The sequence below is a fragment of the Hemitrygon akajei genome, chromosome 15 (assembly GCF_048418815.1).
Source record: "Hemitrygon akajei chromosome 15, sHemAka1.3, whole genome shotgun sequence".
Lineage (NCBI taxonomy): Eukaryota > Metazoa > Chordata > Chondrichthyes > Myliobatiformes > Dasyatidae > Hemitrygon > Hemitrygon akajei.
In genome coordinates this window covers 44,354,922-44,885,674 of record NC_133138.1, presented here as the reverse complement: position 1 = coordinate 44,885,674, position 530,753 = coordinate 44,354,922, and the positions used below count along the sequence as shown (strand labels likewise).

Genomic DNA, 530,753 nt, shown 5'->3' with positions numbered 1-530,753 from the left:
AAAGATTGGCAGTTACTAACAAGTAACTCCAAATATCATTATGGTCTTAAAAATACACCAAATATCTAACAAATTTCAACAAAGAAAGTTAGGATTTAATTTATGCATCTAAATTAAAGGTATAGGAAAAATGTGGAAATTGAGCTGTTCCTGATTAACGCCAGGGTGCCACAGTCACATGCCAGTAGACCTGTGCTTCAGATCTCCAGAGTCCAGGGTTCAATCCTGATCTCTGTTGCTTTGTACATTTTCACTATGAATTTGTGGGTTATCTCTGGAGTTCTGGTTTCCTTCAACATCACAAGAAAATGTGAAGATTGGGAGATTAAATGACCATTGTAAATTGCCTCTAGTTTGTTGGTGAATGGTAGGATCTGGGGATGTGGGGAAAGAGTTTATGGGACCGAGGAGAATAAAATGTGTTAGTATAACATTGGATGCGTTATGTTCAGCAAGGATTCAATGGGCTGGAAGTCCTGCTTCTGTGTCATTTGTCTCTCCGATTATGACAGCTCCTTGGGCTAAAGCTAGTTTGATGTTCTAGGTCGGATGATCAAGATAACCTTGTGCACCAAGACTGATGATTCAACATATAAATGAAATATCCACACTATTTCCATTAATGGAGAAAATTGCTTCTTCGACATTTTTCTGCCATGGAAAATCAAGTGAAGCGTTTGAAAGGAGAGTTCCACTTGCACAATTTAAAAGACTCGGTGTCCTGCCTAAGTGAGGAATGGCCAGAAAGGTAGTGAAATTACAAACCTTATTCTTTTCACTATTTTTCCTTCTAATTGCTTAACCAAGTTTTCCTCTATGATATTTTTCAAGAATATCTACAATTTATCTGAAAATGGCATCTAGATACAATAAAAGAACAGAGGAGAAAAAATCTAATTCAGACATTTCATTTCTTCTGGAGGAAATTGAATTAGGGCACAGAAAAAATCCTAATTATCTAAACCAACAGAAATGTCGCTGACTGCACCTGGAGGTAGGTGGATTTCAATTCATAAATGGACTAAAACAAAATAGACCAGACATGGGTGCCTGGGCAGTGTAGCAGTTAGCATAATACTATTACAGAGCCAGTGACCTGAGTTCAATTCCACCACTGTCTGTAAGAAGTTTATACGTTCTCCATATGACCACGTGGTTTCCCTCTGGATGTCCTAGTTTCCTCCCACAATCCAAAGCTACTTGGGTTTGTATGTCCCAATAAATTGTCTTGGCCCGAAACTTCGACAGTTTACTCTTTTCCATAGATGCTGCCTGGCCTGCAGAGTTCCTCCAGTATTTTGTGTGTGTTGCTTTTGATTTCGAGAACCTGCAGTTTTTCTCATGTTTGTGTTAGTTGTTAATTGGTGACGTGGATGTAATTGAGCACTGCGGCTTCATTGGGCTGTATGGGCCTGTTGCCATGCTGTATTTACCAACAAATAAATAAATAGATGTAAGGTATTTTGCAGATGCTGGAAATCTTGGGCGACACACACACAATACTGGAGGAACTCAGTATGTCATTCAGCATCTATGGAGGGAAATAAACACTTGACATTTTGGTCTTAGTCCAAAACGTCAACTATTTGTTCCCCTCCACAGATGGTACCTATGCTGAGTTCCTCCAGCATTTTCTATGTGTTGCTCACAGATCTGGACTTCTCCAGGAAGGCCAATATTTATTAGCCATCCTTATTTGCCCGTGAAAAGGTGGTGGCCTTCTTGAACCATTGCAGATCTTCTGGTGGAGCTACTACCACAGGGTTATTTCAGGGGAAGCTCCAGGATTTAGACCCAGTGAATATAAAGGAATAGTAATATATTTCCATATTTAGACTTGGAGAACTTGCAGGTGAACTGCCCTGAAAACCATACACCAATTTCAAAGCCGACCAGACAAATGGTATCACAGATGAAATATTTTTTCTCAATAATTTACCCGAGAGTCGCAGAGGGTGGAGAAATGCTGTAAATTTAATTATTTACTCAAGTGAACAGGGTGTGAAGATTGAACAGGAAGCTGGAGCTCTCTACAATATTATAAGTAAGACCTGAGAACTACATTCTTGCAATTCTTAATCCAGTATCCTTGGCGACAGTGAAAACTTAAAGCTAATAACCTAGGGTTAAGTATTTAATGTGATGTCTTTGCAACTCTGTAATTGAAACAAACCACCAATAGGGTGGAAAATCAGCCAGGGATTTGTCATATTCATCAGTGCATCAGTTTCAAGGGAGAAGATTAAAAATGTATTCCAGACATCCCTTTGTCTGCTTATCCCTACCCACCAATCCCTCTCCAGGCACTTAGCCTTGCGACTGTGCTAAGTATTACATCTGTGTCTAAGTTGGCCTCTCCTTTACCACCAGTGAAGACCCTAAGTCCTTCCAGGTCAGGCAGTCATTAATGTGTGAATCCATCTTGATTGTATCTCCTCTATATCACTGTAATTAATTGCTCCTAGTGTGGCCTCCTCTACACTGGTGAGAACTGATGGAGATTGGGGATCACTTCATTGAGTATTTTTGCTCCATGTGCCATAACAGCCCAGATCTCCAGATGACCAGTCATTTTAATTCTTTTCCCCTTTTCAACATTGACATGTCTCTCCGTAGACTCTAAGTTGAGGCTAGACACAGATTAGAGGACCAGCACCTCCTATTTTGCCTTGGTAGTCTCCAAACTGATAGCATGAAAATCAAATTCTGTAATCTCCAGGAACCACTCTCTGTGTTTCCCCTTTATTTTCCCTTATCCACTCCATTACCCCTTCCCTTTGCCCTCCCCTGCTCTCTCAATCAGACCATTACCCACACATTCCTCCCATGAATGGCCCTCCTCATGAGCCTTATACCGTCATTCCCTGTCCTTTCCTATCAGATTCCATCATCTTCCGCCCTGCGTCACTTCCACCTATTACCTCCTAGCTTCTTGCATCATTCCCACTCGTGCCCTCCCTTCCCGGCCCATCTTTCTCTCATCACATGGCAACTCTTGCTTTCCCCCTTTCCCCCACTTTTTATATCGGTTATCTCCCATCTTTGTTTCCATTCCTGATGAAGGTCGTGATCCAGGATATTGACTGTCTCTTTCCCTCCATAGAGGCTGCTTGGCCCATTGAGTTGCTCCATTATTTTGCTTTCACTCCAGAATTCCAACACCTGCAGTCTTTTGTGTCTCCTTTTATATTCCCTCCCCACCTTCGTCCCATAACATTTTATCTTTCATGGCTATACAGCAAGCAGCTGTAAAGGTTCTCACACTGCTTTCTTTTCTTCATGTGTGAGCCTACGTTATTGCATTTGGAGAACTACTTGACTATGGGGATATTCTACCATTGCACACACATGATCTTTGCTCCTTATGAATCCTAGAACCGTCATTGAACAATGATTGATCATGAAAACTCTGGCTGTTTTGCACAGAATATGAGGTGAATTGTAAATTACTGTCACGGAAATTACTGAACTCATTCTAATTGAGTAGGAACCTTCTCCTACCTTCCTCCAAGAGAACTCAACATTGTCATAGGGTTTGGAGGCTTGTTGTGCCTCAATGACCCAGAGAGCTACGAGGGGTGATTGATAAGTTTATGGCCTAAAGTAGAAGGAGTCAATTTTAGAAAACCTAGCACATTTATTTTTCAATATAGTCCCTCCTACGTTACACACTTAGTCCAGCGGTCATGAAGCATATGGATCTTGGACCTCCAGCCAGTGTCCACAGATGGGTATTTGATAAGTTCGTGGCCTAAGGTAGAAGGAGGTGAGTTATACAGCACATGTAGTTCAACTCTTTGAGTGATTAGGCAGAAAGTTTGAAGTTAATAACTCATCAGGGTGACTAATAAGTTTGTGGCCTACAGTAGAAGGAGATGAGTTATTAGCTTCAAACTTTCTGCATAATCACTCTAAGAGTTGAACTGCATGTGCATGTAACGACAGCTGTATAACACATCTTCTACCTTAAGCCATGAACTTATCAATCACCCCTCGTATGTAGGTTGGAGTCAAGCTTTGTGCTTTCACTCTTGGTAGGGTCACCCATGCCAAACAGGCCAGACTGAGAGTGGTCCACTGGCCTTCCAGGTTCTGGGGTTTAGCTCAGGGCTAACAACCCTGACTGGTCAAAAAAAACTGTTACGGAAACAACAGTGAACTATCTTGTATCTGTGCGTGACAGTATTCCTGAGCAGCCACCCAGCATTTGCATGACTGACAATAGTGAAAACTGAGAAGAAGCTACTGGCACAATGAGGGAAGGCCTGAACACTACCAGAATCAAGACCAAAATTGTTTTTTTGGAACATATGAATCATGCAAGTCCCAGTACATGTAAGAGAAAATTCAACACCTGTGTACTTCTGGTGGACAGGTTGGACTCAGAGTCAACCAGAGAAAGACTGAGAGCATGACTCTCAATGTTGAGTCTACTCCTCCCATTGAGGCATTTGGTGTTGACTTACCCAGCACTGACAGATTTACCTACCTGGGCAGCATCATTCGACAGGATTGTGGCACCAAGGATGACATCCAGTGCAAACTCAGCAAAGATAGAAGCATCTTCAGATCAATAAACAACATATGAGGATTAATCAAGTACAGCCAAGGTGAAGTTGTACCAGTGCAGAGTGCTGTCCACATTCTTGTATAGGACAGGGTGCTGGTACATGACAGAGAATGACCTTGTCAAGCTGTTGTCATTCCAAACCACGAGCCTCCAGAAAATCCTCTGTAGTTTCTGGCCTAGAAAGATCTCCAAGCACACCCTATTCCTGCAGTGTCACCAAGAGGACATAGCTACAATCATTACGAGGAAGCATTAGAGATGGATAGGACATGTGATAAGAAGACATTCAGATTCTTCAGATCCCTGAAGAATGGAGGAATGCGGTAGACCATAGACAGCTTGGCGCCATACAGTAGGGGTGGAAATGAGGACCCCGAACCACACCTGGGGCAAAACAGAGAAGATGGCCAAGGGCAGACAGAGATGGATTGCTGTCCTAAACCCCAGCAGTGGAAAAGGCACTAACTAACTAACTAACTTTCTTTAGCTTATGACTGAGTTTTATGCTGCCTTCACTAACCAAAGAATGAGATTCTGAGCAAACACGAGGAAATCTGCAGATGCTGGAAATTCAAACAACACACACAAAATGCTGGTGGAACACAGCAGGCCAGGCAGCATCTATAAGGAGAAGCACTGTCGACGTTTCTGGCCGAAACCCTTCGTCAGGACTAACTGAAAGGAGAGATACTAAGAGATTTGAAAGTAGTGGACCATGGACGTCCAGTCCTGATATACCCCATCCCCCACTAGGATGGTCTCAATGCTCTTCGCTTCTTTTTGGATTCCAGACCTAACCAATTCCCCTCTACCACCACTCTCCTCTGTCTAGCAGAATTAGTTCTTACTCTCAATAATTTCTCCTTTGGCTCCTCCCACTTCCTCCAAACCAAGGGTGTAGCCATGGGCACCCGCATGGGTCCCAGTTATGCCTGCCTTTTTGTGGCTTTGTTGAACAGTCCATGTTCCAAGTCTATATGGGTATCTGTCCCCCTCTTTTCCTTCGCTACATTGACGCTGCCTCCTGCACGCATGCTGAGCTCGTTGACTTCAATAACTTTGCCTCCAACTTTCACCCTGCCCTCAAATTTACGTTGTCCATTTCCGACACCTCCCTCCCCTTTCTTGATCTTTCTGTCTCCATCTCTGGAGACGGCTTATCTACTGATATCTACTATAAGCCTACAGATTCTCACAGCTACCTGGACTATTCCTCTTCTCACCCTGTCTCTTGCAAAAATGCTATCCCCTTCTCACAATTCCTCCGTCTCCACCGCATCTGCTCTCAGGATGAAGCTTTTCATTCCAGGATGAAGATGTCTTCCTTTTTTAAACAAAGGGGCTTCCCTTCATCCACCATCAACTCTGCTCTCAAACGCATCTCTCCCATTTCCCGCACATCTGCCCTCACCCCATCCGCCCGCCACCCCACTCAGGATAGGGTTCCCCTTGTCCTCACCTACCACCCCACCAGCCTCCAGGTCCAACGTATAATTCTCCATAACTTCCGCCACCTCCAACGGGATCCCACTACCAAGCACATCTTTCCCCTCCCCCCCCCCCCTTTCTTCTTTCTGCAGGGATCACTCCCTACGCGACTCCCTTGTCCACTCATCTCCCCCATCCCTTCCCACCGATCTCCCTCCCAGCACTTATCCTTGTAAACGGGACAAGTGCTACACCTGCCCTTACACTTCCTCCCTTGCCACCATTCAGGGCCCCAGACAGTCCTTCCAGGTGAGGTGACACTTCACCTGTGAGTCGGCTGGTGTGATATACTGTGTCCGGTGCTCCCAGTGTGACCTTTTATATATTGGTGAGACCCGACGCAGACTGGGAGATCGTTTCGCTGAACACCTACGCTTGGTCCGCCAGAGAAAGCAGGATCTCCCAGTGGCCACACGTTTTAATTCCACGTCCCATTCCCATTCTGATATGTTTATCCATGGCCTCCTCTACTGTCAAAATGAATCCAAACTCAGGTTGGAGGAACAATACCTTATATACCGGCTGGGTAGCCTCCAACCTGATGGCATGAACATTGACTTCTCTAACTTCTGTTAATGCCCCTCCTCCCCTTCTTACCCCATCCCTGACATATTTAGTTTTTTTTGCTCTCTCTGCCCATCACTCTGCCTGTTCTCCATCTCCCTCTGATGCTTCTCCCCCCTTTCTTTCTCCTGAGGCCTCCCGTCCCATGATCCTTTCCCTTCTCCAGCTCTGTATCACTTTCGCCAATCACCTTTCCAGCTCTTAGCTTCATCCCACCCTCTCCGGTCTTCTATCATTTTGCATTTCCCCCTCCCCCCACTACTTTCAAATCTCTTAGTATCCCTCCTTTCAGTTAGTCCTGACGAAGGGTCTCGACCCGAAACATCGACAGTGCTTCTCCTTATAGATGCTGCCTGGCCTGCTGTGTTCCACCAGCATTTTGTGTGTGTTGATTGAGATTCTGAATCTGTATTAATAACTTATTACAGATTCAGAAGCTCTTTTAATAGTTTAATCATTACGTTTTCAAACTTGTGTGTCTCCGGATGTATTTCCAACTTAGCTACCACTAATACACTTTAACATTTTAAAAACATGCTTTACCTGATTGTGAAAATTGATACGTGTGTCACATAAGCAGACAGGAGAGGCAGAAAATAATCACTGCCATTAGAAAGAATAAAACTATAGAATTTCAATTTGATGCTGTGGACTAATAAATGAGAAAATGTTTGAGATACTCTGCATTTGGATCATGGAATATAGCTTTCTTATTAATGCCATTTCATGGTTACCATGGAAACCATTTGACTGTTTTTGTTGCTAAGGAGGAACAAATAGTTTCCATTAAATTTAGTCTTAATTGAGTAAGGCTCGGAAGTCATTTAATTCATTTCTTATCCAGAAATGTAACAATTTTAGAAATGACTGCTTCTATTTTTGTTGACATAGCTTTGATTTGCAGAATTTACCTTCATCTGTTTTTCTGTGAAGAGAGCAAATAAATTTGAGTGCTGCTGAAAAATGTAATTAAGGTGGCACTGTTACCAGATGAAGCTTCAAATAATATATTTCCATCAATTATATTGAAATCGCATTGTCGCAGATTTAACAAATCACCTAATGGATATGTTCACGTTTCAAAATCAGATATGTTTGGAAGAGAAACCGTGCTTTGTTTTTCTTACTCCTCTCTGCAGTATTCTGACATTCTATCAGTAACAATATGCTATCATTATTGAAAAAGTCAAAATGTATGAAACAAGAAAATTACATTATGAGTGCTGACAACAGTAAGGCATAAGTATTAAGGTTGGAGTTGTAGTTCCTGATTGTGAAAGATAATAGACATTGCATTATGAAATAGCTAAAATGCTATAAACCTGCCATACAGGAATCCATGCATAAATAGATCCAAGTTAAATCTGTTATTCCCTTGGAAAGGAAGATTTGCTTATGAGAAATATTTAGGACAGTTTATTGCTTTAATCAATATCATGGTATAGTACTATGCTATCATCATGTTTTGTCAGGGCTTTGATGTGGAGTATTGTTTGTGGTCTTCATGTGAATTTGGAAATGAAGATTTGTATTCAGATACACAAAAGACTTGTTGAAACTGTCTGACAAAAGAAAAAATAGGTAAGATTTCCAAAAGTTGTTTGTCCTATTTCACATCCTTATTAGTAATGTGTTGTTTGGCAATATGTGGGCAGTCTCAAAATGTGTTTGTTCCTGCCATTTGTGAAAATACTGTTCCACATTTTTACAAGAGCCATCATGTTGTGGGTGTGAAAGCATTTTTGTTCACTCTTCACTATCTGGGACACTAGGTTTACCAATGATGTTTATTGCTGGAATAACTGAATGCATGTCTCAGATTGCGATACTGGAAAATGCAAAATTTATTTTAATACATTCTGATGATATGATTAATCTGAAAAATCAACTTCTTGTTTCTCTCCCTGCTGAGCTTCCATTTTGTTTTTGATTCCTATGTACTGTAACTATTGAATTTTGCATTTGCACTTTCGTAATGTGTCATGGTTAATAAATAGGAGAGACTTTATTTAACTTTCCCTATTCACATTTATCAGTATTTGAAATAATTTACAGTTCTCAATATCTAATACAGTTGAGATAAATTATTTACTTGGTGCATGCATGCACGACTGACATGTTATATTATTTCAGTTAAGTAACTCCATTAAAATGCGATAGATCAGAAATTGAAAATTTCATTTTATGTTTTTTGGATTTAACTTTGCAATATGATTTAGATCCATATTACAAAAAAAAGGCCTGAAGTAGGGCAATGAATAGAGGACTGAGATTTAGAATCAGATTTATTATTGACATATAGTATGCAATGAAATGTGTTGTTTTGTGACAGTAATGAGAAGAGGTGTCTCATGTGGTGAGGGTCCTTCATGATGAATGTTGCCTTTTGAAGATGTCCTTAGTGATGGAGCTGGCTGAGTCTACAGCCCTCTGCAGCCCCTTTTGAGCCTGTTCATTGGATCCTCCATACTAAGCTATGATGCACCCGGTCAGAATGCTCTCCATGGAACACATGTAGAAATTTGCTGGAGTATTTAGTACCATACCAAATTTCCTCAAACTCCTAATGAAGTATAACCATTGGTGTGCCTTGTTCATGACTGCATTTAAAATACTGAAGTGCACCTTAGGGATGCTATAATTACTATGTGAATATTCTGTTTCGATGATAAAACTTACAACCTTTTAGCAGTAGAAGTAACAGTTGGATACATTTTATATTTGCATATTTCCTCAGTTTGTCGAGGATTTCTGAGTCTGTGCATTTCCATATCACTTGATGGCAATGATTAGTGGAATTCTGGGCTCTTTGCAGTTGAAGGGTAATTGTAATGATTGGAGGGAACACAGAGGCCCAGCAGTTCAGCACCCACAGAAAGAAATCATCACATATCAGATAAATCCACATGTTTGTAAGATTCATTTGGACTATTGTCAACAGAGCTAATGAAGAACAGTATAGAATTGAAAGGCATTTAGTTAGAGTTACAATGATCTACTTTAATTCCTGATTGGAAAAGAAACATCCACAACAATTGTATGAACAGAGCAATTTTAATTTATGCTAGAATGAATCCATTGGACCAAATTGAAAGAAGAGTAATGATGATTACAAAACATTAAAGTCAAGATTATAGAGAAACATCTGATGAACTTGTTTTTGGAGAAGAAAAATAGATTGAGAGATTTTAACCAGATGCAAATTGTTACAGAAATGACTCTTTATAATTATGTGGAAAACAGTGCAGAACAGTGGATGAAGTTTTCTTTTTGTTAACATTAATGGACAGTAAAATCACGTTTGTACACCAGTAATCAGCAATATGTGTGAACCACAGATATGGCTCTATGCCAAGTTTCATATTTATAACATCTGCCTCAAATAGAGCAGGTTATTTAATTTGCATTGTGATTACAGAATTAGAGAAGAGGAGCTTAATTTTAATGATCTTCAAACAGAGTATTGTATCTTCCCCAAGAAGAGAAAATTGTATTGCATACAATGCATAATAACTGCTGCAGCCATCTGGGGCTATAATTATGGTTGAACTAGATGGCAGGGCTACATGTGAATTTGATTCTCAACTTAGGAGCAATGTGAAAAGATTTTAACATTCAAAATATTATAAGAATGTTTGCAGATGAATGTACATATTATGAAATGAATCAAACATGAACCAACCGATCATGAAATATGGGCCCATTACAATAAAGAGAAAGTTTTTGAGAAGAGAAATTGTCATGCCCAGAAACAGTAAGCATAGTAGATATATGAGGATAAACTGATTTACTGACATTGAACAAGAAAGTTATAACGAATACACTCTTCTTGGGCTTCCAGCTAGGTAGTGGTATCAATTATAACTGATGTTTTGATGACAAACTCTGACGTCCTCTTCAGGGTTGATGCCTGTGCATATCTGGTCCGGTGGTATTTATACCCCTGTAGGCCATCCCTCCTGATTGGTTAGTCCTCATCCAATCAGATTTCTGCTTTCCCACCTTTTTTACAATTAAATTCCAGTTCTTACTTAGAGTGAGACCTTTATCTTTGATAAAATTCTTTTCCTCTAGTTTTATTTCAATAGCTTCCTTCACCAGGCAGTCCCAAAAGCCATTGGCGTGACACAGTAGTTTTGGGCCATCAAAGTCAATCCTATGGTCATTGCGAATGCAGTGTTCTGGGTAACCCAAACGGATACACCTCCTGTGCTTCTGTGATGCTTTAAATAAGAACTAGGAGAAATAGGAGCATTTACTTAATAAAAATAATGATATTGGACTGCTAGGGAATAAAGATTGATGACAGAATCAATACCAAGTAAACTTAGACTGTGGAAGGAGAAAGAATTTATATTAATGACAGAAACATTATTAATGCTGAAATCTATGTCAAATATAACTATGTCAAAATAATATTATAGAACAAAGCATAGTGAATAGTTTTCTTTAATCAGCACTTTAAACACAATTTAAATTTTGGTGATAACTAATTTGAAACTGCAGATGAACCATGAGGCTGTGAAATGTAAAATCTTAAGGCTTTGTCCAATGAGAAAACTGCAGGCAATGAAGACACAAGCTAAATCATCCAATTCTTCTAATCGTTATATCCAAAGGTTATTGCTGTCTCATTAACAATCTGTTGGGCAGGCTTTTCTCTTGAAATGTCAGAAAGTAACCAATTCTGAATGTTTCTGTGTTGTGGTGCATAGTCTATGTCATATATTGTGTAACTGCAACAGCTGAGCCAATTATTATATTTTTGTGGAAAAAATAGCATTATTTATTTAGAAGATTATACGACCTGTTGGCAATATCACAGAGAGTTTTATGTTAAAATTATTTTAAGGGAATTTTTTCAATATTTAAGTACAGTAAACTTTTTTTTGTGGAGAAGGATTGTATAATGAAGTTAATAAACAGTTGTCAAGCAGCAAGAATGCCTTTACTGGAAAAATAAAATAGCAGCTGCCTTCTCCCATTACCGGATACCCTTATTATCAAAAATTTTTGCCCAGATCCTCTTTTATAAAGTCAGCCTTCTAAATACTTTCATCTTTCCAGAAATTTGATCCCCTTTAATAATATTATCACCTGAAACGGTCCTAAGAGAAGACACAGATTATTCTTTCGTATTTACCATTGCACTATCTCTCTTCAGCTTCCCTGACATGGTGAATCAGAATCAGAAACAGAATGAGGTTTAATATCACCAGCGTATGTTGTGAAATTGCTTGTTTTCCAGCAGCAGTATATTGCAATACATAGCAATACAAACTATAAATTGCAATAAGAAATATATCTTAAAATAAATTAAATAATGCAAAAAGAGTGGGGAAAAATACTGAGGAATTGTTTCATTTTCCATTCAGAAATCTTCTGGTGGAGGGAAAGAAGCTGTCCTGAAATGTTGAGTATATCTTTTTAGGCTCCTCTACCTCCTCCTTGATGGTAGCATTGAGATAAGAGAATGTCTTCAGTGATGGGGTTTTTAGTGATGGATGCCTGCTTTTTGAGGCGTTGCCCTCTGAAGATTTCATCGATGATAGACAGGGTAGTGCCCATGATGGAACTGGCTGAGTTCTCAATTTTCTGCAGCTTTTTTCCGATCCTGTGTAGTGACTTCTCCATTTCAGGCAGTGATGCAACCAATCAGAATGCTCTCCACTGTACATCTGTAAAAAATTGTTTGGTGACATAACAAGTCTCCTCAAGCTCCTGATGAAATGTAGTTGCTGCATGCCTTCTTTGTAATTCCATCAATACACTAGGGCCAGGATAGATCCTGAGAGGTGTTGACATCCAGGAACTTGAAACTGCTCACCCTCTGATCCCTCGATGAGGCCTGACGTGTGTTCCCTCAACTTACCCTTCCTGAAGTCCACAATTAATCATTTGATCTTCCTGACCTTGAGTGCAAGGTTATTGCTGCAACACCACTCAACCAGCTCATCTACCTCACTCATGTATGCCCCTTTGTCACCATCTGCTAGCAATGGCTGTGTCATCAGCAAATTTAAAGATGGTGTTTGAGCTGTGCCTAGCCAGACAGTCGTGGGTAGAGAGAAAGTAGAGCAGTGGGCTAAGCATGCACCCTTGAGGTATGCCAGTGTTGATTATCAGTGAGGAGACGGTATTTCTGATCTGCACAGAGCATGGTCTCCTGGTGAGGAAGTCAAGGACCAGTTGCTGAGAGGGATACAGAGGCCTAGGATTTTGAGCTTTTTGATTAGAACTATGGGTAGGATTGTGTGGAACGCTGAGCTGTAGTCAATAGACAGAAACCTGACATAGGTATTACTATTCTCCTGGTGATCCAAGGCTGAGTGGAACGCCGGTGGGATTGTATACACCATAGTCCTATCATGATGAAAGGCAAATTGCAATGGGTCCAGGTCCTTGTTTAGGCAACAGTTGACCAACCTCTCAAAGCACTTTGTTTCGTAGATGTGAGTGCCATTCGGTGATAGTCGTTGATGCAGCTCACCCTGTTCTTCTTGGGCACTGGTATGATTTTTGTCCTTTTGAAGCAGGAAGGAAATTAGGACTGTAGCAGTGACAGATAGAAGATATCCTTGAACACTACTGCCAAGTGGTTGGCAAAGGTTTTCAGGTATACCAACAGGGCTTGATGCATTGCAAGGGTTCACCCTCTTGAAGGGTGTTCTGACGTCAGCCTCTGAGAGATCACAAGGTCATAAGATGCTGCAGGGATTCGCATACCTCTAAGTGAGAGTTCTCAGTTAGATTCCATTCCAACTTCTTCTGTGCTGGAATGGAACGCCTATAAAAATTGGCATGTCACCTCTGTGTCATTACTATTGCAAGGTGGTATAATCTTTATTTGGCTTCCTCTATCTCATACAACACTATCTGAAAATATCACTATCAGCCTGCAAATGAATCATCATCAACTGAAATATTGACTGTTCCTTTTTTCTGTCATGGATTCTACAATATCAGAAAATTTGCTAGTCCTTTCGCATTATATTATGATCCAACGAGATTAGAAATGACAAAGCCTATTCCAAAACTTCATGTATTTGCAGTTGAAACTTCTCTCTTTGAGAAAGCTATTAGATAATCTTTTTAAACTCTATAACAGCAGCTCAATGTCTACACAACACACACAAAATGCTGGTGGAACACAGCAGGCCAGGCAGCATCTATAAGGGGAAGCACTGTCGACGTTTTGGGCCGAGACTCTTCGTCAGGACTAACTGAAAGGAAAGATAGTTAGAGATTTGAAAGTAGTGGGGGGAGGGGGAAATGCGAAATGATAGGAGAAGACCGGAGGGGGTGGGATGAAGCTGAGAGCCAGAAAGGTGACTGGCGAAAGTGATACAGAGCTGGAGAAGGGAAAGGATCATGGGACGGGAGGCCTCAGGAGAAAGAAAGGGGGAGGGGGGAGCACCAGAGGGAGATGGAGAACAGGCAGAGTGATGGGCAGAGAGAGAGAAAAAAAACAAACAACTAAATTGATGCACCATCAATAACTCACTCTGAGACGTAAAAGCGAGGTATCGGCTTTTATTGACTGGAAGAAGGAACAATCAGTGAGTGACCACCATACTACATCCTGGAGACAGAGAGGCCGGGCTCAGACCTCCATCACCTTTATACAGGGGTCTGTGGGAGGAGCCACAGGAGCAGTCATCAGGGGGCGTGTCCAGACAGGTATATGTAGTTCACCACATAAATATTGTCAGTGATGGGGTAAGAAGGCGAGGAGGGGCATTAACAGAAGTTAGAGAAGTCAATGTTCATGCCATCAGGTTGGAGGCTACCCAGCCGGTATATAAGGTATTGTTCCTCCAACCTGAGTGTGGCTTCATCTTGACAGTAGAGGAGGCCATGGATAGACATATCAGAATGGGAATGGGTTGTGGAATTAAAATGTGTGGCCACTGGAAGAATCTGCTTTCTCTGGCGGACCGAGCTTAGGTGTTCAGCGAAACGGTCTCCCAGTCTGCGTCGGGTCTCACCAATATATAAAAGGCCACACCGGGAGCACTAGACGCAGTATACCACACCAGCCGACTCACAGCTGAATTGTCACCTCACCTGGAAGGACTGTCTGGGGCCCTGAATGGTGGTGAGGGAGGAAGTGTAAGGGCAGGTGTAGCACTTGTTCTGCTTACAAGGATAAGTGCCAGGAGGGAGATCAGTGGGAAGGGATGGGGGGAACGAGTGGATAAGGGAGTCGTGTAGGGAGCGATCCCTGTGGAAAGCAGAAAGAGGAGGGGAGGGAAAGATGTGCTTGGTAGTTTAAGTTCCCTGGCCCCCATCGCCTTATTTTCACCATGGACGTCCAGTCTCTGTATACCTCCATCCCCCACCAGGATGGTCTCAAAGCCCTTCGCTTCTTTTTGGATTCCAGGCCTAACCAATTCCCCTCTACCACCACTCTCCTCCGTCTAGCGGAATTAGTTCTTACTCTCAATAATTTCTCCTTTGGCTCCTCCCACTTCCTCCAAACCAAGGGTGTAGCCATGGGCACCCGCATGGGTCCCAGTTATGCCTGCCTTTTTGTTGGCTTTGTGGAACAGTCCATGTTCCAAGTCTATACGGGTATCCGTCCCACTCCTCTCCTTCACTACATCGACGACTGCATTGGCGCTGCCTCCTGCACGCAAGCTGAGCTTGTTGAATTCATTAACTTTGCCTTCAACTTTCACCCTGCCCTCAAATTTACCTTGTCCATTTCCGACACCTCCCTCCCCTTTCTTGATCTTTCTGTCTCCATCTCTGGAGACGGCTTATCTACTGATATCTACTATAAGCCTACAGATTCTCACAGCTACCTGGACTATTCCTCTTCTCACCCTGTCTCTTGCAAAAATGCTATCCCCTTCTCACAATTCCTCCATCTCCGCCGCATCTGCTCTCAGGATGAAGCTTTTCATTCCAGGACGAAGGAGATGTCTTCCTTTTTTAAACAAAGGGGCTTCCCTTCATCCACCATCAACTCTGCTCTCAAATGCATCTCTCCCATTTCCCACACATCTGCCCTCACCCCATCCGCCCACCACCCCACTCGGGATAGGGTTCCCCTTGTCCTCACCTACCACCCCACCAGCCTCCAAGTCCAACGTATAATTCTCTATAACTTCCGCCACCTCCAACGGGATCCCACTACCAAGCACATCTTTCCCCTCCCCCCTTTCTTCTTTCCGCAGGGATCGCTCCCTACACGACTCCCTTGTCCACTCATCTCCCCCATCCCTTCCCACCGATCTCCCTCCTGGCACTTATCCTTGTAAACGGAACAAGTGCTACACCTGCCCTTACACTTCCTCCCTTGCCACCATTCAGGGCCCCAGACAGTCCTTCCAGGTGAGGCGACACTTCACCTGTGAGTCGGCTGGTGTGGTATACTGCGTCCGGTGCTCCTGGTGTGGCCTTTTATATATTGGTGAGACCCGACGCAGACTGGGAGACCGTTTTGCTGAACACCTACGCTTGGTCCGCCAGAGAAAGCAGGATCTCCCAGTGGCCACATATTTTAATTCCACGTCCCATTCCCATTCTGATGTCTATCCATGGCCTCCTCTACTGTCAAAATGAATCCAAACTCAGGTTGAAGGAACATAACCTTATGTACCGGCTGGGTAGCCTCCAACCTGATGGCATGAACATTGACTTCTCTAATTTCCATTAATACCCCTCCTCGCCTTCTTACCCCATCCCTGACAATATTTAGTTGTTTGTTTTTTTTCTCTCTCTCTGCCCATCACTCTGCCTGTTCTCCATCTCCCTCTGGTGCTCTCCCCTCCCCCCTTCTTTCTCCCGAGGCCTCCCATCCCATGATCCTTTCCCTCCTCCAGCTCTGTATCACTTTTGCCAATCACCTTTCCAGCTCTTAGCTTCATCCCACCCCCTCCGGTCTTCTCCTATCATTTCGCATTTCCCCCTCCCCCCAATACTTCCAAATCTCTTAGTATCTTTCCCCTCAGTTAGTCCTGACGAAGGGTCTTGGCCCGAAATGTCAACAGTGCTTCTTCCTATAGATGCTGCCTGTCCTGCTGTGTTCCACCAGCATTTTGTGTGTGTTGTTTGAATTTCCAGCATCTGCAGATTTCCTCGTGTTGGCTCAATGTCTACTCCATTTTTTGTGCAGTGTCTTTGAGACATTTTTCTATTTAGTCAATTATATATTTCTCCATCCAGAGTGCAGTCCTGCTGAATTTCCAGTAGCAATACATCATGTAAGTGCAATTTATTCTGGTAGCTGCAGTAGAATTATTCTCTGATGGAAAATCTCAATTATTTATTTAATAATTGTTTTGAACAATTGATCTGTGAAAATTGTGATTTGGCATGAATGAAGGATAGAAGTGAATGGTGGTGGCATCAGTCGGTCTCGAGAGACCATGGATTCTGCGCCTGGAGTTTCCAGGGCGCAGGCCTGGGCAGGGTTGTATGGGAGACCGGCAGTTGCCCAAGCTGCAGGCCTTCCCCTCTCCACACCACCGACGTTGTCCAAGGGAAGGGCACTAGGACCCATGCAGCTTGGCACCGGTGTCGTTGCAGAGCAATGTGTTGTTAAGTGCCTTGCTCAAGGACACAAACACGCTGCCTCAGCTGAGGCTCGAACCAGTGACCCTCAGGTTACTAGTCTGATGCCTTGCCCACTAGGCCACCCGCCAACACAACTGAATAACACTTATTTAAACATATTTTATAAATACATAATTATAGCAAAGCACTTGCAGAATGAAAACCTAGGACAGTTCTCCTAGAGAGAGGGGGAATATTTTGGACGAAGCCGCAATATCCAATGTGCTGAGGTGCTTTGATAAGTGTTGAAGCATGTCAGCTCCTGCCTGAGAAGCGATTTGAATCCGCTTCCATTTGCTTTCCGGCGCAGCACATCCGCAGTAGATGCCATTTCACTGGCTCTTCACTAAACCCTGGAACATTTGGAGAGCAAAGACACACACATCAGGTTGCTCCTTATTGATTTCAGCTCATCATTCAATACCATCATCCCCCTCAAACTAATCAATAAGCTTCAAGACTTCCACCTCAATACCTCCCTGTGCAATTGGATCCTTGATTTCCTTGCTTGCAGATCCCAGTCAGTTCAGATTGACAACATCTCTCTTCCACAATCTCCATCAGCACAGGTGCACCACAAGGCTGTGTGCTTAGTTCCCTGCTCTACTTACTTTATACTTCTGACTGTAAGACTAAGCACAACTCCAATGCCATACCTAAGTTTGCTAATGAAACCACTGGGCAAATCAGAGATGGTGATGAATCAGCATATTGAAGTCTTGCTGAGTGGTGCCACATCAGCAACCTGTTAATCAATATCAGCAAGACCAAGGAGCTGATTAATTACTTCAGGAGGAGGAAACTAGAAGTCTACGAGCCAGTCCTCAACAGGGGTCAGAGGTGGAGAGCGTCAGCAACTTTAAATTCCCCAGTGTTATTATTTCAGAAGATTTATTCTGTGCCTAGCACACAAGTGCTATTATGAAGAAAGCATGGCAGTGCCTCTTCTTGTCAGTTTGCGAAGATTTGGCATGACATCTAAAACCTTTTCAAATGTCTGTAGATGTGTGGTGGAGAGTACACTGACTGGGTGCATCACAACCTGGTATGGAAACACCAGTGGACTTGAACAAAAAAAAGTAGTGGATATGGATGAGTTTGTCACAGGTAAAGCCCTCCACACCATTGAGCATATCTACATGGAGTGTTATAACAGTAAAGCAGCATCCATCATCTAGGATTCCCACCACCCACACCATGCTGCCATCAGGAAGAAGGTACAGGAGCCTCAGGAACCCCAACATTAGGTTCAGGAGCAGTTATTGCCCCACAATCATCAGGATAACTTCACTCAACTTCACTTGCCCCAACAATAAACTGTTCCCACAACCAATGGACTCGCCTTCAGGGACTATTCATCTCATTCTCAATATTTATTTATGTATTGCATAATACTGCTGCAAAAAAATGATCAAATTTCATGACCTGATTCTGATCTGGGTCTCTGGTAAGATTGGGAAGGGGGCAGGGAAAGGAGAATCATGGCTGGGGAAAGGAGAAGGGAGCGGGAAGCACCAGTGACTTTTGGAATGGTCATTAAACCAATTGTTTGGAATCAAATGAACTTGTCTGTTGTTTCAGGGTTGGGTGTGTCTGCACCAACGCCTGCCCCTGGCACTTCTCTGCCACTTGTCCCATACCCCTCTCTTGGCACTCCACCTTCGTTATTCCCTACATTCGTTTCTTCACCAGATTTTCAAACTCATTCTCCACTCCACAGTGACAAATACAGTACTGTGCGAAATGCTTAGGCACCCTTGATATATACAGCAAAGACTTTTCCACAGGACTGTATGTACTTCTAAAATAAATTTATTCTGAACTCTGAATGGGATTTTTTTTTGCAGTAATTTAGTCTATAACAGCCTACTTAACTAGCTTCTGTGTTCTGAGTTGTGACTACCAAATAGTGTATATTTAAATTTCTCGTTAGAACATGAGAACTGTCTCCACCAAATAGAAAGCATTTTTATTTCAAGTATTAATATTATTCTAAAGCCAAGCCCGTAGACAAAATGATATGAGTTTTCTCAGATCTGTGATCTAATGGTTTAGCCGCTTATTTTCTCTCATATTGGGTGACCAGGAAGCTAGGGCAGAGAGAATGAATTTTCTGTGGCTGCTGGCAACCTGTTGGTCAACTTAATTAAAAAGCTGTACTTGTAATTAGAAAATGTAGACTAAGATTTATAGCATTTGTGTCACTGTTCCAAATTTGCAGAAAGCTCTTTAGTCAAGGCACAGGAAAATTTAATTATTGCTTCTTTTGCTGCTTATAAAATATTTGGAGCTTGATGAAACATGGCATCAATACTCTTAAACCGAGACTCAAACAATATCAATTTAACAATTCATAACAAGACCAAAGAATTGACTGGGGATTTCAAGAAGGCAAAGGTGGAAGAACACACACCAGTTCTCATTGACGGTCAATAGTGGAAAAGATGAGCACGTCTAAATTCCTGGGTGTCAACATCTCTGACATTCTGCTCTTGGCTCAACACATTTATGCAATTATGAAGAAAGTATGCCTGTGGCCAGTCTGACTTCTTCCCCTTCGTACCAACTGAATACGATACACCCACCAGATAGCCAACACAAAAAAAAATTTACTTATTCATTTTTTTGTTTTTTTTAAATTGAGAAAATCAGAGGAGGATCCCTTTCAGTCACCCACCCAGAAACGGAATTAAGACAGGGAGCCATTAACTAGGAAAGGGACTTTTTGCTTTAGGGATAGAGCCTAACAGCTAGGCCCCAAAACAGAACTACTACACCATAGGTTTGGGTAGTCCAGCCCAAAATCCCCCACCACTGGTAGATCCCGTGACCCCACTACCCACCCAGACACCACGGCCCAACACCTCCAACCCTTTAATACACCCCCATAAACCCTACGCCTCTCCCCACCAGGGAGCCAGGTTCACCTCACATCACCAGTACAACGCCACCCCACAAACATTCCCAAATCCCAGCCTTCACCCTAACCCTAACTTCCTACGGAACACGCACCCCAACTAAATCAGGTAGCGCCTCAAACAACACAAGCCAGTCCCCAGAAAGGACAGCCCCACCTCCCAGCCATACCCCTAATCCTAACACCTGTAACCCTCCTACACTCCCCCATAAACCTGAACCCTCTTCCCACCAGGGAGCCAATTTCACCACACATCAACACAAACATCCCCACTCCGACCCTTTACCCTAATCCTAACTTCCAATGGACGGCGCACCCCAACTAAACCAGACAGCACCCCGAATATCCCAAACCACACCACACAAAAGGGGCTTATATAATGGACTTTTACCCACTCACTAAACCTAACATCTTCAACCCTGCTCAACACACCCATAAACCCAAGTTATCAAGGAGCCAGGTCCACCCAATATTACCAACAGTTAGACTCCTAGTCTGGTTCTTCTTCCCCCCTACTGCAATGGGACCCCCGCACACTTCCCCACCCACAATACCATTGGCCACCCTACCCCAGCTCCCTTCGCCTGGAGTCCTCAACCCCCCATTACCCAAACCTTCCCCCCAGGCCTGTCCTGCCCCACAGTTAGCTACTGCACAACCCCCAAATCACAGCACCTAGTCCCTACAAGAAAACCCCAGATCTAAATCCAAAACACTGTCCATAAACAATAACTCTTCCATTTTAACTTAAACTCCAGAATGGAGGTTAATGAGGAGGAAGATCCCAATAAAAGCAAGTCAGGGACCGAGAAGATGACAACGTAGGCCAAAACAAAGTGGCAGGGTAAAGTGAACAGCATCTCCAGCACGAGATCCAAAAACACTAGAGAGTTATTTTGCCCACTGCCCGCATACCCCAACCCCAGCCCCAGCCCCAGCCCCAGCCCCAGCCCCAGCCCCAGCCCCAACCCCAACCCCAACCCCAACCCCAACCCCAACCCCAACCCCAACCCCAACCCCAACCCCAACCCCAACCCCAACCCCAACCCCAACCCCAACCCCAACCCCAACCCCAACCCCAACCCCAACCCCAACCCCAACCCCAACCCCAACCCCAACCCCAACCCCAACCCCAACCCCAACCCCAACCCCAACCCCAACCCCAACCCCAACCCCAACCCCAACCCCAACCCCAACCCACTATACCCTCCGCCACTCAGTGAAACCCCCCCTCAACCCTACCCCCCCCCCCCAAACCTAACCCTAAGGTCCAAAGGACCACATACCACAACTAAACCAGACGGTTAACCCTAACCCTAACCCTAACCCTAACCCTAACCCTAACCCTAACCCTAACCCTAACCCTAACCCTAACCCTAACCCTAACCCTAACCCTAACCCTAACCCTAACCCTAACCCTAACCCTAACCCTAACCCTAACCCTAACCCTAACCCTAACCCTAACCCTAACCCTAACCCTAACCCTAACCCTAACCCTAACCCTAACCCTAACCCTAACCCTAACCCTAACCCTAACCCTAACCCTAACCCTAACCCTAACCCTAACCCTAACCCTAACCCTAACCCTAACCCTAACCCTAACCCTAACCCTAACCCTAACCCTAACCCTAACCCTAACCCTAACCCTAACCCTAACCCTAACCCTAACCCTAACCCTAACCCTAACCCTAACCCTAACCCTAACCCTAACCCTAACCCTAACCCTAACCCTAACCCTAACCCTAACCCTAACCCTAACCCTAACCCTAACCCTAACCCTAACCCTAACCCTAACCCTAACCCTAACCCTAACCCTAACCCTAACCCTAACCCTAACCCTAACCCTAACCCTAACCCTAACCCTAACCCTAACCCTAACCCTAACCCTAACCCTAACCCTAACCCTAACCCTAACCCTAACCCTAACCCTAACCCTAACCCTAACCCTAACCCTAACCCTAACCCTAACCCTAACCCTAACCCTAACCCTAACCCTAACCCTAACCCTAACCCTAACCCTAACCCTAACCCTAACCCTAACCCTAACCCTAACCCTAACCCTAACCCTAACCCTAACCCTAACCCTAACCCTAACCCTAACCCTAACCCTAACCCTAACCCTAACCCTAACCCTAACCCTAACCCTAACCCTAACCCTAACCCTAACCCTAACCCTAACCCTAACCCTAACCCTAACCCTAACCCTAACCCTAACCCTAACCCTAACCCTAACCCTAACCCTAACCCTAACCCTAACCCTAACCCTAACCCTAACCCTAACCCTAACCCTAACCCTAACCCTAACCCTAACCCTAACCCTAACCCTAACCCTAACCCTAACCCTAACCCTAACCCTAACCCTAACCCTAACCCTAACCCTAACCCTAACCCTAACCCTAACCCTAACCCTAACCCTAACCCTAACCCTAACCCTAACCCTAACCCTAACCCTAACCCTAACCCTAACCCTAACCCTAACCCTAACCCTAACCCTAACCCTAACCCTAACCCTAACCCACCAATATATACATCCACCGGTCCAACACTCAAACCTAATCCTAAAGTCCAAAAGGGGCACACACCCCCACAAACCCTAGACACTTCCCGATTAGCCCTGGCTTTAGCCCCACAAACCCAAAGCACATCCTGATTGACCCTTGCTAAACCCCCATAGACAGTGTCCCGTGTCAAGAGGGGTAATTTCAACAGGAATAAGTGTTGGGTCTGATTGGTGAAGGCGTCGGCCAGTTTAAATATATCCACTAGCCTAAAATTTAAACCTAATCCTAAGGTCCAAAAGGGGCATACACCCCCACAAACCCTAGGCACTTCCCGATTAACTCTGGCTTCAGCCGTACAAACCTAAAGCACACCCTGACTGATCAACAGGGATAAGTGTTGGGCCTGGTTGGTAAAGGCGTGGGCCAGTTTAAAGTGGCAGGATCGTGCGAAACTGAATCTCTGGTGGCGAGATCAGAAAGCACAAGAGGGCTGAATTGCCCACTGCCTGTATGGTTTAAAATTTAAACCTAATCCTAGGGTCCAGATGGGGTGCACACCCCCATAAATTTTAGGCACTTCCCGATTAACTCTGGCTTTAGCCCCACAAACCCAAAGCACACCCTGATTGACCCTTGTTAAATCCCCACAGACCTAGTGCTCCGGGTCGAGAGGGGTAAATTTCAACAGGGATAAGTGTTGGACTTGGTTAGTGAAGGCGTCGGCCATTTTGAAGTGGCAGGGTCGTGTGAAACTGAATCTCAAGTGGCAAGATCAGAAAGCACAAGAGGGCTGAATTGCCCACTGCCCGCATAATTTCACCCTAACTTAGTAAATTCCCATAAACTGGATATTCTGTGTTAAGAGGGGCAAGTTTCAATAAAGGCAAGTGGTGGACCTGGTTAATGAAGGCGTGGGCCAGTTCAAAGTGGCAGGGTCACGTGAAATTGAATCTCAAGTGGCGAGATCAAAAAACACGAGGGGGCTTTTTTGCCCACTGCCCGCATAATCTCACCCTAACCCTAACCCTAACCCTAACCCTAACCCTAACCCACCGATATATACATCCACCGGTCCAACACTCAAACCTAATCCTAAAGTCCAAAAGGGGCACACACCCCCACAAACCCTAGACACTTCCCGATTAGCCCTGGCTTCAGCCCCACAAACCCTAGACACTTCCCGATTAGCCCTGGCTTCAGCCCCACAAACCCTAGACACTTCCCGATTAGCCCTGGCTTCAGCCCCACAAACCCTAGCACACAGACAATTAAACAACACAGAGCACTACACGAAACTAAAGGAACCCATATATTGGGAAACACACACAGAAATTGGGAACATTTTGCAAAAACTGGAAAGGACTGGGTACCTCAAAGGGAAGCAAGTAGAGTACCTGACAGGGATGCAGCCACGGGCGAGAAAGTTTTATATCCTTCCCAAAATACACAAGAACCCAGACTCGTGGACTGTTCCGGGGGAAATTCCACCCGGTAGGCCCATCGTGTCAGACTGCAGCAGTGAGTCATACGGGATAGCGGAGTTCATTGATGCCTGCCTTAATCCACTCTCACAGAAACACCCCAGCTACATCAAGGACACGTATCACTTTGTCCGGATAGTCAATTCCATGTCAGTGCCCCCTGGGGCCATACTCTTCACCATGGACATCGAAAGCCTGTACACCAATATTGAAATGGACAGGGGTATAGAGGCAGTGAGGGACATCCTACGGAAGAACCCTCAGCTAGGGAGACCGGACGAGGCCTTGCTAGAACTCCTTCACCTCAGCCTGACTAAAAATGACTTTGAATTCGATGGTAAATTCTACCTACAAGTCAAGGGCACAGCAATGGGAAAGAAGTTTGCTCCAGCCTATGCCAATATATACATGGCTGGGTGGGAGGAAACAGTCTATCCAGAGTGCCCTAAAAAACCCATGTGTCTCTATAGATACCTGGATGACATCTGGGGAGTGTGGACACACTCAGAGGGGGAATTAGAGGAATTTATTCAAATCCTAAACACTCATCACCCATCCATTAAGGTTAAAGCTATAACAAATAAGGAGAAGATTGACTTCCTGGACACCACAGTGTTTAAACTAGCACCAGAAAGTGGCAACCGAAAACTAGCTACCAAGGTATTCTTTAAAACCACAGACACACACACCCTCCTACACACAGGGAGCCACCATCCCAAACACACCTTCAGAGGCATTGTCAAGGGACAGCTGACCCGGTTTCACCGCATTTGCACTAGGCCGGAGGACTTCCACCAGGCCACAACCATCCTCTTCTCTGCACTTAGACACAGGGGCTACAGCAGAAGGAGACTTAGGCACATTAAATCTGACTTTCTGAAAAGTATCACAAATCCCCGACCACAGAACATCACAACACGGAAACTACCCTTGATAACGGGATACAGTGGGATGGCAGTGAATATTCACAGGATGGTCAAAACACGCTTTGAGCAACTGAAAACGGAAGTGGGGACACTGGGACAATACACCATTGTCTCAGCCTTCAAAAGGGGTAGGAATCTGAAAGACATACTAGTCAGTACCAAAGTACGAGCAGCGCCAAACTGAGGTGGGAAACTGCAGGGCATGCATATACCTGAGAATTTCAAAAAGCATACACAACAGAGCCACAGGAAAGTGGGCCGAGATAGAGCAGAGGATAACTTGTGAACAAAAGAATGTAGTATATGCCATCCTGTGCACAGAATGCCATATTATATACATCGGGGAGACGGGCAACAGCTTGAGAACCAGACTCACGGGACACCTCAGTAACATCAGAAGGGGAAACCAAAACAGACCAGTTAGCAGGCACTTCCAGGAGCATGGGACGTACCCCTTAAAAATATTAGGCCTGGAAACTAACATAAACTGGTCAAACGCCCAAAGAAAACTAGCAGAGAGGAGATGGATTGAAACACTGCATACTTATTCTCCGTACGGCCTAAATGAGGCCTAAAAAGCTAGGCTGCCCTGAAACTAACATCTTCACAACCCGTAAATACGGATGCTCTTCTCGCCAGGGGGCTAAACTCACCCCACACCACCAGTTATATACCCTTTAAAATAGCATTACCCTCAGAATTACATGCCTTTCATTGTCTGGTCCAGGGGAAATACACAAACCAAGCCTGATCAGCTTTGGTGGGGCCACTTCGGGGAGGGTGTATGATGATTAAAGGCCCGAAACACCTGATGATCCGAGGGTGCATCACTGACGATGTGTCCCACTGCACACCCGGTTCGTTGAACCAAGTGGGACCGGACCACGACAATGAAAGGTATGGACCAGATTAACCGGACTTCCCTATATAAGCCTAGCCTCCAATACCAGCTCATACTCAAAACTCGGCAGCCTAACCTCTCCCAGCCAAACATATACATCCACCAGGCCTACACTCAAACCTAATCCTAAAGTCCAAAAGGGGCACACACACCCCCACAAACCCTAGACACTTCCTGATTAGCCCGGGCTTCAGCCCCACAAACCCTAAGCACACCCCGATTAACCCTTGCTAAACCCCCACAAACCGATATGTACATCCACCGGTCCAACACTCAAACCTAATCCTAAAGTCCAAAAGGGGCACACACCCCCACAAACCCTAGGCACTTCCCGATTAGCCCTGGCTTCAGCCCCACAAACCCTAAACACACCCCGATTAACCCTTGCTCTCCCAGCCAAACATATACATCCACCAGGCCTACACTCAAACCTAATCCTAAAGTCCAAAAGGGGCACACACACCCCCACAAACCCTAAGTATACCCTGATTAATACTGGTTTAAATCCCCATAAACTGGATATTCTGTGTTAAGAGGGGCAAGTTTCAATAAAGGCAAGTGTTGGACCTGGTTAATGAAGGCGTGGGCCATTTCAAAGTGGCAGGGTCGCGTGAAATTGAATCTCAAGTGGCGAGATCAAAAAGCACGAGGGGGCTTTTTTGCCTACTGCCCGCATAATCTTAACCTAACCCTAACCCTACTAAAGTTTAGATGGGGTACACACCCCCACAAACCCTACTAAAGTTTAGATGGGGTACACACCCCCACAAACCCTACTCACTCCCCGATTAACCCTGGCTTTAGCCCCACAAACCCAAAGCACATCCTGATTGACCCTTGCTAAACCCCCATAGACAGTGTCCCGTGTCAAGAGGGGTAATTTCAACAGGAATAAGTGTTGGGTCTGATTGGTGAAGGCGTCGGCCAGTTTAAATATATCCACTAGCCTAAAATTTAAACCTAATCCTAAGGTCCAAAAGGGGCATACACCCCCACAAACCCTAGGCACTTCCCGATTAACTCTGGCTTCAGCCGTACAAACCTAAAGCACACCCTGACTGATCAACAGGGATAAGTGTTGGGCCTGGTGGGTAAAGGCGTGGGCCAGTTTAAAGTGGCAGGATCGTGTGAAACTGAATCTCTGGTGGCGAGATCAGAAAGCACAAGAGGGCTGAATTGCCCACTGCCTGTATGGTTTAAAATTTAAACCTAATCCTAGGGTCCAGATGGGGTGCACACCCCCATAAATTTTAGGCACTTCCCGATTAATTCTGGCTTTAGCCCCACAAACCCAAAGCACACCCTGATTGACCCTTGTTAAATCCCCACAGACCTAGTGCTCCGGGTCGAGAGGGGTAAATTTCAACAGGGATAAGTGTTGGACTTGGTTAGTGAAGGCGTCGGCCATTTTGAAGTGGCAGGGTCGTGTGAAACTGAATCTCAAGTGGCAAGATCAGAAAGCACAAGAGGGCTGAATTGCCCACTGCCCGCATAATTTCACCCTAACTTAGTAAATTCCCATAAACTGGATATTCTGTGTTAAGAGGGGCAAGTTTCAATAAAGGCAAGTGGTGGACCTGGTTAATGAAGGCGTGGGCCAGTTCAAAGTGGCAGGGTCACGTGAAATTGAATCTCAAGTGGCGAGATCAAAAAACACGAGGGGGCTTTTTTGCCCACTGCCCGCATAATCTCACCCTAACCCTAACCCTAACCCTAACCCTAACCCTAACCCTAACCCTAACCCACCGATATATACATCCACCGGTCCAACACTCAAACCTAATCCTAAAGTCCAAAAGGGGCACACACCCCCACAAACCCTAGACACTTCCCGATTAGCCCTGGCTTCAGCCCCACAAACCCTAGACACTTCCCGATTAGCCCTGGCTTCAGCCCCACAAACCCTAGACACTTCCCGATTAGCCCTGGCTTCAGCCCCACAAACCCTAGACACTTCCCGATTAGCCCTGGCTTCAGCCCCACAAACCCTAGACACTTCCCGATTAGCCCTGGCTTCAGCCCCACAAACCCTAGACACTTCCCGATTAGCCCTGGCTTCAGCCCCACATACCCTAGACACTTCCCGATTAGCCCTGGCTTCAGCCCCACAAACCCTAGACACTTCCCGATTAGCCCTGGCTTCAGCCCCACAAACCCTAGACACACCCCGATTAGCCCTGGCTTCAGCCCCACAAACCCTAGACACACCCCGATTAGCCCTGGCTTCAGCCCCACAAACCCTAGACACACCCCAATTAGCCCTGGCTTCAGCCCCACAAACCCTAGACACACCCCAATTAGCCCTGGCTTCAGCCCCACAAACCCTAGACACACCCCGATTAACCCTTGCTCTCCCAGCCAAACATATACATCCACCAGGCCTACACTCAAACCTAATCCTAAAGTCCAAAAGGGGCACACACCCCCACAAACCCTAAGTATACCTGATTAATACTTGGTTAAATCCCCATAAACTGGATATTCTGTGTTAAGAGGGTCAAGTTTCAATTAAGGCAAGTGTTGGACCTGGTTAATGAAGGCGTGGGCCAGTTCAAAGTGGCAGGGTCGCGTGAAATTGAATCTCAAGTGGCGAGATCAAAAAGCACGAGGGGGCTTTTTTGCCTACTGCCCGCATAATCTTAACCCAACCCCAACCCCAACCCCAACCCCAACCCCAACCCCAACCCCAACCCCAACCCACCATACCCTCCGCCACTCAGTGAAACCCCCCCTCAACCCTACCCCCCCCCCAAACCTAACCCTAAGGTCCAAAGGACCACATACCACAACTAAACCAGACGGTACATCCTAACCCTAACCCTAACACTAATCCCAGACATACAGATGCCAGGTAATGATGTTTAAAAATAGCATTACCCTCAGAATTACATGCCTTTCATTATCTGGTCCATGGGAAATACACAAGCCAAGTCTGATCAGCTTTGGCTGGGCCATCTCGGGGAGGGTGTATTATGATTAAAGGCCCGAAACACCTGATGATCCGAGGGTGCATTACTGACGATGTGTCCCAGTGCACACCCGGTTCGTTGAATCAAGTGGGGTCGGACCACGATAATGAAAGGCATGGACCAGATTAACCTGACTTCCCTATACAAGCCTAGCCGCCATAGCAGCTCATACTCAAAACTCTGCAGTCTAACCTCTCCCAGCCAAACATATACATCCACCAGCCCTACACTCAAACCTAATCCTAAAGTCCAAAAGGGGCACACACCCCCACAAACCCTAGGCACTTCCCGATTAGCCCTGGCTTCAGCCCCACAAACCCTAAGCACACCCCGATTAACCCTTGCTAAACCCCCACAAACCCGATGTCCTATGTCAGGAGGGGCGAGATTCAACAAAGGCAAGTGTAGGACCTGGTTAATGAAGGCGTGGGCCAGATCAAAGTGGCAGGATTGCATGAAACTGAGTCTCAAGTGACGAGATCAAAAAGCACAAGAGGGCTGATTCGCCCACTGCCCGCATAATCTCAACCTAACCCTAACCGAATTTGAGGGCACACTAGATGAGATAAGAGAGAAGTACAGGATAAGCCCATTCTAACTAGGAAGGAGAGAGCAGCCCCGAAAGAACTGAGGGAAAACATGGACATTGTTATCAAACCAGCAGATAAAGAGAGCAGCATAGTTATCATGGACAAACAGCAATACCTATTTGAGGCACACAGACAACTAAACAACACGGAACACTACACTAAACTAAAGGAACCCATATTCTGGGAAACACACACAGAAATCAGGAACATTTGCATGGACTGGATACCTCATAGGGAAGCAAGTAGAGTACCTGACAGGGGTACAGCCACGAGCTAGAAAGTTTTATATCCTCCCCAAAATACACAAGAACCCAGACGCATGGACTGTTCTGGGGGAAATACCACCCGGCAGGTCCATCATGTCAGACTGCGGCAGTGAGTCATACAGGATAGTGGAGTTCATTGATGCCTGCCTTAATCCACTATCACAGAAACACTCCAGCTACATCAAGGACACATATTACTTTGTCCGAATAGTCAATTCCATGTCAGTACCCTCTGAGGCCATACTCTTCACCATGGACATTGAAAGTCTTTACACCAATATCGAAACGGACGGGTATGGAGGCAGTGAGGGATATCCTACGGAAGATCCCTCAGCGAGGGAGACCAACGAGGCCTTGCTAGAACTCCTTCACCTCAGCCTGACTAAAAATGACTTTGAATTCAATGGTGAATTCTACCTACAAGTCAAGGGCACAGCAATGGAAAAGAAGTTTGCTCCAGCCTATGCCAATATATACATGGCAAAGTGGGAGGAAACAGTCTATCCAAAGTGCCCCAAAAAACCCATGTGTCTCTACAGATACCTGGATGACATCTGGGAGGTGTGGATACACTCAGAGGGGGAATTAGAGGAGTTTATTCAAATCCTAAACACTTATCATCCATCCATAAAGGTTAAAGCCACAACAGATAGAGAGAAGATTGACTTCCTGGACACTACAGTATTTAAACTAGCACCAGAAAATGGCAACCAAAAACTAGCTACCAAGGTATTCTTTAAAACCACGGACACACACACCCTCCTACACACAGGGAGCCACCATCCCAAACACACCTTCAGAGGCATTGTAAAAGGACAGCTGACCCAGTTTCACCGCATTTGCACCAGGGCGGAAGACTTCCACCAGGCCACAACCATCCTCTTCTCTGCACTTAGACACAGGGGCTACAGCAGAAGGAGACTTAGACACATCAAATCTGACTTTCTGAAAAGTATCACAAATCCCCGACCACGGAACAACACAACACGGAAACTACCCTTGATAACAGGATACAGTGGGATGGCAGTGAATATCCACAGGGCGGTCAAAACACACTTTGAAGAACTAAAAGCAGAAGTGGGGACACTTGGACAATACACCATTGTCTCAGCCTTCAAAAGGGGTAGAAATCTGAAAGACATACTAGTCAGCACTAGGGTACGGGCAGCACCAAACTGCGAGGTGGGGAACTGCAGAACATGCACATACCTAAGAATTTCAAAAAGCCTACACAACAGAGCCACAGGAAAGTGGGCCGAGATAGAGCAGAGGATAACTTGTGAACAAAAGAATGTAGTATATGCGATCCTGTGCACACAATGCCATATTATATACATAGGGGAGACGGGCAACAGCTTAAGAACCAGACGCACGGGACACCTCAGTAACATCAGATGAAGTTCACCACAAGACCTAAACAGACCAGTTAGCAGGCACTTCCAGGAGCATGGAACGCACTCCTTAAAAATATTGGGCCTGGAAACTAACATAAACTGGTCAAAAACCCAAAGAAAAAGAGCAGAGAGGAGATGGATTGAAACACTACACACTTATTCCTTGTACGGCCTAAACGAGGCCTAAAATGCTAGGCCAACTGAATACGATACACCCACTAGACAGCCAACACAAAAAAATAATTTACTTATTCATTTTTTTAAAATTGAGAAAACCAGAGTAGGAAGGACGAGGAGGATCCCTTTCAGTCACCCACCCAGAAACGGAATTAAGACAGGGAGCCATTAACTAGGAAAGGGACTTTTTGCTTTAGGAATAGAGCCTAACAGCTAGGCCCCAAAACAGAACTACTACACCATAGGTTTGGGTAGTCCAGCCCAAAACCCCCCACCACTGGTAGATCCTGTGACCCCACTACCCACCCAGACACCATGGCCCAACACCTCCAACCCTTTAATACACCCCCATAAACCCTACGCCTCTCCCCACCAGGGAGCCAGGTTCACCTCACATCACCAGTACAACGCCACCCCCACAAACATTCCCAAATCCCAGCCTTCACTCTAACCCTAACTTCCTACGGAACACGCACCCCAACTAAATCAGGTAGCACCTCAAACAACACAAGCCAGTCCCCAGAAAGGACGGCCCCACCTCCCAGCCATACCCCTAATCCTAACACCTGTAACCCTCCTACACTCCCCCATAAACCTGAACCCTCTTCCCACCAGGGAGCCAATTTCACCACACATCAACACAAACATCCCCACTCCTACCCTTTACCCTAACCCTAACTTCCAATGGACGGCGCACCCCAACTAAACCAGACAGCACCCCGAATATCCCAAACCACACCACACAAAAGGGGCTTACATAATGGCCCTTTACCCTATCCCTAAACCTAACATCTTCAACCCTGCTACACATCCCCATAAACCCAAGCTATCAAGGAGCCAGGTCCACCCAATATTACCAACAGTTAGACTCCTAGTCTGGTTCTTCTTCCCCCCTACTGCAATGGGACCCCCACACCCGCCCCCACCCACAATACCATTGGCCACCCTACCCCAGCTCCCTTCGCCTGGAGTCCTCAACCCCCATTACCCAAACCTTCCCCCCAGGCCTGTCCTGCCCCACAATTAGCTACTGCACAACCCCCAAATCACAATACCTAGTCCCTACAAGAAAACCCCAAATCTAAATCCAAAGCACTGTCCATAAACAATAACTCCACCATTTTAACTTAAACTCCAGAATGGAGGTTAATGAGGAGGAAGATCCCAATAAAGGCAAGTCAGGGACTGAGATGATGACAACGTAGGCCAAAACAAAGTGGCAGGGTAAAGTGAACAGCATCTTCAGCACGAGATCCAAAAACACTAAAGGGTTATTTTGCCCACTGCCCGCATACTCGCACCCTAACCCTCGCATTAGTTTTGAGGGGATGATGGTGTTGAATGTCGAGTAGTCGATGAAGTGCATTCTGATGTATGCATCTTCGCTGTCCAGAGTGAAGAGCCAGTGAAATGGCACCTGCTGTGGACTTGTCATGACGGGAGGCAAATTGGAGCAGAACCAATCCACTTCTCTGGCAGGAGTTAATGTGCTTCATCAAATTCTCAAAGCACTCTATCACAGTGCTACTGGATGACGTTCATGGAGGGAGTTTGCCACATCCTTCTTAGGCACTGGTATAATTGAAGCCTGCTTGAAGCAGGTAGGTACCTTAGTCTGCTGAAGCAAAAGGTCAAAGGTATCAGTAAACCCAGCCTTGTTGATCAGCACAGGTCTTTAGTATTCCGCCAGGTAGCCCATCTGATCCGGATGCTTTCGTGGGTTCACCCTCTTGAAGGATGCTGTCACATCGGTCTCAGAGACTGAAGTCACAAGGTCTTTGGGGGCTGTGTGAGTTTGTGAAATTGCATCCATGTTTTGATGGTCAAAGTGAGCATAAAAGGCATTGAGTTCATCTGGGAGTGAAATCTTGTCACCAATGTCATTTGGTTTCACTCTGTAAGAGGTGATGGCATACAAGCCCAGCCACAGCTATCAAGTGATTCAGGTTTGGTCTGTAATTGCCACTGGGCACGTGCGACGGCTTGCCAGAGATTGTATTGGACCTAGTACTTTACATTTCAAGAGGTTGAGGATGGCATCAGTTGGAAAGAAAAAGTACAAATTTGCAGAGCACTGAGAAATTTTTAAAAACCAGTAAAGGATGATAAACATTATAAAGATGGTAGAGTATGAAAATAAGAAAATAAGATGCAACAGATGATGTGAGTTTTTCAATTCGTATAAAAAGAGAAAAAGTAGCTGAAGTAAACATAGGTTGCTTAGATGATGAGACTGGGGAATTAATAATGCGAATAGAAGAAATGACAGAGCTTCTCAATACTTTTTAGATAAATCTTCATGGTAAATGTCACCAAAATATTTCAAAAATGATAAATAATCATGGGCTACAAGGACTTAAAACTAAGGTTCTCACTAAAAGAAAAGTACTAGGCAAATAAATGGAGCTAAAGGCCTACAAGTTCTCTCGCTCTGATGGCCTGCATCTTCGGTTCTAAAGGCAGATGTATTGGAATGTTTGGTTCTACTGTATTTACCAATGCTTAAGGGGGGCATGAGGGGAAACTTCTTCACTCAGATGGTGCTGAGAGCCTGGAATGAGCTGCCAGTGGAAGTGGTGGATGGGGGTTCGATTTTTGGATAATTACATGGATGGGAGGGGTATGGGGGGCTATGATCCAGGTGCAGACTAATGGGACTAGGCAGAATAGTAGTTCAGCATGGGCTAGATGGGCAGAATGGCCTGGTTCTGCGCTGTGGAACTCAATGACTCTGTCAAGGCCCACAACTTCCCTGGCTCTGGTTGCCTGCATCTTTGATTCTAAAGTCAGATGTAATGGGATGTTTGATTCGAACGTACCAAACTCCTTTCACTTCTGAGATGTTCCAAGGAAAGAAAACACTGCAAGGAAAGAGGGATATAGGAAATAGGAAACAATTGTACAGTTGCACTGACGTCTATCCATGGGAAAATGCTGGACTCCATAATTAAGTTATTGATTGCAGGGTATTTAGAAAATAAAAGATAATCAAACAAAGTCAACAAGGTCTTGTGAAAGGGAAATTTTGTTTGACAATGTAGCAAGTAAGATAGGTAAGGGAGAACTCATTGATGTTGTACATTTGGTTTTCCAACAGCCATTTCTTAAGGTACCACATACAAAGTTACTGCACAACAGCATATAAAGTTGAGGATAATATATTGACATGAACAGGGGCTGGATGCCTAACCGAAAATAGTTATTTGTATAGCATTCTTTTAAATATCCAGAAAACAGTAGGACTGAAGGTATTTTGTAAGCAGAGATTTTATTGTCACTGTGTAATCATCGGCATACAGCTTAATCCAGCTTTCCTAGATGTAGATGAAAGAGTACATTATTTTTCAATTGAAATTAATGATGTTACATTCCTCTGGGCCAACTGACTTTTGGATTTGAATTTCTGGAAGGCAAATTCATAAGATTACCTTTTTAATGTTGTGCACCAGAGTGATTTCGAGCCTTCTGTGCATCCTGATGTAACTAAGTGCCATTTTGCCTCAGAATGCTTTTAATTAAATTTGCCAGTTCAAGTCTAAGGACTCGGGCTTAAAAATTGGTTGGAATGCCAATAACATTTCTTAATTTAAAACCTCTGCAAAGTTAAATGAGATTTTAAATTGAGCAGTAGGGAAGATATATGTACTGGAAGATGGAACGTTTTTCCATTTCTCACATCCAACATTGGTGAAAAAAACTCCACTAGTTTAGATATAGCTGATACCAAATGCAGAATGTAGCATCCTTGATGTGTAGATCTGTAGGAGATATATCCCCCATCTACAGGGGACCGGGAGACCTTCCAGCCACTCCTTTCAGTGGCACCGGGAGCCGATGACCCAGATTCAAGCATTACAAGAGGTTTATTGATATCACATTAATTGTTGAGGACAGAGATTACATCTTCAAATACAATATGCTATCAACTTAACAATCAGTCTCAGATATTTATCAGAATACGACAACCATCACCAGGTAAGCAAATACTTAGCATTCATATGCTTCACCTAACATCACATAATTAGAGCTGCAGCAATTGTCACACTCGCAGGAGAATAGCTTGTACAGATGGTCAGCTATTTTTCTATGACAGCCTCATCACCCTAGCAGACAACCTGATGTTCACGGAGAATCTTCCTCCTCTCTTTCAGGACAAGGTGGCACACAGAGGCAGCAGTAGGATAATAAACACTGATTTGCATGAAGGACACAATAATTGCTGCTGAAAATTTTGAGATGCCATCCAGAAAGAGTAGAAAGCAGCAGGAGAATAAGAATTTTCCTTGCTTCCTTGTCATCTGAAGCTGGGATAGATCATCTCTTTGGCATTTCTGAAGGAATATGAATACAAAAGCTTTTGGGTTATATTTGGCACTGACACACTGGACCCTGTTGTTAAACATAGAAACATAGAAAACCTACAGCAACCACCCCCCCCCCCCACCCCACTAAGTTGTGCTGAACATGGCCCTACCATTGAAATTACTAGGCTTACCCATAGCCCTCTATTTTTCTAAGCTCCATGTACCTATCCAAAATTCTCTTAAAAGACCCTATCGTATCCACCTCCACCACCGTTGCCGGCAGCCCATTCCACGCACTCACCACTCTCTGAGTAAAAAACTTACCCCTGACATCCCCTCTGCACCTACTCCCCAGCATATTAAACCTGTGTCCTCTTGTGGCAACCATTTCAGCCCTAGGAAAATACCTCTGACTATCCACACGATCAATGCCTCTCATCATTTTACACCTCTATCAGGTCACCCCTCATCCTCCTTTGCTCCAAGGAGAAAAGGCCGAGTTCACTAAACCTATTCTCATAAGGCATGCTCCCCAATCCAGGCAACATCCTTGTAAATCTCCTCTGCGCCCTTTCTATGGCTTCCACATCCTTCCTGTAGTGAGACGACTAGAACTGAGCACAGTACTCCGTGGGGTCTGACCAGGGTCCTATATAGCTGCAAATTACCTCTTGGCTCCTAAATTCAATTCCACGATTGATGAAGGCCATTACACTGTACACCTTCTTAACCACAGAGTCAACCTGCGCAGCTGCTTTGAGCGTCCTATGGACTCGGACCCCAAGATCCCTCTGATCCTCCACACTGCCAAAAGTTTTACCATTAATACTATAATTCTGCCATCATATTTGACCTACCAAAATGAACTACTTCACACTTATCTGGGTTAAACTCCATCTGTCACACCTCAGCCCAGTTTTGCATCCTATCAATGTCCCACTGTAACCTCTGACAGCCCTCCACACTATCCACAACACCTCCAACCTTTGTGTCATCAGCAAACTTACTAACCTATCCCCCCACTTCCTCATCCAAGTCATTTATAAAAATCACAAAGAGCAAGGGTCCCAGAACAGATCCCTGAGGCACTCCACTGGTGACCGACCTCCATGCAGAATATGACCCGTCTACAACCACTCTTTGCCTTCTTTGGACAAACCAGTTCTGGATCCACAAAGCAATGTCCCCTTGGATCCCATGCCTTTTTATCTTCTCAGTAAGCCTTGCATGGGGTACCTTATCAAATGCCTTGCTGAAATCCATATACACTATATCTACTGCTCTTCCTTCATCAATGTGTTTAGTCACATCCTCAAAAAATTCAATCAGGCTTGTAAGGCACGACCTGCCCTTGACAAACCCATGCTGACTATTCCTAATCATATTATACCTCCTGAAATGTTCATAAATCCTGCCTCTCAGGATCTTCTCCATCAGTTTGCCAACTACTGAAGTAAGACTCACTGGTCCATAATTTCCTGGGCTTTATTCTCGAATAAAGGAACAACATCCACAATTCTCCAATGCTCTGGAACCTCTCCCGTCCCCAAAGATCATCGCCAGAGGCTCAGCAATCTCCTTCCTTGCCTCGCACAGTAGCCTGGGGGTACATCTTATCCGGTCCCGGTGACTTATTCAACTTATCCAACTTTCCAAAAGCTCCAGCACATCCTCTTTCTTAATACCTACATATTCAAGCTTTTCTGTCCATTATAAGTCGTCCTTACAATCGCCAAGATCTTTTTCCGTAGTGAATACTGAAGCAAAGCATTCATTAAGTACCTCTGCTCTCTCCTCCCGTTCCATGCACATTTTTCCACTGTCACACTTGATTGGTCCTATCCTTTCACGTCTTATTCTCTTGCTCTTCACATACTTGTAGAATGCCTTAGGGTTTTCCTTAATCCTGCCTGCCAAGGCCTTCTCATGGCCCCTTCTGGCTCTCTTAATTTCCTTCTTAAACTCCTTCCTGTTAGCCTTATAATCTTCTAGATCGCTAACATTACCTAGCTCTCTGAACCTTTTGTAAGCTTTTCTTTTCTTCTTGACTAGATTTATTACAGCCTTTGTACACCACAGTTCCTGTACCCTACCATAACTTCCCTGTCTCATTGGAAAGTACCTATACAGAACTCCACACAAATATCCCCTGAATATTTGCCACATTTCTTCCATACTTTTCCCTGAGAACATCTGTTTCCAATTTAAGCCTCCAATTTCCTGCCTGATAGCCTCATAATTCCCCTTACTCCAATTAAATGCTTTTCTAACTTGTCTGTTCCTATCTCTCTCCAATGCTATTGTAAAGGAGATAGAATTATGATTGCTATCTCCAAAATGCTCTCCCACTGAGAGATCTGACACCCGACTAGGTTCATTTCCCAATACCAAATCAAGTACAGCCTCTCCTCTTGTAGGCTTATCTATATATTGTGTCAAGAAACCTTCCTGAACACATCTAACAAACTCCACCCCACCTAACCCCTCACTCTAGGGAGATGCCAATCAATATTTGGGAAATTAAAATCTCCCATCATGACAACCCTGTTATTACTACACCTGTCCAGGATCTGTTTCCCTATCTGTTGTTGAGGATGTGGATATTCTTCTTTTAACTGTTTAATTGTCTGTCATTATGTATGACTGGAAGTAATGGGACAGCAGAGCTTCGATCAGAACCATTTGTTATGAGATTGCTCAGTTTGGTCTATTGCATTCTCTTGTTTTACATTTCAAATTGAGATCAAATCTCTAATACTAAAGGGTTGGGAAAAGAAGTTGTGAGAGTTAATTGTCAGGTAAAGAGTCTAAAAAGATGTAATGGCAACTCTCAGTAAATTTGTTATGTCAGTATTGGACTAATCACGTGTGAATAACTGAGATATGCTGGCACTTAATGGAGTGGATGCCAGGTTATTATTTTTGGGTGGCCACCAGAAAACCCTGTAGTCCAAAAAAAACCACAGGAATGATTGGATATTTACTCTCATTCCTGATTTAGGTTATGCCTGCACATATGTTGAGCTGAAAGAAATCTGCCTTTATAAACTGGGCAAACCTTGGGTCCAATCTGACAACTGCACTCCACTGCCTTACGTCTGAGAAGAAACAGGAAGGAAATAGAAACCTGTCACACGAAATAATGTTTTTTTTAATATATGCAAGCATTGCAGTTGCAGAGTAAGTGGCTAGATCCAGAAGTTTTAGTAGAAAATTAAGAGAAAGAAACTGTTCTTGAAATACCTCAAATGTTAGTTTAATATTATGATTGGGTTGTCAAATATTTCTTGCAGAATCAGGTCCGGGAAAAGAGGAAGGTAAAAGCACACTTAACACCCAGTCCATTTTGATATACTTAGTTACATTATCAGAAGCCCAGGCACATGTAGGCTGTTTTGGAGAACCAAGCGAGTATGTGGCAGGGGTGATCAGTTGATCAGAAATACAGTAAACATTTTTATCTAATAGTTTTATGGTTGACCAATTTTAGGATTCCAGTGTAAGCCTGTTAAACAAAAAAAAATCTAAAGATAAGAATGAGGGTGATTATTAAAGGATGGGGCGATAGTTATTACCAACTGAGAAATTTAATTAAATGGAGCATCTTTGTTCTAAATGAACAGAGTGCATCTTGTATAAACAATAATATTGTAATGATATTGAATGCATAGCTCTTCCTGTTAACTATTTCCACAGAGAATTGCAATGACTGGCTTATCAAGGTAAAATGCATTGAAATTCAAGACACATAGACTCAATTAATATTAACAGGATGCAAAAGTTTCCCCATTGCTGTACTGAGTGGCAGGAGAACAGCTGCTGAATTTAGCTAACAATGCATTAAGAAAAGTAAGGGATATTTTCCTTTTTCTTAAATGAATAATTGATGTTCATCTGTTCTTCTGGGGACTCCAACATGGTATCTTTAAAGCAGTACCTATGTAAAAGTGCAGGAAAATTTATGGACAGCTCATTGTTAATAATAAGAATGTGTGAAAAGTAGCTTCAGATCTAATTAACAAGCAAGCGAAATTTGGAAGTCAATTTGGAGCCATTGCTGGAGTATTTTGGTTTATTTAACAGAATGTGTGGCCACTAAAATGAAGATATTTGATTATGACTTTGATCTTGTTAAGATTTTGCTGGCCAATTTAAAACAAAAATTCTTATTTGTGTACCTGAGGTGCAGGAACCAAATGGCTGATTCACGAATGCATACAAATCTGGGTTTTAAATTATAATTGAGATCCTGATGTGTTTTTAATTGGATGGATCAGAGTTCCCACCAAGTGGACAATCTGTTGAGTAAAACCTCATGGGATTGGCTTCAGGCAAGGGATGAATCTCTGAAAATAATATTTAAAGGGATATTCAGTTGCACCAATTCAATTCAGAGATTACTTTTCTTTCCCAAATTACTTCACATCAGTTTTCTCTTTAAAACTGGTCTGTTTCACCGTTATTGTAGATAACACCTTTTGGTGGGGAATCAGCGTATAGTGAATGGTATACCCACAAACTTTTTCATGCTGATGTCTCCCTTGGAACAACAATATTTATTTTTCTTTGTATTCAGCTAACTTTTGGCCAGACTGGAACTAAATTAATATAATCAGAATTTATTAAAACTGATATGAATATGAATTACAGATCCCTTTCCCTAAGATGTTACTTTACACAGCTGTGCAGATTAAACATTTAAAATGTTGGTTTAGGTATGGTGGTAAGAAAAAGTTCAAAGTACATTTATTATTAAAGTATGTATAAACTGTATAACGTTGACACTTGTATGCTTACAAGCAGCCACAAGACAAGAAACCCGAATTGAGGTGGGGTGGGGTGGGGGAGGGGATTTTTTTGCCAGAAGGAGATATGGATATTCATGTCATCAGGTTGGAGGCTGCCCAGACAGTGCTCCTCCACCCTGAGGGTGGCCTCATCTTGGCACAACAGGAGGCCACGGACTGACAAGTCAGAACAGGAATGGGAATCGGGATTAATCGGCTTGTTGCGGATGGAACAGAGGTGATCAATGAAGCTGTCCCCTGATTTATGACGGGTCTCACCAATGTAGAGGAGGCTGCATCGGGAGCACCGAGGACATGGAGGTGAGGAAGGAGATGTATGGGCAAGTGTAGCACCTAAACCGCTTTCAGGGATAAGAACCGGGAGGGAGATTAGTGGGGAGGGATGAATGAACAAGGGAATCATGAAGGGAATGATCCCTGTGGAAAGTGGAGTGGGGGTGGGGGGGGTAATGTAAAGATATGTTTAGTGGTAGGACCCTTTAGGAGATGGCAGAAGTTGCGGAGGATGATGTGTTGAACATGGAGGCTGATGGAGTGGCAGGTAAGGACAAGAGGAACTTTATCACTGTTATGGTGGTGGGAAGATGGGGTCAGTGCAGATGTTTGGGAAATGGAGGAGATGCAGGTGAGAGCAGAACCTATAGTGGAGGGAGGGAAACACCATTCTTTAAGGAATGAAGACATTTCTGATGTCCTGGATCAGAAAGCCGCATCCTGGGAACAGATGCGGCAGAGGCGAAGGAGCTGAGGAAAAGGAATACAATTTTTATAGGAGATAGTGTGGGAAGAGGTACAGTCAAGATAACTGTGGAGATTGGTAGGTTTATAAAAGACGTCGGTTGACATTTTGTCTGCAGAGCTGGAGGCAGAGAGATCGAGAAAGGGGAAGGAGGTGTCAGAGATGGACCAAGTGAATTTAAGGGCAGAGTGGAAGTTAGAGGCAAAGATAATAAAATTGATGAGCTCAGCATGGGTGCATGAAGCAGCACCAAAGCAGTCTTCAAAGTAGCGGAGAAAGAGTTGGGAAGTGTTGTAACGTGAACCAGGTCACCAAAGAGGCACTCAAGCTAGTGGATATAGTAGTGTTTTATTCAACAACAGTGAGCAGTAGGCACTTTCCAGAGATCTAACCAGTCCTTCCATATTGGAGAAAATGTAGACAGATGGGGTGACTGCTTTGAGGAGCAGCTTCATTTGGTCACGTTGTTGATCTGTGCTTCCAGTTGCCCAGCCCATTCTGATTGTCCCATTTGTGGCTTCCTATTCAGTAACAATAAGGCACAAGAAGTGTATAGAATGCAGAAGGTGTACACTTTAAAAAAGGCAAAGACATAAAATGAAAGCGCATTTGCGGGTAAGGTTAAAGAAAGCCTATTTGTAAGTACGTTAACTGCTTTGTGGTAATCTGGGCAGAGTACAGGCCATTAGTAACTGAGAGGCAATCTGTGTGTTTTGTTGTGAGAATAAAGACAAGTTCTTAGATGAGTACTTCTCACTTGCATTTACTAAGTAAAAGGTTATTTTAGTTGGAGAGTTCAAAGAGAGAGATGGGGACTGTGGAATGAATTGCCAGTGGAGGAAGTACTAGATGTCTTAGTTGGCTTTGTGATGATATTGGATTTACAGATTGTAAAGTTCTAAGCGTAAATGAAGACCTAAAGCTATATCCGATATAAATAGCCTCCGCTACCCTCTCTAAAGGGAGGTTATATTGTAACTACGCGATCTTCAAAGACTAGTTCACTTCTCTGTTTATCCTCCATACTGAGCAATGCTGCCAAAAACCACTATTTGAGTCTCCCTTCCTTCCAAAAGGAGATATTTCCAGCTAACAAAGTAGATTAAACACAGTTAATTTGTTTTCAGTGATACACATTTAAATTTAGCTTATTCAAAAACACCCTTTGACCTTTACAAGTGTCAGCTGCTGTGTTTGGAAAGCCGAGCTTGGCAGAAATCAAGAGTCCTCTTTGCCCAGGGTAGTGAAAATCCATCACAACTGAAATGTGAATAAATTTCCAGGGTCTACTTGCTCTGGAAAGAATGGTTGGTGGAGCTCTGACAGAAATGCAAAAGACAACAAACCAGTAAATACAAAACAAAAGAAATAATGATAATAAATAAATAAGCAATAAATATCAAGAGTATTGGATGAAGGGTCCTTGGAAGTGAGTCCATTGGTTGTGGAAACATTTCAATGCTGGGGCAAGTGAACTTGAGCGAAGTTATTCGCTTTGGTTCAAGAGCCTGATGATTGAGGGGTAGGCGGGTGGAGTGAATCCTGAGGCTCCTGTACCTTCTTCCTGATGACAGCAATGAGAAGAGAGTATGTTCTGGATGGTGGGGTCCCCAATGATGGATGCTGCTTTCCTGTGACAACATTTCATGATGTGCTCAATAGTGGGGATGGCTTTACCTGTGATGGACTGGGCCGTATCTGTTGTAATGCAAACAAAATTGCTGGAGAGACACTGAAGCTAGTGGATATAGAAGTGTTTCATTCAACAAAACAAGAAGCAGGCATTATATTGGAGGAAGAGGGCTGTTTGACCCAATATTACATGACATTATTATATGTTCACAGGTAACAGCAGGGCAATTCTATAGTTACAATATATCTACAAAGCTTCCTTTAAATTAAATATAGTTTTCACACACCTCCTTCCTTGCATCCACATCCCAGACACCAAAAATGAATGTTATTCAGCATTGTCTGGTTTGCAATCTACCTCAGTCCATAGCTCCTGGAAAATTGTTGTTCAGGGCTGCATTTTAGATTCAATCTACAATCCACATTCATGTCCGTAGATTGGTTGCTGGTAAAGTTGATATTTGCCACATACCCTAACTCCAGAATACGCCCTAACAGTATCCACTACTTCTAGTAGTACTTTCCATTCAAGGGCATTGGCATTTCTGTACCAGGTGGTAATGCAACCAGTCAATGTACTCTGCACTACACATCTGTAGAAGTTTGTCAAAGTTTTGGATATCATGCTAAATCTCAGCAAACTCTGAAGGAAGTAAAGGTGCTGCCAAGCTTTCTTCATAATTGATCTTATGTGCTGGTCCCAGGACAGTTCCTACAAAATAATAACACTGAGGAATTTCAAGTTTCTGCCCCTCTCCACCTTGGATCCTCCAATGAGAATTGGCTCATGGACCTCTTGGTTTCTTTCTCCCGAAGTCAATGATCAGCTGTTTGGTCAGGCTGACATTGAGTAAGAGGTTGTTATTATGGTACCAGCCAGCCAGATTTTCAAACTCTCTCCTTCATGGTAAATTGTCACTACCTTTGATTCGGCCTATGACAGCGATGTTGTTAGCAAACTTGAATATCGCACTGGAGCTGTGCTTAGCCACACAGCCATAAGTGTACGGTGAGTAGAGTAGGGAGCTAAACACACAGCCTTGTGATACACCTGTGCTGAAGGCGAATGTGGAGGAGATGTTGTTACCAATCCAAAGGTACCACTGAGAGAAAAAATTCTTATTATCAACCTGATTATTTTTTTCAATATAGAATTCAGTTTATCTTATAATGTTGAATCGAACCATGATGAAAATGTTAATGAGTGGGCAAAATGTTGTTCTTGAGAAGAAGAGTCACCTGCTCATTGAAAGAAAAAGATAAGATATATTTTATAAAGCTAGGTGATTTTTATATTGTATGGAGCAATCACTGTTAGCTATTAGAATAACAGCAACCTGCTAACAAAGAGAATAAAATGTTCATCATGTTATTGTATTTTATTAGATAAACAAACTAAGCTGTGTGATCTTGGATGAATGTCACATTGCTACAAATTCCCATTTTATGACTCAATGATTTCTCTAACAAGTTCAGCAAGTGTCACATGGCATTGGATTTCAGAGCAGTGCCATGCATATGAAAGCAATCCTCCCACTCTCTGGCAATATAATAACAGAAAGGTGCTGCTGGAAGTAGATTGTTTTTAATCTCACTCTGCTGCAATATTGTAATTGACAGATGGACATTTAAGTGAAATCTGTTGGTGATATAAATTATGTGATTTTGTGAGAAGCTGCTATCAACCTCTACGGTAAAGCAAGGAAGAAAAGCAGCTGTCTTCAGTGCACAAAGTGTACACTTTGATAGGGTTATATATTTTCCAATGTTATGTGTCATTTACAAAGTTATTTTCATTTCTTCCATATCTGTCAAAAGAGATACATGCTCCCCATTATGATGCTCGAGTAATTCCTTCTAAAAAAACCACCGTAGACGTGAAATATAATTTAAGCCATGTCTATCCTAAGTATTTTCTGAGCTGGCTCAGAAAGAAATAAGTTTGGAATGGCTTCAAATGTTTCAACAAATCAAAAAAAATTGTTTCTAGAAATCATTTTTTGCCATATTATGTTTGTTCAAGTGTCTAAAAAATAACATTTAAAGAATGAAATGGTATGATCAACTTTGTTATCTTCTTTCTTGTTTTAAAATCTACTTTGCTAAATGATTGGTGCTTCGTTTTTACTGTAGTAAAACACAAAAACTTTGGCAAATTATGGAAATTAGTTAATAAAACAAAAAAGACAGTCCTTTTAGTTAATCTATTATCAAATGCTAATTTATTCAGAGTGTCTTTAATGTAGTAAAATGTCACAAGATGCCACAAATGGATAATCAAGGATATTTAAACAGATGATCAAAAGCTATGATAAGCAGATAGATTTTGTGAAGCACTTCAACCCAAGATGCAGGTGAAGACATAAGGAGGAGAGCATAACACTTGGAATGAAAAAAGTCAGGGCTGTACGCAAGTGCCAGAATTTGAGGAATGTACAGTACCATTCTTAGAAAGTTGACAACATTGGATAAAATTACCAAAACAAAAAGGGACACAACAGTGCCTCTTTCACCAGTTGAAGAAGTTTGGTATGGGCCCCCAAATCCTAAGAACTTTCTACCAGGGCACAATTGAGAGCATCCTGACTGGCTGCATCATTGCCTGGTATGGGATCTGTACTTCCATTAATTGCAGGACCCTGCAGAGAGTTGTGTGGACAGCCCAGCATATCTGTAGATGTGATTCCCATGATTCAGGACATTTACAAGGACAGGTGTGAAAAAAGGGTGCAGAGGATCATTGGGGACCCAAGCCATCCCAACCACAATCTATTCCAGCTGTTATCATCCGGGAAGTGGTACCGCAGCATAAAAGTCAGGACCAACAGGCTCCGGGCCAGCTTCTTCCACCAGGCCATCAGACTGATGAACTCACTCTGATTTGAGTGTACTCTATATTACATTGACTGTTCTATTTATTATAAATTATTATAAATGACTATGATTGCACATTGCACATTCAGATGGAGACGTAACGTAAAGATTTTTACTCCTCATGTATGTGAAGGAAGATGTAAGAAATAAATTTAATTCAATTCAATTCATAAGGCCATAAGATACTGGAGAAGTGTTAGGGCTATTTGGCCAATTGAGTCTCTTCTGCCATTCAGTCGAGGCTGATTTATTTTCCCTCTCAGCCCCATTCTCCTGCCTTCTCCCCATACTCTTTGACATTCTTATTAAGCAACAACACACCAACCTTTAAATGCTTTTTTTAAAATGCAAACCAAAAGTCTTGGCCTCCACAACCTCCTGTGGTAATGAATTCCACAGATTTACTACCTTCTGGCTGAAGCAATCCCTCCTCATCTCTGTTCTAAAGGGATGTCCTTGTATTCTGAGGCTGTGCCCTCTGGTCCCATACTCTCCCACTATTGGAAATACCTTCTGTCCATCTATTCTATTTAGGCCTTTCAATATTTGCTAGATTTCAATGAGATCCCCTCCCATCCGCCGATTCTTGTAAACTATAGTGACTACAGGCTCAGTGCCATCAAATGCTCCTCATATGTTAACTTTTTCATTCCCAGGATCTTTCTTGTAAACATCCTCTGGACCCTCTCCAATGCAGCACATCCTTTTTTTTTTGAATATGAGGCCCAAATTTGCTCACAATGCTCCAAACGTGGACTGACCAACACCTAAAAAAGCCTCTGCATACCATCCTTCCTTTCAGATTCCATTCTTCTCAAAATGAATGCTAACACTGCATTTGCATCCTGACTCAACCTGCAAGGAAGTCCAGTCAGTACCAAGTCCCTTTGCAGCTCCGGTTTCTGAATTAATGAGGAATCTGGAGTATTTCAGTGTATAAAAGATGGAGCACTGGATTGCTGCACTACAGGAAAGATGCGATTGCACTGAGGGCATTCATGGAAGATTTCAGTCTTGAGAAGAGACTGAATGAATTAGTTTTGATTTCTTTGGAGAAGAAGAGGCCAAGGGGAGACATGATAGAGGTATACAAAGTTAGGGGTATTATAGATGGAGCGGATAATGAGAAAATTTTCCCTATAACAGGAACAAGAAGGAATAGCAAAAAAGAATAGGTTTAAGGTGAAACACTCCTAATTCTTTTATGAATGAGGTTTAGAGGGGACCTCAGGAAAAAATTCACCGAGAGATTGGTTGCAGTCTAGAATGCATGGGCTGAGAAGGTGGTTGAGGCAGGCACTCTCATAACATTTAAAAGCTAACTGGATGAGCACTTGAATCACCAAGGCTTCGAAAGCTACAGGCAAGTTGCTGGTAAGTGGGCGGAGTAAAGAAGGATCAGTATGAGCATGGTGGGCTGAAGGTCCTTTTCTATAATGTACAGTAATAGTGACTTAATAAAAAACTCAAGGCAGTGTGTCCTGGATGTGACCTCAAATCATTGAGCACAGCGGTGCAGGGTGAACAGGATGTTGTTGGTTACATTGTAAAACAAGGGGCTTATTCTGTTTGTTTTTTGTGTGGACATTTGTACTCAATTCTTTGCTTAAGCAAAGCTTGGTTTAGAGATAGCAGTCCTTCGATCCGCATACAAACCTCCTGCTACAATATGTTGTTCATATCTTCCCTGGCCAAATTGCCCAAGGATTACTGCAGTCTTATCATTATGTCACATCTTGTTCCCTTTCCCTGACCCTCTTGTATCTCTGCCCTTTTTTAGGCAGTATTCTGTATCTGTCTCTTCAGTCTTGCTGTCCATCAGACCCACTAATCCAGTGGTTCCCAACATGGGGCATACGCCCCACAGGGGGGTAATTTGATTTTTAAGGGGGCAATTCGAGAATGAGTTATTAACAGTGAATTTTTTCTAGTAAGTCTGTGTGAGTATGAGTGTGTGCGCGTGAGTTAATACATATGTGTATATACAGTATGCATACATAAAAATACTTGTGTGTATGTACATGTGTAATTGCGTATGTACTGTATATATAGTGTATCACCATCATTACAACCATCAAATGGCTTTCATAATTAAATTAATGAGTTGACTGATGTAGGAAGGAACGAATGAACAAGTCCAAACACGTAAGAAACTCGTACGAGGTCGCGCCAATGCTGCTTTTTGCAGTAGCTTTCGGTTCTTGGTGATGTGAAGGTGTGTACATTGCGTCATCTCTTTTAAACGGTGTATCTGTCTTTGTATGCTGTAGAAACGAATCGGCATTGTTTTATTTATTTATTATTATTTTAATATCACTTAATGTTCTTTTTTTTACAATTTCTTAGTAATTTCTTCCTCAGAACTTTAACAGTCCTTTGGTTCTTTTATTTTTCTCTTTCATGAATGCCATGTTCTTTGGAAGCTTGTTTAAACCAAGTTAATGGTCTTTTAGGCTTCCTCCAGGTGAATAGGAGTTCACTTTTTGAATAATAAGAATTATATATCACCACAGGGGGCATCAGGATTTTAGAGGTGATTAGGTGGGGCATGGCCAAAAAAAGGTTGGGAACCACTGCACTAATCCCTTCTGAAAGCCAACATTTCTTGGCTAATATTTTTCAGAAACAGTTTTTAACCAGCAGCAAGACATGATTCCTGAAAATATATTGTTTGAACTGCAGTTTGTGATATCTATAGATGTAGTTCAAATTAAAATAAAAACAGAAAAGGTTAAATAAATTTATTGCATACTTCCACTGTGATTCTTTCCCTGAGCAAGTAAGGACTTTCTTTGCCTTGATAGAATGTTCTTTCCTGTCAATGTAAATCGTATTAATTTTATTCAGCTTTCTTGCATAGTTGGAGCCTGCAATGTTATCATTGCAGCTCATTCAAAAAATAAGATTATTTCACCTTGTTCCTTTGGCACATTTCATATTTAGTTAAGTCCATTTCATGACATGTTGCACAATGTTATATTTGTGTTTAATTAGTGCTCGATCTCCAAATCAGTCCTGATTTTTCTTGTCAGACTAGCTAACAAGCTCTTCAGTGGTTCCAATTATGGCAGACTTCAGGGCAGCACCTAATCTGTGAACATATGATGGTTCCTGTAGTCTGGGCATTGACAGGTTGTCTGTGAGGTGCTGTCTAAGAAGGGCTGCCTTTGTTACCTGGCTGACAACTTCAATATTGATCTTCCTGCAACAACAGTTTTGTTGGTGCATTCTCTGAGTCATATGATAGCATGGGCCTTACTCCCAAAATCCTTGAGCCGCAGCCTCTAAACAACTTGCCCGTGCTCCACCGCACTGCCCTCCCGTAACAACATTTCACACTGAGACCTGGGAAATATGAACCCCCTTCCCATAGCTCTTCTCAGTGAAACCAGGCATTGATGATGGCATTTACCACTGCCTTCAGTGCACCATTACAACCCTTGGTAGACTGAGGAAGAAGGTACTTGAAGTTCAAGACTTCAGGCCTGGCACAAAATCATGATCTACTGGGCAATGAGTGATTTCTACTCATCCACGTGCTTCTGGGACCTGGACTTCTTACAGCAGCTACCTCAAAGGCACAAGAAAGCTATTGCCAATGGTATCTCTGACAAGCCGCTCCAAATTCACTGAAAAGCAAACCTATATCAGGGTCCTCTCAACCCAGGTATTGTGGCCTTATATGGGCTATCATGGGCATGCCACATCACGTGCATACCCAGCACCAGACACTCTGTTCTGAGCTCTGCCACTGGAAGAAATTACCGGGCAGGCAGAGGAATGTGGATGTGCTCAAAGCCGCCTTAAGAAGTGCAAAATCCCTACTGAGGCCACTGGGATCATGGAGAAGCTTTACTGGGAATGGGACTGAGAACCTTTTACACATGGAGGCCTTGCATAATTGGCAAAATCACCTCTCAAACTAACCACCAGCCTACTGCTCTATCTCTGGAAGTCTGCAGCTCACACATCACCCCCAACAGCCTCCTTAGCACCCACACAATCAAAGTGCTATCAAGTTATCCTTGATCGTAAGGGATCACCCAAGAAGAATCTGGCTTGACTTCTTATTGGTATTTGACTTCTTTTCCGGATGCCATAAATGTGTTTTGTACAAAATACGTCCTGCAAACATTAAAGATGAATTAAGGATGGTTTACACCACTTCTCTTATTTAAAAAGAAGATAATCCTTTTCATACCATTCTCTTAAAATATGACATAACATTAAAAAGCATTGAAAAAAATTTGAAACACGCAGACGTGTTTCAGGATGTATATTGTATACGTTTCTCTGACATTAAATATACCTATTGAACGTAACTTTATGCCAATAATGATCATCCACTTGGGTTAGAATTCCTTGCCAAAAGAAACATAGCCATCCTCTATTATCTGCTTTTGATAACATCTTCCCAACTGAAGAAATTTCAAGAAGATAAAGCACTGAGAAAGAATGGATAATCAAATGAGTAAGCAACTATCTTGTTTTTGAGAAGGCCAAAGAGCAAAACTTGAAAATACAAAATGAAATGATTCTCCGTGTTTTAAAAGAGGATATTTCTATATGAAGTTTCTTCTCGGGAAGAGTGTAACATTGTAGTAGGCAAAACAAGTAGGGGAAGCTGAATTGAAAGGTGTGCAGTGTTGGTGGGAAGGTTCATTTATACCAGCGCACAGCTCAGCTTTGATGAAGTGCTATCACCTGCTCCCCTTCTGTAAATGCCATCTCTTCACTGAGTGGAAAACCTGGGAATCAAGAGAGGTGAACAGAGTTCCAAAAACTATGGTGTCCCAAATAGCAGCATTAGAGGTGAGCATCATCTCTGAGAATTAGAGGCTTAATTTACTCCTTGACTTTTGCATCTTAATATAAAAGTCAATAATTTATTTCTAAAGGGACAAATCCTTAAATTAAGTTCATTTGGCAAGTATTTATTTTTCTCTCCTGGGATATCCAATGTATGTACCATCTTGATTGTGATTGACAGGTGTTATGACCTCGGCCCCCTCCTTTGTGAGAATCGCAAGAGCCCTAGTCAAGGGGGGGTCAACTGACCCAAGAGAGAGAGAGACGTGCGGAAGACCACGTTCTCCCGAGAAGCAGAATAAAGGCGACATTGACTAGTGTCTCATGGAGACCACGTGAAAAGCCCTCGGGCAAAGTGGGCTGGTTGAGAGAGAGATCACATCACCTGCAACCTGATTGACCCCTGCGATCCTGTTAAGAAGTATAAAGGAGGGTCTGAGGGGGGGACAACTCTCAGACGCACCAAGGAGACACCAAGGAAGCACGATACCGATTCCCATGGGAGCGGGAAGGCATTTTGAAGGAAGCCACGTGCGTTAGATTCCAAATTTTGAATCTGTGGCTAGAACCAACGGAAGACCGCTTTTAACTAACAACGGGGAAGCCTGCTCCCCTGATTCCAAAGATTTGCTCTGTAAAGACAACGGGCAAGTGTTTTATCCTTTCTCAACCATCTCTCTCTCTCCACAACGTGAAACCCCAGCGGTTCCCAAAAGGGAAAAGCCTGCAGACTTCTGAGTGACTCTTTATATTTCAATTGGACTCAGTATTCCCCCCTAGACAACTATAGAGCTTATTTCTGATTGATTATTATTACACCGGTGTTTTAGATTGAGTTTTGACGATGTATATGATCTGAATGTTTTGTATTAACCATAAGTTTGTGCCCCTTTTTGAATAAAACGTTTGAAAATAGTAGCATCCGACTCAGCTGATCCCGCTATCTTTGCTGGTAAGTTACCTGGTTACGAGGTTACGTAACACAGGCAAATTGTAAAATCAAATTTTCAGGCAGCATGCAAAATATACAACGGTAAAGTCAATCCTTACTATTTGCTGTTCTGATTCCAGTCCTATCCAATTAGGCTTGTTACGTACCCTGTAACTGGGTTAACAGAAATGGAATGATACGTTGGAGTCTGGTGGTACTGTAACTAAAGGTGTTTATTAGTAAACTAAGCAATACAGTATCAAAAATGCAAATATACATATAAAACAGGCTAGCAATGATAAATACAGAAGTGCAGGAATAATAATCAAAACCAAGCTCTATCAAAGTGTAGGGGTAAATGAATTGTCATAAGAGAATATAGAGTTCAGTTCAGTTTGTGTTGAGGTAGTTGTTGTTGTGTTGCAATGTTGGGGAGAGAGAGAGAGAGAGAGAGCGAGCAAGAGATGAGCAGCTGCAGCAGGCAAACCTTTCGTCGTCTTCTTGTTCCGTTGTATCTTTGGGGTCACCGATTATGACCCTTCTGTACCAGGCTAGACCGTTCTTCAGTGATGGACTCGTCACCCACGCAAGGCCTGACACACACACAAGTCCCCACCGGTCTGCCTTCATCCACTGTGCTCCAGACCGATTCTCCAGAACCGATCCCCCAGGCCCCCATCGTCCTGTGGGTGCCCAATACTCTTTCAGTGTCCACTGGTGTGTCTGAGGGTGTCTCCCCAGACCCGTCTTTTATCCCCACTGACGGGGTATCAGCCATCCATCAACTCACTATGTCCATGTCTATCAAACGAGGCCACTCCTTGCTGTCTCAGCAAGAATGTTAACAAGCAAAGAAGTGTCCTTGTAGCAAAAGATTGTTTACATTTCCATCAGTGAAGAAGCCATAATACTAAATCATCCGACTCTTTCTCTCTCTTATCTGTGGCTGATGCCTCTACCTCTGTTCTTCATCTCTCTCTCTCATTAGCAGCATAGTTCCTGGCCAGGGGGGCGGGGGGGTGGGGGGTCAGCTCTGGACCCCATTTCCATCTGGTTTGTTCAGCACACATAACACCCCCGACCTTCAAAGAATTTTCACCGGGGTGAAAATTAACTAGTAAGGTACATTACAGAATTTAATATAATACAGAAGTGGTCATTAACTACCAGAGTAACACAGATATACTTTCATATCTAACACCTGGATAAACAATCAGCAATTACATTGTCAGTCCCCTTTACATGTATTTTAATATCGAATTCTTGTAACAACAGACTCCAACTTAATAACCGCCTATTTTTATTATTCATGTTAGTCAAAAATACCAATGGTTTGTGATCAGTATAAACTATCAATAATTTCTGTGCCGGACAAACGTAAACCTCAAAATGCTGCAACGCCAGGATAAGTGCCAGTAATTCTTTTCCTACAGTGGAATTAATTCTTAGCTTAGGTGTATATTACAGAGTTTAAACCAATACATGTGTGATTATCATTTAGCACATTACAGAAGCGTATACAAATACAAGTCTATATTTCGCTTTGAAATTTAATATTCAGTCAATCTACCATGTGACACAAAAAAAAAGTCAAATTACTGCAAAACCAGATCCTGTTATTTAACAATGGTGTTTGCTCACCCTTGGCCTCTTTTCCACTCTGAAACAGAACATTTAACCCTTGCGTGGTCAGCCGGCTTATCAGCTTGGATACGGCTTTCAGAGACCCCCTTCACAGGCGTTAGCTTATCACCAAGGTTGTCCAGACTAAGCCCATTTGCTGAACTTCCAAACAACTCATTAATTTCACGCAAGTCATTAATTTTATCTTCAGGATCTTTAATTTGATTAGTTTCCTTACTGAGACTAGCAGATGGTCTCTCTGGGTCAAAACAACACTTCAAGTTTTTCCTCTCCAAATCACATACTTGAACAACATCAAGTTGTTTATCCTTAAATTTCAAAACAAACTGTAATTGATTAGCAGGCACCTTATTACCAGACCACTGTCCCTTCAGCATGGTTACTACTTCTAAAACCAATCCAGACTTTAAATTTTCCTTATTCAAAAGTCTAGGAACAATACTTTTCTCAATATCTTCAATAATATTCACATCACCAGCTTTCATCTCATCACTAACTGTTTTGAACACCTTCTAACACAAGTGACTGAGAATCCTCACTTTCCACTGGTGCCAGGGTTAACCCTTATTTCACTGAACCAAGTCCCAAAAGGACTGCATTCCTTTTCAACTTAGTCAGACCCCTCAGACTTTTCCTGAGCTTCACCACTAGGTTCAGTACCCTGTGCATCCACAGGTACTTCCTCAACCTGCACACAGGCAAACGGGACATCTGCCTCTTCTAGGCTTTCAATACCAGTCCCCCTTTCAGATTCCAAGTTCCCCTGATCCTCCCAGGTACTCTCTGGGCAACTCCCATCTGGAGTAAACTCAACCTTGCGGGTTAAGACAACTTCGTCTGCTAACCCAGCAGACTCCGTCAAGGTAGCGGCATCCTTTTCATCTAGGACTGCCCTCACATCGTTGGAAACACACTTAACTTCTTCAACTGCAAACAGCTCTGTCAAGCCAGATAGATCATCCATGTCCAACCCTGGACCTTCTAGCTGCCACATCTGTTTCTCATCTTGGCTCCGTGCCTCCATAAATTCCTTCCTCATTCCAAAATGTTCACCTAGGGGTAAAATGGGCAAGGTTTAAAATTCCGTTCCTTGACAACACTAAATCTGCTTCGTCTCCCTTACTTTCCTTAGCTCCACTATTCTCCGCTTTACCACCCTCTAACCCCTCTTGGGCTCTATCTAACCTTGCCCTCCTCATCGGTCTGTTGACCGGCTCAATGCAACCATTCGGGGTTGTCGTCGTTCCTTTTCCTGTCTCCTTCTTCGGAGCCAGGCACTTAGATGCTATGTGACCAGCATTATAACACGTAAAGCTGGGAAACTTCTTGCCAGCCTGCTTTTCCTCTTCCTTGCCTTTTCTGGTAGTCCCCGGCTTATTCTCTGACTTAGCTGGTGGGCTTTCTCTACCGTCCCTACTACTCCTCTGGTAGCTCTTATTTGGGGAAAATTTTATCTTGTGGGTTAAGGCATACTCGTCTGCTAATTTGGCAGTCACAGACAGAGTCTCTGCCTCCTTCTCATCTAGATAGGTCCGCATACCTTCAGGGACACAACCTTTGAACTGCTCAATCAGCATTAGCTGTAGCAGTTTGTCATAATCTCCAGTGACCCCTTTCGAGGCGCACCAACGCTCACAATACATTTGCATCTCACGGGTAAACTCTAAATACGTGCGGTCCCACGGCTTTCTCAAATTCCGGAACTTCTGCTGGTATGCCTCTGGTACCAACTTGTAACTCCTCAGTATAGCCCTTTTTACTTCATCATAATCTTTAGCCTCCTCCATAGACAATGCCGAATAGGCTTGCTGAGCCTTCCCCTTAAGTACACTCTGTAACAGAACAGCCCACTTCCTCTTAGGCCAGTCCTGATTCATAGCAACTTTCTCAAAATGGAGGAAGTACCTACCGACATCCATCTCCTCGAATGGGGGTACCAACTTAACCTCCTGACCAATCTTGAACTTGTTTGGGTCTGCTGCCTGGTCCCCTCCCCTCGATGCCTTTAACCTTTCTTTTTCCAGCTCAAACTGCCTCTCTCTCTCCCTTTCTTCCCTCTGCCTTTCAGCTTCTTCCCTCTGCCTTTCAGCCTCCTCCCTTTCCCTCTCTGCCTCCAGCTTCCTTATCCGGAACATAAGGCAAACATAATAAATTTCTCAATTCGAACTTGAGATAAGCACTCATGGATTTCACCTTCAAATGAAATTAGACGATTTCTATCCTTGCTCAAGAAAAAGCATTTCACATATGTAAGAAGTTGAAAACTGCAGCAAAATGTTAATTGTTTTCCTATAAATGGCAGGATACCCTTCTTTCACAGAAATCCAGAAATTGTCCAGGGCCAGGTCAGTAAATATCATCTTGAGTGCATGATCAGAGAGCAACTCACAAAGTTCCTCTTCTTCTCTCAAAGTCAAGTTCTCAGGCTGAGCAGAAGATTCAGAGAAAGGGTCCCTCACCCAGTCTTACACTTGTGTTGAAAGGGAAGAAAAGTACTGTTCAATTTTGATCTGCAGTTCTTCCAGGTGGTCTTCAATAAGACTCGAGACTTTCTGATATCGTTCCTCACTCTCAAGCCCAAGCAGCAGTGGGAACATTTCAAGATTTCCTTTTGCAGCATGAATTTTCCAAAGATTCAGCTTCCTTTTAAATCCAAGAATCTTGTCACTTGAAGTCAAAACATTTTCTCCAGGGCCTTCCAGAGACTTGTTCAAATGGTTCATATGATGAAAAATTTCTGTTAAGTAGGCTAGTTTCTGCAGCAATTTTTCATCTTCAAAGCACCTAGGAAAATCTGACCCTCTATGTTCTTGAAAGTACTCCTGCAATTCACCTTTCAGCTCAAACACCCTGTTGGAACTCTTCCTCTGCTAAACCACCGGATTTCTGTATGTTATCAGGAGATTGGTGTGCTCTTTGTCCAGGTTTTCACACAGTTTTTTAAACATTCCTGAATCCTTTTACTGACTGACTTTATTTTCAAAAGCTTTAATCTTTTTGTTTTGAGGTTATAATAGTTGTTTAAAATAATCAGCATTTTACATGTCATGGCTGTGATTTGTAGCTACTGTAAGTGTCTTTTCAGTTTTGCTGGAGCCATTGCTGCATTTGTACGTTGTTTGTCACAATGGAATAGGACAACTCCGATCACCGGTCCACATAAAGCCCATTGACAAGGAGCTTTCATTGTAAAGACGGACTTTTTTGTGTCCGTTGTTGGACTAGTGCTTGAAATGACTCAGAAGATTGTAATTCTTCATCATTAATCTTATCCGAATTGTCTGTAGGCCCAGACCTAGAACTTTTATCTCACACCTCTTCCTCAACAATCACCACATTGAACAATCTTTAGAATGAAAATTTCCCTCCAATTTTCTACTACAACAGTAGGTTTTTCATTCACATAAGTTAGTCGGTGGTGCGTAAGAGGACGTTGGGGTAGGTAATTCAGGACGGAGAGGATGACATCACAGCCCAAGTTGGATGAGTCCATTCAATGTTCAGAAAACAGACTTCACGCTCTTTACCAGCCTACCATCCTCACCCCTGTGGAATACAATGCTCACTAATTATCAGCATACTGCCCTCCCCTCCGTGGAATACAGCTCTCACTAATTACCAACCTACCTCCCTCGCCTCTGTGCAATGCAGCACTCACAAATTATCAACAGCCTCCCCTATCTTGCATCAAAAACCGAGAATGAACTCAACCAACTAAACACGGTGTTATTGCGCACTGCCATACTGGGCTGTGAGAGCTCTAACGAGATTGTCGCGGCTAGAATCACTAGCATTGAACGGTGCATGAAGTTCAAAAAATTAAGGTTTTTTTTGCAATCTCGATCTTCTGTGGAACACCTTGTGACCTCTCATGGAACCCCATTGAGAAACCCTGCTTTAACCACTTTTTATAATGCTGTTTACATTGTAAATACATGAGTTATGTATTTACTGATGCACATTTTATTCCATATCCATCCTTTAACCTGTAATTTTATTACGTAGTTTTGTTAAATAGTTCTTTATTTTTTATATAATTCTTTGTTCTTTGTAATTGTTCAACGTTGTTGATTTATGTTACACTTTGCACCCTGACCAACACACCACAGCAAATTCCTATACCTGTAAATGCATATGGCAAATAAAGTTGATCCTTCTTTCCTTTTTCTTTCCATAAATGTTTTCTGGGAGCAATATTCTAGCTCCACTTCCATGAAATAATACGTCCATATGCTGAAGTTTTCCAAAGGAGTCAGTAAACGAGATTTGCCAGCTACTGCAGCCTGCATTCCAGACGAGCCTGGCCTTCACTGCACAGTTTGAGATTTCCTGGTGCTGACCAGAAATCGGGCCCACAGTGCAGGAAATTCATGAAATAGTTGGATGAGATGACAATACTGTGGGCTGCTTTAAAAGGAAGAATTAACATTTCTCGTCTAACTTTGGAGCTGCAAGTGAAGTTTTTTTTTGCAATCCAGAGAAGGCACACACCCTATGCAAATATGGAACATAGAACAGGACAGCACAGTACAGGCCCTTTGGCCCACAATGTTGTGCTGACACTTAAACCCTGCCTCCCATATAACCCCCCCCACCTTAAATTCCTCCATAAGGAAGGGAATAAGCGAGGAAGGGAATTGAGTGCACTGCAGAATGTGTAGCACTTTAGTAGCGCTTGAGTAACCACACTCTTTCAGTGCTTGGTCCAGATTACTAATTGGTCAGTTAATGGAGTGGGTTACGGCAGTACCACAGACCAAGGGATATACTTAACATTTCTCCTGTTAAAAATGGGCATTGCCATGCATTAGTGTGACATGATGGGAACTTGCCTGTTACCACATTTTCAGTTGTTGGCAAATCTTGCTACACATGGGCGGACATTAGCGAATGCTTCTATTCAGCAGATGAAAAGCCCCTCATGATAAAGGGCCGCGGTTAAGAACCAGTGGAGCCATTGCTGCAAGATATGTGTGGTTCAGCTGTAACACAACTGTTGCTCACTGCTTTTATGTCTTTGAATTTCCACAGAATCCGCTCTAGCATTCAATGTCCTTTCCTTTCTCAATTATTCTGCCACTCCTATCTCACAGGCTCCTCCTCTCTTCCCTTAGGCTCATAACCTGTCCTTCCCTCTGACTAATTCTTGTTCTTCTGCTCCCTATCCTCAAGGCCAATTTGAAAGGATTACGCAGTCACATAAAATATCCTTATGCCTTATGAGAATAGGTTGAGTGAACTCGGCCTTTTCTCCTTGGAGCAAAGGAGGATGAGAGGTGACCTGATAGAGGTATACAAGATGATGAGAGGCATTGATCATGTGGATAGTCAGAGGCTTTTTCCCAGGGCTGAAATGGTTGCCACAAGAGGTGTTTAAGGTGCGGGGGAGTAGGTACGGAGGAGATGTCAGGGGTAAGTTTTTTATTCAGAGAGTGGTGAGTGCGTGGAATGGGCTGCCGGCGTTGGTGGTGGAGGTGGATACGATAGGGTCTTTTGAGACTTTTAGACAGGTACATGGAGCTTAGTGAAATAGAGGGTTATAGGTAAGCCTAGTAATTTCTAAAGTGGGGACATGTTCGGCACAACTTTGTGGGCCGAAGGGCCTGTATTGCGATGTACGTCTTCTATGTTTCTATATGGCCCATAACAGACACTGTTGCCAGCAGTGATCCAAGAGTTAGATTCAGGGGAAATGCAACATTCATTTCTGCTAAGGGAAGGGGGTTTTCTCCAGCTGTCTATGCCAAAGTGACAAATTATCAGGGAAGGTATGCCAATAATACTTTCATTGAAAGGATTCCCTGCCTGAAGCAGCTGATTAGCTCTGGTTGCTGCCGAGACGGTTACAGTGAAGCAGCTGTGTTCGTGACAACTCCTCAACAACGCCAGAGGGATCTTTCAGTGAAACCAGTACAAGTGATAACTCATGACAAAGGTTGTGCAATAGCCATTGCAACATGCAGTGCTCCATCTTCCAAAACCTCTGTCATCACTTTATTGAAAAGGTTAGATCATTTCTACCCTGAAAACAAGGCAAAAAGTAGAATGTGTAGTGTCATAGTTTAATTTTTGTGACTCTGCAATGTGATGTACGCTTCCAGCCACATGAGCTGCTGTAAAGGATTAAGGCTGAATGTACATACAGTAAGGGTCTGCATAATCGAACAGGGGTCCTGCGTGCAAGCAGAGAAGCAGGGCTGTGCTCCGAAGCTGTAAACATGAGGTGCAGTTCAAATGTAGGCGGGCTAACTTTGACGTATTCTTAGATCAGGGATTCCCAATCTTTTTAATGCCATGGAGCAATAGGATTAAGCAAGAGGTCTGAGGACCCCCGGCTGGAAACCCCTGTTTTAGATTATTCACTTTTTTCTTCCAAATGCCACGTCTGCATGCACAAGTGTTCTTAAATCTGATGTCACATCCAGGGATTGTTTGTAAAAATGAAGCTTTTGTCAGTTAGTATGTGGATTTTTTTCTCTATTTCACCCCATTGGTCTGCGTTGCCCTGGTTTGTTTTCCTTTTATGTCTAATTGTTTGTTTTTCAACTTGCCCTGGTTTTTCTCTTTGTTGCGCAGAAGTCTCATTTAGGATCCTGGGGATTGTTAAAATCTTTGTTTTTATCACTTGTATTCAATTTGGGTTGATTTAGTTAAGACAGTAATGTTTATATCTGGAATTCCTATGTGCTCCAGGGCGTATTTCAGGGGAGCATGGCAACCCTTCTTTGTTGGGTCATTGTAGTTGCTTGTTAGTGAAACTCAGATCGAGTTTTTCTGTGTATCATCAATGATTTCTGCTCATCTAGATTCTGTTTAGTTTGCCTGAGCTCTTGTTACTTATTCAAGTTAATTTATGCAATAAATCCTTAGCTTTGTTTGAATTGCCAAAGTCTCTGTGATTCCTGCTCTTAAGTTCGCTGGTGATCCTCACATCCCAGTAAACCATACTGAGACAGCAATGACTAAAAATTGATCAAAATTTCCACCATCGTTTGGCATGAGGAACCTTTGTACTTTTTCTAAGGAAGTTGACATTGAGCTGAAAAATCTGCAGTAAGTTATTCTTACAAAAACACAGACTAGTCTAAACCAAGGATGGTGTATTTATCTGGTTCTCCACAGGGTTTATGTCTGATTGGAGTGACTGTGGGCAAATCTTGGGTAATAGCAAAGTTTCTGTAATCACTTGCAGAGATGGAAACAAATTTGTGAGAGCGATCATTAGGATGAGTTCTTTCTAAAGTTAGAGCTAGGATAAAAACACGTGGAGTTGAAACTACAGCTACAGTTAATGGTTAAAGTCAAGTAAGCTCACTAGCATATAGACACTTTGTATTTTGTAATACTTTCAATAATTCTTTTCCAGTTCCTTATAATATTTTATTTACTATTATGAAATAATGCTTTACTTTATATTAGTTGTTGAGTTTACATTGTATTAATAAACTTGAGAGTTCTGTGTTGAAAGTCAAGTTTATTGCCATATACACAAGGACATGGATGCACAGCTGCAATGAAAACAGCAGCACCACAAGCACAGAGTAACAGAAAAGCAGAATTGACAAGAAAAAAATGTAAACACAATTTTTACAGAAAAGAGCACAACTAGAGCAAAGAAAACACGAGTGAATCTGCAGATGCTGGAAATAAATAAAAACACAAAATGCTGGCAGAACTCAGCAGGACAGACAGCATCTAACTCAGCTGTCTGGCCTGCTGAGTTCTGCCAGCATTTTGTGTTTTTTTTAGAGCAAAGAAAAGTCCATTTTAATGCGAAGTGATCAAAGTGGTCATAGTATTGCTCTGCTCTAGTGATTAGAGTTGTGTTACTCTTTGGGTATTGGCTCCTTTTACCCCATCTAGAATCGTTCAAATGAAATTTAGAGGAACAATACACAAGAGAATTATCTATACCAACAATATACCTTAGCAGCTGCTTCTTGCCACTATCTGATTGCATTCTCAACAGCCCTGGTAACAAGATGCTTCATCCATTCCAGCTCAACTACTCAAATATTAAAATCAGAATCCATAGGGTGTGATTGTGCTTCCTAAGTGGTACAATATATATTTTTAAAATATCAGCCATTTCAAAAGACGAATTACTCCATGAAAGTAGTGCACGAGTCTGTATATTTTGCACGAACATGTGACAGGGTCTTAACTCTTCGGAAAGGACCAGCCACATTGTGAGCAGCTGCTGGGAGCCATGGCAATCCATGAAATATTCATCGGAAGAAGTCACTATGCAGTTGGGCAGAAAGGTCAGTATGGATATCGAGAGTCAAAAGGCTCTGTGCTGTGCTGTGCTGTGCTGTGCGACTACCACTGTAATACTACACCACTAAACATTCAGAGATAGCAGCCATGTTAGTTTGCATGTTTTATCAGCCATTGGGAAGCTGCTTCATTGATGTAAATACAAACTTTGGAGTTAAACACAACTTGATAACGGTAATGCTATTGCAAATTAAACCAGGTATCAGACAGCACTGACCTACTTACCTACTGCCCGTTACATTGCTGACATTTAGGGTAACCGTGAAGGTCCTCCATCTCTGCAAGTGTTCAGTGGCTCAGTTTTCACTGTCCTGCAAGTCCTGGGTGGAGTCTCAGGAATATCATCGCATTCAGATGAAGAAGGATTCTTCATTGTTGGTTCTGTGACAATTTTGTTTGACCAGTCAGGTTTGTTAGCCCTGAGGTGAACCCCCAAACTTGGAGGACCAGGGACCGTTCTTAGTCTGGCCTCTACTCTTTGATCTGTTTGGCATGGGTGACCCTCCCAAGAGCCAAAGCATAAAACCTACATAGCTCTCCAGTCATTGAGGCACATAAGCCTCCAAACCCTAGGACAAGGTTGTGGTCCTCTTGGAGAAGAGAGCACTGAGGCTGACTCTAATTCATCACAATTCATCATGATACTTCAAAGTTGAAACGCATTCATTTCTAGATTCCTGCACACCTGATTAAGTTGGTCAAAAGTCAAAAAAACATAAGATGCTGGAAATTTAAAATAAAAACATAATATGCTGGAAATACATGGCAGGTCAGGATGCCTTTTGTGGGTAACAGAACAGAATTAATATTTCAGGTCAAAGAGCCAGAAGCAAAACCCAGTTCCATTGAAGAGTCCTGATGAGAGTGTTTCATTAAGGCAATCCTCAGCTCTAATTCATTCCAGAGCGAGTTCTTGTCCCAGTCCTTGTTCATTACTAATATGCAGTTTGCTGTGATTTTGTGTTATGGCAAATGTAAACCCCAAAGACAAAAAAAAAACAATTTTCCTAATCTTAATATTGAAACGTAAAACTTTTTTATCTGTTCTCTGGGCCAATCTATGACACTAAAGCTGTGTTTACTTTAATGAGTGCCACTGGCACAATATCAGAGTGAGATGAATCTTTGCTGAGGAAATTAAAACTTCAGGTTTTGTGCACATTGCCACATAGGAGGCATTGCAGAGATTGGATCCAGGATCTGGGCATGAGCAGAAAGAAAACTGAAGATCCTTGAAATGTTATTTTGAAAAATGTGAGTTATGAAAATGCTTCGGTCATGTTACAAAATGTTATTTTCAAAAACTGGCCAGTGAATCAGTATGGCCACTAAAAATTCTTGCCACATTTGTAGCTGGTTGCATTGTGGTAAGTGATAGAGCAGTGATAAGTTTGGTTGTACTTTACAAAATTAGCATGCTCATGTTTGGCAAGAACATCTGACATAAGAAAATGAAGTGTTTCAATTTCACATAAATTATCTTCTGTTCAGATCTAAATTGAATATGAAGTGCCTATTAATTGAATATTAAATGCCTATGATGCACCTGTAATATACTTCTTTTGATAATTTAAAAACCGGCTTTCATTTGCATGCCGCTAAGCTCCTAGCTAGTGTCAAATGTCAAATCTTTGTTAAAACTGCTTATAATTAGGAGAAAGATTTAGCAATTTTGGTGCAGATGCAACATTAGAATGAATATCAAGACTATGGGGCAGAAAATGGCATACACTTTTTATTTTTTGTATTTGTTAAGTGAGTTCAAAATATAATAATTACTCTTGAGCCAGAGGATCAGTTCACCAGTCTTTTATGCAAGTTGCCTGAAATCAGCTTTGGGCCATTCTAATTATGAAAATGTGGGCCCTTTGTCTGTTTCAGCATCTGTTTGCAGAAATAAGTGAAGCTTCTGCACAGCATGCTCTGACTAGCTGTGGTAATCATTCCGACTGTCTCTGCAGGGCCTGTTCAAAATTGCCAAAGAAATAAAAATGCTGCTGCCTCTCCTGTAAACCACAATAAGCAAATTGACTATAAGAGAAGGCCAAGATCCAAATCTGAGTGCAATTCTACTTCCTGTTAGTGGCATGTACTTGCAGAAAATGGGTGGCGATAAAAACAATTTATTTACCAAAGGAGTTATTGCTCTGTTGCACAGCTCCAAAGTGGAAAGAAATGGCATAATGATTAACTCCTTTTTACCTGTCACATCTCCCATGAATAGAGAAGTATTTTCATAGATTTAGTATCAACAGTTGACATTCCCATTCATTTCATTTGCAAGTTACTTCAGCAGAACTGTCTGATCAGCATAACTGAAAGCACAACAGCTGGATGAAAACATGATGTGTTTTAGACTATTCAAAATTTGCCTGAAACAATTATGATGTCTTTTTTAAGGAAAGGTAGCTAAATGAGTGTGCAATAATTTTTTAAAGTATTCAAATTTTCGCTGGTTAACTAATCAGCCAATGAACTAATTATTGATCATTGCAAATCCATCAGGAAAGCTATATCACTCAGTGGACATAGAATCATATCATAGAATGGTTACAGCTCAGAGGAAGGCCATTTGACTTAATTTGTACATTCACTGAGATGAAGTACTTCAAGGGTTTCATCATCAGGCATATCAACTTCTCCAAAGAGTAACTTCATTCCACTCACAATTTGCTGACCATCACAACAGATCAACAACAGATGTCATTTCATTGGTTTTTCACTCAGCTCTGGAGTTTCTGGATAATGAAGATGCCTACATCAGGATTATCTTCATCGACTACAACTCAGCATTCAAAACTGTCACCCCCTTGAAAATAATCAATAAGTTCTGAGACCTAGGCCTCAGTAATTCCTTGTGCAATTAGATCCTTGATTTCCTCACTTGCAGACCCAAATCAGTTAAGATTGGCAGCATCAACTCCTCCACAATCACAGGTAGACCATGAGGCTGTGTGCTTGTGTGATATTCGTTTGCTGGATGGGGGGGGGGCCTGTTCTTTTTATCGAAGCTCAGCTTAATAAGCACAGCAGCTGACATTTCTAGAGAAAAAAATAACATGTAGACGTGAAGTCACCCAAATGGCAGAAAAACAGTAAAACTGTAGAGAGTAGTTCTGGATTATCAGGAAGAATGGTTAAAGTACATCAAGAATAATGACAGAAAGATGAGGTGAACTTTGATTTCTGCAACGGACGATTCACTTGTCTGCCTCGTTGGTATGACTTTTTAGTTTATAGGAAGTGTACATGTGATTTGGAAATCCTTCATGTTTTAGAAACAGTTTGTAATTTGGAAATGTTTTTTAAGATAAAAATCTTCTGCGGGTTTTAAACGTTCTAAAAATTTTGCCTGGATCTAAACATGAATCACTAAAAATAAATTAACTGTGTTTAAAGTACTTTGTTAGCTGAAAGTATCTCTTCCTTGGTAGGGTGGGGGCCCCACTGCTCAAATAGTGGGTATTGGCTGCTGAACTTGCCATGGTGGGTAAACAGGGCAAGTGAACTAGATTTCGAAGAGTACATAATTTCAGTATAACCTCTCTTTAGTGAGGGTACCCAGAGCTATCTACATCCGATAGGGTTTAAGATCTTCTTTTGAGGTTAGAACTTCACGGTCAGCAAATTCAATATCATCACTCTTAGCTCCCACTCTACTGGCTTTACACTTAAGAGTATGAGGTTGAGTGCAGCTCCAATGCCATATTTCAGTTCTCTGACAACATCACTGTTATTGGCTGAATCCAAAGAGGTGATGAATTGGCATATAGGAGGGGTGATTGAAAACCTGTTTGAATGGTCCCGCAACAACAACCTCTCACTCAATGTCAGTAAGGCCAAAGAGTTAGTTATTGAGTACATGAGGAAGAAACTGGAGGTCCACATACCAGTCCTCATTAGGGGATCAGAGGTAGAGAGAGTCAGTAACTTTAAATTCCTTGGCACTATCATTTTGCAGGGTCTATCCAGGCACCAGCACATAAATACCATTACAAGGAAGGCACAAAAGTGCCTTTACTTTCTTAGAAGTTTGTGCAGATTCAACATGTCATTTAAAACGTTGACAAACTTCTATCAGACCATAAGACCACAAGACATAGGAGCAGAATTATGCCCTTCTGCCCATCGAGTCTGCTCCACCATTCCATCATGGCTGATCCTGGATCCCACTCAACCCCATACACCTGCCTTCTCGCCATATCCTTTGATACTCTCAGGATAGGAAACGATCAACTTTAAATATACCCACGGACTTGGTCTCCACCACAGTCTTGCAGAGGGTTCCACTGATTTTTTACCCTCTGACTAAAAAAATTTCTCCTTACCCCTGTTCTAAAAGGTCACTCCTCAATTTTGAGGCAGTGCCCTCTAGTTCTGGATGTCCCCAACATAGGAAACAACCTCTCCACATCCACCCTATCTAGTCCTTTCAACATTTAGGTTTCAATGAGATCCCCCCGCATTCTTCTAAATTCCAGTGAGTACAGACCCAAAGTTGCTAAACACTCCTCATATGTTAACCCCTTCATTCCCAGAATCATCTTTGTGAGCCTCCTCTGGACTATGTCCAATGACAACACATCCTATCTGAGATATGGGGTCTGAAACTGTTGATAATACTCTAAGTACAGCCCAACCAGTGTCTTATAAAGTTTCGCATTTTCTCCTTGTTTTTGTATTCTATTCCCCTTGAAATAAATGCCAATAATGCATTTGCCTTCTTTACCACAGACCCAACCTGTAAATTAACCTTCTGGAAGTCTTGCAGGAGGACTCCTAAATCCCTCTGCACCTCTGATGTTTGACCCTTCTCCACATTTAGATAATATTCAGCACTATTGTTCCTTTTACCAAAATGCATTATCATACATTGTCATCCAACATTGTATTCCATCCGCCACTTTTTTGCCCATTCTTACAATTTGTCTAAGACCTGCTGCAATTGCATTGCTTCCTCAGCACTATCTACCCCTCAACTTATCTTTGTATCGTCCACAAACTTTGCCACAAAGCCATCAATTCCATTATCCAAATCACTGACAAACAATGTGAAAAGTAGTGGTCCCAATACTGACTCCTGAGGAACACTACTAAGTCACTAGCAGCCAACTAGAAAAGGCCCCCTTTATTCCCACTTGCTGCCTCCTGCCTGTCATCCATTCCTCTATCCATGCCAGTATCTTTCCTGTAATGCCATAGGATTTTATCTTGCTAAGTAGCCTCATATGTGGCACCTTATCAAATGCCTTCTTAAAATCTAAGTAAATAACATTCATTGCCTCTCCTTTGGACACCTTGTTACATCCTCGAAGAACTCTAACAGATTGGTCAGGTATGATTTCCCTTTATAGAAACCATGCTGACTTTGACTTATTTTATCATTAATTTCCAAGTACCTCAAGACTTCATCCTTAATAATAGACTCCAACATGTGAGGTTAGGCTAACTGGCCAATAATTTCCTTTCTTTTGCCTTCCTCCCTTCTTAGAGCAGAGTGATATTTGCAATGTTCCGATCTTCCAGAACCATGCCAGAATGAAGTGATTCTTGAAAGATCATGACCAATGCATCTGTTATCTCTTCAGCAACCTCGCTCAGGATGCTGGGATGTAGTCCATCTGGTCCAGGTGATTTATCCACCTTGAGACATTTGGGTTTGCCTTGCACTTTTTCCTTTGTAATTGCAATGGCACTCACTCCTGCTCCCTGATACTCACAGACCTCTGGGACATGGCTAGAGTCTTCCACAGTGAAGATCGATGCAAATACCCATCAAGTTCATCTGTCATTTGTTTGTTCCACATTACTACCTCACCAGCACCATTTTCCAGTGGTCCAATATCAACTCTCACCATCCTTTGCTCTTTATATAACTGAATTTTTTAATAGTATCCTGCTTTATATTATTGGCTAGTTTGGCCTCATATTAAATCTTTTTCCTTCTTTTAGTTGCCTTTTGTTGAATTTTAAAAGCTTCCCCATTATACAACTTCCCACTCATTTTTGCTACCTTGTATGCCCTTTCCTTGGCTTTTATGCAGTCCTTAACTTCCTGCGTCAGCCACTGTTGCCTACAACCTGACTTTTGAGAGCAACTTCTTCTGTGGGACATATTTATCCTGTGTCTTGTGAACTATTCCCAGAAACTTCAGCCACCTCTGCTCTGCCGTCATCCGCTCCAGTGTCCCCCTGCAGTCTGCCTGGGCAAGCTCCTCCCACATGCCTCTGAAATTCTCTTTATTCCATTATGATACTGATCCATGTGACTTATGCTTCTCCCTCTCAAACTGCAGTATGAATTCAGTCATATTATGATCACTTTCTCCTAAGAGTTCCTTTACATTAAGCTCCCTAATAAGATCTGGGTTATTACACAGCACCCAATCTAAGCAGGCTCAAGCAGAAGTTGCACTAAAAATTCATTTCTTAAGCATTCAACAAATTCCTTCTCTTGTGATCCAACACCAAACTGATTTTCCCAGACCCCCTGCATATTGAGGTCCCCCATTATCATTGTGACATTACCCATATTACATGCCTTTTCCAGCTCCCTTTGCAATTTCAACCCCACATCTTGGCTACTATTTGGAAGCCTGTATATGACTCCCATAATTTTTTTTCACCCTTGCAGTTTCTTAACTCCACCCAGAAAGATTCATCATTCTCTGACCCTATGTCACCTCTTTTTAATGATGTAGTTCTACTTCTTACCAACAGAACCACACCACCATCTGTGGCTTCCTGACTGTCCTTTAGATACAAAGTATATCCTTTGATGTCTGCGTGTGTTCCTTTGATGTTAAGCTCCCAACTATGACCTTCTTTCAGCTATGACCAGGTGATGCCCACAACTTCATACCAGCCAATCTGTAATTGCGACATGAGTTCGTCACCTCGTTACGAATGCTACACATTTAAATATAGCACCTTCAGTCCTGCATTTTGCCTCTGTGGTATAATTTAACTCTATGCCCTCTCTGCATTTGTACCCAATCACTGGCTTATCTTTCCTGACATTCATGTTGCATCCATCACCTACTTGTAGACCTCATACTAGTTCCCATACCCTTGCAATATTAGTTTAAACCAATTAACTATGCCTAGCCACACGGTCATGTGTATATTGAGAGTAGAGCAGTGGGCTAAGCACACACCACTGATGTGCTCCGATGTTTACTGTCTGCGAGGAGGAGATGTTATCACCAGTCCGCACAGATTGTGGTCTTCCAGTTAGGAAGTCGAGGATCCAGTTGTCAAGGGAGGTACAGAGGCCCAGGTTCTGCAACTTCTCAATCAGGATTGTGGGAATGATGGTATTAAATGCTGAGCTATAGTCGATGAACAGCATCCTGATGTAGGTGTTTGTGTTGTCCAGGTGGTCTAAAGCCGTGTGGAGAGCCATGGAGATTGCATCTGCCATTGACTTATTGTGGCGATAGGCAAATTGCAGTGGGTCCAGGTCCTTGCTGAGGCAGGAGTTCAGTCTAGTCATAACCAACCTCTCAAAGCATTTCATCACTGCAGATGTGAGTGCAACTGGGTGATAGTCATTAAGGCAGCCCACATTATTCTTCTTAGGCACTGGTATAATTGTTGCCTTTTTGAAGCAAGTGGGAACTTCTGCCCGTAGCAGTGAGAGGTATTTTGATGAAGTACTTTGAGAGGTTGGTGATGAAACATATCAACTCCTGCCTGAGAAATAACTTGGATTCACTCCCATTTGTGTACTGGCTCAACAAGTCCATATCAGATGCCATCGCATTGGCTCACTGCTCAACTCTGAAACATCTGGGCAGCAAAGATGCATACTGTACATCATTATGCACTTTATCTACAGCTCAAAATTCAATACTATCATCCCCTCAAAAACTAATCAATAAACTTTAATACCTCGGCCCCAAAACATCCTTGTGCAATTGGATCCTGGATTTCCTCACTTGTAGACCCCAGTAAGTTTGGATTGGCAGTAACATCTCCTCCACAATCTCTATCAGCACAGTCTCCTGCTCTACTCGCATTAAACTTATGACCATGAGGCTAAGCACAGCTCCAATACTATATTCAAGTTTCCTGATGACAACACTATTGGTGGCCAAATCAAAGGTGGTAACGAATCAGCATATTGAAGGGAGATTGAAAATCTGGCTGAGTGGTGGCACAACAACAACCTCTATTCAACATCGGCAAGATAAAGGAGTTGATTATTGACTTCAAGAGGAGAAATCCAGAGGTCCATGAGCCTGGCCTCATCAGAGGATCAGAGGTGGAGAGAGTCAGCAGCTTTAAGTTCCTCAGTGTTTTCATTTCAAAGGATCTTCCTGGGCCCAGCACATAAGTACAATTTCAAAGAAAGCAATGCCATGCCTCTTCTTCCTTTTGAATTTGTGAAGATTCAGCATCTAAAGCTTTGGCAAACTTCTATAGATGTGTGGTGGAGAATATATTCACTGTCCACATCACAGCCTGATATGGAAACATTAACGCCCTTGAACAGAAAATCCTACAAAAAGCAGTGGATGTGGCCCAGTCCATCACGGGTAAAGCCCTCTCCACTATCTGGCACATCTACATGCAGCATTTGTCACAGGAAAACAGCATCCATCATCAGGGACCCTCACCATCTTCTCACTGCAGCCAACAGGAAGTAGATACAGGATCTATGGGTTCACACGACCAGGTTCAGGAACAGTATGCCTTAACCATCAGGCTCTTGAACCAAAGGAGATAACTTCACTCAATTTCACTTCCCCATCACTGAACTGTTCCCACAACCCATGGACACACTTTGAAGGGCTCTTCATCTCATGTTCTTGATAATTATTGGTTACTTACTTAGATTTTTCTCAGCTCAAGCTGGTATAACCTGAGGTATGGGCACACTTGTTTTTCAATTGCTAGCAACATTTGGAGTATTCTAGTGGTGTTTAGTATTGTGGCTTTCTGAAGATTTACATAAATATTGCTGCATAGCCCTAATCTTTAATGCTATTTTATAGTGACTTTGGGGTGATACCAGTTGTAGATATTACTATTGGGGCAATGTATTCCCTGTTCATGTTCCAAAGTCTTGCATTTTCCTCTTTTAATTCAGCATATTTCTGGTGTTCTAACTTATTGATTTCTGTAAGTTATGTGTGTTTGGAATGGCTCTATTTATTAAGTAAGTTGCCTTTTGCTTGTTTGTCCTGTATTATAATATCTGGATGGTTATTATGGATTGTCCTATCTGTAATAATGGATCGGTCCTAATATAATTTGTGGAACTCTGACTCTGAAACTGGATCAGGCTTGTATTTATAGTAAGGTATGTGTTTGTATTTTAAAGCAAGATTTTGGTGAATGATGTTTTGTGCTTGATTGTGGCTGCAAAAGTAATCAGATTTAGAAAATCTGCTGCAGGTTGTTGTAATGTGTGGGATTGTTTCTGGGCTCTCTTTGCATTTATCATCTTGAAATTGTTGGTCTTTTATTATGTGTTTTTGATAAGTTTTTGTGCTAACCGCCTGGTCCTATATTGCTACGAGGAACCCCTCTGTTTCTGGGGAGAGGGTTCAAATTCAGAGCCAGGCATTTGACACTTTCTTGTCAACATCCAGACTGCTCAGATCATCAGGATGTCTTCCACGGAGGGTCAGGATCCTCCATCGTTTAACTTTTTCTTCCATAGTGATCATTTCTTTTGTTTGGGTTGTGTTTATTGTGTATGTAATATTTCAGTGATATTTGAGTAATCTTGTATATACATTGGTTGATTGAGCACTCTTGTTCATTTAAATAACTCATTACAGGTTATCTGTATAAATACATGAATTGCATACGTCATCACACCATCACATGAAGTTGGACTTGTATTTCAGACTTCTTCCTTTTATTTACCCTTGCAGTCTACCCACAAGGGTTCTACATCTTCCAATCTTATGTCACCTCTTTCAAATACTTGATTTCATTTTTTTACCAACAGAGTCGATCTCTGCCTAACTGCTTATCCTTTCAATACAATGTGCATTCTTGGATGCTAAACTCCCAACTGTGATCTTCTTTCAGCTATGATACAGCATGCTCATACATCATATCTGCCCATCTCTAACTGTGCTACAAGATCATCTACTTTTATGTATACAGTTGAATGACAATAAACTAAGCTTGAACTTGATACACTGTACTGACCTTAATACACTTAGTTTTCTGCATATATTTTGCATTGACTTTATAGTCTCATCTCTTTCACTAAAATAGAATCGAGCTGAGCCATCTTTCACTTTGCCATTAAACTGTAAGTATTGCCTTGAAGTTAATTTAAGAGTTTACAATTTCTATTTTCATCAGCAATAAAATTTGAGGTGGAATTGTGACATATTTCCAATTTAGGAATGCAGCAGCTTTTAACTCCTGAGGCACAACACTTTCAGCATTTCATTATATCTCATGAGCCATTTTGTCTTAGTTCCCTTATATCTTGTCCTTGTGGATTTATTATGGGTATATGTAGTATTTTGTCATAAATCACAGGAACATATTTGCTTGGGATTGCCTAAACTCTTCTAATATGGAAGATATGAACTTGGATAGGAGTTAACAAAACTGTTAAAAGATCTTTTAACAGTTTTGTTAACTGTTTTGTTAATGGTTCAGGTGCCATTTATTGTATATCATACCATGAAACTCAAAGATGTTTTATTTTAAATAAATAGTTCTGCAATTAGGTCAAAGCAAGTTTATTAAAAGATTAATCCTTTTTTAAAGAAATTCATTCAATTTATTTTTGTTGAAATCTGTGAATTGTTTTGTTATAAAACTTCCATACTGGATGTACCTATTCTAACAGAAAGACTTGGTTTTCTCATTATCAAGTCTATTGACACCTTTAAGTGCAAATGTAAGTGCTAAAGCTGCTAGACCTGAAGCTAAGCTTTAAACCTCACATCCTATTCATTGCTAAAAAAAACTTTCAGAAAACTAAGAAAGGTCTCTGGGAATTCTACTTTCCTGCAGCCCGTGCCAATAGAATAATTAACCATACTTCTATGTCTATTCCTTTGTTCAACATCCCTGCCTGTTTCTGTTATTGTTCTCTTGACTTCCTTCAATTTTTCACTGCCTGTAAATATTGAAAGGATTAAATACTGACTACCACATGAAAGAGAATAATGTCCTCATGGAAGATGTCTCTCAGCATCAATCCCTTCTAAATCTGACCATATTTCCCAGTTATCAGATTTCAGATTTGTCCTGCCTTTCCTGCTTTGATTTGTGGGAATGAAAATATATGAAATGAGATATGTAATAGCTTAACAAGTATCTGTATACAAACCTCAAACAAGAGAAAATCTGCAGATGCGTGTGTGTTGCTTGTATATAAATCTGGCTGGATTGCTAATTAGTTTATACTTGGATTCACTTGCACGGACAAGAGATTTATGTACAAGTTCCATTTCATGCTCCGTGTTTCAAAACTTCAGCACTCCAAAATTCTTTGGAGCAATTAGAGCTGTTTAGTTACTTCTGAAGGGCAATCACTGTTGCAATGCAGGGGAGCCAATGCTTACCATGGTGCCCATTAATTCCAACAAATTTTTTGATATCTTATTTAGCTTTATAGCTAATTTGCACACTGCAAGGTCCCAGATAAAAACACAAGACAACATCCAATTATTTTGCTTTGAGCACATTGACTAAATAATGCTCATTTTCCCTGTTAGTAGAAAAATGAGTTTAAAAAGTACTGCAGATGCTGAAAAACAGATGTAAATCTGAAGCAGGAGTAGTGATCTGAGTTATCGACCTGCATTTTTAACTCTGCTTGGCTCCCTGCACATACTTTTTGACTGCCTGAGTAGTTTTCGGTCTTTTCTGTTATTACTTCAAGCAGCAAGGACGAGTAATGTTATTATAGCGCCTGCAAACTGAGTTCAATTCTCGCCACTGTCTGTGGTGAGTCTGTGCGTTCCTCTCATGACCACGTGGGTTTCCTCCGGACGCTCTGGTTTCTTCCCGCAGGTGAGTGGGTTAATTGGTCACATGGGTGTAATTGGGTTGTGTGGACTCATGGGCCAGAGGAGCCTGTATCTCTAAGTGAGCAATATAAAAATAATACTTTGCTGAGATACTACATCGATTCATCTTCACATATTATCGTGAATTAAACCTCATTATACATTCTGGATTAATCCAGAAAACAATCTTCTTTCTCTTCTGAACACAGAAAAGACATGTTAACTTTGTAACCCACAATGGTTCAATGCATGTTTTATGTAAGGATTCTCCTGCCCACCAATGCATCAACAATGTTATTACACATCAAGCCTAGGCCACCAAGAAATATAGAACAAATTGTCACATTTAATGTGCACATAAGCTTCTCCCCTGCTGGCACTGCCATTGTGGACCAAGGGAAAGCTCAGTTAGGTCACCAGTAACCAGTCATTGTAGTGAAAGGACTGGAGCAAGGAAAGTAGGGACTACAAGGGTGGGGTCAGGACATATAGAGAGGATATTGTAATTGGAAGCTCGAGGGTGTAGTGTAGGCTGGTGGTAGAATAACTATTTCATTTAAAGCTCACTTTTTTGCAAAAACATAAAATAGAGCTTCTAGGTCAGTGCCTCCAGTAATGCAGTACTCCCTCAGTACTGCACTGAAACAAAATTATACATGCCAAGTGCATGACCATAAACTTCTTGACACTGTATTGAATTTTCCATTTATCTGTCCATTCTCCTAATCTGTCTGTCCTTCTGTCAACTCTCTACTTCCTTAAAACTACCTGCCCCTCCACCTGTCTTCATATCATCTGCAAACTTTGCAACAAAGCCATCAATTCAACAAAGCCATCCCAATTCCACAGGGATCGGTTCTGGGACCACTCCTCTTTGTGATTTTTATAAATGACCTGGATGAAGAAGTAGAAGGGTGGGTTAATAAGTTTGCTGATGACACAAAGGCTGGGGGTGTTGTGGATAGTCTAGAGGGTTGCCAAAGATTACATAGGACATCGATAGGATGCAGAACCGGGTTAAGAATTGGCAGATCAACTTGAACCCAGATAAGTGTGAAATGGTTCATTTCAGTGGGCCCAATTTGAAGACAGAATATAATATAAATGGTAAGACTCTTGGCAGTGTGGAGGATCTGTGAGATCTTGGGATCCGTGTTGATTGGGCACTCAAAGCTTCTGTGCAGGTTGACAGTGTTGTTAAGAAGGCGTATGATGTCTTGACATTCATCAACTGTGGGATTAAGTTCAAGAGCCGTGAAGTAATGTTACAGCTATATAAGACCTTAGTTAGACCCCACTTGGAGTACTGTGTTCAGTTCTGGTCACTTCACTGGAAGAAGGATGTAGATACTACAGAAAGAGTGCGAAGGAGTTTTACAAGGATGTTGCCTGGATTGGAGGGCGTATCTTATGAGAATAGGTTGAGTGTACTTGGCCTTTTCTCCTTGGAGCGACAGAGGATGAGAGGTGACCTGATAGAGGTGTACTAGATGGTGAGTGGCATTGATCGTGTGGATAGTCAGAGGGTTTCTCCCAGGGCTGAAATGGCTAACACAGGAGGGCATACTTTTAAGGTGCTTGGAAATAGGTACCGAGGGATGTCAGAGATAAGTTTTTCACAGAGAATGGTGGGTGTGTGGAATGCACTGCCAGCGGTGATGGTGGAATCGGATACAATAGGGTCTTTTAAGAGCCTCTTAGATAGGTACATGGAGCATAGAAGAATAGAGGAATATGCACTAGGGAAATTCTAGGCAGTCTTTAGAGTAGGTTACATGGTTGGCACAACATTGTGGACCGAAGGGCTGTAGATTTTTATGTTCTATGTTCCTCACTTGTAGACCCTTGTGTGGATTGGTAAAACATCTCCTTCCCAATCTCCATCAGCACAGGAGCACCGCAAGGATGTGTACTTTGCTCCCTGCTCTACTCACTTTACACCTATGACTGTGTGGCTAAGTACAACTCCAATATCATGTACAAGTTTTCTGTATCAAAGGTGGTGATGAATCAGCATGAAGAAGGGAGATTGAAACTTTGGCTGAATGGTGTAATAACAACAACCTCTAACTCAATGTCAGTAACACCAAGGGACTGACAGCAGACTCCAGGAGAGGTCCACGAGTCAGTAATCATTGGAGGATCGGAGGTGTAGAGGGTCAATAACTTTAAATTCCTGGGTGTCACTATCTCAGAGAACATGTCCTGGACCCATTATATAAATATAATTGTGAAGAAAGCATGCAGGTGTCTCTATTTCTTAAGGAGTCTGCGAAGATTTGGCATATCATCAAAAACCTCGGCAAAACTCTATAGATCTGTGGTGGAAAGTGTGCTGACTGGCTGCATTATGGCCTGGTATGGGAAATCCAATGCCTTTGAGCAGAAAATCCTACAATTGGTAGGGGATATGGTCCAGTAAAGTTCTCCCAACCATTGAGCACATCTAAACATTGCCATAGAAAAGCAGCATCCATCATGAAAGACCCTCACCTTACTCTTTTCTCATTGCTGCCATCAGGTAGAAGGTACTGGATCCTCAGGATTCACACCACCAGGTTCAAGAACAGTTACTACCCCTCAATTATCAGGCTCTTGAACAAAAGGGGATAACTACACTCATTTAAGGACACTTTTATCTTGTTATTTCATGCTCGTTATTTATTGCTATTTATTTATTATATGCATTTGCGTAATTTGTTTACAGTTTACCGTTCCTAATATTTACAGTTTACAGATCCTGCTTACAGTTACTGTTCTATAGATTTGCTAAGTATGCCCATAGAAAAGGAATCTCAGGGTTGTATGTGGTAATTTATATGCTCTCTATTAATACATTTTACTTTGAACTTTAAGCCTGATGGTTGAAGGCTAATAACCATCCCTCAACCTGGTGGTGTGGGACCTTTGATAGAGGCTGTTTTCTTGTGGCTGTACTTCTTGCAGATGAACTCAATGGTGTGGAGGGCCTTTCCTGTGATGGAATGGATGTATCCACCACTTTTTGTAGCCTTTCCATTCTTGGGCATTGGTATTTGTGTAACAGTCTGTGATGTAACATTCATGTATCTTTATAAGTTTGTCAGTTTTAGATGACATGCCAAAGCTGCACAAACTTCTAAGAAAGTAGAGGCAATGCCATGCCTTCATTGTAAGGACACATTTGTGTTAGTTCCAGGACAGATCCTCTGGTATGATCTGAGGAAGTTGCTGATCCTTTCTGCCTCTGATCCCTTAATGAGGACTGGCTGATGGGCCTCCTATTTCTTCCTCCTGTACTCAATAATCAGCTCTTTGGTTTTGCTGATATTGAGTTGTGGCACCATTCAACCAGATTTTCAATCTCTCTCCTACATGTAAATTTGTTACCACCTTTCATTCGGAAACAACAGTGACGTCATCACCAAACTTAAGTATGGCATTGGAGCTGTACTTAGCCTCACAGCCAGAAGCATAAAGCAAGTAGAGCAGGGGGGCTAAGCACTTGCCATGTGCATCACGTACAAAACAGAGGGCATGAAATTGTCAGAACCACCTCTCCACCACAATGCTTTTATGCGTAACATCAAGCAAGATGAAGGCAATTGTTGCTGGGTTTTATAGCACCTTTTCAGAGTTCTTCAACAATCACTATGCTGGAGCTGTCTTATGAGAGCAAGATTAAACTTCCCCCACACTGATTGCAGGTAGAGCAATGTGGCTCCCTGACATTCTCAGTGCCAATTAGGGATAAATAATAAATGTCGTTGTCCTAGCAACATTATTCAACCATGAGTGAAAAAACCCAATCATGATAATAATACCAGATCCCATCTGTTATTTGTCTCTTGCACAACAAATCCTGAAAGACTGAACTGAGTGAACTAACATACCAAACAAATTATTTATATACAATCCTCTTTGAGGGGGTCAGTGGTTGAAAGGGTAAACAGTTTCAAATTCCCAGGCATGAACATCTCTGATGATCTATCCTGGGCCCAACATATTGATGCAATCATGATGAGGCACACTACCAGTTACATTTCGTTAGGAACTTGAGGAGATTTGGTGTCTCACCAAAGACGCTAGCAAATTTCTACAGATATACCATGGAGAGCATATTGACCGGTGGCATCACTGTCTGGGTATGGAGGAGACAGTGCTTTGGATCTTAAGAAACTTCAGAAATTGTAGACTCAGACAACTCCATCATGGGTGTAAGCCTTTCCACCTTTGAGGACATCTTCAAAAGGTAGTGCTATCAAGAAGGCAGCATCCATCATTAAGGACCCTCCCCATGCAGGACATATTCTATTCTGATCACTACTTTCAGGGAGGAAGTACAAGAACCTGAAGACCCAAACTCAACAGTTTCCACTTTGCCATCTGATATCTGAGTGGTTCAAGAACACTATCTCTTTTGCACATTTTTGTTGTTTAAAATTGTCACTTATAGTAACTTGCTGTGCCTGAATTGTACTGCTGCAACAAAGCAACAAATATATGGCTAAGACACAAGACACTCTTTTGTCCTTATGAAGGGTCTCAGCCTGAGACATCGACTGTTTACTCTTTTCCATAGGTGCTGCCTGGCTTGCTCAGTTCCTCCAGCATTTTGTGTGTATTACTTTGATTTCCAGCATCTGCAGATTTTCTCTTGTTTGTGACACACCGAAGATGCTGGAAATCTAGAACAATACACTCAATGTGCTGGAGGAGCTCAGCAGGTTAGGCAGCATCTATGGACGGGAATAAACAGTTGACGTTTTGGGCCAAGACTCTTCTTCAGGACTAAAGTAAGACTAATCCCAGTGACAATAAACTTGATTCTGGTTCTGATTCAGGTCCGTAACCATAGAACTGGGGAGAAACCACCAGAGAAGTTTACTTCCAGTAGGTATCAGTCATCTGTGTGACCTTCTACCCATGCAAGTTCAGGATCATGTGGGCCACTTTAAACTTTAGTGAGGACATTAGTCTGAGCTAGTTGGCTGTTAAGAACAATGAGGGTGCTGTGGCGCTGTACATGACTATTATCCTGACAGAAAGTTCGTATTCCAAAGATGCTGCTGGGCATCAGCAATTCTAGCAGTCAACTTCATCAAAAGAAACAGTGGGATCCAGAGACATGAAGGCAGCAGTCTGAGGTCAGATGGAAGCAAGCTGAACTCCTAAGGCAGTACTTATACACTTTCTGCTCATGCTGATATCATTTAACTTTATCCTGCACTGGGACCAAATCTTCAGAGCAGCTCCACTGATAAACGTATCTTCCTTAACTGATGCTTCATCCCATAGCCATGACGAGCCTGTCAGCAGAGTGTTTTACTTGTTTCCATATCAAGGCCACCATTGCCTGTAGCATTTCTGCCCAAGCTGCACAATGACATCCAATCATATTTCGATTCATTGATGAAGGCACGGCATAAAGTAGACCAGGAGAGTTTCAGCTGGTGAGAGAGTGAGAGAGAGAGAGAGAGAAGAGAATGCATGAGAGGAGAGAGAGAAAGAGTGAAAGGGTGGAGAGCATGGAAAGAGGGGGAGAGCAGCGGGAGAGGGGAACGAGTAAGGAGGGGAGAGTGGGAGGAGAGAGAGTAGATGAGCGAGGGAAAGCAATTGGAGAGAGTGCAGGAGGAGAGGGTGTGGAAAGAGAGAAGAAGAGGGGGAGGGAGAGTGGCTGAGGGGAGAGGGGAAGGGGGAGAGAGGAGAGGTGAGTGAGGGGGCAGAGAAGGAGAAAGGGGGTGAGAGAAAGCGGAGAGTACATAGAGAGCAAAGGGAGGGAGGAGAGAGGAGAGAAAGTGAGGGGGAGAAAGAGGGAGTGAGAGAGGGTGTGAAAGAGCCGAGGAATGGAAAGAGAGGAGAAAAAAATGGAATGGAAAGAGAGAGGAGAAAGGTCGGAGAGTGAGGGGGAGAGAAAGAGAGTTGGAGTGAAGGTGGGAGAGAAGGGGGAGTGAGGAGAGGAAAAGGAGAGACGGAGACAGACAGACAGTCCAGAGAATGGAGAGAGAGAGAGGGTAGAGGAGAGAGAGGAGATAGTTGGGGAGAGAGGAAAGAGAGAGGGGGATAGAGAGGGGTGGAGGGGGTAGAAAGGGTATAGAAGGGGTTGAGAGATTGTGGGGAGAGCAAGGGGAGAGAAGGGTGAGAGAGTGAGAAAGGGAGATAGAAAGTGGAGATGTGGGAGAGTGAGGGAGGGAGTGAAAGAGAGAGGAGGAGAGTGGAAGGGGCGAGTGGGAGGGGGAGTGAGTGAGAGTGCAGGAGAGGAGGAGAAAGAGGATAGAAAGGGAGAAAGAGAGGAAGGAGAGAGACAGCCTGAGAGGGGAGAGAGATAGACGAGAGAGGGGGTGGGAGAGAGGTGGGAGAAAGAGGGGGTAAAGGGGCAGGAAGAATAGAGGATAGAAGGAGAGAGAGGGTAGAGGGAGGAAAGAGAGCGGAGAGTGAGAGGAAGGTGGGGGAAGGAAAGTTAGGAAGAGGGAGATGGTGGCAAGAAAGCAGAAGGAGGGGAGGAAGAGGAGGGAGAGGGGGAGAGAGAGGGGAGAGAGAGAGAAGCGAAAGAGAGATGAGTGAAGTGGGGAGAAAGAGGTGGAGAAAGGGAGAGAGAAAAAGGGGAGGAAGTTAGAAGACAAAGAGTGATGAGAGGGGTAGGAGAGGAATGGAGAGGGTGAAGGGAAGAGAGTGGGGAAGAGAAAGGGAGAGAGAGGGGGAGAGAGATAGGAAAGGGGAGGGGGAGTGAGTTAGAGGGGATGGGAAGAGATAGTGTGAGAGGGAGGATAAGAGAGAGAGGGTTAGGGATAGAGGGGGAAGAGAGAGGGGAGAGAGAGGATAGAGGGGGCAGAAGAAAGAGAACAGGAGAAAAAGAGAAATGGTGCCGACAGGAGAGAGTGGGAAAGAGGGGGGCAGGGAGGTGGGAGAGACGGGCTACGTGAGGAGAGAGAGGGGAAAGAGGAAGGAGGAAGAGGGGAGAGGAAAGAGAGAGGAGGATGAGAAAGAGAGGTGGTGACAAGAGAGGGGAGAGATGGGAAGGAGAGAGCGGAAAGAGCAGAAGAGAATGGGGAGGGGGGAGAGAGGAGGAGATAGGGAGGGGGATGAGAGAGAGGGAGTGAGAGAGGGAGAAAGGAGGGATGAGAGAGTGGACAGAGACAGAAAGAGAAAGAGAGAGTGAATGTGGGAGTTAGAAAATAAAAAGAAATTCCTCCCTGATCTGCCTGCTCGGAATTCTATTAAGTACAGGAATGTATCTCCAGAATTTAGTTCCACATGTGTTCATTTAGATATATCTAATTGGAATCAATAATTAAGCAATAAATCACTTCAATTTCAAACCAATTGAATGCTGAATGCATGAAAATCCATATTTTTAAATTACATTTTCAGGACCAGATAGAGAATTATCACATTCAACTGCTGAAAATTGACTTGTTTCCAAATCCTATAACTTTCTGTCATTTTAGTGAGGAGTTAACAGGCAAGAAAACAGGTAGATAACATTGTTAAAAAGGCACATGGGATGCTGGCCTTCATTATTTGAGCCATTGAAGACGTGAGCAGGAAGGCTATGCTCCAACTTTATGAAACATCGGTCAGAATTCAGCTGGAGTACTGCATATAGCCTTGGTTACCACATCAAAGAAAATACAGTATGTGATAATGCTGGAAAAGGTGCAGAGGATATTCATCTGAAAGTTGCCTGGGATGGAATTTCAATTTTGTCAAGTGTCTGGAGAGACTCGATCTGTTTTCTTTGTAATGGAGGAGCTTAAGAGCTTAATGTGGGGAAAAGTTTCTGGCAGTGAGCCTACATAAAACTGGAGGCTGATCTGGTTAAAAGAAGGCCATAGTTGGCAGCATAATAACAAAGGATATCTATATCAAAATGACAGGCAGGAAGGCACAGGTGGTGGTGTGGCTCTGTTGGTAGGAGATGGAACTACATCTTTAGAAAGAGGTGACATAGAGTCAAAGAATGTTGAATCTTTGTGGGTGGAGTTAAGAAGCTGCAGGGGTAAAAATAACCATAATGGGTATCATATCTAGCCCTCCAAATATTAGCCGAGATGTGGGGCTGAGATTGCAATGGGAGCTGAAAAAGGCATGTAATAAGGGTAATGGCACAGTTGTAATTGGGGACTTCAGTATACAAAGGGATTGGGAAAATCAGGTTGGTGTTGGATCACAAGAGAGGGAGTTTGTTGAATGCCTATGAGATGGCTTTTTAGAGCAGCTTGTGCTTGAGCCTGCTCAGGAAAGGCGATCTTAGATGGGGTGTTGTGTAATAACTCCGATCTTATTAGGAGGCTTAATGTAAAGGAACCCTGAGGAGGCAGTGATCAAAATACGATTGAATTCATACGGCAGTTTGAGAGGGGGAAGAATAAGTCACATATATCAGTATCACAATGGAATAAAGGGAATTACAGAGGCATGAGAGAGGAGCTTGCTCAGGTTTGAAGGATACTGGCGGGGTTGACGGCAGAGCAGAGATGGCTGAAGTTTCCGGGAATAGTTCACAAAGCACAGGAAGAAGGAAGAAGTTCTCAAATGACAGGGGTAGGCAGCTGTCGCTGACAAAGGAAGTTAAAGATTGCATAAAAGCCAAGGAAAGGACATATAAGGTAAGAAAAATGAGTGGGAAGTTGGATGATTGGGACGCTTTTAAAATCCAACAAAAGGCAACTAAAAAAGCTATAAGAAGGGAAAAGGTGAAATATGAGGGCAGACTAGCCAATAACATAGAGCAGGATCTCAAAAGTTTTTCAGTTATATAAAGAGTAAAAGGGAGGTGACTGTTGATATGGTACCACTGGGAAATGATGCTGGTGAGGTAGTAATGGGGGACAAAGAAATGGCAGATGAACCTAACGGGCACTTTGCATCTATCTTCACTGTGGAAGACACTAGTCATGTGCCAGAGGTCCATGAGTGTCAGGGAGCAGGAGTGAGCACCTTTGCTATTACAAAGGAAAAACTGCTAGGCAAACTCAAAGGCCTTAGGTGGATAAGTCACCTGGACCAGATGGACGACACCCCAGAGTCCTGAGAGAGGTTGCTGAAGAGATAACAGATGCATTGGTCATGACCTTTCAAGAATCACTTGATTCTGAGATGGTCCTGGAGGTCTGAGAAGATTGTAAATGTCACTCCATTCTCAGAAGGGAGAAGGCAGAAGAAAGAAAATTATAGGCCAGTTAGCCTAACCTCTGTAAAGGGAAATCTTGCCTGATACATCTGTTAAGAGTTTTTCAAGGAAGTAACAAGCAGAGTGGACAAAGGAGAGGCAGTGGATGTCATTTACTTGGATTTTCAGAAGGCATTTGATAAGTTGCCACACATGAGGCTGCTTAATAAGTTAAAATCCTATAGGTACTGGCATGGCTAGAGGAACGGCTAACAGGCAGGAGGCAGGGAGTGGGAATAAAAGAAGCCTTTTCTACTTGGTTGTCAGTGACTGGTGGTGTTTCTCAGCGGTCAGTATTGGGATTGCTACTTTTCACATTGTTTGTCAATGATTTGGATAATGGAATTGATGGCTTTTGGTACAGTTTGTGATGATACAAAGATAGTTGGAGGGGTAGGTCGTGCTGAGGAAGCAATGCAATTGCAGCAGGACTTAGACAAATTGGAAGAATGGGGAAAAAGTGGCAGATGGAATACAGTGTTGGGAAATGTATGCAATGTTGGCATTTATTTCCAGGGGAATAGCATATAAAAGCAAGGAGATAATGCTGAGCCTCTATAAGACACAAGTCAGGCCGCATCTCAAAATCAGTATCAGGTTTATTATCACCAGCTTGTGTCGTGAAATTTGTTAACTTAGCAGCAGCAGTTCAATGCAATACATAATATAGAAGAAAAAAAATAAAAATAAACAAATAAGTAAATCAATTACAGTATATGTATATTGAATAGATTAAAAACCGTGCAAAAACAGAAATTATATATATATATATATATCAAAAAAGTGGGGTAGTGTTCTTGGGTTCAATATCCATTTAGGAATCGGACGGCAGAGGGGAAGAAGCTGTTCCTGAATCGCTGAGTGTGTGCCTTCAGGCTTCTGTACCTCCTACCTGATGGTAGCAGTGAGAAAACAACATGCCCTGGGTGCTGGAGGTCTTTAATAATGGATGCCTCCTTTCTGAGACACTGCTCCTTGAAGATGTCCTGGGTACTTTGTAGGCTAGTACCCAAGATGGAGCTGACTATATTTATGACTTTCTGCAGCTTCTTTCGGTCCTATGCAGAAGCCCCTCCATACCAGACAGTGATGCAGCCTGTCAGAATGCTCTCCACGATACATCTATAGAAGTTTTTGAGTGTATTTGTTGACATACCAAATCTCCTCAGACTCCTAAGGAAGTAGGAGTCACTGTCTTGCCTTGGAGTATTGTTAACAGTTTTGGGCCTCATATTCCAGAAAGGATGTGTTGTCATTGGAGAGATTCCAGAGGAGGTTCACAAGGATGATTCTGGGAATGAAGGGGTTAACATATGAGAAGTGTTCGGCAGCTTTGGGCCTGTACTCACTGGAATTTAGAAGAATGCGTGGGGATCTCATTGAAACCTACTGAATGTTGAAAGGATTAGATAGAATGGATGTGGAGAGGATGTTTCCCAAGGTGGGGGTATCCAGAACTAGAGGGCACAGCCTCAGTACGTGTGGAGTACCAATGGGCAAGAATTAACCATCATGTCCAGGCGCCATTGGCACCTTTTGAGGTCCCTGAGTGATGGTTTGACCATATCAATGTAGACCTTGTTGGACTCTTCCCTCCACTCCCCCTGCCCCCCCCCCCGTGGTTTCACTCAACTCCTTATCATAGTGGACTGTACCACCAGGTGGCCAGAGCTCATCCCCCTAGCATTGACGACAGTCCTTGGCTTGAACATTCATCAGCACCTGGGTTGCTCGGTCTGGAATCCCATCGGATATTTCCTCTGACCACGGTCCCCAATTCCTATCAGACCTCTGGACTGTGATGGCCCAGAACTTTGACATTAGGCTATACCACACCATGATATATCACCCTCAGTCCAATGGCCTATGCGAGGGGTTTCACCATTCCTTATGGGCTACTCTGAGGGCTTCCCTGAGCAATGAGTATTGGCTTGATTGCCTCCCACAGATCCTGCTGGGGCTCAGGACAGTTTCAAAAGAAGACCAGAGTAGGTGTATGGGTAGCCATTGCAATGTCAGATTTTATTCCTGACGCCATGACTGCCTAGTTGGCCACTCAACAGTATCACACCCTCTTCAGTAAATTCAATTCCTTTCCCCCTATTCTTACCTCCCATCATGGCATGCAGCACTCTTGGGTTCCTGTTGACCTACAATCCACTTCAGAGTGGAAAAGACCTTTCTTGGAGAGAAAAGACTTTTATCATAGATAAGAGAGGCAAACCTGAATGTGTTTCAGTAGATCGCCTTAAACCACCCCACCAAGATTTGGAGGATTCCACTGCTATGCCCCTGCCATCATTATGTGACCATGAGTGTGTCAACACACCTCTGGATGAGCCAGAGGAACCTGCTGTTCCTCCACCCATGGAATACAGGACCTTATCTTGGAGGTTCTTCTGAACTCTGGACAGGGTCACAATGCTGGTTTTAGTGAATTCTGGTGAGGCCTGTGTAGGGTAACATAATAGGGAGAAATGTACATAATTCAGAACCACCGACATTGAGTTGAGGTTTCACTTTAAGAGTCTGGTATGACGTGATGACGTAATTACAAAAACGACTTTTAACACACCTGGTGTTCAGATTTTTGGTGTTCAATAACTGAGCTACATGGATTTTCCAAAACATAAAGTGCCTCCACTATTTCACTTGTGAAAACCTACAGATGTATTAAAGATGGTGTTTGAAGGTGAGAGATCAAATGTCCACTCATCTCTCACCTTCAAAGGCCATCTTTAATACATCTGTAGGTTTTCACAAGTGTCTGGTATCTGCAGTTTTTAATGGTTTTCATTCTCTGGCACTAAGATCAATTTCTTAAGTTCTCATATTTTGACAGTCACCAATTTACCCAAGGATTCAATCTCAGTTGTATTATTTGTCTGAAACAGTTTTTCTATCTGTTCTGCCAAGGCTTTTCCTGTTGTAGCATTGGTGCTAAATTACCATTGTGTCCTCTTTGTGCCTCAACTCTTACAAGGCTTCACTTGATGATTCCAAAACACCACTTGAATTCTTCTGTGCTCAAGTCTAAACTTAAGTCCTTTAACTTCCAATCTACAGGTTGAAATTACAACAAATTACTCCCCCGCATGCATACAATCTTCAATTTCCACTTTGACCAGCTTCAATTCTTTCTTATTCCTTCCTTGACTCCTGCACATTGTATGTTCCCTAATTGGCTTTATAGAGAAGTGAAATGCAGAGTAATACATCAAATGACTTCAAAATCTGGTTTAGCTGCCCAAATGTGCTCAGTGATGCAGCATTTAAAAGCGTGTACCACAACCTGCACAGGCACCAGATGCTGAACCAGCAGTTAATGAAGATAATGACATCACATCACTCCAATTCCTGCTGCCAGTCACCTGCTCAAAACAAAGCACTCTTTAGATAGTAGAGAATTTGAAAACAAGAGAAGAATTTTAACTGCGTTATTGCTGAATCTGGACCTATACAGCCAGACGGATGCTGCGTGAATAGGAATTTATGTGGCAGCAGTCTTGAATGTATTTAAGTTGCAGCTCAGCTCTGAGATAACAAGCAAAAGCATGATCTTCTCACCCTCTACTCAGCAACACTGTTTATTAATTGAAGGACATTTCTACAATTGTGCTGTGTGATTACCCTTATACTCCCATCTAACACATCCTCTAAAACCCCATGATGCCTTTGAGTTAAGAAATGAGAGTATGGAAGATAATATGGAGTCTGGAGTGTTTGCAAGGTCAGATAGCTGGACTAAGGTTCTCCATTATCTTGTACTGAATGGGTAATTAAGTGAATAAGACAGGAAGGGAGGTTTGGAAACGTTGCTAAGAAACAGGGTTCTTATGCTGACATGAAACAAATTAGAATTTGATGCCTTGTTGATAGGGTTGAGTTTTTTTCTTCTGTTGATCTGCAACAGTTAAAAATCAAACAGATGCAGAACCCTAAATAATGTATTTATTTAAACTGAAACATTTTTTTTCTGAATAAACATGCCTTACTTGGAAAATTCTGAACTGAATATAGCTTGAATCTGAAATAAGCTTTTTAATCTGCAGTGTCTTATCAAATGCAGGCTGCAGTTCCTGAAGTTTCTCCTTAAAACTTCAACTTTTCTTATTTACTTTGTTCATCACTGGGCAGAATTGATTGCTTTTTATTTCTCTTGGCCCACCAGAACAGCTGTCTTCTTCTCCACAGTCCAGAATGACCATGTGTTGTTGAGTAAGGCAGATATATCCATTAAAAAACTTTCCTCAGGGAGCTTGAGCGTAACAAGCCTTTATCTTTATTTATCTTGGCCACACTGACAGTGTTACTCTGAAATTCTGATCAACTGATGTTTATGAATGACTACTCTGGCTTTTGATTTGACATCAACTGAGCAAGCTAGACTTTGGAAGGAAGTTCATGAACTTGCAACATTATTCTGCTTCACTCTTCACAGATACTGCCCAACCACTTGAGTACTTCCAATCTGTTTTGTTTAATGTTGCAATTTTACTTCTGTTGCGATAGATGGACATCATTTGCTATTTGTGATTTTAAGCCTGCTAACCCGGGATTTTAAGTCTATTCCTTTCTTCATTTTACTGTTTCAGACACAAAATGTAGAGAGAAAGGCCAACATCACCATTTTTCAGTTGGAATTCTGCCTTCATCCTGGACTGCTTCTGCTGCTAATATAGCAAGTACTAACATACTTCGGCCTCATCAGGAGCTCAAGGTGTAGTTCCTTCATCTGGCTGTTAAGAATTCTGTTTGTTCTGGAAAAGGAGCATGGTTTGCATGAAGCCAATCATGTCATAAAGGCAATTGCAAAAGATATCCAAAAGGCAAGTGGGACATTGGGTTTTTCATCAATCTTTTTCAGAAGAGAACATCAGTACAAGTTGGGGTTGGTGTGGGGGAGTGACAGCTCTATCTGAGTCATGCATACAGTTGATCATAAGGCCCCTTAGAAGTCTAAGAACATTACAGCACAGAAACAGGCCATTCATCCCATTTAGTCTGCACCAAACCATTAATCTGCTTAGTCCCATTAACCTGCACCAGGATCATAGCCTTCCATACCCCTCATATCCATGTACCTATCCAATTTTTTCTTAAGTGTTGAAATTGACCCCACATCCACCACTTACGTGGGCACACTCTCTCAGAGAAGTGGTTCCCCATCATGTTCCCCTTAAACATTTCACCTTTCATCCTTAACTCATGACCTCCAGTTGTTATCTCACCCAATCTCATTGGAAAAAGCCTGCTTGCATTTACCCTATCTATACACCTCATAATTTAGTATTCTTCAAAATGAATATATTTATGAGGACAGTGTGCCAAAAGAGTTCTTTACAGCCCCATCTGCCTGTAATGCCACTTTAAAGGAACTATGGATCTGTATTCACAGATCCCTCTGTCTACCACACTCCTCAGTGCCTGAATTCTCACTGTGTAAGTCCTACCCCAGCTGGCCCTCCCAAAGTGCAACACTTCACACTTGTCTGCTTTAAATTTCATCTGCCGTTTCTCAGCCCATTTTTCCAGCTGGTCCAGATCTTGTTTGCAAGCTTTGATAGTCTTCCTCGCTGTCCACTATCTTGGTGTCATCTGCAAATTTGCTGACCCAATTTACCACATTATTTATTTATTTATTAAGACTGGTCCTTCTGGCCCTTCAAGCCACACCACCCAGCAATCCCCTGATTTAATCCTAGCTTGAGCACGGGACAATTTACAATGACCAATTAACCTACCAATCAGTACGTCTTTGGACTGTGGGAGGAAATTGGAGCACCGGAGGAAACACATGCATTCATAGGAAGAACGTATAAACTCCTTATAGGCAGCAGCGGGAACTGAAGTCAGTTTCCTGTATTATAAAGCATTGTGCTAACCATGATTGTTGATATAGATTACAAACAACAATGAAACCAGCGTCATCAATTCCTGCGGAACACCACTAGTCACATGCCTCCAGTCAGAAAGGCAACAGTCTACAACCACTCGCTGGGTTCTTCCGCAAAGCCAATGTCTAATCCAATTTACTACCTCACCTTGAATGCCAAGCGAATGAACCTTCTTGACCACCTTCCCATGCAGGACTTTGTCAAAGACCTTGCTAAAGTCCATGTAGACAACATCCACTGCCTTGTCTTTATCAGCTGTCCTTGTAACTTCCTCAAAAAACTCCTGATATTGGTTAGTCATGATCCATGTTTGGATTCTCCTGCATTTGTCTGCTAGAGCAACTTCATGTCTTCTTATAGCCCTCTTGATTTCTTTCTTAAATTCTCTTGCATTTCTTATACTCCTCAAGAACATCATTTGCTCCTGCATGCCTACACCTGCTATGCATCTCCTTCTTTTTCTTAACCAGGGCCTCAATATCTCTCAAAAACTAAGATATCATAAACCTGTTAGCCTTGCCTTTTATTCTGACAGGAACAGACAAGCTCTGTACTCTCAAAATTTCATTTTTGATGGCCTCCCACTTACCAAATACACCTTTGCCAGAAAACACCCAATCCCAATCCACACTTTCCAGATCTTTTCTGATGTCTCCAATTTAGAATCTCAATCCGAGCATTAGACTTATCTGTTTCCATAATTACCTTGACACTAATGGCATTATGGTCATTAGATGTAAAGTTTCCCCTACACAAACTACTATCACTTTCCACCTTCCCTGTCTCTTTCCCTAATAGTATAGCACTCTCTGTCTGGTGGAGAGTTCTGTGTACTGATTAAGGAAACTTTGATGAACACATTTGACAAGTTCTTTCCCATTTAGTCTTTTTACAGTATGGGAGTCCCAGCCAACATATAATTATTATTGAGGAAGGAATTCCCCTGAATTATGTCACCTTTAAATTTTAAACATATAGCAAGTTGTGTAAGAATGTCTTTTGTTATTGTGATCTTGGAAGTTTGAAGGGTAATATAACTGTACGAGTTGATAACCTGATAAAAGCAAACTCTGGATCAAGTTCATAAGGGCAGGGAAGGAAGCAGAATCATTTGACTACAGAAGATTAAATGTTAACCCAATGATCCTACCATAACTATAAAAAAGATGATTAATAATGTCATAGACATGTATAAGGTATACATTCTTATTGAGCTCCATAGCAACAGGAATTCAAACAAATACACCTAGTTCAAACAGTCCTGTATTAAACATTATCTATAAATATTTTTGAACAATGTTCAGTTGTGCAATTTACTTATCAATTTTCCCTTTCATTTTCTCACTTTCTAGTTATGAAGATTTGAATCATGTGAGAATAAACTTTTGTCAGTGTTAAGAATCAGAATCAGAATCAGGTTTATTATCACCGGCATGTGATGTGAAATTTGTTAACTTAGCAGCAGCAGTTCAATGCAATACATAATCTAGCAGAGAGAGAAAAATAATAATAGTTAAAATAAAACAGAATAATAAATAAACAAGTAAATCAATAATGTATATTGATTAGATTATTAAAAAATGTGCAAAAACAGAAATATTGTATATTAAAAAAGTGAGGTAGTGCCCAAAGCTTCAAAGTCCATTCAGGAATCCGCTGGCAGAAGCCGTTCCTGAATCGCTGAGCGTGTGCCTTCAGGCTTCTGTACCTTCTACCTGATGGTAACAGTGAGAAAAGGGCATGCCCTGGGTGCCGGAGTCCTTAATAATGGACGCTGCCTTTCTGAGACACCGCTCCCTAAAGATGTCCTGGGTACTTTGTAGGCTAGTGCTCAAAATGGAGCTGACTAGATTTACGACCTTATGCAGCTTCTTTCGGTCCTGTGCAGTAGCCCCTCCATACCAGACAGTGATGCAGCCTGTCGTAATGCTCTCCACGGTACAACTATAGAAGTTTTTGTTGAGTGTATTTGTTGACATGCCAAATCGCTTCAAACTCCTAATAAAGTATATCCGCTTGTCTTGCCTTCTTTATGACTACATCAATATGTGGGGACCAGGTTAGATCCTCAGAGATCTTGACATCCAGGAACTTGAATCTGCTCACTTTCTCCTCTTCTGATCCCTCTATTAGGATTGGTATGTGTTCCTTTGTTTTACCCTTCCTGAAGTCCACAATCAGCTCCTTTGTCTTACTGATGTTGAGTGCCAGGTTGTTGCTGCGACACCATTCCACCAGTTGGCATATCTCACTCCTGTACACCCTCTCGTCACCAACTGAGGCTCTACCAACAATAGTTGTATCGTCAGTAAATTTGTAGATGGTATCTGAGCTATGCCTAGCCACACAGTCACGTGTATTTAGAGAGTAGAGCAGTGGGCTAAGCACACACCCCTGAGGTGCACCAGTGTTGATTGTTAGCGAGGAGGATATGTTATCACCAATCTACACAGATTGTGGTCTTCCGGTTAGGAAGTCCAGGATCCAATTACAGAGGGAGGTAGAGGTCCAGGTTCTGCAACTTAAATAAAGTTTCACAGTTAACAAAGCACAGTTCGTGAGATCCTGCAGATCTTGCAGATATACCAAATGATTTATTATTTTACCCTGTAGATGCAGTTTTATTTATAAATGAATGTGATTTTCCTTCCATTTCAAACTGTTGCATTAATTAAAACATAGATAATTTCACATACAAATAGGGATTTTTTCATGTTAATTCATTCTGTAAAGTTGCCAACTTATTTCCCTTTAAAATATCACTACGGTGTGCTTATCATTGAGTAGCTATCAGCGAGAAGTCCTGATTTCTCTGATATTCAAGGATAACTGTGATTCTTCACTGCAGCTTGCCTTGATTTCCTTCCAACCCCCAAAATTGGGAAGTGCTTATATCCAATTATTGTCACCTTCAAAATTAATTTAATGCAACAGTTTGAAATGGAAGGAAAATCACATTCATTTATTTAAAAAAAAGTACATCTACAGCATCACAGGGTAAAATAATAAATCATTTGGTATATCTGCAAGATCTCGCGAACTGTGCTTTGTAAACTGTGAAAATTTATGCAAAGATTAATGTCTTTTTTATCTCCCCTGAACATTAATTTTTTCACTGGGATCAAGCAGTTCACATAATGTTCACCATGGGTAATGTCATCCTCTTTCACTCTATCACTGCACAGATTAGCACTGCAACAGAGATGAAGACAGCTGCAGCTCATCTAGGAAGGAACTGGATTGATTTCCTTAGTGGCATCTTTAAAGCGTGGCACAGCATGTACAGGAGACTATTGACAAAATTAACTCCAGAGAGAAAAAAAACACAAAAGTTAACTTTTTAGAATCAAATCTGTTCCAGGGCACCATGGTAGCGTAGCAGTTAGCATAATACTATTACAGCTCAGGGTGTTGGATTTTGGAGTTCAGTTCTAACACTAGTCTCCCAGTGACCCTGTGCGTTTCCTCTGGGTGCTCCAGTTTCCTTCCACAGTCCAAAGATGTATCAGTTAGCAAGTTAATCGGACATCGTAAATTGTCCTGTGATTAGGCTAGTGGTTTGCAGGGTGGTGTGGCTTGTTGGGCCAGTAAGGTCTGTTCTGCGCTGTATCTCTTAATAAATAAATAAACAAAATAAGTGGAAATGTGCATGCTTAAAGACATCAGCTCCAATTAGTTTCTTGGTGTTCCTTCATGTGGATAAGTTTACTTATTTTCAAAGCTGCAGTGAAGTAACTACAAAACTGGAGGAAAAGTCATTGGTAGTAATATATCAACATATTTTAATGTAAGTTATATTTTCATTATTGGAAATATTATTTGCCCAAACTGACAGCTGCATCTCTTATAATAACTACACTTCAAAAGTACTTGATTTCCTGTGCTTGAGGTCACATTGGGTTCTGGCAATTGAGGTTTATATATAAAAGAAAATAAATAATTTTGTATTTTAGTTTTCTTGATTATTGGAGCAAATTATTTCTTAATTTAATAAGGGGCTTTCATTCTAATAAGGAGTACTTTACATTTAATTGAGATTGAAAGAAAAGCTAAACTTATAGTTGTTTCTACTGGGCTATCTTAACATCCTGTCATGTCTTGTCGAGGACTATCTTGGATGGTTTTTGCTTCACGTGATTAAGTAGAATATTGGATGCAGAATAAAGGAGAACACCGGCACTTCACTGGAAGGTGGTATTTGGTACGAAATTGTGCACCAAATTGTGATGGTTCATCAGTTAGGTTGACTTACATAAAGGTTTATATCAGAGAGTTACTTTAGAGTTGGTAGTCACTGTAAACAACCAACTAACCCCCTTGGTTTGTAACTGGAGTAATGCATTTGATAAAGTGAATGTGAAGTGAGTGCCTAGTGCCAGCTCATTGAAGAGCCTGGAGTACATTACATTGTAGTTCATTAGGCTTCACAAGCCTGGGTGGGGGGTGGATGAGGAGGGGAGGGTATCACTACCCCTTTTCCACAGGACTCAGCATTAGTTTCTTCAAAGATTCAAGAGACAGAATGATGTTCATATTCTATAGTGCGGGACCCAGTCTTGAATGAGTACTCTCAAAGTCCAAGTTTGCCTTTGCTTACCTAGTAGGGACCTCTTAAAGCAACATTTCCCAATCTGCATTCCCAAAATCCACACTATTTTATCATTTGCAGCACTCACATGCCTCAAATGGGGATGGTGCCGGAGGATTGGCGTATTGCTCATGTGGTTCCATTGTTTAAAAAGGGTTCTAAGAGTAAACCTAGCAATTATAGGCCTGTCAGTTTGACGTCAGTGGTGGGTAAATTAATGGAAAGTATTCTTAGAGATGGTATATATAATTATCTGGATAGACAGGGTCTGATTAGGAACAGTCAACATGGATTTGTGCGTGGAAGGTCATGTTTGACAAATCTTATTGAATTTTTTGAAGAGGTTACAAGGAAAGTTGATGAGGGTAAAGCAGTGGATGTTGTCTATATGGACTTCAGTAAGGCCTTTGACAAGGTTCCGCATGGAAGGTTAGTTAGGAAGGTTCAATCGTTAGGTATTAATATTGAAGTAGTAAAATGGATTCAACAGTGGCTGGATGGGAGATGCCAGAGAGTAGTGGTGGATAACTGTTTGTCAGGATGGAGGCTGGTGACTAGTGGTGTGCCTCAGGGATCTGTACTGGGTCCAATGTTGTTTGTCATATACATTAATGATCTGGATGATGGGGTGGTAAATTGGATTAGTAAGTATGCAGATGATACTAAGGTAGGTGGTGTTGTGGATAATGAAGTAGGTTTTCAAAGCTTGCAGAGAGATTTAGGTCAGTTAGAAGAGTGAGCTGAGTGATGGCAGATGGAGTTTAATGCTGATAAGTGTGAGGTGCTACATTTTGGTAGGAATAATCCAAATAGGACATACATGGTAAATGGTAGGGCATTGAAGAATGCAGTAGAACAGAGTGATCTAGGAATAATGGTGCATAGTTCCCTGAAGGTGGAATCTCATGTGGATAGGGTGGTGAAGAAAGCTTTTGGTATGTTGGCCTTTATAAATCAGAGCATTGAGTATAGGAGTTGGGATGTAATGTTAAAATTGTACAAGGCATTGGTAAGGCCGAATTTGGAGTATTGTGTACAGTTCTGGTCACCGAAGTATAGGAAAGATGTCAACAAAATAGAGAGAGTACAGAGAAGATTTACTAGAATGTTACCTGGATTTCAGCACCTAAGTTACAGGGAAAGGTTGAACAAGTTAGGTCTTTATTCTTTGGAGCGTAGAAGGTTGAGGGGGGACGATAGAGGTATTTAAAATTATGAGGGGGATAGATAGAGTTGACTTGGATAGGCTTTTTCCATTGAGAGTAGGGGAGATTCAAACAAGAGAACATGATTTGAGAGTTAGGGGGCAAAAGTTTAAGGGTAACACGAGGGGGAATTTCTTTAGTCAGAGAATGGTAGCTGTGTGGAATGAGCTTCCAGTAGAATTGGTAGAGGCAGGTTTGGTATTGTCATTTAAAGTAAAATTGGATAGGTATATGGACAGGAAAGGAATGGAGGGTTATGGGCTGAGTGCGGGTCAGTGGGACTAGGTGAGAGTAAGCGTTGGCACAGACTAGAAGGGCCGGGATGGCCTGTTTCCGTGCTGTAATTGTTATATGGTTAAATGTACCTTACAGCCATCAACCTTGCAAAACAACACAAAACCCAAGTAAATTCACAGTCACTGCACTTTTTCTTGTTATTAGACCTATGATCCTTTGGTCACGTCTTTCTAGAAAGGGCTCTAGTTCCTGGCATCTTGTATTAAACATGGGTTAAATTAGCATTTTGAACACCTTGTAGGAAAAATCAATTCCATATATTGTTGAAAAGTCCCAACCTTTATTTATATACAGTATTGTGCAAAAGTCTAAGGCACATTAACATAACCACGTGCCTAAGACTTTACTGTACAATACTGTACACCAGTTAAAATAGGAAGCTGTTTGGGAAACAGAAATAAGAATACCTAGCTTTGTATTAGCTCCATAGTAATAAGTGTTGCTCGGTAACTGGAAAGACATAATATACAGAACTGTGCAAAAGTCAGGCTCCCTAGCTTTATATGCACTGTACAGTACTATAATTTGCACTGTATCTTTTGCACAGGACTATAGTTTATGAGAAGCAACACACATAAAATGCTGGAGGAACACAACAGGTGAGGTAACATTTGTGGAGGGAAATAGACAGTTTTGGGCTGAGCCCTTCATAGAAGCTGCCTAACCTGCTGAGTTCCTCCAGCACTTTGTGTGGATTGCTCAAGATCTCCAGCATTGCAAAATCACTTGTGTCTGATTTATAAAAATGCTCCCTAATGATTTTATAGAAAGAAACCCTTTCAACCCACTTCATCCATGCTGATGGTGATGCCTTTCCCAGTGAGGCCTATGTTTCTCTGCTCCTTTCCTATCTGTACAATCACCTTTTAAACACTGTAATGTTTCTGTCTTCACCACTTCCACTGCCAGCACATTATAGATATTCACTGCCCTCTGTGTAAAAGAAATTATCTCAAATATTTCCCTTCATCCTGTTTTCTCTGGTTCTAGACTCACATACCTAGGAAAAAGTTTCTAATTATCTATCCTATCTACATATATTCTTCATACTTTAGTAAACCTCTATAATGTCAGCCCTCACCTCCTTCATTCCAGTGAGAATAAACTCAGCTTAGCCAATCTCTTCACGGTCCTCCATTCCAGGCAACATTTCAGCAAATTCTGTTCGGCTCTCTCTAATCCTATTACATCCTTTCTGTAGTTTGTCAATGAGAAATACAATATTCTAAGTGTGGTCTAACCAATGTTTTTACCACAGCAAGATAATTCCCTACACTTATAGTCAATAAAGTCTTGAATTTATATAGTTCATATCTTGGATATCTCAGGATATCCCAAATACTCTCATGGCTGATGGTGCAGCTCTCCCTTTGTGTTCCTTTAGATATCACCATAACTTTTGTGCTCAACATGAAAACGCAGTCAATTACAGATGAGAGCATGATAGCTGACTGAAACACATTGTGATACTTTTACAATCATGACAGGTGTAGAGTATTGCAGATTTCTAGAAAAGGACATGGTTTAAGGAATAAACACAAGGAAGTCTGCAGATGCTGGAAATCCAATGCAACACACAGAAGGTGCTGGAGGAACTCAGCAGGCCAGGCAGCATCTATAGAAATGAATGAACAGTCGACATTTTAGGCCAAGACACTTCTTCAGGACTGGAAAGGAAGGGGGAAGGAATGTGGAGAAAGAGGATAGCTGGAAGGTGATAGGTGGGTAGGAAAGTTATACGGTTGGAGAGGAAGGAATCCAATAGGAGAGGGTTTGAGAAAGGGAAGGAAGAGCAGACCCAGGGTGAGAAGAGGTAGTCGAGGATGGTTTGAAGGATTACTGAAGAAACAGTTATTAGACAATCCTGTTTGTTCACCTAATTTTAGGTTCAATCAAATCATAAGTGAGATTAATAATAAGACCAGATTTTTGATGAATGTGCACTCAGGTTGCTGTGTAAAAAGTTACTTTAGAAACATTTAGCACTTCAGTATTTAACACTTGAGATTAAATTATTTTATTTATATAATTTTAATTTTAGAGCAATATACAATACTTGGGAAAAATATGAAACTGGTTCCTGTTCATTGCTATTATTTCTCTTTAAGTAAAATAAAGACTGAATATTTTGATTTTTATTCAGATAATCAACAGTGAACATTTATACCTTTCAAAGACTGAAATGATCATCCCATCCAAAACATGTTGCATTATCAACCTTTCGAACATTCATATTTTTATCATTTGCTTGGTACAGGCTGAAGTCAATTGAAATTGAAAGCGTCTACATACAAACCTAGCTAGTAATTGCAAGGTCATGAGAAATCAAAGAAAAAGGCGGGATATGCTGAATATCAAAAATAAAACCATAAAATGCTGAAAAGACTCAGTAAATCAGGCATTTTCAGTGGAAACATTAAGAGTTAATATTTCACTTTGAAAACGTTTTGTGAAAGAGGGAAAACCAGTAAGTTTTAAGTGGCAGAGAATATGAGGAAGGGATGGGTGAAGTATCTCTGATAGGGCAAGGAAACAGCTGACATGGGGACTTCCACCTTCTCTGCCACTTAAAACCAACTTGTCCTCTCTCTTCCCAAGTTCCTATGAAGAGTACTTTAACTCAAATATTAATTCTCTTTCGTTCCCCACAGAAGCTGTTTGACCTGCTGAACTTTTCTAGCATTTTTGTTTTTTTTAAACAGAAATTAATGACTCAAGCATGGCTATGTGCAACTAATGGGTTAAACTGTTAACTTAGCTCAATTTTTTTGTATATTATCACTAAACAAAGTTTCTGATTGGAAAATAATGAATAACTTCAACTACATGGCATATTCCAATGAAAGTTTTCTGCCTACTGTTGTAGTACTTTCTTAATGCTTAATATTTCCTTCATATTTCTCAGCATTTGAAACTCACAGAAAAGGAGGAATGGCTTCTTAGGTCCAATCTACCATTTTGGACCATGGCAGAACTTGCAACTTGCATACTTTCCCACTGCATCTGTATATCCATTGGTTCATTTAGTTCTCCTATCACCTCTCCCAAAAATTCAGTCATTTTGGGTCTTGCTTATACTTATTAGCCAAGCACTTCTACTGGAATACTGACTTTCAAAAGTTTATAATCCTTTACGGGAAGAGATTTCTCCTCAACTGGATTACTAAAAGTCAACCTCTCATCTTCAGCTGAGGGAAGCAATCTCACAATATCTAAAAAGACACCATGTGCAGATATCCCTCAAGATACACAAAATCTTAACTTTGAAGTAATTATGATGAGTAGGGAGTCCAGGATTCAGAACCAGTGCTATACCATTATCACCACTGGTTCTGAATCCTGAACCCCCTACCCATCAGAGACAAAGGAACATCTTCATCAATATCCAAGCCTGGCCAGCACCATAACTTTAACATAAATAAAAAAATCTTCCTAAGCATATTATTTTTTAATGTTCAGTCCTTATACCATCTGATCCCCCATCAGGAGGGCTTTAGGGCTCTCCTCTTCTTTCCAGATAACAGAACCAACCAGTTCCCCTCTACCACCACTCTCCTTCATGTGGCAAAACTGGTCCTCATTCTCAATAACTTCTCTTTTGACTCCTCCCACTTCCTTCAAACCAAAGTTGTAGCCATGGGCACCTGCATCAGTCCCAGCCATGCCTGCCTTTTTGTTGGCTATGTGGAACAGTTCATGTTCCAAGCCTACACCAGCATTGCTTCCCAACTCTTCCTACGCCATACAACAACTGTATCATTGTTGCTCTCTGCTGAGCTCATTAACTTCATCAACTTTGCCTCCAGCTTCCATCCTGACCTCAAATTTACTTGGTCTGTTTCCGACGCCTCTCTCCTCTTTCTTGAAATCTCTGTCTCCATCTCTAGAGAAATTTTATCTACTAGTATCTTTTATAAACCCACTGAGTCTCACAGATATCTGGACTATACCTCTTTCCACCCTGTCACGTAAAAATACCATCCTCTTCTCTCAGTTCCTCCGTCTCTGCCGCATCTGCTCTCAGGATGAGGCTTTTCATTCCAGAACAACTAAGATATCCTCCTTCTTCAAAGAAAGGGGCTTCCCTTCCTCCACCATCATTGCTGCCATCATGTGCACCTGCTCCATTTTGTGCGCATCTCCTGCACCCAATCCTCCCGCCACCACACCATGGATAGGTTTCCTCTTGTCCTTATCTATCACCCCTCCAGCCTCCACGTCCAGCACATAATTCTCCATAAATTCTGCCATCTCCAATGGGATTCCACCACCAAACACATCTTTCCTCCCCCACCCCCACTGTCCCCACTTTCCGCTTTTGGCAAGGAATACTCCCTAAGCAACTCCCTTGTCCACTCGTGTCTCCCCACTGATTTCTCTCCTAGTACTTATCCTTACAAGTGAAACAAGTCCCACATCTGTCCCTGCAACTCCTCCCTCACCACCATTCAGGGCCCCAAACAGTCCTTATAGATGAGGTGACACTTCACCTGTGAGGCTGTTGGGGTCATCTACTGTATACAGTGCTCCTGGTGTGGCCTCTTGTATATTGGTGAGACCCGATGTAGATTGGGAGGCCACATCATCGAGCACTTTCACTCTGTCCGTTAGAAAAAGTGGGATTTCCCAGGGGCCACCCATTTCAATTTTACTTCCCATTCCCATTCCGACATGTCAGTCCATGGCCTCCTCTACTGCCATGATGAGGCCACATTCAGGTTGGAGGAGCAAAACCTTATATTCCACCTGGGTAGGTTCCACCCTGATAGCATGAACATTGAAATTTCTAGAACTTCTGGTAATTGCCCCCACTTCACCATTCCCCATTTGTGTTTCCCTCTCACACCTTCTCACCTTACCTGTCATTCACCTACCTCTTGTGCTCCTCCCCCTTCCCTTTCTTCTTTGGACTTCTGTTCTCTCCAATCAGATTCCCCCTTCTCCAAACCTTTATCCCTTTCACCAGTCAACCTCCCAGCTCTTTACCTGCCACCTGTACGACATCCTCCCTTTCCCCCACCATCTTAGTCTGACTCCATTCCCATTCCTTTCCAGTCCTGATGATTGGTCTCAGCCTGAAACATTGACTGTTGACTCTTTTCCATAGATGCTGCCTGACCTACTGTGTTTCTCCAGCATTTTGTGTGTGTTGTTTTGGATCTTCAATATCGTGTTTATACTTTTCCATTATTATCCTGATCAACAGAGAATATGATTCTATTCTATTCAGGGCTTTAATGTTATCACCGGATTGCAATCTTGAAGCATGGGACCATTTGTGAGAAATCTGTGGCCAACCATTCAACAGTAGAATCATTGTTCCCAGCTTGGTGAATCCAATATGAATCTTGCTCATCGTCAATTCCAGGAGCATTTGAATTCTTTTTTAGTAGTGACCAAGAATTTAAAATTCTTCAGTTTGGCACATTTCATAGTTGCAATTTTTTTTTTTATTTTCAGATGGAGTCTCAACACATCTGATGTTATAAGTAATAGCTGCAATGGTAAATGAACTGATTGACTTTGGAGAGAGCAATAATCATGATCAATTATCAATACTGTATTGTCATTTACTGTGAATTCCATGGAGAAGTTAAGGACTTGCAAGAATTCCAATCATTTACACTTATACCTGTACAATTATTATGGTGCAGAAGTAGTTGTTTCTGAATTGGGTTTCCGTATAATTATACAATTATTATGGTGCAGAAATAATTGCTTTTGAGTTTGTTTTCAGTTAAATTGTTTCTCTGCTTTACTGTCTAACCCATTGGTCATTGTCTTTATTGGTTGTGAAATAGGGTAGACTTTTTGTTATTTCAAAAATAGTAAGCCTACAAAGAATACATATGAAAAGACAAAACAAAACCCATATTTACGTGAAGATGAACTACATTCTATCCCCATTCATAAATATAGCCTTAAATAGAATATTTTGCATTGGAACTGAAAGAATGGAAAATTTATGTCCCCTTTCATTTTAAATGCTACAATATATTAATCGTTCTGGACATGTTTCTGTTATTTTACAAATATGATGGCAATTCAATGTTAAAATATAATTCACTGATTTAAGACAACATAATATGGATAATAGTTTTAGTAGCATGTCTAGAATGATTTAGAGTTGTAAATAAATAGATTGGTGAAAGGTTGTAAGTGGGCTTTGAAACTCTAACAGTGACCAGGTGTCGAAATGGGAACTGGAGACTTCCACAGATTGGAAGGAGGAACAGTAAAATGAGCAGTTTGTGGGATAGTGTTCACTTTCTGCCACTTACTGAAGCAGTCACCAGAGACAGGTAGACATTGTGACTGCTGAGGATTCCTTCTGTCTGAGTTCCTTCCACTGTAGAATTACTACTGAGTCCTTGTACTCTTCCTCTCAGCTCCCAAGGATTGACTTATTTTCCATTTTTAACTTCTTGATGAATTGAAGTTACAACCAGTTCCTGGTCTGACTCCTCCCTTCTGTTTTTAGCTATGTCTTAATCCATACTTCATTTTGTTAGCTCTACCATCAGAAAGGCAAACAGAATCTTACCATCTAAAAAGCTGGCATTCTGCCGTTATGTCAGTGCCATCTGAAAAAAAAGTCCAGCAAGTTGTATTCATCAGTTCTTTCCTCATACTCATTTTTTAAAAAAATTTCAATTCTTATCCATTTCACTGCTCTTTCAAATATGCTGTTGGAAATCCTAATGGCCCTTTGTGTAGGGTGATTCTCCCAAATGCTTCTTTCACTATTTTAGTAATCATTTCAAGTTAATCTGCTCTGCATGCTGATGCATATATATGCTTTGAATACATTTTTTGTTTGACAGCATGCCTTATAATTTGAACACCTATTGCAGAACTCTTTGAACATTATTTGCTCAATGGTAAGGACCTAATATTTCTTCAGTGTTCTCTCATCAGTAGAGCCTCACATTCCAGTAATCATTTTACTGACACTCTTCTCTAATGACTTCATAACTTCAACACATTCTCTCTAAGGAACAGCCAAAATGTATACAGTTAGCAAAGATCATGTAAGGTTTAATACTTTGATTTACAATTCTGTACCCTAATTTTAAAAAATTCCAGTTGCATTTGCATGTACTTTTAACATTTTCTCCTCATTTAAAAATATGCATATTTGTACAAATATGTTTCCTTAAAGCATTGATAATTCTTTATTCCCTTTACCAATTAGATCTCCGTTGCATTTTTCTTTTCCCTCCAACTCTGCCATTGCTTTAGTAAAAATATTTCCCAAATTCTCCTTTGGTACTAATCTTTGTATTCTTGATCTCAGTTAATCCTCCCACTATAAGGAGATTCTTTAAAGTTAATTATTTTGAAGTGTTTTGAGTTAACATTTCAAATAGAATGTTAAATTACTCTGCTGTCATCCTGGTCTTTTGTTCCTTTTCATCCTATTCCGTCTAATGATGCCACAGCCATTCCTCGTGTAATCACTGTTAATATTCCGTGTGCACTAATATAAAATATATGTCCTCCACTGAACTACTGACCCTTCTGATGTCCATGATTCATTTGTCCACACACACAATCTGTGTCATCTGCAAAGTAGAAAAAGTTGCTTTTAATCCATTTATCAAAGTCACTTTAATTGCCCTGCCCAAGGAATGAAACCTTTGTGAACATATATGGAGTCATTGCTACAAATGAAATAACAATTACTCTCTCTTCTATCTTTGAATTTAATTTCTTTTCTAATTAAATGGAATGCTAATGAGGAGATTATCACGGGACTAGTACTCCCTCAGTTGATTCCTAACCCTTCTTTGCCAATTTATGTTCCTCTCATTAGCCTTTATTGCAGATCAAGTTGCAACTAAAGAGAAGAAATAAATTGACAATAATGACAAAATAATATGAGCTCTAACAGCCAACTTTTCCCTTTGCAAGTATATGATTTTCTTTGCACTTATCTTAAATTTATTCTACAATATAAGTCAGTGAAACAGTAATACTCTGCTCTATTCCATATTAATTTTGTTTAGTCATGAATGTTCAAAGGTGTCCATCTCCTTTCAACATCTGATATGGCAAGTAGGGTGCAGACTCTCAATAAGAGTGGAAACACACCATTTGTGCCATGTAGCGTCATGGTGACAGAACCTTATAAGCTTCCTCTTATTCTTCTAAACTCCAATCAGTAGAAATCCAGCCTGATCATTACCTCCATCCCAAGATCAAGCTGGTGAACCTTCTCTGTTCTATTTCCAATGCAAGTACATCCTCCCTTAAATACGAAGAAAAAAACTGTATGGAAGACTCTAGATGTGTAGGTGTCATTTATTGCATCTGGTACTCTGGTTGTGATCTCTTCTACATCGGCAAGTTTGGGAGACCGCTTCATCGAGCACCATTGTTCTGTCTACTACAACAGCCAGGTTCTCCTGATGGCTAGTCATTTTGGTTTTACTTCATATTCCTACATTGACATGTCCATCCATGGCATCCTCTACTGCCAAATTGAGGCTAGACGCAGATTAGAGGAAAAGCACCTCATATTCTGCCATGATAGTCTTGAGTCCGATGGCATGAGCATTGATTTCTCTAATTTCCAGTAATACTCCTTATTCCATTGGTCCCATTATTCCATCAATTTCCCCATTCCGGTCATTTTGATCTGCCCATCACCCACCTGCTTCTCTCCTCATCTCCTTCCCTCTGTTCCACGTTCCACTGACCTGTCTTATCATAGTCCATCTTCTTCATCCCTTTGTTGCTTCTACCTGGCACTCCATAGCTTCTTACATCATTCCTATGCTCTCTCCTTCCTCATCTGCCTATCACCCCTCTCTCCTGGTTCCACCTTTTACCTGCTAGCTCTTGCTCTACTCCTTACCCTCACATTTTTTATACTAGCTATCAGTCATGATAAAGGATATTGACCTGGAAAGTCAACTGTTCACTTCCTTCCATAGATGCTGCATGATCTGTTCATTTTCTCTGGCATTTTCTGTGTTTTGCCCAAGATTTGCAGCATCCGCAGTCTCTTACAGCTCTAGATACATTTACAGTGAGGTCTACAAACAATATTTAAATTATCTGATTCCAATAAATCAGTTTATGTCAGAGGTGGTCTCTTATGATTGACAGAACTCAAGATCCCTAGGATTTTCATTGAAGATTCCATCAATTCTTCAATCTATATTTATTATTCTATATTCTTTATATAGGTTGAATTCCACCCATAGCATCCAGTGTTTGGAGTATAATCAGAATTAGACTTTATTATAATTTTGGTTGACCGAAGGCATTGCTTCCTCAAAGGAAGTGGAATTAATCAATTCCTGAAGGCCCTCCAAAACTTATAACATACAAAGGAATTATCCTCTCCTAAGATGAAGGGTTTGAAAAGCAAGGTTCTATATCCATGTGAAACTTTGTGTACAATTTTCATTTGTGAATTAGGGTGGCGAATACCACCCTTGTGATTTACCAAGTGAGCATATTTCATGGGTTGAATATGAAAATACAGAAACGTTTAATTCATTATTTCATGTACAATTTTTAAATGTTATTGTCAGGTCTGTACAGGCAGGCACCTTCCAGTCTCCACCCAGCTAACAGGAGCCATTTGTCTCTTGTTTCCAGTTCATCACCTGCAGCCTATTTAAACCCAGTTCTCATCCATATTCCTTGTTCACCATCAAACCGGCCAGCATTAACCGGTTGCACCTAGCATTCAGTTAACCTGTTGGTAGCTCCCAACATTTTCCAGAATGGGCCTTGGAAGAATAGAAACATTGGCTGATGGGGAACTCTGAGCCCTTTCTAATCTGGGCTGACCACTAGAACGTCACCTCTATTTAAAAGACTTGTCAAGTCAACCCATCTCAGGCTTCTTTAAGCACTTTATCTTCACCATCTCCTACCTACCCAGCTCCAAGAACACTAAGGCAGACACCCTGTAATAACAGTTCAACCCAGCAGAAATGGAGATTGACCCTCAGCCCAAAATTCCATCCTCTCAGATCCTCACTCCAATCATCTGGGACCCTGAGAACCAGATCCACCAGGTCCTACAGCATGACCCTGCTCCAGCTGACATGCCTGACCACCGCATGTATGTGCTGGTGGCCATGCACTCTGAGGCACTCCTGTGAGCCTTCTCTGGTCATCAAAATGTATAACAGATGCAGAATTTTCTGCAGCTCTGTTCCTGGTGGTCCATCATGATCACAGACGTACGCAGTTCATTGCTGCCTGCCCTCCATGTGCCCATTCCAATTCTTCTGGGCTCCTGCAGCCCCTATTGGTCCCTCAACACCCATGGTACCACATTGCCATTGATTTCATCATGGGTTTGCCAGTTTCTGATGGTGCCACAGCAATCATGACAGTGGTGGGCAGGTTCTCCAAGGTGCTCCACTTCATTGCCCTCCCTAAACTTCAGTCAGCTGCAGAGATGGCGGCCCTGGTTCTCCAACAGGTAGCTCACCTCCATGGCTTCCCTCAAGATATTGTGTCAGACTGGGACCCACAATTTGTCTCCAGCCTCTAGTGAGCCTTCTGATCCTTTCTTCGCACCACAGTGAGTTAGTCCTCTGGCTATTATTTGCAGTCTAAGCTGTCAGTCAGAAGGAGACTATTAGCAAGTTTCTGCAATGCTTCACTGCATATAGCCCTTCCACGTGGGTGACATATCTGCTCTGGGCCAAGCTGTCCCACAGCCAGCCTACACACCTCCTCTGCCACAGGAATGTCACCCTTTGAAGGGCTTCATGGCTATCCATGGAGGGACCAACAGTGTAGGTCCCATCCACCAGGGTCCTGGTTTGCCACTGTCAGAATGCTTGGAAGAAGACTTGGAGGGCCATCTTAACTGTCAGTTGTGTCGACTGCCATCACGCCAACCGCCAGTGCTGTCAAGCCAGACAGCTGCAGGCTGGGGACCGTGTCTGGATGTCCAGCTGAGATCTGCCCCTGCACAACAACTCCTGTAAGCTCTTGGCCTGCTTTATTGGTCCCTTCATGAGTTCCCATCACATCAGTGCGCCAGCTGCCACCATCCTTCAATATCACACCTCTCTTCCACGTATCCTGCCTGAAGCCCGTGGTCACCTGAGCCTGAATTTCCAGAACCTAGGAAGGTGGAAGGTGGTCCAGTGTATACAGTTCACCGGTTGATGGATTCACATCATCATGGAGGAGGTGTGCAGCACCTGGATGCCTGGGAAAGGTATGGCCTGGAGGAAAAGTCTTGAATGTTGTCCAGATTCATCTTGTATCCATCACTCATTGAGGAGTTCCACTGAATCCAACCAGTTCATCCTGGGCTGATGGGTGCTGGCCTTAGGAGGAGGGTTGGTGCTATCAGGCCTGCAAAGGCAGACACCTCACAGTCTCCACCCAGCTAACAGGAGTCACCTGCCACTCATTTCCAACTCATCACCTGCAGCCTATTTAAACCCAAGTCTCATCCACAGTCCTTGTTCACCCATTGAACCAGCCAGTTGCTCCTCGCATTCAATTAGCTTGTTGCCTTTTCTGTTCAGTATCTGCTCTCCCTTGTTTTATGCCCCCTCATGGCTTGTTATTTTGCAGTTTATTAGTTAAGTGTCATTAGTTAAGTGTTTTTGGGTCAGACCTCCTCTACATTTCCTGACATTTATCACTTATGGACGTCTACCTTCAGGACACCTTTATTTTTATATGTTTATATACACACACGCATTTTTTTATTGTAATGAATTAACAAATTAACTCATCAGATTTGAAAGCAACTTCAATGTTTGTTGTTATTTACCAAAATCAAATTGGGAGTAATTTGATCTCATTATTTGAGATATTTCATAATGTCATTGTATTGAAATATTAAAATTCACTCTTTCATTTTCCAAGATTCAAGATTGTTTAATGTCATTTCCTGTACAAAAGTGTAAAGGAGAACGAAGTAATTGTTACTCCAGAACTGACATAGCACAAAAAAAATCACAATAAGATAAAGAATACAAAAATAAAATGAAAAACACAATAAATATAAATATATAACATAGCTTGTATATGTAGATTGATTATATGATCATAAAGTGAGGCTAGGCTGTACATAAGGTGACTGACAGGAAATAATAAAGTAGTGGTGGAGTTAGTGGATGCAGTCTTCGTGCTTGGGGAAGTAACTGTTTTTGAGTCTGATGGTCTAGGCGTGGTGCTACGTCCTTCCTGATGAAAATGGGACAAAAAGTCCATGAGCAAGGTGGGTGGGATTCTTCATGATGTATTGTGAACTCAGAAAAGTATTTTTCGCATTCTCTCAGTGCAATGCAAATTGGAACATTTTATAATGAGAGTTGAAACACTTTTTAATGTTAAATGTAGTTTGTATAGCTGCTCATCTGGACAGATGTAAAATATCTGTTCAGGATGTCTGTGGTACAGAATACTGCTGCTAAGTTGCATTAATTTTCTGTATCAGATGTCATATGGAATCCACATTAAATCAATTCAAATGAAATTCAATTTTATTTAAATGTCGAATGTTGTTTAAATTCGAACATATATTTGAATAGCACCTTTAACACCCTATGGTACTTCATTTCCGACAAAACCATCCACAAAACAATTACAAAAGCCATAAAATCAACTCAGTATGGAGAGCACTGCATTAATAGAGGTCACCAATCAATTCTTGAAATGTCAGAATAGAAGAGACTGCAGCAATTTCCAAAACTCTTTTGAAATAGCAATTGCATCAAAGTAGGATGCCTGAATGTTATTCCTACATTCAAAGAAGAAAAGGTTCAATAAGTGTAGTTCTAAAGCAAAATACGCAGGTAATGGAAATACTCAAACCACATCTGTGGAGGGAAAAACAAGAGTTAATGCTTCAATTTAATGACCTTTTATCTGAGCTGTTGTATTTCATCATAGGAATTAGCTTTTCAACGCCATATTTATCTGGGTCTGCGTTTCAATGTTTGTCCTATTTACATTCATTGTAAAATCGTCCTCATCTCGACTGATGATTTAATTGTCGACTATTTACTCTTTTCTATAGATGCTACCTGGCCTGCTGAGTTCCTCCAGCACTTTGTTTGTGTTGCTTGTACTTCCAGTATCTGCTGATTTTCTCCTGTTGTGTGTGTTAATGATTTAAACGTTTCTTTTCCATCAACTTGTTTTAAAACATTTCATCTGTCATTCTGATGCGGACTACTTTGAGGTCATTAGTGACCTGGAAGGTCCAGCTTCAGCGAAAGTTTCAGCACACTCACAATGCTGCCTGCCAAACTTTATGGTAAGTTCTACTCTGACCTTAGTTTTTCTTTGTTACCTGTCTTTCTCTGATTCCTTCCATTTCAAGAAAAATTTTTTATGTTAAATTCTTTGTAAACAATTTAAAGATTTACTGTTCCCTTCACAAAATGGACAGAGAAATGAACACAAATGGACAAATGTTTTACAATTGAATCATAAACATTGGCTTAGCAAGGCCTTCTCATTCTGTATTTTTCAAAAGATGTCTTTTCAGATCCTTTTCATGCACAATTTCACATATAACTGCTTGGCTAATTTTGTTCCTCCTTTTCTTAAAGGCCCTGAAGTCAGGACATTGACATCCCTTGATAAATGTTAACAGATTATCTTTTGTCTGCTCCTTATGCATCTTCTCAACTTTCTTTTTCTGTATGTATGTATCAATAGCAAGGCTGATTGTTGACGTAAAAGCAATGTTTTAGTCCTTATGTTTTTTCACAAATCTTTTTATTCCCAATGCATACTTCCACTTAAAATATTTCTGTCTTTCACAAATAGCAAAGTGAAACTATGCCACTAAGATGCATGCTCTGCTCTAAGGGTTTAAATATGCAATAACTTTAAGCAACTGTCATATTGCCAGATATTTTTCCTGAGATGAAGTTGCACACCGCATAGGCACAAAGGTCTCTCGTGCTCACATTGGACGTGACTGGCAGCAGTAAGCCATAAACCTGAAAAACCTGTAATGTTCAGCAACTCCAGACACTTTCTAATCTCTCTACTTGTTTTCAGATGGAAATTGGAAATACAAACGTAGGTCACAAATGTTTGTGATATTTTATAATCTTCACTCTTTCTGTCAGTTTTTTCTCATCTGTCCGTGATCCTAATCCTTTATTGTCAGAGTACCAGTTAGACAAAAACAAATCACATTACCTAAATATAATCTGGATTTTCAACTGACAGAAAATCTATCATCTTGTTTGAAAAAAGCACCAGAGCATGGCTTAGGTTTTCTCTTATAGTGACAGAGAGGAATGTGATCTCTCCTTAGGAGGCAATTGGTGGAAAACTGAAGGAATTTAGCATATCAACATTGTTGGAAGACTACTTCTCTTAATTACAAAAATAAATTTAAACTTACTTGCTGGGCAATTCTTCAGCTACAATTTAGACATTACCTACCCAGGATTTTTCAGTAGCTTCTACTACATATGTCCATTTGAGGTTTTTGGATGACATAAGTTCCAGGGTACACATTTCAAGTGTTTGTTTCTGGATACCCATTAAGAGGTGCTTGGGAAGACAAAGACAGCTGCACCCTCTGTTTTAGTGGGCCTGCAATTCATAAACACAAGCGTTTCTTCAGATGAGGAAATTCCAGAGTAATGCACACAAAATGCTGCAGAGGGCCTGTCCTGGGCCCAGCACATGGGTGCAATTGCAGGGAAGGTGTGGCAGCGTGTCTACTTCCATAGATGTATAGTGGAGAGTATATTGACTGGCTGCATCATAGCCTGGTATGGAAACACCAATGCCCTTGAATGGAAAATCCCACAAAAAGTGGTGGATATGGCCCAGTAAAGCCCTCCACACCATTGAGTAAATCAACATGAAACGTCGTCGCTTCCATCATCAAGGACCCCCACCACCCAGGACATGCTCTCTCCTAGCGGCTGCTATTAGGAAAAGAGTACAGGAGCCTTAGGGCTTACATTACCAGGTTCAGGAACAGCTGTCACCCCTCAGCTATCAGCTACCATGAACCAATGGGGGTAACTTTACTCAACTTCACTTGCCCCATTGTTTAAATGTTCCCACAACATATTGGCTCACTTTCAAGGACTATTATTTATTCATTTATTTATTATTATTATTTCTTTCTTTTTATATTTACATAGTTTGTTCTCTTTTGCACACTGGTTGAATGCCCAAGTTGGTGCAGTCTTTCATTGATTCTATTATGCTTATTATTCTTTTATGGATTTATTGAGTATGTCCACAAGAAAATGTATCTCGTATATGGTGATAATATGGTGTACACTTTGATAATAAATTTACTTTGAACTTTGAACTCAGCAGGTCAGGCAGCATCTATGGAGAGGAATAAACAATCGAAGTTTCAGGCCACGACCCTTCACCAGGACTCATTGTTATTTAAAAGCCATACCTTTTCATGTCACAGGATGAGTGGCTTCAGAATCTCCACTATCTCCTGGTTATGAGTACATGTTTGTTTGGTTTGATGACATGAATTTGTTTTAAAAGCCACAATAAGCTGACAGTACAATTCATCGCTTAATTATAACTGAGAAGAGGGAATAAAAGTCTCATTTCTCTATTCTTGACATTTGATAAAGGTCAAAAAGATTTCTATTGGTGATATTCTAATATCCTGTAGATAGGCACCAACAATGCATAGTGATCAGCACAGGGTGCATCTGGTAGAGCTGTTCTCTCAGAGCTCCAGTGATCTGAATTCATGGTCTATTTGAGTGGTACTTGTATGTTCTACTGAGACAGCTTGGGTGTCCCTGAGTGTCTAGTTTCCTCCCATATCCCAAAGCCTTGAGAATTTTAAGGTTAATTGCCTGCTCTAAATTGCCAAAGTTAAGAGTGGAGGGCATGAAGTGGGGATTGTGTAGGATTAATGTAAGCAGCTTGATACAGGCTTGGTGAGCCAAAGGGCCTGATTCCATGTGGGATGACTCCATGATTCTAATGCCAATTGCCCTGGTATATGCACTGAATTAAATAAACCTGAAAAAAACCAATCATAAAATGAAAAAGTTCTACTGAAACACGAAATGCTATATTGAAATCTGTTGTGTCATTTAAAAGGAAGGTGTGAGTCCAATTTCAATTTTAAGCACTGAACAGGCAGATGGCAGCTTGATTTTACCATAAACCAGACAATGCAAGTGAGAGATCAGAGTCAACTAGGCCCTTGATTATAATCAGCTAGTTTCCATGTTTAAAGAATGTTGACTGGCAGCTTGCGAACTGGGAGAGTCGACACGCAAGTCTGAAGTCCAGTCCACAAAGAAAGGAGCTCAAAATACTGAGGAGGTGTTCCTGGATTGAGTCATTTATATTAAGTGTGACATTACCGAGCAATATTGCTGGTAACAAGCAAAAGAAAATATTTATGGCCTAGGCTATGAGGTTTCTTCAAAAATGGCAAAATAATTCAGTAATGGGCAACATGATGGTACAGTGGATGGCTTGCGGCTGCGAGAGCTAGTGCTAAAAGACATATGGGTTCAGTCCCCAATTTGTCTGTATGGAGCTGGTTTTCTACTCGGTTTCCACAAGTTGCTCTGGTTTCCTTCAAAGTGCTGATTGGTTAATTAATTGCCGTAAGTTATACCTTACTGCAGGTTAGTGGCAAAAACAATCAAAGCAGCATTGCAAGGATGTAAGAATATTTCAGTTGCAGAGGTACAGGGACACAAAGGTATAGAGAATGGGTTAAATGCATAGTTTCTTTGGGATCTGGCAAATATCCAATGGGCTGAAGGGCCTCTTTATATTTTGTAATAAGTATTTTGCATGAGAACATTCCCTGAAGGATTACTGTTGGGGTATATGAATTCATGTGAACAGCCATTTTCCTGTAACCTAAACTATTGTTTTTCTCTGCAGTTGCTACCTGACCTCTTGAGTGTTTCTCTACTTTCCTTTCTGAGCTCCAGTACCTGCAATATTTTGTTCTTGTACCATTACTGATTTGGATCTGCTGCATTCAATATGAATATATCAGGTCTGCAGCCCACACTCTGCTCATTGGAATCTGGAAAATATGTTGAGGCCCCACAAAAGATGCAAGACTTCCAAGTTAAATATTGTCATTATGATGAATAGCTTCATTCATTTCAATCTATGCTCAAAAATTAGAAATCAAGTTGGGTGAATTTTATTATAATTCAGATAAAACAGGAACTTTAACAGATGTTTTTCAGGTATAGGTCTGTGTAGAGAATACATGAAATTAGAACAGGGAGCCTTGATCCTTAAACTGGAAAATTTACCATAAGCACACCTCAAGTATGTGTGCTTAGAAAGTGCACTATTCTCTCTATACTCATGAATGCACAGCTAAGCTCAGCTCAAAAGGCAGCTAATACCACTGTTGTTGGCAGAATCTCAGATTTTGACGAGGAGTGAAATAGAGTGGCAGGTTGAGTAGAGCCATAAAAGCTACCTCGCACTCAACTTCTGCAAGATGAAGGAATTGATTGTGGACTTCAGAAAGGGTAAACTGGGAGAACATGCATCAGTACTCATTGAAGGGTCAGCAGTAGAAAGGGGGAGTAGCTTTAAGTTTGTGGTGTCAACATCTCGGAGGATCTATCCTGGGCCCGAAACATTAATGCAATAATGAAGATTTGGTATGTCACCCACAGCTCTTCGCAAATTTCTACAGAAGTATGGTGAAGAGCATTCTGACTGGTTGTATCATTGCTTAGCATGGAGAGTACAATGAACAGGATGGGGGATGCAGAAGGTTGGAGACTCAGCCAACTCTGACCCCTCCGTTCTGGTCGCCTCACTACAGGAAGGATGTGGAAGCCATAGAAAGGGTGCAGAGGAGATTTACAAGGATGTTACCTGGATTGGGGAGCATGCCTTATGAGAATTGGTTGAGTGAACTCTGCCATTTTTCCTTGGAGTGAAGGAGGATGAGAGGTGACCTGATAGAGGTGTACAAGATGATGAGAGGCATTGATTGTTTGGATAGTCAGAGGCTTTTTCGCAGGGCTGAGATGGTTGCCACAAGATGACACAGGTTTAAGGTGCTGGGGAGTAGGTACAGAGGAGATGTCAAGTATAAGTTTTTTACTCAGAGAGTGGTGAGTGCGTGGAATGGGCTGCTGGCAACGGTGGTGGAGGCAGATACGAAAGGGTCTTTTAAGAGACCTTTGGATAGGTACATGGAGCTTAGAAAAATAGAGGGCTATGGGTAAGCCTAGTAATTTCTAAGGTAGGGACATGTTCGGCACAACTTTGTGGGCTGAAGGGCCTGAATTGTGCTGTAGGCTTTCTGTGTTTCTATATGTAACTCCATCACAGGCACAGTGTTCCCCATCATTGAGAACATCTTCAGGAGTTGGTGCCCAAAAAGGCAGCATCCATCATTAAGGACCCTCAACATCTGGGCCATACATTCTTCTCATTACTACCATCAGGGAAAAGGTACTGGAGCCTGAAGACCCATTCCCAGTGGTTCAGAAGCAGCTTCTTCCCCTCTGTCATCATATTTCAGAATGGCCCACGGACCTATGAACAGTACCCTATTCTTCCTTTTTTTGCGCTATTTGCGCTCAGTGGCCAGTTTATGAGGTGTGTAGCTATACACCTGCTCTTTAATGCAAATATCTAATTCAGACAATCATGTGGCAGCAAATCAAAACATAAAAGCACGCAGACATGGTCATGAGGTTCAGTTGTTGTTTAGACCAAATATCAGAATGAGGAAGAAATGTGATCTAAGTGACTTTGACAATGGAATGATTGTTGGTGCCAGACGGGGTGGTTCAAGTATCTGAGAAACTGCTGATCTCCTGGGATTTTCAATCACAATGGTCTCTAGAGCTTGCAGAGAATGGTGTAATAAACAAAAAAAATCCTGTGAGTGGTTGTTCTGTGGTTGAAAACACCTTGTTAATGAGAGAGGCTAGAGGAAAATGGCCAGGCTGGCTGAAGCTGTCAAGAAAGCGATAATAACTGGAATGACCACACGTTACAAAAGTGGCGTGCAGAAGCGCATATCTGAAGGTACAATACATCAATCCTTGAGGTGGTTGGGCTCGGTATTTCTGTACCTAATAAAGTGACCGCTGAGTATATTCATTTTGTAATTTAAAGTAATTTTATCTCTGCACTGTACCACTACAATAAAACAACAAATTTAATATCATATATGACAGTGATAATAAACATGGTTCTGAAACAATTTCATAAATGTTTTGTAGAATATAACCTCCATTTGCAGCTAATCTAATATGGTGTAGTTGCCTATTGAAGTCTTGCTGCTTTTTCTGATATGAGAGCTGAAAGTTTGCATCTATGAAGAGGGAATGGTTTTCTAATACAGCAGTGGAAGGAAACCAGTTGTGTATCGATAATTTTTTTATCAATTACATCCTAAACACATACAAACTACTGTTATTGATGTTTCCAGAATTTATTAATAATAGTAACTTATTTCTCAAGCATTTTTCATTCAGACAAAGTGCTTTATAATGGAATAAAGTGCAAACATGAAAATAAAGGACAAAAAGATTTCATTTAAAATCAAGCTTAAATAAATCGATTTTGAGCTGGTGTCAACTGAGTCTGCATCCCTTATAGTTTTAGGTATTGAGTTCCACAGTTTAGGAGCACAGTTCAAAAAAGCTGACATGCCAATTATCTTTTGAGTGAAATTGTTTAAATTTAAGAGACCAGCAGAAGAAGACCAGAGAACTTGAGCAGGATTGTCAAACAAAAGCAATTCTGTGATATACTCTTACCTCAGAGCTTTAAAACAAATACCGTAGATTCCGGACTACAGAGCGCACCTGATTAAAAGCCGCAGGCTCTAATTTTAGAAATAAAATCAATTTTTTAATTGTAAAGGCCGCACCGGATTTTAGGCCGCACCGCTACTTTTAAATATACATACGTATCGGTAACACAAATTACGTTGCATATACTTTTTTACTGAACAGCACGAACAACATTCCAATATCTCCTAGCGACTGGTAAAAATATATATACTGCAGCCTACCAGGAAAAGTTATTGATCGACTTTAACTTAAAAGCAGCGTTTTCGCTCGGGTCTAATCGGGTCTGAAGCGCTTGCGCAATGCGATCGGGTCTAATCGGGTCTGACGCGCTTGCGCAATGCGATCGGGTCTAATCGGGTCTGACGCGCTTGCGCATTGCGATCGGGTCTAATCGGGTCTGACGCGCTTGCGCAATGCGATCGAGTCTAATCGGGTCTGACGCGCTTGCGCAATGCGATCGGGTCTAATCGGGTCTGACGCGCTCGGGTCTTGCTTTTCTTCGAGTATTTTCCATGTTGATGAGGGTGAGTACAAATGACTGATTTACAATAATTTAATTGTGAAAGTGCGCTTGATTTATCGTACAATTTCATTGGACCTCTGTGAACTACTCATCAATTTTATTGGTCTACTGTTACGAGGCAAAATGTTTACGAGGCGGCATGAAAAAAAACCATGTATTAGCCACTCTGGATTATAGGCCGCAGAGTTCAAAGCTGTTCAAAATGTGGGAAAAAAGTAGCGGCTTATAATCCGGAATCTACGGTAAGATAACTTTAAAATCAATTCTACAAGATACAGGAAGCCAATGAAGAGTAGCTATGACAGGAGTGATTTGCTCTGTCTTCCTGGTTTTAGTTAAAAGTCTAGCAGGGACATACTGAGTGAGCAGAAGTTTGTTATTAGATCACTTTAGAAGGCCAGTAAAAAGTACATTGCAGTAATCTAGTCTATTTGAGATAAAGGCATGAATTAGTTTTTCAGCATCGTTACGTAACAGAATTTTGCTCTCAATTTGTTTTACAGAGGGCAGATACAGTATATGGCTTCCTGAATCTTGACTATTTGGAGTAGCTTTTTAAATACCATCAATTTAAGTGAGACAGTGAAGTTAAATAATATGAAGATAAGTTTTCTTCAGTTTTATTATAATTAACAAAGGATTAATAAGATGTACTTTTTCAGAGGGGAAGATCTTACAGTTCTACATTATACAAAATTAAATAAATTGAACACTAGCATTGTTGTGAAATAATCAGTCAGTTAAATATTTTAGAAGTTAGAACATGGAATAGAAAAACAGTACCGTAAATGGAATTTCAGCCAACTTGTCTCTGCTAGCCATAATCCCAAATTAAATGGTACATCTACCACAAGTTGCCTATATCCCTCAATTTCTATCTGCTCATGTGTCCATCCAAATGACTCAAAATTGTTGCCATCATTTCCCTTTGACTTCACATTCCAGGCCCCAACAACCTTCTGTGTAAAAAAAAATCTTGCCACATAAATCCCCTTTAAGCATTCCCTCTCTCACTTTAAAGCTAAGTCCTCTAGTATTTGACATTTCCGTCCTGGGAGAAGGATTCAGGTGGCTACCTGTCTCTGTTGCTCATAATTTTATATATTTAATTCAGATTGCCCCTAAGCTATCATTTCATGTAAATCCCAAAAGCGACAAATTTAAGGTAATCTCGTTTTCAACATTATTTATTCTAAACCAAAAATTTGATGGTTTGAAATAACAACTGCATTGGTTTTGATCTTTGATGTTGCAGTTTTTATTATTTAAAATAAGTTAAAGTTTGTGGGAGAGGGAACTTCATTTTGTTAAAAACTATAAATTCATGCTGAATTATTTAATGTAATTTTCCACCTACTTTCTCAACAAGGTAAATGATTGCCAGATCAAACAGTGAACTAGTAGCAAGTAACCCCTTATATTGAGAGATAAGGTACAGACTAAAAACAGAAAAAAATCCTTGAAAGCCTGATTTCAATGGGCAAGCGAGTTTAAAACAGGCCTCTGCTGGTTTGTTCTGGTTGTGTGTTCACTTCTGGCTCCAAAGTTCTGCCAGAAGTGAAGCCTAAGGCATCATGTATCATGAAAAGGTGTCTTTCTCCTTGACACTGTCATTGTAAGAGTGAAAATCTTGTATTTGATGTTATTTTTATTTAGAGAGACAGCACAGAACATGACCTTCAGGCCCACCGAGCCACGCTGCCCAGTAACACACCAATATAACCCCTAGCCAAATCACAGGACAATTTACAATGAGCAATTAACCTTCTAACTGGTACATCTTTGGACTGTGGGAGGAAACTGAAGCGCCCTGAGGAAACCCACACATACACATAAAGAACGTACAAACTTTCTTACGGAGGATGCCAGTATTGAACACTGGCCTTTGATGCCCTGAGCTGTAATAGTGTTGCACTAACCACTACATTACTGAGGTGCTTGGAAGAAGTGAATTATGGAGGGTCACAGTGGGAGAAACACAGGCAAAGGGTCAAGTGCTTCTCTAGGGATTGAAATGGCCTCTCTACACAACAGCTAATTCCTCTTCTAGGCCTATTACAAGTTAATTTATAATACAGTAGTGTGAATGGCATTGACTAGTAACAGCTGAACATGTAGGAGTGCCAGCTGAACATGTTGCATGTACTTCCATCTAAGGAGAGATCAGCACTTTTGCCCATTTCTGCCATACAATTATGCCAAGAACTTTTTATTTTCATTTGCCATCCTGAGGGAGATCTGAGCTAATTGTCCAAGTGGCATCAATGGTGCTCAGTATTCCAGCACAACTCAGCCCCAATCCAACAATTCAAACTTCTATGTTAAGCGACTAAGCATACGTAGTAGCTTCTGTCTCGCAACCCTCCATTGCACATACGCATTAACTTGCTCTGTGCTTCTGGATAGGCTGCCATGCTGTTCCGGCATATATTCACTGTTCTGTATGATCGGATAATAATCTATTTCACTCAAACTGACAGTTTAAAAGGTATGGAAAACACTACTCTATTCAAGTTTCTGGACAGAAAGTGGAGGCAAAAATCTAACAATCACTGGAGAAAAGATATGTAGCAATGGTAGGGCATTGTGTTCTTTTGAGTGGTGAATTAAATTCGACCTCAAAGTTCTCCTTATGTGTGTCCATCCAATTCTGACATCTTGAGCAGTCCTGAGGACTGAACATGAATTACTTCTACTCCAGCCTTGTGGGTTTTGAAATGACTTACGGGGAAACGCGCGCTGAAGCTGCTGAAGTCTGGAGCAACTCAACAGGTCGGGCAGCATCTGTGGACCAAGACCCAGCATCTGTTTGGATGACCCAGGGAAGTAGGCCATGGAATGGCAGATGATATTTAACTTGGATAAGTGCAAAGTGATGCATTTCAGTAAATTAAACCAGGGCAGGGTTACACAATAAATGGTAGGGCCCAGGAAAGTGTTGTAGAACAGAGAGGATCAGGGGTACAGGTACATAGTTCCCTGCAAGTATGGTGAAGAAGGCATTTGCGATGACTGCTTTCAACTAAATTTCTGGTCACCCAGCTATAGTAAAGATGTCCTTAAGCCGGAAAGGGTTCAGAAAAGACTTAAGAGGATATTAATGGGACTGGAAGGTTTGGGTTATAAGAAGAAGTTGGATAGGTTTGGACTTTTTTCCCTGAAGCATAGGAAGCTGAGGAGTGACATAAAATCAGGACGGGCATTTGGCTCACACACGAAATGCTGGTTAGGAGGCAGGTACAGAGGGGAATAAACAGTCAATCTTTTGGACCAAGAACCTTCATCAGGAAGGGCCTTTTCCCAGGGTAGGAGTGTCCAGAAGACATGAGAGGGGAATAAATTTAAAGGAACCTGAGGGCATCTTTCTCACACAGATTGTTGTGAGTTTATGGAACGACCTGCCAGAAGAAGCAATGGACACAGGTACAATTACAGTGTTGGAAAGACATTTGGACAGGTACATGGATATGTGTTGTTATATGGGCCAAACACAGACAATGGGACAAGCTCAGATAGACATCTTGGAGTACATGGACATACTGGGAAAAAGGACTTCTCCGTGCTCCATCCCTCGATGACCCTATTCAAGACAAGCCAAACACTAATGTTTTATTGACATTTAGTAAAAAGCCATAAACCCTAATATGTTTACATTAACAAATCAATATTGATTTAGGGTTCAGTTTACAATCATGATCATATGCAAATATTAAAGGATAAAATAGGAGTGACCTTGATTCTGATTCTGTTTCCCATTTAATCTGTAGATTAGTTTTGCTCCAGCAGGAATCTTGTTGAAGTGAAGCATTCTAGCACAAGGAATACTGAGAAAGTGTTTGATACCATCTGCCATTGGATTGGTTGTCTTGGGTCTAGCGATTAAGATGTGTGATGGCACGGAGTGCATACCATCATATGCACTATGGGACTGAGATGAACTTCTGAGAGCAGCCTACCTTTAAAGGATATTCCACAGACTCTTTCAGTCAACTGAGTCAAAGGCTTTAGTGAGACCAGTAAAGGGCACTGGTTGATATTTGTCCCTGAGTTACTGTTGGAGCAGTTGCATGATTTGATGTCTCTGGGCCTGAACTTGATGGAATACATGAGGATGAAGGGGGGATCTCACTGAAACCTGTTGGTACTGAGAGGTACACACTCAAGCTATTGAAGAGACTCAGCAGATCGAGTAGAATCTAAGTGGGAGGGATCTAGACAATGGCATTTTATGTGAGACCCTTCATCAGGACTGGAGAAGAAGGGGGCAGAAGCCAGAATGAGAAGATGGAGCAAGGGGAGGAACACAAGTTGGCAGATGATAGGTGAAACCAGATAAGGTGGAAGGGGATGGGTCGGGTAGGGAGAATGATCTGGGAGAGGATAGGTAAAAGAGTAAAGGGCTGAAGAAGAAGGAACCTGATAGGAGTGGAGAGTAGACTATGGAATAAAAGGAAGGAGGTGGTGATCTGTTCGGAGGTGAGGGGCTGGTGATAAGGGTTATGGAGGAGAAGAGTGAGAAGGCCACCAGAATGAATGAAAACAAAAAAGAAGAGGGGAGTGTTTACCAGAAGACAACTCTTTACCTTCTTGTAAGCACTCCCCTCTGTTTCCCCCATCCTCATAGATGCTGTCTGATCTGCTGAGTTCCTTCAGTGTTTTGTATGTGTGTTGCTCATGATTTCCAGAATCTGCAAAATCTTTTGTGCCTTGGATTCTGAGAGGCTTGGACAGAGTAGATGCAGAGAGGATGTTTCAATGAGTAGGAGAATCTAGGATCTCACAGCACAGCTTCCTTTAAATTTGAAATGAGAAGGAATTTCTTCAGCCAAAGGGTGGTGAATCTTTGGAATTTTTTTGAAAAAGATGGCTGTGGAGGCCAAGCCATTGGGTGTATGTAAGGCAGAGATTGCTTGGTTCTTGATTGGCATGGGAGTTAAGGAATACAGGATGAAAACGGAAGAATTGTGTTGGAAAAAAATCTGCCATGATTGAATGGCGGAACAGATTTGGTGGCCAAATGGCCTAATTCAGCTCTTACAAGTTATGGTCTCATCAAGACCTGTTCTTCATTCCTTTAAATGGATAGAATTCACATTGTAACCCCGAAAGCAAATACTTGGCAGCCAGAGAGAGACCGGTGATGACTTTTCGCAATTAGACTTGCTTCATTTCTTGCAGAAAGTCAGAATTATGGCTTATATTGCTCTTCATAAATGTGGGAGGAAAAGTTGTAAATATATGTTTTATTACCCCTCTGCTTATTCACCTAATATGATAGATACTCTTTTTCAGGTTAAACCACTGCAGAAAGGACTGATAGCTACAATTTATAAATGGTTATTGAATTTACGAATGATATCTAACGATAAAATTAAAGGTGCTTGGGAATTGGAATTTCAAGAGTTACTTTCAGATAATCAATAGAGTAAAATTTTTCATTTGGTAAATACTTCATCTATCTGTGCCTGTCATTCCTTGATACAGTTCAAGGTAGTACATCGGGTACATAAGTCAAAGGACAAATTAGCCCGTATTTTTCGCAATATCAATCCTATTTGCAATAGATGTAATATTGAGGTGGCCACTTTAACTCACATGTTTTTGTCTTGCATAAAAGTGGACAATTTTTGGAAAGATATCATTAAAACTTTATCAAAAGTCTTGGATCTGGACTTACAACCAAATTTACTTACAGCTGGCAATTTTTGGGATTATTCCATCGGAAGCAGGGTATAAGCAGGTTGTTATCATGGGTGACTTTAACTTCTCTAATATTGATTGGCACTTGATTAGTTCCAAGGGTTTAGATGGGGCAGAGTTTGTTAAGTGTGTCCAGGATGGATTCCTGTCACAGTATGTTGACAGGCCGACTAGGGGGAATGCCATACTAGATCTAGTATTAGGTAACAAACTGGGTCAGGTTACAGATGTGTCAGTGGGTGAGCATCTGGGGGACAGTGATCACCGCTCCCTGACCTTTAGCATTATCATGGAAAAGGATAGATTCAGAGAGGACAGGAAAATTTTTAATTGGGGAAGGGCAAATTATGAGGCTATAAGGCTAGAACTTGCGGGTGTGAATTGTGATGATGTTTTTGCAAGGAAATGTACTATGGACATGTGGTCGATGTTTAGGGATATCTTGCAGGATGTTAGGGATAAATTTGTCCCGGTGAGGAAGATAAAGAATGGTAGGGTGAAGGAACCATGGGTGACAAGTGAAGTGGAAAATCTAGTCAGGTAGAAGAAGGCAGCATACATGAGGTTTAGGAAGCAAGGATCAGATGGGTCTATTGAGGAATAGAGGGTAGCAAGAAAGGAGCTTAAGAAGGGGCTGAGAAGAGCAAGAAGGGGGCATGAGAAGGCCTTGGCGAGTAGGGTAAAGGAAAACCCCAAGGCATTCTTCAATTATGTGAAGAACAAAAGGATGACAGGAGTGAAGGTAGGACCGATTAGAGATAAAAGTGGGAAGATGTGCCTGGAGGCTGTGGAAGTGAGCGAGGTCCTCAATGAATACTTCTCTTCGGTATTCACCACTGAGGGAACTTGATGATGGTGAGGACAATATGAGTGAGGTTGATGTTCTGGAGCATGTTGATATTAAGAGAGAGGATCTGTTGGAGTTGTTAAAATACATTAGGACGGATAAGTCCCCAGGGCCTGATGGAATATTCCACAGGCTGCTCCACGAGGCAAGGGAAGAGATTGCTGAACCTCTGGCTAGGATCTTTATGTCCTTGTTGTCCACGGGAATGGTACCGGAGGATTGGAGTGAGGCGAATGTTGTTCCCTTGTTCAAAAAAGGTAGTAGGGGTAGTCCAGGTAATTATAGACCAATGAGCCTTACGTCTGTGGTGGAAAAGCTTTTGGAAAAGGTTCTTAGAGATAGGATCTATGGGCATTTAGAGAATCATGGTCTGATCAGGGACAGTCAGCATGGTTTTGTGAAGGGCAGATCGTGCCTAACAAGCCTGATAGAGTTCTTTGAGGAGGTGACCAGGCATATAGATGAGGGTAGTGCAGTGGATGTGATTTACATGGATTTTAGTAAAGCATTTGACAAGGTTCCACACAGTAGGCTTATTCAGAAAGTCAGAAGGCATGGGATCCAGGGAAGTTTGGCCAGGTGGATTCAGAATTGGCTTGCCTGTTGAAGTCAGAGGGTCATGGTGGAGGGAGTACATTCAGATTGGAGGGTTGTGACTAGTGGAGTCCCACAAGGACCTGTTCTGGGACCTCTACTTTTCATGATTTTTATTAACGACCTGGATGTGGGGGTAGAAGGGTGGGTTGGCAAGTTTGCAGATGACACAAAGGTTGGTGGTGTTGTAGATAGTGTAGAGGATTGTTGAAGATTGCAGAGAGACATTGATAGGATGCAGAAGTGGGCTGAGAAGTGGCAGATGGAGTTCAACCGGAAGGAGTGTGAGGTGGTACACTTTGGAAGGACAAACTCCGAGGCAGAGTACAAAGTAAACGGCAGGATACTTGGTAGTGTGGAGGAGCAGAGGGATCTGGGGGTATAAGTCCACAAATCTTTGAAAGTTGCCTCACAGGTAGATAGGGTAGTTAAGAAAGCTTATGGGGTGTTAGCTTTCATAAGTCGAGGGATAGAGTTTAAGAGACGCGATGTAATGATGCAGTTCTATAAAACTCTGGTTAAGCCACACTTGGAGTACTGTGTCCAGTTCTGGTCACCTCAGTATCGGAAGGATGTGGAAGCATTGGAAAGGGTACAGAGGAGATTTACCAGGATGCTGCCTGGTTTAGAGAGTATGGATTATGATCAGAGATTAAGGGAACTAGGGCTTTACTCTTTAGAGAGAAGGAGGATGAGAGGAGACATGATAGAGGTGTACAAGATATTAAGAGGAATAGACAGAGTGGACAGCCAGCGCCTCTTCCCCAGGGCACCACTGCTCAATACAAGAGGACATGGCTTTAAGGTAAGGGGAGGGAAGTTCAAGGGGGATATTAGAGGAAGGTTTTTCACTCAGAGAGTGGTTGGTGCGTGGAATGCAATGCCTGAGTCAGTGGTGGAGGCAGATACACTAGTGAAGTTTAAGAGACTACTAGACAGGTATATGGAGGAATTTAAGGTGGGGGGTTATATGGGAGGCAGGGTTTGAGGGTCAGCACAACATTGTGGGCCGAAGGGCCTGTAATGTGCTGTACTATTCTATGTTCTATATTCCTGTTTCCGCTCAGTGGATGATAGCCTTTTCAACCTTATTAGCTTGGAGAGCCATTTAACTTAAATGGAAGGATCCTAATCCACCTACTGGTTTTTATTGGCTTTCCTCCATCATGTCCTGTTTAAGTTTGGAGGAAGTAAGACATTTGATACGTCCTTTAAATCTGAAGAAATCTGGTGACCTTTTATTCAATATTTTCATATGATTTGATTTATTGATTTTTGTACTGACTCTCTTCCAGTTATTTTCCCCAAGTTTTGGAATTGATCAGAAAGTCTTTCTTTTCTTGGGTTTACTCTCAGGATGGACTTTCCAGTCCTTTTTTTCCGTTTTGTTTTTGTTTGTAGAGAATAGTGTTTTTTTCATATAAAAATTTCAAAAAGTCTTTTTTTATGAATTGATAAGAGGAGAATTAATTATCTTTTACTTTACTATACCTTCTATATCAGATGAATATTATGTATGATTTTGACAATGGTTATTTCACCTTCTGTATGTATTGTTATTGATATATATATATATATACATGTGAGATAATTCTCCTCTTGCTTGTATATATGCTCTTTTTAAATCAATAAAAAGATTGAAGAAAGTAACTTTGTGTTTTAAATTTCTTCCCACTAGCTGAGCAGGATACTGTCTATCTTTGAGCATTTGTTGTTTGTCAAGTGGTATCTGTCAACTCTACAGACTTAATATCACTCTGTTGTCAAAGCTGAGATTCCCTGACATTAAATCATTACACGGAATGAGTCAAGACAGTTGGGAAAGGGCCTATTCAAAGCACAAGGTCGTGGTTAAACTTTCTGAGAAGACAAATGCAAGACTGAATGCAAAAATGCACGAATAAATTATTATGGGTCTTGGCGCGTCATTTCCTTTAATTATACACCTCCCCATAAAACGCCTGGAAACATCTTTGATAAATTGAAGGCGCTACAAAATGTAGTTGTTATTTTACATCAGCCGATTGGTGGAAGTGAGCCCCCTATCGGATATTCAAACAAATGCACTACTGTAACGTTTAAAGTTAAACAAGGATGCCATAACCATGGTAAAATAATCCCTTTTGATTTAATGTCCGCGATTTCGCAACTGAAAGTGATTATGGTATCTACACAAATGTAACTTTATTTATACACATATCGTTTTATGTTACTGTTTATTATGTTGAAAAATTTGCCGCTTGTTTATTTACAATCTATGAGTTGGTATTAAAACTTCCAAAGAATAAAGTTTTATCTCTGCCGGCAGCTAGACCTTCGGCATTCCAGAAAACCCTGTTGGTCTTCGCCTTGGCACGGCAACATTTAATGTACTCATTTTATTTAAATGTTGAGGGTCACCGCTCCCGTGGATTGTAGTTTGAAAGCAACTTCTGATACAAAACTCTTCCGGAGACTCGACTCGCCGCTTAAAGGACTGGTCGCTACTGCAAACTCTGAATTTGAGAATGTGAGGTTAAACCTTTCCAGTCTGAAGATGCCATGTGTGGGTTAAATGTGACAGACAACAACCCGAAACCAGTCTCTGCCTGGAGCTCACTGACACTCGGATCACTGGCTCGGAACCTCCTCTCACCCACCAGTTCTGGGGGACCCAGCCCTCAACAATGTTGGTAAGCAGTCTGCCACTGCTTTAAGGGAGAATGTGTTACATTGGATATTAAACGTGGAATTTAGATAAGAAGAATTTTAAACCCAGAAGAAAGGAGACGGCTACATTGTCGCAACAATGTTTCCTGTTTGACGCGTTTCCCCCCCCTCCGAGGACGATGGTAGCAGTCGAGCGGAAGTCCCTGAATCAGTCAGTTGCTGCGAGGAGCTACAGGAAGAAAGTTGGGCACATTATTGCTGAGTGAAAAGTCTTGTTCATTTTAGGCATTGGGAGATGAGGCGAAGGCAAAAGAGGCTTCTTCAGGCGGCTGGCTTAATCATTCTCACTGTGGTGTTCGTGCCAAACATCGGGCTATGGTCTCTTTATAAAGCAAATCAGCTAACGAGCCCAGCTGAATCGGTACAGGTAAAACAACACACTCACTGCTACCTGCTCTTTGCTTTGTAGTCGTGTTGGGCTGACTTACCTTCATGAATGGAGGCAAGGCTGAGTGTTAACTTTTTTTTTGCAGCGTTTAACTGTTTTACTGTTAGTCTTAACAGGCTAGCAAATATATTTTGCAACAAGAAGCCACCCACCAAAGTTATGGTTTTGTCTTCAGTGTGTTTTTAAAACTGGCATTTTAGCTGATCGGTAAACAAAATTGGGGAAGTACTTAAACAGTTTTGAAGTTTTGATCTTGAATTCAAAGGAGGGTGCTGTCAACTGGCTTGTTCTCCGATTGATCTGTTGTGTCGATGCACCTAGGAGAAAAAGAAATGTACCTGTATGATTCATTTCCCAGATTCTGTTAAGTGTTTAAATGGTAGGGCAGTGGCTTTTGAATGTTTGTCTGTGACGTTTTGTAAAAGGGTGCTAATGTTCTTTTAGACATTAAAATAAACTTGATGGGATTGAAACTGAAGTGGCGTGCCCTTCCTGGTTCCATCCTCTTGTCTTGTTCTGGAGTGAAATTTGCTTCAGTCTCCTGAGAATTGTAACGCTGACGATATCCGAGAACATTCAGATTTCTTCTGTTTGACCCATGAACTCAGGATATTTACCATGTGTTCTTTCTTATGCCATCACATCTCCACCTTAAGATGAAACACTTCCTCTTGCTTGAATAATTTTATCTGAGAGGCAGGCAAGAGCTGAGGTTGATTGATTAAAAAGCAGCATAAAATCGTTTGGAAAGCTTGTTCTGTAAAGGAGGATCAATCTTGGTTTCATATAATAGCTTACCAAACCTTGCTGCTTTTCTTCAATTAAAAACATTTGAACTGTGAAATAGCTGTAAGCTTAATTAAATTTTATTTAATAACTAAAGATATCATGTGTGTCTATTCTATATAGCATTTTAATGTAATAAATTGGTAGTTTTTAACAGAAGTGTTAAAAAATTAAACCAAGCAATATAAATTATAAGGAGATTATAGGGCAGGTGACCAGAACCTTTTCAAGGATGTAAAGTTTAAAGGAATGTCTTTAAACAAAGAAGTGAATAACATTCCAAAAGGGATTCAGTGGTATGAATCTGATCACCAGAATGTTGTGAATTTTGTTGGAGTAATTTTGAAATAGGGCAATGATGAGGAAGTTGCAAGAATGCGCATATTTCAGTTGCAGGAGTGGAGGAAATATCAATTTGTGGAAAAGTAACACTGGAAAGAATTTAAAATGTTTCAAAATGAAGGACAAGGAGGTGATGTAGATCAAAGAACATAAAGCAGATAGATGAGTAGGATATAGTATGAATGAGCATTTGGATAGAAGAGAGAGAACAAAGGTAACAGGGATAAGATGTTGACAATTACCAAAACAGTGGTATCATTAAGTTAATTATTATATACATTCTAATATTGTGTCTCTAATATTAACACCTTAATTCATTATTACTACTGCTTCCTTTGGACCACATCGACGGCAGTTTTTACCATTCTCCACTATCTCCCTTTTATTGCAGGCCAAGGTTGAAGCATTGAATCTGTGGTTATACTGATGAGACTGAGTTTCAAGTTTAAGTAAACATTGTGTGAAATTTTACCAGTTATGGTACATTGAAAATTTAATGGAAAGCCTAAGCTTAGTAAGAGCTGTCAGAAAATTTCACAACATCCAATTTATTAATTTCCAATTCATGGATACGGGATGGATTGCAGAATTAGGATATTGCAAACAAGATGAACAGACTTTTTATGTTAATGAAAAGTCAATTTGAATTCACCTGTGTAAGTTTTTGTAGTTCTGTATGAAGGGCAGATGGGAATAAAAGTGAGCTTATGGTGAGAGATCATCAAGGTAAAACTGATGACCGTGGAAATTAAGATGGATCTAACTTTAGTCAGTACAAATTTTTTTTTGTGCAAATTGCTATTAACTGGTTCCTATTATTGTGCTGTATTGTAATTAAATCACAATAGAGGAATGGACTGCTGTCATTATTACATATTACCTTTTTATTCAGTATTTTACATTTTATCTGTTGGGGCCAATTAATTTATTATTACAAGTTCTGAAAAAGTAACAATGTGAAGCCTTGACAACAGTGTAAGATTCTCAATCAGAGTGCATGTGAAGTTTGCCATCTACTAAGGAGCACAGTCAAAGCATAAAGTAATCCTTACTCCATGGACATAAATATAGTCAATCATTGTTCGCTCTTCTTTCCAATTCCATGTACCATAAGTTGAATATAGAATACTAGTTTTGATGCCAATGTAGGTAAAAGAAATCACAAACTATTGTCAAAGTATCTGGTCTTAGAAGCCCGGAGAAGAGATTTTCTTCCACTTGTTCTTATTGCGTGTTGATGTTTCATGATTGACCCTGCCTTAATGTTCGGTTTGGGTTAATGATTTCTCATTTGTGTATTTAACTGAAATAGGAATGTTGCCTCACCATCCTTAGCTGCGTGATTCTGTGGCATAGATCTCCTTTGCCATTGGAGTGTAAATACCTTAGAAATAGTTCAGAGGTGTGAAAGAAAGAAACTTGGGATTCTTCAGTCTTGGTGTTTAATAGAATTCCACGTAGTACTTGGATAGAAAAAAATAGTATAGATCCAAAGGCACAGGTTAAAAGTGTGAAAGGGCAAATGTGTGAAAATATCAGCAAGTGTTTCATTTCGTAGAGGAACAGCAGTAATTTAAATAACTTAAGGCAACTCACTTTCCTCTTTAAATCAGAATTGGCTAGTTCTGCTGTAAATGAAAATGAAAAACTCTAGATGCTGGAAAATACCGACAGGTCAGGCGGCATATGTGGAACGAAAAACAGTTGGCATTTCGTATCCGGCACACTTTGGGTGGCATGGTAGCATAGTGGTGTGCACAATGCTTTACAGTTCCAGCAACCCGGGTTCAATTCCTGCAGCTGCCTGCAAGGAGTTTGAATGTTCTCCCCATGAAACACGTGGGTTTCCTCTGGGTGCTTCTGTTTCCTCCCACAGTCCAAAGACATTTCGGTTGGTAGGTTAATTGATTATTGTAAATCGTCCTGTGATTAGGCTAGGATTAAACTGGGGGTTACCGGGCGGTGAGGCTCAAAGGGCTGGAAGGGCCTTTTGTATCTCAATAAATGAATAAACTAATAATAAAAGAATTAAGAAAGGGACAGACAATTTAGTTTAGATATAACTAGTTGCCAGCAAGAATATTTATGGTCAGGATTCACAACTAATTTAATAAATAGCTACTTTATGGTTGAGTTGGAAGGATGAGGTAAAAGTAATTAAGTTGCCCTTAATCTGAACCCACTGGTGATTTCTTAATTATGTATTGATTTTATTTTGTAATTCTGGTGGAACTGCTTATATATAAACAGTTATTATCTGCTTATGGCTAATTATAGCTAACTCGGTCAGATTGGTAGTGGAAGCTGAACCAGTAGAGTACACTGGATACTGCAGCCCACCACTGAAAAAACCCAGTCCACAATTCTGTGTCTTTGGCTACATAAATCTGCAAAGTAGTTGTTACAGTTTTCTTAGTATATGCAAGTCTTCCATATACCGAGGAGATTTGCTGCAGTTCATTGCACAGAATTCTTTTGTTAGATTAAAAATCATTAGAAGCATTTTTTTATAGTATTGGGGACCCAGTCATCTGTTTTACAGCCTATTTTGTACATTAAAATAGAATTGTGGAATATTAGAACTTTAAGCAGCTCACAAAAACTGTTTATAGAACAGTAGGGGCCTCACTTTTGTCTCCCTTCACCCACAACTCAGTGAGTTCCACATTTGCCACAATGCCAAGCACTTCCGTCGCTTCTGTCTCTGAGCCCACTTGTTTGGCAAGGATTCCACGCCCCGTCAACTGTTTTCAGCGCTCCTCCTCCTCTTGGATCTCGACTTCAGCATTCCTCTCTCCTCCTCCAGTCTTACTCCCTGTGAACGCACTGCTCCCTACTCTCTCTGCACCATCCCGACTTTGCCATCGAACCTGCAGACGAGGGTGGTGCGCAGACCTCTATCTTACTGGGGCCAGGCACCTCTTGGACAACTCCTCGTACTTGCCTCTCAAGGACACCGCTCCAGACCAGCGGAACACTGTCTTTGACATCGTCATTGACCACATCCATTTTGGAGAACTCCCATCCACTGCCCCCAAACTCATAATTCTCTTAGTTTGCTAACAACTGCTCGCTTCTACCTTCTACCCAAAATTCACAAACCGGACTGTCTGGGTAGTTCTATTGTGTCTGCCTGCTCCTGCCCACTGAACTCGTGTCCTTGTATTTCATTTCCATTTTATCCCCCTTGGTTCGGTCCCTTCCCATCTTCATCCACAATGCTTCTCGTGCCCTTGATCTCCTCCATAATTTTCATTTCCCTGACCCTGACTGCCTCATTTTCACCATAGATGTTCAGTCCCTATCAAGAAGATCTCAAAGCTCTCCGCTTCTTTCTCGACAAAAGAACCAATCAATTTCCCTCCATTACCACCCTCCTCTGTCTGACAGAGCTTATCCACACCCTGAACAAATTTTCCTTTGGCTCCTCCCCCTTTCTCTAAACTTGAGGGGTGGCCATGGGTACTCGCATGGGCCCCAGGCATGCCTGCCTCTTCGTTAGCTACACAGAAAAGTCCATGTTCAAAGCCTTCTCCGGTTATACACCGCAGCTCTTCCCCCATTCCATTAATGACTGCCTTTGTGCTGCTCCACGCACCTGCACTCAGCTTGCCAATTTTATCAACTTTGTCTCCAACTTCCACCCTGTGTTTAAATTCCCTTGGTCCATCACTGACACCTCCCTCCACTTACTCGATTTCTCTCTGTCTCTATCTCTGGAAACAAACTGTCAACCACCATCTTTTATAAATCTATTGATTTGCATGGTTATTTTGATTATACCTCTTCCCATCCTAACTCCTGTAAAAATGCTATTCCCTTTACTCGGTTTCTTTGCCTCTGTCACTTCTGCTTTTCCAGAACACAGCTTTCCATTCCATGATGTCATCCTCCTTTAAAGAACAGGGTTGCTTTCCCTTACTATTGATGCTGCCCTCACCCACACCTCCTCCATTTTCTACAGATCCCCACTCACCTCATCTTCCCACGGCCTTAATGGAGATAGAATTCCTTTCCTCTTTACCTACCACCCCATCAACCTTCTCATCCAACTCGTTATCTTCCACAGCTCCTGCCATCTCCAAAGGGATCTTACCACTGAAAATTTCTTTAGGTCCATCTCTCCCCCCCCTCCCCCCGCTTTGCACAGGGATTGCTCCCTCTGCGATTTCCTCGTCCATTTGTCTCTTCCCACTAATCTCCCACCTGGCACTTACCTCTGCAAGTGGCCCAAGTGCAACACCTGCCCATACACCTCCTCCCTCACCTCCGTTCAGGGTCCCAGGCAGTCCTTCCAGGTGAGGCAACAGTTCACCTGCAGGTCTGCTGGGGTTGTCTATTGTGTCCGGTGCTCCCGATGTATTTTATTTGTCAAGGTGGGAGTGAATAGCAAGTTTGTAAATAGGTGGGGGCAAAGTATGTTTGGAATGCTGAGGGTGGAGTGCCATGGGAGGGGTATGGGACAAGTTGCAGGCAAGCAGTGCCAAAAGTGGGGCTGGCAGGGTACAGACACACCCAGCCCTGAGACACCAGGCAAGGTCATCTGATTCCAAACAGTAGGTTTATTGATCATTACAGTATGTCTCTCTGGTGCTTCCTACTCCCTTCCTCCACCCTTTCCTTTTTCCCAACCATAATTTCCCTCTCCCTACCACTTTCACACTCTCAGTCCACAATACAGACCCCTGTCAGAATCAGGTTTATCATCACTCACACGTGTCATTGATTATTTTTGTGGCAGTAGTACAGTGCAATACATAAAATTACTATATACACCAATACCCCCCCCCCCCCCCACCCAAGACTTTTGCATAGTACTGTGCTTGTGCTCCTAGCAACACGCACAAAGCTGAAGGAACTCAGATTTTTAAGGCAGCATCTATGGCGTGAAATGGACATTTGACATCTCGGGTCAAGTTCCTTCATCAGGACTGATGAACGATGCGACCCAAAACATTGACTATCCAGTTCCCTTCATAGATGCTGCCTGACCTGCTGAATTCTTCCAGCTTTTTGTGTGTTGCTTCAGATTTCCAGCATCTGCAGTCTCATCTGTCACCACTTGTACTCCTGGTTTCCTGTTCCATGACACTTCTGAGGGCTTTACTGTTCACTCTATAAGTGCTACCCTAGTTGGATTTCCCATAGTGCAGCATTTGGCACTTATCTGGATTGCAGGAATTGCCAGTCCTCAAAACATCTGCATTGTTGATCAAGATCCCCTGTAATTTCTGATACCTTCTTCCCTGTCTACAGTACCACCTATTTCAGTCTCATCTGCAATCTTACTAACCAAGCTTTGCACGTTCTCATCTGAATCATTTGTATAAACAAAGAGCAACAAAGCCTCCAGTCTGAGAAATAACGTTCCACCATCGTACCTTCCTCTTAAATTCTTGCAGTTATCATCTGTGGAACCATGCCTTAAAGGACATTTAACAATATAAGCAACTCTTCCAGTTATCGCAAGGGAGTGAATGGATGGTACCATGATGGGAAGAAGGATGGTGGGAGACTGCCTCCGGGGATCAGAGAGACCAGAACAAACTGTTGAAGAACAGTGTGCATTGATGATATGTTTGTGTGCAAGGGAACCTTGGAGACTCTTCAAGGATACAGCTGGCTTTTACAAGGAAGGCCTCTGAGGATGCTACTTGCCAAAGCACTTTCATTTAATCTATTTTAGCAGCCATGTCATAGCAAAGTTCAAAGTAAAATTTATTATCGGAGTACATAGAACCCTGAGATTCTTTTTCTGCAGGCCTGCTTAGCAAATCTATAGAACAGTAACTGTAAATATCAGGAATATAAACTGTAAACAAACTGTGCAAATACAGATAATAAATAGATAACAAATAACGAGCATGAAATAACAAAAGAGTCCCTAAATGAGTGTAGTTATCCCCTGTTGTTCAAGAGCCTGATGGTTGAGGGGAGTAACTGTTCTTGAATTTGGTGGTGCAAGGAACGAGGCACTTGTACCTTCTACCTGATGGCAGCAGCAAGAAAAGAACCTGGCCTGGCTGGTGAGGATCTTTGGTGATGGGTGCTGCTTTTCTACAGCAGTGTTTCATGTAGATGTGCTCAATGATTGGGAGGGTTTTACCCGTGATGTACTGGGGTGAATCTACTACCTTTTGTAGGATTATCTGCTCAAAGGCACTGTTGAAAAAATTAAAAACCACTGTAATCCATTTCATAAAGAAGGCCCTTGTATATAATTTTAATTTAATGATACGTACCACATCCCTGTAACAGTTAATTGCTGATGAGGGGATTTCTTTTCCCTTTTCTCTTAAAAATTATAGTTTTGTTTTCGTTTTTTATAATCTACCACCTATGGAACAATTGTATCCACTTAGATTATTTTGAATGAAATGGGAAAACTATTTTATGTATGAGATAGTTTATGATAGTTAGTTTTATAATTAAAACATTTGGGTTAAACATCTGAACACATTCAACTTCCTGGTTTAATGCTGATGTAACTTTTTTTTTCAACCCGGCGTTGTCTCCAATAGGCAGCTGTGTATCAGAGAAGTTAGGGGCATGCCTTTTACTTTTAATCCTCCTAGTGATGTTGTCTTGTAGTTATTATTCCCCCTGGTGGTAACTTTGAGCTTTGTGTAGTTCTTTTATTGCCTTCATACCAATTCTGATCCTTATTCAGTATTCATTGTTGCATTGTAATGATTATAAACTGATGAAATTTTACATTAAAATATGGACATATCATATCATTAAATTATTCATTAAAGAATTAATTCAAATATGGGTATGAAATGAATACATTTCCCCACTTTCAGTGCCTCAAAAAGGTAGGATCCATTATTAAGGACAATGGTCACCCAGGAAACACACTCTTCTCATTGCTAACATAAGAAGGGAAGTACAGGAGCCTGAAGACACACACTCAACATTTTAGGAACAGCTTCTTTCCCTCCACCATCAGATTTCTAAATGGACAATAAACCCTTTTTGTGTGACTTATTTAATTTTTAAAATATATACAGTGCCTTGCAAAAGTATTCAGCCTGTAACCCTTTCTTCACATAAAATGAGTATTATAACCAGGGATTTTGATCAATTTAACTGAGTACTTTTATTTGTGAGTTACATGCTCCTTTTTTCACAGTAGAGCACACAAAAAATGGAAAATTGTCAAGCATGAAGATATAAAAATTCAAGAACTGGAATATCAGCATTTCAAAAGTATTCATTTCCCCTTTGCTCAGTGCTTAGTTGAACCACCGCTTGCAGCTATTACAGTCTGTAGTCTTTGGATTATTCTCTATTAGCTTTGCACAACATGATGGAGCAAGAATCCTTTTGCAAAATGCTCAAGTTGTATGAGGTTAGTTGGGGAGTGGCAGTGGACAGCAATCTTGAGGTCTTGCCAGAAATGTTTGATTGGATTAGGGTCAGGGCTCTGATTGGGGCACTCAAGGACATTGATTTTCTTTATTTGAAGCCGCTCCATGGGTGCTCTGGCAGTGTCCTTCGGGTTGTTGTCCTTCTGAAAGACAGATTTCCTCCCCACTTTCGGCTTCCTGGAAGAAGCTAACAGGTTTTTTATCCGGAATCTCCCTGTATTTAGTAGAATTAATTTTCCCATCGATCTTGACCAGATTTCCAATGCCTGCTGCTGAAAAGCATCCCCACAGCATGATACTTTACAGTAGTGTTGGTGTTACTTGGCTGATGTGCAGTATTAGATCTACGCCACACGTACTGCTTAGTTTTGAATCCAAAAAGTTCCACTTCAGTCTCATCTGACCACAAGACCTTCCGCATTTTTACAGCATCTTCTAATTGACACTTTATAAAGACCTTATGGGCAAATATGCTTTTTTTTTAGTCAGGGCTCCTTCCATAAATATCCTTCTTGTGCAATGCCATGGAGACTATGGAGCCATGAGCTTCATCTCCAGTTGCAGCCACTGACTTCTGCAGCTCATCAGAGTGACTGTTGGTGTCACAGTAGCTTCTCTTACAAGAGCCATTCTTCTCTGGCGACTAAGTTTAGAGGGTTGGCCTGACGTAGCAGTGTGGCTGTGGTTCATATTTTTTCCTGCTTTTTCATGATGGATTGCAGAGAGCACCTAGATATGCTCAGTGCCTTTGAGATGATCTTGTTCCCCTCCCCAGATTTGTACTTCTCTGTTATCATTTCCCTGACTTGTCTTGAATGTTCTTCTGTCTTCATTTGGGATTTTGGTCTGTTGAAAATCTGCCATTCTCTTGGACATTAGAGAGAGGGGGGTTATTGACTCTTATGAATTCATTGAAAACAAGTGATCCTCCAAATTTCTAAATCAAGAAATTGGTTGAGTTGGTAAGGTAATACTGTATAGAGAATTGCATCTGAGGAAAGTTTGCTTAGCAATTACAAAGGGGATGTATGCTTTTTCAGCCTCACAATTTTGTTTCTTAAAATTTTTAATTAACTGTAGACAGATTTTGAAATTTTTGTTTTGATTTGACATGATGCACAATCTACAAATGTTTTGTAGTTTAGCTCAAAAAATCCTACTTCAATATATTTTAAATTTGGAAACTGAGACAAAATGTGAAAATAGTTGGGGGCTAAATACTTTTTCCAAGGCAAATGTATTGTAATTTGTAGAGTATTTAATGCTTTGCATTGTATTGTTGCCACAAAGCAACATATTTCATTGCATATGTCAATGATAATAAACCTAATTCTGATTAATATCTAGATTTTATCGTTCACCAATCATCAAACTAAATAGGAAATCTATTAGATTTTAACACATGTTAAGCAATTTCAAAATTAGCAACTCGATTACTTTTAAGAGAAAAGCTGCAGATGCTGGAAATCCAAGCAACACACACAAAATGCTGGAGGAACTTAGCAGGCCAGGCAGCATCTATGGAAAAGAGTACAGTCAGCATTCAGGGCCCTTCAGCAGGACTTTTAAAAATAATTTAGTTTGAGATGCAGACATCACAGGCATAACATACATCCCTAATTGCCCTTGTGAAGATGATGGTAAGCTGCATCCTTGAACTCCTGCAGTATTTTTCGTGAAAGCTCAGTTGCTTTGGGCATGTAATATATTTCCAAGACAGCATTGTGTACAATTTGGAGGATAACTTCCATATTTTGTTCTTCTTGATGGTAGACATCATGGGAGATGCTAACTGCCAAGCTAAGTGGTACATGCATCATTTGCTGAAGCTGCATCCACCCCAGTGAGTGGAGTGTATTCCAGCACACTGCAGCTTCATGTCTTGGATCTGGGATATTGGGAAGTGAAACACTTAATACAGGAGATCCAGCTCTTAATCTGTAACCACTTTACTTGAGTTGAATTGTTAATCATTGTTGATTGTTGTTGACTCAGCGATAGTAATTCCATTTAATGTTAAGGGTGGGTGGTTAGACTTTCATGTTGGAGGTGGTCGTTGCTTTGGGATATTGCTGGCAAAATTTCGGATACTGATGAGAGGGTGTACAGGAGCGAGAGATATCAGCTGGTTGAGTGGTGTTGCAGCAACAACCTTGCACTCAGTGACAGTAAGGACAAAGAACTGGTTATGGACTTCAGAAAGGGTAAGACGAGGAAACATGCAACAGTCCTCATAGAGGGATCGAAGTGGAAAGAGTGAGCAAGGGGAGCATTCTAACTGGCTGCATCACTGTCTGGTGTGGGGGTGGGGGGTGCTACTGCAGATGATCAAAATAAGCTGAAGAGAGTTGTAAACTTAGCCAGTTCTGTCATGGGCACTAGCCTCCATAGCATCCAGGATATCTTCAAGGAGTGAGGCCTCAAAAAGGCAGCATCCAACATTAAGGAACACCAACACCCAGGACCTGTTCTATTCTCATTGCCAGTAATGATCAGTGTCAACAATTCAGTACTTTCTAAAAGCACCTTCAAGGATTTGCAAACATCCATATATTCCTTAGAACTGTCATTTTAATCGAATGCCTCTTCATCTTTCTGCAATATTTATCTTCTTCCTGCAATATTTATCATCTTTCTATGTATCTTCTTTCTACAGTATAGTTCTGTGTTAAGTTTCATTTACCATTTATCAACCAGCCCAACTATGTCTTCTCACAGTCTTTTAATATCCTGCTCACTTAAGAGCTTAATGTGATCTGTAAATTAGCAAATGTCAGAATAGCAGTGATCTCAAATTTGCCCTTAGAGAACATCTGACTTTCTTTCTTAAACCTGAAAAACAACTGATTCACCCATCTTCTCAGATTTCTGCCTTTTAAAGACAATCTTCTATTCATGTTGCTGGGAAATCCTTTAATTCCATAGATCTCAATTTTGCTAATTAGCCTTCTGTTTCAGAATTTATCCAACACCTTCTGAAAAGTTGACATTAATTGTATTTCCATTATCAATTTTCCTGATTACTGCATTTAAAAAAAAAAATTGGATTAGTCAAACATGAGTCACCTTGTGTGACCCGTACTGGTTCAACTTCATCTGTTCAATTTTCTTCAAGTAGTTTTAATGTCTTTCTGGATTTATTGTTTCTATAAGCTCCCACACTACCAGACTTAAATTATAGGACTTATGCTTAGTTGATGTATGCTCACATCCCTTTTTAAATATAGATACTATATTTAATATATTTCAGTCTTCGGCGTCTCCTCTACATCTAGGGAAAAAAGAAGAATACTGTATAACTATCTCCAACCCACCTCCTGTCACATAACATTCTATTTGGATCAGGTGACTTGCTTTCATTGCTACTTTTTTATTTAAAAAAAAATGTTTCTTTATGAATCTCCCCCTTACTGCCCCAATGTCTTATACTTTATATATTCCCTTTTATTGGATTCTGGCAGCATCCTCTTCCTTGGTAGAGGAATATTCATTATTACTCCAGCTCAGTTTTTGCTCATTGTATAGATCTACAGCTTGCTATAGATCTTTATCCATAATCTGCCTCACTCTTCCCTTGCTTTCCACATGCTGTCTACACACCTGCGGTGCTTCATGCCAACAGGTAAGAAGAACTCACTGAGTAAAAAAATAAGGTGCTGACAAACTCAGTTCTTCCCCTTCAAAACAACTTATCTGTGAAAGTTGAGGACAATGACTGAATATTGTAGTCATGGATAGTAGACAATGAGGAAATGTGTCCACCTTCCTAAATTAGGGATTGGGAAATATTTTCCCTGTGAGAAGAAGGCATCAACAGTTTGCTTTTTCTAAAGGAAATAAACACTGGTGTGTTGCTTTTAGTGTTTGCCTCATTTAAGAGAGAACTAGCAACAAGTATTATCTGAGTTCAACCTGAATCCATCTGGGGGTCTGGTAAAGGGAGACAGAATAAACCCAGAACTCACCTGTGAAGGAGTTTGCTTTCGTCTGCACACCTTTAATTAAATCTTTATGATTGCATTAATACTGCTGTCATTGACACATTATGCTTTTGGCCAATGCATTCCCCCAAACCAGATCCAGCATGCCTCCTTCTCTGTTGGATTAAAAACTTGTTGATCAAGAAGTTCTCCTTAAAAATATTTTGAACATTCCTTCAACATTTGCCCTTCTACACGAACATTATATCATTCAATATGCAAGTTATTGAATTAATGCAATCACCACATTTGCAGTTCTTCTGCACGTATGTCCTTTCCTGTAGACTTTTTCCTCTGTTTTTCTCTTACTATTCAGTGCTGTAAGAAGTTTTGGTAGAGTGACAGCTCTGTCTTTGATTTTTGAGGTCAAGCAAATGGATTCTATACTTCTCAAGGATACCCTGTTCTTTCAGAACTGGAATATTTCTCTTAATATTAATGCCTCATCTCTTTTTCCATTTCCCTATCTTTTCTGAACACCTTGTGTATCATCAGATATTATGTAACCATGTTTCCTCTTTTCTGTTTTAGCAATGACAATTACAACACAATTCCAGATAGGAATTTGAATTTTCAGCTGCCTGACCTTATCCACCACACTTCGCATTTATGTACCTGCATTCTGAATTGTATTTATATTGTTTTTAGTGGTCTGCTTCCATCTTTTAACAGTCCCTCTCCGTGCATGTTAGTCCTTATTCCTTTTACTGCTGGTGATCACCTTCAACTCCAACCTCTCCAACTCTCACCACTCTTGCAGCAGCCACACCCCCAGCTCCTGCTATAGCAATGTATCAGCAGCTGAGTTGGGGGAAACCATATGACATGAACTGCAAGCAGTGATGTGATCTACACTGGCCAAGACTGCAACATGAAAGTATCCTGCAGCTTCCCATCCTCACATTTTCCAATCCAATTACTAATAACATTTCTCGCTATCAGTCTTTCTGCATAACAAGTTCTTGATCCATTTTGAGCTAAAATTGCTTGATTTTACGTTTTGAATCTTCATTATTTTATTCTCACTTTCAGTGCATCGGGGATATTTTGCTTTGACGTGAAGGGTAGGTAAATAACGAGATCATCCAAGAAATAGATTACAATTCTACACATAAACTGATAGATCATAAATTTTCTAAAATGACTGTGAAGACAAATTATGTATTTTCCAGGCTAAGAACATGCCACATTCCATAGGTCTGGAATTTCGTTGAAAAGTCCCCAAGAGGTGCGAAAGGGTTGATTTGGAAGAGTCATTTTACTAGGATTCTGGGGAAATGTGCAAGTTTTACAGGAAGAATGAGTGAAACAAATTAAGATGCACGGAAGGTCTAATGGGACAGGACATGACGTTATAGATATGGATAGACCGTTGGCTTGAGCTCTGAGGCTACTTGTATTATGAAGAGAAGAGATGTATATCAAATGTGTTGTGATGTAAATCTTCAATGTCATAAGTAATGAACTGGTGGAGATCTTGCAGGTAATAATTGGAAGCCCTCTCCTTTGAGCCTCCTTTGTATTTTTCATCAGCATCATCATTGATGTATCTCAACATCACATCTTACCCTTCATTTGATTGCTTCGAAGTCCACTGCCAGTCCAGGGATTTCTGCTCTGATGCAGGTAATGGAGGCGGTATCCCAAATAATGATTTGGCATACAGGAAGTAGATATAGAGCCTCATGACATGGTGCCATGACAACAACCTTTCCCTCAATGTCAGCAAAACAAAGGCACTGGTAATTTACTTTATGATGGGGCAAGGTGCACATGCTCTTGTTTACGTCAATGGCACTGAGGTTGAGAGCGCTGAGCGATTCAAGTACCTGGGAATAAACGTCGCCAGTAGCCTGTCCTGGTAGAAACACATTGATGCCATGACCAAGAAAGCTCACCAGCACTTCTAGATCCTCAGGAGGCTAAAGAAATTTGGCCTGTTCCTTTTGACACTCAATTTTTATCGGTACACATAGAAAGCATCCTTTCCAGATGCATCACAGCTTGGGATGGCAACTGCTCTGCACGCGACGGTAAGAAATTGTGGATACAGCAGAGCACATCACAAAAACCAGCCGCCCCTCAATGGACCCTTCTATATTTCTTGCTGCCTTGGGTAAAAAAAACAGTATAATAAGACATGAGCAGAATTAGGCCACGTGGCTCATTGAGTCTCTCCACCATTTCATCATGGCTGATCCAATTTTCCTCTCAGCCCCAATATCTTGCCTTCTCCCCATATCCCTTCATGCCCTGACCAATCAAGAACTTATCAACCTCCATCTTAAACACACCCAATGTCCTGGCTTCCACAGCTGCCTGTAGCAATGAATTCCACAGATTCATCATACTCTGGCTAAAGAAATTCCCCCTAATCTCTATTCTGAGGCTGTGTCCTCCAGTCCTAGACTCCCCCACCATAGGAAATATCCTCTCCACATCCAATCTATCTAGGCCTTTCAACATTTGATATGTTTCAATGAGATCACTCCTCATTCTTCTAAATTACAACAAGTAAAGGCCCAGAGCCATCAATCACTCCTCATTCGACTAACCTTTCATTCCTGAATTTATTCTCATGACCCTTCTCTGAACCCCCTCCAATGCTGGCACATCGTTTCTTGGATCAGGGGCCCAAAACTGCTTATAATTCTGTGTGAGGCCTCACCAGTGCCTTGTAAAGCCTCAGCATTACATCCTTACTTTTATATTCTAGTCCTCTCAAAATTACTGCTAACATTTGCATCTACCTTCCTCACCACTGACTCAACCTTTATGAAATCCCACTTGAGGACTCTCAAGTTCCTTTACATCTCAAATTTTCTCCCTGTTTAGAAAATGTTCTGTGCTTTTATTCCTTCTACCAAAGTGCGTAACCATACCCTTCCTGACACTGGTTTCCACTTGCTGCTTCTACACTCGTTCTTCTTATCTGTCCAGATCATCCTGCAGCCTTCCTGCTTCCTCAACACTATCTAAGCCTTCACCTATCTTTGCATTATCTGCAAACTTAACCACAAAGTCATCCATTCCATCATCCAAATCTTTGACATGCAACATAAAAAGAAGCTGTCTCAACAACAAGCGTTGCTGAACACCACTAGTCACAGATGGTCAACTAGGAAAGGCTCCCTTTATTCCCACTCTGCCTCCTGCCAACCAGCCACTACTTTATCCGTGTTAGTATCTTTCCTGTAATACCATGGGCTCTTATCTTGTTAAGCAGTCTCATGTGTGGCACCTTGTCAAAGGCCTTCTGAAAATCCTAGTACACAACATCCACAGATTCTCCTTTGTCTGTCCTGCTTGTTATTTCAAAGAATTCTAGCAGATTTTTCAGACAAGATTTCCCCTTGATTTTTCCCTATTTCATCATGGCCTCCAAGTACCCTGAAACCATATAAGACCATAAGACATGGGAGCAGAAATATGGTTCATCAAGTCTGCTGCGCCATTCAATCATGGCTGATTCTTTTTTGTAAAATCTCCTCAATCCCAGTTCCCTGCCTTCTCCCCATAACCTTTGATGCCATGTCCAGTCAAGAAACTATCAATCTCTGCCTTAAATACACCCAACGATCTGGCCTCCACAGCTGCATGTGGCAACAAATTTCACAGATTCATCACCCTTTGGCTAAAGAAATTTCTCCGCATCTCTGTTTTGAAAGGGCACCTCTCTATCCTGAGGCTATGCCTCTTGTCCTAGACTCTCCCACCATGGGAAACATCCATTCCACATCTACTCTGTCTAGGCCTTTCAACATTCAAAAGTTTTCAATGAGATCCCTTCTCATCCTTTTGAATTCCAGTGAGTACAGAGCCAGAGCCATCAAACGTTCATCATATGATAACCTTTTCATTCCCAGAATCATCCTTGTCAACATTAATAATCGACTCCCAACATCTTCCTAACCACTACAGTCAGTCTAACTGGCTTATAATTTCCTTTCTTCTGTCTTCCACCATTCCTGAAGAGCAGAGTGACCATTTACATTCACCAGAGGCATTCGCTGTCCCTCCCCCCTCCCCATAAGCAGTAGATACAAAAGCCTGAATGCTCCTATCACCAGGCTGGTGAACTATGCTGCTGTTATGAGACTATTGAATGGTCCCCTCCCCAGTCAATACGAATGGATTTTTTGACCTCACAATCTATCTTTGCACCTTTTGTCCACCGGCACTGCTCTACACTTTGTACTGTAACTCTTTATTTTGCACTCTATCATTGTTTTACTATGTGCTACCTCAATTGTAATGACTTGATTTGTGACAATAATACACTAATAACAATAAGGTGCAGGAAGTGGCCATGAGGCCATTCGGCCCACAATGTCTGCTCGGCCATTCAATTTAATGTAATGCTGTATGAAACCACTTCTTAACCCTTTTTTGTGTGTCCGAGTTATATAGTATTCAACTGTGCTTTTCTAATTTTATTTTTGATATAATAGCCACAAATTTGATATTTTCCTAACACAATGCAAATATGATGGCCAGTTCTTGTTGCTTGACCAACTAGTTGCAATTTGTTGACAATGTAAAAACAACAAATATTTACAATCTGGAAAGAAGGGAAAACTGCAGACATCGTGCATCACCAGGGTGTTCATCTTGCAGCAGCTCATTGAATTATGTGTTTCATGCCAGAATTAGCTAGATTACTTATGGGTTTTGTCATATATATTGGGTATCTGTAAACTGCTAACTGAGCACATTTAAACCTACCAGCTGAATGCATCTATCAATATTATATTGCCCTGAACTAACCTTTTTCTTTTACATTTTAATAAGGGGTTACCAATCAAGCCAAGACAAAAAGCCATTTTCATTGGTGAAGAGGTAAGGAAGAAAGACTGGCATGACAATGAAGCAATCACAGCAGATGCAGCAAGAATAGGTATGTACCAAGAAAATTATTCAGTTACAGTGCAACATTTGTGTTTAATTAAATGCGTTCTCGCAGCTTTGTTCACAGCGATTGGAAAAGGTAGTTGGGAATTAAGGAAAGAGGAATTGTAAAGTTAAAAAGGACTAATAGTTGAAAGCAGATAGAATTTGGAGTTAAGGAGCAAGGCAGGGATGAAAGGAAATGAAAGTAATGTGATGGGAGGAAAACGGTATAGATTTAAAATACGACATGCTGTTGGAGATTGAAGATTGAATGGTGAGGGAGTGAGGAATTCAAACAGAAATGGTTTTATAGTGATTAAACTTTCAAGCTTTATTGACTGTTGATTTTGAAAATAGAAAGGGCGATAGCGTAGTGGTTAGCACAATGCTTTACAGTACCAGCAACCCAGGTTCAATTCCCTCCGCTGCCTGTAAGGAGTTTGTATGTTCTCCCTGTGTCCGGGTGGATTGCTTCCCGTTTCCTCCCAGTGTCCAAAGACGTACCGGTTGGTAGATTAATTGGGCATTGTAAATTGTTCTGTGATTAGGAACTCAGCAGGCCAGGCAGCATTTATGGAAAACAGTAAACAGTCGATGTTTCGGAACTTCTTCAGGACTGGAAGGGAAGGGGGGAGATGTCTGAGTAAAAAGGTGGAGGGGACCTTAGGAGTTGCCTCAGCTTGGCATAAGAGGAGACCACTGATCGACATGTCAAAATGGGAATGAAAATGCTTGGCGACCAGGAAGTCACACTTGAGGCAGATGTTGCAGAGGTGCTCGATGAAGCGGTCCCCCAATTCATGACCGGTCTCTCTAATGTAGAGGAGGCCACGTCAGGAGCACCAAACACAATACTCACCAGTGTGGTAGAGGCCTCATTGGATCTCTGCACAAAATGTCGACCACTTACTGTTTTCCATAAATACTACCTGACCTGCTGAGTTCCTGCAGCATTTTTTATGTGTTGCTTTGACTTTCCAGCATCTGCAGACTTTCTTGTGTTTGTCCTGTGATTGGGCTAGGATTAAATCATGAGATTGCTGGGCGTCACAGCTTGAAAGGAAGCAAGCTAGAAAAAGTAGAAGCACAACAGGTATTGGAAAAGGAATTCTGAAAGATGCCCTAAACTAGGACTAAAATCAGGTTTGGGGATTTGGACTAACAGTTTAAAAATCTCAACATGGCTACATGATAAACATGAAAGACCACACTTGCATGAAGGGAATATTGAAGGATTCATATGCAGTCAATACAGTGAATTCCAGTTAATTGGGACACCTCATGACCAGTACATTTTGGCCCAATTAAGGAGCTGACCCAATTAGCCAAAGTTTCACGGAAATAGTTCAAATATATAAAAAAAAGACAAGTTACCATTTACCTGAGTAACAATTTATGTATTTAAAAATACAAAACAGATTAAAACACTATTAATACTACTACAGTGCTATAAAACTGTGTATTAGTTCCTAATAGTTATCGACAGAGGATTTCATCCAGTGTGTGTTGGCACGATCTTTTGATTGATGGTAAATGAACAAAATCAGCGCAGACAATGGACTGCTTTCGTACAATGCTATCGACAATTGTGTTCTACAAATCCCCATTTTCATTATAACATTCAAAATGATTGTCGATACTTTCAAATTATTCCTAGTTCCTAACTTGTTCAAGTAGCGAAATCATTTCATTTTCACTCCTGGCTTTTTCTGGCATCTCCAAGCCTGAATGTTCGAAACTGCAATGAGCAAAACGGTTCTGAATTTAATTCCTGCTTATTTCTTGCCAACAATCAGTGACAAATATCCCTGCTTTTTAAATACAAGTACACATAGCTGATGTTAATTAAAAACTATTCGCTCTAAGCATGATGCCATGTCTAACAGCCACACAAATGCACATCTGACGCTATTCAGAAACTGTTCGGCAACAATCTCCTGCCCCATTAAGCGGCATAGTCCCTTAAATAACTAAAAGGAATACCGGCTATTTTCTCACTTAGTTTTTGTTCTTTAAGATTTGTCTCACATAAGCAGCTACCCCTATTAGATGCTGGCGCAATTAAGTGGAATTCACTGTATATTAAAACTAGTCACAATAAGTTCAAGTAATATTTCCAAAATTTGCTCAACTACATAAAGTTTTAAAAAAAATCATAGTAACTAATCTTATTTATCTGCTAACCTATTCATTACTGAAAAGTGATATGGTTGATGGCTTAATTTATCAAATGATAACTCACTGTTCATGGTTAAATTGGAAGCTTCATATAAACCCTGATTTTAAATATTTGTGTTGAAATGTCAAAATTTTAAATTAGTCTGAACTCTTAAGATAAAATAGCACAATCAAGCTATTTTTAAACCTACTTAAAATACACTATGTTGTTGCCAGTAATTAATAAATAAATGTCTGGGTGTGAATTTTTTAAACTTATAGAAAAAATGGAAAAGAGGGCTAGTCCCAGTAATAGTAATAAATCTATTTGCTGGTGTAAAAATGAATTTGGTTCACTGTTGCCCCTGAGAGAAGAAATTATATCCTGCCTACAGAATCTGCCTCCAGAATCACCAATGCTGACTTTTAACTGGCTCCTCAGTTTAGAAGTAATTATGTGTTTTAAATCTGTACGTCCAAGGAAAAACTAAAATGTTACTGACAAGATGGTTAAATATGCTTTCCAGTAGCAGCTACTGGCCATTGCTTTCAGGTTTAATAATACAAGCAGCAATTTCTGTACAAATATTTGCTTTCATTGTAAGTGGTTCATTTCAAATTAAACATTTGTTAAGCTTTAATAGCCTCTGTTATTAAAGTAACGTTATAGGAGGATTGCCAACTCATCTCACTATTAACTTTTAAAAGTTATGTCCTGCCTTGCTTGTTCATACAGACATTGCAGGATGGTTCTTTGGTCCAAGTGCAAATATAGAACACTCTTAATGACCTCAATGATTTTGTTGCTTCCTGAAGCTTCCCTTCAGATGGTGATAGAATATACAATGAAAATGTAAAATATGATGGAGGGGTGAAGCTCTTCTGGTTCCCCCCCTCCACCCCAAAAAGGCAAACAAAGAATTAAAGTTTAGTCTGTGATTCTGTTAGTATGTCCACTACAGATCAATATTATAGCCATTTAGATGGTGGGATAGAAAAGCACAGAGATGTGCAGCATTTGATGAGATGCTGCATCAAAAGTCCATGCAGAAAACAAAAGCTTGTGACAGAAGTGGTAACTTTTTAGCGCGGATAGAAAATTCCCTGGCCAGCAGGAGACAACATAGACAAAAATGAGTCCACACACAAGAAGATGGAGGAACTTAGCGGGTCAGGCAGCATCTTTGGAGGGAAATAGACAGTTAACGTTTTGGGTTGAAACTCTTCAGCAGGATTTTGGAGGGAAAATCGATGACATGGTGAGAATAAAAAGGTGCTGTGGGAGAGGGGTGGAGCTAGAACTGGCTAATGATTGATGGATCCAGGTGAGAAGGATGATAGGCAGATGACAGAGGGGGAGAGTAGGAGTGATGTAATAAGGATAAATGGGTCATCTGTTGCAGGTAATGGTGCTGGGTCCACAAATATTAAACATATATTATCAATGATTTAGATGAAGGTTTTGAAGATTTTTAAGATATCTATTATCACAAAAATAGAATGCAAAGCAAGTTGGGAGGTAGCCATAAGGAGACTGAACAGTGATATATGTGGACTAATGAGTGTGCAGAGATCTGAGAAATGGAGTGTAAAGTGGGGAAGGAAGTGAGGGGCACTAGACTGCCAAGCTGCAGAAGGACCTGGTCGTCCCTGTACATGATTCACAAAAGGCCAGAATGCAGGTTCAGTTGGCAAGTAATTAAGAAATCTAACAAATCTATTTATTGTAGGGGAGTGGCATACAAAAGCAAGGAGGTTGTGCTTCTGTTATATAGGCCACAAATCCAGTTACAGAGCATTCACTCTCTCTGCCGTATATACTTCAGCCACCAGTGACCTGTCATTACCGGATGAAAATACTGGTGACCCCCGTGTGAGTGGCTGTCAGCAAGGACCATGCTGCCAGTGGCTCTTTGGCATGTGAGGACATTGTCTCACTGCCAGAACTACTCTGGAGGTCCCCAGTAGAGTGCATTGTGAGGTTTATCATGGACTTTTATTTCTTTTACAATATTGCTGTTGTAAATCATTCCAAAAGTAAAGCCATCCAGAAAGGTATGTATGCAACTATTTGAAGACCAGTAACGTTTATGTCAGTCACAATTTGCCATGCTAATGATAAAAGATTTGGAATGTTGATGCAGGCTGCTGAAGAATTTAAATTTAATTAAACCTGGAATGAGAACCCTAAAATCGGTTATGGTGACCACAACCAACGCAAGACTAAATCTGCTCTCGTCGTGTTTGTGATTTGCAGCTTTCACCTAGTTTGGCACGTATGCGATTTGATACCCGTCAATACGATTAACTTTTAGCAGTTTGAAATAGTCAAGCATGGCACTTGTTTCTAGAGGGAGTTAGTGACATACCAGAAAGAGAATTACGTAAGAGGATGTTCAAATATAATGGTTTTGACATTGATAGTGGGATCTCCCTCAGAAATGGCTTCTTTGTAATAGCCAGCATCATCTTCATGTGCATTGGAAGATGTGTGTGAGTTGGTTTGTGTTTGATCTGTGTATTCTGTTTGTCCTGGTAAACAGAGGAATATGTGACTGAGTGTTGTCATCTGTTTGTGTGTCATGAGATTACAGCTGAACTGTTGCCAGATACAGAACTGAGACACACAACTGTGCTGCTTGTATAATGAGGATGTGAACCATTTATGCCAGATAAAATTCTATATTGATGAGGTTTAGCTTAGTTACTGAGTGATGGGCTTGTGGCTGAGGCTTGTACTGGACACATAGAATGCACATAAGTATTTCTGGACATTGACCACATGCATAGACTCCTTTGCAGTTCAGTGAATTTCTGATTCCACCATTATTAAATCACTGAGGTTACTGATATTAACCAGTGTTGATTTTTTAAAAACTTTTTTGCCCTTTCAAATCCTCTGCTGCAGCTGAGAGAAGCTCCTATGGTCAGCTATTTTCTCTTGGGACTGTTCCATATTGTTACCGCATCTGTTCCTGCCTCAGTACAACTCCCCTTTCACAAGTTGCAAGTTAGCTTTAAGCAGTGCAGACTGTACTTGTGTTGGTCACCTGCAGATGTGTGTTGCTAATAAATGATCCAGCAAATGCTGGCTGCAGGCAGGAGCGGTAGGCATGCTCTGTGTGTTTGGTCATGAATTATGCATTAATGTACTGCACTTGTATCTTTTAATTTAACTCCCTCCATCTAATTATATCATTATCCCCAGTTGCTTCATTGACATATTGAGTCAGAAAACAGTCATCATTTGAATCAATAGTCATTTTAGCAAAATATCTAGAGGGTACACGTAAACTGCTGTGTCAGGGGGTTGCACCTTAAAACCTTAACGTTCTGTGTTCTATGTAGAATGACTCATTGAAATGAGCAATAATCTTTTATTATTGTTTAAAATAAGTCAATAATTCAACAGCAAAATGCATCAATAACAAAGGAGAGATATCTTAACAATATGAGAAAAATGCCTGTAAATCTCCTGGACATTAGCAAAACATGTTCCACTTTGAAGTGCATGTGGTGATTATAGAGTGGTGTTGTAGAAATGACTGTATGTCTATCTCCAGTACAAAAGTCTGTGAGGACAAGGCATTTTTAATGAATTGCAAGAAATATAATGCTATGTCTAAAGCATGGAGATTTCTAGATATATGGAAAAAACTTTCCAAATTTTAAATTGACAATTCAACAAATAGTTCTTTGAGCAGCAGGAGCAGGTAAGGAAATAAGTATTTCTTAGCAAACACGAGGAAATCTGCAGATGCTGGAAATTCAAACAACACACACAAAATGCTGGTGGAACACAGCAGGCCAGGCAGCATCTATAAGGAGAAGCACTGTCGGCGTTTCGGGCCGAGACCCTTCGTCAAAGGGTCTCGGCCCGAAACGTCGACAGGGCTTCTCCTTATAGATGCTGCCTGGCCTGCTGTGTTCTACCAACATTTTGTGTGTGTTGTAAGTATTTCTTAGTCCTGAGTGAGCAGCTTTGGGAGTTGGTGGTATGGATTTACTTGGCTTTGGCTGGCAGCTTAAATACAAATTGCATTGAGAAGCTCCTTGCAGGCCAGTGTTTTGCTGATATTTGTGCTGGCATCTTACAGAATAGAAGTACAGAATGTATTGGAGGCAGGATGCAGAGACATCTGGGTGGCTGGACTCTACTCTATCCCTGAACTTGCTACCCAATGTCCTAAGCTTAGTGGCCTGAAGCACTTCATATCTAGCCCCTCGATCATATGGCATAATGCCATATGGCTTATGGCATGTGTAATTCAGCTGCCTATATGGATGAAGAATATAAGTTTGTGATTTGTTTTAAATTTAATTAAAATTAACATTTTATTCTACATCAGCTAAATACCCTAAATCTTTTTCAGCTGTTTAATTATCTCTGTTTGTCAGATTTAAAAGGTTTATATGAAGATCTGGAGGAGATCCTTAGATTCTTTTGCCTGAGGCTATTCACCCCCTGCTTAACCTTGCAGACCCATAGGATCTCAAATTATTAGTCAGATTGTAGGGATCACAAAGCATGAATGGTGACCAACATTAGATGCGATCTGTTTCAATCCAATAAATGATTGGTATTTTTGACACTTGTTCCTCAGATTGATTTGGTGAGAGAAAGTAGATTTTGAGATATAGGAAACAGAATTGGGATTGAGTATTGTGACTTGGGGTATGACAGGAATGTTCCACATGCATTAATTTTTGACCTTTTAATGAACTGTATGAATACATAGAGAAAGAGAGGTGTAATGGGATGTGTAAATAGTATTAAGAAATTCTAAATGCATATAAATCTAATATCTGTTTAATGCTCTATAATACAATGCATTAAGCATGCTAAGGAATCTCTTTTGTTCAATAACCTTGTCATGGCAATTTGCCCAACAGGAATTAATGATAGCAACTACAATGACTGGATGAATCAGTATTTCCTTTGGGAGACTACTGGAGCAAAAGTAAATAGCAGTGCTGACCACATCCTGTTGTAGAAAATTAAAATAAACCAAATGATTTAGATACTGAAATTATGTATTAGAAAAAAATAATGAAATTCAAGATTACTTTAATTGCACATTTCTAATCAGTGTGCAACCTTTAGTATATTTACATTTGCTGGTATCAAAGGGAAGAATGAAACTTCAAAAGTAATTTGTAGCACAATACAGAGTTTTGAGAGAATAAATAGAAAGAAGTAATGATCTTTAGTGCTAAAGTCATTTAAAGTATTGACAATATTAAGTAAAAGGATTTATCTGAGCCTTAAACCACATCTGCAGGATGGGGAACTGGGTTTAAAATAACAAGCTAAAAAGCTTACCAAAGAGAGCATGTTTTTCTTTAAAATGCATGGTGTGATTAGAAAAGTGCTTTCCAGCTGTTGTGGTGGTCGTAAAATGTTTCGGGAGAGTGAGATGCTTTTGGTTGTATCATTCATTTTTGTTAAATTATAAACAAGTGACATTCTTTCCAGGGTGAAATTCTCTTTCAATAGAGCCATGTCCTTGAGGGAAATCTGAATTGCGTCATTTTTACCTGTATCATCTCTGGAACTTCCTTTATTTGTGGTTCATCCATTAAATTAAACATTTTTTAAATTCCAGCAGGTTTTTTTTTGAAGCAATACCTACCGTATATGTTAAAACTGTAAGACCTTAGCAAATGTTTATCCCATGTATCTTGTACACTAAATCTAGAATATCTCTGTCGAAGGGTTACCAGCCTGGGGTTCATGACCCCTTGGTTAATGGTAAGGGTCTGTTGCATAAAATATGTTTCGGAAACATGGCTCTATGGTAACGCCAAAGAAATTTGATTCGTCTGATGACTTAATGCGTGTAGTCTTGTGAAAAAAGTATTCTAAAAAGTGAAAGGGATAAGAGAACAATGAGGTCAAAATTTCTTTGTAATTTTTCATGGAGAGATTTTAAAACTAAATTTTTGAAATGTTTATCATTTACCCTGTATCCTTTGTATTTTATTGAAGTTCTTAACATAAACTGAAAATGGGAAGACAGTAGCAAAAAATGTATGATAATTCTACATTTATCCCCTTCAAAACTTGTCTGAGGAAATTAGAGGGATAGGTTTTCCATTAGTTTGCTGAATTTGTTATTCTTAGTGGGAGACAATGTAGGTTTGGGAGGTGTTATTGAACTAGCCAAGGTAAGTAATGACACTAAACATGGGGATGTGTTCTACTGTTACAGTTGATGAAAGAGTGCAGCTCATTCCCTTGTCTATGGTCTGTCTATTGATATTGCTATATTGTGACCAAAAGAACCTTTTCAAAAGTAAAATAAATTGGCTGTATATGAGTTGATGATGAACAACTTTTGGAGTATGTTAGACCTCAGTTAAATCATAGACTATGCTTATTAAGCGGAAGCTTTAGTCCAGGCAATTTTAAATACTGAGTCATGTCGCTGTATAGCACAGAAATGGGATCTTCAGCCCACTTCATCCATGCTGACCTTTTTGCCCATCTATACAAATCCCATTTGTCCACATTAGCATTATCCTTCAATACCTTCCATGGTTAAATGTCTCTCTAAATGCCTCTTAAACATAGTCATTGTATCTCATTCCATCACCACTTCTGGCAGCACATTCCAGATATCAAGCACTCTGTGCATGAAGAAATTTTACCCCTCAGAGCCTCTTTAAAATCCCTTCTTGTCTTAACCCAATGTCTTTTTTCCAATACCCTTGCCACGAAAATAAAAGATTTTGACTATCTGTCCTTCTCATTATATACATCTCTTATGTCACAATTCAGTCACCTTTGCTTCAGGGAAAGCAAGCCCAGCCCATCCAATCTCTCCTCATAACTGAAGTTCTCCAATCCAAGTAACAGCCTAGTTATTATGCCCTCTCCAGCACTGTCAAATCTTTCCTATCATGTAATGCCCAGAATTGTATACAGTGCTCCAAGTATGGCCTAGCCATACTTGTAACAAAATGTCCCAGCTCTTACATTTTACGTTTAAACTAATGAAGACTAGCATCCTATATATCCTCACCACCCTATCTAGTTGTTTACCCATACTCAGAGAGATATGGACTTGAGAGCTTTGTTCATTAACTTTCTTTAGTGTCCCACCTTTCCATTCAAGATTGTTTAATGTCATTTTCTGTACAGAAACGTAAGTACTTACTGCCCATTATGCCATTGGTGTTTAGGGCAGCAGCAAAGGTCACCTGGAGGAATGGTGGACCACTCTTAGTCTGACCTCTGCCCTTTGACGTTTTTGGCATGGGTGACCCTACTATGAGCCAAAGCATAAAGCCCTGACTCCAGCCAACAACGGTGTCTGGATCATTGAGGCACACAAGCCTCCAATCCCAATGACAAGGTAGTGGTCCTCTTGAAGGACGAATGCAAGGAGAACGAAATAAGTGTCGTTCTGATACAGCACAAATGAACCAAAAAAAACTCAATTGTAATACTGAGAAAACACATATAAAACATAAGATAGCTTATATACATTGATTTTAAAAAGTGACGTTACTTTTTAAAGTCAATTTTAAGCCTAACCCTCTGACTGCCCTACTTGGTATTGTTGCAGGACAAGATATTAAGCTGAAGGCATCTGATTTACATATTTTGGCCTTTAGCTCTCTTATAGCTAGGAGGACACTTTTGTTTAAATGGAAAGATGTTTTTCCTCCTACTCATGCTCAATGGTTATGTGATATTATGTCATGTTTAGATTTAGAGAAGATTCATTGTTCAATTTCTGAATCTCGTCAAGACTTTCAAACATTGTGGGGACCTTTTCTGAATTATTTTCAAAACCTTCAATTTGTTGTTTAAACTCAGATGTTGCCTATTATTAATTTTTATTATATAATAATGTATTTACCTTCTTTTCTCCTTAATGAACAGCTTTGGTCTTGGTAGGGGTTAGACTTTTTTCTTTTGTAATAAATTAGTATAGTTCAATATAACTATTGCTTAACTTATATGAATACGGGGTAATGTAGTTGTTATTATGAACAGATATAAGGTAACTGGTAGTTTTTATCTTTTTTGACCTTTAATATGCACTTCCTTTTACTCTGTATTCTTCTATGTAGAAACTAATAAAAATATTGGAAAGAAAAAGTGACGTAGGGTGACTGACGGGGAAACATTTAGTGGTGGAGTTAGTGGGTGGAGGTGTTGATCAGTCTTACTGCTTGGAGAATGTAACTGCTTTTGAGTCTGGTGGTCCTGGCATGGATGCTACGTAGCCTCCTCCCTGATGGAAGTGTAACAAACAGTCCATGCGCAAGGTGTGTGGATTCCTTCATGATGTTACTGGCACTTTTCTGGCACCATTCTGTACATATGTTATTGATGGTGGGTAGGCTGGTGCCAGTGAATGCCTAGCCCTCTTTGACTTCAAAAAATGCATCACCAGGCGCTTGATTTTTAGTATTTTTCCTTTGCTCTATCCTATTAGGGTTTGGAGAACAAGGGAAACCTGTTCCGTTGTCCGATGAAGATCAAACTGATAAAGCATATAACGAAAATGGTTTCAATATCTATGTGAGCAATAAGATCTCCCTGAATCGGAGTCTCCCTGACATTCGCCATCCAAAGTAAGTAACCTAACTAGGCTGAAATAGGCTGGTTGATTGGCCGTCAGTTGTTTGTAATTTCATAACCTCATCCTTTTGCTGAGACCTTTGTACTGTTGTAGTCCTGTTGCAACCCTTACCACCTACCTGGCATGGATAGTCACTGATATTCTAGAATGGAGATAACCACTTGGTACTTCCATGGGAATAATTTACAAAGTGGTCTTGCACCTCTTGGATAAATGCTTTTGATGCTCTGGCCACAAAATATGGTTTAAAGTTTATTTTTAACTTGAGTTTCTGTTTCAAACTCACTTGGACATTACTGAACCAGGAAATGTAACTTTTATATGGTATTTAAATAAAAATAGGTATATTTTATGTATCAATATTAATATAACTATTAAAATGGATTAATCACAAAAATAAGCATGTTTAACCTGTGTCCCGTTCACCATTTGAGCAATCCAGTTTTTAAATAACCATCTTTCATAAGTTTTTTTTTAGTTATTTGGTCGATACAGTTGCTGTATAGTGTTTTAGTAAATGAAAAAAAATCTAGCATTCTCTATTAAATGTCCACCAGTTTTAAGAGCCAAAATTAAGATGCAATTCGTGGAAACTTGCCATGTTGATTGATTTCCTTTGAGTATGTGACTAGTTTAATGGAGTCTCACTGACTTCCACTGTTTTTTTAAAAAATTAGCACGAAGTTTTGCAGAAAATTAATTTGCACAGAATATAATTAGTACTTAAGATTCCTCAATCATTATGCTAATTTGGCTATATTTTTGGACAATTTAAGCTGGAAGAACATTACAGTGTAGCAGAGGCTGCTGATCATTATTGCAAGCTGTTCAAAATTACTTAACCTGCACTTTGCTGATTCAAAGACATAAAGCCAAAGCAGTTTCCAAAAAACTTGTTAACACCTTGTTAATCACTTAATTGTACTTATGCTTTTAAAAGACTCTGGTAATTTCAGGCAAATTATGTCCTCTAGTCTCAATGAGCTATTTGCGTCTCATTTAATAGCTGTTATCTTAATAATCTTTTTGCAGTTGCGGGCAGTTAAGTGGAGAATCCGAGAGTAAGTGAGAAAGTGATGTTTCAATTGTACAGAACTCTTCTGTTATGACATCCAGCTTCATCCAAATTACTGTTTTTTGACATCATATTAGTATCACAGACAGAACATTGATCTAAAGGCTGACAGAGTAGAGAATTCATATAATCATACATAATATTTAATTGGTACTTAAATATTTTAAAACATACCAAAGTTTTTCATAAGAGCAAATTTTTTAATCTCATGTTAACTTAATTTTTTTTTCTGTCCAACTCTTTCTTTTCAATCCCTTTTCCTTTTTTTTAAAAGAATTTCCTTTTTCATACATGATTAATGTCTAATTTCTGTTTCCCATCTGGTGGAAGCAGGAACAGATTGAGTGTATTTCTTGACAGATGGAATCTTCTCCAGGGATCATACAGCCTGAAAGCGTTTGACCAATGAGTATGAATGAAGATGAAAAAGAAAGCCATCACATGCCTTAGACTCTGCGTGTGTTTTATGAATTGTGATTGTTTGATGATAGAGGAGGCTTGATGTTTCTTTTTCCACTTGTTGAATCTGCTGATTCTCTTTTGATGGTCAAGTACAAAATCAGAACAAGCCTCCAGTGAAGGGCCTGAGAACACTTGGCAGGCATCTCTCAGCTTTTTGGTCATTCCTGTGCAGTTTGCCACGGATTGGTCATTAGGCTTTAAGGACCATCTTCAAGGAAGAGAGAAGAGTAGATAAACACAAAGTGCACTGCAGATGCTGTGGTCAAATCAAGACGTACAAACAAGCTGGATGAACTCAGCAGGTTGGGCAGCATCCGTTGAAAGGAGCAGTCAATGTTTCGGGTCAAGACCCTTCGTCAGGACTAAAGAAGGGGAGGGCAGGGGCACTATAAAGAAGGTGGGGGGAGGGTGGAAAACCAATCAGAGGAAAGATCAAGGGGTGGGGAGGGGAAGCAGGGAGGGGATAGGCAGGAGAGGTGAAGAAGGAATCTAAGGGGAAAGCACTATGGGTAGTAGAAGAAGGCAGAGTCATGAGAGGTGATAGGCAGCTAGAAGAGGAGACAGAGTGAAGGTGGGATGGGGGAAGGGAGAGGGAGGGAATTAACAGAAGTTGGAGAATTCAATGTTCATACCGTATATGAGATGTTGTCCTCCAACTCCAACATGGCAGTAGAGGAGGCCATGTATGGACATATCTGAATGGGAATGTGAAGGAGAGTTGAAGTGAGTGGCAACCGGGAGATCCTGTCTGTTGTTGCGGACAGAGCGGAGGTGCTCGACGAAGCGGTCCCCCAATCTGCGTCGGGTCTCGCCGATGTAGAGGAGGCCGCACCGGGAGCACCAGATGCAATAGATTACCCCAACAGACTCACAAGTGAAGTGTTGCCTCACCTGGAAGGACTGTTTCCTGTCTGTTGTGGCGGGCGGAGCGTAGGTGCTCAACACAACAGACAGGATCTCCCGGTTGCCACTCACTTCAACTCTCCTTCACATTCCCATTCGGATATGTCCACACATGGCCTCCTCTACTGCCATGATGAGGCCAAACTTCGGTTGGAGGACAACATCTCATATACCGTCTGGGTAGTTTCCAGCCCCTTGGTATGAACATCGAATTCTCCAACTTCTGGTAGTTCCCTCCCTCTCACTTCCCCCATCCCACCTTCACTCTGTCTCCTCTTCTAGCTGCCTATCACCTCTCATGACTCTGCCTTCTTCTACTACCCATAGTGCTTTCCCCTTAGATTCCTTCTTCACCTCTCCTGCCTATCCCCTCCCTGCTTCCCCTCCCCCACCCCTTGATCTTTCCTCTGATTGGTTTTCCACCCTCCCCCCACCTTCTTTATAGTGCCCCTGCCCCCCCATTAGTCCTGACGAAGGGTCTCGACCCGAAACGTTGACTGCTTCTTTCAACGGATGCTGCCTGACCTGCTGAGTTCATCCAGTTTGTTTGTACGTCTAGAGAAGAGTAGATGTCTGGATCTTGGGGTCCAGACAGCAATGATGAGCAGTTAAAATTTTGGAAAGCAGCAGCTATCAGGCTTTAAGGAGTAGAATGATCTTTGAATCAAAATCAGGTTTAATATCACTGACATATCGGTGATATTTCTTGTTCTCTGGCAGCAGTTACAGTGCAAGTCATAAAAAATACTGTAAGTTACAAAAATGGAGAAATAGTGCAAGGCAGTGTTCATGAGTTCAGAAACCTGATGGTGGAGGGGAAGAAGCTATTCCTAGTAAGTTGAGAGTGGGTCTTCAAGCTCTTGTACCTCCTCTCAAATGGTAGCAGTGTGAAGAGGGCATGAAGTAATGAGAAGATGGTTAGGGTCCTGAATAACGGATGTTGCCTTCTTAAGTACTGCCTTTTAAAGATGCCTCTGTGGTGGTGATGGTTGTTTCTTGTGATAGAGCTGTCTGAGTCTGTGTCACTTTGCATCTTCTTTCAATCCTGGGAAATGGAGCATCCCAACCAGGGACTGTACCTCCATATCTGTATCATCTTTGCTTCTATGCACCATTTGTCTTCACACATAATTTTATGTCACCATAAAAGTGGGAATTAGTATTATTGCTTTTTTTTAACGAGGTATCAAGGTTGATTGTGAATAGTTGAGAATAAAGTAACAAATTTCAATCACAATATAATTTATTATTAACTCATTCTATTGAAGGCTACTTGCTTAAGCTAAAGAGCCAATTTTATATGTTTGGAGATAAAAATAACAAACTGCTTGCATCTCAGTTAAAAACGGCCAGAGCTAAAAGACAAATTTTGAAAATCCGTAGGAAAGATAGCACCCTGGCTTGGGAATATGAGGAAATTAATAATGAGAATAAAGTACTAATTATGGGCTACCTCACTAGTTACTGTCTGCCAACCTGAGGAACTGCTTCTTCCCATTTTTTTCTAACTATTAACCAACTCTCAACCATGTAGGTATATCACTCCCATATGTTCAAAACTAATTTAGAAGCCTGTTATGTGGGACCTTACTGAAAGTCAACAGAAAATGCAATTTCACCCCATCCAGTAATTGCTCCTCACATACTCCACAAAATATCCCTCAAAGCACTCCATTAAATTAATCATACATGATTTTGTTTTTCTTAATCTACGTTGATTTTGTTCAAACGTCATTATTTTCAAAGTACTGTAAGAACTTAAGTAATTCTTCTGGTTATGGGATCTTCTGAAGAGATGTTATAGTGACTTGTAGAGGCACAGTGCAAAAGCAAGAAAGTTACAATATTTTGTAATTCACTGATTAGGTCTCAGTTGTGGAACTATCATGGGCCTAACACAGACTTACTTGTAAGAAGAAGCAGATAGGGAGGCAGTTTCTGAAGAGGTGCAATAATAAAGGGGTTTTTGTGATGGATGATTTTAACTTTCTTAATATTGACTGGCATCTCCTTAGAGCAAAGGGGTAGAGTTTATTAGGTATGTTCAGGAAGGTTTCCTGACGGAATATGTAGATAAGCCAACTCGAGGAGAGGCTCCACTTGATCTGGTATTGGGAAATGAACCTGGTCAGGTGTCAGATCTCCCAGTGGGAGAATATTTTGGAGGTAGTGATCACAACTCTTTCGCCTTTACCATGGTGCTAGAGAGGGAAAGGAGCAGACAATTTAGGAAAACATTTAATCGGGGTAGGGGAAAATGTGCTATTAGGCAAGAACTCGGGAACATAAATTGGAAGCAGATGTTCTCAGGGAAATGCATGGCAGAAATATGGCAAATGTTCAGGGAAAATCTGCATAGCTTTCTGCATAGGTATGTTCCATTGAGGGAAAGTACGGTAGGGTAAAATAACCATGGTGTACAAAGGATGTAGAAAATCTAGTTAAGAAGAAAAGTAAATGAAAGGTTCAAGAAACTAGGTACTTTTAGAGTTCTAGAAAATTACAAGGGTACAGGAAGGAGATCAAGAATGTAAATAGGAGAACTAGAAGGGGCCATAGGGCCTTGGCGAGCAGGATTAAGGAAAACCCCAAGGTATTCTACACATATGTGGAGCAAAAGGATGAGCCATGCGAGAATAGGACCAATCAGGTGCAGTAGTGGAAATGTGTGCATAGAGCCAGAGGACTGTACTTCTCCCTATAGATGCTGCCTGGCCTGCTGCGTTCCACCAGCATTTTGTTTGTGTTGCTTGAATTTCCAGCATCTGCAGATTTTCTCATGTTTGCGTACTTAATGAATACTTTGCTTCAGTATTCACCAGTGAAAGCGACCTTGGTAATTGTGGGGATGGCTTGCAGTGAACTGAAACACTTGAGTGTACAGACATTAAGAAAGAGGATGTGCGGGAGGTTTTGAAAAGTATTAAGCTGGATAAATTGCCGGGACTGGAGGAGATCTATCCCAGGCTACTGTGGGAAGTGAGGGAGGAGATTGCTGTGCCTCTGATGATGATCTTTGCATCATCAATAGGGACAGAAGAAGTCCCCAGAGGATTGGAAAGATGCAAATGTTGTTCCCTTGTTTAAGAAAGGGAGTAGAGATAACTCGGGAAATTATAAACCAGTGAGTCTTACTTCAGTAGTGGGGAAGTTGTTCGAGAAATCCTGAGAGGTAGGACTTATGAGCATTTGGAGAGACGTAATCTGATTAGGGATGGTCAGCATGGCTTTGTCAAGAGCAGGTCATGCCTTACGAGCCTGATTGAATTCTTTGAGGATGTAACAAAACACATTGAAGGTAGAGCAGTGGATGTAGTGTATATGGATTTCAGTAAAGCATTTGATAAGGTTCCGCATGCAAGGCTCCTTCAGAAAGTAAGGAGGCACGGGATCCAAGGAGACCTTGCTTTGTGGACCTAGAACTGGCTTGCCCACAGAAAGCAAAGGGTAGTTGTAGATGGTTCATATTCTGCATGGAGGACCGTTCTCAGTGGTGTTCCACAGGGATCTCTTCTGGAACCCTTCCTCTTTGTGATTTTTTTTTAATATATAAATGTCCTGGATGAAGAGGTTGAAGGGTGGGTTAGTAAGTTTGCTGATGACACAAAAGTTAGGAATGTTGTGGATTGTTTGGAGGGTTGTCAGAGGTTATAGCACGACATCGATAGGATGCAGAACAGGGCTGAGAAGTGGCAGATGGAGTTCAATCCAGATAAGTGTGGTGGTTCATTTCGGTAGGTCAAATTTGATGACAGAATATAATATTAATGGTAAGACTCTTGGCAGTGTGGGGGCTCAGTGAGATCTTGGGGTCTGTGTCCGTGGGACACTCAGAGCTGCTACACAGGTTAACAGTGTTGTTAAGAAGGCGTATGGTGTGTTGGCATTCATCAACCATGGGTTGAGTTCAAGAGCCGTGAAATAATGTTACAGCTATATAAGACCTTGGTTAGTCCCTACTTGGAGAACTGTGTTCAATTCTGGTCACCTCACTACAGGAAAGATGTGGATGTTATAGAGAGAGTGCAGAGGAGACTTACAATGGCATAGTTCTAAAGTGTTTGGAAATAGGTACAAGGGGGGATATCAGAGGTAAGTTTTTCACGCAGAGAGTGGTGGGTGCATGGAATGCACTGCCAATGAAGGTGTTTCTGGAGTAGATTACATAGTTGACACAACATTGTGGGCCAAAGGGCCTGTAATGTGCTGTAGACTTCTATCTTCTAAGTGAGGATGGTGTTACAGGTGTCTTTATTGCAGTGTGTTAAAATGATAGGCTTGCATTTGTATAGCACTTTGATAGCTTTTATCCATTAGTGTGGCACTTTACCACAAATTAAATACTTCTGAAGTATAAGACCATAAGTCATAGGATCATAATTAGATCATTCAGCCCATCGAGTCTGTTCTACCATTCCAACATTACTGATTTATTATCCCTCTCAAACCCATTCTCCTGCTTTCTTCCCATAACCTCTGATGCCCTTGCTAAGCAAGAACCCATCAATCTCTGCTTTAAATATACCAAATGACTTGGCCCCCACAGCCATCTGTGGTAATGAATTCCATAGATTCACCAACCCTCTAGCTAAAGAGATCCCCTTTCTTAGTTGAGGGGCCCAAAACTGCTCGCAGTACTCCCAGTGAGGTCTGACCAATGCTTTATAAAGCCTCAGCATTACGAAGCCTTGTTTTTAGTCACTTGTTGTAACCAGCAACATGCTAATGACAATATGTAATTTCATAATGTTGATTGAAAGGTAATTATAACCAAGGCAGTGAGGTTCTTCATTCAAGTGTTCAGTGTGATCTTTCACATCCACTAGAGATGCAAGATGGAGTCTGGTTTAACACTCAAGCCAAAAATTGCATCTTCAGCAGTGAAGTTTTGTCTTTACGTTATATTGAAATGTCAGCCTTGATTTTATCTCATGCTTCTAGTGTGGTATTTGAATGCTCTGATTCATATTCAACAATCCAACCTAACTGAGCTTCAGCTGACCTATAATGCATTTGTAGCATTAAATATATTTGTTATTTCTAGTGCATTGTGCTAGTTAGCATACATAGCTGCCTGTAGTTTTCAACAGCATTATAAGATGGTTTCATGTAATAGAAGCATATAATGTGAAACTTTATCAGTCCCTGATTTAGTTTTGACAGGGCTACCTAATTTCTCTGCCACAGGGAACTGTGGAAACAGCGCCATCTACTGTTTTCCAGATTGAGGAGGACAGATTCTTGGTCTATAGCAGAGTCAATGATTATGGGGATTGTGCAGAGAAGTGAAGGTCAGACTAGAAATGAGCTTATTGGACAGCAGAGCAGGTTGGATGGGCAGCTGGCATACTGCTACTCCTGTTCCTTCTGTTCTTCATCACTGATTCAAGCAATCTTTGGTCTGGCCATCTGGCTGCTGTAGGATGATCACTGACAAGAGACCAAATATTATACCAATTATAAAGAATTTCTTTCCTCTAATTATGTATGAGATATTTTCAAATTGGGCCACTTCTAGGTGCCTAGTTCATGTGGGCCAGCAGGACTCTGCTTCCACCATTATGTATGTGCCATGCACCAACAGGAACTCAAACATGACTATCCAATATTGAATCCAAGTGATTATAACAGTAACCCAATACATTAGTCAGAATGGTTGAAATGTTTATTGATAAACATGTTGAGGAAGTTGATAAAACTTCAAATCAAAGTTATGAATATAGGAAAAAATAAGTTTTTAAACTGGCCTGTATTTTCAAACAATAATTTTTGGGCTTTTTTTTTGCAAATATTTTATTCATGGGTTGCTGGTGTCATTTGTCTGTTAAGATTATTTCCCTGATCATTCTGAACTGGACTGGACTTGAGACAATTATGATGAGCCAACTTAAGTTGCTGTAATTTGAGTGGTAAAGTTACCCTCTCAGAAACATGAGGTAGAATCACCTGGACTGTACTCACTAATAATGATAGAATGGCATATTTTTCAAATTAGCATTGTGTGAATTTGAGGAGATCTTGGAGCTGGTGGTGTTTCCGTGAGTCTGTTGTCACTGAGCTCAGTGGTAAGGTTCTACAGTAATTATGTGCCTTTTTAAATTAACAGCTGCAGGAAGAAGTTGTATATGGAGAAACTTCCAAATACCAGTGTCATTATACCAGTTCACAATGAAGGCTGGTCGTCGCTTCTTCGAACTGTGCACAGTGTCCTTAATCGCTCCCCACCTGAGCTTATTGGAGAAATCATACTTGTAGATGACTTCAGTGACAGAGGTAAAGTGTTTTTATTTAAACAATTATGAAGGACAGATTGTAACTTTTTAATTGTGTTTTGTGAAATAAACTAAAGCTTCTCATTTTGAGTTCATAGCTTCCTCTCACCACCACCATTTCTTCTCAGTCTCTGGAGTAGTATTTGAACACTTTGTAGTGAGCTAATAAATACATAACTAAAATTAGCTCAGCATAAATACAGCTGGTTCCTGTTTCGTATTATAAATAATGAAAAAGTAATTGAATAATATGAAGAGCTGCTACAGATTTGCTGATGTTTGTTATAGGACCTGCTTTGCTCAGACTGTTCTGCTGGCAGTTTTCTGTAATCTTTCCTGAGTAATACAGTTATCAAAACTCTAAGCCACAGATGATAACTGAGACTAATATTTTGGCAAGTTAAATCTGTTGAGAATTTTTTATTACAATGAACTTTAACATAATAAATTCCAGTGTACATTTGAAAACTACAGTATAAAACAAAATTGTTCTTGTTACACTGTACACGGACTAACTCATTTCTCTTTGTCATTCATGATCCTGGTGTGTTTCATTACAACTCTCTTTAGCTTCGTAAATGAAAATATTAATCCTGACCTTGTCATTGTTCTTCAGGAACAAGATATAACAATGATGAAATTTACTTTTGGGTGTGCTAATATAAAAGGTAGATGTATGAGTTTGAGGTAATTGTCCAGCTTTTTACTGATGGACTGTGAGTGTAGTATGCATGATGGATTGCATACACCAGAACATCTCCAAGACCAGTGATAACTGTGTAAGCACATGGGTGCCAAAATTGGTTAACGTGATGCTATTACAGCTCGGGCTGTCAGAGTTCAGAGTTAAATTCTAGCATCCTCTCAAATAAAATTCTTCCTTTGTGTGTATGGGTTTCCTCCAAGTGCTCTGATTTCCTCCCACAGTGCAAAGATGTACTGTATCGGTTAGAAAGTTAATTGTAAATTATCCTGGTTAAATTAATGGGTTTGATGGGCTGGAAGGGCCTGCTTCATGTTGTATCTCTAAATTATACATAAAAACATAAAGTTGAAGCACTTGAAACTGCTCCGAACCAGATATGATCTATCTCAGATTTTTCTTTCCTTGGATTGCTACTTAAACAAATTGGTCATAAGCCAATTCTATTCCCTTGTTTTATCAAAAAATAGCCAGGACCAACCACTGTATACTGCAGAGGCTATGAGATCAGACCCCTTCCCAGCTGTAATGTTGAAGATTTGGGCTCCATATCTACTGTAAATATACTGTAAGAGTCTTGTTCAATTCTTTCAGTACAGTTACAACACTGGCATCCACTGACAGTGTAAAAATTGTCCATGCACATCTTCTCCACAAGAATCATGATCAATCTGATTAGGGCTAATTAGTGTTACATTATTTAATTCTCAAGCATCAGCAAAATGGCATTGAGCATCATTAACAGTTCGGTTAAAGGGAACCTAACAGCAACTTGCTCACAGATGCATAAGTCATATTTAGTCAAGACCACACACTTGTTTTAAATGCGGGTAAAAGAGCTAAATTCTGGAGGACAATGGGATTCACTGTCCTTGGCAGAAAGGCAAAATTTAACCCACTGTGGAGTCAATAAGCCTTGGTGAAGCCAAAATTCAGGAGAAAATACGACATTGATTTTGAACATAACTCACTCAAGTGATGGTTGCTCTTGTTCAGATCAATCATTTAAGCCAGTGGGGCCTTATTATGGGAATTCCTTAGGGCAATGTGCCCTGAACAATCATCTTTTGTTGCTTCATTAAGGACATTATTTCCACCAGATGATAAACAAGGTCCTTTGCAGATCATTTAATGTTGTGTTCCCTTAATAATTCCACAATAAAATTGAAGCAATGTACAGCTATGAGAAAGTAATATTTGCACTACACAAATCTATCTTCAACAGTGGAATGTCTGGCCATCTACCTTTGACATTTAATAACATTACCATCATTGAGTCCACTTCCATTGATATCCAAGAGTTCATCATTGGCTAGATATCTAACTAGGCTACTGGTGCAGATCAGAGACTGCATATGCTCCCGTGAATGTGACCATGTGGCACCTCAGAGCCTCTCTAACATCTACAAGGTGCAGTTACCCAGAACAAAGCAGCTCACATGATCCAATCTCGGAAACATCTTTTCCACCTACCATCACTGCTCAGTGGTCGAAGTGTATGGCATCTACAAAGTGCACTTTGATTATTCACCTTGGAAAGGCTAACAGTCTCTACAACCTCATGGTGTTTATCCCAAGGGCTAGGAAACACTGCAACTTTTGAATTCTCCTCTAACAACTTGACTTGGCACTATTACTGTTTCTTCTTCTTCACTGGATTTAAATCGTGAAGTTTCCTCTGTTACAACATAATGTGAATGCAGTAATTTAAGAAAACCACTCTCTTTGAGCACTACTAAGGATGACCATTAAGTGCTGTCCAATACTGTGGCACTCGCAATGAATTAAAATAGCGTGCACAGTTACAAGGTGCTCTCTCCCTCCCCGCCCCCCCCCATAATCTCAACCGTGTATAAAGGAAATGCAATAGTTTCTTAGCAGCCACCTTGGATTTCATTAAAGAATAAGGTTTGAGGCTGAGCGTGGGAGCGTACATGTTACCAGCTTGTATATTAGTATCCTGTTCCTTTTTGATTTTTTTTTCTTTACTGTTCCTTCTTTTGCTATAGAAATTAAAATGAAAGAGGAGATAAAGACTGATAATAAAGACCAGGCACATAATAGAACGGATAGCAAAAATGAAGAAGAATGGATGTAAATTAAAGATTAGCTTTACTTGTTACATATACATCGAAACATACACATAAAGGCATTGTTTGTGTCAACGACCAACACAGTTTGAGGATTGTGCTGGGGACTGTCTGCAAATGTCACCACATGTCTGATGCCAACATGACATGCCCTAACACTAACACTAACGATAGTCTAAATAATTTGCAGCTGAAGGAAGTAAGGATGGGGGAAAGCAAAGGCTCAGCCTATAACTTTTCTGTGTCTTCTTGGAAATAGAGAATTGCTAATTCTGTGTCCCAGTTCCAAAAATGGTGAGGAGGTGGAGGGGGAAGGAATATACCCAGCAATCACAGACCAGCCTGATGCTGGTGTTTGGAACCTGTAGAAATATGAATCTGGCACAAAATTAATTATCATTTGGCAAAAATATGACTACAAATATGGATTTGCTAAAATCACGGTTTCATCATCTCTCTGTTTAAATTCATGTGATTAAGGAAGAAAAGGTAGTCACTGGTTATTTAGGTGATGGTCACTGGTTATTTAGGTGATGGTCACTGGTTATTTAGGTGATGACCTATCTAAGCGCATCCAAAAGCTGTTCAACTAGTATGGCGTAATTGATCAGTTTTAATTTTTAAATCTGAACCCAAATTAAAGGGACAGTGTGGAAAGGGACATGGAACTGAGCAAGGATCTCACAACAACGAGCATCAGTGAACAGCTGGGTGTCAAAGTCTATGGAAGGAGGTTAGGAGACTGTGGTTGAAAGGCAACAATAAATCAGCCATGACTGAATTGTAGAGCAGACCTGATGGGCTGAATGGCCCAATTCTGCTCCTATGTCTTGTGGCCTGAAGTCCTGGCAAAGTGTATGTCACCCCACACCTCAAGAACAGCAGTGGTTCGGGAAGGAATCACAACCTTCTCAAGGGTAATTAGGGATGGGTAATTAAATGCCAGCTCAGCCTGTGAATCCAACATCTCTAAAATGAATAAGTGTTGCTTGAGGATTGGTACTGAGGTTCCTTTTGGTATATGGCAATGATCTGCACGTGACCATATAGGCCATCACTGCAGATATGAAAATTTAAGCAATGTGGAGAATGAAGACCAATCTCTGAGGGCTAAGTGGAGACCGAGGTAGATGAATGGCAAAGAAAACTTGACACAAAAGAAGGTGGTTGCACATTTTGATGGACAAAATATGGGGAAAAATGCATTGCATGCGAATGCAGAAAAGTGATGTTGATCATTTGCAAATCTCAGTATAGGACTGAGCTGGATTATTAGATGCAAATCAGAGAACTACCTTTCAGCAATGACATTGGGTCTTGTGGGGAGCACAGAGAAAAATTACTGACAAAATAGAGTCTCCAATTACTTGGAGCAACAAGATGTTTTTGAAATGGGTAGTGTTGGGGGAGAGATTATGGGTGTGTTGAAAATCAAGAGGCATTTTCATAAAATAAATTGGGGGGGTCAGTAGTTTCTGAAAAAAGATTGGTAATCAGTAGAGTTAACGTGATTGGCAAAAGAAGTAAAGACAAGATGAGGAAAACTTCTTAATCAGAAAGTTGATGTAATGTAGAATATACTGGCTAAAATGGTGGTGGAAGGTTGTTCAATAATAACATTCAAAGCATTGTGGAATAACACTTGAACATATGCAAGACATTAGGGAAACAAATCTAACGGGATAGTTCTTTGAAAGCAGGCAAAACAGCCATAATGGGCTGAATAAACCATACTGTATGATCCTTGGGATATTTTTATTAGTATATATTTATCCTGGAATAATGATTTTGTAGTTTGCTGTTTTAACAATTTTCTTTTCAAAGCTTTTATGGTGTTCATGTACTTTTAAATGCCCTTTGATTTTAACTCTAGTCATCATACAGTGCATTTCTGAAGACTATTTGTGCCAGCCATATTATGATCAATTCTCTTTTTGCTTTATCTTTCAAGCAGACAATCAGTAAGTAGGTAGTCATCCATGTAATCTACAATTTAGTGACAATTCAGCTTGAATATGTGACCTATTTAGAGAAAATTTTTATGTTTGGATATATCTAAAATGGTTATGCAGTTTTTCATTGTTTTCTAATACAAATTTTTTTGTCTAAGATGCTGAAAATCTGAAATAAAAACAGATTTGAAAGGTCATTTCTACTTTTGTCTTTGCAGAGGCTTCTGATCTGCTAAGTATTATATTAAACATGCTTTTAACTTGGAAAACCTGTCTGTTTCTCAGTCTTTCCAAATGATTTTATTTTTATATGTACAGTACTGTGCAAAAGTCTTGGGTGTATAATATATAGCTAGGGTGCCTGAGACCTCTGCACAGTACTGTAGCAATTTCATGTATTGCACTGTACTGCTGCAAAAAAAAAACAAATTTCATGACATATGTGAGTTATGATAAACCTGATTCTGAAAGGGTCTCTATTGTGGACCCAGCCTGTGGGAAGGGGGCATGGAGAGGGGAATTGTGGTTGGGAAAAGGGAAAGGGAGACGGGAGGGAGCAGGAAGCACCTGAGGGTATTCTGTAATGATCAATAAATCAATTGTTTGGAATCAAGTGACCTTGCCTGGTGTCCCAGGGCAGGGCATGTCTGCACCTACACCAACCACCACACCTGGCACTCCTTCTGTTCCACTTGTCTCACATACCTCCTGCTTTCCAGCATCCTTTGCACTTGCCAACTTTACAAACTCACTGTCTGCTCCACCCTGAAAAACCCCAGTTCATATGTGCCTAAGACTTTTACACAGTACCGTACATTAACTTTTAGTTCCATGTTAACATTTAATTTTAGTCCGTAATGTTCTAAACTACAAAGATCAAATGTAAAAATTATGGAAACTGCAAAAATATTTACAGTTATGATGCAGGATAGATATAGAATGAACGTCATAAGATGCAAAACCATTTATAATACAATGTATGTATTTTAAGTTCTAAAATTTCTTATGTTATGCTGTCATCAGAATTTACTTCTTGCCTGAATGAGAGTCAAAAGATTTTTGAAGCTGGAATTCTGAAATGGAAGTAGAAATTGCTGGGAGTACTCAGCAAGCTAGGCGTGTTAGTTTTAATTTGTGAGAAAGTGGAGGAGACAGCGGGAGTATCTCTGAGAGGATGAGGTCAGGTTTATTGTACGGTATGCTATTTATGAGGCCTTCTGGTTGTAGCTCAGTAAGAGCTGTTAGAGAGAAAATGACAGCAAAACAGGTCTGTTTATTTCCTCTCTTTGTTTGTATCAGATCTGACCAGTTGGTCATCCACGTGTGATAATAACTCAGCTTTTTTTCTCTGTGAGGACACTATTTGATCTGTTAGGAATTTCTAGCATTTTCCTTTTAGTTCCTGTTCTTTACAATGACTCTGACCTGCATTTAGTAGCTATTATATGCCCCTTTGTTTTTTCCTTCTCTAATTTCCCTCCGTATTCTGCCAACCAAATTACTTCATGCAGTGTATCACCATGGCAACACGGTCCACACCCCTTTCAGAGTCATTCCTGTTGACCTCTTTTCAATTTTAAATTAACATATTTTCATATTTCCAGTTTGACTGGAAATATTACATTTGTTTCCCGTTTTATTCTGTCCTGCTGAATATTTCAAGCCAATTTCATTATTATTGACTATCCATGACTGACTGAGATAGCTACAGATCTCTGGATCTCTTGGGTGAACTCTTGGGTGAATCAGTGTCATTGTTCAAAAAATTTGGATTACTCATTTTATGCAGAAATGAGACATATTCTCTGAGGATCTCGAGTCTTTGGAACTAGTGGTAAAGTATTTGAAAGGAAAGGAAGAGAGAGTCTGACTTCGTAAACAAGGAGTGAAAAGTTACATGGGGTAGGCAACAATGTGGTGAGATTACAATCACATGAACCATGACCTGATTGAATGGCAAAGCAGGCTCAAGGAGCTAAGCAACCGATTTCTGATCTTAATAGATCTATTTAAAAAATGTTCACTTAATACTCTGTAGACTGTCCTTGAGCATTGCTATATAAACTACAGCTTGTTCTATGCGTACTTTGTTTAAATTTCAGATAAACTGAACCAGCCATGCTCTGAATCCTGGAGCAACACACAAAGTGCTGGAGGAACTCAGCAGGCCAGGCAGCATTTGAGTCTAGTTGAAGGATCTAGAAACATGTACTGTCTATTTCCTTCCATCGATGCTGCCTGACCTGCTGAATTTTTACCTGTATTTTGTATGTTGCTCCAGATTTCAGCAGCTGCAGTCTCCTATCACTCTATGCTCCAAGAACAGGAAAACACGAGTGCCAGGAATGAGCGTCTAACTTTTTTTTTTACTTGAAGCGAGGCACGTGCGCATCACGTGGTGGAGTCATGACATATGCAATTCACATTATTTTTACATATACCCCATAATGAGTTATTTCAATGAACAATAATGCAAAATCAAACAATATATTTACAGTATTACTCAAATATTACTGTAATATAAAATACACAATGCTCTGGATCCTATACCAACTGGTAAGCGGTGCTGTCAGCTAAAATAATACATCGTGAGTGTAAGTATAAATCAGTGAGTAGAGGAGTTCGAGTCAAGAGAAACTGAGAAAGAAGGTAGATTTCTTGAGCTTGGAGGATTTGGTACTTCAGTCTGTCAGGTTTAAGTGTGGTGGGAAAGGAACTGGAAACTCATTGGTGGGGTGGAACACTATAGGGGAGGGTAGGATCCTGATTGACTTCTGATTGGTAGTTGTGGTCAGGCCAATGAACAGTGTTCGTGGTGTATGCATTTGTGAGGTGGGTTTACCCATGGGCTAGGGAACATTTGTGGGGTTCAAATAGCAAAGCTCATCAAGGACTAATATATTGAATCTAAGATGGACATTCATATAGATAGGTCCAAGTGTTAGATTTCATGTCCTCTTGATATGAGAGCCAGGTCCTCCAAATTCCATTGGAGCAGGCCTCCTGTTCATTATAGTCACATCATAACAACAAAACTGAATTTTGTGGAAGCTGTGTCTAAAAATGTGTAGTACACTGTATAATCACTGCACTTGTCCAGCTTCCTGTGCATGAGGACTTAGATGTAATTTATCATTATAGAAATACACGATAGGCACACAATCACTTTGAAATGATACATCTTACCTTAAAATCTGTGCTTAGCTTGGACAAACTTTGTACCACACATTAAAATAAAGACCATGGCTTTAATATCTTTCTGCATCTCTTGGGGTAATAAGTAAATATTAGACAAATATTTTGAAACAATCGTCTGTTAGGTTTAAGTATCATCTTACAAAGAAATTTCCACAAAGAATGACAGATTCTGTTAATGTTTTTTGAAAGATTATGTTGCTATTTAACTGTATGTCTAAGAAGCAATATGTTTTACTTAATTAAATCATTTACTGCTAGTGAAGGACAAAGAATGGATAAAAGAACATGTGTCCATTATTAAGGACTCCCAGCACCCAGGGCATGCCCTTTTCTCACTGTTACCATCAGGGAGGAGGTACAGAAGCCTGAAGGCACACACTCAGCGATTCAGGAACAGATTCTTCCCCTCTGCCATCCGATTCCTAAATGGACGTTGAATCTTTGGACATTACCTCACTTTTCTTTAATATACAATATTTCGGCTTTTGCATGTTTAAAAAAAATCTATTCAATATACATAATTGATTTACTTGTTTATTTATTATTATTATTTTTTTCTCTCTGCTAATTATGTATTGCATTGAACTGCTGCTGCTAAGTTAACAAATTTCATGTCACTTGCTGGTGATAATAGTTCTGATTCTGATTTCATCCCTTTTGTCTTCATCGTCCAAAGAAAACAATATTAGCCCATCCAATCAATCCTGGACACTTTAGCCCTGCAATCCAGGCAACATTCTTGTTCATCTTTCCTGGACCCTCTCTAGTTTAATTGCATCCTTCATATAACATGAATCGCAGCCAAATTTTTCAAGTGCAATCCAACCAACATTTTGTACAATTGTAGCATGACATCCCACCTCTAACATTTTGGTTGAAGATGGATCATCAGCTAGACTACTTTTTTTTAAACTTGGCTGAATTGATGAGCCATTAGGCATTTTGAAAAATAAAGAAAATAGAGTTTGGGAGATCACATCATTGAAAGGGCAGTGGAAGGAAGGGTAAGCAACTTTAAGTTCCTGGTTTCAATGTCTTGGAGGATCAATCTTGGGCCCAGCCCACAGATGCATTCATGAGGAAGTCACATTAGTGACTTTACTTCAGGAGTTTGGGATTTTACATGCCATCGAAGGCTATTGCAAATTTCTACACATGTACAGGGGAGAGCATTCTGCCTGCAGCACAGCCTGATATGGAGCCTCCAATGCACAGGATCACAAGTGGTTGTGAAGGCTTGTAGATTCTGCCATTCCTATCATGGGCTCAGCCTTCCCCACCATTGCAGTAATCTTCAAGAGATGTGCCTCAAGATAGTGGCATTCATCATTACGGATCCTCAACGTTAGGGTCATGCCCTTTTCTCGTTACTACCACTGGGGAGGAGGTACTGGAGCCATCTTCCCGTCTGCCATCAGATTTCCCAATGGTCCATGAACACTGCCTTATTATTCCTCTTTTGCAGTACGTATTTAATATAAAGTGATAATAAACCTGATTCTGATTCTGAATGTGAGCATCATGAACACTTAGTAAGCCTGATCACACTTTTGAGTGAAGGAATGAGCCTTGTTTAGTTGTCTGTGTGGTTCTTTGAATCCAGCTTACTGTCTGTTCTGAGGCAGCACTCGTGCTGGACCAAGCTAAATACTGGGAGCTAGGATCCTAGTGCAAGACTCGAGCCACACTGGAATAAGCTAAAATGTATCCAATTGGCCAATGATCTGTGAATAACTAAACATATGCTATAATTTGCGAATTCAATTATAACGTTTCAGTAAATGAGATCAAAGAGACACTTTTTAATGCTTTGATGGGAAGTAGCCATTGGCAGTGCTGTACTGTTCATCTGTGATTTCTCATGAACTGAGGAAGCAGTTAAGAATCAGTGGAATCAAGGATTGGAATTCCAGGAAGGACAGACAGAGAAATATGACAGATTTCTTTCACCAGAACTGATGGATTTATAATGATAGCTCAGGTTTTATGATTATCATTATTTATTTTTGACTTTTAAAATAATTCCACTTTTTAAAAACTTTCAGTGATGTTCAGTCATTGGCAGGAATTAAAGATGTATCTCTGGATCAATGGTTCAGGTTCCCAGATGGTATATCTGTAACAACAAGGCTGCAGCACCAACAAAGTAACTATAAGACAACTAAAACTCAATAGGTCGCATAACCCTTTTCAATAATTGGTATACTTTCTCGAGTTGTAATTATACCACTTGATGTCAACAGTTAAACTGAATCCAAGGAAAGAAGATATGAGCATTAATTTTGTTATTCTATAATACATGCTGAGGAAAATCAATCGTAAAATGTGGCTTTGAAAATCATTTTTATACTGACAATTTTGACAACAGTACTTTGGCATTAATATTGGATTTAATATCTGTCAATATAAGTTTGAGGTTCATATTTTAAAATGAGGTGATGGAACTTCAGAGACAGCTTGATAACATTGGTCTTCCATGTGGCTCCTTGCACCCATAAATTCCAGTTTTGGTGTGCAGCACAGTGGTACAGAGATTCGCATTGCTGTCTTAGACCATAAGACGTAGGAGCAGAATCGAGCCATTTGACCCATCTCTACCATTCTATCATGGCTGATTTATTATGTCTCTCAACCCCATTCTCTTGCCTTCTCCCTGTAAACTTTGATGTCCCGACTAAACAAGAACCTATCAATCTTTGCTTTGAATATATTCAATGAACTTGGCCTTCACAGCTGTCCGTGGCAATGAATTCCAAAGATTCACTACCTTCTGGCTAAAGAAATTCCTCCCCGTCTTTGTTCTAAATGGATGTCCCACTATTCTGAGGCTGTGCTGGACTCACCTGTTATAGGAAACATCCACCCTATCTAGGCTTTTCAATATTCAAAGTGTTTCAGTGAGATTCCCCCCCCCCCATTCTTCTAAACTCCAGTGAGTACAAGCACAGAGCCATCAAAAGCTACATATATATTAACCATTTTTTTCCTGGAATCATTCTCGTGAACCTCCTCTGGAATTGCTTTTCTTAGATAAGGGGCCCAAAACAGCTCACAATATTCCAAGCGTGGTCTGACCAATGCCTTATAAAGCCTCAGAATTACATCCTTGCTCTTATATTCTAGTCCTGTCAAATTGAATGCATTGCATCGCATTGTGCTGTATTTGCCTTCCTACCATGGATTCAACCTGCAAGATAACCTTTAGGGAATCCTGCACAAGAATTCACAAGTTCCTTTGCACCTCATTTAAAAAAAAAAATTTCTCTCCATTTAGAAAACAGTCTATGCCCTTATTTGTTCTACCAAAGTGCAAAACCATACACTTCCTTACCTGATATTCCAGTTACCACTTCTTTTTCTGCTCTCCTAATCTGACCAAATCCTTCCCTACTTCTTCAACACTACCTGCAACTCCACCTATCTTCGTATCATCCACAAATTTGGCCACAGTGCTGTCATCCAAATCATTGACATATAATGTGAAAAGAAGTGGTCCCAACACCAACTCTGCAGAACACAGCTAGTCACTGACAGCCAACCAGTAAAGGCCCCCCTCCCCCTCATTCCCACTCTTTGCCTCCTGCCAGTCAGCCAATTTTCTATCCATGCTAGTATCTTTCCTGGAATTTCATGGGGTCTTATTTATATTAAGTAGCCTCACATGTGGCAGTTTGTCAAAATCCAAGTAAACAACATCCACTGTATCTCTTTTGTCTATCTTGTTTGTTATTTCCTCAAAGATTTTCAACAGATTTGTCAAGCAAGATTTTCCCTTAAGGAAACCATGCTGACTTTGGCTATTTTTATCATGTGCCTCCAAGTACCGTGAAATCTCATCCTTAATAATGAACTTCCAAAATCTTCCCAAACCATCGAAAGAAGACTAACTAGCCTATAATTTCCTTTCTTCTCCCCCTCTCCCTTCTTGGATTGACATTTGCAGTTCTCCAGTCCTCTGGAACCATTCCAGAATCTAGTGATTCTTGAAAGATCATTACTAATGACTCCACAATCTCTTCAGCTACCTCTTGCAGAACCCTGGGGTGTAGTCCATCTGGTCCATGTGAGTAATGTACCTTCAGATCTCATCGCTTCCTTCTCCTTAGTAATGGCAACTATACTCCTGTCCCCTGACACTCTCGAATTGCAGATTCTGACACCAGGTTCAAGCCTGATCTTGGGAGCCTGGGTAGCCTGTGGAATTTGCTTGTTCCCTTGTGATTATCTCCCTGTTTCCTTCCACATGCTAAAGACTTGCTGGGTGGCAGGTGCAATGGCCATTCTAAATTGCTACTAGTATTGGTGGATGGTAAGAAAATTGGGGCTGGGATGAGAGATAAAATGTGATTGGTCAAACTGGATAACTGATAGTCATTGTAGATACATTTGGTCGATTCTAAATCAAACCCTTGTCTTTGAGGATAACTAACTTGACATTTAAGCTTATATTGTAAATTTTAGCGATTGTGATGATTTAAAAATTAATGGAATCATTCTATTCTTTGTGGAAATTTAATTAATTTTGATATAACCGTTGAAAAATTAACTACATTTTCAGTTCAAAATGCTTTGCAATCTTTAATTTATATTAAGAAAGTGAAGCAGTTTATCATCATCCATAGTGTGATTCATTGGTGCTTGGACAATGATTTAAAGTTTGAAAGGCCAGATCTACTAAAGGCTACTGGCATTTACAACGGTAACTACCAGCACTTATGGGCCTGCCTTATGAGTGGATGGGTAAATGGGTGAGGTTACCTGCTTGTTTTCCAGTCAGCTTCTCATCATTCCAACAGGGCACTCGGTGGCAGCACTGAATTCCCATTAAACTTCTGTGTCACAGTGGATGTCAACAGTGCTTCTTGTCAACAAAATGATCCTAATAGTGATTAAGTGCTCTTGTAGGGTGGAAAGTAAATAGTTATTGGAGATTGGAGGTGAATTCAGAATTTGGGTACGTTCTGGATTTTACTACTGAATAGTATATGTAAAAGGAAGGAAGTGCATTACCACTGAATCTGCCCAGTTTGACTTTGCATCAGTATACTCCAGTTATTTCAAAACAATGCATACAGTTTCCTCTGCACTTATTTGCATTTTATGTTTCAAACAGAACATTTGAAAAAGCGGCTGGAGGAATACGTGGCACAGTTTCCAAAAGTCAGAATTATGCGAACTAAAAAGCGAGAGGGTTTAATTCGCACACGACTACTGGGGGCCTCAGTGGCAACTGGAGACGTATTAACTTTCTTGGATTCTCACTGTGAAGCCAATGTTAATTGGCTGCCCCCGTTGCTTGGTAAGAAGTTTGTACATTCTGAGCAGGTAATTAATGAAGATTGGGTTTTGATGGCGATCTCATATTCACTAGTTGTAGCTCTAAATAGAGTCTAGTTTGTGCATTTTTGAAGAAAAAGCTATTGTATAGCATGTGTGTCACTACTTTTGTTAAAATGGGATCAATGTATTAACATAATATGACTATCTTAAAAAAAGGAAGGTCAATAATCATGGAGAATGGATTAGGAAAAAGTTCTAAAGCATTGATTCAAATTGCTAGCAACTTTAGTTTGATGTATACCTTCCTTCTCCTTGATGTTCTGCTGGAGAACAGAAAAGTTAACTGTTGAAATCACATCACAATTGTTGACCTTAATTATGTGAGAATCATGTTTGAAAAGTGTGATGGATTTATTCATTATATGGCCAATCAACACTGTTCATACTTCTTCATTGACTTCCTTCGATTATACTTAGAATAAACTTGTTTTTTTCATTGAATACTCTTGTTTATTCAGTTATTTTCTTTGAGAAATAAACTTAATTTGATATTTTATTCTCTTCAATTTTCAGATAGAATTGCTCAGAACCGCAAAACAATTGTGTGTCCCATGATTGACGTTATTCACCATGACCATTTTGGATATAGTACTCAGGCTGGTGATGCCATGCGAGGAGCATTTGACTGGGAAATGTATTATAAACGTATTCCCATTCCACCAGAATTACGCAAACCTGATTCAAGTGACCCCTTTGAGTAAGTTTGAGATATTGATCATCCACAAGGATAGGGAAATTGTGTAGTTAAATGAATAGTTTTTGAGATCCTTTTAACTTATTTTACTTTTAATTAAAATCTAGTGCTTTTATTCTTCCTGCACATTTCTTTATTATGTAGACTGTGCTAAAATATTACTTTATTTTAAAACAGTAATTGCAAATTCAAGTAACTATTGTTCTTATTGTATTAATTCTGCATTCCATATGCGTCGCAATCAGAGTTCTTTGGGAGAGCATGGATGTTTCCTCTGTCTCAAACTCTCTTGTGCAATGCCACACCAGGTTGCTTTTGCCTCTTGCCTGACTGCAGCCCACGGGTGGCAACTATCTTTCACTCTGCTACACAGCCCTCCATTCTAACATTATGTATTCTTTGTAGATTAAGTTTCTAAGATGCTGTAATGCCAAATCAAGCACAATGATGCATTGTGCTAGTTTTCATCTTCGTCCCCTTATCCATTCATGGCTTCCTACTCCTGCTTCACCAACTCCTGTGACTTTGGTTGCAGGGGAGTAATGGGAGAGGGAAAAACAGGAATGAGAGCCTCCTCACCGCAACAGGTACAAACGTAAGCTGTAGACAAGCCACATTTGCAGGAATGGAACAGTATTCTTGCTGATCAAGGAGTTTATGTTTGAAGGGATTTGGGTTTGAGGGTAGGACATGCCCTCTTCTCACTGCTGCCATCAGGAAAGAGGTACAGAGTTCTGAAGTCACACACTCAATGATTCAGGGACAGCTTCTTCCCCTCTGCCATCCAATTTCTGAACGGATATTGAACCCATGAATTTACTCACTACTTCTATTTCCATTTTTTTTGCACTACTTATTTAAAGCAGCAAGAAGATGTACCAGGGCTGAGGGAGCGAAACCTCAGTGAGAGGTGGTCCCAGGCTGATAATCCTGCAGCTGACCCAAGGGCATTATTGGAGGTGTGGCAGGCAGCAACACCATGCAGGAAATAACATCTTCCTGTAAATTTCATTGAACTATATTATATATATCTTTACTGTATTTCATTTTTTTTAATCATCTATTATCATGTATTGTGTTGTACTGCTGCCTCATAGTTAACAAGTTTCATGGCAAATGCCGTGATTTTAAACCTGACTCTGATCCATGGAAAGGGCATGGATTTATGAGGTAGATACATTTCAAAATAGCAAAGCAAGCAGATTTCTTGGTGCTTCAGTGGTCCCTCTCCTCCAGTTTGTTATGAAAGGGGTCTCTTCCAGCCTGGTGATCTTTCTGTGCTTGCTGTGCACTCTGTAGCACAGCATTGCAGTGTCATTTAGGCAGTGATTTAGTGAGAGTGAGTGCGATTCAGCAGCAGTATAAATAACTAGTACTTTATAGTAAGTACAGTAGAACTCATCATATTCAAGATAAATCTTTCATTGTTGTGGATGTTACTTTTGGAGCAGAGGGCATGAGCCTCGATTCTCCTCTTAGTGCTTACCCAAATGAGCTTACTGCAGATCCACCTTATCCTGTCGGCATTAATATTGCATTCTTTTTCCTCTTTGAGTATTGTATATGCCTGTTCAACAACAATCTGTTTTATTTTGAATCTCCTTTGCAATTTCTGTCCCTCTCCATCTCATGTTTTCAAACCCTTGTTTGGTTTCTTAGTTTCTAAATCTTTCTCTCCCAGAGAGAAGTGAATTTCTGGAAGCCTGTACCCAAGAGGGCTACTGTGGCTTAGTTACTAAATACATTTAACACAGTCATAGATTAGACTTGCAGGTATTAAGCAAAGAGGGGATATTGAGTTAATGTGGGAAACAGACACTAAGGTAAAATGTCAGCCATGACCTTCTTGAATGGCAGACAGGAAAAAATAAGTGGCCTATTCCTCTTTTTCTGTTTCTCTTCTTTCCCCTTCATGATTTGCATTCTTGTCTGAAATTGTATTACGTCTATTTACATATCTCTATAGAAATGATCTAAATTAAATGCATTAAATCTATTTTTACTCTTTCCAGGTCACCTGTCATGGCTGGTGGTTTGTTTGCTGTTGACAGAAAATGGTTCTGGGAATTGGGTGGATATGACACAGGTTTGGATATTTGGGGCGGAGAACAGTATGAAATATCATTCAAGGTAAGCTGTGTACCATGGTTTATGAATGTACTTGCAGTGATTAATTGATTATGATGCCGTTCTATTCACAAAAGGTCTTGTTTTTTAGCATGGCTAGATTTCAATCTTTAATCCAAAAAGGTTTAGAACTTGTATTCAAAAATCATTAATTTTCCCCCAAGTAATGATATTTGTGCATTAAGCTACAATGTTAGTTTTATCCCTGAAATCATCTGTTTATTTTCATTTAAATTACACGGCACTCAAATGGAATTTGTATTATTGAAATATACAACTGTATATGGCACCAAAACTTATCAAATTCCAAACCACTTCATGCACAACTGTTGGAGCTCAATTAACGAAGTCTTCTGGCCACCATTCGATCCCCTCAGACCTCCTCGACTCGTAGCTCAGGACCACCCGAAGTGATCAACCAAGCACCTCAGGCACGCTGTCTCCGTCTCCTCTCCTCGCTGAAAATCCTGGCCTCAGACCCCCGTTCGGGGTCCGTTCCATCGCCCAGCTTACAGCATTGCATCCTCTCTCTCTCTTTCTCTCTCTCTCTCTCTCTCTCTCCCCTTCGTGCCGACTCCCCACATGCCCGCCAACCATAGCTTACAGACCCAGAAGAGCGAATAACTTCTATCCCAATTGGTTAACAAATTAACATAATTCCCGTTATCAGTAAATTTTAACCCAAACAAGCTGCGAGAGAAAGCACTTATCATAGCAAAGAAGCATTCCTACTTTTAACAAAACAAAGAAGCCATTTTGATTAACACACGCAGTAACAAAGAAAAAGAAGAAACCCCCTTACACCAATAAGAAACCCCCTTACGTAATGGTTCAGAGAGACTTACCAGGTTTTATATTCATTGCTTCTATTGGTAAACCCCAAAATTGTGTGTACATTTTTTTTAATCAATCTGCATTGGCACTTAGAGGCACTTAGAATAACTTGAGTGCCAAGTTGAGTTCAGATCCCTCTGCTCCTGTGCTTCAGTATCCACTTTAAATGTAATCCGACACATGCCAGCCCACTTTATCAAATCATTCTATATCTTGCTGCAATTTTTGCCATTCTCTTTGCAGTTCACAGTACTGCCACTTCCTATGTCAGCTGCAAATTCAGCAACTGTGGCTCGCACCCCCAAATCTAGATCATTAATAAAGATGAAGAGGAAACAATGTCCCTAACATTAATCTCATGGGAGTATCACCATTCGTCTTTGTTCATTCCAGAGAAAACTATTCAGTTTATAGCTTGTTGCTCAGTCAACTTGGTATCATGCTATCTGTTGTGTTTTGTAACTCCAAAACTTAAAACTAATTGAAAGGAAATAACTCACGCCAGGAATAACTCATGTGCGTTCTTAGTTTTAACTTTAAGCAAGCTGCACACGTATAACATGGTGTCATTATGACGTATGCCACTTAAGTACTTCTACATATAACCTGTAATGAATTATTTAAACAAAGAATGCTTAATCAACAACATATTTACAATATTACTGAAATACTAAATTCACTACACTCCTCGCTTAGCTGTCTTTCCTCTCGGACAAGGAGGGTCACTCTGCTCGGCAGGTGAGACTTGTGGCTGTGAAATAATCTCGGGTGCTTGGGCCTCCTCTATGAAGGTTGCAGAAGGTGTCTCTGGAACTGCGGGAAGTGATTCTGACAGTTCTGGAGTTAATCTTCTGGACGTGTTGGCATCCCAAACATTGCATGGCAAGCTTCGCTGGACGATGTGGAGTAGAGTGTTTGACGTTACCATTTCCTTTATCTTTTGGAGAGCCACCTCACACTGCTTTGTCCATTGCCATTTCTACCCAATCTGTAGAAATGAGTCCATGGGGAGGAGCACAGTAGCCAGGTTCAGCAGGAACCAATTATAGTAATTTACATCCTCAAAAGCTCCACAACTATGACGTGTCCTTTGGCCTTGGGGCATCCACCACTGCTTGAATTTTCTCAGCATACTTGCGTAGTCTTTGTCAATGTGTGACCACAATAAGTAGTGCTTGGTTTAAAGAGTTCACATTTGTTGCGTCATGCTCTGAGCTCCCATCTAATTTTTTGGATTCTAATCTTTTCCATTCTAATCCATTCTAATCTTTTGGAGATGTTCCTTGTTATCCTTACCGGTAACAATGATATCATCCAGGTAACACTGCATGCCTGGGCAGCCTTGCAGCACCTAGTAAGGACTCGCCTTCCTTTTGATTCTGCTTATGAAACCAGAAGTATTCATTCTGCAATCAACAATACAGAATCATAGAAGTGCAGTCAACAGTTCTAAATGTTCCTGCATTGCTTTCACAATATCAGCAGAACTTGTTTTGGCTGGTTTGGTTGGCACAGTCAAACCTCTAAACAAACTGTATGCCTTTAAATGCAATGCATTCAGCAGAGTTGGCACTCACTTCTCATTGGCTATTTCATTTGCTTAAAAATATTGTTCAATTTGCTCTGTACACATATTCCAGTTATATTTTGTGCAATCAAATGCGTCAGTCTGTCCGTGGTAGCCAGCCATTTCTACTCTTTCTTTATTTATGATTATTATGAACCAGTACTCACTGACTCGCTGTTCATGAACTTGTGAATTAATCCGTTTCCTGCTTTTTTTTTTACCTCAAATGTTTTGCTGTGCTTTTTTTAATTGACTCTTAACATCTTGCTACACTTCAACAGGTGGGTAGTTCTCGGGTTTGTTTAAAGCTCCTCATCGCCGTTGTTATATTTTATAACTCTAAAACATAAAACTAATTGAACAGAAATGCCAGAGTTGGAAACAACCCGTGTATGTTTTTAGTTTTGATTTTAAGCGAGGCACATGTATGACATGGTGATATGATGATACATGCCATTTATGTACATTGACTAGGTGAATCAAGGGCAACCTTAGAGGCACAACAGTTTCAGTTATCACATTTTATACTCTCCATGGTAATCTTCCCATTGGGTTCTGCACAGATGCAACAACTGCTTCTGTAATCTTCAAGGCTTTCAAACTACTGACTTATGTGTAACAAGATATTTACCAATGTCAAATGTTCAAAGGTTCATTTATTATCAAAGCGTGTATCCCTTTACGACTCTGAGATTTGTCTTCTCCAGTTAGCCACAAAACAAAGGAAGAACGTGAAAGTCATTCAGAGAAAAACATCAACCTTCCTCCCCCCCCCCCCCAACCCTGTATAAAAAAAGAATGGCATCCTGATCACAAATGCACAAAACCCCACACAAAACGGAACAGGAACATCAACCCCTAAACAAAACAGAACACTAACAGAACACCAATTCCCAAACGTCCTCCCCTTGCACAACAAAACGGAAAAGGAACAGGCAATTAAAAAAGCACTGAATATAAAAACAGTAAGTCTGAAAAAAAGTCCACTGTCTATAAACGCAATAATCCAATCCATATACGCTGAACCACAATCCCACCCTTCAATAGCGTTGTGATCCTCCTCGGTCTTTCTGCAGCCCTTTTCCCTTCGCCAAACAGTGTGTTCCCCGACCTATTGCCTTTTGACTCTTCCCTGGCAGTGCCAAGTCCATGCAATGCATAATTTCAAGTTTTAATCATGTGTTCCCTTGGAATTTTCCCGATGCTTTACATCATCTTGCACATATTTTATGAATTCTTCTCTACCTCCTCCGCTCATCTTTTTTAATAATCAATTGCTAAAATACCATCAGAATATATAACTTATGGGAATTATGTTAATTCTATAGGTGCAAATGCAGTTAACCCTCACTTTTAAGTACATCATCATCTAAAGACCATATTTTACATTAATCCACTATATAAATGGTCCTGGATGATGGGAAAAAATTAAAATATCTTAAGTTCTTGAAGTAGAATTCATCAATGAGGTTATATTTGAAGTGCTGAAGGTCTGCATTATGCATATGGTTTCATCTTCGCTAATGTTTAATTTACACATTTTAATCTTTTTAATGTGAATGGGGTTTTAGGTGTGGATGTGTGGTGGACGGATGGAGGACGTTCCTTGCTCCAGAGTAGGGCACATCTACAGAAAGTACGTTCCCTACACCTTTCCAGGTGGAGGTGGCTTGCCTAGAGTAAGTGATTTCTCTTTACATTACATTATTTTTGATTTTTAACATTCTTTCCTAAAGACAGCCCATATGTGTGATGGTTTAACGTCAAATTGATATTTCGATTATCAATTGATTAAATATATTGGTAAGCTTGCTTAATATTTTGGAAGAAGATAGAAATCCAGTGCGAAATAAAAGGTATTTTCCCGGTGTCAGAAGGTTCAAATAATTAAAGATTGAAGATAATTAAAGATCATTAAAATAATTAAAGTACCTTTTATCAGGTTGAAGGATCTCAACCCGAAATGTCAACTGTTCCTTCCACAGTTGCTGCCTGACCTGCTAAATTCTTCCAAGCTATCCTTTATTTTCAGTCCAGTATTGTTGACAGTATATCATCCAGTATATCAGCATGAAGAATAACTAGGTCTAGCATAGGGAAGAGTGTATATCTGTAGACAGAATGTGATGAAAGTTAGGTAAAGTTAGGGATGTTAGCAAGGGAATTTTAAATTTGAAATGTGTGGCTTCATTAACAAAATTTGAAAAGCATGGGTTTAAGAGAAAATTTAGCAAAAGTTCTTAAAAGAACAAAACACAAGAGATTCTGCAGATGCTCGAAATCCAGAGTAACACACAAAGTGCTGGAAAAATCTAGCAGTAAGGTAGGAGAGGAATAAACAGCCAACATTTTGGGCTGAGACGCTTCATCAGAACTCAATCTGTTGAAGGACTCAGTCATAGGACTGCTTAATTTTCTCCATAGACATTGCCTGACTGAGTTCCTCCAGCACTTTGTGTGTGCTGCTCTTAAAATAACAAATTTTTATGCAAAAGGTGGTATGCATGTGGACATTTTTTTCCATAAACAACAGCAGAATATGTTTTTTGTTAAATAATACATAGATCCTAGTATGAGATTATAACATAGGAAGTACACCAAGAGTTGATTCACAGCCCTTGATTCTATTTTGCTTTGACTGATCTGGTATCTAATATCCTGCCTCATTCCTCTGTTAGTCAAATTTGAATCTTAGCCTTGACTATACAACCTTGAAAATTTTCAACTGTTTATGAAAATGTTTATGGAATTTAAATAGGAGAGTGAAGTCAACTTGTTAAAATGAGAGGAAAATTTAATGGATTTCATCTCCACTTCAGTGCTGAAACAAAATGATCCCATAATGTGAGTATATCACGCCAGGAATGTGAGGAAAATAGGATCTGAGAAAAGAAAAGCTGTTGGTTTTACTCGCATCAAAAACATTTATTGTTGCTGTTACACATTTCACTATGGTTTTATTCCCTTGCCTAACTTTATTACTTTATCTTATAATTTATAGTGAATTTACAGGTTGGAACATATTATTAAAACAGTAAAATGCACAGTCTTTTGCTATTGAAACAAAAGATGGGCTTAAATTGCAACCTCCTATTATTTGTCCTGAAAGCAAACTACTAACAACAAATCGTTCTACTTTCTGCCTATACATAAAAAAATAGCAACTATAGATATTTTTTGTTGATCTTATTTTCAACCAGTTCAGTAAGAGCATGTTGAATCAGAAGGAAGCATCCTACTTGGCATCAGAATCTTTTGGTTTAACACCGTATATCACTACTTTGCATGAAGGAGGTGTGGTAGAATAAGCCATGCAAAGCCATTGACTTATCCCCAGCGAGTCATACATAAGTCTTCATGGTAGCATAGCGGTTAGCACAGCACTTTACAGTTCAGGTGACCAGGGTTCAATTCCTGCTGCTGCCTGTAAGAGTTTTGTGTGTTCTCTCCATAACTGTGTGTGTTTCCTCCGGGTGCCCTGGTTTCCTTCCACAGTCCAAAGGTGTACCAGTTGGTAGGATAACTGGTCATTGTAAATTGTCCCATGATTAGACTAGGATAAAATAGGGGGATTTCTGGGCAGCATAGCTTGAAGGGCCTATTCTGCAGCATATCTCAATAAATAAATAAATAAACAAACAAACAAACAAATAGTCCACTTGTATAAGTTTGGGTTGCAGTGGAAATATGGTTAAATGGGTGGTGTAGGCATCCTGTAACTGGGTTATTGACTATGGAATATTTGTCTGAATGACACAATGGCTCTTGACAAATTTAAATTCAGTTGATTAAGTAAATTTAAAGTAAATTATAAAACCATTAGTTTATCTCTAAAAGCTCTTCAGATTTACTAATGATCACCTGATAAGGAATTTTCCATTGTTACTTAATATGACTCATGTGTGATTTCTGATTGCAAGAGTCCAGTAATCCATTTAAAGGAACAGTTTGCAAACGACAGAAATTGCTGAGCTTTCCAGTAATATTGACATGATGTGATTGATTTAAATATGAAGTTGTGTTCTTGATGTGAACTGCAAAATCCAATTTCCCTTATCATGCCACTAGAATTATAGATCCTGTGAAAATGTGAAGTATTGAGTACATGCTGTGTAATTGAGAGAATTAAACAATGAATTTAACGGTGTGCAAGTCTTCCTCCAAGGCATTTACAGTATCAAATGTTATCCAGTATAATTGTGTAAAATGTACCCAATAGGAAAAAGAGGGCAATTGGATGTCTGTGACTAGTGTTGATCTCTTTGGTGCTGGGACCTAGAGCTGGTTTGTAATATTTTGTAACAAATGATTTGGATGTGGATGTCCAGAGACGTGATCAGTAAGCTTGCAGGTGATATAAATATTGGTGGATTTGTTGCCAGTGGGGAGGGTAGTCTTAGGGCACGGGATGTCATCATTGAGTTGGTGAAATAACAAATGTTTTGCCCTGATAAATGTAAGGTAATATATTTTGGGAGCATTGATATAACTTAAAAATTTGGTACTAAAGCCGAATTTGCTGATTAACTTTAAAAACTATAGTGAGCCAAGTGGCCTACTCCTGATTCAAATGTTCCTTGGATTTTCTAAGCTGCCAATAAAATCAGGCAAATTTGAGAGCTTTTGGGATAAATCTGCAATATTTAGAAACAATAGTCCTTGAACTCCGAACATTTGCCAATTCAAAGCAATAAAAATTCTGGAACTGAAAAAGGTGCTAGAAATCCTTTCTCTTCTTTTTAAATCTTTTTATTAATTTTTAAACAAACATAAATGAAACATGAATACAGAGAGTTTGAGAGTACATAGTTAATAGTTTAAATAAACATTCAAATAGATGATAATCAATATATAATAACCTCCCAAACTCATAGTAATTACGAACAAAAGAAGTAAAAAAAAACTCCAAAAAAAAGAGAAAGAAAAACTAACCAACATGGGCCATTGCATTATGTCAAATATATACAGTAGTGCAAATAACTCCGAACCTCCATCCAAATAATTAAGGATAATAAAAGTGAGGTTTGGGAAAAGACAATTTAACTCATATGAAAATGTTGAATAAATGGTCTCCAAGTTTCTTCAAATTTAACTGAAGGATCGAAGACAACACTTCTAATTTTTTCTAAGCTCAAACAAGAGATAGTTTGAGAAAACCACTGAAATATAGTTGGAGGTTTAATTTCTTTCCAATTCAATAGAATAGATCTTCTAGCCATTAATGTAACAAATGCAATCATCCGTCGAGATGAGGGGGATAAATGACTATTAGCCACCATTGGTAAACCGAAAATTGCAGTAATAGGATGCGGTTGGAAATTGATATTCAGAACTGTTGAAATAATACCGAAAATATCTTTCCAGTAATTTTGCAAACAAGGGCAAGACCAAAACATGTGGGTCAATGAAGCAACTTCAGAATGACATCTGTCACAGGTTGGATTAACAGAAGAATAAAATCGAGCAAGTTTATCCTTAGACGTATGAGCTCTATGTACAACCTTAAATTGTATTAGGGTATGTTTAGCACAAATAGAAGAAGAATTGACTAATTGTATAATTTTCTCCCACTGCTCAGTGGGTATAAGACAATGAAGTTCTTTTTCCCATTCCTTCTTAATTTTTTCTGATACTTCTGGCTGTATTTTCATGATCATATTATAAATGGTGGCTACTAAACCCTTCTGACAAGGATTCAGAGCTAAAAAAATTTCCATAATGTCCGATGGACATAATTTCGGAAAAGACTGTAACTCATTATTCAAAAAATTTCTAACTTGCAAATATCTAAAAAAATGAGTTTTAGGTAAATTATATTTATTAGATAGCTGTTCAAAGGACATAAAACTATTATCTAAAAATAGATCACAAAAACATGTTATACCTTTTGTTTTCCATAAAACAAAGGCTTGATCCATAAAAGAGGGCCAAAAAAGAAAGATATTATAGGGCTTGATAAGATAAACTTATTCAAGCCAAAAAATTTACGAAATTGAAACCATATTCGCAATGTATGTTTAACTATAGGATTAGTTATTTGTTTATTCAATTTAGATAAAGAAAAAGGAAGTGAAAATCCTAAAATTGAAAATAATGAAAAGTCTTGTACAGATTTACATTCCAAATTTACCCATTGTGGGCAAGCTGCTATAGTTGATTCTTGTGTCCAAAATATTAAATATCGTATATTAACTGCCCAATAGTAAAATCTCAGGTTTGGCAAAGCCAAACCACCCTCCTTCTTAGGCTTCTGTAAATATTTTTTGCTTAGTCTAGGATTTTTATTCTGCCACAGATAGGAAGATATTTTGGAGTCAATAATATCAAAAAAAGATTTAGGAATAAAAATTGGTAATGCTTGAAATAAATATAAGAATTTGGGTAATACCATCATCTTAATAGCATTAATTCGACCAATCAATGACAAAGATAATGGGGACCACCTGGTAACAAGTTGCTTAATTTGGTCAATTAAAGGTAAAAAATTAACTTTAAATAAATCTTTATGTTTTTTGGTAATTTTAATACCCAAATAAGTAAAAATAATCTGTGACAACTTTAAATGGTAAAGGTTTATAAATTGGAACTTGCATATTTAATGGAAATAATTCACTCTTATTAAAATTCAATTTGTAACCGGAAAAGTTACTAAACTGAGCAAGCAAGGACGAAATAGCAGGAATAGATCTCTCAGGGTTGGATATGTATAGTAACAAATCATCAGCATATAATGATAACTTATACGTCCCTTCCCCATGAGTAATACCCAAAATATTAGGTGATTCACGAATGGCTATAGCTAAAGGTTCCAAAACAATGTCAAATAGTAAAGGACTTAAAGGACAGCCTTGCCTTGTACCACGGAATAACTGAAAAAAAGGAGATCTTTGATTATTGGTAAAGACCGAAGCCAAGGGTTTATAGTATATTAATTTAATCCATGATATAAATTTTGAACTAAAATTAAAATGCTGCAATGTATTAAATAAATATGGCCATTCAACTCTATCAAGCTGGAAATCCCAAGTTAACAAAGAAAATGACCAGCAGGTCAGACAGTATCTCTGAAAAGAGAAACTGCTGACAGCCTCAGGTATGAAACATTAAATGCTTCTTTCTTTACAGATGCTGCCTGATCTGCTGAGTGTTTTTGTTTCACAAGCTACACAAACATTTTTTTTTTGCAAATAGACTTTTTGTTAAACAAGCAAATATTTCAGAAGCTGTGTTTGGATTACAGAATTTGAAAAGAGTTGCTGAAGTTTGGATGGATGAATATGCTGAGCACCTCTATCAGCGAAGACCAGAATTCAGACATATCATTGCTGGTGATGTGAGTCAACAGAAAGAACTGCGGAATTCCCTTAACTGCAAAAGCTTTAAGTGGTTCATGACTGAAGTGGCATGGGATTTGCCAAAGTACTATCCACCCGTAGAACCTCCAGCAGGTGCATGGGGTGAGGTGAGTTAGCTGAAATTTGTATATAAAAACAGATATATCTACATTTACCTGAGAGTGTTGGTGAGTATTTGAAGTATTTGAAATTCCACATCGCCACTTCATTGGTACCTAGTATGTATTCCAATAAATGAAAACGCGACAACAATGACTTCAGCTTACAGTTCTATCGTGGAAACTTTTAGCCTGAACAGATGATAAAGTCAGCAACAACACATCAGTATAGCATACTCAGGGGACTTCCGGTAAGATGGCGATTGTTTAGCTGCTCCGAACTTTTGTTCCGTTAATGTTGCTATCTTTGCACTAAATGTCTCCATTTTTTAAACCTTAGTTAGGAATTTTCTCGGTATCTCTTACTTGTCTGTGAACATATCTAACTTACAATGTCTAGCAAGAGTTCTAAATCCGGGAGAAAAGAAGTTATGGCTCCCTCGGACGAGACCTTGGTTGCGCTCAGAAAGCTCCGAGACGAAATTTTAAAGGAATTTAAAACCGCTTTCAAACAGTTGGAAGACAAACTGGATCGGATCAACAATAAAGTGGACAAGCATGCTGAACACTTACCTCGCATCGATTCGACTTCTGAAGAATTAGAAAGTCGTGTTCGATACTTGGAGACTCTCTGTTCCAGCTTAGAGGAAAAAAGTAACAAACTCCTTTCCAAAATGGTGGATCTCAAAAATCGCAGCAGACGCTGCAATATCAGAATTCTTGGATTGCCAGAGGCGACCGAAAAGGGATCAACCGTGAAGTTTTTCACCGAGTTTCTCTGTGAGATATTCGGGAAAGATTTGCTTCCGAATCCGCCCGAGCTCGAACGGGCACACAGAGTTTATGTTCCTCCCGGAATTCTGGGCTCCCGTCCGCGACCAGTAATCTTGTGTTTCCATCAATACCAGGTAAAACACAGTCTGATTGTGGAAGCATGTCGCAGGGGGTCTCTTCCTTTCCAGGATACAACCATTCGCTTTGTGGAAGATTTTGCGCCCCAGACCTTAAAGATGCGCGCTGAGTTTAAACGTGCAATGAAAGTGCTTTTTGATCATGGTTTCAAACCTTCTCTTCGCAATCCTGCTGATCTACGAATCAAGCTTAATACCGGAAAATACAAGTGGTTCAGGTCGGTGAAGGAAGCTGAAGCATTTGTGGCAAGTCTTCCGGCTATCCAGTCATCTTCGGAATCTGATCGGACCTCCTAAAATGGTGGATAAGTACTCCTCGTAGTAAAATTACTTTTTCTGGACTCAGTCTTCACTTGAATCACTCAGACATTATTCATTGAAACTCTAAGGGCTGTTGACAATCTCTCCCGGGATTTGGTGTGTGTGTAATCTATTTTTACTCTTGTATAACCTTATCTACAGAGTTTTACAACTGACTCTAACTTGTTTTGGAGGTTCGAAGTCTTTAGTGAAGGCCTCCCTGTTTGTTGGCTGAGGCGTTCCAAAGCCAAACAACATATTACAAAGATCTGGAAGGAGAACAGAGACTTTACATCGGATCATTTAGAAATTAATGACGCATTTACAAATTTTTATTCTCGGCTTTATTCCTCTGAATCTCTGAATGACAATATCTCTGTTGATCCATTTTTACAGAATCTGAATATCCCCTCACTCTCATCTGATTTCAAAGCCAAACTCAATGCGCCTATATCATCAGAAGAAATATCTTTTGCAATTTCTGCACTGTCCTCAGGGAAATCTCCTGGACCTGATGGGTTCCCTGTAGAATTTTGTAAATCATTCTCTTCACTTCTTTCTCCTCAGTTACTTTCAGTATTATCTGACTCGTTTAAATACGGCAAATTGCCACCCTCTTTCAATGAGGCATCTATTATTCTTCTTTTAAAAAAGGGCAAAGACCCAACAGAGTGTTCCTCATACAGGCCGATCTCTCTGCTCAATGTTGATGTAAAGATCTTAGCTAAAGTGTTGGCTCATAGATTAGAAACCGTTATTCCCTCCATTATCTCTGATGACCAAACAGGCTTTATTAAAAACCGTTTCCCTTTTTTTAACATTCGGCGTCTATTTAATATTTTATACTCAGCTCCAACTGGGACTCCTGAATGTGTTATTTCCCTCGATGCGGAGAAAGCATTTGATCGTATAGAGTGGAACTACCTTTTTGCAGTCTTAGAAAAATTTGACCTCGGCCAAAGTTTCATCTCTTGGATCCAATTGCTGTACCTGTGTCCTACTGCTTCTGTTTTAACTAATTCTCAGAAATCCCAAGTATTTAATCTCAAACGTGGCACCCGTCAGGGATGCCCCTTAAGTCCCTTTCTCTTTCATTTGGCTATAGAACCTCTGGCGATAGCATTTCGAAACTGTCCTGAATTGACCGGGATTTGGAGAGGGGGTGTTGAGCATAAAGTTTCTCTCTATGCTGATGACTTATTACTCTTTCTCTCAAATCTGTCTACATCCTTACCTCTAATGTTTTCACTTCTTGACCGGTTTAGCCAGATCTCTGGCTATAAACTTAATTTACATAAGAGTGAACTTTTCCCAATTAATAAAGAAGCACAAGAACTAATATTTCATGATTTCCCTTTTAAAGTAGTCCATAATCAATTTACTTACCTTGGAATTACAGTCACAAGGAAGTTTAAAGATCTCTTTCGTGAAAACTTTGTCAATCTTTCATATGCTATAAAACAGAGTCTGGTACAATGGTCACCTCTATCTATGTCTTTGGTAGGTCGTGTTAATGTTGTTAAAATGTATGTTCTCCCTAAATTTTTATACTTATTTCAATCTATCCCAATTTTTATTCCTAAATCTTTTTTTTGATTCCTTAGACTCTATTATTTTGTCATATCTGCGGCAGAATAAGCGCTCTAGAATTAATAAAATCCACCTCCAAAAATCTAAAAAAGAGGGTGGCATGGCTTTACCTAACTTTCGTTTATATTATTGGGCAGCTAATATACGTTGTGCTGCCTTCTGGTCTTTCTTCCACGGCCAACCCGAGTGCCCTAACTGGGTGGCAATGGAGTTGAGCTCCACTAAAGAATTATTTATATCTGCACTTCTTGGCTCTGCACTCCCTAGCAGTCTGCCCAGATCAATAGCTAATCCTCTTGTTAGACACACTTTGCGTATATGGGCTCAGTTTAGGAAATGCTATGGTTTCCAGGGGTTTTCCGTTTCTAGCCCTGTCGCACATAATCACCTTTTTTTACCTACTATGTACGATTCAGCATTCCATGTTTGGTATAGGAAGTGCATTAGACATTTTGAAGATCTTTTCATTGATAATCGCTTCGCTTCTTTTCAGCAGCTCTCTGTTAAGTTCAACCTGCCTAACGCTCACTTTTTCAGATATCTCCAAATCTGACACTTTATTGCTCCTTTAATTCCTAACTTTCCTGAAATGCCTGTGAAAAATGCTATGGACCTATTTCTTTCCATTAATCCACTAGGTAAAGGTTTAATATCAATTATCCGAGATAAACTAGCAGCCTTGCGACGGGACCCTGTGGATAAAATTAAAATGGCCTGGGAGCAGGATTTAAATATCTCCTTATCCGAGGAGAGCTGAGACTCAGTTCTCAAATCGGTTAACTCAACCTCTCTTTGTGCTCACCATTGCCTTTTACAGTTTAAGATTGTTCATAGAGCCCATATGTCTAAATCTAAACTATCTCGATTCTACCCTGGCATTAGTCCGCTCTGTGATAAATGCAAGAGGGGCGTGGCCTCTCTCATCCATATGTACTGGCTCTGTCCTAGCTTGGAGAAATTCTGGAAAGATGTCTTCACTACATTATCGGGTACTCTGAATCAGCACCTAGAACCAAACCCCTTAATTGCTCTGTTCGGTTTTTGGGGCAAGACAGATTTATGTCTGGGTCCGACTAAATGCCGAATACTATCCTTTGCCTCTCTCCTGGCGAGACGCTTGATCCTCCTCAGATGGAGAGATGTTGCCCCGCCCACTCATGCGCAATGGCTTAACGACGTTATGGCCTGCTTGGACCTCGGAAAAATTCATTATTCAGTTCTTAATTCGGATCTAAAGTTCCATAAGGTCTGGGGACCTTTTATCGAGTACTTTCATAACCTTCCTCTTGACTAGGGTTTTTTTTTTCTTTTTTTTCTTCTTTTCGGTCCCTTGCTTTCAGCTCCCTTTTTTTTCTGGTAGTAGGCATTACTATCCTCTGTTGCTAATTGTATTCACAGTCTGGGAGTTTGACTGTCCTGACCTATACTCTTTATATTGTGTTGAGGTCGGTCTGGAGTTGTTGTTTTTTTTCTTGTGTTGTGGGGCTTGGGGAGGACACTAAGCTTACTTGTCTTTAATTTAGGTGCTTTTTTGTTAAATTCTCTTCCTTTGTAGCATATTGTTACTGTATGCTTAATTTTGCACTGTATTAATGTTCCTCATTGGGATTTGGGGTTTTTAATTTGTAAAATGTTTTGAAAAACTAATAAAAAAATAATTTTAAAAAAAAGTATAGCATGCTCAGAAAAGAGCAGCTGAGCTGAACTGAACGTGTACAGCTGAAGGGAATTCAAACCTTGGCAAGGAAAGCCACTATAAAACATGCGGTAGACAGTGAAGTCTATTAGGCAGCAAATGTTAATAGACAAAAGAGAAAATCTGCAGATGCTGGAAATCCAAACAACACACACAAAATGTTGGAGGAACTCAGCAGGCACGCAGTGCCTATGGAGAAAAGTACTGTCGATGTTTCGGGCTGGACTGAAGAAAAAAAGATGAGGAGTAGATTTAAGAGGTGAGGGAGAGGAGAGAGAAACACAAGCTGATAGGTGACTGGGAAGTTGATTGGTGAAAGAGATACAGGGCAGGAGAAGGGGCAGTCTGATAGGAGAGAACAGAAGGCCATGGAAGAAAGAAGAGGGAGGAGGAGCAGCAGCAGAGAGAGGCGATGGGCAGACAAGGATATGGTGAGAGAGGGGAAAGGGGATGGGGAATGCTGGGGGAGGGCATTACCATAAGTTCGAGAAAGGGTGATTTTTCTGGTGGTTCAACTAGCTGGCAGCATGGAATGAGTTAAAACTATTAAGAATTGAAAATAGTTAAAAATAAATTCCAACAATCTTAAAGAGACAAAATAAAAATAGAAAGCAACAATTAAAAGGAGGTTGGTTCCACTAAGTCACATACCTATGTCAGCATATGACAACCCCAGTCTTGTGAAAAACTCAGACACCAGCAAAAACTACAAAATACAATTTTAACACAAATTCTGCTGAAAATGACATCCTGTTTTGAAATTATTACAAAGGCAAATTTTATAATTTACGTGAAACGTTTTTCGTCAGATTCGCAATGTTGGTACTGGACTGTGTGTGGATAGTAAACATGGGTCATCTGGCACACAGCTGAAACTAGATGTATGTGTCAAAGATAGTGAAGATGGATCATGGTCTCATGAACAGGCGAGTATTTCAACTACTGCTGTTTATAATTCTATTTCTTATTTTCCAATTCCCTTCGCTTCTGCCTGGTAAACCTTTTAATCTTTTGTTTCCTGTAATCTATCTTTCTATTGAAGCTTCACTGTCATTCTGTAGATGGGATTGAACTGCAGGCTGATACTGAGTATAATAGGAGCTACTAAGATTTGCAGGCTGCATTTTTAAATGACATTTTAATGGAAAATATGCCCGTCTCTTTTCTACATCTGATTACTTGTGCCCTGCCATTTCCACATGGTCCCTTCCTATTACTCATTCACTTTCACAGCGAATGTAGGTGAAAGCTTTGTATTCACATCAGAAATAATCTGTCATTTTTGGGTGTGCAAGTTACTATGCACCATCACTTTGCAGGCCATGCCACTCAGGGACTTTTGCTAATATTATAATATTACCTTGTGACTCTATCTGCCATCATAGTCTTGTGTTGTGACTGTATGTACTGTGTTTTGTACCTTGGCCTCAGAGGAATGCTGTTTTGTTTAGCTGTATACACATGTATGGTTGAATGTCAATAAAACTTGAACTAATTTTGTAACTATTTCTGAATACTGTATCAGATATTCACATTGGGTTGGCGAGAAGATATTCGTCCTGGAGATGCCTTGCACACTACAAAATATTGCTTTGATGCAATTTCACATAACAGCCAAGTAACACTTTTTGATTGTCATGGAATGAAAGGAAACCAATTGTGGAAGTATAAAAAGGTGAGAGAGACAATTTAATAGTAATAGAGAAGGGTTAAACATTAAAATAATATGTGTGAGGAAAGAATGTTTTTCCAAATATATCTATCTTCTTCATTTAATTTGATAACTGACACTTAGAGTTACAGTTTATAATTCTTTTCTATTATGTTAAGAATAATTAAGTTTAATGTAAATAAAAGCAGCTGAAAATCAAAAATATAACTGAATAATTTCAGATGGTTATCTCTAGCGAATAGTATATCCATCAAACCTAAATTCAGTGCTATAATTCATTACTAGTATAATTCCAAGCAAACTCAACTCCAGACTCTTAGACCTGGGACTCAACACCTCCCTTTGCAAGTGGATCCTTTCCTTCTTGATCAACAGACCACAATCACTAAGGATAGGCAGCAATGATTATCCTCAGCGTTGATGCCCCATAAGGCTGCGCCCACAGCTCCCTACTCTAACTCCCTATACACTCTTGACTGCATGTCCAGATGTAGCTGGAACTCCATCTACAAGTTTACAGTTGATACCACCATAGTAGCCAAATCTCAAGCAAGATTGGTTGGAATAAAGGAAGAGATTAGAGGGCATTGTGGCATGCTGTCATGATAACCAACTTTTCTTCAATGTCAGCAAAAAAAAGCCCAAAAGATCTGGTCATCAACTCCAGGGACCATGCTTTATGCTGAGACTGAGATGATTGAAAGTTTCAAGTTCCGAGGAGCGAAGATTACCAATAGCCTATCATGGTCCAACCACATAGCTAGCATAGCTGAGAAAACACAACAGTGCTTCTTCTGAGATGTAAGAAATTTGGCACATCTCCTTTGATCCTCCCCAGTTTTTTTTAAATCGATGCACCATAGAAAGCATCATGGATCACAGCTCAGAATGGCAGCTACTCTGACCAAAACTGCAAGAAACCGAAGAGAGTTGTTGACACAGCTCAGCGAGCATGCAAATCAGCCTTCCCTCTGTGGACTCTGTCTACACTTAGAACCATAGAACATTACAGCACAGAAACAGGCCTTTTGGACCTTCTCGGCTCTGCCGAACCATTTTTCTGCCTAGTCCCACTGACCTGCACCTGGCCCATATCCCTCCATACACCTCTCATCCATGTACCTGTCCAAGTTTTTCTGAAATGTTAAAAGTGAGCACGCATTTACCACTTCATCTGGCAGCTCATTCCACACTCCCACCACTCTCTGTGTGAGAAGCCCCCCCTAATGTTCCCTTTAAACTTTTCCCCCTTCACCCTTAACCCATGTCCTCTGGTTTTTTTCTCCCCTAGCCTCAGTGGAAAAAGCCTGTTTGTATTCACTCCATCTATACCCATCATAATTTTATATACCTCTATCAAATCTCCCCTCATTCTTCTACGCTCCAGGGAATAAAGTCCTAACTTATTCAACCTTTCTCTATAACTCAGTTTCTCAAGTCCCGGCAACATCCTTGTAAACCTTCTCTGCACTCTTTCAACCTTATTAATATCCTTCCTGTAATTCAGTGACCAAAACTGCATACAATACTCCACATTCGGCCTCACCAATGCCTTATACAACCTCACCATAACATTCCAACTCTTATACTCAATACTTTGATTTATAAAGGCCAGTGTACAAAAAGCTCTCTCTACTACTGTATCTACCTGTGACGCTACTTTTAGGGAATTTTGTATGTGTATTCCCAGATCCCTTTGTTCTACTGCACTCCTCAGTGCCCTACCATTTACAATAGACAATAGACAATAGGTGCAGAAGTAGACCATTCGGCCCTTCGAGCCTGCACCGCCATTCTGAGATCATGGCTGATCATCTACTGTCAATACCCGGTTCCTGCCTTGTCCCCATATCCCTTGATTCCCCTATCCATAAGATACCTATCTAGCTCCTTCTTGAAAGCATCCAGAGAATTGGCCTCCACTGCCTTCCGAAGCAGTGCATTCCAGACCCCCACAACTCTCTGGGAGAAGAAGTTTTTCCTTAACTCTGTCCTAAATGACCTACCCCTTATTCTCAAACCATGCCCTCTGGTACTGGACTCTCCCAGCATCTGGAACATATTTCCTGCCTCTATCTTGTCCAATCCCTTAATAATCTTATAAGTTGCAATCAGATACCCCTCTCAATCTCCTTAATTCCAGCGTGTACAAGCCCAGTCTCTCTAACCTCTCTGCGTAAGACAGTCCAGACATCCCAGGAATTAACCTCGTGAATCTACGCTGCACTTCCTCTATAGCCAGGATGTCCTTCCTTAACCCTGGAGACCAAAATTGTACACAATACTCCAGGTGTGGTCTCACCAGGGCCCTGTACAAATACAAAAGGATTTCCTTGCTCTTGTACTCAATTCCCTTTGTAATAAAGGCCAACATTCCATTAGCCTTCTTCACTGCCTGCTGCACTTGCTCATTCACCTTCAGTGACTGATGAACAAGGACTCCTAGATCTCTTTGTATTTCTCCCTTACCTAACTCTACACCATTCAGATAATAATCTGCCTTCCTGTTCTTACTCCCAAAGTGGATAACCTCACACTTATTCACATTAAACGTCATCTGCCAAGTATTTGCCCTTTGTACTTTGTACAAGGTATTTTTATTTAAATCAACCACAATTATACATTTTCCTACATTATACATTTATACATTTACCTTGTATGTTCTACCTTGCTTTTTCCTTCCAAAGTGTAATACTTCTCGCTGGCTCAGTAAAGGAAACAACATAATCAGAGACTCCACCCATACTTGATATTCTTTCTTCTCCCTCCCCCCTACAAATACAAAAGCTTGAAAACACATCGGCAGGCTCAGGACAGTGACTCCTGGCACAATGAAATAGACTCTTGACTTCAGAATTGCCTTGCATCTTTTGGTCTACCTGAACTGCACTTTTCCTGTGCTACCTCAATGCACAGTTGTATTGAAATATCTGTATGGGTGGTATACAATACAAAGTTTTTTCACTGTCCCTTGGTACATATTAAATAATAAAATGTTTTATTAATTTACTAAAGGGACCTGTGCCTGATTAACTCAAAAATTATTTTAAAAGACAGCAGCTCACTCCAGAAAATGTGTAATATATTTGAAGGCGAGACAGGTCAGGACTGTACAATATTTATATGTTATTTGATGTGACATTTGAAAATTTGTTACACTATAGGAAAGCTTAGAGGACTTTGGATTATGGGGTGTAATAAATAGATTGCCGCCAGGATCAGTACTTGTCTCTCAGCTGTGTACAAACTGATCCACTAACTTAAATTTGGGTACCATTAAAGTAACTAAGTTTGGAATTATCATTATGGGTCTTAATATTTTAAGTCTCAAGCATTACATTATGAAGTGGAAGTTGTGTGTTTATAATTACACACAGTGGAGAAGGAATATTCAGGATGGCACTGAGAACCTCAAAGGCAAGGACATGTAACAGGAATACAGAGAGACCCTGAACAGATAGTAGAAGGAACATCCAGCTTATAAACTACCCATCCACAGTCCTTGTCAGCAGTGACCTCTGATGTAATCTGAAATATTGGATCTATATGACTTTCCAGTCTTGTTTGCAACAACCTATTAGGTAGGAAAATGTATAATTGTGGTTGATTTAAATAAAAATAAATTTGGTAAGAAACACTTCTAAAATTCAATTCCATGTAAATAGAGGTCAGGATTATACTAATGCATTTCTCTTTTCAGAATCTGGGAAGCCAGTCTTGCTAGCCCAGGTTTCTTGTAACTGAGCAAAGCCCTGAACAACAGGATTGCTCCAAGTATCTTCATAGAATGATCTGAATGAACCACTACAAACCCAATCCCAAAAATTGCATAATGTTTAAAAAATCTTTGTCAGCCAGCAAACGACTCCCACAGTATTGCTTATTATTTAACACTTGCTAAGTTCATAAAATTTAAAAATGCAAATGCTTAAAAATGGCAATTTAGTGTCCCTTGCCCACTGCCCTTCTTCCCATTCGCACAATCGCACAATTGCTATATTACACAGGATCTAAACACAATCTGGCTTCTTCCCCCTTTCTTTCCAGTCCTGATGAAGGGTCTTGGTCCAAAACGTCGAACTTTCCATATTCCTTTCCATAGATGCAGTCTGCCCTGCTGAGTCCCTCCAGCATTTTGTCTGTGTTAATCTAAAAGCAATTTGACCATTCAAAATGCCAGGGAATTTTAGCAACATCCTGCTCTGTGTTGGATTCCATGGAGAGTATTGGAATGGAAATGAGAAATGGCCTTTAAGTGCAAGACTTTCACAGAATCCACAGAAAAATCATAGCCTTTCTCCTTCAGTGTTCCATTATTTGAGTTCTATTGAGTCACCTAAAACTGTTGTAATGCCAAACACTGGTTTAAAGGACTATGTTGAATAGCTGTGTATTAATTATATCTCCTACTGACTCTTGATGGTCCATTTCCATTCTCAATTGTGACACTTCAGTAAGGCAGACATTCTGCCATGAACTGTTGCAAAGACTTTATATTTTTAATAAGTAATTTTATACATTTAACTCTAAGGTTTAACCAAACGGGAATGGCAAAGTTGACTTTAAGAATTGTCTTATTTATAAATAAATTATATCACCATTAAAATCAGGAGCAAAATCAAGCCTCTTTTCACTTGAGCACAGTCCATCACTTAATAGTTTATATCTGACCCTGACTGTAACCTTAATTCCACATTCCACTTTATCCCTTATTTATCATGTTTATATCTACCTTTCACTTAAAAACATTTAATGATTATTCTTAAACCACACTTTGAAGAAAGTTTCAAGAACACTGGAGTGGAAAATGTCTCATCAAATAGATAATTTGTTAACATAGACAAATCCTGTATCAAACAGTAGTTTAAGGGATTTCATTAAGGCCTTTTTCATGTTTTGCTTTTGCTTATTGGAAAATTGCAATGTTACATTTTAAGTACATTCAGAATTTCAGATATTGGAGCCAGTATTCATGCATTCAGCACGTTCCAACATTCAGTAAGATCTTGGTTGAAGAACTTCAGCTGTAGTTTCTCTATCCAATGATACTATCTTAAACAGGATAGAGTGGTGAGTCTTTGGAATTCTTTGCCACAGGCAGCTGTGGAGGCCAAGTCTTTATGTATATTAAAGGCAGAGGTTGAAAGATTCTTGATTGGTCAGGGTATGAAGGGATACAGGGAGAAGCAGGAGATTGGGGCTGAGAGGAAAATTGGATCAGCCATGATGAAATGGCAGAGCAGACTCGATGGGCCAAATGGCCTAATTTTGCACCTATATCTAATGTTCTTATGGTCTAAATAAACTGATTAACCAAGAATTCAGAGTACTTAGGAGTAGAAAATCCCAAGAGTTTGTACACGGAATGAAATTTCTAATCTGTCCTAATTGACCGGTCCTGAGACTGTGCCCCTTAGTTTTACAGTCTCCAAATCCTCAGAAGGATTTTAAACAGTAAGATTGCTTCTCAACCCTCCAAACTGGAAAATAAAAGCTAATTTATTTAAATTTCTCCTCATAGGACAGTGCACTAATTTCAGCAATGAGTCTCCTGAGGCTAAGTTACATTCTTCCCAAAGCAAGAATGTGCTTCCTTGGCAAATCAAGTTAAAAAACCAGCAGAATACCCCAGTACAGTCTCTTTAGAATACTGTATAACTGCATTATGGCCTCCTTACCATTTTATTCCAACCCTTTTGCAATTAAGGCTAATTTGGATCCTTAATTACTTGCTGTACACATATTAATTTGTTTTGTGATGAGTACTTAAAAAGTAGCAAATATCCATATATAGTCACAGGAATTTAAATTTGGGAGAATCAACACACACAAATTGCTGGTGGAACTTCAGCCCGAAACGTCAACAGTGCTTCTTCCTATAGATGCTGCCTGGCCTGCTGTGTTCTAGCATTTTGTGTGTGTTGCTTGAATTTCCAGCGTCTGCAGATTTCCTCGTGTTCAATTTGGGAGAATATTGTTTTTTGTTCATTATCCTACCAAAACAAATGATTTCATATTCCTTAGTTTGTAATGCTTTACCAAAATCACTTAAAAGTCTTGATTCCTTTGCAGCCTCATTCCACCCCCTTCACAGCTTACTTTCCAAGGCAGCTTCGTATCATCAAACTTGATTCTTTTTAGGCAGATCCTCTGGATCGAAGTAACTCACTTCCAGCATGGTTTTGTAGGTTCTCAGATATTTAATGTGGATACCTGTGGCTAGTCGCTGGGTATCTACTTTTAGCAAAGATTCATTTTTTGTTTATGCATGCTAATTTAAAGTTAATCAGGAAATAATATCATAGTTCCAATCTGCAGCACCACATAACCTGTATGCATAGCTTTGTATTTTACAGAATTGGGGCTCATTCCTTCAGCTGTAGAAAACTGCCCGGTGATTTCACTTTTCACCCTATGCTGTTTCATAATCCAGATACTGAGAATCCATAATAGGAAAATATTTGCTTGCAAGTCCACAATTTAACACTAAGTGGTGCAGTTTGCTGATGTTACAATTTTGTCTGTGGTAGGCCACTATCCCTGAACTTGCTTATTCGTTAATACCTTTTTAAAAAATGAATTGGATAGCTGACTCTTAATAAGTCTTTCATTTTTCAACTTGAAGTATGACTGAACTTCTGTTTTCAGGGAAAAAAACTTCCCTTCTATCTTGTACTTCATCAAAGAGACACATGCTTCTTTTCCGAATGAATTCTGCTTGATTAAGACAGTTGAAATTCATTTCCCACACACTATAACTTACCACAGAGAGAAAGTTTAGATTATTTTCTGTTAATATTTAGAATAAGGTTTAGATTACAAAATGTTGAGAGAAATAGCAGGCACCTTAATGCAAGCCAATTTTCCAAAACAAAATTCAGTTCACACACCACAAGTTTAAAAAAAAAATGTAATAAATGTACAAGTCGATCAGAGATAGCTTATAACAGCAATGTTAACCTTAGAAAATATGTGAAATTACAACTATAGTCACTCTTTGACTTAATAATCGCATTTCTTGCCCTTTTCTCCCTTTAGTTATAGTGGTCCAGGCTTTCTTGAGAAGTTTGGTAGGCACACTTATCTTTCAGGAACTCTGGTATTCCAAGACAACTATTCTCAAATGTAGATGTTCTATGCTTCCTGAAAAATTCTCTAAAATGTCAGTTTAGCAGTAGGACATCCATTTTCCTGCTATTTTCTAACAGTTCTCTTGGGAAATCAACCTGCTAAATACTTCTGAATTAAAAGGAAATTACTATTATCCTCATCATTATCCTCAAATTTAACTAGGTGCTTTTTGTATGTTTTCAGTGTTTTTAAGTAGAATATTTAAAATAGCTTAAACCAATTTATTTTGAAATTTAGTGACTCCTTTGCTTACTGAAGATCAATGACTAGAATTTCTTGCCAACTCTGAGAAGATTCAAAGGGAGTTCTCAACCCTGTGTAACTACTGGGGAATCTCTGTAAATTGGAATTCTGCTACAGGTCTTCCTACAGAGTCTAGCAATGGAGAGATTTGATATTCAAACTTCTGGTTCTGCCAAAAAATGTTTGAGACACCCATTTTGACAACATTTGATTGAAGTTCTGATTAGACAGAAAGGAAACAGCAAAAACCAGACCTTTTGTATTCTGTGACAGGCAAAGGAGTGAACAGAACATTCAGGGGAAAATACTTTTCAAAACAAATATTGAAATGTCTGTTTCACCCACAGCAAAAACTCTTTGGTTTTTCAATATATATCTGACTTTACATATATATCTTTTTCTGCCATACCACCACAATCTTCCTCCAGACAACCGTTTAGTAGATTGTTTAACTGTAAAGACAAATTTGTGCTCAAACATACCCATAAGAAACTCTAGTTTTATGAAGTTGTGGATGCAGCTAAGTACATCATAGGTATATAAAGTGCCCCTCTGTTGGTTCTGGCTGTACTTCTTGCTGCCTTAGTAAATTTTTTGTATGTCTTACCCATGATCACTAGGCTCTGGATTTTATTCTTCCATAGCTTAGAGAAGTTAATTTAAGAAAAAGAAGTGTAAAACAGTTTGGCAAGAACAAATCTTATAGATGTGTAATTGCTTTAATGTTGCTGGTACAAAAATAATTTATCCTTATCTTTTGTTTTTTCATCTATTTCCTAGGGCAAGATTTTGTACCATCCAGTCAGTAATAGCTGTATGGACTGCAGTGCAAAAGACAAAATTATTTTTATGAACATCTGTAATCCTTTGTCTCCCACACAACAATGGCTATTTGAAAATATAAATGCAACAGTCTTGGAAAAAGTGAACATCAAAGATTTGTAGTGAATAGAAAACTACTCTATATATAAATTATTCATTTTTTATTACTGATGTTTTTAAGGGTTTTGTAGTGAAATCCAGGTTTTTTAAATAATAATGGCTTTTTGGAAGGTTTAATCTCAGGAAAGAACTGGTACAAGTAGGTATTTATTAATGGTGATATCACATACACACCTGCAGTGAACCAGTGCTTGAATGCTGAAATATTAAAACTTGAGCCAATTTCTAGTGCCTTGCAAGTGAAAAGCAGAGCCTGTGAATTTGACAGTGGTTCAGATCATATTCTGGTAATTAGCTTTCTCATTATTTAGTGATTTAATTTCTGAATTGAGTAAAAACATGTTATTTGGTAAATTCATGCAAGTAGTTACATAGATTAATTGACATTATTTAAAAGCAAACTATGGGGTGAAAACTAAACTTGATGACAAATGTTTTCTAAATAGATAAAAAGGCTATTTAATTTTATCAATACAGCATGGTATGCTGTGATTTCAAAAGTCATTTGATAATATACCATAATAGTTTATCCACAATTTAATTTATTTACCCTAACTCCTTGATACTTTTGAAAGAACGCTATTGAAATGATATTAAATGTTTTATGGTGCCTACTTTTATATATTCTGGGAGAGGACATTCAAATCAAATTCACAATATTGATATCTACATGTAATTATATAATATCAGGACTTTAAGTTTATTTAATTCTTTTTACTTTGCACTTTAGCAATTTTTTAACGTTACCAACCTTGATGGTAGAAATGACAATAATTAAAGTGTGTAAGAATCTGTTAAATGCCAGTAACAAAATTTCATTAATCCTAGAGAGATATTGCATAGATGATCTGTTTTAGCCTTTAATGGTTAAGCATGATTTTGCATTCAGTTCAAGATTATACCAATCAGTAATGTAGATAAGCATATTGCAGAATGTCAGGGGAAGTGCCATTGGAATAACATATTCAATGAATTAGGGTTAACTATTATCGATAGGATTATGTATATTGTTATTAATTTTTAAAAAATATTCCCATTGAGAGCATAATTAATTAATTAAATTACGATTGAATTCAGAACTTCATATACAATTTTTTTTGTTTCTCCAAGGAAGAAGTACTCTTTTCATAATAAGCAAAAAAACAAAGAAAAAATACCGTAGAAGCTGGAAACCTGAAACAAAAATGGAAAATGCTGGAAATACTCAGAAGATCAGGGTTCATCTGCAGGAAGAAAAACAGTGTCAGGTCTTCAGGCCAGAGACCCTTTGTTAGAACTGATAAAGTTGTGACACGGAGTCTCTAATCTGAAACTTTCTCTTCCAACAGTTGCAGCCTGACCTGCTGAGTAAATCCAACATTTTATGCTGCTTGTATAATGTTTTCTCAAATGAAAAGAGTTACCATCAGGTGGTAAAAGATAATTTAAACTTATTATTTCTACTCATACTTGAACGGATGAACCACCTCCTATCATACTTCTCATTCTCCCAACAACGTGGTCTTTAATTTCATTATTCGACACATTTGTAGTCAGAAACGTTGCAATGTTTTCCTACCCCTGATACACTATAAGTAGTTCTTTTTTTATGGTTTATGCACTGGCTGTTGCGTTTATTGTCAAGGGTTGCACTTATTATTTGCCCCCCAAAGCAATTGAGAAGGTGATGAACCACAGCCATTAATTGTCATAGTATTTTGTGAAGCTTTCCCTACATCACAGTTAGTTAAGGATTTTTGACTCTTAAATTCTATTTGCTCTTCTGAACTATTTTTTTGTATGGCACCTGGTTTCGGAGCTCCTTACCAGCAGAATCTGCTTTTTGCAACAGCTGAATCTGGGATAATGGTATTTTAAAAGTTAAATGGTAAACAATTGTGTTCTAATCTTGGCTTGGATAAGTATTTTTGATTTGAATATTGTTCATAAAGATCATTTTTTGTAAGCAGCATGTGAATGAGCTTTTAGTACATTGTGAGGTGGTGGAATGCTTTTCTGAGAAATCAGTCATTTTATGTAATACCGACATGTAAAATTACTGTTTTGTACATATGAAGACCAACTATCTTGTACAGCTATTGAGAGAATATGTAAATATGGAAAATGTATATTTGATATATTCTGTTTATAAGGGCACTCATAATACATTGTATTGCAAAAAGTTGAAATGTATGTGACTTGACCATTTGCAGCCCAGGGTGACACCTGCACATCCTTCTGTATCTTGGAAATACATCACCTCTTCTATGCTGCGCCTTGTTCAGAAACCACTTGTACTCCTTTGAGGAGACACTTCACATTCAGGACAATGGCGCCATTGAACAAATGGCTTTTGCACTTCAAGCTCTAAAGGCTGGACATCCTGTTATAGCTATGATGATGGCAAAGAATGTTGGTAAAATCCCATCCTGAAATTTGGTTACTTAAGTGACTTTTGTACATGCCTACTTTAGAAATAATGTGATTATTTATACAACTAATCAGTTGCAAGTAAATAGTTTGGGTCACGTACTTGGAAGAAATTCACCTGAATATGGAAGAGAAAGCAATGAAAATCATATTGATGTACAGCAATAAAATAATTTGGCAGTTGTTAAAATAAAGTAGAATTTATACTGGTTTACACTCTGGCTGACCTTTGATAATTTGATTATCTTGGGATGAAGTGTGAAGTAAGACTATGTTGGACCATTTCTTTGTTTTAGTTTTTAAAAACATTCTATATTAAAAATGAAATACCCCATTATGAAAATGAATTGTTAGAAGATTACTGAGGAAATTTTGGTTTAAATTTATTTCTAGGTAAATACTGTAGTTGACAGAAAGGCTGGTGCTTTGTGTTGATCTTAAAATCTTATTGGATATGGATGCTGTGATCTTGACAATGAACATGTTCACAAACTTAAATGTACATTTCCATCAGCTCGAGTGCCTTTTTTTACTATACGATGATATATACCCTATTATCATTGGAAATATATTACCTAAAGCAATGTGGGCGTCCTTTATCACTGCAAAGTTCATAAAGATGGCTCATCACCTCACAAAGGCATGAACAACACACACAAGGAAAGGCAGCAATCTTCATATTCCACAGAATTGAAAGAAAGAAAATCTTTTATATTAAATTTTATTTTCCTTCTGAAACAATCTGTTCAAAGTATTTCCATCAGCATAGTTCAAGTTGATTCAGTTATGATAATTTAGAGTAATTTAAATTTATGGAAATTAAGCTGTGTTTTGCAATCCTTTTTTTCTGTCTTTTCCATTAACCTTACAACACTGATATCGCCTTAGTCCCTAAATAATATTGGAGATTAACCTGAGCCAAACCTGCGATGAGTAATGCCAGATTTAAAAAGTGAGCAAGGCCCGTCAGGACTTACTGCTGAGCTTGGGATAATTTGTGTTATTAGGCATTTGGCAAGGGCCAATTAAAAGAAGTATAGTTTACATGGAGCAGCAATTGTATGAGTAGGACAGGATTAGAGTAGGGAACTGAGGCTTTGGCAAGAAAGGGTGCAGACTCTTGAGGTTTCTGTCAAGTTTCCCATTCCAGACCTACCATAGACAAGCCACAATGACCAGTGGTACAGAGTCTCTACGTGGCTCAGAAAGGAAGGAAGGGAGAAAAAAGGACAACAGTACTGATGGGGGAATAGACAGGAGATTCTGTGGACACAAAAGAGAAACCTGGATGATATTTGCCTCCCTGGTGCCAGGGTCTGGGTCATCTCAGATCAGGTCCATGGCATTCTTAAGAGGGAGGGAGAGTAGCCTGAAGTTGTGGTGCACATTGGAACCAATGCCATAGGTAGGAAAAGGAATGAGGTCCTGAAGAGTGACTATAGGGATCTAGGTAGAAAGCTAAAAAGAAGACCTCAAGGGTAGTAATTTCTGGATTACTACCAGCGAGAGTAAGAAAAGGATAATATGGCAGATGAATATGTGGCTGAAGAATTGGTGTAGGGGGCAGGGTTTCAGATTTGTGAATCTCTTCTGGGGAAGATAAGACTGACACAAAAGGGATGTGTTACACTTGAACTTGAGGGGAACTGATATCCTTGTGGGCTGGTTTGTTCCAGCTGTTGGTAAGGGTTTAAGCTAGAGTGCCAGAGGATGAAACCCTGTCCTCTACACCAGTTCTTCAGCCACATTCATCTGCCATATTATCCTTTCCTTACTCTCACTGGTAATCCAGATGAGGAGAGCAGTAATGATAGGGGATTCAAAAGGCAGATGCAATGTATTGAGGAAGGAGAGGCAGTGGATCTGGCATAAATGCAGTCAGTGGATGTGTTGGAATGTATCTACATTAATGTGAGAAGTATCGGGAATAAGGTCCACTTAGAACATGAATCAGTACATGGAGCTACGACATTGCAGCCATTACAAAGACCCCTCCCCCCCCCCCCCACCGTAGCAGCAGAGACACCCAAGGAGCAGACAAAAGCAGGGTTATTCTTATATTCTACTATAAGCCTACAGACTCTCACAGCTACCTGGACTATTCCTCTTCCCACCCTGTCTCTTGAAAAAAGGCTATCCCCTTCTCACAATTCCTCCGTCTCCGCCGCATCTGCTCTCAGGATGAGGCTTTTCATTCCAGGACGAAGATGTCTTCCTTTTTTAAACAAAGGGGCTTCCCTTCGTCCACCATCAACTCTGCTCTCAAACGCATCTCTCTCATTTCCCGCACATCTGCCCTCACCCCATCCGCCCGCCACCCCACTCGGGATAGGGTTCCCCTTGTCCTCACCTACCACCCCACCAGCCTCCAGGTCCAACATATAATTCACCATAACTTCCGCCACCTCCAATGGGATCCCACTACCAAGCACATCTTTCCCTCCCCCCCTCTTTCTGCTTTTCGCAGGGATCGCTCCCTACACGACTCTCTTGTCCACTCGTTCCCCCCCCCCCCCCCATCCCTTCCCACCGATCTCCCTCCTGGCACTTATCCTTGTAAACGGAACAAGTGCTACACCTGCCCTTACACTTCCTCCCTTGCCACCATTCAGGGCCCCAGACAGTCCTTCCAGGTGAGGCGACACTTCACCTATGAGTCGGCTGGTGTGGTATACTGCGTCCGGTGCTCCCGGTGTGGCCTTTTATATATTGGTGAGACCCGACACAGACTGGGAGACCATTTCACTGAACACCTACGCTTGGTCTGCCAGAGAAAGCAGGATCTCCCAGTGGCCACACATTTTAATTCCACGTCCCATTCCCATTCTAATATGTCTATCCATGGCCTCCTCTATTGTCAAAATGAATCCAAACTCAGGTTGGAGGAACAACACCTTATATACCGACTGGGTAGCCTCCAACCTGATGGCATGAACATTGACTTCTCTAACTTCCGTTAATGCCCCTCCTCCCCTTCTTACCCCATCCCTGACATAATTAGTTGTTTGCCTGTTCTCCATCTCCCTCTGGTGCTCCCCCTCCCCTTTCTTTCTCCCTAGGCCTCCCGTCCCATGATCCTTTCCCTTCTCCAGCTCTGTATCACTTTTGCCAATCACCTTTCCAGCTCTTAGCTTCATCCCACCCCCTCCGGTCTTCTCCTATCATTTCGCATTTCCCCCTCCCCCCACTACTTTCAAATCTCTTACTATCTTTCCTTTCGGTTAGTCCTAACGAAGGGTCTCGGCCCGAAACGTTTATAGCGCTTCTCCCTATAGATGCTGCCTGGCCTGCTGTGTTCCACCAGCATTTTGTGTGTGTTGTTATTGTTATGGGTAGCTCAAGTTTCCCTATAACAATGATTAGCATCTCCTTTAGATGGTTTAGATGGGACATAATTTGTTAGGTGTGTCCAGGAAAGATTCCTGACACAATATGTGGACAGGTCAATTAGAGGAGAGGTCACGTGACAGATCTCTAGCTGTGTGAGCATTTCGGAGACAGTGACCACAACTCCCTGACCCTTAGCATAGCCTTGGACAGGGAAAGGAACAGATAGTATGGAGAAGTATTTAATTGGGGTATGGAGAATTATGATGCCATTAGGTAGGGCCTTTATGTAAATTGAGAACGAATGTACACAGTGGAAATGTGGAAGTTGCTCAGGGAGCACTTGCATTTTATTATGGATAGGTTTGTCCCACTGAAGCAGGAAAAAAATGGTAGGGTGAAGGAACCATGTTGACAAGGGATGTGGAACATCTAGTTAAGAGGAAGAAGAAAACATACTTAAAGTTTAGGAAACAAGGATCAGACGGGGTTCTAGAGTGTTACAAGGTGACCAAGAAGGAGCTTAAGAAGGGACTTATGAGGGTACATGAGAAGGCCCTTGCAAGTACGATTAAAGAAAATCTAAGGCATTTAACACATATGAAGAACAGGAGGATGACTGGAGTGAGGGTAGGGATGATCAGTGATAGAACAGGAACCATGCCTGGAGTCAGAGGAAGTAGAGGAAATATTTAATGAACGACTTGCTTCAGTATTCACTAGTTAGAAGGACCTCGACGAACGTGATGACGGTGCAGAACAGACTAATACGCTGGAACATGTCAGTGCTAAGAAATAGTCAAGTCAAGTCAACTCACTTTTATTGTTTTGACCATAACTGCTGGTACAGTGCATAGTAAAAATGAGACAACGTTTTTCAGGACCATGGTGTTACATGACACAGTGCAAAAAACTAGACTGAACTACGTAATAAAAAAAAACAACACAGAGAAAGCTACACTTGACTACAGACCTACACTGGACTGCATAAAGTGCACAAAAATAGAATGTTTTGCAAATTTTGAAAAACATTAGGATAGATAGATTGCCTTTGTTAATGATCTTTGCATTCTCGTTGGCCACAGGAACAGTACCAAAAGATTGGAAGGTGACAAATGTTATTCCTTCATTCAAGAAAGATAACAGAAGTATATAGACTGGTGTGTCTTACATTAAAGGTTGGCAAGCTATTGGAGAGGATTCTCAGATGCAATATTTACAAGTATTTGGAGAAGTGTCTTCTGATCATAGTCTTGTGAGGGGCACGTCATGTCTCATGAGCCTGATTGAATTCTTTGAAGAAGTAACAAAACAAATTGGCAAAGGCAGAGCAGTGAATATGATGTATATGGATTTTAGTAAGGTGTTTGATAAGGTTCCCTATGGTTGGCTCAATCAAAAAAGGAAGCATGGGATACAGGGAAACTAGGGCTGCATGGATTCAGAACTGGCTTGTCTGCAGAAGGCATAGGGTGGTTGTAGATGGAGTGGATTCTGCCTGGAGGTCGGTGACCTGTGGTATTCTGCAGGGATCTGATTTGGGATCCCTGCTTTTTTGTGATGTTTATAAATCTTGGATGGGGAAGTGGAAGGATGGGTTAGTAGCTTTGCAGATGACTCAAGGGTGGGTGGTGGTGTGGATAGTGTAGAAGGTCATCATATATTACAATGGGACACTGACAGAACACAGAGGTGGGCTAGATTAATGGCAAGGTTCTCAACAGTGAGAAGGAACCGAGGAACCATGGGATCCACATTCATAGAAACTTCAAAGCTGCTGTGCAACTTGATAGGGTGGTTAGCAACGCATATGATGTGTTGGCTTTCATCAGTCAGGGGACTGAATTCAAGAGTTGCGAGGTAATGTTGCAGTTTTGAAAGGGAGAATAAAACTCTGCCTGTGCTAATCCCAGCAGCGTCTGGTGACCCTGTGATCTCTGTCTCAGAGGCTGACATCAAGTTATCTTTCAAGAGAATGAACCCTTGCAAGGCATCAGGCCCTGATGATATGCTGAGTAGGGTTCTGAAAACCTGTGCCAACCAACTGATGGAAGTGTTCAAGGACACCTTCAATCTTTCACTGCTACAGTCGGAAGGTCTGACATGCTTCAGAAGGGTGGCAATCATAAAAGAGCAGGGTGAGCTGCCTCAACGACTATGGCACTCATATCTACTGTGATGAAGGGCTTTGATAGATTGGTCAGTTTGAGAGAATCAACTCCTACCTAAACAAGGACCTTGACCTGATGCAGTTTCCCAAATGCCACAATAGGTCGACAGTGCTTGCAATCTCATTGACTTTCCACCTGGCCCTGAACAACAGTATATCTATGTTAGGCTGCTATTTAGTGACTACAGCTCAGTGTTCAACACAATTATACCTTCAATTCTAATTAATTAGCTCCAAAACTTGGGCCTCTGTACCCCGCCCTGCAACTGGATCATTGACTTCCTCACTGGGAGGCCACAATCTGTGTAGATCGAAAATAACATCTTGCTAACAATCAACACTGGCGCATCTCAGGGGTGTGTGCTTAGCTCACTGCTCTATGCTTCCTACACTCACAACTGTGTGGCTAGGCAGAGCTCAAATGCCATCTATAAATTTGTCGATGTCACAACTATTGTTGGCTGAATTTCAGATGGTGTTGAGGAGGCATACAGGAGTGAGATAGGAGTGGTCGGGTGGTGTTGCAATAACAACCTTGCACCCAAAGTATGACCAAGGAATTGATTGTGGATTTTAGCGAGGGGAAGTCTAGGGAACACTCCCCAGTCCTTATCGAGGGATCAGCAGTGAAAAGCTTGAGTAGTTTCAAGTTACTCAGTCCCCACATCTCTGAAGATTTATCCTGGGCCCAACAAATTGATGCAATTACAAAGAAGGCATAACATTAGGAGTTTGAGGTATGTCTCCAAAGACACTCGCAAATTTCTACAGATGTACCGTGGGGAGCATTCTGACTTGTTGCGTTACCATCTGGTATGGAGTGGCCACAGCACAGGATCAGAAAATGCTGTAGAAAGTTCTTAAACTCAGCCAGCTCCATCATGGGCACTAGCCTTCCTAGCAACAAGGCCTCCTCAAGAAGGTGGTATCTATCATTAAGGACCACCAGTGGCCAGGCCATGCTCTCTTTCCATTGCTACCATCAAGAAGGAAGTACAGGAACTGAAAGAAACACACTCAACATTTCAGGAACAGCTCCTTCCTCTCTGCTATCAGACAATGAATCCATGAACACTACTTCACATTTTGTACTTGCTATTTTTATATATAGTAATTTATAGTTTATTATTACATATTGCAAAGTACTGCTGCCACAAAGGAACAAATTTCACAGCATATGGTAGTGATATTAAACCTGATTCTGATCTCTATAAATTCTGGTTAGAACACACTTGGAGTACTATGCTCAGTTCTGTTCGCTTCTTATAAGGATGTGGAAGCTTTAGAGAGGGCGCAGAGGAGATGTACCAGGATGTTGCATAGATTATAGAACATGTGTTATGGGGAGAAGTTGAACGAGCTGGAGCTTTTCTGTTTGAGTGAAGGAGAACGAGAGGTGACTTGATGGAGGTGTATTAAGATGATGAGGTATTGATAGAGTAGACAGCCAGTGCTTCAGTCCCGGGGTGGTAATATCTAATACAAGGGGGGATAATTTAAAATGGTTGGAGGAATGTACAGGTTAAATGTCAGGGTTAGTTTTGTTTTATATACAGAACATGGTGTGTAAGTGGAATGCACTGCCAGGAGTGATGGTAGAGGCATAAAGGACATTAAAGGCACTTAAATATGCACGTGGATGAAAGAAAAATAGGTTATGCAGCAGGGATTGATCTTGGAGTGCATTAAAAGGATGACACAACACTGTGGGTTGAAGGGCCTGTAATATTCATGTTCTAAACTGTAACCTTGTAAGAAACTGCAGTGAAGAGGAATAATGGCATTTTTAATTGAGATGATAGTCTGCAAGAATGCAATTTATACTTTAAATGCCATAAGATGGCCCATTAAAATAACCTTCCATTCACCATGAAGTTATTTCAAATTTTCCTATCTGCTGAGTATTCTTCACTTGCACACAATGAAGATGAATGTCATTTGTGTCCAAACAGAGTAACTGGTATGTAAGGTAAATGCTTAAAAAAAATCATTAAGCATATAATTGCGATGTGCCTGAGTTTCCATCGCCTTTGATGTCTGATCATTGATGCTAATCTCTGAATGGTTGGAGTTATGCTAAATAATCAAATGTCCTTATTCATAATTCTGGCACATTGTCATATTAAATTAACCCCAAAATTAGGCACAATAGGAAACAATTTGTTTCTTGATTGATTCTTTTCTTGAATCTTTCTTTGCGACCTGAACTGTTTTGCTTATTTACTTATTTAATTCCAAAGTGTGTTGGCGCGTGGCCTAGTGGATAAGGCATCAGGTCTAGTGATCTGAAGGTCAATGGTTTGAGCCTCAGCTGAGGTGGCGCGTTGTAACCTTGAGCAAGGCACTTAACAACACATTGTTCTGCGATGACACCGGTGCCAAGCTGGTTGGGTCTTAGTGCCCTTCCCTTGGACAACATTGGTGGCATGGAGAGGGGAAAGCTTGCAGCATGGGCAACTGCCAGTCTCCCATACATCCTTGCCCAGGCCTGCACCCTGGAAACCTTCCAAGGCGCAAATCCATGGTCTCACGAGACTAACGGATGCCTATATATAATTCCAAAGTATGAGTGACTAGAATTTGAAAACCAAACTGGAAACAGTTTCAGATGTAATTTTCCATTTAGTTCCTCCATGGGAATTCCACTCCAAGATAGGAAAAGAGATGTTGTTACACTAAGATTTAGTTACCCATCCTCTAATTTCAATTACTGAGTTTAAGTTCCTGATTGAGCAGAAAATGGAATGTATTTCCTGTTAAGATATGAGAAATATTCCACCAAAACCTTTTTTTTTCTCCAGTTGTATTTTCAGTCTTAACATTTCTGAGAAAACTTTGACCTTGGAACAGGAATTACTGCTTGGAGTTTCACTGTGATGAAGCTGGGTTTGGTACTTCCCTCTTTGCATGTAATAACACCCTGCGGTTTGTGCTGAAATTCATAGCAAGCATTCTCTAAAGAGAGAGGGACCAAGAAACAAAATACTACCAAAGTGGTTATCCACACTTTAGTTCATCTGCTTTCTATGAGTCATGATGCCCTATGTAGCAAATTGGACTGATATGTTTCATTCTGCTGACCTTTTCTCCATCATAGCTTCGCAAGGTTAATGGTGGCTATACAAATGACTACTACTGTAAATCTTTGTAGTTTTGCATATATTAATTCTATGTGATTTAATAATAATGCTACTTATAGAAATATCAGGTGACATATGAAAAATTAACCTAAAATTTTCCTCTTCCATGCTAGTTAAGAAAGGCCAGTGTTTGAATGCATTTTTAAAGTCTCTGCAGCTGAAGGTGCTTAGTAATATTTTATCATCATCACTCCTGACACCGCCACTATCTCCAAAGCGGCAGACTATTTCCAACAGGAAATGTACTTGAAATTTTCCTTCCTCTAAATATTGGAAAGGAAAAAGTTTCCAGATTCCACCACACTCTGTCCCTCAGGTGCTGATTCAATTAAGGTCTCTGTTACACCCTAAAACACTACATTGCTGTTCACAATTTAGGCAACACTGAGATGAGCTATTCCTATATAACCACGTCATTCTTAACAACACCTAACATCACCTCCAAAACATTACTTTACATTTCATATGAGGCTGTTGTTCCTTGTTTTATCTTCTGTAAACCCAAAGTTATTCCTAAGTTCAGTCCAGTTCATCACCTTCATGTTTGCTGGAATATAGTGGTTCCTGATTAAGCAAAAACTGAACTTTAAAATTCACATGGATTTTTAAAATCGTTCCATTGCACTTCCCACTTTGCAACTCACTCCCCTAACAAGCTCTAAGGTCCCTATGTTCCCTCTAGTTTCTTGATCATTCCTAAGTGAAATTCCGTTCCACAACTTGTGGCTAACAAATAAGATGCTGGAAATCTCAGTAGAAGTTGATGCAGACCCAGGGCAATCAGGAATAAATGACCCTCCCTGAAATTCTGTGAAAATCAATGTGTGAATATTGCTTCTTCAACAATGATGTTGCCTATAAAACATACCTTGAGCCACAGCCACAGCTAGTGTCTGGATAAAGTTAAACCTGCAGTCAAACACACTGAAGACGACCTTAACCATAAACCTACCACTTGTGTTATCATTTTAATTCACTCATTTTTCAGGATTTTTGTAACAATGTATCCTCTCCTAAAGGAAATAGATGAAGCTGTAAGGCTTTATGACAATCTAATAGTTTTATGTTCATTAATTTATTGTTCCCAAGATATTAACTGAATATGAATTCCACCATTGCCATGATGGTACTTGAGATAAATGCAAAACTGTGGAAATAGATAACAATGGCAGGGAAGGATCAGGGAGCTGGATGGCCTACTCCTACTCCTACTATTTCTGATATTCTTCAGGTAGATGTAAAACTGCATAAAGCTACATCTAAGTTATGATGCTATGATCATTATAGAGGCTGGACTATAATCAAACATGGTTGAGAGCTAAGTATTACAGGCCTTAAGATCTAGAGAGGTTGGTTGGCATCTGTCTGTCTCGGAGGACAATGGGTGAAATATGGAGATCCTGAGATGCCCAGTCATTAAGATCCTCCTCTCGGCCTCACCAGTGTGGTCCGAAGGAAAGCTCATGAAGCAATACATTTGGCACCAGCTTGGCTGCAGGAAGGATATGCGATGACATCCAGCCGCTGTCTGGGTTTACTCCCGTAGCCTTTGTCTCTTCCAAGGCTGCCCACAAGGTAGTGGGGCTATTTACCCAGAGCTGGGGATTTGGTTTACGAGCACCAGGGCGTGTCCGCACATCAATAGGCCTGTGTGCTATGGGTGCAGGGGCCAGACCTCCTCCCTGTCCCCTGTAGTTCAGCCTGAGTCTGAAAGAAGTTCAATTTCCGTGTGCTGCCAGTGAGGAGGCTCTACGTGAGGCTTGCCTTTGCAGAGGCTATGTACTGGCAGGGAGAGTCTTACACATTCACTTCTCCTTTTTGCAAGACTGCTAGCCAGTGGTGGAAGCTGAAAGTGAGAGTGACAAGCACTACCCACTGCACTATCACACAAGGCACGTCACAACAACCATTTGACACCAGAGAAAGGACAGAGGCATTAGGAAGGGGATGAGAGGGGCAAAGGATAGAGTAATTTACCAAAGCTTCCTAAAGTTTTATCTTTCAATTAGAGAAGTGGGACTCTCTCTCAGCATCACTGATGAAGATGCCAGTTTGTCATCAAAATGTTGGTTACAATTGATACCTGTACCTGGCTGGAAGCCCAAGTAGAGTTTACTCGTCATATACGCCGGGAAAGCACTAGATCTTTTTTCTCTCATCATTAGTTACTGAAAGAAAAAGCAAGTAACCAGGCCAGTTTATCATCAGCTGTGAGCAGCTTACTGAAATCAATCACTATTAATAAAAGAACTGAGCAGTCAGCATAAATTTGTGAAATATATATGACTGTCATGTTTATGTCCCATCTAGTTTTGTGCCAACATACACGTCAATAAAAACAGTGCACTGCTAGGAAAGTAAACAAAATGGCTAATTATTTTGGAGCTTTTATCTCATGTTGGAACAGAAAAAATGAGGAAATGATGCTTTCAATTTTAGGCACCACACCTCAGAAACATTCAGTCTGAATGATAACGAAGTTCAAAGGATTTGTTTATTAGGACTGTTGCATAAACCTTATATTATAACTCGATTAAAAGGACAAATTACCTCTCTATTTGCTTCATTCAAGGCAGCATTAAATACTTGGCTGTGACCAATCTTTTGCTTAAATAAAATTGACATCAAATTTATTTTTGCTTGGTAACAATTATATAAAATCCTTTGCACGGTTTTTCTTGATTAAGCTTACATTAATGGAATTTAGTGTTTTAGTCGTGGATAAAATAATTTAATATAGGATGATTACAGAGTAAGAATGCATAGTTTTTAGAAGTTGCGTTGGACTTTTACAGAAAGAAACCGGGTCAACACGTTTTCAAGGGGTGGGATCTGGAATTGGAGTCCACCAAAAGGGTGTGGATGTCGAAAGAAACGAACGTATCAAAACTGACAGAGTGATTTTTGTTGGGTGAGGGTGCAAAGTTCTCAACTCAGTTGAGTTAAATAGTCTGAAAGACTTATCCTGGTCAGGTACTCAAACGAACGCATACCTAATTCGCTGAAACCGAGATTTGAATAAGTAATACGTTGGAAATTCGAATGAAGAATTATGTCACCCATCCCTTTAAGGTTTGGATATTTGCCCAGGCGTCGTCCCCTCAAGTCCCGCCCACGAACTACGTTAAGGGATGCGAATACAGTTCAACCTAACTTGATCCGTGTGACGGGACGTATGATTGGTCGGATTTCCCATTGGCTGGCCCATCCGTCAATCGTTACCATAGGAATCGGGTTTGGTAGTCAAGCCGACGGAAGCGCGAGCGGAACCTTCATGAAGTTTTTCATCGAAAATGTGAAGCAATCGGAAACCAGCGGCCGACTCGAGTCGATCCCACTGCAACCCGACCAGCTCCTGAGGGCGACACCAGTGAGGAGTACCGGCTTAAGACAACGCGAACCCTCGGGAGACGCACCAGGGAGAGGGAAAGGAAGGGGAGAAAAAGGCGCACACACACACACACACACACACACAGATACACACCAGAGTGGGCAGTGATAGTGTCTCAGCCATCAAAGGGGAAGGAGAGGGACACACGCAGAGGACTGGGCAGGAGTAGTGTTTGAGCCATCAGAGAGAGAGAGAGAGAGAAACGCACACTCACATTGGGCAGAGCGTCTTGTCCAATAGAAGATCCCCGGGTAAAGGACATACACATACACTAGGGTGTGGGGAGATAATATACTTCAACCATCAGAAGGAGACAAGCTGAGGGGGAGGGCAGGGAAAGATAGAATTTCACTTATCAGAAGGAAACAGGCACTAGGGTGGGGAGAGATATTGTCCATATTGGAGGGGTACGATGCAGTAAATAGCGAAAGTGGGAACCAATCTCTGTCAGAGTAGGGGACACATACAGGAAGAATTAGAGAGAAGGAAATATACACAAACGGATTGATCGGACAAAACTGACTGAGCCCAGAGACAGTCAGAGAAAGAAAAGTGCAGGGAAAAGCTCATCCAGAAGCATCAGAGGGAGGGAGAGGAAACAAGTGCTCAGGGATCGAGACAGAGGGTGAAGAAGCACAGTGGGAATTGTGAACTATTGTAATCGTCTGCATTGCAGCAGTTCGGCTGCAAAGGTGTTTGGAACTGTGATCTTGAACTTTGGACCCCGTGCTGTTGAACTGCTAATTGTTAGCCTTTCTGTTGTTGCTAATCATGGGCCTACCAGCACTGGAATTCAGCGATTGTTACCTGGACAGCCCGCAGTTCCGGGATAAAATCAAGTTTCACGAGGCAGAGCTGGAAAAAACAAATAAGTTCATTAAAGCTCTGATTAAAGATGGAAAAGCATTGATTCAGGCAATGAAAAGTAAGTTTTTAAGCACAGTCGCTTATTTGATGTCATGACGTGAGTTTTTGAAGATTAGATTTGTTGAAATAATGAAAAATCTCAAGTTTCTATAACAAAATCTTGTTATCAAGTGTTCATTTGCAGTGGCAAATTTTTGAAAACTGAATGAAAAGGAAGTGCCTCTTGATTAAAAGAAGTTCATTATAAGTACTGATTATGCAAAACTTTGTCTTCCTATTTCGTTGGGTTAATATACCAGATAGTTGCAGGCATATTTTATATCATTGGTGAGAGTTGACGAGCCTATAAAATAAGAGGGAGAAGAACACATTAATATATTACATCTAATTTAAAACTTGTTTTTTTTCAAGCATTTAATTATAGGAATTAGAAATGCTTATTTAGCTCTGTACAATATCTCCAAAATGTCAGAAAAAATTGTATATAAAGTATAAATAAATAGCTTATATAAGTTAAAATATTTCTACTTAAAAGCATTTTATTTGTATTTGATGTTCTGTATGTTCCTGTATGATCAACATTTTTTGATTTTTGACTTTAACATCGGTTTATTACAGAGAATCTATTATGCAAAAAAAAACTAAGTTGACAGCAAAACTGTGATGCAACACCCTGAGGTGCAACTTGTCACTTGGCAGAAGCAACAAATATTGAACATCACAAATGCAAGTTAGGGTATATGGCCATGTGAAAAGTAATCTTTTAATGTCAATCTGCGCAATTTAAATTAAAATAAATGTGAATTATCACAGCATATGTTCATTCATTGAATTTCAGTTGATTGCAATCTTGAATATAATTATATTGCAGTTTAAATATGAGGATTTTGTATTCATTGAATCACACCCATCCTTGTGACTGTTAATAGTACTGTTAAACATTACTTTAAGAAGCTACACTGGCTTTCTGTGATTCACAGAGATGGCAGTTTTGCTTTTTGTCTTCTCTTTCAACACAAACTAAGCTTGGGGGCATTGTATTTACTTACACTGCCATACTGTACTTTCGTTTTGAAGTTCAGGCTGTTGAATTGACTTTAAAAATGGACTTGTTTTGCTATTTAGCATTTGAAAGCAAAGAATTAAACTTTCTTAAACCTCATCACTTTACAGTCTCCAAAGCTTTTATTTCTCAAAGTTGCCTTTGCAATTAATCAAGGTTTTTGAAACATTTGTGAACCTTAGACTCAGAAAGATAGTTTTAAAATTAATTATGATGTTTTCCTTATTTTGTGTTGTTTATCTTGAATTATATGTTAATTTGACAGAATGGAGAATACATACTACAGGATAATATTTTTTAAAAATAAAAATTAACTTTGTATTTGTAGAAGACTGTTCCATGATGGCACTTCTGATAAGTTTGGGACTGTCGAAGTATTTTTATGATGCCACTCAAGTATCATTGAACTACACTGACCGTGTCTTGGATATGTCTTGAAAATAGAAACTGTCAGCCTGTGGCAAGTTCAGTAATAGCAAAATTACACTCAAGGCTCTCTTATTGACAAAAAGAGAAAGCTCTGAGAGCTTCGCAAGCAGGTTAGTTAGCCTGTATCTGGTTTTCTGTTTCTCTCGAAGGTCAGTGTTTGGTCAGTTCCATCTGCACTTTAATGCAGAGGACAGTGATTCCATCAAATCTTTGAAATCACTTGAAGGGATGAACTCTTTGGCTGAATGACAGCTTCTCTATGCAAACTAGATCAAAGATTTAATTCTCTAGAGAAAACTGCAGACAGGTTTTACTGGATTTGCAGCATGTTTAAGTAAGTGTCATTAATCCAATAACCCAATTTATAATTGGAGGCATGTCAAAATTGTTGAAGTTTTGGGTCAAGTCATGCATCGGTCCTGATGCAGGGTCTCATATTGAAACGTTGACAATACCTCTCATCCTCTTCGGTTGTCCATCGGAATCCAATGACGACATCCACTCCTTTAACGGTGAGATCTTTGATGACTATACGGTCCTATCCTGGACCCACAAGTTCTGTTGCAGGTGGGACATGTATATGTGGTAGTGGTGGTAGTGATGACAACCATGGCTGCATTTCTCCTGGCTTTCTTCTGCTGTCTTCTGGTTGTTCTTTCCATCTCCAGAATACAAACCCCATCTCTACACAGCTGTCGCCATGTGTTATGGTCAGCAGCATCCTCCAGGTCCTCAGGTCTGATCTTGCACTTCCTTAAAGTATTCTTCATCTGATCCTTATAGGGCATCTTCGGCCCTCCAGCTGAGCGCCGACCATAATGTAGCTGGCCGTATAACACTCTGCAGGGTAGCCAACGTGGGGGCATCCTTATCACGTGCCCTAGCCACTGTAACTGACGCTGGGTGATCATGGCCTCAATACTTCTGCATTTGGTCTTTACAAGTATTTCAGTGTGAGGCATCCGCTCACACCAGGTAATTCCCAGGATGTGCTGAAGGCAGCTTATGTGGAAGCGCTCCAAGGACTTGATGTGACAGCTGTAGGTTACCCAAGCTTCACAGCCATAAAGGAGGATGGTGACACAGACCGCGTGGTATACGGCGACCTTTGTGGAGGGACGAAGGCTCCTGTTCTGAAAGACTCTACGCCAAAGTCTCCCAAAGGCAGCTGATGCCTGTTCAATGCGGCTCTGGATGTCGTCAATGTCGCTACCCTCAGAGAGAATGCTTCCCAGATATTTGAAAGATGACACTACTGACAGCTTTTCATCACGAACAGTGAAGGCAGGTAGGGTGGGTGGAACACTGGTACTCCATCGGCAAACCAATTCTGTCTTGGTGGTATCTCACCGCCACAGCAACAACAGTCTGAAGATCCTCCGGAGTATGGGCCACAAGAGCACAGTCATCTGCATACTGCAGCTCCAGGACCCGTTCTCTACGGAGCTTAGTGGTTGTGTGGAGCCTCCTGATGTTAAAGAGGTTGCCATCTAATCTGACGTCCACTGCCACACCGCTGCTATCCTCAATCTCGTTGTGGAGAAGCTTGGTAACACACAAGAGGAAGATGTTAAAGAGCACTGGCGCCAGCATCCGCACTCTCACAGATATAGATGATCTACTGTGTTCCTCCAGCAGTTATGTTTTTGTTCCACATTTCAGCATCTGCATTCTTATGTTTCTATAAAATTTGGAGGTTTGCCATTGGTAGAGGAAAAGACAGGTATGAATATATATTTGGAGGAACAGTTAAGTTTATCACTGTATAAGCAAGATTTAAAAAATGCATAATAGTTCAAAGCAATTCACTTTCCAGACGTGCATTACCATGTTGGTGAACTAGATGTCAAAAGTAGTTTAGTTTTGTTGCTGAATTTTAATATAAAGAAGTTTACTTTTCATTTTGCAGATTTTATTGCATGTTACTAGCATGTACAGACATGAAAACAATTTTCTAATTCCATTGTAGGGTGTGTCTGCAGGTAATTAACATTATGTAGTTCTGAAAAATAATTTTGCAAAGCTGTAACTTTTAGCACTGCTGATGGTTTGAGTGCTTAGTTTGAATAAAATAAGTTTGCTTCTATGAGCATTTTAGTTGTTAGGGTAATATTGATTTCCTTATTTTTTTGCATAGAAGGAGGCCATTTCTGCCTATGGACTTTAGGCCATACAGATTAATCCTATTTCCCCAGAACCTCTCCTTGTAAACTCTCCTGTTTCTATTGACTCCCCCAGATTATGCCATTCACTCACAGTGTAAACCAGTAAAACATACAGTGTATATCAATCTGCATGTCTTTAGGATGTGGTTGGAAAACCTTGCAGTTGATGGAGTGTGCAAAATCTACACAGGTAGCATGCAAGGTCAGGATTGAGTCCTGATCACTGCATTTGAGAGGCATCGTCTCTACTGTTTCTGGTAGTTTTGTCTTTGCATCTAATTTTTATGACAAGTTAACTTGTGTATTAGAGTAAATATGGTTTTTATGATGAGCAACACCTACTTTTATTTACTCTAATTTTGGAGTTGATAGAGAATACTAGAAATTTAAGACTTGATTAAATATACTTTCTGATCGTGTGAATTCTGGAAATTTGTTTTTTTTAATTATTATTGTCATGAGGTACAATGAAAAACATGTCCATACAGATCAAATTATTTAAGCAATGCATTGAGGTAGTACAGAATAACAGAAGGCCAAATAAAGTGTTACAGCTCAGAGAAAATGCACTTAGTGTAGACATAGTTGATCACTAATTGTCCTTTCGAAGGTTATAGAGAGTGTCTTCTTGACCAGTTAGATCAATTTATCAAAGACACATGCCTTTTAACTTTCAGATAGGTAGATTTTTTAAATCATTTTTTTCAAATGATTCTTCAATAATGAACTGGGGGTAACCTAGACTTAAGCAGCATTGTTAAGTATTTTGAGGGGCTTCACAAGAGGTCTGAAAGACAAAGGGGAATCAAAGCAGATCCAGGGATTGCTACAAATAGCTTAGTCAAAGAGGTGGATTTTAAGAGGTATCAAAAGGCGGATTCATGGAATTATTTAAATTTATGTTGGAAGAGGAGATTATTGTAAAGGAATATTAAAAGACTGATCTCAGTTAACCAATTCTAAATAAGCATTTCACCAGCCTGCCGCAGTGTTCTTTTGTGAAGTTCTGATCTCATCTGACTGTGAAAACATGTTACTTAAAAAGATATAGGTAGGCAATCTGATCCAGCAAATGTTGAGAAGTCGGTCAGGCTTTAAACAGAAAGCTGCAATGCTGAGCTTTGAGCAGATTCAGACACTCGACATGTAGGAGGGCAGGTAGAAATTACTTTGCACAAATCACTAATGTTGGCAAGATTTGAATTTATTATCCTGTATTACTGGGTAGGACTGTGATAAAGCTGATTAAGATAATAGTTATAATTGTCATCCTAAATAATTTGCACACGAATTTCTCCATAGTCTGTTTGCAAATTAGTTAAATAAGCACTCGGGACTAATAGAAATATCCATTTCAGAACACAAGATGTACCTCTGCCTACACACAGTCAGCAACTGGATAATACAGGCATATCCATTTTACATGAAGATTCCAATAATTGTGGATCTTTTTCTAAATAGATCTTTGACTTCCTGACCAACAGACTGTAATCAATAAGGACAGGCAGCAACACCTCAGCCATGATTGTTCTCAACCCTGGCGCTCCACAAGGCTGCATCCTCTGCTCCCTACTCTATTCCCTGTACGCTCACAACCATGTAGATAGATTCTGCAGCAACTCCATCTGCAAGTTTCCATATAATACTATTGTCTAATACTATTCTCTGACTCAATAATGAGTCAGAGAACAGGAAGAAGATAGTGACATGGTGCCATGGCAAGACCTTTTCCTCCAATGTCAGCAAAACAAAAGAGCAGGTCATTCACTTAAGGAAGGGGATGGTGTACATCCTCCAGTCTAAATCAGTAGTGCTAAGGTCAAGTTCCTAGGTGTGAACACCACAGGGTGCCTATCCTGTTCTAACCATGCTGTTGCCATGGCAAAGGAAGATTACCAATGCCTCAATATCGTTAGGAGGCTAAAGAAATCTGCATGTCCCCTTTGACCCTCACCAGTTTTGAATTGATGCACTCTAGGAAGCATCCTATCCAGATCCATCATGGCTTGGTACAACAACTGCTCTGCTCTGCATGTGCCCACAAGAAAACGCAGGGAGTTGTGTGTACAGCTCAGCAAATCACAGAAACCAGCCACCCCTCCATGGACTCTGTCTATACTTCCCACTGCTTCAGTAAAGCAGCCAGCATAATCAAAGATCCCGCCCACTCGGACTTTCTCTCTCTTCCCCCCCCCCCCCCCCACCCATCAACCAGAAAAGACAAAAGCCGACAGGCACGTACCACCAGGTTCTAGGAGTCTCTATTCTCCTGCTATAGGACTATTAAATGTTTCCCTCGTACTATAAGATGGACTCGACCTCATTGTGACCTTGCACAACTGTCGTTATGTGAATAAATTGAAGGAGCTTGAGTTCTCTTTGGAATAAAGGTAGTTGTGAGGAGTATAGGCACTGTAGCTTGAAACTGTTCCCATTGCTGGAGGACTCCAGAATCTTGGCTATGCAATTAAAGTATTATTAATATAATCAAATGTGAAGTGAGAAAAAGATACTTTTTTTATACACTGAGTGGTTATATACTGCTGAGGGCAAAAGAGAGAGGAGGGTGGGGCCAAAACAGGGAAAGGTGAAAAAAGAATAAAGCCAGATTGAGAGAACGAGCAGCAAAGGGCAAACCAATAACAGCGATACATCCGTTCACTAATTTAATGAGGCAAAGCATTCCAAGATTATCATTAAAAAAAAGAGCATAAGAAAATATTAAAACATATGAGCAAGGAGGAAAGTTTAAGGGGAAACTTAAAGGAGGGGTTAGACATAAAAAGGTGGGAGAAAAGAATTCCAGAGGTATGGGTTTCCCAACTCAAGCCTCAAGCACAAATGGTAGAGCAAATGCCTTCAAGACTGACCAAAAGATATTAGTGGTGAATAAAAGGGCAGGAAGGATGGTAGGGCGGGGTTGGGGGATGGTGGCAGCAGTGAGGGATAGAGCCTGGAGGTTGATACCAGAGAGGGATCTGAAAAAGGTGAAAGTTTAAGATTAAATAATGGTACAACACACAGCCATATTAAAAAGGTTCATTCAAGTTTAACAGAATGATTTGCAAATATCTCAGAGTGGAAATTTAACTATATGAAGATCTGGAAGTATAGGAATATATTTATACAAAGGTATACAGTGGCATGCAAAAGTTTGGGCACACCTGGTCAAAATTTTGCAAGGAAGAATGGGCGAAAATCCCTCAAACAAGAATTGAAAGACTCTTAGCTGGCTACTGAAAGCATTTACAAGCTGTGATACTTGCTAAAGGGGGTGTTACTAAGTACTGACCATGCAGGGTGCCCAAACTTTTGCTTCGGGCCCTTTTCCTTTTTTGTTACTTTGAAACTGTAAAAGATGGAAATAAAAAAAAGTAATCTTGCTTAAAATATTAAAGAAATGTGTCATCTTTAACTTATTGCCTTTTGGAAATCAGGTCATCTTTTATTCGCTTAGCTATTCACAGTAGTAGAAACATAGGAATTAGGAGTTCCACTGCTCTGCCATTTAAGATCATGGCTGATTTTCATTAGTTCAACTCTACGTATATTCCCAGGTATCTGGTGTAAACTTTCATTCACTCGCTAAGAAAACATCTATCTGCCTTTGCTTTATAATATTCAAAATCCCTGCTTTCATTGCCCTTCAGAAAAGGGATTTCCAAAGCCCATGATATTCCAGCATGTTTCATTGTCTCATCATTGTCTTATATTACTGACCTTTTCTTTTAAAGCAGAGACTTCCAGTTGTATATCAACCACAGCCTTCTTCTGAGGATCCTTTTGAATTCGTTTGTACAAGTATCTCCAAATGGTGCCAAAGCAGAAACCTCTGCCCTGAATTTTGTTATTCATATTGCAATGTATGGATCTATTTCTTTTAGAGGAATGTTCCCCCCCCCCGGCGCTATGTATTGATCTGTTGTCTGCGCGTGCACATTGCTCTCCCGCTGCAATGTGAATACACCAGTTAAAGCCATCGCCCGCGTGCGTGCTTTTATTTAATCGAAATATAGTTGTGTACAGACACAACAAATTGGTGCTGAGTACAAACCTGAATGTCAGAAAGTATCACAACCTGCACCGACAGTTACAGGATGAAACAGAGTTAAACAGCATGAGAAAGCCATCATGGATGCTAGCAAAGGAACTCCTGAGTAACAGTGAAAGATGTGCTGAATTTAAATTGAATATAACATGGTGATGGCTTCATTCGGGAAAGTTGACGAATTCAATAGCAATAATAAAGGCTGGGAGTCATGTATTGAGAGAATTGAACTGTATTATGAAAGTAACATGGAGGAGCAAAAGAAAGCCCCGACAGTTCTTCCTTAATGGGTCCAAGAATGTACAGTCTCTTACACAACTTAGTAACCTGAAAAGCCAGCAAGCAAGATACTCGACAGAGTTGTTAAAATTTTTAAAAATCGCTTGAACCCTAAACCACTGGTAATAGCTGAGAGATTTAGATTTTACAAAAGGAACCAATCAAAGACAAAAGCCTTTCTGAATACATTGCAGAACTGCGCAAAGTTTCCCAGTACTGTGATCTTAGAGATGGACTTTCTGATGCATTAAAGGACAGGCTTGTATGTTTCATGCATAGTGAAAGCACTCAAAAGAGTCTACTGTCCAAAGAGACCTAACCTTAGAACGGGCATTGACCATTGCAATATCATTAGAGACTGCAGCAAAGGATGCAGCAGAATTACAGAAAAGCACGTTAGAATGTGAAAGGCACAAAATGTCCCTGAATGGTGCAAAAAGCCAAAGATATTATTAATGTGGCAAATGGAGCTGGATATTGGGTCAGCTTTGCACATAATTCCAGAGGCAGACTACAACAGACTGTTTTCTAAGATACCATTAGAGAAGATGCTAAAGACTTGCACAGGTGAAAAAGTGTCTCTCAAAGACAAACTGAAAATGAATGTGACATATGGAGGTTAAACACAACAGTTAGAGCTTTATGTATTGAAAAGTGGAGGGCTAGCACTTTTTAGACATGAATGGTTGTGAAAAATCCTATTAGACTGTCACTCAATCAAAGCTCTCAGTGTGACATTAGCAGACAATGGCAGGCCTAATAGTAGCACAAATCAGAGACTGGCACTCATTAATGCTAATGAGAAGTTGTTTGACAAGGGGATTGGTAAACTCAAAGGCATGCAGATCAGAATTGAACTGGTTGAAACAGCAAAATCAAGATTCCATAAAGTGCACCTAGTGCCTTACACACCATGTTCTAAAGTGGATACTGAACTGCAGAGTCTGGAAGTGCCTGAAATTCTCTGTGAGGTTGAGTGGAGCGATTGGGCCATGCTAATTTTCCTAGTGATCAAGAAAGAGAAGGCTGGAGATGTTTGCGTGGAACAGTGAATACCAGCCTGGCCAGCTATGCTGACATTCCAAATATTAATTAAAAATACATGATTTCTTTTGAAAAAGTAACTTGGTTTTCAATATTTTCTTTGCTAAAATAACCCAGGAAGTCAAAAACTATGTGTAGTCCTTCAAGAGAAACATTAGAGATACAGAGGAGCAGAACTACATCAGGGAACACACATATGATTTGGTACCTGTCTTAATATTCCAAAATCTTAACTTTGTATCATACTTTTTATATTATTAATACTAACAAATAATTTGGGAAGGCTATGATTGTTTAGACCAAAGTGCAGAGGTTTAACTGGAAAGTGGCAAACTGAGCTGCTGGCTCACAACTCATGCAAGTTCCCTGCATTAGAATTTTTAATGAGAAAGAAGTGGTAAAGGAAGGAATGGTTTTGGTGACTGAAATGCCTTTTCGTTTTGAAATTTGTATGCATATTTTTAAAATCACAGAACAAATTTATAAGCATTTGTATATGTACTTGTATTTCTGACCTAGCTCTTTTACAACTTGTAGTTGAAGAAATGAGACACGGTGTATTAGAATAGAAAGTCCTGGCCTATCTTTAGTTTCTGTTGTGATTTATACTTGTATGTATTTAAACTAAAAGAAGACTATGATAACCGTAACACACTGCTGAACAACTTGAGTTGTTAACATTTGTTGTAATCAAAATTGGATGATCTATTCATTCTGTAGTCCAGTGAAAACAACAGAAGCTTTCCAATTTTTTGAAACATCAAATGTATGCAGTCTTTTTCCCAACATTAAATAAGCATTTATTAGAAATTTCTAACAAGCTTGAAAAAAAAATCAATAGATCATATCCATCAATAATTGACGTTCATGTAGTTTTAAGTACATACAATTTTGATGTAACTAGATCTACAAGTTCATCTCCATATGAGCTAAACAGCTTTACTGATGATAGTACAGTGTCATCTTTCAGAATAAAAATACCTGTTTAAAATTAGAACTTAAGTAATAGGAGTGAAAGGGACATCTGATTCAGGTACAGAAATAACCTGCAAGCGCAGAGCTATCAAAACTGTCTCACATGTGGAGAGTTCTATACTCCTTTGACGATAATGGCTAAGGAGGAATTCTGGCAAATTTATTAGTATTACACTGATGTATACTTTAAAGTTCGTAACATTACATGTTTGCAGAATAAAAGATGTTTTAGTGTTTTAATGGTTTTGATATATTAGAATCGTATGGTATTGTTTTGGTTTATTTGATAATCCAAATTATTTTCAGTTTATTTTTGTAGCTATTTCAAGTTGAGATTCAAAATCTGTAAGCTGTAATCATAGTGTTGATCAAAATAATTCATTTTTCTGCTTTAGATAAGTTAATTTTCACTTGTGGTCTAGAGTTCTGTTAATCACTTCATAAAGGACCCCTTAAACGTTCTGGTATAATTATTACATTACACTGAATTTTGAAGACAAGCCAGAATTGTAGCACGGTGTTTTGGAAATCCTTGTTATTTTATTTTACAGTTCATCTTGAAAGGAAAACTGACTGTGTCACATGTACCTGATTGTATAAAAATTAAGTTAGAATTGATTTGAAAGTCTTTTCAAATTGGTTTCACCCTTCGTGAATTACAGACATTAACTGGATCCAAGTCCATTTTTTTTAGCAGGTTTTCTTTGTTGTACTCTGCTTTGTCCTTGTGGAGATGAGCATGAGTGTTTGATTAATGAATTGCTTTCTAACCACATTCTTCTTGGTATTTGTACCATCATATGCAATAGTAATAGCTCCCTGTTCATCGCAAACTTTATAATACTTATAAATGTTAGTTTTATTTAAATAGGTTTTTGGTCAAATCGTGCATATTGAACGTGATCCAGTAATGATATCTTTTCTTAACCTTGAAGCAATGTCAGGCTGCCTGTTTTGCTAGGTGTTCAAATTGTAGTTAAAGCAAACTAAGCCAGGAATTCAATTTTATGAATCTTGTTAAGTTACATTCTTGCAATTTTGAAGGTCTCAGAATGATTGACTTGTACTTTTTTCAGACACTGTTCATTTGTATTGAGAACTGTGTTTATTCAGGTACTTTCTGAAATTAATATGTCCATACTAATTTACAAATTAGAAAATGTGAAAAATTAGTTAATTTTGCTGCTCAAGCATTTGTTGTTCAAATTTTTATAAATGAAATAATTCTCCTCCAAATCATCATCATTAAAAGGCCATAAAAACAAAAAAAAAAGAACTGTAGCACCTGGAAGATTATCAGCAGGTCAAACGGTATCTTTAGAGAGCAATATAGCATGAAGTACAATAAATGTAAGATTGCAGGTTGTTTTTCCCCCCCCCCTCCCCCCCGATACATCATGTAAATTTGAGGTTGGTAATAATGGGTGGGTTTCCTTATCTTGGTATTGTTAATAAAATCATTGGCATGAAATTAAGGAGTGTTTCTCTGCATTAATACTTGTACCAACTCCCCTTATTAATGAATGGTGTATATACGTTAGTGAAAACTCTTGTCTAATTGAATATGCAAATAGTTCATTTTTACTTCCACTGTTCTTCAAAGTGCCAAAACTTTTCTGAGTTTATTTTTGAATTCCTTTGCACTGCGCAAATCCATAAGTTAGGTAATTTACAGCTTATTTCTGAAATAAAATGAAGTCTATTTTTAAAAGTGAGCTGTGGATGTATTACATAGAAACAGCATTTTAAAAAGAAGTAATTTTGAGTAGAATATGTGGTGTTCTAGAAGATTGTACTCCCAGCACAATTCAGTCTTTCAGTACTGTTTTATAGGTATGTAAAAAGGTTCAAACTAATAAACAAGTAGACATTTACTACATTGCTAATCTTTGCCCTGTAGTTCTAAACTTGAATATAGCTTTGTTATTTCTAAGGAATAGATAGTTTGTTTTGACCTTGCTTTAGTGACTTGTGAAATAAATTGTTGCAAATGCATTTCTGTTCTGAGCATTACTTTTCTTAAGTTCAGTGGCATTATGGGCTGTTAACTACTGTTCAACCCCAATTAAAATGACTTGCCTGTGACTTAGGTGAGATCTAGAAACTCTACGCAGGCAAGTGGTTACAGTTGATACCTTTATATCAGTACATCTGATGCTATATCATGTGCTTTGTCACCAGCATTTGGAAAAACTTTTGAGGATTTTTAATTCTCAAATGCTAGCTTCATTAAAAGCCCTAAACAAGGGTAATTGATTCTGAGAGAAATGCAAGAGGCACTATAAATCATTTGTAACAGAAAAACAGCTCGGATGTCTGTGTTGTGCTATTGCTCTGGTACAGATTAAGGATAGATTTAATATGTTTGAGTACTGTATTAAACTAATTGGGGGAAAATAGGCAACTGCAATTTATATTTGATGAAAATAGGAGCTGGGAACCTGTGTTAAATGGAATTAAATGCTATGTGTAAACATTTATTAGAAGTGAATTGTGTGACTACTTCATTAGTTTTCCAAGTAATTAGTTAGCAAAGATTTAATGTCTCAAAACAACAGGTAATGCAGGATCTCTGCCTAGCATACTAATGTGTTAGTTGTAATTGAAATGCATTTAATTTCATTATCCTTCACAGTACACACCTTCATGGTAATATTGCTAATTACCGGTGTACTTTTGGTGCATTATGTCTTGCATTTATAAAATGGGTTCTAGTTGAGACATTGCCTACTGTTTCTGAGACTTACATGGATGATTGATGCAGCTAACCTTTAGTTTAACAGTTTAAGTTCATTTGTCTTTTGTCTAGCTAGTATATGTACACATTAGTCAATGTTGACCATTCAGTTGTTCCTTGATTTATTAATAATATATTTGAGTTGGGTGTTATGTTGTTAACCAGACTCTTTAAGCTCCTCACCAACCTACCTTCCCTCTCACTTGGCTTCACCAATCACCTAAAACGTATTCCTGTCTCTGCTACACCTTCTTATTCTGGCTTTTCCCTCTTCCTTCCCAGTTGTGATGAAGGACCTCAGCCCAAAACATCAACTATTTATTACTCTCCATAGATGCTGACTGACCTGATGAGTTCCTTCAGCATAACAAGAGGTGATAGGCAGGTGAGAATAGTTAAGAAGCTAGAGTGGGACTTAGAAGAAGAGGAGAGGGGGAGGGAAATTTTTTTACCAGAAGGAGAAATTGATATTCATGCTATCAGGTTGGAGGCTATCCAGACGGAATACAAGGTGTTGCTATTCCACCCTGAGGGTGGCCTCATAGTAGCACAAGATGAAGTCATGGACCAAGCATGTTGGAACGGGAAAGGGAATTGGAATTAAAACATTGGGCTGTTGGGAAGTTAGACATTTGGTTCATGAAGTGGAGGTGTTTGACGAGGCAGTTCCAAATTTACAATGGGTCTCACCAATATAAATGAGGAGCAATACAATAGATGACCCCAGCAGATTTGTTGAAATGTTGCCTCACCTGGAAGGACCGTTTGGGGCTCTGAATGGAGGTGAGGGAGGAGGTAAAAAAAAATACTGCTTGCATATGGATTTCTATAGGAAATGGAGTACAACACATTTTGTGCATTGACAAATTAATGTAATGATTAGCCTAGATGTACACATGAATGTGCTGAGTATGGAGGAATATAATTTGACGTTATGGGTCAAAGGGCCTGTTCCTGTGATGTACTGTTCTAAGTTCTAATTTAAAAAGTGAAAAGAGCTAACTGGGATGAAGTTGAGGATCAGTTTATGTTGACTCAGCTGGATATTGCATATGTAGCAGCAAGCTAGTGTGTGATAATGCCCCCATTAAAGAACCCTGCCGATTTTGCCTTATCTGCATGTCTTGCTTCTCTGAGCAAAGATTTTGGTTTTGTGTGATTCTATGGAATATTCGCACTGATGCCATATCAAAAGTGGATTGACACAGTTTTCATCTAGAGTCTTATTTTAGACCAATCTTTACTATGAATATTTCAACCTACATTGAGTTAGTGCCATTTGAAGATTTGGTAAAATGTGACCTGCAATCTAACTTATTTCATGTTAAAAGCCATCAGTTCTGAATAAATACCCTGTAAATGAGATTGGTTATATTTTGTCAGCAATTGATGTAGTTCTTTTCAGCAAAAGTGTTTCTAAAAATTCAATTTAACTTTTGTTAAGTTCAACTTCAAGTTTATTGTCATTCAACCATATACATGTACGCTGCCTTACAAAACAATGTTCCTCCAGACCAATGTGCACAACACTAGAATATTGTTAATAGCTTTACTTGCCATTCACTGTCACTTCACCTGTGATGTTAATTTGTGATTTTGCAAAAACAACATCCATAGCTGTTGCATGCCAATGAAGATGGTTAGAAACTATATTTGCCAGAGAAATTCTTTTGGGAAATTAGGGTAATAGGTTTTATGAAATTGTTACAAAATTGAATCATTCTAACTTGAAATTTGGAAAAATGCATGTTTTATTTTTGTTTCTAAGATTTTTAATATAACTTCTCGTACTGGTCCTAACATATCGATGCAGCTATAAAGAAGGCAAGACAGTGGCTATGTTTCATTAGGAGTTTGAGGAGATTTGGTTTGTCATCTAAGAGACTTGAAAGCTTCTACAGATGTACTATGAAGAGCATTCTGACAGGCTGCATCACTGTCTAGTAAGCGGGGGTTACTGCACAGGATTGACAGAAGCTACAGAAAGCTGTAACATTAGTTGGCTCCATCTTGGGTACTAGCCTCCGTAGTATCCAAGACATCTTCAAGGAGTAGTGCCTCAGAAAGGCGGTGTTCATTATTAAGGATCCCCATCACCCAGGATCTGCCCTCTTCTTATTGTTACCATCAGGAAGGAGGTATAGAAGCCTGAAGGCACACACTCAGCAATTTAGGAACAGCTTCTTTCCTCTGCCATCCAGTTCCTAAATGGACATTGAACACATGAACACTATCTCACTTGTTTTTAAAATACTTTTTTTGCACTATTAGATTTAAGCATTTAATATATATATATTTTTACTGTAATTCATTTACTTTTTCTCTGTATTATCATGTATTGCATTGTACTGCTGCTGCTAAGTTAATGAATTTCATGACATACGCTGGTGATATTAAACCCCATTCTGATACTGGATATATTACATGAGTGTCAAAATTGTACACCAACTCTTCAGTAGTTGTATAGTAATTCTTCAACCCACTGGTTCAATATCAACAATCATGTTTGTCGATATTAATGTTACTTATCTGCATTAATTTCATAGCATGCTATGCCTTGCTCATTGGCATGCTTGGTACAGAAGCCTCTTAAATTTTGTTACTGTTCCTGCCTCTACCACCTTCTCTAGCAACCTGTCCGAATACCAACTGCCCTTTCCTCCTCAAATCCCTTTACCTCTGCTCTCTCTCACCTTAAATCTATTCCCTTTAGTTTTTTCCACCCTACCGTGGGAAACTGACACTGGTTTTCTACCCTAGCTATCCATCTTATAATTTTATGTAACTCTATCATGTCACCTCTCAGCCTTCTTTGCACTAAGGCAGGGGCTCATGGACCCCTTGCTTAATGGTAATGGTCCATGGCATAAAAAGGGTTGGGAACACCCTGCTCTAGGGAAATTACATCTAACCTATCTAATCTCGCTTTATAATTTCAATCCTTCCAATCCAGGCAACATTTATTTTTCACCTTTACATGTGGAGAAATGGATCAGGCATGATGAAATGGCAGAGTAGACTTGATGGACTAAAAGGCCTAATTTCTTATATTTTATGGTGTTATAATGTTAAATCAAGTCCTTCCAGTAGTATGTGATGTTTTGTTCAACAGTAACATGATGTCCCAACTCTGGCTTTAGATGTCTTGATCAGTGAGGGCAAGAATGCCATTTGCCTTCTTAACCACCCTTAGATTTGGCCCCTTATCTAAGAAAAGATGAACTGGGATTAGAGAAGGTCCAGATGAGATTCACAAGAATGATCCTAGGAATGAAAGGGTTAACATATGAGGAGTTTTTGATGGCTCTGGGACAGTACTAGCTGGCAGACTTGATGGGCTGAGTGGACTAATGCTGCGCCTATGTCATGTCTAATGAACTTGAGGATAAGCTAAGGCAGTGTTATCACTTGTTGGGCATACTTCATTCTAGCATTTTGTGTATTTCATATAGAATACCTCTCCTGACATGGAAAGACCATAACTATTTTCTTATCCTTCAGTACCAGTGCACTTATGAAGTATTTGTGGAATGTTTGATATTGGTTAGTATTGATTTGCATTGATTAATGTGACTGAGCTTGTACCAAAATCTATTGGGCATGAAAAGCTACCTGATGGTGTAATGTTTTAAATTGCTTTGTAAACACATTTAATCATGCGATGTCTTAGGCTTCTGTGGGTATAGGCACTCAGTCTGCTGGATGTACTACACTGATGTGAGTAAGCATGAAACTTGCTATTGATGACATTGTTGTAAATTTATATTCCTTGTAGTTGGACATCAGCTATTACGTTATTCCAGCATTAGGTAAGTGGCCTTGCCTACCTACTGCTGAAGCAGTGATTTGTTTTTATCTGCAATACATTTTTTTCACTATTGGTGAACCTTTAGACAGACATACTTTATTGATCCCGAGGGAAATTGGGCTTCATTACAGTCGCACCAACCAAGAATAGTGTAGAGATATAGCAATATAAAGCCATAAATAATTAAAAAAAATAATAAGTAAATTATGACAAGTGGAAATAAGTCCAGGACCAGCCTATTGGCTCAGGGTGTCTGACCCTCCGAGGGAGGAGTTGTAAAGTTTGATGGCCACAGACAGGAATTACTTCCTATGATGCTCAGTGTTGCATCTCGGTGGAATGAGTCTCTGGCTGAATGTACTCATGTGCCTAACCAGTACATTATGGAGTGGATGGGAGACATTGTCTGAGATGGCTTACAACTCGGACAGCATCCTCTTTTCCGACACCACCGTCAGAGAGTCCAGTTCCACCCCTACAACATCACTGGCCTTACGAATGAGTTTGTTGATTCTGTTGGTGTCTGCTACCCTCAGCCTGCTGCCCCAGCACACAACAGCAAACATGGTAGCACTGGCCACCATTCAGATGTATGGAACAAATAGAAACTTAAATTTTACTTTGACCTTTTTAAAAAGAGGATCTGAATTATAGAAGAGAGAATGTGATGCTACAGCTGAGTTTTGTGTGCAGTTTTGTTCTCTGTATCTGAATGTTTTTTTTTGCCATGGAGGGAGTAAAACAGAAGTTAACTAAACTGATTCCTGGGATGAAAGGATTAACATGTGCCAAGATATTGAGTTCATTAGGCCTATATTCATTTGCAGTTAAAAGATTGCAAGAGAATCTCATAGAAATCTGCAGAATTTTAGCAGGACCAGATAGACCAGATGTAATGACCATTCTCCCAATGATTGGGAAGACCAGAGTTTAAGGTCATAGTGTCAGGAACATGCTGAAATCAGGAGAAATATTTTCATCCAGATGGAATTATGAAGCCTGCTCATAAAACAGTGGAGGCCAAGTCACCAAACGAATTCAGCAGAGAAGTAGAGAAAAATGAATATGAAGAAAAAGCAGGAACAGTGTACGGAAGTGGATGATTGGCCATGATTGTGTTGAATTGTCCCAAATAGCATACTCCTATTTTCTGTATCACCATATTAATACTACATACTTTCCCAGAACAACAGCTATGTTTTATTTACTAGGAAAATGCTAATCAAAGTAGCATGTCTTGAGATTGTGGTTCCCAGTACTAGTGCTTTAGATTATTACTTCATAGTAGCCCAGTCTAAAATTGGTATGCCTCCAGTGCAGTGTCATTGCAATGTTCTTTTTATACACAGACTTTTTTCTACTTCACTGTGTTCTAATAAAGACAAAACAAAATTAATTTGTAACATAATAACTAAAATGAAAGGTTATTTGCTAAACAAATTTACTGCTTCACTAATTTGAAATTCTTAATTCACTGAAAAGTTTTGAAAGTATGTTGTTCTCATCAGGGTAAATCGTATGCAAATCCTTTGGGATGTGTTTTGAGTTCAAAAATTGTATGGGGGAGAGGAGGATGTTTGTATCTCCCTCGGGCATAATTTAGATATATTTATGAAAGATTGTTGGCAAGGAGGCTGCATGGCATTTTAAATATCTCCCGTTCAGAGCAATCTAGTTTAACCTTGACAAGTGAAGGGCACATTTCCTTCAAATATCATTAATAATAATGATTTTGTTCCTGATGTTGTACTAGTAAATACCTTATTCAATTCTTTTTTATGTTTGAATGTCGGAACAATTGTAAGGAGTGATTGCTGGGTCTGCAGATTTGCACTACTGACAATAAAAGCATATTTGCAAGGGCAGTTGATCTGTGTGGCCATTACTTCAAACTCTTGTCTATTGCAGTTTTCTTGTCCATTAAGTTGAACCTTGCTTAAGTATTTATTTTACATAGCATAATGTTGGACCCAACTTTGATGTTGTTTCTATTTTCCAACTCTTTCTAGGTCACCATATTAATATTACATAATTTGCCAGAACAACAGCTATGTTTTATTAATTGGACTAGGAAAATATGGATCAAGATAGCCAGTCATGGATACTTTCTACTATTTGTGCCTCAATTTGATTACATGCATGGAAAACAAATAAAACTGTAAAATTTTCAATGTGAAATAAAAATCAGAAAGGCTGGAAGAACTCAGCCGGTCAAGCAGCATCTGTCAAAATGTTTCTGCCCAGTGACTCTTTGTTGGAACCCTTCTGAGGAACAATCACTGACCTGAAACATTGGAGACATTGGCGTCTGCAGTAACTGGAATCTGCAACAAAAAACAGAGCTGCTGGAGGAGCTTAGTGGGTCAGGCAACGTCTGTAAAGGGAAAATGGATCATCAGTGTTTTGGGTTGAGTCCTGCATTGGGACCTGAAACATTGACTGATTTATCTTTTCATAACTTCTACTATGAGTTCTTCCAATAGTTTTGGCATTGACTACAATTATATTGCTTATTAGATTCTGTTCTTGCATTTTATTGTTCTCTTGTATATTTGTATGTTTTTATACACTGTATTTCTGCTCTAGACAAATTTGCCTCTATCTTAATGTGTGCAGTTTGCTTCTCTGTGATAAATACTAATGATTACTTACTTGATCTTTAACTGTATCCAACTGGATCCTTTCATTCTATTGCCAAGAAATTTACGCCTTTATTAAAACTATTATTGCTATTACTTGTTTCCTTCACCCAATTGTATTATGTTTTCATACCTTTCCAGATCATTGAGGCTGCAGTTTCAAAATTCAAAGTACATTTATTATCAATGTATGCTGTATACAACCCTTAAATTCATCTTCTCCACAGTCACGAAACAAAGAACCATGAAACCAACCTGTTCATTGAAAAATATCAAACTTCAAACTCCCCTCCCCCACTCACAACAAAAATCACACAAGCAGCAACAAAAAGAATGAGCAAAAACAGAGTATAAAACATGACATGAAAAGGCATGTTTCAGTTCAGTTTGAACATAGCTAAATTATAGTTACAAATTATCCATTAAGAGAAGGTAATTCTTTGTGGTCCCCTTGCAAAACCAATTTAAAAGCTTCCATGATGCATAATAATGTATTAAATTTTCAAAATCATGAATGTGTATTTGCTGAGAAGGGAGGGGAATAGGAGAGGAGGAAGCAAAGTGCTTGCTTGTGCCTGTGTGTTCGTTGTTTACTCTTTTTTTGTTTTTGGTTTATGTCTTTGTATATCACTTTAGAATATTTCCCTTCATTTCTAAATCAACAATTAGGATTTGGAATGGTCTACTGTGTTGATGCACTGTGAGAATCAGAATGTTGTAATGACTTAAAAATTGTAGTGAAGTAATTCTTGTTGGTATTTATAAATAGGATTTCGAAAAGTGTTTTTTTTCAAAAAGTACCAACGAATTGTTACACTGAACTTGAGTTAACCTTTTTTTGAGAGTGCAATGGAATTAATTCCATACTCTGGCTCTTGTAACCCCATTTTTTTCTACTTGGAGTCATAGAAAACTACAGCCAGAAACAGGCCCTTTGGCCCATCTAGTCTGTGCCAAACCATTTAAACTGCCTAGTCCCATCGACCTGGATCATAGCTTTCCATATCCCTCCCATTTGTTTTCCTATTCAAACTTCTCTTAAAAGTTGCAGTCAAAATTACATCCACCACTTGCACTGGCAGCTCATTTCATAGTCTCACCACCTCAGAGTGAAGAAATTTCCCCTCATGTTTCTCTTAAACCCATGACCTCTAGTTGTAGTCTCACACAACCTCAGTGGAAAAAGCCTGCTTCCATTTACCCTATCAATACTCCTTATCATTTTGTATACCTCTATCAAATCTCCCCTCAATCTAGGAAATTCTATTCTACGGAATGAAGTTCTAATTTATTTAATCTTTCCTTATAACTTGGGTCTTCCAGGCCTGGCAACATCCTTGTAAACTTACTCTGTACACTTTCAGTCTTATTTACTTCTTTCATGTAGGTAGATGACCAAAACTGCACACAATACCCCAGATTAGGCCTCACCAATGTCTTATACAACTTCAACATAACAGCCAACTCCTGTACTCAATACTTTGATCAATGAAGGCTTGTGTGCTAACAGTTTTCTTCAAGACCCTATCTGTGATAACACTTGCAATGAATTATGGACCTGCATTCCCAGATCCCATTGTTCTACCACACTCCTCACTGCCCTACTGTAAAAGACCTACCCTGGTTGGTTCTTCCAAAGTGCAGCACCTAACACTTGTCTGCATTTAATTCTATCTGCCATTTTTTCAGCAGGTCCAAATACTGCTGCAAGCTTTACTAGTCTTCCTCGCTGTCCACTACACCCCCAATCTTTGTGTCATCCACAAATTTGATGATCCAGTTAACTACATTATCGTCCAGATTGTTGTTATAGATGACAATCAATAACAGACCCTGCACCAATCCGTGTGTCACTCTACTAGTCACAAGCTTCTGGTCAGAGAGGAAACCTTCTTCTTTTACTCTGACTTAACCCTTAAACCCACTGTCTAATCCAGTTTACTTCCTCATCTTGAATGCCGAGTGACTGAACCTTTTTGACCAACCTCCTATGCAGGACCTTGTAAAATGCCTTGCTGAAGTCCATGTAGACAACATGCACAGGTTTGCCTTCATCAACTGCCCTTGTAACTTCCTCAAAAAACTGTACAAGATTGGTTAGACACTACCTCCTATGCTCAAAACCCTACTGACTATCCCTAATCAGTACCTGTCTATCGAAATACTCACATATTCGGTCCCTTACAACACCTTCTCACTACTGACGTCAGGCATGCTGGCCCATATTTTCCTGGTTTATTTTTAGAGTCTTTCTTAAACAGCAGAACAACATTCTCTATCCTCCAATTCTTAGTATACACCTGTCACTAAGGATGATTTAATTTTCTGTTCTAGGGCCCCTGTAATTTGTGCACTTGCCTCCCACAGGGTCCAGAGAAAACCTTGTTAGTCCACTTGAATTTGCCTAAGACAGCAAACACCTCTTGCTCTGTAATCTTTATAGGGTCCATGAGCTCTGTGCTTGTTTGCCTCACTTCTATAGATTTTGTGTCTGTATTCCAAGTAAATACAGGTGCAAAAATCCATTTACGATCTCCCCCATTTCTTTTGGCTTCATGCATAGATTAGCAGTCTGATCTTCCAGGGGACCAATTTTGTCCCTTGCAATCTTTTTGCTCTCAACATATCTGTACAAGTCCTTAAGATTCTCCTTCACCTGGTCTGCTAATGCAACCTCATGTCTTCTTTTAGCCCTCCTGATTTCTTTCTTAAGCATTCTCTTCCATTTCTTATACTCCTCAAGAACATCATTTGTTCTCACCTGCCTATACCTGCTATGGACCTCTTTTTTCTTTCTTAACCAGGGCCTCAATATCTCTTGAAAACATAGATTCCCAATGCCTGTCATCTTTATCTTTTATTCTGACAGGCACATACAAGCTTTGTCCTCTCAAATTTTCACTTTTGAAGGCTTCCCACTTACCAAGCACACCTTTGCCAGAAAATAGCCTGTCCCAATCCACACTTACCAGGTCATTTCTGATGCTTTCAAAATTGGCCTTTTTCCAATTTAGAATCTCAACCCAAAGACCAGACCTGTCCTTTTCCATAATAAACTTAAAATTAATGGCATTATATTCATAGATGCAGAGTGTTCCCTTACACAAACTTCTGTCATCTGCCCCATCTCATTCCCTAATAGGAGATCAAGTATTTCACGCTTTCTCATTGGGACTTTGTACTGATTAACAAAACTTTCCTGAACACACTTGATATACTCTATCCCATCTAGTCCTTCTACAGTAAGAAATTCCAAATCAATATGTGGAAAGATAAATTCACCTGCTATCACAACCTTATGTTTCTTGCAACAGTCTGCAATCTTACAACAAATTTGTTCCTCTAAATCCTGCAGACTGTTGAGTGGTCTATAATATAGCTGCATTAATGTGGTCATACCTTGCTCAGTTCCACCCATAAAGCCTCACTAGATGAGTTCTCCAGTCTGCACTGACTGAGCACTGCCTTGACATTTTCCCTGACTAGTGATGCCACTGCTCCTCCTTTAATCCCTCCTATCCCATCTAAAGCAATGGAACCCCTGAATATTGAGCAGTACTAGCAAGCCTTCTCACTAGGATATTAGTCTTGCTCCAGTTTGGGTGTAAACCATCTTTTTTGTACAGGTCCCATCTTCCCTGGAAGAGAGTCGAATAATTAAAAAATCTGAAGACCTCCAATCTACACCAACTCCTGAGCCATGTGTTAAACTGTATGATCTTCCCATTTCTGGCCTCACTAGCACATAGCTCCTATAGCAGTCCTGAGATCCTGTTCTTTAACAGCACCTAACTCACTGAATTCACTTTGCAGAACCTCATCCCTCTTCTTATCTGTGTTGTTGGGACCTATATGGACCATTTCTTCTGACTACTCACCCTCTGACTTAAGAATACTGAGGATTTGATCGGAAATGTCCCAGACCCTGGCTGCTGGGAGGCTACACATCCAGGAGTCTTGTTCTTGTCCACAGTATCTCCTTTCTGTTCCCCTAAATAATGAAACCCACATCACCACAACTTGCCTTTTCTCCCCCACTCCTTTTTGGGCTACAGAGTCAAAAGACCTGACCGCTGTGACTTTCCTCTGCTAGGCCATCCCCCAACAGTATCCAAAGTGGTATACCTGTTGTTGAGGAAGATGGCCACAGGGGTACTCTACACTGGCTGTTTAACCCCCCCTCACCCTCCTGACTGTCAGTTTCCTGTGTCCTGCATCTTGGACACAGAGGTCTGCATATGTCCTATTTATCACCCACTCAGCCTCCCGAATGATCCAGAGTTCATCTAGTTCAGCTCCATCTCTTTAACACAGAGTGTTAGAAGCTGCATCTGGATGCACTTCTTGCAGGTGAGGTTGTGGTTTCCCTGCCTTCCCACATCCCGCAAGAGGAGCATTTATATATCCTGCCTGGAGTCCCTACTGCTCTAACTGTGCAATTATTAAAAAGGAAACAATAAAAAAATTGAAAAAAATCTACCTACGATTTTTTACCTTCTTTCACTCAAGCCTCTCTTTTGTTGAAGCCTTGAAGAGCTAAGGCCTCAAATCCCTACTCTAATACTATCCACTTCAATGATGGCTGCTCTTCTTGCCCCTGCCTTATTTTTATTTGCCCTTGCTAATGAATCCCGATCTCTGATTAGCCACTATTCAAATGCTGAAAGTCCCACGAAGCACTGCTTTTAATGCACACTCACCGATCTGTGTGTGTGTGATCTCTTCTCTCATACCCAGTCTCTGGCCAGTCCTTCAATATGGAATGTCGATTTCGTTCCGACAGTCAGGATTGATTCTGTTTCCATTGTTTTCAGGTGGCATTCAGGAACTTGTTGAATACATAAACAGAATAACTACTTCTATACAAACCTTTTAATTCTTTGATCCAAGAATGACCCCAGTTTCCATTATATTGTTGTCTTAGTTCTAGTTAAATTATCTTTTCATCACCTTCTGTGAGGTGACCATTTTCTACCAAACTGCAGTTCCCAACTACAACAACAACTTTAGATTTTAACATTTGATAACTTGTGATTCATTTTAGTGGTAACATATTAGGCAGTTGTGAATGATATAGAACTGATGAAACCTCACTCTTAAGCCTAAATGTATGTTCTACTCACATAATTTGTGCATGATACAATGTCAGTAAACAAGGAGGCTTAGGAGTTATTTTCCATCTTTAAGTCTGTCACATGATGGCACACAAGCCATGGTTTTAAACTAGGATATGAAACAGACTGAGTCGCATTGAAGAATGGTGCCAAGCAAGTCTGTGTCGTTGTTCCAACGACTCACCCAAAGAAATGGAGCCACTCTAGGTGACAAATAGGAAATTCTTCAAGTTATGTGGCTTCCAAGCCACAGCTATTGAGCTTCATCTAGCAGACCACAGTTACAATGTACACATTTGGAGATCAGCCTCCAAGTTGTCCAAACCTATGAGAGAATGTGTCATACAATTAATGTCTGTAAATAATAACTCCTCTACAAGATTCTGAATAATATAGACTATTATTATATCCTCTACATAGCACCATCCAGAGACAGAGAAGCAGTTTCAGCAACAGGTTACTATCGATGAAATGCTCCTCAGACAGGATGAAGAGGTCAATACTCCCCAATGCCATTAGGCTTTACAATTCAACCGCCAGGACTTAAGAACTTTTTAAAAGCTATTATTAATGCTTTTTGAGATAGTGATTTAGATGCATATCATATTTTTTACTGAGTTAAGTATTGTATGTAATTAGTTTTGCTACAACAAGTGTATGGGACATTGGAAAAAAAGTTGAATTTCCCCATGGGGATGAATAAAGTATCTATCTATCTATCTATCTATCTATCTATCTATCTATGTATCTATCTATTTTCTACATCATAAAATTTAGAAATTAGCCTTTGATAGTCTGAGGAAAAAAGTATTTGAAAATCAGAACCTCAGCCTGATAATTCCTGTGGTTTTCTAGGCAGCAGTGATCCCTTACATTGGATTACATTTGCATTGGATGTCCTAAAGGACCAAAATTAAATACCATTCTGCATAAAAGAAAGACTGACTATTGATTCATTGTTATACTATATAACAGTTTGTTTGCATGAGTATATTGTACAGTATTAATATGGGGCTGGCACTACATAATTTGCTGCACCATTGTCCCAGAGACAGGATTTTCAATTGCTCAGTGGAGAAGTGATTAATTATTACTTCTCAACACAGGAACCCTGCAGGGCTGTGTACTAAATCCCCTCCTTTACTCCCTGTATGCCCATGACTGTGTCGCCACCCGCAGCTCTAATCTGCTAATTCAATGAATTTGCCAACAACACTACATTGATTAGCCTAATCTCAAACAATAACGAGGTGGCCTACAGGGAAGAAGTCATCTCTCTGACACAGTGGTGTCAAGAAAACAACCTCTCCCTCAATGTCGCAAAAACAAAAGAGCTGGTTGTGGATTACAGGAGGAATGGAGACGGGCTTACTCCTATTGACATCAATGGATCTGGGGTTAGAAACATAGAAAATAGGTGCAGGAGTAGGCCATTCGGCCCTTCGAGCCTGCACCGCCATTCAGTATGATCATGGCTGATCATCCAACTCAGAACCCTGTACCTGCTTTCTCTCCATACCCCCTGATCCCTTTAGCCACAAGGGCCATATCTAACTTCCTCTTAAATATAGCCAATGAACCGGCCTCAACTGTTTCCTGTGGCAGAGAATTCCAGGGTTGAGAGGGTAAGCAGCTTTAAGTTCTCGGCATCCACATTACCAAGGACCTCAGGTAGTCTGTGCACACCAGCTGTGTGGTGCATAAAGGCACAACAGCGTCTCTTTCACCTCAGATGGTTGAGGAAGTTTGGTATGGGCCCCCAAATCCTAAGAACTTTCTAGAGGAGCACAATTGAGAGCATCCTGACTGGCTGCATCACTGCCTGGTATGGGAATTGTACCTCTCTTAATCGCAGGACGCTGCACAGAGTGGTGCGGACAAACCAGCATATCTGTGGTTGTGAACTTCCCATGATTCAGGACATTTGCAAAGACAGGTGTGTAAAAAAAGCCCAAAGGATCACTGGGGACCCGAGTCCCTCCAATCACAATCTATTCCAGCTGCTACCATCTGGGAAACGATACCGCAGCATAAAAACCAGGACCAACAGGCTCCGGGGCAGCTTCTTCCACCAGGCCATCAGACTGATTAACTCACATTTATTTGAGTGTATTTCTATGTTACATTGACTGTTCTGTTTATTATAAATTACTATGATTGCACATTCAGACCGGAGACATAAAGATTTTTACTGCTCATGTATGTGAACGATGTAAGAAATAACGTCAATTCAATTCATTCTCAGTTCAAAGCATTTTGGAATGGTCAATAGTGCCAATGTTGTTGGCAATGTCCACATCCCATGAGTGAGTACTAATTTTCTTCTACAACAGCTATTAAACAATGCCTTTGTGCTAAATATGGTCTGAAGTTTTGTTGAGCTGTAATCATCCATTTTGAAGCTGTTGTGGTTATGATGCAAGTATTGCTAACTATTGGCAAATGCAGAGGTGATTTACCAGGATGTCTGACATTAGAGTACTTTGGATCAGCTGGTTTTGTTTTGACTAGAATGAAGGAGGCTGAGGGGTGAACTGAGAGGAGATGCATAGATCATTAGATGGGCAAAACGTTTCTCAACAGGTTATAGGTTTAAGGTTGGTGAAATATGTTGTAAAGGGGCTTTGAGGGGTAGGTTTTGTTTATATAGAGTGGTTGACATTTGGAGCACATTGCCAGAGCAAGAAGTGAAATCAGATACAATTACAATGTTGAAGACAGATTTAGACAGACACTTAAATAGGTCTTAATGCAGGCAAATTAGTTTGGTGTAGATGGGCAAGATGGTTGACAAGGATGTGTTGGGCTGAAGGGCTTCTTCTTTGATGTGTGACTCTTCAACTCTTCATTTTTGTATTGAACCAAGATTATTTGCTCTGTTGAAAAGCGTGCACCAAGAATCATTCTAATCCTAACATAGTAAAAGCCATTAATGCTGACTTAATAACTCCAAAGAATAGAAATCTTTAGTGACAGAAAACTCTTGTAGCTCTTGACTATGTAGTCAGGCTTGTACCTAGCAACCAGAACAAAAATACACAGTGCACTACTTTGGAGAGTAGGCAAACTGAAGAAATTTGTGACCTTCACTGCATTCCGAAACAGTACTCTGGCAGCACAAGCATGCTTTCATGATAGATTTTGTAGAAGATTTTTACAGCATGCTTACAAAATATTACAGTCAAAAAGGATTAATATAGAAGGATTTTCTTCATGTCTCTCAGTCTTCAAAATCTGTTGATCCAGTAAGTATTTTCAGCACAAGACCAATAAGGCCACAGAGTAAGAATTTTGATTCACAAACGAGCTTCTTTTATGAACAGCTTAGTTCTTTTAATTATTTAATAGAACTCCAGGATTCTTTTCCTTTTACATTTATAGTCATTTTGTTACTAACTGAAACCAAATTGACTCTTTTGTGAAGTGATGACTAGAACATTTCCAAAGCTTGGTTTCATAGGTAATTTGCAGCTCATTTATGAAGGAGTGTTAAATAGTTTAATAGAGAGGCTTCATTAATAGTTTATTAATAGTAATTAATAATTACTAATATGTAATTAGTTTTGCTACAACAAGTGTATGGGACATTGGAAAAAAAGTTGAATTTCCCCATGGGGATGAATAAAGTATCTATCTATCTATCTCTATCTAGTGATAGCTAAAAATTTTGAAAGAATAAGACAATGCTACAGAGGAGATTAAATTGTTTATTTGATCTTTTAGCATGAGATTGAGAAAGAATATCTAGATGGTAAATAGTTTAGTCAGTGTGGAATCAAATATATAGGAACCGGGCCTCATAAGTTTGGAAGGGGTATGTATGAAGATTTGAGGTGTGCATTTGGAGTGTTGGAGCAATCTTGGAGGAAGCTTGACTTAATGGGTAAAAGGTAATTTCTTTCCCAGAGACAAAGGACATGTGTTCCTTGCACATGGTTTTTGACATGCTGATTGGTGGTCAAGGTGATATTTGTTAGATAGGTTTACAAAACAATTGAAAGCAGAGAAGTTATTTTGGGCTTTTTCTGTATTTCTCCTTAAATCGCTTTAAGTGTTTCCATCTTGTTAATTCTTTTCCATTAAGTTCTTACATAACATCAGTCTTCTGTTTGCCTTCCTATGATTCTGTGCCTCTTTATTTTCAAAAGCATTACAGTATTGCAAGTTGATATGAAAAGTATTTATCAGGAATTTGCATTTATAATAGAAACAATAGTGTCAGTATTCCAGCTAATTATAATATGCAACAGAATTGGAATCTCCACCCATAATTAAATATGGAATGTGGAAATTCTGCCTCTCCACAGATCACAGTTACAGTTTGTGCAGTTCCAATCAACACAGAATCATCTTTACATGATATGTTTTTTGCTATTAAAAGCTGAGACCTCAAGATATAGGAGCAGAATTAGGCCATTTCGCCCATCGAGTCTGCTCCACCATTTCATTATGGCTGATCCATTTCCCTCTCAGCCCCAGTTTCCAGCCTTGTCCCCATAACCCTTTGTGCCCCGACAAATCAAGAATCTTAGCAACTTCTACCTTAAGTATACCCTATGACGTGACCTCCGCAGCTTCCTGTGACAACAAATTCCGCAGATTCACCATTGTTTGGTTAAAGAAATGCCTCCTAATCTCAATTCTAAATGGACATCCCTCTGTTGTGAGGCAGTGCCCTCAGGTCCTAGACTCCCCCACCATTGGAAACATCCTTTCCACGTCCATTCTATTGAGGCCTTTCAACCATTATAGGTTTCATTGAGATTCCCCTCCCCCATTTATATGAATTCCACTGAGTACAGGTGCAGAGCCATCAACTGGTCCTCATGTGGTAATCCTTTTATTCCCAGAATCATTCTCGTGAACCTCCTCTGAACCTTCTCCAATATCTTTGATAAGAGGCCCAAAACTGCTCACAAAACTCCGGGAGTCCTTACCAATGCCTTATAAAGCATCAGCATTAATCTTTGCTTTTATATTTTAGTCCTCTCAAAATGAATGCTAATATTGCTTTTGCCTTCCTCACTATCAACACAAACTGCAAATTAACCTTTAGAATATACAGCACAAGAACAGGCCCTTCAGCCAGCAATGTTGTCCAGAACCAGCTAAAAAGCAAATCAAAACACCCAAACACTAAGCCCTCCTGCTTACACAATGTCCATATCCTTCCATCTTCCTTATATCCATGTGCTTATCTAAACGTCTCTTAAAAGCCTCCAGTGTACTTGCTTCCACCACCATACCAGGCAGCGCATTCCAGGCATCCACCTCTCTCTTGAGTAAAAAAATTACCCCTCACATCCCCTTTGAACCTATCCTTTTTTCTGCCCCTTTCCATTCTTGAAATTTGGAGTGACATTTGCAATACAGTATTCCAGTCCTCCACAACCATGTCAGAAACTATTGATTCTTGAAAGATCGTTGCCTCCACAATCTCTTCAGCCACCTCCTTCAGAACCCTGGGGTGTAGACCATTTGGTCCAGGTGACTTGTCTACCTTCAGACGTTTCAGTTTCCAAAATACCTTCTCCCTAGTCATGACAACTTCACTCACTTCTGCTCCCTGACACTCTTGAATTTCTAGCATGTTGCTGGTATTTTCCACAATGAAGACCGATGCAAAATACTTATTCAGATTGTCTGCCATTACCTTTCGCCCATTGCTACCTGTCCAGCATCATTTTCTAGCAGTTCGATATCTACTCTCACCTCTCACTTACTCTTCATATATCTGAAGAAACTTCAGTATAGTCTTTGATATTTTTGGCTAGCCTACTTTTGTGTTTTATCTTTTCCATATTTATAACTTTTTTAGTTCCCTTCTGTTGGTTTTTAAAAGCTTCTCACTTCCTACTAATTTTTGCTGTATTATATGCCTTCTCTTTGGCCTTTATGTTGGCTTTGACTTCCCTTGTCAGCCGTGGTTGCATCATCCTGCCTTTAGAATACTACTTCCTCTTTGGGATGCATCTTTTCTACGCCTTCTGAATTGCTCTCAGAAATCCCAACCATTGCTGCTCTGTTAGTGTCTCCTTCCAATCAGCTTTCATCAGCTTCTCTCTCATGCATCTGTAATTACCTTTGTTCCACTGTAATACTGATACATCTGACTTCAGCTTCTCCCTCTCAAATTGCAAGCTGAATTCTATCATATTATGATCACTGACCCCTAGGGTTCCTTTTCAAAAGACCCTAGAGTCTCTTTTCAAATCTCTTACTATCTTTTCTTTCAGTTAGTCCTGACGAAGGGTCTCGGCCGGAAATGTCAACTGTGCTTCTTTTTACCCTTGCAGTTTTTTAGTTCTACCCATAAAGATTCTACACCTTCTGATCCTATGTTACCTCTTTCTGGGGATTTGATTTCATTTTTCTACCAGCAGAGCCTTGCCATCTCTGCCTACCTGCCTGTCCTTTCGATACAATGTGAATACTTGGATGTTAAACTCCCAGCTATAACTTTCTTTTGAGCCATGACTCAGTGATGCCCACAACGTCATAACTGCCAATCTCTAACTGTGCTACAAGTTAATTTACCTTATTCCGTACACTGCATGCGTTCAAGTATAATACTTCATGTCCGGTATTCATCCTCCTTTTTGATTTGGTCCTCCCTTTACATTGCCACGCATCCAGTTGACTGCAATTTTGTCCCATCATCAGCCTGTCCTGGCTAGCAGTCTCACTGCACACTGCCTCTGTTTGTAAATCAACTGACCCCATCCTCAGCCCTATCAATCTTGTTCTTATTTCCCTGCCAAATTTGTTTAACCCCTCCAAAAAGCTCTAACAAACCTGCCCCCAAAGCTATTAGTCTCCCTCATGTTCAGGTGTAACTTGTACTTTTTGTACAGTTCATACCTTCCCCAGAAGAGATCTCAATGATCCAGAAATCTGAATTCCTGCTCCCTGTACCAATTCCTCATCAATACATTTATCTACCAAATGCTCCTATTCTTACCCTCACTCGAGCCTGGCAATGGCATCAATCCAGAGATTGCTACCATTGCGGTCCTGCTTTTCAGCTTTCTACCCAGTTCCCTAAAACCTCTCTTCAGGACTCTCTCGCCTTTCCTACCTGTGTCATTGGTGTCAATATATACCAAGACATCTGGCTGCTCACCTTCCCCTTTTAGAATCCTACTCGTGACATCCTTGACCCTGGCACCTGGGAGGCCACATATTGTCCGGGTACCTCTATCACGGCCTCAGAATCTTGTCTCTGTTCCTGTGACTCTCCTATTACTACTGCAGTCCTCTTCACCTCTCTTCTGTTCTGAGCCACAGTGCTAGACTCATTGCCAGCGATCTGGTCGCTGTGGCTCCCCCACTTCACCCGGTAAGTCTTTCCCCCTCAACAGTATCCAAAATGGTGTACTTATTATTGAGGGGAATGACCACAGGGTCCTCTGCATATTTCCCTTATTTCTCCTGACAGTCACCCAGTGACTTGCCTCCTGTAATCTAGGGGTGACTACCTCCTACCTCTTATCTGTCACTTCTCCAGTCTCACATATGAGTTGACTGTCATCAAGCAGCAGCTCCTCCAATTCCTAAGCATTATCCTCTGAGGAATTGCAGCTCAGTGCACCTGGTGCAGATGTGGTTATCTGGAAGGCTGTAGATCTCCCCGAATTCCTACATCTTACACAAAGAATGTAAAACTGCCCCTGGAGTCTTTCTCACTGATCTAACTCTGCCCTAACAGATGAGGAATGTAGAATAAAGAAGAAGAAGAAACTTACCAGATACTTAACTCACCCAAGCCTGATCTCGCCTAAGCCTGATGAGTCAAAGTCAAAGCCAAAGCCTTCCCAGTCTTAACACTGGCCCAATCTTACAACGTCTGCTTCGCTTGCCCTTGCATCATTTTCCTTCACCCTTGCTAATGAATCCCATTCACTAATTGGCCACAGTTCAAACTCTGAAAACTGCTGCAAAGTGCTGCCTTTTTAATGTGAAGGTGCTGCTTCTCACACCTTCAAAGTGTATTGAAAATGCTAATATTTTCAAAGATGATATAACTGCCTCAAATCAGAAAGAAGAAATCCATGTTACAGTTGCAGTTAATTTTTTTGTGAACAACTTTCTTTTGAGGTCATTGAGCATTATTCCCTTTGCTGCTGACCACAAAATTCCAGATCATTATTTGCAATCAACAACTTTTGTCAACAGCTGAAATTTGTGGGGTACAAAGGATAGTATTCAAAAGACCTGGATTTGAAATCATTGATAAATTTACTATAAATTTAAACTTCCATAGAAGTATCATTTTGACATCGCAACCAATGTCTTGAATATCCTTTACTGTGTAGTTTTATTGCCAACTTAATTTTCCAATAGGCCATCTAATATATGAGCATGTTATCTCTCTGAGAATCTAACAAACAGGGTGAATAAAGGAAAAAGAGTAGATATAGAGCATGTGAATTTTGAGAATTCTAATAATACAGTACTTCCTCTTTGATCTTTTTTTAAACCATTGAACGAAGCTTCTATACTTTTCTTGCCCTGCTATTCACTGAGTCATTGAATCCAGAGAAGTGATGAAATTTGGCATGTTCTCAGCCTCTAGATTTCTTTGTGCAAATGTTGGGAGACTGCAGGAACATGGCAGTTCACCACAGATCTCTATGATAGTTTAATGATAGAAAATGTAATAATAAGTGGAGTGATAGTGTTTTAAATATATTTTTGGATATTCTTCCATGTTTGAATGTCAACCATTCACAAACATTCCACCTTTGACATTTTTGAACAGTTGGACTGGAGATACGATTTAACAGGGTCTGAAGATATTTTTGAGCATTGGTTTGCACTGTGTCTTGCCAATCAGGAGACAGTCTGGCAATTTGCCTCCAACTTTATGTGGGTAGTGGTGCTGTTGCTTCACAACTCAATTAAGCAGGCTAGATAGAATGTATGGTGCATGTTGTGCACTATAACTTTATTAATATAATTGAAATTTTAAACTATGTCTACAAACAGCTTCTATTTCTGTCCTAATGATTTTGTATTCACTTTGTTTATTGCTGATTCAGTAAAGATGTGTTAATAGGCATTTCACAATCTGGAATGCTGTAATAGCTGGCAGTTTAGGTGGCAGCTGAGGCGATAGAGAAACAGCATCATGAGAGAGATTGGAGCAATCCATTGGCAACAGCACAAAATGGAGCTATTTGGCCTGCATCTTTTACCAACATTTTACCACCGTCTCACAAAAAATTAATATGCCCTAATTATGTAATCCTGATTTTTCTGCAGCACTTTCTTAAAAATTGCTTCTATCTAGTTTGTCTACTGTGAGTGTGGTGAGATGATGTGGATAGGAAGAGATTTGGTTTTATAAGCAATGTGATGACCAGATGTCCTTTGATAGTGCAGGAAGAAACTGCATTGCAGAATGCCTGCATCACGTATAACCTTGGTACTGTTGCACAGCACTAAGTGGACAGAAGTCTATCAATATCGATGCATCTTCCTTCACCTTCTTACTATAAATACATTACAACTGATGAGGTAAGCATTTAAAAATCTATCAAGTGACACTGCAGTGTTCACAAATGAAACCAGTCACAGGCAGGTTTTTACTGAAAAGGACTGGTCTTTTGGTTTTGCAATAATAGATGTTGATTAGTATCATCTTAAATATAACTGCACATGCATAGCTTTTTGTGAATTTATTTTCAGTGCAAATTAGTGCAGTGCACTGCATGCATTTTGAGTTATATCTTATTGTTGTAATCTTTTGATTTATGTACGATATTGTGGGTGTACCATGGTCCAGAAGAATATGGTTTCATTTGCTTTTACATATATATGTACAGTCAGATGTCAATAAACTTGAACTTATTTACCAACTTTAAAATCTACCAGATAAGAAGATGCAACAAAAACTCTTACATAGATTTGATGAAAAATTCTGAATAATCCAGTGTTATAAATTGCAGCAAATTAATAGAATAGGGTATTGATTTCTTTTTATGGGATAGGATCAGAACGTTTTATTTTACACTATGCTCTTCAGTTGTTTTTTACTTTGATGGTTAAAGGCATTCCTGAATCAACAGTTCCCAGGTGACCTGAAAGTAATTTGCTTGGGGTTTGTTTTTATGTATAGCCTTTGTTTTTGTTACTCTCTAAAATAAATCTTGGTCTCTGCTTGCAACACAATTAAAACATGATGAAATTCTTGCAAGAATAAGCTCTTAACAATTTTCCAATATTTATTGTTATAGAAAACTCAAACTTTTGTCATCTAGTTTGCTGCCCTTTTAACTGGTTTATTTTACTACCGGATGTAGCTTTAAAAAAAAAGTCAATTGCATCAAGTATGCTCCAACTTCATCTAATCCTCCAGTCTGTGCTCTGTTGCCTTTTGCTTTCTGCTTATCTAGTTTCTTCTCCCCTTTATGAATATAAGAGTAGGGAGTTTAAGGCATGTTTGTGGGATATTGATTGGGTCGGAGCTGGAGTGTTGTGTGTTCTTTTGGTTACCATTTTACACCAGAGATGGTACAGAGGAATGGACCAGATGTTGCCTGGGTGGGATCAGTTCAACTTTGGGAACAGATTAGATAAACTCTCTTTGCTTTTCTTGGGAGTAGGGAAGGGTGAAGGGTGAACCTGCATGAGCTGTATTATGAGAGGCACAGACAGAGTACAAAGTGAGTTTTTTCCCCCTATAGCAGATTTCTCTATAACCACAAGCCATAGCTTGAATATATGCCTAAGGAGTAGGTATTCTCAGAACTATTTAGATGTGCACTTTGAACTGTCATGGTATGGAAGGCTGTGGGCCTGGTGCTGTAAAATAGGATTTCTGTAGATAGATACCTGATGGCTGGCATGGACATACAGTACTATACCAAAGAGCCCATTTGCTTGCTGTATGATTCTATGACTCTTTATCAATGGTATCCTCATTTCATCCTCAAATATTATTTGTGGTGAAACAATCTTATTAATGTAGAGATAATGTCAGACACAGTTTCCATCCTTGATCACTACCAAACATTAGGCATGCGAGATTAGCCAGCTGTTTTGTAGGACATATCCTGCGCATGAGGAGAGGAGCAATGGACCATGGAGTGGCATAGTGGTACAGCTGCATTGAAGCTGCTCCAGTGGCTTGGGTTCAATCCTGGTGCTGTTAGTGTGTGAATGTGTGGGTTTCCTCTGTGTGCTTCTCCTTCCTGTGCAAGTAAAAATAATACTGAGAATGTGATGTCTTATAGATTGTCTTATGAATGTGTTTTCATACACATTCTGTTTTTATCGTTTTACAAATTTTGGAATTGCTCTCTAATTTCTCCATCTGAATTATTAATGCAAGTTGTATGGCATTGTAGAAAGGTGATCTGAATAATTACCTTCCACCTTCAACCTTTATTACTGTAAAGCAAAATAGTACACTTGTTAGAAATCTAAAAAAAGAAATGATGCAAATACTCAGAAGTTCTGACATCTGTGGAAAGTGAAATAGAGATGAAGGTCCAGCATTATCTATTTTTATTTCTAATCATTCTTTCTGTTCCATAACTAGTTGTTATCCTACACCTTGTTCTGTCCAGAATCTGCTGGATTTGAGGGCCATATGTCTAGTATGTTTGCCTACAAATATGAGTTTATTTGAGCCACTAAGGTAGGGGCACTTATAAATCGATGTTAAATGACACTGTAGTTTCAGCCTCAAATAATATTTGTAGTGAGCAATAAAATTTCCATACAAATGAACATGTCCAGAACAGTCAAAGTAGATTTGCTAGCTCAGTATTTTCTCACTCCAAGAAGAGTCTAGAGGTGGAGCAGAGATTGGAATTTGCTGGTGGAGTGTGACCGGTAAGTTTGGGACTCCCAAAACCTGCCCACACATACCCTGAAATATCTAGTAGTTCTTCATGGCACTTCATTGAGTTGCAGGCAAACTGCACTTTAATCTGAGCTATCACCTACAGAGAGGATGTGTAGGCATGCTTCAAATATATATTAAGAAAATGCACTTGCATGATGGCTGGATTTATAGCCATTTATAGCCAGTGTTTTATAGCCAACTAGATTATAATTGAAGTGATTTATAATCAATCAGGATGCTTTCATATTATGGGAAACAATATATTCCTGCTGTGCAAGCAAGATGCTATTAGTGCCCTTTTATTGGTGCTACAGTACTGTGTAAAAGTCTTATTCACATATATATGGCTAGGATGCCTAAGACTTTTGCACAGTGCCGTAGTAATTTTATGTATTGCACTATACTGCCGTCTGAAAAAAAATACAGAATTTCATGACATATATGAATGAGGATAAACCTGATTCTGATATGGGGTTCTAATGGGGACTGAGAGGGGGAAGGGGGCAGGGTGAGTTGAATTGTGGTTGGGGAAAGGAGAAGGGAATGGAAAGCACTAGAGGCTGGAGAAACATGTCAGGCTGCATCTATGGAGGGGAATAAACAGTTCATGTTTTGGACTGAGACCATTCATCAGAACATTCCTCTCCATTTATTCCCATCCATAGATGGTGCCTGACTTGCTGAGTTCCTAGAGCATTTTGTGCGCATTGCTTAAGATGCAGCCTGACATGTTTCTCCAGCCTCTAGTGTTTCCATTCCCTTCCCCTTTGCCCAACCACAATTCCACTCACCCTGCCCCTCCCCCCTCTCAGTCCTCAATAGAGCTCCATATCAGAATCAGAAAAATGTCAGCGATGCAGAATATAGTGTTACATTTACAGAAAAAATACAGTGCAGGCAGACAAAGTAAAAGGCCATGATGAGAACGGTTGTGAGGTCAAGAGTTTATCTTTTAGCATATGAGCGGTATATTCAAGAGTCTGGTAACAGCAGGTTTGCAGTTGTCCTCAAGTCTAGTGGTATGCTCTCAAGCCATTATATCTTCTGCCTGACAAGGAGAAGAGAAGAAAGAATTGCTGTGGTGGGAAGGGTCCTTTATTATGTTGGCTGCTTTCTGAGAAGTGTAAATAGTGAGGAGGCTACTTTGAGTGATGAACTGGGCTGTGTTCACAACTTTCTGCAATTTCTTGCAGTCTTGGGGAGAGCATTTGCCATATCAAACTATAATGCATCTGGTTAGGATACTGGTGCATCTATAAATAAATGATATGAATCATTGGGGAAGTGCTGTATTTCCTTAGCATTCTGAAGAAGTGGAGGCATTTTTGAGCTTTCTTAGCCAAAGTGTCCATGTGATTGGACCAGGACAAATTGTTGGTGATATTTACATGAAGGGATTTGAAACTCTTAACCATCTCCATCTCAGTGCAGTTAAATCAGATAAGACCATATACTCTGCTGCTTTGTTTTGTTGACATTGAGGGAAAGTTGTTGTTTTGCAACAGGCCACAATACTCTTCAGCTCCTTTCTGTACTCCATCTCATCATTGTTTGAGATCCTGCCCTCTATAGAATTTGGCCACACAGTTTTATATATATGGGAATATAGTAAGGGACTGAGGATGCAGCCTTGCAGGACACCGGTGTTGAGAATAATCATGGAGGAGGTGTTGTTGCCTGTCTGTATTGGTTGTAATCTGTTGGTCAGGCAATCAAAGATCCATTTGCAGAGGTGGATGCAGATCCCTGGTTCTTGGAGTTTGGAGAGGAGTTTGTGTGAAATAATGGTGTTGTAGGTGGAGCTAGAGTAAAAGAAAATGATAGGAGTTTGACCAAATATTATCCAGAAGTCCCAAAATAAGTGCAGGGCCAGAGAGATGACATCTGCCATGGAACTCTTTTGGTGATCAGAGAATTGCAGTAGGATGAGGTTATGTGGGAGGCTGGAGTTGATATGTGCCATGACCAGACTCTCAACACAATATGATAATGGATGTCAGAGCAACTTGATAGTCATTAAGGCAGTTTATTTTTCTTTGGCACATATTGTAGTAAGGAAAAGCATGCTATGTTGGTACCAGAAGTGTGGCAACACTTGTAGGCTGCCCTAGAACAATCATCGGACTGTGTTGGTCGCTGATGCAAAATGATGCATTTCACTGTATGTTTCGATGTTTGGATGTACATGTGACAAATAAAGCTAATCTCTAAAGAAAAGATATCTGCAAATACTCCTGCCATCTGTTTTGCATGGAATCAGAAGACCCACTGGTGACTCCATCTGGGACTGCTGCTTTGCACTCTTTTCATTCTCAGGAATGCTAATTTGACACCTGTAATGATGACCATGGGTACAAATGCATCAGAGGTTGTTGGCACAGATGCTTTTATTTCACTGACCTTCTGTTTGAATTGATGATAGAATGCACTGAATTCATTGGGGAATATGTGTTGTTGCCATGACACTGGCCTACTGCTTTGTATCCTTTGAATAGTATGCAAGCCTTGCCTAAACTGATTACTAGTGTGGGGATGCTAGCTTAGCCTGCAATCATCTCTTGCCATTCCTGAGCTGCCAGTGATAGCAATAGAGCAGGACACCAACAATTCTCAAGAGATATCAGGACAGGAGTTTGAACGAACAGTGCATTGAGGGATATGGAATTTTTGCTGGCAGGTGGAATGAGTATAGATAGACATGATAGGCATGGTGGGGTTAAGTGCCTGTTTCTTTGCAGAATGCCTGTCACTCTGTGTGAGCTTAAATTGTTGTGCACATGTTTATGGAGTGAGAACAGAACACACAATCTTTTGACTCATGAAGAGTACTTGAAACCGAGCCATCTCTGAAGTACCTAGAGCTGCCAAGCCCCTGATACTTCAGCCATTTACACCTTGAATAATTTTATTAGCAGGACTGTTTGGGTTTGAAGTCTTTATTTACATTTCTTTTGGTTTGGTCAGATTTTTAAGTCATGATCCAAAATTTGTAGAAATGGAGTCTCATATGGTTTGCCCACAACTCTTCAGAATCAGAATCAGGTTTATTATCACCGGCATGTGACATGAAATTCATTAACTTAGCAGCAGCAGTTCAATGCAATACATAATATAGAAGAAGCAGAAAAATTAAAAATTAATAATTAATAATATAATAATAAATCAATTACAGTAGATAAAAATTGAATAGATAAAAATCGTGCAAAAAACAGAAGTAGTGTATATTTTAAAAAGTGAGGTAGAGTCCAAGGGTTTAATGTCCATTTGGGAATCGGATGGCAGAGGGGAAGAAGATGTTCCTGAATCGCTGAGTGTGTGCCTTCAGGCTTCTGTACCTCCTACCTGATGGTAACAGTGAGAAAAGGGCATGCCCTGGGTGCTGGAGATCCTTAATAATGGATGCTGCCTTTCTGAGACACTGCTCTCTGAAGATGCCCTGGATACTTTGTAGGCTAGTATCCAAGATGGAGTTGACTAGATTTACAACCCTCTGTATCTTCTTTCGGTCCTTTGCAGTAGCACCCCCTGCCATACCAGACAGTGATGCAGCCTGTCGGAATGGTCTCCATGGTACATCTATAGAAGTTTTTGAGTGCATTTGTTGACATACCAAATCTCTTCAAACTCCTAATGAAGTATAGCCGCTGTCTTGTCTTTTTTATAACTGCGTTGATATGTTGGGACCAGGTTAGATCCTCAGAGGTTGTGACGCTCAGAAACTTTAAACTTTAAACTTTAAACTCTCCAGTTGTGATTCCTCTGTGAGGATTGGTACGTGTTCCTTTGTCTTACCCTTGCTGAAGTCTGCAATTAGCTCTTTCATCTTACTGACATTGAATGCCAGGTTGTTGCTGCAGCACCATTCCACTAGTTGGCATATCTCACTCCTGTACGCCCTCTTGTCAGCACCTGAGATTCTACCAACAATGGTTGTATCGTCAGCAAATTTATGGATGGTATTTGAGCTATGCCTAGCCACACAGTCATGTGTATATAGATAGTAGAGCAGTGGGCTAAGCACACACCCCTGAGGTTCACCAGTGTTGATCCCTTTTTCAGCTCTAATAAATCCTGAAAGTATAAACTGAAGTTGCTGTCAGAGATCAATGGACTAACAATCTGTAAGCACAGGAAGGAAAGAACAATTTTTGGATTAATTAGTTTAGGTGCTAAAGAGTTTTACAGAACAGTACATATTCGAGAGTGCATGAGGGATTGAAGGAAAAAAGGAATAGTTAGAACGTTTTTAAAGAATCTATAATGACAAGTTTCTGCTAACTTGAAGGCAACATGTTTTGGGGCTGAAGACAGAGTGATAGTTTTGCGCTGATTAAAAGAGTCCTTGCCCTTGTGTGGTTTAATTATCAATCCAAGTCATTCAGAGTCAGTAAGATTTTCTTTGAGGTATATGGGGTTAGAATACAGTTGTATAGTCTCCTGTTTAATTGTTTGTAAGCTCAAGAGTTGATTCAAGAGGAGCTGAGACATAATGTCTTCTGAACCGATTCAACAAATCATTCACATAAAAGTACATCTTGAGGTTGTCAATAAATAGAGTTTGGCAACTGTTCCCTGAAATCCTTAGTGTTGAAGCCAAATTCTGGAGTCCACATGGGAGCTATTTTGCAGAATTTTATGAAAATACTTAAAACTTCATCTCCACTAGATTAACTCTGTTTCTTATTTGGGAGCTAATTACAGTACTTAGTGAACATCATATACCTTCTATTCTGGTAATTTGCATTTATTGTTGCCAAGAAGAGTGGATGAATTTGATGTTATGTAAGAGAGACTAGCACAGATGTGCACTGATGGTATTGCATATTCTTGCCAGCATTTCTGACCCCCAGGCATCCTCTGGCCAGTTAAGTAGTTTGAAATGGATTCTTTCTTGCATTGTAGGAAACGTGGCAGTCATGCTCACAGCAAAGTATAGCTAGCAGAGCTGTAATGATCAGAGTATGTGTTTTTTCAGAAATACTTATAAAGGGGTAACTCTGTACTTTTCAGAATATTGTCTCGGAAATATTCTCCTCAGAGAACACTACCTGCCCCTCTTCCTATTTTTGTATTGCCAGCATACTTCTGGTGTCATTGTGATGCAAAATCAATTCATCTGCTGTTTCTTTGTTCTCCATTACCACCTCTCCAGTGTCATTTTCCAGTGGTCCAATGAGCATTCTTACCTTTCTTTTACTGTTTAAATATCCGAAAAATCTTTCAGATTTAATATTATTGGTTAGCTTCTCTTCATATTTCATCTTTTCTCACCTATTACTTTTAAGTTGTCTTTGACTTCCCTTGTCAGCCATGGTTGCCTTATCCTCCTTTTAGAATTATTTTTTGGGATGAACCTCTTTGCCTGTTCTTCATACAGCAGTGTTATCACCACGTGGACATCTCATCCCCAACTGGATCTTACCCCCCCACTCCAAATTCCTCTGCAGGTCAGATGAGATGTTCCAATCCCAGACACCAAACAGACAACACAGCCTTTGGGACTCTCAATCCTTGCGACAGAGATTATATTGTAGCTTTACTCAAATTGACAACAGTAGAGCTGACGGTGGGAAAGCCAGCAATAGAAAGCTGTAGGTGTGAACAACTGACACATGCAAATTTCTGGCAAATCTGTTCCTAGAAAGATTGAGGGTTGGAATGAGTGTCAAATCAAGCAATCAGAAGGTGATGGCTCTGGATTGTAAACTGAACTATTTATCAAGGTAGCAGATATACTGGATGGACCAGAGGTGCAGTCCGACTTCTCCAGATTAACATGTAGTTGTGTAAATTTTTAAAAAACCAGCGAGATCCAAATCTTTGACTGTTAGGTGTCTCAAACCCTGGACACTCGAAATCACTGCCAATGGAGTGTTATTTGAATATAATTACAGATTTGACTCACTAAATGGCTATTTGCATGCCCATCATGATTAACTAGAAATAAATGAAACAACAGTCCATTGAGGGTGGGTTATAAATTTGCCTATTTTTAATCACTCTTTTAAAATTACCTTGTAGTGTTGCAAAGGATCTTGAATGGAGATGAAAAAAAAACTCTTCCCAAATGAAGGAAATAATAAGTGACAACACACACAAAATGCTGGTGGAACACAGCAGACCAGGCAGCATCTATAAGGAGAAGCACTCTCAACGTTTTGGGCTGAGACGTCGACAGTGCTTCTCCTTATAGATGCTGCCCGGCCTGCTGTGTTCCACCAGCATTTTGTGTGTGTTGTTTGAATTTCCAGCATCTGCAGATTTCCTCGTGTTTGCGAAATAATAAGTGAATCCACTTCAACCTAGATTTCATTCCAGATGTCTGTATTAATGAGAATTAAGTACAAATTTTTAAAAATAATTTCATTCATATGACACCAAAGCACAATAAATATCTAAGCATTTCACATTGACAATAATTAGGGTGACTAATCACTTTGCTCTGTGGGTCATGATGATCCAAAGAGAAAAATTAATTAACTCAAATTTTCTTTGGATTTTTTTTAATATTGTGTTCTATTTTCTGAACTTAGATCTGTCTGTCGCAAAGAGGAAGTTTGCAGAATCATTAAATGAATTTAAGTTTCAGTGCATTGGAGATGCAGAGACGGATGATGAGATCTGTATAGGTGAGTTTTACTTGTACTGTACCTGCTTAATGGAAAACTTCACGAAGTACCAAAGGGATAATTTGGTGCAGGGTCATCATATAAAGTGGACTCATGGCAAATTGGTGGTGCGTTTTAAACTGGCCTTAATTTCCAATACCTTCAGTGTTTGCAGTAGTTGACTAATTGGGGCAAATTGGTGCATAAATGGTGCATGATATAAGATGGATATAGCCTATTATGGTAAGATTTGAAGGATATTTGGTGAGGGAAGGTGAACTACAGAATCATGATGAATTGTACAAGATGCTTATGACTTGGAGTGACAACTTATGATTCCAGATAGGAACCAATATTGTTTAAACATGTCATTTTTAGATGGATTTTGAAAAAAATTTATTTATGTCTCTGAGTTACATGTCCCTAGTCCCCATCTTACTTTGACCTAAAAACGAAGTGAGTTATCAGTCTATTTCTCCTAGAATAATTTTAGGAAGCAATTAAAATCTAAAGGACATTGGGGAAAATTTGCAGGCTCAAAAGACTGTATAGTTCTCCTTCATTGCTATAGTGAAGGCAGTATACTAAATTTTGTAGTCCTCTTTGTCCTTTTGAAGTTGCCTTTAATTGAAGAGATTTTTGGTAGGACATAATAAAAAATGTTTTTTTTTGGTTAGTTTACAACCACTTCGCTGATTCTGGATAAATGTTTGGTAGTCACTGTTTCATTCCTGAAGTTTGTTTGCTTGTTTATTTATTTATTTAAAGATGTGGCGCAGAACAGGCCCTTCTGGTGCAATGAGCCACACTACTAAGCAACCCACCTGATTAGCAACACATACAACAAGCTGGTGGAACTCAGCAGGTTGGGTAGCATCTGTGGAAATGAGCAGTCATCCGTGGAAATGTTAGGATCTCGGCCCAAAACGTTGACTGCCGTTTCCATGGATGCTGCTCGACCTGCTGAGTTCCTCCATCTTGTTGCACGTGTTGCTTTGACCCTAGCATCTGCACTGTACTTTGTGTTTACCACCTGATTAGCACTTGCCTAATAATAAGTTAATCTACAATGACTAATTAACGTACTGCTTGGTGAAAAGCTAGATTTGATTGTTTTTTTTTAGTCCAAGCTAGAGTTTTCTTCTGTTTGCCTAATTGAGACATATAGCACTGCAGCTCAAGCCAGGGATTAGCCAGGATTGAGCTGCAGGTTCTACGCATGAGGCTTGACCATATGTACATCTGGCTTGCTGTATATGTTGTGCACAGTTTCAAAACTTATCCATTGATTTATAAAGCATCTTCCATGTGGACCTCCGGTCACTAAATTTGTCACCTTTCCTTTACTTGGCGCATCCTCCACTAGGATGTATTGTTCACAAAGTTCACCATACAGTTTGCTCTTGTATAACATTTTATTTCATTGCCTGTCAAAATTCCTCCTTATTTTGCACCATTACTCCCATTCTTACTTTGAAATTTTGTTACCCCAAAGCGCAATTCTCCAACAAAAACTGAAATACAATGTAGGTTTAGTTTCAATCTGGTTATAACTCTTCCTAAACGGAAGGACAGACATAGTTTAAGTTAATTTGCTGAGCGATTGTTGCTCCCTTGATTTCTATGTTTCAGGACCTTAATTTTTTTTTAAAATAGTTCAGAATTCAGTATTTCTCCACAAAATAGACATGATTGAGAAACTTCAGTTAATTAGCATGCAGGAATTCACGGAGTGTGAATGCCATGGTTAAACTTCCAAGTTTCATTATGCTGAAGCATTTTGTATGACTTCCTCTTTGATCTAAATTGAGCTGCTTTCAAATGTCAAATTTTCCTTTGTTCTCATTATCTGTGATGTTTCTGGGTATTTTGAGTTATGACTTAAGTTGCTTGACCACCATATGCTGAACATTTTACTAAACCATCAAAATTATGTTTCTGCCGTGCTGGTGGTTAGTAGGGGTGTCTGAGATTTTGTTCTCAGAATTGTTTAAATTATGTTCAGAATTGAGTGCAAATATCTGAAACAAAGTGAATTGGGCAATTTCAACATAGTTTCTAATTGACATTAACCTGGCTGTAAAACTTGCTAATTTGCCAGTAATTGTCACAATATCATCAATTTTAGTCAGATCTGAAAAACAGGTGCAAGTTGTATGTGTGTATTTGTTGGAGGTAGTTGATTGCTTGGTGATAATAAAATTCTCAAACAAAAGGAAAGAAGATATGGAATAGAGTGAGGTGCAGAAATTATGGTTGAGAATTGGATTTATAGAGTAATACACCATGGAAACAGACCCTTCACCCAATCGTACATGCTGACCAAGCTGATCAATTTGTACATGTTGATATATGCCAGTCGTACTCACTTGTGTTGGACTATGTCCTTCTAAACCTTTCCTATCCATTATCTGCCCAAATATCTTTAAAAATATTGTAATTATACCTACCTATACCACCTCCTTGGCAGATTGTTCCCATACACCCATCACCCTCTGTGTGAAACCCTTGCCCCTCAAGATCCCTGTAAGCCTCACTCCCTCATTTTAAACATATACCTTAGTTTTAGACTCCACTTCTCTGTGAAAAAGACCGTGACCACCTACCTTATCTATGTCTTGCATAGTTTTATAAAACAATGTATTATCACCCTTTGGTCTTGTTTGATGCAGATAAAACAGTCCCAACCTTCTCATAACTCAATCCCACCTGGGACAACATTCCTGTGAATCCATTCTCTCTATCTTAATTATATCCTTCCTCTGGTATGGTGACCAGAATTGCATGTATAATGGCGTAACCAATGATCTGTACACTGCAATATGAAGTCCCTGCTCTGTACTCAGTGCAACAGCTGATGAATGCAAACAAAACCATATGCCTTGACTTACCATCACCTATGTTGCTTTGTTAAAGGAACTGTCCTCTTGTTGTTCAATAACACCTGAGGATTATGCCATTTAATATATACTGTATATCCTGAGCTAGTTTAACTTCACAAAATGTATCACTGTACTTATCAAAGTTAAATTCCATCAACTATTCTCTTACCTACTTTGCTAGTTGTTTACTTCCTTTTGTAACCTTAGACAATTTTCTTCATTGTCCACTACATCATCCTTTTTGGTGCCATCTGCACACTTACTAATCATTACCACTAACATTCTCTTCCAATTCATTAATGTACATGATGAACAATAAAGGACTCAGCACTCATCAGACTATTCATTGCAGGTCTTCGATCTGAAAAAACAACCCTCTACAACCATCCTCTAACTCCTATCACCAAGCCAGTTTTGTATCCAATTTACTATCTCACCTTGAAAATGATGTACCTGCCTTCTGGATCAGCTTCCCTTGTGTGGGAACTTGCTGAAGTCCATGTAGACAATGTCTTTTATACTGAACACAAAGTACACTGCAGATGCTGTGGTCAAATCTACACGTACAAACAAGCCGGAGGAACTCGGCAGGTTGGGCAGCATCTGTTGAAACGAGCAGTCAGCGTTTCAGGCTGAGACTCTTCGTCTATTATACTGCTCTTGTCAATCCTTTTGGTCATTTCTTTAAAATAAAGCTCAATGTTTCTCATACATTATTTCCCATGAACAAAGATATACTGGCTATAAGACCATAAGACATAGAAGCATAATTAGGCCATTCAGCACATTGAGTTTGCTTGGCCATTTGATCATGGCTGATTTATTTTCCCTCTCAAACCCATTCTCTTGTCTTTTCCCCAAAATCTTTGGAACCTTTACTAATCAACAAATTATCCATCTGTGCTTTAAATATGCTCAATGATCTGGTCTGCACAGCCATCTGTGGCAATGAATTCCACAGATTTGCCACCCTCTGGCTAAAGAAATTCTTCTTCCCTGTTTTAAAGGGATGCCCTTCTATTCTGAGGCTGTGCTGTCTGCTCTTAGACTCTTCCACTACTGAAAACATCCTCTCCATTTCCATACTATCCAGGTCTTTCAATGTTTTCTAGGGTTCAATGAGATCCACTCTCATTGTTCTAAACTTCAGCAAGTACATTCTCAGAGCCATCAAACACTCTTCGTTCGTAACCCTGTTCAATGCCAAGAATACAGTTGTTTCAATTTATTTGTAGAATTATCAATCAAACCCTTTGATGGTTTCGGGGGGAATCTTAGTCAGTTTTATTGACTAAATTACACTTTTCTTTAAAGCAAAATCACTTCAAGAATTTGCAGGAGTTCTAAAAAATCTAGAAGATGAGAGAGGACGTTTGGTGAGTGCCATTTCGATTATATTATAGTACTGAGCCATTTTAGAAAAGATGTTTACTGAGAAAGCTAAAATGGGGTCTTGCAATACTGAAAGGCCAACATATAATGTACATTTTAATGTTAGGAGTAACAGGGAAATGGATATAATTGTGGAAATAAAGCATGCAGTTGAGTTGCAGGTGCAATTATGCCCTCTTCTGGATTACACTGAAAATGTATACTTGACTTTAGTGTTTGAATCACTTCAGTTGAAAAGCTCTCATTAAAAATATAAAATTTAATATCTCTACTGAACTTTTTGGTGTAAGATCAATTATGTGATTGAGTGAGTGCAGATGGTGCAAGGTTGCTGCAAGAATTATTATGAGGCTTTACAGAGCAATATTCTTCTGTAACACAAAATGTTAGAGAAACTCTGCGAGTCAGGCAGCATCTCTGGAGGGGAATAAACAGTTGACATTTTGGGCCATGACCCTTTTTAAGGACTGGGAAGGAAGGTGCCAGAAGTCAGAATGAGAAAATGGGGGGAGGGGAAGGAGTGCAAGCTGGCAGGTGATAGGTGAGGCCAGGTGAGGAGAAAGGTGGGAGAGTTCAAGAGGGGGATGAAGTAAGAAGCTGGGAGGTGATAGATGGAAGAGGTAAAAGGGTGAAGACGAAAGAATCTAATAGGAGGGTCAGTGGATCATGGAAGAAAAGGAAGGAGGAGGGGAAGTAAAGGGAGGTGATTGGCAAGTGAGGAGAAGAGAAGGTTTGAGGGGAGTAACCAGAGCGGGGAATGAAAGCAGAAAGGAAGAGTGACGGGGTAGAAATTATTGGAAATTAGAGACATCGATATTCATGCCTTCAGGTTGGAGGCTACGTAGATGGAATAAGAATGTTGCTTCTCCAACCTGTTTTTGGCCTCATCATTGCAGTAGAGGAGGCCATGGGCAGACATATCAGAATGAGAATAGGAAATCATATTGAAATGGGTAGCAACTGGGAGATCCTGCCTTTTGCAGCGAACAGAACAAAAACGCTAAACAAAGTGGTCCCCCAACCTACATCAGGTTTCACTGATGCAGAGCAGGTTGCACTGGCTACATTCGATACAATTGTTGACAAACTCACAGGTAAAGTATTGCCTGGAATGACTGTTTGGGGTTCTGAACGGTGTGAGGGAGGTCGTGTAAGGGCAGGTGTATCACTTGTCACGCTTGCAGAACAGTGGGATGGTATGAATAGACAATAGAGTCACATAGAGAGTAATCACCATGGAAAGGGGGGGAGTTGGAGGTGGAGGGAAATATATGTTTTGAGGTAGGATCCTCTTGTAGATGGTGGAAGTTACAGAGAATGATGTGCTAAATGCAGAGATTCGTGGTAATTGGTAAGGACCCCCTAGACTTTTTATGACGGTGGGAGGATGGTGTGAGGGCCAATGTGCAGGAAATTGACAACCTGCAGGTAAGGGGAACATTGAAGGGAAACCCGATTCTTTGAAGCATGCATAAGGTGGGTGCTAATGGTCTTATCCCCAGAGTAGATGTTATGATACATGGTGGGGGTGGGGGGCGTTGACTGAAGAAAAGATGGCTGGTGTCGCTTAGCACTATAGTGTAAATGAGCTTATTAGATGCATCAGAAATTCAACTTACAAAAATGAGCAAAAAAAACTGCTGATATTTACAAAATGGTATCTACCAGAAAGCACAATAACAGTTCTGTACTTTGTCTAGTGTAAACTCCTGTCATTTTGACCTCCCCCACCCCCACTCTTTCACCCCACTCTTTCACCCCACTCTTTCACCCCCCACTCTTTCACCCCCCACTCTTTCACCCCCCACTCTTTCACCCCCCACTCTTTTACCCCCCACTCTCCCCCCACTCGTCCTCCCCCACTCTTTCCCCCTTGCCACTCTTTGCCCCTCTTACCTCTCTCCCCTCTTATTGAGAACAATCCGCCCTGTTACAAAACAAACAGAAGTATCTGTCTTAAGGTCTTTGTACAAACAACCCTTATTACTGAAGAAGTGGAATATTCTGAAGTGTATGGCGGGAAAAGCATTTTAAAGTCTTTAAGACCCATTATTAGAATATAGCGGTGGGGTGGGGGGGGGGAAGACATTGAAGTGCTCACACTCAGTGCAAAGACAGAGACATGTGTATAAGAGAAAATGCACATATGTCCAAAGTGCGTTTATGAAAGGGGGAAGATTTTAAAGAGACCTGAGGGGCAACTTTTCCACATAGAGGGTTGTGAGTCTATGGAATGAACTGCCAGAGGAAATGGTTGAGGCAGGTACAGCAGTACCATTTAAAAAGTACTTGGATGGATACATGGAGGGGTGGTGCCAAACACAGGAAATTGGGTCTAGCTGAGTGGGCATCGTGGTCAGCATGGACTTATTGTTTCGAAGGGCCTGTATTAATACTGTATTGCTCTATGACTCCATATAACTTATCCCATTGCTGATGCAAGTAGAGCCCATGGTTTTATTCTTGAGAATCTTAGTTCTTCAGGAGAAGGCTGATAACTTCTGAGACAACCAAGGATGGGTGAGAATTCCAGACTGCAAGACTTAAATAAATTACTTACTCTTAATTCTGCTCCTTAAAGCTTTCAAAAGAGGTTTAACTAGAGATTTGTAACATGTGAAAGAGAAAGATTTCGACCTTGTGAAAATAAATTGAGAAGTACGCTATTATAGCAAACTTTGAAATAGCTTTGAGCCTTCAGAAAGCTGGAAAAGTTTTACTTTAATTTTTTGCTTTTAATCACAGCTTAGTGCAAGGAACAATTGCTGTGAAATTACTTGCACCAGATTTATAAGAAAAAGGAAATCTTTTCAAATCTTCAAGTTAAGTTTCTTTTGAGTTCTCTTTATTTCCATTTCTCAATTTGGTTTGTTTTCATTATCAGATTGAGAATGCCGGAGATGTCCTCATCAGTCCATTGGAACGATTCCGGAAGGAACAGATTGGAGTTGCAAAAGTAATTTGCTCAATATTGTTGACTTTGTTTATTCCTTTTCTCCCATTTTGTTTTGTACTCCTTGTTCTTTCCTTTCTCCTGATGACCTCTTCTGCAAACAAAATTTGAGACTGGCTGGTAAAGCATACTCTTATATTGTATTAACAACTTCTATTTAAGCAAATTGTTCACATTCTTGTCCAATTGGCATACACCATGTGTAGCTCAGCCTTTTAGAGCTCAAAGAGACTCTGATTTATATAAATAATTTGTCCTGAATCAAAATATTATGGTCCTGTATATATTTAGGTAAGATAAATGTAATTTTATGATTGATTTCAGAAGCTACACTTAATATTTGCCTCAGTCAGTGCAATTTAAATAAATAAAATTGATTCCATGAGAAATAAATAGCTTTTGTATGGCTCAGGTTTTTACTGGAATAAAACTTCTTTGCTTGCCAGCCTTTCTTTCTACATGAGTACAGCATAGCATGCAATCTGTGGCAGCCATGGTGCCAAATTAAACTAAATCTATCAGTGTGCACTTGTTCCATATCCCTCCATTTCCTGCGTGTTCATATGCCTGTTTAAATGCCTCTTAAAAGGTGTTTATCATGGCTCCTTCCACACTATTCCAAGTAGTTCGTTCCAGGCTCCTATCTCTCTCTATGTTCAAAAATTTTGCCCCACATATCTGCTTTTCCTTTAAACTTTCCCTGTTACACCTTAAGCTATGTCAGGTAGTATTTGTCCTTTCTACTCCGGCAAAAGCTGAACTCTAGTCTATCGATCTATCTACATAGACTGACTATCCTAATTATGCCTTCCATCATTCAATAAACCACCATCAGGTGTGTGCTCAACATCCTTAGCTCCAGAGAAAACAACCAAAGTTTGTCCAACTTCCTTTTCAGCTAATATTTTCTAATCCAAGAAATATTCTAGTGAACCATTTCTGTGCTCTCTTCAAAGCCTCCACTTTCTTCTCATTATGGTGGCAACCAGAAATGAATACAATTTCTTTCAAATGCTATAGCTAGAAAGGAAGAATAGAAAATGAAAATCCAATATAATAAATCCATCTGATTCATTAGAAATATGTTTATTAGAAAGATATTTTTTCATTTAATTTGTGAAATTAAGCACGCCATTTGACAAAATTTTTAGGTTCCACCTAAACTTTCTACACTATCAATTGATCCCTTGCAAAAGTCATAATGAATCTTAAGAAATCTTCCTTCTAGAAACTTTCCCAAGTCAGTTAAAGCAGCATATTTTAACTAATCAGTTTGTGCTCAGGTTCCCTATTTACCATCATACCTCTGTGATTCCTTTGCCCAGCTGAACTTTCATACACCCCGTTCCTGGACTTCCTCTCGAAATGGCCTCAATCATTGCTCCCTGAAATTAAAAGAGTGCAGACTTAGTTAATGTATTCAAGCATTGAAATGGTTTCTGCTTCAGCAATGAATATTTTCTAAAATTTCTGGAATTACTGTGTAAATAAAATTATATAATTTAATTTGCTCTCTGTCTTGAATTTTACAGTAACGTCCCCTGTTGTAATGTTTATAATCACTGGGAGTAATCAATTTCTGAGTACTGTGGCTGATCCATTCAGAAGATTTTAAACTACTGTATCAATTCACCTAATAATCCCTTTCTATGATAAAAGGCATGATTGAACTATGCCTGAATATCTGAAAGAGCCATCTGGTAAATTGAAATGTTTTGGTTTTGCCCATCTTTCCTTTGTGTAGGAGGCAAAGAAGAAATATGATAAGGAAACAGAAAAGTACTGCAATATGCTGGAAAAGCATTTAAATCTGTCATCAAAAAAAAAGGATTCTCATCTTCAAGAGGTAATTACTTTCTCCTGCCGTCATGTACCTTTCGCTAGGTCTTATAACAAAGAACCAATAAAAAAACAAAGTGTATCCATTCAAAGACATGTTTATTGCTAGCATGAGAAATACCTCCAGTCCTCATGGGTAAAGGTTGCTTCTGACTTGCATCCTACAAAGTTAGTTTTTTTTTTAATACAAATTTTTAGGCTATGCTTTGACTGTTATCTGTTCTGTAGGTCAGCTCCTCTGCTTCAGTACAGCTGCACTTCTCAAGGCCAGCAACTTCTCCTTAGTTACACAATGGACAATGATCAGGATATGCTTCTGCACACATGCACACTACGCTTATAGCAAAGCACTATGGAATTATACAGGTTCTATTTCTTGTCACATTACAAAATTAAATACATAAAAAACCTCGGTTTCAAATATATTTCCACATTGCATCTGCAGTGGATTTGGAAAGCTGATTTTTAAATCTATTATTTGTTCAATGTTGTGTTTTTCTTGGAGACTCAAGAGACTGCAGACGCTGGAATCTTGAGTGACAAACAGTCTACTGGAGAAATTTAGCAGGAGTTGAGCAGTACTTGTGGGTTGGAGGGGAGGAAATGTCAAAATGTTGCATAAGGACTAAAAGAGGGAAGATAGTATAAAGAAGAAATGAGGATCGGCGAGACAGGCTAGTCAGTAATTGGTGGACCAAGTAGGGGTGAGGAATGAAGGGCAGATAGAGTCAGGCAGGGGAGGAGGAGGAGTGGAGTTGAGAGATAGAGCCAGCTGGATGATAGATAGAGGCAGCCAAAATAAGACTGATGGAATTGGATGATGGGAGGGCAGGCTGAATTTGTGATGGTGAAAAACAGGAACATTAAGGGTACTGGTGCAGGAGTCAAGGACATTTTAATCGCTCACCGCTGTAGTTGGAGGTCCCCACCTGCTTCAGAAGGACAACAATCATACCAGTGCCCAAGAAGAGCATAGTGAGCTACATCATTGACTATTGCCCAGTTGCAGTTGTAATGTGCTTTGAGAGATTTGTCATGGCCAAAATAAACAAGGATATGCACCCGCTGCAGTTTGCCTATCACCGTAATAGGTCTACAGTGGTGGAATCTCACTGGCTGTCTGCTCGGCTTTGCATCACCTGGACAATAGCAATACCTATGTCAGGCTGCTGTTTATTGATCTCTGCTCAGCATTCAACAGCATCATACCCTCAGTTCTAATTGACAGGCACAAAACCTGAGCCTCTGCATCTCCCTGTGCCAATGGATCTTTGACTTCCTCATCAGGAAACCTAAGTCTGTGCGGATTGGAAATAACATCTCCTCCTCGCCTACATTCAATACAGGTGCACCTCAAGGATGCATTCTTAGCTTACTGCTCGAGACCGATGACTGTGTGCCTAAGCATAGCTCAAACATCATCTATAAATTTACCAATTACACAAGTATTGTTGGCAGAATTTCAGGTGGTGATGAGGAGGCTTACAGAAGTAAGATAGATCAGCTGGTTGAGTGGTGTTGCAACAAGAACCTTGCATTGAATGTTAATAAGACCAAGGAATTGATTACAGACTTCAGGAAGGGGAAGCCAAGGGGATACACACCCGTCCTTATCGGGAGATCACAAATGGAAAGGGTTAGCACTTTCAAGTTCCTAGATATCAACATCTCTGAAAGTCTATCCCAGGCCCAACAAATTGATGCAATTACAAAGAAAACATAACAGCGGCTTTATTTCATTAGGAGTATAAAGAGACTTGGTACAATACCAAAGACACTTGCAAGTTTCTACCGATGTACTGTGGAGAGCATTCTAGCTGGTTGCATTACTGTCTGGTCCCATGTGCACTACCTCACTATATATTTTTTTGCTTATTTAATTTTTTATCTTTCTTATTATTAATTTATATTTTAAAATTATATTTTGTATTACAATGTACAGCTGCCACAAATCAGCAAATATCATGACATGTACTGGTGATACTAAACCTGATTTTGATGTTATTGGATTCATTAGAAGAAAGTAGGCAGATGGTGGAGGGTGGGTATAATGTCCTGTTGGATTGTACAGCATGATTGGCCTCACTCACATTGATTCTTTATCATCAGCTGATGCTGGTATCTGTGTTCATTCTGCTTCTGTTGGTTTGCAAAGGTTTTAAGTTGAGAAAGTGTTTAGTTTTTCTCTTCCTTTATTAACTGATGGATTGACCTATTTGGAAATAATTTTTTTTTAACGTTTTCCACTTTTTTTGGAGCCATATCTGTCTGTTTTTGATCCATGTTGAATGCTCTTTTGGTTTCTGTAAAGTGTTTTTCTTATAGGCAGACAGCCAAGTAGATGTCGTTCGTCAACGTTTCTATGAAGTCTCACTGGAATATGTATTGAAAGTGCACGAGGTCCAAGAGCGAAAGATGTTTGAGTTTGTGGAACCAGTAGGTGAACATTTCAATCAAACTGCATCACAACGCTTTTGTATATCTTAAATGTCTGTGCCACAAGCTGCTAACTCTCAAATTATTAGTCTATAATGAATGCTACACATTTGAATGCTAGCTAATGCCAGTATATAAGCTGTCATTAATTTGTACTTTGTTTATCCACATTTTTCACATTTAAGTGTGTTGCTTGGGCAATGCAATTACTTAATTTTATTGCTTTGAGATACTTAATTAGAATTTGTGCAAAAATTGAAGTTAACCTTTGAGAATCAAATTGAGAATCCAATGCTTTGTTCAATCTCAATTATTAAATGTAAGATTTTTCCAATTAAGCTTGCAGTCATGTATGGCCCAGTTTAATGTGTCAGCAAATTGGCAGCACACATTTATATGTTGCTAAATGGTTACTTTGGCTGCCAGAGAAGAAATTGTAGATGATAAAGTAAAGAAAATGGTATTTTATGACTTTTTTTTGGGTCTTTTTTATAGTTGCTTGCATTCTTACAAGGACTGTTTACATTTTATCACCATGGTTATGAACTGGCAAAAGACTTTGGACATTTTAAAACCCAGCTTCAGATCAGCATTCAGAATGTAAGTAAAGCAGATTTACATTTTCCCAAACCTAAAAAGTACTAGACAAAGTTGTTACTTTTCTGCTTTTATATATGGTTGTTTTAACTTTATAATAGTTATTTTTCCTCATTCATTTGACCCTTCAAATGATTAAGGAGCTTTGACAACAAGTAAAATAATAGAGATCTATGTCCCTTCTTAAACATCTGCATGTCTCTTGAGGTTGCTTGGTAAATAAACCAAGAAAAAAATCAATAATTTTTCATATGTTCCAAACTTTTTTTCTGTGTAGGTGTCAGAAAATATCAGACTATTTCTTAAAATGCTCTTGAAGGCCAGTTATAGGCAAAACAGTATGACTTTACCAAGTGCAAGGCAATTCTCAAGAAATTGAAAATCTCAGTAGCTAGCATTTCTTTTTATGCGTTACAACAAAGCAATCTACTCCCATTACTGGAAAGTTGACAGTAGGATAAAGGCATCTTTTCTCTTATTCCTTAAAACTTTTCAACACTATCTTATTCTTGTGAATGCTGCTTATAGGGTGCTATGTGCCTGTGATGCTGTTGCAAGTGGGTTTTTATTACATTTGTGCAAATAATGAAAAATTTGATTTTCACTTCAGCTTTGATCTTAACACCATTAGTGACCATTTTCCCTTTCTGTGTATGTGAGATATTTTGTTTCATCAGTAATAATTTTACTTATTAAAAAAATCTGTTACTGTAATTCTGCCCTTTCACCCTTGATTTTGTTGATCTGTTTAATATGGTTTTGTTGACAGACAAAACAGTTTGATCTTAATTTAAATAATTGATGGAAATTTGAAATGGCATGGTTCCAATGCTATTATTCAGGATTGCAATTGCACTATCCTGCCATAACTTCTAATAAGCATCTTGTTCTCTTCTATAAATTCAATTGTAAGCCTTATGATTTTGGATTCAAGGTCAGCAGAGACATCATAGACACGAAGAGTTTGTTCCTGTGCTGTATGTTTGAGCTTGGCAAAAGCACTTCCAATTTAGAATTGGTTAAATGGCTTTTATAAGTTTAAATGTGTATTGCATTTCAGGACTTATCCACATTCTCTATCTTTTTTTGGCCAAATAAAGCAAGATACAAAGGCATGATGTTCTTTTCCAAAAGCCGTATTTACTCCTACCTTACCCATGGGTGAAACTGTTTAATTTCAAGCCCTGCAATATCAGTTACATGGCCCAGATTTTAAAACCCACATGAGAATGCATTAAGAGTATATTATGAATATCCTAACCTAACTTTGTTTTCTTGAAAGATGCATTCATAGTCACAGTGAGTATATTAACCACAGTAAGGTTACCATAATAGACTATAAGCAAGAGTTAGAATGCAGGGTGGACAGATTAAAATGTTGCTAAATTTTCCAGGTTTTAGTCAAGCTATTTTACACAGCAGTTACGTGTCCTGATCCATATCTTCCATGTTTTGTAATTTCTATGGATACACTATTTTCCTATTATTCTAAATAATTGGAAGTTAGTGGCATAATTAAATATATGTTAATTTTTAAAAAATCAAACACCCCCAGATGTAAATCAAATCTAATAGAAGAAAATATGTAGCATAACAGTGGTTTGAGTATCCTTATGGTTCAGTGGCATTACAGTACAAGAATTTTGTATGTCAGTCATTAAACAGTAAAATCTTATTGACATCACTGCTACATCTGTTTACAGACACGAGACCGGTTTGAGGGTACACGATCTGAAGTTGAATCATTAATGAAAAAAATGAAGGAGAACCCTCAAGAGCATCAGAGTATCAGCCCTTACACAATGGAAGGCTACCTTTTCATACAGAAAAAAAGTATGGGCAAAGTTATTTTAAATTTATTTAACTATTGCATTTAAAATCCATCAGAAATAGTTTATCTGAAATAGCATTACTTTTTCACAAATCTTGCAATTTTAATAATTGTCTTTCTAGGTCCTTTTGGATCCAGTTGGGTAAAGCACTACTGTACGTATCAAAAAGAATCAAAACAAGTTACCATGGTGCCATTTGACCAGAAAACTGGAGGAAAAATAGTAAGTTTTGCTTTCATCAGATTGCATGGTTTTGACAGTGAAAGGAATATTCTTATTTTATGCTAAGTAGTGCACTCATATTTCAATAATTAATATTGGCAGCAGCCATTATGCAGGCCCTTTTGTAATCAAATCTTATAAATTAAACTTGTTTTGTCAAGTTCTTTAACTACAACAATATCTTTCAAGCACATTTCCTGCAGTTTGGATGGAATTTTGAAAATGATTAGGTTGTAGGGACATTGAATAATAGATAAATATTGTCTAAAATCAAAGTTAACTGTACTGCTCTTTTGCAAAATAGGTATTACCTCATAATAGATTGAACTCAAAATAGAAGAGTTTCAGAGTTGTATGCATTGAACCTTTGAACCTTCATTTTACATCTCAGCTGTAAGACAATACTTCAATACTATAATTAAATGTATTTCTGATTACAAGTGTCTGGTGTATTTTAAACCTATAACCCTCTGACAGAAGCAGATGCTACCAGCTGAGCCACATCTGACAATTTAATATAGCCTGGAAAGTTTAAAATCCTGTCATAACTCTGTGTTGTAGTGAAAACTGTCCCTGGGTTTTTTGTCTTTCACTCTTGTATCCTTCTCATAACCTATTACTCTGCCCTGACTAGTTCCAATTCCTAAAATGGGGTATCCAATATTTCATGCAATACCTAATTAATTTGGTGCAGGTCCCCAACAAAGGAGGTGTAAAGCACTCCTTTATTCCACTAGCCTGCAGGTCACCCTTTGGCAAGGTGTAGTACCTGCTTAGCCCCCAGATCAAGTTTACATGAAGCTATGGAAGCAGATGGTAGATGGTTGTATAAGCAGCTTGTGCATATCACAAGCCCTGGTTATGCGACCCTGATATCGGGTAGACAATCGCTGAAGAGTATTGATAATGCCTGGGGTCACCCGTCTTGTAAAGACGCTGCCCAGAAGAAAGCAATGGCAAACCACTTCTGCAGAAAAATTTGCCAAGAACCATCATGGTCATATACCAAGACTGTTCACATCATACAACACAACACATAATGATGGTGATGATTTAATTAATGCAATCTGTAAATTCTAAATCGAATAGTTTCTAGCTCCACAAAGACCATTGCACAGTGACAGTCATAAAATAAACAGAATCTAAACAATTGTACTCAAGGCAGGAAATTGTTATTAAGATGTTTAAAAATTTCCCAGTTAGATTCAGCATGAGTACCATTTCTGATCTGGTTGGAAGATGCTCAGAAAAAGTTCATTCACTGGAGTCATTGTAAAGAAATATGATGAGGTTGATCTTCAGTGTTAGAGGACTGAGTTGTGAGGGCAAATGAGAGAAATTGAATTTTCGCTTGAAAGGATATATCAATTTTAACATTTGAAAGAGGCGAAGTAGATAATTTAAAGCTTGATATTTTAGCAGAGAATAAGTAACTCTTTGTTACTTCAATTTGTGACAATAAATACCATATGAGCAACATTTAAATATTGTCAATGTAGGAAATTTGAAATGGAAGTAGAAAATAGTGGAAGTACATGACAGATTGGGAAGATTCTGAAAGTTAACATTTTTGGGATGGGGACCTGAAACATCAATTCATTTCCTTTTTGAACTGATCCCAGGGCTGAAATGGTTGCCACAAGAGGACATCAGTTTAAGGTGCTGGGGAGTAGGTACAGAGGAGATGTCAGGGTTAAGTTTTTTTACTCGAGAGTGGTGAGTGTGTGAAATGGGCTGCCGGCAACGGTGGTGGAGGCGGATAAGATAGGGACTTTTAAGAGGCTTTTAGATAGGTACATGGAGCTTAGTAAAATAGGGGGCTATAGGTAAGCCTAGTAAGTTCTGAGGTAGGGACATGTTCAGCACAACTTGGTGGGCCGAAGGGCCTGTATTGTGCTGTAGGTTTTCTATGATGCTAGCAGACATGTTGTATATTTCCAGCATTTCCTGTTTTTGTATCAGCAGGAACCATAATTTATTTTTATGATAAATGTGCTTCTCTCATTTTTTTCACCTTTGTTGCTTTCCATAAGTCTATTTGCTGATCCATGTTTTTAATGTTGTTATACCTCTTTACTCATTGTTTTCCAATGCAGAATGGTATCGCCCGTAAAATAAAACTAAATGGCTCCAGGAATAATTTTGCTCATTTCTATTGATGATTCAAACAGATATGGTCATGGAAAGATCACTAAAAGATGGGAATGAACGGGGAGGCAGAAAGTGCTGATTTCTTGTTGCTTTTTTCCAACCATATGCCATAGGAGCAGGATTAGGCCATTCAGTCATCGAATCTGTTCTGCTATTCCATCATGGCTTATTTATTATCCCTCTCAACCCCTTTCTCCTGTGTTGTCCCCATAACCTTTGATGCCCTGATTGATCAATAACCCATCATCCTCTGCCTTAAGTATGCCCAATGACTTGGCACGCACAGCGGTGTTTGGCAATGAATTCCTCAGATTAAACACCATCTGGCTAAGGAAGTATTTCCTCATCTTTGTTCTAAATGGATGTCCTTAAATTCTGAGGCTGTGCCTTCTAGTCTTAGACTCCCGCACTATAGGAAACATTCTCTCCACATCCACACTATCTAGGCTTTTCAATATTCAATAGGTTTCAATGAGATCCTCCCTCAAATGCTCTTGATATGTTTTATTCTCGGAATCTTTCACATAACCCTTCTCTGGACCCTAATTTGGCATGTGCCTCCAAATACCCCAAAACCCCATCCTTCATAATGGACTCCAGCATCTTCCAACCACTGAAGTCAGGCTAACTAGGCTATAATTTCCTTTCTTCGGTCCGCCTCCCTTCTTAAAGAGTGGAGTGACATTTGCAATTTGCAGACTTCTGGAACCATTCCAGAATCTAGTGATTGTTGAAAGATCATTACAAATGCCTCCACAATCTCTTCAGCTACCACTTACAGAACCCTGCGGTGTAGTCCATCTGGTCCAGGTGAATTGCCTACCTTCAGACCTTTCAGCTTCCGAAGCAGCTTTTCCTCAGTAATATCAACTGCACTCAGTAATGCCTCCTGTCATTCTCGAATTTCTGGTATACTGTTAGTGTCTTCCACAGTGAAGACTGACGCAAATTACTTCTTAAGTTTGTCCGCCATTTCTTAAAGAAGATAACTACACTCATTTAAGGACTATTATATTGTTATTTCATGCTTGTTATTTATTGCTATTTATTTATATCTGCATTGGCACAGTTTGTTTACAGTTTATAGTTCCTGATGTTTACAGTTAATGTTCTATAGATTTGCTAAGTATCCCCATAGAAAAACAATCTTAGGGTTGTATATGTATGCATGATAATAAATTTTACTTTGAACATGATGATATAATAACTAGCTCTATGAAAATGTGTGTGTGTGTGTGTGTGTGTGTGTGTGTGTGTGTGTGTGTGTGTGTGTGTGTGTGTGTGTGTGTGTGTGTGTGTGTGTGTGTGTGTGTGTGTGTGTGTGTGTGTGTGTGTGTGTATATATATATATATATACTAGGTTTGGACACAACAGTAATAGTAATATTCTTACTGAAGGCTCTCAGCCCAAAACGTCAACTGTACTCTTTTCCATAGATACTGCCTGGCCTGCTGAGTTCCTCCATCCTTTTGTGTGTGTTGCTTGGATTTCCAGCATCTGCAGATTTTCTCTTGTTAGTAATAGTTTAATGGAACTTTCCTATTGTCTTACTCCCATTGACCCTTTTTCATATCTTCTCTCTTCCAAGTATTTCATCACAAACTGAAAGATTGTTTTACAATGATGATTGAGACCAGTGGTATGACATTTATTGCAGTCTTGTGCTGTTCTAGTTTATTTGTTGAAAGAAATTAATACGTTTTTCATTGACTGACAGGTACTTTTGCTTTTAACAGGGGGACGAAGAAGTATTTATCCTAAAATCATGCATTAGAAGAAAAACTGACTCCATTGAGAAGAGGTTTTGTTTTGATGTAGAAGGAGCAGACAGGTGAATTTATTGAAGAACATTGCGCCTTATTTATTTATTTTATTTGGAGATGCATTGTAACCTGGCTCTTCGAGCTGCACTGCCCAGCCACCCCAACTTAACCTGAGCTTAATCATGGGACAATCTATAATGACCAATTAAGCTACTAGCCGGTACATCTTTGGACTGTGGGAGGAAACTGGAGCATCTGGAGAAAATCCACTCATTTCACAGAGAAAGTGTATAGACTCCTTACAGATAATGTTGGAATTGATCTCTGAACTCTGACACCCCAAGCTGTCATAGTGTTGCACTAACTGCTACGCTACCTTGACATCATATAATTTCATATGAAATTTCAACTGATCTAATACCAATGGAGATATAGATTTATTTTGTAACTATTTAGATCAAAAAATCTTTACTTGATTTCAAGTGTAAATATTTCTTGAAAATGATTGTTTTGAAGAGTATTGCATTTTATGTTCTGTATCTTTTGAAATAATCAAATTGTTCCCAGTTAGATTATGAGTGAGTAACAGTCTTAATTTTAATTACCTCATTATTCATAGTGTCATAGAACATAGAAACAGGCCCTTCAGCCCAACATATCCATGCCAACCATAAATTACCAATATTAGTCCCACTTAACTCATTCAGCTGTTCATTCGGGGCACGACTGCGCAAGCGCGTGGACATCAGCCAGTGAGAACAGCAAGAAGAGTTTTCAGAGAGGGAGACAGAGTAGAGGGAGAGGAGAAAGGCTTTGGCTCAACGAGGCTTAGGCGATAATGGGTGGAGGCGAGGTAGGTTGCCTGTGTAGAATTAGAGATAGGGAGCGTGTGTGCTGGGTGTCAGATATTAGAAGTCCTGTTAACTCCCAGGCTCCTAGATGACCACATCTACGCCAGGTGCATCGAGCTGCAGCTCCTTAGGGACCGAGTTAGGAAACTGGAGATGTAGCCCGATGACCTACATCTGGTCAGGAAGAGTGAGGAGATGATAGAGAGGAGCTATAGGCAGGTAGTCACTCCGGGGCCTGGGGAGACAGATAAGTGGGTAAGAGTCAGGAGAGGGAAGGGTAAGAGTCAGAAACTAGAGAGTACCCTAGTGGCTGACCCCTTAACAGTAAGTACTCCTGCTTGAGTACTGTTGGGGGGTGGGGAGGGGCAGCCTACCTGATGGAAGCAACAGTGGCCATACCTCTGGCACAGAGTCTGGCCCTGTGACTCAGAAGGGTAGGGAAAGGAAGAGGATGGCAGCAGTGATAGGAAACTCTATAGTTAGGGGATCAGACAGGCAATTCTGTGGACACAGGAAAGAAACATGAATGGTTGGTTGCCTCCCAGGTGCCAGGGTCTGGGACGTTTCCGATGGTGTCCACGATATCCTGAAGAGGGAAGAACAGTCAGAGGTCGTGGTACATATTGGTACCAACGACATAGGGAGGAGGTCCTGAAAACAGATTACAGGGAGTTAGGAAGGAAGTTGAGAAGCAGGACCTCAAAGGTAGTCATCTCCGGATTATTGCCTGTGCCACGTGACAGTGAGTATGGGAATAGAATGAGGTGGAGGATAAATGTGTGGCTGAGGGATTGGAGCAGGACGCAAGGATTCAGATTTCTGGATCATTGGGACCTCTTTTGGGGCAGGTGTGACCTGTACAAAAAGGGCGGGTTGCACTTGAATCCCAGGGGGACTAATATCCTGGCTGGGAGGTTTGCTAACACTATTGGGGAGAGTTTAAACTAGAATGGCTGGGGTGTGGGAACCAAAATGAAGAGACGGAAGAAGAGCCGGTTGGCTCACAAATAGAGAAAGCTTGTAGACAGTGCGAGAAGGAGGATAGGTAGGTGATAGAGAGGGGATGCACTCAGATTGATGATTTGAGATGTGTCTATTTATATGGAAGGAGTGCTGTGAACAAAGCAGATGAGCTTAGAGTGTGGATCAGTACTTGGAGATATGATGTGGTGGCCATTACAGAAACTTGGATGGCTCAGGGACAAGGATGGTTACTTCAAGTGCCGGGTTTTAGATGTTTCAAAAAGGTTAGGAAGGGAGGCAAAAGAGGTGGGGGTGTGGCATTGTTGATCAATAATAGACAATAGACAGTAGGTGCAGGAGTAGGCCATTTGGCCCATCTAGCCAGCACCACCATTCACTGTGATCATGGCTGATCATATACAATCAGTACCCCGTTCCTGCCCTCTCCCCATATCCCTTGACCCTGCTATCTATAAGAGCTCTATCTAACTCTCTCTTGAATGCATCCAGAGACTTGGCCTCCACTGCCTTCTGGGGCAGAGCATTCCACATAGCCACCACTCTCTGGGTGAAAAAGTTTTTCAGCATCTCAGTTCTAAACGACCTACCCCTTATTCTTAAACTGTGGCCTCTAGTTCTGGACTCACCCATCAGCGGGAACATGCTTCCTGCCTCCAGTGTGTCCAATCCCTTAATAATCTTATATGTTTCAATCAGATCCCCTCTCATCCTTCTAAGTTCCGGTGTATACAAGCCCAGTCGCTCCAATCTTTCTACATATGACAGTCCCGCCATTCCGGGAATTAACCTTGTGAACCTACGCTGCACTCCCTCAATAGCAAGAATGTCCTTCCTAAAATTTGGAGACCAAAACTGCACACAATACTCCAGGTGGGGTCTCACCAGGTCCCTGTACAGCTGCAGAAGGACCTCTTTACTCCTATACTCAATTCCTCTTGTTATAAAGGCCAGCATGCCATTAGCTTTCTTCACTGCCTGCTGTACCTGCATGCTTGCTTTCATTGACTGATGTACAAGAACACCCCTTGTACTTCCCCTTTTCCTAACTTGACTCCATTTAGATAGTAATAGAAAACATAGAAAATAGGTGCAGGAGTAGGCCATTCGGCCCTTTGAGCCTGCACCGCCATTCAGTATGATCATGGCTGATCATCCAACTCAGAACCCTGTGCCTGCTTTCTCTCCATACCCCCGATCCCTTTAGTCACAAGGGCCATATCTAACTTCCTCTTAAATATAGCCAATGAACCGGCCTCAACTGTTTCTTGTGGCAGAGAATTCCACAGATTCACCACTCTCTGTGTGAAGAAGTTTTTCCTCATCTCGGTCCTAAAAGGCTTCCCCTTTATCCTTAAACTGTGACCCCTCGTTCTGGACTTCCCCAACATCGGAAACAATCTTCCTGCATCAAGCCTGTCCAATCCCTTTAGAATTTTATACGTTTCAATAAGATCCCCCCTCAATCTTCTAAATTCCAGTGAGTATAAGCCTAGTTGATCCAGTCTTTCTTCATATGAAAGTCCTGCCATCCCAGGAATCAATCTGGTGAACCTTCTCTGTACTCCCTCTATGGCAAGAATGTCTTTCCTCTGATTAGGGGACCAAAACTGCACACAATATTCTAGGTGCGGTCTCACCAAGGCCTTGTACAACTGCAGTAGAACCTCCCTGCTCCTGTACTCAAATCCTTTTGCTATGAATGCCAACGTACCATTTGCCTTTTTCACCGCCTGCTGTACCTGCATGCCCACCTTCAATGACTGGTGTACAATGACACCCAGGTCTCGTTGCATCTCCCCTTTTCCTAATTGGCCGCTGTTCAGATAATAATCTGTTTTCCTGTTCTTGCAACCAAAGTGGACAACCTCACATTTATCCACATTAAATTGCATCTGCCATGAATTTGCCCACTCACCTAACCTATCCAAGTCACCCTGCATCCTCTTAGCATCCTCCTCACAGCTAACGCCGCCGCCCAGCTTCGTGTCATCCACAAACTTGGAGATGCTGTATTTACTTCCCTCATCTAAATCATTAATATATATTGTAAACAACTGGGGTCCCAGCACTGAGCCTTGCGGTACCCCACTAGTCACTGCCTGCCATTCTAAAAAGGTCCCGTTTACTCCCACTCTTTGCTTCCTGTCTGCCAACCAATTCTCTATCCACATCAATACCATACCCCCAATACCGTGCGCTTTAAGTTTGCACACTAATCTCCTGTGTGGGACCTTGTCAAAAGCCTTTTGAAAATCTAAATATACCACATCCACTGGCTCTCCCCTATCCACTCTACTAGTTACATCTTCAAAAAATTCTATAAGATTCGTCAGACATGATTTTCCTTTCACAAATCCATGCTGACTTTGTCCAATGATTTCACCTCTTTCCAAATGTGCTGTTATCACATCTTTGATAACTGACTCTAGCATTTTCCCCACCACCGATGTCAGACTAACCGGTCTAGAATTCCCCGGTTTCTCTCTCCCTCCTTTTTTAAAAAGTGGGGTTACATTAGCCACCCTCCAATCTTCAGGAACTAATCCAGAATCTAAGGAGTTTTGAAAAATTATCACTAATACATCCACTATTTCTTGGGCTACTTCCTTAAGCACTCTGGGATGCAGACCATCTGGCCCTGGGGATTTATCTGCCTTTAATCCCTTCAATTTACCTAACACCACTTCCCTACTAACATATATTTCCCTCAGTTCCTCCATCTCACTAGACCCTCGGTCCCTTACTATTTCTGGAAAATTTTTTATGTCCTCCTTAGTGAAGACAGAACCAAAGTAGTTATTCAATTGGTCTGCCATGTCTTCGTTCCCTATGATCAATTCTCCTGTTTCTGACTGTAAAGGACCTACATTTGTCTTGACCAATCTTTTTCTTTTCACGTATCTGTAAAAGCTTTTACAGTCAGTGTTTATGTTCCCTGCCAGCTTTCTCTCATAATCTTTTTTCCCTTTCCTAATTAAGCCCTTTGTCCTCCTCTGCTGGTCTCTGAATTTCTCCCAGTCCTCAGGTGTGCTGCTTTTTTTTGCTAATTTATATGTTTCTTCTTTGGACTTGATACTATCCCTAATTTCCCTTGTCAGCCACGGGTGCACTACCTTCCCTGGTTTATTCTTTTGCCAAACTGGGATGAACAATTGTAGTTCATCCATGCGATCTTTAAATGCTTGCCATTGCATATCCACCGTTAACCCTTTAAGTATCATTTGCCAGTCTATTTTAGCTAATTCACATCTCATACCTTCAAAGTTACCCTTCTTTAAGTTCAGAACCTTTGTTTCTGAATTAACTATATCACTGTCCATCTTAATGAAGAATTCCACCATATTATGGTCACTCTTACCCACGGGGCCTCGCATGACAAGATTGCTAACTAACCCTTCCTCATTGCTCAATACCCAATCTAGAATGGCCTGCTCTCTAGATGGTTCCTCGACATGTTGGTTCAGAAAACCATCCTGCATACATTCCAAGAAATCTTCTTCCTCAGCACCCTTACCAATTTGGTTCACCCAATCTATATGTAGATTGAAGTCACTCATTATAACTACTGTTCCTTTATTGCACACATTTCTAATTTCCTGTTTAATGCCATCCCCAACCTCACTACTACTGTTAGGTGACCTGTGCACAACTCCCACCAGCGTTTTCTGCCCCTTAGTGTTGTGCAGCTCTACCCATATCGATTCCACATCCTCCAGGCTAATGTCCTTCCTTTCTATTGCTTTAATCTCCTCTCTGACCAGCAATGCTACCCCACCTCCTTTTCTTTCCTGTCTATCCCTCCTGAATATTGAATATCCCTGGATGTTGAGCTCCCATCCTTGGTCACCCTGGAGCCATATCTCTGTGATCCTAACTATATCATATTCATTAATAACTATCTGCACATTCAATTCATCCACCTTGTTACGAATGCTCCTCGCATTGACACACAAAGGCTTCAGGATTGTTTTTACAACACTCTTAGCCCTTATACAATTATGTTGAAAAGTGGCTCTTTTTGCTTTTTGCCCTGGATTTGCCTGCCTGCTACTTTTACTTTTCACCTTACTACTTCTTGCTTCTACCCTCATTTTACGCTCCTCTGTGTCTCTGCTCTTGTTCCCATCTCCCTGCCACATTAGTTTAAAGCCTCCCCCTAGGACATTGGTTCCAGTCCAGCCCAGGTGCAGACCGTCCTGTTTGTACCGGTCCCACCTCCCCCAGAACTGGTTCCAATGCCCCAGAAATTTGAATCCCTTCCCCTTGCACCATTTTTCAAGCCACGTATTCATCTGAAATATCCTCCTATTTCTACTCTGACTAGCATGTGGCACTGCTAGTAATCCAGAGATTATTACCTTTGTGGTCCTACTTTTTAGTTTATCTCCTAACTCCCTAAATTGCCTTCCTGTTCTTGCCACCAAAGTGGATAACCTCACATGTATCCACATTAAACTGCATCTGCCATACATTTGCCCACTCACCCAACCTGTCCAAGTCACCCTGCATTCTCATAACATCCTCCTGACATTTCACACTGCCACCCAGCTTTGTGTCATCAGCAAATTTGCTAATGTTACTTTTAATCCCTTCATCTAAATCATTAATGTATATTGTAAACAGCTGCGGTCCCAGCACCAAACCTTGTGGTACCCCAAGGGTCACAGCCTGCCATTCCGAAAGTTAATCGCTACTCTTTGTTTCCTGTCAGCCAGCCAATTTTCAATCCATGTCAGTACTCTGCCCCCAATACCATGTGCCCTAATTTTGCCCACTAATCTCCTATGTGGGACTTTATCAAAAGCTTTCTGGAAGTCCAGGTACACTACATCCACTGGCTCTCCCTTGTCCATTTTCATAGTTACATCAGAGCTAGCGTCACGGCTGCAGAAAAGGTGGAAGTCATGGAGGGATTGTCTGTGGAGACTCTGTGGGTGGAAGTTAGAAACAGGAAGGGGTCAATAACTCTACTGGGTGTTTTTTATAGACCACCCAATAGTAACAGGGACATCAAGGAACAGATGGGGAGACAGATTCTGGAAAGGTATAATAATAACAGGGTTGTTGTGATGGAAGATTTTAATTTCCCAAATATTGATTGTCATCTCCCTTGAGCAAAGGTTTAGATGGCGTGGGGTTTGTTAGTTGTGTTCAGGAAGGATTCTTGGTACAATATGTAGATAAGCCTACAAGAGGAGAGACTGTACTTGATCTGGTAATTGGAAATGAACCTGGTCAGGTGTCAGATCTCTCAGTGGGAGAGCATTTTGGAGATAGTGATCACAATTCTATCTCCTTTACCCATAGCATTGGAGAGGGATAGGAACAGACAAGTTAGGAAAGCATTTATTTGGAGTAAGGGGACATATGAGGCTATTAGGCAGGAACTTGGAAGCATAAATTAGGAACAGATGTTATCGGGGAAATGTACAGAAGAAATGTGGCAAATGTTCCAGGGAGACTTGCATGGAGTTCTGCATAGGTACGTTCCAAAGAGACAAGGAAAAGATGGTAGGGCACAGGAACCATGGTGTTGTAAATCTAGTCAAGAAGAAAAGAAAAGCTTACCAGCAGTTCAAAAAATTAGGTAATGATAGAGATCTAGAAGATTATAAGGGGCCATGAGAAGTACTTGGTGGGCAGGATTAGGGAGAACCCCAAGGTCTACAAGTATGTGAAGAGCAAGAGGATAAGACAAGAGAGAATAGGACTAATCCATTATGACAGTGGAAAAGTGTGTATGGAACCTGAAGAGATAGCAGAGGTACTTAATGAATACTTTGCTTCAGTATTCGCTACAGAGAAGGATCTTGGTGATTGTAGGGATGACTTGCAGTGGGCTGAAAAGCTTGAGCATATAGATATTAAGAAAGAGGATGTACTGGAGCTTTTGGAAAGCATCAAGTTGGATAAGTCACCGGGACCAAGTGAGATGTATCCCAGGCTACTGTGGGAAGCGAGGGAGGAGATTGCTGAGCCTCTGGTGATTATCTTTGCATCATCAATGGGGATGGGAGAGGTTCTGGAAGATTGGAGGGTTGTGGATGTTGTTCCCTTATTCAGGAAAGGGAGTAGAGATAGCCCAGGAAATTATAGACCATTGAATCTTACTTCAGTGGTTAGCAAGTTGATGGAAAAGATCCTGAGAGGCAGGATTTATGAACATTTGGAGACGTATAATATGATTAGGAAAAGTCAGCATAGCTTTGTCAAAGGCAGGTCGTGCCTTACGAACCTGATTGTATTTTTTGAGGATGTGACTAAGCATGTTGATGAAGGTGGGACAGTAGATGTAGTGTATATGGATTTCAGCAAGACATTTAATAAGGTACCTCATGCAAGGCTTATTGAGAAAGTAAGGAGGCATGAGATCCAAGGGGACATTGCTTTGTGGATCCATAACTGGCTTGCCCACAGAAGGCAAAGAGAGGTTGTAGATGGGTCATGTTCTACATGGAGGCTGGTGACCAGTGGTGTGCCTCAGGAATCTGTTCTGTGACCCCTACTTTTCATGATTTTTTATAAATGACCTGGATGAGGAAGTGGAGGGTTGGGTTAGTAAATTTACTGGTTTGGAGGTGTTGTGGATAGTGTGGGGGCTGCCAGAGGTTATAGTGGGACTTTGATAGGATGCAAAACTGTGCTGAAAAATGTCAGACGGAGTCCAGATAAGTGTGAGTTGCTTCATTTTGGTAGGTCAAATAGGATGGCAGAATATCGTATTAATGGTAAGACTCTTGGCAGTGTGGAGAATCAGAGGGATCTTGGGGGTCTGAGTCCATAGGTGACTCAAAGCTGCTGCGCAGGTTGACTCTGTGGTTAAGAAGGCATACGGTGCATTAGCCTTCATCAATCGTGATATTGAGTTTAGGGGCCGAGAGGTAATGTTGCAGCTACAGTATATAAGACCCTGGTTAGACCCCACTTGGAGTACTGTGCTCAGTTCTGATCGCCTCACTACAGGAAGGATGTGGAAACCATAGAAAGGGTGCAGATGAAATTTACAAGGTTGTTACCTGGTTTGGAGGCATGCCTTATGAGAGTAGGTTGAATGAACTCAGCCTTTTCTCCTTGGAGCGACAGAGGATGAGAGGTGACCTGATAGAGGTGTATAAGATGATGAGAGGCATTGATTGTGTGGATATTTAGAGGCTTTTTCCCAGGGCTGAAATGTCTAACACGACGGCACAGTTTTAAGGTGCTTTGACGCAGGTATAGAGGAAATGTCACAGGTGAGTTTTTTTACTTAGAGAGTGGTGAATGTGTGGAATGGACTGCTGGCAACAGTGGTGGAGGCGGATACGATAGGGTCGTTTATGAGACTTATGGATAGGTATATGGAGCTTAGAAAAATAGAGAGCTATAGGTAACCCTAGGTAAAGTCTAAGGTAGGGACATGTGCGGCACAGCTTTATGGTCCGAAGGGCCTGTATTGTGTTCACTAATTCTAGGACTGTAGTCATATATGTGTTTTCCCAGATTCCAATCTCCTGTCATTTGTGTATCAATCAAACAAAGCAAATCAAGTTTAATTCTCATTTAATCGTACATAGCTATAGTCGAATGAAACAGCACTCCTTTGGAGCCAAGGTGCAAAACATTTACAGCACATTCAAGATAGCAAGCAACTAAAACTGAAGTGGTAGACCTAATGTATCTGAAGTACTTGGAGTCCAGTATAGTTTTGCAACAATAAAAAAAACATTTAACAAAGAAAAAACACCTTTGCTTGGCCCCCAAGAGGCTACTGAGTCCAAATGTACCACCACCTTACTGGAAGTGCAACTGAAGGTTTTCTTTAAGAATCCCGAATAATCTGATTCTAGTAGCCTATAAATTGATGCCACCCACTCCCCCCCCCCCCCTTAAAAGTCATTTCAAGATTGTTGCTTGGCACATCAATGATTATATAAGTTGTGGGTCAATTCAGTGGTGCTAAATGAAAATACTGCGTATGGAGTTGAGACTGGGTCCCTGTGGTGCTGGAGCTAGTGTTTTAGAGATTGGTCATTGATATGTGAAGGTGAGAAATTAATTAAGGAATCCCTCTTTATAAGGGTCCGGGGCATCAGCAGAAAAGCTAGAAATTTGACAATTGGACATTGGGACCAGGGTCAATTAGGATTTTGAGTCTTGAACATTTTCAGGGTGGGATCTGTCAGTATTGGTCACAGCACTGATATATTGTTGACTGTGTGAGCAGTTTGAAGGTAAGTTATGGTGCTTACTTAAGTCGGACAGCCTGGATTAATATTAATAAACCACTGTTAGAGTCTAATAATGGGTGCTTCTGGAATAACATTGACAAGTTCCCTCAATTTAAATATCACATAATTTTATTTATTGTCTAGAGAACTAGAGGCTTGTTTTAGATTCCTGTTTAAAGTCAGAATGAGAATCAGGGTTAAAACCACTGACATATGTCATGAAATCTGTTATTTTGTGACAATAGTACAGTGCAATACATAAAATAGTATAAATTACAAAATAAATATATATAATTAAAAAAGCAGTGCTAAAAGAGAGCAAGTATAGTGAAGTAGTGTTCATGGGTTCATTGTCCCATGATGACGGAGGAGAGGCAGCTGTTCCTATAATGTTGAATGTGTATCTTTAGATAGATAGATACTTTATTCATCCCCGTGGGGAAATTCAACTTTTTTCCAATGTCCCATACACTTGTTGTAGCAAAACTAACCACATACAATACTTAACTCAGCAAAAAAATTTAGGCTCCTGTATCTCCTTTCTGATGGTGGTAGTAATAAGAGAGCATGTCCTGGGTAATTAGTGTCCTTAATGATAGACATCATCTTTTTCAGGAATCAGTTTTTGAAGATTTTTTTAAGATTGAAAATTTTTTGCACCTTTGAATGATTTGAACAAGGTTGAAGATTTGTAGAATGATAAAACTACTTTTTAACATGTTCTGCATTGTTTTAACAGGGTTTTCATTTTAGAATGTAGTATTCTCAGTTGGCTAGTTTTCCAGTAATATTTTCAGTAAAGTAATATTTCATTGACACATCCAATCTGAAAAAGCTTAACTGAAAAAGATTGTTCTATAATATTCTGAAATAGTTATTAAAATAGATATCTAACTTGTATATAAAATTGTTACATTAGTTGTCTTTAATCTAAGATTCCTATCACAAAATATTATTGAGCCATAAGTTTTCTGTGCATTAAAATACTGTATATCCTGTGCCTATGCAGTGTTTTGATAATGTAGCACACATGGATTCCAGATAAGTGGAAATTAAGTTTGTTTAAATAAATATGTTGAATGGATTATTAATGATTAGAATTTCTGATTCCATTGTGTTCTCTGAAGGGCAACTGTGATCACCATGCAAGCACTCTCTGAGGAAGACAGAAGGCTGTGGATGGAGGCCATGGATGGTAGAGAACCAGTAAGAATGTCCATCATTATCATTGTTGAATGAGGTTTAGTATCCTAATCAGTTAATTTTCAAACATATTGGTCCAAATTAAATGACTGCTAGCCATTAGTTGGTAAAGGAATGACATTTGGAACCAAATCTATATACTCAAATTTTCAGTGTTTGTTGATCCAGTTTCAAACATTGGATTTCAGGCCTCTTTATGTCCACTTCACAATTTACTTTCCTATTTAGCGTTGTAAGAAAATTTAGCAATTATACCTTTTGGTCAGTTCATCCAAGTCATGTAGGTTATAAAAGTTAAACCCCCATCACTGATCTTTGTAGTGCACCACTTCTCAAATCTTGCCAGCAAGAGAAACCCACATTTGTACCTTTTTGATTTTTTTGTTACCTACACCATGATCTTTCATTGCTTACAATAATTAAGGTGTCTTATCAGTTTCCTTCTGGGAGTCAGTAAGTATAATACATCTAATAGTTCACAATTTTTTTTAGAAGAAGCAAGTTTCTGCCAGATGAGTTATTGACTTGAAGGAAAAGTAAGGCCTTGCAAAGAGCTATGGGATCTAATTGTATCTAGTTTGGAGGGGTATGTGGAGTCAGTAGCGCTTTCCTAAGGTTGGGTGTGTGTTTTAAGAAAGAAGGAATTTGGACAGGAGAGAGGCACAGAAACCAGCATTAAAATTGGAGGTGGTCAAAACTCAGGTTGATAGTAAGTCTTGTTTATATATATATATATATACATATGTGTGTGTATGTATGTGTATATATATATAGAGAGAGAGAGAGAGAGAAACACACAATAGATGAAGTAAAGTGCTATTCGAAAAATCTGAGAACGAATTATAATAGACCCCTGTTGTATTTTATCACTATTGGGTAGATTAATATTTGAGGAGAATGCTTTCAGTGAAATGCAGTCTGCAGTTCAAATACTGTCCTCCAAGTGACAGCAATGCTCCAGTATGTAATCTGATTCCAGTCTTATACAAAGTGATCACACTTATATGTTAAGCATAGAGAGAGCAGTGGAAGATTTGCACATGCTAAAGGGGGAAGCAGTTCATAGTTTTAATACACATGTGAATTTTTATTATCATAGTAAAAATTCAAATATTGCAGAGAATAGTCATCAAAAATAAAATCAAATGATAAAATGACTTGAATTCATTAATAAGACCAGAAACAACAATTGATTACTGATAGTTTGGCTGCTTTAATAGGGTCTAAATTCCTGTGAAAGGCTCAGCAAAATTGCAGATGAAATGAGTGACTTTGTATGTTCATTTACAGAAAGGCTACTGCACATCAGAATTAAAAGCACAAATTGCATTGGGCTCTTCATTATAATCAATCATGACATTCATGAATATTATTTGCAATTTTGTGCAGTTTATGCAATGTAAACTTAATTAGTTTAACTTGTTCTGTATAAATATTAAAAAGAGAAGCAATAAACATTGTGTCTAGAAATCATGCAGCTTAATAGTTTCATGTGCATTTAAGACCAAAAAATATTAGTTCATCAAATGCACGTGTCTGAAACAGGCTCTAAATGCTTCACATTTGTATTTGGTATGTTTTCTTGTTTGAAGCCCTTGCAAGAAAATGTACTTTGACCTGGGGCAATAGACCTGATTGGTTTTGAAGACTTGGTCATTATTTCCCAACCCCTTCCATCCTTATAAACGAGGGCTGCTGCAACATAAGCAACACTTTGATCTGATGGTGCTTCTTTGGATAGAACCTGTTACTCTGCATTTTACAAACTTAATGGGTTAAAGATGTCTCATGCCTTAGCATTCAGGTGCAGCCTTGTGTTTTCTCTGCAGCCTAATTTCTATTCCTCTGCCTCTGTTTGCTTTTGCATCAAAACGTTATATTGATTTTACTAGATCGTTTAATCCAAACTTTTTTTTCCATTTTCCTCTACTTTAAAACTAGTCTTTAATTCAACAATAACCATTTTCAAAAAGAAATGAAAAGGTGATCAAGTCTCAGTGACTCATGCTGCCTTGTGACATTTAATTTGGTACATAATGTTCTCTACCAGCATACTGCCAATGAAACTAAATGGATGTACTAATGAAAGAAAGAACCAGATATGTTTCTTAAGTGTCATTCTAGAGATTTCAGGTAATGCTGAATTCAATGGTTTTCTTGAACATCTCTTTTTGCATGTTTGGTGGGGGGGGGGGGGGAATGAGAAGTATTTCATGAAGGCAGTCTGCAAATTTACCAGTATCTATGAAACAAATGCTGTAAAATATGTATTATAATCATCCAACCAGATTAAATTATTTCAAAGATTTTGAGGTGCTTATTTAATTATTGTTGGTTTGTTTGTAACAGTTTAAGGCCCTTGAACCAATGTTTGATTTAAATAAGGTTTTCTTTAACCTTTAAGGGAGAAGTACTATATTTTCAGCAAGAGTAAAAATAAAAAAGAACAAAAGATGGCTATGTTTCCTCCATGTTATAAAATTTCATTTTCCATATTTTTTCTGTTAGGTTTTGTGCAGTATTTTTTATTTGAGTTTGTTTACTCAATACAAAAAATACTATTGTTTTGTTGAATTGATTTTTATAATAACATTATGACATTCTAATATAAAGCCACAAATATTAAAGGCAGCATGTAATTGTTAAAGATATTCAAATATGGACAGGTAGCTGTCTCAGTAAGGTTGAAGGAACTTAAATGCAAGTATAATCCAATTATAGCAATTGGGTTCATTTGTCTGACAACTGAAAACTCATCTTTTTTTTGGACTTTAAGTCTCAATGCACCAGGGAATTGATTCTATATACAAAAATGTTTGCAATTATAGCTTACTTCATTGAGTAAGTCAATTCAACTGTTTCAATCAATGCCAGTTTCTTGGACTATGAAAGTAAATAATTGTTATAAAGCTGTTGCACTTTGTTAGCATTTATTTCCAGTGGAATTAATATTTTCTTTATTTCTCTGTTTTTTCTCTGTTCTCTGTTTTTTTGCTGTGAGTAAGGGAGAGGGAATATAAAAGATCAATAGCGTGTGTGTGAAAAGGCAGAGAGATTAATTTTCAGCTACCTGTTAGAGGGTTGAAGGAGCCAGTTTAATAATTATGGTCAAAACAGATGACAATGGGAGATTTAAAATATTCAAGAAAAATTAAATATGAATTTGCCTTGTAAAATGCCAATTGCCAAACAACTGAGTGGATTAAAAATAATAAAAGCATTTTTAAGTTAATTGCACCAAGTTATCTTGTGCATTTTCAAGTATTTGGAGTCTCATATTGAGTGTTCTGGACTTCACAGTATTTTTTGGTTCTCAATTACCATAAGTTTCTTTATGTTCACGAACAGTTTATGTTTGAATATTTTACCCAGTAAATTAATGTTTTTTTTCTAGGTATACAATTTGAATAAGGACAATCCAATAAGTGAAGGTGGTAGGTATTTACTGTTGATTATTTCTAGTTCAATCAAACATGCAGTCTTTCAAAGTTCTTTTCTAATGCTTATTTACATCAATAGAATGCATTGTGTTAAACTTGATTTGAAAATTTATCAGGTGTTGACCAGAGAAAGCTAATTTTTTCCCCAAGTGGAATTTCTTATGTCTACCCAATTTGCTTATTTATTTTGTATATCTATGGTATATCTGAAATATCCTCACACTTCACATTAAATCCTTGGAACTCAGTGTGCCTCCCTAATTGAATCTTCATGTGGTTACTCATGAATATGCAAATTAGGAATAGGAATAGGCCAGTCAGCCAGTTAAACCTCTTCTATTCTTTAATACAGGGGTGTCAAACTCATTTTAGGTCACGGGCCGGATTGAGCAAAATGCAGCTTCATGCGGGCCGGATCAGTCGGACGCTTGCGAACGCAGCTTTCGTTGCCTCTGTTTTTTCAGCCTGCTCTCATGTGTCTCAGACTCTGCTATAACTACAAAGTGTTTCACTTTACAAATTCCGTTTCTTATGAAGAAGACTGCCGAATAAACACTAAAAACCCTGAAAACCTGGTACCTGAATAAACTCAGCATTAGCCATATCATACGCCATAGGCGCTTCGATTACTGGGGCCAGCTTTAATAGTAATTAGATATTATCTCGCGGGCCAAAGATAATTCCACCGCGGGCCGGATATGGCCCGCGGGCCTTGAATTTGACATATATGCTTTAATAAGTTCATGGCCAATCTCACATTCCTTTCTACTCATGGTAACCTTTTGTGCCATTAATTTTCAAGCATCTACTTCTGTAAATAAAAAGGTCTGCTTCCTTTGTCCTTTGTGAAAGACTCATAACCAGCCAAGAGGGAGAAAAGTTCAAGACCCCGTGAATGTTATATGTTTAAATCAAGTTGTCTCTTTATCTAAACATCTAAAATCTAATGGATAAAAGCCAAAGCTGTCCAAGCTTTCCTCATAAGGCAGGTTTTAGTGTACTAAGCTTTTTCTGACTGCTTCCAGAAATAAGGACACCTATACTGTACAAACGTTTGTACATGGTACTTCATATGTAATCTTTCCTTTGCTGTGTAGAACTGAAACATAACCTTATTCTCTTGTGTTTCATTTCTCTAATAATAAACAACAATATCTTGTTAGCTTAATGCCTGTTTACTAGCCTTTTGCAAATCATGCAACGGGACAGAGATCCCTCTACACTTTCTAGCTCTGCAATCTCTTGTCATTTTGATAATTCACTTAATTTCTATGTCTTTTTCCTGCCAAAATGCGCAGTTTCACATGTTCTCACTCTATTCTCCATTCCCAGATCTTTGGGCATACAGTTCAGGTATCTATGTCCTTTGTGGCCCCCTTATGTCTTTTTTAAAACTTACTTTCCTTCCCATCTTCATGTCATCAGCAAATTTGGGAAAGAATGTTTAATACCTTTATCTGAATCATTAATATAAGTTATAAAGTAGAAGCTCAATCTCTGATCCCTGTAATAAACTACTTGTTTTATCTTACTGGTTAAAACAGAGACTCATTTATGTCTGTTAACAGCCATCTTCTTTCCATGCCAACATGTTACCTTCTAAGCAATGAGTTTTTATTTTGTGAAATGCAGCAACATATCAAATACCTTCTGAAAATCTAAATTTAATACATGCTCTGCTTCTCCATAACCCATACTGGATATTCTGTCTTAAAAAAAACAATAAATAATAAGCAACACAGACAAAATGCTGGTGGAATGCAGCAGGCGTTCAAATTTCTTACTACCTTTTCTTTCAGTTAGTCCTGACGAAAGGTCTCAGCCTGAAACGTCGACTGTGCTTCTTCCTATAGATGCTGCCTGGCCTGCTGCGTTCCACCAGCATTTTGTGTGTGTTGCTTGACTTTCCAGCATCTGCAGATTTCTTCGTGTTTGCCCAATAAATAATAATATGATTTCCTTTTTGCAAAACAATATTGGCTTTACCTGATTATCTTGAAAGATTTTCTTAGTGGCCTTATGGTAATAGTTTTAGTAATAGCTTCTAACATTTTCCCATGACAAATGTTCATTTTACTCACATGTAATTTTCTTTTTTAAGACTTTCACGTGCTACTTCCCAGCCTGATCAAAACTCTTAGCAGTGTTTTGAAAAATTTAGACCAATGGATCAGCTTTCTTTCTAACTACATTCTTTCAAGATCATTGGATGAAGATGTTATCAAACAGCATTTCTAATTTATTCACTACCATTTCTCTAGTAATTGTGATTTACCTGAGTTCCTCTCTCCTTTCTAATTTCTATTTGCAACTACTTCTAGGATCTTTCTTTATCTTCTATAGTGAGCACAGTTACAAAATGCCTATTTAATTCATCTGCTATTTTTTGCTTTCCATTACATATTCCCTACTTTGTTCATAGCTCACTTTGTTAATAACTTTTCCAAAATAACTTAAGAAACTCTGTGTTTTCTTATTTCTGACCACCCTTCTTCTCTAGCTCTGTTTCTTTTTTTAACCTTTTAGATGGTCTTCATTTGACTTTGTCATCTGTCCAGTCTTTTGACTTGACATCTCCGTGCAATTACATGATTTTCTATTAAGTTTAATACAATTTAACTTTTTTAAGTTAAATTCTGATGGCAGATCCTCACCATTGAATTTTTCTTTCTTTTCTGAATACTAACTACTCCATGTATTCTTCAAGATCCCCTTAAAGGCCATAGTATCTTTGAGAATTAATTCCCTTAATTTATCTGTTTACTTTGCTAGCACTCAGTTAAGTAAATGTACATTAAAATCCTCCATCATCACGACATCTTTCTGATAAAATCCCATTATTTCTTTCATATTACTATCCAATTATCTAGTTTCTATTATGCGACCTGGATAGTACCCTCAGCAAATGACTTGTTGCCTTCATTATTTCTTTCTTCTTTGTCCAGTTTTTTTGTTCTTTGTTCATCTTTTCCTTTGCACCAAAACTGCCCCTAATTAACATAACTATTCTTCATCTTTTCTAATCTTCTTGTCCCTCCAAAATATCATACGTCCTTCAATGCTCAGGTCCCAGTTTGTGTTATCCCATAGCCATGTATCTCTGAAGGCTGTCAGATCATTTTTATTTGTTTTTGTTTTCTATCTGATCACCTGCTTTGCTGCAATTTCAAATGTTACACACATTCAGATATAGAGCTTTTAGTTTGTACTTCTATTATTTTTTCTAATCTCTAGCCTTATAGACTCACTCTTGTCACTGGTCCCAGCACAATACAAGTGTGGTAAGTCTTGATACTGGTGCATCTTCCTCATGCACAGGAACACAATTAGCACGTCAGCTTCTTGACCATCCATTCATTTCATTTTCAACCTGTGCCAATGGGTCATGAAATAAGTTCCAACATTTCACTGAGGCATTTGCAATAGTAGGGAAAGGTAAAAGGGTACAATTAATGTATTCGGTCTTTCTTGTGTATTGTAGCAGTCGTAATTATAAGAATTTTATAATTCTGATCCTTATTCTACATAGCCATACAGCAGAGAAAACATGCCATTTAGTCCATTGAGTCTGCACCAGCCATTAAGCATCCATTATTGCTATCCCATTTTATTCTCCCCATATACATCAACTCTTCTCAGAATCTACTACTTGCGGCAGTGGACAGTGGCCAATTAAATTACTACTCCACTCATCATTGGGATATTGAAGGAAACATCAAAATCTATGGATTTGAAGTGTTCAGGAGGGCAGTGATCACTGCTTCCTGGTAAACAATGTGCTTGATGCCAAGTTTTGATTTTGACCTTCAAATGCTTTTTGGTTTCCTCAGACATCCAAAGATTGTTCTGGTGATCTGGTGGTAGTAGTGAACTTAGATAGATAGATAGATAGATAGATAGATAGATACTTTATTCATCCCCATGGGGAAATTCAACTTATTTTTCCAATGTCCCATACACTTGTTGTAGCAAAACTAATTACATACAATATGATATGCATCTAAATCAATATCTCAAAAAGCATTTATAATAGCTTTTAAAAAGTTCTTAAGTCCTGGCGGTTGAATTGTAAAGCCTAATGGCATTGGGGAGTATTGACCTCTTCATCCTGTCTGAGGAGCATTGCATCGATAGTAACCTGTCGCTGAAACTGCTTCTCTGTCTCTGGATGGTGCTATGTAGAGGATGTTCAGAGTTTTCCATAATTGACCGTAGCCTACTCAGCGCCCTTCGCTCAGCTACCGTTGTTAAACTCTCCAGTACTTTGCCCGCCTTCCTTACCAGCTTATTAAGACGTGAGGCGTCCCTCTTCTTAATGCTTCCTCCCCAACACGCCACCACAAAGAAGAGGGCGCTCTCCACAACTGACCTATAGAACATCTTCAGCATCTCACTACAGACATTGAATGACGCCAACCTTCTAAGGAAGTACAGTCGACTCTGTGCCTTCCTGCACAAGGCATCTGTGTTGGCAGTCCAGTCTAGCTTCTCGTCTAACTGTACTCCCAGATACTTGTAGGTCTTAACCTGCTCCACACATTCTCCATTAATGATCACTGGCTCCATATGAGGCCTAGATCTCCTAAAGTCCACCACCATCTCCTTGGTCTTGGTGATATTGAGACGCAGGTAGTTTGAGTCGCACCATATCACAAAGTCCTGTATCAGTTTCCTATACTCCTCCTCCTCCTGTCCATTCCTGACACACCCCACTATGGCCGTGTCATCAGCGAACTTCTGCACATGGCTGAGATGTAGCTTCTAAAATCCTTATTGTGAATCCTTATTTTTGGGGTTTTGCAGAAGACTTTTGTCTTCTAAATATTTATGTAAGGCTGATACTTTTTCAACTTCATTTGAACAGTTTCCGACTTATTCTTTCAAAGTTCAAAGTACATTTATTATCAAAGTATGTATATTGTGTCCAACTTTGCAATTTGTCTTTTTGCAGTTGGCCACAAAACAAAGAAACACTATAGAATCCATTAAAAAAAATACAATAAATATCGTCAAACACTCAATGAATGAAAAATAAATCAAATCATGCAAGCAATGAAAAAGTAAACAATTATCAAACAGAACATAAATCACGTAGACCCCAAAAGTGAGTCCACAGCCGCGGAGCAAGTTCAGCACAGAAGCAAGTGCTGAAGGTAGCAGGCCACAGGTAGTATCTTCTACATGGTGGTGTGCTGGGGCAATGGTATCAGTAAACTGATTACAAAAGCTGGCTCTGTTATCTCTCATCTGTGCCGAGTATTTACCATTCTCTCCGACCTTCAGCTCTCTGAGGCAGAGTGCTCTGTCCTCAGTAAGGGCCTCAGCTTTGTCCCCCTTCGCCCACACCTCAGTGAGTTCCGCGTAAGCCATGGCGCAGAACTCTTCTTCCTCCGTCTCCGAGCTTACTTCTTTGACAAGGACTCTCCTACCCCCACCGATGACCCCTTTTCCCATCTTCAACTCTCCTCCTCTTCATGGACATCCCGCTCTGGTCTTCTGCGTGCACTGGATCTCTTTATTGCTAATTGCCGATGGGACATCAACCTTCTTGACTTCACCACACCCTGTTCCAATTCCAACCTAACTCCTTCTGAATGCTCTGCTCTCTGCTCCCTTCGCACCAATCCCAACCTCACTATAAAACCTGCTGATAAGGGGGGAGCTGTTATTGTCTGGCGTACTGACCTCTACCTGGCCGAGGCACAGCGACAACTCTCTGATACCTCCTCTTATTTACCCCTTGATCATGACTCCACTAAGGAGCACCAGGCCATTGTCTCCTATACCATCACCAACCTTATCAGCTCTGGGGATCTCCCATCCACTGCCACCAACCTCATAGTTCCCACACCCCGCACTTCCCGTTTCTACCTCCTACCCAAGATCCACAAACCTGCCTGTCCAGGTAGACCGATTGTCTCAGCTTGCTCCTGCCCCACTGAACTCATTTCTGCATACCTTGACACTGTCTTATCCCCTCTTGTTCAATCTCTTCCCACCTATGTTCGAGACACTTTGAATTTTTGCAATGATTTTAAGGTCCCTGGCCCCCACCGCCTTATTTTCACCATGGACGTCCAGTCCCTATATACCTCCATCCCCCACCCAGACGGTCTCGAAGCTCTTCGCTTCTTTTTGGATTCCAGACCTAACCAATTCCCCTCTACCACCACTCTCCTCCGTCTAGTGGAATTGGTTCTTACTCTCAATAATTTCTCCTTTGGCTCCTCCCACTCCCTCCAAACCAAGGGTGTAGCCATGGGCACCCGTATGGGTCCCAGTTATGCCTGCCTTTTTGTTGGCTTTGTGGAACAGTCCATGTTCCAAGGCTTTACTGGTATCCATCCCCCTCTTTTCCTTCGCTACATCGATGACTGCATTGGCGCTGCTCTTGCACGCGTGCTGAGCTCGTCGACTTCATTAACTTTGCCTCCAACTTTCACCCTGCCCTCAAATTTACCTGGTCCTTTTCCGACACCTCCCTCCCCTTTCTTGATCTTTCTGTCTCCATCTCTGGAGATGGCCTATCTACTGATACCTACTATAAGCCTACAGACTCTCACAGCTACCTGGACTATTCCTCTTCCCACCCTGTCTCTTGCAAAAAGGCTATCCCCTTCTCACAATTCCTCCGTCTCCGCCGCATCTGCTCTCAGGATGAGGCTTTTCATTCCAGGACGATAGAGATGTCTTCCTTTTTTAAACAAAGGGGCTTCCCTTCTGCCTCCATCAACTCTGCTCTCAAACGCATCTCTCCCATTTCCCGCACATCTGCCCTGACCCCATCCGCCCGCCACCCCACTCAAGATAGGGTTCCCCTTGTCCTCACCTACCACCCCACCAGCCTCCGGGTCCAACGTATGATTCTTCGTAATTTCCAGCACCTCCAACGGGATCCCATTACCAAGCACATCTTTCCCTCCCCCCCCCCCCCTTTCTGCTTTCCACAGGGGTCGCTCCCTACGCAACTCCCTTGTCCATTCATCCCCCCCACCCCATCCCTTCCCACTGATCTCCCTCCTGGCACTTATTCTTGTAAGCAAAACAAGTGCTACACCTGCTCTTACACTTCCTCCCTCACCACCATTCAGGGCCCCAAATAGTCCTTCCAGGTGAGGCGACACTTCACCTGTGAGTCGGCTGGTGTGGTATACTGTGTCCGGTGCTCCCGGTGTGGCCTTTTATATATTGGTGAGACCCAATGCAGACTGGGAGACCATTTCACTGAACACCTATGCTTGGTCCGTCAGAGAAAGCAGGATCTCCCAGTGGCCACACATTTTAATTCTACATCCCATTCCCATTCTGATATGTCTATCCATGGCCCTCCTCTACTGTCAAAATGAATCCAAACTCAGTTTGGTGGAACAACACCTTATATACTGGCTGGGTAGCCTCCAACCTGATGGCATGAACATTGACTTTTCTAACTTCCGTTAATGCCCCTCCTCCCCTTCTTACCCCATCCCTGACATATTTAGTTGTTTGCCTGTTCATCTCCCTCTGGTGCTTTTACCCCCCCTCCTTTCTTTCTCCCGAGGCCTCCCGTCCCATGATCCTTTCCCTTCTCCGGCTCTGTATCACTTTCGCGAATCACCTTTCTAGCTCTTAGCTTCATCCCACCTCCTCCGGTCTTCTCCTATCATTTTGCATTTCCCCCTCCCCCCCCCCCCCCCCCCCACTACTTTCAAATCTCTTACCATCTTTCCTTTCAGTTAGTCCTAACGAAGGGTCTCGGCCCGAAACGTTGACAGTGCATCTCCTTATAGATGCTGCCTGGCCTGCTGTGTTCTACCAGCATTTTGTGTGTGTTTGAATTTCCAGCATCTGCAGATTTCCTCGTGTTTGCTCTGTTATAGGAGTCAAACTGCACATACTGGAGGCTGTGGTAAAGTAAAGGACCTTCAGGAAAGCCCTGGCAATTCTGGGCAATGTTTCTCACCCCCTGCATGCCACCATGGCTGAACAGAGGAGCACTTTCCATTATAGACTAAGGCAACTGCGCTGCTCCAAAGAGCACTATATGAGGTTATTCTTACCCTTGGCCTTCAGGCTCTGTAGTGAGTCAACCTATTGCTGGAGATGTGATATTGTAACCTTTGACTTGTCTGCCTGTTTATTTCTTCCACCAAAGTGCACGACTTTCCAACATTGTATTTCATTTGTCACCACTTTGCCCATTCCCCTAAACTGTATAAGTCTCTCTGCAGGCTCTTTGTTTCCTCAGCACTATCCGCTCCTCCATCTATCTTTGTATCTTTGGCAAATTTAGCCACAAATCCTGAAATCCCATAGTCCAAATTATTGACATACATTGTAAAAAGCAGCATTCCCAACCGACCCTCTGGTAACCGGCAGCCAGCCAGAATAAGATCCCTTTATTCCCACTCTGTTTTCTGCTGATTAGCCAATGCTGCACCCACGTTAGTAAGTACCCTGTAATTCCATAGGCTCTTATCTTGCTAAACGGCTTCATGTGCAGCACTTTGTCAAGGGCCTTCTGAAAATCCAAGTACACCACATCTACTTTGTCTACCCTCCTTGTAATTTCCTCAAAAAATTGCAGTAGGTTAGTCAGGCAGGATTTTCCTTTCAGGAAACCATGCTGGTTTTAGCCTATCTTGTCTTATGCCTCCAGGTATTCCGTAATCTTATCCCTAACAATCGATTCCAACAACTTCCCAACCACTGATCTCAGGCTAACAGATCTATAGTTTCCTTTAGACAATAGACAGTAGGTGCAGGAGTAGGCCATTTGGCCCATCTAGCCAGCTCCGCCATTCACTGTGATCATCGCTGATCATATGCATCCAGAGACTTGGCCTCCACTGCCTTCTGGGGCAGGGCATTCCACATACCCAACACTCTCTGGGTGAAAAAGTTTTTCCGCATCTCTGTTCTAAATGACCTACCCCTTATTCTTAAACAGTGGCCTCTAGTTCTGGACTCACCCATCAACGGGAACATGCTTCCTGCCTCCAGCGTGTCCAATCCCTTAATCTTATTTGTTTCAATCAGATCCTCTCTCATCCTTCTAAATTCCAGTGTATACAAGCCCAGTAGCTCCAATCTTTCAACATATGACAGTCCCGCCGTTCTGGGAATTAACCTTGTGAACCTACGCTGCACTCCCTCAATAGCAAGAATGTCCTTCCTCAAATTTGGAGACCAAAACTGCACACAATACTCCAGATGGGGGCTCACCAGGGCCCTGTACAGCTGCAGAAGGACCTCTTTACTCCAGCATGCCATTAGCTTTCTTCACTGCCTGCTGTACTTGCATGCTTGCTTTCATTGACTGATGTACAAGAACACCTAGATCTCGTTGTACTTCCCCTTTTCCTAACTTGACTCCATTTAGATAGTAATCTGCCTTCCTGTTCTTGCCACCAAAGTGGATAACTTCACATTTATCCACATTAAACTGCATCTGCCATACATTCACCCACTCACCTAGCCAGTCCAAGTCACCCTGCATTCTCATAACATCCTCCTGACATTTCCCACTGCCACCCAGCTTTGTGTCATCGGCAAATTTGCTAATGTTACTTTTAATCCCTTCATTTAAATCATTAATGTATATTGTAAACAGCTGCGGTCCCAGCACTGAACCTTGTGGTACCCCACTGGTCACAGCCTGCCATTCTGAAAAGGACCCGTTAATCGCTACTCTTTGTTTCCTGTCAGCTAGCCAATTTTCAATCCATGTCAGTACTCTGCCCCCAATACCATGTGCCCTAATTTTGCCCACTAATCTCCTATGTGGGACTTTATCAAAAGCTTTCTGAAAGTTCAGGTACACTACATCCACTGGATCTCTCTTGTCCATTTTCATAGTTACGTCCTCAAAAAACTCCAGAGGATTAGTCGAGCATGATTTTCCCTTCGTAAATCCATGCTGACTCGGACCGATCCTTCTACTGCTATCCAAATGTGTCGTAATTTCCTCTTTTATAATTGACTCCAGCATCTTTCCCACCACTGATGTCAGGCTGCTTTCTGCTGCCTCCCGCCCTTCTTAAATAGCGGAGTAACATTTGTAATTTTTCAGTCATCCAGTACAGTGCCAGAATCTATTGATTCTTGAAAGATCATTTTTAATGCCTTCGCAATCTCTCCAGCTACTTCCTTCAGAACCTGAGGGTGCATTCCATCAGATCCAGGAGATTCACCCTCAGACCATTAAGCTTCTTGAGCACCTTCTCAGTCACAATTTTCACTGCACATACTTCACTTCCCTGACACTCTTGAATGTCCGGTACACTGCAGATGTCTTCCACTGTGAAATCTGATGCAGAAATATGCATTAAGTTCCTCTGCCATATCTGCGTCTCTCATTACAATATCTCCAGCGTCATTTTCTATTGGCCCTATATCTACTCACAACTCCCTTTTTCCCTTTATATACAGTACTTAAAAAAAGCTTTTTTTTATATTAGTTACCAGCTTCCTTTCATAATTCATCTTTTCCTTCCTAATGACCTTCTTAGTTTCCTTATGCAAGTTTTTAAAAATTTCCCAATCCTCTATCTTGCCACTAGCATTGGCTTCCTTGTATGCCCTCTCTTTTGCTTTTACTTTGGCTCTGACTTCACTTGTCAGCCATGGTTGTGTCCTTCTTCCATTTGGAAATTTCTTCTTTGGAATATATCTGTCTTGCACTTCCCTCATTTTTTTTTTACAAAAACTGCAGCCATTGCTGTTCTTGCTGGTGTCCCTTTCCAGTCAACTTTGGCCAGTTCCCCTCTTATGTCATTGTAATTTCCTTTATTCCACTGAAATACCGACACATTGGAATTTAGTTTCTTCTTCTCAAATTTCGACGTGAACTCGATCATTTTGTGATCACTGTTCCCGAAGGACTCCTTAACCTCAAGCTCTCTTATCACCTTCGGATCATTGCACAACTCCTAATCCAGCACAGTTGATCCCCTAGTGGGCTCAACAACAAACTGTTCTAAAAAGCCATTCCTCTCTCTCTTGAGGTCCAATACTGGCTTGGTTTTCCCAATCCACTTTCATGTTAGAATCCCCAATGATTATCATGACATTGCTCTTTTGACACACCTTTTCTATCTCCTACTGTAATTTGTAATCCACATCCTGGCTGCTGTTTGGAGGCCTGTATACAACTGTCATTAGGGTCCTTTTACCCTTGCCATTTCTTAACTCAACCCATAGAGACTCGACACCTGTCGATCCTATGTCATCCCTTTCTAATGATTTAATATTACTTCTTATACACAGGGCCACACCACCCCCTCTGCCTACTAACTTATCTTTCTGATACACCGTATATCCTTGGACATTCAACTCCCAATGGCAGCCATCCTTTAGCCAAGTTTCAGAGTTGGCCACAACATCAAACTTGCCAATCTCTAGCTGAATTTCAAGATCGTCCATTTTATTTGTTATGCTGCGAGCATTCAAATACAACACTTTCAGTCCAGTATTTTTTGCTTTTTGTTTTCATTGTACCATGCCTCTGTTGCCCTGTAACTCATCCCACTGTCTGTGCTTTCTATCATCTCTGTTGCATGCTATCTTTGATTTATTTCTATTTTCCCCTTCCTCAGCCCTATCACTCTGGTTCCCATCCTCCTGCCAAATTAGTTTAAACCCTTCCTCACAGCTCTAGTAAACCTGCCTGCTAGGATATTGGACCTCATTGGGTTCAGGTGTAACCCATCCTTTTTGTACAGGTTGTACCTCCCCAGAAGAGCACCCCAATGATCCAGGAACCCAAAGCCCTGCCCCAAACACCAGTCTCTTAGCCATGCATTAATATGCCTGATCATGCTATTCTTGTACTCGTTAGCATGTGGCACAGGGAGCAATCCCAAGATTACTAACTTTTCAGCTTCCTACCCAACTTCCTGAATTCTCTCTTCAGGACCTCCTCCCTTTTTCTACCCATGTGATTGGTACCAAAGTGTACCAAGACTTCTGGCTGTTCACCCTCTCCCTTGAGAATGCTCTGCACCTGATCCAAGACATCCCATACCTTGGCACCTGGGAGGCAACACGCTATGCGGGTATCTCTATCAGGCTGACAGAACCTCCTGTCTGTTCCTCTCACTATGAAATCCCCTATGACTACCACATTCCTCATCATCTTATCTCCCTTCTGCACCATGGAACGAGGCCCAATGCCAGACACCGGATTGCTGTGGTCATCCTCTGTCAGGTCACCACCCGCCCCAACAGCATCCAAAACAAGATAACGATTACTGAAGGAGATTGCCATAGGTGTGCTCTGTACTATCTATCCCTTCCTTGACAGTCATCCAGTTATCTAATTCCTACAGCCTCGGGGTGACTAACTCCTTGTAGCTCCTATGTATCTCCTGCTCACTTTCCCTGATAAGCTGTAGGTCATCAAGTCACAGCTCCAGATCCCTAACACTGTCTCTCAGGAGCTGCATCTCGGTGCACCTGGCACAGATGTGGCCATCTGGGAGACTGGAAGATTCCCAAGATTTCCACATCTGACACCCAGAGCAAAGTACTAACCCTACAAACATGCTCTTTATTCCTCTAAATGAAAGAAAAAAACATGAGTCCACTCACTTATTTAGGTTGCCGCAGCCTGAATGAGACAAAGCCCTACCACTCTGCTTCAGATCACTCCATCAATGACCGCTCTGCTAGGTAGTGTCTCCTTTTATGCCTGAACCTCCCTGCTATCTAACTCACGACTGGTGCTCTAGATATAGCCTCTGATAAGCCATGTACTGTACAATGGACAAATGCTCTTGAAGCTCCCTTTTTAAATAACTGCCACCGACCCTCTTGGTAAGGCTCTGTTGACGCCGCTGATAGGCCATGTATTATCAATAAGACAGAAGAGCTGATTGTGGAGTTCAGGAAGGGTAAGACAAAGGAACACATGCCAATCCTCATAGAGGGATCAGAAGTGGAGAGAGTGAGCAGCTTCACATTCCTGGGTGTGAAGATCTCTGAGGATCTAACCTGCTCCCAACATATCGATGCAGTTATAAAGAAGGCAAGACAGCAACTATACTTCATTAGGAGTTTGAAGAGATTTGGTATGTCAACAAATACACTCAAAAACTTATATAGTTGTACTATGGAGAGCATTCTGACAGGCTATATCATTGTCTGATAGTGGAGGTGGGGGGCTACTGCACAGGACCGAAAGAAGCTGCAGAGGGTTGTAAATGTAGTCAGCTCCATCTTGGGTACTAACCTAGAAAGTACCCAGGACATCTTTAGGGAGCAGTGTCTTAGAAAGACAGTGTCCATTATTGAAGACTTCCAGCAGCCAGGGCATGCCCTTTTCTCTCTGGTACCATTAGGTAGGAGGTACAGAAGCCTGAAGGCACATTCAGCAATTCAAGAATAGCTTCTTCCCCTCTGCCATCTGATTCCTAAATGGACATTGAACCCTTGAATACCACCTCACTTTTTTAATATATATATTATTTCTGTTTTTGCACAGTTTTTAATCTATTCAATATATGTATACTGTAATTGATTTATTATTTTATATTTTTTCTTCTTGATATATTGCATTGAAATGCTGCTGCTAAGTTAACAAATTTCATGACACATGCCAATGTGTCAATTATTTGGATTTGGGATTAATGGATTCGTGGTTAAATTTGCCAATGATACAAAGATATGTGCTGGAGCGGGTAGTGTTGAGGAAACAGAGAGCCTGCAGAGAGACTTAGATAGTTTAAGGGAATGAGCAAAGGAGTGGCAAATAAAATACAATGTTGGAAAGTGTATAGTCATGCACTTCGGTGGAAGAAATAAACAGGCAGACTGTTATATAGATGGGGAGAGATTTCAAAATGCAGAGAAGCAAGGGGACTTGGGAGTCCTTGTGCAGGATACACTGAAGGTTTACCTCTAGGTTGAATCGGTGGTGAAGAACGCAAATGCACTGTTGGCATTCATTTCTAGAGGTATAGAGTATAAGAGCAGGAATGTGATGTTGAGGCACTGTAAGGCACTCGTGAGACCACACTTGGAGTATTGTGTGCAGTTTTGGGCTCCTTATTTTAGAAAGGATATACTGACATTGGAGAGGGTTCAGAAAAGATTCACTATAATGATTCCAGGAATGAAAGGGTTACTGTATAAAGAACGTCTGGCAACTCTTGGGCTGATTTCCCTGGAGTTCAGGAGAATAAGGGGGGATCTCATAGAAACATTCTGAATGTTAAAAGGCCTGAACAGATTAGATATGGCAAAGTTATTTCCCATGGTTGGGGAGTCCAGGACAAAAGGGCACGACTTCAGGATTGAAGGACGTCCATTTGGAACGGATATGCAGAGAAATTACTTTAGTCAGAGGGTGGTAAATCTGTGGAATTTGTTGCCACGAGCAGCTGTGGAGGCCAAGCCACTGGTTGCATTTAAGGCTGAGAAAGATAGTTTCTTGATTAACCAAGGTATCAAGGGGTATGGGGAAAAGGAGTTGGGATGACTGAAAGAATTGGATCAACCCATGATTCAATGGCGGAGCAGACTTGATGGGCCGAATGGCCTACTTCTGCTCCTATACTTTTATGGTCTTATGCCGGTGATAATAAACCTGATTCAGATTCTGAATTTCTTTAGCCAAACAGTAGTGAATCTGTGGAATTCTTTTCCACAGGCAGCTGTGGAGACCAAGTCTCTCTGTATAGTTAAGGCAGAGGTTTCTTATTGATTGATTCTTATTGGCCGGAGCATGAAGGGTTATGGAGGAAGGCAAGAGATTGGGGCCGAGTGGAAAATTGGATCAGCCATGATGAAATGGCAGAGCAGATTTGATGGGCTAAATGGCCTAATTTTGCTTCTATATCTTACGGTTTGATGGTCTTGTATAGTAGTTGATGATTGGAGGAACAGCACCACATATTCTGTCTGCGTAGCCTCCAGGCTGAAGGGAAGAACATCAATTTCTTGAACATACGTCAATTTCTCACCCCTTACCCTTTTACTCTTTTTGTATTCCTCATTCTGGTTCTTCTCTTACCACTTCTCTTTTCCTCAACTGCCCATCATCTCCTTCTGGTGTCCCTCCTCAATCCCTTTCTCTCATGGTCCACTCTCCTATCAAATTCTTTCTTTTTCAGCCCTTTAACACTTCTACCTATCACCTGCTAGCTTCTCTCTTCATCACCCTATCCCACCATCCACCTTCCCCATCACCTGATTCTATCTATCACCTGCCAATTTATACTTCTTCCGCTCCCTCCACCACCTTATTCTGGCTTTTTCATCCATTCTTTCCAGTCCTGATGAAGGGCCTTGCCCTGAGACGTCAACTGTTCATTCCTTTCTATAGATGCTGCCTAATCTGCTGAGTTCCTCCAGCATTTTGTGTGTGTTGCTCTAGATGTCTAGCATCTGCAGAATTTCTTGTATTCATGGATTTGTTTCTGTCTTTCAGCTGCTCAACTGGACAAGATTGGATTTGATTTAGTGAAGAAATGCATACATGCAATTGAAGAAAGAGGTAACGTTTTTATTTGTGTGTCTATCTTATTGAAAAATGCTGATCCATAATACACTGACTCGTAAAATACTGACTCCTGTCCATAAAGTTGTGGTATTAAACCTCGCATCACCAGTTTCAATTTGTTAAAATGAAACATATTTTGTAACTATAATGCTTGCCGAATGAAATCTGCAATACCTGTAACTCCACAAATAAAATTTTTAAAACAACTGTGTCCAATTATATTTGGAGCCACTAAAATTCAATCCAAGTTCTGGTTTTCATTACTTTGCATCTTAAAAAACATACATGTTTTAAATAATAATAGTAAACTTATAGAATTTTATTTTTGCTTTCTGAGAATTTCAGTTCTTTTTAACAATCACTTAACACATTGCAGTAAACATTTGAAATAATTTGCAGTACAGCTGTGGTTATGAACAATATGTGCAGACATTCACTTGCTATTTTCACCTGGGTACATTGGCACACAATGTAGATTGATTTTTCCTAGAATGCTTTTAACGCATTAGTAGAAAGACTTGCACGTACTCCACCACTTCACACAGAATTAAGAATATATAAATCTGTGACGAAAGGTTATCTTAATTTAACATGTCTATAGTGTATGTGCTTTGAAATGTTATTTAATATATTGTACCATAATAATAGAAAATGTTACAATTCTTTTTAATAATTATAGGTTTCATAAACAAGAATCATAATTTAGTTTGACAATAACATTTTTTTTCTCTTTTAAAACAGGAATTAACGAACAGGGCCTGTACCGAATAGTTGGTGTTAATTCTCGAGTACAAAAATTGTTAGGTTTATTAATGGGTAAGTAGTGTTCTTTTCATTTGGTGGAAAGTTCAGACATTATTATATCAATATGGTCATATGGACTCAATATGCTTTTAATCCCCAATTTCTAATCCTGCTGGAGCACTTTTGGTAATTCTATTGAGTACAGTACCGTAATACTTATTTTAAGATGCAGCTGTTAATCCAGATGCAGATTTGCATTTGTTCTTCTCGAGTGTGGTATTATGTTTCCATTCAATTTCATATGAATACCAGCAACTCCCATGTTATTTGGGGCAGGGAACTGCATTCCTAGAGAACTCTTGATATCATGACTTTCCAGTAACGTAAGCCGTATTTTCCATTGAATTCCATGTTATCATTGGAGACGTGTTCTCCTAGGATGTTATTACTCTCGACAGTAATAATGGGATTACAGTTGTGGGTGCATGGCGAAGATGGCTGTAGAGGTGGGTCGATGTATTCAAGAGAATGCCTTTTCGGTTTCCAAAGCAGTCTTTTAAGTGGCCATCAGCTGCATTTAGAGAGATGAGCAATTGTGGATGCTGCTGCAAGCCCCACAGTTTTAGCAATTGCACCAAGATTTTTTTCTCTCCAGCATCAGACCTTTGTAATATATTAAGTTTTACATTTGATGAAATTCCATTTGTAGTTGTTTAGGTTTACAGCTTAAACTTACTGGTCCTGTTTCAAACATCTTACAGGTAAATAATGTGAAAAATGTTTGGGATAAAAATTGCTAGACAACAAAATTAACCTATCACACCAAAAGAAGCCACATTATCTGTGTACATGTCAAGAAATGAAAAGAATGAAAAAATAGAGAATTTAATGTTCTTTTGCATCTTGTATTTAGTTTTTTACTTTTTTATTAATTAATCTTTTCCCCACATAGCTCAGATTTTTGGTAGTGACTTGTGAATTACATGAAGTAATATAGGGGTTGTCTATAACCAAAAAAAAAATTAAACAGAGTATCTATTGATAACCCGGGGCTGGCAGTGAATTGAGGGTAGGGCATATTCATGGGCTTTGGGCAAACGAGTCAGTTTACTCAGAAAACAGACTGAATTATGACAACAAATTTTCTTGATAACAGGTGAGTGTTTTTTCCAGAATGAGATAGTTAGTTGAGGATAGTTGTATATGCAGGCATGAAATCAAATGCAGCAACTTAGAACAAAATTGGTCAATGGGGATTGTCATTGTATGCACTCCATTTAAAATCTTTCTTAAAACAGCAAAATTTAATGATGATTTAGAGCATAATTTGTATTTGTTCTTTGCATTTAAATATATGTCTGGAAATATTTAAGCAAAATGATGTAAATTTATTAATACATTTGGAAATATGTTTATTAGAATAAATATAGATTATTAATGATTTTTATCAGAGTTAGAAATTCTAAACTACATAAAGTTGATCAGATTGGCAATTCGCAGGGGCCCCTCAGCAATATTCTGTTGTATGTGAGACTCAAGATGCCTCGCACAAAAGATTCAGTCTTACAGCTGTTCATCTTCTGTCTCCACCATTCAAAGCTCAAACTATATTATAGTATGCCTACTTTATAACCTTGACATTCGTCTTCCTGCATGCAGCCACAAAACAAAGAAACATGATAAAACCCATTATAAAAATCCATACAACAAACTCCCAGTGTATGAAAAAAAGAACAAATCGTACAAACAATAATAAAGTAAACAAATAACACACGGAACATGAATGCAGAGTATCCAAAAGTGAGTCCACAGCCACGGAGCCAGTTCAGCACTGAGGTGAGTGCCAAGGGTTGTAGATCACAGCTGCAGAGCCCATCCAGGAGCCCAATGACTGATTGCAGGGCAACAACTGCTCCCAAACCTGGTGGCATGGGGTCTGAGACTTCTGCACATTCCACCTGACAGTAGTAGCGAGAGGAGAGGGAGACTGCTCAAAAGTAGACAGATGGCACAGAACACCTGTTTGTTTTCCACTCTCATCCTAGACGATTTAAATCTTGCTCAACACTTTAATCGGTGCGGAGTAATAGAGCTGACCATAGGTTCTTCGGCCATTAGGCCTCAATGCAGTGTCCACCTCCAATGATGGCTGCCCCATTGTATTTGCACTCTCAAGTCTAGTTCACTGAATCCCCCAGGAGATTGTCAAAGCACTAGATCCTTCAGTCAGTTCAAAAGAATATCCTTAAAATTGAAATTACAGGCTACAGACTGTAGTGATCGCAGTTCAGAAGAAGTGTATTTACTAGAGTATCTAATAGTTTTGTGTGCTGTCTGCAAAAGGTCACTATTGGTCACTAGCGCCATCTTGTATGTATTTACAATTACACAGTGCAATTCATTGCTGAACCAATGAGAGAAATACTCCCACTAGTACAGTGTAATTTAGGTTCATAGCAAACAGATATAGTAAATAATTCAAATCTATTGGAAGCAACAAGCTTAATGGAAATAATAACCTTTTGCTTTTCTAACAATGTTGTTTCTTGTAAAGGAACAGCCGATATAGACCTTGAAAGCTCATCTGAATGGGAGATAAAAACAATTACCAGCACACTTAAACATTATCTGAGGTAAGAGCTTAAGTGGAGAAAAGAGTTCCAATGTTCTGCTTACAGAATAGCAAATGTACAATTGGACTTTTTTGAGATGTAGATTCTAGAAGAGGTTTTCACTATTCTATTTTCTTTATTAAGAATATAACAATTGTTACAATGGAGGCTTGAAATGAGACTTATGTAAGCATGTACAAATGTAGTACAAGGTAGGTAGCCAATGGTGTGTCTTGACCTGAATAACAGGAGCTTGTCATATATTATACTAATAACAGTCCACTGAATTAAATTGTAATACAACTTTTTTTTTCTGTCTAGATTTTAGCAGTTTTTAGCAGAAATTATTTTTGTTTTTTTCCCCTCTGGAATACATATTAAAATAGTCTGGAAAATAGAGAAGTTTTGAATACTGTTCACGTAACCAAATTAAATATTGTTAGTTATTTCTGTACCTGGCTGGTTTAATAGCCAGTTGAACATGGACAAGAAAAGCTAAATTCCCAAACTTGGTCCAAAATACAAATGGTTACTGGATGGATTTTGATTTGTGAGAAATTGCAATAAAATAATTTAAACAGAGACTTTATAAAGTACATGTTTTATAAACCATATATTTTGCATGTATGTCTATAAAAATTGAAAATATAGACTGTCTGTTCGATTGATGTTGTAAAAGCAACTTGCTCCCTTAACCTTTCTCCCTATTCGCCGTGTGGAATATGCTTTTGGTACTATGAATTATTTAAAATAATTTAAAAATTGCAATTCTTTCGTAGGATTTAAGCTACATTATAATAATCAGAGGTTAAGTGTGCTTGATTGGATAAAAACAAACAACTAATATATTTGCTAGATTTTATGCTTTGATTATTAGTTTTCTGTCCAAAAACATTTAGCTATCATATGTTGGTTGATTTAATGGATTAACTTTCAGGTGTAGGAGATACACTGTTTAAAAATGATTAGAAGTGCCGGAAACATTCATTACGTCAAGCATCGTGTGGAAAACGAAGCAGAGGGTGGCAGGTTGTTACTGTCTCTCTTTCCACATTCTATATACTGCCTGACCGGCAGAACAGTTTTTTCCCATTTTTTGAGTTCTATTTCATATTTCCACCATCTTCATTTTTAAAAAAATTATTGTAAAATCATGCAGTTTTGCAGTGCTATTTTACAGACAAATGGCCTCCAGTGTAATGAAATTTCATAGGTTCCAAAATCAGTGATTCACACTGAAACTTGAATTTTATACTGTGGCGACCCACTTTCTGTGCAGGCGAACCGGCTCACAAATAGCCAGCGCGCGGGGGGAGACTTTAGTGATGCACCTCTGATGTAATTTCCACCCGGAGAGGGCGGGCGCTAGGGATTAAATGCCAGCGCCACGAAGTTTGAATAAACTAGTCTCGAAACGACTTACCGACTGTGTGTCGTTATTTCAGTGCTGTGTGCAGCACATCGCTACAATACTAATATATTTTAAAGATTTTCACCTGGATAATTGTTTTAATTTTGTACTGTAGTTTATACAGAGTATGCTCTGAAAATGATCTTACTGGTTTTCATTTTGTTTTATAATCAAATAACATGTGATTCACAGGTTGCTTCTTTGCTCATTTTCCAGACTTTTCTTTTGTGATGTTTTTTAACCAAATTGTCAGAAGTATAGTATGCCTTGATAATTCTTTCTCTTGCTTATTTTGATTGGATCTGCAGAGAGAGCATTTATGATTTTCATTTGTCGTACATTGTTTCAGCTTGACTATTTTAGATTTCCAAGTCTATACCAGAGTGTTGTGTGTGTTTGAATTTCATGATTAATGGTTTTATAAAGCTTGTTCTCTGGGAGGTTTGTATATAGAACTTGAGTGATGTGTTTAAATTAATTTCCTCACTTATTTGTATACATAGAAAAGGTTTTTAATACTGTAGGATCTTTTAATTCTGATTTGGGATTTAGTTATCAATGGCGCATTAGTGCAGTATTGAGATCCTTGGGAACAGTTGCTGGTAGTGGAGGGCCTGAGCTATAAGGAAAGTTTGGATAGGTTAGGACTTAATTCCTTGCAATGTAGAAAATTGAAGGGAGATCTGACAGAGTTATACAAAGTTGTGAGGGGTATAAATAGGGTAAATGCAAGCAGGCTTTGTCCACTGAGGTTGGGTGGAACTACAAATAGAGGTCAGGAGTTAAGGGTGAATGTTGAAAATCTTAAGGGGAACATGAGGGAAATCTTCTTCACTCAGAGGGTCGTGAGAGTGTGGAATGAGCTGCCAGCACAAGTGGTACATGCCAGCTCGATATCCATGTTTATAAGAAGTTTGGATAGGTGCATAGATGGTAGAGGTATGGAGGGCTATGGCTCCAGTGCAGGTCATTGTGAGTAAGCAGTTTAAATGGTTTGACATGGACTAGGTGGGCTGAAGGGCCTGTTTCTGTGCTGTACTTTTCTTTGACTCTAAGATGAAAAGTTTCTTAATATCTACCTCATAATTTTGTATTCATCTATACAGCACCCTCAGCTTTCTCAATTGCAAGGGAAACAAACACAGCCCATATAATCTTCCCTTGCCACTGAAGAGTTCCATCCCTGGCAATATCCTAGTAAATCTCCTGCACTATGTTTTCCAGTGCATACATGCCTGGAAATGGATGGGTTACCATATGAGGAGCATTTGATGACTCTGGGCCTGTACTCAGTGGAATTCAGATGAATAAGAGGGGATCTCAGTGAAACCTACTGAATATTGAAGGGCTTAGACAGAATGGATGTGGGGGAGTCTAGGATCTGAGGGCACAGCCTCAGATTAGAAGGATGTCAATTTAGAATAGAGAAGCAGAATCAGAATCACTGCAATATGACGTGAAATTTGTTAACTTAGCAGCAGTAGGTACCTCCCACCTGATGTTAACAGTGAGAAAAAGGCATGCCCTGGGTGCTGGAGGTCCTTAATAATGGATGCTGCCTTTCTGAGACAACGCTCCCTGAAGATGCCCTGGGTACTTTGCAGGCTAGTACCCAAGATGGAGCTGACTAGATTTACAACCCTCTGTAGGGTCTTTCGGTCCTGTGCAGTAGCTCCCCCTCCCCCTCCCCCCATACCAGACTGTGCTGCAGCCTGTCAGAATGCTCTCCATGGTACATCTATGGAAGTTTTTGAGTGTATTTGTTGACATGCCAAATCTCTTCAAACTCCTAATGAAGTATAGCCGCTGTCTTTACATCGATATGTTGAGACTAGGTTAGATCCTCAGAGATCTTGACACCCAGGAACTTGAAACTACTCACTCTCTCACAGTTCTGATCCCTCTGTGAGGATTGGTATGTGTTCCTTTGTCTTACCCTTCTTGAAGTACACAACCAGCTCTTTTGTTTTTCTGACATTGAGTGCCAGGTCGTGGCTGTGGCACCCTTCCACTAGTTGGCATATCTCACTCCTGTATGCCTTCTCGTCAGCACCTGAGATTCTACCAACAATGGTTGTATTGTCAGTAAATTTATAGATGGTATTTGAGCTCTGCCTAGCCACACGGTCATGTGTATATAGAGAGTAGAGCAGTGGGCTAAGCACACACCCCTGAGGTGCGCCAGTGTTGATTGTCAGTGAGGAAGATATGTTATCACCAAACAGGACAGATTGTGGTCTTCTGATCAGGAAGTTGAGGATCCAATTGCAGAACGAGGTACAGAGCCCCAGATTCTGCAACTTCTCAATCAGGACTGTGGGAATTTCTTTAGCCAGAGTGGTTAATCTGTGGAATTCGTTGCCACAGGCAACTGTGGAGGCCGAGTCATTGGGTATAAGGTGGAGGTTGATTAATTCTTGATTAGTCAGGTCAATGAAGGGTTGCAGGGAGAATGCAGAAGATTGAGGCTGAGAGACAGATGGATCAGCCATAATGAAATGGTGGAGCAGACCTGATGAGCCAAATGGCCAAACTCTGCTCCTATGTCTTATGGTCTTATGGAAGACCAAAAGTACTGATGTTAAATTTTATCACCTTGTTGTTAGTCCATTGTAGTATTGGACCCATGCATGATGAGTTTCAAATGGTGTTTCTTACTGCCAATTTGGTCTTTTGTAGCCACCAGTTAACTACATATACACTACTTAGCTGACTTAAAATTAACATGATTTAACAAGCAACTCGCTGTTCCCAACTGATTTCCATGTGGAATTTATCCATTGCACAAATCAGAGAATTGATGAACAATTATCCCATTCCACCGGTGATTTGTTCAATAGAGTCTGCTCAGTTCTTTTAAAGAAAATTGTTGCATTTAACCTCATCAAAAAAACTATATTTCACAAAATGAAATGAAACATTTCTACACAGTTGAGTTGCGCAAAAATGTTTCCCATGCTGCTATTAAACTGTGGAATGCTTACAACTATTTGAAAATACAAATTGTACATACATAGGCTGAATGGGCTGAGGAGTGAACAGGCTGAATACATGAATATCAATTTAAATTTGCTGCCTGCTGTGTCTGGTCATTGCTTATCATCGGAAGTATACCTAAAGCACTGTGGAAATATATATGTCAGCTATTAGATTATTATATAAGTGAGAATTCCATTGTAAAGTCATACTTCACAATCAAGCAAAACTGGAGAATAATTGAAAGATCGAATGATGAAGGAATTAAAAAAAAATCACTGTTGCTCTAGTTAAATGCAGAGCATTGTATCATAAGACAAAACCACAGGGCTGGTTTCTGAGAAACTACTTGCTCATTGCGCTGTTTCCCCAGTATTGCAGTTCATGATGGCTTGATCAGGAAGAAGTACTTCAGTTAACTCCTCAGTTGGCCTTCAGCAATAAATTCCTTTGTAGCCACCAATCAACTTCAAATTCTTTGGATCAATCCAGCATTTTAAATTAGTATTCAGTTCCTGTTGCTTCATTATAGGAAGGATGTGAAAGATTTAGAGAGGGTGCAGAAGGGGTTTACCAGGATGATACCTGGATTAGAAGGCCTGTCTTATGAGGGTAGGTTGAGTTAACTAGGGATTTTCGCTTTGGAGAGAAGGAGGATGAGAGGTGATGTAAATTGAGTCATAGATTGAGTGGAAAGCCAGAGACTTTTTCCCTGGGTGGAAGTTACTAAAACAAGGGCATAAACTTAAGGTATTGGGAGGAAAGCATGGGCCAGGTTTTTACATAGAATAGTAGGTGCATGGAATGCCTTGCCAGGTGTAGTGGTCAAGGCAAATATATTGATGACATTCAAGAGATACTTAGGCACATGGACGAAGGAAAAATGGGAAGGCAATGTGGAAGAGAAGGGTTAGATAAATCGTGGAGTAGGTTAAATTGTCAGCACAACATCACGGGCTGAAGGGTATGTACTGTGCTCTACTGTTCTGTGTTCTTTGAAATATGAAAGGCCATTCTCAAATTAAGTTTAACAGGGTTTGGTCAGCATCATTAAAACTTTCAACAAATTTGTGATGAGCGTGTTATTTCTAGGAAATAAAGGGAGATTTTCTGTTTGTGAGAATTTTATGCACTTTAATTAGAAGGTTGCTATTGATTATCTCAATTTTAACGGCCTTGTTCCATATCACTAAGTATAGTCTTTTTAAAGAAGAGTGAAAATGTTACAAATACTCTGCTAATCAGGCAGTATGTGAGGAGAGATTTAATGTTTTAGATCAATGATTTTTTGAAAATATCATTTGTAAAGTTCATTTGGCTTAATATCAAAAGCTGTTAGTTGGAGATTAGAGTCGTTCAGCACCTTTTATATGAAGAAATGCTTCCTAGATGTGTCAGCTCTGATTTGAAGATTATGCCCATTGTTAGGGATCATCCCACCAGTGAAAACAGCTTCTCTGCTTACAACATCAAAGTGTCATTTACCAGCTGAAATAGATCACCACTTAGTTTTCAACCCTCAAGGTAATGCAAGACTAGTCTATGCCACACAACTTGTAATTTAACCTTTGCAACTTGGTGCTATGATGTTACTCATACCATTTAGCACAGATTATTAATTAATGGAATGAAAAATCCTCAGATTTCATAACCTATAGTTGAACATTTTCATCATATTCAAATGTCTCCCTGGGTTGTCCTCCTTTATTTGATTTTGACTCTCTTCATTACCATCTTGCCCCGTTTTAAAATGACTCAATTATATTGGCCTCTAGTTATTGAATCACTGCAGGAGGAGAAAAGTAACTCTATGACCCAAGTCCAGTTTGTTTTGCATTGCCACATCCACTGGGTGTTTGCTTCCAAACCAGAATGGTTTGAGGGTGAATTACAGGGGATAAGTTGATGTTATTTTGGTTAGGGATCCAGCAACACACATACAAAATGCTGAAGGAATTCAGCAGGTCTGGCATCATCTATGAAGGGGAATAACAGTACTGATGAGTCCTGATACAGGGTCTCAACCCAAAATGACTATTTATTCCCCTCCATAAATGTTACCTGAATTCCTCCAGCATTTTATGTGTGTTGCTCACGATTTCCAGCATCTTTCTGCAGAATCTCTTGTGTCCCACCTGTGCTTTAGACCAACATGAGATTAGTTTCCACTGGTCCCTGAAGAACTGCACTAAAAAGATGCACTTTCCCTTTAAAGTATTGCTCATACTCTAATTCCCCTCCTGTGCACGTTCTCACCTGATCTTGATTTGCATGTACTCCCTTGCATCCCTCTTGACCACATTTTCCTCTAAACTCTCTCCATCTATCCACTTCTTCCAAACCCGACTCTTCTCCATGTCATTAAATCTCTCTTCATCCTGAGTTCCTTGTTTTTCACCAATTAGAAGATGGTCTGGTTCATCTTTTTTGGATCCAAAATGAATGATCTCACATTCTAACTCTACTCAATGCCATTTGTTTTATTATTGCACGCAAATCTAATTTATAACAGCTTGATTGCAACTTTTTGTCTTGGCACATCACCATTGTACTGAAAACCAGAGCCCCCAGTGCAGATCCCTGGGCATACTTCCAGTTACATTTTACTTGCAGAATATTTTCATTGTTCTGTTCCCAGTCTTCCTGCCACTAGCCAATTCCCAACTCCAGTTGCATTCAACATATCTACACTTTACCATATGAGGAACATTGATTGCTCTGGGCCTGTACTCACTGGAATTTAGAAGAATGAAAGGGAGATCTCATTGAAACACATCAAATGTTGAAAATCTAGATAAAGTGGATGTGGAGAGGATGTTTCCAATATTGGGGGATTCCAGGACCAGAGGGCACAGCCTCAGAATGGGGGGGGGGGGGGGACATCCGTTTAGAATGGAGACGAGGAAGAATTTCTTTAGCCAGAGGGTGGTGAATCTGTGGATTCATTGCTACAGGCAGCAGTGAAAGCCACGTCATTGGATGTATTCGAGGTTGATAGATACTTGCTTACTCAGGGCATGAAAGGTTAAGGGGAGAAGGCAGGAGAATGGAGTTGAGAGGGAAAATGGATCAGTCATGATGAATTGGCAGAGCAGGCTCAATGGACCAAATGGCCTAATTTTACTCTTATCTTTTATGGTCTTATGGTTTTGAATTTTGACACTTTTTTTGTTATGAGGCACACTGAGCAATATTCAATGATCTGATAGACTATGACAGAAAACTAGGCAGAAAAATATTACAACTTTTCTTATACGCTATGAACTAAATGCAGTGGGTTCCGGTTAATTGGGACACATCAGGATCAGTACATTTTAGCCCAGTAAAGCAGCTGCCTCAATTTGCCGAATTTTCATGGAAATAGTTAAATATGTTTTACAATACAAACTACCATTTAACTGAATAACAAATTATGTACTTAACTGAAATACAGAACAAATTAGAACACTACTAATGTCACTATAGTACTATAAAACTGTGTATTAGTTATTGATGGAGGAATTAATCCTGTGTATGGAGTGCCCATGAGTTGGTAGCATTTCTGGTGAAGAAGCTTGTCACGTTCATTCTGGGGCAGCTCACTCACCTTTGGTCCCCACCGGACACTTAAGTCTCACCTGTGGCTCCAAGTAGTTGTTTGTATGCAACAATGGTCATAGTCCAGTACACCCCACTCAACACGTGGGCTGGACAAGGTAAGGGTAGCTGGTAGGCCTCATTTCCTATGAAATAGGGACATGAAGTCAGCTCTCGCTGACTGAGCAGATGAGAACAGTGAGATGCAACTGCTAAAAGGCAGTTCTGCAAAGTTTCAAGGAGAGCGAAGGCATGATAAGGCACAGAAAAAGTTATAATTATCCTCAGTAACCAAGGAAGACCCCAGTTTGTGATGACTACTCATACCACTGGACCCTGAAGTCCGAGGTTGAGACAGTAGAATTGACCCAGTGAAACAGCTTTTTCACTTTTAAAAACTCTCCTGCACAGATTTCACTGTCATCTTCGGATATGATAGATAATCAATTGCAGACACCTAGTGCAGATAATGGATTGCATTCATAAAATTCTTTCATCGATTGCATCCTCCAAATCTTCATTTTCATTGTAACATTTAAGATGATTTTCTAACTTGTTGGAGTAATGCAATTGTTTTATTTTCACCCCTGGCTGTTTCTGGCACCTTCAAGCCTGAATGTTTGAAACCACAGTGAACAAAACAATTCTAAGTGGTCTTGCTGCTTATTTCTTGCCAACTATCAATGACAGAAATCATTGCTTTTTCAACACAAACACACATAAATGATGCTATTTAAAAGCTGTTCGCTTTAAGTATGGTGTAGTGTCTAACAGCCACGCGTTCATGTAACTAATGCTAGTGAGAAACTATTTGGCAGCAGTCTCCTGTTCCAATTAAAGCAGTATTGTATCCCAAATAAATGAAGGGGTTCACGGCTATTTTCTTGAGTTGTTCTTTTACAGTTATCTCAAAGAAATGGCTACCCAACTGAAATTCACTTTAGTATTTTTAATGCATTCTTAAATAAAAGCTCTGTTTGACTTCTTCTTTGTCCTGGTAACGGCTGCAGTTTGACATCTTCAGTAATGCAAAACAGAAAAATAAACAATGATTATCACGAAATCATTGTATTCGTAGTTAGCAACTTGGCTTGTATCAATACTATTTATCCTTTGCCAATAGGATGTGTGTTAATCTTCTGGTCCTGAGCATGTATTCAAAAATGACACAAGTCAATCAGATGCAGATATTTTTCTTTAACCAAGTTGCTACTTGTCCTTGCGGGTATAATGAATACCATAAAACAGTTTGTAGAAAGGTAAGGAAATTTTTCAGTTCTCATTTAACAGATGACAACAAAGGACATAATTAAAAATGATGATCTGGATCCAGGATAAGAACACTTCACTTACAGACATCCATTTGACAAAGTGCCACACATGAGGCTGATAAACATGATAAGAGCCCATGGTATAACAGGAAATATACTAGTGTGGATAGAAGGTCAGTTGACTGGCAGGAGGCAAAGCCTGGGAATAAATGGGGCCTTGCAACACACGCAAAATACTCGAGGAACTCAGCAGGCCAGCAGCATCTATGGAAATGAGTAATCAAACAACATTTTGGTCTGAGACTCTTCATCAGGACGAGAGAAAAAAAGATGATGAATCAGAGTAAAGGAGACGGGGGAGGGGAGGGAGGGGAGGAAGAAACACAAGGTGATAGGTGAAACCAGGGGGGTGGCGGGAGGGGTGAAGTAAAGAGCTGGGGAGTTGATTAGTGAAAGAGATACAGGGCTGGAGAAGGGGGAATCTGATTGAAGAGCACTGAAGGCCATGGAAGGAAAAAAAGGAGGAACACAGGAGGGAGTTCAATTCTGTTCAATTGTTTTCAGTTCTGGTCACCTCATTACGGGAAGGTTGTGGAAGCTATTCAGAGGATGCAGAAGAGACTTACCAGGATGTTGCCTGGTTTGGCGAACAAGTCATATGAAGCAAGTTTAGCAGAGCTGGGACTTTTCTCTTTGGATTGTAAAAGAATGAGAGGGGACTTGATAGAGGTCTACAAGATTATGAGAGGCATAGATAGGGTGGATAGTTGGTACCTGTTTCCCAGGGCACCAGTAGCAAACACCAGAGGGCATATGTACAAAATTAAGGGAGGGAAGTTTAGGGGAGACATCAGGGGTAAGTTCTTTACACAGAGGGTTGTGAGTGCCTAGAATGACTTGCCAGAGATGGTGGTGGAGGCTAAAACATTAGGGGTATTTAAGAGCCTGTTGGACAGGCACATGGATGAAAGAAAAATAGAGGGTTATGGGGTAGTATAGGTTTAGTACTTTTTTTAAGGATTATATGGGTCGGCACAACATGGAGGGCTGAAGGGCCTGTACTGTGCTGTAATGTTCTATGGTTCTATGGAGGTGATGGGCTGGTAAGGAGATAAGGGGAGATAGGAAAAATGAGAATGGGGAATGGTGAAGGAGGAGGGGGGCATTACCATAAGTTCAAGAAATTGATTTTCATGCCATCAGATTTAAGGCTACCCAGATGGTGGCCTCAATGCGACAGTAGAGGAGGCTGTGGACTGACATGTTGGAATCATAGAACCATAGAACATTACAGCACAGAAACAGGCGTTTTGGCCCTTCTTGGCTGTGCCAAAACCATTTTTCTGCCTAGTCCCACTGACCTGCACCTGGGCCATATCCTTCCAAACCCCTCTCATCCATATACCTATCCCAAGTTTTTCTTAAATGTCAAAAGTGAGCCCGCATTCACCACTTCATCTGGCAGCTCATTCCACACTCCCACCACTCTGCGTGAAGAAACCTCCCCCCTAATGTTCCGTTTAAACTTTTCCCCTTCACCCTTAACATATGACCTCTAGTTTTTTTTCCCCCTAGCCTCAGTGGAAAAAGCCTGCTTGCATTCACTCTATCTATACCCATCATGATTTTATTTACCTCTATCAAATTTCCCTTCATTCTCCTACGCTCCAGGGAATAAAGTCCTAACTTATTCAACCTTTCTCTGTAATTCAGTTTCTCAAGTCCCGGCAACATCCTTGTAAACCTTCTCTACACTCTTTCAACCTTATTAATATCCTTCCTGTAATTATGTGACCAAAACTGCACACAATACTCCAAATTTGGTCTCACCAATGTCTTATACAACCTCACCATTACATTCCAACTCTTATACTCAATACTTTGATTTATAAAGGTCAATGTACCAAAAGCTCTCTTTACGACCCTATCCACCTGTGATGCTACTTTTAGGGAATTATGTATCTGAACCCCCAGATCCCTCTGCTGTACTGCACTCCTCAGTGTCCTACCATTTACCTTGTATGTTCTACCTTGGTTTGACCTTCCGAAGTGCAATACCTCACACTTGCCGGCATTAAACTCCATCTGCCATTTTTCAGCCCATTCCTCCAACTGGTCCAAATCCCTCTGCAAGCTTTGAAAACCTTCCTCACTGTCCACTACACCTCCAATCTTTGTATCATCAGCAAATTTGCTGATCCAATTTGCCACATTATCATCCAGATCATTGATATAGATGACAAATAACAATGGACCCAGCACTGATCCCCATGGCACACTACTTGTCACAGGCCTCCACTCAGAGAAGCAATCCTCCAATACCACTCTCTGGCTTCTTCCATTCAGCCAATGTCTAATCCAGTTTACTACCTCTCCATGTATACCTAGCGACTGAATCTTCCTAACTAACCTCCCATGCGGGACCTTGTCAAAGGCCTTACTGAAGTCCATGTATACAACATCCACTGCCTTCCCTTCATCCACTTTCCTGGTAACTTACTCGAAAAACTCTAATAGATTGGTTAAACATGACCTACCACGCACAAAGCCATGCTGACTTTTTCTAATAAGTCCCTGTCTATCCGAATACTTGTAGATCCTATCTCTTAGTATTCCTTCCAATAATTTACCTACCACCGATTTCATACTTACCGGCCTATAATTTCCCGGCTTACTTTTTGAGCCTTTTTTAAACAATGGAACTACATGAGCTATCCTCCAATCCTCTGGCACCTGACCCGTGGATATCAACATTTTAAATATTTCTGCCAGGGCCCCTGCAATTTCAACACTAGTCTCCTTCAAGGTCCGAGGGAATACCCTGTCAGGTCCTGGGGATTCATCTACTCTGATTTGCCTCAAGACAGCAAGCACCTCCTCCTCTTTAATCTGTATAAGTTCCATGACCTCCCTACTTGTTTGCCTTGTTTCCCTAGACTCCATTCCAGTTTCCTTAGTAAATACAGATGCAAAAAAACCATTTAATATCCCTCCCATTTCTTTTGGTTCCATACATAGCTGACCACTCTGATCTTCAAGAGGACCAATTTTATCCCTTACTATCCTTTTGCTCTTAACATACCTGTAGAAGCTCTTAGGATTATCCTTCACCCTGACTGCCAAAGCAATCTCATGTCTTCTTTTAGCCCTACTGATTTCTTTCTTAAGTATTTTCTTACTCTTTTTATACTCCTCAAGCATCTTATTTCCTCCCTGTTGCCTATACATGTTATACATCTCTCTCTTCTTTATCAGAATTCCAATATCCCTCGAGAACCAAGGTTCCTTACTCTTATTCATTTTGCCTTTAACCCTGACAGGAACATGCAAACTCTGCACTCTCAGAATTTCTCCTTTGAAGGCCTCCCACTTACCAATCACGTCCTTGCCAGAGAACAACCTGTCCCAATCTACGCTTTTTAGATCCTTTCTTATTTCTTCAAATTTGGCCTTTTTCCAGTTTAGAACTTCAACCCGAAGACCAGATCTATCTTTATCCATGATCAAGTTGAAACTAATGGCGTTATGATCACTGGAACCAAAGTGTTCCCCTACACACACTTCTGCACCTGCCCTAACAGGAATGGGAATGGGAATGGGAAATGGAATTAAAATGGGTGACCACTGGGAGATCCTGCTTTTTCTGGCTAACAGGGCTAACACTTGAAAGGACTGTTTGGGGCCCTGAATGGTAGTGAGGGAGGAGGTGTAGGGTCAGGTGCTTGTTTCACTTACAGGACAATCCTGATGAAGGGTTTTGGCCCGACTGTACTCTTTTCCATAGATGCTGCCTGGCATGCTGAGTTCCTCCGCATTTTGTGTGTTTTGTTTGGATTTCCAGTTATTTTAGGAACAGCTTCTTCCCCTCTACCATCAGATTTCTGAATGGACAATTAACCCATATATACTACCTCAATTTTTTTTCTAGTTTTTGCTCTCATTTTGCACTACTCATTTAATTTTTTAAAAATGTTTTTATTGTCATATATCATTTTTAATTTTTAATGTATTACAGTACTGCTGCCACAAGGCAATAAATTTCACAACATGTCTGTGATATTAAACCTGATTCTGATTCTGCATTTTTTAAACTCTTCAAGCACCTCATTTATTCCTTGCCTTTTATTCTAAGAGGAACATACAAATTCTGTACTTTCAACATTTCACTTTTGCCAAGCATCTCTTTGCCAGAAGCCAGCCTATCCAACTCCACACTTAACATATCCTTTCAGATGCAATCAAAATTGGCCTTTCTCCAATTTAGAATATCAACCCGAGGACCAATCCTATCTTTCAAAGTCCCACTTAATCCCTTCGCTGTACAATAAATCTTTCTTCTAGTTTTGTCTACTTTTGAATGGTAGCAGGTTTCATGTAATCCATCCTTTTCCAGACATTGAAATACCCCATTCTATCTACATATGTGTTCCTTTATCTCCTGTTAACTTTTGGCAGGTTTCAAATACCCACATCACGCCTCCCCATCAAGCAAAATGGGACATCCTTTTTGTACCTAATCCCTCTCCATGTAGCTCTAGGTAATACGGAAAGATAAACAGGAAAGCAAAGGAGGTGGGGTGGCACTCTTGTTTAGGGATGAAATCAGGGCAATTGTGAGAGACGATATAAGATCTACAGGAGCAGAATGTTGAGTCCATCTGGGTAGAGATTAAGAATAGTAAAGGGAAAAAATCACTGTTGAGTGTAGTCTAATAAAAAATATTGCAGTGGCAGAGGCGATTAACCAAGAAATAACTGAGGCTTGTAAGAACGGGACGGCAGTTGTCATGGGGGATTTTAACTTCCACATAGACTGGGTGAATCAGGTTGGTCAAGGAAGTCTTGAGGAGGACTTCATAGAATGCATCTTGAGCAGCATGTTAGTGAACCTACAAGGGAAAATACGATCTTAGATCTAGTCCTGTGCAATGAGACAGGTAAGATTAATGATCTTGTAGTCAGGGATCCTCATAGAAAGTGTGATCATTTCCCCAATCTTATTTCTCTCTTTCTGTTTAGCAAAACCTTTTGAACTGGGCTGTTGTTGATATTTTTCTCTGGGAAACAATTCCTGCCCCCAATCCCCATGTATCCCATCAGTAAACGCAATATGTTTGTTTGAGAGTGGAGTACACACACCTGCTTGCCTTTACTGCACTTCTGAGTGGTTACCTCTCTTCTCTTTGTGTATCTCACAGGTGACCAACTTGCAAAACTTACTATCTGCTGTATTTTCCACATTCTGAATATTTCATAGTGAATGCACAGGTGTAGCCACCAGGAGCATTGGATATGGCCCTGATCTCCCACATTTCACAGGAGGCATATACCACTGCCCTTCTTTCCCAGTTAGAAGGAAGAGAGAAAAATGGTCACTACTCAGCTGGTTCTCACTAAATCTTGTTGCTTAGCAAAGTCAATACTTCTCCCCAACAGCAGTACTTTGACCTCATAGCCCTTCTCACTTTATGGTTGCTCATTTTCTAATGATCTAGTAAATACTGTCAACCCACTGCTACTTCTGGATTTACCTATCTGGTTGGCCTGAGAAGCAGGTGAAGGCCAGCTTCTTGTATTAACAAAGGCAGTTTGATGATGCTAGCACAGGTTCAACAGGATGAATAGATTCCTTTTGGGCTGCTTTGTTCAATGAACTAATTTCCTTTCTAGGGCCATTGAAAATGAACCACATTAGTCAAGATGGACAAATAACTCAGAATGGATATGAATCGTAGATTTCCTACCCAAAAAGTCACTGGTGATGTGATTAGATTCGTATTTTGGATAGGGTGGTGTAGAAAGCTTTTGGTATGCTGGCCTTTATAAATCAGAGCATTGAGTATAGGAGTTGGGATATAATGTTAAAATTGTACAAGGCATTGGTAAGGTCAAATTTGGAGTATTGTGTACAGTTCTGGTCACTGAATTATAGGAAAGATGTCAACAAAATAGAGAGAGTACAGAGGAGATTTACTAGAATGTTACCTGGGTTTCAGCACCTAAGTTACAGAGAAAGATTGAACAAGTTAGGTCTTTATTCTTTGGAGCGTAGAAGGTTGAAGGGGGACTTGATAGAGGTATTTAAAATTATGAGGGGGGTAGATAGAGTTGATGTGGATAGGCTTTTTCCATTGCGAGTAGGGGCGATTTAAACAAGAGGACATGAGTTGAGACTTAGGGGGCAAAAGTTTAGGGGTAACACAAGGGGGAATTTCTTTACTCAGAGAGTGGTAGCTGTGTGGAACGAGCTTCCAGTAGAAGTGGTAGAGGCAGGTTCGATATTGTCATTTAAAGTAAAATTGGATAGGTATATGGACAGGAAAGGAATGGAGGGTTATGGGCTGAGTGCAGGTCGGTGGGACTAGGTGAGAGTAAGCGTTCAGCACAGACTAGAAGGGTCGAGATGGCCTGTTTCCATGCTGTAATTATTATATGGTAAATAAAAACAGAAAATGCTGGCCATACTTATTTTCAGCAGGGTTATTGACCATGAGTTTTTATTTTGACTTATGAACTATTTTTTATTTTTATTATATTTTTAAAACAAATTTAATTTCTAAACCTATCAAAGGTTTCTAAAGTACATTTAATGTAAGAGAAATATGTACGATATACATCCTGAAATGCTTTTTCTTTGCAAGTCCACGAAAACAGAGGAGAGCCCCAAAGAATGAATGACAGTTAGATGTTAGAACCACAAAGCCCCCCCCCCAGCTGCCCCCTCCTGCATGTAAGCAGCAGCAAAGCAACAACCCCCCCCTCCCACACCAGCAAAAAAATGCATTGGCACCCACCACCGAGCACTCAAGCATGCAGCAAAGCAACAGCAAAGACACAGACTTGCAGTACCCCAAAGGCTACTCATTCACCCAGTGTTCAACATACCACAGGCTCTCTCTCTCCCTAATAAGGGGGAAAGAGATTTCTCCATTTCACAGTGAAAGGAGAGACCTAACAACCACTCACTGGTTTACAATGTTAAAAGTCATTGCATCACTTTTTCCAAGCTCTGTGCCCAAAGATCTTGGGTCTCTGGGCACACAGCCAGAGATCTTCCAACTCCCATGACACACCGATCTCTTGGTGGCACATCGACCTTTGATCCGCCCATCTCCAGAGCCATGAGATCTTAGTCCTCCGAAGTCGAGCTTATCTCTTAGGCTGCATCCTTGGCATGTTGAATAACGGCCAGTCATGAAATCCTGAGAGCAGGTCCCATTCCTGCAAAGAGCTGAAGTCAGCGTGTAACTTCAGGTCAGGGTCTTCAAAAACACCCTGAAAGAGAAAATAGAGATATTAAAGATTGAAATGGAGCTGTTTCCGAAGATGCAAGCAAAAGAGTCGCTGTTTAGCACCATCATAACTAAGCTCTGGCCTTTTATTTTATTTACTGGTTTGGGTAACTGAATGACAAATATTATAATGTAATATACTACATAATTTAGTATAATATACAGCGCCTGTACTTGCCAAATATGGAGATTTGGCATGCCATCAAAAACCTTGGCAAATTTCAATAGATGTGTGGTGTAAAGTGTACTGACTGGCTGATTCACAGCCTGGTATGGGAACAACAATGCCTTTAAGTGGAAAATCCAACAAAAAGTAGTGGATTTGACCCAGTACATCACGGATAAAACTCTCCCAACCATGGAGCACATTTACATGAAACATTGCCATCCATCATCAAAGATCCTCACCATCCAGGCCATGCTCTTTTCTCACTGCTGCCATCAAGTAGAAGGTACAAGTGCTTCAGGACTCACACCACCATGTTCAAGAACAGTTACTACCCCTCAACCATCAGGCTGTTGAACAAATCAGGATAACTACACTCATTCTACTTCTGGTGTTCCCACAACCAGTGGTCTCACTTTAAGGACTCTTTATATTGTTGTTTATTGCTATTTATTTATATTTGCTTTTGTGCAGTTTGCTGTCCATTGATCCTATTTACAGTTGCTGTTCTATAAATTTGCTACATATGCCCGCAGAAAAAGAATCTCAGGGTTGGATATGGTGGCATGTATGTACTCTGAAAATAAATTTACTTTGACTGTGACTTTGACTTTGATAACTTATGATGCGGCACCTATTTAGGCTTCATTGATAGTAATTTTGATTATTTACTTTCCTTTCAGAGTGCTTCCAGCTCCATTGATGACATTCCAATTGCAACATAGCTTTATCAAAGCAGCGAGTAAGTGAAGAAATTTTATTTTCTTGTCTGCAAGAAATTATCACAAAGAAATGTAGCATTCTTTAGAACCATTAAATCTGCTGCTTCCAACAGGCATATGTAGTTTGTAATGTTTTTCCTGGTAATTCAGTGTCATAATACTTTTTCTCAGCATTATGCAATTGGTACTATCAGAATACGGTTTTAATATGAATCCATACCTTTCAACACCATTAACACCTGTCCACCTCCCCAGGTCACCAACAAGTCCCAATTATCCTGACCCATGCCGCTGCCGCAACTGAATTAGATGTGGTGGGACCAAAACAGTTGTCTCATCACATGTACACCTTACTGGAATTTTAAGGTGTACATTTAGGGTGTACATTTTAAGAGTCTACATTCTCTTATTATTCAGAACACTTTTCCTAATTCACATACTGAAAGGTGAAGAAGGAGATGCTGCGCAATTATTCCGACTAGAGGATTTCACATTACTAATATAGGATCATTCTAGAAAGTTGAGCTTCCTCAATTTTAAAGTTTCCAAAGTTCAAGTACATTTATTATCAAGGAATGTATAAATCATACAACCTTGAGATTTGCTTGTTTACAGGCAGCTACAAAGCAAGAAACCTGAAAGAACCCAATTAAAAAAAAACACCAACACCTGATGTGCAGAGAAGAGGGAAACAAACTCAAATCATGCAAACAGTAGAAGCGAGCAAGAACATTCCGAACCAAAATGAGTCCTTGGATCCAAACCCTGGAGCATCCTGGAGCAGGCCCGAAGCCTCGGTAATAGTTCATCATACTATTGTCTTCATAGGCTCAGTGCCTTGGAGACAGTGATAGAGTTATTGAGGAGTACAACACAGAAACGGACCTTTCGGCCCATCTAGTCCTTGCTGAAACATTTTAGACTGCCTACTCTTATCGACCTGCACCGTGACAATAGTCCTCCATATCCCTACCATCCATGTACCTATCCAAACTTCTCTTAAAAATTGAAATTGAACTTGCATGCACCACTTATGCTGGTAGTTCATTCTACACTCTCATGACCCTTTGAATGAAGAAGTTTCCCCTGTGTTCCCTTTAAACTTTCTACCTTTCACCCTTAATGCATGACCTCTAGTAGTCCCACCAAACCTCAGTGGAAAAAGCCTGTTTGCATTTACCCTATCTATACCTCTCATAATTCTGTATACCTCAATCAAATCTCTTCTCAGTCTTTTACATTCTCAAGAATACAGTCCTAACTTATTCAATCTTTCTATGTAATTCAGATCCTCCAGTCCTGGCAACATACTTGTAAATTTTCTCTGCACTCTTTCAACCTCGTTTATATTCTTCCTGTGGGTATGTGACCATAACTGTACAGAATATTCCAAATTAGGCCCCACCAACGTCTGATGCAGCTTCAGCAGAACATTCCATCTTCTGTATTTAATACATTGATTTATGGTGGCCAGTGTGCCAAAAGCTTTCTTTATGACCCTGTCTACCTGTGATGGCACTTCCAACAATTTATGTACTTGTATTACCAGATCCCTTTGTTCTGCCACAGTCCTTGGTGTCCTACCATTCACTGAGTAAAGCCTGCCTTGGTTGGTCCTACCAAAGTGCAAAACCTCACACTTGTCTGCATTAAATTCAATCTGCCATTTTTCTGACCATTTTTCCAGCTGATGCAGATCCCTTGCAAGACATGATAGCCTTCCACACTGTCTCCTTCACCCCCAATAGAGGTGTCATCCGCAAATTTGCTGATCCAATTAACTACATTATCGTCCAGATAATTGATATGCAGTCGATGACAAACAACAAAGGATGCAGCACCGATCCCTGCGGCACACCACTAGTCACAGACTTCCTTTCAGAGAGGCAACTCTCTGGGATCACTCTCTAGCTTCTGCCATAAAGCTAATGTCTAATACAATTTACTGCTCATCCTGAAAGCCGAGTGACTGAACCTTCTTGACCAGACTCCCATGGGATCTTGTCAAATGCCTTACTAAAGTCCATGTAGACAACATCCACTGCCTTGCCTTCATCCGCTTTCTTGGTAACTTCCTCAAAAAACTCTTAAGATTGGTTAGGTATGACCTGCCATACTAACTATCCTTAACCAGTCCATGTCTATCCAAATACTTATATATCTGGCCCCTTAAAATACCTTCCAATCACTTTCCCACAACTAATGTCAGACTCATCAGCCTATAATTTCTGGTTTATGTTTAGAGCCTTTTTTAAACAGCAGAACAACATTGGCCATTCTCAAATCTTATAGTATCTCTCCTGTTACTAAGGATGTTTTAAATCTCTCTATTAGGGCCTTGGCAATTTCTGCACTTAACTCCCGTACGGTCCAGGGAAACACCATGTCAGGCCCTAGGGATTTATCCACCTTTATTTGCCTCAGGGTAGCAAACACCTCCTCTTCGTAATCTGTACAGGGTCCATGAAGTTGATACTGCTTTGCCTCATCTCTGAAATGAGCATCGGGGGAGAGCGAGAGGAATTGGCTCTCACCTCTGATCTCATCTGTTTTGGCTAGCATTTAAATTGTCCAAACAGCATATTGTACCTCACACTAAGACCCGGGCACAGTAACAGCACGGTAACAGGCCTTCCTCGCCCCACAACCCTAAGCCGCCCAGTTACACGCATATGACAAATTAAGCTAGTAACCTGTATGTCTTTGGAGTGTGGGAGGAAACCAGAACACCAGAGCAAAACCACACAGTCCACAGGGAGAATATACAAACTCCTTACAGACAGTGATGGGATTGAACCAGGGTCATGAACTCTTTAATAGCATTCTACCAACCACTATACTTGAAGATGGTCACAATCATAGCATCATTTATCATTTATCAAGATACTGCGCGGTATAGGCCCTTCCAGACCCTGGAGCTGTGCCACCCAGCAAATCCCCCAATTTAATCCTAGCCTAATCACGGGACAATTTTACAATGCCATTTAACCTATAAGACAATTTATCTCTGGACTGTGGGAGGAAACTGGCACACCCAGAGGAACTCCATGCAGTCACGGGGAGAACGTACAAACTCCTTACAGGCAGCGATGGGACTTGAATCCGGATTGCTGGTACTGTAAAGCATTGTACTAGTCACTATGCTACCATTCATCTTTGAGGATCCCTGGTAAGTCTTCCAGTTCCCAGGTGTAGAAAATTAATTTACAAGTTTATGAATTAACTTTCTCTCTGGAAAGTTTTTGATCTGCCGGCTCCTGTACCCTTGCTTTATTTTTCAGTTGTCATGTAATTCATTATCTGTTGTTGGTCTAGTGTGGTGGTGAGACTAAACCAGATGGTTTGCTATAAATGGGGGATGAAAAACACTTGTGTCAAAGACATGGTCATGGTTGAGGGGTTCTTTGAAGTGCTTCTTACATCATTCATTGTCTGCCTCACTTTTACCTTGACAAATCCACTGCTGTTCTTGGCTTTCTATAGGATAGGCCTTGACAACACTGAAGAATCATCACTCAGTGACCATTTTATTAGGTATAGCCGTCCATCTGCTCTTTAATGGAAGTACCTAATTAGTCAATCATGTAGTGGCAACTGAATGCATAAAAGCATGCAGACATGGTCAAGAGGTTTACTTGAAGCAGAATCAAGTTTAATATCACCAGCATATGTTGTGAAATTTTTGCAATACATAATAAAAATGCATTGTTAAAAATATAAATTGCAATAAGAAATACATATGCAAAATTAAATTAAGATGTGCAATAAGAGAACAGAAATATCTAGTGGGGTACTGCTCATGGATTCATTTCCCATTCTGAAATCTGATGGAAGAGGTGAAGAAGCTGTTCCTGAAACATTCGGCCTCCTGTACCACCTCCTTGATTGTTGAAATGATAAGAGGGCATGTCCTGGGTAATGGGGGTCCTTAATGAAGGCTGAAAACTTTTGAGGCATTGCCTTTTGAAAATGTCTTTGAAGTTGGAGAGGCTAGTGCCCCTGGTGGGGCTGATATGTTTACAACTTCCTGCAGCTTTTTCTAATACTTTGCAGTGGCCCCTCCAAACCAGATGGTGTTGCAACCATTTAGAATGCTCTCCATTATGTTGTTCAGACCAAACATCAGAATGAGGAAGACATGAGAACTAAATGATTTTAACCATTGAATCAATGTTGGTGCCAGACCATATCTCAGAAAGAAATGATTTCCTGGGATTTTCACCTACAACAATCTCTAGAGTTTACAGAGAATGGTACAAGACAAAAAAAAAAACAACCAGTGAGCAGCAGTTCTGTGGCAAAAATGCCTTGTTAATGAGGGAGGTTGAGGAGAATGGCCAAACTGGTTCAAGCTGACAGGGAGGCAGCAGTAACTCAAATAACCATGCAGTACAGCACGTCGACTCTTGAAGTGAATTGGCTACAGCAATTTGCTACAGCACAAACATGCACTCAGTGGCCACTTTATTAAGCACAAGAGGTACTTAAAAAAAGTGGCCACTGAATGTACGAATGTCATCAGCAAGTTAGTGGACCACTTGTGATCTTTCCATCCACAATCTCTTCTTTAGAACTTTATTTTGAATCGTGGATGGCAGATTTAGCTATTCCCTGTAAAGATGGTGGAGCCACCGATCCAAGAACACCTTGCATTTGCAGCTAGTTAATATCTGGATTTCCTGGGTCATTCTTTTTAACCATTCCTGGTGCTTTTAGAGAAGTTAAATGTTTTTGCAAGTGCAAATCTGGTTAAGAATTCGGGGGAATCCATGTATAGTGGATTATCTGCAGCCACTTTTTTATTGCAGTCTACAGATAGTTTTAAAGCACAGTTTTGAAGAGCTACCTGCTAATCTCTTGCCTTGATGAAGCTTGGAGTTGTACATTTTGGGAGTATAGTTGTTTTATTCTACCATGACCCTGGGCCACTCACTGGAATCAGCTAAGTGTAAACAAGACCTCATTGATGATAGATAGATAGATAGATAGATAGATAGATAGATAGATAGATACTTTATTCATCCCCATGGGGAAATTCAACTTTTTTCCAATGTCCCATACACTTGTTGTAGCAAAACTAATTACATACAGTACTTAACTCAGTAAAAAATATGATATGCATCTAAATCACTATCTCAAAAAGCATTAATAATAGCTTTTAAAAAGTTCTTAAGTCCTGGCGGTAGAATTGTAAAGCCTAATGGCATTGGGGAGTATTGACCTCTTCATCCTGTCTGAGGAGCATTGCATCGATAGTAACCTGTCGCTGAAACTGCTTCTCTGTCTCTGGATGGTGCTATGTAGAGGATGTTCAGAGTTTTCCATAATTGACAGTAGCCTACTCAGCGCCCTTCGCTCAGCTACCGATGTTAAACTCTCCAGTACTTTGCCCACGACAGAGCCCGCCTTCCTTACCAGCTTATTAAGACGTGAGGCGTCCCTCTTCTTAATGCTTCCTCCCCAACACGCCACCACAAAGAAGAGGGCGCTCTCCACAACTGACCAATAGAACATCTTCAGCATCTCACTACAGACATTGAATGACGCCAACCTTCTAAGGAAGTACAGTTGACTCTGTGCCTTCCTGCACAAGGCATCTGTGTTGGCAGTCCAGTCTAGCTTCTCGTCTAACTGTACTCCCAGATACTTGTAGGTCTTAACCTGCTCCACACATTCTCCATTAATGATCACTGGCTCCATATGAGGCCTAGATCTCCTAAAGTCCACCACCATCTCCTTGGTCTTGGTGATATTGAGACGCAGGTAGTTTGAGTTGCACCATATCACAAAGTCCTGTATCAGTTTCCTATACTCCTCCTCCTGTCCATTCCTGACACACCCCACTATGGCCGTGTCATCAGCGAACTTCTGCACATGGCAGACACTGACATTAGTTCACTTACCCTGCCAGTGCACTTAGAGGGCTTTATAGAGACAATATAGTTCTACTTATGGAAAATGGTTCATGATATAGCAGTGTAGAGAAGTTCAGGGATTACTGATAGAATTCTGGTCCTTGACCTTGATGGTTGTGGCAGTGAGGTAACTGAAAGAGCAATTTTAAAAGTTTCAAGGAAATTAAAGAGCTTTTTTCTAGACTGTTTGAGAGGAAAGAAAACATTAGAATATTTGTGCGGGCTTTCCAAAGAGTCTGTTCCTTATCATTTAAAACCTAATCTATCATAGGCTCAAACCTACCTAAATCCTATCTTGGGAGAGAGTTATCCATAAATAAATACTCTTCTAAATATAATTAAGACAAACTGCTGTGCACTTGCTCCACTGACATCACCGCTATATTGGCCTGGTGCTTGTAACAAATAAGTCTTTTGGTTCCCTTGAATGTAGTGTAGTGCACAGAAGATGTGGATCAGTGGAATTGTGGCATTCAGTATTGATCCCTAGCAGATATTCTGCTTGAATATAAAATTAAAACTCCACCACAGCTAACCTGACCTTAGTGTGAATACATACTTAGTTTTTTTTCAATGTATGAACCCCCTCCCCCAATCCATCACATCCAACACAGAAGTATTTGCAGTAACATGGAATAATATAATTTTCCTGAGCCAAGCTATTCATTAAGAACAGCGAAGACCTGGATAAAGTACAATCATGACCTGAAAGCCTAAATTCAAATGTTTTAACAGACTATTCATCCAAACCAACTTGAGTCTGACATGCTCAAGTTGGATAAAATGGCTTAGTTCTGTTGGAATATTGTTTTTATAAAGTAGTTTTATGGAATCAAGTTACTTTTAATTTGACAGTAAATTCAGAAGTCATGGTATTTTATATTAACATAAAGTATATTTTCTTTTTGTGATGACATGATTTAAACTACAAAACTAGATTTATTAAACAAATGCCAATTAATGGACCACTCGGTCATTGTGATCACCAAACTTACTTTCTTTCTTTTCAAATCTTTTTATTAATTTTAAGAAAAACATAAGTAAAATATGAGTACAAAACATTTGAGAGTACACAATTAATAGTTTAAATAAACAATCAGATATGTATTAATCAATATATAAAGTCTCCCAAACTCATAGTATTAATGTAAAGGAATTAAGAAAAAGAGAAAAAAGAAAAAAAAACCCCAAAAAACTAAGAGAATTAAAAAAAAACTAATAAAAAAAACTAACCAACATGGGCAATTGCATAATGTTAAATACATACAGTAGTGCCGATAACTCCGAACCTCCATCCACACAATTCAGGATAGTAACAATAAGGTTCAGGATCAGACCATTTAATTCATATGAAAATGTTGAATAAATGGTCTCCAAGTTTCCTCAAATTTAACACCAAACTTACTAGAGGTAAATCATAAATATTGTATTTGTTTTTGATTCCCAATAGAGTTGGACAATCCAGAATCAAGACTGTCTGAGATACATAAATATGTTCATCGGCTACCGGAGAAAAACAAGACAATGTTGGAAATAACTATAAAACATCTGGCAAAGTAAGACGAAGCTTATTACTTTAGTTTGTTTGAATAGTTACTGTTTCTTTGAAACTTTAACAAAATTTTATTTACTAAATATATATGTTAATTGTCATGTAATAAATGCTGAATACGATAATATGACAGCAATTGGAAAGGTATTCACCAAATATTACTATGGAGTCTTAAGCAGCAGCTTACTTCTTCAGGCCTCAGGGTTTGTAATTTTTGTGGGCTAGTTGAAGGCAGCATCGCTAATGGTAGGAAATACAGCTGGATGTAAATTAACATGAACAATATGAGATTGTCTTCTGCTGTAGATCATATTATGGATAGCTACAAAATGTTTTGTAAGCATTAAGTCTTTGTTTCACTCAGTTCATGGGTGAAGCATTTTATCAAAATTCGATGTCTTCAGTACAGCTGAGTTGAGGCCTCCGTTGGTCAGGGTCAATTATGGACGTTGCATCCTAGCTGTCTAGAATGCAAGCCAGGGCATTTAAATATGGAGAGCAATCTGTTGCCCATGTATTAAGCTCCCCCTTTCCATGCATCTGATGAACCCAAAGGAACAACAGAGACCAATACAGTTTGGCACCAGCAGCATCACAGGAGTTGCCAGGACTGCTGGACTGCTTTAGGGACTCCAGCTCCAGATTTTTCCCTGGGGGGTTATTCCCATAGCCTTCCCCATGAGTGGGTATAGCCACAAGGCAGCTGAGGTTTGAGATAAGAGTTTTTCTTTTCCTAGATGAGCTGCCAACCACAGATGACAAGCCTGATCTGCCTGAAGTGATTGGTTTATAAGGGACCAGTAACCCGCCTTTGCCCCTTCTCTAGTACAATGGTCTGTAATATGTATGTCTTTGACATCGTCATTATGAAAGGTCAAATCAAAACAAAAAATGTAGCTGAAACTCTTGAATATGAAAAAGTGTCTTTTTGTTGAAAAAAATTAGATGATTTTGGCTACGGTGAAGGCACTAGGTTTAATCTTCATTTTACTGAATCAGCCCTATTTTAACCCTAAATAGCTAAATCTGATGTGTTTTAGACATGCATTTTGGAAATATATCTATTGTAAATTATCACTCAATCAAACATTTAAATATTATTTAATTGTAATATCCTTTCCTGGTCTTTGAGATTTTTTTCATAATCTTGCATCGATCATGATATTCCCTATTAAGGTAATATCATGACCAATGTCAGTCGATCATATTATGACAATACAAGATATCATTGACATGAGTTATTCAATGTCAGTTGATGAATCTCATTTATTTTAAATTAAACAAATCTAACAGTTTACAGCAGAATTGCAATCAATAGTGGCTTGTGCTATCTAGCTTCTAGTTCATAGTAGTTCAATTATTTATTGAGTGGCTCAGTGAATACATTTTGCTCTTTCTTGTAATATCTTTTGTGTAAGTGTTGGCTTATCTTAAGGTGTTTGTAATTATACAGCTGTGCAGTATTAGTAGCCTACCATGTGAAGTTGATACTAATGATGTGGCCATTCCCCTAGAATTAAATAAAAACTCTTACCGTATTAAAGCCCTTGATCATGGCAGATGAGCTGATAGTTATTTCTTGGTTTGGACTAAAAGCAATATTCTGTAATAATTTTGTTAGTTGTCTTTTAATTGGTGAGCTATTTCTTGTCACTTAGGGTGTCCAGTAACCACAAACAAAATCTGATGACAGTGGCAAACCTAGGTGTGGTGTTTGGACCGACACTGTTCAGACCTCAGGAGGAGACTGTAGCAGCGATCATGGATATCAAGTTCCAGAATATAGTTGTGGAGATCTTAATAGAAAATTATGAAAAGGTAAGCATTTATAAAAGCTTGCTCAGGTGTTTTCTGGTGTCTGGGCATTTAAAGAATCTTAAGATAATAATGTGGAACAAGGTTGTTCAGTTCACTGAATCTTGAGGAACAATCCATTAGGTCCCATTCATGTCTCTGCTATTTTTTTCTCCAAGTATGTATCCAGCTGCCTTGTGAAAATGGTTATTGATTCTTTTTAACACCCATCCGGTAATGTATTATAAATCTTGATTCAGATTCAGATTCAGTTTATTGTCATTTAAAAACCACAAATGCAATCCAGTTTAAAAAATGAGTCAACATTTCTCCAGAATGATATCACAAAAGCACACGACAAAACAGACTACACCAGAAAATCCAAATAACATTTGGCAATCCCCAAACCAGAGTCCGGAGAGGCTGCTGCGTATTAATATCGCGCTACCATCTTAGCGCGTTCCCCGGAAAGGAGCTCCAAATCCACCAGACTAAACAAGACCAAAAACTAAAGCTACAAGACCCGCACAAAACCACATAGTTACAACAGTGCAAACAGTACCATAATTGATTAAAAAAAACAGACCATGGGCATGGTAAAAATAGTCCAAAGATGTTAAAAGACTAAGTTCGAAAGAAACCACCACCCAGTTTCCACAAGTCCTCAGGGTCCCGATAGATTCATCATCCCACACAGGCAGCAGAAGGGAATGCCCCCGCTATGGACTTCCATGGTGCCGCTCGACTCAGCCTCGCAGACGCAGCACACAATGAAAGCTCCGTCGAACCTAGCCTCGCAGACACAGCACACACTGAAAGTGACCTGACCTCAGTGGACTCCAAGTCCGTCAAACCTCTGAGCCTCCGACCATCCCCTCCAGTGCAGCTTCTCCGAGCACCATCCTCTGCCGAGCGTATTAAGACGCCCCCGCCAACGGCCACCGGCAACGCGACCCCGAGGACTGGGGGCCTGTTCTTCTCAGTAGAGACCCGGACCTCATGACAGCAGCAGCAACGAAGAGGGCCTTCCTGAAGATTTCCAGATGGTGCTCCGTGCTCCCACGTCCGTTTTTCATCAGATTAGGATTGCGCACGGCACCCCCGCTTAACAAATAACATATCAGCTCCGGAGTGGCCGCTGCAAGCTGTGTCGCGCCGCCATCTTGATCATGATCTTCATTCATGGCTTGATTTCAAACATCCTCATGTTACTTATTAAGACTATTATTTTTAAAATTTGCCCACCCAGCTTTGAAGTCTTCATAATTTTGAATATCTATATCAAATAGTACTTTTAAAATTTTCCATGGGAAACAACCAACACTACCCTTATTTATACCCACAACTGCAGTTCCTCTCTTCCTGCAACTATTTTAGAAAGTTTATTCTGTACCTTCCTAGCATGTTCACAGAAGTGTATGCAGTTTGTCCACTATTCTTTCAAGAAAATTGAAGTCTTCAGATTGCTTATTAACAACTTTATTATCGTCTTCCGATTTAAGATGTTGCTACTGAAGATGTGCAACAACTTAATTGTAGTTCCAAAGCAAAGGAATTTGATTAAAAACATTATTAATAACACCTTTTTTGAAGTAAATTGTTGTAAACTATCATCACAAACAATGAAGAGGTGAGCAAACTCGAGAGATGTGCCCTGCTGGTGCGGTGCAAAATTAAAGCACTTGGAGTTGGAGCCATACTGGTTGAAATGAATGATTCAAAGGGGAGAAAAGGGACAGAAGAGTTCTGATGCCTATCCAATTAACCTGGCTGCGAGGGTGGATTGATCCAAGCACTGGGCCCATTTGGAGAAGTTGAGAATGACTTCTTCAGCAGCAAAATCCAAGTCCGAAGCGAATTGCTGGGTGGCGCATTCTAAGTCCGGAGCAAAACCAGGGTCCTAATGTGAGGTACAATAGGCAGTTTGGACAATCTAAATGCTGGCCCAAATAGACTGGAAAGGGAGTGTATCAAGAATTGGATGTCGAGAAGTGGATCGCTCTAAGCATCGAGCCGATTTGGAGATGTTGAGAATGGCTTCTCGAACAGCGAAATCTAGGCCCGAATCGATTCATCATGGCAGGACCTGGGTCCTAGTATGAGGTTCAGACAACTTAAATCCCGGCCCAGATAATCTGGGGGATCCTCTTTCCATGATGCTAAGGCTGTGAGACTGCCCCTGGCTTCATGTCGGTGAACTTTGCAGCAAATTGCCCTGCTAATATAATGAAGTGAATACACTGAAGAAGTCATTCTCAACTTCTCCAAATGGGCTCAGTGCTTTGGGCCTACTCCAAGCTGCTCCAGGGACTTGGATCAAAGGACTCAATTTGGTTCAGAATGCTGCTGCTGTTTGCTTCTATTGTTCGCATGTTTTGATTTTTTTCCTCTCTCTCTGTGCATTGGGGTTTTGTATTTTTTTTAATTGACTTCTTTTGGGTTCCTTGATTTGTGACTGCCTGTTAACCAAACAAATCTCAAAACTGCATAATTTATACATTCTTTGATAATAAACACACTTAGAATCTGTGAATCCTATCTCCTTCAGGAATGGATACAGAAATAGTCCAAGTGTCTTTGCATTGTCTGTTGTTCTTAATCTATAAATCATTTCTTTATTTCAGTACTATGTGAAAGTTGATTTTACCTGGAATAACTTGTATTTCCAATAATTTCCTAGTCAAATTACAACATGAATTAAATTTGACTCTGCATTTCCTCTTACGAGTCACCCTTTACATTCCTGAAGTAATTGATGTTGATCAGGATGGGTATAATGATATTGATCCCACGCAGTCTTCCCTCCTTCCCCAATCGCAGCCATGCGATCCCAACCACCTTTACTGTTGTTTTTCCACACCCCTTTCTCCCTCATTTCCACTTAGGTAACTTAGACATGCTGCTCAGATTATGCCAACCCACCTCCTCAATTAATCAGTACTCTTCAATTGCCCCTTCCCAAAACACCTGGATGATCTCTCTCTGACCCCTCTCCCCTTTCTCAAATGCTAGTTTGATTTGCTTCACACTATCCAAATGCCAGGCCATTTATCTTTATCTCCTCACTCTTTCTTGTCCTCAAACTTTTCATCACATTTACTCAATCCATTCCCATTTCTTATGCCTCCCTCCTTAAAACATATAGACTGTACTGCAGTACTGCCAATATTGGGCCAAGAGTCTTGACTGACAGCCTGCCTTGAGTGAAGATAAGGTATTACATACTTTTCAATGTGAAAATATGTAATTCTTGGTCCTTATCATGGTTGAAACTTGAGTTTGATATGAAATACAGCATAATTCAGCTAAAGGTGATAGCATGATAGAGTGACGGTTAGCAGAATGCTTTTATGTTACAAGGAACCTGGGTTCACCTCACTTGCACCATCTTGGTGTTCTGTTTAGAGTGCACTGGAAACTTAAGGTAGTGTTGTGCTAATGAGACACTAGAGTCTGGAGCAAAAAACAATCTGCTGAGGAACCTGGCAAGTCAGCCAGCATCTGTGGGAAGGGATGTCGTATCTTCCATAGCTTGGTGAAATGCAAAGAATTTGGCTTAAAAATTACTCACTTCCTCAAATTTAATTTGCAAATGTAATGTATCTACATAGTATCATGAATATTAAAATTTTTGCAAACTATGTTTGTTTCCTTGATATTATTGGGAAATATGGGATATACAATGACTACACATATTACGCGTATTGGACATTTAGACAGACACTTGAATAGGCATGTCTTAGAAGGAAGCAACCTAATTAGTATGGCCAGACAAAAAGGATGGCATGAACATAAGCTGAAAAGTCTGTTTCCATGACTCTGGTCTGTAACTTAATATTGTTTGCACTTCTGTTAATATGTTCAGGTAATGTTTTTGTTTGGATATTATATACATTAATATGCTTCAGTTGTGTTAACAAAACTATGGAAGCTAGAATGCAAATTACTTTTTAAAAACACAATGTATAGTAAGTAGAAAGTTGAAATAGCCATAATCTTTGGGCATATATCCCGTATCTATACACAAGCATCCTATCTGTGCAGCTCCAGAGGAGTGTTTGGTGACCTTCAACTTGAGTTGTAAGAACCTGAAACTATTTTAATTCCTGTTTTCTCTCCACTGAATCCAATTGGATATGCACATTGTACACTGGTGAAATTGTATAATGGTTGTAAGGACTTGACAGAGAGGTGCTGTGGTTTTGAATACAATGTTTTTGTTTGTTAATACCATAAAGCTCATCTTGGAAGGATAATATGCCTATATTTCATTAGCCGGTATATTTCATTAGGAGTTTGAGGAAGCCTTGAATGCCACCAAAGATGCTAGCAAATTTTTATAGATGTACTGTGGAGAGTATTCTAACAGGTTGCATCAGCATCTGGTGTGGAGGGGCCACTGCACAGGATCAGAACACCCAGCACAAAGCCACAAACCCAGCCATCTCCATCATGGGCAGCAGCCTCCCCAGCATCGAGGACATCTTTAAAATGCGATGCCTCAAAAAAGGCTACATCCGTCCCACTGAATGGTTTCAGCCCGAAACATCAACTGTACTCTTTCCTAGATGCTGCCTGGTCTGCAGAGTTCCTCCAGCATTTTGTGTGTTTTGCTTGGATTTCCAGCATCTGCAGATTTTCTCTTGTTTGTGATCGATCATTAAAGACCCCAGTTGCCCAGGATATGCCCGCTTCTTGTTCCTACCATCAAGGAGGAGGTACAGGAGTATGAAGACGCAAACTCAATGTTTCAGGAACAGCTTCTTCCCCTCTGCCAACTGATTTCTGAATTGAAAATGAACCAATTAACTCTTCCTCAGTATTTTTCTCTTTCTTTGTTCTCTTTTTGCATTACATATTTAATTTATTTTTTCTTTCTTATATATACAGTATCTTAGTAATTTATATTTTTATTATTATGTACTACCATCACAAAACAACAGATTTCACAACATATGCCTGTGATATAACCTGATTCTGATTCTGATAGCCTTGCAATCATGCTTCAGTAGGGGAAGGTATATCTTTAAAGGTGCCAGCTCCAGAAGGTAGCAATTTGAGTATTATTTACATTGAAGTTATTATTACTCATAAGATTTCTTTCATTCATAGATTTTCAAAATGATTCCAGAAACTGCAACAGTTCAACCAAATCCATCATTAAATTCTGTGCAGAAGAAAAGTTCTGAGCCTAAAACTGCCTTGTGCAGCCAAAGACCTTTAATGTTGTTTCAGACAACATCAAATGAAAATGGTAAGTAGCAGGAAGCTGCAGTAAGTACTGTGATAATCTTAACCATAATGTATGTATTCATTCTAAACAATATATCCACTCATTATAGATGTATATTTTCACATAGATAAAATCAATATTTTTTTTGCCGTAGATTTTGCGCCTTAGTTTTCTCAGTTTACAGCCAGCATTTTGGAAGAGCTGATACTTATGATGGTGAATCACGTTACAGATTTTTTTCCAAATTCAATTACACAGCTGTTTTGTCTCTGCCTATATTTAACAAACAAGAATGACTTGCAGGAAAGTGTTTGAAGGTTGCATAGGATGCACCACAAATATTTGAATATCGCTGTCTATAAATTTTGGTGTTTGGCTTCTTTCCAGTTCTACCTGTGCCATTTTCCTTCACAATTTTGGGGTTGAAAATCTGTACAAAAAGGACGGGTTGCACTTGAATCCCAAGGGGACCAATATCTTGTTGGGGAGGTTTGCTAAGGCTACAGGGGAGAGTTTAAACTAGAATTGTTGAGGGGTGGGAACCGAACTGAAGAGACTGGGGAAGAGGAGGTTAGCTCACAAATAGAGAAAGCTTATAGAGAGTGCAAGAGGGAGGATAGGCAGGTGATAGAGAAGGGACAAGCTCAGACTGAAGGCTTGAGATGTGTCTGTTTTAATGCAAGGAGTGTTGTGAATAGAGCGGATGAGCTTAGAGCATGGATCAGTACTTGGAGATGTGATATGGTGGTGTGGTAAACTATGTATACCTGTCTGGACACGCCCCTCTGCTGACTGCTCCTGTGGCTCCTCCCACAGACCCCTGTATAAAGGTGATTGGGGCACTGCTCCTCCCTCAGTCTCTGAGATGTCGTGCTCCCTTTTTGTTGCTAATAAAAGCCTATCGTTCACTTCCTGTCTCCGAGAGTTATTGATGGTGCATCAGGTGGCCATTACAGAGACTTGGATGGTTCAGGGACAGGATTGGTTACTTCAGGTGCTGGGTTTTAGATGTTTCAGAAAGGACAGGGAGGGAGGCAAAAGAGGTGGGGGCATGCCCAATAGTAACAGGGATATCAAGGAGCAGATAGGGAAACAGATCCTGGAAAGGTGTAATAATAACAGAGTTGTCGTGATGGGAGATTTTAATTTCCCAAATATTGATCCATAGCGAATATGGGAAATCAGTATTCACTATGGAAAAGGATCTTGGTGATTGTAGGAATGACTTGCAGCAGACTGAAAAGCTTGAGCATGTAGATATTAAGAAAGAGGATGTGCTGGAGCTTTTGGAAAGCATCAAGTTGGATAAGTCGCTGGGACCAGACAAAATGGACTCCAGGCTACTGTGGGAGGCGAGGGAAGAGATTGCTGAGCCTCTGGCGATAATCTTTGCATCATCAATGGGGACAGGAGAGGTTCTGGAGGATTGGAGGGTTGAGACTGTTGTTCCTTTATTCAAGAAAGGGAGTAGAGATAGCCCAGAAAATTATAGACCAGTGAGTCTTACCTCAGTGGTTGGTAAGTTGATGGAGAAGATCCTGAGAGGCAGGATTTATGAATATTTGGAGAGATATAATATGATTAGGAGTAGTCAGCATGGCTTTGTCAAGGGCAGGTCATGCCTTACAAGCCTGATTGAATTTTTTGAGGATGTGACTACACACATTGATGAAGGAAGAGCAATAGATGTAGTGTTTATGGATTTCAGCAAGGCATTTGATAAGGTACCCCATATAAGGCTTACTGAGAAAGTAAGGAGGCATGGGATCCAAGGGGACATTGCTTTGTGGATCCAGAACTGACTTGCCTACAGAAGGCAAAGAATGGCTGTAGACGGGTCATATTCTGCATGGAGGTCTGTCACCAGTGGAGTGCCTCAAGGGTCTGTTCTGGGACCCTTACTCTTCATGATTTTTATAAATTACCTGGATGAAGTGGAGGGATGGGTTAGTAAGTTTGCTGATGACACAAAGGTTGGAGGTGTTGTGGATAGTGTGGACATTGATAGGATGCAAAACTGGATTGAGAAGTGGCAGATGAAGTTCAACCCAGCTAAGTGTGGGGTGGTTCATTTTGGTAGGCCAAATATGGTGGCAGAATATAGTATTAATGGTAAGAGTCTTGGCAGTGTGGAGGATCAGAGGGATCTTGGGGTCCGAGTCCATAGGACGCTCAAAGCAGCTGCACAGGTTGACTCTGTGGTTAAGAAGGCATACGGTGTATTGGCCTTCATCAATCATGGAATTGAATTTAGGAGCCGAGAGGTAATGTTGCAGCTATATAGGATCCTGGTCAGACCCTACTTGGAGTACTGTGCTCAGTTCTGGTCGCCTCACTACAGGAAGGATGTGGAAGCCATAGAAAGGGTGCAGAGGAGATTTACAAAGATGTTGCCTGGATTGGGGAGCATGCCTTATGAGAATAGGTTGAGTGAACTCGGTCTTTTCTCCTTGGAGCGAAGGAGGATGAGAGGTGACCTGATAGAGGTGTACAAGATGATGAGAGGCATTGATCGTGTGGATAGTCAAAGGCTTTTTCTCAGGACTGAAATGGTTGCCACAAGAGGACACAGGTTTCAGGTGCTGGGGAGTAGGTACAGAGGAGATTCAGGGGTAAGTTTTTTACTCAGAGGGTGGTGAGTGCATGGAATGGGCTGCCGGCAAAGTTGGTGGAGGCAGGTTCAATAGGTCTTTTAAGAGACTTTTAGATAGGTACATGGAGCTTAGAAAAATAGAGGGCTGTAGGTAAGCCTAGTAATTTCTGAGGTGGGGACATGTTCGGCACAACTTTGTGGGCTGAAGGGCCTGTATTGTGCTGTAGGTTTTCTATGTTTCTATATGGAAAAAGTCAGCCATGATTGAATGATGGAGCAGACTTGATGGGCTAAATGGCCTAAATCTGTTCCGGTATCTTATGTTCTGATATTAATACCCCAATGCATTTTTAATTCATTTTTAAAGATAGTACCTGGTATTCTTGTAAATTTCCCAGTGAGTCAGTTGTTTAAAGTGAGTGCAATAACTAGGGTCCCAGAGAGTTGATAAGGAGCAGGGTACTGGGCCTTGGTGAGTCATGAGGGAGCATGACAGATGTTAACTAGTGATCCAGATGCCAAGCTATTGGGATTTCTGAATGAATGAATGGCAGACTGTTGGAGTTTTAAATGATTTGGTTTTGATTAGATAGATTTTGTAGTTGAGAATTGTATTTAAACTGCAATAGTCACCAAACAAATTCAATTCTGCTGAACAAATTTGATTCTGGTGAAGTTGTTCCGTAATGCTTTTTGCTTTTTCATTACTTACCCAGGAAGGGTTTGAGGATTTTGCTTTATCAGAGCTCTACCTGTAAAGTTATTGTAGCATCATTTTTCATAAAATAAATCTTCAGGGTACATACTTAAATGTTGATGATATCACTTCCCTAATCTTTGGCATAGAATAATTTTATTCAGTAGTCTCAAAGCTGTCCTCTTTTTATCCTGTTCTACCTCATCGCTCTGCAGTGAAATGGTAAAATTTAGACAGAAATATATCTTTAATAAAGTACTTTTACAATATTTCACAGTGTCATTTCAATTTATTTCAATTTGAGCTGATAAATATCTTTGTACTTTGTGTCTGTCTCAAAAGGATTTCCTGTGTAGCTTGATTTTATCCTTTCTGCTGAATAAGAAGGCTCACTTTTGCAGTTAGAGTTAAACCATGTTGATAGCTACTTGAAATATTATTATCTGGTAGATTACAAATTTCTCTTGGAATGTAGGCTGATCTGAGAAGCAAATAATCTGCCAGAACTGAAGAACAGTTAGTCCTGACGAAGGGTCTCGGCCCGAAACGTCGACAGTGCTTCTCCTTATAGATGCTGCCTGGCCTGCTGTGTTCCACCAGCATTTTGTGTGTAATTGTTAGTTCCTGCTGTTTTATGAGCATTTGAGCTGACACTGCTGCTGTTTAACTACCTTTTGAAACTGAAATACTTTGTTCATTATAGAATACAGGATTATCCCTGGTTGTTACATTTACTTTTGCAAGTCGGTGGATATATAGATCAGCTTCAAACGTACTTTAAGATAGCATTTGAAAGAGTGCAGAATAGATCAACTAGATTGTTGCCTGGAAACGGAAGGCTTTAGTTATAAGGAGAGATTAGATAGGCTGGGTTTCTTTACCCTGGAGTATAAGCGGCTGAGGGTGACATAGATGTTTATAACATTGCGGAGCACAGGTAGGGTTGACAGAGTCTTTTTCCCCAGCGTAGGCAATATAAACCAGACAGCATGGGCTTAAGGTGAGAAGGGATAAAACTAAAGGAGATCTGAAATGCATGTTTTTCATACACTTGGTGATGGTTGTATGCAATGAGCCGCCAGAGGCAGATGCAATTACATTTAAAAGGAGGTTGGATAGGTACTTGGATAGAAAAGGGGTAGATGGATACCTGCCTGTTGCAGCAAACAGGATTAACATAGGTTCAGCATCATGATTAACATGAATGAGTTGAATCAAAGGGCTAGTTGCTATACTCTACAGCTCTGACTCTATAATTGTGTTTTTAATAAATCATGAAGCGCGAGTGTTTATGACTATTTATTGTATCGGAATTTCAGTAAGCTCTCTATTTACAATTTACATATTGGCCATGAAACGTGAATTAGGAACACTGGCCTTGTTTCTTAAGAAAAAATGTTGGTTTGGCTAGAATTTAGTTTTATTTTTGCACCACAGAGGGATCGGTTTGCTAATTAAAGAATACTCGATTATCACTGTGCAGTTGGACTTCTGCTCTCTCTCATAGAGTCATAGAACACTGCAGCAGAGAAACAGGCCCTTTGGCCCATCTAGTCCATGCTGAACCATTAATCTGCCTTGTTCCATTGACCTGCATCAAGGCCATTGCCCTCCATACCCCTCCCATCCATATGCCTATCCAAATTTATCTGAAATGTTAAAATCTGCATCCACCACTTACGTTGGCAGCCCATTCCATACACTCACCACCCTCTGAGTAAAGAAGCTCCTCCTCATTTTCCCCCTAAGCATTTCACCTGTCACCTCTAACCCATTACTTTTAGGTTTAGTCTAACCCAATCTCAGTAGAAAAAGCCTGCTTGTATATACCGCTCATAATTTTATATACCTCTATCAAATTTCCCCTCAATCTTCAACATTTTAGAGAATAAAGTCCTGACCCATTCAACCTTTCCCTATAATTCAGGTCTTCACATCCTGGCAACAAGTTTACAAGTCCTTGTAAATTTTCTCTGTACTATTTCAATCTTATTTACGGTACATCTTTCCTGTAGGTGGGTGACCAAAACTGCATAGAATACTCCAAATTAGGCCTCACAAACATCTTGTACAACTTAACATTCTAACTTCTGTACTAAATACATTGATTTATGGTCAATGTGCCAGAAGCTTTCTTTATGGCTCTATCTACCTGTGTGATGGCACTTTCAAGGAATTATGGATCTTTATTCTGAGAACCCTCTGTTGTATTGCACTCTTCTGTGCCTGAACACTCATAGTGTAGAACATACCCTGGTTGGCCCTCCTAAAGTGCAACAACTTGCTCTTGTCTGTATTAAATTTCATCTGCCATTTTTCAGCCCATTTTTCTAGCTGGTTCAGATCCTCCTGCAAGCTTTAATAGTCATCTTCTCTGTCTTAGTGTTATCTGCAAATTTGCTGATCTACAAATGTAGTTAACCACATTATCATCCAGATTGTTGATATAGCTGCCAGACAACAGACACTGCACCGATCCCTGCAGCACAACACAAGTGACAGGCCTCCAGTCAGAGAGGCACCCATCTATTACCACTGATTAGCTTCTCCTGCAAAGCCAATGTCTAATCCAGTTCTAGCGGGTATCATCTTTAGTGACAAGCAACTGAACCTTCTTGACCACCCTTCCATGTGGGACCTTGTCAATGCAGACAATGTCTATGTAGACATCATCCATTGCCTTGCCTTCATCAGCTTTCTAGATAGTGTCCTCGAAAAACTCTTTAAATTGGTTAGACAAGACCTACCACATACAAAGCCATGTTGGTTAGCCCTAATCAGTCCTTGTCTATCCAAATAATTATAATTCCGGTAGAATACCTTCCAGTAACTTTCCTAGTACTGACGTCAGGCTCACCAGCCTATAATTGCTTGACTTATTTTTAGAGCCTTCTTAAACAATGAAACAATGTTAGCTATCTTCCAATCCTCTGGCACCATCCCCATGGTTAAGGATGTTTTAAATATCTCCACTATGGCTCCTGCAATTTCTGTATTTGCCTCCCACTGGGTCCATGGGAACACCTTTTCAGGCCCTGGGGATTTATCCACCCTAATTAATCCCAAGACAGTAAACACCTACTCCTCTGTAATCCTTATAGGGTCCTTGACCTTGCTGCTCTTTAACTCACTTCTATATACTCTGTGTCTGTCCCCTGAGTAAATATAGATGCAAAAAGTCCACTTAAGAGCTCTCCCAATTCTTTTGGCTCCACGTCTAGATTACTACTCTGATCTTCCAAAGGACAATTTTGTCACTTGGTATCCTTTTGCTCTTAATATATCTGTAGAAGCCTTTAGGATTCTCCTTCAACTTGTCTGTTCATGCCTTATTTTAGTTCTCCTTATTTCCTTCTCTTGTATTTCTTATACTGAGGAACCTCATTTGTTCCTGCTTGCCTATACCTACTGTGCACCTCCTTTTTCTTAACGAGGACCTCAATATCTCTTGAAATCCAAGATTCCCTAAACCTGCTCTCCTTGCCTTTTATTCTGACAGGAACATACAAACTCTGTACTTTCAAAATTTTACTTTTGAAGGCCTCCCACTTACTAAGTGCGCCTTTGCTAGAAAACAACCTGTCCCAATACATGTTTGTCATATCCTTTCTGATGCCATCAAAATTGGCGTTCCTCCATTTTGGAATCTCAGCCCAAGGACCAGACCTATCCTTTTTGATAATTACCTTGAAAGTGATAGCATTTGGATAACTAGATGCAAAGTGTTCTGCTACACAAACTTCTACCACGTGCCCTGTCTCATTCCCTAATAGATAGATAGATAGATACTTTATTCATCCCCATGGGGAAATTCAACTTTTTTCCAATGTCCCATACACTTGTTGTAGCAAAACTAATTACATACAATACTTAACTCAGTAAAAAAATATGATATGCATCTAAATCACTATCTCAAAAAGCATTAATAATAGCTTTTAAAAAGTTCTTAAGTCCTGGCGGTAGAATTGTAAAGCCTAATGGCATTGGGGAGTATTGACCTCTTCATCCTGTCTGAGGAGCATTGCATCGATAGTAACCTGTCGCTGAAACTGCTTCTCTGTCTCTGGATGTTGCTATGTAGAGGATGTTCAGAGTTATCCATAATTGACCGTAGCCTACTCAGCGCCCTTCGCTCAGCTACCGATGTTAAACTCTCCAGTACTTTGCCCACGACAGAGCCTGCCTTCCTTACCAGCTTATTAAGACGTGAGGCGTCCCTCTTCTTAATGCTTCCTCCCCAACACGCCACCACAAAGAAGAGGGCGCTCTCCACAACTGACCTATAGAACATCTTCAGCATCTCACTACAGACATTGAATGACGCCAACCTTCTTAGGAAGTACAGTCGACTCTGTGCCTTCCTGCACAAGGCATCTGTGTTGGCAGTCCAGTCTAGCTTCTCGTCTAACTGTACTCCCAGATACTTGTAGGTCTTAACCTGCTCCACGCATTCTCCATTAATGATCACTGGCTCCATATGAGGCCTAGATCTCCTAAAGTCCACCACCATCTCCTTGGTCTTGGTGATATTGAGACGCAGGTAGTTTGAGTTGCACCATATCACAAAGTCCTGTATCAGTTTCCTATACTCCTCCTCCTGTCCATTCCTGACACACCCCACTATGGCCGTGTCATCAGCGAACTTCTGCACATGGCAGGACTCTGAGTTATATTGGAAGTCTGATGTGTACAGGGTGAACAGGACCGGAGAGAGTACGGTTCCCTGCGGCGCCCCTGTGCTGCTGACCACCGTGTCAGACCTACAGTCTCCCAACCGCACATACTGAGGTCTATCTGTCAAGTAGTCCACTATCCAATCCACCATGTGAGAGTCTACTCCCATCTCCGTTAGTTTGTGCCTTAAGATCTTGGGCTGGATGGTGTTAAAGGCACTAGAGAAGTCAAGGAATGTAATCCTCACAGCACAACTGACCCCCTCTAGGTGAGAGAGTGATTTAATAGGAGATCAAGTTTCATTCATGCTCTTATTGGGACTTCTACATACTGATTAAGTAAATTTTCCTGAATACATTTGACAGACTCCTTCCCATCCAGCCCTTTTACAGTATAGGAGTTCCAGTCAATATGTGAAAAGTTAAAGTCACTTGTTATCACAACCAATGTTTCCTGCAGACAGACTGTGACTTCTGTACAAATTATCTTTGGAATTAAATCCATAACATATATAGATTTAAAAGTCATAAACATTCATCTGGTCCATTAATGTCCTGACCTGCTAATGTGCCCCAGAACTTGCTTGATGTTTAATTGCTCCTTGGCTCATGCCCTTCCTTGTACACGCCTCATTCTCTAAGAAAAATCCATTTGTTATATCTATTCCTTCACGTAGCTTTTTTTTTCTTAATCATGGTTCTCCCTCTACCACAGTTAACATGGCAGTCAAGTATATTTCTTCTACTTTCTACATTTCACTCACACGCTTTCCCTCCTCCCCTTCCACTCACTAGCCGCCATATTCCTAAAATCATTCACTGTATCTTTTGCCACCAGATATTCCTCTTCTCTTTCACTTCCATTTGGTTCTTTCTCTATCTGTTGTCACTAAAAGTTTCTCTCATCTACATAATCTTGATCTCCACATCATAGCCATCCCCTTTTGTTTTCTACTTTTTAAAACGCAAGTATTCATACTTTTCTCATTCTGAAGAAAGGATCATTGACCTGATATATTAAATTTGTTTCTCCAGGGATGGTATCTGACGTGCTGAGTATTTCTAACATGGTTTGGTTGGGTATTTTGCACTTTGTAATGCTCTGCTCCTACTGAATTGCAACTTTCTTGACTTTAGCATTCCACTGCAATGCTAGTACTTAGATCTTGCACTTTTCTGTTATGCTCAGAAACTTATTAACTCTGCAAGTTCTCTGTGAGATAACTTGTGTAGATAAGGAGCTTACCAGTGTTGGTGAACCTATATTATATGCCAGCTTTCTCTCTTTAGTCAAGCCAAAACCTTAGTGACAAGTGCAGGAAATAATGCAGAGATCAGTTTCTCAGTGCAAGTTTTACTTTGTTTACTTTGTTACATTTCACATGTTCCTTTGGGTAGAATGGCAGCATGTCATCAGTTTCTTCAGGCATCTGCCAATAATGCTTCTTATACGATGCCATGAAGGTGGCAATTACATGGACATATTTTCTTTTCCCTTTCCAGCCACACCTGATTTTCCTTTTCTCTATACTATTTTCCTCCAGAGTGATAATTTATCTGGAGAATATGTAAAATCTTGTCTAAGTCACTGGATTTTTGGTGAAGTATCTTTTTGAATTTTATTTTAATCTACTATTATGGATAACAATGTTAACTTCAGGGATATAGATATATCAGAATGAGTAAAAGGTTAACGTATGGTCAGTCATAGAGTTATACAACATGGAAACTGGCCCATCAATCCAACTTGTCCATCACAACCATGTTGCTCACTAGTCCATTTTGCTGGGCCAGACCCCTCTTATTGCTTTATATCCATGTACTTATTATTTCAATGTCTTTCCAATATTGTTATTGTGTTGGGATCATGACAATAATTTATTAAATCTGTTTAGCTTGTATAAACACAATTGTGCTGGAGAGTGATGATTCCAATTTTTGAAAGCTTTTGAATATTCAACAAGTAAAACGGGTCATTCTGGTGCACTGCCTATATACTGAATGCATTGAGTAGTGCAAGAATATGACATGCAGATTTAAATGCTTAACACTGAATTCAAAATCAAAATAGTTTGGTTAAGTTTTGCAGAAAAAATGTTCATAATTTGTAATGAAGTGCTGTGTAATTGAATGGTAGTTGGATAATGTGTCACATTTAAACAAAATTTATATTTAATTGACAGAGAAGCAGAACCCCATTGCAGTCTCCAGTAATGTATCTGTGTTTGTTCCAACTGTGAATGCCTCATCCAGTTCTAAAACCAATCGACAAAGCGTGCATAGTCTGGGATCTAGTGACACTGAGGTTGTTGCAATAAAACTGGACCGACCAAATTCTTTGTAAGTAAAGTAGATGTTGTATTTCCCCTCATTTTTTGATCAACAGTGTCTTTTTGTAAAGTGTAAGCATTATGACCTTTATTGCACTTTTTCACATTTACTGGACATGCAATTTACTTTTAATATAACTGCTATACCCGGCATTGCAGGGCTATTATGCTGGCAATCATGATGTTTTCATTTATATCTGTGTTGTTGGGTTTTGTAAGATTCCTTGTAAATAGAAAAAAATTTAACTTGTATTACTTGTGGATAGTTATATATTTATTTACAGGTTTAGAACAATGTAGTTAAGGTAAGTTACCAATGAAAATATACATGTATACAGAATTACATTAATGTAGAGTGACACTTGGGGAAACCACTTCTATCAAATCATGAAGTGATGTATCAGGTCAGCCCAAAGTTTTCATTCCTCCTGTCTTAATGGTTAATTTTCTCTTTTCCTAATTTGAATAAATCTGAAGCAAATTCACACACAGGTGGATTACCTGTCAAACAGGCTTGCATAACAGTTTTCAAGTATAATTATTTAACTTTTTCCCAAATATTTGATGCTTTAATACAGGCTCTTAATTCACCTGATTTAGTACCTCATGAAATTATTAGTAGTGTTTGACAAAATCCTCTGGCTAGAACTAAAGGAACTGCTCCTGTTAAATTATTATTATTTAAAATCTTGCAGTGTTTGACTTGATGTTTAATGGCTGCTTTGTGAGTCATTGTCCATTCCTTCCAAACAATGTTTACAATCTTTTAGATTTTTTTTTCCTTTTCAGTTCCTTGATCAGGTTTACATGTTGGACTCTCAACATTTGTCAAGCTTAAAAGGAATTTAAAAGGTGAATGTGAAGGTCTTCTCCACAACCATATCAAAAGTGTTGAAGCAATGCTTGATGATGCCTCAGCCGGGGCAATCAGGTTTTGTCTTTGACATTAATCAATATTAGATGAAGAAAATTCTTTCTACAAGGACATCCAGAAAAACATTCCTAAGTCATTGTAAATGAACTCTTGAATAGTATTCAAGGTTTTCTTTGGAATCGCACTAAATTTGATTCTTTGTCTTGGATTATTCATTTGACTGGTCTAAATCATAATTATCCCCAACGGAAAATCAGGCTCACATTTTTAGTTTCTGTTGGTTGGTCAGTTATACCAAAAGTACTTGGTTCAGGTCCACCCAAATATTTAGTATCTTAAAAACAGATCTGGAAAACAAATCTCATCAATTTTCAATGGGAAAATTAGGACCATGAGAACGTAAGACATGGGTGCTGAATTAAGCTATTGGGCTTATCAAATCTGCTCCGCCATTTAATCATGGCTGATTTATTTTCCCACCGAACCCCATTCTTTTGCCTTCTCTTCATATCCTTTGAAGCCCTTACTAGTAAAGAACCTATCAACCTCCATGTAACGGTTACTTGAAAATGAACCAAAACTGCTCAGAGGCTAGGCACAGGGTTGACACTGTTTGGCACACTACAAATAAGGAAGTTCCAAAGTTCAAAAGAGTATGTTCGATCCTTTATTAAGAAACCAGAAAAGACTAACAATCTTGTAATGATAAAAAAACTAATGAAACTAAAACTAGTGATATAATGAAATAAGCAGTATAATTATGATATAATAGGGTGGCACAGTAACATGGTGGTTAGCAGGCTTTTAGTATTAGCGACCCTGGTTCAGTTCCTGCCATTGCCTATAAGGAGTTTGTACATTCACCCCAGAATTCCTCCAGGTGCTCCGGTGTTCTCCTACATTCCAAAGCCGTACCAATTGTAGGTTAATTGGTCATGGTCAATTGTCCCGTGATTTGTCGAGGATTAAGTTGGGGAATTGCTGGGTGGCGTGGCTTGAAGGGCCTACTCCATGCTGTATGTCAATAGATAAATAAATAATGGTTATCTAGCAAGAAATTAACAATGTCAACAAAAAAAATCACTCCAGTGGCTCATCCCTGATTCTAACTGGACTAAACTGAACTAAAGACAAAGCGTAGTACATAACTATACTCATTCGTCTTTACCACATCCCAACCCACATGACAGATTACTCATAATAAATGCACAACACAAAATACAATACAGACAGACAGAAAACAGATACAGTGCATGGCTCCTACATTCATGCCCCTCCTAATTACAGTATAATAATTACATCTACATACTATTAAAATAATAGCCATGAAATCGTCAATGATAAACATTCATACAAATATCCTTTCTTCTTTCAGACAAATCATGCATCATTTATCTAGGCCAGAGGTTAATAGCATGTAGCCCAGTACAGAGTGATCTTTACCACCATTCTTTGTCAAGTTGGTAAGTCAAGTCAAAATCATGAAGCTTCCAGAGATGCAGCTCCTCAAACCACTGTCTTCTGTAGAAGACATATCTTGGTTATACCTGTCCAGCCAGCTGGTCTTGGTCTTGATGCACTCCTGTCACACAAATCCTCTTCTGTTTGGAAAAACTTGAATGATTCTTCCCATGATCTACGAGTTTCAAGGCACTGTGTTATCAACTATAAACACAATGTCTTCTTTGAGGAAATTGCGTTTTATACCTGGCCAATTCCGACGTCCCTGCAGCTGTGGTACACACTCTTTGACCCACTGTTCCAAAACAAATTTGACATGTATTGGACCTGCTTCTATCTTTGACAAGTATAAATGTCTTTTGGAACTCTCCTGGTGGTAAGGATGGTATGGGCTTTAGAAGCACCAGGTGGTTAGGTGTTAATGCTTCCCAATCATTAGGATCAGAGGATGCCTTAGCAATTGGACAACTATTGATAATAGCCTCTACTTCACAAAGGACAGTGTGGAAACCATCTTTGTCAAGATTTTGTACCTTTATGGTGGAATTGAGGACCTTTCGCAAAAACCTGATCAATCTCTCCCATGTTCCACTTAATTCCTTTCTAATGAAGGACATCCGTAAATGATTTCTCAATGGCTTCTCGCAATTCACCCTCAGCTCCAACAAAGGTTGTTGCATTATCAGAGCACAGTTAATGAACCTGTCCTTGTCTTGCTATAAAGCAATGAAGTGCATTATAATCTGTGTCTAAAGAAGATGCCACTTCAATGTGAACAGCTCGTATAGCTAGACAGGTAAATATGACCCCATACCTCCTCATTGTACTCCTGGTTTTCACCTCAAAAGTCCACTCCTACACATCATCTGGAAATATCTCTTTGGCAAAACCCAATGTTCTCCAGTTCAGCCTTCCCAAGCTCCTCCACTGAGGAACAATCTTGACTGATATGACTTAGAGCCTTCTCAATCCCTCTCTTCAATGGATTCTTCATTCTTCATCCAAATCAGACTGAGTAAGAGTAATGTTGACTTCCTCTTCTGACTAATAAACAAGAGCAGGTTTTAAAATCAGAATCAGGTTTAATATCACCAGCATATGTCAAGAAATATGTCAACTTCACAGCAGTAGTACAATGCATTGCATCGCATCTGTTACACCGCTCCTTGAAGGCTAGTGCCCATGATGGAGCTGGCTAATTTTACGATTCTTTGCAATTTAATTCAATCCTATGCAGTAGCCTCCCCCCACCCCCACCAGATGGTGATGCAGCCAGTCAGAATGCTTTCCACATCCTTAGACATTTGCGAGTGATTTTGGTTGCTTACCAAATCTCCTCAAACTCCTAATGAAGTATAACCGCTGTCTTGTCTTCTTTATAGCTACATCGATATGCTGAGTCCAGGCTATGTCCTCGGAGACAGACACCCAGGCACTTGAAATTGCTCATTCTCTCCACTTCTGATCCTTCTTTGAGGACTGAGAATCTAAGAATCCAGGTTACTGTCTTCCTCCAACTGGTCCAAGATGAGAAGTGATGGATTGATTATTTGTGTCATCACATCCACCGCCTCTTCAAAGTGCATGGCATTCATTGTAACACTCCTCTTTACTTCCAGATCATCTAGCAGAAATTTTCCAGAACAATCAGGATTCAGAGACCATTCATTTTCATGCTGAAGAAGATACTGAGGTCCTGCCACCTATGTCTCATTCTTCAGGAATGCTTTCACCTTCAGGCCTCTAGAAACCACATCTGCTGCATTGCTTGAAGTGTTTACATACCTCCATTGAGGTGCCCGTGGGACCTTAAGAATATCTGAAATTGTTTGCAATGAAATTTCAAAACCTGGAAGTTTCATTCTTTTTGTACTTCAGCACAAAAGTACTATCAGTCCAAAAATCGGAGTCCTGAAGCTGCATATGCAACTCTTTACTCCAAAGTGTCTTGCCATCGTAGCAGCAGTGAGTTCCATATGAGGAAAAGAAACCAGCTTCAATAGAGCTACTGTAGATTTTCCCATGATAAAAACACTGTGCATCTGAGAGAATGTGTTGTGCAACAGTTTGCAACACTGTCCCAAAATCCAAGTTTTCAGACGTCTAACAACCTTGAAGTCTTCCAACTGGCAGAGTTTTTCCAACCAGCTTGGCTACTCATGAGCAACTGATGTTGGTATAGTGTCATCCCAGCCAAGCTCTTTCTTACATAGATCTGTAGGATCTTGTTAGCAGATAACACCAGCAGACTCAAGATTCCTAAAGGATCATAGATGGAGCTAATTGTGGAGAGGATCCCCCTTCTGGTGAGTGATCTTAAACTTGAAATTATCAGACTGAATACATTTTGCATGTCCAGTACTCTCTCCACCGAAGGTATATTTGCTCCAAATCCAAATCCTTCATATCATATATCATATCTTCATATCATGATAGAGAGACACCATTTCTTCCTCAGAAGGTGCTGACACAAGGCAGTCGTCAAAATAGAAGCAGCACAGAACCTTATCCACTGTCACAGAGCTGAACTGTTCATTATCTTCAGTTTTTTTCCCAAGAGCAAAGTTGGCACAGTTTGGTGATGAAGTTGCTCCAAGGTGTACCACCATTCTACAGTCTGCCATCTCTTGGCTGAAGTCAGCATCAGACCACTAGAGAAAACTCAGCAGATCTGTATCTTCCACTTCTTACTTTAACCTGATGAAACTTTGATTCAATATCTGCTATGATCACCATTGATTCTTTTCTGAATCCGGTTATGACTCTAGTCAGTGAACTAGTAAGATCTGGTCCCTGTAAAAGCTGAGCATTAAGTGATTTTTCCTGGTAAGTCGCTCCACAGTCAAACACGACACAACGTTTCTCTTTTCTGGGGTGGTAGGCACCATGATGTGGAATATACCAGCCTTCTCCAACACTGTGTTCCAGATCCTCTGCTGGCAATCTTTTGACGGAACTTTGGAGATGACATCCTTCATGAAAGCTGTGTAGTCAGTGTGAAATCACAAAACCATAAACCTCTTCCTTAGATTTAGAGCATGCTGTTCAGCAGTCTTTCTATTATTTGGCATGTTAACCTTTTTTACTCAAAATCTGGTAGTGGCCATCCACCAGTCTTGCAGAATTTGCAATAAACTCCATGAAGTTGTGATTTTCTATTGACAAAACAGGTTGTTCACCGTGACTGCATTCAGGCAAGTCTGCATTGAACTATTGCTGGCAAAGCTCATCCAAGTTTAAAACTGAGATCCTGTGAACTGTTAGCTCAGGCTCATCACAGTTTCTCCCATCACCAGTATCTCCATTCAGTGGTCCATTCACAGTCCAACCCAACATTGTTCTGATTGCAAAGGGTCCACCATTAACACTATGCATCATTTACAATGGCTCCAATGCTTTAGGCACATTCATCCCTATCAGCAGCTCAACTTCTGTATCAATCTCTGGCAAATGGACCATCCTTGGAGATCTCTGCCATGGAACATTCCATTGTGGACAGGCATACTTTCCTGTGTATAGATGTTGGGTGGTTCACAATAGTTTTCACCATCTAAGCCAGCCACTTCCAACTGTGAAACAATGTAACTGATTTTTTGACCCATGGTGCATAAGAGAATTTGTTTCCTTTTGCCTGTGCGTTCAAGTTTGTTCATGAGGCCCACTGTGCAGAACTATGCTGTAATTCCTTGATCAAGGAAAGCATAAGTAACCACTGTCTTGTTACCCTTCCTAGTCTTCACTTGTACTGGAACTGTGGAAAGTTTATAATCACGATTGCCAACCCCTGTAAGGCCAGTAAATACTAGAATACTACTCACTGCTTGTTTTGATTTTGCACCCTTTTTTGTTAGAGTGAATATATAAAGTATGATGGGATGCTTACCACTGCATACCTTGCATGAAAGACTCTTCCTACAATTCTTGCTGATGTGTCCTGTACAGAAACAACCAAAAGTAGACACCATTTTTCTTTAGGAAGGCAATCTTCTCATTATGTTCCATTTTCTGCAGCTGAGGGCACAAATCAATTGTGTGTTTACCCTCGCAGAACAAGACAAACCCTTTCCCTTCCATTAATTCCAGGTTCAAATTTAGCTTATTACAGTGGCCACAATAGTGACAAAGCTGCTTCCTTTAGCCTTAGAACAATATTGTGACTTAGTTTTGTTTACATCTTCACTTATTGCAGGTTATGTAGCATCCTGTATATTTCTGAACATTGGATGTGGTGTGTAACAATCTTTATTTGCCTTTCAATAAAATCAACAATGTCAGTGAAAGTAGTCTTACTGTTGTGCCTTTCTTGCAGTTCACAGCCCACCGTTTTCCACTTATTCCCAAGCATATAGGGCAATTTCTTCATGACAATTGACATATTAGCAGGCATGTCCAGCTCTCCCCATGTACTGCACTTTTTCCATGACATTACAACAGCCTCTGAGAAGAAGACTGTAGGCTTGATGAACTTTCATGTCTTCGAATTTGATAGATGCCCAAGAAAGAGCCTTTTGTATGTAGGCAGATGCAGTTTTCTGTTCATTACCTAAATGCTCCTGTAGTAAAGCATTAGCCATTAGGTATTCTTTCTCAGAGTCAAGTTCTCTATGGCGACCTCTAGTGTACTGGTCAAGGATATAGAGGCAGTCACCATAGCAGTCAATCTTGCTTTCAACACTATTTTATGAATGCATGACACTGCAATGGTCAGCCATAACAGACTTGAATCTCTCTTTTAGGCAAAGATGTAATGTGTTGTTGTACCTATAAGGTTGCTATTTCATTTTGCTTCCTCGTTATATCAATAATACTATATTGATCTCTATCATCTAAAACACGAGTGTTCCCATGCTGTTAATTAATGTCCCTATGAACCCTTTCAGCTGTTGGATATGACATAGGTTCAGAGTGACTCCTTTGCGCAAGCTGAGAGTAAACTACCTCTTGAGGGTCTAACTCATGTTTCACAGACACTTGAGGAATAAATGAATCAACATTGACATTGAATGTGTTCGGTTTTCTCTGTGCCTTATCAATATAGGAACTCACACATAGGACTGTCCTGCTGGAGCACTTTTAGCACTTGCCACATTTGAAGCCCTTAGCATATTAACATTGGCCCTTGAGTGGCAATTTATTCTTGCAACTTAAACGGTTCCTTCCTTCACTATAGCTGTTCCAAGAGCACCAGCTCTTGCTCTTCCAGTGCATGTTTATTCTTAAATAATTTTTGACATGTGATAAATGCAGCTAAATCGGCTAAACCAGCCACTGTCTTAATGTGTGCAGAGGAGGTAATAAATTCAAAAGATGCTTTGCTTGCAGAAGAACTTGGAGCATTGACAGTTGACACATTTTTGCTCGCTTTCACGTCAGCCTGTGGGTCCTCTGCTACTTGCATAGTCAAAACATGCCTTGGAATTTGAGAAACCTTTTCACTTGTTGCAGCAACATGACCTTCAGTAGAACATGTTTGAGTCAGCCATTGTTTAACATGCCCTTTGAATGCATTACTAAAGCATCCAATGTTTGAAAATTACTGGATCTGTTTTTCCTGCTCGACCTTGGGAAGTAGTGACAACGTGTGATGTTGCTTAGCAACAGCTTTACAGAGACCAGTCAAGTCCTTGAGACAAGATTGCACTTGAAATGCATTTTCTTTATTTCCCAGAAGATCCTTAATTGATGGAATTAAACCTTTAATTTTGTTCATATTTGTCTTGCATTCCTCTTGAAGACCGATTCTACCTGATAAAGCTTTCGAAGTAAGTTTAATTACTCTTTTACCAGCCTCAATATGAGAGTCAGTTCCATGCTTCAGTTCACTCATGTTACATTCTCCTTATTGCGCCACTCACAATTAACTCTTTGTTTGCCTACAGCACCAGTGATATTTGGTTTATTAAACTCAGTCAACAAATGTCCACACTTAAACCAGACCAAGAAAACAGCGTTCAGTTTAAACGTTGACAATCTGGACAATATTTTAGCACCTGAGTAAAACAAAGGGTTGAACCCTCAGGCAAACAGCCCATAATCGAGAAACGGTCCCGAATGGATAACAGCGCTGACCATTCAAAACTGCGTTCAAACCACAAACACAGCACAAATCAACAAAAGGTTGTTACTTGCTGCCAGCTGCTCTGGTTACTCAGTGTTGTGATTCCAATGCTGCCAACAGATCTGAGGCAATCTGTAGCCATAGACTGGTGTTTGTTTGATGTAACTTATATTTTGTTGACAAAATGAAGCAGCTACTTGAAAGTGGACCAAAACCACTCAGAGACAAAGCATGAGGTTGACACTGTATGATGTACTTCAAATAATGAAGTTCAGAGGTTCAAAAAACTACTTTTGATCCTTTAAGAAACCAGCAAAGACGAACAATCTTGTAGCAATTTCTGGAGCAAATTTTTAAAAAACTAATGAAACTCTAACTGGCAATATAACAAGATAAGCAGTGTAATAATAATACAAATAACAATCTAGTCAGAATTAAATAATCTTAACGTTCTAGGAGCATTCAACAATAAAAATCCCATGGCTCACCCCTGGCTCAAACTAGACTAAAGACAAAGCATGAGCATATAACTATACTCATTCACTTCTGCCATGTCCTAACTCACGTGATAGATTCCCCATAATAAGCAAGCGACACAAAATACAATACAAACAGACAGAAAATAGATACATGGCTTCTGCACCCATTGTCTTGGCCTCCCCAGCCATCTGTGGCAATAAATTCTAGATTCAGTATCCCCTGGCTAAAGAAATTCCTCCTCATCTCTGTTCTACAGGGCCATCCTTTGAGTCTGAGGTTGTGCTTTCTGGTCCTGGATTCTCACACTGTTGAAAACATCTTCTCCATGTCCATTCTGTCTAGGCCTTTGAATATTTGGTAGTTTTCAATGCGATCCCTCCCTTCCACCCTATTCTCCTGCGAGTACAGGCACAGAACCATCAAGTGCTCCTCATATGTTAACCCTTAGATTTCTGGGACCTTTCTCTGAAACATCCTTTAGATATTCTTCAATGCCAGCACACCCTTTCTTAGATATGGGGCCCAAACCTGTTCACAATACTCCAAATGTGTTAATACATCTTTTGTGCAATGGAGAGTTTTAGAAAACTAACAGTCTAGTGAACAGTCTTATGGAAAACCTAACCTGTATGTAAAATATCTGACTTCTAGATTGTTTCATTACTGAGCTATGAGCGGGACACACAGACATACCATTTTATTATATATTTTAAAATTATAAATATGATTCTGATCCATTTGAGATAAAAACATGTTTTAAAATACTTCAATAAAAGTAGTATATAAAGCAATAATGAGAAAATGTTTTGCTGAATTGATGGAGCAGATGTTTAGCATGGTTGCTTATGCAATATGTTTCCTATTGCTTTGAACATCAACCGGTATTTAAATCTGTTTAAAGACAAAGAACTTAATATCAGACAGTGCATCCAACAGTCACTCTCTGTGACTGTCTGCTTATTATTGCCATGTGGTATGGTGAAAAACTGTTTTGCATGACATCTAAATAGATCATTTTATTAGATCAGTACATGGAAGTATCATAAGGGAAATGCAGTAACAATAGAACCCAAGACAAATTTGTACCCCAGTTGCATAATTTATGTCTGTTTCCATTTCACATGTTCATATATGTATTGGCTAATAAAACATTCCAAAAGATCATGATGAAGATTTTATTTTACAGTTTATCACTTTCATCTATATTCACAGCTTAATGACATTTTAAAATTTTAGAAAAGTAACAAATTCTATCACCTAAAGGATTTAATTATTTTGTGATTCAAGATGGCATAAACTGGCAGTAGTCCTGTGGAGCACATTGGAAATCTGTCAGTAAAAGGAAATCATATGGTATTATTTACATGATCTGAAGTGAACACATTTGCATTGATTCCTATTAGTTGGTGAATCAGTATTTGTTCTTCCCAGGGCCATGTGGTCAGGTTATGCAACTTTGGCAGCAAGATTCAGAAAAAGGTGAAAAGAGAATGATGCATGGTGCAGGTTCCTTGCATAGTGTTGCATATACAAGACACTTTAAAAATGTGACTGCTATCCCTTTGGTGAGGGGGAGAATGAAAGCTGCTTGTTAATTTACAGCTGTTTCTTAAATAGCACTAATTTTGTGCAACTTGCTTGTGTTGGCAAAAGGGGAGAAGAACAATTGCACTGTGTTTTGCAATTCTTTGAGCCATTGCTGTATCTATACAATCTGGTCTGTATTAAACAGTTGAAACATAAATATATGATTTGCTTAATAGATTTATACCTCTATTATTACTAGTTTTCAATATTACTTTTCCAAGAAAGTCAAATTACTAACCATGCAAAACAAAAATGCACAAAGGCACCTTGGCATGGTCAAGATGAAATGCACAAGATACAATTGGCTTATGAAATCTTTGCAAGTAGACAAGTAATTAATCATTACTAACATTGATTATTCTACTATGACAAGTAATAAATGTATGTTTCTGTTACTAGAACTAATTACTATGTGAAAATCTGATATAATGGCCAAAAGTATTCTGTTCAGTGTTGAGTTGCCATTGTCACTAACTTCCATAGACAGCATTTAGAAATTGCAGAGATCTAGCATGTTATATTTTAGTCTTGATCTTGCCATGAGTTCCACCTTGTACTACTGTGAGGTGGTAATATACGTCTGCATGTTGCGATGAATAGTTTCTTCTGCATACCACCCGTATCCCTAAATATTTGTACCTGCTGAGATTTTTTTTTTGTTTTTATGTTGGCTGAGACTATCTTAGAAAGGTGTATATTTTAATTCTGAATTAAATTGGAATTACTAGAATAAATCGTGAGATTAGAGACTTTAGTTATGTGAATAGAATGGAGAATAAAGTCAGAGTAGTATTAAAATCACAGTAGAGGTAATAGAGAAAAGCTTCTCCCATTCATAGAAGTATCAATCAGAGGATGTAGAATGAAAATTTGTGGCAGAGGAGTTGAAATGACATGGCAAAATTCTTTATTACACAGCAGGTGGTTAGGATCTGGACTTCACAGCTGAGGAATAGTGTGTCTTGTTGAACTATGGCATTGAGTAGAATACTGATTAAGTACTTGAAAGTGGGAAAATTGTATGATTACGAAGAAAGGCTGAAGGAGTGAGATTAGCTAGATTTTTATTTTCTAAGCGTTCTGTTGTCTTGCTTTTTTAAAAAGATGTTTCCATTTCCTACATGATTTTTCAGCAGTCAAGCACAATCTTGAGAGTGGGAATGAGTTGCTGTTATGGGTTGATAACCTTACTTCTGAGTTAAAAGCCTTCAAATCTACTCGTCTTCAACGAGTTAAATGGAAATAAGGCCTAGCCTATTGAATGATTTATCTGACCCAGCTTCATTGCTGGATCCTGCTATGAAAAGTCTGGCCATGCCTTTTGTCAAAATGGGATGTCGGTTTTCCATTGTTAAACTAGCTCACACTCTATATTTAGCTTTTCCTTCTGTCAAAGTCTGTTAAGTGCAGAACTTTGACTCGTCAAAGACTGTAATTGTTTTTTTTATCAGTTTTAAACATTGCTACTACCATTTATGTAAATAATAAACAGTGAATTAAAAAGCAGGTTGGAACAGAGCTATTCTGTGATGAGGCCTCTGGAGATGCAGTTACTGTAAAACCTTGGTGATCAACTCCTAGGAGCAGAGGGCCAGTTTGGCCTTTTTGTCTAGACCAGGTGGGTGCTCAGGGTGGTGGGGCACTTCCTAGAAATTGCCTGGTTGACTGAGCACTTTCTTCTTTTAATTCAGATTTCCACTATGTGCACTAATATGCTCTTGCAGTTCTAAATAATGTTACAGGCAAACCTTTTATAACCTTTCAACTGCCTTTTCAACTACTGACTTTGTATTTCAGAACTCTAATTGCCAAGTTACTCTGAACATTAAAAGGCATAGTAAAAAGTTCATATTGTCAGTTATCTGGAATGTTTTTCCTGCTTGCAGGAGATTAATGTTTGTCAGCCAGTAATCACATACTCTGCTGGATAGTCTGTTTCAAATAACTCCATGCTTAACAAATATTAAGTACATTATTTTCAGCAGAACACATTATAGATACATATTTATAACATATGCATGACATTTGTATTGATATTCTTTTCAATTTGCAAAAGCTAAATTCAACCCCATAAGTGTTATGATTGGTATATTTACTGTATAAGAATTTAACAGGCAATCCTTTGTCACAATTAGAAATTAGGTAGTCATTCACATCAGAGAAAAGGTGGAGATGTGTGTTTCATAATAAATTCTCAGTGATGCTCCAATGTGGCAGTTTTGTTGAACTTCTGTTCCCCTGACATTGAACACCTTACAATCAAATGCCGTTCATTCTATTTACCTAGGGAGTTCTCATCCATGATACTCACTGGAGTTTACATACCACACGCTGCCAACTATGATCAAACGCTTGAGATATTCCATGATACCATCACCAAACAAGAAATAGTCCATCCTAACACATTTCAAATCATAGTTAGGGACTTTAATCAGTCTTGTTTGAAGAAACACCTGCCCAGTCTTGTTTGAAGAACTCTGTAGCACCAGAATTCCCAACACACTAGACCACTGTTATATAGTACGATGATAAGGAATGTCTACTGTCCCATGCTCAGTCCGCATTTTGGGAAATCTGGTCACTTGGCTGTACTTCTGTCTGCCTACAGGCAGAGGCTAAAGAGCAAGGCTCCAGAGATTAGGACAACAAAGAGGTGGTTGTGAGACGCAGAGGAGTGGCTAGGGGATTGTTTCATGTCGGTGGACTGGGCTGTGTTCAAGGACTCAACTGTGGATCTGGATGAAAACACCATAGTTGTCACAGACTTTATTAAAACAGTTGTAGGCGAGTGTGGCCCCACAAAATCAATCAGTCTCCCCCAACCAGAAGTCCTGGATGAACCATGAGGTCCACTATCTGCTGAGGGTCAGATCAGAGGCATTCAAGTCTGGTAACCAAGAAAGTTACAAGGGGTCCAGGTATGAAAGCCATCTCATGGGTGAAGTGGCAGTTCTAGACCAAACTTGAATCAATGAAGGATGCTTGACACTTGTGGTAGGGTTTGAATGCTGTCTCCTCTTAGAAAGTAAAATCAAGCAACATAGGAGACAAGGCTTTGCTTCCAAATGAGCTCAATGCCTTTTACGCTCACTTTGACTGTCAAAATATGGATGGTCTCCTATTGTCTCCTATGTTACTTGATATTACTTTCTAGGAGGAACCATCATGAACTCCCACAGCCCCTGATGATCCTGTGATTTCAGTCTCTGAGGTCAATGTGCAATCATCCTTCAGGAGGGTGAACCCACAGAAAGTGCCCGGCCCAGACAGGATGACCTAGTCAGGTGCTAAAGACCTGTGATGACCAACTGGCTGGAGTGTTCACTGAGATCTTTAACCTCTCGCTTCGGCAGTCTGAGGTTCCCATCTGCTTCAAGCAAGCTTAAATTATACTGATGCCTGCAAAGAACATGGTAACCTGCTTCAATGACTGTCATCCAGTAGCACCTACATCCACAGTGAGGAAGTGTTTTAAGAGGTTGTTGATGAAACATAACAACTCCTAACTGAGAAGCAACTTGGAGCCACTTCATTTTGCCTACTGGTACAACAGGCCCACAGCAGATAATATCTCATTGGTTCTTCACTCAACCCTGGAACATCTGGACAGCAAAGATGCATACATCAGGATGTTCTTTATTGACCACAGCTTGGCATTCAATACTGTCATCTCCTCAAAACTAATTTACAAGCTTCAAGACCTTGGCCTCAATTCCTTCTTGTGCAATTGGGTTCTTGATTTCCTCACTTGCAGACCCAGTCAGTTCAGTTTGGTAACAACATCTGCTCCACAATCTCCATCAGCAGAGATGCACCATAAAGTTGTGTGCTTAGCCCCTGATCTCCTTACTTTACACTTATGAATGAGGCTAAGCACCGCTTAAAGGCCATATTTAAGTTTGCTGACAATGCCACTGTTCCAGGCTGAATCAAAAGTGGTGAAGAATCAACATATATGAGGGAGATTTAAAAATCTGACTGAGTGGTGCCTTAACAACAACCTCTTACTCAATGTCAGAAAGACAAAAGGAGCTGATTATTGACTTCAGAAGGTGGAAAACCGAAGTCCATGAGTCTGTCTTCATTGGGTGAGAGGGTCAGCAACTTTAAATTCTTGGTATTATCATTTCAGAGGACCTGTCCTGAGCCCAGCATGCAAGTGAAATTATGATGTTTGAATAGCAGTGACCCTACTTCCTTATTGGTGTTTGTTGAGTACTGTCGAATTGTCATCAACTCATGGTGACCCATGGATAGTGTAGTTGTCTATAGGGTTTTCATGGCAAGATATGGAAGTAAATTGCCAGGCCCTTCTTCCATGCAGATACTGCTGCTGCCCAGGTTGGGACCCGCTGAATTCAAACTCAGGAGCACCCACCTCTAGGTCTAGTGCTGATGCAACTATGCCACCAGCCAGCCCTATTTCTTTAGGGGTTTGCAAAGATTTGGCATGACATTTAAAACTTCGACAAACTTTTGTAGATGTGGAGAGTATACTAACTGGTTGTGTTATGGACTGGTATGGAAGCACCAATGTCCTTGAATGGAAAGTACTACAAAAAGTAGTGGATACAGCCCAGTCCATCATAGGTAAAGCCTTCTCCACCACTGAGCACATCTACATGGAGTGCTGTCGCAGGAAAGTAGCATCCATCATCAGGGACCCCACCACGCCCAGGTAATGCTCTTTTCTCGCTGTTGCCATCATGAAGAAGATACAGGAGCCTCAGGACTCAACCTACCAAGATCATGAACAGTTATTACCCCTCAACCATCAGGCTCTTGAACCAGAGAGGATAATTTCACTTAACTTCACTTACCCTATGATTGAAATAAATGTTCCCACAACCTATGGACTCACTTTCAAGGACTCATGTTCTCGATATTTATTGCTTATTCATTTATTAATAATATTTATTTTTCCATTTACACTATTATCTTTTGCCCACTGGTTGAATGCCATTGGTTGATGTGGTCTTTCATTGATTCTGCTATGGTTATTATTCTGTTATTAAGTTTTTGACTATGACCCCTAGAAAATGAATCTCAGGGTTGTATATGGCGTACTTTGATAATAAATTTACTTTGAACTTTCAAGTAATTACACATGTACTGTATGTTTTAAATCTTTGTATGGTCAAAAAGAAAATAAATCACTTTTTCTTGCATTGCATACTGTAATTTTGCAATTTCTTAATAACATATTGAATTATTGTGACAAAATCAATTAAAGGAACTGGCAAGGAGTAACCCAGCATTTCTAACAGTCTCATTGTAGTTTTTGTTGTTTTGTGTAATGTGGTTTTTGTCTAGCTTAGTTCAAGCCCTCTGTAGCTACTTGATTTTGATCAATGCCAACACTTGGATTCAAAGTATGATTTGCTTTTGATGTCTGCCCACAACATTTGGCATTTGAAGGTCTTAGCCTGTTGCAAGCTCGAGAAGCACTAATAAGTAGCACCAGATGATATTGATAGAAGAAATGGTGACATTTTATACACAGTAAATTATTTGATGCTCAGAATTCTTTTTCTCTTGTTACATATGACAGAGTCTACTTTTTGTCTAGTATGTAACTGCATTAATGTTAGGTAACAAAAAAGTTTCAAGATACCAAAACAGAAATGGTGTAAGTATTAGGATGTGCGGTGTCTTTAGAGCAGTAAAGAATGCTATAGTTTCACATTAAAGATTTGTAACATAATTAACTTTGGAGGATTTATGTGTGTTTTACCTGGATTCTGACTTTGTTTCTGTTCAATGCTTTTAGAAGTGTAGACTAGTAAATTAAAACAGTGGATTTCTGAGATGAGACTAAGAGTTGAGTTGTTATTTCTGATACTAGCAATAGAACTATAACAACAACTATTCACCATGATAATTAAAGTTTAAAAAAAGAAGCATCTACCATTTATTCGATAGATATTATGAAAATATGCTTGCCTATTTAAGATAGCTTGCCTACCAGTAGCTGCATTACAATGAATTTTCTGTGCTTTGAGCTAACAGAGTGTGAATTTTGTTGGTGACATTTGAAAAATGGCTTGCCCAAGTGTTGTTTGTAATTGTTGCTTACTGTATGAATATGAAGAACTAAAATGTAAATCTAAACTTCATTTACCAAAACAAAACAGTGCTGTTGACTTACTATTTCTTTACATTGCAGATTAAATCCCAAACGAAAACCCAGTCTCACTAGGTACGTACATTGTAATTCATTATGAATGTGATCTGTGATTGCATAAATACAATAGCAAAGCGTAACAGCCTAGGTGATATGTCATACTATGAAATTTGTTTCCTTTTCTGCAGCATATATCTCCAAATATGCAAGAAGGTTTTCCAATTAGAAGTCTGCTTGCATATTATAGCGCATTGCTGAGTCCAGTCACAACGCCCTTTGTACCTCCCAGTGACTGAATGTAGAGCATGTTTTAAAGATCTTGGTTCAAATTAATTTCTGCTGTAAGTTGGCTTCAAACAATGAAAGGGACAAGAAGAATTATTAAATAAAAGTATTCTGATTTGATTAAATTAATTTAAGTTTATTCTTGTTGAGAGTATAAATTTTCAGAGATGCCAATGCTTTAGATTCTGGTTCCAGAGATATTTTCCAAATCTTCTTAAACTCATTTAAATACTCATTATAATACTGTGAAACATCATTTAAAAAATGAAATAACTATTCAGTATCAGTCAAAAAATACATCCAATGGCCAGTGAAATCTGCCACGGTTGCAATAAAGTCCTGAGCATGCCAGATTGTCAGAGTTCGAACGAAAAGCCTCTTATCAATAATTACACATGGCGATATTGACTCTGACGGATGGAACCCATTTTGTCCTCCAGGCATTATTGACCCTGAAAATCAAATACTGTTGAGTTATATTAATACGGTTATCAGCAAAACTTTGTACTTGCAATGCTCATGATTTCTTATGCAATGGAACTGTTAGGTAAATGTACTACATATTCTGTTTCATTTCTTCTGCTGGCCAACCAGTCAGCTAAATGACCCCTCCCCCCCCCCCACCCCCAGCATTTTCTGCTTTCTGCAGGGATCATTTCCTATGTGACTCCATTGTGCATTCTTCCCTCCCCTCTGATCTCCCTCCTGGCACTTATCCTTGCGAGCAGAAGAAGTGCTACACCCACCCCTACACCTTCTCCCTCACCACCATTCAGGGCCCCAGACAGTGCTTCCAGATGAGGCAACACTTCATCTGTGAGTCTGTTAGGGTCATATACTGTGTCCGGTGCTCCCATTGTGGCCTCCTGTATATCGGTGAGACCCGACGTAGATTGGGAAACCACTTCGCCAAACACTTACAATCCGTCCGCCAGAAAAAGCAGGATCTCCTAGTGACAACCCATTTTAATTCCACCTGCCATTCCCATTCCAATATGTCTATCCATGTTCTCATCTACTGTTGCAATGGGGTCACACTCAGGTTGGAGGAACAGCACCTTGTATTCTGTCTGGGTAGCCTCCTACCTGATGGTATGAACATCGATTTCTCAAACTTCCGGTAATGCCCCCCACCACCCTCCCTTCACCATTCCTCATTCACTTTTCCCTCTCTCACCATATCTCCTTGCTTTCCCATTGCCTCGCTGGTGCTCCTCCCTCCTTTTCTTTCTTTCTTCCTTGGCTTTCTGTCCTATTAGATTTCCCCTTCTTCAGCCCTTTATCTCTTTCACCAATCACCTTCCCAGCTCTTTATGTCACCCCTGTCCTTCTGGTTTCACCTATCACCTTGTGTTTCTCCCTCCCCTACCCCCACCTTTTAACTCTACTCCTCACCTTTTTTTCTCCAGTCCTGCTAAAGGGTCTTGGCATGAAACGTTGACTGTACTCTTTTCCAAAGATGCTGCCAGGACTGCTGAGTTCCTGCAGCAATTTGTGTGTGTTGCTTGGATTTCCAGCATCTGCAGATTTTCTCTTGTTTGTGAGCTAAATGACCCATTGTTTTTCCTGTGACATCCTGTGCTATTTCTGATTGCCCTGCCATTCCCATTCTCAAATAGTCTTTCAACATTTTCCCCTTTTATAAGTTGTCCATGTGTCCACATTAACCACTAAACTTACCTGTACAACTTTGGGACGTGAAAGGAAACAGGCATCTGGCAGAATCCCACACAATCCTGGGAAGTAGGTGCAAACTATACATCAGTGGTACCCAAAATCAAGATCAAACCTGGGTCCTTGGAGCATTGAGGCAACAGCTGTAACTGCAGCACACTGATACTGTATCCATCTGATGGTGTCAGTGCATTGGTGATGTCCTCCCAGTTGACAGGAACATCCTTGTACAATGAGAATCAAAATCAGGTTTATTATCACTGACATGTGACGTGAAATTTGTTAACTTAGCAGCAACAAACAGTTCAATGCAATACATAATCTGGAAGAGAAAAAAATAATAATAAACAGGTAAATCAATTACAGTATATGTATATTGAATAGATTTTTTTAAATCGTGCAAAAAACAGAAATACTGTATATTAAAAAAGTGAGGTAGTGTCCAAGGGTTCAATGTCCATTTAGGAATCAGATGGCAGAGGGGAAAAAGCTATTTCTGAATCGCTGAGTGTGTGCCTTCAGGCTTCTGTATCTCCTTCCTGATGGTAACAGTGAGAAAAGGGCATGCCCTGGGTGCTGGAGGTCCTTAATAATGGATGCTGCCTTTCTGAGACACTGCTCCCTGAAGACATCTTGGATACTTTGTAGGCTAGTACCCAAGATGAAGCTGACTCGATTTACAACCCTCTGCAGCTTCTTTCAGTCCTGTGCAGTAGCCACCCCACCATACCAGACAGTGATGCAGCCTGTCAGAATGCTCTCCACAGTACAACTATAGAAGCTTTTGAATGTTTTTGCTGACATGCCAAATCTCTTCAGACTCCTAATAAAGTATAGCCACTGTCTGGCCTTCTTTATAATTACATCGATATGTTGGGACCAGGTTAGATCCTCAGTGATCTTGACACCCAGGAACTTGAAACTGCTCTCTCTCTCTACTTCTGATCCCTCTATGAGGGTTGGTATGTGTTCCTTTGTCTTACCCTTCCTGAAATCCACAATCAGCTCTTTCGTCTTACTGACGCTGAGTGTCAGGCTGTTGCTGTGGCACCACTCCATTAGTTGGCATATCTCACTCCTGTATGCCCTCTCGTCACCACTTGTGAAACTGCCAATAATGATAGTATCAGCAAATTTATAGATGGTATTTGAGCTATGCCTAGCCACACAGTCATGTGTATATAGAGAGTAGCGCAGTGGGCTAAGCACACACCCCTGAGGTACGCCAGTATTGATTGTCAGCGAGGAGGAGGTGTTATCACCAATCCGCACAGATTGTGGTCTTCCGGTTAGGAAGTTGAGGATCCAATTGCAGAGTGAGGTACAGAGGCCCAGGTTCTGCAACTTCTCAATCAGGATTGTGGGAATGATGGTATGAAATGCTGAGCTATAGTCGATGAACAGCATCCTGACATAGGTGTTTGTGTTGTCCAGTTGGTCTAAAGCTGTGTGGAGAACCACTGAGATTGCATTTGCCATTGGCCTATTGTGGCGATAGGCAAATTGCAATGGGTCCAGGTCCTTGCTGAGGCAAGAGTTCAGTCTATTCATAACCAACCTCTCAAAGCATTTCATCACTGTCGATGTGAGTGCTACCGGCTAATAGTCATTAAGGCAGCCCACATTATTATTCTTAGGCACTGGTATAATTGTTGCCTTTTTGAAGCAAGTGGGAATTTCCGCCCATAGCAGTGAGAGGTTAAAAATGTCCTTTCTTTCTTTCTTTATCAATCTTTTTATTAATTAAAAAAGTACTTATATATAAACAAGAGGAGAATTATCTCAAATATCTATATCGATAGTTCATATAAAAGGTAAAATAAACATTATCAAGATCATACATAGTATTAATCTGATAATATATAATAAAAAATAAGATAATCAATTCTCCTCTTATCATTCCATAAAAAGAAGAAAAAAGATAAAGAAACTTTTATAATTTTTATATACATTAAAAAAAAAACCACTAGACAAAAAAAAGGAGAGAAAAAAGGGACCGGGCAACCCATACTGAGAGTAAAAACAAGAAAAAAAGAGAAACTGTCTGATCAAATTCAAGGTTTCTAGAAAGTAACTGGAAGAGCAATAAATCAAACCATATGAAAATATTGAATAAAAGGTCGCCAGGTTTCTTCAAATTTAAGGATGTATTAAATGTCCGGCTTCTTATTTTCTCTAAACTTAGACAGGACATAATGGAGGTAAGCCAATAAAAATCAGTAGGTGAATTAGAGTCCTTCCAATTAAGCAAAATGGCTCTCCTAGCCAATAAAGTTGTAAAAGCTATCATCCGTTGAGCGGAACCAGGAATATATCCTGCTACCGGTGGAGTGATCCCAAAAATTGCTGTAAATAAATTTGGTTGTAGGTCCAAATTCAAGACTTTTGATAAAGTTTTAAAGACATCTTTCCAAAAGTTATCTATCTTGATACAAGACCAAAACATATGAGTTAAAGTAGCCACCTCAATTTTACATCTGTTGCAAATAGGATTAATATTGGGAAAGGTACGGGCTAATTTATCCTTTGACGTATGTACCCGATGTACTACCTTGAACTGTATCAAGGAATGATGGGCACAAATAGATGAAGTATTTACCAAATGAAAAATTTTATCCCATTGATTAACTGAAAGTGACTCTCGAAATTCCAATTCCCATGCACCTTTAATTTTATCGTTAGATACCTTTCACAAATTCAATGACCATTTATAAATTATAACTATAGGTCCTTTTTGAAATGGTTTAACCTGAAAAAGAGTATCTATCATATTGGGTGAATAAGCAGAGGGAAAATTTGGAAGTAAACTACGTAAAAAATTCCTAATTTGTAAATATCTAAAAATATGTGCATTAGATAAGTCATTTTTGTTCTGTAACTGAAAATGTCCTTGAATACTCCCGCTAGTTGGTTGGCACAGGTTTTCAGAGCCTTACCAGTACTCCATCGGAACCTTCTGCCTTGCAAGGGTTCACTTTCTTTAAAGACAGCCTAACATCAGCCTTTGCGATGGAGATCACAGGGTCATCAGGTGCAGCAGGGATCTTCATAGCTGTACTTATATTCTCCCTATCAAAGCAGGCATAGAAGTCACTGAGTTCATCTGGTAGTGAAGCATTGCTGCCATTCATGCTATTGGGTTTCACTTTGTAGGAAGTAATGTCTTGCAGACCTTGCTAGAGCTGCTGTTCATCTGATATTGCTTCCAACCTTTCGAAATTGTCTCTTCACCCTTGAAATAGCTCTCCGCAAATCATATCTGGTTTTCTGGTGCAGCCCTGGAAAGAGGTGCTAATAATTCAGATACAACATAAAACCCAAAAATGTTGACAGCAGAGTTTTTTTCTTGTCTATGGTCTCTTTCTCTGTATTGGTGTTTTACCACAATATCAGCTTGTGTTTTCTCCATATACTTCACACAACTTTATGCTTGTGTTTCAGGATTCTAGCATCTCAGATCTGTCCATGTTATTTCATTCATTGCTATTTCTCTTCTAGGAATGTATTGCCTTGAAATCCTGCTCGTTATTTTGTCATGGTCTCTGTTAGTCTATGTGCCTTCCGTGCCTTCCATTTTATGTGCTTTCTATTACGTCCATTCACAATCATCTCTACTCTTTCTAGCTGACTCATTTTGAACTAAATTCCCTTTGTACATCCTTTCTGTGTGTTTTCAGAACCTCCTTTCTACTGAGCTCTATCTGTCTCATAATTCTTATTTAATATTTTCTACAAGATAATATTTGATATTTTGAGGCTTATTGGCATATGAAAAGCATTATATCCCTTTAAAAAAATTTCTGATTCACTCAGTGAAGACTTAAAATTTAGCATATTTACACATAAGTTCTCTCAGCAATAGCATCCTTTATTTCTTTCAGTCATGTATAGATCACAGCAAAGCTGTCATTGAGCGGCTAGTTCCATCTCTGTTCATTCAGCATTCAGCTTCTGGGTTGCTATGACAAAAACAAAGAATATAAACATCCTTCACAAATTTCATCAGGATTACCCAGTCCTTATCTCCCTCTTAATGATATGAATCACTGATTCAGTATGTTACCCAAATGCATTATTCATAATTTGTCATAAAATTAGAGAATTCCAAGTACACCTTTGGTGTGGCCAGAGCTTTTCACTTTGGTTACCATTTACTAGAACTGCTGAAAAGTCAGCTCTGATGGCTATCTTTACATATGTACTACACCTGCTGAGTATTTCTAACATATTCTGAACTTACTCCAGATCTCCAGTTTCTGAACATACTAAAACAAAGTTCTGTGCTACATCCCTGACACAATTCTTTCCTCATGTTCAATCATTCCAAATGATCTTTTTTGTTCCCTCATTCATGTTCTGTATTTGTCATTGAGTCATACAGCAAGGAAACAGGCTCTTCAGCCCAGTTCATCCATGGTGACTTTGTTGCCCAATGAGCAAGTTCCATCTGCTGTTGTTTGGCGCTTAGCCCTTCAAACCTCTCCTATCCATGCACTAAAACTTTCCTTTTAAACGTTCCTAATGTGCCTGTTCCAACCACTGTTTCTGGCAGCTCATCTATGAAAAAGCTGTCCTGATTTTCCCTTTTAAATCTCTCACCTCTGATCTTGTATCTACCCCCTCTCTGGGAAAAAGACTATGTGTTTTCTACACTGCGTGGCTCCTCATTATCTTATATAACTTTGTCAGGTTACCCGCCTTCAAATTAATGATAAATCTTTTCTGTGCTCTATGTGTTTACTAACATCTTTCCTTTAACAGCTTGATCAAAACTGTATGCAATACTCCAAGTATGGCCTCACTACTTCCTTAAGTAACAACAATGTTACCTCCCAATTCTTATACTTAATGTCCTGATTGATGAAGGCCAGTATTCAAATGCTACCTTTACCCCCCTCCCCCCACCCCCCGGTCACCTATCTATCTGTGACATCACTTTCAGTTAATGTAACCTGGTTCGATATCCCAAAATGCATTACTTCACATTTATCTGAATTGAAAGTCATTTGCCAATCCACAGGCCACATACCCAACTTATCAAGATCCCCCTGTGATGTTTTATAACCTTCTACACTGTCTGCAACATCAGTTCTTTTGGGATCATTTGCAAACTTACCTAATATATCTATGTCCAAATCATTTATATTAATTACAAACAACAAAGGTCCCAGCACCAGCCTCTGTAGCCTACCATGAGACATAGGCTTCCAGTCCATGAAACAACCTCAACCATCACTCTGTACTTCCTAGCATGAAGAAATTTGAATCCAGTTGGCTATCTGTTATAGGTCCCATGCAGTTTAAGCTCCCAGACTAGCCTGTTATGAGGAGCTGTGTCAAAGGCCTTGCAGAGTCAATTTAGACAAAATTCACTGCTTTACCTGCATCTATTCTCTTGGTTATCTCCTCGAAAAACTCTCAAGAGATTTGTCAGACAAAACTTCCCACCCACAAAGCTATGCTGACTGATTTGAATCAAACCTCTCTCTCCAATTGTTGGTATTCTGTCACACAGAACCCACTCCAGCAACTTACCCGCCACCGGTGTCAGTTTAGTTTAATGGCTTGTTTTTGCTATGCTTTTTGAACAATGGTACTTCATTGGACTCTCTCTAGTCCTCCAGAACCTCACCTAGAGCTAGAAATAATGCAAAAAACTCTGTAAGGACCTCCACAATTTCTTCCAAAAATGCAACAGGGCAGGTCCTAGGGATTTAAGGCCTCAAATATCTCCTTCCTGCTAATTCTAATTTGTATGTGGTCAAATACAACACCACTCATTTCCCCCAGTTCCTTAGTTCACGTAATTTTCTCCAAAGTAAAAACTGAAGAAAAATATTTATTAAAAATCTCTCCCATTGCTTTTGCTTCGATACACAGATGGCCATGTTGTGTGTGGAACCTAATGGAGGGGGCCTAGTCTAGTGCTACTCCATTATTTTCAAAGCCACTATCTATTGTAGGTCACAATACTACATCAGATCCATATATATTTTTGCTTGTCATTGATTATTTGCCCCACTTGAAGACTGGCCATATTCTTTTGAAATTGTCCAGACTTCATTTCAATTTTGCTTTCACAAATCCTACACAGAAGCATCATAGTAAATGCCATTCCCAGCAGCAAAAAGACAGTTTGGAACTCATTAATCATTTCCAAGGCTTTCATATAAGGATTGAGTTTAATGTTTTCAAAATATTTTCTGTTGGAGAAAGCTGAAAACCATGCAGCCTGTGGCAGAGGGGTGAATTATTGAATGTATGTTTAGAACTCTTGTGTTCACCATGCAAGTGAAAAGCTGTCAATTTCACATTGTAGTCATGGTAAAAATTGTGAAGCCATAAGCTATAATTAGTGATTTGCAATTACTCTGATCCTAAATAAATTAATTTTAAGTGGAATTTAGCATATTTTTTGTTGCTGGTCTAAACACTGGAATTCCTTCCTTAACAGCACTGTGGGAGTACCTTCCCCTGAAGGTTCACCACCATTTTCTTGAACAATTATCAATGAATGTTAGCCTCGTTACAGATACCCAATTCTTTAAAAATAAATAAATAACCAAAGAAAATGTCAGTGGTTTCTTAGCCAATGCCACTACAAAGTCTGAAGCCATTTTGGTTGTGCCATGTTATTTATATCGCTGCTATGAGTGGGAGGCGCCCTCTCACTAATTCTTTGTTCCTCTGTTTTGCCATTCAGTAGCTCTGATACATACTTAAGTTCATATAGTATTTCGTTTTGGAAGACACCTGACTTTGAGTTGTCTTATTGTACTCTTGTGAAGAATCAGTATTCTTAGGCAATAATTGCTAAGGAGATGTATTGTTATGTGTACATTTCACAAGCCCATGATGAATGTAATTGTAAAATTGAAGATTCCAAATCAGAATTTCCCCATGCATTCCACTTTGATATGTTAACCGTGAGAACTGTGAATATTGTATGTAATAGCAATAACTCTTTCTGGTATTGTTTGGATCAGGCATTCTAACCAATGAGCAGTTAAAATATCATTAATATACTGTAATTAAGTAGTTTTTAACTAATTATCTTTGGAGCTCAGTGTCTTACAGTGAAAACTCTTAGATGTAATAGACTTACTAACCTGAGACTTTTGCCTTGCCCCTAAAATTATATCCTGTGCTTTATGCCATTATTTTAATTTGTTGATTTTTGTTTATTTTTTGTTTTTTTTAATACTCTTGCTTATTTTCTAGTCCTCATCCTCCCAGTCCCAGCTCACCACTCTCACCCACATGGCCCATGGTTTCTGCACCTTCAAGTCCAGTTCCTGTTTCCTCCAGTGACTCTTCCCCTCTCAGGTTTGGTACCAGTTTGCCTTCTTTTTATCTTAGTTAATTTTAATGCTTTGGCGAAACTCAGCCTTCAAGTAGAAGTTTGTTTTTACAGTTTGCTTGGATTTTGTGCATATTTTAGCATTGATATTTTCTTTCCCAGTAAGTTATGCTTGTCACTTTACACCATATAGGGAAATATCTAAGCCATAGTGTAGTAAAATTTAGCTAATTTGTATATTCAAGATTGAGATCTTCTTTGAGCAAAAATATTTCAAAGTAAGCTGCCTAATTTTATGATGTATTTTTGTTATGGCTAAATATTCAGTCTTCTATAAAAAACTATAGAAGTAACTTCCAGTTAAATTCAAAATTGCTTTATTTGTTTATACATTATTACATGTTAGATGTATGAAAGCATCATCCTTTTTATTTGTTTCCCATACAGCAACATTTTTACTCTTGATACCTCTACACAGATGAGTGAATTAGGAATTCAGCTATGCAAGCATTATTCTAAGTGTAGTTGGCACTGTCCTGTGATCGTTAGTGTCAAATTTTTGAAAAGAAAGAGTTAACTCATTTAATATAGAAATGAGATGGTTTTTCCCCCCTTTGATCTCATGAATCCTTGGAATCCATGCTTCAATGAATGGTGGACACAGAGTCTTTGAAAATGCTTTAATGCAGATAAGAATAGATAAATATTTGATTAGCAAAGCAGGTGAAAGGTTACAATGGATAGATTGCAATGTAGATTTGAGGGTGTATTCAATCTATAATTAACTCATTAAATGACAAAATAGGTGAAGAAACCATATGACCTACTCTTGCTCCTAATTTGTAGTTGATATGTACATTTGTTTCATATTTTGACCTATGTAGTTTCAACTCAACAGCTTAGTCATTGAATGGAGATTCTTTTTGGACCATGTTATTCAACTTGCAGAATCCAGGAAATCCATGATTTAATAAATATAAACAGTGTCCTCCCTCCCCCACTTACTTCAGCAATAAAGGCATCAGCACCCTCCACTCACCAAGCAATAGCAAAGCCCCCAAGAAAGACCATGATCTGCGGTACAACAAAAACTAGTTGTTTACCCTGACAATCTGACATACCGTATAAAGCATGAAAAGCTAAAAATTCAAAACCAAATGTCAGCTGGTCAAATGTATTCATTCCACTCCCCCCCCCCCCCCACCCCCCGGCTAGTCGAACCACCTCTTGCAGTTATAGTCAGTAGTCTTTTTGGATAAATCTGTATTACCTTTGCACAGCATGGTGCAGCAAAATTTGCCCATTCTTCCTTGCAAAATTGCTTAAGCTGTTCCAAGTCAGTTGGGGACCAGTGGTGACCAACAATAGTGAGGTCTTGCCAGCAATGTTCATTTGGGTTAAGGTCAGGATTCTGACTGGGCTACTCAAGGACATCAGTTTTCTTAATTTGAAGCCACTCTGTGATTGCTGTGGAAGTGTGCTTTGGTTCATTATCCTGCTGAAAGATGAATTTCCTCTCCAGTTTAAGCTTTCTGAAGAGGCTAGTAGGTTTTTATCCAAGGTCTCTCTGTATTTAGCAGCATTCATCTTCCCATCAGTCTTGATCATATTTTCAATCCCATAACATGGTGCTACCTCCACCATCTTTTACAATAGGAGTGGTGTTACCTAGTTGATGTGCAGTATTAGATTTACATCACACTTACTGCTACGTCTTGAGGGAAAAAATTTCCACTTTAGTCCTATCCGACCACAAGGCCTTCTTCCACATCTTTACAGTATCTTCTAAGTTATGCCGTACAAAGTCTTCTCAGGCAAGGATTTTTTTTTTTTTGCTAGGCCTTCTTATTTGTCACTCTTCCATAAAAATGCTTTTTGTGCTAGACCCTAGAGATTGTGGAGCCATGAACTTCACTCCAGTTGCAGCCACTGACTTCTTCAGCTCACTCAGAGTGACTATTGGTGTCACAGTACTCTTACAAGTATCACTCCAGCAACTAAGTTTATAGGAGAGTCCTGGCCTAGGCAGTGTGGCTGCAGTTTTATATTTTTCTCCACTTTTTGTCAATGGATTGCACTGAGCTCCAAAGTATGTTGGGTGCCTTTGAGATGGTCTTGTACCCTTCCCCAGATTTGTGCTTCTCTATTATCATTCCCCTGACTTGCCTTGAATGCTTTTTTGTCTTCATTTTGGTTTGGTCTATTGAAAACCAACCATATTGTTGGACTTTACAGAGACAAGGTTATTATTCTTATGAATTCATTGAGAACAGGTGACCCTCCAATTTTCTGCATCAACAAATTGGGTAAATTGGTAAGGTAATGCTACTAAGGAAAGTTAGCATAGGGGATAAATACTTACAAAGGGGTTAAAAACTTTTTCAGCCTCACAATTTTGGTTTTCAATTGTTAATTGTTGACAGGTTTTGGAATTTTTCTTTTGATTTGACATGATGCACAATCTTTTGTAGAATAGCTCAAAACTCCTACTTCATGTTTTAAAATTAGAAAATGATAGAGTTTAAATATGAAAACAGCTGTGGGGGCTGAATACTTTTGAAAGCACTATATTGAGGAAATATAGAACACAATAGCAGATTTCTGCATCTTCTCCACCTGAACAAAAGATAGAACCCTGGATTAATTTTCCATTGAAATCTGAAATCCGCAACTGTGTAGTATTCCTTTAGTATTGTAGCAAAGAATCGGGTTAATTTTAACTCTGACTTGAACTCTAGCCTTCCTCTATGGGAGCTGGGAATGATAAAAAAAAATATCAGGTATTGATATCCATCAAAAGCAAGCACAATATTTATGTGATGGCCTAGCTGACTTGCTTGCCTAGAGTAATGCCCATGTTCTCACATGGCAGTATTTAGCGGTAATAAGGACATTACAGCTGCTAAATGCCCCAACATAAAATTATGCTTACCAGAGCAAGGTATTTGGTGAATGACATACAAGTACCTATAAAAAGCATTCTCCCCCACCCACGTGAAATTTTCACGTTTTATTGTGTTACAACATTGAATCACAGTGGATTTAATTTGGCTTTTTTTGACATTGATCAACATAAAAAGACTCTTTCGTGTCAAAGAGAAAACAGATTTCTATAAAGTGATGTAGATTAATTGCAAATATAAAACACAAAATAATTAATTGCATAATTACGCACCCCCTTCAAATTAGTATGTAGTAGATGCACCTTTGGCAGCAATTACAGCCTTGAGTCTGTGTGGGTAGGCCTGTATCAGCTTTGTGCATCTGCACACTTCAATTTTCCCCCATTTTTCTTTACAAAACTGCTCAAGCTCTGTCAGATTGCATGGGGATCGTGAGTGAACAGCCCTTTAAAAGTCCAGTCGCAAATTTTCAGTTGGATTGAGGTCTGGACTCTGACTTGGCCACTCCAGCACATAAACTTTATTGTTTTTAAGCCATTCCTATGTAGCTTTGGCTTTACGCTGGGGTCATTGTCTTGCTGGAAAACAAATCTTCTCCCAAATCTCAGTTCTCTTGCAGTCTTCATTAGGTTTTATTTGGCTTATGCCAAAGATAGCGTTTAATCTGATGGCCATAAAGCTCAATTTTGTTTTCATCAGACCATAGAACCTTCTTCCAGCTAACTTCAGAGTTTCCCACATGCCTTCTGGCAAACTCTAGCTGAGATTTCATGTGAGTTTTTTTCAACAGTGACTTTCTCTTTGCCACTCTCCCATAAAGCTGCAACTGCTAAAGCACCCAGGCAACAGTTGTTGTATGCACAGTCTCTCCCGACTCAGCCACTGAAGCTGGTAACTCCTCCAGAGCTGTCATAGGTCTCTTGTGGCCTCCCTCACTGGATGCCTTCTTGTACGGTCACTCAGTTTTTGAGGATGGCCTACTCTAGGCAGATTTACAGCTGTGCCATATTCTTTCCATTTCTTGTCAATTGACTTAACTGTACTCCAAGGGATATTGAGTGACTTGGAAATTTTCTTGTATGCATCTCCTGACTTGAGCTTTTCAATAACCTTTTTGCAGAGTTGCTTGGAGTGTGCTTTTGTCTTTGTGGCGTAGTTTTTGCCAGGATATTGACTCAGCAGCAGATAGACCTTCTAGATACAGGTGTACTTAAGCTACAATCAATTGAAACACCTTGACTGGATACAGGTCTCCAAAAACAGTTTACATGAAACTAATTATGTGACTTCTAAAACCAGTTGGCTGCACCAGTGATGATTTGGTGCGTCATATTAAAGGGGGACGAATACTAATACAATCAATTATTTTGTGTTTTGTATTTGTAATTAATTTAGATCACTGTAGAGATCTGTTTTCACTTTAACATAAAAGAGTCTTTTTCGTTGATCAGTGTCAAAAAAGCCAAATTAAATCTACCATGATTCAATGTTGTAAAACAATAATGCATGAAAATTTCCAAGGGGGGGGGGTGAATACTTTTTATAGGCCCTGTAACTTTCAACTCTCAAAACATAACATCTATATAGCAAAAGTAGTACATTCAAACTAACTCCACTATGATGATGATGATGCCCATGTCACAAGATTCCTATTTTAATCTTTCTGTCTTGAAACAGTTGGTTTAGCATCTAATTGATGAGAGAAATTGTATACATTGTACAAGATATAAATACCTAAATCCTTCAGAAAACTGGATTAGCACAAGGCTACTTTTGTTCATGATCAATAATCAGAACTTAAAATAGGTTACCAGATCTTATTAGAGAGATGAATGAACTAATTAAAAATGAACTGAACGCCAAAATGATGGTAATGCCGACTCCTGTTGATGAGATGGTATGCCTTTTGTTGATAGTGTTTAGTATCTGAGCATTTGATAAAAGTTTTGCGAGTAGTGCTGCAGAATCTGGCCACTCTGATTGAATTTTTTTAACAGGTAACTGGGTGTCATTGAGGGCATAGCTTTAGAGGTGATGTACATGGACCTCATTTATGTCTTTGACGAAATCCCTTGAGAGATTGAGCAAAAACACATGGGCCATCGGGTCCAATTAAATTTGGCAAACTGGATCCATAACTGGCTTGGAAGTAGGTGACAGAGGTCGTTTTAGTGATTGGATGCCTGCTACCATTGGTGTTCTTCATGAATCAGTGCAGGAACCTTTGCTGTTTATCAAACATATAAATAACTTGGATATGGATGTAGGAGGCATGACCTTTTAAGTTCACAGATGACATGGAGATTGGCAGAGTCATGTATATGTATTGGACTGTGTATGCTATATGTTGGCAAAATAGGCAGATAGAGATCATTCCAGATGAATCTGAGATGTTGCATTTAGGGAGCACTGATGAAGCGAGGAGATACACCATCAGTGGTAGGTTTGAGAGGGCAACAATGGTAGAGAGACCTTGGCATAAGTCCACAGTTCCAGTTTCAGTACAAGTACTGTGGATAACTTAGTTAGGAAAGCATATGGGATACTGACCTTAATTATTTAGGGTTCTGCAGCTAAAATTGGAGGGGTAATGCTTCAACTTTTTAAAACTTTGAATCATGAACACAGGATGTTCAGGACTGTCCAGCTCAACAACACAACATAACACATTTATGGTAATCACCAATCATTGCTGGTTCTGCTGATAATTGAATATAGATCAGTGTGAAAATATTAGTCTACCATTAAAATGGAAATTTACCATCTCTATTATTTATTTAATAGTTCCCAAAATCGCAAAGCTCGAGCCCTGTATGCATGTAAAGCAGAACATGACTCAGAATTATCCTTCAGTGCTGGAACCATCTTTGAGAATGGTAAGTGAAGTAATCAAACTTTGACATAAACTTGGTTGTTTTAACAGCAATTAGACTTCACTGTAAAAAAAATGTGCACTACACTTTAGCTGAATATTTCTTTGTAATTGTGTTTCTGCTTATTTCTAGTACAGCACCATAATCCAGATAGAATCAGTCAAACTGACACAAAAGATTGGAAAAAAGATGGCTCCAAGTTTCCTCCGCTTACACTGCTTCTAGATTTTGTGTGAATAGGTCAGGACCTGCTCACAAAATTGTGGTATTCCACTAATTGGCCCCTCAAATTGAGTTCAACTTCAAATCAAAACATAAGCTAGTTAACATTAACTTATTAACATAAGTTAATAAATCAGTACCAGGTCACTAACCCTAAATCTATTAAAACATCTTTTAAAAAGAAAAATGGGTCAATTTAGATTACTGGAGCAGAAAACTACACAGATTGGAAATTCTAAAACCAATACAGAAAATCTGTAAACACTCAAGCAGCATCAATGCGATGAAAAAGAGCGCTGATTTTATGGGTCTCGGAGGATCATCTGCACTGGAAAAGAGAGAAAAAAATGTGTTAGGTTGTAGATGGGGGGGGAACTCAAGTGAACAGGGAATAGCTATGGCCATGTGCAGACTGCAGTTATCAAATCAACAATTATCTTAAAATGTACAGAAATGTTGATCTATCTTTGGAGAGGCAGAAAGTGAAATGAAACAAAGTTCCTTTTTGCCAAAGACTTCAGTATTCCCTAACAAAAGATGAGGTATTGTTCCTAGAATTTACATTGGGCTTTGCTTGGGGAGCAGTGTAGGAACTGAAGGCAGAGAGAGGGCAGATTGGGTAGGAAAATTAAGGTCGTGGTAAGAGGAAACTTGGTCCACCTCTGTGGACTAAAGAGATGTATTTGACAAAGCAGTCACTGATCTGTACTTGGTGGGCACCAAATGCTATAAAATAAACTGGAAGAAGTAAGTCTATGTGAATTGCTGCTTTCCCGCAAAAAGCTGTTGGGTCATTTGAGAAGGGCTGGTGTTGCGGTTTCTGCTGTTGTATATTAAAGTGTAGCAAGAGGAGAGAGGTTAGTGGAAGATGGAAGAGTTGACTCTAAGGGAAGGAAAAGATGTGTCTCATGTTGGAACCCAATTGGAAGCAATAGACAGTAATCTGCAGAATGTGCAGGAGAGTGGGTGAGGATAAGGAGAAAGGTATTTATGTTGGGAGCAAGGACGCAGAGCATATGGATAGATTCATTTGAATTTTATCTGCTATAGTATAAGTGTAGTGATAGTTAATGAAAAAGGAAGCCATCTTACTCGGGTAGAAAGTTGCATTGGCAGGGCAGATATGACAAAGGTGGGAAAGCAGGAAGAATGGAATCAGGGTAGGAGGTGTAATCAAGATTTTTGTTGGATTTTCTGGGTTTACTATGGATATTGGTTGTTAATCCATTCACTGAAATGGGAAAAGAGATGTCAAGAAAGGGAAGGGAAGAGTCAGATATGAACCATATGACAATGAGAGCAGAAATGAATGAAACCACATTGTAAAGATAGTTTGGAATTCTGTAATCTTGCAGGAAGCATTACCAATACAGAAATATACTCAACTGGAAATGAGCCAAGGGAGTCTGAATAGGGCTAAATCCAAGACTGTTCCTCACATGCAATAGAGAGAGAGAGAGCACTGCTTTATTGCAAGTTACCACTGATACACTTTTGATTGGAAAAATTAAATGGAATTGAAGAAGAATTTGTTCAATATAAGAATATGTTCAAAAAGATGAAAAAGAGGTGGTGAAAGGGCAGTCCTTGTGTCTTTGTTCAGAACAATGTTCAAGGAGGAAGTGAAGGACCATCCTAATGTTGAGATGAAGATGAGTAAGAAGGAATCTGTCAGTATGGCATAGGGATCAGAGGTTCCACGTACGTAAATGGGAAGATCCTGGATAAGGGAAGAAAGAACAGTCATAGTAGGTGGAATTAAATTCTGTGGGGCAAGAGCAGTCTGAAATAATGGCCCTACCAGGATGGTCATGCTTGGTAGTGAGGTAGAAGCTATGAGGTGTGGGGGACTATATCCTAAGGAAATAGAGTCATTGACTGACTGGGAAACAATGGCCTTATGTTCAGTGGGGCGGGAAACAGGCTAGTGAGAGATACGAAGTGTTGAAGAGCTGATGTATAGTGTTTAGCATTCATTGTTCATACTACATTCTCTCTAATACCGAGAGGAACTCAATACATATGATGTTGTTGCTTTGCTGAATACCTTCATGGAAAGGATAACCCTGTGCTCTCAGTTGTAACTCCCCACCCTATTCCCATTCTGACATCCCTACCTTCAGCTTCAGTGGTGAACAATGTAAGCATGAGGATCATCTGCATTTATATGTTGAATTAACATTTAAGCAACTTTCCTTTTTCTTTCGTTTTTCTGTCTTATGCCACAAATATGACTCAATTCCCATTTAATTTTTTTCTGTTACATCCCCAACTGCTGGTTTATTAAAATTAGTTCATATTGTCTGACCATAGACATTCATTCTGTTCCCTCTATCTCTTTCCCTCTTTGCATCTTAAATGTGCTATTTCCTTATTTTTGCAGTTCTTGACTAGAATTGTCTTGCGAATCTCTCCTAATTGATGTTGTTTGGCCTGTTTAGCGCTTTCATGATTTTTTGTTTCCACTTTTAATAATTACACTGCTTCATGGCCGATTTTACATTTATGGATAGTTTCAAACCCAACATAACTGGTATAATTTTGGGTTCAGTTTCCCAATCCTGAAAAAGGAAGAATTCTACTCTTATGTGAATACTCTTTAAAAAAAAACAATGCTTTGATACTACAGATAGTTCTATGAAAAATTTATTAAAATATTTGATTTTAAATAACTTATATTTGCATTTACCTCCCAATTCTTAATTCAGGCATCCAACACAGAGGCTAAAGTTAGTCTAAAGCAAATTTATAGATACACTTTTGGGTGGGTAGATATGAAATAAATATGAAAATAGTAAAGTTTTAAATGTACCGAGAAATTCAACAGGAATGTCATAATTCTGATCACCTATTATTGTACTTGCATATATTTTGCGACAGATTAAGTGGCTTTTTTAAAATCCAGTTACTTCCAACCTGGAGAATATTTTCTGAGAATGGAAAAGCTTCAAATAGATTTCCTACCTTACACCTTCTATTCCTTGACTGTCAGAATAGGTTATTTTAGCATTATAATATAGAACAAAAAGTTTGTTGTTCTTGTTATGTAATCATCAGATCAGTAATCATCTCATAGAATGTTTCATGGTAAGCTGGAACAAAGTACAAAAGAAGATTAAGTTTGATACAGAAAATAAAAGCATTAAAGACTTTGGTCTAAATAATTCTGAGAAATGCCTGAGGAAAAGGTGGAGGGACAGGAGCTGTTGAAGAAGCAGGGAGTTTTTGAGTAGGACTTGGACAGATTAGGAGACTGGGTAAAGTAGTGACAGATGGAATACTATGTAGGGAAGTCGATGGTCATGCATTTTGTTAGAAGGAAAAAAGGTGTAGGCTATTTTCTGAACAGAGAGCAAATTCAGAAATCGTAAGTGCAAAGGAAATTGGAAGTCTTATTGCAGGATACCCTAAAGGTTAACTTGCGTGTTCAGTTGGTATTAGGAAGGCAAATGCAATGTTAGCATTCATTTCAAGGAAACTAGTTGAGTATGGTGCAACTAGTGTCTTTAGCTGCGTGTATTTCAATGCAAGAAGTATTGTAGGAAAGGAGGGTAATAGAGCTGTGTGTCAGACATGACTATAGGCAGCACTTGGGCCCCACAGGGGACTGTATTGACTCCCTTCCCATTTACCCTGTACACCTCAGACTATAGATACAACACTGAGTCATACCATCAGCAGAAGTTCTCTGAAGACTCAGCAATAGTTGGGTGTATAAAGGGAGGCTGAGAGGAAAAACACAGGGCCCTGGTGGAGGACTTTGTCAAATGGTGCTAGTTGAATCATCTGCAACTCAACATCAGTAAGACAAAGGAGATGGTGATGGACTTTAGGAAGAGTTAGCCTGCATTGCTCCCTATTACTATTGATGGTGAGGACGTGGATGTGGTGAGGACCTACAAGTATGTGGGGGTGGACCTGGATGACAGACTTGAGTGGAGTACCAACACAGAGGCTGTGTACAAGAAGGGCCAGTGTTGCCTCTACTTCCCGAAGAGATTGCGGTCCTTTGGAGTATGCAGGCCTCTCCTTCATATGTTCTACCAGTTTGTTGTGAGCAGTACAATCTTCTATGTGGTGGTGTGCTGGGGCAATGGCATCGACATGGATGATACCAACAGGCTCAATAAACTGTTTAGAAAGGCTAGTTTTTTTTAAAGAAGGTCAAACAGGACACACTGGAGGCTGTGGTTGAACAAAGGACCCTACAGAAAATCCTGGTAATTCTGGACAATATTTCTCACCCTCTGCATGCACCTTGACTGAACAAAGGAGCACTTTTAGTCAAAGACTAAGACAACTGTGCCACTTCAAAGAGCACTGTATGAAGTCATTCTTACCATTGACCATTAGGCTCTATAATGAGTCAACCTATAGCCGGGGAAGTGATGACCCCTCCTGTTAGACTGTTTGAGGTAACTTATTTTTTATTCTTTCTTTCTTCTCTTCTAATATTTGTATATGTGTGCTCTTGTAATGCTACTGTGACACTGTAATTTCCTTTCAGATCAATAAAGTATCTATCTATCTAATAGTGTTGAAGATGAGGTAGCTGGTTTACAAACAGGCAATGTATAGTCAGGAGAGTCTGTTGAGAGGGCAGAATTGCAGTTGACAAGATGAGTTGCAACGTAAACGGCAGACAAAATTGAAAAGGGTGAATACAGGGCAGAAGGTGTTGTATCTGAATACACACAGTATATGGAATAAGATAGATGAACTTGCAGTACAGTTACAGATTGGCAGGTATGATGTAGGTGTCACTGAATCATGGCTGAAAGATTATAGCTAGGAGCTGACTGTCCAAGGATACGCATTGTATCAAAAGGGTAGGTATGAAGGCAGAGGGGGTGGCATTGCTTTGTTGTTAAAAAAATGAAATCAAATCATTAGAAAAAGGTGAAATAGGGTCAGAAGGTATTGTACCATTACAGATAGAGCTGAGGAACTGCAAGGGTAAAAAGTCTCTGATGGGAATTGTATACAGACCCCCAAACAGTAGTAAGAATGTGGCCTACGAATTACAATGGGAGATAGAAAATGCATGCTTAAAGGGTAGTGTTACAATAGTCATGAGGAACTTCAATATGCAGGTAGATTGGGAAAATCAGGTTGATGCTTGATTACTGGAGGGGATTTCTAGAATGTCTTACAAGATGGCTTTTCAGAGCAGCCCACTGGAGGATCAGCTATTCAGGATTAGGTGTTGTGGAATGAACCAGCATTGATGAGAGAACTTAAGTAAAAGAACCCTTAGGGGAAAGTGATCATAATATGATCGAATTCACCCTGAAATTTGAGAAGAAGATAAAGTCAGACATATCAGTATTAGAGTGGAATAAAGGAAGTTACAGAAGCATGACAGAGGAGTTGGCCAGAATTGATTGGAAAAGAACACTGGCAGGGATGACGGCAGAGCAGCAATGGCTGGAATTTCTGGAAGCAATTCGGAAGGCACACAGGATATATACATTCCCAAAGAGGAAGAAGTATTCTAAAGGAAAAATGACACAACTGTGGCTAACAAGTCAAGTCAAAGCCAACATGAAAGCAAAAGAGAGGGCATATTATAGAGCAAAAATTGGTGGGAAGTTAGATGATTTGAAGTTTTTAAAAACCAACAGAAGACAGCTAATAAAGTCATTAAGAAGGTAAAGGTGGAATATAAGAGTATGCTAGCTAATTATATTAAAGAGAATATTAAAAGTTTCTATAGATACATAATGTGTAAAAGAGTGGATATCAGACTGCTAGAAAACAATGCTGGAAAGGTAGTAATGGGGGACAACAAAAGAGCGGATGAATTGAATAACTGTTTTGCATCAATCTTCACTGTGGAAGACTCTAACAGCATGGTGGAAGTTTTAGGTGTCAGGGGAGATGAAGTGTGTGAAGTTATCATAACTAGAGAGAGAAGTTCTTGGGGAACTGCAAGGTCTGAAGGTTTATAAATCACCTGGACCAGATGGTGTAAACCACAGAATTCTGAAGGAGGTGGCTGAAGAGATCATGAAGGCATTAATAATGATCTTTCAAGAATCACTAGATTCTGGAATGGTTCCAGAAGAACGGAAAATTGCAAATGATATTCCATTCTTAAAGAAGGGAGAGAGGCAGAAGAAAAGAAACTATAGGCCAGTTAGTCTGACCTCAGTGGTTGGGAAGGTGTTGGAGTCGATTATTAAGGATGAGGTGTCAGAGTACTTGGAGGCATGTGATAAAATAGGCCGTAGCAAGCATGGTTTCCTCAAGGGAAAATTTTGTCTGACAAAGCTGTTGGAATTCTTTGAAGATGTAACAAGCAAGATAGACAAAGGAGAATTGGTTGATGTTGTGTACTTGGATTTTCAGAGGCCTTTCACAAGGTGCCGCACAGGAGACTGCTTAACAGACTATGATCTAGCATGGATAAAGCAGTGGCTGATTAGCAGGAGGCAAAGATTGGGAATAAAGGGAGACTGTTCTGAATGGCTGCCAGTGAATAGTAGTGTTCCACGAGGAACTGTGTTAGGACCGATTCTTTTTATGTTAAATGTCAATGATTTGGATGATGGAATTGATGGCTTTATTACAAAGTTTGCAGATGATATGATGATAGGTGGAGGGGCAGGTAGTTTTGAGGAGTTAGGGAGGCTACAGAAAGACAGATTAGGAGAATGGGCAAAGAAATGGCAGGTGGAATTCAGTGTTGGGAAGTGTATGGTCATGCACTTTTGTAGAAGAAATGAAAGGGTTGACTATTTTCTAAATGGAGAGCTGCAAAGAATCTTGGGAGTCATTGTGCAGGATTCCCTAAAGATTAATTAGTAGGTTGAGTCTGTAGTGAGGAAGGCAAATGCAATGTTGGTATTCATTTCAAGAGGGCTAGAATATAAAAACAAGGATGTAATGTTGAAACTTTATAAAGCACTGGTGAGGACTCACTTGGAGTATTTTTGAGCAGATTTGGGCTCCTTATTTGGACGTGGAGAGGGTTCAAAAAAGGTTCACAAAAATGATTCCAGGAATGAATGGCTTGTTGTATGAAGAACATTTGATGGCTCTGGGCCTGTATTTTCTAGAATTCAGAAGAGTGAGGGGTGACCTCATTGAAACCTATCAAATGGTGAAAAGCCTTGACAGACTGGATGTGGAGAGGATGTTTCCTATTGCAGCGTGTCTGAGACCAGAGGACACTGCCTCAGAATGGAGGAACGTCTTTTTAGAACAGAGATGAATAGGAAATTCTTTAGCCAGAGAGTGGTGAATCTGTGCAATTCTTTTCCACAGTCAGTTGTAGAGGCCAACCCTTTATGTACACGTAAGGCAGAGGTTAGTAGATTATTGATTGGTCGGGATATGAAAGGATACAGGGAGAAGACAGGAGATTGGGGCTGACAGGAAAATTGGATCAGTCATGATGAAATGGTGGAGCAGAATCGACGGGCCATATGGCCTAATTCTGCTCCTATACCTTATGATCTTATAGAAGTGAAGATGTGATGCTGAGGTTTTATAAGGCATCGACCAGCCCACATTGGTAGTATTCTGAGCAGTTTTGTGACCCATATTGAAGAAAGGATGTGCTGGCATTGGAGAGGGTGCAGAGGAGGTTTACAAAGATGATCCTGGGTATGAAAGGGGTTGTAATCCAATTGTTCTGACCCAGTCAGCATTTACACCTGGAAGGCTCTGAACTGATTAGACCCCCACCACTGTGTACTGAAACTGCTTGATGACAAAAAAAATCATACGCGTATAAATTATCAGCCATGTTACTGATGGAAAAAGTGTTCTATCTTTGAAGGAAATGCTAAATATAATCTAATAATGCAAATGAAAGATTAAATTATTCTCACTATAACCAGTGGAAGAGATACTAGGATTCCAGCATGCCCTTTAAGGGATACGCTGGCAGTGGGAAGTGAGGGTTCAATAGTGGGATTGGGATAGCAACTCATCTGGTAGTGGGCTCTCTGCAGAAAATTTCATTTACCCACACCCAAAAAGCACAGGCACAGGCATTAAAGCAGTTCATAATTTTCAAAGCCTTTTTTTGTTGAGTACTAAATATTCTGCCTATTTATTCTTCGAGAGTTTGGCTGGGCACTTTCTTTGTTGAGTCTGTGCTATGGCCAGTGGTGATAGTGTGGGTGAGCAGATGAGGAATGTGTTAAAAAGGTGTGGGAATGTTGTGCAGGTGTATGTGGGAGGTGCGGGGTAGAGGTGGAGATCAGTACCGACACAATAGCGGTGCTTGAAAAGAGGGATAAGAAATTGGATAGTTTAGTTTGTGAGAGGAAGGGATTATAGCCAGCAGGTGCCAGTTGGTTTAGGGAGTCAGGGATCACAAATACAGAGGGAAAATAGTGGGGATGGGAAATTTGCAGATTTAGGGAATGGTTGGAGACCAGGGATAAGGAAAACAGTGAGTGGGATGAGTGGAGATTTGTAATTTTTTTTTTGCATTGGATGATTTCCAAGGATTTGGGCAAATAATTTATTTACCTCACTTACCAAGTCCAGCTTGGGCTTCTAATGAAGCTATGTTATCACAAGTGTGCCCAACTATACTTGGCCTCCAGGCCAATGTGCCAAGTTCTATTTAACTCTAAAAGGAATGTTACATAAGGAATGATATCACTTCATGCTTTCCATACTCAAAAGATTCAGAGATGTCTCAGTGCGGGGGACAGTGATGTTCAGTTTTAAGTTGCCAGATAAAAAGTGTCACATGATTGAATTACTCACCAATGCTGCCAAAAGACATCACTGAAGTATACAGTATATGCTTAGGTCCAAGTTAGGATATTTGTTAGAGTTCACAGCTTAATACAAGTGTAGTATCTTTTCACTCTATGAAACTCAGATTCATTAAAAATAAGCTTGTTTGGTTGTTTTGTGAGCCTAACAGAACACTTCTGATCTATAAATAATTGATGTGTATTTTTCAGTTCATTCGTCTCGGGAACCTGGTTGGCTTGAAGGAACATTGGATGGGAAGACTGGACTAATTCCAGAAAATTATGTTGAGTTTCTATAGCCAAAGATGTGCAACATTATAGCTGAGAATTACATGGTATCCATGGCAATCAATGAAGATATGAACATTATTTCAGTTTTGGCATTTTATTCTATTGCAGAAATGCAGTGAGGATATTGAGTGAACTGGAGATTATTTTCAATTCAAGCTTATAATGTCCTGTATGGATATGATACACCATTAATTTATCAAACCAGAGCCTGTAATTATTTCATAAGTATTTTGTTTTTACTTCAAATACTTACGTTTGTGAAAGTAGGATTTATTTTATCTGAATTAGATAGTAGAATGTATATAATGTATATATTCATTCTACTTAAATGTTGCAAATATCTATATGATGTATGTCGTATGAAATGGGGGTTTTAATTTAGAAAGTGGGTTTACCATTTCTTCAAGCTAAAGTATTAGATTCACATATTTTGATGATACAATCGAAATACGGCATTACAGAAATGCAAATGGCTAGGCAATGGTCACATTAATGGCCAAATAGGTATCATGAGGTGAAGGTGAATTATTTTCCATTTCATTATTTTTAAAGCATAATCATTTATATGGCAAACATTACTTATCTATTTTTCAAATTACACATTAATTTCATATTTTTTAAAAATATGTTTAACATAAAATTTAATAATTTCCATGTTGTAAAAGAAGAAATGAATTTTAAGGATGGAAATGTTAAAGTATAGATATGTTTAAATATAAGTGTTTTTAACATTTTAAAAAAAGACAATCAGCCAGCAAGTGGAAGACATTTCTATTGACTTTGGCATTCCACTTATGAATAAACTGCTTTGAGATGGTAACAGAAAAAATATCTCTTAAGTTTACTATACTTGCTTGGCAGCTAATATTTTAATTGCTTAAGGTAACAACTGCACAGAACTGATCAAGTTTAGGATAAATTTAATGATTTCAACAAATCACCTTTGAATCCTGGAATTTCAAATCAAACACAAATTTGCATTTATAGAATGTAATCTATTCCAGTATCAGATACATTGTACCAAAGGTTTTCCATCAGATTTTATAAAATAGAACCTCCTGCCTTGATTTGACAGTATGTATGAGCTTGCATAAGGGACTATGAGGTGTGTGTGTGTGTGTGTGTGTGTGTGTGTGTGTGTGTGTGTGTGTGTGTGTGTGTGTGTGTGTGTGTGTGTGTGTGTGTGTGTGTGTGTGTGTGTGTGTGTGTGTGTGTGTGTGTGTGTGTGTGTGTGTGTGTGTGTACATACATGTCTGAGTGCGCCTTAAAACAAGCCTGATCTACTCATCTTGCAGATCTAACTTTTTCAGAGAATAGATTTTCAACTGCTAGTTAGAAGCAAGTTGAAAAGAAATAGGTAATGAAAATCTGAGAGAACAAACATCAGCCTTCATGGTCTTTATCTATTTTGTTTGTGGAAATTATTTGCTTGGAAACAAACAACCACTTCTTTCTGCTCTAAACAAAGTTTGACTTTTTAAAGATTTAAATCTATAGTAGTTTTTTTTTGTTTTAGGAACTGTATCTACTTTTAAAGTTTTCTTTTACAGTCATTACTTCTAACTTAATCGTGCTAATACTGCTGAAGCCTGTGTTTTGTGATAATTAATGAATTTTGTTGCAACGGTTGAAATGGTTCTACGTTATTTACACCCTAGTAGTTCTTCACTCAACTATCAGTTGCCAATAAAAACTTTTTTTATGTGATAATCAGAGTTTGATTTATACAATAGAAGAGGATTGTATTTTCCTAATTAAGGCAGTAGCACAGACTTGCACTCTACTGTACTTTTACTTAGCCCCTTAAGTGACTTATACCATTGTTTAAACTTTGAATTCTCACTCATTTTTACACAATTGTTTACAAAATATATATATAGTTTTTGTTTAATCCCAATAACACCCCTGTAAAACAAAGGGAATTTTATAATAGGGTGATGTCTGTTAAATGCATTTTTAAAAGGAGAAAACAAGAGTGACAGAAGATTCAGGAGGGTACTTCAGAGTCCATATGATTAAAATCAAGTAGGCAATTTTGGGAGTCTATATAATTTGGACAATGTAGGTTCAGGTGGGTGTAACTCTTAGAAAAGAAGAGGAGGTAGGCAAAGGCATGGTCAGACTATCATGACATAAAACATTCTGTCAATAAATTAGTGCAATCAAAGGAAATCAAACTGATATTAATTTCAGATTTTTGTAAAATAGTACAGCTGAAAATACCCATAGAGTGATAGAAAACTACAACACAGAAACAGACCCTTCAGTCCATCTAGTCCATGCCAAACAATTTAACTGCCTAGTCCCATCAACCTGCACCTGGACCATAGCCCTCCATGCCTCTCCCATTTATGTACCTATACAAACTTTTCTTACACATTGAAAATTAAATTGTATTCACCTCTTGCGCTATAGCTCATTCCACATTCTCATCACCCTCTGAGTGAAGATGTTTCCCTTAAACATTTCACCTTTCACTCTTAACCCTTGACCTCTAGTTGCAGACTTACCAAACCTGAGGGTAAATGCAAGCTATCTGTACTCCTCGTAATTTTGTATGCCTCTATCAAATCTCCTCTCAATCTTCTACATTGTAGGGATCCAATCTTTCCTTATAACTTAGGTCCTCCAGTCCCAGCAACATTTTTTATGATTTCCTCTGTACTTTTTCAATCCTATTACATCTATCCTGTAGGTAGGTGTCCAAAACTGCACACAGTACCCCAAATTAGGCCTCACCAACGTCTTATATAACTTCAACATGATATCCCAACTCTTGTACTCAATACTTTGATCTATGAAGGCCAACCTCCCATGCTGGAACTTGTAAATTGTCTTGCTGAGATCAAAAGAGGCAACATCCACTGCCTTGCCTTCATCAACTCTCCTGGTAACTTCCTCAAAAAACTGTAGGACTAGTTAGACACAACCTACCACACACCAAGCCATGCTAACTATCCCTAATCAGTCTCTGTCTATCCAAATACTCTTACCTGGTTCCTTAGAATACCTTAATGTAACTTTCCTACTACTGATGTCAGCCTCACCGGCCTATAATCTCCTGGTTTAATTTTAGAGCATTTCTTAAACAGTGGAACAACATTAACCATACTCCAATCCTCTGGCACCTCATCTGTCACTAAGTATGATTTAAATATCTCTGCTAGGGCCCCTGCAATTTCTGGACTTCCCTCCCACAGGGTCTGAGGAAACACCTTGTCAGGCCCTGGAGATTTGTCTACCCTAATTTGCCTCAAGACAGCAAACACCTCTTCCTCTGTCATCTGTGCAGGGTCCTTGACCCTATAAAAGTGAGACTGCTTTTATAGTGAGACTGTGTTTATCTCCCAAGTAAATACAGATGCAAAAAATCTACTGAAGACCCCCCCCCCCATCTCTTTTAGCTCCATGCATGGATTACCATTCTGATCTTCCAGAGGACCAAGTTTGTACCTTCCAATCCTTTTGCTCTAAACGGTTCTGTAGAAACCCATAAGGTTCTCTTTCACCATGGTTATTAGGGCAACCTCCTTTTTAGCCCTCCTGATTTCCTCCTTAAGTGTTCTCTTGTATTTCTTATATTCTTCAAGTATCTCATTTGTTCCTACCTGCTTATAGCTGTAATGTATCTCTTTTTTCCTCAAAAACCAACGTTCCCTAAACCTATTATCCTTACCTTTTATTCATACAAGCACATACAAGCTACTGTATCTACTCTCAAAATTTCACTTTTGAAGGCTTCCCATTTACCAAGTATACCTTTGCCCAACAATAGCCTGTCCTAATCCACACTTGCCAGATCATTTCTGATACCATCAAAATTGGCCTTTCTCCAATTCAGAATCTTAACCTGAGGACCAAACCTATCCTATTACATAATAACCTTGAAACTAATCGAAATGATGACTAGTTGCAAAATGATCTCCTACATGAACTTCTATCACCTGTCCTGTCTCATTCCCTCATAGGAGATTAAGTATTGCACACTGTCTCATTGGGACTTCTACATACTGATTAAGGAAACTTTCCTGAACACATTTGACAAACTCTTTCCCATCTAGCCCTATTACAGTGTGGGAGTCCCAGTCAATATGTGGAAAGTTAAAATCGCATGCTGTCACAACCTTATGTTTCTTGCAACAGTCTGTGATCTCTCTACAAATTTGTTCCTTTAAATCCTGAGGACTGTTGGATGGTGTGTAATAGAGCCCCATTAAAGTGGTCATACCTTTCCTATTCCTCAGTTCCAGCCATAAATCCACAGAAGATGAGTTTTCCAGTCTGTCCTGACTGAGCCAAGCTGTGACATTTTTCCTGACTAGTAATGCCACCCTGCCCCCCTTTAATCCCTCTGTTCTATCACATCAAAAACAACGGAACCCTGGAATATTGAGCTGACAGTCCTGCCTCTCCTGGAACCAAGTCTTACTAATTGCTACAATATCATAATATGTGTTGAGCTCATCTGCCTTTCCTACAAATACTTGCATTGGAATATATGTAACTCAGAACATTAATCCTACCAAGCTCAACCTTTTGATTCCTGACTTTGTCTGAGGTCTTAACAACATCTGTCACCACAACCACTCCACCATCTGTTCTGGCACTCTGGTTTCCAACCCCTTGCAACTTTGGTTTAAACTCCTCTGTGCAGTCATCACAGAACCTCACTTCTGTACCCCTAAATAATGATTCCTCTTTCACCATAGCTCGCCTCTTCTCCCCTTTCCCTTCTGAGCCAGAGTCAGTGCTAGAGAACTGACCACTGTGACTTTAGGTTATTTCCGCCCTGTAACAGTAGTATGTAGGCCTCTGTTAGTCTCAATAGACCATGGATTTGCAGGGTGCAAGCCTGGGCAAGGTTTTTTTTATGGAAGACCAGCAGTTGCCCAAGCTGCAAGTCTCCCCTCTCCACGCCACCGAAGTTGTCCAAGGGAAGGGCATTAGGACCCATACAGCTTGGCACCGGTGTCGTCGCAGAGCAATGTGTGGTTAAGTGCCTTGCTCAAGGATACACATGCAGCCTCAGCCAAGGCTCGAACTAGCGACCTTCAGATAACTAGACAAATGCCTTAACCACTTGGCCATGCGCCAACCCCACAACAGTATCCAAAGTGGTATACCTGTTTTTGAGGGGGATCCCTTAACAATTCTTAAAGCCATAACCATAATGAGTGGTACAGCAGGCACTTATGGACATATGGCCTGCTTTTATGTTTTTAATTTTATAAGGTATGTTTATTTTTATTTCATAACTTCAGGAAATAATGGACATTAAATTTATAACTTGCAATCTGCATAATGGTTAAAACATTAAGTAAAAATTATATAAGTGGCCTGATTGATTTGGACTACACCTGATGATCCAATTCCAGTCATACATTGTGCATGTGAAGCAGATGAATTCCTTCAGAACTGCTGGCTAATTTGGGTGTGTGTGTGTGTGATTGGTTACATTGTTGAATGCCAGTGATCTCAGTGGGCTAATGCTCAATAGCAGGCATTGGAAGAAAATGTTATAGAGATTTCTCTGATATAGAGATGAGCTCAATGCCTTTTATGCTCACTTTGACACAGAACACGGAGGCAGTTTTATGAACCCCCACAGACACCGAAGACCTTGTGCTTTCAGTCTCTGAGGCCAATGTGAGAATATTCTGCTTGGTGAATCCACAGAAAGCATCTGGCCCAGATGATGTACTTGGTCAACTATTGAAGTCCAGTGCCAATCAACTAGCAGAAGTGCTTCTGGACATCTTCAACCTCTGGCTTTGACATTCTGAAGTACCCAGCTCAGACAGGTAGGCTTCAGCCATACTGATAACCTTAGAAGAACATGGTCACCTGCCTGAATCACTATCATTCAGTAGCACTTGCATCTACTGTGATGAAATGCTTTGAGAGATTGGTGATGAAACATATCAACTCCTTTCTGAGGAGTTACCTGGATGCACTCCAATTTGTTTACCATCACATCAGGCCAACAGCAGATATCATTTTATTGGCTCTTCACTTAGTTCTGGAATATCTGAACAATGAAGATGCATACATATATTCCTCGAAACTAATCAGTAAGCTCTAAGACATAGGTTATGGTACCTCCCTGTGCAACTGGATACAGTGATTTCCTAACTTGCAGACCACCAGTCAGTATGGATTGGCAACAACATCTCCATAATTACCATCGGTACAGGTGCACCAGAAGGCTATGTGCTTAGCCCCTGCTCTACTCACTTTATATATTTGATTACGTGGTTAAATACAGCTCCAAATCAATATTTAAGGTTGCTGATTACATCATTTTTGTTGGCCAGATCAAAAATGACAACGGATCAGCATTCAAGATGGAGATTGAAAATCTGGTTGAAAGGTGCCATGACAACAACCTCTTACTCAAAGTCAGGCAAAATGAAAGGGCTGATTACAAACTAAAGGAGGAAGAAGTCACAGTCCATGAGCCATAAGTTGATTGGAGGTGGAGAGGGTCAGTAGGTTTAAATTCCTTGGTGTTTTCATAATTATTTATTTAGAGGTTCAGCACGGATCAGGCCCTTCCAGCACTTTGAACTGTGGCACCCCAGCAACCCCTGATTCAATTCTAGACTAATCATGGGACAATTCACAAAGACCAATCAACCGACCAAACATTATGTCTTAGGGCTGTGAGAGGAAATCGGAGCACCTGGAGAAAACACACACACTCCACTGGAAGGATGTACTGAGTCTTTATGGATGACAGGTATTGAACTCTGATGTGACTGAGCTGTGGTAGTGTCATGCTAACCACTATGCTACTGTGATGCCCCATTAGAGAACCAGCACATAGTGCCTCTACTTTCTTAAAAGTCTGCATACATTTGGCAGGTCATAAAACTTCAACGTACTTCTATAGATGCACAATGGAGAGCACCCTTCCTGTTTGCACCATGGCCTGGTGTGCAATCAAGAATGGAAAAGCCTAAGAGTGATGGGTACAGTCCAGTCTGTCCCAAGCCAAAGGCCTCCCCACCACTGGGCACTTCTACAAGGAGCGTGGCCACAAGAAAGCAGCACCCATTATCAAGGACCCCCCAACATCCAGGCCATGCTCTCTTCTCACTGCAGCCACCCAGAAGATGGTACAGGAGCATTAGATCCCACACCACCAGGTTCAAGAAATTATTACCCTAAATCATCAGGCTCCTGAACCGATGTAGATGAACTCACTTATCACAACTCTGAACTGATTCCACAATCTATGGACTTATTTTTAAGGACTCTACAACTTGTGGTCTCAGTTTTATTAATTTATTGATTTATTTTTTATTTGCACAACTTTTGCACATTTGTTGTTTAGCAGTCTTCGTATATGTTTAGATTTTATAAATTATATTTTCCAGTAAATGCTTACAAGAAAGGCAGTATATGGTGACATCTATGTATGTTGAAAATAAAGTTACTCTGACTTTGATAAGGAGCTTTTGAATTAAGGCTGAGTGCTGTTCTGGCAATAATAAAATCTGACCTAGAATTCGTGACCTTGACCTCCAGATAATTGTTGCTGCCCATCTCCTCTAACACTAAAAGAAAATTAAACAATAACATGGAATTATCAGTACCATGTCATGCATTCTTAACTTTGGAGCTACAAAATCAAAGTGCTGCTATTTCAACACCTGCCTAAAGTAAGTAGCAACAATATTATTAGCTTTATTAAAGCAAAATCTACCTTTTCTGAAACATGATAAATTCTACAACAGCTATACATGATACTAAAAGTAAATCTAATTTAAGAAAACATAACAGGAGTAAAGCTCTGCAAGTTGCTGAAGGTGCAGATAGAAAATAAATGCAGATTAAAGTGACAAGGAACATTTCTTACAGTCTTCTTGTGAGTGACATGGATAAATCTAAAATTACCTTGAGATACAGCTGTGTTTATTTTGATGTTTACTTCTAAAATCACCAGTGAATCTCTGCAAGAATTGTTTGCCCAAAGCAGTATTTGGCCACAGTTCATGAGTGGATTTACAATTCCATGGGATTAGTGTTTCACTCAGAAATTTAAAAGGCCTGAGCTGAGAAAAATAGACAAAGAATCCATAGCTTGCACCTTCAAGAATGCAATGATTTCACTAGTAATGGGCGCAATTGGCCAAAGGGTCAGAAAATGATGAGTGAGTGTGTGATTTTTAGTAATGCTCTCAAACAGGACCACAGATATTTTGGTAGAGCAAGTTGGGATCAGGAAGATTCCCTACCTCAATAAGATCCAATGAACCCTTTGAGAAATTGTGGAATTGTATTGTTGTAGCTCACTAACCATGCTAGAACCAGTAGTTGTGGACTTGACCACATTATAGAAATTATCTGGAAAACCTTTTGGTTATGCCAGTTTATAGAATCTCCTAACACTTTTCAATCTTTAACATTGTTAGCTATGAAAAACGATCTAGTGCTTCCTCTGCATTTATGATGAAAAAATTGTTCTCTGGTTTCCAACCGGGTACAGGTAATGGATGTTTCGATGAGTTTGTCATCAAGATGTCGGTTAAAATCGATACCTGTACCCAGCTGGAAGCAAAGAAGTGTTTATTCATTGTTAGCTATGTTAATTGGAGAAGGGGTAATCTCACTTGCCTCAGTTGCTTCTCCTGCCCAAGTTATTTTCCATGATAAAACACACTCCCATCAGCAGGCTGAGACACAAAGGCAGAAACCCTCTTTGCTAATAGTTGTCCATTAAACAACATGGAAAGATCAACTTGCCTTTCAGTCATTCCTTTATTTATGTTTCCCTCTCCTTCCAATGCCAGTTGATTCTTACCAGAACGCAGGTCAGAACACAATAAAAATGGAAATCCTCTTTATAAAAGTCTTGGGATAAAAATGGATGTCAACAAGGGAGTCACTGAATAAGGATGGAAGAGGGACAGGGCCTTAACACTCCAATTTTCCCTGAGGAATCTTGAAATATTGAGTGCTTATCACTGAAATTGGTCTATTGATTATGTCATTGCGTCTGCACTTCACTCCTGTCTGATCTGGAAAATAGTGCTTCACACGCCAAGATGCTGTTCATTGACTTAAGCCTGGTGTCAATACAATCATCCTTCAGAAGCTGGTGAGTTAACTGTCCTTGTCATATCTCAACTCCTATTTCTATAACGGGGTGTTGGACTGCTAGATAGAAAGACCAACATCTCTAGCTCTATCACAAACAGGAGAACATCTGCAGATGCTGGAAATCCAAACAACACACACAAAATGCTGGAGGAACTCAGCAGGCCAGACAGCATCTATGGAAAAGAGTAGAGTTGATGTTTCGAGCCAAGATCCTACCAAAAGAGTCTAGGCCCGAAATGTCAACTGTAATCTTTTCCATGCATGCTGCCTGGCCTGCTGAATTCCTCCAGCATTTTGTGTGTACCTCTAGCTCCAGCACCCCCCAGGGCTGTATGCTCAACCCGTGCTGATGCACGAGTGTACTACTACATCCAGTTCAAATCCAATTATTAAATTCGCTGATGACATGAGAGTGGTTGACCACATCAACAATGCTAGCAAAATGGCATTCAGAGAGGAGGTAGAGTAGCAGTCTCCCCGGAGAGTGTTTGGAGAGTTAGAGCTAGTTTCTATGGAGTGCACATAATGGATTATCTCACCTGGTCCCTCAACACCACGTCTTTCGCTAAGAAAGCACAGCAGTGTCTCCACATCCTGAGGAGATTAAGGTGAGCAAGGGTCCCCCCACCTTCTAGCCAATTTTTACAGGAGCACCATTGAGACTAACCTGACCAGCTGCATCACTGTCTGGTATTGGAATTACAAGGCTTTTGTCTGCAAGGCACTACAAAGGATTGAGAGGACTGTTGAGAACATTATCAGGAGCGTTGCTTATGCAGAGGTCCAACTATCTCTTTGACCCTTTACTATCATTAGGATAAGGACTGTCAGGATGGGAAGCAGCTTCTTCACCAGGCTGTGAGACCACTGAACTCCCTGCCACCATTTAGGTCTCATCACGTATACTGCTTGCTTTTAACTTTTGTCTTATTATTTGTTAATTTGTTTATGATAATAGTACCTTATATATTGTGTGTGAGATATATGGATATACTTTGTTGTACAGTACATCTTGGTCTAGGGTTTCATTTGGCATATCAATATAATTGAATGACAATAAACTGAACTTGAAAATGGTTCCACCATCCCTAAACAGATAGGCAATTTCTCTGAAGTTTTTCCTCTTGCCCAATTCCTCCTCACACAAAACAGATGATTGTCTTATCACTAAGCGAATCACTTTGTCATCCAATCTACATTCTAATCCCAATGTTTTCTTCTTCAAATTATTACTGGAACCTAAGTAACAAGTTAATTCCTGACCAAGATTAACATTTTCACCCCCTTCCAGCTGCCTTTTGCTTGGTCATGACTTTTTGCCAAAGGCAGGACTTAACTCCCCAAGCTGGTTTCCCATGTATTCCAGGCACCCGGCTGGGAAACAAGATGTTTTTTATTTTGCAGTCAATAGTGAGATCTCGGCTGTTGCAACTTCCCTGTGTTAATGCTGTAGGCAGAAGGCATGAGATGGGAAAATAGTGACCTTGGGAAACTACTTTGCTTGAGAATAAAGTAAGTCCCTTTCATTTAGGGACTTAATGAATGCATACAGTAGGGATAGAAATAATTTATTGATAATCTAATCCAAACAATTTAAATTTGGATTATTTAAATATGTGCATTGTTTCCTCCTCAATGTTACACTAGAGTGCTTAAAACAAAAGGTGGAACAATGAACAAAGTCTCCTGACTCAGAGACAATAGTACAACAGAACAAGAGCTAAATGGATCCCTGGGAAATCCCACATTCCATTCTGAGACCAACATTCATGGTACACGTATAATTTTTATCAACATCCTTTAGTTAACATTTTTAATTATTTAAAACAAATCTATAAAATGAATTTAAAATAATTTTAAAAACAAAACCAGTCGAGTATCATATTGAAATGAATGGACTTATGCAAAACACAAGCATGAGAAAACTCTGCTTCAATTTCCAAACAAAAGTGGATATGCTGTATTTTCAAGGATAAGTTATATGCATACATATTATGCATTACACACTGGGAAATTATGATTTATATCCCTGTACATAATGCAATGGTCCAGATTCTTCTGGTGTGAGGTGAGTGGGTGGTGTTTACTGTTGCGTACATCCAGGAGCCCGGTTTCACAGGCTCAGAGGTCCAAGAGCCAAGTATCATGAGCATCAGGTAGGTTTTTCAATGTTAACAAAATTTTGTTTCAACAAAACATTCTTAAAGCCCACAACAGTCTGCAAAAAAACTATTTTTAACCATGCTATTAGTCAATATATAGAAATTAAAATATTTTAATAAAAATTAAAACAAATGGGTTTACACAAGAAATAGCAGTAGAACTCTACACGAGCTCTCAAGCCTGCCCTACCATTCAATATAATTGTACAGCCACTCTGGTTTCTAATGTGCCATTCCTCTAAAACCCTCAATTGTTCATTCTTTCAAATATTTATCTATCTCTACCTAATCTAACCTCATCACCTGCAGGGACAGAATTCCAGATTTACTACTCTTTTAAAGAACAAGATTTTACACACGTCAGTTTTAAATGACTGTCCCCTTATTTATAGCTATGCTCACTTGTTCACAACTCTCCCAGTGGTGCAAACATCTGTCTGTTAAACCTCCTTTGGATTTCATGCTTAAATATGGACATCACTGATTCTTCTAAGCTCCAAGAAATGCAGGTCTAAACTACTGAGTTTCCAATGGCAGTATAAACATCCACCTCATCCCTTGAATAATTTAAACATTTTCTTATAGTACTCCATTACAAAATTATAACATAGAACAGTACAGCACTGGACAGATCATTTGGCTCCCTATATTGTGCTTTTTGATGCCAATTTACACTAAATGCCTTCGTCCAGTGAATCATTCATATCTCTCCAGCCTCTTCTTAGTCCTATGTTTTTCTAAGTCTCTTAAAATAAATTGCCTTATTCCAGGAAACCCATTCCAGGCACTAATCACTGTAAAAATATTGTTCATCACTTCACCTATAACTACTCCCCCCTTTAACCTTAAAAACATACTCCTTTGTGTTTGACATTTCCACCCTGGGGAACAAATTCTGACTCCACCTTATCTATGCTTCTCATCATTTAAAAAAAACATTAGGTCATTAGGCCTTCAACATTCTAGGAAGAATGACTCAGTTTGTTTAATCTATTTTTATATTGCATACCTTTCTGCACCTTCTCCACTACTTCCTAGATCTGCACATAACACTCTAAGTGTGATCCAACCCTTATACTCATCACCCCTACTATGGAGGGGTCAAATGCCTTGTCCATGATGATAATGTCCACTGCCTTATCTTCATTAAGCACCTTAATCACCTGCTGAAAAAATCCTATCAAGTTTGCAAGACAATGCTGACTATCCCTAAACAGGCTATGCCTTTTCAAATGTTCATAAATCCTATCTCTCATTATTTGCTCAGACAGATCCCTTATAATTGCCACTTGGCTACAATCCCTATTTACCTTTTTTGAACCAAGTGTCAACTTAGCTACTCTCCATTTCTCTTGAACCTCAACTATTGCTATTGAGGGCACAAAGATCCTTGTCAAAGTAACAACAATCTACTCACTTCTTTCAGTACTCTGGGATAGTTTATTGCGCTAATAATACATCTGAAGCTTTGTGTTAGTTTCACGAAAAGAATTTGTTCTAAGCAACAACGGGAGACAGTTAGTGGAAAAGCGAATTTATTATCCAATTTCTGTCCATTATTCTGCATTATTGAGAGCTATTCACAATTATTGGACTTAAACACCTGCACAATTATGCAAATTTCATCTGCAACACTATTAGTAAATGAGACACAACTGCACAAAGATCAGTTCAAAGCATAAAGAGAAGCAGGACCCTGGAAAAACATTCTACAAAACACACGCCTGTTGGATTTACATAGTAAGTCAAATAAACTAATATTTTAAAGAAAGGTACACAGATGTTATCCTATTAATGGATCATCTTACATCAAGAAGATGAGAGACCATGGAGATTAGCAAGCTCTCCATATTACACTTCTGAAATCGCTAACGTTTGTTCATTCTTTCCCCCATATTTCAAAATGGTACATTATGAATAAACTATTACACAATCCTGTATATAATCTACAAGAGCATTTTTCTTTTGAGGTAATAGAGCCACATTTGATTGTCTGGTCTTTACATTATCTCAGTGCATGGACATTAAAATATACAATCATTATTAGACAGTTCTGAAAAATATTTAAGAGTTTATATCTCTACATTGAGGACGCATGTTCATCTGTCCTTCTGTAAAAGGCACACCGTTAATTTTGAAATGTCAGTGTCCTTGTTTTATATTATGTTTAAGCAGTTTTTAGTCTTGCCAAAATTGGCACCATTTGTAAACCTGATTATGTGATTAGGCAAATTATACAAAGGTTAATAAACTACACTGTCACTTTAACAACTTTTATTAATAATTTTCTTAAGATTCTTAATCTGAATTCATAAGCTCTATGAAATTTAAACACTGAGATGAATAAATCAGTTTAAGGTTTGATTAAAACATTTAATTCTTCATGATGTATGCAATCTGATTCTCATAATACTTTGGGCACTCATACTAGGTGTGTGTGAATACTGTATTCATAAACTCACTAGTCATTTTAAACCCTTCAGCTTCATTTATTTCCTATTGACAGAGATTAATGTACTGTGTTCTTGAAACACAATTTGTAGGACACCTGCTAGTAGTAGGCCTTGTGCTGTTTTTTAAAACAAAAATCAGTAATATGTAGGTACTTTCAGTATCGTGACAAATAACTTTTCAACTCTTATCAGAAGTAAACAAAGTTTAACTAGCAATATACACCAAATTTAATCTTGATGAGGCAAGTTATATTCAATACCATCTCCTCCCTCCATATATCCATCAAAAAAGCTTATAAAATTACTCCATATCTTTCTGTGGTCTTTCTTAATCACAAATCAATCTGATTTTAGTATATTTTTATAAACTGCTATATAATTTTTCATCTCATAAGCACGTCATTTTTTCCAAATTTTGTTCCTCCCTGCCTGCTAGACAGAAATTTATCACTCACTTTGCATTAAAGTTAAATCACTTAAAATCAGTCAGCTATTACAAAACTGAAATACTCTGTTACCGAAGGTTTTTAAAGTATATCCTATGTATTGAAATAGTATCATCAGATTTTAGTTCCTCTGAGCAGCCAGAGGTACATTCAATTTTCTTTCATAATAACTGATGTAGGAGATCACAACTATCCTTGTTAAAAAAAGTGTGATGAAGATATAGTTTTTAAACTGACAAAGGAACCAAAACCATCCTGTAATAATTCACCAGAAACAGTATATTTAAAGAATCTGCTTAAAATTTGAAAAATATATATCTATGCATGTTACTTGGTTACCTAAATATTATGCGTAGCTAATTACAAAGGCAGAGATTTGGTTGTATTCGTGAGATAACATCCAAAAAGAACTCTATTTGCAGCATTTATTCATCTCCTTATAATGGAGGGATGTAGTGGTGTGGTCCAGAATTGGCTGGTGTTAGAATTTATTTTTGCTTTTGCTGAACGATGGCTAAAATTGAGAAACCTGTTTGGTGCAGTACACATGGTTCTCTTGTTTCTCCTAAGGTGTGGAGGGCAGAAATCAAGAAAAATAAACTGTCCTCTCCTCAACGGGTCCAGCCCACGCAATAGATTTTTTTTTAAAATAAAGCACCTTTTGCAAAATAAAACTCTTGATAAAACCAACTGGGCTTTAAGTATTTTTCCCTGTTTATTCTGCATCCTGACTTGTATGGATGCAGAGTACGTGTCAAATCTTTCAAGAAGAAAAATATGAACTATCAACAACTTATATACTATCACAGAAAAACTTAAAATCAGGCCTTGGCCTAGAGCATTGGTATAAATAGTCATTAGTCACAAACTATATTGAAGGAAAATTGTAGCCATATATTGAAGACATTTTCTTCTCACCCGGATAAGTAATTAGAACAGACAATAGAAGTAAATTCCATTTTTTGGCATAATTATTGAACTTGCTATCCATGTGGGATGCAATTTATCCATCTATCCAAAAAGTACAAAATCCTTAGAAAAAGACTGGCTAAGTAATAGCCCATGTATCCCTATTAAAGAATACTTCTCTCAAGGCAAACACGAGGAAATCTGCAGATGCTGGAAATTCAAGCAACATACACACAAAATGCTGGTGGAACACAGCAGGCCAGGCAGCATCTATAGGGAGAAGCGCTGTCGACATTTCGGGCCGAGACCCTTCATCGACACGTCAGCAGCGCTTCTCCCTATAGATGCTGCCTGGCCTGCTGCGTTCCACCAGTATTTTGTGTGTGATACTTCTCTCAATATGGTCTATAAATAATCTATACATTTTTACTGGGCTCAATGTTTAATTTCAAGTCACAAAAAAAAAGGTTATATGTGGGTCATTAGAAAAGAAACCAAAACAAACTTGCCTCTTTCCACTTGTTCAATAGCTATGGCTATTTACAACATGGGCCATCCACAGTACCAGTACTCATTGTTACACACAGGAAAAATTAGTGCAGCACTAATTTGGCTAATTAGGGAATCAGAAACTGTAAAAGACCAATGATTCCAGAAAACAAAACATCTCAATTTTGATTAAAAGCTTAAATCTCTGAATTAAGAACTCAGTGAAATACAAACTTTACTTTTAATTTACCTTTTGCTAAATATGCAGTTCTAATATGTAGGATTGCTTTATATTCTAACTCCCTCCCCCCTCCCTTATATACCACTTTGTTACACCACCAAAGAGAAATTTATATATAGGGCATATATGGATATACTGTGCAAAATAAATTGCAGCTGAATTAAGTGATGTGGTGAAATGATAGAGTTCCACTGCAGTTGTTGAAATACTGCCCAACTCCACACCTCAACACCCCCATCTCTCACATTCAATGTCACCATTCTTTTCATGCTAATTTTCAATCTGATCACCAGATAGCTGATATTACAAAAATCAAACAGCATTAAGAGTTGTATGGCTTGCTTTGATGCAATTATTTGATAACAAGAGATCCAAAAGGATTGAAACACATTATTTCAACATTCTGTCCCTGTTGACTAGTTTGAGTTCTTGGTGAAATCAAGCATTAGGACCAGTATACCAGTTTGTGATGGGAAATAGCAATAAACTTGATTAAATAATTTTGTCTAAACCACATATAATTTTAAACACCATTGCTCTTTGATGTCATAAGTTCAATGACACAGAATGGAGAAGGAAAAAATATTCAAACTATTTCAGTTTTTTCATTCCCTGATTTCTTTGAGGACAATTCTTCTTCCTTTCACCAAGTATATTTCCAGTCTTACCTGCAATAATCATCTTAGCTTGAGTTACCATCCCATCTGTGCAACTATGATCATGAATGAAGTTCGTATTTCTCTACATTTCGATGGTATTGCCCTCCAATATATTCCAGACTGCATACCATCCAGAAGCATGAATATGGCTGACTGATCAACTAGAAATTTACTGAACACAATGTAATTGCAACTGACCTAACACCGGTTCCTTAAGGTTGTTATAGCTGGGGGTGGTAATGGGGATAAGCTCCCACTACCTATTAAATGCTCCTAATGGCGTGCACCTCAAATAGCCTCTGACAACCAAGTCCAACTCCTGACCTTCATGTGTGGCTTAGCTACTAAGACCAGCAGAACCGTTACTACTGACAGGAGTAAGGGCAAAGGCAAGTTACTGGCACCTTAAAACCACTCACTTCAGGCAGATGGGGCTCGTTAGTCGTGGTTGGCAGCTCATCTACCAGAAGAAAACTCTGACTCAAACCTCCATTGCCTTGTGGCTACACCCACTCATGGGGAAGGCTTCGGGGGTAAACCCTGAGGGAAATCCAGAGCTGGAGTCCCTAAGGCAGTCCTACATTGTGTTCAATGTTGACTGGCAACTCTTGTTACACTGCTGGTACAAAAATGTATTGGTCTCTGCCGTTCCTTAGGGTTTATCAGATGTGTAGAGTGGGCGAGTTTGCTACATGGGCAACAGCTTGCTCTCGGTATTGTACTTCCCAGGCTTGTGTATCTAGACAGCAAGGACGCAATATCCATGGTCAACTCTGACCGACGGAGGCCCTCACAACATTTAAAAATAAGAACTTAAAATCACTAGCATCAGTCCTACTGTATACTGGACTACTGTCTCTTTAAATGCTATAAGATGCTTACATTAAGGAATGCATTATCCCCAGTGAAATCAGAGGAAAATTTTCCTAATTAATATTGTGGAGTCAATCACAGAAGCTGTGTGGGCTCCATTATGGAGCATGAGCATAAATCTACCAGCATTGGTGAACCAACAAACACTGGAACTGAATAAAATAAAGTTATAAAATTTCACATTACCAAAGGTAATTAATAAACACATCATCATATATGGCCACTGTCAATTCCTATGTAACCCAGGATGCATTTTATACAGGATGGCATACATAATACACACTTGAAAATACATGTAATTTCCAGAAATATGTTTGCCCCTCTCAAATCACACATTAAATGTTTTAAGGTAGTTCAAATACCAGTTTGTTGATCAGTATATTACAAAATGATCAGTTTTTACACATTTACATTAAAGCAATGGGCAAGTTTACTTATACAACATAGAATTCCATGACTGTTATAAAGGAAAACTTTTATCAGGCTCAAATTCCACTTATATAAAAAAACATACATATAAAGAAAATACTGAGTAAATTACCAGTTCTCCTACATTAACAATAGAGGAAACTGTCCAAATTGGCTACATTAGACTTAAAAAGCTTAAAAAAGGCACAATTTTCCCTTTTCTGATATACACTGTAAACTTCTCATTAGAATGCATGCATAAAATCAAACTGGTATCGCAGTACACAGAAATAAATTTCACAACAAACTACATGCAGATTTCTGTCTCTTATATTTTTTCAACATACAGTCTCTAGGCTGTAAAACTGTTTCCTTTTTACCTCAGCCCAGGCCTAACCCTCTGTAAACCCTATGTAGTGCATATGACATAATGGCAAGCGTTTGCAGGACAAACATTTCCAAAATCCGATCACTTTGCGAAAAACAACGGGGGATAACTTTAAGGCATTTTTTCCTTTTTAAGGCAGTCATTTATGGTGGAACCGAAGCTGTTTAGCCATTCCCGCCATGACCTTTGGTAACTGGTTGCTAATAACTTCCACCAACATTTCCGGGAACTCCACTCTGAGAGTCTTTGATTCCACGAAAGTATAAAAACAAAACTGCAACAACCCTTCAACCAACTACAAGAAAAAAAATAACAAGTATATTAGCAAAACAATTGTTAAGTAATGCTACATTACTTTACAAGTACTAAATTTGTGAACGTGCAATATTTCAGAAAAAACATGCTAATAGAGGAGATATTTAATCACTGAATTCTAGACACAACTCCTTAGATGACCACTTACTATTCTGATCTTAGTTGCGATCATGGTTTTATTGTGTAGAGAAAGAATGACGAGCTTTCATGCCTGATTTTCAAGTTTTCTCTTTTCCCATGATTTGATGCCAAAATTAATCATCACAAGGCTGTTAACTCTAGTAATATCCGTATCTACAGTTAGACAATTGCTTGTCTAATCCTTTAAAGCCAAGTGAACATTTAAATTCTGAAAGAATGATTTGAAGAGGAGAATGGCAGTTTTCACCAGAAGAATTACCAGTCATTTTCCTCATCTGTTCTTAAAATTTTGTTGTCTGCACAGCATTCACTAAACTTGAAAACACTACACTGGATGCTTTAATAATAGGATAAGAAATTAAGTGAATACATTATTTACAGTACAGCTCTGTAGCAAACAGTAAAATCTCTCCCCTATTTTCTGAATTATAGGTGACAGGGCAGATGGAACACCTATGAATACATTTTCTGTCCATAATTCTTCAGTACTTTATGTTCGCCAGTTACAGAATAAGCAGACCACAGGATGTTTAAAAGACATGCAGAATGATGAGGACAGAGATCAGGAACGGCTCTTCCCAAAGTGTGGTGAATCTGTGAAATTCTCAGCCCAATGAAGCAGTGGGGGCTACCTTGGTAAATACAAACCCCATTTCCAGAAAAGTTGGGAATAAAAACAAAAATCTGTGATATTTTAATTCACGTGAACCCATATTTAACTGACAAAAGTACAAAGAAAAGATTTTGAATAGTTTTACTGACCAACTTAATTGTATTTTGTAAATTTACACAAATTTAGAATTCGATGGCTGCAACACAGTCAACAAAAGTTGGGACAGAGTTAAAATAAGATTGAAAAGTGCACAGAATATTCAAGTAACACTGGTTTGGAAGACTCCACATTAAGCAGGCTAATTGGTAGCAGGTGAGGTATTGTGACTGGGTATAAAAGTAGCGTCCATCAAAGGCTCAGTCTTTGCAAGTAAGGATGGGTCATGGCTCACCCCTTTGTGCCAAAATTCGTGAGAGAATTGTTAGTCAGTTCAAAAGGAACATTTCCCAACGCAAGATTGCAGAGAACTTAGGTCTTTCAACATCTACAGTACATAATATTGTGAAAAGATTCAGAGAATTCAGAAACTTCTCAGTGCGTAAAGGGCAAGGTTGGAAACCACTGTTGAATGTGCGTGATCTTCGAGCCCTCAGGTGGCACTGCCTAAGAAACCGTCATGCTACTGTGACAATTATAGCCACCTGGGCTTGGGAGTACTTCGGAAAACCATTGTCACTTAATACAGTCCGTCGCTGCATCCAGAAATGCAACTTGAAACTGTATTACGCAAGGAGGAAGCCATACATCAACTCTATGCAGAAACGCCGGTGAGTTCTCTGGGCCCAAGCTCATCTCAGATGGACCAAAAGACTGTGGAACCGTGTGCTGTGGTCAGATGAGTCCACATTTCAGCTAGTTTTCTGAAAAAACTGGCGTCGAGTTCTCTGTGCCAAAGATGAAAACGACCATCCTGATTGTTATCAGCGAAAGGTGTAAAAACCAGCATCTGTGATGGTATGGGGGTGCATCAGTGCCCACGACATGGGTGAGTTGCATGTATGTGAAGGTACCATTGACTCTGAGGCATATATTAGGATTTTAGAGAGACATATGTTGCCATCAAGGCGATGTCTCTTCCTGGGATGTCCATGCTTATTTCAGCAGGACAATGCCAGACCACATTCTGCTCGGGCTACAACAGTGTGGTTTGTAGACACAGAGTACATGTGCTTGACTGACCTGCTGCCAGTCCAGATCTATCTCCTATTGAATATGTATGGCGCATCATGAAGAGAAGAATCAGACAACGGAGACCATGGACTGTTGAGCAGATGAAGTCTTATATCAAGCAAGAATGGACAAAATTTCCAATTGCAAATCTACTACAATTAGTATCCTCAGTTCCAAAACGATTAAAAAGTGTTATTAAAAGGAAAGGTGATGTAACACAATGGCAAACATGCTTCTGTCCCAACTTTTGTTGAGTGTGTTGCAGCCATCAAATTCTAAATTTGTGTATATTTACAAAATACAATTAAGTTGGTCAGTAAAACTATTGAAAATCTTTTCTTTGTACTTTTGTCAGTTAAATAAGGGTTCACGTGAATTAACATATCACAGATTTTTGTTTTTATTGCATTTTGGAAAATATCCCAACTTTTCTGGAAATGGGGTTTGTATATTTATGACAAGGTTGGATAGATTTTTGCATTGTAGGGGAATTAAGGGATATGGGGAAAAGGCAGGTAGGTAGAGTCCATGGCCAGATGGCCTACTCCTGCTCCTATTTCTTCTGTTCTCATGATAAGGGTGGAATCATATCACAGCAATAATACTTTGCCAAAGGTAAAAATATGACAAAGCTGTTGAAAGATCATAATCACTACCAGAAAACAGGAGGGTAAAGTAAGGCTGAAGAAGTGAAGGCACGCTAGGGGCGATGGAAAGACTGAGGCAGGTGTGAAGGATTGGCAATTACAGTCGTCCCTCCTTATCCCCGAGGGATTGGTTCCGGGACCCCTCGTGGATACCAAAATTCGTGGATGCTCGAGTCCCTTATTCAACCTGTCTCAATCCGGAGGGCCTTAGGACCCAGCAGAACCCCAGACATTATTTAACCTGTCTCAGAGCGATGGACATTAGGACCCAGCACCAGAGCTCTGAATGCGGTGTATCTGTTCAGGGAAATAATCATGATCACGATTGAAAATAAAGTGGAAATAATAAAGCGATCGGAAACAGGTGAAACGCCATCGGTCATTGGAAAAACATTAGGCTAGGTTGGTCAATGATTGGAACAATTTTAAAGGATAAAGTGAGAAAGGCTATGCCCCGATGAAAGCTACAATTATTACTAAGCAACGCAGCGGTTTAATTATTAGGTTTTGGGGTTTTGAGTTTTTGATCCTCCACATCAACCCAGCACAGTGGAGAGCGCACTAGGGAGCGATCTGTCCTGAGTCCCGAGAACTTCGATTACCGAGCCTGACATTGAAACATATGTTCTTAAGTGTTTTATATGCATAGAAAGGTAAAATAGATTCTATATACTAAGACAAACGTCTGACTAACTGACACTAAATAATACCGGATGTACCTGTTCCGACTTATTAGTAAGAGAACTTGCGATTTTTTTCCAATTCCGATGCACCATAACCCACACACATCCTCCCGTATACTTTAAATCATCTCTAGCTTATAATACCTAAAACAATGTAAATGCTATGTGAAATGTTGTTATACTGCATTGTTCAGGGAATAATGATAAGAAAAAAAAGTCTGTACATGCTCAACAGCAAGTACTGGAAGAACACTTCCGGGTTTTCGCGATTCACAGTTGGTTGAATTCGCTCATGCGGAATCTGTGGATAAGGAGGGCCGACTGTACCTAGGTATGTTCAGGTTCAAAATCTCAGAAGAGACTCATCACCAATAAGGAAAAAAGTATCCTGATTAATTGGTACCCGACTCCCTTCACCATCAGCTCACAGTGGTTGACCTATGATATGCATGCAGTTCCTAATCTGGGCTACTCTAGACACCATCTCTACCAGGACAAGGGAAGTACATGTCTGGGAATACAACCACCTGCTAGCTCCCCTCCAAGTTGCACACCATCCCAATGACAATCTCAAGGGCAATTAAAGCAATAATTGTTGGCCTTGCCTACAACATCCAGACCCCAAAATAAAAACAATTACATCTGCCATTTCTGTTTGGGGCTAAAAACCTTAAGTTCCAGCTATTTTTAAGCCTGCTGCTAGTTCAATAACTGAATAATAAGGACATCATTACTAGAAGATAGAGTTAAATTAACTATTTAGAAATATTTTTTGATATATGTAACCCATGCAGCAACTGGAACAGTTCATACTTTGGACAAACTTTTAAATATTTGTATTGTGTTTGTAAGGAATGTTTACCAATAACTTGGGTTACTGGGATGCCTGCTAGTACCCTTAAAGTATCAGCTTTTACTGCAGGAATGAAGTTCCCAAGAATTTTACTCACATCGTGCATTGAATCCAGAAGTTTTGTCAGCTGATAAAAACGGTGCCAGTTTTGGCTTGAGCTTCCCTCTTTCTTTACTATAGCTCTTCCCAGCTCTTTTATGTATGAGGTTCGAATCTCATCAAATGCCACCTGGCTCTTCAAGCCATCTGTTGGTACTATAATAAACAGGGGACAAAGAAAAAGTTTTATGATTATATAAAACAGTTGATATAAAACTGTGACATTCTATGGAAAATGTATCTCCACTCCTACATTTGTTTCTTCTCAGGATATGATACCAAAGAGCTTCAATCTTTTCAAGAATCCACTTTTTAAGCAAGGTAATTATTCATCTAAAATAATTAACTTCGATTTATTGCGTCATAGACCAGTACAGAAACATTGTTCAAGTCGTGTCTTCAAATGGACAAAAATATACACGAATCAAGATTTGTATCTGCTTTTGATATTAGTTAACAGATTTATATCACTCAATACATCAAAAAGACTTAGCGTCAAAGATAAGTAAAAATGCATGTTTCACCTGCAGACTTTCAAAGTCAGTTGGCACCATGGGGAGAAGCATTGTATTAATACCACATCCAAAAGGACAATGCAGGATTCCCTCAATAATGTTTGGATTTATTAATATTGCATTGGAACATGTCAATATTTCTTGAGAGGTGGTGGTGTCAGTCTTAAGGCATACTATATTAAATAAATTCCTAGGGCCTCACCAAGTGTATCCTAGGACATTGTGGAAAGCTAGGGAAGAATTTGCAGGGGTCGTGGCAGAGATATTAGAACAACTTTAGCCATGGGTGAGGTACCAGAAGATGGGAGGATGGGAAGGGTGCAACGACAAGCCAGTGAGTCTAACATTAGTAGTGGTTAAAGATAATGGAGGGCATTCTGAGGGGTAGAATCTATCAGCATTTAGAAGTACCTGGATTCATAAAGGAAAGGCAGCATGGCTTTTTTGTGTAGGGAATGGTGCCTCACAAATTTGTTTTTTAAAAAAGAGATACCAAAGAGGGCTGATGAAGGCTGGGCAGTAGATAAGACCATAAGATGTAGGAAAAGAATTAGGCCATTCAACACCTTGAGTCTGTTCTGCTATACCAGCATGGCTGATTTATCATCTTTCTCAATCCCATTCTCCTGCCTTCTTCCCTGTGACCTTTGATGTTCCAACTAATCAAGAACCTATCAATCTCTGCTTTAAATATTCCCACAGTTGTTTATGACAATGAATTCTACAGATTTGTCACCTTCTGGCTAAAAAAATTCCTCATCTCTGATCTAAATGGATGTACTTTTATCTGTGCCCTCTAGTTCTGGACTCCTCTGCAGGAAACATCCTGGCCAGAAAAGCTCTATCTAGGCCTTTCAATATTTGATAGGATTCAATGAGATCACCCAACATTCTTCTGAAGTCCAGAAAGTACAGGCTCAGAGCCATCAAACAAGCCTCGTAAATTAACCCTTTCATTCCCAGAATGCTGTCTATATAGACTTCAGCAGAGCCTTTGACAAAGTCCACATAGAACATTACAGCACAGAAACAGGCCTTTTGGCCCTTCTTGGCTGTGCCGAACCATTTTTCTGCCTAGTCCCACTGACCTGCACCCGGCCCATATCCCTCTATATCCCTCTCATCCATGTACCTGTCCAAGTTTTTCTTAAATGTTAAAAGTGAGCCCGCATTTACCACTTCATCTGGCAGCTCATTCCACACTCCCACCACTCTCTGTGTGAAGAAGCCCCCCCCCCAATATTCCCTTTAAACTTTTCCCCCTTCACCCTTAACCCATGTCCTCTTTTTTTTTCTCTCCCCTAACCTCAATGGAAAAAGCCTGCTTGCATTCACTCTATCTATACCCATCATAATTTTATATACCTCTATCAAATCTCCCTTCATTCTTCTATGCTCCAGGGAATAAAGTCCTAACCTATTCAACCTTTCTCTGTAACTCAAGTTTCTCAAGTCCCGGCAACATCCTTGTAAACCTTCTCTGCACTCTTTCAACCTTATTAATATCCTTCCTGTAATTCGGTGACCAAGACTGCACACAATACTCCAAATTCAGCCTCACCAATGCCTTATACAGCCTCACCATAACATTCCAACTCTTATACACAGCACTTTGATTTATAAAGGCCAATGTACCAAAAGCTCTCTTTACTACCCTATCTACCTGTGACGCCACTTTTAGGGAATTTTGTGTCTGTATTCCCAGATCCCTCTGTTCTACTGCACTCCTCAGTGCCCTACCATTTACCTTGTATGTTCTACCTTGGTTTTTCCTTCCAAAGTGCAACACCTCACACTTGTTTGTATTAAACTCCATCTGCCATTTTTCAGCCCATTTTTCCAGCTGGTCTAAATCCCTCTGCTAGCTTTGAAAACCTTCCTCACTGTCCACTACACTTCCAATCTTTGTATCATCAGCAAATTTGCTGATCCAATTTACCACATTATCATCCAGATCATTGATATAGATGACAAATAATAATGGACCCAGCACTGATCACTGTGGCACAAGGTAGGCTAATCTGATAGGTTAAATCACAGAATCCAGGGCAAGCTATCTAAATGGCTTGGTGGAAAGAGACAAAGGGTGGTAGTGGAGGGCTGTTATTCAGATTGAAGGCTTGTGACCAGTGGTGAAACACAGGCACTGGTGCCAGGTCCACTGTTGTTTGGTTTCTATGTTAGCGATTTAGATGGAAACATAGTCAGAATAACTAGCAAGTTTGCAGATCACACCTGAAGTTGTGGTGTAGTGGACAGAGTACAAGATCATTTAAGATTACTAAAAGGTCTAGATAAACTGGGGAAGTGGGCTAGCAATGGCGGATGCAAATTAAATTGGAGAAGTGTGAAATGTTAAACAAGTATAGAACTTACAAAATAAATGGTAGGGTCTTGGAGTCTTGTAGAAACATAGGCTACCAATACATAGTTTCCTGAAAGTGTTGACTCAGGGTCATGAATACAGCATGTCTTCATTGGTCAGGACACTGAGTACAATCACGTTACAATTACACAAGACCTTCCTGAGACCTTGAGGATACTCCTTGACACTCTTGGAATACTGTGCACAGTTCTGTGGCAAGGATGCTATTAAAATGGAATGGGTGCAGAAAAGGTTCACAGCGATGTTATTGGGTCTGGAGGGTTTGAGTTACAAGCTGAGGGTGGATAGACTGGGATTTTCTTCCTTGGAGCATAAGAAGCTGAAGTGTAATTCTATAGAGGTGTAAAATATCATGAGGGGCAAAGAAAGAATGCATGGTCACAGTCTTTTGCTTAGGGTAGGAGACTCTAAACTAGAGGACATAAATTTAAGGTGAGGAGTAAGATTTAAAAAGGACCTGAGGAGCAAAATTTTCCACAAACAATGGTGGGTAAATTTAATGAGCTGCCAGAGAAACCTGTAATAGCAGGTACAATTACAATTTTTAAAAGACACTTAGGTACATGGATAGAAAATGTTTTGAGAGAATATCAGCTATATACAGGCAAATGGGACTCGATCGGATGAACACCTTAATAGCAATGGATGAAATGTGTGGAAAGGGCCTTTTTCTATGACTCTTTAAGAAAGCACAGCAATCAATTCTATCAGCCCCTCCAAAGAATTCAATACATTTCAAGACCTTGGCCCCAATTTCTCCTTGTGCAACTGGATCCTTCATTTCCTCACTTGCAGACATCAGTCAGTTCAGGTTGGCAACATCTCCCACACAATCTCCCTCAACATAGGTGCACCACAAGGCTGTGTGGTTAGCTCCCTGCTCTACTCACTTTATATTTATGACTGTGAGTCAAAGCACAGCTCCAATGCCAAATTTAAGTGTTCAAGGCAGAATCAAAGATGGTAACAAATCATCATATGGGAGGGAGATTGATAATCTGGCTGAGTGGTGCCACAACAATCTCACTAAATATCAGCAGGACAAAGGAGATGATGATTGACAGCAGGACAAGAAAACAGGAGGTCCATGAGTTAGTTCTCATCCAGGGATCAGAGGTGGAGAGGGTCAGCAACTTTAAATTCCTTAGTGTTATCATTTCAGAGGATCTATCCTACGTCCAGCATGTAAATGCCGCTATGAAGAAAACACGGGACCACTTCTACTTTCTCAGAAGTTTAAGTTGATACAGCATGTCATTTAAAACTTCGACAAATTTCTGTAGATGTGTGGTAGAGATTATATTGACTGGTTGCATCATGGCATAGCTATGTTCTTGAACAGAAAATCCTATGAAAAATAGAGGATACAACGTTCATCATGATAAAGCCCTCCCCACATCTATATGCAGCGCTATTATAGGAAAGCAGCTTCCGTTGTCAAGGACCCCCACCATCCAGGCCGTACTCTTCTCGTTGCTGCCATCAGGAAGAAGGTACGGACGCCTCAAGTCCTGCACCACCAAGTTCAGGAACAGTTATTACTCAACCATCAAGCTCACGACACTTCAATGTCTCTTCATCTCATGGTCTCGATATTTATTGCTTATTTATTTATTATTTTCTTTTTTTTGCATTTGCAGAGTTTGTTTTTTTCTCGTATATTGGTTGTTTGTCCATCCTGTTGGGTCCAGTCTTTCATTGATTCTATTGTGCTTCTGGGATTTACTGTGACTGCCCGCAAGAAAATTTATTTCAACCGGTTGTAAATGGTGACATTTATACTTCAATTGACCAGATTGAATGGTAGGGTAGGGTGGACGGGCCAAGTGAACTACTCCAGCTATTTTGTTCTTGTGTTTTCTTTGGGATTCTTCTAGAATAGCATAAGATTAGAGATAAATCAGATAAAAATTCAGATAATCATGTTGGTTCTTGTCATTTACTGCCCTGTGACCAACATAAAAATGAACAGAAAAAATTATACAATGCATCAAGTTTTTTCCTATTCCCAAGCAAAATACCTACTTGTACCAAGAAGCAATAATGCCTTCATGCATAGGTATTCTTCATAGACAACCTTAAGATTTTTGAAATCCAATGCGATGTTGCTCATTCCTTTACACAAGCTGTACATCGTCGACTGCTGCATCCGTTGCCTTTAATACGAAAAAGGAAATGTCAAACATGTTTATCATTCCTGTTGCATTCCTTTGCATTTGCTATTGAAAGGATTGTAAATTAAGTTTTTTTTCCAGAAGTGGAAATCTCTGAGAACTGCTTGTATTCAATATTCAGGTGAGTTATGCTCCGTGTAGTACTTTAATACAATGAAAATAGTCTGTTTTTCAAAACCATCATGGTATGAACACGTCTTATTCCAATGTCATTTGCCTGGTCATCCAGCTGGCTGAGCAGCTAAATTGATTGAAGGCAGCAAATCAGGAATTACAACTTTTAACTTCTGTTTTAATCATTTTACTGAGTGTGAAATGAACTCTAAAACATACACATTAAGATCAAGTTCAAATCTGAAATATCATACAAGTCTTCATAAAAATTGCAAAATTCATACTAATCTGAAGTCTTATTCATAAACATTGTTGTTTTTAAGGTGTCAGATTTTGCTTTATTGTTCTTTCAGCTTTATATTTTGCTAAAAACTCATCTTGAAAACATATGACATGCATGGCTGAGAGGGAAATGGATCAGCCTTGATGAAATGGCAGAGTAGAGCTGATGGGCCGAATGGCCTAATTCTGTTCCCATATCCTGTTCTATGTGTTCGGAAGAATAGTTCACAAGCACATTAAATTAATAATTAAATTGGAGAGGACTGTAAAATAGTAAGAACACTTTGTGTGTCAGATCATGAAATAACAATTAGTAACACACAAAATGCTGGAGGTACTCAGCAGGTCATGTAGTATCTATGGAAATGAATAAACTGTCAACGTTTCAGGTCAAGACCTGTCTTTATGAAGAGTCTCGGCACAAACTGTCGACTTTCATTTCTAACCTGCTGATTTCCTCCAGTATTTTGCATGTTGCTCTGGATTTCCAGTATCTGCAGAATTTCTTATGTTTATAACAATCGGTAACTTTGATTTTCACATCTCATCAATAGCCTATCCTGGTCCAACCATGGCTAAGAGAGCTCAGTAACACCTGCACTTCCTCAGGAGGCTAAAGAAATTTGGGATGATCGCATTAATGTTTGCAATTTTTATCAATGTACCATCAAAAGCATCCTATCCAGATGCATAACAATTTTGCATAGTGATTGCTCTGCATGAGACCGCAAGAAACTGCAGAAATGTGTACACAGCTCTGAACATCACGGAAACTAGCTTCCCCTCCATGGACTACCTATACTTCTCAATGACTCAGGAAAGCACCCAGCATAATCAAAGATCTCACCCACCCCAGTCAATCTCTCTTCTGCTCTTTCAGAAGATACAAAACCCTGAAAGCAAGTACCACCGGACTCAAGGACTGCTTCTGCCCTTCTGTTATAAAACTATCGAATGGTTCCCTAGTATAATAAAATGGACTTCTCACCTCACAATCTACAAACCCCATTTCCAGAAAAGTTGGGATATTTTCCAAAATGCAATAAAAACAAAATTCTGTGATATGTTAATTCACGTGAACCCTTATTTAACTGACAAAAGTACAAAGAAAAGATTTTCAGTAGTTTTACTGACCAACTTAATTGTATTTTGTAAATATACACAAATTTAGAATTTGATGGCTGCAACACACTCAACAAAAATTGGGACAGAGGCATGTTTACCATTGTGTTACATCACCTTTCCTTTTAATAACACTTTTTAATCATTTTGGAACTGAGGATACTAATTGTAGTAGATTTGTAATTGGAAATTTTGTCCATTCTTGCTTGATATAAGACTTCAGCTGCTCAACAGTCCATGGTCTCCGTTGTCTGATTCTCCTCTTCATGATGGGCCATACATTTTCAATAGGAGACAGATCTGGACTGGCAGCAGGCCAGTCAAGCACATGCACTCTGTGTCTACAAAGCCACGCTGTTGTAGCCCGTGCAGAATGTGGTCTGGCATTGTCCTGCTGAAATAAGCATGGACATCCCGGGAAGAGACATCGCCTTGATGGCAACATATGTCTCTCTAAAATCCTAATATACGCCTCAGAGTCAATGGTACCTTCACATACATGCAACTCACCCATGTCGTGGGCACTGATGCACCCCCATACCATCACAGATGCTGGCTTTTGCACCTTTCATTGATAACAATCAGGATGGTCATTTTCATCTTTGGCACAGAGAACTCGACACCCGTTTTTTCTGAAAACTAGCTGAAATGTGGACTCATCTGACCACAGCACACGGTTCCACAGTCTTTCGGTCTATTTGAGATGAGCTTGGGCCCAGAGAACTCACCGGCGTTTCTGCATAGAGTTGATGTATGGCTTCCTCCTTGCGTAATACAGTTTCAAGTTGCATTTCTGGATGCAGCGACGGACTGTGTTAAGTGACAATGGTTTTCCAAAGTACTCTCGAGCCCAGGTGGCTATAATTGTCATAGTAGCATGACAGTTTCTTAGGCAGTGCCGCCTGAGGGCTCGAAGATCACGCACATTCAACAGTGGTTTCCAACCTTGCCCTTTACGCACTGAGATGTCTCTGAATTCTCTGAATCTTTTCACAATATTATGTACTGTAGATGTTGAAAGACCTAAATTCTCTGCAATCTTGCGTTGGGAAATGTTCCTTTTGAACTGAGTAACAATTCTCTCACGAACTTTGGCACAAAGGGGTGAGCCACGACCCATCCTTGCTTGCAAAGACTAAGCCTTTGATGGACGCTACTTTTATACCCAGTCATGATACCTCACCTGCTACCAATTAGCCTGCTTAATGTGGAGTCTTCCAAACCGGTGTTACTTGAATATTCTGTGCACTTTTCAATCTTATTTTAACTCTGTCCCAACTTTTGTTGAGTGTGTTGCAGCCATCAAATTCTAAATTTGTGTATATTTACAAAATACAATTAAGTTGGTCAGTAAAACTATTGAAAATCTTTTCTTTGTACTTTTGTCAGTTAAATATGGGTTCACGTGAATTAACATATCACAGATTTTTGTTCTTATTGCATTTTGGAAAATATCCCAACTTTTCTGGAAATGGGGTTTGTACAGTGTGATGATCTTGCGCCCTGTTTACCTGTGCTGCACTTTCTCTGTAATTGTTACTTTATTCTGTTATTGTTTTACCTTGCTCTACCTCAATGCACTGTAAGGATTCGATCTGTATGAACAGGTTGTAAGATAAGCTTTTCACTTGTATCTCAGTACACGCTGCAATAATAAACTGATTCCAACCAATAGTAATCATGTTATCACAACAGTGAATGCTAATAGTTTTGCTGCCGTTACAACTGCAAAATCTGGGCCAAAACATTGCTTTATTTTAAAATCATTGTAATTAAGAGATTTTGATGCACAATGTATAATAATAATGTCTCTAAAATAATGTTTTTAATCAAACACAAACTTATGACTCAAAATATTAGCATTTTGAACCATTAATTCAGATCACTTTAATTTACTGATTATGAACTGTAAATGTAGAAAGTGCTCTCCTTACCAATTCCTTTTAATTCATTAACAGTGAACAGAACTATTAACAAACACTCCCATGTCCGGAACTAAGTTGGCAATCATTGCAGACAAACATCAAGTTTAACAGCATTTGCAAAATTAATGAAAGGACAAATCCAAGAGATCTGTGTTGTTATCAATCTCTCTACTGTTTTGGAGAAAGATTGAAGAGCAGACAAGATTTGGGTGCAACTAATGACACAAATCCATTATTATGGAGAATTGAACATTAGCAATTTGCTGAGGGATCCAGTAATATTTTCAAGTTTGCTGGCAATGTTGAACTAGGTGAGATTGTGAATAGAGGATGATGATGCTTCCAGGAATAGAACTTAGCATAGAAGCAAAGAAAATCTACAGCACATTACAGGCCCTTCGGCCCTCAAAGTTGTGCCGACCATGTAACCTACTCTAGAAGCTGTCTAGAATTTCCCTACTGCATAGCCCTCTATTTTTCTAAGCTCCATGTACTTAAGGGTCTCTTAAATTACTTTATTGTATCTGCCTCTACCACCTTCGCTGGCAGTGCATTCCACACACCCACCACTCTCTGTGTGAAAAGATTACTCTGACAAAGATAGGCTAAATTCTCTAGTTTAACAGAGAGCTAGATTTTATTGAAACTTGAGGTATAGTTGGTTCTGCTGGCTAAGGAGTCTAGGACCAGGGATCACAGTTTCAGAATAAGGTGTTGGCCAATCAGAAGTGAAATAAAGAGAAATTCCTTCTCTTAGATTTACATTACTTTCTATCCAATTCCCTTTAAAACAAAAAGCAACCCATTGGTAAGAATAAAAATACCACCAGAACATAGGAATGTACAGTTAAACTAAGCACAGTTGGGTCAAACCTCAGTTCAGGGACTTGGCAATATTGTTTCATACCTCTACTTAATAATAATTGTTACAATGTTATCATTTTGCTCTTTAAAGACAACTTTTTGAAATTGCAATACAGTACTTACTCATCAAAGACAAGATCTGGTGCAAAGAACAGCATGCGACTGTTGGTATGTTTATAAGATCTCCAAGCAAGACTGAACACCATGAGAGACATCCAAGAATACTGCAGCAGTGTCATTTGGTCATCCAGGTGTAAGGATCTGAATCCTGCAGAAAGAAACCAATTTTCAACATGATCCCACCTGAACAATTAAATCATAGAAGGGCACTATCATACCATCTACCAGTAGCACAATCTTCTAACAGAAAGTTTAAATATTCCACCAAAATTAAAAATCTGTGGAAATGGCTCTTAGAAATCTGTACTTTTTACTAAAGGAAGGAGACACCAGCATGGATGAAAACAGGACAACAACGGCTGGAGCTTCTAGCGGGAATTTGGAAGGCACAGGATAGGTATATCACAAAGATGAAGTAGTAGTATTCTAAAGGGAGGATGACACAACTATGGCTGACAAGGGAAGTCAATTACAGCATAAAATGAAAAGAGGGGGCATATAATATAGCAAAAAATTAGTGGGGTTATAGGATTGGGCATCTTTTAAACACCAACAGAAGGCAACTAACAAAGTCGTAAGGAGAGAAAATATGAAATAAAAAGGTAACTAACCAATAATATAAAAGAGAATACAAAAAGTTTTTTCAGATATACTGTATAAACTAAAGAGAGCCAAGAGTGGATAATGGACCACTGGAAATTGCTGCTGGAGAGAAGCAATGGGGGTACAAAGAAACAGTGGACAAATTTAAGTGGATTACATTAACAGCATGCCAGAAATTTGAAAATGTCGGGCAGAAGTGAGTGTACTTGCCATTATTAAGGAGAAGATGCTTGGGAAGCTGAAGGTCTGAAGGTAGATAAGCCACCTGGACCAGATGGATTACACCTCAGGATTCTGAAGGAGGTAGCTGAACAGATTGTGGCGGCATTAGTAATGATCTTTCAAGAATCACTAGACTCTGGAATGGTTCTGGTGGACTGAAGAATTCCAAGTGTCACTTAACTCTTTAAGAAGGGAGGGAGGCAGAAGAAAGAAAAATATAGACCAGTTAACCTGACTTCAGTGGATGGGAAGATGTTGGGGTCCCATAATTAAGGGTGAGATTTAGGGTACTTGGAAGCCCTTGATAAACTAAGCCAAAGTCGGCATTGTTTCTGTAAGGGAAAATCTTGCTGGACAAATATGTTAGAATTCCTTGAGGAAACAACAGGCAGGATAGCCAATGGATGGAGAGTCAGGAGAGTCAGTGGATGTTGTTTACTTGAATTTTCAGAAGGCCTTTGACAAGGTGCCGCACATGAGGCTGCTTAACAGAATAAGAGTCCATTGAATTACAGGAAAGATGGACAAAAGATTGGCTGACTCGCAGGTGGGCAGAGTGGGAATAAAGGGGGTCTTTTCAGGTTGGCTGCGGTGACCAGTGGTGTTTCGCAGGAGTGGGTAATGGGACTGTTTCTTTTCACATTTTATGTCAATGATTTCGATGATGGAATTGATAGCTTTGTGGCCAAATCTGCTGATGAGATGAAAATAGGTGGAGGGGTAGTAGGTAGCGTTAAAGAAGCAGGGAAGGACTTGGTCAGAGAAGGAGAACCGGCAAAGAAGCGGCAGGTGCAAGATAGTGTAGGGAAGTGTATGGCCATACACTTTGGTAGAAGTAATAAAGGTGTAGAGTCTTGCCTAAATGGGGAGAAAATTCAGAAATCAGAGATGAAAAGGCACTTGGGAGTCTTTGTGCAGGATTCCTTAAAGATTAACTTGCAGGATGAGTTGATGGTAAGGAATGCAAAGACAATGTTGGTATTCAGTTCCAAAGACTAGGATACAAGAGCAGGGATACAATGCTCAGGCTTTATAAGGCATTGGCCAGACTGCAGTTGGAGTACTGTGAACAGATTTTGGCCCCTTATCTAAGAAAGAATGTGCTGGCATTGGAGAGGGTTCCAGAGGAGGTTTATGAGAATGACTCTGGGAATGAAAGATTTTATGTGTGAGGAGCGCTTAATGGCTCTGGGCCTGTACGTGCTGGAGTTTAGAAGAATAAGAGGGTATTTCATTGAAACCTATCGAATATTGAAAGGCCTAGAGTGAATGTGGGGAGGACTGTGTTATAGTAGAAGAGTCTAGGACCAAAGGGCACAGCCCCAGAACAGAGGGACGTCTATTTAGAACAGAGATGAGGAGGACTTTTTTTCGCCAGAGGGTGGTGAATCTGTGGAAATCACTGCTATAAACGACTGTGGAGACCAAGTCATTGAGTATATTTAAAGCAGAGTTTGATAGATTCTTGATTACTCAGAGCATCAAAGGTTACAGGGAGGAAGCAGTAGAATAGGGTTGAAAGTGAGAATAAATCAGCAATGATGGAATAGCAGAGGAGACTCAATGGGTCAAATATTCTTATTCTACTCTTAATGTCTTATGGTCTTATGAAGGTTAACATGTTGGAAGTTTCTCTGAGTAGGTTCACTACAGTAATACATAGGGTGCCTTAACGAGAGATGATTGGACAGTCTAGGCTTGTCTCTGCTGAAGTTCAGGAGATTTGAATGAATCATCCCAAGGGATCTTGACAGGGTGGATATTGAGGTCATCTTCTCTTTTGGGAGAACCTACAATCAGGGAATAGTGTAAAAATAAGGTTTTCTATTAAGATGGCAATGAGAAAACAACTTTTCTTTCAGAGGGTCATGAGCCTTTGGATCTACTTCTCAAAGGGCAATCTTTGGATTTATTTTAAAAGGAAAGGTGGGTAGACAATAGGCAAAGGAGAGAAAAAAAGGTTGATAGGCATGCTGATATGATGTTACAATCAGATCAGGCACGTGCTTGAAAAGCAAAGTGGCCACGCTTAACTCATATGCTTGTATCAGCTGAAATTACCAAGAATACATGTACCATAGAAGTACCAAGGAATGATCTTCAACAAGAAAGAATCAATGACATTATCACTGTGGAGACCCCATCAATGTCAAAAATCTAAACAGGACATGGCAAATAACATGGCTATAAAAGCAACTCAGAGGCTGTCTTATTTGTAACAAATGATACCCCAAAGCTTTTCTACCATTTACAAGTAATAAGTTAGAAGCATAATGGAATGATCTCTTCCTACTTGATTCAGCATAATAACAATAGTATTCAAGAAACTCAATGCCATCCAGAACAAAAACAACCAACTGGCTGAGCACTACACTGACCGGCCAAAACATGAATTCCCTATACCACTGATGCACCATTGCTGCAGGGAACACTACAAAAAATCTACTGCAACTATTCAACTAGGCTTTTCCAACAGCATTTCACAATTATCCAATTTCCACCATGAATGAGGAAAAGCTCAGCAGGCACAAGGGAGCATCACCACCTGCAGGTCTCCTTTCAGATCTGACTATCTGACTCAAAATACATCAACATTCCTTCATTCACACTTGGTCTAAATCCTGTACCTCCATACCCAACAGCAATGGGTGGGGGGGGGGGGGGGTGGTATGGCTCATTCACCATAAAAACTACACTGTGGAGTTGAATGACTTCAGACCTGTTGCTTTGACGTCGCACGTGATGAAGACCATGGAGCGACTGATAATACAGAATCTGAGGCCACAAACCAGGCACGCCCAGGATCCTCTTCAGTTTGCGTATAAGGAGAAGGTGGGAGTGGAGGATGCTATCACATATTTGCTGCACAAATCACTCTCTCACCTACAGGGGGTCAGTTGTGCTGTGAGGATTACATTCCTTGACTTCTCTAGTGCCTTTAACACCATCCAGCCCAAGATCTTAAGGCACAAACTAACGGAGATGGGAGTAGACTCTCACATGGTGGATTGGATAGTGGACTACTTGACAGATAGACCTCAATATGTGCGGTTGGGAGACTGTAGGTCTGACACGGTGGTCAGCAGCACAGGAGCGCCGCAGGGAACCGTACTCTCTCCGGTCCTGTTCACCCTGTACACATCAGACTTCCAATATAACTCGGAGTCCTGCCACGTGCAGAAGTTCGCTGATGACACGGCCATAGTGGGGTGTGTCAGGAATGGACAGGAGGAGGAGTATAGGAAACTGATACAGGACTTTGTGATATGGTGCAACTCAAACTACCTGCGTCTCAATATCACTAAGACCAAGGAGATGGTGGTGGACTTTAGGAGATCTAGGCCTCATATGGAGCCAGTGATCATTAATGGAGAATGTGTGGAGCAGGTTAAGACCTACAAGTATCTGGGAGTACAGTTAGACGAGAAGCTAGACTGGACTGCCAACACAGATGCCTTGTGCAGGAAGGCACAGAGTCGACTGTACTTCCTTAGAAGGTTGGCGTCATTCAATGTCTGTAGTGAGATGCTGAAGATGTTCTATAGGTCAGTTGTGGAGAGCGCCCTCTTCTTTGTGGTGGCGTGTTGGGGAGGAAGCATTAAGAAGAGGGATGCCTCACGTCTTAATAAGCTGGTAAGGAAGGCGGGCTCTGTCGTGGGCAAAGTACTGGAGAGTTTAACATCGGTAGCTGAGCGAAGGGCGCTGAGTAGGCTACGGTCAATTATGGATAACTCTGAACATCCTCTACATAGCACCATCCAGAGACAGAGAAGCAGTTTCAGCGACAGGTTACTATCGATGCAATGCTCCTCAGACAGGATGAAGAGGTCAATACTCCCCAATGCCATTAGGCTTTACAATTCTACCGCCAGGACTTAAGAACTTTTTAAAAGCTATTATTAATGCTTTTTGAGATAGTGATTTAGATGCATATCATATTTTTTTACTGAGTTAAGTATTGTATGTAATTAGTTTTGCTACAACAAGTGTATGGGACATTGGAAAAATAGTTGAATTTCCCCATGGGGATGAATAAAGTATCTAACTATCTATCTACCCAACTTCACAGAGGTAGAACATACATTACAGCACAAATACATGCCCTTCATCCAACAATGTTGTGTCAACTTTAAGCAAAGAATATTCCTTTCCTCCTACATAGTTCTTCATTTTTCTATTACCCATGTACCTATGTAAAGTGTCTTAAATGTCCCTAATGTATCTGCCTCTACCACCAACCCGGCACCATATTCCACGTACCTACTACTGTGTACAAAAATTACCTGTGACAAGCCCTCCCCCCCATACTTTCTTTCAAACACCTTAAAATTATGCCCCCTTATATTAGCCGTTTCTGTCCTAGGAAATGGTCTCTGACTGTCCACATGATCTATGCCACTTATCATGTCACCTCTCTCCTCCTTCACTTCAAGGAGGAAAGTCCTAGAGATACGAAAATGCTGGCCTTGGCAGTTATAATTACATTTGAGAAATGAATAATAAAAGAAACAGTAACAAAGACAAACTCCTTTTTCTTTAACAAGCTCTCTTAAAATGGTGTACACTAGATGCATTTCAAAGCAGAACTGTCAACTTTACTGCGATCAGTTATTGAACTTTTCGTCTGCCACTTTCATCAGTAATTTTTTGTATTATTAAAATGTGTTTGTTTTACAGTTTTGAAAGACACACGCATTGATTTGGTGATTCTGTCAAATGACAATCTTGACCTTGTTTTGTTGCCAGTAGTTAATGTAGTTTATATTGGAATGAATCTGGCTGGTGAAGTTCAGCAGAACTCCCTCATTATAGAAATGCTTTAAAACTTGCTGAGGAGAAATTATCTCTTCAATCATACAGATTCAGTGACTTTAGGGTCTAAGGAAAATTGTGGGAATGAAGGTAATTAACCATGTTTTGTTTGCAAAATTATTTTGGTTTAATGTTTTCTTTTTTTTGTGATTTTAGTTAATTTTATTTCTTTTAATTCTTATATTTTTATTTTTACACATTTTAAATGGTTCTGCCAGAGTTGATCGATTGAACTAACATTTCTCAGAGCTCTGTCAGCTAGGGAACGGATTTTGCAAGCTGCCAGCAAGATCTGCTCAAGAGTCAGAAGCAGGTATATTATCACTGACATATGTCATGGAACACACAGAGCATACTGGAGGAACTCAACAGGTCAGGCAGTATCTATGGAGAAGAATTAAGAATTAACATTTCGAGCTGAGACTCTTCATCAGATCTTGGCGCAAAATTCTGACTCTTTATTCCTTTCCACAGATGGTGCCTGACCTGCTGAGTTCTTCCAGCATTTTGTGTCTGCAGCTGTGGATTTTCAGTATCTCAGAATCTCATGCACATACTGCACCGTGAAATTTGTTTTTTTGCGGTCAGAAATCTGAAGGTGGAGGCAAAGAAGTTGTTCCTAAAATGTAAGATACAAGTCTTCAGTAGGGATAGTGTTACCTGGTTGATGTGCGGTATTAAATTTACGCCACATTGAGGCCAATAGATTCCACTTTAGACTCATCCAACCAGAAGACGTACTTACACTATCCTCTAAGTGACACTGCAAAATCTTGATGGACAAGGATATGCTACTGCTTGCTTTTTTTTAAGACAGGTCTTATTCCTCATCACTCTTCCATGAATACCATTTTCATACAAGGCCTTGAGAGATTGTGTAGCCATAAACTTCATTTCCAGTTGCAGCCTCTGACTTCTGCAGTGACTGATAGCATCACAGTAGCCTCTCTCACAAGTGCCATTCTTCTCCAGCAACTAAGTTTAGAAAGGCGACCTGACCTAGGCAGTGTGGCTGTCTGTGTTTTCATATTTTTCCACTTTTTCCACAATGAACTACACTGAGCTCCAAGGTATGTTCAGTGCTTTTGAGATGGCCTTGTTCCCCTCCCCAGATTTGTGCTTCTCTATTATCATTTCCCTGACTTGTCTTGAATGTTCTTTTGTTACATTTTGATTTGATCTGTTGAAAATCCACCATACTTTTGGACCTTATGGGGGGGGGGGGGGGGTTGTATTTATCCTTATGAATTAAAGACAGGTGATCCTCCAATTTTCATGATCAAAAACTGGGTGAGTCAGTAAGGTAATATACGGTGTTGTACCTGACAAAAAATAAGCATATAATTACAAAGAGGATAAATACATTTTCAGCCTCTCAAGTTCGTTTTTTTATTTTTAGTAATTTGTGGTTAAGTTTTGGAATTTTTCTTTGGATTTGTCACGATACACAATGTTTTGTAGATTAGTTTAAACACTCCATTTTAAATTTAGAAAATGAGTCAGTAAAATGTAAAACTAGCTGTAGGGACTGAATACTTTTTCAAAGCACTGTATATCACTAGACTGAACAATCTGAGGCACAGTATTGTTTCAATTTTATGTTATTCTTTTCCACCTGCATGGAGCCAGTGCTCCCAACCTTAAATAGCTTCATTTGTGTGCCAGTTCCATAATTCAATAATTCAAATATAATCCTTGTAATTAAATAGTTCATCATTCCCTAACTGCCATAATCTTTTGATGGTGACATATTTATTCTTTTTAAATATAAATGTCTTTTTAAAGAACTATTTACCAACTTTCAAAACACAATGGATGATCACTTACCTGGTAGAGATTTCGCCCATTTCACAACTGAGATCATCTGTAGCCCACCCAAGTTATTCAATCCTGATAGAAGCCGGTGAGGTGTATCAGGGAGACAGCTGTCATATCCTGCATACAAGAGTTCTGGCTCAATTACCTCAAGGATCGTTAATACAGCTGGATTCAAAACAGGGCGAACTAAAGAAACATCTTGTGAAACTGCTTTCGAAGTAGTTTCTGAGCTGTTGGTATGTGGTGCTTTCACCTTTCTCTTCATCTTCCGAGCTATAAACAAAAATTTGGATTTAGATTTACTGTGGATACCAAATCTGAGAGCTAAACTTATCGGAAAGACCAGTGTTATGATTGACAACATGGCATCAACAAATCATGATTTAATTAATAGATGTATTGCTAACTCTTAACCAACTCCTCTTTTCAACAACAATGTTGGGATAGTCAGTAAGTGCCAGCAACATCACAACTTTTGAACACAAAATTTCAGAGATATATTTCAAATGCTATGTAGACTATGCAGAGAGTGTTTATTCCAGTGAACCACAATGCAGTAAATTACTTTAAAATACCTGGAAATGGGAAATACAATTCTGGTTAATTGGGACCGGTACACTTTGGCCCAATTAAAGCATTTGCCGAAGTTTTATGCAAACAAAAATAAAGCATAAAAAAGACAAGCTGAGTAACGTGTTTACTCCCAGTCATTTATGGCATTTCCAAGCATAAATGTTTGAAATGTTGGTGAGGAAAATAGTTCTGAATTATCATATTGTTTATTAGTTTCTAACTACCAGTGACAAAAATCACTGCATTTTGAACACAAACATGCAAGTGATGCTACTTAAAAACTGTTTGCTCCAAGCATGGTGTAGTGTCTAGCAGCCACATGACTGATACTGGTTAAAAAACGTTCAACAGTTGCCTGCCCCAATGAAACAGCATAATGTCCCAAATAAACAGCTGCCCTGATTAACCAATGGCCCTATTAACTAGAGTCCACTTATTGTATTTCATCAGGAAACAAGAATATAATTCAGGTCCTCAGTCACATCTGTTTAATTTTCCACATATCTACTGACAGAGAAAGAATAGGAAATGGCCTTATTCTCATTTTCCACTTCACCAGTCTCCACATTCACAACTCATCTTCCTGAATTTCTGCCCTCTGGAATGAGATTCCACTGCCTGGCACATCTTCCCTACTTACCACTTTTAGGCCATTCCTTCAGTGGCTCCCAGTTCTTCTCTATCTCTACTGTATGTACTGTGTTTTGCATATTGGCCTCAGAGGAAAAAATGTTTCCTTTAGCTGTATACACGTGTATGGCTGAATGTCAATATACTTGAACTTGAACATTCAACTCCCACCCCACAACACCTTCACATATAACTGCAGGGGATGCAACATTTGCCTTTTACCTCTTCCTGTCATGGAAGGATTAAAATAATCTATCCAAGTGAAACAGTAATTCCCTTGCTCTTCATGAATTTCAAGGCATATTCCAGTGATATTAAACATGATCCTCAATGTCCTGATTTATGAAGGCTAATGTGCTAAAGCATCTCTTTATGACCCCATCTACTTGTGATGCTACTTTCAAGGAATATTGGATGCTTTGACCTACCTCACATCTCAGTGCATTTTCTGGTTTCTCCCACTAAGATAATATTGAATCTAATTGACTACTTTTTCCTGAATACTTAATGACTTTCCCTTCTTGACCAGTCTCCCATGCAGAACATTGTCAAAGCCTTTGCTAAAATTCATGTAGTCTAAGTTCACTGCATTTCCTTCATTAATCTTGTTGGTAACTTCCTCAAAAAATTCTCAAAGTTTTGTTGGACCTGACTTGCTACACCCAAAACCACGTTGATTTTCCAATACTCATCTATCCCGTCCCTTATAATAGCTTCCAATAATTGACTCAGAATTGACATCCGGCTTAAGCTTTTCTTGAACAGAGCAACGTTAGCTATCCTCTAGTTCTCTAGCCCCTCACCCATTGCTAAGAACATTTTAAATATCTCTGCCTGAGTCTCTAAATTTCTGCTCTAGCCTCTTACAAGGTCCAAAGAGACACCTGGTTAAGGCCTGGGTTATCTACCCTAATTTACCTCAAAACAACAAACACTTCTTCCACAATCTGGATATGGCCAGTGAACTTATTACTCTGTTTCCTTATTTCTACAGACTGTCTGTCTTCTGAGTAAATACAGATGCAAAAATTTATTTTAGATTTCCCCTGTCTCTTTTGGCTCCTTGTATAGATGAACACACTGATCTTCAAGATTGTTTCTTGATATCCTTTTGCTCTTAACATAGCGATGGAAGCCATTGGGATTCTCCTTCAACTTGCCTGCCAGGGCAACCACATGTCCTCCTTTTGCCCTCCTGACTTTTAAGACCATAAGATACAGGAGCAAAATTAGGCCATTTGGCCCATTGAGTCTGCTCCACCATTTCATCACGGTTGATCCAATTTTCCTCTCAGCACCAATCTCCTGCCTTCTCTCTGTATCCCTTCACACCCTGACCAATCAAGAATCTATCAATCTCTGCTTTAAATATACTTAAAGACAGCCTCCACAGCTGCCTGTGGCAAAGCATTCCACAGATTCACCACTCACTGGCTAAAAAAAATCAACTCTGTTCTAGAAGGACGGCCCTCTATTCTGAGCCTGTGTCCTCTGCTCTTAGACTCTCCCACTATAAGAAATATCCTCTCTATCAAGGCCTTTCACCATTCGATAGCTTTCAATGAGGTCATCCCTCATTCTTTTGTATTCTATACTCTTCATTCAACAAGCCATTTAATCCTCGAGTCATTTTCGTGAACCTCCTTTAAACCTTCTCCAGTTTCAGCACATCCTTTCTAAGATAAAGGGCCCAGAATTGCTCAAAATACTCCAAATGAGGCCTCATCAGTGCTTTTTAAATACTTAATATTACATCCTTGCTTTTATATTCTAGTCCTCTTGAAATGAATGCTAACATTGCATTTGCCTTCCTCGCCACACTCAACCTGCAAATTAACCTTTGGGGAATTCTGCACAAGGATTCCATTTTCTGATAAGTCTTCTCCTGCATTTCTTATACTTTTTCAGCACTCCAGTTGCTCCTAATTGCCTATAGCTCATGTGTCTCCTTTTTTAATCCCCCAGGGCTTCAATATCCTTCGATAATCAACAGTCAAGGTCTCCTAAATGTCAGCTTTACTTTTTTATTCTCTTTGGAATGTACAGAAGAAAAAGAATTTCAGGATGTATATTGTATACATTTCTCCAACATTAAATACCTATTGAAACCTATTGAGATTCTGTACTCTTAATATTTCACTTTTGAAGGTCCCACTTTGCCAAAAACCAGCCTATCCTAACCCATGCTTGCCAAATCACTTACAATGTCATCAAAAGTGGCCTATCTCTGATTCAGAATCTTAATCTGTGGGCCAGTTATATCCTTCTCCAATATTTTGAAACTAATGAAGTTTTGATAGTCAACTGTAAAATACACAAAACATAGGATTAAAATTTATTTGAAGCCTGCAGAAATTGGGCAACAATGGGTTGGCAAAAAGAGAAAGCTAATACTTGTTTGACACAAGCATAAATAATTGTAGGGTAGGAGGTGGCAAAATGAAAAGAACAGGGCTGATCTGGATTTATAAGGGCATTCCTTGAGATTTGGTGTAAAAGTAGACAAACTCGAGCAGAACACAAGATAGATGAAGTACAAATAAGTAAATACAGAATCAGTTGCGCGATAGAAGCTGAAGAAACTACATCAGAAGCTTCACTCTTATCACTACGTTACGCAGAGGTTAATGCCATGTCAGGAGGTTTTGCTAGGAGGATTAAATACAACAAAAGCATCAAAGGATCAAAGGTTGTTTATTTGATTTTCAGGTCTGCTCTACCATTCAATTACCTTATCAACCTAAACTACATCTTTCTGGACTATACAAATATTTGTACATAGCCTTGGAATCTACAAAGCTGGCAGGTTCAGCAACAAATATACTTAATGACTTGTGTAATGACTATTCACAAGTATCTGCATTTGAGTTGAAAGGATCACAAGTCAAATGAACACATTCCTTAATATCAGCAGTCCTAAATGGTCATCTTTGTATTTCCAATCACAGATCTTCTAATTATATATTTGCTAGTCAGGGTAATAGTCTCCCAACATCTGTCTATTATTGACCTTAATGAGATTCTCATTCTTCTAAAATTTTAGTAATAGACTAATCCTTCAATTTCTTCTCACAAGCAATTATTTCAGTCCTGAATTCTATTGAATAAACTTGTGTAGCACAAAACTAACTATATTGTTCCTTGGAAAAGGAGCTAAAATTATGTACTTGGTGTATGCCATACAATTCCAAGTATGCTCCAAAATATCTTCAGGAAAACAGCTTTGTCGTTATGCTCCAAACCATTCATTATAAAAATTACAAATGATCAGTTTTGCTAATCCCACAGCACATATTATATCTCTGATTTAGATGCAACGGTATTCAGATATTTCTGATTACCAACATTCCCATTACCTCAGCATTTAACCATTTGATCTTAATGGCCTGACTTTTACAAATTAACATTATTTCTTATACATTGGTGAACCACATTTACCATCAAGGTTCATCCCAGCCTGGAGGCACTTTCTAAAACGGCAAGCTGGGCAGTTCTTTCGACGGATCTTGTCAATGATGCAATCGTTCCTTCCAGCACAGAGGTAGTTATGCTGCCCTACAAGAAAAACAATAAAATTAAATGACGATATCACTACCAGTACTAACATTAGAACTTTCCATTGGTTCAGAGGCAATGAAGTGCAAAATGCAGGAAATTCTACAGATGCTGGAAACCTGGACAAGTACACAAATTACTGAAGGAACTCAGCAGGTCAGTCAACATCTATAAAAAGAAATGAAACATCAACTGTTTATTGCCCTCCATAGATGCCGCCTGTCCTGCTGATTTCCTTCAGCACTGTGCATTTGTTGCTCCAAAGGCACATACAACTAATTTGGGAATAATAAAGAGTGAACAATCTAAGCAGTCGGACCTTTGGAAGACCAGGAGATTGTAAAGGAAGCAGGAATGGCAACACAGTATTGCTGAATGAAGTAATTACATTTATAAGACAAAGGACTTTCCAATGTTTGATCATACAAAGTGGAAACAACATAAAGGAAGACCATGGAACACCTTAAGATAAAGAGTCATCCATAGCCTTAATTTTGAGGCAAATTGGGGTGGATAAATCCACAGACCCTGACAAGGTGTTCTCTCGCACCCTGTGGGAGGCAAGCGCAGTAATTGCAGGGGTCCTACCAGAGCAATTTTAATCATTCTTAACAACAGGTGAGGTACCGGCTAATTTATTTTTTTACTTATTGAGATACAGGCAGAATAGACCCTTCCAGCCCTTCGAGCTGTGCTGTCAAGCAATTCCCCGATCTAAGCCTAGCCTAATCACAGGACAATTTACAATGACCAATTAATCTATGAACTGGTATGTTTAGACTTTGGGAGGAAACTGGAGCACCCATATGAAACCCACGCAGTCAAGGAGAGAACATACAAACTTCATACAGGCAGCAGTGAGAATTGAACATGGGTCTCCTGTACTGTAAAGTGTTGTGCTAATCACTATTTTACTGTGTCATAGATGAAAGCAAGGTAGTCGATGTTGTCTATTTGGACTTTAGCGAGGGATTTGGGGAGGGAATCCAGAATTGGATCAAACTGCTCCACACAGACATCTGTAGCGCAGTCCAAGTCAATGGGTGGGAAACAGACAGCTTCCCCATCAGGTCTGGAGTCAGGCAGGGCTGCCCTCTCTCCGTCTTATTCGTGTGCTGCAAAGAACCCTTTGCCGAAACCATCAAGAGGGATGGGGGCATAAGAGGGGTAATGCTGCCAGGCAGTGGAGGGACCCAAGTCAAAACCTCCCTGTACATGGACAATGTCACCGTCTTCTGCTCTGATCTGAGGTCAGTTCGCAGGCTGATCAGTATCTGCGAACAGTTCGAGCAGGCGTCGGGGGCCAGGGTCAACCACACAAAGAGCGAAGCCATGTTCTTCGGCAACTGGCCTGACCAATCCAGCATCCCCTTCACCATCAGGGCTGATCACGTGAAGGTGTTGGGGGTCTGGTTCGGAGGGGCCGAGGCATGCAACAAGAACTGGCAGGAGCGGACTGCCAATGTCAAAAGAAACTGGGACTGTGGGGAGGGCGGTCCCTATTGATAGCGGGCAAGAACCTGGTCATCAGGTGTGAGGTGCTCTCAGGGCTGCTGTACTTGGCGCAGGTGTGGCCAGTCCCCCACTCCTTCAGCTCGGAAATCACCCGGGCCGTCTTCAGATTCGTCTGGAGATTCAAGGTGAAGCGGGTCAGACGGACCACCATGAACAAGTCCCTGGACAACGGGGGCAAAAATGTTCCCAATGTCGCCCTCACCCTGATGGCCAGCTTCGTGTGTGGCTGCATCAGGTTGTATGTGGATCCCAGGTACGTGGGCACCAAGTACCACTATGTGCCCAGGTTCTACCTGTTGCCCTGGCTACGAAGGATGGGTCTGGCCCCTTTACCATGCAACACCCCTGTCCGCTGGTCGTTGCTGCCATACCTGTCCTTTGTAGAGAAGTTCTTTCAGGTTAACACCTTTGACCACAGGGCCATCAGGCGGTGGTCAGCACGTAAGGTCCTGCAGACACTGCAGGAGAAGGACATGATGGACACAGTGGGGTGGTTCCCTGAGCAGACCGTCCAGTTCATCTGGCAAAATGCCTCATTGCCAGACCTCACCAACAGGCACCAAGACCTCGCCTGGCTGGTGGTGAGAGGGGCCCTCCCAGTCCGATCCCTCCTGTACGTCCGGAACGTCGTCTCCACACCCCTCTGCCCACGGGAGGACTGCAGTGAGGAGGAGTCGGTGACCCACCTCTTTGCACACTGTGCGTTGCGGAGAAGGTGTGGAGGAGGATGGAAGGGACAGTACCGAGGTTCATCCCTAGCAGCTGCGTAACAGAGGACTCTCTGATCTACGGGCTGTTCCCGGGGACGCACATGGAGACCAACATCCGGTGCTGCTGGCAGATCATCAAATCGGTGAAAGATGCTCCTTGGTTGGCCCGAAACTTGATGGTCTACCAGCACATGGAGATGTCCGTGGGGAATGCTGCCGACTGACACATTCTCGGCTGCAGGAGTACGTGTTGAGGGACACACTCAGACTTAGTGCAGCCACCGCAAGGGCCTGGTGGGGAAAGACCACAGTCTAGGGTTCTTCTCCCGCAGGAGTTGAGGGGTAAGGGAGCGGGGTGTATACCCCTCAACAAGTGTATGTAAATATGAAGTAACAGAGTGCCATGTGGGTGGCTGAAGTGTGGGAATGTAAAGACTGTAATGGAAACATTTGTAAAGGACTGAGAGTCATTGAATGGTTTATTGTACATAATTTTATTTTTGAATAAAGTATATTTTGATTTTAAAAAATTTGACAAGGTCTCACATGGGAGGTTGGTCAGGATATTTCAGTTGCTTTGCATTCAAGATAAGGTAGTAACCTAGATTAGATATTGGCTTTGTGGGAGAAGTCAGAGAGTGGTAGTAGATGGTTGTCTCACTGACTGAAGGCCTGTGACTAGTGGAGTGCTGCAGGGATTGGTGATGGTTCCAGTGTTGTCTGTCATCTATATGATAGACCTGGATGATAATGTGGTTAAATGGATCAGCGAATTTGCAGATGGCGCCAACACTGCGGGTGTAGTGGACTGCGAGGAAGACTATCAGAGCTTGCAGTGAGATCTGGACCAGCTGGAAAATGGGCTGAAAATTGCCAGATGAAATTTAATGCAGACAAAAGTGAGGTGTTGTCTACCAGGTTAGGTCTTACACAGTGAATGATAGGGCATTGAGGTGTGTGGTAGAACAAGGGGAATTGGAATACAGGTCCATAATTCATTGAAAGAGGCGGCACAGGTAGTTTAGAAAGCTTTTGGTGCATTGGCCTTCATAAATTGTACTACTGAGTACAGGAGATAGAATGTTATGTTGAGGTTGTACAAGATGTTGGTGAAGCCTAATTTAGAGTATTGGGTGCAGTTTTGGTCACACACGAACAGGAAAGATGTAAATAAGGTTGAAAAAGTACAGAAAATTTACAAGGATGTTGCTTGTACTAGAGGACTTGGGCTAGAAGGAAATATTGAATAGATCTGCACTTCATTCCTTTGAATGCTGAAGACTGAGGAGAGATTTGATAGAGGTATTCAGAATTATGAGGGATACAGATAGGGTAATTGCAAGCTGGTTTTCCACTGAGGTTGGGTGGGACTATAACTGGATGTCGTGGGTTAAGGTTGAAAGGTGAAATGTTTAAGGGGAACATGAGGGAAAACTTCTTCAATCAGAGGGTTGAGAGAGTGGGAAGGAACTGCAAGTGCAATGGTGCATGCGAGTTCAATTTTAATGCTTAAGAGAAGTTTGGATAGGTACATGGATAGTACAGGATTGCTAAGGTCCAGGTGCAGATTGATGGGTGTATGCGGTTTAAATTGGTTGGCTTTGAGTAGATGGGCCAAAGGGCCTGTTTCAATGCTGTAATATTCTATGACTCAATGACTTTAAGTGATGTAATGATACTCATAAATATATGGAACTCGGAGAAACAGGTAGCAACAAGTAAGTTTTTCAAGGGAGACACTGATTTCAGTATAGGACTGGGGAAAAAAAATCAAACTATCTCTATTCTTGAAGGCAACAAAATATCAGAATGCAAAGAAAACTGCTAGAGAAACTCAGTAGGTTGACCAGTATCAGGGAAGGAAAAGGGATAGTTGATATTTTGTGTCATGACCCAGCATTAGAACTTTTGCTGCTTGACCTGCTGTGTTCCTCAAGCAGTCTATGTTTTTAATACTCCAGGTTACAGCACTTGCGGTCTGGTATCTTCAAAATGCCAGCATGCACTTGGAACAGATTTCAGAGTTGATATGTGATAACTGATAACACAGTAAACGGCATTGGATTTAGGTTTGAATAACAAATAACAATTAATCAGTAAAAAATATGATGACAGAATATCTTGTGGAATATTACATTAGGAATAAAAAAGTAAAGATTCAAACCAGGGCATTAAATTTAAAATAACTACAGCAGACAAAGATGAACACTAAATGGGTAACTACACAGATGGACTTAACATAATGATTTAATCTTCCCATAAAATCAGTGTATACCAGAAAGGTAAAATGTCTACTTATATATTTAAACTATCAAAGGAACAAATGATCTAAATGACCAATATTTAACCAAAAGCAAACTCCTAAATATGAGGGGTGATTGATAAGTTTGTGACCTAAGGTAGAAGGAGTCAATAGTCCCCTCCTACATTTACACATTTAGTCCAGTGGTCGTGGAGCATACGGATCCTTTCTTTGCAGAAGTGGTCCACAGCAGGGCTGATTGATAAGTCTGTGGCCTAAGATAGAAGGAGATGAGTTATACAGCTCTCATTACATGCACGTGCAGTTCAACTCTGAGTGAAAATGCAGAAAGGTTGAAGTTAATAACTCATCTCTTTCTACCTTAGGCCACGAACTTATCAGTCACCCCTCTTAAATGCAAAACACAAATCCACCAGACAAGGAAAGCTACACAATAAAAAGAACTGCTAAGAAGGTACAAAAAGGGCAAAATGAAAAACAAAGATAAAAATTAGGAGTGCATAATTTGTTGAAAGCAGTGTCACAGAAGGAAAAGGCTTTTACTATGCTGGTCTTTGCAGTAAGCAAAGGGGTTGGGACATGATGCTGCAAATGCTTTAAGATGGCAAGCCCGTAGTGGAAATACTACTTATGGTTTTGGTCAGTCATCCTGTTACAGGAAAGATGTGGTTAAACTGGAAAGAATACAGAGGGTGTTGCCAGGACTAAAGGGCCCAAGTTATAGGGAAAGATTGGCTGACTAGATCATTATTAACTAGAACATATGGAGTGGTAATTGAGTGTGAACTAAACAAAATCTTTTAAATCTTAAAAAAGGACATGATAGTGTACATAAAGAGAAAAGAATCTGCTTGTAGGAAAGAGTGCAAGTAGAAGATATCCATACAAGGGAGCCACCAAGAAATCCAATAAGAAATTGAGAAGAATGGCCAGGCTATGGAACTTGCTGCCAAGGAGTAACAGCAGCAACTGCCTATATTTAATTACGAGAAGGCTGGCTGAGCATTTGGGAAAGGGGAATCAAAAGTTACAATGATAAGTTAACATGACAGAAGATTGGAGACTATTCAAGTGGAGCGTAAATGCTGGCTGGTATGGAATGGTAGTCCATTTTCATAATGCATGTTTTGCATAATCTTATTTAAGAACAAGCAAATTTCACCGCATGGCTTCTTTTCTTTTGTAGTATTTTGCTTTAATATTTTGGCACACCAGCACTCATGGATTTATGAAAAGAATTTGATTTTGTTCATCTTATCTATGGCATATGGATAAATTATGATCCACTCCTTACCTTCTACTGCTCTTTTGAAAAACACTTTGCAACTGCCACAAGTAAGAACACCATAATGACATCCAGATGCTTCATCTGAGCAAACTAGACAAACTTTGGCAGGTGGCCCCGAGGAGGCATTAGAGGTGGTGGCGGTTGATGAGCTTCCGTCAGATTTCAGAGCAGAGCTGGAGGAAAACAGATATAATTTACATTAAACAAACAATATAACAAAGTTTGGCACATATTCCATGGGTATTCACATTTCAACAGTTCCTTGTTAGATTTGTATTGCTTGTCAAAGCATTTCTCTGACACTGATGTAATCCAGCTCTCTGGAAGGACAAGCTCAAACAATAATGGATTGGGATAATGTCTCGACCCAATGAACTAAAAAAGGGGTGTAATACAATTATAATCTATAATTATAATTTGTAATATTAATTTCTAACTGAATCCATTAACTGCAGCGATCCAATCAAGACTTTCTTTAGAATGTGTCATTGTGTAACTTTCCTGCTTTTAGTATGTTAAATAAATGCTCACTCCAGGTTAAGTGGCTCAACCCAAATTTTTGACTATCCACTTCCCAGGATGCTGCCTGACCTAAACAATACTGCTCAAAGGCACATACCAAGATCATACCATGTAACAATCATGTGAAATTAAAAAATGAGCAATAATATTTCTATCTCATTGTAACAACAGTGACTATGTTTCCTAATGACTTATCACTTGGCAAGGTTAGCTCAGTTAAAAGTTACTTCTCCATCCTACCTACCAACCTGATATTGCTCTTTAATACAGAAGCCACTATATTACTTTATTTGTCCTTCAATATAGCTTGTGTTTTCTTAACATTTTCCACCTATAGCACTCTGCCCACTTTTTACTATTATGTTTCAAGCAGAAGCTTCATCTCCCAGTAAAGTCATGCAGGCCCAAGTGTGTACATACTAAACCATACAAATGTTGTTTGCTCAAGTACAATGACAGAGTTCTGAGCAATTCTGGTACATAACTGGGATTTGATCCCAGGGATGTCATGCAGCCCAAATGTGGGATACTTAACCTTATAATTGAAGTTTTCTCAAGTTCAATGACATAGCACCAACCATTTCTGGTGCAGAAGAGAATTAGACACATTTAGCATTTGCCAGTATCCTAGGATTATTCCAAAAAGCAAACTCATTTTCTCTACTACCAATCACATCCTCTGCCATTTCCAACAAAGAAGTCCAAAGAACTTCATTGTGACTAGTTTGAAATCATGTGCTCAATTGATTCTGCTGCATATCTAGTCTTCACAGTCCACTCCACTGAACTTATGCCTGCTTCTAAGTACTCTTTCTATTCTCCTCACATTTGCTACAACATGTTCATACAATATTGTGCTTATGAACATCTTGCCCACTTGGCACTGTTACGAATGTGCCACAACTCTGAGGGGCCGAAGGGTACAAAGTAGCCCCCTCCTTCTTGAGAATCGCAAGATCGCTATTAATTCGGGTCTGGGACCCAGGAAATGAGAGAGAATCCTCAAGGTTTTGGAATGTCCTGGCCCCTCCGCAAGACAAAGCCACGGAAAACGGCCATTGTCTCTTGGAGACGGAATTGTGTATTGAGTACTGTACTATTCATTGAAGCCCTCAGGGAATGACCAGAGTGGGCTGGTTGAGGGATTGCATCATCCCAACCTGATTGACATCTGAGACCCCGTGAATAAGGATAAAAGAGGGTCTGGGGAACAACCCCTTTAGATGCACCAGGAGAAACGCTAGAAATCCTGTGACAGCGTTTAATAGCGACAGCCAGTGGGGGCCCGCGTGCGTTCTTTCCCTTTGCCGGGATTGGGGCCTTACCACAGAAGAACGGCTTTAGCTAAAGGAGAAATCAACACCAACGGAACTCTGGAAGGATCGACATCATAAAAAGGAAAAGCTGGCAAGTTTCTAAAAACTCTCTCTTGACTCCAACCAAAGGCTGCAGCCTGAATGAATTTGAGTGACTTTTATATTTCCATCGGACAATACATTATCCCCTAAACAACGATAGAGCTATTTCTTATTGATTATTATTATACCTGCACTTTTAGATTTAGTATTGATGACGTATATTATCTGTATGTTTGCACTGATATTATTTTGTGTATTTTTATCAATAAATACTGTTAAAAATAGTACCATCAGACTTCAACGGACCTCTCTATCTTTGCCGGTAAGTGACCCAGTTACGGGGTTCGTAACAGCACGCTTCTTGGTTTGTTGACAACAAACTGCTGACTTCACAACTTCCTTTTTTAAAAAAATCACAAGGTTACGTAATACCTTAAATAATTCTCTCATGTCTTCCTTCTTATAAAAACATGGAATTGTGAACCGCAATTGCAGCTTTCAGCCACACAGAACCATACAGAAAATGAACTGGAGTAGCCAGTACCAAAAGTACAGGTCAGAGGCCATGAACCTTGCAGCATGCAACTCACCAGTTGACTCCCCTTAGCTTTGCTAAAGTGACAGAATATTCTGTTTGGATGACCACTGCTTTAGCGAAATGGTGCATGTGAACCACAGTGGCATGTTGTGAGCTGCTTACAAAATTCCTAAATGTACCTCTTCTAAATTCCACTCACTGCAATCTGCAGCCTGTAATTTCCCTTTAAGCAACATACTTTTGAACTGCCTTAATGAACTAGCTATTTCACAATCTTCTGAAGGAGACGGCAAGCTTAACTTCCAGCATGCAGGTACAGTATATTTAAGCAGATGAAAAGGCATTGCCACAGTTGGAAGAGAGGGAAGAGGGGAGGATTCTAAGCCAGGTTGAGACGCAGAGGAATGAAACTCCCTTAACCCAGCATCTTGTTAGCAAACATACTGTTGTTGGAGAACAAGACTGAGGATCTACGGGCAAGATTGCTCTATCAGAGGAAAATAAAGAGTTGCTGTGTTCTGTGTTTCAGAAATATGGCTCACTCTGAACATGCTAGATACGTCAGTAAGAGGCAAAAGCTTGTTGATACGGGACCTTTTCAGAATGGCAGGCAGTGACTAGTGGGTACCGCAAGGCTCAGTGCTGGGACCCCAGTTGTTTACAATATATATTAATGATTTAAACAAGGGAATTAAATGCAGCATCTCCAAGTTTGCGGATGACAGGAAGCTGGGCGGCAGTGTTAGCTGTGAGGAGGATGCTAAGAGGATGCAGGGTGACTTGGTTAGGTTAGGTGAGTGGGCGAATTCATGGCAGATGCAATTTAATGTGGATAAATGTGAGGTTATCCACTTTGGTTGCAAGAACAGGAAAACAGATTATTATCTGAACGGTGGCCGATTAGGAAAAGGGGAGATGCAACGAGACCTGGGTGTCATTGTACACCAGTCATTGAAGGTGGGCATGCAGGTACAGCAGGCGGTGAAAAAGGCAAATGGTATGTTGGCATTCATAGCAAAAGGATTTGAGTACAGGAGCAGGGAGGTTCTACTGCAGTTGTACAAGGCCTTGGTGAGACCGCACCTAGAATATTGTGTGCAGTTTTGGTCCCCTAATCTGAGGAAAGACATTTTTGCCATAGAGGGAGTACAGAGAAGGTTCACCAGATTGATTCCTGGGATGGCAGGACTTTCATATGAAGAAAGACTAGATCGACTAGGCTTACACTCACTGGAATTTAGAAGATTGAGGGGGGAATCTTATTGAAATATATAAAATTCTAAAGGGATTGGACAGACTAGATGCAGGAAGATTGTTTCCAATGTTGGGGAAGTCCAGAACGAGGGGTCACAGTTTAGGGATAAAGGGGAAGCCTTTTAGGACCGAGATGAGGAAAAACTTCTTCACACAGAGAGTGGTGAATCTGTGGAATTCTCTGCCACAGGAAACAGTTGAGGCTGGTTCATTGGCTATATTTAAGAGGAAGTTAGATATAGCCCTTGTGGTTAAAGGGATCAGGGGGTATGGAGAGAAAGCAGGTACAGGGTTCTGAGTTGGATGATCAGCCATGATCATACTGAATGGCGGTGCAGGCTCGAAGGGCCGAATGGCCTACTCCTGCACCTATTTTCTATGTTTCTATGATACATAGAATGGACCAAACCGTTGATTAGAAGGCAAAAGGTAGGGGTGTATGTTTCATGATAAGCTCTTTGTGGTGCTTGGACATTGAGGATTTTTATTCCTCTTGTTTCCCTGACTCGGAATATCTAATGATTAAATGCCAGCAAGACCAAAGAGCTGATTATTGACTTGAAGAGGAAACCGTTGGCCCATGAGCTAGTCCTCATCAGGAGATTAGAAGTGGAGAGTTTGTGCCACCTACAGGATACATAATAGTAACTTAAAACACCCTTTATACATTATCTTTGAAACTCATAACCTCCATCAGCTGAAAAGTGCAGCAAAAGCATTGGAACACTAACACCTGGAAGTTGCCTTCCAAACCACACACCATCTTGACTTAGAAATACAGTGGATTCTGCTGAAATGGGACACATTTGGACCAGTACATTTTGGCTCAATTAAGTGGCAGTCCCAATTGGACAAAGTTTCATGCAAATAGTTAAGAAGGTATAAAAAAAAGACACTTTGTTTAACTGAGGAACAAACTATGCATTAAAAAATAAATACATAACAAATTAGAACACTACGAATGCTACTACAGTACTATAAATCTCCAACAGTACTATAAATTTCCAATTCGTTATCGACAGAGGACTTCATCCAGTGTTTGCTGCCATGTACGGTGTGTCCAGGAATGGACAGCACCTCTGGTGAAAAGGCTTGTGGCGTCCATTTGGTCCCCACTCAGCTCTCACCTGTGGCTCCAAGTAACTGCTTGCATACAACAGTATCCATACCATGATAAACGACTTTGCCAGGCAAGCTAAACCAGGTGAGGGTGGCTGCCAGGCTTCATACCCCGGTCCTAGCTTGTGTAGTCAGCTCTGGCAGACTAGATGAATCAGATCAACAATGAAATCCATCAGCCAAGAAGGCAGTACTGCAACACTTTGAGGAGAGCAAAGGCATGATAAGGCACAGTATTAGCAATGGTTATCCATTGTAACCAAGGAAGACCCCTGTTTGTGACGACTACTCATACCACTGGACCCAGAATTCTAAGGTCAAGAGCGGAACTGTCGCAGTGCAACAGTTTTTCCACTTTAAAAACTCTCCCACACAGATTTCACTGTCAGATATGATGGACAACTATCACACTGCTGTGTTCTTTTGATTGACTGTAAATGGAACAACATTAGTGTGCAAACACCGAGTGCAGATCATGGATTACCTTCATACAATATTTTCCACAACTGTATCCTTCAAATCCTCAGTTTCATTGTAATATTCAAGATGTTTACTGATACCCTAAAATTCTTTGTACTTCCTTGCCTGAAAAAGTGAAGTAGTTTCATTTCACTAGTATCTTCAAGCCTGACTTTGAAACCACAGTGAGCAAAGCAATTCTAAATAGTCTTACTGCTTATTGCCCGTAAACTATCATTGACAAAAATCACTGCTTTTTGAATGCAAACACATGCAAATGACATTATTTAAAAACTGTCCAATGGCCACACAAGTTCATGCAGCTGATGCTAGTTAGAAACTGTTCGCCAACATTCTCCTGTCCCAATTAAACTGTATAGTGACCCAAATAAACATTTGGGTCTGTACTCACTGAAATATAGAAGAATATCTGGAGATCTCATTGAAATCTACCAAATATTGAAAGGACTAGATAGGTTGGATGTTTCCTATGATTGGGGGTATCCAGAACTAGAGCGCAGAGCCTCAAAACTAAGGGGCAACCTTTTAGAACAGAAGGAAGATTTTTTTTTAGCCAGTGAGCAGCGAATCTGTGGAATACTCTGCCCCAGACTGTGGCAGAGGTCAAGACCGTGCGTATATTTAAGATGGAAGTTGATTGTTTCCTGATCGGTCATAGCATCAAAGGATATGTCAAGAAGGCATGTGTATGGGGTTGAGTGAAATCCAGGGTCAGCCATGATGCAATGACAAGAGCAGATTCGATGGGCTGGATGGCCTAATTCTGCTCCTATGTCTTATGGAATCCTGCTTATTTTCTTGAATAGTTTGTTGTTCTTTAAGAATAGTCCCCCAATAAGCAACTGCCCCAATTAACCAATGCACCAATTAATCAGAATCCACTGTATAACACCATTCCTTTACCATCAGTGGGTCAAAATTATGGAACTCCCTCTCTAACAACAGTGTGGGTATATTCACACCTCAAAGACCGCAGTGGTTCATGGAAGCTCATTAGCATCTTCTGAATGGCAATTATGCTAGCTCAGCCTGAAAGCGCTCAACAACTGAATGAATAAAAAAGTAAGTGCATATTTCTAAGTACAATAATAATGAATCATGATGATTATTATCTCAACAATATTCTGGAAGTTTTCTAGATATCTGTTCACTTTTCATTTTCAGGGAATAGTGCCAGATAATAGAGGATTTTTTTTAAGTGTACTCTATGCCTGTACAAATGATAAAGTGGGAGATGGTAGGTGCTATAGTGCTGATATAAAGTATTCACCCCCTCTCCCTTGAAGTTTTCATGTTTTATTGTTTTACAGCATTGAATTACAGTGGATTTAATTTGGCTTTTTGACAATGATCAATAGAAAAGACCTTTGTGTTAAAGTGAAAACAAATTTCAATAAATTGGTCTAAATTTATTACAATTATTAAACATAACATAATTGACTGCATAATTGCTCACCCCCTTCAAGTTAGTATTTAATGGATGCATCTTTGGCAGCAATTATAGCCTTGAGTCTGTATGGATAGGTCCATATCAGCATTACACATCTGGACACTGCAGTTTTTCCCATTCTTCTTTACAAAACTGCTCAAGCTCTGTCACATTATATGGAGATTGTGAGTGAACAGCCCTTTTCAAATTCAGCTACAAATTCTCAATTGGATTGAAGTCTGGACTCTGACTTGGCCACTCCGGCACATTAACTTTTTGTTATTTTTAAACCATTCCTGTGTAGCTTTGGCTTTATGCTTGAGGTCAATGTCTTGCTGGAAAACAAATTTTCTCCAAGTTGCAGTTCTCTTTCAGACTGCATCAGGTTTTCCTCCAGGATTTCCCTATATTTTGCTGATTTCATTTTACCCTCTATCTTTACAAGCCTTCCAGGGTCTGCTGCATTGAAGCATTTCCACAGCATGATGCACCCACCAGCATGCTTCATGGTAGGGATGGTGTGTTTTTGATTTGGAACAAGAAGGCAGCGGGAGAGCACCTAAGGATTTCCAGCGGGAAGACATTTTGAGTTCTCGGAAGAGAGAGGCCAGACTGCGCAGGCGCGTGACGTCAACCAGTTGAGCGCGAACAGTTTAAAAAGGGCAAGGAATCTGCAGAAGTTTTTGATTCGGAACAAGAAGGCAGTAGGAGAGCACCTAAGGATTTCCAGCGGGAAGACATTTTGAGTTCTCGGGAGAAGAGAGAGGCCAGACTGTGCAAGTGCGTGATGTCAGCCAGTGGAGCGCCAACAGTTTAAAACAGCCATATCCAGCGGGCAGCGGAGTGAGAGGCAGCAGAGTGAAAGGGCTTTGGCTCCACAGGCTTCAGCAGTAACGGGAAGAGGTGAGGAAGTTGTTGATTGCAAAAGGAGGTAGTATGTGTGTGAGGCCAGTTTTCTGTGGTCGGTGTCAGATGTGGGAGGTCCTGGAGTCTCCCGGCGTCCCGGACGGCCACATCTGCACCCGATGCATCGAGATGCAACTCCTAAGGGACCGTGTTAGGGAACTGGAGCTGCAACTCGATGACCTTCATCTGGTCAGGGAGAGTGAGGTGGTGATAAGAGAGGAGTTACAGACAGGTGGTCACTCCAGGGCCACAGGGGACAGAGAATTGGGTCACAGTCCGGAGAGGGAAGGGGAAGAGTCAGGTACTAGAGTACCCCTTGACAGTAAGTACTCCTGTTTGAGTACTGTTGCGGGGGGGGGAAACAGCCTACCTGGGGGAAGCGACAGTAGCCGTGCCTCTGGCACAGAGTCTGGCCCTGTGGCTCAGAAGGGTAGGGAAAAGAAGAGGAAGGCAGTAGTGATAGGGGACTCTATAGTCAGGGGTTCAGACAGACGATTCTGTGGACACAGGAAAGAAACTCAGATGGTAGTTTGCCTCCCAGGTGCCAGGGTCTGGGATGTTTCTGATCACGTCCAAGATATCCTGCGGTGGGAGGGAGAACAGCCAGAGGTCGTGGTATATACTGGTACCAATGACATAGGTAGGAAAAGGGAAGAGGTCCTGAAAGAAGACTACAGGGAGTTAGGAAGGAAGTTGAAAAGCAGGACCTCAAAGGTAGTAATCTTGGGATTCCTGCCTGTGCCACACGACAGTGAGAATAGGAATAAAATGAGGTGGAGGATAAATGCATGGCTGAGGGATTGGAGCAGGGGGCAGGGATTCAGATTTCTGGATCATTGGAACCTCTTTTGGGGTGTGTGTGACCTGTACAAAAAGGACGGGTTGCACTTGAATCCCAGGGGGACCAATATCCTAGCGGGCAGGTTTGATAGAGCTGTTGGGGAGGGTTTAAACTAGGTTGGCAGGGGGGTGGGAATCAGAATGTGAGTGCAGGGATTAAGGTAGGACAAGGGCATGATGCTAAGAGTTCTGAGTTGATGAGGAAGGACAGGCAGGGGACAGAACATAATTGTAGCCAGTTAAAACGTGTCTATTTCAATGCTAGGAGTATTAGGAACAAGGAGGATGAACTTAGAGCATGGATTAGTACGTGGAACTACGATGTTGTGGCCGTTACTGAAACTTGGTTGGAGGAAGGGCAGGATTGGATCATACAGGTCCCGGGATTCAGGTGTTTTAAAAGGAATAGGATGGGAGTTAGAAAAGGCGGGTGGGGGAGTGGCATTGCTTGTCAGGGATAGTATCACGGCTACAGAAAGGGAGGACGCTGCAAAAGGAGTGTCCACAGAGTCAGTCTGGGTGGAAGTCAGAAATAGGAAGAGATCAATCACTGTGCTGGGAGTAGTCTATAGGCCCCCAAATAGCCCTCGGGACACCGAGGAGCAGATAAGCAGGCAGATTTTAGAATGGAGCAGGAAATGCAGGGTAGTAGTTATGGGTGATTTCAACTTCTTTCATATTGACTGGCACTTCCCCAGTGCAAGGGGGATATATGGGGCCGAATTTGTCAGGTGTGTTCAAGAAAGATTCCTGACACAGTATGTGGACCAGCCGACGAGAGGAGAGGCTATACTGGATCTAGTTCTGGGTAATGAACCTGGTCAGGTGACAGACCTCTTGGTGGGGGAGCATTTTGGTGAGAGTGACCATAACTCCCTTAGCTTCAGCATAGCTATGGGAAGGGATAAAATCAGATGAAATGGTAAAGTGCTTAACTGGGGAAGGGCTAACATTGAAGGGATGAGGCAGGAACTAGCGAGAGTAAACTGGAAACAGATGTTCAAAGGGGAAAGCACAGGAGTAATGTAGGAGAAGTTTAGGGACCACTTGAGCTGGGTTCAGGATAGGTTTGTCCCACTGAGGCAAGGAAAAAATGGTAGGAAAAGGGAACCATGGCTGACGAAACATGTGAGGCAACTCGTCAAGAGGAAAAAGGAAGCATACGGTAGATATAAGAAGCAGGAAGTAGGAGGGGCTTATGAAAAATATTGGGTAGCCAGGAAGGAGCTAAAGAAATGACTTAGGAGAGCTCGAAGGGGGCATGAGAAGGCTTTGGCATGTAGGATTAAGGAGAACCCCAAGGCATTCTATGTGTATGTGAAGAATAGGAGGATGATGAGAATGAAGGTAGGACCACTAAAGGATAAAGAAGGCAACATGTACCTGGAGGCGGAGGAGGTTGGGGAGGTCCTAAATGAATACTTTGCTTCAGTATTCACAAGTGAAAAGGATCTCGATCAGGATGAAGTCGAGGTAGAGCAAGCCTGTGTGCTGGACAGTGTGGAGATTAAGGAAGAAGTAGTGCTGGATCTTCTTAAAACATTAAGATTGATAAATCCCCAGGGCCGGATATGATACACCCCAGGTTGTTGTGGGAATTGAGAGAAGAGATCGCAGGAGCATTGGCCATGATCTTTGAATCCTCTCTGGCTGCAGGGGAGGTGCCAGAGGACTGGAGAATGGCAACATGTAGTTCTCTTGTTTAAAAAAGGTAATAGGGAGAAACCTGGGAACTATAGACCGGTGAGTCTTACGTCAGTGGTATGCAAACTACTGGAAAGGATTCTTAAGGATAGGATCTAAGAGCATTTGGAGAAGTAGTCTACTCATGGATAGTCAACATGGCTTTGTGAAGGGAAGATCATGCCTCACGAGCCTTATTGAGTTTTTTGAAGAGGTAACAAAAGAAATTGAGCAAACACGAGGAAATCTGCAGATGCTGGAAATTCAAACAACAACACACACAAAATGCTGGTGGAACACAGCAGGCTAGACAGCATCTATGGGGAGAAGCGATGTCGACGTTTCGGGCCGAGACCCTTCGTCAGGACTCACTTCGACGAAGGGTCTCGGCCCGAAACGTCGACATCGCTTCTCCCTATAGATGCTGCCTAGCCTGCTGTGTTCTACCAGCATTTTGTGTGTGTTGTTAAAAGAAATTGATGAGGGTAGGGCAGTGGATGTGGTCTACATGGACTTTAGCAAAGCATTTGACAAGGTTTCTGATGAGAGACTCATCCAGAAAGTCATGAGGTATGGGATAAGTGGAACCTTGGCTATTTGGATAAAAAATTGGCTTAAAGGAAGAAAGCAGAGGGTAGTTGTGGAAAGAAAGTGTTCTGCCTGGAGGTCGGTGACTAGTGGAGTGCCGCAGGGATCTGTCCTGGGACCCCTGCTATTTGAGATTTTTATAAATGACTTGGATGTAGAGGCAGAAGGATGGGCGAGTAAGTTTGCAGATGACACGAAGATTGGAGGAGTTGTGGATGGAGCTGTAGGTGGTCAAAGGTTACAAGAGGATATAGACAGGCTGCAGAGTTGGGCAGAAAAATGGCAGATGGAGTTCAATCCAGACAAGTGCGAGGTGATGCATCTTGGAAGGACAAACCAGAAGATTGAGTACAGGATTAATGGTCAATTACTTAAGAGTGTGGATGAACAAAGGGACCTTGGAGTTCAAATCCATACATCCCTCAATGTCGCTGCACAGGTTGATAGGGTAGTTAAGAAGGCCTATGGGATGCTAGGCTTCATTAACAGGGGGATTGAGTTCAAGAGTAGAGAGGTCAAGTTGCAACTCTACAAATCTCTGGTGAGACCGCACTTAAAAGAGTATTGTGTTCAATTCTGGTTACCTCATTATAGGAAGGATGTGGAAGCTATGGAGAGGGTGCAGAGGAGATTTACCAAGATGTTGCCTGGATTGGAGAACAAGTCATATGAAACAAGGTTAGCAGAGCTGGGACTTTTCTCTTTGGATCATAGAAGAATGAGAGGGGACTTGATAGAGATGTACAAGATTATGAGAGGCACAGATAGGGTGGATAGTCAGTACCTGTTTCCCAGGGCACCAGTAGCAAACACCAGAGAGCATATGTACAAAATTAAGGGAGGGAAGTTTAGGGGAGACATCAGGGGTAAGTTTTTTTTACACAGAGGGTTGTGAGTGCCTGGAATGACTTGCCAGGGATGGTGGTGGAGGCTAAAACATTAGGGGTATTTAAGAGCCTCTTGGACAGGCACATGGATGAAAGAAAAATTGAATGTTATGGGGTAGTGTGGGTTTAGTACCTTTTTAAAGGATTATATGGGTCGGCACAACATGGAGGGCTGAAGGGCCTGTACTGTGCTGTAGTGCTGTATGGTTCTATGATGTGCAGTGTTTGGCTTACAACAAAACATAGCCCTTAGTCTGATGGCCAAAAAGCTCAATTTTGGTTTCATCAGACTATAGTACCTACTTCGAGCTGACTTCAGTTTCTCCCACAGGCCTTCTGGCAAACTCTAGCTGAGTTTTCATGTGAAATTTTTTCAACAGTGGCCTTCTCTTTGCCACTCTCCCATAAAGCTGAAATTAGTGAAGCACTTGGGCAGCAGTTGTTGTATGCGCAGACTCCCCTATCTCAGCCACTGGAGCTTGTAAGTCCTCCAGAGTTGTCATAGGTCTCTCAGGGGCGTCCCTCACTAGTCCCCTTCTTGCATGGTCACTTAGTTTTTGAGGATGGCCTGCTTTGAGCAGATTTACAACTGTCACATATTCTTTTCATTTCTTGATGATTGTCTTAATTGTATTCCAAGGGATATTCAGTAACTTGGAAATTTTATTGTATGCTTCTCCTGACTTGTACTTTTCAATAAAATTTTTGCAGAGTTGCTTGGAGTGTTCTTTTGTCTTCATGCTGTAGTTTTTGCCAGGATACTGACTCACCAGCAGTCTGACCTTCCAAATACAGGTGTATTTTTACTACAATCAATTGAAACACCTTGACTGCACAGGTGATTTGCTTTTAACTAATTATGTAACTTCTAAAACCAACTGGCTGTACCAGTGATGATTTTGTATATCATATTAAAGGGGGTGAATACTTATGCAATCAATTATTTTGTGTTTTATATTTGTAATTAATTTAGATCACCTTGTAAAAATCTGTTTTCACCTTGACAGGAAAGTGGGTTTTTTTCTGATCAGTGTCAAAGAAAGCCAAATTCAATCCCGTTATTCAATGCTGTAAAACAATAAAACATGAAAACTTTGGGGGGGGGGGGGTTAGATGAATATTTTTATAGGCACTTTAAGTAGTGCTAAAATAAAAATCCAATTGCTTGAATGGTAGGGATGTTAATTTTGTATGTGCAATATGATTTTAATATGCTTTTAATCAGAATAGAAGATTTAGCCATTAATTAGATATAGAAGCTTTTGCTGTTTTCACCGAGTTTATTTTTGGAAAATCTGAGCACAACTGACACATAAATGACCATCTGAAATGTTGGAAAATTATCATTTAATCTGAAATTGTGAAGAAAAATATCTGAATCAACATTAAAATTCTAAACATAAAAACATAAAAACACTAACATGACCCATCAGGCAAGAGAAAGGTATCTTCCACCTAACTGAAAAATATTAAAACCTAGCAAAAGAAAGTAAAAGCCCAGTAACAAAATGAATTCCTTGCATAAAATGGTAGCTGCCACCATTTGGAGAAATCTGTGCATTTTTCTCACATACAAGCAGCTGAGCACAGTTCAGTCTTGGAATTTTTCCAGTCCGAATAGCTTCAAGGACACAGGCAGTAGAGTTAAGAATACAGCAGAGCAAAATCTGTTCTATTACACAGATTCCCAAATATATAACAAACTTTTGCATGCAAATGAAACACTGCTAATATCTCAATGTTTAAATTGGCATTATTTAGAATGAAGGGACAATTCTCTTCCTCTTTTACAACCTTGAACTTCAATAATGCATTGATAAAATGAAACCAATGAACTAATACAATCACAAAGCATTCTTCCACCACTATTGACAAAACCAGATATTTTCTCCAGACCTAGATAACCTCAGAATGTCTTTTTCTATTGATATCCATTAGTCACCCAGTGCTAAACAATTTTGAAATGAAGTCTTGCATTTAAAAAGCAGTATCACTATTCTTGCAGCTATCTGCCTTGAGCTGTCCTTCACAAAACTTCCCACATTTCAAAATGTCATCAAAACTATGCAATAAGTATATTCTATGGCATCAGAGCAGAAAAATCTCTGGTTTGTAGCTTCCACGAGACTATGTTGGAATGTGGCCAAATGAGCATTAATTTTTCAGAGGAAATCCAGTATTTTGCATGAGGAACGCAGCACTGAGTTCATTGATTGAATTGATCTTATTAAATCTTATCAATCCATCTTCATCTTAGTTTTAATATAATCCCCATTTCCTTTTTATGTGCCTTTTCCTCCTAACTGAACTGTGCTTGCTTTGAATTTAAACTCTCTCCCCCTTGGAATTTTGCTTCTAAAAAAATGCTAGGTTCCTACTTAAGTTGAGTTGTAAGGTAAAAGGCAGACAAAATTGAAAAGGGTGAATACGGAACTGAAGGTGTTATATTTGAATGTACACAGTTTATGGAATAAGGTAGATGAACTTGTAGTACAGTTACAGATTGACATGTATGATGTAGTCATCACTGAATCATGGCTGAAAGAAGATTATAGCTGGAAGCTTAACATCCAAGGACACACATTGCACTGAAAGGACACAGAGTGGTGGGTGTGTGGAATGCAGTGCTAGTAAAGATGGTAGAGGCGGATACAATAAGGTCTTTTAAGCGACTCTTAAACAGGTACATGGAGCTTGGAAAAATAGCAGGCTATGTGGTAGGGAAATTCTAGGCAGTTTCTAGAATGGGTTGTAAGGTCAGCACAGCATAGTGGGTTTAATGTGCTGCAGATTTCTACGTTTCTATGACAGGCAGGTAGGCAGAGGGGAAGGCATGGCTCTGTTGGTAAAAAATCAAATCATATCATTAGAAAGAGGTGGCAGAGTCAGAAGATGTTGAATTGTTGCAGGTAAAGCTAAGGAATTGCAAGGGCAGAAAAATCCTATTGAGTTATATACAAACCCCCATACAATAGTAAGGATGTGGGCTACAAATTACAACAAGAGATAGAAAATACTTGCATGCAGTAGTGATGGGCATTTCAATATGCAGATAGAGTTGTATAATCATGTTGGTGCTAGATCTCAAGTGGGGGAATTTCTTGAAAGATGGCTTTTTAGAGCAGCTCGTGGTTGAGCCACTAGGGGATCAGCTATTCTGGATTGGGTATTGTGCAACGAACCGGAATTGATAAGAGACTTAAAAGGAAACCTTCGGGACCAGTGATCATAATATGATAGGATTCACCCTGAATTTGCGAAGGAGAAGCTAAAGTCAGATGTATCAATATTACAGTGGAGTAAAGGGAATTCTAGAGGGATGAGAGAGGAGCTAGCTAAAATTAATTGGAACTAACACTGGCAGAGATGGTGGCAGAGCAGCAATGACTGGAATATCTGGAAGCAATTCGGAAGGCACAGGCTATATACATCCCAAAGAGGAAGAAGCATCTTTAAGGTATGGTAACATAATTGTGGCTAGCATGAGAACTCAAAGCCAACATAAAAGCCAAAGAGAGGGCATGCTATAAGAGCAAAAATTAGTGGGAAGTTAGAGGATTGGGAAGCTTTTAAAAACTAACAGAAGGCAACTAAAAAGTCATTCAGAAGGAAAAGATGGAATATGAAGATAAGCTGGCCAATAATATTAGAGGATATCAAAAATTTCTTCAGATACATAAAGTGTAAAAGAAAGGTTAATGAGGATATTGGACCGCCAGACAATTATGCTGGAGAGATAGTAATGGAGGACAAGGAAATGGCAGACAAACACAATAATATTTTGATTCAGTCTTCACTGTGGAAGACACTAGCAATACACCATAAGTTTGAGAGTGTCAGAAATGTGTAAAGTTGATATTACTAGGGAGAAGGTTCTTGGGAAACTGAAAGGTCTGAAGGTAAATAAGTCACCTGAACCAGATGGTGTACATCCCAGGGTTCTGAAAGAGGTGGCTGAAGAGACTGTGAAGGCAACGGTAATGATCTTTCAAGAATCGATTGATTAGAACATGGTTCCGGAGGAATGGAAAATTGCAAATGTCACTTCACTGTTCAAGAAGGGAGAGCGGTAGGAGAAAGGAAATCAGAATCAGATTTAATATCACTGGCATATGCTGTGAAATTTGTTAACTTTGCAGCAGCAGTATAATACATGATAAATAGAGGAAAACTGAAATACAGTAAGTACATATATGTATATTAAATAGTTAAATTAAATAGGTAGTGAAAAAACAGAAATATAAAGCAGTGAGGTAGTGCTCATGGGTTCACCGTCCATTTAGAAATTAGATGGCAGAGGGGAAGAAGCTGCTCCTGAATCACTGACTGTGTGCCTTCAGACTTCTGTATTTCCTTTTTAACTGTAACAATGAGAAGAGGGCAACTCCTGTGCAGTGGGGCCCTTAGATGATGGACACTGCTCCTTGAAGATGTATTGGATACTACGGAGGCTAGTACCCATGAAGCTGATTTTACATCTTTCTGCAACTTACTTCGATTTGTGCAGTTGCTCCTGCCACAACCCAGATGGTGATGCAGCCATTCAGAATGTTCTCCACTGTACATTTGTAGAAGTTTGAGTGTTTTAGGTGACAATCCAAATCTCCTCAAACTCCTAATGAATTATAGCTGCCATCTTGCCTTCTTTATAGCTGCACCAATATATCATGACCAGGTTAGGTCCTCAGGAATATTGATACCTGGGTACTTGAAATTGCACACTCTCTCCACTTCTGATTCCTCGATGAGGACTGGGTTCTGATCCTCGTCTGAACTTTTCTGAAATTATAGGCCAGTTAGTCTGACCTTAGTGATTGGGAAGATGATGGAGGCGATTGTCAAGGATATGGTTTCAGAGTACTTGTAGGCACTGGAGTCCACATGGTTTCCTCACGGGAACATCTGTTGGAATTCTTTGAAGAAATAACAAGCAGGATAGGTGGATGTTGCATATTTAAATTTTAGGAATGCCTTTGGCAAGATGCCACACACGGCTGCTTAACAAGTTACGAGTCCATGGTATTACAGGAAAGATACGAGCACGGACAAAGCAGTAGCTGACTGGCAGGAGGCTAAGAATAGGAATAAAGGGAGCCTTTTCTGGTTGACTGCGGTGACTAGTGGTGTTCCACAGGGGTCTGTGTTGGAACTGCTTCTTTTTACTTATCTATCAATGACTTGAATAATGGAATTGATAGCATTCTGGCCAAGTTTGCAGATAATATGAACATAAGTGGAGGGGCAGATAATTTTGAAGTAGAGAGGTTACAGAATGATTTAGATTAGGAGAATGGGCAAAAAAGTGGGAGATGAAACACAATGTCGGGAAGTATATGGTCATGCACTTTGATAGAAGAAATGAAAGGGCTGCCTATTCTCTGAATCCAGAGAAAATTCAAAAATATGAGGTGAAAAGGGACGTGAGTCCTTGTGCAGGATTCTCTAAAGGTTAATTTGCAGGTTGAGTCAGTGGTAAGGCAAATGCAATGTTAACATTCATTTCACAAGGCCTCATTTGAGAGTATTGAGAGCAGTGAGCGTAGTTTTGTGCCTATTATCAAAGAAAGAATGTGCTGTAATTGAAGAGAGTTCAAAGGGGTTCACAAAAATGATTCCAGGGTTGAAAGATTTGTCATATGAAGAGCATTTATTGACTCTGGGCCGCTACTTACTGGAACTCAGAAGAATGAGCAGAGACCTCATTGAAACCTTTCAAATGTTGAAATGCCTTGATAAGGTGGATGTGGACAGAATGCTTTCTATGAGGGGGAGGACTAAGAATAATGGGCATAGCCTCAGAATAGAGGTGTCCTTTTAGAACAGATGAGGAATTTCTTTAGCCACGGAGCGGCGAATCTGTGAAATTTGTTGCCACAAATAGCTGTAGAGGCTAAGACTTTAAGTATACTTGAGGAGGTTGATAGATTCTTGATTAGTCAGAGGATGAAGTAATACAAGGAATAGGCAGGAGACAGGGGCTAAGAGGGAAACTGGATCAGCCATGACAAAATTGCAGAGCAGACTTGATGGACCAAATGGCCTAATTTTGCTCCAATACCTTATAGCCTTCTGGTCTTAAGTCATTGAAATTGTCACTTTTTCCACAAGGTTCTTTCTATTACAAGTTTAAATATAACTACTGTATGTTATCATTTATGAATTATTCTTCCATACTTACCTCTTTTTCATTAATGAGACTTAGAATCAAAATTGCTTCGTTCTCTAATGAATCATTAACACCAAAACAGAGAGATCATTTTCTGATGCATCTATATTAAAGTATGTGAAAAATGATTCAAAATTTGAATATGCAGCTTTATTCATTTTGGGGAACATTCAGTTCCACAAAGCCTTAATAATACCCTTGATCAATATGACTACCTACTACTGCTTTTTTTGCCACTTTGTCTTCCTCAATACATTGAAACACAAAGGGTTAAAATCATTTCCTTCTATCTTTAGCTCTATGTTGAAGCCACTTTATCATAACGCTTCTGAAAATTTTCCTACAAGACTCAGCTGGTGGTGTAGTGGAATCAGCACTGGACTTGAAGGCAGATGGTCCTGAGTTCAAACCCAGCTGGGTCCCAACCTGGGCATCAGCAGTATCTGCGCAGAAAAAAGGCCTGGCAATCTACTTCCGTATCTTGCCATGAAAACCTTATGGTCCATGAGGTCACAAAGAGTCAGACTTGACTTTAACGACAGAACAACAACAAATGGTCTTCACTTTTCAAAACATTATTTACTAGTTATTCTTGAAGTGCTGGTGGAATATCTTGTCGAACACTGCCATCCTTTTGTTGAGCTCTTTATTGAAGCAAGACATTACTTACATGTCAGGATGTTACATTGCAAGGAGATATATTGACAGTTGGCAGTATTCCCAAATGACAATGTCCATATCCTGTAAACTAGTTGAAGTTCTATGCAAGGAGTCTGATCAGAAGGGTTAACTTTGACCTGCTCTCCACTCATGTTACCTCATCACTGGGCATTTCCAAATATTTCGGTTGCATTATTATTGAGAAGTATTTCATAAGCACAAGAGTTCAAATTTAAGTTTAATTGTCACTCAATAATACACAAGTATGCAACTAAATAAACAATGTTCCTCCAGGGCCAAGGTGCAAAATACAGTTCATACAGTCACACACACACAACACATACAGTCATGAAATATTAGCACCAAGTCTCTGTGTGGCATGGTCTAAAGATTGATGGCGCATGGGAAGTTAGCCTGGAGATATATTTCTGCAAGAACAAGCACACAGCAGTTCCTCATCTCATGCCGAGTCAGCCACAGATGAAAGCAATTCAGTTTGTCTCGTGCTGGGTCAGCTGCAGATGAAAGTAATCCAGCTTGTTTTCCAGGGAATTAACACTAGAGAGCAGCACCGACAGGAGAAACGGTCTGCAAAGACCAACCCACAACCCAGAATGGACAGCAGCGCACCCGCCTCACTTCTGTTCTCTCTCACACAACCTCCAGTACCTCTTCCCCGGGTGGCTGTAACAGGCAACACTGTAGCATGAGGGCCTAGTTTGTGCAATAACTGAGGCCATACAGCTTCCTTGCCACTGGTCTTGCCAATGAAACAGACTTAGTGTTTTATATTATCAATGTCAATCAGGGTCTTACGATCACCAAAAAAATGTTTAAGACACACAATTGCATCATTTGCTGTACCCTGAGAGGCTGCTGCGATCAAGCATGCTACATCTTACTAGAGATTCTGCAGATACTGGAACTTTTGAGTAATGCACACAAAAAGCTGGAGAAACTCGGCAGGTTAGGCAGCATCTATGGAGGAATGATCCGTCAACACCGGGTGTATCCAGAGATACAGGTCACGTGACAGATGCACTGCCACCTGGCTGGTCGGAGGATACACCACACGCCAATCAACATTTGGTCCCTCCCAACTAATCAATGCACACCTAAATTATTGGTCACCTTAATTGGATTATCTTGCCCAGCCCCATGCTATAAAAGGTGAGACATGTGCCTGGCTCGCTCTCTCTCTCAGACCACCTCATTGAAGGTAAGTGGATTGATTTATGTTTGGGAAGGTTTATCGTTGGTCCTGGTAAGGGAGCCGCAGCTATCCAAGGTCAAGGGGGATAGCTGTCGTAGTGCTTTTCCCTTGTTCTTTGTATGTGTAACTGTACCCTGTCCCCACACTGCTCTCTGTGTATTGTACAGCCGACCCGACCTTCCCCACACGTGTTAATCTTAAACGTTTTTTTGTTAGAATATTGTAGTTGCTTGTGTTGACCTGACTTCTCCTTGTAAATAAATTCTTTATTATTAAAACAGTGTGTGTCCAGGCCTCTACTGTTGAGACTCAAAGAACCAGTTATTTTCCATCACAACACTGGGCTGAAACCTTCATGACTAGAAACGGGGGCAGAAAACAGAATTGTATGATTGGCGGTGGGGAAGAGGAGGAGGAAAGCTGGCCCACATCAGTGCCCTACCATTCACTGTGCAAGTCCTACCCTGGTTTGTCTTGCCAAAGCGCAACAACCTCACATGAGACTGCATTAAATTCCATCTGCCACTTTCCCAGCTGGTCCAGATCAATCTAATTTTCTTGGCCTGAAATGTCTACTGTTTATTTCTCTACATAGATGCTGCCTGATCTGCCGAGCTCCTTCAGCATTTTGTGTGTTGCTCAAGATTTCCAACATCTGCAGAATCTCTTGTGTGTCTGTGAATCTAATTTAATCGTCCCTACCTCTCAATTATTTGTGCAGTTGCTAATATACTCATGAACGGAATCACTTTAATTTATAGCACTGAAGCTTGGACCAAAGCAACGAATAGACATTAAACCCAAACATGTAATTCACTGATGATTTACACTTATTACAGCAGACCTCTCAGTGCACTCTAGGGTATCTACACTTATAACGTACAGCATTTGTGATGTCATTAGTAAATGCTAAAGCTGAGTCACAGGATCTGAGTAAAAGTTACTCTTAAAATCAGTCAACAGAAAAGCAATTTTCAAGACTGTTTCCTTTATATACAACCTGCAAAACATGACTCACTAATTTACCCATAAAGTTGTGAATTATGAGCAATACACTTTGAAAACTGAAACTAATTTTCCATGCAATGCACAACCATGAAAGCCATACTTTTTAATTTAACCCATATTTCCAATTGTAAAACAGAGAAGACTGCATACAGATAGTCCCCGAGTTACGAACCAAGGAAGGAGAACGCCGTCCGCCATTTTAAGTAGTTGCCGTTGACACTGTGTTGAGTATGTAACTTTGTATTTGGCTTAAGTTTTTCTTAGCAAGATTCACCCTGACCGCGCACACCCCCCCCCCCCATTCCAGTTGGCTGGTGGCGCAGTGAGATCAGCGCTGGGCTTGAGATTCGAGAACAGAAGTTCCCGAGTTCAGTCCAGTGACAGACTGCTCCTGTGCTAGGTTGATGTCGATCCAGTGACTCCCGTACCATCCGTACCGGGTTGATGTCGAGCTCGCAACTTGACCTCGTAAAAGAAAACACTGCTACCTCCAGTTTAAACTCCCACGTGGAATACTGTGGAGCATCAAATATCCAAACCCAGCACAGCCCCCATTTGTCCCATTTAACCTATAAAGTGAGAATAATGGAGCACCATCCAGAGACAGAGAAGCAGTTTCAGCGACAGGTTACTATCGATGCAATGCTCCTCAGACAGGATGAAGAGGTCAATACTCCCCAATGCCATTAGGCTGTACAATTCAACCGCCAGGACTTAAGAACTTTTTAAAAGCTATTATTAATGCTTTTTGAGATAGTGATTTAGATGCATATCATATTTTTTTTTACTGAGTTAAGTATTGTATGTTATTAGTTTTGCTACAACAAGTGTATGGGACATTGGAAAAAAAGTTGAATTTCCCCATGGGGATGAATAAAGTATCTATCTATCTATCTATCTATCTATGTGAAAGGCCCTGCCCCGATGAAAGCTACAATTATTATTAAGCAATGCAGTGGCTTAATTATTGGAATACATACATTTCTTAAGTGTTTTATATGCATAGAAAGGTAAAATATATACTATATACTAATACAAACATTTGACTAACTGACGCTAAATAATACTGGATGTACTTGCGACTTACGTACAAATCTGACTTAAAGACGGACTCAGAACAGAACTCGTTCGTAACCCAGGGACTGCCTGTACTTTAAAGACCATTGTCAACTCTTATTTGTCATCTTTAGAAAATGTGATACAATTGAACCAGTGTCCTTCAAACATTTCCATCAAAAAAGAGACATTTCAGTTTCTACAATTGCCATTATATGATTTTTAATATAAAAAAATAACAAACTACATCAAATGTGAAAAAAGTAACAAATAAAGCAAAGCAGAAATTTAAATAGATAACTGGAAACTGATGAAATGTATTTCAAATGAATTCAAAAGATAGAACAAAAAGCAAACAGATTCATGGTAAATTAAATAACAGAAACTGCTGTAAACATTCAGCAAGTTTACAATCTGAGGGAAGAAAAGCAGATAAAATTTGAGCTGTGCAAGATTGACAGCAAGAGAGAAAGAACAAAGTTTCCCTTATATTACCATCAATATCGTCCTCAACTACAGAACTGAAGAGGGATTTGATTAAGAAATTCATTTATTTTTGCAGTGAATCGGCATAGCACAGTGATAACAGAAATAAGTAGTACCTACAGTGGGACAATACAAGGTTAGCTGAGAGTTTAACAATTTATATAAAGTGGAGAGTTGAATACCAAAAGGAAACTGAAGGAGGTTGAATTACAGAATGGGAGCCAATGTGGAATTGACGTACAAAGACTACACATGCCTGAACATACTCACAGGTAACAGATATGGAATGTGGTTTTTAAAAAACATACCAAATTGGCATGTCTACAGATGACTTACTGCCATGGCAGTGTAAATGAAGTGAATTTTTAAAACGCTAAATCATGTTAAGATGCTTTTCAGAGTCTCCCATGGTTTTTCTTCATATTAAACAGAAGTTTATCCAATTCTATAATTCGATTGTGGTGAGAAGGTTTTAAGAAAAGCAAATGTAACATTTAACAAGATGTTAATGCTATATAGATTTTGTTGGTTTTGGTTTTACCAAATAAATCTCAGATGACATTCCAGTTGTGTGTGGTACTACAATGTTGAAGATGTTTTTTCGCTGAGAGGTTGAACCATATTCAACTGCTGCTGTCTAGAACCTGTAACCTCGTTCCTCACTTTGAAAACTCATTAGAACAATTTCTTCTCCAAACCTACTACCACAAATTATGCCTATTTTCCCTGCAATTTAAAGTATGAAATCTCTCCAATCAAGAATAATGGCTTTAGATTCATAAATGACACATATTCTCTCCTTATCTGTTCTACAACAAAGCTGTTTATAATGTAACTTGCCAGATGACGGTCAGCCTGCATCTTCTTTTCCTGACAGTATCTTTGATCATAACCTGGTAACCTTGTAAAAACTTAAAAAAACACAAGACGGAATTGAGATTAAACACCTAAATGTTTGGCTTAAATCTTGTGCTTGAAATTCAGCAAGGAAAAAAAATCAATAACTTTCAACTTGGATCAAGCATTTGAAACAAGCAAAGATATACAGACCAATCATTTATAGATACTAACAAACTGAAAGGAGACTTCAGTATAATCCTATGGTGGCTGCTATGTGAACTCATGTGAATAAAGAATGTGATATGCACCATCAGAAAGGAGAGGGAAAAGGACAGGAAACTACAACATTACTACTAATAGCTAAGAAAAGAAAGCAATGGCATGCTAAGCATAAAAATGCAGTTACTGGAGAGCCTGACTATCACCCCTCAAATATTACTGTGGCATTTTTTGCAGACTATACTGCTCCCACTTACAGGCCCTACAGATAAACTTAGGAAATCAGTTATTTTAATTGAATTTTGTATTCAAAACAAAATCATCAATGCTCCCAGTATTTTCAATACTGAATAATTTGCCAATGTTGAATAATAAAAGCTTGTTAAATTTACTCAATGTAAATTCACAGGTCATAAAATGAATTAGAATAATGTTAAGTACTGACATCATTCCTCAAACCCAGCCACTTTCTCATTACTTCAAAAATATGGCATTTCCATTACATATGCCAATGAATACTATGGCTTCCAGCTGAAATTGCCTCACACCCTAAAATATATCCAATGATGCATTAAAATGCATAAAGACTTTATTGAAACTCTTAAGTTTCTGGTTATACAGTTGTATATTTGAGAGCAATTTCTGCCAATCAATAAGAAATACAAATCCACGAACTGCACTGATCTCTATCAAATGGATTTCCACATGGAATCAAGAATAAAATTCTTAAGTCAATGTTTTCTACATTGCAGCTTCCATAACACATCCCTCATGGTGTATATCATTAGCTATATTATGAAAAAATCTACAGTGCAGTAATTACAATACAATGCACCAAAACTAAGGTTCACGGCAGTACTTTTCTATACTCAAATTAAAACAAAAGATGCTGGAAAACCTTAGCATATTATGCAGTATTTTAGCAACCAGAAACAGTTAATATTTCAGGCCATTCAAAACTTGAAACATTAACTGTTTATCTTTTTTCGAATGATGAGCTGAGCTTTTAGAGTATTTTTTCTGTTTTTATTTCCAATATCTCTAGTTTTCTTAGTAAAAATTCACTTTTCTATATTTAGTTACTTAGAATTTTATTTCTTTGTTGTAGCTAGGTAAAATCTGGCAACCACACATGATGTTATAAAGCATGTAATTTGCTGAAACTGTAAGATAAGAAAAGCTTCAAGCATCATATACTGTAACTAAAATGGTAAACACAAAAGATGTAATATTAAAATACCTTCAATAAAAACATTAAGATCACAAACATATAGTTAAAAGATGTTTTATTTCTGCAGTATTGTTCAATCTTTAAGCTTCTGCTGTCTCACATGAAATGCAATCGGGGGTCTGGAATGCACTGCCTCGGAAGGTAGTGGAGGCCAATTCTCTGGATGCTTTCAAGAAGGAGCTAGATAGGTATCTTATGGATAGGGGAATCAAGGGATATGGGGACAAGGCAGGAACTGGGTATTGATAGTAATTGATCAGCCATGATCTCAAAATGGCGGTGCAGGCTCGAAGGGCCGAATGGTCTACTTCTGCACCTATTGTCTATTGTCAATCCAGCTGAAGTACCGGTACCTACCTGAGCAAATTTTCTCATGACTATACATGATCTATTCTCAACCACAGAGATAATTCTCCGTTTCATAAGCATTGTCAGAGAGAAACAGCTTGTAATCGTAAGTATATACTTATGCCTGGACTTTTGCAGCCCAGTAGACTGAAACAGCATGAAAGGACATAGCCAAAAATGCAATGAGGATCAGAGAATCTGGAACAACTTAAAGTGAACATGAAATAAATCAGTTTCAGATTTTTTTTAAGTTTCTTTTTTTGCTTGTTTGGAGTAATCACAATAATATCAGCTTTCTATAAGTGTAAAACTACCACATTTTAATGCAGTAAATTTCCACATTAGCCTGTAATTTCCTTTCCTCTGGATTTATCCACAAGCAAACAAGCTTCATCAGTGGCCAAGCAAAGTTATCAATGCAAACTTAAACAGCAAAATTCAATCACATTTAGTTTTTTTTTAAAAAAATCCCTTTTAACAAATGAAGTGTTACATGCAGGTAAGCCCAGTGTTATTCCTGTTAAACTAACAAGACTTTGCCCTCTTGGATTTCACAAATCACTGACTAAAATTTTGTGACACAGAAAAAAAACTTAATTTATGTAAAAAAAAACATGCCATTTTTGTGAATGTACAGATGACACAGCTTCAAGTTATGGAAAATGAGAGACATTTTCTAGGGATGTAACTACCCGCCACCACCAACCATAAAAGAGATACCACTCGCATTTCACTTGCTTAAACTTGAATGTTAAATGTAACTTGTCTACTACCTTCCTTCAGTGTTAAACTACACATCAATTTAAACCACACCTAAATTCAGATTCATTCTAAGTATCACCAAATTTTAAGCTGACTTACAAGAGTATGGTGAGGGTAGATTAAAATGCCAGACTAATAAAATGAAGACTTGTAATAACTCAATTCATATTTGTATATCAGTTGCATAATTTGAAACCATAACCATAGATAACAGATAACCATATAACAATTACAGCACGGAAACAGGCCATCTCGGCCCTTCTAATCCGTGCCGAACTCTTACTCTCACCTAGTCCCACCAACCTGCACTCAGCCCATAACCCTCCATTCCTTTCCTGTCCATATACCTATCCAATTTTTTTTGAAATGACAATATCGAACCTGCTTCTACCACTTCTACTGGAAGCTCGTTCCACACAGCTACCACTCTCTAAGTAAAGAAGTTCCCCCTCGTGTTACCCCTAAACTTTTGCCCCTTAACTCTCAACTTATGTCCTCTTGTTTGAATCTCCCCTACTCTCAATGGAAAAATAACAGATATTAATAATATTGAGCAGCAAAGCCAAGTTATAACATAGTTGTTGCTGTTAAGTGAACAAAATGAATAGGAGTGCAATGAAATTCCAAGAAAGAGAAATTCACTCAGGCTTCTTCACCTGTTTTGAACTTTTCATCTTTTTGTACGCTTTAAATTGTAAGTCTTAGTAATTGAGGAGATATGGAGGTTCCCTCAGAAGTTTTTGCATCAGTCTTCACCGTGGAAGACATGAGCAGTGTGCCAGATGTTGTAGTGTGTGAAGGAAAAGAAATGAAGTGCAGTTACTATTACAACAGATAGGTGCACAAAAAGCTGAAAGACCTAAAAGTACATAAGTCACCCTGACCAGATGATCTGCACCCTAAGGTTCTGAATGAGGGAGCATTAGAGATTACAGCAACATTAGCAATGATCTTTCAAAAATCATTGGACTCTGTCATGGTACCAGAAGACTGGAAAATTATCAATGTCATTCCACTCTTTAAGAAAGGAAATTAAACACTAGTTAGCCTGACTTTAGTGGTTGTGAAGATGTTAAGAGTCAATCGTTAAGGATGAGGTGTGGAGTACTTGGTGACACAGGACAAAGTCAGCATGGTTTCCTTCAGGGAAAATCCTGCCTGATGACAGATTAGGAGAATGGGCAAGAAACTGACAAATGAAATACAATGTTATAAAGTGTATGATTATGCACTTTGGTAGTAAAAATAAATGTGCAGACTATTTTCTAAACAGGGAGAAAATCCAAAAATCTGAGTTGCAAAAGGACTTTGAAGTCCTTCTGCAGAATACCCTGAATGTTAACTTGCAGGTTGAGTCGATGGTGAAGAAGGCACATACAATATTAGCATTCATTTCAAGGGGTCTAGAATACAAGAGTAGGGATGTGGGGGGGGGGGGGGGGGGGAAACGTCACGTGATGACGTAGGATCGAGACGTGGAAATCCAGCTCTCCCGTAAAAAAAACAGTAAAATAATGTTTAAGTGAAGAAAAGTTAGTAAATATTTTTAAAAAATTACTTATAAACTACTCAGGATTGTCTTAAGATATGTCTCCTAAACAGAAGCAGAAGAAAACTACTACTTTGAAGACAACACAAGTTGGAAAAGAATCAAGGCCGGCCGCTATCAAAGAGCCTCGGGCTCAAGTGTATTTTACCACCGGCAATACAGAACAGGAAACTGCGGCAACATCAACCGTCTCCAAAAAAAAAAGAGCAACAGGAATTGCGCATGCATGAAGGAAGGGGCATGCACAAACACGAGCAACCCAAACTACAAATCCTAGCTATGATCGGAAATGAAAGTGAAAGTGAATGAGGTGGAATCAGATTCTCTGGATAAATTAGACGAAGATGAAAAGACAAATAAAGAAGAACAACAGGAAGAGGTTGGAGGTGATATTGGAGACATTAAAAAATCTTTGGTGCATGAATTAAAAGCATTAAAAGTAATTAAAAAATATTAAAAATTTGAAGATTATGTTTGATAAAATGATGAAAAGACAGGACAAAATGGACAAGAAAATTAAAAACGTGGAAGAAACAATGGGAGACACCATTGATAGAATAAATAAAATGGAAGATAATATTTCTGCTTGGACATCAGAAAGAAAACGGTTGTTGGAAAAAGTGGATGTACTTGAAAATTTTAGCAGACGAAATAATATTAAGATTGTTGGACTTAAAGAAGGTATAGAGGGAGAGGATCCAATAAATTTTTTTCAAAAATGGATTCCGGAAATTTTGGAAATGGAAGAAGGAACCCAGTTAATTGAAATTGAAAGGGCTCACAGAGCCTTAAGATCAAGACCTCAAGTTGATCAAAACCCACGATCAATCTTGATAAAATGCTTAAGATATCAAGATAAAGAAAAGATCCTGAAGGCGGCTGCTCAACGTGCCAGAAAGAGAAACGGGCCATTGATGATAGAAGGGAAAACACTTCTTTTCTATCCTGATATAAGTTATGACCTTTTGAAGGGAAAGAAGGAATTTAACCCAGCGAAAAAAGTTTTATGGGAAAAGGGTTATAAATTTATATTGCGCCACCTGGCAACCCTGATAATTTTTTTGGATGACGGAAAAAGAAGATTTTTTTTACTGATTATCGGGATGCAGAAGAATTTGCACAAGAACTCCCAAATATTCGCTAATCACAGCCAAAGATTTAAAAGTGAAACGGATTAAAGATGAAGACAGGGACAGTGAATGGAGTTGATGGATGTTTAAGGACAGAAGAACATTTAAATATATTCTTAATTATATGATACAGGGGAGAAAGGTAAAAATTTGAGAAATATTAATCGAGAGTAGTGATATTTTTTCTTCTCTTATATATACTTTATGTTACGGGGAGCTGGGGGAACTTCGGATTCACGTGTGTAATCCGTACAACAGAGGGGGGTAATGTGTTTTTTTTATTCACAACATTAGTAGGGGGTATTTTGTTATTTTTTTCTTTATAATCTATTTTTCTTTAATCTTTCTTTCTTTGCCTGGACAATTGGGGGTGGGGGGGAGACACATAGCAACACGGAGAATTTTAAAAAGATTCCCCAAGGTACTACGAAAGTTGAAAAGTTAGGTATTACTATAGACTGGAGTAACCCTGTTAAAAATAATGACTAATTTACTTAATTTTTAAAGTTTTAATGTTAATGGGCTTAATGGACCAGTGAAAAGAAAAATAATTTTAACATACATTAAGAACATGAAAATAGATACAGCTTTTTTACAAGAAACACACTTAACAGAGATAGAACATCAGAAATTAAAGAGAGATTGGGTTGGAAATGTTATTGCAGCTTCATTTAATTCAAAGGCGAGGGGAGTTGCAATTTTGGTTAATAAAACTTTACCAATTAAAATACAAAATGTATTAATTGATTCTGTGGGGAGATATGTAATTATACATTGTCAAATTTTTTCAGAACTATAGACTTATGAATATTTATGCATCAAATGAAAATGATGTAAAATTTATACAAGAGGCCTTTTTGAATTTGGCTGACGCACATGACAAAATATTAATAGGTAGAAATTTTAATTTTTGTCTAGACCCAGTTTTAGATAGATTAACAAAGGTTGTTACAAAATCAAAAGTAGCAAAATTAACTTTATCATTGATGAAAGATATAAATTTGATTGATATATGAAGAAAGAAAGAGATTACTCATTTTATTCAAATAGACATAAAACTTATTCAAGGATAGATTTTTTCCTATTATCAACGAATATTCAAGACAGAGTGAAAAATATGGAATATAAAGCAAGAATATTGTCAGATCATTCCCCCTTGACAATGATGGATAAAGAGGAATCGATTTACAGTTGAAGATTTAATTCAATATTATTAAAACGTCAAGATTTTTGTGATTTCATGAAAAAGCAGATTCAGTTTTTTTTTAAGATACAAAATTACATTCAGTTGATGATAAATTTATAGTATGGGAAGCAATGAAGGCATATTTGAGAGGCCAGATAATAAGTTATACTTCTAAAATTAAGAAGGAATATATGGTAGAAATAGATCAATTGGAAAAAGAAATTACAAAATTAGAAAAAGAATCTCAAAGATATATGACAGAAGAAAAACGAAGACAACTTGTTAACAAGAAGTTACAATATTACAATATAATACACTTCAGACATACAGAACAGAAAAAGCAATTATGAGAACTAAACAGAGATATTATGAACTAGGTGAAAGATCACACAAGATTCTTGCTTGGCAGTTAAAAACAGACCAGATTTCCAAAATGATAAATGCAATTAGAACAAGTGTAAATAAATTTACTTATAAACCTTTAGAAATTAATGACACTTTTAAGAATTTTTATTCTGAGCTGTATCAATCAGAATCACAAAATGATAATGTCGAGATAGAGAGGTTTTTATCACAAATAACTCTTCCAAAATTGAATTCGGAAGAACAGAAGGGATTAGATATGCCTTTTACATTAAAAGAGGTTGAAGAAGCTTTAGGATTACTTCAGAGTAATAAATCCCCAGGAGAGGATGGTTTTCTGCCCGAATTTTATAAAAAGTTTAAAGATTTACTAATTCCTCCTTTTATGGAGTTAATATACCAAGCGGAAAGAACGCATAAACTTCCAGAATCTTTTTCGACAGCTATTTTAATAGTATTGCCAAAAATAGATAGAGATCTTTTTAAGCCAACATCATATAGACCTATTTCTTTGTTGAATACCGACTATAAAATAATAGTAAGAATTTTAACTAATAGATTATCTAAATACTTACCAAAATTAATACATATGGATCAAACAGGATTTATCAAAATTAGACAATCGGCAGATAATGTAACTCAGTTACTTAGCATAATTCATTTGGCACAAAAGAGGGAGGAAATGAGTGTGGCAGTTGCCTTAGATGCAGAAAAAGCATTTGACAGATGGGAATGGGATTTTTTATTTAAGGAATTGGAAAAATATGGATTAAGAGTATCTTTTATAAAATGGATTAAAACCTTAAATACTAATCCCAAAGCTAAAGTAGTGACAAATGGTCAAATTTCAACATCATTTCAGTTAACAAGGTCAACTAGACAAGGTTGTCCATGATCACCTGCTTTATTTGTGTTGGCGATAGAACCATTAGCTGAATTAATTAGAACGGACCCAGATATTAAGGGTTTCAGAGTTAACCAGGAGGAATATAAGATTAATTAATTTGCTGATGATGTTTTGCTTTATTTAACAAACCCATTGTATTCACTGTGTAAATTATCTTCTAGACTGGAAGAATATGGGAAAATATCAGGCTACAAAATAAATTGAGATAAAAGTGAAATTCTACCCCTTACTAAAGGAGATTATAGTCAATGTCGACTAATAACTCAATTTAGATGGCCGATAAATGGTATAAAATATTTAGGTATAAGAGTTGATAATGATATAAAGAATTTATATAAATTAAATTATTTACCATTATTGAAAAAAATTCAAGAAGATCTTGATAAATGATTACCAATAACATTAGTAGGCAGAGTAAATGCTGTAAAAATGAATATATTCCCTAGATTACAATATTTATTCCAAACACTACCAGTACAATTACTGCAGAAGGTTTTTCAAGAGTTAAATATATGTGTGAGGAAGTTCCTTTGGAAAGGCAAGATGTCAAGAATATCGTTGGAAAAATTGACATGGAAATTTGACCTAGGAGGGTTACAACTTCCAAACTTTAAGAATTATTATAAAGCAAATCAACTTAGATTTATTGCATCTTTTTTTTTGATGAAGATAAACTGGCATGGATTAGAATAGAATTAGATAATATAAGAGAAAATATACCAGAAGATTTTATATACAAGTGGGAATCTAAATGGATACGGGAAAAGAAAGAACCTCCTATATTAAAACATTTGATTAATTTATGGGATAAGATAAATGTTGATGATAAGATAAAGAAATCTTTATTAGCAAAGAGACCTTTAATTCAAAATAAACTTATTCCTTTTACAATGGATAACCAACTTTTATACAATTGGTCTCAAAAAGGGATTAGATATATAGGAGATTGTTTTGAAGGAGGTATATTAATGTCATTTGATCAATTGAAGAATAAATACAAAATATCAAACAACACTCTTTTTTGTTATTTCCAATTAAGGGCTTATTTAAGAGATAAATTGGGTCAAACAATGTTATTGCCGAAACCTAATGAAATAGAAACTTTAATTCAAAAAGGAAAAATTAAAAAAATTATTTCTTGTATGTCTAGTTTGATTCAAAAACAGGCAATTAAACAAGGAATTCATAAGTCAAGACAAAAATGGGAAAGTGATTTGAATATTAAAATTGAAGAAACAAGTTGGTCAAGACTATGTCTTGACAGTATGACAAATACAACAAATGTCCAGTTAAGATTAGTGCAATATAATTTTTTAAATCAATTATATATTACACCACAAAAAATAAATAAATTAAACCCAAATTTATCTGATCAATGTTTCCGATGTAATCAAGAAATTAGTACTTTTTTACACTCTACTTGGTCTTGTTTTAAAATTCAACCTTTTTGGACAAATTTAAGAGTTTTATTGGAACACAACTTCCACATAATCCAACATTATTTTTACTAGGTGATATTGAAGGGATAAAACCGAAATCCAAACTGAATAAATATCAGAAAGAATTCATAAAAATTGCATTGGCAGTAGCCAAAAAGGCTATTGCAGTTACTTGGAAATCGGATTCATACTTAAGTATAGATTGTTGGAAGAATGACATTTTCAGCTGCATTCCACTTGAAAAAATTACTTGTAATTTAAGAGATAAATATGAAATATTTCTGAAAATTTGGCGCCCTTATTTACAAAAGATAGGATTAAATATATAGGTGCTCCGAAGATAAAATTATTGGTCATTTGGGGAAATAAATAAATATATATACTAAAGCTATTATGAACTCCGTGGAGCATGTGGGGATCTTCCGATATCCTGGCACTCTTTCTTTCTTTCTTTTTTCTTCTCTCTTTTCTTTCTCGTTCTACAGGGATATGTTAGGGGGGGGAGGGTTGATTTTTTTTCCCCCTTCTGTAACTATTTGAAAATTCAATTAAAAAAATTATTTAAAAAAGAGTAGGGATGTGATGCTGAGGTTTTATAAGGCACTGGTGTGGCCTCACCTTGAGTACTGTGAACAGTTTTGGGCTCCTCATCTTAGAAGATATGTGCTGGCATTGGAGAGAGTCCAGAGGAGGTTCACAAAGATGATTACAGGAATGAATGGGTTATCGTATGAGGAACATTTGATGGCTCTGGGTCTGTATTTACTGGGATTTAGAAGGATGATGGGAAGGATCTCATTTAAACCTTTTGAATGTTGAAAGGCCTAGACAGAGTAGACGTGGAAAGGATATTTCCCATGGTGGGGGAGTCTAGAACAAGAGAGCAAAGCCTCTGGATAGAGGGGCATCCATTCAAAACAGTTGTGGAGATATTTCTTTAGCCAGAGGGTGATGAATTTGTTGCCATATGGAGCTTTGGAGGCCAGGTCATTGAGAGTATTTAGGGCAGAGATGGATAGATTCTTGATTGGACATAGCATCAAAATTATGAGAAGGCTGGGAAAGGGGTTGAGGAGGAGAAAAAAAGGATCAGCCATGATTGAATGGCAGAACAGACTTGATGGGCCAAATGGCCTAATTCTGCTCCTATGTCTTATGGTCTTTAAAACAAGAAACAGGAACCAAAAAGCAAAGTTTGTTTTTGAACTATAAACTGCTGAGCTGCCTCATGATTTTCAGTTTAGTTGTTCATTGTCATTTCCTTTCCTTTCATGCCTTGATCAATGATAATTACATCTGGATTGAAAATAAATAATCATTGAACAGTGTGACAATAACATTATCTCAAAAACAGAATTACTTACCTGTACTGTACTTTCTACCAACCTCTAGATATTATCACGTCATTTACTCGCCAAGAATTTCAAAATTTAAGCTACAACTAAAAATTAAATAATCTTTTGTTATTTATTCCAGGCATCTAACATGTTCTTGGTTGCTAAGTATTTTGCTTCCATGCCCTATTTCAAAGGCAATGTGTTTCTTTTGTTTCAAATCAATAGATTGAAATATTAATTATATTAAGAAGCCAATGAAAAGATCCACAAGTTAAACTGGATTATAATAAAATGTTTTGGCACAATGTAAAATGCCAGCTGCCTGTGGGCTCAAATCTCACACCAAAGATTTCAGCACATCATTTATTCTGAATATTCAGTACAGTGACAAGAGTACGTTGGCATGGTGGAGGTGCTCCCTTTCAGATACCTTAGCCAGTTGCAAAAGATTCTATTGTATTGGACTGCATACTTGCTATTTTCCTTGTCGTTTAACTTTTTTATGCTTGTTTGTATTTTATTTAATTACCTACAGGCACATAATATGTAATTGTTCAGTGTGTTTTTTTTGTTAGTAGTTGAAGTTCCCTTTGTACCTTTCTGGAAACATCTTGTTTTTGTGGTAGGTATCACATCATTTGAATAGGGGCTATCTTATTGTTTTATTTAAACAATGGAATTTGAATGGAATGTTTGCTACCAGTACTCTGGTATAAGAGGACCAGACCATATTGACACACCCTACTCTTCCCCCTTGCTACTGGGCTTTGTTCAATACCTTCCTCGTCCATTTCTTTGTTCTTGCAGTACTTAATAAAACAGTCATAGCTCTATTAGTCATAGAACAATTTTGACAAGAGATAGGACTGATTTAGAACTAAAGTCCAAAATTGGGGTACAGCTAATTTTGATTGCATTAGGAACTAACCTGCAGAAGTTAATTAGGTGAGGTGGTCAGCCAGCAAATGTATGGCTGACAAGAGGGAGACTTTTTCAACTCAACATGACTTGAGAAACTGAGTTACAGAGAAAGGTTGAATACGTTAGGACTTTATTCCCCGGAGCGTAGAAAAATGAGGGGAGACTTGATAGAGGTATATAAAATTATGATGGGTATAGATAGAGTGAATGCAAACAGGCTGTTTCCACTGAGGCTAGGGGAGAAAAAAAAACAGAGGACATGGGTTAAGGGTGAAGGGGGAAAAGTTTAAAGGGAACATTAGGAGGGACTTCTTCACACAGAGTGGTGGGAGTGTGGAATGAGCTGCCAGATGAAGTGGTAAATGCGGACTCACTTTTAACATTTAAGAAAAACTTGGACAGGTACATGGATGAGAGGGGTATGGAGGGATATGGGCCGGGTGCAGGTCAGTGGGACTAGGCAGAAAAATGGTTCGGCACAGCCAAGAAGGGCCAAAAGGCCTGTTTCTGTGCTGTAATGTTCTTTGGTTCTATGGTTCTAACATACAAGCAACCTAAGAGCCTGAATAAAGTAGATGTCAGAATGTTTTCACTAGTGGGAGAGTCTGAAATAAGGTCTCCACAACTACAAAATAAGGGACTAGTGATTTAAATACAAGGTACCTGAAATTAATTTATTTTTACACAGCCAACGCTGAATTGTTGGAATTCCCTGCCCCGATGGGTTGTGGAAACTGGATCATTAAAGATATCTAGAGTGGAAGTGGATAAATACCACAAATCAAGATATACAGAGATAAGGAGAAATGGCCATAGAAGGTTGGAGTGGAATATAATGGGGTAGTCTTGAAGGGCTTAATGGCCTATACCAGCTCCTATTTCCTCATATTCTGATGAATCTCAGTATTTTACAGGAAACCAGGATCCCAACAAGTTAAAAGATGCAAAGTAAACAGGGCCTCTTGATTCAGCTGTTGAACCATCAGGATCTGAGCAGTTGGATAGCAGAAATTAACATTTACTATAAATGGCATTATTCTGAAATAGTTTTAAAAATGTAATTTTCTTTCATGAGATAACAATTCTCAATGTTTACATCATTAATCAGATGTTGCAACTTTGTTCGTCAGTATCCTTACTCAATGGAAAAACAAGAATCTTGTGGTTTCATAACGTTTTGGGAAACTATTTGAAAATTCCCTCACAGGTTACTCATACTGCTCTTTGACAACTTCAGCTGCTATTTTGAAATTAATTCTGTGGGAATTCTGTTCTTCCCCCCACACATATTAAAACTGCATTTCAGTAAGAATTTGAACAAACCACTTAAAGATATATTACACAAGTAATACATTTATTTTCTTTTAGCACTTTCTTTCCAATTCTATGAACATGACATCCAGCCATGGATTTATCTACTCTAGTTATTCTTCTTGATAGTTTCCAAGATGGAAGGAAAGCAAAATATTACTACAAACCATCCTCTTGTTTTTTTTTCTGAAACCCTGTGATCTTGCAGCAGTCACATAATGAATTTGCTTGCTTGGTTGAAAATTTAATCTTAACACTATTATAAAGATATCCATCAAGTAGAAATTGAGGGTAGAGGGAGATTTCAGGACTGCTGTATTTAGCATAGATGAAGCCATTCCCCGCTCCTCCAATTTAGTAATTCACTTGTTAGTAAAGATGGAGCAAGTCCGACAAGTGATTACACAAAGATCCCTAGAGAACGGGGGCAAAAATGTACCTAATGCTTCCCTCATTCTGGTGGCTACATCAGGCAGAGTATAGAACAAAAACACAAAATAATGGGCACCAAGTGTCACTATGTGCTTAGGTTCTATGCATCCTTGGTGTTATAAATGATAGATATGACCACACTGCCATGCAATCTCAGTCAGCTGGACACAGATGCACTATCTCCCCTTTGTGGAAGAGTTTGTCCAAGCAAACACTTCTGACTACAAGTCCATCAGGCAGTGGTCAGCCTGGAACACCATGCAGACACTACCCCACTACTGTGGGGTAGTTCCAAATCAAGCTGTCCCATCATCTAGCAGAATGCATCAGCATCAGAACTCACCAACAAGCTCCAAAACCTTGTAGTCTGTCCATGAGAGAGGCCCTCCGTCAAAATCGTCCTGTACAGAAGACATATCACTGCCAACACAAACTGCCCTCAGGATGGCTGCAGAGGGAAGAAATGGTCACCCACTTCTTTGCAGATTATGGATTTGCTAAGAGGGTTTGGTTTGGAGATGCACGTCCCAGTTCATCCCCAGCAGAGCTTAACAGACTTTTTGGAGCAAATACTGAGATGGTCATGAAGTGCTACTGAAAGGTTATCAATTCAGTGAAAGATGCCCTGTGATCTGCTAGAAAGTCATTGGTCTTCCAGCACAATGAGATGTCTATAAGGAAATGCTACCAACTGGAACTTCAGGAGTACATGCTGACAGAAGCTTAGTGCAACCAATGCAAATGCTCAATGGGGAGGGACCAGGGTCTAGGCTCTTAAACGATGAAATGATGTATCAGCATGGGAGGGGAGAGGAGAGAAGGTCATAAGTGGTAGTAGTGTGATGGTTTAAAAAAGTTCAAACTACTGAATCCAATGACAATAAATGTATAAGCTTTGCATTATTTCTTTTGAAGATAGTTTTTACTACAGGCAGTCCCCGGGTTACGAACGAGATCCGTTCCTAAGTCTGCCTTTAAGTCGAATTTGTAGGTAAGTCAGAACAGGTGTACACAGTTCTTATTTAGCATCAGTTAGTCAAATGTTTGTCTTAGTATATAGTATACATTTACCTTTCTATGCAGAACTTTTCATTTTCTCGTCATAAATTGCCTTGTAGCAGCTGAGACCCTCAGTAACTGTACGGTAAACTTTGGTGAACCTCTCTGTATTAGGATCTCATTCCTCTTACTTTGCCATCCCTGCTTCAATGAGATGAAAGACTAACTCTCTCATCAAAAACTTTTTCGGTTCAGGAGATTTTAGGCCCCATTCTTCTTCCTCAAATGCTATCATCACTTTATCCTTTAAAATTGTTCCGATCATTGACCGACTGTAGCCTAACATTTTTCCAATGACTGATGGTGTTTCACCTCTTTCCAATCGCTTTATTATTTCCACTTTATTTTCAATCGTGATTGTTTTCCTTTTCTTTGATGCATCACCAGCACTTGCATCGGATTTACGCTTTGGAGGTATGGTTACAAGGGTAAATAAGAGAAAAATTTAAGCCAAATACAAAGTTACACACTCAACACAGTGTCAACGGCAACGTGATCTGACTTAAAATGGCGGACCGCGTTCTCCTTCCTTGAGCCGATGAACCGCTGAAGCCGCACAACGTTTTCACGAGCGTCACAAAGTAGTGCGTGCGTTTGTTATTACGAACCATTGTATTTAACTCAAATTTTTAATATAATAGGCTTTATGGCAGTCAGTTCATAAGCACCAGTTATCCGTAAGTCGGATGTTTGTAACCCGGAGACTGCCTGTATTAATAGAACTTCCGAAATATATTAAAAAAGGTTTTAGTTGTAGAGCCTTGGATCCTGTACTCTTTCAAAGTTCTTAGCCTTGTATGCCATCTTGAAATATCTCTGTATGTAATACTGAGAACACTATTCTGGCACTTCTTCAAATTTTACCATTTAAAATGGTTCCATTTATTATCAGAGAATGTATACAGTATACAATTTGAAACACTTGTTTTTACAGACATCTACAAAACAAAGAACTCCAAAAGTATGAATGACAAAAACCAAAGCCCACCTCTTACCCCCTAGCCACAAAGGCAGTAGCATCAAGGCATCAACCTCCCCCCTCCACCCCCTGCCCATTTCAGCAAGCATCAGTGCCCACCAGCAACCAAGCAACAGCAAGGCACTCCAAAGAGAGACTATCATCTGCAGTCAAAAAATCTATTGTTTACTTGACTGTTCAACATGCCAGTGTCTCTCTCTCTCTCTCTATATATATATATATATATCTATCTATATATATATATATATATATATATATATATATATATATATATCTATATATATATCTATATATATATCTATATATATATCTATATATATATATATCTATATATATATATCTATATATATATATACACACATACATACATACATACACACACACACATATATAAGAAAGGACTGAAAGATATCACCCACTTTCACAACAAAAGGGGAGACTATACAGTTGTTACAGTATTACAGTCTGCTATATGGCTTTTTATTCCGAGATTCTCCAAATCAAGAATTGGCAGCAAACTGTCCCACCATTGAGAGAAATAGAGAGTATGATTGATATTGCCTTCTTTTACTCCTCCTCCTAAATTAATCAAGTTATTCTTTGTATAAAATTTCATCTGTCATGCATCTGCAAACAAGAGAAAATCTGCAGATGCTGAAAATCTGAGCAACACACACAAAATACTGGAGGAACTCAGCAAGCCAGGCAGCATCTGTGGAAAAGAGTACAGTTGATGTTTTGGGCTGAGACCCTTCATCAGGACTGGAGAAAAATATTGATGAATCAGCATTAGAAATAGAGGGAAAGGAGAAAGAAACACAAGGTGATAGGTGAGACTGGGAAAGGAGGGGAGGGGTGAAGTAAAGGGCTGGAAAGTTGATTGGCTGGAGAAGGGGAAATCTGATAGGAGAGGACAGACAGCCATGGAAGAAAAGGAGGAGGAGCACCAGAGGGAGGTGATGGGGAGGTAAGGAGATAAGGTGATAGAGAGAAAAAGGAATGGGGAATGTTGAAAGTTGGGGGGGAGCACATTACTGGAAGTTCGAGAAATCGACTTTCATGCCATCAGGTTGGAGGCTACAAGGTGTTGCTCCTCCAACCTGAATGTGGCCTCATTGCAACAGTAGAGGCAGCTCTTGATTAGCAAGTCAGAATGAGAATAGGAAGTGGAATTAAAATGGGTGGCTACTGGGAGATCCTGCTTTTTCTGGTAGGTGCTCAGTGATGCTTTCTCTCAACCCAAGTCATGTCTCGCCAATATACAGAAGTCTACACTGGGAGCACTGCATACAGTTGATGACCCCAAAAAACTCACTGGTGAAGTGTCGCCTCAGTTGGAAGTACTGTTTGGGGCCCTGAATGGAAGGGGTATAGGGGCAGGGGTAGCACCTGTTTTGCTTACAAGGATAACTGTCAGGAGGGAGATCGTGGGGGGGGGGGGGAACTAATGGACAAGGGAGACATGAAGGGAGCAATCCCTGTGGAAAGCAGAAAGTGTGGGGAGGGAAAGATGTGCTGGTGGTAGGATTCAGTTGGAGATGGAAGTTATGGAGAATTATGTGTTGGACGCGGAGGCTGGTGGAGTGGTTGGTGGGGATGAGAAGAACCCTGTCCCTGGTGGAGTGGTGGGTAGGTGAGGGTAGACGTGTGCGAAATGGAAGAGATGCAGTTGAGAGCAGTGTTGATGGTGGAGGAAGGGAAGCCCCTTTCTTTGAAGGAGGACAACGTCGCCTTCATTCTGGAATGAAAAGCCTTGTCCTGAGAGCAGATGCAGCAGAGGCAGAGGAATTGAGAGAAGGGGATGGCGTTTTTATGAGTAACAGGGAGGGACGAGGTATAGTCCAGGTAGCTGTGAGAGTCAGTGAGTTTATAATACACACCAATAGATAAGCTTTCTCCAGAGACAGAGACAGAGAGATTGAGAAAGGGGAGGGAGGTGTCAGAAATAGACCAGGGTGGGGTGGAAATTGGAAGTAAAGTTGAAGAAGTCGATGAGCTCCACGTGGGTGCAGAAGGAGCATCAATGCAGTCGTTGGGTAGCACAGGAAAAGTTGGGGAGTGATACCAGTGTAAGTTTGCAACATAGACTACTCCATGTAGCCGACAAACAGGTGGGCATAGCTGGGACCCGTGTGAATGCCCATGGCTACACCTTTTGTTTGAAGGCAGTGAGAGGAGCCAAAGTAGTAATTATTGAGTGAGGACAAGTTCTGCCAAACAAGAAGAGTGCGTGGTGGAGGGAAACTGCTGGATTTGGTGAGCAGAAAGAAATGAAGAGCTTTAAGGCCTTCCTGCTGGGGCATAGAAGTGTATAGCGAATGGACATCCATGGTGAAAATAAGATGCTTGGGGCCAAGGAACTTGAAATAATTGATAAAATCAAGAGCATGTGAAGTGTCACAGATGTAGATAGGATGGGATTGAACTATGGGGGATAGAACAGAGTCGAGGTATGTAGATACGAGTTCAGTGAGGCAGGAACAAGCAGAATCAGTGGGTCTACCTGGACAGGCAGGTTTGTGGATCTTGGGTAGGAGTTAGAAATTGGAGGTGCAGGGTAAGGGAACTATGAGGTTGCTGGCAGTGGACGGGAGATCCCCTGAACTAATAAGATCAGTGTTGATGTGAGAGACAGTGGTCTAGTGCTCCTTAGTGAGATCCTGTTCGAGGGGCAAATAAGAAAGTGTCTGACAGTTATCGCTGGGCCTCAGCAAGATAGAGGTCAGTCTGCCAGACTACTACAGCACGCCCCCCACCAATTTTTCATGGGTTTGATGGTGCGGTTAGAATTATTTTACATGCATCTGACCATTTTATCGGCCACACTGTTATTTCACTTAAAATGTTCAGTCACAATAATGTTTGCTTTGGTACACAAGGAAGAAAATCCATCACCTTAATCCAGTTGGGTCTGTGTACCTTTGGATAAACAGAAACACAGCAAATCATTTAAGGTTTGTACAAGCTTGCTTTTTATTATCTTTTCAAGGACAATTAAGGATCAGCTTCATATACAAATGTGGGCATTGTTGATAAGGCTATCCTGATAACCTTGTCAGCAATACACACAATTGTAGATTAACAAAACCTTTTGAAGTAATGCAGGTAGAGCTGATAACCTTTCCAGTACACTGGCTCTGGGACCTTTTCTTCTTCAAACTATTTTGTGTAGGTGTAATCTCTGGCATCCAGTGCTCATACTTCAAACTTGCAGAATGAAATCCCAAATATGGGTGACCAGCAGAGGCCATGGTCATCCCCAGAGATGCGGGTGTATTTTTAAAAACTAGTTAATGGAGCCACACAGTCAAAGCCACAGAATCCCTAGATTAAAAGGTTTTCCTGTTGCAATCCTTCATCAGTTAGTACTTCATGTCTGAATGAATACCAGCTACTTTTCTAATTTATTTCTAGTTACAGTCTAATCAGAACTGCAAAAAACTAGAATAAAATTATGGGCATCTGAAATGTTTGCACTAATTTTCCATTATTCACCTCTGCTGCACACAGGTATACATTCCCTCAGCAAAAAAAAGCCTAGTCATTGGGGGAAAATGGTTGAAAATAGCTAGACTTTAGATAAATCCCTTGAGCATTTATTATTTATACCAAGTATGCTGTGGTACAAGTCCTTTTTTGCAGAGAATGCTTAAAATCTTTTTAAAGATTTCTTTTCAGTGCCCCCTATCCTCCCCTGCTCTCTTCTCTAAAGTTAGGCTTAGTAAAACATTCCAGTTCATGTAACTGTTTAGTTGTTACTTTGAACTTCGGAACTTCCCCACTAGTAATGTTCCTGGTGGTTACAGGTTTTGGCAGGTTGTCAGTTGCCAAGTTTGTTGGTTCTGGCAGAATGTCCGTAGCAGTCATTTCTAACTTCCAGTGATTTAAATATGCCTGAGAAATGCAGCAACACAAACTTACAAGGTATCAGAATTGTGACTGGAGATGATAAAATTAGTTGCAAGAAACACATCACAAAATAAACTTTTAATGATAGATTCAACAATGTCATAGAGTCACAGTCATAGAACACTTACAGCACAGAAATAGGTTCTTTGGCCCATCTAGTCCATGCCAAACTGTTATTCTATCTAGTCCCATCGACCTGCACATGGACCACAGCTATCCATTCCTCTCCCATCCATGTAATTATCTAAACTTCTCTTAAATGCTGAAATTGAACCTGCATCCACCACTTCTACTGGTACTCATTCTACTCTCACCAGCCTCTGAACGAATAAGCTCCCCTTCATGTTCCCTTTAAACATTTCACCGTTCACCCTTAACTCATGATGTTTAGCTCTAGTCCTATCCAACCTCAGTGGAAAAAGTCTGTTTGCATTTACCCTATTTATACCCCTCAATCTTGTATACCTCTATCAAATCTCCTCTCAATCTCCTACACTCTAGGAAATCAAGTCCTAACCTATTCAATCTTTCCCTATACCTCAGGTCCTTTAGTCCCTGTAACATCCTTGTAAATTTTCTTTCCACTTTTAATCTTATTGAACCTAGAACATAGAAATTTACAGCATATTACAGGCCCTTTGGCCCACAATGTTGTGCCGACCATGTAACCTACTCTAGAGACTGCGTAGAATTTCCCTAGAGCATAGCCCTCTATTTTTCAAAGCTCCGCATATCTAAGAGGCCCTTAAAAGATCCTATTGTATCCAATTCCACTGCCACCGCCGGCAGTGCATTCCCACCACTGTGTGGAAAAACTTAACCCTGACATCCCCTCAGAAAATATTTCCAAGCACCTTAAAACTATGCCCCTCATGTTAGCCCTGGGGAAAAAGCCTCTGGCTATCCACATGATTAATGCCGTCATCATCTTTACACTTCTATCATGTCATCTCTCATCCTCTGTCGCCCCAAGGAGAAAAGGCCAAATACGCTCAACCTATTCTCATAAGGCATGCTCCCCAATCCAGGCAACATCCTTGTAAATCTCCTCTGTACTCTCTCTATAGTATCCACATCTTTCCTGTAGTGAGGTGACCAAAACTGAACACAGTTCTCCAAGTGGGATCTGACCAAGGTCTTATATAGTCATAATACTATCTCACAGCTCTTGAACCCTCCAGACTATCCACAACACCCCAACTTTTGTGTCATCAGCAAACTTACTAACCCACCCTTCTTCTTCTACATCCAGGTCATTCATATATTAAAAAAATCACAAAGAGGAGGGGGTCCCAGAACAAATCGCTGTGGAACACCACTGGTCACTGCCCTCCACGCAGAATACGAACCACCTACAACCACCCTTTGCCTTCTGTGGGCAAGCCAATTTTGGATCCACAAAGTAAGGTCTCCTTGGATCCCATACCTCCTTACTTTCTGAAGGAACCTTGCATGCGGAACCTTATCAAATGCCTTACTGAAAACCATATTCACTACATCCACTGCTCTACCTTCATCAATGTGTTTTGTTACATCCTCGAAGAATTTAATCAGGCTCATAAGGCACAACCTGCCCTTGACAAAGCCATGCTGACTATCCCTAATCAGATTATGTCTTTCCAAATGCTCATAAATCCTGCCTCTCAGGATCTTCTCCAACAACTCGCTCATCACCATTGAAGTCAGACTCATTGGTTTATAATTTCCTGGGTTATCTCTACTCCCTTTCTTTAACAAGGGAACACCATTTGCAACCCTCTTTGCTCTATCATCTCTTCCAGCTAACCTTAATCATCTCCATACAAGCTGCCTCCACTTGTGCTCCAATCTCTCTAACTTCTGCCTCTTCACTTCGATTCCCAGCCCCCTGCAAGTCTAATTTAAACCCTCTTCAATAGCATTAGCAAACTTCCCCACCAGGATATTTGCCCCCCTTGGAAACAAGTGCAACCCATCCTTTTTGTACACATCATACCTGCCACAGAAGAGGTCGCAAAGATCCAAATATCTAAATCCCGGCCCCTTGCTCCAATCCTTCAGCCATGCATTTATCCTCCACCTCATTCTATTTCTATACTCACTGTTGTGCGGCACAGGCAGCAATCCCGAGATTACTACCTTTGAGATCCTGCTTCTCAGCTTCCTTCCTAACTCCCTGTATTGTTTTCAGGACCTCTACCCTTTTTCTACCCATGTCGCTGGAACCAATATGTACCATGATTTCTGGCTGCTCACCCTCCCATTCAGGATATTGTGGACCTGCTCAGAAAAATCGCAAACCCTGGCACCTGGGAAGCAAACTACTATCCTTATTTCTTTTTCATGTCCACAGATTCACCTGTCACCCCTAACTATAGTATCCCATATTATTGCTACCCTCCTCTTCCATTCCCTACCCTTCTGATCCACAGGGCCAAACTCAATGTCAGAGGCACAGCCACTGTTACTTCCCCCAGGTGGGCCGTTCCCTGCAATAGCACTCAAAATGGAGTACTTATTGTTAATGGGGACAGCCACAGTAGTGCTCTCCACTACCTGACACCCTCCCTTCCCTCTCCCTCAATTTTACAAGTTGCTGCAACTTATTTCAATCTTGTGCAGTAGCTACCCCATACCAGACAGTGATGCAGCCAGTCAGAATGCTCGCCACAGTACATTTGTAGAAAGTAGTGTTTTAGTTGACAAAGCAAATCCCAAGCTCCTACTGAAATATAGCTGCTGTCCTGCCTTTTTTATAGCTGCATTAGTATGTTGTGTCCAGGTTAGGTGCTCAGAGATACTGACACCCAGGAACTTGAAATTGCTTACTCTTTCCAATTCCAATCTCTCATCTTACCCTTTCTGAAGTTCACAGTCAGCTCTTTGGTCTTGCTGGCGTTGAGTGCAAGGTTGCTGCGTCAACACCATTCAACTAACTGCTAGATCTCGCTCATCACCATCTTTCACACACCCTTTCATCACCATCTAAAATTCTGCCAACAATGGTTGTATCATATCCAAATTTATAGATGCTGTTTGAGCTATGCCTAACCATATAGATATGGGCGTAGAGAGAGTAGAGAAGTGGGCTAAGCACACATCCCTGTGGCGCACCAGTGTAACTGTCAACGAGATGTTATTTCCAATCTGCACAGCTTTTGGTCACCTGGTTAGAAAGTCGAGGATCCAATTGTGGAGGGAGGTAGAGGCCTAGATTCTGTAGCTTTTCGAACAGGACTGTAGGAATGGTGGTGTTAAATGCTGAGCTATTATCAATAAGCAGCATCCTTACATAAGTACTTCCATTGTCCAGGTGACTGAAGGCTGTGGAGAGTCAGTGAGGTCACATCTACTGTAGACCCACTGTGGAGATTGGCAAATTGCAGTGGATCCAAGTCCTTCCTGAGACAGGTCTTGATTCTAGCCATGACCAACCTCTCAAAGCATTTCATCACCATAGATGTGAATGCTTCTGGACAATAGTCATTGAGGCAGCTCACACTGCTCTTGGACACTGGTATAATTCTTGCCCTTTTGAAGCACGTGGAAACTTCCAGCTGTAGCAGTGAGAGAGTGAAAATTTCTTTAAATACTCCAACTAGTTGGTTGGCACAGGTTTTCAGAGTCTTACCAGGTACTGCTGACTTGCGAGGGTTCCCCTCTTGAAGGACGCCCTGATGTCGGCCTCTGAGACAGAGACCACAGGGTCATTGAATGCTGTAGGGATCCTCATAGCCAAGGTTTTATTCTCCTTTCAAAGCAAGAATAAAAGGTGTTGAGCTCATCTTGTAGTGAAGCATCAGTGCCATTCATGATGTTGGGTTTCACTTTGTAGGAAGCAATGGCCTGCAGAACCTGCCGGAGTTGACATGTGTCTGATGTCACCTCTTACCTCTCCTGGAAATATTTCTTGGCTCTTGAAATAGCTTTCCTCAAATCATACCTGGTTTCCTTATACAAACCTTGATCGCCAGACTTAAATGCCATACATTTAGTCCTCAGCAAACAATGAACCTCTTGGTTCATCCACAGCTTTTGGTTTGGGAATGTACAATAAGTTTTCATAGGCACACACTCACCCACACAGGTTTTAATGAAGTCGGAAACAACTGTGGCATACACATCCAGGCTCAAAGTTGACCCCCTGAATACAGTCCAGTCCACTGATTCAAAGCAGTCGTGTAAGCATTCCTGTGCCTCCCTTGTCCATACTTTCTTGGTCCTCACTACCAGTGCTGCAGTCTTCAGTCTCTGTCTATATTCAGGGAGTAAAAGTCCAGCCAGGTGATCAGACGTACCAAAGTGTGGACGTGGAATAACACAGTAGGCAGTCTTGAATTTAGTGTAATAGTGGTCCAAGTGTGTTATTTCCTCTGACTACAGGTAATTTGTTGATAATTATTTAGTGACTTTATCAAGCTGGTCTGGTTAAAATCCACCAAAATGATGGGGAAAACATATTCAAAAGAAAACTAAGTAATTCAATAGCAAAATGGTAGTACTGGTTTGCCCCTCCAAGTATTTATGCCATGTTATTCTATACATTCATGTAATGTAAGCTTTTCACATTATTTCTTCTTAACTTGAAAAAACAAATAGACTGATTATAGATTTATTTTTCCTAAATACAGATGCATCTAAAGAAATTATATTGATATAGTGGATTTCAGTTAATTGGGACACATCAAGTCAAGTACATTTTAGCTGATGTTTCATGGAAAATAGCTAAAAAGGTATACAGAATAAATTAGAACACTACAGCACTATAAAACTATTATTTCCTAATAACTATAGACAGAGGAATTCATCAAGTATACACTGTAGCATTCCTTTGATTGTAAACAAACATAATCTGTGCAGACACCTAGTGCAGATAATGGACTGCCCTCATACAATGGCTTCAATGATTGTATTTTCCAAATCTTCATTTTCATTGTAACATTCAATGATTGTTGATAGCTTCAAATTCTTCATAGTTTTAACTTGAAGTAGTAAAATTCTTTCATTTTCACTTCTGACAGTTTCTGATATCTCCAAGCTCGAATGCTTGAAATCGCAGTGAGCACAACAGTTCTGAATTGTCTTACTGCTTGCTTCTCAACAGTCTCGGTGACAAAAATCAAAGTTTCTTTGAGCAAAAACACACAACTGACACTATTTAAAAACTATTCACTTTAAGCATGGTAGTGTCTAACAGCTACACAAGTGCACATGACTGACTGTGGTTAAACTGCTAGTTAACTGTAGTTAGCAACCTCTTGTCCCAATTAAGTAGCATGGTGTCCCAAATAAGCAAAGTGAATCCCGACTACCTTCTTGAGTTGTTTTTATTTAGAGTTATCCCAAATAAGTAGTTGCCTCCAATTAACTGATGGCGCAATTAACCAAAATCCACTGTATATAAAGACATCCTTCATGTATAAAAACGCAAGTTTCTTTTTTTTTTGAAGTAGCAGCAAATGCTCAAAAACCCCCAGAATATTTGATTTGGTCATCAGAGAAAGGAACCCAGATTTATGTGATTGTGTATAAAACTACAGCCTAGTATGTCAATGTTGAGCAGCTTCCTAGCAATTGAAAAGTGGAAAAGATCTACATAAACACAACAATGATGCTTCTCTCTTCCCACATGCGTCAGGGGCTGGTGGCGTTATTGAACTGTGTCTTTATCTGAACTTGTATTTGAACTTGGCAATTTTTTTTGTAATTTATTTTTTATTGAAGTTTATCATCAAACATTTCCATAAGATACATTTCAGATATTGTACACATATAACATAGTCATATATGCCACAAATCTCCACATAATATTTATGAGGTATACACTTATAGAAAAGAGAAGGAACAAGTGAAAGGAGAAAACTATGTACAAGTAGGGAGTGATCTTTTTACAACATATTCATTGATTTGTGAGGATAAAATCAGGCCTATGAGGTGTTATGTAGTTAAACAATTTTTCCCAGTATAAATCAAATTGTTCCAGCTTATGATTAACAGATGCTTTTATCTTCTCCATTTTGTAAATGTCCATTGTAATTTAAGGTTGGGCTCTTCTGTGATAAACATTTCCTAGTAAGAATCTTTTTACCAGCGACCAGCAGTATATTCATTAAATATTTATCTCTTTTCAACCATTCTTGAGGTATATACCCAAAATATATGGTCTTACTTTCTAAGGGTATTTCACATTCAAAGATGTCTTGTAGGGCACTGTGTATCCCACTCCAATCGTCTTTGATAATGGGGCATTCCCAGAAAATATAATGGTTTGCATTTTGACTTCCACAATTTCTCCAGCAAACAGGGAAGTTACTATCATAATGGGATCTCTGAGAGGGTGTAATAAAATATCTTATCAAGATTTTCCATCCGAATTCCCTCCATTTCTGTGAACTGGTACACTTCCATTGATACCGCCTTATTATTGTCCATTCTTCCTCAGATATAATTATCCCTCCTTCCTTCTCCCATTTTGTTTTAATATATGAAGTTGAATGTGTTTTAAGATTTGACAAACCCTTATACACGCTTGAAATGATTCTAGTACCGTTATCTGAATTATATGCTTTTCTAAATAGCTCTATCAAACATGTTCTTGCCTTGGTTACATTTTTAACTGTCCTATTAACATATTGTCGCATCTGTAAATACCGATAAGTCTTGTTTTTCTAATAAGTGTTTCTCTTTAAGCATTTCAAAACTTCTTTCATTATGTTGCAAAGAATTGTTATTCCTTTAGCTGTCCAGTCCTTAAATCTAGCATCCAATTTATTCGGCATGAAATCCAAATCATATGCACACCATTTAAACATTGCAATATCTCCCTCTAGTTTATATTCTTCTATAGTAGTTGTCTATATTTTAAGAGTCCATTTCACCCATAGGTTATCAAGAGTATTTATGTAACTTTGTAGGTTGTTATCAGCCAAAATTGCCTGTATGGGGATGGGAAGTATCTCCTCCTCAATGTTTTTCCATTGAGTGTCATATGATGGGTTGCACCAACATGTCACAGCTCTCAACTGTGCTGCAAGATAATAATCTCTAAGAGAAGGTAGGCCCCATCACCCCCTTTTCTTTGGCTAATTGCAAAGTTTTGAGATGAATTCTAGGCCTTTTACCTTGCCAAATATATCTTGATAACATTTTGTTCCATTCATTGAATTGATTTTGGTAGGATCTGAAAAAGGTCTAATAGTCTGGGCAGCATATTCATTTTAATAGATTCAATCCTTGATCTGAGACAAAAAAATGAATTAGGTTCCATCTTGTTATATCTTCCTTATTTTTTATATATAGGCTGATAATTGCATTCTGATAATTTTGCCAAATCTTTTGGCATAATGATGCCCAAATATTTGAAAGACTCTGTTTACCATGCCCAGGGCTATCTACTTTCAATTTCTCTTGGTGGGCTATAGCTATATGAAAGTAATTGGATTTTATCTATGTTGATCCTGTACCCTGTTAATTGACCATATTGTTCAAAGGATTGCATCAATTTAGGTAAACAGTATGTTGGTTGCCCTAGATAGATCAAAATGTCATCTGCGTAACAAACCAATTTACGCTCTGTTCCTTTAATAGTAATGCCCTCATTTTGTCTGATGTATTGAGTTAATGGTTCCAGATAATGGTCCCCAGCAGTCCTGTGTCCACCATGGAGAACTTCAGGTTCCTGGGAACCACCATCTCTCAGGATCTGAAGTGGGAGCAGAACATCAGCTCTTGAGGAAATACGGTCTGCCTCAGGAATTGCTGCTGCAGTTCTACACTGCAGTCATTGAGTCTGTCCTGTGCACCTCCATCATTGTGTGGTTTGGAGCCGCCACCAAGCAGGATAGAACCAGACTACAGCGCACAGTGAGGACTGCCGAGCGCATCATTGGAGCCTCCCTGCCCTCTATTGTGTACCTGTACTCTTCCAGGTTGAAGAAGAGGGCGGGGAACATCATAAAGGACTCCTCCCATCCTGCGCACGGACTGTTTGATCTGCTTCTGTCTGGTAGGCGCTTCAGATCCCTCCAGACTAAGACTAATAGGCACTGGAGAAGTTTTTTCCCTACTGCGGTCACTTTGCTGAACAGTTAACTGCCGGTTAACTGTCGGCTAACTATTACTTGGATTGCACTACCTGTATGTATAATCTATATTTTCATTTATATTTATCATTATTATTGTTATGAGCAGAGAGACAACATCTGCCGGAAGTAAATTCCTTGTATGTGCATAGGTACTTGGCGATTAAAGTCTGACTCTGATATAATGCGAAGAGTAGCAGTGACCATGCACAACCCTGTCTCGTGCCCCTTTCTAGGGTAAGAAAACCTGTCTGTCCGTTATGTATCAGTATAAACTCTTCTAATCGTTTGGCCATGATGGAGGTAAATGATCTAAAATCTACATTAAGAACGGATATTGGTCTAAATGACCCACATTCCATTTTATCCTTACAGTGTGGGGAGTAAGACAGGAATTAACTCATTTTTAAATTCTTTGTACCACTGTGCTGTATACCCATCTGATCCTGGTGACTTGCTTAATTTAAGCCTACTAATTTCAGCTTTTAGTTCAACTTCAATTATGTCAGCAGTCATCGTTCTATCTTGTTCTTCGCTTAAAGTGGGTAACTCTAGAGAATTCAGGAAGGTGTTAAATTAGGTTATGCTTCCCCCTGGAACTTTGGAATATAGAGTTTTGTAAAACACTTCAAAAGCTTCTTGAATTTCACTTAGCTTATTTTTTAAATCATTTTTGTTCTTGGATCCCTAATTCTACAAGTTGTATTTTCTGCTTTTTTTTCAGTTTCCAAGCCAGTATTTTCATAGACTTGGATCCACTTTCATAATGTCTGTTTCAGAAACATTAAATTTTTGAACTTAGCAGTTCTTATACCTATTTTAAGGATAACCTGGTTTCGCTGTATGCTGCTGCGTCAGTGGATCTGCAAGCAGCACCGAGCCCTGAGCAGGATCTGGAATTTGTTTTTCATCCATGGCTTCTGATTAGGGAATACATGCAAGTTTTTATTGCTGGTGTCATTAACTACACAGTAACTGATATCGTGCAAATACTGTGACAGTAGAGGTGTATTCCTCCAAGTCAATTCTCAAACCGTGCATTGCTTGGCATACAAACAGGTTCCAGCCTGTGAACTTAAAACAGTCCTGAAACTGTGAGACAGCTCCCTCAGTCACTGACTCCATAATTGGTTTTGCCTTCCTATCACTGGTCTATAGGCTGGAATTAGAAATAAAGACAGGTGGTTGGACAGCCCCAGATGAGGGCATTGATAAGCCCTCAATATTGGTGTAAATCTAGACCACTGTATTATTGCCCTTTGTGGGGCATTTCACATTCTTGCAAAATTTAGAGACTACTGTCTTAAGGATGGGCTGATTGATATCACTGGCTGCGATGAAGGCTGGACAGACAGTTGCTTATTAATAACATCATACAGTTGTGCTATTGCTAACTTAGTGTTGGCTTGTGGTGGAATGTAGACTGTCGTGATGTAAACAACTGTGAATTCTCTCGGCAGATGGGAAGAGCATAAGATATAGGAGCAGAATTAGACTATTTGGCTCATTGAGTCTGCTCTGCCATTTTGCCATGGCTGATTTAATTTTCCTCAGTCCCAACCTCCTGCCTTCTCCCCATATCCCTTCATGCCCTGACCAATCAAGAATCTGTCAACCTCCGCAGCTGCCTGTGGCAAAGAATTCCACAGAATCACCACTCTCTGGCTGAAGAAATTCCTCCTCATCTCCATTCTAAAAGGATGTCCCTCTATTCTGAGGCTGTATCCTCTGGTCTCAGACTCTCCACTGTATGAATTTTCCTCTCCATATCCATTTTATCATGGCCTTTTACCATTCGATAGGTTTCAATGAAGTTTTTCCTCATTCTTCTGAATTCTGGTGAATGCAGGTGCAGAGCCATCAAATGCTCTTCATGACAAGCCATTCAATCTTGGAATCATTTTTGTGAACCTCCTTTGAACCTGCTCCAGTTTCAACACATCCTTTCTAAGATAAGGAGCCCAAATTTGCTCACAATACTCTAAGTGAGGCCTCACCAGGGCTTTATAAAGTTACTTTGCTTTTATATTCTAGTCTTCTTGAAATAAATGCTAACATTGCATTTGCCTTTCCCACCACAGACTCAACCTGCAAAATAACATTTAGGGAATCCTGCACAAGGACTCCCAAATCCCCATGCATCTGTTTTTTTTTGTATTTTCTCTCTATTTAGAAAATACTCAATCCTTTCTTTACTTCTACTGAGGTGCATATTCATGCACTTCCCAACACTGTATTCCATCTGCCATTTCTTTGCCCATTCTTCTAATCTGTCCAAGTCCTTCTGTTGCCTCTCTACTTTCTCGAAACTACCTGCCCGTCCACGTATCTTCATATCATCTGCAAACTTTGCAACAAAGCCATCAATTCTATCATATAAATAAGGCCTGAACTTTAGGACAAGATATTCTTGGTTGGGACCGCAGTGACAATCATAGATGACAGTTCATGCACCAGGTATTGTTAACATGAATGCATAAGCCACTGCCTGATTTCTCACCAGAATCTTGCTTTCTGTCTACTTGGTAGGCCTTGCGGCCTTTAGGTACGTTATGATCCAACCAGGTTTCAGTGAAGAGCATTACACAGCAGTCCATTGCGTGACAAGTCTCAGTCTGATTCATCCATCTTATTTAATTGAGTATTTGCAAGGAAAACACTCAAAAGTGGGGGCTTGAAAGGTATGGCTTTTAGCCTACGGTGGATCTCAGCTCGCTTACCATGGCTCTGGTTTCTCTTGTTGCGCAACCTGCAGTGTCTCTCAGTTTATAGTTATGTCGTCTGGCCAATAAGGATGTGAAGCATTACCTTACCATCAACAACATTAAATAGACAAAGAAACTTAACCTAATTTTAAATGCAATTCAACTACCACAGAAAGTCTTTTCAATCATTTGGTCTCATAATTGCCTCAATGAAACTAATCAAAAAGCTTCAAAACCTTGGTCACAATTCCTCCTTGTGCAACTGGATCCTCGCTTTCAGACCCCAGTCAGTTCAGATTGGCAGCAACATCTCCTCCACAATTTCCATTGCACAGGTGAACCACAAGGCTGTGTGCTTCGCCCTCGGCTCTAGTCACTTTACACTTATGACCACATGGCTAACCTCAGCCCCAATACCATATTTAAGTTTGCTGATGACCCCGAGTCATTGCCCGAATCAAAGGTGGTGACGAATCAGCATAGAAAATCTGGTTGAATGGTACCACAGTAGCTCTCACTCAATGTCAGGAAGATAAAGGAGCTGATTACTGACTTCAGGAGGAGGAAACCAAAGGCCCATGAGCCAGTCCTCAGAGGTGGAGAGGGTCAGCAACTTTTAAATTATTTGGTGTGTTACGTACCCGTGACACGTGACAGTGGTACCCTTGTCACGTGACTGGGGTTGAAGTTATACTCGACTTAAGGTAATCGTCTTGTGATGGTGGAGTGATGTCATTTTCCCGCCAGTAGAGGTCATGTGACAGGTTTTTTTTTCACAGGGTATAAAAGTAAGACCCACCCTGTCAGGTGGGGCAGTTCGTGGCTAGATTTGCCAAGATGACTTCATGTTACTGCGTGATTTAATGTGATGACGCAGTTTAGTTGAAAAATGAAGTTTTATATAATGCCTAAAGTTTAAAAGGTCATTGCCAGCGGTTTCTTTGCTGGTGGAGAGTGAAGATAAGAATTTGGAAGATAGAAATCGAGGAGAATCGATTTTCGATGGTGGAAAGTTCGATCTTATTTGATCCTCATTCGGAAGGATTTCGTTGACTGTTCTCGTGTTAATCTCCGCTGGGATAGTGGGAGATTGAGAATAGTGTGGAAGGAAGGTCAGTGCCTTTAAGCCGTTATATTCCATAAAATTCTTTGTGGGAAAGTTCGACGCCGGGGAATCGAAGGACAACGATGTGGAAGAGAATTTAAATCGCTTTAAAAAGTCTCTCCTTTTAAATGGACTGTGAGCTTTTGAACTTTTGGCATACCGCTTTAAAGAACTGTTTTTTTTTCAATACCGCTTTAAGAACTGTTTGAACTGCAACGCTATTGGGAACTGTGAATCTGCCGCACAGCAGCTGAATTCCGGTTAAGCTAATGTTTGTTTACTTTTGGGGGGTTTGTTTTCAGTGTTTAATAAACGTGTTATTTGTTATAAAAACCCTTGCCTAACTCATATATATTTATTGTTGCCTGAATACGTAACAGGTGTTATCATTTCAGGGGACCTGACCTGGGTCTAGCATGTAAGCGCAATTAGAGATAATGCACAGTAATGCCTCTCCTCCTTCAGAAGTTTGTGAAGATTCGGCATGCCATCTAAAATTCTGACAAATTTTTATAGATGTATGATTGATAGTATATTGACTGGCTGCATCACAGCCTGGTATGGAAAGACCAATGCCCTTGAACTGAATATCCTACAAGAAGTGGTGGATACAGCCCACTCCATCATGGGTGCAGCCCTCCCCACCATTGAGTTATCTACACAACGTTGTCAAAGAAAAGCATGATCCATCATCAGGGACCTCAAACACAGAGGTCATGCTCCCTTCTCACTGCTGCCATCAGGAAGATGGTGCAGCACCCACAAGACTCACAGCACAAGGTTCAGGAACAGTTATTACCCCTCAACTATCAGGCTCTTGAACCAGAGGACATAACTTCACTGAGCTTCACGTGCTTCACTGAACTGTTTCCACAACCTATGGACCGATTTTCAAGGATTCATCTCATGTTCTTAATTTTTTTTGCTTATTTGTTTACTTATATTATTTATTTTTCTTTTGTATTTGCACAACTTGTTGTCCACTGTGTTAGGTGCTGTCTTCCATCGATTTTATTGTGGTTATTAGATTCACTGAATATGCCAGCAAGAAAACAAGTCTCAGGCTTATATATTGTGACATGTACTTTGAGCTTTGAATATTAACAATCAAGTTTTACCACTAAATGGAGTAGCAGAAAAAAATAGCAAGCATCGCATATGTTGCTTTCCTGATCACACACTTAATGAAATGAACCACCACTTCAAAACTCCAGCCCACGTCCAATTTTACTAGCCTATCCAAAATCTATTACTTTGTTCTTATATTCAATCAAATTCAAATCCTCGGTTCACTCACAACAATCATAGACTCTTCAGCCTCTGACTCGATCTCCCCAAGTCAATCTCCCCCTAACTTTTCCTTCATTATTCAGCTTAGTTGGATTGCACTGGCTTCACACTACTGAATCAGACCGGAAAATGTTACAGAAAAACGATCAGCAGCTCCTCAGCACTCTATGCATCTCTGGAATTTCCCCCACCTTTCTTACCCAAATATGATAGGCACTAACTAAAGACATTGAATAAACATTCAAGAGTATTCAGGATTGTTTAATGTCACTTACAGTACATAAGTGTACAATGAAATAATTGTTGCTCCAGATTCAATACCTCTCCAGATCTGATGCAGCACAAAAAATACTAAATCTGATTTAAGATCGCTTTGGTGATGCCCAGTGATTACTTATTGGTGGCAAAATACAAAACAAAGAAACCTACTTAATACCCTACTACTAAACACTTCATTAATAACAATTACTGCTAACAATGAAGAGAAATAAAGAGGTGAGTGGAGGCAAGAGGAGTCAAAAGTGAGGCATGGTGGAGGCAAGAGTGAGGAAAGACCCAATATCTGATTTAGGTGCCAGGGCGAGTCACGGCAGTTGGGTACAGGACGAATCATGGTGGTCTGGCACAGTACGAATTGTGGTGGTGGGGTCCATCCCTCTGCTCCATGCTTTGGTATCAAAAGTGAGTTGGCAGTCAACCTCAATAAAAGGTGGATTGGAGTTTGGGGCTAAATATAAGCGATTACCATTAAAGAATGTTTTAGTTATAGCTGTTCATTGAATTTGATTCGCTGTTAAACCTTGCACAGAACAAAAAGGAAGGAGTCAATAGTTTTATAGTCAAATCACACTCAATATCAGTAAGACCAAGGAACTGACTGTAGACTTCAGGAAGGGGAAGTTTGGAGAAGTTACACCAGTCCTCGTTGAGGTGTTAGCAGTGGAGAACATCTTCAAGTTCCTGGGTGTCAATATTTAAAAAGAGGAACCCTGGGCCCAATATATTGATTGAGTTACGAAGAAGGCATGCCAGTAGCCCTATTTCATTATGAGTTTGAGGAGATTTGGTATGTCAAAGACTCCTACATATTTCTACAAATGTATGGAGGACAGCATTCTGACAGGTTACATCACAGGCCCCAATGCACAGGATTGCAAAATGGCTGCAGAGGGTTGTAGACTCAGTGAACTCCATTACAAGAACAACGCTTCTAATATTGCGGACATTTTGATGAGGCAATGCCAAAGGCGGCGGCATCCATCATTAAAATCTTGCACAAATTAGGACATGCTCTCTTGTTACTACATCCAGGAGACAGAGGAGCCTTAGGATCTATACTCAATAATTGAGGAGCAGCTTCTTATGCCCTACCATCAGATCTCTGAACAATTTGTGAATCCAATTGCACTATTTCAATTCCTTTCTTTTGTGCTATTTTTGTAATTTGTGAATTTTTGTCTTTGCACCATACTGCTGCAAAACAACAAATTTCACTTCATGTCAGATAATAAATCCAACTCTCATTCTGAAAACTCAAATTCATCAGAATGAATCTGCCAGTCAAAAGAAATACTGCAAAATTTTTTAAACATAATTTGTGTTAGTCAAGCTTCTGAAAAACTGAGTTTGTCTAATTATGCTTTCAATGCCATTGTTCTAATGCAACTACTTCTAAGAGTCAAATAAAAAATGATTTTCAGCTCTGCCATTGCTGATTTAACACTTCCAACACAAAGATAAGTGCTCTTCAAATAATCAACATATTTTTCTTTGTCAAAACCTGCTAAAGAAAAATATTTTCATTGAATTATCTGCTAACACTGTACTTGCACCTGATGTTGCATTAAATATCACTATGATTTAACATACAGGTGAAGCAATTAGAAAGGCAAAATAACATTGGCATTGACTACAAGAGGATCCAAGCACAGAAATGAAAATACCTTATAATTGTATACAGCCTTGGTGACTCTGAGCATAGTTTCAGTTTCCTTATTTAACAAAGGAAGCACTTGCAAAGCGGATATGCAAAGAGGATTCTTTAAGCTTATCCCTGGGATGGCAGGTTTAAGGTTTAACACACTTCAACATATAGACTGAATAAACTAGGCTGTACCCTTTAATGTTTATAAGACTGGGAGGTGATCTCAGTAGAATTTCTAAATTTCCTACAGGACACAACAGAGTGGATACAAAGAGGATGTTTACTGTGACTGAATAGTCTTGAATCAGAGATCATAGTCTCATAGTAAACAGAGAGCCATTTTATGACTGAGATGAGGAGAAATTTCACCCAGAGGCAGCTAAATGTTTGCAATTCTCTGCATCAGAGACCAACAGAAGCTCGGTCATTAATACGGTTTAAAGCAAATTACATTTCTGCAAATTAGGAGAATCAAAGGATATGGGAATAATGCAAGAAAATGGAGCCGTGATCTCAATTTGTGATATCCTAAAATTTGTTACAAAGTCAACAAATTTCACGATATATGCCAGCGATATTAAAGCTGATTCTAATGCTCCTGTCTTTGGTTTTCATTTGCTCTTAGGCCAGATACAAGTTATTGACATGAAATACCAACCTATTCCCCTCTCTACGATGCTCCCTCTGACCCAGTCTCCATTTTCAACAGGTTGTTTTTATTATACTTCTGGCATTAGCAAAATCATGCTTTGTTATACAAATATCTTATTTTCTCCTTTGAGATTTATAACATTAAAAAAGCAAGTTTTAATACTTTATTTTGGAAAAATCAAACTTGTAAACCCGAGATCAAACACTATTTTAGAATTAATGAAAATAAATCCTATATTCTGACTCAACTTCAAAATCCATTTTAACATAACAAAGAACAGTAATAAGATTAATACAGCACACTTAAATTTTGATTCACTTCAAGATATAGTGTTTGTGTAAATCTACCACCCCAAACCCTCAGTTCTCACAAACCAGATGACCCTGAGTTGTTTGCACAAACAATATATATTGAAGTGAATCAAAATTTGTATACAGTGGATCTTGCACATCAGCTTTGTAGAAGCAGAATAATATGTCATGGTTATTTCAGTCCTTTTTGGTTGATTTTTTATTTCACAATTTTAGCAATCTTCTGGCAAAACTATGTGACTCAAAACTAGCTTTGATGAAATCAGTATATAATAAACCACTGCCCTTATTTTTCAAGTCCACTAAGCTGCCTCTGCTTTCACACACATGTACATACACCATCACCTTGTCCTGTGTTACACATAGAGAATGGAACAATAAATGCAGTTACAGATCAAGGGGGTGCTGACATAGTTCTATTCCAACTTTATAGTCAAGCATTCTGTAATTGATACATAGAACATGGGAAGGGGCAAAAGTTACTGTAGTGTAGTTAATGCCCTTCATACAAAACTGAGGCACTGTAGATTGTTAATTCATAATTGCCACACAAGGAACATCTACATTTATCATTCCCATTGAAATGCCGATATAAAACTTAAAAAAAAATTAGTATGTTTTATGAGATTACAATGTTCACGGGAATTTTAGACCCATTTCAGCCATGTTTTGTCATGATAGCCCATTCTATCAGCACAAAATCACATCTATCTCAGTGCAACAATATTGATGCTCACCTGTTGCGATTGGATGGTAAAGCTCCTCTCACAGAAGAGAGATCCCCCGTCTTGCTGCCAGTAAAAATTGGACTGGGATGATGGCTCACATCCCAGGTCTGAGTTACAGCTGAGAAAGTCGGAATGAGGTCGAAGAAGGGACTGTTATCGCCAGAAATCTGAACTGGTTCTGTACTGTATATATAAATGGGATCCTTAACTGAATTTTGTGCTAACGATGACCCATTTGCAGCACTGCAGTAACCCCTGCTGGCTTGCTCCTGTTTAATGACTCCTGGAGTGACTAACTCAATGTAGCTCTCTTTTTCCAGCTTCACGTCCTTTGAAGTAGAGCTAGTAGCTGGCAACTGCAATGAAGCCCAAATATTTTCTTTGCTCTCAGTATCCTTATTTTCTGAAGTTGGCCAAGAAACAATACAGTCCTCAGTTGGCTGTAGTTCCATCAAATTGCTCCCAAGCAAGGCAGGCTCAGAAGACAGAGGTGACAGAAGGCCCGAATCGTCATCTCCGTAAAAATCAGTCAGGCTCCAAGGGCTACCTTGCTGTTTCTCCCCTTTTGGAGATGGGAAGAACTCAAGATCTGGCAAAAAATCTACTGCGCCACTATCTTCAAAGACCCCAGTTAGATCATCATCACAAGTACCTGGGTACAAGCCTATTTCCCTTTCAGATTTTGCTCTGTTTGCAGTATCCTGTAATTCATTTAAAGCAGCAAGACTTTGTTCCAGCTCTGACAGGTCACTGGCTGCCTGAGCAAGGTGCTCCTGTTGCCCGCTAGCTCCATTTGTGAACTCAACTTCAACGAACTGCTGTTTGTTACTACTGCTGCCACTGGTCGGCAGGAACTGCATCACGGATGCAGATGTGACTGACAGTGTCTCCCCACTTTCTGTACCTCCCTCATAGTCTTTCAAATTCCTTTCACTTATTCCATCAGCAGCAACATTCCAGGTTTGTTTTCTGGTTTTCATGTTCACATTTTCCACTAAATTTGTCATCACTTGGCTGGATATTTATAGCAAAACCTGAAACAAATTTAAGGACATTTCAGTTGGAATGGTGATCATAAAACAAATGCAGAAAAAAAGCACAAAAATACTTCAAAATCTCTCAAGGTACTTCAAATCTGCTCCAATTTGATTTTCATTGATTACACCCATCATTTTCCAACTTCCCCACTATTCCCATATTAATTCTTAATACAATTTTTCCACACTGAAATTTCTGATATACGAGATAAAGAATGGTGGTGTATTCAAAATCTAATAAGTGGAGACTTCTGCACCTCAAACTTGGTCACCAGTTATATCACCTATTATTTACCCCTTTCCTTAAGCCCATATCACCCCTACTCCCACAATTCCCCATGCCAATTCAGGGTCCAAAAGCTTGTTTGCCTTGCACCCATCTCTCGGCACCTCCTCTCTGAGCTAACCTTACCCATCAGAATGGGTTCAAACCTAATGCATCAGCCTTAAATCTATTCATCACAAAGTGCTAAACACTCAACTTTCACTTCCCGCTCCCAATGCTCACTGGCATTAAAATGGTTTCCGCTTCTCCCATCCTGTTCCACTTCATTTCAAAACCACTTTCACTACCACACCTATTCTTCAAAAACAAAACCCAACCTCAATTCCCCAATCCCTGCAACTACTGTCCATCACCAAAGCACTTGAAGACATTCTCATCTCCCAGTTTCATGCCTTTAAGCAGTAATATCTTCTGTGGTGGTGATTCTAACAGATTTTCCACTCTTGACCTCTTAACAACATCCCAATTTGTCAATGATCCATACTTGATAACCTTCTTTTCCCCAATTTACATGCTGGCTATCAATGTCAGCCCAGGCATTATCTTCATATAAGTGAATTACTTAATTTAGAATGTAATTATTTCTTCTGAGATCTAAAATCCAAGTATTAATGCACAAATATTTGAATATCTGTATCCAAGATCTTACAATGACTTGCATGGCTCATACAAGTGCTCAAACCATTCATGCAACATGCAGAACACTATTCGTTTTTGCACAAATATACCTAATAGTCAGAAATTATTGTCTATTTGAATAAATGTTCATTTAACATGGTTATAACTATTACTAAATTCAATAGTAGTTTTTGTTAGAACATTGATTTTCAATTATTAAATAAACAATCAGGATAAAGTACATATTGCTGGGTAATTACTTATACTTATCACTGAATTTACACTTCAATGCGCCAATCATTTAAATTGGGAAATACAACTCAGTTCTCACTTCAATAAGAAAACTGACCTACAAACATCTGTTCTTCGCAGGAAGAATGGGCTATGTGAGTATGTTAATTTAACGACTTCTCTATCCTCTGACATACTCAAAGCCTCAATTATAAAGCGTACATTCAACAATCTGGCATAGTCCATAACTACAGGCATCCTTAAATAAGCTCTTCACTATTCATACAGATATTGAAGATGATTTCCTTTACATGTTTGTATCTTCCAAATGGTTATGACCATTCCCCTGTTACTAATTAATCTTTATAATACATTTTGTCTGATCTGGCTTTTGATTTGCTATATTTATACTTCGTCCTATCTCTGTACATTACTTTTTTGTCTAGCTCCATAAATTAAGATTTATGATTTCCAGGAAATAATGTTCTCAACAAATGTTGATTAAAATTGTCCTCTTGTCTAATTAGTTTCAAAGCAAACATTAATCAATTGAGAGCAAATGTCAACAAAGAGCAGACCAGCAGTGTTAATCAGCAGAACTTTAATATGGCCAGTATATAAGAACAACAACATAATCAAATGCTAAATTATATCAGGACTAAAAGTATTCAGAATTTGTCAGAATGAGCCTGTGCAATAAGACGCAATGGTAGCATAGCATTAATGTGACCCTATCGCAGTATGGGGCTTCAGAGTTTGACTCTGCTGCTGTCTGTAAGGAGTCTGTTCGTTCTCCCTGTGACTGTGCGGGTTTCCTCTGGGTGCTCCAGTTTCCTCCCATACTCCAAAGACTTACCAGTTAGTAAGTTAATCAGTCATTGTAAGTTGTCATATGATTAGGCTAATGTTAAAGAGGTGGGTTGCTGGGCAGTGCACCCCATTGGTCTGGAAAGGCCTGTTAGGAACTGTATCTCGAAAAAAAACAATTCAGAGAGACACATTTAGAGTTTTATTCATAATACCTTCCATCCCTTGTAACACGTATTGTAATTTTAGTGGCAAACTTCTTTTTAATACAGCATAAAACCTTAATGCAACGGGGATATATATCACAAAGTGCTGAGTGATTAGCGTCAATTTAATGCTAGACTTTGTCCATCCTTAATCAAAAGTAGTTAAAGCCCGAGTAGTACAGTCAAGTCCAATAGTCCGGGAGAAGTCTAGTGCTAGAATTCAGGCGGCAGTACTATCTTTGGGAACTGCTGCAGAAACAGAATCTGCACACCAATCGATAGAGAGAAAAATGACATCTGCCGCCAAAATAAAGCGCAAAGTGTGCCTTCCGAAAATATGACTGTACAGACTTTTAGACGATCCATCAAGACCCAGTGCAGCTTCGTCACAATCGATGGAAACCGGAGATGACTGTGACATCTCTCATTTTATGTAAAACGTTCCTATTATTCTGTAGTTAGTTCCTCAAGAATCCCGGCCGACTTGGTTCTACTCCAGTTTTGTGGGTACTGAGGTGTCCGATGAGAACACGGTGGGAACCGCGCACTCGTCCACAGCAAGGGCGGGAGGACGTCGGCGGGCCTTGCGGCTGAATTTTATGTTGTACAACTCTTTCCGCCACTCACCCACACGAATTTGAAGTTATACCTGTACCCACTGTGTTGGTCGCTGTCAAAGCTTTCAATCCGGTCTTGAACAAACCGTCAGTTTAGTGAGAGCTCTTGAAGGCGCGGGCGATGAATTGCGTTCGGGTTTCTGGTGCGATTTCAATCAATTCAGGTGCGACTTTAAGGTGCATCAAAGTGTGTGTGTGTGTGTACACTACATTATCAACCCAACTTAGTGTGCTTTAACTACATTATAAACTCCAATACAAATCGACAAGAGGTTAAACGGTCAAGTTGACACTGGTGTAGCAGAAATACAGGCAACGGCCCCCGGGGCTGAACAGAGCGTCCAAAGTTCCCGTGACAGCTGCGGGCCGTTAGGGCCCAAGTCACGGGCCCGAGCCGCTCCCCCCTCGAACGCAACTTCCGAGCCCCGTAAACTGGAGTCCGCCGCCGATCAGCTGCTCACCTCATGGCGCCGCCCGGCCCGGACCTGCTCTGGTTGTGGAAGAGGGAGCGCCCCAACTCTCTCACCTCCGTAAAACGTCCCCGCCAGCCCACGGCCACTCGCCACCAGATCGCCGAACTGCAGCAGCGGCGCGGCCACGCAACCCAGATGCTGCGCGCACCCGCGACGTCCCGCCGCCCAATCAGCGGACTGCTTTCGCCGCGCAAGCGCGACACAACGTCAAATGCAAGGTCGCCTCTACTTCGATGCTGCGCCAGAAATAAAGCGCCGCTACCACACCCCCTCCCCCAAAACAAAAATACAACACGAAGGAAGTTAAGAAAACGCGCTAACATTTTTTAATTCCTAATGAAAAAAATACGCTGGAACTGCTCAATGCAGAACTGCTCAAATATTAGAAGCAATTCTAAATTTAAGTTGTGCAACTTAAATTAATGACATGTCAAACTATTGGTGCGAGGAAGCACCGCTTTAAGAAACAGTGAAGGTTTCATAAAAGATATTCAGAATGTCTTAATTCCCCTGGATCTGTATACATGTATACCAGCAACTATCTAATATTGTAGTTCGGTGTTAGTTGTTGCAAGTTTTTGTTTGGTTGATCAGTTTGGGTGGGGGGCGTTTCCGAAACGTACACACGCAAGAGACATTTGTTTTAAAACCTCAAGACCGATCTCTGTCAACAAGAGGTGGCGGAAAAGGAAACAACAAACGGAGTAAAAACTTCCCGCTAAACATAATGTCTAGTCCTGCTAATAATTCAATCCGAGTTGAGGCCTCAACCCCAAGCACGCAAAATGTTCGGGAGGAAATGCCAACAAAAATAAAGATTTATTAAGAAATGTGACACAAGTGGGTGTCAACAGTTTAGTCTCGGCTCGGCTATTACCACAAACTCGGTGGTGTGTTACTTTTGATTTGCGTAGTTTTGCGCAATGCTAATTGAAACTTACGTCCACGAACATTCGGTCCTACCGCAAAATAAAATCCTCAGCGTGAAAAGGAGGAGCAGAGTGCTGAGAATTGATACCTTCCAGAGGCGGAAAAAACGTCTACAGAAGCAGCAGGCAGGCACTGACTGAAGTTGTGCGGAGCTCCCTGCACTCATCCACTATTGGCGTGGCCTGTAGATGGAGCAGTGAGAAAGGTTTGTTATCGAGCATTTGCTAGTCTTAAACCCCGATTAAAGATGTCGTTTTCTAATTCTTGAAATATAATACCAACGTGCCCATCATTTTAATTTAAACACTTCACTTTTTCATTGCTAAAACAGATAATTATACAAATTGTAATCCGTCGACTTATAGAAGTCAGGGTGCGTCAAACAACATGGTTATTTTCTACTTATTTCAGCTTTCTCCTTGTCAGTCTTACATGCTAAAATCGAACCATGATTAAAGTACTCACTAGGTCAGGGACACTCTTATCATCGCATCAGGTTTCTCATCTCATTACCTTTATCCTTCTTGCTTTCAAATATGTTAAAATAAAATTAGAATGGAAAAAATGACTTATTTTTGACACCTGTTATCCAATTTTCCATTCTGCCCGTTAGAATTGCTCGTAAATACAGAGAATAGATATTTGCTATGTAGCCCAATAAATCAGCGTTACTTGCCAAATTCGTGTGGATATTTATTTAACCCCCCCCCCCCCCGGCAATCACTCATTCAACTGCAGACAGTACAACTTGCACAATCTAACAGTCCACTGCGAAAACAGAACCTTCCACCTGCCTTTTCGCTATTAAATTGATCAGATATTGGAAGCAAACGTAGCCTCTTCTCCGTCTCTGTCACTTATTCGAAGTCACGATTTGCTGCTGATTGTTCTAGCAGCAAACAGCTCCAGGTTCGTTGTTTGCCTGTCTTTATATTTGTACTTACTTCCATCAGTTTTTTTTTAAAAAGCATTGAACTTCTCTAGTTTCATCCATAACTCAGCCATTGCTCAGTTCTGAATCAAGAATGTGTTGCTTTATAATTTATTCTGGAGACCTAAAGCTCAAATGGCATATTCCAGTGTTTGGATATTGTTGTTCTACAGTCTGCTTTGGCTTTCCAATGCAGTATTTTCTATGGTTCCTCCCCCTCCAATTATTTGGAAAGCTAGAGTTTCCATTACCCTGTTACCGCTACAAAAGTGAAAAGTATGGCTAACAAATACAAATATTTTGCACTGCAAATGAGGAATCTAGGACTATTTCTAGAAAAAATTCTGAAAATTATCCAATGAGTCCCAGTGATTGGCACAGTTGAACAAAGTCACCATGGAGAAATAGCAATGGGTTTGGCCTCAATTTTGCAGTCAGCCTGAAGAATTCCAATTTTTCATGGAAATATGATTTCATCAGAATAACAACATTAATAAAAATAATACTAAGGCTCTAAGTAAACTTATCAAACTAAATATACGTCACCATATATACTACCTTGTAGTTCATTTCCTTGTTGCCCTTCACAGTAAATAAAATCATAATAAAAATCTATGAAAAACTGCCACAATAAAGATGGACAAACAACCAATGTGCAAACGAAACAAATTTCACAAATATAAAAAGAGAGAATGAGTTGAGTTCAGTGTTGGAGTGAATGAAGTAATTCCCTCTAGCTTGGTGGTTGAGAGGTAATAACTGTCCCTGAACCTTCTAGTGTGGGACCTGAGGCTCCCAATGGCAACACTGAGAAGAGGGCATGGCCTCGAAAGCAGAGGCCCTCGATGATAGATGCTGCTTTCCGGCAACAGCGCTCCCCATAGAGGACTTTACCTGCGATGGACTGGGCTGTATCCACTACTTTTCCATTCCAGACCATTTCTATATCAGGCCTGATGTAACCAGTCAGTATACTTTCCATCCGTCCATATATAGAAAATTGTCGAAGCTTTAGATGACATGCTATGACAGAGCAGGTGTGCTACAAGTAATTTCTCCCTCCCCTCCCATAACTCTCATTATCACTGTCGGGTAGTGCTGATGCTCTGCTTATCACATACGCACATTAGGCTACGGGCGGCTTTGTTTCCACTTGCACATACCAGGACAGTGGTATTTACCCCGACATGCCCTGTTTATTCTTGCTTCCATTCTCAAGGAGAGGACCTGACTGCTGGGTGGGGTGTCTGCTTCTGGCGGCACATGCTCTGTGCCGGCTCAGTGGAAGAGTTCATTTCTGGGGATGGCAAAGAGTGAAGGCTGCTGGAAAATGGTTGGTTGCTTGTTGATTATGTTACGCAATGTCACTGTGCTCTTATTGTGATGAATGTATTTGTGGACATCTGTGATTGTGAAGAAGGATGTGACTTCCTGTGATTTGTTTGTTGTGCAATTGTTCATGCTAAAACTCCCTCTGCATTCCAAGGAATGGACTAACCCTTTTCTCCTTGAGTAAGGAGATACCTACCTAAAGGCTCATTTTGATGTAAAGTGGGGACTGGACCGGATTCGACTCCCTCCTCTTACCTGCATATAGGCCGAGGCTAAAGAGCAACGTACCAGAGGTAAAGACAATAAAGAGGTGATTGTAGCAGGCAAAGGAACAGCCAAGGGATTTGCCTCAAGATTGTGAATTAGGTAATGTTCAAGACTCAATAGAGAATCTGATGAATGCACCATGGTTGCCATTGACTTTTTAAAGTAAGTTGTAGATGAGTTTGTCCCTTCAAAATCATTCAGAGTCTTCCCCAACCAGAAATTCTGGATGAATCAAAAGATCCATAGCCTGTTGAGAGCCAGATCAGTGGCGTTCAGGTCTGGTGACCAAGTAAAACACATGAAGACCAGGTACACAACCTCCAAAAAGCCACCTTGCATGCAAAATGGACAAATCCACAGCAAACTTGAATCCCAGAAGGATACTTGACAGCTGTGGCAAAGCTTAAATGCTATCTCCCACAAAGTAAGATAGTACAGGAGCCTTGGAAAAAATTCAGAGGTGCAGGGTGAAAGCTTCATATTTCCCCCCCCTAAACAGCTTACATTCGGTGCCATTTTAAACATTATGTTAAATTGCATTCAATGTTTGAAGGGCAACTATACCCAGCAGCTTATATTCCGAGACACAAGAGATCCTGCAGATGCTGGATGAACTCTGCAGGTCAAGCAGCATCCATAGAGAGGAATAACGAGTCAACATTTTGGGCCAAGACTGGAAAGGAAAAGAGCAAAAGCCAGAATAAGGGAATGGAGGAGGGGGAGGAGCAGCTGACATTCAGGCCCTTACTTAGCTTCCAATACAGGATACTCGCCCTAGATTTGACCCTGGGAATGAGAAGGAATGGCACTATTTTAGAAAAGCACAAAGCTCAGAAGAATGAATCATTTTGGGACCCCCAATTTCAGGAAAGTGCTAAATGCCTTTCTGCGGTGCAAGCAAAGTAGTCCTGGAGTCCTATAATCTGAATGAGCTCACGCAGCAGTCTATGATGTACAAGTTAAATAACCATATTTCATAAAACTTGGATGTGTTTAACTGAGTTTTTTTGACGAGCCTAGGTGCCAATGCTTTTATTTATAAATCGTAGTTTTATGTGTATCCAATGGTGATGCTTGGTGAATACTGGCAGCGGCACTGCTTCATTGATGGGCTTGCCAGAATTGTGCCAAGCAAACAAAACAATTAGTTTCATTATCTTAATAGCGCTACCAAGTCGTGCTGTTATTTTAGTGCGTATGTTCCTAGATTTTGTAAGTTGAGTGTACAGCTTTCACAATTGCCATTACTCACTGCTAATTAGGGCAGACTGCTCCCTTCTGCACACAGCTTTCATTACAGCCATCTCATGCAAGACCAACACCATTTAATCAGCAACCAAAATAGATGTTTGAGTCCACAGCTGCTGCTTCACTGAAGCGGCCATGCTGATAAACCGTACCGGATTTCAAGATGTTGAACAAATTACTTTATATAGTTTAAAGAGGAAATAAATTTTACTTGTATACTCACCAGGCAAGAATCCAACAGCTCCACTTTTTGTGCATTTGGTTGTCTCCCTAATTCTGTTTTATCACGATGCAATCTTCAGTGAGTCCTCAATGGTGCACGCTAACCAGCACTCTTCCAGCTACTGCAGATTGCTGATTAGTTTGGGATGGGTTCACGAATCATTTCTGAGTGATAGCATGTGGCATGCTTCCTTGTTCAGTCAGAGGGTTGCAGAGATGCTGGTGGAGCATACCACACCGAGAAGGAATGTACTGTATGTAAAAGAGGCCCTCGTGAAAGCTTAAAAGCTACCTGGATACTGGCATGAGTTTGTTAATGAGATTTCTGTCAATAGAAACACCTCAACGTTGAACTGATTCCACAACTGATGGACCCACTTTCAAGGACTCTACTATTCATGCTTGCTGTATTATTTATGTTTTTGTTTCTTTTTTCGTTTATTATTAGATTTCTGGTATTTGCAGTTTGTCTTGTTTTGCGCATTGGTTGTTTGTCAGTCTTTGTGCATAGTTTTTCATTGCTTCTATTGTATTTCTTTGTTCTACCGTGAATGTGTGCAAGAAAAGGAATCTCAGAATCAGGTTTAATATCACTGGCTTATGTCGTGCAACTTGTTGTTTTGTGGCAGCAGTGCATAATCGTAAAAACTATAAATTACAGTAAGGTGAGTGCGAGTGTGTGTAATATATATTATTAACAAAGCCATGCAAAATCAGAGGGAAAACAAACCAGTTACAGTTCATTCAGAAATCTGATGGTGGAGAGGAAGAAGTTGTACCTGAAACATTGAGTGTGAGTCTCCAGGCTCCTGTACCTCCTCCTTGATGGTAACAATGAGAATTGGACATGTCCTGGGTGATAGGGATCTTTAATGATGGGCGCTGCCTTTTTGAGGCATCGCCTTTTGAAGGCATCGCGGATGCTGGGGAGGCAAGTGCCAATGATGGAGCTGATTGACTTCACAAATTTCTGCAGCTCTTTTGGATCCTGTGCAGTGGCCCTTCCATACCAGACAGTGATGCAACCAGTTAGAATGCTCTCCATGGTTCATTTGTAGAAATTTGCGAGTGCCTTTGGTGACATAATAATTCTCCTCAAACTCCTAATGAAATATCACCATTTCTATGCCTTTTTTGTAATTGCATTAACAAATTGAGTCCAGGATAGATCTTAAAGAGATGTTGATACCCAGGAACCTGAAACTGCACACTCTTTCCACATCTGAACCCTCGATTAAGATTGATGGGTGTTTCCTCAACTTCTCCTTCTGCTTACTGAAGTCTACAATCATGGTCTTACTGATGATGCGTGCAATGTTGTTGCTGTGACACCACTCAACCAGCTGACCTATCTTGCTGCTGTATGCCGCCTTGTCACCATATGAAATTCTGTCAGCAATAGTGGTGTCATCAGCAAATTTATAGATGGAGTTTGAGCTGTGCCTAGCCACACAATCAAGGGTATGACAAGAGTAGAACAACGTGCTTAGCCACGGTGTTGATCATCAGAAAGGAGATGATTTCCGATCCACACAGACTGTGGTCTTCTAGTGAGGAAGTCCAGGATCCAGTTGCAGGGGAAAGTACAAGGGCCCAGGTTTTGGAGTTTGTTGATTAGAACTGAGGGTAAGATTGTGTTAAATGCTGAGCAGCAGCCTTTTTGTAGGTAATACTATTACCCAGGTGATCCAAGGCCGTTGCATCTGCTGTAGACCTATTGTGGCGATAGGCAACTTGCAGCTGGTCTCACCTTGCTTAGGTGGGAGTTGTTTCTAGCCATGAACAACCTCTCAATGCACTTTATCACAGTAGATGTTAATGCTACTGGCCAAGGTAATTGAGGCAGGTCACCCCATTCTTCTTGGGCACTAGTATTAATGTCGTCCTTTTGAAGCAGGTGAGAACCTCCAACTGCAACAGAGAGAGATTGAAGATACCTTTGAACTCGCCCACCAGTTGGTTGGCAAAGATATTCAGAGTCATACCAGTTACACCATCAGGTCTTGATGCCTTGTGAGGGTTCACAAAATGTTCTGACGTCGGCCTCCAAGACAGAGGTCGCAGGGTCACTGGATACTGCAGAGTTTCACACAGGTGTAGTTTTATTCTCCCTTTTAAAGCATGCATAAAAGGCATTGAGGTCATTGGGCCTGAGGCATTACAGCTATTCATGATGTTAGATTTCACTTTGTAGGAAGTAATGGCATGCAAACTCTACCGGAGATGATGTGCAGCTGATTTATGCCCTTAAAATAGTCTATGGTAGGTTGTACTTGGACGTCTTATATAGTTCCGGATCACTGGTCTTGAATGCCACAGATCAAGCCCTCAGCAGACTATGAATCTCCTGGTTCATCCACAGTTTTTGGTTTGGGTATGTCCGGTATGTTCACAAAAGCCCTTGCTTATTCACACTCTTCTTGATGATGTCGTGGCATTTGTGGTGTATTCATTCAGACTCGAATCTCGGAATATTGTCTACTCAAAACAATCCTCTATGGGTGCTCCTGCACCTCCCTTGATTGGCACCACTGCTTCTGTGGTCTTTAGTCTCTGCCTACATGCTGGGAACAGAAGTGCAGCCAGGTGATTGGACTTTCCAAAGTGTACATGTGGAACGGAATGGTAAGTGTTCTTGATGGTGGTGTATCAGTGGACAAGTGTGTTGGCTCCTCTGGTTCCACAGGTCATATGTTGGAGGAGTTGTTCAGAGACCTCTTCAAGCTGGCCTGGTTGAAATCTCCCTCAGTGATAGTGAGGGCATCGTTATGCACAGTTTCATGCCTGCTGATTATGTGGCTCGGCTCCTCTAATGCCTGCCTGACGTTGCCCAGATGTGTAATGTACACCGCTACCAGGATGATGGTGGCAAACTTCCTCAGCAGTAGGAATTGATAACATTTGACTGCCAGATGTTCCGGGTCAGGTGTGCAGGACTCAGAAAGAACCGTCAACTTTTTGCACCACAGTGAGTTAATCATAAGGCAAATTCCACCTCCTTTGCCTTTAAAAGACTGAGCTGTCCTGTTTTTGTGGAGAATGGTAAAGTCGTCAGATTACAGCATTGCATCTGAAATAGATGGTATAAGCCATATTTCCATAAAGCAGAGTACACAGCAGTCCCTGATGTCACTCTAATACTGCAATCTTGCTTTGAGGTCTTTAATTTTATTTTCCAGAGACTGTAAATTCATCAGTAGGATACTGGGAAGTGGAAGTCTAAGGCCTCTGTGTTTCAATCGTACCTGTAGGCAGTATGGCATCCCTACTTCCATTTTCTTATGGAAAACTGCACTCATAACCTGAATCTGTCATCTGGGGTTCATAAATTTTGAGTATCAATAGATTTTTAAATATGTCTTAAAACGATGCTGCTTACTGAAGTACCCATGGCTGTGACTGGATTTCAGCTCTTGTAGTCCTAAACTGGAATATTTGATGATTCCCATTGGAGCTACATACAACAAGTCACTTAATGGTGCAATTTTGCCAGAGGTTTGTGGACAATATACTCAGGGTAGTATATGTTGACATATACTGTAGATATTTTGAAAATAAATTTACCTTGAACTTGAATTTTGAATACCATCAGTGTTGACCAGCATCATAAAAATCTAATTAAAATCTTCATAAAAAACACTGCTTCTGTTTCTCTTCTCTCTATTTATCTTTCCATGACAATGCTACTCTCTCTCTATCTCTACCGATTCTACTTTTCATTTTTATTTCCTTTTTTCATTTCTCTTTCTCTCCCAGTTGCCGTGTGCCTCTGTTGCTCTCCCCGTCTCTCCCTCGGGTATCTCTTGTTGTGTTATGAAACACTTTCTTAATATTTCTTGAAACTATTTCTCATATCACATTCATTAATATATCTTTACTGTTACAAGCCTCAAGCAGCCTTTCAGCAGATAACCATGTTAACCTTCAATGATATTGTAGCAGATGATAAACAGCCCATAGTATAATAGATTTATAATAGATTAATAGAAACAGACTTGTTTTGGAGACTGGCAAAACTGCTTTAAAATGTGTTTTAATAAAAAAAGATAAATTTTTTTGTTGTTTTTGTTTAGAAGTTATTATTCCAAAGAGACATTTAAGGAGTTAAAAAAAACCGAAATATCAAATATAAATCAAGGAAGCTATAGCAGCCATCCTCTCTAAATTGTCTGCAAGCAGCAGATTTACTTTGAAAAGCAAATAGCACTTTCTTTCATATTTTGGTGCATTATTCTCAATGGTAATTTTTGGCTCAGTGGACAATGACTCTGGGTATTGTGGTTAAAATGATGTAATTTGCACAAAACACAAAAGGGAAGATTGATTACATAATTGGACCAATGTGTAGAGAGCAGAGCATGAGGAATTCCTGAAGAAGCTTCATTATGTAAGTGCAGCTTATTTCTGGATGGGAAAATCTGATGACAAAAGCTCCCTGCTTGCTGGAGCACATAGGAAATTTGGAGCTGTCACTCTCTAAGTACACTTGTGTTGTAAACAAACATAATGGTGAACACGAAGAATGTACTTTTCATTATAGACACAGAGAGGAATAGAATAACAGGCTGAACATATCAGGAAACTGATCTGAAACAGGGACAGAATTTGCTAAAATTATTATGCGAAATGTCTACGTCAAAGAAAATAATGGTGAAAAGGAATAACAAATCTCTTGGACAAATTATTTCCATCCCAAAATTACAAGAGATGTTCTGCAGCTTCAAAATTTTTGAGCTGTACCTGAGAATGGAAGGATATGGAGAACTTCCTAGTATTTGGGAAACGATCTTATTTGCATCTTATTATTTGTTAATTTATTTGTGGTAATATTGCCTTTGTGTTGTGTGTGAGTTATATATACTGTGTTAGCATCCTTGCTCTGAAGGACCATTATTTCATTTGGTGGCATGTATGCACTTGATTGAATGACAATAAACTTAACCTTGAGATGGAGAGACCTATTTTGCTCTGGAAGCTTTGTATGAAGACCTGGTTAGCTTCATTAAACTGTAAGCATCCTACTGAATATAACCTTTCTTAACCAATATGGATTACTGTCCTTTCTATTTATAGGCAAAGTGCCTTGTTTGAAACCCCTGGTGAGAATGCTTTCAGGTTCATATGTTCAATAACAATGACTATCCATTGAAGATCTGACTTGTGATGCTCTATTGGAGTATTGGCAGTGATACCCAGGAAAGTTGTCACCATGCACAAATACACACACTTGTGGCTGCAGAAAAGGTGAACAAGTTGATGAAAAGTACTGCTTGCACAGCGTGGATGAGGCTGGATGGAATATCCATCTTCAGAGCAATATCTATCTTCAGTGGAAGTATGCATGGTAATAGCCTGCTGCGTCCTGCACAACTTTTCAGCCAAGAGGATCCAAGCATTGACCGGCAATAAGAGATCGGCATTTAACTTGTGAACTTTAATGATTCACTTGTCATTCATTAGCTTAGTTGAAGTGCAATCCACCTTCAACCCAGCACAATGGTTGAACTCTCTCCTAACAGCTCCGAGGCCCTTTTCTTGACTCAACCAAGAACTTGATGTCTCTACCTGTGATCTTGCATAACTTGAAACTTCACCTGAAACCAATGCAAGAAAAAAGTTATTGGATTATTTTAATAATTGTTTACATTGAACGTAGAATAATACAGCAGAGGAGCTGGCCTTTTGGCCCACCATGTCTGTTCTGGGCCACTTAAACTACATCTACACATGGCCTATATCCCTCGAGCTGGCCTTTTGGCCCACCATGTCTGTTCTGGGCCACTTAAACTACATCTACACATGGCCTATATCCCTCTATTTCCTACCTGTTAGTCACTCAAAATGTTGCCTTGTATCCGCTTCTATTACACCCGGAACCTACCATTCTCTGTGTAAAAACAATTGCCTTGTAAATCTCATTCAAACTTTGCCCCTCACATGAAAGTTATACTCTGTAAAATTTGACATGTTCATTCTGGGATGAAGACCCGAAATATACTTCCCATAATTTTATATACTTCTGTCAGATCATCCCTCAGCCTTCGTGCTGCAGAGAAAACAATCAAAGTTTGTCCAATCTCTGCTTATAGTAATGAATATCCTGGTGAATCTCTACTTCACCCACTCCAAAGACCCCACACCCTTCCTGTAACTGCACCCAATGTCCCAAATGCAACAAAACTTTCCAACTTTTCTACTCAGTTCCCTAACCAATTAAGTCAAGTATGCCCCATGCCTTCTTTACCAGCCTATCTACTTGCATTGCCACTTTCAGGGCACATCAACACCCCTTTGTAGATTTGCTGCATGTGTACATTTATTACCTGCAAAAATACATTCCTTTATGGCTGCCAAGAAGATAAAATAGGTGCATACGTACCTCTTGTACTGTTTGGATTAGCCTGGAATATGCACTTGCAATGTTTTTGCAGTAGGATGTACATAAGGTGAGTGGGCAAAAGTTTGGCAAGTGGAGATTACTATGGGGAAGTATGAGGTCATGCACATAGATAAGAGAAATCAAAAGGTAGATTATTAACTGAACAGAGAAAGGTTGCTAATAAGTGCCTTACAGAAGGATTCAGATATTCCATTCTATAAATCACTAAAATCTAGCAGGCAGGTTGAACAAGTAGTTAAGAAAGCTAATTAACATATTTAATAACAGGGTAAATTGGTAATTTTTTAATTATTGTTACGTGCCAAGGTATAGTAAAATCTTGACTTGTATAGTGTTCAAACTGATAACTCTTTAGAACAGTGTATTGAGGTAGTACAAGGTTAAGAACAAAGTGAAGATTAAAGTGTTACATTTACAGAGAAAGTGAAGAGCAATTACACAGTAACGTGAAAGGCCTGATGGCCTTAATTCCTTGGTCTTGCAAGTCGACAGGATGCTATGGTAAGTTTATTGCATGCTTGCCTTAGTTGCTTGAGGTGTTGAGTAAAAGAGGAAGGAAGTTATGTTGCAGCTATATAAATCTTTAGTTAGTCCATACTTCGAGTATTGTGTGCAGTCCTGGTCACCCATTACAAGAAAGATGTGAAGGCTTTAGAAAAAGTTCAAAGGTGCTTACCAGATGAGAGTATATGAGCTTTAAGGAGAGGCTGAAGAAATGTGGGTTGCTTTTTCTTTGGAGTGCGGGAAGCTGAGGGGGGACCTGACAGAAGTTTATAAAATTGAGAGGCACATTTAAGATAGATAGTCAAGTCATTTCTCCCAGGGTAGAAATGTCCAGAAATGTCCATCTGAGATGTGACCTCTTCTCATTACTTCAGGAATGGTTATTTCAAGTGCCGGGTTTTAGATGTTTCAGAAAGGACATGGAGGGAGACAAAAGAGGTGGGGGCATAGCACTGTTGATCAGAGATAGTGTCACGGCTGCAGAAAAGGTGGACGCCATGGAGGGAATGTTTACGGAGTCTCTGTAGGTGGAGGTTAGGAACAGGAAGGGGTCAATAACTTTACTGGGTGTTTTTTTATAGGCCACCCAATAGTAACAGGGATATCGAGGAGCAGATAGGGAAACAGATCCTGGAAAGGTGTAAACAGAGTTGTCGTGATGGGAGATTTTAATTTCCCAAATATCGATTGGCATCACCCTGGAGCAAGGGGTTTAGATGGAGTGGAGTTTGTTAGGAGTGTTCAGGAAAGTTTCTTGACACAGTATGTAGATAAGCCTACAAGAGGAGGGGCTGTACTTGATTTGGTATTGGGAAATGAATCTGGTCAGGTGTCATATCTCAGTGGGAAAGCATTTTGGAGATAGTAATCATAATTCTATCTCCTTTACAATAGCATTGGAGAGCGATAGGGACAAGTGAGAAAAGCATTTAATTGGAGTAAGGGGTATTATGAGGCTATCAGGCAGGAATCTGGAGGCTTAAATTGGAAACAGATGTTCTCAGGGAAAAGTACGGAAGAAATATAGCAAGTATTCAGGGGATATTTATGTAGAGTTCTATATAGGTACATTCCAATGAGACAGAAATTATGGTAGGGTACAGGAACCGTGGTGTACAAAGGCTGTAATAAATCTAGTCAAGAGGAAAAAAAGCCTACAAAAGGTTCAGAGAGCTAGGTAATGTTAGAGATCTAGAAGATTATAAGGCTATTAGGAAGGAGCTTAAGAAGGAAATTAGGGGAGCCAGAACGGGACATGAGAAGGCCTTAGCAGGTAGAATTAAGGAAAATCCCAAGGCACTCTACAAGTATGTGAAGAGCAGGAGGATAAGACGTGAAAGAATAGGACCTATCAAATGTAACAGTGGGAAAGTGTGTATGGAACCGGAGGAAATAGCAGAGGTACTTAAAGAATACCTTACCTCAGTATTCACTATGGAAAAGGACCTTGGTGATTGCAGTAATGACTTGCAGCGGACTGAAAAGCTTGAGCATTTAGATATTAAGAAAGAGGATGTGCTGGAGCTTTAGGAAAGCATCAAGTTGGACAAGTCGCTGGGACTGGATGAGATGTACCCCAGTCTACTGTGGGAGGCGAGGGAGGAGATTGCTGAGCCTCTGGTGATGATCTTTGCATCATCAATGGGGACAGGAGAAGTACCGGAGGATTGGAGGGTTGTGGATGTTATTCCTTTATTCAAAAAATGGTGTAGAGATAGCCCAGGAAATTATAGACCAGTGAGTCTTATGTCAGTGGTTGGTAAGTTGATGGAGAAGATCCTGAGAGGCAGGATTTATGTACATTTGGAGAGTTATAATATGACTAGGAGTAGTCAGCATGGCTTTGTCAAGGGCAGGTCATGCCATCCAAGCCTGATTGAATTTTTTGAGGATGTGACTAAACACATTGATGAAGGAAGAGCAGTAGATGTAGTGTATATGGATTTCAGCAAGGCATTTGATAAGATACCCCATGCAAGGCTTATTGAGAATGTAAGGAGGCATGGGATCCAAGGGGACATTGCTTTGTGGATCCAGAACTGGTTGTAGATGGGTCATATTCTGCATGGAGGTCGGTCACCAGTGGAGTGCCTCAGGGATCTGTTCTGGGACTCTTATTCTTTGTGATTTTTATAAGTGACCTGGATGAGGAAGTGGAGGGATGGGTTAGTAAGTTTGCTGATGACATAAAGGTTGGAGGTGTTGTGGATAGTGTGGAGGGCTGTAAGAGGTTACAGTGGGACATTGATAGGATGCAAAACTGGGCTGAGAAGTGGCAGATGGAGTTTAACCCAGATAAGTATGAAATGGTTTATTTTGGTAGGTCAAATATGATGGCAAAATATAGTATTAACGGTAAGACTTTTGGCAGTGTGGAAGATCAGAGGGATCTTCGGGTCTGAGTCCATTGGCCACTCAAAGCAGCTGCGCAGGTTGACTCTGTGGTTAAGAAGGTAATGGTGTATTGGCCTTCATCAATCATGGAATTGAATTTAGGAGCCGAGAGGTAATGTTGCAGCTATATAGAACCCTTGTCAGACCCCACTTGGAGTACTGTGCTCAGTTCTGGTCGCCTCACTATGGGAAGGATGTGGAAGCCATAGAAAGGGTGCAGAGGAGATTTACAAGAATGTTGCCTGGATTGGGGAGCTTGCCTTATGAGAATAGGTTGAGTGAACTCAGCCTTTTCTCCTTGGAATGAAAGAGGATGAGAGGTGACCTGATAGAGGTGTACAAGATGATGAGAGGCATTGATCATGTGGATAGTCAGAGGCTTTTTCCCAGGGCTGAAATGTTTGCCACAAGAGGACACAGGTTTAAGGTGCTGGGGAGTAGGTACAGAGGAGATGTCAGGGGTAAGTTTTTTTTACTCAGAATGGTGAGTGTGTGGAATGGGCTGCCAACAACGGTGGTGGAGATGGATATGACAGGGTCTTTTAAGAGGCTTTTGGATAGGTACATGGAGCTTAGTAAAATAGAGGGCTATAGATAAGCCTAGTAATTTCTAAGGTAGTGACATGTTCGGCACAACTTTGTGGGCTGAAGGGCCTGTATTGTGCTGTAGGTTTTCTATGTTTCTACTTTTGCCGGGGACGAAATACAGGAGCCTTAAGACCCACGCTCAATGATTCTAGAGCAGTTTTTGCTCCTATCATCAAATTTCTGAACCCGTAAACCCTAACTGATTATTTTTGCACTATTTTATAATTTATAATAATGCTATATCTTTGCACTAAACTGCTACCATAAAACAGCAAATTTCACTTAATATATGACAATGATAATAAATCTGATTCAGAATCAGATTCAGTAAAACTGGTTAACTCTCGTCTTCAGCGTAAATCTTTTGATAAAAGTATGACATTTAATTACAAGATATTTTTCCCCCTGTGACTGCGTGGTTTCCTCCCAAAGTCTAAAGACTTGCCAGTTGATAGGTCATTTGAAATGAACTATGTTGCCCTCATTTTATTCACAAGTTTCCACTAACTGAGCCACTTGTGTTCTGCACACCCCCTCAATGGATGTGGTTTGTCTGGTTAAACCTGTGGAAGTGTATTTATTTTTATAATAAAATGACTTTAAAATATAATGCAACACTTTTGTGAATCATAAGCCACGAATCTAGCTATGAGTGAGCTGACCAGGTGAAATAAGTAAGCGAAGCTTGCTAGAAAGAACGGGAACTTTGAATGTACTAATCTCGGGAAGGAATTCCTGTAAGATTTCAGGCTCATCATGGATTCAATATTATTGACTTGCTGTCACTTCTGTATTTTAATTTGATTTATCATAAGATTCTCTGTTCTTAATTTTCCTTAGAGAATGGTGGGTGGTGAGGGAACTGGGAATAGTTTCAAAAACAGTGCTAGGAATGGGCAGTTGTCAAACTAAAGCTCACCCTCTTTATTCTGAGCATGATCATTTTTTGCAAAATGGGTTGTTTAAGTAATGGCATACATTCAGGGGGCATGTTTGGTGAGCTGTTTTTAAGATAAAGAGTTTGCTACAGGCTAGATTGTGCTGATTGTAGTCTCTAGCTCTAGAAATAAACACTGGCTGGTTGTAAAGTGAATTCTGAATTCCTGTACCATCCTGGACACCTCGATTCCTAAATGCTACAAGTATGAAATGTTCTGGAGATCTGATAGGTGCACCTTCACTTATATAAAACAATTAAAAACTCACAAATAAATTAATAAAATTAAGCCAATTACGAACATGTTAAATGCTAAAAAGTTATTCTGTCCCTTGCAGTCTTTCTCCTCCAATTGAATAAATGTGAATAAAAACTACTCTTGTGCCAGGTCTAAATAGATATATATTGTTCAGGTTGATTTCCCAGAGGACATGCTGTGTAATTGCCCCATAATTCCTTCCTGCTAACAGACTCGAGGTTAGTTCTGAGAAAATGCTAAAGAGCTGAGAGCAATTTCAAAACTTACGTGCATGTTCCAAAGTTGCTCTCATGTGGGTAATGTCAGCTATTAGAGGCGAAGCTCTGTGCAAAACCAGGGCCTTTGCAATTCTATGTTAGGATGCTTTATTTAATACTTGGAGGTTGAAGTAAATGTTGAACTGATCTACATGTCCTCAGATCTGTTTCATTAAGGGTGGAAAATTGTTAAAAATTGGTGGATGTGTAAGATGAATGAGGATAGATAATAGATGGCAGGAAACATTTTGGTTCTAATGTTGTGAGACTACATAGACATGCTGCTCATCTTGATTGTAATCTATTATGTTCATGTCTATTCTGTCCTTTGAGAGGTTATCCTAGATATACACAGCTGTTATTCTGCAACTGTGACAGATATCCCAGATTTTGAATAAATTATTACAGGTTTGGATTGGCTAGTCTAAATCTGCCTCTGTTGTGTCTAAATCCAATGTTAAATGGTCCTTCTGGCTTAATTCTTATTAGTTTAATGTAGATAATTGGTGCAGCCAAGACTCTTCCTTTGACGTTTCAGAGAGTAGATATGTGCCAACCACATTGCTGTGAGCCTGGAGTCGTACACAACCTGGACCCGATAAGGCAGACAGATTTCATCACCTAATGGAAATTATTGAATCAGATGGGGTTTTTCCAACCACGTGGTAGTTTTGTGGTCACCATTACTGCTATTAGGTTATTACTCCAGATATTTTAACTAACTAAGCTGAAATAATGCAGCTGATGGGACTTAGCCAAGTTTTTGGGTATATTTAAAGCAGAGGTTGATAGGGCATTAATTAGTAAAGGCTGTTTGTGGTACTTGGAAGCCGGGTTGATGTGAATAACAAACGAGAGACAGAGAGGTGAGGAACAAATATGTAACTGCTTATTTTGCTCATTGGCCATCTACCCAGAATGCCCTCTCACATTACGTTCAGTAAATAACACACAACCCGCAAGGGTCAAAATATACATGAATACATAACATGTCCCTCCCCACCCCACCTTTTTTAAAGGTTTCTCCCCCTTCCCATATGCAGACCAGTTGCTGAACCATTAACATTCAAATTCAACCAACAACAACAATGCTTTTTGCTTCTAAACTAAGGAAAGAGAAAAGACTACCTCTATTCCGAGAGATAACATGTGGGATTGTTATGTCCCAGGTGTCACTAAAGCACAGATTCAACCTTCCTGGAGGTCGCCTGTTCCTGTGAGGGTACCAACATCCTGGGGTACTGCATTGTCAGTAGGGGCATCTCAGAAAGGACAGGTGACTGGCTGTGTCATTTGATCTTAACGGAGGTTTTGCAGTCATTATCTCAGATTCCTGCCCCATTTCTACAACCAAATCTGGATTGGTGAGTTTGTGTAGTTTTCAATAGACTCAGAAGTGGACAACAGCTGATCAAATGCCTTCTCCAAATGTCGTGGTTACTAGTTTCCACTGTGTACAACACAGGACAGTTTGTGCCACTACCTTTACTGCTATCCACTTTGTTCCAGAACTGTAGTCCCAGACAAGTACTCACTCCCCTGCTGTAAAAGCTCAGTATTTTGCTTTGGCACGCCTCTCTGCTTGGGTTTTCTGTTCACTTAGCACAATCTGTTTTGTGTTTTGGGGTTTTAAGCAGGTCAAGCTGGCTTCGAAGCTCTCTTTTCATCAGTGCAGTGGCTGGAGCCATTTTGGTGGTGGCATGAGGTGTACTGTGGTATGTCAGCAAGAAAGTGCAAAGGCAGTGGTTGAGAGATCAATTTCCCTCTGAAGTCTTGAGGGCTTGTTTCATTGTTTGTACAAATCGTTCAGCAAGGCCATTAAAGGCTGAATGATATGGTGCTGATTTGATGTGCTAAATATGGTTTGCTTTCATAAATGCCTTGAACTCTTGAGACAGGATTCAATGGCCTTTGTCACTTACAATCTATTTAGGGAGTCCAGAATGGCTAAAGATGGATTGTAGCTTCTCAAGCATTTTTCAGATGTAGTGCTCTTCATGATGGCAGCCTTAGGCCATTTGCTATGTGCATCCTATATGGCCAAGAACATATGGTCTTCTACAGGTCCTGCAAAATTCATTAGAACCCTCTGCTATGATTTTTCTGGCCATTCCCATGGAAGTAAAGGAGCAAACTGAGGAACATTTCTCACTCGCTGACAATGTTGGCATGCTTTGGCCTTCTCTTCAATGGTTACACCAGTCCTGACAACCAGAAGTAGCTGCATGTGATTTCTTTCATGCATCCTACACCACAGAGTCCTGCATTTAGCTTGTCAAGCACTTGCTTTCTTAGTGGTGGAGGAATGACAACACAGTTGTCCCATAGTAAACACCCTGCTTGAGCTGTGGGCTCCTTCCGTCAAGCCTGGTAAGGTTTCAATTCTATATTTGGCTCTCCTTTCCATTCGTGAGTTACCACATCCACTGCTGTAGGCAAAACAGGGTGTGTACATGTGTACTTCCAGACTTGAAACTCAGTTATCGGAGCTGTAAGTACTTCCTGAAAGTAGAAGTTCCTTTCAGGAATGGCTCTGGAGCTGTAAAAGCTAAGGGAAGCCTGGATAGTCTGTCAGCATTCAAATGGTTCTTGAACCTCCTATACTTTATATTGTACAAATGTGCAGATAGTAACAGGCCCCAACATTGCATTTGACTAGCAGCCAGGGAAGGAATACATGTGGACCAAAAATTGGCATCAAAGGGCAATGATCTATCAGCAGTGTTAATTGTTGACCAAACAGGAATTGATGGAATTTCTTAACTCCAAAGACATTTGTGTGTGCTTCCTGCTCAATCTGAGCATAGAGGCTTTCTCCCTTGCTTAGTCTCTTTGATGCAAAAGTGATTGGGTGCTCTTCAGCCAATGGCACGATGTGTGTGAGATACAGTGCCTATAAAAAGTATTCAAACCCACCCCCCCCAAAGTTTTCATGTTTCATTGTTTTACAACATCGAATCATGGTGGATTTAATTTGGATTTTTTCTGACACTGATCAACAGAAAAAGACTCTTTCCTGTCAAAGTGAAAACAGATCTCTTAACTACAAATGTAAAACATGAAGTAATGGATTGCATAAGTACTCACCCCTTCCAAGTCAGCATTTAGTAGATGCATCTTTAGCAGCAATTACAGCCTTGAGTCTGTGTGGATAGGTCTTTATCAGCTTTGCACATCTCAACACAGCAATTTTTCCCCATTCTTCTTTACAAAACTGCTCAAGCTCTGTCAGATTGCATGGGGATTGTGAGTGAATAGCCCTTTTCAAGTCCAGCCACAAATTCTCAATTGGATTGAAGTCTGGACTCTGACTTGGCCATTCCAGGACATTAACTTTGTTGCTTTTAAGCCATTCCTGTGCAGCTTTGGCTTTATGCTTGGGGTCATTGTCTTACCGGAAAACAAATCTTCTCCCAAGTCGCAGTTCTCATGCAGACTACATCAGGGTTTCCTCCAGCATTTCCCTGTATTTTGCTGCATTCATTTTACCCTCTACCTTCACACGCCTTCTAGGGCCCATTACAGTGAAGCATCCCCACAGCACGATGCAGTCACCACCGTGCTTCATGGTAGGGACGGTGTGTTTTTATGGTGTACAGTGTTTGGTTTACATCAAACATAATGTTAGTCTGATGGCCTAAAAGCTCAATCAATTTTGTTTTCGTCAGGCCATAGAACCTTCTTACAGCTGACTTATGAATCTCCCACGTGCCTTCTGGCAAACTCTAGCCGAGATTTCATGTGAGTCTTTTTTTCAACACTGGCTTTCCCTTTGCCACTCTCCCATAAAGCTGTGATTGGTGAAGCACCCGGGCAACAGTTGTATGCGGAGTCTCTCCATCTCAGCCACTGAAGTTGTCATAGGCCTCTTAGTGGTCTCTCTCACCAGTCCCCTTCTTGCACGGTCACTCAGTTTGTGCAGGCAGCCTGCTCTTGGCAGATTTATAGCTGTGCCATATGCTTTCTATTTCTTGATGATTGACAACTGTACTCCAAGGGATATTTAGCGACTTGGAAATTTTCTTGTACGCATCTCCTGACTTGTGCTTTACAATAACATTTTTACAGAGTTGCTTGGAGTGTTCTTTTGCTTTTAAGGTGTAGTTTTTGCCAGGATACTGACTCACCAGCAGTTTGACCTTCCAGATACAGGTGTAATATTTACTACAATCAATTGAAACACCTTGACCGCACTCAGATGATCTCCATTTAACTAGTTATGTGACTTCTAAAACCAGTTGGCTGCACCAGTGATGATTTGGTGTGTCATATTAAAGGGGGTGAATACTTATGCAATCAATTATTTTGTATTTTATATTTGTAATTAATTTAGATCGCTTTGGAGAGGTCTATTTTCATTATGACAGGAAAGAGCCTTTTTCTGTTGATTAGTGTCAAAAAAGTCAAGTTAAATATACTATGATTCAATGCTGTAAAACAATAAAACATGGAAACTTCTCTGGGGTGAATATTTTTTATAGTCACTGTAACTGCTCCTACACTATAGGGTGATGCATGGCAGGACAACTGTATGATCAATTGATAGGTTGAAGTGTGTATGTGCTTCAGATTGTGACAAAATCTTTGGCCTTTTTAAAAGCCTGTTTACAGTGAACAGTCCACTACCAGTGTGTTGATTTATTTAAAAAGCTCATGAAGTAATTTCAGCATGCTAGCTAGGTTTTTGGTACCTTGGATGCAATCTCTCTCTCTCTCTCTCCTCCTCTCCTCTCTCTCTCTCTCTCTCTCTCTCTCTCTCTCTCTCTCTCCTCTCTCTCTCTCTCTCTCTCTCTCTCTCTCTCTCCTCCTCTCTCTCTCTCTCTCTCTCTCTCTCTCTCTCTCTCTCCTCTCTCTCTCTCTCTCTCTCTCTCTCTCTCCTCTCTCCCTCCTCCCTCTCCCCCTCTCTCACTCACCCTCCCCTCTCAAACTCTCACTCACCCCTCTACTCCCTCTCTCACTCCCCTTCTCTCTCTCTCTCTCTCTCTCACTTTCACTCCCCCCTCTCAGTCTTACTCTGCCCTCTCTCAATCTCACTCCCCACTCTCTTAATCACTCTCACTCCCCTCTCTCTATCACTCCCCCCCCTCTATCCCTCCCTCTCCCTCTCTTATTTGTTTTATTTAACTGTCCTGTTCTTTGTTCTCTCCACTTGGATTCTTCTCCTCACTATGCTTGCGGCAGGCTTCTTCTCGTGGGATGCGGTGTCTTCTTTCTGCTCACCCTCATTACACAGCGGTAACACCGCCGGCATTGCACACAGACTTTTCTCACTGAAGGGAACAAGATAAATATCGCATGAGCACTTGCCACTTTGTCGCCAGTTGTTATGTTGGTACTGGGAAGCTGGGTGACCAGGAATCACATAAACGAGAGATGGAGAGACGAGGAACCAACGTGTGGCTGTTTATTTTGCTTGTAACCCATCTACCCAGAAGGCCCTTTCACATTATGTGAAGTGTATAACACACAAGGAAGCTAGACAACAACTCGTAAGGACCATGAATACATAACAAGGGCGCCAAAGGTGATGGGGAGAAGGGCAGGAGAGTGAGGTTGAGAGGGATCATAAATCAGCCATAATGGAATGGTATAGCACACTTGATGGGCTGAATGGTCTCACTTGCTCCAATGCCTTATGGTCTTATGGAATTTATGTATCTGGATTGTAACTTCAATGATATATGTGACATTCCACAAAGACACTTAAGAAAATTAACTGAGTTTTGTTCATTTGCGAATACGGGAATGACTCAAAAAAACAGTAAGAAAATTAAATGTCCGTCCATCTGTCTCTCTTCACAATGAGCATGGCAGCTGTCAGGGAAACAGCACGGCATCCCAATCGTTTGCTTGATAATAAGATCAGGAGACTTGATGGTAATCTATTTAACGTGATAAATAGAAACGAATACTGGCAAACTTTATTTGATTTCCACAGGGAGATGGCATGTTAACTGTATTAAATCCAGCACAACAATATATTGATCAATTCTATATCCAAAAGGCACTTGCAGAATCATTTTCTTGTTCAAGTCATAAAGTCTTTGCAGCTGTTGGCAGTGTTTAACACTGCTGTTTCAGAATTTTGCTGGTCGCTGTTGATTTTAAGCGGTACAGACTGTTTCCTTACAGATATTTCCCACAGCTGTACTGAGGTCAATCGCTTAGTAAGATTTATGAATTGTG

The 530,753-nt window shown here is 40.0% G+C and overlaps 3 protein-coding genes across 10 annotated transcripts; 2 read left to right on the top strand and 1 right to left on the bottom strand.

Moving 5' to 3' along the window:
• The first annotated feature begins 124,350 nt into the window (after positions 1 to 124,350).
• On the top strand, positions 124,351 to 204,898 carry LOC140739301 (polypeptide N-acetylgalactosaminyltransferase 10-like). Its single transcript, XM_073067465.1, has 12 exons — positions 124,351 to 124,974; positions 142,268 to 142,373; positions 152,974 to 153,112; positions 161,667 to 161,833; positions 174,889 to 175,074; positions 175,629 to 175,812; positions 177,822 to 177,939; positions 181,909 to 182,016; positions 187,578 to 187,799; positions 193,097 to 193,213; positions 193,813 to 193,962; positions 202,114 to 204,898. Exons 1-12 carry the CDS (start codon positions 124,843 to 124,845, stop codon positions 202,276 to 202,278), a joined length of 1,794 nt encoding a protein of 597 aa, XP_072923566.1. The 5' UTR covers positions 124,351 to 124,842; the 3' UTR covers positions 202,279 to 204,898.
• An 11,654-nt stretch (positions 204,899 to 216,552) lies between these two features.
• On the top strand, positions 216,553 to 396,711 carry LOC140739299 (rho GTPase-activating protein 26-like). Of its 5 annotated transcripts, XM_073067461.1 has the most exons (25): positions 216,553 to 217,637; positions 260,268 to 260,363; positions 264,539 to 264,600; positions 267,501 to 267,572; positions 269,314 to 269,415; positions 271,734 to 271,844; positions 272,340 to 272,444; positions 274,145 to 274,274; positions 274,395 to 274,495; positions 278,384 to 278,478; positions 289,580 to 289,658; positions 293,050 to 293,089; positions 308,505 to 308,570; positions 309,318 to 309,392; positions 311,875 to 311,953; positions 329,308 to 329,366; positions 336,712 to 336,817; positions 338,472 to 338,631; positions 343,720 to 343,861; positions 353,987 to 354,143; positions 364,438 to 364,485; positions 370,760 to 370,792; positions 379,898 to 380,002; positions 385,664 to 385,755; positions 394,908 to 396,711. In XM_073067461.1, the coding sequence occupies exons 1-25, from the start codon at positions 217,484 to 217,486 to the stop codon at positions 394,994 to 394,996; spliced, it is 2,358 nt and encodes a 785-aa protein (XP_072923562.1). In that variant the 5' UTR covers positions 216,553 to 217,483; the 3' UTR covers positions 394,997 to 396,711. The 5 variants fall into 5 exon arrangements, 4 of the variants coding, with proteins under 4 accessions (XP_072923562.1, XP_072923563.1, XP_072923565.1 ...); XM_073067462.1 differs by lacking the exon at positions 364,438 to 364,485 and having other exon boundaries at positions 394,908 to 396,710; XR_012101597.1 differs by lacking the exons at positions 364,438 to 364,485; positions 385,664 to 385,755; positions 394,908 to 396,711 and having other exon boundaries at positions 354,057 to 354,143; positions 379,898 to 379,996.
• Positions 396,712 to 407,773: 11,062 nt separating this feature from the next.
• LOC140739298 (glucocorticoid receptor-like) lies at positions 407,774 to 509,375 on the bottom strand. 4 transcript variants are annotated; one of them, XM_073067458.1, is made up of 9 exons: positions 509,240 to 509,375; positions 504,033 to 505,057; positions 445,140 to 445,306; positions 439,241 to 439,357; positions 434,609 to 434,872; positions 427,148 to 427,292; positions 422,569 to 422,699; positions 417,641 to 417,798; positions 407,774 to 413,416 (listed from the first exon to the last, which is right to left on the bottom strand). In XM_073067458.1, the coding sequence occupies exons 2-9, from the start codon at positions 505,028 to 505,030 to the stop codon at positions 413,261 to 413,263; spliced, it is 2,136 nt and encodes a 711-aa protein (XP_072923559.1). In that variant the 5' UTR covers positions 505,031 to 505,057; positions 509,240 to 509,375; the 3' UTR covers positions 407,774 to 413,260. The 4 variants fall into 4 exon arrangements, with proteins under 4 accessions (XP_072923559.1, XP_072923561.1, XP_072923560.1 ...); XM_073067460.1 differs by having other exon boundaries at positions 509,317 to 509,337; XM_073067459.1 differs by lacking the exon at positions 509,240 to 509,375 and adding an exon at positions 508,352 to 508,448.
• Between the last annotated feature and the right edge of the window lie 21,378 nt (positions 509,376 to 530,753).

Bases quoted from the DNA above. Each gene is read 5' to 3' on its own strand.
- LOC140739301 (XM_073067465.1), top strand. From the start codon at position 124,843: ATGAGGCGAAGGCAAAAGAGGCTTCTTCAGGCGGCTGGCTTAATCATT. The intron at 124,975-142,267 runs GTAAAACAACAC...CATTTTAATAAG, and splicing joins GCCCAGCTGAATCGGTACAG to GGGTTACCAATCAAGCCAAG. The intron at 153,113-161,666 runs GTAAGTAACCTA...TTAAATTAACAG, and splicing joins CCTGACATTCGCCATCCAAA to CTGCAGGAAGAAGTTGTATA.
- LOC140739299 (XM_073067461.1), top strand. From the start codon at position 217,484: ATGGGCCTACCAGCACTGGAATTCAGCGATTGTTACCTGGACAGCCCG. The intron at 269,416-271,733 runs GTAATTACTTTC...TTTTTCTTATAG, and splicing joins AGGATTCTCATCTTCAAGAG to GCAGACAGCCAAGTAGATGT. The intron at 311,954-329,307 runs GTAAGAGCTTAA...CTTTCCTTTCAG, and splicing joins ACACTTAAACATTATCTGAG to AGTGCTTCCAGCTCCATTGA.
- LOC140739298 (XM_073067458.1), bottom strand. From the start codon at position 505,030: ATGACAAATTTAGTGGAAAATGTGAACATGAAAACCAGAAAACAAACC. The intron at 445,307-504,032 runs GTGAGCATCAAT...GTTTTCCTCCAG, and splicing joins TTACCATCCAATCGCAACAG to CTCTGCTCTGAAATCTGACG. The intron at 422,700-427,147 runs GTAAGTACTGTA...TTCGTATTAAAG, and splicing joins CCAGATCTTGTCTTTGATGA to GCAACGGATGCAGCAGTCGA.